We start from the raw sequence: 576716 nt of genomic DNA, 5'->3' as shown, positions 1-576716 counted from the left end.
CACACTTCAACATGTATTTTGTTCAGGATGACCTCCTGAAGCCTATATGAGCATTAATTTGATCTGACAAATCATTCCTTTGAAGATACATTAAAACTCAGAAAACGTGCTCATCTCGGGCTGAAAATGCATTTAAAGCAATAAAAACTCAAACTGAGTGTCACGCCTAAACCAAAAGACTTATGCACACTCTTCAACATGTATTTTGTTCAGGATGACCACCTGAAGCCTAAATGAGCATTAATTTGACCACACAACTCATTCCTATGAAGATACATTCAAACTCACAAAACGTGCTCAGCTCGGGCTGAAAATGCATTTAGAGCAATAAAAACTCAAATTGAGTGTCACGCCTAAACCAAAGGACTTATGCACACACTTCAACATGTATTTTGTTCAGGATGGCCTCCTGAAGCCTAAATGAGCATTAATTTGACTACACAACTCATTCCTATGAAGATACATTCAAAGTCAGAAAGCGTGCTCAGCTCGGGCTGAAAATGCATTTAAAGCAATAAAAACTCAAATTGAGTGTCACACCTAAACCAAAGGACTTATGCACACACTTCAACATGTATTTTGTTCAGGATGACCTCCTGAAGCCTATAGGAGCATTAATTTGACCACACAACTCATTCCTATGAAGATACATTCAAACTCACAAAACGAGCTCAGCTCGGGCTGGAAATGCATTTAAAGCAATAAAAACTCAAATTGAGTGTCACGCCAAAACCAAAGGACATATGCACACACTTGAACATGTATTTAGTTCAGGAGGTCATCCTGAAGCCTAAATGAGCATTAATTTGACCACACAACTCATTCCTATGAAGATACATTCAAACTCACAAAGATTGCTCAGCTCGGGCTGAAAATGCATTTAAAGCAATAAAAACTCAAATTGAGTGTCACGCCTAAACCAAAGGACGTATGCACACACTTCAACATGTATTTTGTTCAGGATGGCCTCCTGAAGCCTAAATGAGCATTAATTTGACTACACAACTCATTCCTATGAAGATACATTCAAAGTCAGACAAGCGCGCTCAAGCTCGGGCTGAAAATGCATTTAAAGCAATAAAAACTCAAATTGAGTGTCACACCTAAACCAAAGGACTTATGCACACACTACAACATGTATTTTGTTCAGGATGACCTCCTGAAGCCTAAATGAGCAACAATTTGACCACACAATTCATTCCTATGAAGATACATTCAAACTCAGAAAACGTGCTCAGCTCGGCCTGAAAATGCATTTAAAGCAATAAAAACTCAAATTAAGTGTCACGCCTAAACCAAAGGACTTATGCACACACTTCAACATGTATTTTGTTCAGGATGACCTCCTGAAGCCTATATGAGCATTAATTTGACCACACAACTCATTCCTATGAAGATACATTCAAAGTCAGAAAGCGCGCTCAAACTCGGGCTGGAAGTGCATTTAAAGCAATAAAAATTAAAATTGAGTGTCACGCCTAAACCAAAGGACTTATGCACACACTTCAACATGTATTTAGTTCAGAATGTCCTCCTGAAGCCTATAGGAGCATTAATTTGACCACACAACTCATTCCTATGAAGATACATTCAAACTCACAAAACGTGCTCAGCTCGGGCTGAAAATGCATTTAAAGCAATAAAAACTCAAATTGAGTGTCACGCCTAAAACCAAAGGACTTATGCACACACTTCAACATGTATTTAGTTCAGGATGTCTTCCTGAAGCCTAAATGAGCAGTAATTTGACTACACAACTCATTCCTATGAAGATACATTCAAAGTCAGAAAGCGCGCTCAGCTCAGGCTGAAAATGCATTTAAAGCAATAAAAACTCAAATTGAGTGTCACACCTAAACCAAAGGACTTATGCACACACTTCAACATGTATTTTATTCAGGATGACCTCCTGAAGCCTATATGAGCATTAATTTGATCACACAACTCATTCCTATGAAGATACATTCAAACTCACAAAACGTGCTCAGCTCGGGCTGAAAATGCATTTAGAGCAATAAAAACTCAAATTGAGTGTCACGCCTAAACCAAAGGACTTATGCACACACTTCAACATGTATTTTGTTCAGGATGGCCTCCTGAAGCCTAAATGAGCATTAATTTGACTACACAACTCATTCCTATGAAGATACATTCAAAGTCAGAAAGCGTGCTCAGCTCGGGCTGAAAATGCATTTAAAGCAATAAAAACTCAAATTGAGTGTCACACCTAAACCAAAGGACTTATGCACACACTTCAACATGTATTTTGTTCAGGATGACCTCCTGAAGCCTATAGGAGCATTAATTTGACCACACAACTCATTCCTATGAAGATACATTCAAACTCACAAAACGAGCTCAGCTCGGGCTGGAAATGCATTTAAAGCAATAAAAACTCAAATTGAGTGTCACGCCAAAACCAAAGGACATATGCACACACTTGAACATGTATTTAGTTCAGGAGGTCATCCTGAAGCCTAAATGAGCATTAATTTGACCACACAACTCATTCCTATGAAGATACATTCAAACTCACAAAGATTGCTCAGCTCGGGCTGAAAATGCATTTAAAGCAATAAAAACTCAAATTGAGTGTCACGCCTAAACCAAAGGACGTATGCACACACTTCAACATGTATTTTGTTCAGGATGGCCTCCTGAAGCCTAAATGAGCATTAATTTGACTACACAACTCATTCCTATGAAGATACATTCAAAGTCAGACAAGCGCGCTCAAGCTCGGGCTGAAAATGCATTTAAAGCAATAAAAACTCAAATTGAGTGTCACACCTAAACCAAAGGACTTATGCACACACTACAACATGTATTTTGTTCAGGATGACCTCCTGAAGCCTAAATGAGCAACAATTTGACCACACAATTCATTCCTATGAAGATACATTCAAACTCAGAAAACGTGCTCAGCTCGGCCTGAAAATGCATTTAAAGCAATAAAAACTCAAATTAAGTGTCACGCCTAAACCAAAGGACTTATGCACACACTTCAACATGTATTTTGTTCAGGATGACCTCCTGAAGCCTATATGAGCATTAATTTGACCACACAACTCATTCCTATGAAGATACATTCAAAGTCAGAAAGCGCGCTCAAACTCGGGCTGGAAGTGCATTTAAAGCAATAAAAATTAAAATTGAGTGTCACGCCTAAACCAAAGGACTTATGCACACACTTCAACATGTATTTAGTTCAGAATGTCCTCCTGAAGCCTATAGGAGCATTAATTTGACCACACAACTCATTCCTATGAAGATACATTCAAACTCACAAAACGTGCTCAGCTCGGGCTGAAAATGCATTTAAAGCAATAAAAACTCAAATTGAGTGTCACGCCTAAAACCAAAGGACTTATGCACACACTTCAACATGTATTTAGTTCAGGATGTCTTCCTGAAGCCTAAATGAGCAGTAATTTGACTACACAACTCATTCCTATGAAGATACATTCAAAGTCAGAAAGCGCGCTCAGCTCAGGCTGAAAATGCATTTAAAGCAATAAAAACTCAAATTGAGTGTCACACCTAAACCAAAGGACTTATGCACACACTTCAACATGTATTTTATTCAGGATGACCTCCTGAAGCCTATATGAGCATTAATTTGATCACACAACTCATTCCTATGAAGATACATTCAAACTCACAAAACGTGCTCAGCTCGGGCTGAAAATGCATTTAGAGCAATAAAAACTCAAATTGAGTGTCACGCCTAAACCAAAGGACTTATGCACACACTTCAACATGTATTTTGTTCAGGATGGCCTCCTGAAGCCTAAATGAGCATTTATTTGACTACACAACTCATTCCTATGAAGATACATTCAAAGTCAGAAAGCGTGCTCAGCTCGGGCTGAAAATGCATTTAAAGCAATAAAAACTCAAATTGAGTGTCACACCTAAACCAAAGGACTTATGCACACACTTCAACATGTATTTTGTTCAGGATGACCTCCTGAAGCCTATAGGAGCATTAATTTGACCACACAACTCATTCCTATGAAGATACATTCAAATTCACAAAACGAGCTTCGCTCGGGCTGAAAATGCATTTAAAGCAATAAAAACTCAAATTGAGTGTCACGCCTAAACCAAAGGCTTTATGCACACACTTCAACATGTATTTTGTTCAGGATGGCCTCCTGAAGCCTAAATGAGCATTAATTTGACTACACAACTCATTCCTATGAAGATACATTCAAAGTCAGAAAGCGCGCTCAGCTCAGGCTGAAAATGCATTTAAAGCAATAAAAACTCAAATTGAGTGTCACACCTAAACCAAAGGACTTATGCACACACTTCAACATGTATTTTATTCAGGATGACCTCCTGAAGCCTATATGAGCATTACTTTGATCACACAACTCATTCCTATGAAGATACAATCAAACTCACAAAACGTGCTCAGCTCGGGCTGAAAATGCATTTAGAGCAATAAAAACTCAAATTGAGTGTCACGCCTAAACCAAAGGACTTATGCACACACTTCAACATGTATTTTGTTCAGGATGGCCTCCTGAAGCCTAAATGAGCATTAATTTGACTACATAACTCATTCCTATGAAGATACATTCAAAGTCAGAAAGCGTGCTCAGCTCGGGCTGAAAATGCATTTAAAGCAATAAAAACTCAAATTGAGTGTCTTACCTAAACCAAAGGACTTATGCACACACTTCAACATGTATTTTGTTCAGGATGACCTCCTGAAGCCTATAGGAGCATTAATTTGACCACACAACTCATTCCTATGAAGATACATTCAAATTCACAAAACGAGCTCAGCTCGGGCTGAAAATGCATTTAAAGCAATAAAAACTCAAATTGAGTGTCACACCTAAACCAAAGGACTTATGCACACACTTCAACATGTATTTTGTTCAGGATGGCCTCCTGAAGCCTAAATGAGCATTAATTTGACTACACAACTCATTCCTATGAAGATACATTCAAAGTCAGAAAGCGCGCTCAAGCTCGGGCTGAAAATGCATTTAAAGCAATAAAAACTCAAATTGAGTGTCCTACCTAAACCAAAGGACTTATGCACACACTTCAACATGTATTTTGTTCAGGATGACCTCCTGAAGCCTATATGAGCATTCATTTGACCACACAACTCATTCCTATGAAGATACATTCAAACTCACAAAACGTGCTCAGCTCGGGCTGAAAATGCATTTAAAGCAATACAAACTCAAATTGAGTGTCACGCCTAAACCAAAGGACTTATGCACACACTTCAACATGTATTTTGTTCAGGATGGCCTCCTGAAGCCTAAATGAGCATTAATTTGACCACACAACTCATTCCTATGAAGATACATTCAAAATCACAAAACAAGCTCAGCTCGGGCTGAAAATGCATTTAAAGCAATAAAAACTCAAATTGAGTGTCACGCCTAAACCAAAGGACTTATGCACACACTTCAACATGTATTTTGTTCAGGATGACCTCCTGAAGCTTAAACGAGCATTAATTTGACCACACAACTCATTCCTATGAAGATACATTCAAACTCACAAAAAGTGCTCAGCTCGGGCTGAAAATGCATTTAAAGCAATAAAAACTCAAACTGACTGTCACGCCTAAACCAAAAGACTTATGCACACTCTTCAACATGTATTTTGTTCAGGATGACCACCTGAAGCCTAAATGAGCATTAATTTGACCACACAACTCATTCCTATGAAGATACATTCACACTCACAAAAGGTGCTCAGCTCGGGCTGAAAAAATGCATTTAGAGCAATAAAAACTCAAATTGAGTGTTACGCCTAAACCAAAGGACTTATGCACACACTTCAACATGTATTTTGTTCAGGATGGCCTCCTGAAGCCTAAATGAGCATTAATTTGACTACACAACTCATTCCTATGAAGATACATTCAAAGTCAGAAAGCGCGCTCAGCTCGGGCTGAAAATGCATTTAAAGCAATAAAAACTCAAATTGAGTGTCACACCTAAACCAAAGGACTTATGCACACACTTCAACATGTATTTTGTTCAGGATGACCTCCTGAAGCCTATATGAGCATTAATTTCACCACACAACTCATTCCTATTAAGATACATTCAAACTCACAAAACGTGCTCAGCTCGGGCTGAAAATGCATTTAAAGCAATAAAAACTCAAATTGAGTGTCACACCTAAACCAAAGGACTTATGCACACACTTCAACATGTATTTTGTTCAGGAGGACCTCCTGAAGCCTAAATGAGCATTAATTTGACCACACAACTCATTCCTATGAAGATACATTCAAAGTCAGAAAGCGCGATCAAACTCGGGCTGGAAGTGCATTTAAAGCAATAAAAATTAAAATTGAGTGTCACGCCTAAACCAAAGGACTTATGCACACACTTCAACATGTATTTAGTTCAGAATGTCCTCCTGAAGCCTAAATGAGCATTAATTTGACTACACAACTCATTCCTATGAAGATACATTCAAAGTCACAAAACGTGCTCAGCTCGGGCTGAAAATGCATTTAAAGCAATAAAAACTCAAATTGAGTGTCACGCCTAAACCAAAGGACTTATGCACACACTTCAACATGTATTTTGTTCAGGATGGCCTCCTGAAGCCTAAATGAGCAGTAATTTGACTACACAACTCATTCCTATGAAGATACATTCATTCATTCATTCATTTTCCGAACCGCTTAATCCTCACTAGGGTCGCGGGGGGTGCTGGAGCCTATCCCAGCCGTCTCCGGGCAGTAGGCGTGGGACACCCTGAATCAGTTGCCAGCCAATTGCAGGGCACACCGAGACGAACAACCATACACGCTCACACTCACAGCTAGGGACAATTTAGAGCGTCCAATCAGCCTGCCATGCATGTTTTTGGAATGTGGGAGGAAACCGGAGCACCCGGAGAAAACCCACGCAGGCCCGGGGAGAACATGCAAACTCCACACAGGGAGGCCGGAGCTGGAATCGAATCCGGTACCTCCGCACTGTGAAGCCGATGTGCTATCCACTGGACTACCGGGCCCCTGAAGATACATTAAAACTCAAAAAACGTGCTCAGCTCGGGCTGAAAATGCATTTAAAGCAAAAAGAAAACTCAAATTGAGTATCACGCCTAAACCAAAGGACTTATGCACACACTTCAACATGTATTTAGTTCAGGATGTCCTCCTGAAGCCTAAATGAGCATTAATTTGATCACACAACTCATTCCTATGAAGATACATTCAAACTCACAAAACGTGCTCAGCTCGGGCTGAAAATGCCATTAAAGCAATAAAAACTCAAATTGAGTGTCATGCCTAAACCAAAGGACTTATGCACACACTTTAACATGTATTTTGTTCAGGATGACCTCCTGAAGCCTAAATGAGCATTCATTTGACCACACAACTCATTCCTATGAAGATACGATCAAACTCAGAAAACGTGCTCAGCTCGGCCTGAAAATGCATTTAAAGCAATAAAAACTCAAATTGAGTGTCACGCCTAAACCATAGGACTTATGCACACACTTCAACATGTATTTAGTTCAGGAGGTCATCCTGAAGCCTAAATGAGAAGTAATTTGACTACACAACTCATTCCTATGAAGATACATTCAAACTCAAAAAACGTGCTCAGCTCGGGAAGAAAATGCATTTAAAGCAAAAAAACCTCAAATTGAGTGTCACGCCTAAACCAAAGGACTTATGCACACACTTGAACATGTATTTAGTTCAGGAGGTCATCCTGAAGCCTAAATGAGCATTAATTTGACCACACAACTCATTCCTATGAAGATACATTCAAACTCACAAAACGTGCTCAGCTTGGCCTGAAAATGCATTTAAAGCAATAAAAACACAAATTAAGTGTCACGCCCAAACCAAAGGACTTATGCACACACTTAAACATGTATTTTGTTCAGGATGACATCCTGAAGCCGAAATGAGCATTAATTTGACCACACAACTCATTCCTATGAAGATACATTCAAACTCACAAAACGTGCTCAGCTCGGCCTGAAAATGCATTTAAAGCAATAAAAACTCAAATTGAGTGTCACGCCCAAACCAAAGGACTTATGCACACACTTCAACATGTACTTAGTTCAGGATGTCCTCCTGAAGCCTAAATGAGCATTAATTTGACCACACAACTTTCCTATGAAGATACATTCAAACTCAGAAAACGTGCTCCACTCGGGCTGAAAATGCATTTAAAGCAATAAAAACTCAAATTGAGTGTCACACCTAAACCAAAGGACTTATGCACACACTTCAACATGTATTTTGTTCAGGATGACCTCCTGAAAGCCTAAATGAGCATTAAGTTGACCACACAACTCATTCCTATGAAGATACATTCAAACTCACAAAACGTGCTCAGCTCGGTGCTGAAAATGCATTTAAAGCAATAAAAACTCAAATTGAGTGTCACGCCTAAAACCAAAGGACTTATGCATACACTTCAACATGTATTTAGTTCAGGATGTCCTCCTGAAGCCTAAATGAGCATTAATTTGACCACACAACTCATTCCTATGAAGATACTTTCAAACTCAGAAAACGTGCTCAGCTCGGCCTAAAATGCATTTAACGCAAAAAAACCTCAAATTGAGTGTCACGCCTAAACCAAAGGACTGATGCACACACTTCAACATGTATTTTGTTCAGGATGACCACCTGAAGCCGAAATGAGCATTAATTTGACCACAAAACTCATTCCTATGAAGATACATTCAAACTCACAAAACGTGCTCAGCTCGGGCTGAAAATGCATTTAAAGCAATAAAAACTCAAATTGAGTGTCACGCCCAAACCAAAGGACTTATGCACACACTTCAACATGTACTTAGTTCAGGATGTCCTCCTGAAGCCTAAATGAGCATTAATTTGATCACACAACTCATGCCTATGAAGATACATTCAAACTCACAAAACGTGCTCAGCTCGGGCTGAAAATGCATTTAAAGCAATAAAAACTCAAATTGAGTGTCTCACCTAAACCAAAGGACTAATGCACATTCAACATGTATTTAGTTCAGGATGTCCCCCTGAAGCCTAAATGAGCATTAATTTGACCACACAACTCATTCCTATGAAGATACATTCAAAGTCAGAAAGCGCGCTCAAACTCGGGCTGGAAGTGCATTTAAAGCAATAAAAACTCAAACGGAGTGTCACGCCTAAACCAAAAGACTTATGCACACACTTCAACATGTATTTTGTTCAGATGACCACCTGAAGCCTAAATGAGCATTAATTTGACCACACAACTCATTCCTATGAAGATACATTCAAACTCACAAAAGGTGCTCAGCTCGGGCTGAAAATGCATTTAGAGCAATAAAAACTCAAATTGAGTGTCACGCCTAAACCAAAGGACTTATGCACACACTTGAACATGTATTTTGTTCAGGATGGCCTCCTGAAGCCTAAATGAGCATTAATTTGACTATACAACTCATTCCTATGAAGATACATTCAAAGTCAGAAAGCGCGCTCAGCTAGGGCTGAAAATGCATTTAAAGCAATAAAAACTCAAATTGAGTGTCACACCTAAACCAAAGGACTTATGCGCACACTTCAACATGTATTTTGTTCAGGATGACCTCCTGAAGCCTATATGAGCATTAATTTGACCACACAACTCATTCCTATGAAAATACATTCAAACTCACAAAACGAGCTCAGCTCGGGCTGAAAATGCATTTAAAGCAATAAAAACTCAAATTGAGTGTCACGCCTAAATCAAAGGACTTATGCACACACTTGAACATGTATTTTGTTCAGGATGACCTCCTGAAGCCTATATGAGCATTAATTTGACCACACAACTCATTCCTATGAAGATACATTCAAACTCACAAAACGTGCTCAGCTCGGGCTGAAAATGCATTTAAAGCAATAAAAACTCAAATTGAGTGTCACGCCTAAATCAAAGGACTTATGCACACACTTCAACATGTATTTAGTTCAGGATGTCCTCCGGAAGCCTAAATGAGCAGTAATTTGACTACACAACTCATTTCTATGAAGATACATTCAAACTCAAAAAAACGTGCTCAGCTCGGCAGAAAATGCATTTAAAGCAATAAAAACTCAAATTGAGTGTCACGCCTAAACCAAAAGACTTATGCACACACTTCAACATGTATTTTGTTCAGGATGACCACCTGAAGCCGAAATTAGCATTAATTTGACCACACAACTCATTCCTATGAAGATACATTCAAACTCACAAAACATGCTCAGCTCGGCCTGAAAATGCATTTAAAGCAATAAAAACACAAATTGAGTGTCACGCCCAAACCAAAGGACTTATGCACACACTTAAACATGTATTTTGTTCAGGATGACATCCTGAAGCCGAAATGAGCATTAATCTGACCACACAACTCATTCCTATGAAGATACATTCAAACTCACAAAACGTGCTCAGCTCAGCCTGAAAATGCATTTAAAGCAATAAAAACTCAAATTGAGTGTCACGCCCAAACCAAAGTACTTATGCACACACTTCAACATGTACTTAGTTCAGGATGTCCTCCTGAAGCCTAAATGAGCATTAATTTGATCACACAACTCATGCCTATGAAGATACATTCAAACTCACAAAACGTGCTCAGCTCGGGCTGAAAATGCATTTAAAGCAATAAAAACTCAAATTGAGTGTCACGCCTAAAACCAAAGGACTTATGCACACACTTCAACATGTATTTAGTTCAGGATATCCTCCTGAAGCCTAAATGAGCAGTAATTTGACTACACAACTCATTCCTGTGAAGATACATTCAAAGTCAGAAAGCGCGCTCAGCTCAGGCTGAAAATGCTTTTAAAGCATTAAAAACTCAAATTGAGTGTCACACCTAAACCAAAGGACTTATGCACACACTTCAACATGTATTTTGTTCAGGATGACCTCCTGAAGCCTATATGAGCATTAATTTGATCACACAACTCATTCCTATGAAGATACATTCAAACTCACAAAACCTGCTCAGCTCGGGCTGAAAATGCATTTAAAGCAATAAACTCAAACTGAGTGTCACGCGTAAACCAAAAGACTTATGCACACTCTTCAACATGTATTTTGTTCAGGATGACCACCTGAAGCCTAAATGAGCATTAATTTGACCACACAACTCATTCCTATGAAGATACATTCAAACTCACAAAAGGTGCTCAGCTCGGGCTGAAAATGCATTTAAAGCAATAAAAACTCAAATTGAGTGTCACACCTAAACCAAAGGACTTATGCACACACTTCAACATGCATTTTGTTCAGGATGACCTCCTGAAGCCTATAGGAGCATTAATTTGACCACACAACTCATTCCTATGAAGATACATTCAAAGTCACAAAAGGTTCTCAGCTCGGGCTGAAAATGCATTTAGAGCAATAAAAACTCAAACTGAGTGTCACGCCTAAACCAAAGGACTTATGCACACACTTCATGTATTTTGTTCAGGATGGCCTCCTGAAGCCTAAATGAGCATTAATTTGACTACACAACTCATTCCTATGAAGATACATTCAAAGTCAGAAAGCGCGCTCAGCTCGGGCTGAAAATGCATTTAAAGCAATAAAAACTCAAATTGAGTGTCACACCTAAACCAAAGGACTTATGCACACACTTCAACATGTATTTTGTTCAGGATGACCTCCTGAAGCCTATATGAGCATTAATTTGACCACACAACTCATTCCTATGAAGGTACATTCAAAGTCAGAAAGGGCGCTCAAACTCGGGCTGGAAGTGCATTTAAAGCAATAAAAATTAAAATTGAGTGTCACGCCTAAACCAAAGGACTTATGCACACACTTCAACATGTATTTAGTTCAGAATGTCCTCCTGAAGCCTAAATGAGCATTAATTTGACCACACAACTCATTCCTATGAAGATACATTCAAACTCACAAAACGTGCTCAGCTCGGGCTGAAAATGCATTTAAAGCAATAAAAACTCAAATTGAGTGTCACGCCTAAAACCAAAGGACTTATGCACACACTTCAACATGTATTTAGTTCAGGATGTCCTCCTGAAGCCTAAATGAGCAGTAATTTGACTACACAACTCATTCCTATGAAGATACATTCAAAGTCACAAAAGGTTCTCAGCTCGGGCTGAAAATGCATTTAGAGCAATAAAAACTCAAACTGAGTGTCACGCCTAAACCAAAGGACTTATGCACACACTTCATGTATTTTGTTCAGGATGGCCTCCTGAAGCCTAAATGAGCATTAATTTGACTACACAACTCATTCCTATGAAGATACATTCAAAGTCAGAAAGCGCGCTCAGCTCGGGCTGAAAATGCATTTAAAGCAATAAAAACTCAAATTGAGTGTCACACCTAAACCAAAGGACTTATGCACACACTTCAACATGTATTTTGTTCAGGATGACCTCCTGAAGCCTATATGAGCATTAATTTGACCACACAACTTATTCCTATGAAGATACATTCAAAGTCAGAAAGGGCGCTCAAACTCGGGCTGGAAGTGCATTTAAAGCAATAAAAATTAAAATTGAGTGTCACGCCTAAACCAAAGGACTTATGCACACACTTCAACATGTATTTAGTTCAGAATGTCCTCCTGAAGCCTAAATGAGCATTAATTTGACCACACAACTCATTCCTATGAAGATACATTCAAAGTCAGAAAGCGCGCTCAGCTCAGGCTGAAAATGCTTTTAAAGCAATAAAAACTCAAATTGAGTGTCACACCTAAACCAAAGGACTTATGCACACACTTCAACATGTATTTTGTTCAGGATGACCTCCTGAAGCCTATATGAGCATTAATTTGATCACACAACTCATTCCTATAGAGATACATTCAAACTCACAAAACGTGCTCAGCTCGGGTTGAAAATGCATTTAAAGCAATAAAAACTCAAACTGAGTGTCACGCCTAAACCAAAAGACGTATGCACACTCTTAGACATGTATTTTGTTCAGGATGACCACCTGAAGCCTAAATGAGAATTAATTTGACCACACAACACATTCCTATGAAGATACATTCAAACTCACAAAAGGTGCTCAGCTCGGGCTGAAAAAGCATTTAGAGCAATAAAAACTCAAATTGAGTGTCACGCCTAAACCAAAGGACTTATGCACACACTTCAACATGTATTTTGTTCAGGATGGCCTCCTGAAGCCTAAATGAGCATTAATTTGACTACACAACTCATTCCTATGAAGATACATTCAAAGTCAGAAAGCGCGCTCAAGCTCGGGCTGGAAATGCATTTAAAGCAATAAAAACTCAAATTGAGTGTCACGCCAAAACCAAAGGACATATGCACACACTTCAACATGTATTTAGTTCAGGAGGTCATCCTGAAGCCTAAATGAGCATTAATTTGACCACACACCTCATTCCTATGAAGATACATTCAAACTCACAAAAAGTGCTCAGCTCGGGCTGAAAATGCATTTAAAGCAATAAAAACTCTAATTGAGTGTCACGCCTAAACCAAAGGACTTATGCACACACTTCAACATGTATTTTGTTCAGGATGGCCTCCTGAAGCCTAAATGAGCATTAATTTGACTACACAACTCATTCCTATGAAGATACATTCAAAGTCAGAAAGCGCGCTCAAGCTCGGGCTGAAAATGCATTTAAAGCAATAAAAACTCAAATTGAGTGTCACACCTCAACCAAAGGACTTATGCACACACTTCAACATGTATTTTGTTCAGGATGACCTCCTGAAGCCTATATGAGCATTAATTTGACCACACAACTCATTCCTATGAAGATACATTCAAAGTCAGAAAGCGCGCTCAAGCTCGGGCTGAAAATGCATTTAAAATAATCAAACCTCAAATTGAGTGTCACACCTAAACCAAAGGACTTATGCACACACTTCAACATGTATTTTGTTCAGGATGACATCCTGAAGCCTAAATGAGCATTAATTTGACCACACAACTCATTCCTATGAAGATACATTCAAAGTCAGAAAGCGCGCTCAGCTCAGGCTGAAAATGCTTTTAAAGCAATAAAAACTCAAATTGAGTGTCACACCTAAACCAAAGGACTTATGCACACACTTCAACATGTATTTTGTTCAGGATGACCTCCTGAAGCCTATATGAGCATTAATTTGATCACACAACTCATTCCTATAGAGATACATTCAAACTCACAAAACGTGCTCAGCTCGGGTTGAAAATGCATTTAAAGCAATAAAAACTCAAACTGAGTGTCACGCCTAAACCAAAAGACGTATGCACACTCTTAGACATGTATTTTGTTCAGGATGACCACCTGAAGCCTAAATGAGCATTAATTTGACCACACAACACATTCCTATGAAGATACATTCAAACTCACAAAAGGTGCTCAGCTCGGGCTGAAAAAGCATTTAGAGCAATAAAAACTCAAATTGAGTGTCACGCCTAAACCAAAGGACTTATGCACACACTTCAACATGTATTTTGTTCAGGATGGCCTCCTGAAGCCTAAATGAGCATTAATTTGACTACACAACTCATTCCTATGAAGATACATTCAAAGTCAGAAAGCGCGCTCAAGCTCGGGCTGGAAATGCATTTAAAGCAATAAAAACTCAAATTGAGTGTCACGCCAAAACCAAAGGACATATGCACACACTTCAACATGTATTTAGTTCAGGAGGTCATCCTGAAGCCTAAATGAGCATTAATTTGACCACACACCTCATTCCTATGAAGATACATTCAAACTCACAAAAAGTGCTCAGCTCGGGCTGAAAATGCATTTAAAGCAATAAAAACTCTAATTGAGTGTCACGCCTAAACCAAAGGACTTATGCACACACTTCAACATGTATTTTGTTCAGGATGGCCTCCTGAAGCCTAAATGAGCATTAATTTGACTACACAACTCATTCCTATGAAGATACATTCAAAGTCAGAAAGCGCGCTCAAGCTCGGGCTGAAAATGCATTTAAAGCAATAAAAACTCAAATTGAGTGTCACACCTAAACCAAAGGACTTATGCACACACTTCAACATGTATTTTGTTCAGGATGACCTCCTGAAGCCTATATGAGCATTAATTTGACCACACAACTCATTCCTATGAAGATACATTCAAAGTCAGAAAGCGCGCTCAAGCTCGGGCTGAAAATGCATTTAAAATAATCAAACCTCAAATTGAGTGTCACACCTAAACCAAAGGACTTATGCACACACTTCAACATGTATTTTGTTCAGGATGACATCCTGAAGCCTAAATGAGCATTAATTTGACCACACAACTCATTCCTATGAAGATACATTCAAAGTCAGAAAGCGCGCTCAAGCTCGGGCTGGAAATGCATTTAAAGGAATAAAAATTAAAATTGAGTGTCACGCCTAAACCAAAGGACCTATGTACACACTTCAACATGTATTTACTTCAGAATGTCCTCCTGAAGCCTAAATGAGCAGTAATTTGACTACACAACTCATTCCTATGAAGATACATTCAAACTCACAAAACGTGCTCAGCTCGGGCTGAAAATGCAGTTAAAGCAATAAAAACTCAAATTGAGTGTCACGCCCAAACCAAAGGACTTATGCACACACTTCAACATGTATTTTGTTCAGGATGGCCTCCTGAAGCCTAAAAGAGCATTAATTTGACTACACAACTCATTCCTATGAAGATACATTCAAAGTCAGAAAGCGCGCTCAGCTCGGGCTGAAAATGCATTTAAAGCAATAAAAACTCAAATTGAGTGTCACACCTAAAGCAAAGGACTTATGCACACACTTCAACATGTAGTTTGTTCAGGATGACCTCCTGAAGCCTATATGAGCATTAATTTGACCACACAACTCATTCCTATTAAGATATATTCAAACTCACAAAACGTGCTCAGCTCGGGCTGAAAATGCATTTAAAGCAATAAAAACTCAAATTGAGTGTCACGCCTAAACCAAAGGACTTATGCACACACTTCAACATGTATTTAGTTCAGGATGTCCTCCTGAAGCCTAAATGAGCAGTAATTTGACTACACAACTCATTCCTATGAAGATACATTCAAACTCAAAAAACGTGCTCAACTCGGGCTGAAAATGCATTTAAAGCAAAAAAAACTCAAATTGAGTGTCACGCCTAAACCAAAGGACTTATGCACACACTTCAACATGTATTTTGTTCAGGATGGGCTCCTGAAGCCTAAATGAGCATTAATTTGACTACACAACTCATTCCTATGAAGATACATTCAAAGTCAGAAAGCGCGCTCAAGCTCGGGCTGAAAATGCATTTAAAGCAATAAAAACTCAAATTGAGTGTCACACCTAAACCAAAGGACTTATGCACACACTTCAACATGTATTTTGTTCAGGATGACCTCCTGAAGCCTATATGAGCATTAATTTGACCACACAACTCATTCCTATGAAGATACATTCAAACTCACAAAACGTGCTCAGCTCGGGCTGAAAATGCATTTAAAGCAATAAAAACTCAAATTGAGTGTCACGCCTAAACCAAAGGACTGATGCACACACTTCAACGTGTATTTAGTTCAGAATGTCCTCCTGAAGCCTAAATGAGCATTAATTTGACCACACAACTCATACCTATGAAGATACCATCAAACTCACAAAACGTGCTCAGCTCGGGCTGAAAATGCATTTAAAGCAATAAAAACTCAAACTGAGTGTCACGCCTAAACCAAAAGACTTATGCATACTCTTCAACATGTATTTTGTTCAGGATGACCACCTGAAGCCTAAATGAGCATTAATTTGACCACACAACTCGATCCTATGAAGATACATTCAAACTCACAAAACGTGCTCAGCTCGGGCTGAAAATGCATTTAAAGCAAAAACAACTCAAATTGAGTGTCACGCCTAAACCAAAGGACTTATGCACACACTTCAACATGTATTTAGTTCAGGATGTCCTCCTGAAGCCTAAATGAGCAGTAATTTGACTACACAACTCATTCCTATGAAGATACATTCAAAGTCAGGAAGCGCGCTCAAGCTCGGGCTGAAAATGCATTTAAAGCAATAAAAACTCAAATTGAGTGTCACACCTAAACCAAAGGACTTATGCACACACTTCAACATGTATTTTGTTCAGGATGACCACCTGAAGCCTATATGAGCATTAATTTGACCACACAACTCATTCCTATGAAGATATATTCAAACTCACAAAATGTGCTCAGCTCGGGCTGAAAATGCATTTAAAGCAATAAAAAATCAAACGGAGTGTCACGCCTAAACCAAAAGACTTATGCACACACTTCAACATGTATTTTGTTCAGATGACCACCTGAAGCCTAAATGAGCATTAATTTTACCACACAACTCATTCCTATGAAGATACATTCAAACTTACAAAACGTGCTCAGCTCGGGCTGAAAATGCATTTAAAGCAATAGAAACTCAAATTGAGTGTCACGCCTAAACCAAAGGACTTATGCACACACTTCAACATGTATTTTGTTCAGGATGACCTCCTGAAGCCTAAATGAGAAATAATTTGACCACACAACGCATTCCTATGAAGATACATTCAAAGTCAGAAAGCGAGCTCAGCTCGGGCTGAAAATGCATGAAAAGGAATAAAAACTCAAATTGAGTGTCACGCCTAAACCAAAGGACTTATGCACACACTTCAATATGTATTTAGTTCAGGATGACCACCTGAAGCCTAAATGAGCATTAATTTGACCACACAACTCATTCCTATAAAGATACATTCAAACTCACAAAACGTGCTCAGCTCGGGCTGAAAATGCATTTAAAGCAATAAAAACTCAAATTGAGTGTCACGCCCAAACCAAAGGACTTATGTACACACTTCAACATGTACTTAGTTCAGGATGTCCTCCTGAAGCCTAAATGAGCATTAATTTGACCACACAACTCATTCCTATGAAGATACATTCAAACTCACAAAACGTGCTCAGCTCGGGCTGAAAATGCATTTAAAGCAATAAAAACTCAAATTGAGTGTCACGCCCAAACCAAAGGACTTATGCACACACTTCAACATGTATTTTGTTCAGGATGACCACCTGAAGCCTAAATGAGCATTAATTTGACCCCACAACTCATTCCTATGAAGATACATTCAAACTCACAAAACGTGCTCAGCTCGGGCTGAAAATGCATTTAAAGCAATAAAAACTCAAATTGAGTGTCACGCCTAAACCAAAGGACTTATGCACACACTTTAACATGTATTTTGTTCAGGATGACCTCCTGAAGCCTAAATGAGCATTAATTTGACTACACAACTCATTCCTATGAAGATACATTCAAAGTCAGAAAGCGCGCTCAGCTCGGGCTGAAAATGCATTTAAAGCAATAAAAACTCAAATTGAGTGTCACGCCTAAACCAAAGGACTTATGCACACACTTCAACATGTATTTTGTTCAAGATGACCTCCTGAAGCCTAAATGAGCATTCATTTGACGACACAACTCATTCCTATGAAGATACATTCTAACTCACAAAACGTGCTCAGCTCGGCCTGAAAATGCATTTAAAGCAATAAAAACTCAAATTGAGTGTCACGCCCAAACCAAAGGACTTATGCACACACTTCAACATGTATTTTGTTCAAGATGTCCTCCTGAAGCCTAAATGAGCATTAATATGATCACACATCTCATTCCTATGAAGATACATTCAAACTCAGAACACGTGCTCAGCTCGGCCCGAAACTGTAAAGCAATGAAAAATGAAATTGAGTATAGTCATGGTACCCGCGTTGAGTTATAATTAGTTCAAGAACAAAGATAAATTGAATAATTGGCTCAAGAGTACAGTTATACAGTCATATAAATGTAAAATGGTTTCAGGCCTCGGAGACAATAACAGACTTTGGTCAGTAGAGGGGAACATAGACCATAACATGATTCAAGACACATTTTGAAAACTTGTTCCACTCGGCCTGAAAATGCATTTAAAGCAAGAATAACTCAAATTGAGTGTCACTCCCAAACCAAAGGACTTTTGCACACACTTCAATGTATTTAGTTCAGGATGTCCTCCTGAAGCCTAAATGAGCAGTAATTTGACTACACAACTCATTCCTATGAAGATACATTCAAACTCAAAAAACGTGCTCAGCTCGGCAAAAAATGCATTTAAAGCAATTAAAACTCAAATTGAGTGTCACGCCTAAACCAAAGGACTTATGCACACACTTCAACATGTATTTTGTTCAGGATGACCTCCTGAAGCCTAAATGAGCAATAATTTGACCACACAACTCATTCCTATGAAGATACATTCAAAGTCAGAAAGCGCGCTCAGCTCGGGCTGAAAAAGCATTTAAAGCAATAAAAACTCAAATTGAGTGTCACGCCTAAACCAAAGGACTTATGCACACACTTCAACATGTATTTAGTTCAGGATGACCACCTGAAGCCTAAATGAGCATTCATTTGACTACACAACTCATTCCTATGAAGATACATTCAAACTCACAAAACGTGCTCAGCTCGGGCTGAAAATGCATTTAAAGCAATAAAAACTCAAATTGAGTGTCACGCCTAAACCAAAGGACTTATGCACACACTTCAACATGTATTTAGTTCAGGATGACCACCTGAAGCCTAAATGAGCATTAATTTGACCACACAACTCATTCCTATGAAGATACATTCAAACTCACAAAACGTGCTCAGCTCGGGCTGAAAATGCATTTAAAGCAATAAAAACTCAAATTGAGTCTCACGCCTAAACCAAAGGACTTATGCACACACTTCAACGTGTATTTTGTTCAGGATGACCACCTGAAGCCTAAATGAGCATTAATTTGACTACACAACTCATTCCTATGAAGATATATTCAAAGTCAGAAAGCGCGCTCAAGCTCGGGCTGGAAATGCATTTAAAGCAATAAAAACTCAAATTGAGTGTCACGCCTAAACCAAAGGACTTATGCACACACTTGAACATGTATTTAGTTCAGGAGGTCATCCTGAAGCCTAAATGAGCATTAATTTGACCACACAACCCATCTCATCCCTATGAAGATACATTCAAACTCACAAAAAGTGCTCAGCTCGGGCTGAAAATGCATTTAAAGCAATAAAAACTCAAATTGAGTGTCACGCCTAAACCAAAGGACTTATGCACACACTTGAACATGTATTTAGTTCAGGAGGTCATCCTGAAGCCTAAATGAGCATTAATTTGACCACACAACTCATCTCATCCCTATGAAGATACATTCAAACTCACAAAAAGTGCTCAGCTCGGGCTGAAAATGCATTTAAAGCAATAAAAACTCAAATTGAGTGTCACGCCTAAACCAAAGGACTTATGCACACACTTCAACATGTATTTTGTTCAGGATGGCCTCCTGAGCCTAAATGAGCATTAATTTGACTACACAACTCATTCCTATGAAGATACATTCAAACTCAAAAAACGTGCTCAGCTCGGGCAGAAAATGCATTTAAAGCAAAACAATATTAAAATTGAGTGTCACGCCTAAACCAAAGGACTTATGCACACACTTGAACATGTATTTAGTTCAGGAGGTCATCCTGAAGCCTAAATGAGCATTAATTTGACCACACAACTCATTCCTATGAAGATACATTCAAACTCAGAAAACGTGCTCAGCTCGGGCTGAAAATGCATTTAAAGCAATAAAAACTCAATTTGAGTGTCACACCTAAACTAAAGGACTTATGCACACACTTCAACATGTATTTCGTTCAGGATGACCTCCTGAAGCCTAAATGAGCATTAATTTGACCACACATCTCATTCCTATGAAGATACATTCAAACTCACAAAACGTGCTCAGCTCGGGCTGAAAATGCATTTAAAGCAATAAAAACTCAAATTGAGTGTCACACCTAAACCAAAAGACTTATGCATACACTTCAACATGTATGTTGTTCAGGATGATATCCTGAAGCCTAAATGAGCATTAATTTGACCACACAACTCATTCCTATGAAGATACATTCAAACTCAGAAAACGTGCTCAGCTCGGCCTGATAATGCATTTAAAGCAATAAAAACTCAAACTGAGAGTCACGCCTAAACCAAAAGACTTATCACACTTCAACATGTATTTTGTTCAGGATGACCTCCTGAAGCCTAAATGAGCAGTAATTTGACCACACAACTCATTCCTATGAAGATACATTCAAACTCACAAAAGGTGCTCAGCTCGGGCTGAAAATGCATTTAAAGCAATAAAAACTCAAATTGAGTGTCACGCCTAAACCAAAGGACTTATGCACACACTTCAACATGTATTTTGTTCAGGATGGACTCCTGAAGCCTAAATGAGCATTAATTTGACCACACAACTCATTCCTATGAAGATACATTCAAAGTCAGAAAGCGCGCTCAAGCTCGGGCTGAAAATGCATTTAAAGCAATAAAAACTCAAATTGAGTGTCACGCCTAAACCAAAGGACTTATGCACACACTTCAACATGTATTTTGTTCAGGATGGCCTCCTGAAGCCTAAATGAGCATTAATTTGACTCCACAACTCATTCCTATGAAGATACATTCAAAGTCAGAAAGCGCCCTCAGCTCGGGCTGAAAATGCATTTATAAAGCAATAAAAACTCAAATTGAGTGTCACGCCTAAACCAAAGGACTTATGCACACACTTCAACATGTATTTTGTTCAGGATGACCTCTGAAGCCTAAATGAGCAATAATTTGACCACACAACTCATTCCTATGAAGATACATTCAAAGTCAGAAAGCGCGCTCAGCTCGGCCTGAAAATGCATTTAAAGCAATAAAAACTCAAATTGAGTGTCACGCCTAAACCAAAGGACTTATGCCCACACTTCAACATGTATTTAGTTCAGGATGTCCTCCTGAAGCCTAAATGAGCAGTAATTTGACCACACAACTCATTACTATGAAGATACATTCAAACTCACAAAACGTGCTCAGCTCGGCCTGAAAATGCATTTAAAGCAATAAAAACTCAAATTGAGTGTCACGCCTAAACCAAAGGACTTATGCACACACGTCAACATGTATTTAGTTGAGGATGTCCTCCTGAAGCCTAAATGGGCATTCATTTGACTACATAACTCATTCCTATGAAGATACATTCAAACTTCCAGGTTCTTGTCTTCCTGTGCGGTGAGCTCTCTCCACCTCAATTTGCCCCTGTATCAGCAGCTTCTCCTTGAGGATTTTTTGAACTTTTTCCTCTGTTTCAGTCCACGTTTCTCCCGGTTTTTCCTCAATTCCTCGTCCGAGGCCAGTTGTGGTGAAATTTCTCAAATACAAGGACAGATCAAGGATCCTACAAAAAGCAAAATACTTAAAAGGCTCCAACATCTACATCAACGAAGACTTTACAGATGCCGTACGACAAAAAAGAAAAGAGCTCCTCCCAAAATTAAAAGCTGCACGTGACAGAGGGGAAACTGCCTACTTAAGACATGACAAACTTATCGTCCACCCCCGCACCAGTACTCCAACACAACAGGCTCGAGTTCAACACCATCAAGCAGCATACTGAGAATTATTCACCACCCGAAGATAAAAACTCTGACCCTACTGAAGCAGGAAATTCACATACCAAAAACATGGACTCCGAACCCTTTGATGACCCTTCCAACCCTTTGATGACTTCCAACCCTACTGACCACAAGACATTTGACCCTGAGAACAACTTGGACCCGGACAATAACTTTTTCAAGACCGACCGACCGCGAGGGAGCCAGCGACGACCGACCGTGAGGGGGCCAGTGATGACCGCGAGGAAGCCAGCGACGACTGCAGGGAAGCCAGCGACCGCGAGGAAGCCGGGAGACAACCAGCCAGCGACCACCGCGAGGGAGCCAGAGACGACCGAGAGGAAACCAGCGACGACAGCAGGGGAGCCAGTGACCGCGAGGGAGCCGGGAGACAGCGAGCCTGAGGGAGCCGGGAGACAACCAGCCAGCGCGCGTGAGAGAGCCAGGAGGCAGCCAGCCAGCGAGCGTGAGGGAGTCGGCGACGACCGCAAGGGAGCCAGCGACCACGAGGGACCCAGGAGACGTCCAGCCAGCAACCGCGAGGGAGCCAGTGATGACGGCGAGAGAGCGAGCGACGACAGCGAGAGAACCAACGACGACCGCGAGGGAGCCAGCGACGACCGCGTGGGAGCGGGAAATTCACATCCCAAAAACATGGACTTCCAACCCTTTGAAGATATTGACTATAAGCCATTCGATCCCGAGAACAATTTGGACCCAGACAACAACTTCTTCCAGAACAAACAAAGGGTAACAAACTCTGACTATTACCTGGATGAACAATTCAACACTAATATAAAATTGGAAAATGCACTTTCAGTAATACACTTAAACAGTAGAAGTCTCTATAAAAACTTCACAAAAATCAAAGAATACCTGACTAAATTCAATAAATTCAAAATAATTGCCATATCAGAAACTTGGCTTGATGAAGATAAAACAACTGAAATGGAAATAGAAGGTTATGAAATGTTTGCAACTAATAGGGAAAACAAAAAAGGAGGGGGGGTTGCAATATATGTAGACAAAGCACTTAAATGCAGTAAAATCGAGAGATTGACAAACACAATAGAAAACCTAATGGAATGTCTAACCATTGAAATACATAATAAAAAGGCATCAAATATCATCATAAGTTGCATCTATAGGACACCAGGATCATGTATTGACACATTCAATAAAAAACTAACAGATATGCTCAGTTACAACAACGATAAGAAAACACGAATAATATGTGGTGACTTTAACATTGACTTATTAAACCCAAATGGACACAAAAAAACAACCGACTTCATAAATACTATGTACAGCAACAGCTTTTTCCCAGTAATCCTGAAACCTAGCAGAATAACAGTTGACACGGCCACATTAATAGATAACATATTTATAAATAAGATTGACCATAAAATGGAAAGTGGACTTCTCATTAATGACATAAGTGACCACCTACCTGTTTTTGCAGTTTTTCATAATTATTTTGATAGAAAAGCTAAGTCAACAACTCGCATAACAGAAATAAGACTAAGAACCCAACGCTCCACCGACGCCTTTAAGCAAGACCTAGAAAAACAAAACTGGACCGAGGTCTATTCAAACGAAGACCCAAATACAGCGTTTGAAGTATTTCAGTCTACCATAATCTCCTTATATGATAAACATTTTCCATTAACTAAAGTCTCCAAAAAGTATAAAGACCCAAGTAAGCCATGGATAACGAAAGGCATAGAAAACGCATGTAAAAAGAAAAACAATTTATATAAATTGTTTTTAAAATTGAGAACTGAAGAAGCAGAAAAAAAATATAAGACCTATAAAAATAAACTAGTAAATATTATAAGAACCAGTAAAAGAGATCATTATCATGCACTATTAGAGCAGAATAAAAGTAACACACAAGAAATATGGAAGATACTTAACCAAGTAATCAGAAATAGTCCTAAAAAAATGGATTATCCAGAGTATTTTATCAAAGGCAAAAATACTATTTTGGAAAAAACTGCAGAAATAGCAACTGAATTTAATGAGTATTTTGTCAACATCGGCAGTAACCTAGCAAAACAAATTCCTGATCCAACAAACTTGTTTGAAATAGATAGATATGTAGAAAAAAACTCCTCCACGATGTTCCTTACTGCTGTAAAACAAGAAGAAGTATCAAATATTATAAAAACTTTTAAAAATAAAAAGTCAACTGATTGCTTTAATATTGACATGACAATAATAAAGCAGATTATAGAATATGTAGTGCGACCTTTCACGCACATATGCAACCTGTCATTCAAAGCTGGTATCTTTCCATCAAAAATGAAAATTGCTAAAGTTATTCCAATCTATAAAAGTGGAGAAAGACATCGGTTTACAAATTATAGACCAATATCACTACTACCACAATTTTCAAAAATATTAGAAAAACTATTTTCTCGCAGACTTGATAGCTTTATACAAAAGCATGCGCTGTTAAGTGAGAATCAATATGGCTTCAGGGAAAAGCGGACCACCTCAATGGCAGTTATGGAGTTTGTGGAAATAATAGCCACTAATATAGACAACAAAGAATTTACTGTTGGGGTTTTCCTAGATCTAAAAAAAGCTTTTGACACAATAGATCACAGTATATTATTGAAAAAACTAGAAAGATATGGCATTAGAGGTGTAGCTTATAAATGGATAAAAAGTTATTTAGAAAACAGATATCAGTACGTGCAACTCAACAATAAAAAAACTAATCAACTAAAAATCACTCACGGAGTTCCTCAGGGGTCAGTGCTTGGTCCAAAACTATTCATCTTATATATAAATGATATCTGCAAGGTCTCAAAACAATTTAAATGTGTCCTATTTGCTGATGATACAACTTTCTACTGTTCTGGAATAAATCTGAAACAGCTCCTGACAACCGTAGAAAACGAATTAAACAAATTAAAAAACTGGTTCGACAGAAATAAATTGTCACTTAACCTGAAAAAATCGAAGTTAATTGTTTTTGGCACAAGACCAATCAAACACCAAGCTAAAATTATGGTAAACTCAATTGAGATAGAAAGAGCGTATGAAACCAAGTTTCTCGGATTAGTAATAGACTCAAAACTATGTTGGAAGCCACATATCGATAACGTAAAAAGAAAAATAGCCAAAACCGTAGGGATCCTCTACAAAACCAAGGAAGTGCTAAATAAGAGATCTTTGTACACATTGTACACTTCATTATTATTACCATATATGACCTACTGTGTGGAAATATGGGGAAATGCCTGCAAAACAAACACACTCCCTATTCTCAACCTACAAAAAAAAGCAATTCGAATTATTAATAGATCAAAATATACGGAACCCACAAATCCACTATTTATCAAATTAAATACGATGAAATTTTATGACCTGGTTGACTTTAAAATCGCCCAATTAATGTACAAAGCACACAATAACCTGCTCTGCCAAAACATTCAGAAGTTTTTCGAAATTCGAGAAAGCAGCTATGATTTAAGAGGTACCAACTTATTCAAAAAACTCAAAACAAGAACAAACATCAAGCAAAGAAGTGTATCTATCAAAGGTGTTAATCTGTGGAATAATCTCGAAACGGACCTGAAAATGAGTAAATCGCTTGCTGAGTTAAAAAACAAATTCAAAAAAATAGTACAAACAACCTACATCAATCAGAGTTAAAATGATAAATTAAAAACATTAAATATAATGATAAATCAGAACTAAGTTGATAAATAGAGAAAGGTATATAAATATCCATTATGAATTTAAGAGAAAATTGACACAAGAGTGTCAGGGTGTGGAAGTATATAATCCCGATACAAACCAAAAGTTGTAAAAATATCACGGTTAAGGGTAAAGTATGAGCCTTAATGGAGACTTCTTTCTTCTTACTTTTCTGATTGATATAAAAATGATTTATTAGATACAATCACATAACGGGGTAGGACTAGATAAGTTTTTTACTTCTTCCTACTCCCTTGAACATAATAACTGTGTTGAATGAAGATTGATTTCTTTCTTTTTACTTTTTTTATCTACCTTATTTTCTGTCAAATTATTACTGTATATATGTTTTATGTTCAATAAACAAACAAACAAACAAACAAACTCAGAAAAAGTGCTCAGCTCGGCCTGAAAATGCATTTAAAGCAATTAAACTCAAATTGAGTGTCACTCCTAAACCAAAGGACTTATGCACACACTTCAACATGTATTTAGTTCAGGATGTCCTCCTGAAGCCTAAATGACAATTAATTTGACTACACAACTCATTCCTATGAAAATATATTCAAACTCAAAAAACGTGCTCGGCTCGGTCTGAAAATGCATTTATAGCAATAAAAACTCAAATTGATTGTAACGCCTAAACCAAAGGACTTATGCACACACTTCAACATGTATTTTGTTCAGGATGACCTCCTGAAGCCTAAATGAGCAGTAATTTGACCACACAACTCATTTCTATGAAGATACATTCAAAGTCAGAAAGCGCGCTCAGCTCGGGCTGAAAATGCATTTAAAGCAATAAAAACTCAAATTGAGTGTCACGCCTAAACCAAAGGACTTATGCACACACGTCAACATGTATTTAGTTCAGGATGACCACCTGAAGCCTAAATGAGCATTAATTTGACCACACAACTCATTCCTATGAAGATACATTCAAACTCACAAAACGTGCTCAGCTCGGGCTGAAAATGCATTTAAAGCAATAAAAACTCAAATTGAGTGTCACACCTAAACCAAAGGACTTATGCACACACTTCAACATGTATTTTGTTCAGGATGACCTCCTGAAGCCTATATGAGCATTAATTTGACCACACAACACATTCCTATGAAGATACATTCAAACTCACAAAACGTGCTCAGCTCGGGCTGAAAATGCATTTAAAGCAATAAAAACTCAAATTGAGTGTCACACCTAAACCAAAGGATTATGCACACACTTCAACATGTATTTTGTTCAGGATGACCTCCTGAAGCCCATATGAGCATTAATTTGACCACACAACTCATTCCTATGAAGATACATTCAAAGTCAGATAGCGCGCTCAGTTCGGGCTGAAAATGCATTTAAAGCAATAAAAACTCAAATTGAGTGTCACGCCTAAACCAAAGGACTTATGCACACACTTCAACATGTATTTAGTTCAGGATGACCACCTGAAGCCTAAATGAGCATTAATTTGACCACACAACTCATTCCTATGAAGATACATTCAAACTCACAAAACGTGCTCAGCTCGGGCTGAAAATGCATTTAAAGCAATAAAAACTCAAATTGAGTGTCACGCCTAAACCAAAGGACTTATGCACAAACTTCAACATGTATTTTGTTCAGGATGACCTCCTGAAGCCTAAATGAGCAATAATTTGACCACACAACTCATTCCTATGAAGATACATTCAAACTCACAAAACGTGCTCAGCTCGGGCTGAAAATGCATTTAAAGCAATAGAAACTCAAATTGAGTGTCAAGCCTAAACCAAAGGACTTATGCACACACTTCAACATGTATTTTGTTCAGGATGACCTCCTGAAGCCTAAATGAGCAATAATTTGACCACACAACGCATTCCTATGAAGATACATTCAAAGTCAGAAAGCGAGCTCAGCTCGGGCTGAAAATGCATTTAAAGCAATAAAAATTCAAATCGAGTGTCACGCCTAAACTAAAGGACTTATGCACACACTTCAACATGTATTTAGTTCAGGATGACCACCTGAAGCCTAAATGAGCATTAATTTGACCACACAACTCATTCCTATGAAGATACATTCAAACTCACAAAACGTGCTCAGCTCGGGCTGAAAATGCATTTAAAGCAATAAAAACTCAAATTGAGTGTCACGCCCAAACCAAAGGACTTATGCACACACTTCAACATGTACTTAGTTCAGGATGTCCTCCTGAAGCCTAAATGAGCATTAATTTGACCACACAACTCATTCCTATGAAGATACATTCAAACTCACAAAACGTGCTCAGCTCGGGCTGAAAATGCATTTAAAGCAATAAAAACTCAAATTGAGTGTCACGCCTAAACCAAAGGACTTATGCACACACTTCAACATGTATTTTGTTCAGGATGACCTCCTGAAGCCTAAAAGAGCATTAATTTGACTCCACAACTCATTCCTATGAAGATACATTCAAAGTCAGAAAGCGCCCTCAGCTCGGGCTGAAAATGCATTTATAAAGCAATAAAAACTCAAATTGAGTGTCACGCCTAAACCAAAGGACTTATGCACACACTTCAACATGTATTTTGTTCAGGATGACCACCTGAAGCCTAAATGAATATTAATTTGACCACACAACTCATTCCTATGAAGATACATTCAAACTCACAAAACGTGCTCAGCTCGGGCTGAAAATGCATTTAAAGCAATAAAAACTCAAATTGAGTGTCACGCCCAAACCAAAGGACTTATGCACACACTTCAACATGTATTTAGTTCAGGATGTCCTCCTGAAGCCTAAATGAGCAATAATTTGACCACACAACGCATTCCTATGAAGATACATTCAAACTCACAAAACGTGCTCAGCTCGGGCTGAAAATGCATTTAAAGCAATAGAAACTCAAATTGAGTGTCACGCCTAAACCAAAGGACTTATGCACACACTTCAACATGTATTTTGTTCAGGATGACCTCCTGAAGCCTAAATGAGAAATAATTTGACCACACAACGCATTCCTATGAAGATACATTCAAAGTCAGAAAGCGAGCTCAGCTCGGGCTGAAAATGCATGAAAAGGAATAAAAACTCAAATTGAGTGTCACGCCTAAACCAAAGGACTTATGCACACACTTCAATATGTATTTAGTTCAGGATGACCACCTGAAGCCTAAATGAGCATTAATTTGACCACACAACTCATTCCTATAAAGATACATTCAAACTCACAAAACGTGCTCAGCTCGGGCTGAAAATGCATTTAAAGCAATAAAAACTCAAATTGAGTGTCACGCCCAAACCAAAGGACTTATGTACACACTTCAACATGTACTTAGTTCAGGATGTCCTCCTGAAGCCTAAATGAGCATTAATTTGACCACACAACTCATTCCTATGAAGATACATTCAAACTCACAAAACGTGCTCAGCTCGGGCTGAAAATGCATTTAAAGCAATAAAAACTCAAATTGAGTGTCACGCCCAAACCAAAGGACTTATGCACACACTTCAACATGTATTTTGTTCAGGATGACCACCTGAAGCCTAAATGAGCATTAATTTGACCACACAACTCATTCCTATGAAGATACATTCAAACTCACAAAACGTGCTCAGCTCGGGCTGAAAATGCATTTAAAGCAATAAAAACTCAAATTGAGTGTCACGCCTAAACCAAAGGATTTATGCACACACTTTAACATGTATTTTGTTCAGGATGACCTCCTGAAGCCTAAATGAGCATTAATTTGACTACACAACTCATTCCTATGAAGATACATTCAAAGTCAGAAAGCGCGCTCAGCTCGGGCTGAAAATGCATTTAAAGCAATAAAAACTCAAATTGAGTGTCACGCCTAAACCAAAGGACTTATGCACACACTTCAACATGTATTTTGTTCAAGATGACCTCCTGAAGCCTAAATGAGCATTCATTTGACGACACAACTCATTCCTATGAAGATACATTCTAACTCACAAAACGTGCTCAGCTCGGCCTGAAAATGCATTTAAAGCAATAAAAACTCAAATTGAGTGTCACGCCCAAACCAAAGGACTTATGCACACACTTCAACATGTATTTTGTTCAAGATGTCCTCCTGAAGCCTAAATGAGCATTAATATGATCACACATCTCATTCCTATGAAGATACATTCAAACTCAGAACACGTGCTCAGCTCGGCCCGAAACTGTAAAGCAATGAAAAATGAAATTGAGTATAGTCATGGTACCCGCGTTGAGTTATAATTAGTTCAAGAACAAAGATAAATTGAATAATTGGCTCAAGAGTACAGTTATACAGTCATATAAATGTAAAATGGTTTCAGGCCTCGGAGACAATAACAGACTTTGGTCAGTAGAGGGGAACATAGACCATAACATGATTCAAGACACATTTTGAAAACTTGTTCCACTCGGCCTGAAAATGCATTTAAAGCAAGAATAACTCAAATTGAGTGTCACTCCCAAACCAAAGGACTTTTGCACACACTTCAATGTATTTAGTTCAGGATGTCCTCCTGAAGCCTAAATGAGCAGTAATTTGACTACACAACTCATTCCTATGAAGATACATTCAAACTCAAAAAACGTGCTCAGCTCGGCAAAAAATGCATTTAAAGCAATTAAAACTCAAATTGAGTGTCACGCCTAAACCAAAGGACTTATGCACACACTTCAACATGTATTTTGTTCAGGATGACCTCCTGAAGCCTAAATGAGCAATAATTTGACCACACAACTCATTCCTATGAAGATACATTCAAAGTCAGAAAGCGCGCTCAGCTCGGGCTGAAAAAGCATTTAAAGCAATAAAAACTCAAATTGAGTGTCACGCCTAAACCAAAGGACTTATGCACACACTTCAACATGTATTTAGTTCAGGATGACCACCTGAAGCCTAAATGAGCATTCATTTGACTACACAACTCATTCCTATGAAGATACATTCAAACTCACAAAACGTGCTCAGCTCGGGCTGAAAATGCATTTAAAGCAATAAAAACTCAAATTGAGTGTCACGCCTAAACCAAAGGACTTATGCACACACTTCAACATGTATTTAGTTCAGGATGACCACCTGAAGCCTAAATGAGCATTAATTTGACCACACAACTCATTCCTATGAAGATACATTCAAACTCACAAAACGTGCTCAGCTCGGGCTGAAAATGCATTTAAAGCAATAAAAACTCAAATTGAGTCTCACGCCTAAACCAAAGGACTTATGCACACACTTCAACGTGTATTTTGTTCAGGATGACCACCTGAAGCCTAAATGAGCATTAATTTGACCACACAACTCATTCCTCCATCCATCCATCCATCCATTTTCCGAACCGCTTGATCCCCACTAGGGTCGCGGGGGGTGCTGGAGCCTATCCCAGCCGTCTTCGGGCAGTAGGCGGGGGACACCCTGAATCAGTTGCCAGCCAATCGCAGGGCAACAACTCATTCCTATGAAGATACATTCAAACTCACAAAACGTGCTCAGCTCGGGCTGAAAATGCATTTAAAGCAATAAAAACTCAAATTGAGTGTCACGCCTAAACCAAAGGACTTATACACACACTTGAACATGTATTTTGTTCAGGATGACCTCCTGAAGCCTAAATGAGCAATAATTTGACCACACAACTCATTCCTATGAAGATACATTCAAAGTCAGAAAGTGCGCTCAGCTCGAGCTGAAAAAGCATTTAAAGCAATAAAAACTCAAATTGAGTGTCACGCCTAAACCAAAGGACTTATGCACACACTTCAACATGTATTTTGTTCAGGATGACCTCCTGAAGCCCATATGAGCATTAATTTGACTACACAACCATTCCTATGAAGATACATTCAAACTCACAAAACGTGCTCAGCTCGGGCTGAAAATGCATTAAAAGCAATAAAAATTCAAATTGAGTGTCACGCCTAAACCAAAGGACTTATGCACACACTTTAACATGTATTTTGTTCAGGATGACCTCCTGAAGCCTAAATGAGCATTAATTTGACTACACAACTCATTCCTATGAAGATACATTCAAAGTCAGAAAGCGCGCTCAGCTCGGGCTGAAAATGCATTTAAAGCAATAAAAACTCAAATTGAGTGTCACGCCTAAACCAAAGGACTTATGCACACACTTCAACATGTATTTTGTTCAAGATGACCTCCTGAAGCCTAAATGAGCATTCATTTGACGACACAACTCATTCCTATGAAGATACATTCTAACTCACAAAACGTGCTCAGCTCGGCCTGAAAATGCATTTAAAGCAATAAAAACTCAAATTGAGTGTCACGCCCAAACCAAAGGACTTATGCACACACTTCAACATGTATTTTGTTCAAGATGTCCTCCTGAAGCCTAAATGAGCATTAATATGATCACACATCTCATTCCTATGAAGATACATTCAAACTCAGAACACGTGCTCAGCTCGGCCCGAAACTGTAAAGCAATGAAAAATGAAATTGATTATAGTCATGGTACCCGCGTTGAGTTATAATTAGTTCAAGAACAAAGATAAATTGAATAATTGGCTCAAGAGTACAGTTATACAGTCATATAAATGTAAAAATGGTTTCAGGCCTCGGAGACAATAACGGACTTTGGTCAGTAGAGGGCAACATAGACCATATGATTCAAGACACATTTTGAAAACTTGTTCCACTCGGCCTGAAAATGCATTTAAAGCAATAATAACTCAAATTGAGTGTCACTCCCAAACCAAAGGACTTTTGCACACACTTCAATGTATTTAGTTCAGGATGTCCTCCTGAAGCCTAAATGAGCAGTTATTTGACTACACAACTCATTCCTATGAAGATACATTCAAACTCAAAAAACGTGCTCAGCTCAGCAAAAAATGCATTTAAAGCAATAAAAACTCAAATTGAGTGTCATGCCTAAACCAAAGGACTTATGCACACACTTCAACATTTACTTAGTTCAGATGTCCTCCTGAAGCCTAAATGAGCATTAATTTGACCACACAACTCATTCCTATGAAGATACATTCAAACTCACAAAACGTGCTCAGCTCGGGCTGAAAATGCATTAAAAGCAATAAAATTTCAAATTGAGTGTCACGCCTAAACCAAAGGACTTATGCACACACTTTAACATGTATTTTGTTCAGGATGACCTCCTGAAGCCTAAATGAGCATTAATTTGACTACACAACTCATTCCTATGAAGATACATTCAAAGTCAGAAAGCGCGCTCAGCTCGGGCTGAAAATGCATTTAAAGCAATAAAAACTCAAATTGAGTGTCACGCCTAAACCAAAGGACTTATGCACACACTTCAACATGTATTTTGTTCAAGATGACCTCCTGAAGCCTAAATGAGCATTCATTTGACGACACAACTCATTCCTATGAAGATACATTCTAACTCACAAAACGTGCTCAGCTCGGCCTGAAAATGCATTTAAAGCAATAAAAACTCAAATTGAGTGTCACGCCCAAACCAAAGGACTTATGCACACACTTCAACATGTATTTTGTTCAAGATGTCCTCCTGAAGCCTAAATGAGCATTAATATGATCACACATCTCATTCCTATGAAGATACATTCAAACTCAGAACACGTGCTCAGCTCGGCCCGAAACTGTAAAGCAATGAAAAATGAAATTGATTATAGTCATGGTACCCGCGTTGAGTTATAATTAGTTCAAGAACAAAGATAAATTGAATAATTGGCTCAAGAGTACAGTTATACAGTCATATAAATGTAAAAATGGTTTCAGGCCTCGGAGACAATAACGGACTTTGGTCAGTAGAGGGCAACATAGACCATATGATTCAAGACACATTTTGAAAACTTGTTCCACTCGGCCTGAAAATGCATTTAAAGCAATAATAACTCAAATTGAGTGTCACTCCCAAACCAAAGGACTTTTGCACACACTTCAATGTATTTAGTTCAGGATGTCCTCCTGAAGCCTAAATGAGCAGTTATTTGACTACACAACTCATTCCTATGAAGATACATTCAAACTCAAAAAACGTGCTCAGCTCAGCAAAAAATGCATTTAAAGCAATAAAAACTCAAATTGAGTGTCATGCCTAAACCAAAGGACTTATGCACACACTTCAACATTTACTTAGTTCAGATGTCCTCCTGAAGCCTAAATGAGCATTAATTTGACCACACAACTCATTCCTATGAAGATACATTCAAACTCACAAAACGTGCTCAGCTCGGGCTGAAAATGCATTTAAAGCAATAAAAACTCAAAATGAGTGTCACGCCTAAACCAAAGGACTTATGCACACACTTCAACATGTATTTTGTTCAGGATGACCTCCTCAAGCCTAAATGAGCAATAATTTGACCACACAACTCATTCCTATGAAGGTACATTCAAACTCAAAAAATGTGCTCAGCTCGGGCTGAAAATGCATTTAAAGCATTAAAAACTCAAATTGAGTGTCACACCTAAACCAAAGGACTTATGCACACACTTCAACATGTATTTTGTTCAGGATGAACCCCTGAAGCCTAAATGAGCAATAATTTGACCACACAACTCATTCCTATGAAGATACATTCAAAGTCAGAAAGTGCGCTCAGCTCGGGCTGAAAACGCATTTAAAGCAATAAAAACTCAAATTGAGTGTCACGCCTAAACCAAAGGACTTATGCACACACTTCAACATGTATTTAGTTCAGGATGACCACCTGAAGCCTAAATGAGCATTAATTTGACCACACAACTCATTCCTATGAAGATACATTCAAACTCACAAAACGTGCTCAGCTCGGGCTGAAAATGCATTTAAAGCAATAAAAACTCAAATTGAGTGTCACACCTAAACCAAAGGACTTATGCACACACTTCAACATGTATTTTGTTCAGGATGACCTCCTGAAGCCCATATAAGCATTAATTTGACCACACAACTCATTCCTATGAAGATACATTCAAACTCACAAAACGTGCTCAGCTCGGGCTGAAAATGCATTTAAAGCAATAAAAACTCAAATTGAGTGTCACGCCTAAACCAAAGGACTTATGCACTTACTTCAACATGTATTTTGTTCAGGATGACCTCCTGAAGCCCATATGAGCATTAATTTGACTACACAACTCATTCCTATGAAGATACATTCAAACTCACAAAACGCGCTCAGCTCGGGCTGAAAATGCATTTAAAGCAATAAAAACGCAAATTGAGTGTCACGCCTAAACCAAAGGACTTATGCACTCACTTCAACATGTATTTTGTTCAAGATGACCTCCTGAAGCCTAAATGAGCAATAATTTGACCACACAACTCATTCCTATGAAGATACATTCAAAGTCAGAAAGCGCGCTCAGCTCGGGCTGAAAATGCATTTAAAGCAATAAAAACTCAAATTGAGTGTCACGCCTAAACCAAAGGACTTATGCACACACTTCAACATGTATTTTTTTCAGGATGACCACCTGAAGCCTAAATGAGCATTAATTTGACCACACAACTCATTCTCTGAAGATACATTCAAACTCACAAAACGTGCTCAGCTCGGGCTGAAAATGCATTTAAAGCAATAAAAACTCAAATTGAGTGTCACCCCAAACCAAAGGACTTATGCACTCACTTCAACGTGTATTTTGTTCAAGATGACCTCCTGAAGCCTAAATGAGCAATAATTTGACCACACAACTCATTCCTATGAAGATACATTCAAAGTCAGAAAGCGCGCTCAGCTCGGGCTGAAAATGCATTTAAAGCAATAAAAACTCAAATTGAGTGTCACGCCTAAACCAAAGGACTTATGCACACACTTCAACATGTATTTAGTTCAGGATGACCACCTGAAGCCTAAATGAGCATTAATTTGACCACACAACTCATTCCTATGAAGATACATTCAAACTCACAAAACGTGCTCAGCTCGGGCTGAAAATGCATTTAAAGCAATAAAAACTCAAATTGAGTGTCACACCTAAACCAAAGGACTTATGCACACACTTCAACATGTATTTTGTTCAGGATGACCTCCTGAAGCCCATATAAGCATTAATTTGACCACACAACTCATTCCTATGAAGATACATTCAAACTCACAAAACGTGCTCAGCTCGGGCTGAAAATGCATTTAAAGCAATAAAAACTCAAATTGAGTGTCACGCCTAAACCAAAGGACTTATGCACTTACTTCAACATGTATTTTGTTCAGGATGACCTCCTGAAGCCCATATGAGCATTAATTTGACTACACAACTCATTCCTATGAAGATACATTCAAACTCACAAAACGCGCTCAGCTCGGGCTGAAAATGCATTTAAAGCAATAAAAACGCAAATTGAGTGTCACGCCTAAACCAAAGGACTTATGCACTCACTTCAACATGTATTTTGTTCAAGATGACCTCCTGAAGCCTAAATGAGCAATAATTTGACCACACAACTCATTCCTATGAAGATACATTCAAAGTCAGAAAGCGCGCTCAGCTCGGGCTGAAAATGCATTTAAAGCAATAAAAACTCAAATTGAGTGTCACTCCTAAACCAAAGGACTTATGCACACACTTCAACATGTATTTTTTTCAGGATGACCACCTGAAGCCTAAATGAGCATTAATTTGACCACACAACTCATTCTCTGAAGATACATTCAAACTCACAAAACGTGCTCAGCTCGGGCTGAAAATGCATTTAAAGCAATAAAAACTCAAATTGAGTGTCACCCCAAACCAAAGGACTTATGCACTCACTTCAACGTGTATTTTGTTCAAGATGACCTCCTGAAGCCTAAATGAGCAATAATTTGACCACACAACTCATTCCTATGAAGATACATTCAAAGTCAGAAAGCGCGCTCAGCTCGGGCTGAAAATGCATTTAAAGCAATAAAAACTCAAATTGAGTGTCACGCCTAAACCAAAGGACTTATGCACACACTTCAACATGTATTTTGTTCAGGATGACCTCCTCAAGCCTAAATGAGCAATAATTTGACCACACAACTCATTCCTATGAAGATACATTCAAACTCAAAAAACGTGCTCAGCTCGGGCTGAAAATGCATTAAAGCAATAAAAACTCAAATTGAGTGTCAGACCTAAACCAAAGGACTTATGCACACACTTCAACATGTATTTTGTTCAGGATGACCTCCTGAAGCCCATATGAGCATTAATTTGACCACACAACTCATTCCTATGAAGATACATTCAAACTCACAAAACGTGCTCAGCTCGGACTGAAAATGCATTTAAAGCAATAAAAACTCAAATTGAGTGTCACCCCTAAACCAAAGGACTTATGCACACACTTCAACATGTATTTTGTTCAGGATGACCTCCTGAACCCATATGAGCATTAATTTGACCACACAACTCATTCCTATGAAGATACATTCAAACACACAAAACGTGCTCAGCTCGGGCTGAAAATGCATTTAAAGCAATAAAAACTCAAATTGAGTGTCACGCCTAAACCAAAGGACTTATGCACACACTTCAACATTTATTTAGTTCAGGATGACCACCTGAAGCCTAAATGAGCATTAATTTGACTACACAACTCATTCCTATGAAGATACATTCAAACTCACAACACGTGCTCAGCTCGGGCTGAAAATGCATTTAAAGCAATAAAAACTCAAATTGAGTGTCACGCCTAAACCAAAGGACTTCTGCACACACTTCAACATGTATTTTGTTCAGGATGACCACCTGACGCCTAAATGAGCATTAATTTGACCACACAACTCATTCCTATGAAGATACATTCAAACTCACAAAACGTGCTCAGCTCGGGCTGAAAATGCATTTAAAGCAATAAAAACTCAAATTGAGTGTCACGCCTAAACCAAAGGACTTATACACACACTTCAACATGTATTTTGTTCAGGATGACCTCCTGAAGCCTAAATGAGCAATAATTTGACCACACAACTCATTCCTATGAAGATACATTCAAAGTCAGAAAGTGCGCTCAGCTCGGGCTGAAAAAGCATTTAAAGCAATAAAAACTCAAATTGAGTGTCACGCCTAAACCAAAGGACTTATGCACACACTTCAACATGTATTTTGTTCAGGATGACCTCCTGAAGCCCATATGAGCATTAATTTGACTACACAACTCATTCCTATGAAGATACATTCAAACTCACAACACGTGCTCAGCTCGGGCTGAAAATGCATTTAAAGCAATAAAAACTCAAATTGAGTGTCACGCCTAAAACAAAGGACTTATACACACACTTCAACATGTATTTTGTTCAGGATGACCTCCTGAAGCCTAAATGAGCAATAATTTGACCACACAACTCATTCCTATGAAGATACATTCAAAGTCAGAAAGCGCGCTCAGCTCGGGCTGAAAAAGCATTTAAAGCAATAAAACCTCAAATTGAGTGTCACGCCTAAACCAAAGGACTTATGCACACACTTCAACATGTATTTTGTTCAGGATGACCTCCTGAAGCCCATATGAGCATTAATTTGACTACACAACTCATGCCTATGAAGATACATTCAAACTCACAAAACATGCTCAGCTCGGGCTGAAAATGCATTTAAAGCAATAAAAACTCAAATTGAGTGTCACGCCTAAACCAAAGGGCTTATGGACACACTTCAACATGTATTTAGTTCAGGATGTCCTCCTGAAGCCTAAATGAGCATTAATTTGACTACACAACTCATTCCTATGAAGATACATTCAAAGTCAGAAAGCGCGCTCAGCTCGGGCTGAAAATGCATTAAAAGCAATAAAAACTCAAATTGAGTGTCACGCCTAAACCAAAGGGCTTATGCACACACTTCAACATGTGTTTAGTTCAGGATGTCCTCCTGAAGCCTAAATGAGCATTAATTTGACTACACAACTCATTCCTATGAAGATACATTCAAACTCACAAAACGTGCTCAGCTCGGGCTGAAAATGCATTTAAAGCAATAAAAACTCAAATTGAGTGTCACGCCCAAACCAAAGGACTTATGCACAAACTTCAACATGTACTTAGTTCAGATGTCCTCCTGAAGCCTAAATGAGCATTAATTTGACCACACAACTCATTCCTATGAAGATAAACTCAAACTCACAAAACGTGCTCAGCTCGGGCTGAAAATGCATTTAAAGCAATAAAAACTCAAATTGAGTGTCACGCTTAAACCAAAGGACTTATGCACACACTTCAACATGTATTTTGTTCAGGATGACCTCCTGAAGCCCATATGAGCATTAATTTGACTACACAACTCATTCCTATGAAGATACATTCAAACTCACAAAACGTGCTCAGCTCGGGCTGAAAATGCATTTAAAGCAATAAAAACTCAAATTGAGTGTCACGCCTAAACCAAAGGACTTATGCACACACTTCAACATGTATTTAGTTCAGGATGACCACCTGAAGCCTAAATGAGCATTAATTTGACCACACAACTCATTCCTATGAAGATACATTCAAACTCACAAAACGTGCTCAGCTCGGGCTGAAAATGCATTTAAAGCAATAAAAACTCAAATTGAGTGTCACACCTAAACCAAAGGACTTATGCACACACTTCAACATGTGTTTTGTTCAGGATGACCTCCTGAAGCCCATATGAGCATTAATTTGACCACACAACTCATTCCTATGAAGATACATTCAAACTCACAAAACGTGCTCAGCTCAGGCTGAAAATGCATTTAAAGCAAAAAAAAACTCAAATTGAGTGTCACGCCTAAACCAAAGGACTTATGCACACACTTCAACATGTATTTTGTTCAGGATGACCACCTGAAGCCTAAATGAGCATTAATTTGACCACACAACTCATTCCTATGAAGATACATTCAAACTCACAAAACGTGCTCAGCTCGGGCTGAAAATGCATTTAAAGGAATAAAAACTCAAATTGAGTGTCACGCCTAAACCTAAGGACTTATGCACACACTTCAACATTTATTTAGTTCAGGATGACCACCTGAAGCCTAAATGAGCATTAATTTGACTACACAACTCATTCCTATGAAGATACATTCAAAGTCAGAAAGCGCGACCAGCTTGGGCTGAAAATGCATTTAAAGCAATAAAAACTCAAATTGAGTGTCACGCCTAAACCAAAGGACTTATGCACACACTTCATGTATTTTGTTCAAGATGACCTCCTGAAGCCTAAATGAGCATTCATTTGACGACACAACTCATTCCTATGAAGATACATTCTAACTCACAAAACGTGCTCAGCTCGGCCTGAAAATGCATTTAAAGCAAAAAAAACTCAAATTGAGTGTCACGCCCAAACCAAAGGACTTATGCACACACTTCAACATGTATTTTGTTCAAGATGTCCTCCTGAAGCCTAATAGAGCATTAATATGATCACACATCTCATTCCTATGAAGATACATTCAAACTCAGAACACGTGCTCAGCTCGGCCCGAAACTGCACTTAAAGCAATAAAAACTGAAATTGAGTATAGTCATGGTACCCGCGTTGAGTTATAATTAGTTCAAGAACAAAGAGAAATTGAATAATTGGCTCAAGAGTACAGTTATACAGACATATAAATGTAAAATGGTTTCAGGCCTCGGAGACAATAACGGACTTTGGTCAGTAGAGGGCAAAATAGACCATAACATGATTCAAGACACATTTGGAAAACTTGTTCCACTCGGCCTGAAAATGCATTTAAAGCAATAATAACTCAAATTGAGTGTCACACCTAAACCAAAGGACTTATGCACACACTTCAACATGTATTTTGTTCAAGATGACCTCCTGAAGCCCATATGAGAATTAATTTGACCAGACAACTCATTCCTATGAAGATACATTCAAAGTCAGAAAGCGCGCTCAGCTCGGGCTGAAAATGCATTTAAAGCAATAAAAACTCAAATTGAGTGTCACGCCCAAACCAAAGGACTTATGCACACACTTCAACATGTACTTAGTTCAGGATGTCCTCCTGAAGCCTAAATGAGCATTAATTTGACCACACAACTCATTCCTATGAAGATACATTCAAACTCACAAAACGTGCTCAGCTCGGGCTGAAAATGCATTTAAAGCAATAAAAACTCAAATTGAGTGTCACGCCTAAACCAAAGGACTTATGCACACACTTCAACATGTATTTAGTTCAGGATGACCACCTGAATCCCATACGAGCATTAATTTGACCACACAACTCATTCCTATGAAGATACATTCAAACTCACAAAACGTGCTCAGCTCATATTGAAAATGCATTTAAAGCAATAAAAACTCAAATTGAGTGTCACGCCTAAACCAAAGGACTTATGCACACACTTCAACATGTATTTTGTTCAGGATGACCTCCTGAAGCCTAAATGAGCAATAATTTGACCACACAACTCATTCCTATGAAGATACATTCAAACTCATAAAACGTGCTCAACTCGGGCTGAAAATGCATTTAAAGCAATAAAAACTCAAATTGAGTGTCACGCCTAAACCAAAGGACTTATGCATACACTTCAACATGTATTTTGTTCAGGATGACCACCTGAAGCCTAAATGAGCATTAATTTGACCACACAACTCATTCCTATGAAGATACATTCAAACTCACAAAACGTGCTCAGCTCGGGCTGAAAATGCATTTAAAGCAATCAAAACTCAAATTGAGTGTAAGGCCTAAACCAAAGGACTTATGCACACACTTCAACATGTATTTTGTTCAGGATGACCTCCTGAATCCCATACGAGAATTAATTTGACCACACAACTCATTCCTATGAAGATACATTCAAACTCACAAAACGTGCTCAGCTCGGGCTGAAAATGCATTTAAAGCAATAAAAACTCAAATTGAGTGTCACGCCTAAACCAAAGGACTTATGCACACACTTCAACATGTATTTTGTTCAGGATGACCTCCTGAAGCCTAAATGAGCAATAGTTTGACCACACAACTAATTCCTATGAAGCTACATTCAAACTCACAAAACGTGCTCAGCTCGGGCTGAAAATGCATTTAAAGCAATAAAAACTCAAATTGAGTGTCACGCCTAAACCAAAGGACTTATGCACACACTTCAACATGTATTTTGTTCAGGATGACCACCTGAAGCCTAAATGAGCAATAATTTGACCACACAACTCATTCCTATGAAGATACATTCAAAGTCAGAAAGCGCGCTCAGCTCGGACTGAAAATGCATTTAAAGCAATAAAAACTCAAATGGAGTGTCACGCCTAAACCAAAGGACTTATGCACACACTTCAACATGTATTTAGTTCAGGATGACCACCTGAAGCCGAAATGAGCATTAATTTGACCACACAACTCATTCTTATGAAGATACATTCAAACTCACAAAACATGCTCAGCTCGGGCTGAAAATGCATTTAAAGCAATAAAAACTCAAATTTTAAAAAACTTTACCAGTGTAGGCAACTTAATAATAATAATAATACTAATAATACATTTTATTGATAAGCGCCTTTCAAGACACCCAAGGACACTTTACAATAACAAAAAACACAAAACAATACGGGTTGAGCAGCTGACATGTCTGTCATTTTCTTGTGAGAATTAATTTTTTTCCAGAACAACCCTCACAAAATTAGATATAGGTCTACATGACTTCCAACATTGTGATGTGCACTCACAGCAGCAATACCAGTCTTCGGCCGCTCAATTCATGCAAATTCTTCTCAAGACACTGCTCATGGTACCACCTTTCGCACTGGGTCTCGTCAAAAGGGGGCCGGGGGGAGAGAACCCTAACATCGCAAGATTATATGTTCGGAAATTTCAATCAGGATAACTCTAAGTTGCTTTTAAAATTCAAATTTTTTCTTTTACTTGAACCAACCCAATTTCAATGATGCATGCAAAGCATCATGAAGACAATGTCGATGCAAGATAAATTGTGCGTTCTTCCATTGTAAAAATCACTCGTTTTGTCAGAGGACCTTTTCCAGGTGGTTTTGCCATTTAGAGCATGCCACAGTGCATGGCGAGAACAAATACGACAACATGACGGAATATCAGTGAACATTAAACTTAAAATTCACAGTGTGTAAATATGGGATTGAAATTTTATCTTGACATTTTATTTTCATCGGAGCAGTGAATAACACGAGATTTTTCGTTGTGGTACAAGTCATAAAAAATGACTTTCTCATAAGCTTTCAGAATTCATCCCTGGTATCAACACTTCCTCTTCATGAAGTAGTTTGAAACAAAATATATCTTTGGCATCATTTCTGGATGCCACAATTAAACATTTTTTGCATGGGTGATCATCATCCAATAAACCTGCTGTGGTCAGTATTTCTGACGATTGTCTTGTTCTCTTATTTTCCATCGCCACATAATGTTCTAAAATTGATGCACGGAATGTCTGGGGAAGGCCTTCATCAGTTCCACTGCCATCTGAAAAAAAATAGCTTGTTTGTCTTGTGGGAGTGACAAAACTGTTTCGGGCGAACAATTTGAAAACACAATTTGTACAAGGCTGCATAAAGCTGGACGATCGCTTGGTTGTGCGTTGAAGTTTTGGACCCTGTGTTGTCAACCCGCGCCACTTTCGGCCTGCCTGGCTTGGAGGAGCTCCGGCGGGGACAAACTGGCGGCATCGCTTCTATACCGGCCCGTCGCGGGCGTATTCGACGAGGTTTATTAGCCCGTTGCTTGACACCCGCGCCCCTCCCGGCTTCCCGCAAGATCCCCCTGATCAGAGCTGCATTGCGATCCGCTAGGAGCAGCCGCGCCCGGGCCGTGTTTTGCAGCGGCATTGTACGATATTTCGCGAGGATGGCCGTGAGCTTTTCACCCACTTCGCTTGCAACCCGGGCCACGTTGGACCGACGGGCGCGGCGAAACTCCGGCGAGGTCAGGCGGGTGGCGTATTTTCCTTCACAGAATGTCGCGCGGGTGTGCGTCGAAGTTTTCTGCCCTTTGTGTTAGGGTCCATTGTTTGTCCACAGTGTCGACCCTCCCTTTTGATTTTGCGCCCGGGACCTAACCGACGCTGTCGCTTGGCCCCGCCAGAGCTGCGCCGTGCCTGGCGGGCCGGCAAAGGCGAGTGTTGCAAGCGAAGAGGTGGAAGACCTCGCGCACACCAACACGACCTGCCGGGAGCAAAGCTGCTGCCCGCTCGGCTCCGCCAGAGATGCACCTCGCTTTGAGGGACAGGGGGCGCGGTGTGCAATCAAAGGGAAGAAAAACTTGGGAATCAAACCGCGCGAAGGTCCGGGACCGAACCGATGCCACCCGCTTGGCCCTGCCGGAGTTGCGCGGGGCAGGTAGGGCCGAGAGTGGTGTGTGTGATAAGCGAAGCGGAGGAACAGCTCACGCCCGCCCGTGAGAAATTTCGGACAGAGCCGTTTTTGCCCACGGCCGAGCCGGAGTTGCTCCGCTGCGGCGCTCAGGCTGTTCCGACGAGGATGTTGGGGCGGAGCGCTGGGAGAACCGCGGGTGTTAAGCAAAGTGTTCGGCTTCGTGAGAGATGAAGAGAGGAACCACGCGCAGACACAAAAAGCACAGAAGGGTTTTATTGCCAGTAAGCGAGACAGGCCGAGGTGGTCACAACTGAAAGGTAGTCAAAATGATCAATTCGAGGAGTGCAGGAATCCTGGAGCGGTACGGCGTCGTCGACACGGCAGGAAGGATCTCTGACGAAGTGACAATGGGTGGCTCTTCAGGCTGGCTTTTATGCTGCAAGTGGCAGATGAGATAATGACTCGCAGGTGTGTCGGGGAGGCAGGTGCACTGATTAGAGAAGCGCCCATCCCACACTGAAAAAGGTAACAATAACTTTTTGGGAGCGGCAAATTCCCCCACAGGAGAACAGAGAAATAGTGGTTTGATTTCGTGGAGTTCGTGGCGCAATGCATGAGGCGTCTGACTACAAATCAGGTCATGCTCGGCCAAAGAGAGGGCGTCCACCAGGTTGAAAAAGAGATGAAGAGCAAACACTGTCAATACATAATAAAGTTTCTCTGTCCCAATATCCAAAAAAAAAAGCCCAGTCCGAAGTAGCAAGATTAAGAAAATCTTTTGAAAAAACGCTCACATGAGGCGGATTTTGAGCCTTGCCTATGCAGTGATATTAATAATAATTGTAATAATAATCATGAAAAAGTGTGATGGTGGCGTGGCATTCATTTATCTTTTGAATTGGTGCGTTTAGATTTTTGTTTTTTGCTTTTCCTTGTATTTGGGTGTAGTTTCAAGCGCAGCTCATGTTCACACAACGCACATTTTATCTCATTATTTTTAGAGGGTCACAGGAAATCATATGGAAGGCTGCAATGGCCAACTCTCACCAGCAGAGGCTATCGTAAAGTGCTGGCCGTGCATGGACAAATAGGGCTCTCGCATTTCAGAAAGCACAAGAGTGACACAACGTGGCATCAGCTCTGAGCAGCAAATATTGTCAATTCATCGTCAATTTATTCCGTCCCAAGAACCCCCCAAAAAAGTCAAAAGAGCCAAGATTTTTTAAAAACGCTCACATCAGAAGGATTTTGAGGCGTGTCGATGCAAAAAAAAAAAGAAAAAAGAAAAAAGACAATTAAAAAGTGTGATGGGGACACGACGTTCTTTGAATTCTAAATTGATATATTTCGATTTTTTTTGCTTTCACATGTATTTGGTTTGAGATTCGATTTCAGCTCATGTTCACAGGGCGGACATTTTATGTTGTTGCTTATTTTTAGAGGGTCATAAAAAAAATCCCAGACTTGACTTCTTCGTTTACAGTTGACTGAATAGGGATGATTGTTTTATTTGGGAGCAGAGAGATGTTGACTTAAATTCGCGGAGTTTATGATGCCACGGATAACGTGTCTCAATACGATTCAGTATTCGTTCGCGGAACGTCGCGCGGCTGGAAGCCGACGTTTTCTGCCCTTTGCGTTCGAAACCATTGTGTGTCCACGGTGCCGCCCCTCCCTTTTTTTGTCTCTTTTTCAGTGTGGGCTGGGCGCCTCTCGAATCAGTGCACCTGCCTCCCCTACACACGTGCGAGTCTTCATCTCATCTGCCACTTGCACCATAAAAGACAGCGTGAACAGCCACCCGTTGCCAGTTCGTCAGCGATCCTTCCTGCCGAGCTAGCTGCTGCCACGCCGTTACGCTCCAGCATTTCTGCACTCCTCAACGTGATCATTTTGACTAGCTTTCAGTTGTTTACACCTCGACCTGACCAACTTTCTGGCAATAAAACCCCTCTTCGTTTTTGGTGTCTGTGTGTGGTTCTTGTATTGATCTCTCACGAAACCTAACACTTTAATTCACATTCGACCCAAACTCCTCGTTTGGAGCGTCCCTCGCGCCGAAACGGTGCAGCATCGGCGGTGCCGTGGGCATAAACAACTCGGTACGACATTTCGCGTGGGTGGGCGTGAGATGTTCCTCCGCTTCACTGGTAACCCTGGATACTCTCCGCCGTACGGGTGCCGTGCGCCCCGAACCCGAAGCAATGAGGGACATTTTAGGGCGGTCGGGTTCGGGTAGGGGTAGGGCTCGGGCTCGGGCTCGGGCCGCCCGATCTTACTTCTGCTCCGGCGGGGCCAAGCGGGTGGCATCCGTTCGGTCCCGGACCTTCGTGCTGTTTGATTACCAAAGGACTTATGCACACACTTCAACTTGTATTTTGTTCAGGATGACCACCTGAAGCCTAAATGAGCATTAATTTGACCACACAACTCATTCCTATGAAGATACATTCAAACTCACAAAACGTGCTCAGCTCGGGCTGAAAATGCATTTAAAGCAATAAAAACTCAAATTGAGTGTCACACCTAAACCAAAGGACTTATGGACACACTTCAACATGTATTTTGTTCAGGATGACCACCTGAAGCCTAAATGAGCATTCATTTGACCACACAACTCATTCCTATGAAGATACATTCAAAGTCAGAAAGCGCGCTCAGCTCAGGCTACAAATGCATTTAAAGCAATAAAAACTCAAATTGAGTGTCACGCCTAAACCAGAGGATTTATGCACACACTTCAACATGTATTTTGTTCAGGATGTCCTCCTGAAGCCTAAATGAGCATTAATTTGACTACACAACTCATTCCTATGAAGATACATTCAAAGTCAGAAAGCGCGCTCAAGCTCGGGCTGAAAATGCATTTAAAGCAATAAAAACTCAAATTGAGTGTCACACCTAAACCAAAGGACTTATGCACACATTCAACATGTATTTTGTTCAGGATGACCTCCTGAAGCCTATATGAGCTTTAATTTGACCACACAACTCATTCCTATGAAGATACATTCAAACTCACAAAACGTGCTCAGCTCGGGCTGAAAATGCATTTAAAGCAATAAAAACTCAAATTGAGTGTCACGCCTAAACCAAAGGATTTATGCACACACTTTAACATGTATTTTGTTCAGAAGGACCACCTGAAGCCTCAATGAGCATTAATTTGATCACACAATTCATGCCTATGAAGATGCATTCAAACTCACAAAACGTGCTCAGCTCGGGCTGAAAATGCATTTAAAGCAATAAAAACTCAAATTGAGTGTCACGCCTAAACCAAAGGATTTATGCACACACTTTAACATGTATTTTGTTCAGAAGGACCACCTGAAGCCTAAATGAGCATTAATTTGATCACACAATTCATGCCTATGAAGATGCATTCAAACTCACAAAACGTGCTCAGCTCGGGCTGAAAATGCATTTAAAGCAATAAAAACTCAAATGGAGTGTCACGCCTAAACCAAAGGACTTATGCACACACTTCAACATGTATTTAGTTCAGGATGACCACCTGAAGCCGAAATGAGCATTAATTTGACCACACAACTCATTCTTATGAAGATACATTCAAACTCACAAAACATGCTCAGCTCGGGCTGAAAATGCATTTAAAGCAATAAAAACTCAAATTTTAAAAAACTTTACCAGTGTAGGCAACTTAATAATAATAATAATACTAATAATACATTTTATTGATAAGCGCCATTCAAGACACCCAAGGACACTTTACAATAACAAAAAACACAAAACAATACGGGTTGAGCAGCTGACATGTCTGTCATTTTCTTGTGAGAATTAATTTTTTTCCAGAACAACACTCACAAAATTAGATATAGGTCTACATGACTTCCAACATTGTGATGTGCACTCACAGCAGCAATACCAGTCTTCGGCCGCTCAATTCATGCAAATTCTTCTCAAGACACTGCTCATGGTACCACCTTTCGCACTGGGTCTCGTCAAAAGGGGGCCGGGGGGAGAGAACCCTAACATCGCAAGATTATATGTTCGGAAATTTCAATCAGGATAACTCTAAGTTGCTTTTAAAATTCAAATTTTTTCTTTTACTTGAACCAACCCAATTTCAATGATGCATGCAAAGCATCATGAAGACAATGTCGATGCAAGATAAATTGTGTGTTCTTCCATTGTAAAAATCACTTGTTTTGTCAGAGGACCTTTTCCAGGTGGTTTTGCCATTTAGAGCATGCCACAGTGCATGGCGAGAACAAATACGACAACATGACGGAATATCAGTGAACATTAAACTTAAAATTCACAGTGTGTAAATATGGGATTGAAATTTTATCTTGACATTTTATTTTCATCGGAGCAGTGAATAACACGAGATTTTTCGTTGTGGTACAAGTCATAAAAAATGACTTTCTCATAAGCTTTCAGAATTCATCCCTGGTATCAACACTTCCTCTTCATGAAGTAGTTTGAAACAAAATATATCTTTGGCATCATTTCTGGATGCCACAATTAAACATTTTTTGCATGGGTGATCATCATCCAATAAACCTGCTGTGGTCAGTATTTCTGACGATTGTCTTGTTCTCTTATTTTCCATCGCCACATAATGTTCTAAAATTGATGCACGGAATGTCTGGGGAAGGCCTTCATCAGTTCCACTGCCATCTGAAAAAAAATAGCTTGTTTGTCTTGTGGGAGTGACAAAACTGTTTCGGGCGAACAATTTGAAAACACAATTTGTACAAGGCTGCATAAAGCTGGACGATCGCTTGGTTGTGCGTTGAAGTTTTGGACCCTGTGTTGTCAACCCGCGCCACTTTCGGCCTGCCTGGCTTGGAGGAGCTCCGGCGGGGACAAACTGGCGGCATCGCTTCTATACCGGCCCGTCGCGGGCGTATTCGACGAGGTTTATTAGCCCGTTGCTTGACACCCGCGCCCCTCCCGGCTTCCCGCAAGATCCCCCTGATCAGAGCTGCATTGCGATCCGCTAGGAGCAGCCGCGCCCGGGCCGTGTTTTGCAGCGGCATTGTACGATATTTCGCGAGGATGGCCGTGAGCTTTTCACCCACTTCGCTTGCAACCCGGGCCACGTTGGACCGACGGGCGCGGCGAAACTCCGGCGAGGTCAGGCGGGTGGCGTATTTTCCTTCACAGAATGTCGCGCGGGTGTGCGTCGAAGTTTTCTGCCCTTTGTGTTAGGGTCCATTGTTTGTCCACAGTGTCGACCCTCCCTTTTGATTTTGCGCCCGGGACCTAACCGACGCTGTCGCTTGGCCCCGCCAGAGCTGCGCCGTGCCTGGCGGGCCGGCAAAGGCGAGTGTTGCAAGCGAAGAGGTGGAAGACCTCGCGCACACCAACACGACCTGCCGGGAGCAAAGCTGCTGCCCGCTCGGCTCCGCCAGAGATGCACCTCGCTTTGAGGGACAGGGGGCGCGGTGTGCAATCAAAGGGAAGAAAAACTTGGGAATCAAACCGCGCGAAGGTCCGGGACCGAACCGATGCCACCCGCTTGGCCCTGCCGGAGTTGCGCGGGGCAGGTAGGGCCGAGAGTGGTGTGTGTGATAAGCGAAGCGGAGGAACAGCTCGCGCCCGCCCGTGAGAAATTTCGGACAGAGCCGTTTTTGCCCACGGCCGAGCCGGAGTTGCTCCGCTGCGGCGCTCAGGCTGTTCCGACGAGGATGTTGGGGCGGAGCGCTGGGAGAACCGCGGGTGTTAAGCAAAGTGTTCGGCTTCGTGAGAGATGAAGAGAGGAACCACGCGCAGACACAAAAAGCACAGAAGGGTTTTATTGCCAGTAAGCGAGACAGGCCGAGGTGGTCACAACTGAAAGGTAGTCAAAATGATCAATTCGAGGAGTGCAGGAATCCTGGAGCGGTACGGCGTCGTCGACACGGCAGGAAGGATCTCTGACGAAGTGACAATGGGTGGCTCTTCAGGCTGGCTTTTATGCTGCAAGTGGCAGATGAGATAATGACTCGCAGGTGTGTCGGGGAGGCAGGTGCACTGATTAGAGAAGCGCCCATCCCACACTGAAAAAGGTAACAATAACTTTTTGGGAGCGGCAAATTCCCCCACAGGAGAACAGAGAAATAGTGGTTTGATTTCGTGGAGTTCGTGGCGCAATGCATGAGGCGTCTGACTACAAATCAGGTCATGCTCGGCCAAAGAGAGGGCGTCCACCAGGTTGAAAAAGAGATGAAGAGCAAACACTGTCAATACATAATAAAGTTTCTCTGTCCCAATATCCAAAAAAAAAAGCCCAGTCCGAAGTAGCAAGATTAAGAAAATCTTTTGAAAAAACGCTCACATGAGGCGGATTTTGAGCCTTGCCTATGCAGTGATATTAATAATAATTGTAATAATAATCATGAAAAAGTGTGATGGTGGCGTGGCATTCATTTATCTTTTGAATTGGTGCGTTTAGATTTTTGTTTTTTGCTTTTCCTTGTATTTGGGTGTAGTTTCAAGCGCAGCTCATGTTCACACAACGCACATTTTATCTCATTATTTTTAGAGGGTCACAGGAAATCATATGGAAGGCTGCAATGGCCAACTCTCACCAGCAGAGGCTATCGTAAAGTGCTGGCCGTGCATGGACAAATAGGGCTCTCGCATTTCAGAAAGCACAAGAGTGACACAACGTGGCATCAGCTCTGAGCAGCAAATATTGTCAATTCATCGTCAATTTTTTCCGTCCCAAGAACCCCCCAAAAAAGTCAAAAGAGCCAAGATTTTTTAAAAACGCTCACATCAGAAGGATTTTGAGGCGTGTCGATGCAAAAAAAAAAGAAAAAAGAAAAAAGACAATTAAAAAGTGTGATGGGGACACGACGTTCTTTGAATTCTAAATTGATATATTTCGATTTTTTTTGCTTTCACATGTATTTGGTTTGAGATTCGATTTCAGCTCATGTTCACAGGGCGGACATTTTATGTTGTTGCTTATTTTTAGAGGGTCATAAAAAAAATCCCAGACTTGACTTCTTCGTTTACAGTTGACTGAATAGGGATGATTGTTTTATTTGGGAGCAGAGAGATGTTGACTTAAATTCGCGGAGTTTATGATGCCACGGATAACGTGTCTCAATACGATTCAGTATTCGTTCGCGGAACGTCGCGCGGCTGGAAGCCGACGTTTTCTGCCCTTTGCGTTCGAAACCATTGTGTGTCCACGGTGCCGCCCCTCCCTTTTTTTGTCTCTTTTTCAGTGTGGGCTGGGCGCCTCTCGAATCAGTGCACCTGCCTCCCCTACACACGTGCGAGTCTTCATCTCATCTGCCACTTGCACCATAAAAGACAGCGTGAACAGCCACCCGTTGCCAGTTCGTCAGCGATCCTTCCTGCCGAGCTAGCTGCTGCCACGCCGTTACGCTCCAGCATTTCTGCACTCCTCAACGTGATCATTTTGACTAGCTTTCAGTTGTTTACACCTCGACCTGACCAACTTTCTGGCAATAAAACCCCTCTTCGTTTTTGGTGTCTGTGTGTGGTTCTTGTATTGATCTCTCACGAAACCTAACACTTTAATTCACATTCGACCCAAACTCCTCGTTTGGAGCGTCCCTCGCGCCGAAACGGTGCAGCATCGGCGGTGCCGTGGGCATAAACAACTCGGTACGACATTTCGCGCGGGTGGGCGTGAGATGTTCCTCCGCTTCACTGGTAACCCTGGATACTCTCCGCCGTACGGGTGCCGTGCGCCCCGAACCCGAAGCAATGAGGGACATTTTAGGGCGGTCGGGTTCGGGTAGGGGTAGGGCTCGGGCTCGGGCTCGGGCCGCCCGATCTTACTTCTGCTCCGGCGGGGCCAAGCGGGTGGCATCCGTTCGGTCCCGGACCTTCGTGCTGTTTGATTACCAAAGGACTTATGCACACACTTCAACTTGTATTTTGTTCAGGATGACCTCCTGAAGCCTAAATGAGCATTAATTTGATCACACAACTCATGCCTATGAAGATACATTCAAACTCACAAAACGTGCTCAGCTCGGGCTGAAAATGCATTTAAAGCAATAAAAACTCAAATTGAGTGTCACACCTAAACCAAAGGACTTATGGACACACTTCAACATGTATTTTGTTCAGGATGACCACCTGAAGCCTAAATGAGCATTCATTTGACCACACAACTCATTCCTATGAAGATACATTCAAAGTCAGAAAGCGCGCTCAGCTCAGGCTACAAAAGCATTTAAAGCAATAAAAACTCAAATTGAGTGTCACACCTAAACCAAAGGACTTATGGACACACTTCAACATGTATTTTGTTCAGGATGTCCTCCTGAAGCCTAAATGAGCATTAATTTGACCACACAACTCATTCCTATGAAGATACATTCAAACTCACAAAACGTGCTCAGCTCGGGCTGAAAATGCATCTAAAGCAATAAAAACTCAAATTGAGTGTCACGCCTAAACCAAAGGATTTATGCACACACTTTAACATGTATTTTGTTCAGAAGGACCACCTGAAGCCTAAATGAGCATTAATTTGATCACACAATTCATGCCTATGAAGATGCATTCAAACTCACAAAACGTGCTCAGCTCGGGCTGAAAATGCATTTAAAGCAATAAAAACTCAAATTGAGTGTCACACCTAAACCAAAGGACTTATGCACACACTTCATCATGTATTTTGTTCAGGATGGCCTCCTGAAGCCTAAAAGAGCATTAATTTGACTAAACAAATCATTCCTATGAAGATACATTCAAAGTCAGAAAGCGCGCTCAGCTCGGAATGAAAATGCATTTAAAGCAATAAAAACTCAAATTGAGTGTCACACCTAAACCAAAGGATTATGCACACACTTCAACATGTATTTTGTTCAGGATGGCCTCCTGAAGCCTATATGAGCATTAATTTGACCACACAACTCATTCCTATGAAGATACATTCAAACTCACAAAACATGCTCAGCTCGGGCTGAAAATGCATTTAAAGCAATAAAAACTCAAATTGAGTGTCACGCCTAAACCAAAGGACTTATGCATACACTTCAACATGTATTTTGTTCAGGATGACCACCTGAAGCCTAAATGAGCATTAATTTGACCACACAACTCATTCCTATGAAGATACATTCAAACTCACAAAACGTGCTCAGCTCGGGCTGAAAATGCATTTAAAGCAATCAAAACTCAAATTGAGTGTAAGGCCTAAACCAAAGGACTTATGCACACACTTCAACATGTATTTTGTTCAGGATGACCTCCTGAAGCCCATATGAGAATTAATTTGACCACACAACTCATTCCTATGAAGATACATTCAAACTCACAAAACGTGCTCAGCTCGGGCTGAAAATGCATTTAAAGCAATAAAAACTCAAATTGAGTGTCACGCCTAAACCAAAGGACTTATGCACACACTTCAACATGTATTTTGTTCAGGATGACCACCTGAAGCCTAAATGAGCATTAATTTGACCACACAACTCATTCCTATGAAGATACATTCAAACTCACAAAACGTGCTCAACTCGGGCTGAAAATGCATTTAAAGCAATAAAAACTCAAATTGAGTGTCACGCCTAAACCAAAGGACTTATGCATACACTTCAACATGTATTTTGTTCAGGATGACCACCTGAAGCCTAAATGAGCATTAATTTGACCACACAACTCATTCCTATGAAGATACATTCAAACTCACAAAACGTGCTCAGCTCGGGCTGAAAATGCATTTAAAGCAATCAAAACTCAAATTGAGTGTAAGGCCTAAACCAAAGGACTTATGCACACACTTCAACATGTATTTTGTTCAGGATGACCTCCTGAAGCCCATATGAGAATTAATTTGACCACACAACTCATTCCTATGAAGATACATTCAAACTCACAAAACGTGCTCAGCTCGGGCTGAAAATGCATTTAAAGCAATAAAAACTCAAATTGAGTGTCACGCCTAAACCAAAGGACTTATGCACACACTTCAACATGTATTTTGTTCAGGATGACCACCTGAAGCCTAAATGAGCATTAATTTGACCACACAACTCATTCCTATGAAGATACATTCAAACTCACAAAACGTGCTCAACTCGGGCTGAAAATGCATTTAAAGCAATAAAAACTCAAATTGAGTGTCACGCCTCAACCAAAGGACTTATGCACACACTTCAACGTGTATTTTGTTCAGGATGACCTCCTGAAGCCTAAATGAGCAATAGTTTGACCACACAACTAATTCCTATGAAGCTACATTCAAACTCACAAAACGTGCTCAGCTCGGGCTGAAAATGCATTTAAAGCAATAAAAACTCAAATTGAGTGTCACGCCTAAACCAAAGGACTTATGCACACACTTCAAGATGTATTTTGTTCAGGATGACCTCCTGAAGCCTAAATGAGCAATAATTTGACCACACAACTCATTCCTATGAAGATACATTCAAAGTCAGAAAGCGCGCTCAGCTCGGACTGAAAATGCATTTAAAGCAATAAAAACTCAAATGGAGTGTCACGCCTAAACCAAAGGACCTATGCACACACTTCAACATGTATTTAGTTCAGGATGACCACCTGAAGCCGAAATGAGCATTAATTTGACCACACAACTCATTCCTATGAAGATACATTCAAACTCACAAAACGTGCTCAACTCGGGCTGAAAATGCATTTAAAGCAATAAAAACTCAAATTTTAAAAAACTTTACCAGTGTAGGCAACTTAATAATAATAATAATACTAATAATACATTTTATTGATAAGCGCCTTTCAAGACACCCAAGGACACTTTACAATAACAAAAAACACAAAACAATACGGGTTGAGCAGCTGACATGTCTGTCATTTTCTTGTGAGAATTAATTTTTTTCCAGAACAACACTCACAAAATTAGATATAGGTCTACATGACTTCCAACATTGTGATGTGCACTCACAGCAGCAATACCAGTCTTCGGCCGCTCAATTCATGCAAATTCTTCTCAAGACACTGCTCATGGTACCACCTTTCGCACTGGGTCTCGTCAAAAGGGGGCCGGGGGGAGAGAACCCTAACATCGCAAGATTATATGTTCGGAAATTTCAATCAGGATAACTCTAAGTTGCTTTTAAAATTCAAATTTTTTCTTTTACTTGAACCAACCCAATTTCAATGATGCATGCAAAGCATCATGAAGACAATGTCGATGCAAGATAAATTGTGTGTTCTTCCATTGTAAAAATCACTCGTTTTGTCAGAGGACCTTTTCCAGGTGGTTTTGCCATTTAGAGCATGCCACAGTGCATGGCGAGAACAAATACGACAACATGACGGAATATCAGTGAACATTAAACTTAAAATTCACAGTGTGTAAATATGGGATTGAAATTTTATCTTGACATTTTATTTTCATCGGAGCAGTGAATAACACGAGATTTTTCGTTGTGGTACAAGTCATAAAAAATGACTTTCTCATAAGCTTTCAGAATTCATCCCTGGTATCAACACTTCCTCTTCATGAAGTAGTTTGAAACAAAATATATCTTTGGCATCATTTCTGGATGCCACAATTAAACATTTTTTGCATGGGTGATCATCATCCAATAAACCTGCTGTGGTCAGTATTTCTGACGATTGTCTTGTTCTCTTATTTTCCATCGCCACATAATGTTCTAAAATTGATGCACGGAATGTCTGGGGAAGGCCTTCATCAGTTCCACTGCCATCTGAAAAAAAATAGCTTGTTTGTCTTGTGGGAGTGACAAAACTGTTTCGGGCGAACAATTTGAAAACACAATTTGTACAAGGCTGCATAAAGCTGGACGATCGCTTGGTTGTGCGTTGAAGTTTTGGACCCTGTGTTGTCAACCCGCGCCACTTTCGGCCTGCCTGGCTTGGAGGAGCTCCGGCGGGGACAAACTGGCGGCATCGCTTCTATACCGGCCCGTCGCGGGCGTATTCGACGAGGTTTATTAGCCCGTTGCTTGACACCCGCGCCCCTCCCGGCTTCCCGCAAGATCCCCCTGATCAGAGCTGCATTGCGATCCGCTAGGAGCAGCCGCGCCCGGGCCGTGTTTTGCAGCGGCATTGTACGATATTTCGCGAGGATGGCCGTGAGCTTTTCACCCACTTCGCTTGCAACCCGGGCCACGTTGGACCGACGGGCGCGGCGAAACTCCGGCGAGGTCAGGCGGGTGGCGTATTTTCCTTCACAGAATGTCGCGCGGGTGTGCGTCGAAGTTTTCTGCCCTTTGTGTTAGGGTCCATTGTTTGTCCACAGTGTAGACCCTCCCTTTTGATTTTGCGCCCGGGACCTAACCGACGCTGTCGCTTGGCCCCGCCAGAGCTGCGCTGTGCCTGGCGGGCCGGCAAAGGCGAGTGTTGCAAGCGAAGAGGTGGAAGACCTCGCGCACACCAACACGACCTGCCGGGAGCAAAGCTGCTGCCCGCTCGGCTCCGCCAGAGATGCACCTCGCTTTGAGGGACAGGGGGCGCGGTGTACAATCAAAGGGAAGAAAAACTTGGGAATCAAACCGCGCGAAGGTCCGGGACCGAACCGATGCCACCCGCTTGGCCCTGCCGGAGTTGCGCGGGGCAGGTAGGGCCGAGAGTGGTGTGTGTGATAAGCGAAGCGGAGGAACAGCTCGCGCCCGCCCGTGAGAAATTTCGGACAGAGCCGTTTTTGCCCACGGCCGAGCCGGAGTTGCTCCGCTGCGGCGCTCAGGCTGTTCCGACGAGGATGTTGGGGCGGAGCGCTGGGAGAACCGCGGGTGTTAAGCAAAGTGTTCGGCTTCGTGAGAGATGAAGAGAGGAACCACGCGCAGACACAAAAAGCACAGAAGGGTTTTATTGCCAGTAAGCGAGACAGGCCGAGGTGGTCACAACTGAAAGGTAGTCAAAATGATCAATTCGAGGAGTGCAGGAATCCTGGAGCGGTACGGCGTTGTCGACACGGCAGGAAGGATCTCTGACGAAGTGACAATGGGTGGCTCTTCAGGCTGGCTTTTATGCTGCAAGTGGCAGATGAGATAATGACTCGCAGGTGTGTCGGGGAGGCAGGTGCACTGATTAGAGAAGCGCCCATCCCACACTGAAAAAGGTAACAATAACTTTTTGGGAGCGGCAAATTCCCCCACAGGAGAACAGAGAAATAGTGGTTTGATTTCGTGGAGTTCGTGGCGCAATGCATGAGGCGTCTGACTACAAATCAGGTCATGCTCGGCCAAAGAGAGGGCGTCCACCAGGTTGAAAAAGAGATGAAGAGCAAACACTGTCAATACATAATAAAGTTTCTCTGTCCCAATATCCAAAAAAAAAAGCCCAGTCCGAAGTAGCAAGATTAAGAAAATCTTTTGAAAAAACGCTCACATGAGGCGGATTTTGAGCCTTGCCTATGCAGTGATATTAATAATAATTGTAATAATAATCATGAAAAAGTGTGATGGTGGCGTGGCATTCATTTATCTTTTGAATTGGTGCGTTTAGATTTTTGTTTTTTGCTTTTCCTTGTATTTGGGTGTAGTTTCAAGCGCAGCTCATGTTCACACAACGCACATTTTATCTCATTATTTTTAGAGGGTCACAGGAAATCATATGGAAGGCTGCAATGGCCAACTCTCACCAGCAGAGGCTATCGTAAAGTGCTGGCCGTGCATGGACAAATAGGGCTCTCGCATTTCAGAAAGCACAAGAGTGACACAACGTGGCATCAGCTCTGAGCAGCAAATATTGTCAATTCATCGTCAATTTTTTCCGTCCCAAGAACCCCCCAAAAAAGTCAAAAGAGCCAAGATTTTTTAAAAACGCTCACATCAGAAGGATTTTGAGGCGTGTCGATGCAAAAAAAAAAGAAAAAAGAAAAAAGACAATTAAAAAGTGTGATGGGGACACGACGTTCTTTGAATTCTAAATTGATATATTTCGATTTTTTTTGCTTTCACATGTATTTGGTTTGAGATTCGATTTCAGCTCATGTTCACAGGGCGGACATTTTATGTTGTTGCTTATTTTTAGAGGGTCATAAAAAAAATCCCAGACTTGACTTCTTCGTTTACAGTTGACTGAATAGGGATGATTGTTTTATTTGGGAGCAGAGAGATGTTGACTTAAATTCGCGGAGTTTATGATGCCACGGATAACGTGTCTCAATACGATTCAGTATTCGTTCGCGGAACGTCGCGCGGCTGGAAGCCGACGTTTTCTGCCCTTTGCGTTCGAAACCATTGTGTGTCCACGGTGCCGCCCCTCCCTTTTTTTGTCTCTTTTTCAGTGTGGGCTGGGCGCCTCTCGAATCAGTGCACCTGCCTCCCCTACACACGTGCGAGTCTTCATCTCATCTGCCACTTGCACCATAAAAGACAGCGTGAACAGCCACCCGTTGCCAGTTCGTCAGCGATCCTTCCTGCCGAGCTAGCTGCTGCCACGCCGTTACGCTCCAGCATTTCTGCACTCCTCAACGTGATCATTTTGACTAGCTTTCAGTTGTTTACACCTCGACCTGACCAACTTTCTGGCAATAAAACCCCTCTTCGTTTTTGGTGTCTGTGTGTGGTTCTTGTATTGATCTCTCACGAAACCTAACACTTTAATTCACATTCGACCCAAACTCCTCGTTTGGAGCGTCCCTCGCGCCGAAACGGTGCAGCATCGGCGGTGCCGTGGGCATAAACAACTCGGTACGACATTTCGCGCGGGTGGGCGTGAGATGTTCCTCCGCTTCACTGGTAACCCTGGATACTCTCCGCCGTACGGGTGCCGTGCGCCCCGAACCCGAAGCAATGAGGGACATTTTAGGGCGGTCGGGTTCGGGTAGGGGTAGGGCTCGGGCTCGGGCTCGGGCCGCCCGATCTTACTTCTGCTCCGGCGGGGCCAAGCGGGTGGCATCCGTTCGGTCCCGGACCTTCGTGCTGTTTGATTACCAAAGGACTTATGCACACACTTCAACTTGTATTTTGTTCAGGATGACCTCCTGAAGCCTAAATGAGCATTAATTTGATCACACAACTCATGCCTATGAAGATACATTCAAACTCACAAAACGTGCTCAGCTCGGGCTGAAAATGCATTTAAAGCAATAAAAACTCAAATTGAGTGTCACACCTAAACCAAAGGACTTATGGACACACTTCAACATGTATTTTGTTCAGGATGACCACCTGAAGCCTAAATGAGCATTCATTTGACCACACAACTCATTCCTATGAAGATACATTCAAAGTCAGAAAGCGCGCTCAGCTCAGGCTACAAAAGCATTTAAAGCAATAAAAACTCAAATTGAGTGTCACACCTAAACCAAAGGACTTATGGACACACTTCAACATGTATTTTGTTCAGGATGTCCTCCTGAAGCCTAAATGAGCATTAATTTGACCACACAACTCATTCCTATGAAGATACATTCAAACTCACAAAACGTGCTCAGCTCGGGCTGAAAATGCATCTAAAGCAATAAAAACTCAAATTGAGTGTCACGCCTAAACCAAAGGATTTATGCACACACTTTAACATGTATTTTGTTCAGAAGGACCACCTGAAGCCTAAATGAGCATTAATTTGATCACACAATTCATGCCTATGAAGATGCATTCAAACTCACAAAACGTGCTCAGCTCGGGCTGAAAATGCATTTAAAGCAATAAAAACTCAAATTGAGTGTCACACCTAAACCAAAGGACTTATGCACACACTTCATCATGTATTTTGTTCAGGATGGCCTCCTGAAGCCTAAAAGAGCATTAATTTGACTAAACAAATCATTCCTATGAAGATACATTCAAAGTCAGAAAGCGCGCTCAGCTCGGAATGAAAATGCATTTAAAGCAATAAAAACTCAAATTGAGTGTCACACCTAAACCAAAGGATTATGCACACACTTCAACATGTATTTTGTTCAGGATGGCCTCCTGAAGCCTATATGAGCATTAATTTGACCACACAACTCATTCCTATGAAGATACATTCAAACTCACAAAACATGCTCAGCTCGGGCTGAAAATGCATTTAAAGCAATAAAAACTCAAATTGAGTGTCACGCCTAAACCAAAGGACTTATGCATACACTTCAACATGTATTTTGTTCAGGATGACCACCTGAAGCCTAAATGAGCATTAATTTGACCACACAACTCATTCCTATGAAGATACATTCAAACTCACAAAACGTGCTCAGCTCGGGCTGAAAATGCATTTAAAGCAATCAAAACTCAAATTGAGTGTAAGGCCTAAACCAAAGGACTTATGCACACACTTCAACATGTATTTTGTTCAGGATGACCTCCTGAAGCCCATATGAGAATTAATTTGACCACACAACTCATTCCTATGAAGATACATTCAAACTCACAAAACGTGCTCAGCTCGGGCTGAAAATGCATTTAAAGCAATAAAAACTCAAATTGAGTGTCACGCCTAAACCAAAGGACTTATGCACACACTTCAACATGTATTTTGTTCAGGATGACCACCTGAAGCCTAAATGAGCATTAATTTGACCACACAACTCATTCCTATGAAGATACATTCAAACTCACAAAACGTGCTCAACTCGGGCTGAAAATGCATTTAAAGCAATAAAAACTCAAATTGAGTGTCACGCCTAAACCAAAGGACTTATGCATACACTTCAACATGTATTTTGTTCAGGATGACCACCTGAAGCCTAAATGAGCATTAATTTGACCACACAACTCATTCCTATGAAGATACATTCAAACTCACAAAACGTGCTCAGCTCGGGCTGAAAATGCATTTAAAGCAATCAAAACTCAAATTGAGTGTAAGGCCTAAACCAAAGGACTTATGCACACACTTCAACATGTATTTTGTTCAGGATGACCTCCTGAAGCCCATATGAGAATTAATTTGACCACACAACTCATTCCTATGAAGATACATTCAAACTCACAAAACGTGCTCAGCTCGGGCTGAAAATGCATTTAAAGCAATAAAAACTCAAATTGAGTGTCACGCCTAAACCAAAGGACTTATGCACACACTTCAACATGTATTTTGTTCAGGATGACCACCTGAAGCCTAAATGAGCATTAATTTGACCACACAACTCATTCCTATGAAGATACATTCAAACTCACAAAACGTGCTCAACTCGGGCTGAAAATGCATTTAAAGCAATAAAAACTCAAATTGAGTGTCACGCCTCAACCAAAGGACTTATGCACACACTTCAACGTGTATTTTGTTCAGGATGACCTCCTGAAGCCTAAATGAGCAATAGTTTGACCACACAACTAATTCCTATGAAGCTACATTCAAACTCACAAAACGTGCTCAGCTCGGGCTGAAAATGCATTTAAAGCAATAAAAACTCAAATTGAGTGTCACGCCTAAACCAAAGGACTTATGCACACACTTCAAGATGTATTTTGTTCAGGATGACCTCCTGAAGCCTAAATGAGCAATAATTTGACCACACAACTCATTCCTATGAAGATACATTCAAAGTCAGAAAGCGCGCTCAGCTCGGACTGAAAATGCATTTAAAGCAATAAAAACTCAAATGGAGTGTCACGCCTAAACCAAAGGACCTATGCACACACTTCAACATGTATTTAGTTCAGGATGACCACCTGAAGCCGAAATGAGCATTAATTTGACCACACAACTCATTCCTATGAAGATACATTCAAACTCACAAAACGTGCTCAACTCGGGCTGAAAATGCATTTAAAGCAATAAAAACTCAAATTTTAAAAAACTTTACCAGTGTAGGCAACTTAATAATAATAATAATACTAATAATACATTTTATTGATAAGCGCCTTTCAAGACACCCAAGGACACTTTACAATAACAAAAAACACAAAACAATACGGGTTGAGCAGCTGACATGTCTGTCATTTTCTTGTGAGAATTAATTTTTTTCCAGAACAACACTCACAAAATTAGATATAGGTCTACATGACTTCCAACATTGTGATGTGCACTCACAGCAGCAATACCAGTCTTCGGCCGCTCAATTCATGCAAATTCTTCTCAAGACACTGCTCATGGTACCACCTTTCGCACTGGGTCTCGTCAAAAGGGGGCCGGGGGGAGAGAACCCTAACATCGCAAGATTATATGTTCGGAAATTTCAATCAGGATAACTCTAAGTTGCTTTTAAAATTCAAATTTTTTCTTTTACTTGAACCAACCCAATTTCAATGATGCATGCAAAGCATCATGAAGACAATGTCGATGCAAGATAAATTGTGTGTTCTTCCATTGTAAAAATCACTCGTTTTGTCAGAGGACCTTTTCCAGGTGGTTTTGCCATTTAGAGCATGCCACAGTGCATGGCGAGAACAAATACGACAACATGACGGAATATCAGTGAACATTAAACTTAAAATTCACAGTGTGTAAATATGGGATTGAAATTTTATCTTGACATTTTATTTTCATCGGAGCAGTGAATAACACGAGATTTTTCGTTGTGGTACAAGTCATAAAAAATGACTTTCTCATAAGCTTTCAGAATTCATCCCTGGTATCAACACTTCCTCTTCATGAAGTAGTTTGAAACAAAATATATCTTTGGCATCATTTCTGGATGCCACAATTAAACATTTTTTGCATGGGTGATCATCATCCAATAAACCTGCTGTGGTCAGTATTTCTGACGATTGTCTTGTTCTCTTATTTTCCATCGCCACATAATGTTCTAAAATTGATGCACGGAATGTCTGGGGAAGGCCTTCATCAGTTCCACTGCCATCTGAAAAAAAATAGCTTGTTTGTCTTGTGGGAGTGACAAAACTGTTTCGGGCGAACAATTTGAAAACACAATTTGTACAAGGCTGCATAAAGCTGGACGATCGCTTGGTTGTGCGTTGAAGTTTTGGACCCTGTGTTGTCAACCCGCGCCACTTTCGGCCTGCCTGGCTTGGAGGAGCTCCGGCGGGGACAAACTGGCGGCATCGCTTCTATACCGGCCCGTCGCGGGCGTATTCGACGAGGTTTATTAGCCCGTTGCTTGACACCCGCGCCCCTCCCGGCTTCCCGCAAGATCCCCCTGATCAGAGCTGCATTGCGATCCGCTAGGAGCAGCCGCGCCCGGGCCGTGTTTTGCAGCGGCATTGTACGATATTTCGCGAGGATGGCCGTGAGCTTTTCACCCACTTCGCTTGCAACCCGGGCCACGTTGGACCGACGGGCGCGGCGAAACTCCGGCGAGGTCAGGCGGGTGGCGTATTTTCCTTCACAGAATGTCGCGCGGGTGTGCGTCGAAGTTTTCTGCCCTTTGTGTTAGGGTCCATTGTTTGTCCACAGTGTAGACCCTCCCTTTTGATTTTGCGCCCGGGACCTAACCGACGCTGTCGCTTGGCCCCGCCAGAGCTGCGCTGTGCCTGGCGGGCCGGCAAAGGCGAGTGTTGCAAGCGAAGAGGTGGAAGACCTCGCGCACACCAACACGACCTGCCGGGAGCAAAGCTGCTGCCCGCTCGGCTCCGCCAGAGATGCACCTCGCTTTGAGGGACAGGGGGCGCGGTGTACAATCAAAGGGAAGAAAAACTTGGGAATCAAACCGCGCGAAGGTCCGGGACCGAACCGATGCCACCCGCTTGGCCCTGCCGGAGTTGCGCGGGGCAGGTAGGGCCGAGAGTGGTGTGTGTGATAAGCGAAGCGGAGGAACAGCTCGCGCCCGCCCGTGAGAAATTTCGGACAGAGCCGTTTTTGCCCACGGCCGAGCCGGAGTTGCTCCGCTGCGGCGCTCAGGCTGTTCCGACGAGGATGTTGGGGCGGAGCGCTGGGAGAACCGCGGGTGTTAAGCAAAGTGTTCGGCTTCGTGAGAGATGAAGAGAGGAACCACGCGCAGACACAAAAAGCACAGAAGGGTTTTATTGCCAGTAAGCGAGACAGGCCGAGGTGGTCACAACTGAAAGGTAGTCAAAATGATCAATTCGAGGAGTGCAGGAATCCTGGAGCGGTACGGCGTTGTCGACACGGCAGGAAGGATCTCTGACGAAGTGACAATGGGTGGCTCTTCAGGCTGGCTTTTATGCTGCAAGTGGCAGATGAGATAATGACTCGCAGGTGTGTCGGGGAGGCAGGTGCACTGATTAGAGAAGCGCCCATCCCACACTGAAAAAGGTAACAATAACTTTTTGGGAGCGGCAAATTCCCCCACAGGAGAACAGAGAAATAGTGGTTTGATTTCGTGGAGTTCGTGGCGCAATGCATGAGGCGTCTGACTACAAATCAGGTCATGCTCGGCCAAAGAGAGGGCGTCCACCAGGTTGAAAAAGAGATGAAGAGCAAACACTGTCAATACATAATAAAGTTTCTCTGTCCCAATATCCAAAAAAAAAAGCCCAGTCCGAAGTAGCAAGATTAAGAAAATCTTTTGAAAAAACGCTCACATGAGGCGGATTTTGAGCCTTGCCTATGCAGTGATATTAATAATAATTGTAATAATAATCATGAAAAAGTGTGATGGTGGCGTGGCATTCATTTATCTTTTGAATTGGTGCGTTTAGATTTTTGTTTTTTGCTTTTCCTTGTATTTGGGTGTAGTTTCAAGCGCAGCTCATGTTCACACAACGCACATTTTATCTCATTATTTTTAGAGGGTCACAGGAAATCATATGGAAGGCTGCAATGGCCAACTCTCACCAGCAGAGGCTATCGTAAAGTGCTGGCCGTGCATGGACAAATAGGGCTCTCGCATTTCAGAAAGCACAAGAGTGACACAACGTGGCGTCAGCTCTGAGCAGCAAATATTGTCAATTCATCGTCAATTTTTTCCGTCCCAAGAACCCCCCAAAAAAGTCAAAAGAGCCAAGATTTTTTAAAAACGCTCACATCAGAAGGATTTTGAGGCGTGTCGATGCAAAAAAAAAAAAAGAAAAAAGAAAAAAGACAATTAAAAAGTGTGATGGGGACACGACGTTCTTTGAATTCTAAATTGATATATTTCGATTTTTTTTGCTTTCACATGTATTTGGTTTGAGATTCGATTTCAGCTCATGTTCACAGGGCGGACATTTTATGTTGTTGCTTATTTTTAGAGGGTCATAAAAAAAATCCCAGACTTGACTTCTTCGTTTACAGTTGACTGAATAGGGATGATTGTTTTATTTGGGAGCAGAGAGATGTTGACTTAAATTCGCGGAGTTTATGATGCCACGGATAACGTGTCTCAATACGATTCAGTATTCGTTCGCGGAACGTCGCGCGGCTGGAAGCCGACGTTTTCTGCCCTTTGCGTTCGAAACCATTGTGTGTCCACGGTGCCGCCCCTCCCTTTTTTTGTCTCTTTTTCAGTGTGGGCTGGGCGCCTCTCAAATCAGTGCACCTGCCTCCCCTACACACGTGCGAGTCTTCATCTCATCTGCCACTTGCACCATAAAAGACAGCGTGAACAGCCACCCGTTGCCAGTTCGTCAGCGATCCTTCCTGCCGAGCTAGCTGCTGCCACGCCGTTACGCTCCAGCATTTCTGCACTCCTCAACGTGATCATTTTGACTAGCTTTCAGTTGTTTACACCTCGACCTGACCAACTTTCTGGCAATAAAACCCCTCTTCGTTTTTGGTGTCTGTGTGTGGTTCTTGTATTGATCTCTCACGAAACCTAACACTTTAATTCACATTCGACCCAAACTCCTCGTTTGGAGCGTCCCTCGCGCCGAAACGGTGCAGCATCGGCGGTGCAGTGGGCATAAACAACTCGGTACGACATTTCGCGCGGGTGGGCGTGAGATGTTCCTCCGCTTCACTGGTAACCCTGGATACTCTCCGCCGTACGGGTGCCGTGCGCCCCGAACCCGAAGCAATGAGGGACATTTTAGGGCGGTCGGGTTAGGTAGGGGTAGGGCTCGGGCTCGGGCTCGGGCCGCCCGATCTTACTTCTGCTCCGGCGGGGCCAAGCGGGTGGCATCCGTTCGGTCCCGGACCTTCGTGCTGTTTGATTACCAAAGGACTTATGCACACACTTCAACTTGTATTTTGTTCAGGATGACCTCCTGAAGCCTAAATGAGCATTAATTTGATCACACAACTCATGCCTATGAAGATACATTCAAACTCACAAAACGTGCTCAGCTCGGGCTGAAAATGCATTTAAAGCAATAAAAACTCAAATTGAGTGTCACACCTAAACCAAAGGACTTATGGACACACTTCAACATGTATTTTGTTCAGGATGACCACCTGAAGCCTAAATGAGCATTCATTTGACCACACAACTCATTCCTATGAAGATACATTCAAAGTCAGAAAGCGCGCTCAGCTCAGGCTACAAAAGCATTTAAAGCAATAAAAACTCAAATTGAGTGTCACGCCTAAACCAGAGGATTTATGCACACACTTCAACATGTATTTTGTTCAGGATGTCCTCCTGAAGCCTAAATGAGCATTAATTTGACTACACAACTCATTCCTATGAAGATACATTCAAAGTCAGAAAGCGCGCTCAAGCTCGGGCTGAAAATGCATTTAAAGCAATAAAAACTCAAATTGAGTGTCACACCTAAACCAAAGGACTTATGCACACATTCAACATGTATTTTGTTCAGGATGACCTCCTGAAGCCTATATGAGCTTTAATTTGACCACACAACTCATTCCTATGAAGATACATTCAAACTCACAAAACGTGCTCAGCTCGGGCTGAAAATGCATTTAAAGCAATAAAAACTCAAATTGAGTGTCACGCCTAAACCAAAGGATTTATGCACACACTTTAACATGTATTTTGTTCAGAAGGACCACCTGAAGCCTAAATGAGCATTAATTTGACTAAACAATTCATGCCTATGAAGATGCATTCAAACTCACAAAACGTGCTCAGCTCGGGCTGAAAATGCATTTAAAGCAATAAAAACTCAAATTGAGTGTCACACCTAAACCAAAGGACTTATGCACACACTTCATCATGTATTTTGTTCAGGATGGCCTCCTGAAGCCTAAAAGAGCATTAATTTGACTAAACAAATCATTCCTATGAAGATACATTCAAAGTCAGAAAGCGCGCTCAGCTCGGGCTGAAAATGCATTTAAAGCAATAAAAACTCAAATTGAGTGTCACACCTAAACCAAAGGATTATGCACACACTTCAACATGTATTTTGTTCAGGATGGCCTCCTGAAGCCTATATGAGCATTAATTTGACCACACAACTCATTCCTATGAAGATACATTCAAACTCACAAAAGGTGCTCAGCTCGGGCTGAAAATGCATTTAAAGCAATAAAAACTCAAATTGAGTGTCACGCCTAAACCGAAGGACTTATGCACACACTTCAAGATGTATTTTGTTCAGGATGACCTCCTGAAGCCTAAATGAGCATTAATTTGACCACACAACTCATTCCTATGAAGATACATTCAAACTCACAAAACGTGCTCAGCTCGGGCTGAAAATGCATTTAAAGCAATAAAAACTCAAATTGAGTGTCACACCTAAACCAAAGGACTTATGAACACACTTCAACATGTATTTTGTTCAGGATGACCACCTGAAGCCTAAATGAGCATTAATTTGACCACACAACTCATTCCTATGAAGATACATTCAAACTCACAAAACGTGCTCAGCTCGGGCTGAAAATGCATTTAAAGCAATCAAAACTCAAATTGAGTGTAAGGCCTAAACCAAAGGACTTATGCACACACTTCAACATGTATTTTGTTCAGGATGACCTCCTGAAGCCCATATGAGAATTAATTTGACCACACAACTCATTCCTATGAAGATACATTCAAACTCACAAAACATGCTCAGCTCGGGCTGAAAATGCATTTAAAGCAATAAAAACTCAAATTGAGTGTCACGCCTAAACCAAAGGACTTATGCACACACTTCAACATGTATTTTGTTCAGGATGACCACCTGAAGCCTAAATGAGCATTAATTTGACCACACAACTCATTCCTATGAAGATACATTCAAACTCACAAAACGTGCTCAACTCGGGCTGAAAATGCATTTAAAGCAATAAAAACTCAAATTGAGTGTCACGCCTCAACCAAAGGACATATGCACACACTTCAACATGTATTTTGTTCAGGATGACCTCCTGAAGCCTAAATGAGCATTAATTTGACCACACAACTCATTCCTATGAAGATACATTCAAACTCACAAAACGTGCTCAGCTCGGGCTGAAAATGCATTTAAAGCAATAAAAACTCAAATTGAGTGTCACGCCTAAACCGAAGGACTTATGCACACACTTCAAGATGTATTTTGTTCAGGATGACCTCCTGAAGCCTAAATGAGCAATAATTTGACCACACAACTCATTCCTATGAAGATACATTCAAAGTCAGAAAGCGCGCTCAGCTCGGACTGAAAATGCATTTAAAGCAATAAAAACTCAAATGGAGTGTCACGCCTAAACCAAAGGACTTATGCACACACTTCAACATGTATTTAGTTCAGGATGACCACCTGAAGCCGAAATGAGCATTAATTTGACCACACAACTCATTCTTATGAAGATACATTCAAACTCACAAAACATGCTCAGCTCGGGCTGAAAATGCATTTAAAGCAATAAAAACTCAAATTGAGTGTCACGCCTAAACCAAAGGACTTATGCACACACTTCAACATGTATTTTGTTCAGGATGACCACCTGAAGCCTAAATGAGCATTAATTTGACCACACAACTCATTCCTATGAAGATACATTCAAACTCACAAAACGTGCTCAACTCGGGCTGAAAATGCATTTAAAGCAATAAAAACTCAAATTGAGTGTCACGCCTAAACCAAAGGACTTATGCACACACTTCAACATGTATTTAGTTCAGGATGTCCTCCTGAAGCCTAAATGAGCATTAATTTGACCACACAACTCATTCCTATGAAGATACATTCAAACTCACAAAAAGTGCTCAGCTCGGGCTGAAAATGCATTTAAAGCAATAAAAACTCAAATTGAGTGTCACGCCCAAACCAAAGAACTTATGCACACACTTCATTATTTATTTAGTTCAGGATGACCACCTGAAGCCTAAATGAGCATTAATTTGACCACACAACTAATCCTATGAAGCTACATTCAAACTCACAAAACGTGCTCAGCTCGGGCTGAAAATGCATTTAAAGCAATAAAAACTCAAATTGAGTGTCACGCCTAAACCAAAGGACTTATGCACACACTTCAACATGTATTTTGTTCAGGATGACCACCTGAAGCCTAAATGAGCATTAATTTGACCACACAACTGATTCCTATGAAGATACATTCAAACTCACAAAACGTGCTCAGCTCGGGCTGAAAATGCATTTAAAGCAATAAAAACTCAAATTGAGTGTCACGCCTAAACCAAAGGACTTATGCACACACTTCAACATGTATTTTGTTCAGGATGACCACCTGAAGCCTAAATGAGCATTAATTTGACCACACAACTCATTCCTATGAAGATACATTCAAACTCACAAAACGTGCTCAACTCGGGCTGAAAATGCATTTAAAGCAATAAAAACTCAAATTGAGTGTCACGCCTCAACCAAAGGACATATGCACACACTTCAACATGTATTTTGTTCAGGATGACCTCCTGAAGCCTAAATGAGCATTAATTTGACCACACAACTCATTCCTATGAAGATACATTCAAACTCACAAAACGTGCTCAGCTCGGGCTGAAAATGCATTTAAAGCAATAAAAACTCAAATTGAGTGTCACGCCTAAACCGAAGGACTTATGCACACACTTCAAGATGTATTTTGTTCAGGATGACCTCCTGAAGCCTAAATGAGCAATAATTTGACCACACAACTCATTCCTATGAAGATACATTCAAAGTCAGAAAGCGCGCTCAGCTCGGACTGAAAATGCATTTAAAGCAATAAAAACTCAAATGGAGTGTCACGCCTAAACCAAAGGACTTATGCACACACTTCAACATGTATTTAGTTCAGGATGACCACCTGAAGCCGAAATGAGCATTAATTTGACCACACAACTCATTCTTATGAAGATACATTCAAACTCACAAAACATGCTCAGCTCGGGCTGAAAATGCATTTAAAGCAATAAAAACTCAAATTGAGTGTCACGCCTAAACCAAAGGACTTATGCACACACTTCAACATGTATTTTGTTCAGGATGACCACCTGAAGCCTAAATGAGCATTAATTTGACCACACAACTCATTCCTATGAAGATACATTCAAACTCACAAAACGTGCTCAACTCGGGCTGAAAATGCATTTAAAGCAATAAAAACTCAAATTGAGTGTCACGCCTAAACCAAAGGACTTATGCACACACTTCAACATGTATTTAGTTCAGGATGTCCTCCTGAAGCCTAAATGAGCATTAATTTGACCACACAACTCATTCCTATGAAGATACATTCAAACTCACAAAAAGTGCTCAGCTCGGGCTGAAAATGCATTTAAAGCAATAAAAACTCAAATTGAGTGTCACGCCCAAACCAAAGAACTTATGCACACACTTCATTATTTATTTAGTTCAGGATGACCACCTGAAGCCTAAATGAGCATTAATTTGACCACACAACTAATCCTATGAAGCTACATTCAAACTCACAAAACGTGCTCAGCTCGGGCTGAAAATGCATTTAAAGCAATAAAAACTCAAATTGAGTGTCACGCCTAAACCAAAGGACTTATGCACACACTTCAACATGTATTTTGTTCAGGATGACCACCTGAAGCCTAAATGAGCATTAATTTGACCACACAACTGATTCCTATGAAGATACATTCAAACTCACAAAACGTGCTCAGCTCGGGCTGAAAATGCATTTAAAGCAATAAAAACTCAAATTGAGTGTCACGCCTAAACCAAAGGACTTATGCACACACTTCAACATGTATTTTGTTCAGGATGACCACCTGAAGCCTAAATGAGCATTAATTTGACCACACAACTCATTCCTATGAAGATACATTCAAACTCACAAAACGTGCTCAACTCGGGCTGAAAATGCATTTAAAGCAATAAAAACTCAAATTTTAAAAAACTTTACCAGTGTAGGCAACTTAATAATACTAATAATACTAATAATACATTTTATTGATAAGCGCCTTTCAAGACACCCAAGGACACTTTACAATAACAAAAAACACAAAACAATACGGGTTGAGCAGCTGACATGTCTGTCATTTTCTTGTGAGAATTAATTTTTTTCCAGAACAACACTCACAAAATTAGATATAGGTCTACATGACTTCCAACATTGTGATGTGCACTCACAGCAGCAATACCAGTCTTCGGCCGCTCAATTCATGCAAATTCTTCTCAAGACACTGCTCATGGTACCACCTTTCGCACTGGGTCTCGTCAAAAGGGGGCCGGGGGGAGAGAACCCTAACATCGCAAGATTATATGTTCGGAAATTTCAATCAGGATAACTCTAAGTTGCTTTTAAAATTCAAATTTTTTCTTTTACTTGAACCAACCCAATTTCAATGATGCATGCAAAGCATCATGAAGACAATGTCGATGCAAGATAAATTGTGTGTTCTTCCTTTGTAAAAATCACTCGTTTTGTCAGAGGACCTTTTCCAGGTGGTTTTGCCATTTAGAGCATGCCACAGTGCATGGCGAGAACAAATACGACAACATGACGGAATATCAGTGAACATTAAACTTAAAATTCACAGTGTGTAAATATGGGATTGAAATTTTATCTTGACATTTTATTTTCATCGGAGCAGTGAATAACACGAGATTTTTCGTTGTGGTACAAGTCATAAAAAATGACTTTCTCATAAGCTTTCAGAATTCATCCCTGGTATCAACACTTCCTCTTCATGAAGTAGTTTGAAACAAAATATATCTTTGGCATCATTTCTGGATGCCAGAATTTAACATTTTTTGCATGGGTGATCATCATCCAATAAACCTGCTGTGGTCAGTATTTCTGACGATTGTCTTGTTCTCTTATTTTCCATCGCCACATAATGTTCTAAAATTGATGCACGGAATGTCTGGGGAAGGCCTTCATCAGTTCCACTGCCATCTGAAAAAAAATAGCTTGTTTGTCTTGTGGGAGTGACAAAACTGTTTCGGGCGAACAATTTGAAAACACAATTTGTACAAGGCTGCATAAAGCTGGACGATCGCTTGGTTGTGCGTTGAAGTTTTGGACCCTGTGTTGTCAACCCGCGCCACTTTCGGCCTGCCTGGCTTGGAGGAGCTCCGGCGGGGACAAACTGGCGGCATCGCTTCTATACCGGCCCGTCGCGGGCGTATTCGACGAGGTTTATTAGCCCGTTGCTTGACACCCGCGCCCCTCCCGGCTTCCCGCAAGATCCCCCTGATCAGAGCTGCATTGCGATCCGCTAGGAGCAGCCGCGCCCGGGCCGTGTTTTGCAGCGGCATTGTACGATATTTCGCGAGGATGGCCGTGAGCTTTTCACCCACTTCGCTTGCAACCCGGGCCACGTTGGACCGACGGGCGCGGCGGAACTCCGGCGAGGTCAGGCGGGTGGCGTATTTTCCTTCACAGAATGTCGCGCGGGTGTGCGTCGAAGTTTTCTGCCCTTTGTGTTAGGGTCCATTGTTTGTCCACAGTGTCGACCCTCCCTTTTGATTTTGCGCCCGGGACCTAACCGACGCTGTCGCTTGGCCCCGCCAGAGCTGCGCCGTGCCTGGCGGGCCGGCAAAGGCGAGTGTTGCAAGCGAAGAGGTGGAAGACCTCGCGCACACCAACACGACCTGCCGGGAGCAAAGCTGCTGCCCGCTCGGCTCCGCCAGAGATGCACCTCGCTTTGAGGGACAGGGGGCGCGGTGTGCAATCAAAGGGAAGAAAAACTTGGGAATCAAACCGCGCGAAGGTCCGGGACCGAACCGATGCCACCCGCTTGGCCCTGCCGGAGTTGCGCGGGGCAGGTAGGGCCGAGAGTGGTGTGTGTGATAAGCGAAGCGGAGGAACAGCTCACGCCCGCCCGTGAGAAATTTCGGACAGAGCCGTTTTTGCCCACGGCCGAGCCGGAGTTGCTCCGCTGCGGCGCTCAGGCTGTTCCGACGAGGATGTTGGGGCGGAGCGCTGGGAGAACCGCGGGTGTTAAGCAAAGTGTTCGGCTTCGTGAGAGATGAAGAGAGGAACCACGCGCAGAAACAAAAAGCACAGAAGGGTTTTATTGCCAGTAAGCGAGACAGGCCGAGGTGGTCACAACTGAAAGGTAGTCAAAATGATCAATTCGAGGAGTGCAGGAATCCTGGAGCGGTACGGCGTCGTCGACACGGCAGGAAGGATCTCTGACGAAGTGACAATGGGTGGCTCTTCAGGCTGGCTTTTATGCTGCAAGTGGCAGATGAGATAATGACTCGCAGGTGTGTCGGGGAGGCAGGTGCACTGATTAGAGAAGCGCCCATCCCACACTGAAAAAGGTAACAATAACTTTTTGGGAGCGGCAAATTCCCCCACAGGAGAACAGAGAAATAGTGGTTTGATTTCGTGGAGTTCGTGGCGCAATGCATGAGGCGTCTGACTACAAATCAGGTCATGCTCGGCCAAAGAGAGGGCGTCCACCAGGTTGAAAAAGAGATGAAGAGCAAACACTGTCAATACATAATAAAGTTTCTCTGTCCCAATATCCAAAAAAAAAAAGCCCAGTCCGAAGTAGCAAGATTAAGAAAATCTTTTGAAAAAACGCTCACATGAGGCGGATTTTGAGCCTTGCCTATGCAGTGATATTAATAATAATTGTAATAATAATCATGAAAAAGTGTGATGGTGGCGTGGCATTCATTTATCTTTTGAATTGGTGCGTTTAGATTTTTGTTTTTTGCTTTTCCTTGTATTTGGGTGTAGTTTCAAGCGCAGCTCATGTTCACACAACGCACATTTTATCTCATTATTTTTAGAGGGTCACAGGAAATCATATGGAAGGCTGCAATGGCCAACTCTCACCAGCAGAGGCTATCGTAAAGTGCTGGCCGTGCATGGACAAATAGGGCTCTCGCATTTCAGAAAGCACAAGAGTGACACAACGTGGCATCAGCTCTGAGCAGCAAATATTGTCAATTCATCGTCAATTTATTCCGTCCCAAGAACCCCCCAAAAAAGTCAAAAGAGCCAAGATTTTTTAAAAACGCTCACATCAGAAGGATTTTGAGGCGTGTCGATGCAAAAAAAAAAAGAAAAAAGAAAAAAGACAATTAAAAAGTGTGATGGGGACACGACGTTCTTTGAATTCTAAATTGATATATTTCGATTTTTTTTGCTTTCACATGTATTTGGTTTGAGATTCGATTTCAGCTCATGTTCACAGGGCGGACATTTTATGTTGTTGCTTATTTTTAGAGGGTCATAAAAAAAATCCCAGACTTGACTTCTTCGTTTACAGTTGACTGAATAGGGATGATTGTTTTATTTGGGAGCAGAGAGATGTTGACTTAAATTCGCGGAGTTTATGATGCCACGGATAACGTGTCTCAATACGATTCAGTATTCGTTCGCGGAACGTCGCGCGGCTGAAGCCGACGTTTTCTGCCCTTTGCGTTCGAAACCATTGTGTGTCCACGGTGCCGCCCCTCCCTTTTTTTGTCTCTTTTTCAGTGTGGGCTGGGCGCCTCTCGAATCAGTGCACCTGCCTCCCCTACACACGTGCGAGTCTTCATCTCATCTGCCACTTGCACCATAAAAGACAGCGTGAACAGCCACCCGTTGCCAGTTCGTCAGCGATCCTTCCTGCCGAGCTAGCTGCTGCCACGCCGTTACGCTCCAGCATTTCTGCACTCCTCAACGTGATCATTTTGACTAGCTTTCAGTTGTTTACACCTCGACCTGACCAACTTTCTGGCAATAAAACCCCTCTTCGTTTTTGGTGTCTGTGTGTGGTTCTTGTATTGATCTCTCACGAAACCTAACACTTTAATTCACATTCGACCCAAACTCCTCGTTTGGAGCGTCCCTCGCGCCGAAACGGTGCAGCATCGGCGGTGCCGTGGGCATAAACAACTCGGTACGACATTTCGCGCGGGTGGGCGTGAGATGTTCCTCCGCTTCACTGGTAACCCTGGATACTCTCCGCCGTACGGGTGCCGTGCGCCCCGAACCCGAAGCAATGAGGGACATTTTAGGGCGGTCGGGTTCGGGTAGGGGTAGGGCTCGGGCTCGGGCCGCCCGATCTTACTTCTGCTCCGGCGGGGCCAAGCGGGTGGCATCCGTTCGGTCCCGGACCTTCGTGCTGTTTGATTACCAAAGGACTTATGCACACACTTCAACTTGTATTTTGTTCAGGATGACCTCCTGAAGCCTAAATGAGCATTAATTTGATCACACAACTCATGCCTATGAAGATACATTCAAACTCACAAAACGTGCTCAGCTCGGGCTGAAAATGCATTTAAAGCAATAAAAACTCAAATTGAGTGTCACACCTAAACCAAAGGACTTATGCACACACTTCAACATGTATTTTGTTCAGGATGACCACCTGAAGCCTAAATGAGCATTCATTTGACCACACAACTCATTCCTATGAAGATACATTCAAAGTCAGAAAGCGCGCTCAGCTCAGGCTACAAATGCATTTAAAGCAATAAAAACTCAAATTGAGTGTCACGCCTAAAGCAGAGGATTTATGCACACACTTCAACATGTATTTTGTTCAGGATGTCCTCCTGAAGCCTAAATGAGCATTAATTTGACTACACAACTCATTCCTATGAAGATACATTCAAAGTCAGAAAGCGCGCTCAAGCTCGGGCTGAAAATGCATTTAAAGCAATAAAAACTCAAATTGAGTGTCACACCTAAACCAAAGGACTTATGCACACATTCAACATGTATTTTGTTCAGGATGACCTCCTGAAGCCTATATGAGCTTTAATTTGACCACACAACTCATTCCTATGAAGATACATTCAAACTCACAAAACGTGCTCAGCTCGGGCTGAAAATGCATTCAAAGCAATAAAAACTCAAATTGAGTGTCACGCCTAAACCAAAGGATTTATGCACACACTTTAACATGTATTTTGTTCAGAAGGACCACCTGAAGCCTAAATGAGCATTAATTTGATCACACAATTCATGCCTATGAAGATGCATTCAAACTCACAAAACGTGCTCAGCTCGGGCTGAAAATGCATTTAAAGCAATAAAAACTCAAATTGAGTGTCACACCTAAACCAAAGGACTTATGCACACACTTCATCATGTATTTTGTTCAGGATGGCCTCCTGAAGCCTAAAAGAGCATTAATTTGACTAAACAAATCATTCCTATGAAGATACATTCAAAGTCAGAAAGCGCGCTCAGCTCGGGCTGAAAATGCATTTAAAGCAATAAAAACTCAAATTGAGTGTCACACCTAAACCAAAGGATTATGCACACACTTCAACATGTATTTTGTTCAGGATGGCCTCCTGAAGCCTATATGAGCATTAATTTGACCACACAACTCATTCCTATGAAGATACATTCAAACTCACAAAAGGTGCTCAGCTCGGGCTGAAAATGCATTTAAAGCAATAAAAACTCAAATTGAGTGTCACGCCTAAACCGAAGGACTTATGCACACACTTCAAGATGTATTTTGTTCAGGATGACCTCCTGAAGCCTAAATGAGCATTAATTTGACCACACAACTCATTCCTATGAAGATACATTCAAACTCACAAAACGTGCTCAGCTCGGGCTGAAAATGCATTTAAAGCAATAAAAACTCAAATTGAGTGTCACACCTAAACCAAAGGACTTATGAACACACTTCAACATGTATTTTGTTCAGGATGACCACCTGAAGCCTAAATGAGCATTAATTTGACCACACAACTCATTCCTATGAAGATACATTCAAACTCACAAAACGTGCTCAGCTCGGGCTGAAAATGCATTTAAAGCAATCAAAACTCAAATTGAGTGTAAGGCCTAAACCAAAGGACTTATGCACACACTTCAACATGTATTTTGTTCAGGATGACCTCCTGAAGCCCATATGAGAATTAATTTGACCACACAACTCATTCCTATGAAGATACATTCAAACTCACAAAACATGCTCAGCTCGGGCTGAAAATGCATTTAAAGCAATAAAAACTCAAATTGAGTGTCACGCCTAAACCAAAGGACTTATGCACACACTTCAACATGTATTTTGTTCAGGATGACCACCTGAAGCCTAAATGAGCATTAATTTGACCACACAACTCATTCCTATGAAGATACATTCAAACTCACAAAACGTGCTCAACTCGGGCTGAAAATGCATTTAAAGCAATAAAAACTCAAATTGAGTGTCACGCCTCAACCAAAGGACTTATGCACACACTTCAACATGTATTTTGTTCAGGATGACCTCCTGAAGCCTAAATGAGCATTAATTTGACCACACAACTCATTCCTATGAAGATACATTCAAACTCACAAAACGTGCTCAGCTCGGGCTGAAAATGCATTTAAAGCAATAAAAACTCAAATTGAGTGTCACGCCTAAACCGAAGGACTTATGCACACACTTCAAGATGTATTTTGTTCAGGATGACCTCCTGAAGCCTAAATGAGCATTAATTTGACCACACAACTCATTCCTATGAAGATACATTCAAAGTCAGAAAGCGCGCTCAGCTCGGACTGAAAATGCATTTAAAGCAATAAAAACTCAAATGGAGTGTCACGCCTAAACCAAAGGACTTATGCACACACTTCAACATGTATTTAGTTCAGGATGACCACCTGAAGCCGAAATGAGCATTAATTTGACCACACAACTCATTCTTATGAAGATACATTCAAACTCACAAAACATGCTCAGCTCGGGCTGAAAATGCATTTAAAGCAATAAAAACTCAAATTGAGTGTCACGCCTAAACCAAAGGACTTATGCACACACTTCAACATGTATTTTGTTCAGGATGACCACCTGAAGCCTAAATGAGCATTAATTTGACCACACAACTCATTCCTATGAAGATACATTCAAACTCACAAAACGTGCTCAACTCGGGCTGAAAATGCATTTAAAGCAATAAAAACTCAAATTGAGTGTCACGCCTAAACCAAAGGACTTATGCACACACTTCAACATGTATTTAGTTCAGGATGTCCTCCTGAAGCCTAAATGAGCATTAATTTGACCACACAACTCATTCCTATGAAGATACATTCAAACTCACAAAAAGTGCTCAGCTCGGGCTGAAAATGCATTTAAAGCAATAAAAACTCAAATTGAGTGTCACGCCCAAACCAAAGAACTTATGCACACACTTCATTATTTATTTAGTTCAGGATGACCACCTGAAGCCTAAATGAGCATTAATTTGACCACACAACTAATCCTATGAAGCTACATTCAAACTCACAAAACGTGCTCAGCTCGGGCTGAAAATGCATTTAAAGCAATAAAAACTCAAATTGAGTGTCACGCCTAAACCAAAGGACTTATGCACACACTTCAACATGTATTTTGTTCAGGATGACCACCTGAAGCCTAAATGAGCATTAATTTGACCACACAACTGATTCCTATGAAGATACATTCAAACTCACAAAACGTGCTCAGCTCGGGCTGAAAATGCATTTAAAGCAATAAAAACTCAAATTGAGTGTCACGCCTAAACCAAAGGACTTATGCACACACTTCAACATGTATTTTGTTCAGGATGACCACCTGAAGCCTAAATGAGCATTAATTTGACCACACAACTCATTCCTATGAAGATACATTCAAACTCACAAAACGTGCTCAACTCGGGCTGAAAATGCATTTAAAGCAATAAAAACTCAAATTTTAAAAAACTTTACCAGTGTAGGCAACTTAATAATACTAATAATACTAATAATACATTTTATTGATAAGCGCCTTTCAAGACACCCAAGGACACTTTACAATAACAAAAAACACAAAACAATACGGGTTGAGCAGCTGACATGTCTGTCATTTTCTTGTGAGAATTAATTTTTTTCCAGAACAACACTCACAAAATTAGATATAGGTCTACATGACTTCCAACATTGTGATGTGCACTCACAGCAGCAATACCAGTCTTCGGCCGCTCAATTCATGCAAATTCTTCTCAAGACACTGCTCATGGTACCACCTTTCGCACTGGGTCTCGTCAAAAGGGGGCCGGGGGGAGAGAACCCTAACATCGCAAGATTATATGTTCGGAAATTTCAATCAGGATAACTCTAAGTTGCTTTTAAAATTCAAATTTTTTCTTTTACTTGAACCAACCCAATTTCAATGATGCATGCAAAGCATCATGAAGACAATGTCGATGCAAGATAAATTGTGTGTTCTTCCATTGTAAAAATCACTCGTTTTGTCAGAGGACCTTTTCCAGGTGGTTTTGCCATTTAGAGCATGCCACAGTGCATGGCGAGAACAAATACGACAACATGACGGAATATCAGTGAACATTAAACTTAAAATTCACAGTGTGTAAATATGGGATTGAAATTTTATCTTGACATTTTATTTTCATCGGAGCAGTGAATAACACGAGATTTTTCGTTGTGGTACAAGTCATAAAAAATGACTTTCTCATAAGCTTTCAGAATTCATCCCTGGTATCAACACTTCCTCTTCATGAAGTAGTTTGAAACAAAATATATCTTTGGCATCATTTCTGGATGCCACAATTAAACATTTTTTGCATGGGTGATCATCATCCAATAAACCTGCTGTGGTCAGTATTTCTGACGATTGTCTTGTTCTCTTATTTTCCATCGCCACATAATGTTCTAAAATTGATGCACGGAATGTCTGGGGAAGGCCTTCATCAGTTCCACTGCCATCTGAAAAAAAAATAGCTTGTTTGTCTTGTGGGAGTGACAAAACTGTTTCGGGCGAACAATTTGAAAACACAATTTGTACAAGGCTGCATAAAGCTGGACGATCGCTTGGTTGTGCGTTGAAGTTTTGGACCCTGTGTTGTCAACCCGCGCCACTTTCGGCCTGCCTGGCTTGGAGGAGCTCCGGCGGGGACAAACTGGCGGCATCGCTTCTATACCGGCCCGTCGCGGGCGTATTCGACGAGGTTTATTAGCCCGTTGCTTGACACCCGCGCCCCTCCCGGCTTCCCGCAAGATCCCCCTGCTCAGAGCTGCATTGCGATCCGCTAGGAGCAGCAGCGCCCGGGCCGTGTTTTGCAGCGGCATTGTACGATATTTCGCGAGGATGGCCGTGAGCTTTTCACCCACTTCGCTTGCAACCCGGGCCACGTTGGACCGACGGGCGCGGCGAAACTCCGGCGAGGTCAGGCGGGTGGCGTATTTTCCTTCACAGAATGTCGCGCGGGTGTGCGTCGAAGTTTTCTGCCCTTTGTGTTAGGGTCCATTGTTTGTCCACAGTGTCGACCCTCCCTTTTGATTTTGCGCCCGGGACCTAACCGACGCTGTCGCTTGGCCCCGCCAGAGCTGCGCCGTGCCCGGCGGGCCGGCAAAGGCGAGTGTTGCAAGCGAAGAGGTGGAAGACCTCGCGCACACCAACACGACCTGCCGGGAGCAAAGCTGCTGCCCGCTCGGCTCCGCCAGAGATGCACCTCGCTTTGAGGGACAGGAAGCGCGGTGTGCAATCAAAGGGAAGAAAAACTTGGGAATCAAACCGCGCGAAGGTCCGGGACCGAACCGATGCCACCCGCTTGGCCCTGCCGGAGTTGCGCGGGGCAGGTAGGGCCGAGAGTGGTGTGTGTGATAAGCGAAGCGGAGGAACAGCTCACGCCCGCCCGTGAGAAATTTCGGACAGAGCCGTTTTTGCCCACGGCCGAGCCGGAGTTGCTCCGCTGCGGCGCTCAGGCTGTTCCGACGAGGATGTTGGGGCGGAGCGCTGGGAGAACCGCGGGTGTTAAGCAAAGTGTTCGGCTTCGTGAGAGATGAAGAGAGGAACCACGCGCAGACACAAAAAGCACAGAAGGGTTTTATTGCCAGTAAGCGAGACAGGCCGAGGTGGTCACAACTGAAAGGTAGTCAAAATGATCAATTCGAGGAGTGCAGGAATCCTGGAGCGGTACGGCGTCGTCGACACGGCAGGAAGGATCTCTGACGAAGTGACAATGGGTGGCTCTTCAGGCTGGCTTTTATGCTGCAAGTGGCAGATGAGATAATGACTCGCAGGTGTGTCGGGGAGGCAGGTGCACTGATTAGAGAAGCGCCCATCCCACACTGAAAAAGGTAACAATAACTTTTTGGGAGCGGCAAATTCCCCCACAGGAGAACAGAGAAATAGTGGTTTGATTTCGTGGAGTTCGTGGCGCAATGCATGAGGCGTCTGACTACAAATCAGGTCATGCTCGGCCAAAGAGAGGGCGTCCACCAGGTTGAAAAAGAGATGAAGAGCAAACACTGTCAATACATAATAAAGTTTCTCTGTCCCAATATCCAAAAAAAAAAGCCCAGTCCGAAGTAGCAAGATTAAGAAAATCTTTTGAAAAAACGCTCACATGAGGCGGATTTTGAGCCTTGCCTATGCAGTGATATTAATAATAATTGTAATAATAATCATGAAAAAGTGTGATGGTGGCGTGGCATTCATTTATCTTTTGAATTGGTGCGTTTAGATTTTTGTTTTTTGCTTTTCCTTGTATTTGGGTGTAGTTTCAAGCGCAGCTCATGTTCACACAACGCACATTTTATCTCATTATTTTTAGAGGGTCACAGGAAATCATATGGAAGGCTGCAATGGCCAACTCTCACCAGCAGAGGCTATCGTAAAGTGCTGGCCGTGCATGGACAAATAGGGCTCTCGCATTTCAGAAAGCACAAGAGTGACACAACGTGGCATCAGCTCTGAGCAGCAAATATTGTCAATTCATCGTCAATTTTTTCAGTCCCAAGAACCCCCCAAAAAAGTCAAAAGAGCCAAGATTTTTTAAAAACGCTCACATCAGAAGGATTTTGAGGTGTGTCGATGCAAAAAAAAAAAGAAAAAAGAAAAAAGACAATTAAAAAGTGTGACGGGGACACGACGTTCTTTGAATTCTAAATTGATATATTTCGATTTTTTTTGCTTTCACATGTATTTGGTTTGAGATTCGATTTCAGCTCATGTTCACAGGGCGGACATTTTATGTTGTTGCTTATTTTTAGAGGGTCATAAAAAAAATCCCAGACTTGACTTCTTCGTTTACAGTTGACTGAATAGGGATGATTGTTTTATTTGGGAGCAGAGAGATGTTGACTTAAATTCGCGGAGTTTATGATGCCACGGATAACGTGTCTCAATACGATTCAGTATTCGTTCGCGGAACGTCGCGCGGCTGGAAGCCGACGTTTTCTGCCCTTTGCGTTCGAAACCATTGTGTGTTCACGGTGCCGCCCCTCCCTTTTTTTGTCTCTTTTTCAGTGTGGGCTGGGCGCCTCTCGAATCAGTGCACCTGCCTCCCCTACACACGTGCGAGTCTTCATCTCATCTGCCACTTGCACCATAAAAGACAGCGTGAACAGCCACCCGTTGCCAGTTCGTCAGCGATCCTTCCTGCCGAGCTAGCTGCTGCCACGCCGTTACGCTCCAGCATTTCTGCACTCCTCAACGTGATCATTTTGACTAGCTTTCAGTTGTTTACACCTCGACCTGACCAACTTTCTGGCAATAAAACCCCTCTTCGTTTTTGGTGTCTGTGTGTGGTTCTTGTATTGATCTCTCACGAAACCTAACACTTTAATTCACATTCGACCCAAACTCCTCGTTACGAGCGTCCCTCGCGCCGAAACGGTGCAGCATCGGCGGTGCCGTGGGCATAAACAACTCGGTACGACATTTCGCGCGGGTGGGCGTGAGATGTTCCTCCGCTTCACTGGTAACCCTGGATACTCTCCGCCGTACGGGTGCCGTGCGCCCCGAACCCGAAGCAATGAGGGACATTTTAGGGCGGTCGGGTTCGGGTAGGGGTAGGGCTCGGGCTCGGGCTCGGGCCGCCCGATCTTACTTCTGCTCCGGCGGGGCCAAGCGGGTGGCATCCGTTCGGTCCCGGACCTTCGTGCTGTTTGATTACCAAAGGACTTATGCACACACTTCAACTTGTATTTTGTTCAGGATGACCACCTGAAGCCTAAATGAGCATTCATTTGACCACACAACTCATTCCTATGAAGATACATTCAAAGTCAGAAAGCGCGCTCAGCTCAGGCTACAAATGCATTTAAAGCAATAAAAACTCAAATTGAGTGTCACGCCTAAACCAGAGGATTTATGCACACACTTCAACATGTATTTTGTTCAGGATGTCCTCCTGAAGCCTAAATGAGCATTAATTTGACTACACAACTCATTCCTATGAAGATACATTCAAAGTCAGAAAGCGCGCTCAAGCTCGGGCTGAAAATGCATTTAAAGCAATAAAAACTCAAATTGAGTGTCACACCTAAACCAAAGGACTTATGCACACATTCAACATGTATTTTGTTCAGGATGACCTCCTGAAGCCTATATGAGCTTTAATTTGACCACACAACTCATTCCTATGAAGATACATTCAAACTCACAAAACGTGCTCAGCTCGGGCTGAAAATGCATTTAAAGCAATAAAAACTCAAATTGAGTGTCACGCCTAAACCAAAGGATTTATGCACACACTTTAACATGTATTTTGTTCAGAAGGACCACCTGAAGCCTAAATGAGCATTAATTTGATCACACAATTCATGCCTATGAAGATGCATTCAAACTCACAAAACGTGCTCAGCTCGGGCTGAAAATGCATTTAAAGCAATAAAAACTCAAATTGAGTGTCACACCTAAACCAAAGGACTTATGCACACACTTCATCATGTATTTTGTTCAGGATGGCCTCCTGAAGCCTAAAAGAGCATTAATTTGACTAAACAAATCATTCCTATGAAGATACATTCAAAGTCAGAAAGCGCGCTCAGCTCGGGCTGAAAATGCATTTAAAGCAATAAAAACTCAAATTGAGTGTCACACCTAAACCAAAGGATTATGCACACACTTCAACATGTATTTTGTTCAGGATGGCCTCCTGAAGCCTATATGAGCATTAATTTGACCACACAACTCATTCCTATGAAGATACATTCAAACTCACAAAAGGTGCTCAGCTCGGGCTGAAAATGCATTTAAAGCAATAAAAACTCAAATTGAGTGTCACGCCTAAACCGAAGGACTTATGCACACACTTCAAGATGTATTTTGTTCAGGATGACCACCTGAAGCCTAAATGAGCATTAATTTGACCACACAACTCATTCCTATGAAGATACATTCAAACTCACAAAACGTGCTCAGCTCGGGCTGAAAATGCATTTAAAGCAATCAAAACTCAAATTGAGTGTAAGGCCTAAACCAAAGGACTTATGCACACACTTCAACATGTATTTTGTTCAGGATGACCTCCTGAAGCCCATATGAGAATTAATTTGACCACACAACTCATTCCTATGAAGATACATTTAAACTCACAAAACGTGCTCAGCTAGGGCTGAAAATGCATTTAAAGCAATAAAAACTCAAATTGAGTGTCACGCCTAAACCAAAGGACTTATGCACACACTTCAACATGTATTTTGTTCAGGATGACCACCTGAAGCCTAAATGAGCATTAATTTGACCACACAACTCATTCCTATGAAGATACATTCAAACTCACAAAACGTGCTCAACTCGGGCTGAAAATGCATTTAAAGCAATAAAAACTCAAATTGAGTGTCACGCCTAAACCAAAGGACTTATGCATACACTTCAACATGTATTTTGTTCAGGATGACCACCTGAAGCCTAAATGAACATTAATTTGACCACACAACTCATTCCTATGAAGATACATTCAAACTCACAAAACGTGCTCAGCTCGGGCTGAAAATGCATTTAAAGCAATCAAAACTCAAATTGAGTGTAAGGCCTAAACCAAAGGACTTATGCACACACTTCATGTATTTTGTTCAGGATGACCTCCTGAAGCCTAAATGAGCATTAATTTGACCACACAACTCATTCCTATTAAGATATATTCAAACTCACAAAACGTGCTCAGCTCGGGCTGAAAATGCATTTAAAGCAATAAAAACTCAAATTGAGTGTCACGCCTAAACCAAAGGACTTATGCACACACTTCAACATGTAGTTTGTTCAGGATGACCTCCTGAAGCCTATATGAGCATTAATTTGACCACACAACTCATTCCTATTAAGATATATTCAAACTCACAAAACGTGCTCAGCTCGGGCTGAAAATGCATTTAAAGCAATAAAAACTCAAATTGAGTGTCACGCCTAAACCAAAGGACTTATGCACACACTTCAACATGTATTTAGTTCAGGATGTCCTCCTGAAGCCTAAATGAGCATTAATTTGACCACACAACTGATTCCTATGAAGATACATTCAAACTCACAAAACGTGCTCAGCTCGGGCTGAAAATGCATTTAAAGCAATAAAAACTCAAATTGAGTGTCACGCCTAAACCAAAGGACTTATGCACACACTTCAACATGTATTTTGTTCAGGATGACCACCTGAAGCCTAAATGAGCATTAATTTGACCACACAACTCATTCCTATGAAGATACATTCAAACTCACAAAACGTGCTCAACTCGGACTGAAAATGCATTTAAAGCAATAAAAACTCAAATTTTAAAAAACTTTACCAGTGTAGGCAACTTAATAATAATAATAATACTAATAATACATTTTATTGATAAGCGCCTTTCAAGACACCCAAGGACACTTTACAATAACAAAAAACACAAAACAATACGGGTTGAGCAGCTGACATGTCTGTCATTTTCTTGTGAGAATTAATTTTTTTCCAGAACAACACTCACAAAATTAGATATAGGTCTACATGACTTCCAACATTGTGATGTGCACTCACAGCAGCAATACCAGTCTTCGGCCGCTCAATTCATGCAAATTCTTCTCAAGACACTGCTCATGGTACCACCTTTCGCACTGGGTCTCGTCAAAAGGGGGCCGGGGGGAGAGAACCCTAACATCGCAAGATTATATGTTCGGAAATTTCAATCAGGATAACTCTAAGTTGCTTTTAAAATTCAAATTTTTTCTTTTACTTGAACCAACCCAATTTCAATGATGCATGCAAAGCATCATGAAGACAATGTCGATGCAAGATAAATTGTGTGTTCTTCCATTGTAAAAATCACTCGTTTTGTCAGAGGACCTTTTCCAGGTGGTTTTGCCATTTAGAGCATGCCACAGTGCATGGCGAGAACAAATACGACAACATGACGGAATATCAGTGAACATTAAACTTAAAATTCACAGTGTGTAAATATGGGATTGAAATTTTATCTTGACATTTTATTTTCATCGGAGCAGTGAATAACACGAGATTTTTCGTTGTGGTACAAGTCATAAAAAATGACTTTCTCAAGCTTTCAGAATTCATCCCTGGTATCAACACTTCCTCTTCATGAAGTAGTTTGAAACAAAATATATCTTTGGCATCATTTCTGGATGCCACAATTAAACATTTTTTGCATGGGTGATCATCATCCAATAAACCTGCTGTGGTCAGTATTTCTGACGATTGTCTTGTTCTCTTATTTTCCATCGCCACATAATGTTCTAAAATTGATGCACGGAATGTCTGGGGAAGGCCTTCATCAGTTCCACTGCCATCTGAAAAAAAATAGCTTGTTTGTCTTGTGGGAGTGACAAAACTGTTTCGGGCGAACAATTTGAAAACACAATTTGTACAAGGCTGCATAAAGCTGGACGATCGCTTGGTTGTGCGTTGAAGTTTTGGACCCTTATTAGCCCGTTGCTTGACACCCGCGCCCCTCCCGGCTTCCCGCAAGATCCCCCTGATCAGAGCTGCATTGCGATCCGCTAGGAGCAGCCGCGCCCGGGCCGTGTTTTGCAGCGGCATTGTACGATATTTCGCGAGGATGGCCGTGAGCTTTTCAACCACTTCGCTTGCAACCCGGGCCACGTTGGACCGACGGGCGCGGCCGAACTCCGGCGAGGTCAGGCGGGTGGCGTATTTTCCTTCACAGAATGTCGCGCGGGTGTGCGTCGAAGTTTTCTGCCCTTTGTGTTAGGGTCCATTGTTTGTCCACAGTGTCGACCCTCCCTTTTGATTTTGCGCCCGGGACCTAACCGACGCTGTCGCTTGGCCCCGCCAGAGCTGCGCCGTGCCTGGCGGGCCGGCAAAGGCGAGTGTTGCAAGCGAAGAGGTGGAAGACCTCGCGCACACCAACACGACCTGCCGGGAGCAAAGCTGCTGCCCGCTCGGCTCCGCCAGAGATGCACCTCGCTTTGAGGGACAGGGGGCGCGGTGTGCAATCAAAGGGAAGAAAAACTTGGGAATCAAACCGCGCGAAGGTCCGGGACCGAACCGATGCCACCCGCTTGGCCCTGCCGGAGTTGCGCGGGGCAGGTAGGGCCGAGAGTGGTGTGTGTGATAAGCGAAGCGGAGGAACAGCTCACGCCCGCCCGTGAGAAATTTCGGACAGAGCCGTTTTTGCCCACGGCCGAGCCGGAGTTGCTCCGCTGCGGCGCTCAGGCTGTTCCGACGAGGATGTTGGGGCGGAGCGCTGGGAGAACCGCGGGTGTTAAGCAAAGTGTTCGGCTTCGTGAGAGATGAAGAGAGGAACCACGCGCAGACACAAAAAGCACAGAAGGGTTTTATTGCCAGTAAGCGAGACAGGCCGAGGTGGTCACAACTGAAAGGTAGTCAAAATGATCAATTCGAGGAGTGCAGGAATCCTGGAGCGGTACGGCGTCGTCGACACGGCAGGAAGGATCTCTGACGAAGTGACAATGGGTGGCTCTTCAGGCTGGCTTTTATGCTGCAAGTGGCAGATGAGATAATGACTCGCAGGTGTGTCGGGGAGGCAGGTGCACTGATTAGAGAAGCGCCCATCCCACACTGAAAAAGGTAACAATAACTTTTTGGGAGCGGCAAATTCCCCCACAGGAGAACAGAGAAATAGTGGTTTGATTTCGTGGAGTTCGTGGCGCAATGCATGAGGCGTCTGACTACAAATCAGGTCATGCTCGGCCAAAGAGAGGGCGTCCACCAGGTTGAAAAAGAGATGAAGAGCAAACACTGTCAATACATAATAAAGTTTCTCTGTCCCAATATCCAAAAAAAAAAGCCCAGTCCGAAGTAGCAAGATTAAGAAAATCTTTTGAAAAAACGCTCACATGAGGCGGATTTTGAGCCTTGCCTATGCAGTGATATTAATAATAATTGTAATAATAATCATGAAAAAGTGTGATGGTGGCGTGGCATTCATTTATCTTTTGAATTGGTGCGTTTAGATTTTTGTTTTTTGCTTTTCCTTGTATTTGGGTGTAGTTTCAAGCGCAGCTCATGTTCACACAACGCACATTTTATCTCATTATTTTTAGAGGGTCACAGGAAATCATATGGAAGGCTGCAATGGCCAACTCTCACCAGCAGAGGCTATCGTAAAGTGCTGGCCGTGCATGGACAAATAGGGCTCTCGCATTTCAGAAAGCACAAGAGTGACACAACGTGGCATCAGCTCTGAGCAGCAAATATTGTCAATTCATCGTCAATTTTTTCCGTCCCAAGAACCCCCCAAAAAAGTCAAAAGAGCCAAGATTTTTTAAAAACGCTCACATCAGAAGGATTTTGAGGCGTGTCGATGCAAAAAAAAAAAGAAAAAAGAAAAAAGACAATTAAAAAGTGTGATGGGGACACGACGTTCTTTGAATTCTAAATTGATATATTTCGATTTTTTTTGCTTTCACATGTATTTGGTTTGAGATTCGATTTCAGCTCATGTTCACAGGGCGGACATTTTATGTTGTTGCTTATTTTTAGAGGGTCATAAAAAAAATCCCAGACTTGACTTCTTCGTTTACAGTTGACTGAATAGGGATGATTGTTTTATTTGGGAGGAGAGAGATGTTGACTTAAATTCGCGGAGTTTATGATGCCACGGATAACGTGTCTCAATACGATTCAGTATTCGTTCGCGGAACGTCGCGCGGCTGGAAGCCGACGTTTTCTGCCCTTTGCGTTCGAAACCATTGTGTGTCCACGGTGCCGCCCCTCCCTTTTTTGTCTCTTTTTCAGTGTGGGCTGGGCGCCTCTCGAATCAGTGCACCTGCCTCCCCTACACACGTGCGAGTCTTCATCTCATCTGCCACTTGCACCATAAAAGACAGCGTGAACAGCCACCCGTTGCCAGTTCGTCAGCGATCCTTCCTGCCGAGCTAGCTGCTGCCACGCCGTTACGCTCCAGCATTTCTGCACTCCTCAACGTGATCATTTTGACTAGCTTTCAGTTGTTTACACCTCGACCTGACCAACTTTCTGGCAATAAAACCCCTCTTCGTTTTTGGTGTCTGTGTGTGGTTCTTGTATTGATCTCTCACGAAACCTAACACTTTAATTCACATTCGACCCAAACTCCTCGTTTGGAGCGTCCCTCGCGCCGAAACGGTGCAGCATCGGCGGTGCCGTGGGCATAAACAACTCGGTACGACATTTCGCGCGGGTGGGCGTGAGATGTTCCTCCGCTTCACTGGTAACCCTGGATACTCTCCGCCGTACGGGTGCCGTGCGCCCCGAACCCGAAGCAATGAGGGACATTTTAGGGCGGTCGGGTTCGGGTAGGGGTAGGGCTCGGGCTCGGGCTCGGGCCGCCCGATCTTACTTCTGCTCCGGCGGGGCCAAGCGGGTGGCATTCGTTCGGTCCCGGACCTTCGTGCTGTTTGATTACCAAAGGACTTATGCACACACTTCAACTTGTATTTTGTTCAGGATGTCCTCCTGAAGCCTAAATGAGCATTAATTTGACTACACAACTCATTCCTATGAAGATACATTCAAAGTCAGAAAGCGCGCTCAAGCTCGGGCTGAAAATGCATTTAAAGCAATAAAAACTCAAATTGAGTGTCACACCTAAACCAAAGGACTTATGCACACATTCAACATGTATTTTGTTCAGGATGACCTCCTGAAGCCTATATGAGCTTTAATTTGACCACACAACTCATTCCTATGAAGATACATTCAAACTCACAAAACGTGCTCAGCTCGGGCTGAAAATGCATTTAAAGCAATAAAAACTCAAATTGAGTGTCACGCCTAAACCAAAGGACTTATGCACACACTTCAACATGTATTTAGTTCAGGATGACCACCTGAAGCCGAAATGAGCATTAATTTGACCACACAACTCATTCTTATGAAGATACATTCAAACTCACGAAACATGCTCAGCTCGGGCTGAAAATGCATTTAAAGCAATAAAAACTCAAATTGAGTGTCACGCCTAAACCAAAGGACTTATTATGCACACACTTCAACATGTATTTTGTTCAGGATGACCACCTGAAGCCTAAATGAGCATTAATTTGACCACACAACTCATTCCTATGAAGATACATTCAAACTCACAAAACGTGCTCAACTCGGGCTGAAAATGCATTTAAAGCAATAAAAACTCAAATTGAGTGTCACGCCCAAACCAAAGAACTTATGCACACACTTCAATATTTATTTAGTTCAGGATGACCACCTGAAGCCTAAATGAGCATTAATTTGACCACACAACTAATTCCTATGAAGCTACATTCAAACTCACAAAACGTGCTCAGCTCGGGCTGAAAATGCATTTAAAGCAATAAAAACTCAAATTGAGTGTCACGCCTAAACCAAAGGACTTATGCACACACTTCAACATGTATTTTGTTCAGGATGACCACCTGAAGCCTAAATGAGCATTAATTTGACCACACAACTCATTCCTATGAAGATACATTCAAACTCACAAAACGTGCTCAACTCGGGCTGAAAATGCATTTAAAGCAATAAAAACTCAAATTTTAAAAAACTTTACCAGTGTAGGCAACTTAATAATAATAATAATACTAATAATACATTTTATTGATAAGCGCCTTTCAAGACACCCAAGGACACTTTACAATAACAAAAAACACAAAACAATACGGGTTGAGCAGCTGACATGTCTGTCATTTTCTTGTGAGAATTAATTTTTTTCCAGAACAACACTCACAAAATTAGATATAGGTCTACATGACTTCCAACATTGTGATGTGCACTCACAGCAGCAATACCAGTCTTCGGCCGCTCAATTCATGCAAATTCTTCTCAAGACACTGCTCATGGTACCACCTTTCGCACTGGGTCTCGTCAAAAGGGGGCCGGGGGGAGAGAACCCTAACATCGCAAGATTATATGTTCGGAAATTTCAATCAGGATAACTCTAAGTTGCTTTTAAAATTCAAATTTTTTCTTTTACTTGAACCAACCCAATTTCAATGATGCATGCAAAGCATCATGAAGACAATGTCGATGCAAGATAAATTGTGTGTTCTTCCATTGTAAAAATCACTCGTTTTGTCAGAGGACCTTTTCCAGGTGGTTTTGCCATTTAGAGCATGCCACAGTGCATGGCGAGAACAAATACGACAACATGACGGAATATCAGTGAACATTAAACTTAAAATTCACAGTGTGTAAATATGGGATTGAAATTTTATCTTGACATTTTATTTTCATCGGAGCAGTGAATAACACGAGATTTTTCGTTGTGGTACAAGTCATAAAAAATGACTTTCTCATAAGCTTTCAGAATTCATCCCTGGTATCAACACTTCCTCTTCATGAAGTAGTTTGAAACAAAATATATCTTTGGCATCATTTCTGGATGCCACAATTAAACATTTTTTGCATGGGTGATCATCATCCAATAAACCTGCTGTGGTCAGTATTTCTGACGATTGTCTTGTTCTCTTATTTTCCATCGCCACATAATGTTCTAAAATTGATGCACGGAATGTCTGGGGAAGGCCTTCATCAGTTCCACTGCCATCTGAAAAAAAATAGCTTGTTTGTCTTGTGGGAGTGACAAAACTGTTTCGGGCGAACAATTTGAAAACACAATTTGTACAAGGCTGCATAAAGCTGGACGATCGCTTGGTTGTGCGTTGAAGTTTTGGACCCTGTGTTGTCAACCCGCGCCACTTTCGGCCTGCCTGGCTTGGAGGAGCTCCGGCGGGGACAAACTGGCGGCATCGCTTCTATACCGGCCCGTCGCGGGCGTATTCGACGAGGTTTATTAGCCCGTTGCTTGACACCCGCGCCCCTCCCGGCTTCCCGCAAGATCCCCCTGATCAGAGCTGCATTGCGATCCGCTAGGAGCAGCCGCGCCCGGGCCGTGTTTTGCAGCGGCATTGTACGATATTTCGCGAGGATGGCCGTGAGCTTTTCACCCACTTCGCTTGCAACCCGGGCCACGTTGGACCGACGGGCGCGGCGAAACTCCGGCGAGGTCAGGCGGGTGGCGTATTTTCCTTCACAGAATGTCGCGCGGGTGTGCGTCGAAGTTTTCTGCCCTTTGTGTTAGGGTCCATTGTTTGTCCACAGTGTCGACCCTCCCTTTTGATTTTGCGCCCGGGACCTAACCGACGCTGTCGCTTGGCCCCGCCAGAGCTGCGCCGTGCCTGGCGGGCCGGCAAAGGCGAGTGTTGCAAGCGAAGAGGTGGAAGACCTCGCGCACACCAACACGACCTGCCGGGAGCAAAGCTGCTGCCCGCTCGGCTCCGCCAGAGATGCACCTCGCTTTGAGGGACAGGGGGCGCGGTGTGCAATCAAAGGGAAGAAAAACTTGGGAATCAAACCGCGCGAAGGTCCGGGACCGAACCGATGCCACCCGCTTGGCCCTGCCGGAGTTGCGCGGGGCAGGTAGGGCCGAGAGTGGTGTGTGTGATAAGCGAAGCGGAGGAACAGCTCGCGCCCGCCCGTGAGAAATTTCAGACAGAGCCGTTTTTGCCCACGGCCGAGCCGGAGTTGCTCCGCTGCGGCGCTCAGGCTGTTCCGACGAGGATGTTGGGGCGGAGCGCTGGGAGAACCGCGGGTGTTAAGCAAAGTGTTCGGCTTCGTGAGAGATGAAGAGAGGAACCACGCGCAGACACAAAAAGCACAGAAGGGTTTTATTGCCAGTAAGCGAGACAGGCCGAGGTGGTCACAACTGAAAGGTAGTCAAAATGATCAATTCGAGGAGTGCAGGAATCCTGGAGCGGTACGGCGTCGTCGACACGGCAGGAAGGATCTCTGACGAAGTGACAATGGGTGGCTCTTCAGGCTGGCTTTTATGCTGCAAGTGGCAGATGAGATAATGACTCGCAGGTGTGTCGGGGAGGCAGGTGCACTGATTAGAGAAGCGCCCATCCCACACTGAAAAAGGTAACAATAACTTTTTGGGAGCGGCAAATTCCCCCACAGGAGAACAGAGAAATAGTGGTTTGATTTCGTGGAGTTCGTGGCGCAATGCATGAGGCGTCTGACTACAAATCAGGTCATGCTCGGCCAAAGAGAGGGCGTCCACCAGGTTGAAAAAGAGATGAAGAGCAAACACTGTCAATACATAATAAAGTTTCTCTGTCCCAATATCCAAAAAAAAAAGCCCAGTCCGAAGTAGCAAGATTAAGAAAATCTTTTGAAAAAACGCTCACATGAGGCGGATTTTGAGCCTTGCCTATGCAGTGATATTAATAATAATTGTAATAATAATCATGAAAAAGTGTGATGGTGGCGTGGCATTCATTTATCTTTTGAATTGGTGCGTTTAGATTTTTGTTTTTTGCTTTTCCTTGTATTTGGGTGTAGTTTCAAGCGCAGCTCATGTTCACACAACGCACATTTTATCTCATTATTTTTAGAGGGTCACAGGAAATCATATGGAAGGCTGCAATGGCCAACTCTCACCAGCAGAGGCTATCGTAAAGTGCTGGCCGTGCATGGACAAATAGGGCTCTCGCATTTCAGAAAGCACAAGAGTGACACAACGTGGCATCAGCTCTGAGCAGCAAATATTGTCAATTCATCGTCAATTTTTTCCGTCCCAAGAACCCCCCAAAAAAGTCAAAAGAGCCAAGATTTTTTAAAAACGCTCACATCAGAAGGATTTTGAGGCGTGTCGATGCAAAAAAAAAAGAAAAAAGAAAAAAGACAATTAAAAAGTGTGATGGGGACACGACGTTCTTTGAATTCTAAATTGATATATTTCGATTTTTTTTTGCTTTCACATGTATTTGGTTTGAGATTCGATTTCAGCTCATGTTCACAGGGCGGACATTTTATGTTGTTGCTTATTTTTAGAGGGTCATAAAAAAAATCCCAGACTTGACTTCTTCGTTTACAGTTGACTGAATAGGGATGATTGTTTTATTTGGGAGCAGAGAGATGTTGACTTAAATTCGCGGAGTTTATGATGCCACGGATAACGTGTCTCAATACGATTCAGTATTCGTTCGCGGAACGTCGCGCGGCTGGAAGCCGACGTTTTCTGCCCTTTGCGTTCGAAACCATTGTGTGTCCACGGTGCCGCCCCTCCCTTTTTTTGTCTCTTTTTCAGTGTGGGCTGGGCGCCTCTCGAATCAGTGCACCTGCCTCCCCTACACACGTGCGAGTCTTCATCTCATCTGCCACTTGCACCATAAAAGACAGCGTGAACAGCCACCCGTTGCCAGTTCGTCAGCGATCCTTCCTGCCGAGCTAGCTGCTGCCACGCCGTTACGCTCCAGCATTTCTGCACTCCTCAACGTGATCATTTTGACTAGCTTTCAGTTGTTTACACCTCGACCTGACCAACTTTCTGGCAATAAAACCCCTCTTCGTTTTTGGTGTCTGTGTGTGGTTCTTGTATTGATCTCTCACGAAACCTAACACTTTAATTCACATTCGACCCAAACTCCTCGTTTGGAGCGTCCCTCGCGCCGAAACGGTGCAGCATCGGCGGTGCCGTGGGCATAAACAACTCGGTACGACATTTCGCGCGGGTGGGCGTGAGATGTTCCTCCGCTTCACTGGTAACCCTGGATACTCTCCGCCGTACGGGTGCCGTGCGCCCCGAACCCGAAGCAATGAGGGACATTTTAGGGCGGTCGGGTTCGGGTAGGGGTAGGGCTCGGGCTCGGGCTCGGGCCGCCCGATCTTACTTCTGCTCCGGCGGGGCCAAGCGGGTGGCATCCGTTCGGTCCCGGACCTTCGTGCTGTTTGATTACCAAAGGACTTATGCACACACTTCAACTTGTATTTTGTTCAGGATGACCTCCTGAAGCCTAAATGAGCATTAATTTGATCACACAACTCATGCCTATGAAGATACATTCAAACTCACAAAACGTGCTCAGCTCGGGCTGAAAATGCATTTAAGGCAAAAAAAACTCAAATTGAGTGTCACACCTAAACCAAAGGACTTATGGACACACTTCAACATGTATTTTGTTCAGGATGACCACCTGAAGCCTAAATGAGCATTCATTTGACCACACAACTCATTCCTATGAAGATACATTCAAAGTCAGAAAGCGCGCTCAGCTCAGGCTACAAATGCATTTAAAGCAATAAAAACTCAAATTGAGTGTCACGCCTAAACCAGAGGATTTATGCACACACTTCAACATGTATTTTGTTCAGGATGTCCTCCTGAAGCCTAAATGAGCATTAATTTGACTACACAACTCATTCCTATGAAGATACATTCAAAGTCAGAAAGCGCGCTCAAGCTCGGGCTGAAAATGCATTTAAAGCAATAAAAACTCAAATTGAGTGTCACACCTAAACCAAAGGACTTATGCACACATTCAACATGTATTTTGTTCAGGATGACCTCCTGAAGCCTATATGAGCTTTCATTTGACCACACAACTCATTCCTATGAAGATACATTCAAACTCACAAAACGTGCTCAGCTCGGGCTGAAAATGCATTTAAAGCAATAAAAACTCAAATTGAGTGTCACGCCTAAACCAAAGGATTTATGCACACACTTTAACATGTATTTTGTTCAGAAGGACCACCTGAAGCCTAAATGAGCATTAATTTGATCACACAATTCATGCCTATGAAGATGCATTCAAACTCACAAAACGTGCTCAGCTCGGGCTGAAAATGCATTTAAAGCAATAAAAACTCAAATGGAGTGTCACGCCTAAACCAAAGGACTTATGCACACACTTCAACATGTATTTAGTTCAGGATGACCACCTGAAGCCGAAATGAGCATTAATTTGACCACACAACTCATTCTTATGAAGATACATTCAAACTCACAAAACATGCTCAGCTCGGGCTGAAAATGCATTTAAAGCAATAAAAACTCAAATTGAGTGGCACGCCTAAACCAAAGGACTTATGCACACACGTCAACATGTATTTTGTTCAGGATGACCACCTGAAGCCTAAATGAGCATTAATTTGACCACACAACTCATTCCTATGAAGATACATTCAAACTCACAAAACGTGCTCAACTCGGGCTGAAAATGCATTTAAAGCAATAAAAACTCAAATTGAGTGTCACGCCTAAACCAAAGGACTTATGCACACACTTCAACATGTATTTAGTTCAGGATGTCCTCCTGAAGCCTAAATGAGCATTAATTTGACCACACAACTGATTCCTATGAAGATACATTCAAACTCACAAAACGTGCTCAGCTCGGGCTGAAAATGCATTTAAAGCAATAAAAACTCAAATTGAGTGTCACGCCTAAACCAAAGGACTTATGCACACACTTCAACATGTATTTTGTTCAGGATGACCACCTGAAGCCTAAATGAGCATTAATTTGACCACACAACTCATTCCTATGAAGATACATTCAAACTCACAAAACGTGCTGAGCTCGGGCTGAAAATGCATTTAAAGCAATAAAAACTCAAATTGAGTGTCACACCTAAACCAAAGGACTTATGAACACACTTCAACATGTATTTTGTTCAGGATGACCACCTGAAGCCTAAATGAGCATTAATTTGACCACACAACTCATTCCTATGAAGATACATTCAAACTCACAAAACGTGCTCAGCTCGGGCTGAAAATGCATTTAAAGCAATCAAAACTCAAATTGAGTGTAAGGCCTAAACCAAAGGACTTATGCACACACTTCAACATGTATTTTGTTCAGGATGACCTCCTGAAGCCCATATGAGAATTAATTTGACCACACAACTCATTCCTATGAAGATACATTCAAACTCACAAAACGTGCTCAGCTCGGGCTGAAAATGCATTTAAAGCAATAAAAACTCAAATTGAGTGTCACGCCTAAACCAAAGGACTTATGCACACACTTCAACATGTATTTTGTTCAGGATGACCACCTGAAGCCTAAATGAGCATTAATTTGACCACACAACTCATTCCTATGAAGATACATTCAAACTCACAAAACGTGCTCAACTCGGGCTGAAAATGCATTTAAAGCAATAAAAACTCAAATTGAGTGTCACGCCTCAACCAAAGGACTTATGCACACACTTCAACATGTATTTTGTTCAGGATGACCTCCTGAAGCCTAAATGAGCATTAATTTGACCACACAACTCATTCCTATGAAGATACATTCAAAGTCAGAAAGCGCGCTCAGCTCGGACTGAAAATGCATTTAAAGCAATAAAAACTCAAATGGAGTGTCACGCCTAAACCAAAGGACTTATGCACACACTTCAACATGTATTTAGTTCAGGATGACCACCTGAAGCCGAAATGAGCATTAATTTGACCACACAACTCATTCCTATGAAGATACATTCAAACTCACAAAACGTGCTCAACTCGGGCTGAAAATGCATTTAAAGCAATAAAAACTCAAATTTTAAAAAACTTTACCAGTGTAGGCAACTTAATAATAATAATAATAATACTAATAATACATTTTATTGATAAGCGCCTTTCAAGACACCCAAGGACACTTTACAATAACAAAAAACACAAAACAATACGGGTTGAGCAGCTGACATGTCTGTCATTTTCTTGTGAGAATTAATTTTTTTCCAGAACAACACTCACAAAATTAGATATAGGTCTACATGACTTCCAACATTGTGATGTGCACTCACAGCAGCAATACCAGTCTTCGGCCGCTCCATCCATCCATCCATCCATTTTCCGAACCGCTTGATCCTCACTAGGGTCGCGGGGGGTGCTGGAGCCTATCCCAGCCGTCTCCGGGCAGTAGGCGGGGGACACCCTGAATCAGTTGCCAGCCAATCGCAGGGCACACAGAGACGAACAACCATCCACGCCCACACTCACACCTAGGGACAATTTAGAGCATCCAATCAGCCTGCCATGCATGTTTTTGGAATGTGGGAGGAAACCGGAGCACCCGGAGAAAACCCACGCAGGCCCGGGGAGAACATGCTCTTCGGCCGCTCAATTCATGCAAATTCTTCTCAAGACACTGCTCATGGTACCACCTTTCGCACTGGGTCTCGTCAAAAGGGGGCCGGGGGGAGAGAACCCTAACATCGCAAGATTATATGTTCGGAAATTTCAATCAGGATAACTCTAAGTTGCTTTTAAAATTCAAATTTTTTCTTTTACTTGAACCAACCCAATTTCAATGATGCATGCAAAGCATCATGAAGACAATGTCGATGCAAGATAAATTGTGTGTTCTTCCATTGTAAAAATCACTCGTTTTGTCAGAGGACCTTTTCCAGGTGGTTTTGCCATTTAGAGCATGCCACAGTGCATGGCGAGAACAAATACGACAACATGACGGAATATCAGTGAACATTAAACTTAAAATTCACAGTGTGTAAATATGGGATTGAAATTTTATCTTGACATTTTATTTTCATCGGAGCAGTGAATAACACGAGATTTTTCGTTGTGGTACAAGTCATAAAAAATGACTTTCTCATAAGCTTTCAGAATTCATCCCTGGTATCAACACTTCCTCTTCATGAAGTAGTTTGAAACAAAATATATCTTTGGCATCATTTCTGGATGCCACAATTAAACATTTTTTGCATGGGTGATCATCATCCAATAAACCTGCTGTGGTCAGTATTTCTGACGATTGTCTTGTTCTCTTATTTTCCATCGCCACATAATGTTCTAAAATTGATGCACGGAATGTCTGGGGAAGGCCTTCATCAGTTCCACTGCCATCTGAAAAAAAATAGCTTGTTTGTCTTGTGGGAGTGACAAAACTGTTTCGGGCGAACAATTTGAAAACACAATTTGTACAAGGCTGCATAAAGCTGGACGATCGCTTGGTTGTGCGTTGAAGTTTTGGACCCTGTGTTGTCAACCCGCGCCACTTTCGGCCTGCCTGGCTTGGAGGAGCTCCGGCGGGGACAAACTGGCGGCATCGCTTCTATACCGGCCCGTCGCGGGCGTATTCGACGAGGTTTATTAGCCCGTTGCTTGACACCCGCGCCCCTCCCGGCTTCCCGCAAGATCCCCCTGATCAGAGCTGCATTGCGATCCGCTAGGAGCAGCCGCGCCCGGGCCGTGTTTTGCAGCGGCATTGTACGATATTTCGCGAGGATGGCCGTGAGCTTTTCACCCACTTCGCTTGCAACCCGGGCCACGTTGGACCGACGGGCGCGGCGAAACTCCGGCGAGGTCAGGCGGGTGGCGTATTTTCCTTCACAGAATGTCGCGCGGGTGTGCGTCGAAGTTTTCTGCCCTTTGTGTTAGGGTCCATTGTTTGTCCACAGTGTCGACCCTCCCTTTTGATTTTGCGCCCGGGACCTAACCGACGCTGTCGCTTGGCCCCGCCAGAGCTGCGCCGTGCCTGGCGGGCCGGCAAAGGCGAGTGTTGCAAGCGAAGAGGTGGAAGACCTCGCGCACACCAACACGACCTGCCGGGAGCAAAGCTGCTGCCCGCTCGGCTCCGCCAGAGATGCACCTCGCTTTGAGGGACAGGGGGCGCGGTGTGCAATCAAAGGGAAGAAAAACTTGGGAATCAAACCGCGCGAAGGTCCGGGACCGAACCGATGCCACCCGCTTGGCCCTGCCGGAGTTGCGCGGGGCAGGTAGGGCCGAGAGTGGTGTGTGTGATAAGCGAAGCGGAGGAACAGCTCGCGCCCGCCCGTGAGAAATTTCGGACAGAGCCGTTTTTGCCCACGGCCGAGCCGGAGTTGCTCCGCTGCGGCGCTCAGGCTGTTCCGACGAGGATGTTGGGGCGGAGCGCTGGGAGAACCGCGGGTGTTAAGCAAAGTGTTCGGCTTCGTGAGAGATGAAGAGAGGAACCACGCGCAGACACAAAAAGCACAGAAGGGTTTTATTGCCAGTAAGCGAGACAGGCCGAGGTGGTCACAACTGAAAGGTAGTCAAAATGATCAATTCGAGGAGTGCAGGAATCCTGGAGCGGTACGGCGTCGTCGACACGGCAGGAAGGATCTCTGACGAAGTGACAATGGGTGGCTCTTCAGGCTGGCTTTTATGCTGCAAGTGGCAGATGAGATAATGACTCGCAGGTGTGTCGGGGAGGCAGGTGCACTGATTAGAGAAGCGCCCATCCCACACTGAAAAAGGTAACAACTTTTTGGGAGCGGCAAATTCCCCCACAGGAGAACAGAGAAATAGTGGTTTGATTTCGTGGAGTTCGTGGCGCAATGCATGAGGCGTCTGACTACAAATCAGGTCATGCTCGGCCAAAGAGAGGGCGTCCACCAGGTTGAAAAAGAGATGAAGAGCAAACACTGTCAATACATAATAAAGTTTCTCTGTCCCAATATCCAAAAAAAAAAGCCCAGTCCGAAGTAGCAAGATTAAGAAAATCTTTTGAAAAAACGCTCACATGAGGCGGATTTTGAGCCTTGCCTATGCAGTGATATTAATAATAATTGTAATAATAATCATGAAAAAGTGTGATGGTGGCGTGGCATTCATTTATCTTTTGAATTGGTGCGTTTAGATTTTTGTTTTTTGCTTTTCCTTGTATTTGGGTGTAGTTTCAAGCGCAGCTCATGTTCACACAACGCACATTTTATCTCATTATTTTTAGAGGGTCACAGGAAATCATATGGAAGGCTGCAATGGCCAACTCTCACCAGCAGAGGCTATCGTAAAGTGCTGGCCGTGCATGGACAAATAGGGCTCTCGCATTTCAGAAAGCACAAGAGTGACACAACGTGGCATCAGCTCTGAGCAGCAAATATTGTCAATTCATCGTCAATTTTTTCCGTCCCAAGAACCCCCCAAAAAAGTCAAAAGAGCCAAGATTTTTTAAAAACGCTCACATCAGAAGGATTTTGAGGCGTGTCGATGCAAAAAAAAAAGAAAAAAGAAAAAAGACAATTAAAAAGTGTGATGGGGACACGACGTTCTTTGAATTCTAAATTGATATATTTCGATTTTTTTTGCTTTCACATGTATTTGGTTTGAGATTCGATTTCAGCTCATGTTCACAGGGCGGACATTTTATGTTGTTGCTTATTTTTAGAGGGTCATAAAAAAAATCCCAGACTTGACTTCTTCGTTTACAGTTGACTGAATAGGGATGATTGTTTTATTTGGGAGCAGAGAGATGTTGACTTAAATTCGCGGAGTTTATGATGCCACGGATAACGTGTCTCAATACGATTCAGTATTCGTTCGCGGAACGTCGCGCGGCTGGAAGCCGACGTTTTCTGCCCTTTGCGTTCGAAACCATTGTGTGTCCACGGTGCCGCCCCTCCCTTTTTTTGTCTCTTTTTCAGTGTGGGCTGGGCGCCTCTCGAATCAGTGCACCTGCCTCCCCTACACACGTGCGAGTCTTCATCTCATCTGCCACTTGCACCATAAAAGACAGCGTGAACAGCCACCCGTTGCCAGTTCGTCAGCGATCCTTCCTGCCGAGCTAGCTGCTGCCACGCCGTTACGCTCCAGCATTTCTGCACTCCTCAACGTGATCATTTTGACTAGCTTTCAGTTGTTTACACCTCGACCTGACCAACTTTCTGGCAATAAAACCCCTCTTCGTTTTTGGTGTCTGTGTGTGGTTCTTGTATTGATCTCTCACGAAACCTAACACTTTAATTCACATTCGACCCAAACTCCTCGTTTGGAGCGTCCCTCGCGCCGAAACGGTGCAGCATCGGCGGTGCCGTGGGCATAAACAACTCGGTACGACATTTCGCGCGGGTGGGCGTGAGATGTTCCTCCGCTTCACTGGTAACCCTGGATACTCTCCGCCGTACGGGTGCCGTGCGCCCCGAACCCGAAGCAATGAGGGACATTTTAGGGCGGTCGGGTTCGGGTAGGGGTAGGGCTCGGGCTCGGGCTCGGGCCGCCCGATCTTACTTCTGCTCCGGCGGGGCCAAGCGGGTGGCATCCGTTCGGTCCCGGACCTTCGTGCTGTTTGATTACCAAAGGACTTATGCACACACTTCAACTTGTATTTTGTTCAGGATGACCTCCTGAAGCCTAAATGAGCATTAATTTGATCACACAACTCATGCCTATGAAGATACATTCAAACTCACAAAACGTGCTCAGCTCGGGCTGAAAATGCATTTAAAGCAATAAAAACTCAAATTGAGTGTCACACCTAAACCAAAGGACTTATGGACACACTTCAACATGTATTTTGTTCAGGATGACCACCTGAAGCCTAAATGAGCATTCATTTGACCACACAACTCATTCCTATGAAGATACATTCAAAGTCAGAAAGCGCGCTCAGCTCAGGCTACAAATGCATTTAAAGCAATAAAAACTCAAATTGAGTGTCACGCCTAAACCAGAGGATTTATGCACACACTTCAACATGTATTTTATTCAGGATGTCCTCCTGAAGCCTAAATGAGCATTAATTTGACTACACAACTCATTCCTATGAAGATACATTCAAAGTCAGAAAGCGCGCTCAAGCTCGGGCTGAAAATGCATTTAAAGCAATAAAAACTCAAATTGAGTGTCACACCTAAACCAAAGGACTTATGCACACATGCAACATGTATTTTGTTCAGGATGACCTCCTGAAGCCTATATGAGCTTCAATTTGACCACACAACTCATTCCTATGAAGATACATTCAAACTCACAAAACGTGCTCAGCTCGGGCTGAAAATGCATTTAAAGCAATAAAAACTCAAATTGAGTGTCACGCCTAAACCAAAGGATTTATGCACACACTTTAACATGTATTTTGTTCAGAAGGACCACCTGAAGCCTAAATGAGCATTAATTTGATCACACAATTCATGCCTATGAAGATGCATTCAAACTCACAAAACGTGCTCAGCTCGGGCTGAAAATGCATTTAAAGCAATAAAAACTCAAATTGAGTGTCACACCTAAACCAAAGGACTTATGCACACACTTCATCATGTATTTTGTTCAGGATGGCCTCCTGAAGCCTAAAAGAGCATTAATTTGACTAAACAAATCATTCCTATGAAGATACATTCAAAGTCAGAAAGCGCGCTCAGCTCGGGCTGAAAATGCATTTAAAGCAATAAAAACTCAAATTGAGTGTCACACCTAAACCAAAGGATTATGCACACACTTCAACATGTATTTTGTTCAGGATGGCCTCCTGAAGCCTATATGAGCATTAATTTGACCACACAACTCATTCCTATGAAGATACATTCAAACTCACAAAAGGTGCTCAGCTCGGGCTGAAAATGCATTTAAAGCAATAAAAACTCAAATTGAGTGTCACGCCTAAACCGAAGGACTTATGCACACACTTCAAGATGTATTTTGTTCAGGATGACCTCCTGAAGCCTAAATGAGCAATAATTTGACCACACAACTCATTCCTATGAAGATACATTCAAAGTCAGAAAGCGCGCTCAGCTCGGACTGAAAATGCATTTAAAGCAATAAAAACTCAAATGGAGTGTCACGCCTAAACCAAAGGACTTATGCACACACTTCAACATGTATTTAGTTCAGGATGACCACCTGAAGCCGAAATGAGCATTAATTTGACCACACAACTCATTCTTATGAAGATACATTCAAACTCACAAAACATGCTCAGCTCGGGCTGAAAATGCATTTAAAGCAATAAAAACTCAAATTGAGTGTCACGCCTAAACCAAAGGACTTATGCATACACTTCAACATGTATTTAGTTCAGGATGTCCTTCTGAAGCCTATATGAGCTTTAATTTGACCACACAACTCATTCCTATGAAGATACATTCAAACTCACAAAACGTGCTCAGCTCGGGCTGAAAATGCATTTAAAGCAATAAAAACTCAAATTGAGTGTCACGCCTAAACCAAAGGACTTATGCACACACTTCAACATGTATTTTGTTCAGGATGACCACCTGAAGCCTAAATGAGCATTAATTTGATCACACAACTCATTCCTATGAAGATACATTCAAACTCACAAAACGTGCTCAACTCGGGCTGAAAATGCATTTAAAGCAATAAAAACTCAAATTGAGTGTCACGCCTAAACCAAAGGACTTATGCACACACTTCAACATGTATTTAGTTCAGGATGTCCTCCTGAAGCCTAAATGAGCATTAATTTGACCACACAACTCATTCCTCTGAAGATACATTCAAACTCACAAAAAGTGCTCAGCTCGGGCTGAAAATGCATTTAAAGCAATAAAAACTCAAATTGAGTGTCACGCCCAAACCAAAGAACTTATGCACAACCTTCAATATTTATTTAGTTCAGGATGACCACCTGAAGCCTAAATGAGCATTAATTTGACCACACAACTAATTCCTATGAAGCTACATTCAAACTCACAAAACGTGCTCAGCTCGGGCTGAAAATGCATTTAAAGCAATAAAAACTCAAATTGAGTGTCACGCCTAAACCAAAGGACTTATGCACACACTTCAACATGTATTTTGTTCAGGATGACCACCTGAAGCCTAAATGAGTATTAATTTGACCACACAACTGATTCCTATGAAGATACATTCAAACTCACAAAACGTGCTCAGCTCGGGCTGAAAATGCATTTAAAGCAATAAAAACTCAAATTGAGTGTCACGCCTAAACCAAAGGACTTATGCACACACTTCAACATGTATTTTGTTCAGGATGACCACCTGAAGCCTAAATGAGCATTAATTTGACCACACAACTCATTCCTATGAAGATACATTCAAACTCACAAAACGTGCTCAACTCGGGCTGAAAATGCATTTAAAGCAATCAAAACTCAAATTGAGTGTAAGGCCTAAACCAAAGGACTTATGCACACACTTCAACATGTATTTTGTTCAGGATGACCACCTGAAGCCTAAATGAGCATTAATTTGACCACACAACTAATTCCTATGAAGCTACATTCAAACTCACAAAACGTGCTCAGCTCGGGCTGAAAATGCATTTAAAGCAATAAAAACTCAAATTGAGTGTCACGCCTAAACCAAAGGACTTATGCACACACTTCAACATGTATTTTGTTCAGGATGACCACCTGAAGCCTAAATGAGCATTAATTTGACCACACAACTGATTCCTATGAAGATACATTCAAACTCACAAAACGTGCTCAGCTCGGGCTGAAAATGCATTTAAAGCAATAAAAACTCAAATTGAGTGTCACGCCTAAACCAAAGGACTTATGCACACACTTCAACATGTATTTTGTTCAGGATGACCACCTGAAGCCTAAATGAGCATTAATTTGACCACACAACTCATTCCTATGAAGATACATTCAAACTCACAAAACGTGCTCAGCTCGGGCTGAAAATGCATTTAAAGCAATAAAAACTCAAATTGAGTGTCACGCCTAAACCAAAGGACTTATGCACACACTTCAACATGTATTTTGTTCAGGATGACCACCTGAAGCCTAAATGAGCATTAATTTGACCACACAACTGATTCCTATGAAGATACATTCAAACTCACAAAACGTGCTCAGCTCGGGCTGAAAATGCATTTAAAGCAATAAAAACTCAAATTGAGTGTCACGCCTAAACCAAAGGACTTATGCACACACTTCAACATGTATTTTGTTCAGGATGACCACCTGAAGCCTAAATGAGCATTAATTTGACCACACAACTCATTCCTATGAAGATACATTCAAACTCACAAAACGTGCTCAGCTCGGGCTGAAAATGCATTTAAAGCAATAAAAACTCAAATTGAGTGTCACACCTAAACCAAAGGACTTATGAACACACTTCAACATGTATTTTGTTCAGGATGACCACCTGAAGCCTAAATGAGCATTAATTTGACCACACAACTCATTCCTATGAAGATACATTCAAACTCACAAAACGTGCTCAGCTCGGGCTGAAAATGCATTTAAAGCAATCAAAACTCAAATTGAGTGTAAGGCCTAAACCAAAGGACTTATGCACACACTTCAACATGTATTTTGTTCAGGATGACCTCCTGAAGCCCATATGAGAATTAATTTGACCACACAACTCATTCCTATGAAGATACATTCAAACTCACAAAACGTGCTCAGCTCGGGCTGAAAATGCATTTAAAGCAATAAAAACTCAAATTGAGTGTCACGCCTAAACCAAAGGACTTATGCACACACTTCAACATGTATTTTGTTCAGGATGACCACCTGAAGCCTAAATGAGCATTAATTTGACCACACAACTCATTCCTATGAAGATACATTCAAACTCACAAAACGTGCTCAACTCGGGCTGAAAATGCATTTAAAGCAATAAAAACTCAAATTGAGTGTCACGCCTCAACCAAAGGACTTATGCACACACTTCAACATGTATTTTGTTCAGGATGACCTCCTGAAGCCTAAATGAGCATTAATTTGACCACACAACTCATTCCTATGAAGATACATTCAAACTCACAAAACGTGCTCAGCTCGGGCTGAAAATGCATTTAAAGCAATAAAAACTCAAATTGAGTGTCACGCCTAAACCGAAGGACTTATGCACACACTTCAAGATGTATTTTGTTCAGGATGACCTCCTGAAGCCTAAATGAGCAATAATTTGACCACACAACTCATTCCTATGAAGATACATTCAAAGTCAGAAAGCGCGCTCAGCTCGGACTGAAAATGCATTTAAAGCAATAAAAACTCAAATGGAGTGTCACGCCTAAACCAAAGGACTTATGCACACACTTCAACATGTATTTAGTTCAGGATGACCACCTGAAGCCGAAATGAGCATTAATTTGACCACACAACTCATTCTTATGAAGATACATTCAAACTCACAAAACATGCTCAGCTCGGGCTGAAAATGCATTTAAAGCAATAAAAACTCAAATTGAGTGTCACGCCTAAACCAAAGGACTTATGCACACACTTCAACATGTATTTTGTTCAGGATGACCACCTGAAGCCTAAATGAGCATTAATTTGACCACACAACTCATTCCTATGAAGATACATTCAAACTCACAAAACGTGCTCAACTCGGGCTGAAAATGCATTTAAAGCAATAAAAACTCAAATTTTAAAAAACTTTACCAGTGTAGGCAACTTAATAATAATAATAATACTAATAATACATTTTATTGATAAGCGCCTTTCAAGACACCCAAGGACACTTTACAATAACAAAAAACACAAAACAATACGGGTTGAGCAGCTGACATGTCTGTCATTTTCTTGTGAGAATTAATTTTTTTCCAGAACAACACTCACAAAATTAGATATAGGTCTACATGACTTCCAACATTGTGATGTGCACTCACAGCAGCAATACCAGTCTTCGGCCGCTCAATTCATGCAAATTCTTCTCAAGACACTGCTCATGGTACCACCTTTCGCACTGGGTCTCGTCAAAAGGGGGCCGGGGGGAGAGAACCCTAACATCGCAAGATTATATGTTCGGAAATTTCAATCAGGATAACTCTAAGTTGCTTTTAAAATTCAAATTTTTTCTTTTACTTGAACCAACCCAATTTCAATGATGCATGCAAAGCATCATGAAGACAATGTCGATGCAAGATAAATTGTGTGTTCTTCCATTGTAAAAATCACTCGTTTTGTCAGAGGACCTTTTCCAGGTGGTTTTGCCATTTAGAGCATGCCACAGTGCATGGCGAGAACAAATACGACAACATGACGGAATATCAGTGAACATTAAACTTAAAATTCACAGTGTGTAAATATGGGATTGAAATTTTATCTTGACATTTTATTTTCATCGGAGCAGTGAATAACACGAGATTTTTCGTTGTGGTACAAGTCATAAAAAATGACTTTCTCATAAGCTTTCAGAATTCATCCCTGGTATCAACACTTCCTCTTCATGAAGTAGTTTGAAACAAAATATATCTTTGGCATCATTTCTGGATGCCACAATTAAACATTTTTTGCATGGGTGATCATCATCCAATAAACCTGCTGTGGTCAGTATTTCTGACGATTGTCTTGTTCTCTTATTTTCCATCGCCACATAATGTTCTAAAATTGATGCACGGAATGTCTGGGGAAGGCCTTCATCAGTTCCACTGCCATCTGAAAAAAAATAGCTTGTTTGTCTTGTGGGAGTGACAAAACTGTTTCGGGCGAACAATTTGAAAACACAATTTGTACAAGGCTGCATAAAGCTGGACGATCGCTTGGTTGTGCGTTGAAGTTTTGGACCCTGTGTTGTCAACCCGCGCCACTTTCGGCCTGCCTGGCTTGGAGGAGCTCCGGCGGGGACAAACTGGCGGCATCGCTTCTATACCGGCCCGTCGCGGGCGTATTCGACGAGGTTTATTAGCCCGTTGCTTGACACCCGCGCCCCTCCCGGCTTCCCGCAAGATCCCCCTGATCAGAGCTGCATTGCGATCCGCTAGGAGCAGCCGCGCCCGGGCCGTGTTTTGCAGCGGCATTGTACGATATTTCGCGAGGATGGCCGTGAGCTTTTCACCCACTTCGCTTGCAACCCGGGCCACGTTGGACCGACGGGCGCGGCGAAACTCCGGCGAGGTCAGGCGGGTGGCGTATTTTCCTTCACAGAATGTCGCGCGGGTGTGCGTCGAAGTTTTCTGCCCTTTGTGTTAGGGTCCATTGTTTGTCCACAGTGTCGACCCTCCCTTTTGATTTTGCGCCCGGGACCTAACCGACGCTGTCGCTTGGCCCCGCCAGAGCTGCGCCGTGCCCGGCGGGCCGGCAAAGGCGAGTGTTGCAAGCGAAGAGGTGGAAGACCTCGCGCACACCAACACGACCTGCCGGGAGCAAAGCTGCTGCCCGCTCGGCTCCGCCAGAGATGCACCTCGCTTTGAGGGACAGGGGGCGCGGTGTGCAATCAAAGGGAAGAAAAACTTGGGAATCAAACCGCGCGAAGGTCCGGGACCGAACCGATGCCACCCGCTTGGCCCTGCCGGAGTTGCGCGGGGCAGGTAGGGCCGAGAGTGGTGTGTGTGATAAGCGAAGCGGAGGAACAGCTCACGCCCGCCCGTGAGAAATTTCGGACAGAGCCGTTTTTGCCCACGGCCGAGCCGGAGTTGCTCCGCTGCGGCGCTCAGGCTGTTCCGACGAGGATGTTGGGGCGGAGCGCTGGGAGAACCGCGGGTGTTAAGCAAAGTGTTCGGCTTCGTGAGAGATGAAGAGAGGAACCACGCGCAGACACAAAAAGCACAGAAGGGTTTTATTGCCAGTAAGCGAGACAGGCCGAGGTGGTCACAACTGAAAGGTAGTCAAAATGATCAATTCGAGGAGTGCAGGAATCCTGGAGCAGTACGGCGTCGTCGACACGGCAGGAAGGATCTCTGACGAAGTGACAATGGGTGGCTCTTCAGGCTGGCTTTTATGCTGCAAGTGGCAGATGAGATAATGACTCGCAGGTGTGTCGGGGAGGCAGGTGCACTGATTAGAGAAGCGCCCATCCCACACTGAAAAAGGTAACAATAACTTTTTGGGAGCGGCAAATTCCCCCACAGGAGAACAGAGAAATAGTGGTTTGATTTCGTGGAGTTCGTGGCGCAATGCATGAGGCGTCTGACTACAAATCAGGTCATGCTCGGCCAAAGAGAGGGCGTCCACCAGGTTGAAAAAGAGATGAAGAGCAAACACTGTCAATACATAATAAAGTTTCTCTGTCCCAAAATCCAAAAAAAAAAGCCCAGTCCGAAGTAGCAAGATTAAGAAAATCTTTTGAAAAAACGCTCACATGAGGCGGATTTTGAGCCTTGCCTATGCAGTGATATTAATAATAATTGTAATAATAATCATGAAAAAGTGTGATGGTGGCGTGGCATTCATTTATCTTTTGAATTGGTGCGTTTAGATTTTTGTTTTTTGCTTTTCCTTGTATTTGGGTGTAGTTTCAAGCGCAGCTCATGTTCACACAACGCACATTTTATCTCATTATTTTTAGAGGGTCACAGGAAATCATATGGAAGGCTGCAATGGCCAACTCTCACCAGCAGAGGCTATCGTAAAGTGCTGGCCGTGCATGGACAAATAGGGCTCTCGCATTTCAGAAAGCACAAGAGTGACACAACGTGGCATCAGCTCTGAGCAGCAAATATCGTCAATTCATCGTCAATTTTTTCCGTCCCAAGAACCCCCCAAAAAAGTCAAAAGAGCCAAGATTTTTTAAAAACGCTCACATCAGAAGGATTTTGAGGCGTGTCGATGCAAAAAAAAAAGAAAAAAGAAAAAAGACAATTAAAAAGTGTGATGGGGACACGACGTTCTTTGAATTCTAAATTGATATATTTCGATTTTTTTTGCTTTCACATGTATTTGGTTTGAGATTCGATTTCAGCTCATGTTCACAGGGCGGACATTTTATGTTGTTGCTTATTTTTAGAGGGTCATAAAAAAAATCCCAGACTTGACTTCTTCGTTTACAGTTGACTGAATAGGGATGATTGTTTTATTTGGGAGCAGAGAGATGTTGACTTAAATTCGCGGAGTTTATGATGCCACGGATAACGTGTCTCAATACGATTCAGTATTCGTTCGCGGAACGTCGCGCGGCTGGAAGCCGACGTTTTCTGCCCTTTGCGTTCGAAACCATTGTGTGTCCACGGTGCCGCCCCTCCCTTTTTTTGTCTCTTTTTCAGTGTGGGCTGGGCGCCTCTCGAATCAGTGCACCTGCCTCCCCTACACACGTGCGAGTCTTCATCTCATCTGCCACTTGCACCATAAAAGACAGCGTGAACAGCCACCCGTTGCCAGTTCGTCAGCGATCCTTCCTGCCGAGCTAGCTGCTGCCACGCCGTTACGCTCCAGCATTTCTGCACTCCTCAACGTGATCATTTTGACTAGCTTTCAGTTGTTTACACCTCGACCTGACCAACTTTCTGGCAATAAAACCCCTCTTCGTTTTTGGTGTCTGTGTGTGGTTCTTGTATTGATCTCTCACGAAACCTAACACTTTAATTCACATTCGACCCAAACTCCTCGTTTGGAGCGTCCCTCGCGCCGAAACGGTGCAGCATCGGCGGTGCCGTGGGCATAAACAACTCGGTACGACATTTCGCGCGGGTGGGCGTGAGATGTTCCTCCGCTTCACTGGTAACCCTGGATACTCTCCGCCGTACGGGTGCCGTGCGCCCCGAACCCGAAGCAATGAGGGACATTTTAGGGCGGTCGGGTTCGGGTAGGGGTAGGGCTCGGGCTCGGGCTCGGGCCGCCCGATCTTACTTCTGCTCCGGCGGGGCCAAGCGGGTGGCATCCGTTCGGTCCCGGACCTTCGTGCTGTTTGATTACCAAAGGACTTATGCACACACTTCAACTTGTATTTTGTTCAGGATGACCTCCTGAAGCCTAAATGAGCATTAATTTGATCACACAACTCATGCCTATGAAGATACATTCAAACTCACAAAACGTGCTCAGCTCGGGCTGAAAATGCATTTAAAGCAATAAAAACTCAAATTGAGTGTCACACCTAAACCAAAGGACTTATGGACACACTTCAACATGTATTTTGTTCAGGATGACCACCTGAAGCCTAAATGAGCATTCATTTGACCACACAACTCATTCCTATGAAGATACATTCAAAGTCAGAAAGCGCGCTCAGCTCAGGCTACAAATGCATTTAAAGCAATAAAAACTCAAATTGAGTGTCACGCCTAAACCAGAGGATTTATGCACACACTTCAACATGTATTTTGTTCAGGATGTCCTCCTGAAGCCTAAATGAGCATTAATTTGACTACACAACTCATTCCTATGAAGATACATTCAAAGTCAGAAAGCGCGCTCAAGCTCGGGCTGAAAATGCATTTAAAGCAATAAAAACTCAAATTGAGTGTCACACCTAAACCAAAGGACTTATGCACACATTCAACATGTATTTTGTTCAGGATGACCTCCTGAAGCCTATATGAGCTTTAATTTGACCACACAACTCATTCCTATGAAGATACATTCAAACTCACAAAACGTGCTCAGCTCGGGCTGAAAATGCATTTAAAGCAATAAAAACTCAAATTGAGTGTCACGCCTAAACCAAAGGATTTATGCACACACTTTAACATGTATTTTGTTCAGAAGGACCACCTGAAGCCTAAATGAGCATTAATTTGATCACACAATTCATGCCTATGAAGATGCATTCAAACTCACAAAACGTGCTCAGCTCGGGCTGAAAATGCATTTAAAGCAATAAAAACTCAAATGGAGTGTCACGCCTAAACCAAAGGACTTATGCACACGCTTCAACATGTATTTAGTTCAGGATGACCACCTGAAGCCGAAATGAGCATTAATTTGACCACACAACTCATTCCTATGAAGATACATTCAAACTCACAAAACGTGCTCAGCTCGGGCTGAAAATGCATTTAAAGCAATCAAAACTCAAATTGAGTGTAAGGCCTAAACCAAAGGACTTATGCACACACTTCAACATGTATTTTGTTCAGGATGACCTCCTGAAGCCCATATGAGAATTAATTTGACCACACAACTCATTCCTATGAAGATACATTCAAACTCACAAAACGTGCTCAGCTCGGGCTGAAAATGCATTTAAAGCAATAAAAACTCAAATTGAGTGTCACGCCTAAACCAAAGGACTTATGCACACACTTCAACATGTATTTAGTTCAGGATGACCACCTGAAGCCTAAATGAGCATTAATTTGACCACACAACTCATTCCTATGAAGATACATTCAAACTCACAAAACGTGCTCAACTCAGGCTGAAAATGCATTTAAAGCAATAAAAACTCAAATTGAGTGTCACGCCTAAACCAAAGGACTTATGCACACACTTCAACATGTATTTTGTTCAGGATGACCACCTGAAGCCTAAATGAGCATTAATTTGACCACACAACTCATTCCTATGAAGATACATTCAAACTCACAAAACGTGCTCAACTCGGGCTGAAAATGCATTTAAAGCAATAAAAACTCAAATTGAGTGTCACGCCTCAACCAAAGGACTTATGCACACACTTCAACATGTATTTTGTTCAGGATGACCTCCTGAAGCCTAAATGAGCAATAGTTTGACCACACAACTAATTCCTATGAAGCTACATTCAAACTCACAAAACGTGCTCAGCTCGGGCTGAAAATGCATTTAAAGCAATAAAAACTCAAATTGAGTGTCACGCCTAAACCAAAGGACTTATGCACACACTTCAACATGTATTTTGTTCAGGATGACCACCTGAAGCCTAAATGAGCATTAATTTGACCACACAACTCATTCCTATGAAGATACATTCAAACTCACAAAACGTGCTCAGCTCGGGCTGAAAATGCATTTAAAGCAATAAAAACTCAAATTGAGTGTCACGCCTAAACCAAAGGATTTATGCACACACTTTAACATGTATTTTGTTCAGAAGGACCACCTGAAGCCTAAATGAGCATTAATTTGATCACACAATTCATGCCCATGAAGATACATTCAAACTCACAAAACGTGCTCAGCTCGGGCTGAAAATGCATTTAAAGCAATAAAAACTCAAATTGAGTGTCACACCTAAACCAAAGGACTTATGCACACACTTCAACGTGTATTTTGTTCAGGATGACCTCCTGAAGCCTAAATGAGCATTAATTTGATCACACAACTCATGCCTATGAAGATACATTCAAACTCACAAAACATGCTCAGCTCGGGCTGAAAATGCATTTAAAGCAATAAAAACTCAAATTGAGTGTCACACCTAAACCAAAGGACTTATGCACACACTTCAACATGTATTTTGTTCAGGATGACCACCTGAAGCCTAAATGAGCATTCATTTGACCACACAACTCATTCCTATGAAGATACATTCAAAGTCAGAAAGCGTGCTCAGCTCAGGCTACAAATGCATTTAAAGCAATAAAAACTCAAATTGAGTGTCACGCCTAAACCAGAGGATTTATGCACACACTTCAACATGTATTTTGTTCAGGATGTCCTCCTGAAGCCTAAATGAGCATTAATTTGACTACACAACTCATTCCTATGAAGATACATTCAAAGTCAGAAAGCGCGCTCAAGCTCCGGCTGAAAATGCATTTAAAGCAATAAAAACTCAAATTGAGTGTCACACCTAAACCAAAGGACTTATGCACACTTTCAACATGTATTTTGTTCAGGATGACCTCCTGAAGCCTATATGAGCTTTAATTTGACCACACAACTCATTCCTATGAAGATACATTCAAACTCACAAAACGTGCTCAGCTCGGGCTGAAAATGCATTTAAAGCAATAAAAACTCAAATTGAGTGTCACGCCTAAACCAAAGGATTTATGCACACACTTTAACATTTATTTTGTTCAGAAGGACCACCTGAAGCCTAAATGAGCATTAATTTGATCACACAATTCATGCCTATGAAGATGCATTCAAACTCACAAAACGTGCTCAGCTCGGGCTGAAAATGCATTTAAAGCAATAAAAACTCAAGTTGAGTGTCACACCTAAACCAAAGGACTTATGCACACACTTCAACATGTATTTTGTTCAGGATGGCCTCCTGAAGCCTAAAAGAGCATTAATTTGACTACACAACTCATTCCTATGAAGATACATTCAAAGTCAGAAAGCGCGCTCAAGCTCGGGCTGAAAATGCATTGAAAGCAATTAAACTCAAATTGAGTGTCACACCTAAACCAAAGGACTTATGCACACACTTCAACATGTATTTTGTTCAGAAGGACCACCTGAAGCCTAAATGAGCATTAATTTGATCACAAAATTCATGCCTATGAAGATGCATTCAAACTCACAAAACGTGCTCAGCTCGGGCTGAAAATGCATTTAAAGCAATAAAAACTCAAATTGAGTGTCACACCTAAACCAAAGGACTTATGCACACACTTCAACATGTATTTTGTTCAGGATGGCCTCCTGAAGCCTAAAAGAGCATTAATTTGACTACACAACTCATTCCTATGAAGATACATTCAAAGTCAGAAAGCACGCTCAGCTCGGGCTGAAAATGCATTTAAAGCAATAAAAACTCAAATTGAGTGTCACGCCTAAACCAGAGGATTTATGCACACACTTCAACATGTATTTTGTTCAGGATGTCCTCCTGAAGCCTAAATGAGCATTAATTTGACTACACAACTCATTCCTATTAAGATACATTCAAAGTCAGAAAGCGCGCTCAAGCTCGGGCTGAAAATGCATTTAAAGCAATAAAAACTCAAATTGAGTGTCACACCTAAACCAAAGGACTTATGCACACATTCAACATGTATTTTGTTCAGGATGACCTCCTGAAGCCTATATGAGCTTTAATTTGACCACACAACTCATTCCTATGAAGATACATTCAAACTCACAAAACGTGCTCAGCTCGGGCTGAAAATGCATTTAAAGCAATAAAAACTCAAATTGAGTGTCACGCCTAAACCAAAGGATTTATGCACACACTTTAACATGTATTTTGTTCAGAAGGACCACCTGAAGCCTAAATGAGCATTAATTTGATCACACAATTCATGCCCATGAAGATACATTCAAACTCACAAAACGTGCTCAGCTCGGGCTGAAAATGCATTTAAAGCAATAAAAACTCAAATTGAGTGTCACACCTAAACCAAAGGACTTATGCACACACTTCAACGTGTATTTTGTTCAGGATGACCTCCTGAAGCCTAAATGAGCATTAATTTGATCACACAACTCATGCCTATGAAGATACATTCAAACTCACAAAACATGCTCAGCTCGGGCTGAAAATGCATTTAAAGCAATAAAAACTCAAATTGAGTGTCACACCTAAACCAAAGGACTTATGCACACACTTCAACATGTATTTTGTTCAGGATGACCACCTGAAGCCTAAATGAGCATTCATTTGACCACACAACTCATTCCTATGAAGATACATTCAAAGTCAGAAAGCGTGCTCAGCTCAGGCTACAAATGCATTTAAAGCAATAAAAACTCAAATTGAGTGTCACGCCTAAACCAGAGGATTTATGCACACACTTCAACATGTATTTTGTTCAGGATGTCCTCCTGAAGCCTAAATGAGCATTAATTTGACTACACAACTCATTCCTATGAAGATACATTCAAAGTCAGAAAGCGCGCTCAAGCTCCGGCTGAAAATGCATTTAAAGCAATAAAAACTCAAATTGAGTGTCACACCTAAACCAAAGGACTTATGCACACTTTCAACATGTATTTTGTTCAGGATGACCTCCTGAAGCCTATATGAGCTTTAATTTGACCACACAACTCATTCCTATGAAGATACATTCAAACTCACAAAACGTGCTCAGCTCGGGCTGAAAATGCATTTAAAGCAATAAAAACTCAAATTGAGTGTCACGCCTAAACCAAAGGATTTATGCACACACTTTAACATTTATTTTGTTCAGAAGGACCACCTGAAGCCTAAATGAGCATTAATTTGATCACACAATTCATGCCTATGAAGATGCATTCAAACTCACAAAACGTGCTCAGCTCGGGCTGAAAATGCATTTAAAGCAATAAAAACTCAAGTTGAGTGTCACACCTAAACCAAAGGACTTATGCACACACTTCAACATGTATTTTGTTCAGGATGGCCTCCTGAAGCCTAAAAGAGCATTAATTTGACTACACAACTCATTCCTATGAAGATACATTCAAAGTCAGAAAGCGCGCTCAAGCTCGGGCTGAAAATGCATTGAAAGCAATTAAACTCAAATTGAGTGTCACACCTAAACCAAAGGACTTATGCACACACTTCAACATGTATTTTGTTCAGAAGGACCACCTGAAGCCTAAATGAGCATTAATTTGATCACAAAATTCATGCCTATGAAGATGCATTCAAACTCACAAAACGTGCTCAGCTCGGGCTGAAAATGCATTTAAAGCAATAAAAACTCAAATTGAGTGTCACACCTAAACCAAAGGACTTATGCACACACTTCAACATGTATTTTGTTCAGGATGGCCTCCTGAAGCCTAAAAGAGCATTAATTTGACTACACAACTCATTCCTATGAAGATACATTCAAAGTCAGAAAGCACGCTCAGCTCGGGCTGAAAATGCATTTAAAGCAATAAAAACTCAAATTGAGTGTCACGCCTAAACCAGAGGATTTATGCACACACTTCAACATGTATTTTGTTCAGGATGTCCTCCTGAAGCCTAAATGAGCATTAATTTGACTACACAACTCATTCCTATTAAGATACATTCAAAGTCAGAAAGCGCGCTCAAGCTCGGGCTGAAAATGCATTTAAAGCAATAAAAACTCAAATTGAGTGTCACACCTAAACCAAAGGACTTATGCACACATTCAACATGTATTTTGTTCAGGATGACCTCCTGAAGCCTATATGAGCTTTAATTTGACCACACAACTCATTCCTATGAAGATACATTCAAACTCACAAAACGTGCTCAGCTCGGGCTGAAAATGCATTTAAAGCAATAAAAACTCAAATTGAGTGTCACGCCTAAACCAAAGGATTTATGCACACACTTTAACATGTATTTTGTTCAGAAGGACCACCTGAAGCCTAAATGAGCATTAATTTGATCACACAATTCATGCCTATGAAGATGCATTCAAACTCACAAAACGTGCTCAGCTCGGGCTGAAAATGCATTTAAAGCAATAAAAACTCAAATTGAGTGTCACACCTAAACCAAAGGACTTATGCACACACTTCAACATGTATTTTGTTCAGGATGGCCTCCTGAAGCCTAAAAGAGCATTAATTTGACTACACAACTCATTCCTATGAAGATGCATTCAAACTCACAAAACGTGCTCAGCTCGGGCTGAAAATGCATTTAAAGCAATAAAAACTCAAATTGAGTGTCACACCTAAACCAAAGGACTTATGCACACACTTCAACATGTATTTTGTTCAGGATGGCCTCCTGAAGCCTAAAAGAGCATTAATTTGACTACACAACTCATTCCAATGAAGATACATTCAAAGTCAGAAAGCACGCTCAGCTCGGGCTGAAAATGCATTTAAAGCAATAAAAACTCAAATTGAGTGTCACACCTAAACCAAAGGACTTATGCACACACTTCAACATGTATTTTGTTCAGGATGGCCTCCTGAAGCCTAAAAGAGCATTAATTTGACTACACAACTCATTCCTATGAAGATACATTCAAAGTCAGAAAGCACGCTCAGCTCGGGCTGAAAATGCATTTAAAGCAATAAAAACTCAAATTGAGTGTCACGCCTAAACCAGAGGATTTATGCACACACTTCAACATGTATTTTGTTCAGAATGTCCTCCTGAAGCCCAAATGAGCATTAATTTGACTACACAACTCATTCCTATGAAGATACATTCAAAGTCAGAAAGCGCGCTCAAGCTCGGGCTGAAAATGCATTTAAAGCAATAAAAACTCAAATTGAGTGTCACACCTAAACCAAAGGACTTATGCACACATTCAACATGTATTTTGTTCAGGATGACCTCCTGAAGCCTATATGAGCTTTAATTTGACCACACAACTCATTCCTATGAAGATACATTCAAACTCACAAAACGTGCTCAGCTCGGGCTGAAAATGCATTTAAAGCAATAAAAACTCAAATTGAGTGTCACGCCTAAACCAAAGGATTTATGCACACACTTTAACATGTATTTTGTTCAGAAGGACCACCTGAAGCCTAAATGAGCATTAATTTGATCACACAATTCATGCCTATGAAGATGCATTCAAACTCACAAAACGTGCTCAGCTCGGGCTGAAAATGCATTTAAAGCAATAAAAGTTCAAATTGAGTGTCACACCTAAACCAAAGGACTTATGCACACACTTCAACATGTATTTTGTTCAGGATGGCCTCCTGAAGCCTAAAAGAGCATTAATTTGACTACACAACTCATTCCTATGAAGATGCATTCAAACTCACAAAACGTGCTCAGCTCGGGCTGAAAATGCATTTAAAGCAATAAAAACTCAAATTGAGTGTCACACCTAAACCAAAGGACTAATGCACACACTTCAACATGTATTTTGTTCAGGATGGCCTCCTGAAGCCTAAAAGAGCATTAATTTGACTACACAACTCATTCCTATGAAGATACATTCAAAGTCAGAAAGCACGCTCAGCTCGGGCTGAAAATCTATTAGAAGCAATAAAAACTCAAATTGAGTGTCACACCTAAACCAAAGGGCTTATGCACACACTTCAACATGTATTTAGTTCAGGATGTCCTCCTGAAGCCTAAATGAGCATTAATTTGACCACACAACTCATTCCTATGAAGAAACATTTAACTCAAAAAACATGCTCAGCTCGGGCGGAAAATGCATTTAAAGCAAAAAAAACTCAAATTGAGTGTCACGCCTAAACCAAAGGACTTATGCACACACTTGAACATGTATTTATTTCAGGATGTCCTCCTGAAGCCTAAATGAGCATTAATTTGACTACACAACTCATTCCTATGAAGAACCATTCAAACTCACAAAAGGTGCTCAGCTCGGGCTGAAAATGCATTTAAAGCAATAAAAACTCAAATTGAGTGTCACGCCTAAACCAAAGGACTTATGCACACACTTCAACATGTATTTTGTTCAGGATGGCCTCCTGAAGCCTAAATGAGCATTAATTTGACTACACAACTCATTCCTATGAAGATACATTCAAAGTCAGAAAGCGCGCTCAAGCTCGGGCTGAAAATGCATTTAAAGCAATAAAAACTCAAATTGAGTATCACACCTAAACCAAAGGACTTATGCACACACTTCAACATGTATTTTGTTCAGGATGGCCTCTGAAGCCTAAATGAGCATTAATTTGACTACACAACTCATTCCTATGAAGATACATTCAAAGTCAGAAAGCGCGCTCAAGCTCGGGCTGAAAATGCATTTAAAGCAATAAAAACTCAAATTGAGTGTCACACCTAAACCAAAGGATTTATGCACACACTTCAACATGTATTTTGTTCAGGATGACCTCCTGAAGCCTATATGAGCATTCATTTGACCACACAACTCATTCCTATGAAGATACATTCAAACTCAGAAAACGTGCTCAGCTCGTGCTGAAAATGCATTTAAAGCAATAAAAACTCAAACTGAGTGTCACGCCTAAACCAAAAGACTTATGCACACACTTCAACATGTATTTTGTTCAGGATGACCACCTGAAGCCTAAATTAGCATTCATTTGACCACACAACTCATTCCTATGAAGATACATTCAAAGTCAGAAAGCGCGCTCAAGCTCGGGCTGAAAATGCATCTAAAGCAATAAAAACTCAAATTGAGTGTCACACCTAAACCAAAGGACTTATGCACACACTTCAACATGTATTTCGTTCAGGATGTCCTCCTGAAGCCTAAATGAGCAGTAATTTGACTACACAACTCATTCCTATGAAGATACATTCAAAGTCGGAAAGCGCGCTCAGCTCAGGCTGAAAATGCATTTAAAGCAATAAAAATTCAAATTGAGTGTCACACCTAAACCAAAGGACTTATGCACACACTTCAACATGTATTTTGTTCAGGATGGCCTCCTGAAGCCTATATGAGCATTAATTTGACCAAACAACTCATTCCTATGAAGATACATTCAAACTCACAAAACGTGCTCAGCTCGTGCTGAAAATGCATTTAAAGCAATAAAAACTCAAACTGAGTGTCACGCCTAAAACCAAAGGACTTATGCACACACTTCAACATGTATTTTGTTCAGGAGGACCACCTGAAGCCTATATGAGCATTAATTTGACCACACAACTCATGCCTACGAAGATACATTCAAACTCACAAAACGTGCTCAGCTCGGGCTGAAAATGCATTTAAAGCAATAAAAACTCAAATTGAGTGTCACGCCTAAAACCAAAGGACTTATGCACACACTTCAACATGTATTTACTTCAGGATGTCCTCCTGAAGCCTAATGAGCATTAATTTGACCACACAACTCATTCCTTTGAAGATACATTCAAACTCACAAAACGTGCTCAGCTCGGCCTGAAAATGCATTTAAAGCAATAAAAACTCAAATTGAGTGTCACGCCTAAACCAAAGGGCTTATGCACACACTTCAACATGTATTTAGTTCAGGATGTCCTCCTGAAGCCTAAATGAGCATTAATTTGACCACACAACTCATTCCTATGAAGAAACATTTAACTCAAAAAACGTGCTCAGCTCGGGCAGAAAATGCATTTAAAGCAATAAAAACTCAAATTGAGTGTCACGCCTAAACCAAAGGACTTATGCACACACTTGAACATGTATTTATTTCAGGATGTCCTCCTGAAGCCTAAATGAGCATTAATTTGACTACACAACTCATTCCTATGAAGATACATTCAAAGTCAGAAAACTTGCTCAGCTCGGGCTGAAAATGCATTTAAAGCAATAAAAACTCAAATTGAGTGTCACACCTAAATCAAAGGACTTATGCACACACTTCAACATGTATTTTGTTCAGGGTGACCTCCTGAAGCCTAAATGAGCAGTAATTTGACTACACAACTCATTCCTATGAAGATACATTCAAAGTCGGAAAGCGCGCTCAGCTCAGGCTGAAAATGCATTTAAAGCAATAAAAACTCAAATTGAGTGTCACACCTAAACCAAAGGACTTATGCACACACTTCAACATGTATTTTGTTCAGGATGGCCTCCTGAAGCCTATATGAGCATTAATTTGACCACACAACTCATTCCTATGAAGATACATTCAAACTCACAAAAGGTGCTCAGCTCGGGCTGAAAATGCATTTAAAGCAATAAAAACTCAAATTGAGTGTCACGCCTAAACCATAGGATTTATGCACACACTTCAACATGTATTTTGTTCAGGATGGCCTCCTGAAGCCTAAATGAGCATTAATTTGTCTACACAACTCATTCCTATGAATATACATTCAAAGTCAGAAAGCGCGCTCAAGCTCGGGCTGAAAATGCATTTAAAGCAATGAAAACTCAAATTGAGTGTCACACCTAAACCAAAGGACTTATGCACACACTTCAACATGTATTTTGTTCAGGATGACCTCCTGAAGCATATATGAGCATTAATTTGACCACACAACTCATTCCTATGAAGATACATTCAAACTCACAAAACGTGCTCAGCTCGGGCTTTGAAAATGCATTTAAAACAATAAAAACTCAAATTGAGTGTCACGCCTAAACCCAAGGACTTATGCACACACTTCAACATGTATTTTGTTCAGGAGGACCTCCTGAAGCCTAAATGAGCATTAATTTGACCACACAACTCATTCCTATGAAGAATCATTTAACACAAAAAACGTGCTCAGCTCGGGAAGAAAATGCATTTAAAGCAAAAAAAACTCAAATTGAGTGTCACACCTAAACCAAAGGGTTTATGCACACACTTGAACATGTATTTAGTTCAGGATGGCCTCCTGAAGCCTAAATGAGCATTAATTTGACCACACAACTCATTCCTATGAAGATACATTCAAACTCACAAAAGGTGCTCAGCTCGGGCTGAAAATGCATTTAAAGCAATAAAAACTCAAATTGAGTGTCACGCCTAAACCAAAGGACTTATGCACACACTTCAACATGTATTTTGTTCAGGATGGCCTCCTGAAGCCTAAATGAGCATTAATTTGACTACACAACTCATTCCTATGAAGATACATTCAAAGTCAGAAAGCGCGCTCAAGCTCGGGCTGAAAATGCATTTAAAGCAATAAAAACTCAAATTGAGTGTCACACCTAAACCAAAGGACTTATGCACACACTTCAACATGTATTTTGTTCAGGATGGCCACTGAAGCCCATATGAGAATTAATTTGACCACACAACTCATTCCTATGAAGATACATTCAAACTCATAAAACGTGTTCAGCTCGTGCTGAAAATGCATTTAAAGCAATAAAAACTCAAACTGAGTGTCACGCCTAAACCAAAAGACTTATGCACACACTTCAACATGTATTTTGTTCAGGATGACCACCTGAAGCCTAAATTAGCATTCATTTGACCACACAACTCATTCCTATGAAGATACATTCAAAGTCAGAAAGTGCGCTCAAGCTCGGGCTGAAAATGCATCTAAAGCAATAAAAACTCGAATTGAGTGTCACACCTAAACCAAAGGACTTATGCACACACTTCAACATGTATTTTGTTCAGGATGACCTCCTGAAGCCTATATGAGCATTAATTTGACCACACAACTCATTCCTATGAAGATACATTCAAACTAACAAAACGTGCTCAGCTCGGGCTGAAAATGCATTTAAAGCAATAAAAACTCAAATTGAGTGTCACGCCTAAACCAAAGGACTTATGCACACACTTCAACATGTATTTAGTTCAGGAGGTCATCCTGAAGCCTAAATGAGCATTAATTTGACCACACAACTCATTCCTATGAAGATACATTCAAACTCAGAAAACGTGCTCAGCTCGGGCTGAAAATGCATTTAAAGCAATAAAAACTCAAATTGAGTGTCACACCTAAACCAAAGGACTTATGCACACACTTCAACATGTATTTCGTTCAGGATGTCCTCCTGAAGCCTAAATGAGCAGTAATTTGACTACACAACTCATTCCTATGAAGATACATTCAAAGTCGGAAAGCGCGCTCAGCTCAGGCTGAAAATGCATTTAAAGCAATAAAAATTCAAATTGAGTGTCACACCTAAACCAAAGGACTTATGCACACACTTCAACATGTATTTTGTTCAGGATGGCCTCCTGAAGCCTATATGAGCATTAATTTGACCAAACAACTCATTCCTATGAAGATACATTCAAACTCACAAAACGTGCTCAGCTCGTGCTGAAAATGCATTTAAAGCAATAAAAACTCAAACTGAGTGTCACGCCTAAAACCAAAGGACTTATGCACACACTTCAACATGTATTTTGTTCAGGATGACCTGAAGCCTATATGAGCATTAATTTGACCACACAACTCATTCCTATGAAGATACATTCAAACTCAAAAAACGTGCTCAGCTCTGGCTGTGAAAATGCATTGAAAGCAATTAAACTCAAATTGAGTGTCACGCCTAAACCAAAGGACTTATGCACACACTTCAACATGTATTTTGTTCAGGAGGACCACCTGAAGCCTATATGAGCATTAATTTGACCACACAACTCATGCCTACGAAGATACATTCAAACTCACAAAACGTGCTCAGCTCGGGCTGAAAATGCATTTAAAGCAATAAAAACTCAAATTGAGTGTCACGCCTAAAACCAAAGGACTTATGCACACACTTCAACATGTATTTAGTTCAGGATGTCCTCCTGAAGCCTAATGAGCATTAATTTGACCACACAACTCATTCCTTTGAAGATACATTCAAACTCACAAAACGTGCTCAGCTCGGCCTGAAAATGCATTTAAAGCAATAAAAACTCAAATTGAGTGTCACGCCTAAACCATAGGATTTATGCACACACTTCAACATGTATTTTGTTCAGGATGGCCTCCTGAAGCCTAAATGAGCATTAATTTGACTACACAACTCATTCCTATGAATATACATTCAAAGTCAGAAAGCGCGCTCAAGCTCGGGCTGAAAATGCATTTAAAGCAATAAAAACTCAAATTGAGTGTCACACCTAAACCAAAGGACTTATGCACACACTTCAACATGTATTTTGTTCAGGATGACCTCCTGAAGCATATATGAGCATTAATTTGACCACACAACTCATTCCTATGAAGATACATTCAAACTCACAAAACGTGCTCAGCTCGGGCTGTGAAAATGCATTTAAAACAATAAAAACTCAAATTGAGTGTCACGCCTAAACCCAAGGACTTATGCACACACTTCAACATGTATTTTGTTCAGGAGGACCTCCTGAAGCCTAAATGAGCATTAATTTGACCACACAACTCATTCCTATGAAGAACCATTTAACACAAAAAACGTGCTCAGCTCGGGAAGAAAATGCATTTAAAGCAAAAAAAAACTCAAATTTAGTGTCACGCCTAAACCAAAGGGTTTATGCACACACTTGAACATGTATTTAGTTCAGGATGGCCTCCTGAAGCCTAAATGAGCATTAATTTGACCACACAACTCATTCCTAAGAAGATACATTCAAACTCACAAAAGGTGCTCAGCTCGGGCTGAAAATGCATTTAGAGCAATAAAAACTCAAATTGAGTGTCACGCCTAAACCAAAGGACTTATGCACACACTTCAACATGCATTTAGTTCAGGATGTCCTCCTGAAGCCTAAATGAGCAGTAATTTGACTACACAACTCATTCCTATGAAGATACATTCAAAGTCAGAAAGCGCGCTCAGCTCAGGCTGAAAATGCATTTAAAGCAATAAAAACTCAAATTGAGTGTCACACCTAAACCAAAGGACTTATGCACACACTTCAACATGTATTTTGTTCAGGATGGCCTCCTGAAGCCTATATGAGCATTATATTGACCACACAACTCATTCCTATGAAGATACATTCAAACTCACAAAAGGTGCTCAGCTCGGGCTGAAAATGCATTTAAAGCAATAAAAACTCAAATTGAGTGTCACGCCTAAACCAAAGGACTTATGCACACACTTCAACATGTATTTTGTTCAGGATGGCCTCCTGAAGCCTAAATGAGCATTAATTTGACTACACAACTCATTCCTATGAAGATACATTCAAAGTCAGAAAGCGCGCTCAAGCTCGGGCTGAAAATGCATTTAAAGCAATAAAAACTCAAATTGAGTGTCACACCTAAAGGACTTATGCACACACTTCAACATGTATTTTGTTCAGGATGGCCTCTGAAGCCTAAATGAGCATTAATTTGACTACACAACTCATTCCTATGAAGATACATTCAAACTAACAAAACGTGCTCAGCTCGGGCTGAAAATGCATTTAAAGCAATAAAAACTCAAATTGAGTGTCACGCCTAAAACCAAAGGACTTATGCACACACTTCAACATGTATTTAGTTCAGGATGTCCTCCTGAAGCCTAATGAGCATTAATTTGACCACACAACTCATTCCTTTGAAGATACATTCAAACTCACAAAACGTGCTCAGCTCGGCCTGAAAATGCATTTAAAGCAATAAAAACTCAAATTGAGTGTCACGCCTAAACCAAAGGGCTTATGCACACACTTCAACATGTATTTTGTTCAGGATGGCCTCCTGAAGCCTATATGAGCATTAATTTGACCACACAACTCATTCCTATGAAGATACATTCAAACTCACAAAACGTGCTCAGCTCGGGCTGTGAAAATGCATTTAAAACAATAAAAACTCAAATTGAGTGTCACGCCTAAACCCAAGGACTTATGCACACACTTCAACATGTATTTTGTTCAGGAGGACCTCCTGAAGCCTAAATGAGCATTAATTTGACCACACAACTCATTCCTATGAAGAACCATTTAACACAAAAAACGTGCTCAGCTCGGGAAGAAAATGCATTTAAAGCAAAAAAAACTCAAATTGAGTGTCACGCCTAAACCAAAGGGTTTATGCACACACTTGAACATGTATTTAGTTCAGGATGGCCTCCTGAAGCCTAAATGAGCATTAATTTGACCACACAACTCATTCCTAAGAAGATACATTCAAACTCACAAAAGGTGCTCAGCTCGGGCTGAAAATGTATTTAGAGCAATAAAAACTCAAATTGAGTGTCACGCCTAAACCAAAGGACTTATGCACACACTTCAACATGTATTTAGTTCAGGATGTCCTCCTGAAGCCTAAATGAGCAGTAATTTGACTACACAAATCATTCCTATGAAGATACATTCAAAGTCAGAAAGCGCGCTCAGCTCAGGCTGAAAATGCATTTAAAGCAATAAAAACTCAAATTGAGTGTCACACCTAAACCAAAGGACTTATGCACACACTTCAACATGTATTTTGTTCAGGATGGCCTCCTGAAGCCTATATGAGCATTATATTGACCACACAACTCATTCCTATGAAGATACATTCAAACTCACAAAAGGTGCTCAGCTCGGGCTGAAAATGCATTTAAAGCAATAAAAACTCAAATTGAGTGTCACGCCTAAACCAAAGGACTTATGCACACACTTCAACATGTATTTTGTTCAGGATGGCCTCCTGAAGCCTAAATGAGCATTAATTTGACTACACAACTCATTCCTATGAAGATACATTCAAAGTCAGAAAGCGCGCTCAAGCTCGGGCTGAAAATGCATTTAAAGCAATAAAAACTCAAATTGAGTGTCACACCTAAAGGACTTATGCACACACTTCAACATGTATTTTGTTCAGGATGGCCTCTGAAGCCTAAATGAGCATTAATTTGACTACACAACTCATTCCTATGAAGATACATTCAAACTAACAAAACGTGCTCAGCTCGGGCTGAAAATGCATTTAAAGCAATAAAAACTCAAATTGAGTGTCACGCCTAAACCAAAGGACTTATGCACACACTTCAACATGTATTTAGTTCAGGAGGTCATCCTGAAGCCTAAATGAGCATTAATTTGACCACACAACTCATTCCTATGAAGATACATTCAAACTCAGAAAACGTGCTCAGCTCGGGCTGAAAATGCATTTAAAGCAATAAAAACTCAAATTGAGTGTCACACCTAAACAAAAGGACTTATGCACACACTTCAACATGTATTTCGTTCAGGATGTCCTCCTGAAGCCTAAATGAGCAGTAATTTGACTACACAACTCATTCCTATGAAGATACATTCAAAGTCGGAAAGCGCGCTCAGCTCAGGCTGAAAATGCATTTAAAGCAATAAAAATTCAAATTGAGTGTCACACCTAAACCAAAGGACTTATGCACACACTTCAACATGTATTTTGTTCAGGATGGCCTCCTGAAGCCTATATGAGCATTAATTTGACCAAACAACTCATTCCTATGAAGATACATTCAAACTCACAAAACGTGCTCAGCTCGTGCTGAAAATGCATTCAAAGCAATAAAAACTCAAACTGAGTGTCACGCCTAAAACCAAAGGACTTATGCACACACTTCAACATGTATTTTGTTCAGGATGACCTGAAGCCTATATGAGCATTAATTTGACCACACAACTCATTCCTATGAAGATACATTCAAACTCACAAAACGTGCTCAGCTCCGGCTGTGAAAATGCATTGAAAGCAATTAAACTCAAATTGAGTGTCACGCCTAAACCAAAGGACTTATGCACACACTTCAACATGTATTTTGTTCAGGAGGACCACCTGAAGCCTATATGAGCATTAATTTGACCACACAACTCATGCCTACGAAGATACATTCAAACTCACAAAACGTGCTCAGCTCGGGCTGAAAATGCATTTAAAGCAATAAAAACTCAAATTGAGTGTCACGCCTAAAACCAAAGGACTTATGCACACACTTCAACATGTATTTACTTCAGGATGTCCTCCTGAAGCCTAATGAGCATTAATTTGACCACACAACTCATTCCTTTGAAGATACATTCAAACTCACAAAACGTGCTCAGCTCGGCCTGAAAATGCATTTAAAGCAATAAAAACTCAAATTGAGTGTCACGCCTAAACCAAAGGGCTTATGCACACACTTCAACATGTATTTAGTTCAGGATGTCCTCCTGAAGCCTAAATGAGCATTAATTTGACCACACAACTCATTCCTATGAAGAAACATTTAACTCAAAAAACGTGCTCAGCTCGGGCAGAAAATGCATTTAAAGCAAAAAAAACTCAAATTGAGTGTCACGCCTAAACCAAAGGACTTATGCACACACTTGAACATGTATTTATTTCAGGATGTCCTCCTGAAGCCTAAATGAGCATTAATTTGACTACACAACTCATTCCTATGAAGATACATTCAAAGTCAGAAAACTTGCTCAGCTCGGGCTGAAAATGCATTTAAAGCAATAAAAACTCAAATTGAGTGTCACACCTAAACCAAAGGACTTATGCACACACTTCAACATGTATTTTGTTCAGGATGACCTCCTGAAGCATATATGAGCATTAATTTGACTACACAACTCATTCCTATGAAGATACATTCAAAGTCGGAAAGCGCGCTCAGCTCAGGCTGAAAATGCATTTAAAGCAATAAAAACTCAAATTGAGTGTCACACCTAAACCAAAGGACTTATGCACACACTTCAACATGTATTTTGTTCAGGATGGCCTCCTGAAGCCTATATGAGCATTAATTTGACCACACAACTCATTCCTATGAAGATACATTCAAACTCACAAAAGGTGCTCAGCTCGGGCTGAAAATGCATTTAAAGCAATAAAAACTCAAATTGAGTGTCACGCCTAAACCATAGGATTTATGCACACACTTCAACATGTATTTTGTTCAGGATGGCCTCCTGAAGCCTAAATGAGCATTAATTTGACTACACAACTCATTCCTATGAATATACATTCAAAGTCAGAAAGCGCGCTCAAGCTCGGGCTGAAAATGCATTTAAAGCAATAAAAACTCAAATTGAGTGTCACACCTAAACCAAAGGACTTATGCACACACTTCAACATGTATTTTGTTCAGGATGACCTCCTGAAGCATATATGAGCATTAATTTGACCACACAACTCATTCCTATGAAGATACATTCAAACTCACAAAACGTGCTCAGCTCGGGCTGTGAAAATGCATTTAAAACAATAAAAACTCAAATTGAGTGTCACGCCTAAACCAAAGGACTTATGCACACACTTCAACATGTATTTTGTTCAGGATGGCCTCCTGAAGCCTAAATGAGCATTAATTTGACTACACAACTCATTCCTATGAAGATACATTCAAAGTCAGAAAGCGCGCTCAAGCTCGGGCTGAATATGCATTTAAAGCAATAAAAACTCAAATTGAGTGTCACACCTAAACCAAAGGACTTATGCACACACTTCAACATGTATTTTGTTCAGGATGGCCTCTGAAGCCTAAATGAGCATTAATTTGACTACACAACTCATTCCTATGAAGATACATTCAAAGTCAGAAAGCGCGCTCAAGCTCGGGCTGAAAATGCATTTAAAGCAATAAAAACTCAAATTGAGTGTCACACCTAAACCAAAGGATTTATGCACACACTTCAACATGTATTTTGTTCAGGATGACCTCCTGAAGCCTATATGAGCATTAATTTGACCACACAACTCATTCCTATGAAGATACATTCAAACTCAGAAAACGTGCTCAGCTCGTGCTGAAAATGTATTTAAAGCAATAAAAACTCAAACTGAGTGTCACGCCTAAACCAAAAGACTTATGCACACACTTCAACATGTATTTTGTTCAGGATGACCACCTGAAGCCTAAATTAGCATTCATTTGACCACACAACTCATTCCTATGAAGATACATTCAAAGTCAGAAAGTGCGCTCAAGCTCGGGCTGAAAATGTATCTAAAGCAATAAAAACTCAAATTGAGTGTCACACCTAAACCAAAGGACTTATGCACACACTTCAACATGTATTTTGTTCAGGATGACCTCCTGAAGCCTATATGAGCATTAATTTGACCACACAACTCATTCCTATGAAGATACATTCAAACTAACAAAACGTGCTCAGCTCGGGCTGAAAATGCATTTAAAGCAATAAAAACTCAAATTGAGTGTCACGCCTAAACCAAAGGACTTATGCACACACTTCAACATGTATTTAGTTCAGGAGGTCATCCTGAAGCCTAAATGAGCATTAATTTGACCACACAACTCATTCCTAAGAAGATACATTCAAACTCACAAAAGGTGCTCAGCTCGGGCTGAAAATGCATTTAGAGCAATAAAAACTCAAATTGAGTGTCACGCCTAAACCAAAGGACTTATGCACACACTTCAACATGTATTTAGTTCAGGATGTCCTCCTGAAGCCTAAATGAGCATTAATTTGACTACACAACTCATTCCTATGAAGATACATTCAAAGTCAGAAAACTTGCTCAGCTCGGGCTGAAAATGCATTTAAAGCAATAAAAACTCAAATTGAGTGTCACACCTAAACCAAAGGACTTATGCACACACTTCAACATGTATTTTGTTCAGGATGACCTCCTGAAGCATATATGAGCATTAATTTGACTACACAACTCATTCCTATGAAGATACATTCAAAGTCGGAAAGCGCGCTCAGCTCAGGCTGAAAATGCATTTAAAGCAATAAAAACTCAAATTGAGTGTCACACCTAAACCAAAGGACTTATGCACACACTTCAACATGTATTTTGTTCAGGATGGCCTCCTGAAGCCTATATGAGCATTAATTTGACCACACAACTCATTCCTATGAAGATACATTCAAACTCACAAAAGGTGCTCAGCTCGGGCTGAAAATGCATTTAAAGCAATAAAAACTCAAATTGAGTGTCACGCCTAAACCATAGGATTTATGCACACACTTCAACATGTATTTTGTTCAGGATGGCCTCCTGAAGCCTAAATGAGCATTAATTTGACTACACAACTCATTCCTATGAATATACATTCAAAGTCAGAAAGCGCGCTCAAGCTCGGGCTGAAAATGCATTTAAAGCAATAAAAACTCAAATTGAGTGTCACACCTAAACCAAAGGACTTATGCACACACTTCAACATGTATTTTGTTCAGGATGACCTCCTGAAGCATATATGAGCATTAATTTGACCACACAACTCATTCCTATGAAGATACATTCAAACTCACAAAACGTGCTCAGCTCGGGCTGTGAAAATGCATTTAAAACAATAAAAACTCAAATTGAGTGTCACGCCTAAACCAAAGGACTTATGCACACACTTCAACATGTATTTTGTTCAGGATGGCCTCCTGAAGCCTAAATGAGCATTAATTTGACTACACAACTCATTCCTATGAAGATACATTCAAAGTCAGAAAGCGCGCTCAAGCTCGGGCTGAATATGCATTTAAAGCAATAAAAACTCAAATTGAGTGTCACACCTAAACCAAAGGACTTATGCACACACTTCAACATGTATTTTGTTCAGGATGGCCTCTGAAGCCTAAATGAGCATTAATTTGACTACACAACTCATTCCTATGAAGATACATTCAAAGTCAGAAAGCGCGCTCAAGCTCGGGCTGAAAATGCATTTAAAGCAATAAAAACTCAAATTGAGTGTCACACCTAAACCAAAGGATTTATGCACACACTTCAACATGTATTTTGTTCAGGATGACCTCCTGAAGCCTATATGAGCATTAATTTGACCACACAACTCATTCCTATGAAGATACATTCAAACTCAGAAAACGTGCTCAGCTCGTGCTGAAAATGTATTTAAAGCAATAAAAACTCAAACTGAGTGTCACGCCTAAACCAAAAGACTTATGCACACACTTCAACATGTATTTTGTTCAGGATGACCACCTGAAGCCTAAATTAGCATTCATTTGACCACACAACTCATTCCTATGAAGATACATTCAAAGTCAGAAAGTGCGCTCAAGCTCGGGCTGAAAATGTATCTAAAGCAATAAAAACTCAAATTGAGTGTCACACCTAAACCAAAGGACTTATGCACACACTTCAACATGTATTTTGTTCAGGATGACCTCCTGAAGCCTATATGAGCATTAATTTGACCACACAACTCATTCCTATGAAGATACATTCAAACTAACAAAACGTGCTCAGCTCGGGCTGAAAATGCATTTAAAGCAATAAAAACTCAAATTGAGTGTCACGCCTAAACCAAAGGACTTATGCACACACTTCAACATGTATTTAGTTCAGGAGGTCATCCTGAAGCCTAAATGAGCATTAATTTGACCACACAACTCATTCCTAAGAAGATACATTCAAACTCACAAAAGGTGCTCAGCTCGGGCTGAAAATGCATTTAGAGCAATAAAAACTCAAATTGAGTGTCACGCCTAAACCAAAGGACTTATGCACACACTTCAACATGTATTTAGTTCAGGATGTCCTCCTGAAGCCTAAATGAGCAGTAATTTGACTACACAGCTCATTCCTATGAAGATACATTCAAAGTCAGAAAGCGCGCTCAGCTCAGGCTGAAAATGCATTTAAAGCAATAAAAACTCAAATTGAGTGTCACACCTAAACCAAAGGACTTATGCACACACTTCAACATGTATTTTGTTCAGGATGGCCTCCTGAAGCCTATATGAGCATTAATTTGACCAAACAACTCATTCCTATGAAGATACATTCAAACTCACAAAACGTGCTCAGCTCGTGCTGAAAATGCATTTAAAGCAATAAAAACTCAAACTGAGTGTCACGCCTAAAACCAAAGGACTTATGCACACACTTCAACATGTATTTTGTTCAGGATGACCTGAAGCCTATATGAGCATTAATTTGACCACACAACTCATTCCTATGAAGATACATTCAAACTCACAAAACGTGCTCAGCTCCGGGTGTGAAAATGCATTGAAAGCAATTAAACTCAAATTGAGTGTCACGCCTAAACCAGAGGACTTATGCACACACTTCAACATGTATTTTGTTCAGGAGGACCACCTGAAGCCTATATGAGCATTAATTTGACCACACAACTCATGCCTACGAAGATACATTCAAACTCACAAAACGTGCTCAGCTCGGGCTGAAAATGCATTTAAAGCAATAAAAACTCAAATTGAGTGTCACGCCTAAAACCAAAGGACTTATGCACACACTTCAACATGTATTTAGTTCAGGATGTCCTCCTGAAGCCTAATGAGCATTAATTTGACCACACAACTCATTCCTTTGAAGATACATTCAAACTCACAAAACGTGCTCAGCTCGGCCTGAAAATGCATTTAAAGCAATAAAAACTCAAATTGAGTGTCACGCCTAAACCAAAGGGCTTATGCACACACTTCAACATGTATTTTGTTCAGGATGGCCTCCTGAAGCCTATATGAGCATTAATTTGACCACACAACTCATTCCTATGAAGATACATTCAAACTCACAAAAGGTGCTCAGCTCGGGCTGAAAATGCATTTAAAGCAATAAAAACTCAAATTGAGTGTCACGCCTAAACCATAGGATTTATGCACACACTTCAACATGTATTTTGTTCAGGATGGCCTCCTGAAGCCTAAATGAGCATTAATTTGACTACACAACTCATTCCTATGAATATACATTCAAAGTCAGAAAGCGCGCTCAAGCTCGGGCTGAAAATGCATTTAAAGCAATAAAAACTCAAATTGAGTGTCACACCTAAACCAAAGGACTTATGCACACACTTCAACATGTATTTTGTTCAGGATGACCTCTTGAAGCATATATGAGCATTAATTTGACCACACAACTCATTCCTATGAAGATACATTCAAACTCACAAAACGTGCTCAGCTCGGGCTGTGAAAATGCATTTAAAACAATAAAAACTCAAATTGAGTGTCACGCCTAAACCCAAGGACTTATGCACACATTTCAACATGTATTTTGTTCAGGAGGACCTCCTGAAGCCTAAATGAGCATTAATTTGACCACACAACTCATTCCTATGAAGAACCATTTAACACAAAAAACGTGCTCAGCTCGGGAAGAAAATGCATTTAAAGCAAAAAAAACTCAAATTGAGTGTCACGCCTAAACCAAAGGGTTTATGCACACACTTGAACATGTATTTAGTTCAGGATGGCCTCCTGAAGCCTAAATGAGCATTAATTTGACCACACAACTCATTCCTAAGAAGATACATTCAAACTCACAAAAGGTGCTCAGCTCGGGCTGAAAATGCATTTAGAGCAATAAAAACTCAAATTGAGTGTCACGCCTAAACCAAAGGACTTATGCACACACTTCAACATGTATTTAGTTCAGGATGTCCTCCTGAAGCCTAAATGAGCAGTAATTTGACTACACAACTCATTCCTATGAAGATACATTCAAAGTCAGAAAGCGCGCTCAGCTCAGGCTGAAAATGCATTTAAAGCAATAAAAACTCAAATTGAGTGTCACACCTAAACCAAAGGACTTATGCACACACTTCAACATGTATTTTGTTCAGGATGGCCTCCTGAAGCCTATATGAGCATTATATTGACCACACAACTCATTCCTATGAAGATACATTCAAACTCACAAAAGGTGCTCAGCTCGGGCTGAAAATGCATTTAAAGCAATAAAAACTCAAATTGAGTGTCACGCCTAAACCAAAGGACTTATGCACACACTTCAACATGTATTTTGTTCAGGATGGCCTCCTGAAGCCTAAATGAGCATTAATTTGACTACACAACTCATTCCTATGAAGATACATTCAAAGTCAGAAAGCGCGCTCAAGCTCGGGCTGAAAATGCATTTAAAGCAATAAAAACTCAAATTGAGTGTCACACCTAAACCAAAGGATTTATACACACACTTCAACATGTATTTTGTTCAGGATGACCTCCTGAAGCCTATATGAGCATTAATTTGACCACACAACTCATTCCTATGAAGATACATTCAAACTCAGAAAACGTGCTCAGCTCGTGCTGAAAATGCATTTAAAGCAATAAAAACTCAAACTGAGTGTCACGCCTAAACCAAAAGACTTATGCACACACTTCAACATGTATTTTGTTCAGGATGACCACCTGAAGCCTAAATTAGCATTCATTTGACCACACAACTCATTCCTATGAAGATACATTCAAAGTCAGAAAGCGCGCTCAAGCTCGGGCTGAAAATGCATTTAAAGCAATAAAAACTCAAATTGAGTGTCACACCTAAACCAAAGGACTTATGCACACACTTCAACATGTATTTTGTTCAGGATGACCTCCTGAAGCCTATATGAGCATTAATTTGACCACACAACTCATTCCTATGAAGATACATTCAAACTAACAAAACGTGCTCAGCTCGGGCTGAAAATGCATTTAAAGCAATAAAAACTCAAATTGAGTGTCACGCCTAAACCAAAGGACTTATGCACACACTTCAACATGTATTTAGTTCAGGAGGTCATCCTGAAGCCTAAATGAGCATTAATTTGACCACACAACTCATTCCTATGAAGATACATTCAAACTCAGAAAACGTGCTCAGCTCGGGCTGAAAATGCATTTAAAGCAATAAAAACTCAAATTGAGTGTCACACCTAAACAAAAGGACTTATGCACACACTTCAACATGTATTTCGTTCAGGATGTCCTCCTGAAGCCTAAATGAGCAGTAATTTGACTACACAACTCATTCCTATGAAGATACATTCAAAGTCGGAAAGCGCGCTCAGCTCAGGCTGAAAATGCATTTAAAGCAATAAAAATTCAAATTGAGTGTCACACCTAAACCAAAGGACTTATGCACACACTTCAACATGTATTTTGTTCAGGATGGCCTCCTGAAGCCTATATGAGCATTAATTTGACCAAACAACTCATTCCTATGAAGATACATTCAAACTCACAAAACGTGCTCAGCTCGTGCTGAAAATGCATTTAAAGCAATAAAAACTCAAACTGAGTGTCACGCCTAAAACCAAAGGACTTATGCACACACTTCAACATGTATTTTGTTCAGGATGACCTGAAGCCTATATGAGCATTAATTTGACCACACAACTCATTCCTATGAAGATACATTCAAACTCACAAAATGTGCTCAGCTCCGGCTGTGAAAATGCATTGAAAGCAATTAAACTCAAATTGAGTGTCACGCCTAAACCAAAGGACTTATGCACACACTTCAACATGTATTTTGTTCAGGAGGACCACCTTAAGCCTATATGAGCATTAATTTGACCACACAACTCATGCCTACAAAGATACATTCAAACTCACAAAACGTGCTCAGCTCGGGCTGAAAATGCATTTAAAGCAATAAAAACTCAAATTGAGTGTCACGCCTAAACCAAAGGGCTTATGCACACACTTCAACATGTATTTAGTTCAGGATGGCCTCCTGAAGCCTAAAAGAGCATTAATTTGACTACACAACTCATTCCTATGAAGATACATTCAAAGTCAGAAAGCACGCTCAGCTCGGGCTGAAAATGCATTTAAAGCAATAAAAACTCAAATTGAGTGTCACGCCTAAACCAAAGGGCTTATGCACACACTTCAACATGTATTTAGTTCAGGATGGCCTCCTGAAGCCTAAAAGAGCATTAATTTGACTACACAACTCATTCCTATGAAGATACATTCAAAGTCAGAAAGCACGCTCAGCTCGGGCTGAAAATGCATTTAAAGCAATAAAAACTCAAATTGAGTGTCACACCTAAACAAAAGGACTTATGCACACACTTCAACATGTATTTCGTTCAGGATGTCCTCCTGAAGCCTAAATGAGCAGTAATTTGACTACACAACTCATTCCTATGAAGATACATTCAAAGTCGGAAAGCGCGCTCAGCTCAGGCTGAAAATGCATTTAAAGCAATAAAAATTCAAATTGAGTGTCACACCTAAACCAAAGGACTTATGCACACACTTCAACATGTATTTTGTTCAGGATGGCCTCCTGAAGCCTATATGAGCATTAATTTGACCAAACAACTCATTCCTATGAAGATACATTCAAACTCACAAAACGTGCTCAGCTCGTGCTGAAAATGCATTTAAAGCAATAAAACCTCAAACTGAGTGTCACGCCTAAAACCAAAGGACTTATGCACACACTTCAACATGTATTTTGTTCAGGATGACCTGAAGCCTATATGAGCATTAATTTGACCACACAACTCATTCCTATGAAGATACATTCAAACTCACAAAATGTGCTCAGCTCCGGCTGTGAAAATGCATTGAAAGCAATTAAACTCAAATTGAGTGTCACGCCTAAACCAAAGGACTTATGCACACACTTCAACATGTATTTTGTTCAGGAGGACCACCTGAAGCCTATATGAGCATTAATTTGACCACACAACTCATGCCTACAAAGATACATTCAAACTCACAAAACGTGCTCAGCTCGGGCTGAAAATGCATTTAAAGCAATAAAAACTCAAATTGAGTGTCACGCCTAAAACCAAAGGACTTATGCACACACTTCAACATGTATTTAGTTCAGGATGTCCTCCTGAAGCCTAATGAGCATTAATTTGACCACACAACTCATTCCTTTGAAGATACATTCAAACTCACAAAACGTGCTCAGCTCGGCCTGAAAATGCATTTAAAGCAATAAAAACTCAAATTGAGTGTCACGCCTAAACCAAAGGGCTTATGCACACACTTCAACATGTATTTAGTTCAGGATGTCCTCCTGAAGCCTAAATGAGCATTAATTTGACCACACAACTCATTCCTATGAAGAAACATTTAACTCAAAAAACGTGCTCAGCTCGGGCAGAAAATGCATTTAAAGCAAAAAAAACTCAAATTGAGTGTCACGCCTAAACCAAAGGACTTATGCACACACTTGAACATGTATTTATTTCAGGATGTCCTCCTGAAGCCTAAATGAGCATTAATTTGACTACACAACTCATTCCTATGAAGATACAATCAAAGTCAGAAAACTTGCTCAGCTCGGGCTGAAAATGCATTTAAAGCAATAAAAACTCAAATTGAGTGTCACACCTAAACATAAGGACTTATGCACACACTTCAACATGTATTTTGTTCAGGATGACCTCCTGAAGCCTAAATGAGCAGTAATTTGACTACACAACTCATTCCTATGAAGATACATTCAAAGTCGGAAAGCGCGCTCAGCTCAGGCTGAAAATGCATTTAAAGCAATAAAAACTCAAATTGAGTGTCACACCTAAACCAAAGGACTTATGCACACACTTCAACATGTATTTTGTTCAGGGTGGCCTCCTGAAGCCTATATGAGCATTAATTTGACCACACAACTCATTCCTATGAAGATACATTCAAACTCACAAAAGGTGCTCAGCTCGGGCTGAAAATGCATTTAAAGCAATAAAAACTCAAATTGAGTGTCACGCCTAAACCAAAGGACTTATGCACACACTTCAACATGTATTTTGTTCAGAAGGACCACCTGAAGCCTAAATGAGCATTAATTTGATCACACAATTCATGCCTATGAAGATGCATTCAAACTCACAAAACGTGCTCAGCTCGGGCTGAAAATGCATTTAAAGCAATAAAAACTCAAGTTGAGTGTCACACCTAAACCAAAGGACTTATGCACACACTTCAACATGTATTTTGTTCAGGATGGCCTCCTGAAGCCTAAAAGAGCATTAATTTGACTACACAACTCATTCCTATGAAGATACATTCAAAGTCAGAAAGCGCGCTCAGCTCGGGCTGAAAATGCATTTAAAGCAATAAAAACTCAAATTGAGTGTCACACCTAAACCAAAGGAATATGCACACACTTCAACATGTATTTTGTTCAGGATGGCCTCCTGAAGCCTATATGAGCATTAATTTGACCACACAACTCATTCCTATGAAGATACATTCAAACTCACAAAAGGTGCTCAGCTCGGGCTGAAAATGCATTTAAAGCAATAAAAACTCAAATTGAGTGTCACGCCTAAACCAAAGGACTTATGCACACACTTCAACATGTATTTTGTTCAGGATGGCCTCCTGAAGCCTAAATGAGCATTAATTTGACTACACAACTCATTCCTATGAAGATACATTCAAAGTCAGAAAGCGCGCTCAAGCTCGGGCTGAAAATGCATTGAAAGCAATTAAACTCAAATTGAGTGTCACACCTAAACCAAAGGACTTATGCACACACTTCAACATGTATTTTGTTCAGAAGGACCACCTGAAGCCTAAATGAGCATTAATTTGATCACACAATTCATGCCTATGAAGATGCATTCAAACTGGCAAAACGTGCTCAGCTCGGGCTGAAAATGCATTTAAAGCAATAAAAACTCAAATTGAGTGTCACACCTAAACCAAAGGACTTATGCACACACTTCAACATGTATTTTGTTCAGGATGGCCTCCTGAAGCCTAAAAGAGCATTAATTTGACTACACAACTCATTCCTATGAAGATACATTCAAAGTCAGAAAGCACGCTCAGCACGGGCTGAAAATGCATTTAAAGCAATAAAAACTCAAATTGAGTGTCACGCCTAAACCAGAGGATTTATGCACACACTTCAACATGTATTTTGTTCAGGATGTCCTCCTGAAGCCTAAATGAGCATTAATTTGACTACACAACTCATTCCTATGAAGATACATTCAAAGTCAGAAAGCGCGCTCAAGCTCGGGCTGAAAATGCATTTAAAGCAATAAAAACTCAAATTGAGTGTCACACCTAAACCAAAGGACTTATGCACACATTCAATATGTATTTTGTTCAGGATGACCTCCTGAAGCCTATATGAGCTTTAATTTGACCACACAACTCATTCCTATGAAGATACATTCAAACTCACAAAACGTGCTCAGCTCGGGCTGAAAATGCATTTAAAGCAATAAAAACTCAAATTGAGTGTCACGCCTAAACCAAAGGATTTATGCACACACTTTAACATGTATTTTGTTCAGAAGGACCACCTGAAGCCTAAATGAGCATTAATTTGATCACACAATTCATGCCTATGAAGATGCATTCAAACTCACAAAACGTGCTCAGCTCGGGCTGAAAATGCATTTAAAGCAATAAAAACTCAAATTGAGTGTCACACCTAAACCAAAGGACTTATGCACACACTTCAACATGTATTTTGTTCAGGATGGCCTCCTGAAGCCTAAAAGAGCATTAATTTGACTACACAACTCATTCCTATGAAGATGCATTCAAACTCACAAAACGTGCTCAGCTCGGGCTGAAAATGCATTTAAAGCAATAAAAACTCAAATTGAGTGTCACACCTAAACCAAAGGACTTATGCACACACTTCAACATGTATTTTGTTCAGGATGGCCTCCTGAAGCCTAAAAGAGCATTAATTTGACTACACAACTCATTCCTATGAAGATACATTCAAAGTCAGAAAGCACGCTCAGCTCGGGCTGAAAATGCATTTAAAGCAATAAAAACTCAAATTGAGTGTCACACCTAAACCAAAGGACTTATGCACACACTTCAACATGTATTTTGTTCAGGATGACCTCCTGAAGCCTATATGAGCATCAATTTGACCACACAACTCATTCCTATGAAGATACATTCAAACTCACAAAACGTGCTCAGCTCGGGCTGAAAATGCATTTAAAGCAATAAAAACTCAAATTGAGTGTCACGCCTAAACCAAAGGACTTATGCACACACTTCAACATGTATTTAGTTTAGGAGGTCATCCCGAAGCCTAAATGAGCATTAATTTGACCACACGACTCATTCCTATGAAGATACATTCAAACTCAGAAAACGTGCTCAGCTCGGGCTGAAAATGCATTTAAAGCAATAAAAACTCAAATTGAGTGTCACACCTAAACCAAAGGACTTATGCACACACTTCAACATGTATTTCGTTCAGGATGTCCTCCTGAAGCCTAAATGAGCAGTAATTTGACTACACAACTCATTCCTATGAAGATACATTCAAAGTCGGAAAGCGCGCTCAGCTCAGGCTGAAAATGCATTTAAAGCAATAAAAATTCAAATTGAGTGTCACACCTAAACCAAAGGACTTATGCACACACTTCAACATGTATTTTGTTCAGGATGGCCTCCTGAAGCCTATATGAGCATTAATTTGACCAAACAACTCATTCCTATGAAGATACATTCAAACTCACAAAACGTGCTCAGCTCGTGCTTAAAATGCATTTAAAGCAATAAAAACTCAAACTGAGTGTCACGCCTAAAACCAAAGGACTTATGCACACACTTCAACATGTATTTTGTTCAGGATGACCTGAAGCCTATATGAGCATTAATTTGACCACACAACTCATTCCTATGAAGATACATTCAAACTCAAAAAACGTGTTCAGCTCCGGCTGTGAAAATGCATTGAAAGCAATTAAACTCAAATTGAGTGTCACGCCTAAACCAAAGGACTTATGCACACACTTCAACATGTATTTTGTTCAGGAGGACCACCTGAAGCCTATATGAGCATTAATTTGACCACACAACTCATGCCTACGAAGATACATTCAAACTCACAAAACGTGCTCAGCTCGGGCTGAAAATGCATTTAAAGCAATAAAAACTCAAATTGAGTGTCACGCCTAAAACCAAAGGACTTATGCACACACTTCCACATGTATTTAGTTCAGGATGTCCTCCTGAAGCCTAATGAGCATTAATTTGACCACACAACTCATTCCTTTGAAGATACATTCAAACTCACAAAACGTGCTCAGCTCGGCCTGAAAATGCATTTAAAGCAATAAAAACTCAAATTGAGTGTCACGCCTAAACCAAAGGGCTTATGCACACACTTCAACATGTATTTAGTTCAGGATGTCCTCCTGAAGCCTAAATGAGCATTAATTTGACCACACAACTCATTCCTATGAAGAAACATTTAACTCAACAAACATGCTCAGCTCGGGCAGAAAATGCATTTAAAGCAAAAAAAACTCAAATTGAGTGTCACGCCTAAACCAAAGGACTTATGCACACACTTGAACATGTATTTATTTCGGGATGTCCTCCTGAAGCCTAAATGAGCATTAATTTGACTACACAACTCATTCCTATGAAGATACATTCAAAGTCAGAAAACTTGCTCAGCTCGGGCTGAAAATGCATTTAAAGCAATAAAAACTCAAATTGAGTGTCACACCTAAACCAAAGGACTTATGCACACACTTCAACATGTATTTAGTTCAGGATGTCCTCCTGAAGCCTAATGAGCATTAATTTGACCACACAACTCATTCCTATGAAGAAACATTTAACTCAAAAAACGTGCTCAGCTCGGGCAGAAAATGCATTTAAAGCAAAAAAAACTCAAATTGAGTGTCACGCCTAAACCAAAGGACTTATGCACACACTTGAACATGTATTTATTTCAGGATGTCCTCCTGAAGCCTAAATGAGCATTAATTTGACTACACAACTCATTCCTATGAAGATACATTCAAAGTCAGAAAACTTGCTCAGCTCGGGCTGAAAATGCATTTAAAGCAATAAAAACTCAAATTGAGTGTCACACCTAAATCAAAGGACTTATGCACACACTTCAACATGTATTTTGTTCAGGGTGACCTCCTGAAGCCTAAATGAGCAGTAATTTGACTACACAACTCATTCCTATGAAGATACATTCAAAGTCGGAAAGCGCGCTCAGCTCAGGCTGAAAATGCATTTAAAGCAATAAAAACTCAAATTGAGTGTCACACCTAAACCAAAGGACTCATGCACACACTTCAACATGTATTTTGTTCAGGATGGCCTCCTGAAGCCTATATGAGCATTAATTTGACCACACAACTCATTCCTATGAAGATACATTCAAACTCACAAAAGGTGCTCAGCTCGGGCTGAAAATGCATTTAAAGCAATAAAAACTCAAATTGAGTGTCACGCCTAAACCATAGGATTTATGCACACACTTCATGTATTTTGTTCAGGATGGCCCCCTGAAGCCTAAATGAGCATTAATTTGACTACACAACTCATTCCTATGAATATACATTCAAAGTCAGAAAGCGCGCTCAAGCTTGGGCTGAAAATGCATTTAAAGCAATAAAAACTCAAATTGAGTGTCACACCTAAACCAAAGGACTTATGCACACACTTCAACATGTATTTTGTTCAGGATGACCTCCTGAAGCATATATGAGCATTAATTTGACCACACAACTCATTCCTATGAAGATACATTCAAACTCACAAAACGTGCTCAGCTCGGGCTGTGAAAATGCATTTAAAACAATAAAAACTCAAATTGAGTGTCACGCCTAAACCCAAGGACTTATGCACACACTTCAACATGTATTTTGTTCAGGAGGACCTCCTGAAGCCTAAATGAGCATTAATTTGACCACACAACTCATTCCTATGAAGAACCATTCAAACTCACAAAAGGTGCTCAGCTCGGGCTGAAAATGCATTTAAAGCAATAAAAACTCAAATTGAGTGTCACGCCTAAACCAAAGGACTTATGCACACACTTCAACATGTATTTTGTTCAGGATTGCCTCCTGAAGCCTAAATGAGCATTAATTTGACTACACAACTCATTCCTATGAAGATACATTCAAAGTCAGAAAGCGCGCTCAAGCTCGAGCTGAAAATGCATTTAAAGCAATAAAAACTCAAATTGAGTGTCACACCTAAACCAAAGGACTTATGCACACACTTCAACATGTATTTTGTTCAGGATGGCCTCTGAAGCCTAAATGAGCATTATTTTGACTACACAACTCATTCCTATGAAGATACATTCAAAGTCAGAAAGCGCGCTCAAGCTCGGGCTGAAAATGCATTTAAAGCAATAAAAACTCAAATTGAGTGTCACACCTAAACCAAAGGATTTATGCACACACTTCAACATGTATTTTGTTCAGGATGACCTCCTGAAGCCTATATGAGCATTAATTTGACCACACAACTCATTCCTATGAAGATACATTCAAACTCAGAAAACGTGCTCACCTCGTGCTGAAAATGCATTTAAAGCAATAAAAACTCAAACTGAGTGTCACGCCTAAACCAAAAGACTTATGCACACACTTCAACATGTATTTTGTTCAGGATGACCACCTGAAGCCTAAATTAGCATTCATTTGACCACACAACTCATTCCTATGAAGATACATTCAAAGTCAGAAAGCGCGCTCAAGCTCGGGCTGAAAATGCATCTAAAGCAATAAAAACTCAAATTGAGTGTCACACCTAAACCAAAGGACTTATGCACACACTTCAACATGTATTTTGTTCAGGATGACCTCCTGAAGCCTATATGAGCATTAATTTGACCACACAACTCATTCCTATGAAGATACATTCAAACTCAGAAAACGTGCTCAGCTCGGGCTGAAAATGCATTTAAAGCAATAAAAACTCAAATTGAGTGTCACACCTAAACAAAAGGACTTATGCACACACTTCAACATGTATTTCGTTCAGGATGTCCTCCTGAAGCCTAAATGAGCAGTAATTTGACTACACAACTCATTCCTATGAAGATACATTCAAAGTCCGAAAGCGCGCTCAGCTCGGGCTGAAAATGCATTTAAAGCAATAAAAACTCAAATTGAGTGTCACACCGAAACCAAAGGACTTATGCACACACTTCAACATGTATTTTGTTCAGGATGGCCTCCTGAAGCCTATATGAGCATCAATTTGACCACACAACTCATTCCTATGAAGATACATTCAAACTCACAAAACGTGCTCAGCTCGGGCTGAAAATGCATTTAAAGCAATAAAAACTCAAATTGAGTGTCACGCCTAAACCAAAGGACTTATGCACACACTTGAACATGTATTTAGTTCAGGATGACCTCCTGAAGCCTAAATGAGCATTAATTTGACCACACAACTCATTCCTATGAAGATACATTCAAAGTCAGAAAGCGCGCTCAGCTCAGGCTACAAATGCATTTAAAGCATTAAAAACTCAAATTGAGTGTCACACCTAAACCATAGGATTTATGCGCACACTTCAACATGTATTTTGTTCAGGATGTCCTCCTGAAGCCTAAATGAGCATTAATTTGACTACACAACTCATTCCTATGAAGATACATTCAAAATCAGAAAGCGCGCTCAAGCTCGGGCTGAAAATGCATTTAAAGCAATAAAAACTCAAATTGAGTGTCACACCTAAACCAAAGGACTTATGCACACATTCAACATGTATTTTGTTCAGGATGACCTCCTGAAGCCTATATGAGCTTTAATTTGACCACACAACTCATTCCTATGAAGATACATTCAAACTCACAAAACGTGCTCAGCTCGGGCTGAAAATGCATTTAAAGCAATAAAAACTCAAATTGAGTGTCACGCCTAAACCAAAGGATTTATGCACACACTTTAACATGTATTTTGTTCAAAAGGACCACCTGAAGCCTAAATGAGCATTAATTTGATCACACAATTCATGCCTATGAAGATGCATTCAAACTCACAAAACGTGCTCAGCTCGGGCTGAAAATGCATTTAAAGCAATAAAAACTCAAATTGAGTGTCACACCTAAACCAAAGGACTTATGCACACACTTCAACATGTATTTTGTTCAGGATGGCCTCCTGAAGCCTAAAAGAGCATTAATTTGACTACACAACTCATTCCTATGAAGATACATTCAAAGTCAGAAAGCACGCTCAGCTCGGGCTGAAAAATGCATTTAAAGCAATAAAAACTCAAATTGAGTGTCACACCTAAACCAAAGGATTATGCACACACTTCAACATGTATTTTGTTCAGGATGGCCTCCTGAAGCCTATATGAGCATTAATTTGACCACACAACTCATTCCTAAGAAGATACATTCAAACTCACAAAAGGTGCTCAGCTCGGGCTGAAAATGCATTTAAAGCAATAAAAACTCAAATTGAGTGTCACGCCTAAACCAAAGGACTTATGCACACACTTCAACATGTATTTTGTTCAGGATGGCCTCCTGAAGCCTAAATGAGCATTAATTTGACTACACAACTCATTCCTATGAAGATACATTCAAAGTCAGAAAGCGCGCTCAAGCTCGGGCTGAAAATGCATTGAAAGCAATTAAACTCAAATTGAGTGTCACACCTAAACCAAAGGACTTATGCACACACTTCAACATGTATTTTGTTCAGAAGGACCACCTGAAGCCTAAATGAGCATTAATTTGATCACACAATTCATGCCTATGAAGATGCATTCAAACTCACAAAACGTGCTCAGCTCGGGCTGAAAATGCATTTAAAGCAATAAAAACTCAAATTGAGTGTCACACCTAAACCAAAGGACTTATGCACACACTTCAACATGTATTTTGTTCAGGATGGCCTCCTGAAGCCTAAAAGAGCATTAATTTGACTACACAACTCATTCCTATGAAGATACATTCAAAGTCAGAAAGCACGCTCAGCTCGGGCTGAAAATGCATTTAAAGCAATAAAAACTCAAATTGAGTGTCACACCGAAACCAAAGGACTTATGCACACACTTCAACATGTATTTTGTTCAGGATGGCCTCCTGAAGCCTATATGAGCATTAATTTGACCAAACAACTCATTCCTATGAAGATACATTCAAACTCACAAAACGTGCTCAGCTCGTGCTGAAAATGCATTTAAAGCAATAAAAACTCAAACTGAGTGTCACGCCTAAAACCAAAGGACTTATGCACACACTTCAACATGTATTTTGTTCAGGATGACCTGAAGCCTATATGAGCATTAATTTGACCACACAACTCATTCCTATGAAGATACATTCAAACTCACAAAATGTGCTCAGCTCCGGCTGTGAAAATGCATTGAAAGCAATTAAACTCAAATTGAGTGTCACGCCTAAACCAAAGGACTTATGCACACACTTCAACATGTATTTTGTTCAGGAGGACCACCTTAAGCCTATATGAGCATTAATTTGACCACACAACTCATGCCTACAAAGATACATTCAAACTCACAAAACGTGCTCAGCTCGGGCTGAAAATGCATTTAAAGCAATAAAAACTCAAATTGAGTGTCACGCCTAAACCAAAGGGCTTATGCACACACTTCAACATGTATTTAGTTCAGGATGGCCTCCTGAAGCCTAAAAGAGCATTAATTTGACTACACAACTCATTCCTATGAAGATACATTCAAAGTCAGAAAGCACGCTCAGCTCGGGCTGAAAATGCATTTAAAGCAATAAAAACTCAAATTGAGTGTCACGCCTAAACCAAAGGGCTTATGCACACACTTCAACATGTATTTAGTTCAGGATGGCCTCCTGAAGCCTAAAAGAGCATTAATTTGACTACACAACTCATTCCTATGAAGATACATTCAAAGTCAGAAAGCACGCTCAGCTCGGGCTGAAAATGCATTTAAAGCAATAAAAACTCAAATTGAGTGTCACACCTAAACAAAAGGACTTATGCACACACTTCAACATGTATTTCGTTCAGGATGTCCTCCTGAAGCCTAAATGAGCAGTAATTTGACTACACAACTCATTCCTATGAAGATACATTCAAAGTCGGAAAGCGCGCTCAGCTCAGGCTGAAAATGCATTTAAAGCAATAAAAATTCAAATTGAGTGTCACACCTAAACCAAAGGACTTATGCACACACTTCAACATGTATTTTGTTCAGGATGGCCTCCTGAAGCCTATATGAGCATTAATTTGACCAAACAACTCATTCCTATGAAGATACATTCAAACTCACAAAACGTGCTCAGCTCGTGCTGAAAATGCATTTAAAGCAATAAAACCTCAAACTGAGTGTCACGCCTAAAACCAAAGGACTTATGCACACACTTCAACATGTATTTTGTTCAGGATGACCTGAAGCCTATATGAGCATTAATTTGACCACACAACTCATTCCTATGAAGATACATTCAAACTCACAAAATGTGCTCAGCTCCGGCTGTGAAAATGCATTGAAAGCAATTAAACTCAAATTGAGTGTCACGCCTAAACCAAAGGACTTATGCACACACTTCAACATGTATTTTGTTCAGGAGGACCACCTGAAGCCTATATGAGCATTAATTTGACCACACAACTCATGCCTACAAAGATACATTCAAACTCACAAAACGTGCTCAGCTCGGGCTGAAAATGCATTTAAAGCAATAAAAACTCAAATTGAGTGTCACGCCTAAAACCAAAGGACTTATGCACACACTTCAACATGTATTTAGTTCAGGATGTCCTCCTGAAGCCTAATGAGCATTAATTTGACCACACAACTCATTCCTTTGAAGATACATTCAAACTCACAAAACGTGCTCAGCTCGGCCTGAAAATGCATTTAAAGCAATAAAAACTCAAATTGAGTGTCACGCCTAAACCAAAGGGCTTATGCACACACTTCAACATGTATTTAGTTCAGGATGTCCTCCTGAAGCCTAAATGAGCATTAATTTGACCACACAACTCATTCCTATGAAGAAACATTTAACTCAAAAAACGTGCTCAGCTCGGGCAGAAAATGCATTTAAAGCAAAAAAAACTCAAATTGAGTGTCACGCCTAAACCAAAGGACTTATGCACACACTTGAACATGTATTTATTTCAGGATGTCCTCCTGAAGCCTAAATGAGCATTAATTTGACTACACAACTCATTCCTATGAAGATACAATCAAAGTCAGAAAACTTGCTCAGCTCGGGCTGAAAATGCATTTAAAGCAATAAAAACTCAAATTGAGTGTCACACCTAAACATAAGGACTTATGCACACACTTCAACATGTATTTTGTTCAGGATGACCTCCTGAAGCCTAAATGAGCAGTAATTTGACTACACAACTCATTCCTATGAAGATACATTCAAAGTCGGAAAGCGCGCTCAGCTCAGGCTGAAAATGCATTTAAAGCAATAAAAACTCAAATTGAGTGTCACACCTAAACCAAAGGACTTATGCACACACTTCAACATGTATTTTGTTCAGGGTGGCCTCCTGAAGCCTATATGAGCATTAATTTGACCACACAACTCATTCCTATGAAGATACATTCAAACTCACAAAAGGTGCTCAGCTCGGGCTGAAAATGCATTTAAAGCAATAAAAACTCAAATTGAGTGTCACGCCTAAACCAAAGGACTTATGCACACACTTCAACATGTATTTTGTTCAGAAGGACCACCTGAAGCCTAAATGAGCATTAATTTGATCACACAATTCATGCCTATGAAGATGCATTCAAACTCACAAAACGTGCTCAGCTCGGGCTGAAAATGCATTTAAAGCAATAAAAACTCAAGTTGAGTGTCACACCTAAACCAAAGGACTTATGCACACACTTCAACATGTATTTTGTTCAGGATGGCCTCCTGAAGCCTAAAAGAGCATTAATTTGACTACACAACTCATTCCTATGAAGATACATTCAAAGTCAGAAAGCGCGCTCAGCTCGGGCTGAAAATGCATTTAAAGCAATAAAAACTCAAATTGAGTGTCACACCTAAACCAAAGGAATATGCACACACTTCAACATGTATTTTGTTCAGGATGGCCTCCTGAAGCCTATATGAGCATTAATTTGACCACACAACTCATTCCTATGAAGATACATTCAAACTCACAAAAGGTGCTCAGCTCGGGCTGAAAATGCATTTAAAGCAATAAAAACTCAAATTGAGTGTCACGCCTAAACCAAAGGACTTATGCACACACTTCAACATGTATTTTGTTCAGGATGGCCTCCTGAAGCCTAAATGAGCATTAATTTGACTACACAACTCATTCCTATGAAGATACATTCAAAGTCAGAAAGCGCGCTCAAGCTCGGGCTGAAAATGCATTGAAAGCAATTAAACTCAAATTGAGTGTCACACCTAAACCAAAGGACTTATGCACACACTTCAACATGTATTTTGTTCAGAAGGACCACCTGAAGCCTAAATGAGCATTAATTTGATCACACAATTCATGCCTATGAAGATGCATTCAAACTGGCAAAACGTGCTCAGCTCGGGCTGAAAATGCATTTAAAGCAATAAAAACTCAAATTGAGTGTCACACCTAAACCAAAGGACTTATGCACACACTTCAACATGTATTTTGTTCAGGATGGCCTCCTGAAGCCTAAAAGAGCATTAATTTGACTACACAACTCATTCCTATGAAGATACATTCAAAGTCAGAAAGCACGCTCAGCACGGGCTGAAAATGCATTTAAAGCAATAAAAACTCAAATTGAGTGTCACGCCTAAACCAGAGGATTTATGCACACACTTCAACATGTATTTTGTTCAGGATGTCCTCCTGAAGCCTAAATGAGCATTAATTTGACTACACAACTCATTCCTATGAAGATACATTCAAAGTCAGAAAGCGCGCTCAAGCTCGGGCTGAAAATGCATTTAAAGCAATAAAAACTCAAATTGAGTGTCACACCTAAACCAAAGGACTTATGCACACATTCAATATGTATTTTGTTCAGGATGACCTCCTGAAGCCTATATGAGCTTTAATTTGACCACACAACTCATTCCTATGAAGATACATTCAAACTCACAAAACGTGCTCAGCTCGGGCTGAAAATGCATTTAAAGCAATAAAAACTCAAATTGAGTGTCACGCCTAAACCAAAGGATTTATGCACACACTTTAACATGTATTTTGTTCAGAAGGACCACCTGAAGCCTAAATGAGCATTAATTTGATCACACAATTCATGCCTATGAAGATGCATTCAAACTCACAAAACGTGCTCAGCTCGGGCTGAAAATGCATTTAAAGCAATAAAAACTCAAATTGAGTGTCACACCTAAACCAAAGGACTTATGCACACACTTCAACATGTATTTTGTTCAGGATGGCCTCCTGAAGCCTAAAAGAGCATTAATTTGACTACACAACTCATTCCTATGAAGATGCATTCAAACTCACAAAACGTGCTCAGCTCGGGCTGAAAATGCATTTAAAGCAATAAAAACTCAAATTGAGTGTCACACCTAAACCAAAGGACTTATGCACACACTTCAACATGTATTTTGTTCAGGATGGCCTCCTGAAGCCTAAAAGAGCATTAATTTGACTACACAACTCATTCCTATGAAGATACATTCAAAGTCAGAAAGCACGCTCAGCTCGGGCTGAAAATGCATTTAAAGCAATAAAAACTCAAATTGAGTGTCACACCTAAACCAAAGGACTTATGCACACACTTCAACATGTATTTTGTTCAGGATGACCTCCTGAAGCCTATATGAGCATCAATTTGACCACACAACTCATTCCTATGAAGATACATTCAAACTCACAAAACGTGCTCAGCTCGGGCTGAAAATGCATTTAAAGCAATAAAAACTCAAATTGAGTGTCACGCCTAAACCAAAGGACTTATGCACACACTTCAACATGTATTTAGTTTAGGAGGTCATCCCGAAGCCTAAATGAGCATTAATTTGACCACACGACTCATTCCTATGAAGATACATTCAAACTCAGAAAACGTGCTCAGCTCGGGCTGAAAATGCATTTAAAGCAATAAAAACTCAAATTGAGTGTCACACCTAAACCAAAGGACTTATGCACACACTTCAACATGTATTTCGTTCAGGATGTCCTCCTGAAGCCTAAATGAGCAGTAATTTGACTACACAACTCATTCCTATGAAGATACATTCAAAGTCGGAAAGCGCGCTCAGCTCAGGCTGAAAATGCATTTAAAGCAATAAAAATTCAAATTGAGTGTCACACCTAAACCAAAGGACTTATGCACACACTTCAACATGTATTTTGTTCAGGATGGCCTCCTGAAGCCTATATGAGCATTAATTTGACCAAACAACTCATTCCTATGAAGATACATTCAAACTCACAAAACGTGCTCAGCTCGTGCTTAAAATGCATTTAAAGCAATAAAAACTCAAACTGAGTGTCACGCCTAAAACCAAAGGACTTATGCACACACTTCAACATGTATTTTGTTCAGGATGACCTGAAGCCTATATGAGCATTAATTTGACCACACAACTCATTCCTATGAAGATACATTCAAACTCAAAAAACGTGTTCAGCTCCGGCTGTGAAAATGCATTGAAAGCAATTAAACTCAAATTGAGTGTCACGCCTAAACCAAAGGACTTATGCACACACTTCAACATGTATTTTGTTCAGGAGGACCACCTGAAGCCTATATGAGCATTAATTTGACCACACAACTCATGCCTACGAAGATACATTCAAACTCACAAAACGTGCTCAGCTCGGGCTGAAAATGCATTTAAAGCAATAAAAACTCAAATTGAGTGTCACGCCTAAAACCAAAGGACTTATGCACACACTTCCACATGTATTTAGTTCAGGATGTCCTCCTGAAGCCTAATGAGCATTAATTTGACCACACAACTCATTCCTTTGAAGATACATTCAAACTCACAAAACGTGCTCAGCTCGGCCTGAAAATGCATTTAAAGCAATAAAAACTCAAATTGAGTGTCACGCCTAAACCAAAGGGCTTATGCACACACTTCAACATGTATTTAGTTCAGGATGTCCTCCTGAAGCCTAAATGAGCATTAATTTGACCACACAACTCATTCCTATGAAGAAACATTTAACTCAACAAACATGCTCAGCTCGGGCAGAAAATGCATTTAAAGCAAAAAAAACTCAAATTGAGTGTCACGCCTAAACCAAAGGACTTATGCACACACTTGAACATGTATTTATTTCGGGATGTCCTCCTGAAGCCTAAATGAGCATTAATTTGACTACACAACTCATTCCTATGAAGATACATTCAAAGTCAGAAAACTTGCTCAGCTCGGGCTGAAAATGCATTTAAAGCAATAAAAACTCAAATTGAGTGTCACACCTAAACCAAAGGACTTATGCACACACTTCAACATGTATTTAGTTCAGGATGTCCTCCTGAAGCCTAATGAGCATTAATTTGACCACACAACTCATTCCTATGAAGAAACATTTAACTCAAAAAACGTGCTCAGCTCGGGCAGAAAATGCATTTAAAGCAAAAAAAACTCAAATTGAGTGTCACGCCTAAACCAAAGGACTTATGCACACACTTGAACATGTATTTATTTCAGGATGTCCTCCTGAAGCCTAAATGAGCATTAATTTGACTACACAACTCATTCCTATGAAGATACATTCAAAGTCAGAAAACTTGCTCAGCTCGGGCTGAAAATGCATTTAAAGCAATAAAAACTCAAATTGAGTGTCACACCTAAATCAAAGGACTTATGCACACACTTCAACATGTATTTTGTTCAGGGTGACCTCCTGAAGCCTAAATGAGCAGTAATTTGACTACACAACTCATTCCTATGAAGATACATTCAAAGTCGGAAAGCGCGCTCAGCTCAGGCTGAAAATGCATTTAAAGCAATAAAAACTCAAATTGAGTGTCACACCTAAACCAAAGGACTCATGCACACACTTCAACATGTATTTTGTTCAGGATGGCCTCCTGAAGCCTATATGAGCATTAATTTGACCACACAACTCATTCCTATGAAGATACATTCAAACTCACAAAAGGTGCTCAGCTCGGGCTGAAAATGCATTTAAAGCAATAAAAACTCAAATTGAGTGTCACGCCTAAACCATAGGATTTATGCACACACTTCATGTATTTTGTTCAGGATGGCCCCCTGAAGCCTAAATGAGCATTAATTTGACTACACAACTCATTCCTATGAATATACATTCAAAGTCAGAAAGCGCGCTCAAGCTTGGGCTGAAAATGCATTTAAAGCAATAAAAACTCAAATTGAGTGTCACACCTAAACCAAAGGACTTATGCACACACTTCAACATGTATTTTGTTCAGGATGACCTCCTGAAGCATATATGAGCATTAATTTGACCACACAACTCATTCCTATGAAGATACATTCAAACTCACAAAACGTGCTCAGCTCGGGCTGTGAAAATGCATTTAAAACAATAAAAACTCAAATTGAGTGTCACGCCTAAACCCAAGGACTTATGCACACACTTCAACATGTATTTTGTTCAGGAGGACCTCCTGAAGCCTAAATGAGCATTAATTTGACCACACAACTCATTCCTATGAAGAACCATTCAAACTCACAAAAGGTGCTCAGCTCGGGCTGAAAATGCATTTAAAGCAATAAAAACTCAAATTGAGTGTCACGCCTAAACCAAAGGACTTATGCACACACTTCAACATGTATTTTGTTCAGGATTGCCTCCTGAAGCCTAAATGAGCATTAATTTGACTACACAACTCATTCCTATGAAGATACATTCAAAGTCAGAAAGCGCGCTCAAGCTCGAGCTGAAAATGCATTTAAAGCAATAAAAACTCAAATTGAGTGTCACACCTAAACCAAAGGACTTATGCACACACTTCAACATGTATTTTGTTCAGGATGGCCTCTGAAGCCTAAATGAGCATTATTTTGACTACACAACTCATTCCTATGAAGATACATTCAAAGTCAGAAAGCGCGCTCAAGCTCGGGCTGAAAATGCATTTAAAGCAATAAAAACTCAAATTGAGTGTCACACCTAAACCAAAGGATTTATGCACACACTTCAACATGTATTTTGTTCAGGATGACCTCCTGAAGCCTATATGAGCATTAATTTGACCACACAACTCATTCCTATGAAGATACATTCAAACTCAGAAAACGTGCTCACCTCGTGCTGAAAATGCATTTAAAGCAATAAAAACTCAAACTGAGTGTCACGCCTAAACCAAAAGACTTATGCACACACTTCAACATGTATTTTGTTCAGGATGACCACCTGAAGCCTAAATTAGCATTCATTTGACCACACAACTCATTCCTATGAAGATACATTCAAAGTCAGAAAGCGCGCTCAAGCTCGGGCTGAAAATGCATCTAAAGCAATAAAAACTCAAATTGAGTGTCACACCTAAACCAAAGGACTTATGCACACACTTCAACATGTATTTTGTTCAGGATGACCTCCTGAAGCCTATATGAGCATTAATTTGACCACACAACTCATTCCTATGAAGATACATTCAAACTCAGAAAACGTGCTCAGCTCGGGCTGAAAATGCATTTAAAGCAATAAAAACTCAAATTGAGTGTCACACCTAAACAAAAGGACTTATGCACACACTTCAACATGTATTTCGTTCAGGATGTCCTCCTGAAGCCTAAATGAGCAGTAATTTGACTACACAACTCATTCCTATGAAGATACATTCAAAGTCCGAAAGCGCGCTCAGCTCGGGCTGAAAATGCATTTAAAGCAATAAAAACTCAAATTGAGTGTCACACCGAAACCAAAGGACTTATGCACACACTTCAACATGTATTTTGTTCAGGATGGCCTCCTGAAGCCTATATGAGCATCAATTTGACCACACAACTCATTCCTATGAAGATACATTCAAACTCACAAAACGTGCTCAGCTCGGGCTGAAAATGCATTTAAAGCAATAAAAACTCAAATTGAGTGTCACGCCTAAACCAAAGGACTTATGCACACACTTGAACATGTATTTAGTTCAGGATGACCTCCTGAAGCCTAAATGAGCATTAATTTGACCACACAACTCATTCCTATGAAGATACATTCAAAGTCAGAAAGCGCGCTCAGCTCAGGCTACAAATGCATTTAAAGCATTAAAAACTCAAATTGAGTGTCACACCTAAACCATAGGATTTATGCGCACACTTCAACATGTATTTTGTTCAGGATGTCCTCCTGAAGCCTAAATGAGCATTAATTTGACTACACAACTCATTCCTATGAAGATACATTCAAAATCAGAAAGCGCGCTCAAGCTCGGGCTGAAAATGCATTTAAAGCAATAAAAACTCAAATTGAGTGTCACACCTAAACCAAAGGACTTATGCACACATTCAACATGTATTTTGTTCAGGATGACCTCCTGAAGCCTATATGAGCTTTAATTTGACCACACAACTCATTCCTATGAAGATACATTCAAACTCACAAAACGTGCTCAGCTCGGGCTGAAAATGCATTTAAAGCAATAAAAACTCAAATTGAGTGTCACGCCTAAACCAAAGGATTTATGCACACACTTTAACATGTATTTTGTTCAAAAGGACCACCTGAAGCCTAAATGAGCATTAATTTGATCACACAATTCATGCCTATGAAGATGCATTCAAACTCACAAAACGTGCTCAGCTCGGGCTGAAAATGCATTTAAAGCAATAAAAACTCAAATTGAGTGTCACACCTAAACCAAAGGACTTATGCACACACTTCAACATGTATTTTGTTCAGGATGGCCTCCTGAAGCCTAAAAGAGCATTAATTTGACTACACAACTCATTCCTATGAAGATACATTCAAAGTCAGAAAGCACGCTCAGCTCGGGCTGAAAAATGCATTTAAAGCAATAAAAACTCAAATTGAGTGTCACACCTAAACCAAAGGATTATGCACACACTTCAACATGTATTTTGTTCAGGATGGCCTCCTGAAGCCTATATGAGCATTAATTTGACCACACAACTCATTCCTAAGAAGATACATTCAAACTCACAAAAGGTGCTCAGCTCGGGCTGAAAATGCATTTAAAGCAATAAAAACTCAAATTGAGTGTCACGCCTAAACCAAAGGACTTATGCACACACTTCAACATGTATTTTGTTCAGGATGGCCTCCTGAAGCCTAAATGAGCATTAATTTGACTACACAACTCATTCCTATGAAGATACATTCAAAGTCAGAAAGCGCGCTCAAGCTCGGGCTGAAAATGCATTGAAAGCAATTAAACTCAAATTGAGTGTCACACCTAAACCAAAGGACTTATGCACACACTTCAACATGTATTTTGTTCAGAAGGACCACCTGAAGCCTAAATGAGCATTAATTTGATCACACAATTCATGCCTATGAAGATGCATTCAAACTCACAAAACGTGCTCAGCTCGGGCTGAAAATGCATTTAAAGCAATAAAAACTCAAATTGAGTGTCACACCTAAACCAAAGGACTTATGCACACACTTCAACATGTATTTTGTTCAGGATGGCCTCCTGAAGCCTAAAAGAGCATTAATTTGACTACACAACTCATTCCTATGAAGATACATTCAAAGTCAGAAAGCACGCTCAGCTCGGGCTGAAAATGCATTTAAAGCAATAAAAACTCAAATTGAGTGTCACACCGAAACCAAAGGACTTATGCACACACTTCAACATGTATTTTGTTCAGGATGACCTCCTGAAGCCTATATGAGCATCAATTTGACCACACAACTCATTCCTATGAAGATACATTCAAACTCACAAAACGTGCTCAGCTCGGGCTGAAAATGCATTTAAAGCAATAAAAACTCAAATTGAGTGTCACGCCTAAACCAAAGGACTTATGCACACACTTGAACATGTATTTAGTTCAGGATGACCTCCTGAAGCCTAAATGAGCATTAATTTGACCACACAACTCATTCCTATGAAGATACATTCAAAGTCAGAAAACGTGCTCAGCTCGTGCTGAAAATGCATTTAAAGCAATAAAAACTCAAACTGAGTGTCACACCTAAACCAAAAGACTTATGCACACACTTCAACATGTATTTAGTTCAGGAGATCATCCTGAAGCCTAAATGAGCATTATTTTGACCACACAACTCATTCCTATGAAGATACATTCAAACTCAGAAAACGTGCTCAGCTCGGGCTGAAAATGCATTTAAAGCAATAAAAACTCAAATTGAGTGTCACACCGAAACCAAAGGACTTATGCACACACTTCAACATGTATTTTGTTCAGGATGACCTCCTGAAGCCTATATGAGCATCAATTTGACCACACAACTCATTCCTATGAAGATACATTCAAACTCACAAAACGTGCTCAGCTCGGGCTGAAAATGCATTTAAAGCAATAAAAACTCAAATTGAGTGTCACGCCTAAACCAAAGGACTTATGCACACACTTCAACATGTATTTAGTTCAGGAGGTCATCCCGAAGCCTAAATGAGCATTAATTTGACCACACAACTCATTCCTATGAAGATACATTCAAACTCAGAAAACGTGCTCAGCTCGTGCTGAAAATGCATTTAAAGCAATAAAAACTCAAACTGAGTGTCACGCCTAAACCAAAAGACTTATGCACACACTTCAACATGTATTTTGTTCAGGATGACCACCTGAAGCCTAAATTAGCATTCATTTGACCACACAACTCAGTCCTATGAAGATACATTCAAAGTCAGAAAGCGCGCTCAAGCTCGGGCTGAAAATGCATTTAAAGCAATAAAAACTCAAATTGAGTGTCACACCTAAACCAAAGGACTTATGCACACACTTCAACATGTATTTTGTTCAGGATGACCTCCTGAAGCCTATATGAGCATTAATTTGACCACACAACTCATTCCTATGAAGATACATTCAAACTAACAAAACGTGCTCAGCTCGGGCTGAAAATGCATTTAAAGCAATAAAAACTCAAATTGAGTGTCACGCCTAAACCAAAGGACTTATGCACACACTTCAACATGTATTTAGTTCAGGAGGTCATCCTGAAGCCTAAATGAGCATTAATTTGACCACACAACTCATTCCTATGAAGATACATTCAAACTCAGAAAACGTGCTCAGCTCGGGCTGAAAATGCATTTAAAGCAATAAAAACTCAAATTGAGTGTCACACCTAAACCAAAGGACTTATGCACACACTTCAACATGTATTTCGTTCAGGATGTCCTCCTGAAGCCTAAATGAGCAGTAATTTGACTACACAACTCATTCCTATGAAGATACATTCAAAGTCGGAAAGCGCGCTCAGCTCAGGCTGAAAATGCATTTAAAGCAATAAAAATTCAAATTGAGTGTCACACCTAAACCAAAAGACTTATGCACACACTTCAACATGTATTTTGTTCAGGATGGCCTCCTGAAGCCTATATGAGCATTAATTTGACCAAACAACTCATTCCTATGAAGATACATTCAAACTCACAAAACGTGCTCAGCTCCGGCTGTGAAAATGCATTGAAAGCAATTAAACTCAAATTGAGTGTCACGCCTAAACCAAAGGACTTATGCACACACTTCAACATGTATTTTGTTCAGGAGGACCACCTGAAGCCTATATGAGCATTAATTTGACCACACAACTCATGCCTACGAAGATACATTCAAACTCACAAAACGTGCTCAGCTCGGGCTGAAAATGCATTTAAAGCAATAAAAACTCAAATTGAGTGTCACGCCTAAAACCAAAGGACTTATGCACACACTTCAACATGTATTTAGTTCAGGATGTCCTCCTGAAGCCTAATGAGCATTAATCCGACCACACAACTCATTCCTTTGAAGATACATTCAAACTCACAAAACGTGCTCAGCTCGGCCTGAAAATGCATTTAAAGCAGTAAAAACTCAAATTGAGTGTCACGCCTAAACCAAAGGGCTTATGCACACACTTCAACATGTATTTAGTTCAGGATGACCTCCTGAAGCATATATGAGCATTGATTTGACCACACAACTCATTCCTATGAAGATACATTCAAACTCACAAAACGTGCTCAGCTCGGGCTGTGAAAATGCATTTAAAGCAATAAAAACTCAAATTGAGTGCCACGCCTAAACCCAAGGACTTATGCACACACTTCAACATGTATTTTGTTCAGGAGGACCTACTGAAGCCTAAATGAGCATTAATTTGACCACACAACTCATTCCTATGAAGAAACATTTAACACAAAAAACGTGCTCAGCTCGGGCAGAAAATGCATTTAAAGCAAAAAAAACTCAAATTGAGTGTCACGCCTAAACCAAAGGGTTTATGCACACACTTGAACATGTATTTAGTTCAGGATGGCCTCCTGAAGCCTAAATGAGCATTAATTTGACCACACAACTCATTCCTAAGAAGATACATTCAAACTCACAAAAGGTGCTCAGCTCGGGCTGAAAATGCATTTAGAGCAATAAAAACTCAAATTGAGTGTCACGCCTAAACCAAAGGACTTATGCACACACTTTAACATGTATTTAGTTCAGGATGTCCTCCTGAAGCCTAAATGAGCAGTAATTTGACTACACAACTCATTCCTATGAAGATACATTCAAAGTCAGAAAGCGCGCTCAGCTCAGGCTGAAAATGCATTTAAAGCAATAAAAACTCAAATTGATGGTCACACCTAAACCAAAGGACTTATGCACACACTTCAACATGTATTTTGTTCAGGATGGCCTCCTGAAGCCTATATGAGCATTAATTTGACCACACAACTCATTCCTATGAAGATACATTCAAACTCACAAAACGTGCTCAGCTCGGGCTGTGAAAATGCATTTAAAGCAATAAAAACTCAAATTGAGTGTCACGCCTAAACCCAAGGACTTATGCACACACTTCAACATGTATTTTGTTCAGGAGGACCTCCTGAAGCCTAAATGAGCATTAATTTGACCACACAACTCATTCCTATGAAGAAACATTTAACACAAAAAACGTGCTCAGCTCGGGCAGAAAATGCATTTAAAGCAAAAAAAACTCAAATTGAGTGTCACGCCTAAACCAAAGGGTTTATGCACACACTTGAACATGTATTTAGTTCAGGATGGCCTCCTGAAGCCTAAATGAGCATTAATTTGACCACACAACTCATTCCTAAGAAGATACATTCAAACTCACAAAAGGTGCTCAGCTCGGGCTGAAAATGCATTTAGAGCAATAAAAACTCAAATTGAGTGTCACGCCTATACCAAAGGACTTATGCACACACTTCAACATGTATTTAGTTCAGGATGTCCTCCTGAAGCCTAAATGAGCAGTAATTTGACTACACAACTCATTCCTATGAAGATACATTCAAAGTCAGAAAGCGCGCTCAGCTCAGGCTGAAAATGCATTTAAAGCAATAAAAACTCAAATTGATGGTCACACCTAAACCAAAGGACTTATGCACACACTTCAACATGTATTTTGTTCAGGATGGCCTCCTGAAGCCTATATGAGCATTATATTGACCACACAACTCATTCCTATGAAGATACATTCAAACTCACAAAAGGTGCTCAGCTCGGGCTGAAAATGCATTTAAAGCAATAAAAACTCAAATTGAGTGTCACGCCTAAACCAAAGGACTTATGCACACACTTCAACATGTATTTTGTTCAGGATGGCCTCCTGAAGCCTAAATGAGCATTAATTTGACTACACAACTCATTCCTATGAAGATACATTCAAAGTCAGAAAGCGCGCTCATGCTCGGGCTGAAAATGCATTTAAAGCAATAAAAACTCAAATTGAGTGTCACACCTAAACCAAAGGACTTATGCACACACTTCAACATGTATTTTGTTCAGGATGGCCTCTGAAGCCTAAATGAGCATTAATTTGACTACACAACTCATTCCTATGAAGATACATTCAAAGTCAGAAAGCGCGCTCAAGCTTGGGCTGAAAATGCATTTAAAGCAATAAAAACTCAAATTGAGTGTCACACCTAAACCAAAGGATTTATGCACACACTTCAACCTGTATTTTGTTCAGGATGACCTCCTGAAGCCTATATGAGCATTAATTTGACCACACAACTCATTCCTATGAAGATACATTCAAACTCAGAAAACGTGCTCAGCTTGTGCTGAAAATGCATTTAAAGCAATAAAAATTCAAACTGAGTGTCACGCCTAAACCAAAAGACTTATGCACACACTTCAACATGTATTTTGTTCAGGATGACCACCTGAAGCCTAAATTAGCATTCATTTGACCACACAACTCATTCCTATGAAGATACATTCAAAGTCAGAAAGCGCGCTCAAGCTCGGGCTGAAAATGCATTTAAAGCAATAAAAACTCAAATTGAGTGACACACCTAAACCAAAGGACTTATGCACACACTTCAACATGTATTTTGTTCAGGATGACCTCCTGAAGCCTATATGAGCATTAATTTGACCACACAACTCATTCCTATGAAGATACATTCAAACTAACAAAACGTGCTCAGCTCGGGCTGAAAATGCATTTAAAGCAATAAAAACTCAAATTGAGTGTCACGCCTAAACCAAAGGACTTATGCACATACTTCAACATGTATTTAGTTCAGGAGGTCATCCTGAAGCCTAAATGAGCATTAATTTGACCACACAACTCATTCCTATGAAGATACATTCAAACTCAGAAAACGTGCTCAGCTCGGGCTGAAAATGCATTTAAAGCAATAAAAACTCAAATTGAGTGTCACACCTAAACCAAAGGACTTATGCACACACTTCAACATGTATTTCGTTCAGGATGTCCTCCTGAAGCCTAAATGAGCAGTAATTTGACTACACAACTCATTCCTATGAAGATACATTCAAAGTCGGAAAGCGCGCTCAGCTCAGGCTGAAAATGCATTTAAAGCAATAAAAATTCAAATTGAGTGTCACACCTAAACCAAAGGACTTATGCACACACTTCAACATGTATTTTGTTCAGGATGACCTGAAGCCTATATGAGCATTAATTTGACCACACAACTCATTCCTATGAAGATACATTCAAACTCACAAAACGTGCTCAGCTCGGCCTGAAAATGCATTTAAAGCAATAAAAACTCAAATTGAGTGTCACGCCTAAACCAAAGGGCTTATGCACACACTTCAACATGTATTTAGTTCAGGATGTCCTCCTGAAGCCTAAATGAGCATTAATTTGACCACACAACTCATTCCTATGAAGAAACATTTAACACAAAAAACGTGCTCAGCTCGGGCAGAAAATGCATTTAAAGCAAAAAAACCTCAAATTGAGTGTCACGCCTAAACCAAAGGGTTTATGCACACACTTGAACATGTATTTAGTTCAGGATGGCCTCCTGAAGCCTAAATGAGCATTAATTTGACCACACAACTCATTCCTAAGAAGATACATTCAAACTCACAAAAGGTGCTCAGCTCGGGCTGAAAATGCATTTAGAGCAATAAAAACTCAAATTGAGTGTCACGCCTAAACCAAAGGACTTATGCACACACTTCAACATGTATTTAGTTCAGGATGTCCTCCTGAAGCCTAAATGAGCAGTAATTTGACTACACAACTCATTCCTATGAAGATACATTCAAAGTCAGAAAGCGCGCTCAGCTCAGGCTGAAAATGCATTTAAAGCAATAAAAACTCAAATTGATGGTCACACCTAAACCAAAGGACTTATGCACACACTTCAACATGTATTTTGTTCAGGATGGCCTCCTGAAGCCTATCTGAGCATTATATTGACCACACAACTCATTCCTATGAAGATACATTCAAACTCACAAAAGGTGCTCATTTCGGGCTGAAAATGCATTTAAAGCAATAAAAACTCAAATTGAGTGTCACGCCTAAACCAAAGGACTTATGCACACACTTCAACATGTATTTTGTTCAGGATGGCCTCCTGAAGCCTAAATGAGCATTAATTTGACTACACAACTCATTCCTATGAAGATACATTCAAAGTCAGAAAGCGCGCTCAAGCTCGGGCTGAAAATGCATTTAAAGCAATAAAAACTCAAATTGAGTGTCACACCTAAACCAAAGGACTTATGCACACACTTCAACATGTATTTTGTTCAGGATGGCCTCTGAAGCCTAAATGAGCATTAATTTGACTACACAACTCATTCCTATGAAGATACATTCAAAGTCAGAAAGCGCGCTCAAGCTCGGGCTGAAAATGCATTTAAAGCAATAAAAACTCAAATTGAGTGTCACACCTAAACCAAAGGATTTATGCACACACTTCAACATGTATTTTGTTCAGGATGACCTCCTGAAGCCTATATGAGCATTAATTTGACCACACAACTCATTCCTATGAAGATACATTCAAACTCAGAAAACGTGCTCAGCTTGTGCTGAAAATGCATTTAAAGCAATAAAAACTCAAACTGAGTGTCACGCCTAAACCAAAAGACTTATGCACACACTTCAACATGTATTTTGTTCAGGATGACCACCTGAAGCCTAAATTAGCATTCATTTGACCACACAACTCATTCCTATGAAGATACATTCAAAGTCAGAAAGCGCGCTCAAGCTCGGGCTGAAAATGCATTTAAAGCAATAAAAACTCAAATTGAGTGACACACCTAAACCAAAGGACTTATGCACACACTTCAACATGTATTTTGTTCAGGATGACCTCCTGAAGCCTATATGAGCATTAATTTGACCACACAACTCATTCCTATGAAGATACATTCAAACTAACAAAACGTGCTCAGCTCGGGCTGAAAATGCATTTAAAGCAATAAAAACTCAAATTGAGTGTCACGCCTAAACCAAAGGACTTATGCACACACTTCAACATGTATTTAGTTCAGGAGGTCATCCTGAAGCCTAAATGAGCATTAATTTGACCACACAACTCATTCCTATGAAGATACATTCAAACTCAGAAAACGTGCTCAGCTCGGGCTGAAAATGCATTCAAAGCAATAAAAACTCAAATTGAGTGTCACACCTAAACCAAAGGACTTATGCACACACTTCAACATGTATTTCGTTCAGGATGTCCTCCTGAAGCCTAAATGAGCAGTAATTTGACTACACAACTCATTCCTATGAAGATACATTCAAAGTCGGAAAGCGCGCTCAGCTCAGGCTGAAAATGCATTTAAAGCAATAAAAATTCAAATTGAGTGTCACACCTAAACCAAAGGACTTATGCACACACTTCAACATGTATTTTGTTCAGGATGGCCTCCTGAAGCCTATATGAGCATTAATTTGACCAAACAACTCATTCCTATGAAGATACATTCAAACTCACAAAACGTGCTCAGCTCGTGCTGAAAATGCATTTAAAGCAATAAAAACTCAAACTGAGTGTCACGCCTAAAACCAAAGGACTTATGCACACACTTCAACATGTATTTTGTTCAGGATGACCTGAAGCCTATATGAGCATTAATTTGACCACACAACTCATGCCTACGAAGATACATTCAAACTCACAAAACGTGCTCAGCTCCGGCTGTGAAAATGCATTGAAAGCAATAAAAACTCAAATTGAGTGTCACGCCTAAACCAAAGGACTTATGCACACACTTCAACATGGATTTAGTTCAGGATGTCCTCCTGAAGCCTAATGAGCATTAATTTGACCACACAACTCGATCCTTTGAAGATACATTCAAACTCACAAAACGTGCTCAGCTCGGCCTGAAAATGCATTTAAAGCAATAAAAACTCAAATTGAGTGTCACGCCTAAACCAAAGGGCTTATGCACACACTTCAACATGTATTTAGTTCAGGATGTCCTCCTGAAGCCTAAATGAGCATTAATTTGACCACACAACTCATTCCTATGAAGAAACATTTAACTCAAAAAACGTGCTCAGCTCGGGCAGAAAATGCATTTAAAGCAAAAAAAAACTCAAATTGAGTGTCACGCCTAAACCAAAGGACTTATGCACACACTTGAACATGTATTTATTTCAGGATGTCCTCCTGAAGCCTAAATGAGCATTAATTTGACTACACAACTCATTCCTATGAAGATACATTCAAAGTCAGAAAACTTGCTCAGCTCGGGCTGAAAATGCATTTAAAGCAATAAAAACTCAAATTGAGTGTCACACCTAAACCAAAGGACTTATGCACACACTTCAACATGTATTTTGTTCAGGATGACCTCCTGAAGCCTAAATGAGCAGTAATTTGACTACACAACTCATTCCTATGAAGATACATTCAAAGTCGGAAAGCGCGCTCAGCTCAGGCTGAAAATGCATTAAAAGCAATAAAAACTCAAATTGAGTGTCACACCTAAACCAAAGGACATATGCACACACTTCAACATGTATTTTGTTCAGGATGGCCTCCTGAAGCCTATATGAGCATTAATTTGACCACACAACTCATTCCTATGAAGATACATTCAAACTCACAAAAGGTGCTCAGCTCGGGCTGAAAAATTGAGGAAGAAACATTTAACACAAAAAACGTGCTCAGCTCGGGCAGAAAATGCATTTAAAGCAAAAAAAACTCAAATTGAGTGTCACGCCTAAACCAAAGGGTTTATGCACACACTTGAACATGTATTTAGTTCAGGATGGCCTCCTGAAGCCTAAATGAGCATTAATTTGACCACACAACTCATTCCTAAGAAGATACATTCAAACTCACAAAAGGTGCTCAGCTCGGGCTGAAAATGCATTTAGAGCAATAAAAACTCAAATTGAGTGTCACGCCTAAACCAAAGGACTTATGCACACACTTCAACATGTATTTAGTTCAGGATGTCCTCCTGAAGCCTAAATGAGCAGTAATTTGACTACACAACTCATTCCTATGAAGATACATTCAAAGTCAGAAAGCGCGCTCAGCTCAGGCTGAAAATGCATTTAAAGCAATAAAAACTCAAATTGAGTGTCACACCTAAACCAAAGGACTTATGCACACACTTCAACATGTATTTTGTTCAGGATGGCCTCCTGAAGCCTATATGAGCATTATATTGACCACACAACTCATTCCTATGAAGATACATTCAAACTCACAAAAGGTGCTCAGCTCGGGCTGAAAATGCATTTAAAGCAATAAAAACTCAAATTGAGTGTCACGCCTAAACCAAAGGACTTATGCACACACTTCAACATGTATTTTGTTCAGGATGGCCTCCTGAAGCCTAAATGAGCATTAATTTGACTACACAACTCATTCCTATGAAGATACATTCAAAGTCAGAAAGCGCGCTCAAGCTCGGGCTGAAAATGCATTTAAAGCAATAAAAACTCAAATTGAGTGTCACACCTAAACCAAAGGACTTATGCACACACTTCAACATGTATTTTGTTCAGGATGGCCTCTGAAGCCTAAATGAGCATTAATTTGACTACACAACTCATTCCTATGAAGATACATTCAAAGTCAGAAAGCGCGCTCAGCTCAGGCTGAAAATGCATTTAAAGCAATAAAAACTCAAATTGAGTGTCACACCTAAACCAAAGGACTTATGCACACACTTCAACATGTATTTTGTTCAGGATGGCCTCCTGAAGCCTATATGAGCATTATATTGACCACACAACTCATTCCTATGAAGATACATTCAAACTCACAAAAGGTGCTCAGCTCGGGCTGAAAATGCATTTAAAGCAATAAAAACTCAAATTGAGTGTCACGCCTAAACCAAAGGACTTATGCACACACTTCAACATGTATTTTGTTCAGGATGGCCTCCTGAAGCCTAAATGAGCATTAATTTGACTACACAACTCATTCCTATGAAGATACATTCAAAGTCAGAAAGCGCGCTCAAGCTCGGGCTGAAAATGCATTTAAAGCAATAAAAACTCAAATTGAGTGTCACACCTAAACCAAAGGACTTATGCACACACTTCAACATGTATTTTGTTCAGGATGGCCTCTGAAGCCTAAATGAGCATTAATTTGACTACACAACTCATTCCTATGAAGATACATTCAAAGTCAGAAAGCGCGCTCAAGCTCGGGCTGAAAATGCATTTAAAGCAATAAAAACTCAAATTGAGTGTCACGCCTAAACCAAAGGACTTATGCACACACTTCAACATGTATTTTGTTCAGGAGGACCACCTGAAGCCTAAATGAGCATTAATTTGATCACACACCTCATGCCTATGAAGATACATTCAAACTCACAAAACGTGCTCAGCGCGGGCTGAAAATGCATTTAAAGCAATAAAAACTCAAATTGAGTGTCACGCCTAAACCAAAGGACTTATGCACACACTTCAACATGTATTTTGTTCAGGAGGACCACCTGAAGCCTAAATGAGCATTCATTTGACCACCAACTCATTCCTTTGAAGATACATTCAAAGTCAGAAAGCGCGCTGAAGCTCGGGCTGAAAATGCATTTAAAGCAATAAAAACTCAAATTGAGTGTCACACCTAAACCAAAGGACTTATGCACACACTTCAACATGTATTTTGTTCAGGATGACCTCCTGAAGCCTATATGAGCATTAATTTGACCACACAACTCATTTCTATGAAGATACATTCAAACTCACAAAACGTGCTCAGCTCGGGCTGAAAATGCATTTAAAGCAATAAAAACTCAAATTGAGTGTCACGCCTAAACCAAAGGACTTATGCACACACTTCAACATGTATTTTGTTCAGGATGACCTCCTGAAGCCTAAAGGAGCAGTAATTTGACTACACAACTCATTCCTTTTAAGATACATTCAAAGTCGGAAAGCGCGCTCAGCTCAGGCTGAAAATGCATTTAAAGCAATAAAAACTCAAATTGAGTGTCACACCTAAACCAAAGGACTTATGCACACACTTCAACATGTATTTTGTTCAGGATGACCACCTGAAGCCTAAATGAGCATTAATTTGACCAAACAACTCATTCCTATGAAGATTTCAAATTCAAAAAACGTGCTCAGCTCGGGCTGAAAATGCATTTAAAGCAATAAAAACTCAAATTGAGTGTCCCACCTAAACCAAAGGATTATGCACACACTTCAACATGTATTTTGTTCAGGATGACCTCCTGAAGCCTATATGAGCATTAATTCTACCACACAACTCATTCCTATGAAGATACATTCAAACTCACAAAACGTGCTCAGCTTGGCCTGAAAATGAATTTTAAAGCAATAAAAACTCAAATTGAGTGTCACGCCTAAACCAAAGAACTTATGCACACACTTCAACATGTATTTTGTTCAGGATGACCACCTGAAGCCTAAATGAGCATTAATTTGACCACACAACTCATTCCTATGAAGATACATTCAAACTCACAAAACGTGCTCAGCTCGGGCTGAAAATGCATTTAAAGCAATAAAAACTCAAATTGAGTGTCACGCCTAAACCAAAGGACTTATGCACACACTTCAACATGTATTTTGTTCAGGATGTCCCCCTGACACCTAAATGGGCAGTAATTTGAATACACAACTCATTCCTAAGAAGATACATCCAAACTCACAAAATGTGCTTACCTCAGGCTGAAAATGCATTTAAAGCAATAAAATTTCAAATTGAGTGTCACGCCTAAACCAAAGGACGTATGCACACACTTGAACATGTATTTAGTTCAGGATGTCCTCCTGAAGCCTTAATGTGCATTAATTTGACTACACAACTCATTCCTATGAAGATACATTCAAAGTCAGAAAACGCGCTCAGCTCGGGTTAAAAATGCATTTAAAGCAATAAAAACTCAAATTGAGTGTCACGCCTAAACCAAAGGACTTCTGCACACACTTCAACATGTATTTTGTTCAGGATGACCTCCTGAAGCCCATATGAGCATTAATTTGACTACACAACTCATTCCTATGAAGATACATTCAAACTCACAAAACGTGCTCAGCTCGGGCTGAAAATGCATTTAAAGCAATAAAAACTCAAATTGAATGTCACGCCTAAACCAAAGGACTTATGCACACACTTCAACATGTATTTTGTTCAGGATGACCTCCGGAAGCCTAAATGAGCATTAATTTGACCACACAACTCATTCCTATGAAGATACATTCAAACTCACAAAACGTGCTCAGCTCGGGCTGAAAATGCATTTAATGCAATAAAAACTCAAATTGAGTGTCACACCTAAACCAAAGGACTTATGCACACACTTCAACATGTATTTTGTTCAGGATGACCTCCTGAAGCCTAAATGAACAATAATTTGACCACACAACTCATTCCTATGAAGATACATTCAAAGTCAGAAAGCGCGCTCAGCTCGGGCTGAAACTGCATTTAAAGCAATAAACACTCTAATTGAGTGTCACACCTAAACAAAAGGACTTATGCACACACTTCAACATGTATTTCGTTCAGGATGTCCTCCTGAAGCCTAAATGAGCAGTAATTTGACTACACAACTCATTCCTATGAAGATACATTCAAAGTCAGAAAGCGCGCTCAGCTCGGGCTGATAATGCATTTAAAGCAATAAAAACTCAAATTGAGTGTCACGCCTAAACCAAAGGACTTATGCACACACTTCAACATGTATTTTGTTCAGGATGACCACCTGAAGCCTAAATGAGCATTAATTTGACTACACAACTCATTCCTATGAAGATACATTCAAAGTCAGAAAGCGCGCTCAGCTCGGGCTGAAAATGCATTTAAAGCAATAAAAACTCAAATTGAGTGTCACGCCTAAACCGAAGGACTTATGCACACACTTCAACATGTATTTTGTTCAGGATGACCTCCTGAAGCCCATATGAGCATTAATTTGACTACACAACTCATTCCTATGAAGATACATTCAAACTCACAAAACGTGCTCAGCTCGGGCTGAAAATGCATTTAAAGCAATAAAAACTCAAATTGAGTGTCACGCCTAAACCAAAGGACCTATGCACACACTTCAACATGTATTTTGTTCAGGATGACCTCCTGAAGCCTAAATGAGCAATAATTTGACCACACAACTCATTCCTATGAAGATACATTCAAAGTCAGAAAGCGCGCTCAGCTCGGGCTGAAAAAGCATTTAAAGCAATAAAAACTCAAATTGAGTGTCACGCCTAAACCAAAGGACTTATGCACACACTTCAACATGTATTTTGTTCAGGATGACCTCCTGAAGCCCATATGAGCATTAATTTGACTACACAACTGATTCCTATGAAGATACATTCAAACTCACAAAACGTGCTCAGCTCGGGCTGAAAATGCATTTAAAGCAATAAAAACTCAAATTGAGTCTCACGCCTAAACCAAAGGACTTATGGACACACTTCAACATGTATTTTGTTCAGGATGGCCACCTGAAGCCTAAATGAGCATTATTTGACCACACAACTCATTCCTATGAAGATACATTCAAACTCACAAAACGTGCTCAGCTCGGGCTGAAAATGCATTTAAAGCAATAAAAACTCAAATTGAGTGTCACGCCTAAACCAAAGGACTTATACACACACTTCAACATGTATTTTGTTCAGGATGACCTCCTGAAGCCTAAATGAGCAATAATTTGACCACACAACTCATTCCTATGAAGATACATTCAAAGTCAGAAAGTGCGCTCAGCTCGGGCTGAAACTGCATTTAAAGCAAAAACTCAAATTGAGTGTCACGCCTAAACCAAAGGACTTATGCACACACTTCAACATGTATTTTGTTCAGGATGACCTCCTGAAGCCCATATGAGCATTAATTTGACTACACAACTCATTCCTATAAAGATACATTCAAACTCACAAAACGTGCTCAGCTCAGGCTGAAAATGCATTTAAAGCAATAAAAACTCAAATTGAGTGTCACGCCCAAACCAAAGGACTTATGCACACACTTCAACATGTATTTTGTTCAAGATGTCCTCCTGAAGCCTAAATGAGCATTAATATGATCACACATCTCATTCCTATGAAGATACATTCAAACTCAGAACACGTGCTCAGCTCGGCCCGAAACTGCACTTAAAGCAATAAAAACTGAAATTGAGTATAGTCATGGTACCTGCGTTGAGTTATAATTAGTTCAAGAACAAAGAGAAATTGAATAATTGGCTCAAGAGTACAGTTATACAGTCATATTAATGTAAAATGGTTTCAGGCCTCGGAGACAATAACGGACTTTGGTCAGTAGAGGGCAACATAGACCATAACATGATTCAAGACACATTTTGAAAACTTGTTCCACTCGGCCTGAAAATGCATTTAAAGCAATAATAACTCAAATTGAGTGTCACTCCCAAACCAAAGGACTTTTGCACACACTTCAATGTATTTAGTTCAGGATGTCCTCCTGAAGCCTAAATGAGCAGTAATTTGACTACACAACTCATTCCTATGAAGATACATTCAAAGTCAGAAAGCGCGCTCAGCTCGGGCTGAAACTGCATTTAAAGCAATAAACACTCTAATTGAGTGTCACGCCTAAACAAAAGGACTTATGCACACACTTCAACATGTATTTTGTTCAGGATGACCTCCTGAAGCCCATATGAGCATTAATTTGACTACACAACTCATTCCTATAAAGATACATTCAAACTCACAAAACGTGCTCAGCTCGGGCTGAAAATGCATTTAAAGCAATAAAAACTCAAATTGAGTGTCACGCCCAAACCAAAGGACTTATGCACACACTTCAACATGTATTTTGTTCAAGATGTCCTCTGAAGCCTAAATGAGCATTAATATGATCACACATCTCATTCCTATGAAGATACATTCAAACTCACAAAACGTGCTCAGCTCGGGCTGAAAATGCATTTAAAGCAATAAAAACTCAAATTGAGTGTCACGCCTAAACCAAAGGACTTATGCACACACTTCAACATGTATTTTGTTCAGGATGACCTCCTGAAGCCTAAATGAGCAATAATTTGACCACACAACTCATTCCTATGAAGATACACTCAAACACACAAAACGTGCTCAGCTCGGGCTGAAACTGCATTTAAAGCAATAAAAACTCAAATTGAGTGTCACGCCTAAACCATAGGATTTATGCACACACTTCAACATGTATTTTGTTCAGGATGACCTCCTGAAGCCCATATGAGCATTAATTTGACTACACAACTCATTCCTATAAAGATACATTCAAACTCACAAAACGTGCTCAGCTCGGGCTGAAAATGCATTTAAAGCAATAAAAACTCAAATTGAGTGTCACGCCCAAACCAAAGGACTTATGCACACACTTCAACATGTATTTTGTTCAAGATGTCCTCCTGAAGCCTAAATGAGCATTAATATGATCACACATCTCATTCCTATGAAGATACATTCAAACTCACAAAGCGCGCTCAGCTCGGGCTGATAATGCATTTAAAGCAATAAAAACTCAAATTGAGTGTCACGCCTAAACCAAAGGACTTATGCACACACTTCAACATGTATTTTGTTCAGGATGACCTCCTGAAGCCCATATGAGCATTAATTTGACTACACAACTCATTTCTATGAAGATACATTCAAACTCACAAAACGTGCTCAGCTCGGGCTGAAAATGCATTTAAAGCAATAAAAACTCAAATTGAGTCTCACGCCTAAACCAAAGGACTTATGCACACACTTCAACATGTATTTAGTTCAGGATGACCACCTGAAGCCTAAATGAGCAATAATTTGACCACACAACTTATTCCTATGAAGATACATTCAAAGTCAGAAAGCGCGCTCAGCTCTGGCTGATAATGCATTTAAAGCAATAAAAACTCAAATTGAGTGTCACGCCTAAACCAAAGGACTTATGCACACACTTCAACATGTATTTAGTTCAGGATGACCACCTGAAGCCTAAATGAGCATTAATTTGACCACACAACTCAGTCCTATGAAGATACATTCAAACTCACAAAACGTGCTCAGCTCGGGCTGAAAATGCATTTAAAGCAATAAAAACTCAAATTGAGTGTCACGCCTAAACCGAAGGACTTATACACACACTTCAACATGTATTTTGTTCAGGATGACCTCCTGAAGCCTAAATGAGCAATAATTTGACCACACAACTCATTCCTATGAAGATACATTCAAAGTCAGAAAGCGCGCTCAGTTCGGGCTGAAAAAGCATTTAAAGCAATAAAAACTCAAATTGAGTGTCACGCCTAAACCAAAGGACTTATGCACACACTTCAACATGTATTTTGTTCAGGATGACCTCCTGAAGCCCATATGAGCATTAATTTGACTACACAACTCATTCCTATGAAGATACATTCAAACTCACAAAACGTGCTCAGCTCGGGCTGAAAATGCATTTAAAGCAATAAAAACTCAAATTGAGTCTCACGCCTAAACCAAAGGACTCATGCACACACTTCAACATGTATTTTGTTCAGGATGGCCACCTGAAGCCTAAATGAGCATTATTTGACCACACAACTCATTCCTATGAAGATACATTCAAACTCACAAAACGTGCTCAGCTCGGGCTGAAAATGCATTTAAAGCAATAAAAACTCAAATTGAGTGTCACGCCTAAACCAAAGGACTTATACACACACTTCAACATGTATTTTGTTCAGGATGACCTCCTGAAGCCTAAATGAGCAATAATTTGACCACACAACTCATTCCTATGAAGATACATTCAAAGTCAGAAAGTGCGCTCAGCTCGGGCTGAAAAAGCATTTAAAGCAATAAAAACTCAAATTGAGTGTCACGCCTAAACCAAAGGACTTATGCACACACTTCAACATGTATTTTGTTCAGGATGACCTCCTGAAGCCTAAATGAGCAATAATTTGACCACACAACTCATTCCTATGAAGATACATTCAAAGTCAGAAAGCGCGCTCAGCTCGGGCTGAAACTGCATTTAAAGCAATAAACACTCAAATTGAGTGTCACGCCTAAACCAAAGGACTTATGCACACACTTCAACATGTATTTTGTTCAAGATGTCCTCCTGAAGCCTAAATGAGCATTAATATGATCACACATCTCATTCCTATGAAGATACATTCAAACTCAGAACACGTGCTCAGCTCGGCCCGAAACTGCACTTAAAGCAATAAAAACTGAAATTGAGTATAGTCATGGTACCTGCGTTGAGTTATAATTAGTTCAAGAACAAAGAGAAATTGAATAATTGGCTCAAGAGTACAGTTATACAGTCATATAAATGTAAAATGGTTTCAGGCCTCGGAGACAATAACGGACTTTGGTCAGTAGAGGGCAACATAGACCATAACATGATTCAAGACACATTTTGAAAACTTGTTCCACTCGGCCTGAAATGCATTTAAAGCAATAATAACTCAAATTGAGTGTCACTCCCAAACCAAAGGACTTTTGCACACACTTCAATGTATTTAGTTCAGGATATCATCCTGAAGCCTAAATGAGCATTAATTTGACCACACAACTCATTCCTATGAAGATACATTCAAACTCAAAAAATGAGTTTAGCTCGGCAAAAAATGCATTTAAAGCAATAAAAACTCAAATTGAGTGTCACGCCTAAACCAAAGGACTGATGCACACCCTTCAACATGTATTTTGTTCAGGATGACCTCCTGAAGCCTAAATGGGCAATAATTTGACCACACAACTCATTCCTATGAAGATACATTCAAAGTCAGAAAGCGCGCTCAGCTCGGGCTGAAACTGCATTTAAAGCAATAAAAACTCAAATTGAGTGTCACGCCTAAACCAAAGGATTTATGCACACACTTCAACATGTATTTTGTTCAGGATGACCTCCTGAAGCCCATATGAGCATTAATTTGACTACACAACTCATTCCTATAAAGATACATTCAAACTCACAAAACGTGCTCAGCTCGGGCTGAAAATGCATTTAAAGCAATAAAAACTCAAATTGAGTGTCACGCCCAAACCAAAGGACTTATGCACACACTTCAACATGTATTTTGTTCAAGATGTCCTCCTGAAGCCTAAATGAGCATTAATATGATCACACATCTCATTCCTATGAAGATACATTCAAACTCAGAACACGTGCTCAGCTCGGCCTGAAACTGCACTTAAAGCAATAAAAACTGAAATTGAGTATAGTCATGGTACCTGCGTTGAGTTATAATTAGTTCAAGAACAAAGAGAAATTGAATAATTGGCTCAAGAGTACAGTTATACAGTCATATAAATGTAAAATGGTTTCAGGCCTCGGAGACAATAACGGACTTTGGTCAGTAGAGGGCAACATAGACCATAACATGATTCAAGACACATTTTGAAAACTTGTTCCACTCGGCCTGAAAATGCATTTAAAGCAATAATAACTCAAATTGAGTGTCACTCCCAAACCAAAGGACTTTTGCACACACTTCAATGTATTTAGTTCAGGATGTCCTCCTGAAGCCTAAATGAGCAGTAATTTGACTACACAACTCATTCCTATGAAGATACATTCAAAGTCAGAAAGCGCGCTCAGCTCGGGCTGAAAATGCATTTAAAGCAATAAAAACTCAAATTGAGTGCCACGCCTAAACCAAAGGACTTATGCACACACTTCAACATGTATTTAGTTCAGGATGACCACCTGAAGCCTAAATGAGCATTAATTTGACCACACAACTCATTCCTATGAAGATACATTCAAAGTCAGAAAGCGCGCTCAGCTCGGGCTGAAAATGCATTAAAAGCAATAAAAACTCAAATTGAGTGTCACGCCTAAACCAAAGGGCTTATGCACACACTTCATCATGTATTTAGTTCAGGATGTCCTCCTGAAGCCTAAATGAGCATTAATTTGACTACACAACTCATTCCTATGAAGATACATTCAAACTCACAAAACGTGCTCAGCTCGGGCTGAAAAAGCATTTAAAGCAATAAAAACTCAAATTGAGTGTCACGCCTAAACCAAAGGACTGATGCACACCCTTCAACATGTATTTTGTTCAGGATGACCTCCTGAAGCCTAAATGGGCAATAATTTGACCACACAACTCATTCCTATGAAGATACATTCAAAGTCAGAAAGCGCGCTCAGCTCGGGCTGAAACTGCATTTAAAGCAATAAAAACTCAAATTGAGTGTCACGCCTAAACCAAAGGACTTATACACACACTTCAACATGTATTTTGTTCAGGATGACCTCCTGAAGCCCATATGAGCATTAATTTGACTACACAAGTCATTCCTATAAAGATACATTCAAACTCACAAAACGTGCTCAGCTCGGGCTGAAAATGCATTTAAAGCAATAAAAACTCAAATTGAGTGTCACGCCCAAACCAAAGGACTTATGCACACACTTCAACATGTATTTTGTTCAAGATGTCCTCTTGAAGCCTAAATGAGCATTAATATGATCACACATCTCATTCCTATGAAGATACATTCAAACTCAGAACACGTGCTCAGCTCGGCCCGAAACTGCACTTAAAGCAATAAAAACTGAAATTGAGTATAGTCATGGTACCTACGTTGAGTTATAATTAGTTCAAGAACAAAGAGAAATTGAATAATTGGCTCAAGAGTACAGTTATACAGTCATATAAATGTAAAATGGTTTCAGGCCTCGGAGACAGTAACGGACTTTGGTCAGTAGAGGGCAACATAGACCATAACATGATTCAAGACACATTTTGAAAACTTGTTCCACTCGGCCTGAAAATGCATTTAAAGGAATAATAACTCAAATTGAGTGTCACTCCCAAACCAAAGGACTTTTGCACACACTTCAATGTATTTAGTTCAGGATGTCCTCCTGAAGCCTAAATGAGCAGTAATTTGACTACACAACTCATTCCTATGAAGATACATTCAAAGTCAGAAAGCGCGCTCAGCTCGGGCTGAAAATGCATTAAAAGCAATAAAAACTCAAATTGAGTGCCACGCCTAAACCAAAGGACTTATGCACACACTTCAACATGTATTTAGTTCAGGATGACCACCTGAAGCCTAAATGAGCATTAATTTGACCACACAACTCATTCCTATGAAGATACATTCAAAGTCAGAAAGCGCGCTGAGCTCGGGCTGAAAATGCATTAAAAGCAATAAAAACTCAAATTGAGTATCACGCCTAAACCAAAGGGCTTATGCACACACTTCATCATGTATTTAGTTCAGGATGTCCTCCTGAAGCCTAAATGAGCATTAATTTGACTACACAACTCATTCCTATGAAGATACATTCAAACTCACAAAACGTGCTCAGCTCGGGCTGAAAATGCATTTAAAGCAATAAAAACTCAAATTGAGTGTCACGCCTAAACCAAAGGACTTATACACACACTTCAACATGTATTTTGTTCAGGATGACCTCCTGAAGCCTAAATGAGCAATAATTTGACCACACAACTCATTCCTATGAAGATACATTCAAAGTCAGAAAGTGTGCTCAGCTCGGGCTGAAAAAGCATTTAAAGCAATAAAAACTCAAATTGAGTGTCACGCCTAAACCAAAGGACTGATGCACACCCTTCAACATGTATTTTGTTCAGGATGACCTCCTGAAGCCTAAATGGGAAATAATTTGACCACACAACTCATTCCTATGAAGATACATTCAAAGTCAGAAAGCGCGCTCAGCTCGGGCTGAAACTGCATTTAAAGCAATAAAAACTCAAATTGAGTGTCACGCCTAAACCAAAGGACTTATGCACACACTTCAACATGTATTTTGTTCAGGATGACCTCCTGAAGCCCATATGAGCATTAATTTGACTACACAACTCATTCCTATAAAGATACATTCAAACTCACAAAACGTGCTCAGCTCGGGCTGAAAATGCATTTAAAGCAATAAAAACTCAAATTGAGTGTCACGCCCAAACCAAAGGACTTATGCACACACTTCAACGTGTATTTTGTTCAAGATGTCCTCCTGAAGCCTAAATGAGCATTAATATGATCACACATCTCATTCCTATGAAGATACATTCAAACTCAGAACACGTGCTCAGCTCGGCCCGAAACTGCACTTAAAGCAATAAAAACTGAAATTGAGTATAGTCATGGTACCTGCGTTGAGTTATAATTAGTTCAAGAACAAAGAGAAATTGAATAATTGGCTCAAGAGTACAGTTATACAGTCATATAAATGTAAAATGGTTTCAGGCCTCGGAGACAATAACGGACTTTGGTCAGTAGAGGGCAACATAGACCATAACATGATTCAAGACACATTTTGAAAACTTGTTCCACTCGGCCTGAAAATGCATTTAAAGGAATAATAACTCAAATTGAGTGTCACTCCCAAACCAAAGGACTTTTGCACACACTTCAATGTATTTAGTTCAGGATGTCCTCCTGAAGCCTAAATGAGCAGTAATTTGACTACACAACTCATTCCTATGAAGATACATTCAAAGTCAGAAAGCGCGCTCAGCTCGGGCTGAAAATGCATTAAAAGCAATAAAAACTCAAATTGAGTGCCACGCCTAAACCAAAGGACTTATGCACACACTTCAACATGTATTTAGTTCAGGATGACCACCTGAAGCCTAAATGAGCATTAATTTGACCACACAACTCATTCCTATAAAGATACATTCAAAGTCAGAAAGCGCGCTCAGCTCGGGCTGAAAATGCATTAAAAGCAATAAAAACTCAAATTGAGTGTCACGCCTAAACCAAAGGGCTTATGCACACACTTCATCATGTATTTAGTTCAGGATGTCCTCCTGAAGCCTAAATGAGCATTAATTTGACTACACAACTCATTCCTATGAAGATACATTCAAACTCACAAAACGTGCTCAGCTCGGGCTGAAAATGCATTTAAAGCAATAAAAACTCAAATTGAGTGTCACGCCTAAACCAAAGTACTTATACACACACTTCAACATGTATTTTGTTCAGGATGACCTCCTGAAGCCTAAATGAGCAATAATTTGACCACACAACTCATTCCTATGAAGATACATTCAAAGTCAGAAAGTGCGCTCAGCTCGGGCTGAAAAAGCATTTAAAGCAATAAAAACTCAAATTGAGTGTCACGCCTAAACCGAAGGACTTATGCACACACTTCAACATGTATTTTGTTAAGGATGACCTCCTGAAGCCTAAATGAGCAATAATTTGACCACACAACTCATTCCTATGAAGATACATTCAAAGTCAGAAAGCGCGCTCAGCTCGGGCTGAAACTGCATTTAAAGCAATAAACACTCAAATTGAGTGTCACGCCTAAACCAAAGGACTTATGCAAACACTTCAACATGTATTTTGTTCAGGATGACCTCCTGAAGCCCATATGAGCATTAATTTGACTACACAACTCATTCCTATAAAGATACATTCAAACTTACAAAACGTGCTCAGCTCGGGCTGAAAATGCATTTAAAGCAATAAAAACTCAAATTGAGTGTCACGCCCAAACCAAAGGACTTATGCACACACTTCAACATGTATTTTGTTCAAGATGTCCTCCTGAAGCCTAAATGAGCATTAATATGATCACACATCTCATTCCTATGAAGATACATTCAAAGTCAGAAAGCGCGCTCAGCTCGGGCTGAAAAAGCATTTAAAGCAATAAAAACTCAAATTGAGTGTCACGCCTAAACCAAAGGACTTATGCACACACTTCAACATGTATTTTGTTCAGGATGACCTCCTGAAGCCCATATGAGCATTAATTTGACTACACAACTCATTCCTATGAAGATACATTCAAACTCACAAAACGTGCTCAGCTCGGGCTGAAAATGCATTTAAAGCAATAAAAACTCAAATTGAGTCTCACGCCTAAACCAAAGGACTTATGCACACACTTCAACATGTATTTTGTTCAGGATGGCCACCTGACGCCTAAATGAGCATTAATTTGACCACACAACTCATTCCTATGAAGATACATTCAAACTCACAAAACGTGCTCAGCTCGGGCTGAAAATGCATTTAAAGCAATAAAAACTCAAATTGAGTGTCACGCCTAAACCGAAGGACTTATACACACACTTCAACATGTATTTTGTTCAGGATGACCTCCTGAAGCCTAAATGAGCAATAATTTGACCACACAACTCATTCCTATGAAGATACATTCAAAGTCAGAAAGCGCGCTCAGTTCGGGCTGAAAAAGCATTTAAAGCAATAAAAACTCAAATTGAGTGTCACGCCTAAACCAAAGGACTTATGCACACACTTCAACATGTATTTTGTTCAGGATGACCTCCTGAAGCCTAAATGAGCAATAATTTGACCACACAACTCATTCCTATGAAGATACATTCAAAGTCAGAAAGCGCGCTCAGCTCGGGCTGAAACTAATTTAAAGCAATAAACACTCAAATTGAGTGTCACGCCTAAACCAAAGGACTTATGCACACACTTCAACATGTATTTTGTTCAAGATGTCCTCCTGAAGCCTAAATGAGCATTAATATGATCACACATCTCATTCCTATGAAGATACATTCAAACTCAGAACACGTGCTCAGCTCGGCCCGAAACTGCACTTAAAGCAATAAAAACTGAAATTGAGTATAGTCATGGTACCTGCGTTGAGTTATAATTAGTTCAAGAACAAAGAGAAATTGAATAATTGGCTCAAGAGTACAGTTATACAGTCATCCATCCATCCATCCATTTTCCGAACCGCTTGATCCTCACTAGGGTCGCGGGGGGTGCTGGAGCCTATCCCAGCCGTCTTCGGGCAGTAGGCGGGGGACACCCTGAATCAGTTGCCAGCCAATCGCAGGGCACACAGACACAAACAACCATCCACGCCCACACTCACACCTAGGGACAATTTAGAGCGTCCAATCAACCTGCCATGCATGTTTTTGGAATGTGGGAGGAAACCGGAGCACCCGGAGAAAACCCACGCAGGCCCGGGGAGAACATGCAAACTCCACACAGGGAGGCCGGAGCTGGAATCGAACCCGGTACCTCTGCACTGTGAAGCCGACGTGCTAACCACTGGACTACCGGGCCGCCCGTTATACAGTCATATAAATGTAAAATGGTTTCAGGCCTCGGAGACAATAACGGACTTTGGTCAGTAGAGGGCAACATAGACCATAACATGATTCAAGACACATTTTGAAAACTTGTTCCACTCGGCCTGAAAATGCATTTAAAGCAATAATAACTCAAATTGAGTGTCACTCCCAAACCAAAGGACTTTTGCACACACTTCAATGTATTTAGTTCAGGATGTCATCCTGAAGCCTAAATGAGCAGTAATTTGACTACACAACTCATTCCTATGAAGATACATTCAAAGTCAGAAAGCGCGCTCAGCTCGGGCTGAAAATGCATTTAAAGCAATAAAAACTCAAATTGAGTGTCACGCCTAAACCAAAGGACTAATGCACACACTTCAACGTGTATTTAGTTCAGGATGACCACCTGAAGCCTAAATGAGCATTAATTTGACCACACAACTCATTCCTATGAAGATACATTCAAAGTCAGAAAGCGCGCTCAGCTCGGGCTGAAAATGCATTAAAAGCAATAAAAACTCAAATTGAGTGTCACGCCTAAACCAAAGGGCTTATGCACACACTTCATCATGTATTTAGTTCAGGATGTCCTCCTGAAGCCTAAATGAGCATTAATTTGACTACACAACTCATTCCTATGAAGATACATTCAAACTCACAAAACGTGCTCATCTCGGGCTGAAATGTATTTAAAGCAATAAAAACTCAAAACGAGTGTCACGCCTAAACCAAAGGACTTATGCACACACTTCAACATGTATTTTGTTCAGGATGACCTCCTCAAGCCTAAATGAGCAATAATTTGACCACACAACTCATTCCTATGAAGATACATTCAAACTCACAAAACGTGCTCAGCTCGGGCTGAAAATGCATTTAAAGCAATAAAAACTCAAATTGAGTGTCACGCCTAAACCAAAGGACTTATACACACACTTCAACATGTATTTTGTTCAGGATGACCTCCTGAAGCCTAAATGAGCAATAATTTGACCACACAACTCATTCCTATGAAGATACATTCAAACTCAAAAAATGAGTTTAGCTCGGCAAAAAATGCATTTAAAGCAATAAAAACTCAAATTGAGTGTCACGCCTAAACCAAAGGACTGATGCACACCCTTCAACATGTATTTTGTTCAGGATGACCTCCTGAAGCCTAAATGGGCAATAATTTGACCACACAACTCATTCCTATGAAGATACATTCAAAGTCAGAAAGCGCGCTCAGCTCGGGCTGAAACTGCATTTAAAGCAATAAAAACTCAAATTGTGTGTCACGCCTAAACCAAAGGATTTATGCACACACTTCAACATGTATTTTGTTCAGGATGACCTCCTGAAGCCCATATGAGCATTAATTAGACTACACAACTCATTCCTATAAAGATACATTCAAACTCACAAAACGTGCTCAGCTCGGGCTGAAAATGCATTTAAAGCAATAAAAACTCAAATTGAGTGTCACGCCCAAACCAAAGGACTTATGCACACACTTCAACATGTATTTTGTTCAAGATGTCCTCCTGAAGCCTAAATGAGCATTAATATGATCACACATCTCATTCCTATGAAGATACATTCAAACTCAGAACACGTGCTCAGCTCGGCCCGAAACTGCACTTAAAGCAATAAAAACTGAAATTGAGTATAGTCATGGTACCTGCGTTGAGTTATAATTAGTTCAAGAACAAAGAGAAATTGAATAATTGGCTCAAGAGTACAGTTATACAGTCATATAAATGTAAAATGGTTTCAGGCCTCGGAGACAATAACGGACTTTGGTCAGTAGAGGGCAACATAGACCATAACATGATTCAAGACACATTTTGAAAACTTGTTCCACTCGGCCTGAAAATGCATTTAAAGCAATAATAACTCAAATTGAGTGTCACTCCCAAACCAAAGGACTTTTGCACACACTTCAATGTATTTAGTTCAGGATGTCCTCCTGAAGCCTAAATGAGCAGTAATTTGACTACACAACTCATTCCTATGAAGATACATTCAAAGTCAGAAAGCGCGCTCAGCTCGGGCTGAAAATGCATTTAAAGCAATAAAAACTCAAATTGAGTGCCACGCCTAAACCAAAGGACTTATGCACACACTTCAACATGTATTTAGTTCAGGATGACCACCTGAAGCCTAAATGAGCATTAATTTGACCACACAACTCATTCCTATGAAGATACATTCAAAGTCAGAAAGCGCGCTCAGCTCGGGCTGAAAATGCATTAAAAGCAATAAAAACTCAAATTGAGTGTCACGCCTAAACCAAAGGGCTTATGCACACACTTCATCATGTATTTAGTTCAGGATGTCCTCCTGAAGCCTAAATGAGCATTAATTTGACTACACAACTCATTCCTATGAAGATACATTCAAACTCACAAAACGTGCTCAGCTCGGGCTGAAAATGCATTTAAAGCAATAAAAACTCAAATTGAGTGTCACGCCTAAACCAAAGGACTTATACACACACTTCAACATGTATTTTGTTCAGGATGACCTCCTGAAGCCTAAATGAGCAATAATTTGACCACACAACTCATTCCTATGAAGATACATTCAAAGTCAGAAAGTGTGCTCAGCTCGGGCTGAAAAAGCATTTAAAGCAATAAAAACTCAAATTGAGTGTCACGCCTAAACCAAAGGACTGATGCACACCCTTCAACATGTATTTTGTTCAGGATGACCTCCTGAAGCCTAAATGGGCAATAATTTGACCACACAACTCATTCCTATGAAGATACATTCAAAGTCAGAAAGCGCGCTCAGCTCGGGCTGAAACTGCATTTAAAGCAATAAAAACTCAAATTGAGTGTCACGCCTAAACCAAAGGACTTATGCACACACTTCAACATGTATTTTGTTCAGGATGACCTCCTGAAGCCCATATGAGCATTAATTTGACTACACAAGTCATTCCTATAAAGATACATTCAAACTCACAAAACGTGCTCAGCTCGGGCTGAAAATGCATTTAAAGCAATAAAAACTCAAATTGAGTGTCACGCCCAAACCAAAGGACTTATGCACACACTTCAACATGTATTTTGTTCAAGATGTCCTCTTGAAGCCTAAATGAGCATTAATATGATCACACATCTCATTCCTATGAAGATACATTCAAACTCAGAACACGTGCTCAGCTCGGCCCGAAACTGCACTTAAAGCAATAAAAACTGAAATTGAGTATAGTCATGGTACCTGCGTTGAGTTATAATTAGTTCAAGAACAAAGAGAAATTGAATAATTGGCTCAAGAGTACAGTTATACAGTCATATAAATGTAAAATGGTTTCAGGCCTCGGAGACAATAACGGACTTTGGTCAGTAGAGGGCAACATAGACCATAACATGATTCAAGACACATTTTGAAAACCTGTTCCACTCGGCCTGAAAATGCATTTAAAGGAATAATAACTCAAATTGAGTGTCACTCCCAAACCAAAGGACTTTTGCACACACTTCAATGTATTTAGTTCAGGATGTCCTCCTGAAGCCTAAATGAGCAGTAATTTGACTACACAACTCATTCCTATGAAGATACATTCAAAGTCAGAAAGCGCGCTCAGCTCGGGCTGAAAATGCATTAAAAGCAATAAAAACTCAAATTGAGTGCCACGCCTAAACCAAAGGACTTATGCACACACTTCGACATGTATTTAGTTCAGGATGACCACCTGAAGCCTAAATGAGCATTAATTTGACCACACAACTCATTCCTATGAAGATACATTCAAAGTCAGAAAGCGCGCTCAGCTCGGGCTGAAAATGCATTAAAAGCAATAAAAACTCAAATTGAGTGTCACGCCTAAACCAAAGGGCTTATGCACACACTTCATCATGTATTTAGTTCAGGATGTCCTCCTGAAGCCTAAATGAGCATTAATTTGACTACACAACTCATTCCTATGAAGATACATTCAAACTCACAAAACGTGCTCAGCTCGGGCTGAAAATGCATTTAAAGCAATAAAAACTCAAATTGAGTGTCACGCCTAAACCAAAGGACTTATACACACACTTCAACATGTATTTTGTTCAGGATGACCTCCTGAAGCCTAAATGAGCAATAATTTGACCACACAACTCATTCCTATGAAGATACATTCAAAGTCAGAAAGTGTGCTCAGCTCGGGCTGAAAAAGCATTTAAAGCAATAAAAACTCAAATTGAGTGTCACGCCTAAACCAAAGGACTGATGCACACCCTTCAACATGTATTTTGTTCAGGATGACCTCCTGAAGCCTAAATGGGCAATAATTTGACCACACAACTCATTCCTATGAAGATACATTCAAAGTCAGAAAGCGCGCTCAGCTCGGGCTGAAACTGCATTTAAAGCAATAAAAACTCAAATTGAGTGTCACGCCTAAACCAAAGGACTTATGCACACACTTCAACATGTATTTTGTTCAGGATGACCTCCTGAAGCCCATATGAGCATTAATTTGACTACACAACTCATTCCTATAAAGATACATTCAAACTCACAAAACGTGCTCAGCTCGGGCTGAAAATGCATTTAAAGCAATAAAAACTCAAATTGAGTGTCACGCCCAAACCAAAGGACTTATGCACACACTTCAACATGTATTTTGTTCAAGATGTCCTCCTGAAGCCTAAATGAGCATTAATATGATCACACATCTCATTCCTATGAAGATACATTCAAACTCAGAACACGTGCTCAGCTCGGCCCGAAACTGCACTTAAAGCAATAAAAACTGAAATTGAGTATAGTCATGGTACCTGCGTTGAGTTATAATTAGTTCAAGAACAAAGAGAAATTGAATAATTGGCTCAAGAGTACAGTTATACAGTCATATAAATGTAAAATGGTTTCAGGCCTCGGAGACAATAACGGACTTTGGTCAGTAGAGGGCAACATAGACCATAACATGATTCAAGACACATTTTGAAAACTTGTTCCACTCGGCCTGAAAATGCATTTAAAGGAATAATAACTCAAATTGAGTGTCACTCCCAAACCAAAGGACTTTTGCACACACTTCAATGTATTTAGTTCAGGATGTCCTCCTGAAGCCTAAATGAGCAGTAATTTGACTACACAACTCATTCCTATGAAGATACATTCAAAGTCAGAAAGCGCGCTCAGCTCGGGCTGAAAATGCATTAAAAGCAATAAAAACTCAAATTGAGTGCCACGCCTAAACCAAAGGACTTATGCACACACTTCAACATGTATTTAGTTCAGGATGACCACCTGAAGCCTAAATGAGCATTAATTTGACCACACAACTCATTCCTATGAAGATACATTCAAAGTCAGAAAGCGCGCTCAGCTCGGGCTGAAAATGCATTAAAAGCAATAAAAACTCAAATTGAGTGTCACGCCTAAACCAAAGGGCTTATGCACACACTTCATCATGTATTTAGTTCAGGATGTCCTCCTGAAGCCTAAATGAGCATTAATTTGACTACACAACTCATTCCTATGAAGATACATTCAAACTCACAAAACGTGCTCAGCTCGGGCTGAAAATGCATTTAAAGCAATAAAAACTCAAATTGAGTGTCACGCCTAAACCAAAGGACTTATACACACACTTCATCATGTATTTTGTTCAGGATGACCTCCTGAAGCCTAAATGAGCAATAATTTGACCACACAACTCATTCCTATGAAGATACATTCAAAGTCAGAAAGTGCGCTCAGCTCGGGCTGAAAAAGCATTTAAAGCAATAAAAACTCAAATTGAGTGTCACGCCTAAACCGAAGGACTTATGCACACACTTCAACATGTATTTTGTTAAGGATGACCTCCTGAAGCCTAAATGAGCAATAATTTGACCACACAACTCATTCCTATGAAGATACATTCAAAGTCAGAAAGCGCGCTCAGCTCGGGCTGAAACTGCATTTAAAGCAATAAACACTCAAATTGAGTGTCACGCCTAAACCAAAGGACTTATGCAAACACTTCAACATGTATTTTGTTCAGGATGACCTCCTGAAGCCCATATGAGCATTAATTTGACTACACAACTCATTCCTATAAAGATACATTCAAACTCACAAAACGTGCTCAGCTCGGGCTGAAAATGCATTTAAAGCAATAAAAACTCAAATTGAGTGTCACGCCCAAACCAAAGGACTTATGCACACACTTCAACATGTATTTTGTTCAAGATGTCCTCCTGAAGCCTAAATGAGCATTAATATGATCACACATCTCATTCCTATGAAGATACATTCAAACTCACAAAACGTGCTCAGCTCGGGCTGAAAATGCATTTAAAGCAATAAAAACTCAAATTGAGTGTCACGCCTAAACCAAAGGACTTATGCACACACTTCAACATGTATTTTGTTCAGGATGACCTCCTGAAGCCTAAATGAGCAATAATTTGACCACACAACTCATTCCTATGAAGATACATTCAAAGTCAGAAAGCGCGCTCAGCTCGGGCTGAAAAAGCATTTAAAGCAATAAAAACTCAAATTGAGTGTCACGCCTAAACCAAAGGACTTATGCACACACTTCAACATGTATTTTGTTCAGGATGACCTCCTGAAGCCCATATGAGCATTAATTTGACTACACAACTCATTCCTATGAAGATACATTCAAACTCACAAAACGTGCTCAGCTCGGGCTGAAAATGCATTTAAAGCAATAAAAACTCAAATTGAGTCTCACGCCTAAACCAAAGGACTTATGCACACACTTCAACATGTATTTTGTTCAGGATGGCCACCTGACGCCTAAATGAGCATTAATTTGACCACACAACTCATTCCTATGAAGATACATTCAAACTCACAAAACGTGCTCAGCTCGGGCTGAAAATGCATTTAAAGCAATAAAAACTCAAATTGAGTGTCATGCCTAAACCAAAGGACTTATACACACAATTCAACATGTATTTTGTTCAGGATGACCTCCTGAAGCCTAAATGAGCAATAATTTGACCACACAACTCATTCCTATGAAGATACATTCAAAGTCAGAAAGTGCGCTCAGCTCGGGCTGAAAAAGCATTTAAAGCAATAAAAACTCAAATTGAGTGTCACGCCTAAACCAAAGGACTTATGCACACACTTAAACATGTATTTTGTTCAGGATGACCTCCTGAAGCCTAAATGAGCAATAATTTGACCACACAACTCATTCCTATGAAGATACATTCAAAGTCAGAAAGCGCGCTCAGCTCGGGCTGAAACTGCATTTAAAGCAATAAACACTCAAATTGAGTGTCACGCCTAAACCAAAGGACTTATGCACACACTTCAACATGTATTTTGTTCAGGATGACCTCCTGAAGCCCATATGAGCATTAATTTGACTACACAACTCATTCCTATAAAGATACATTCAAACTCACAAAACGTGCTCAGCTCGGGCTGAAAATGCATTTAAAGCAATAAAAACTCAAATTGAGTGTCACGCCCAAACCAATGGACTTATGCACACACTTCAACATGTATTTTGTTCAAGATGTCCTCCTGAAGCCTAAATGAGCATTAATATGATCACACATCTCATTCCTATGAAGATACATTCAAACTCAGAACACGTGCTCAGCTCGGCCCGAAACTGCACTTAAAGCAATAAAAACTGAAATTGAGTATAGTCATGGTACCTGCGTTGAGTTATAATTAGTTCAAGAACAAAGAGAAATTGAATAATTGGCTCAAGAGTACAGTTATACAGTCATATAAATGTAAAATGGTTTCAGGCCTCGGAGACAATAACGGCCTTTGGTCAGTAGAGGGCAACATAGACCATAACATGATTCAAGACACATTTTGAAAACTTGTTCCACTCGGCCTGAAAATGCATTTAAAGCAATAATAACTCAAATTGAGTGTCACTCCCAAACCAAAGGACTTTTGCACACACTTCAATGTATTTAGTTCAGGATGTCCTCCTGAAGCCTAAATGAGCAGTAATTTGACTACACAACTCATTCCTATGAAGATACATTCAAAGTCAGAAAGCGCGCTCAGCTCGGGCTGAAAATGCATTTAAAGCAATAAAAACTCAAATTGAGTGCCACGCCTAAACCAAAGGACTTATGCACACACTTCAACATGTATTTAGTTCAGGATGACCACCTGAAGCCTAAATGAGCATTAATTTGACCACACAACTCATTCCTATGAAGATACATTCAAAGTCAGAAAGCGCGCTCAGCTCGGGCTGAAAATGCATTAAAAGCAATAAAAACTCAAATTGAGTGTCACGCCTAAACCAAAGGGCTTATGCACACACTTCATCATGTATTTAGTTCAGGATGTCCTCCTGAAGCCTAAATGAGCATTAATTTGACTACACAACTCATTCCTATGAAGATACATTCAAACTCACAAAACGTGCTCAGCTCGGGCTGAAAAAGCATTTAAAGCAATAAAAACTCAAATTGAGTGTCACGCCCAAACCAAAGGACTTATGCACACACTTCAACATGTATTTTGTTCAAGATGTCCTCTTGAAGCCTAAATGAGCATTAATATGATCACACATCTCATTCCTATGAAGATACATTCAAACTCAGAACACGTGCTCAGCTCGGCCCGAAACTGCACTTAAAGCAATAAAAACTGAAATTGAGTATAGTCATGGTACCTGCGTTGAGTTATAATTAGTTCAAGAACAAAGAGAAATTGAATAATTGGCTCAAGAGTACAGTTATACAGTCATATAAATGTAAAATGGTTTCAGGCCTCGGAGACAGTAACGGACTTTGGTCAGTAGAGGGCAACATAGACCATAACATGATTCAAGACACATTTTGAAAACTTGTTCCACTCGGCCTGAAAATGCATTTAAAGGAATAATAACTCAAATTGAGTGTCACTCCCAAACCAAAGGACTTTTGCACACACTTCAATGTATTTAGTTCAGGATGTCCTCCTGAAGCCTAAATGAGCAGTAATTTGACTACACAACTCATTCCTATGAAGATACATTCAAAGTCAGAAAGCGCGCTCAGCTCGGGCTGAAAATGCATTAAAAGCAATAAAAACTCAAATTGAGTGCCACGCCTAAACCAAAGGACTTATGCACACACTTCAACATGTATTTAGTTCAGGATGACCACCTGAAGCCTAAATGAGCATTAATTTGACCACACAACACATTCCTATGAAGATACATTCAAAGTCAGAAAGCGCGCTGAGCTCGGGCTGAAAATGCATTAAAAGCAATAAAAACTCAAATTGAGTATCACGCCTAAACCAAAGGGCTTATGCACACACTTCATCATGTATTTAGTTCAGGATGTCCTCCTGAAGCCTAAATGAGCATTAAATTGACTACACAACTCATTCCTATGAAGATACATTCAAACTCACAAAACGTGCTCAGCTCGGGCTGAAAATGCATTTAAAGCAATAAAAACTCAAATTGAGTGTCACGCCTAAACCAAAGGACTTATACACACACTTCAACATGTATTTTGTTCAGGATGACCTCCTGAAGCCTAAATGAGCAATAATTTGACCACACAACTCATTCCTATGAAGATACATTCAAAGTCAGAAAGTGTGCTCAGCTCGGGCTGAAAAAGCATTTAAAGCAATAAAAACTCAAATTGAGTGTCACGCCTAAACCAAAGGACTGATGCACACCCTTCAACATGTATTTTGTTCAGGATGACCTCCTGAAGCCTAAATGGGCAATAATTTGACCACACAACTCATTCCTATGAAGATACATTCAAAGTCAGAAAGCGCGCTCAGCTCGGGCTGAAACTGCATTTAAAGCAATAAAAACTCAAATTGAGTGTCACGCCTAAACCAAAGGACTTATGCACACACTTCAACATGTATTTTGTTCAGGATGACCTCCTGAAGCCCATATGAGCATTAATTTGACTACACAACTCATTCCTATAAAGATACATTCAAACTCACAAAACGTGCTCAGCTCGGGCTGAAAATGCATTTAAAGCAATAAAAACTCAAATTGAGTGTCACGCCCAAACCAAAGGACTTATGCACACACTTCAACATGTATTTTGTTCAAGATGTCCTCCTGAAGCCTAAATGAGCATTAATATGATCACACATCTCATTCCTATGAAGATACATTCAAACTCAGAACACGTGCTCAGCTCGGCCCGAAACTGCACTTAAAGCAATAAAAACTGAAATTGAGTATAGTCATGGTACCTGCGTTGAGTTATAATTAGTTCAAGAACAAAGAGAAATTGAATAATTGGCTCAAGAGTACAGTTATACAGTCATATAAATGTAAAATGGTTTCAGGCCTCGGAGACAATAACGGACTTTGGTCAGTAGAGGGCAACATAGACCATAACATGATTCAAGACACATTTTGAAAACTTGTTCCACTCGGCCTGAAAATGCATTTAAAGGAATAATAACTCAAATTGAGTGTCACTCCCAAACCAAAGGACTTTTGCACACACTTCAATGTATTTAGTTCAGGATGTCCTCCTGAAGCCTAAATGAGCAGTAATTTGACTACACAACTCATTCCTATGAAGATACATTCAAAGTCAGAAAGCGCGCTCAGCTCGGGCTGAAAATGCATTAAAAGCAATAAAAACTCAAATTGAGTGCCACGCCTAAACCAAAGGACTTATGCACACACTTCAACATGTATTTAGTTCAGGATGACCACCTGAAGCCTAAATGAGCATTAATTTGACCACACAACTCATTCCTATGAAGATACATTCAAAGTCAGAAAGCGCGCTCAGCTCGGGCTGAAAATGCATTAAAAGCAATAAAAACTCAAATTGAGTGTCACGCCTAAACCAAAGGGCTTATGCACACACTTCATCATGTATTTAGTTCAGGATGTCCTCCTGAAGCCTAAATGAGCATTAATTTGACTACACAACTCATTCCTATGAAGATACATTCAAACTCACAAAACGTGCTCAGCTCGGGCTGAAAATGCATTTAAAGCAATAAAAACTCAAATTGAGTGTCACGCCTAAACCAAAGGACTTATACACACACTTCAACATGTATTTTGTTCAGGATGACCTCCTGAAGCCTAAATGAGCAATAATTTGACCACACAACTCATTCCTATGAAGATACATTCAAAGTCAGAAAGTGCGCTCAGCTCGGGCTGAAAAAGCATTTAAAGCAATAAAAACTCAAATTGAGTGTCACGCCTAAACCGAAGGACTTATGCACACACTTCAACATGTATTTTGTTAAGGATGACCTCCTGAAGCCTAAATGAGCAATAATTTGACCACACAACTCATTCCTATGAAGATACATTCAAAGTCAGAAAGCGCGCTCAGCTCGGGCTGAAACTGCATTTAAAGCAATAAACACTCAAATTGAGTGTCACGCCTAAACCAAAGGACTTATGCAAACACTTCAACATGTATTTTGTTCAGGATGACCTCCTGAAGCCCATATGAGCATTAATTTGACTACACAACTCATTCCTATAAAGATACATTCAAACTCACAAAACGTGCTCAGCTCGGGCTGAAAATGCATTTAAAGCAATAAAAACTCAAATTGAGTGTCACGCCCAAACCAAAGGACTTATGCACACACTTCAACATGTATTTTGTTCAAGATGTCCTCCTGAAGCCTAAATGAGCATTAATATGATCACACATCTCATTCCTATGAAGACACATTCAAACTCACAAAACGTGCTCAGCTCGGGCTGAAAATGCATTTAAAGCAATAAAAACTCAAATTGAGTGTCACGCCTAAACCAAAGGACTTATGCACACACTTCAACATGTATTTTGTTCAGGATGACCTCCTGAAGCCTAAATGAGCAATAATTTGACCACACAACTCATTCCTATGAAGATACATTCAAAGTCAGAAAGCGCGCTCAGCTCGGGCTGAAAAAGCATTTAAAGCAATAAAAACTCAAATTGAGTGTCACGCCTAAACCAAAGGACTTATGCACACACTTCAACATGTATTTTGTTCAGGATGACCTCCTGAAGCCCATATGAGCATTAATTTGACTACACAACTCATTCCTATGAAGATACATTCAAACTCACAAAACGTGCTCAGCTCGGGCTGAAAATGCATTTAAAGCAATAAAAACTCAAATTGAGTCTCACGCCTAAACCAAAGGACTTATGCACACACTTCAACATGTATTTTGTTCAGGATGGCCACCTGACGCCTAAATGAGCATTAATTTGACCACACAACTCATTCCTATGAAGATACATTCAAACTCACAAAACGTGCTCAGCTCGGGCTGAAAATGCATTTAAAGCAATAAAAACTCAAATTGAGTGTCACGCCTAAACCGAAGGACTTATACACACACTTCAACATGTATTTTGTTCAGGATGACCTCCTGAAGCCTAAATGAGCAATAATTTGACCACACAACTCATTCCTATGAAGATACATTCAAAGTCAGAAAGCGCGCTCAGTTCGGGCTGAAAAAGCATTTAAAGCAATAAAAACTCAAATTGAGTGTCACGCCTAAACCAAAGGACTTATGCACACACTTCAACATGTATTTTGTTCAGGATGACCTCCTGAAGCCCATATGAGCATTAATTTGACTACACAACTCATTCCTATGAAGATACATTCAAACTCACAAAACGTGCTCAGCTCGGGCTGAAAATGCATTTAAAGCAATAAAAACTCAAATTGAGTCTCACGCCTAAACCAAAGGACTCATGCACACACTTCAACATGTATTTTGTTCAGGATGGCCACCTGAAGCCTAAATGAGCATTATTTGACCACACAACTCATTCCTATGAAGATACATTCAAACTCACAAAACGTGCTCAGCTCGGGCTGAAAATGCATTTAAAGCAATAAAAACTCAAATTGAGTGTCACGCCTAAACCAAAGGACTTATACACACACTTCAACATGTATTTTGTTCAGGATGACCTCCTGAAGCCTAAATGAGCAATAATTTGACCACACAACTCATTCCTATGAAGATACATTCAAAGTGAGAAAGTGCGCTCAGCTCGGGCTGAAAAAGCATTTAAAGCAATAAAAACTCAAATTGAGTGTCACGCCTAAACCAAAGGACTTATGCACACACTTCAACATGTATTTTGTTCAGGATGACCTCCTGAAGCCTAAATGAGCAATAATTTGACCACACAACTCATTCCTATGAAGATACATTCAAAGTCAGAAAGCGCGCTCAGCTCGGGCTGAAACTAATTTAAAGCAATAAACACTCAAATTGAGTGTCACGCCTAAACCAAAGGACTTATGCACACACTTCAACATGTATTTTGTTCAAGATGTCCTCCTGAAGCCTAAATGAGCATTAATATGATCACACATCTCATTCCTATGAAGATACATTCAAACTCAGAACACGTGCTCAGCTCGGCCCGAAACTGCACTTAAAGCAATAAAAACTGAAATTGAGTATAGTCATGGTACCTGCGTTGAGTTATAATTAGTTCAAGAACAAAGAGAAATTGAATAATTGGCTCAAGAGTACAGTTATACAGTCATATAAATGTAAAATGGTTTCAGGCCTCGGAGACAATAACGGACTTTGGTCAGTAGAGGGCAACATAGACCATAACATGATTCAAGACACATTTTGAAAACTTGTTCCACTCGGCCTGAAAATGCATTTAAAGCAATAATAACTCAAATTGAGTGTCACTCCCAAACCAAAGGACTTTTGCACACACTTCAATGTATTTAGTTCAGGATGTCATCCTGAAGCCTAAATGAGCAGTAATTTGACTACACAACTCATTCCTATGAAGATACATTCAAAGTCAGAAAGCGCGCTCAGCTCGGGCTGAAAATGCATTTAAAGCAATAAAAACTCAAATTGAGTGTCACGCCTAAACCAAAGGACTTATGCACACACTTCAACGTGTATTTAGTTCAGGATGACCACCTGAAGCCTAAATGAGCATTAATTTGACCACACAACTCATTCCTATGAAGATACATTCAAAGTCAGAAAGCGCGCTCAGCTCGGGCTGAAAATGCATTAAAAGCAATAAAAACTCAAATTGAGTGTCACGCCTAAACCAAAGGGCTTATGCACACACTTCATCATGTATTTAGTTCAGGATGTCCTCCTGAAGCCTAAATGAGCATTAATTTGACTACACAACTCATTCCTATGAAGATACATTCAAACTCACAAAACGTGCTCATCTCGGGCTGAAATGTATTTAAAGCAATAAAAACTCAAAACGAGTGTCACGCCTAAACCAAAGGACTTATGCACACACTTCAACATGTATTTTGTTCAGGATGACCTCCTCAAGCCTAAATGAGCAATAATTTGACCACACAACTCATTCCTATGAAGATACATTCAAACTCACAAAACGTGCTCAGCTCGGGCTGAAAATGCATTTAAAGCAATAAAAACTCAAATTGAGTGTCACGCCTAAACCAAAGGACTTATACACACACTTCAACATGTATTTTGTTCAGGATGACCTCCTGAAGCCTAAATGAGCAATAATTTGACCACACAACTCATTCCTATGAAGATACATTCAAACTCAAAAAATGAGTTTAGCTCGGCAAAAAATGCATTTAAAGCAATAAAAACTCAAATTGAGTGTCACGCCTAAACCAAAGGACTGATGCACACCCTTCAACATGTATTTTGTTCAGGATGACCTCCTGAAGCCTAAATGGGCAATAATTTGACCACACAACTCATTCCTATGAAGATACATTCAAAGTCAGAAAGCGCGCTCAGCTCGGGCTGAAATGTATTTAAAGCAATAAAAACTCAAAACGAGTGTCACGCCTAAACCAAAGGACTTATGCACACACTTCAACATGTATTTTGTTCAGGATGACCTCCTCAAGCCTAAATGAGCAATAATTTGACCACACAACTCATTCCTATGAAGATACATTCAAACTCACAAAACGTGCTCAGCTCGGGCTGAAAATGCATTTAAAGCAATAAAAACTCAAATTGAGTGTCACGCCTAAACCAAAGGACTTATACACACACTTCAACATGTATTTTGTTCAGGATGACCTCCTGAAGCCTAAATGAGCAATAATTTGACCACACAACTCATTCCTATGAAGATACATTCAAACTCAAAAAATGAGTTTAGCTCGGCAAAAAATGCATTTAAAGCAATAAAAACTCAAATTGAGTGTCACGCCTAAACCAAAGGACTGATGCACACCCTTCAACATGTATTTTGTTCAGGATGACCTCCTGAAGCCTAAATGGGCAATAATTTGACCACACAACTCATTCCTATGAAGATACATTCAAAGTCAGAAAGCGCGCTCAGCTCGGGCTGAAACTGCATTTAAAGCAATAAAAACTCAAATTGAGTGTCACGCCTAAACCAAAGGATTTATGCACACACTTCAACATGTATTTTGTTCAGGATGACCTCCTGAAGCCCATATGAGCATTAATTAGACTACACAACTCATTCCTATAAAGATACATTCAAACTCACAAAACGTGCTCAGCTCGGGCTGAAAATGCATTTAAAGCAATAAAAACTCAAATTGAGTGTCACGCCCAAACCAAAGGACTTATGCACACACTTCAACATGTATTTTGTTCAAGATGTCCTCCTGAAGCCTAAATGAGCATTAATATGATCACACATCTCATTCCTATGAAGATACATTCAAACTCAGAACACGTGCTCAGCTCGGCCCGAAACTGCACTTAAAGCAATAAAAACTGAAATTGAGTATAGTCATGGTACCTGCGTTGAGTTATAATTAGTTCAAGAACAAAGAGAAATTGAATAATTGGCTCAAGAGTACAGTTATACAGTCATATAAATGTAAAATGGTTTCAGGCCTCGGAGACAATAACGGACTTTGGTCAGTAGAGGGAAACATAGACCATAACATGATTCAAGACACATTTTGAAAACTTGTTCCACTCGGCCTGAAAATGCATTTAAAGCAATAATAACTCAAATTGAGTGTCACTCCCAAACCAAAGGACTTTTGCACACACTTCAATGTATTTAGTTCAGGATGTCCTCCTGAAGCCTAAATGAGCAGTAATTTGACTACACAACTCATTCCTATGAAGATACATTCAAAGTCAGAAAGCGCGCTCAGCTCGGGCTGAAAATGCATTTAAAGCAATAAAAACTCAAATTGAGTGCCACGCCTAAACCAAAGGACTTATGCACACACTTCAACATGTATTTAGTTCAGGATGACCACCTGAAGCCTAAATGAGCATTAATTTGACCACACAACTCATTCCTATGAAGATACATTCAAAGTCAGAAAGCGCGCTCAGCTCGGGCTGAAAATGCATTAAAAGCAATAAAAACTCAAATTGAGTGTCACGCCTAAACCAAAGGGCTTATGCACACACTTCATCATGTATTTAGTTCAGGATGTCCTCCTGAAGCCTAAATGAGCATTAATTTGACTACACAACTCATTCCTATGAAGATACATTCAAACTCACAAAACGTGCTCAGCTCGGGCTGAAAATGCATTTAAAGCAATAAAAACTCAAATTGAGTGTCACGCCTAAACCAAAGGACTTATACACACACTTCAACATGTATTTTGTTCAGGATGACCTCCTGAAGCCTAAATGAGCAATAATTTGACCACACAACTCATTCCTATGAAGATACATTCAAAGTCAGAAAGTGTGCTCAGCTCGGGCTGAAAAAGCATTTAAAGCAATAAAAACTCAAATTGAGTGTCACGCCTAAACCAAAGGACTGATGCACACCCTTCAACATGTATTTTGTTCAGGATGACCTCCTGAAGCCTAAATGGGCAATAATTTGACCACACAACTCATTCCTATGAAGATACATTCAAAGTCAGAAAGCGCGCTCAGCTCGGGCTGAAACTGCATTTAAAGCAATAAAAACTCAAATTGAGTGTCACGCCTAAACCAAAGGACTTATGCACACACTTCAACATGTATTTTGTTCAGGATGACCTCCTGAAGCCCATATGAGCATTAATTTGACTACACAAGTCATTCCTATAAAGATACATTCAAACTCACAAAACGTGCTCAGCTCGGGCTGAAAATGCATTTAAAGCAATAAAAACTCAAATTGAGTCTCACGCCTAAACCAAAGGACTTATGCACACACTTCAACATGTATTTTGTTCAGGATGGCCACCTGACGCCTAAATGAGCATTAATTTGACCACACAACTCATTCCTATGAAGATACATTCAAACTCACAAAACGTGCTCAGCTCGGGCTGAAAATGCATTTAAAGCAATAAAAACTCAAATTGAGTGTCATGCCTAAACCAAAGGACTTATACACACAATTCAACATGTATTTTGTTCAGGATGACCTCCTGAAGCCTAAATGAGCAATAATTTGACCACACAACTCATTCCTATGAAGATACATTCAAAGTCAGAAAGTGCGCTCAGCTCGGGCTGAAAAAGCATTTAAAGCAATAAAAACTCAAATTGAGTGTCACGCCTAAACCAAAGGACTTATGCACACACTTAAACATGTATTTTGTTCAGGATGACCTCCTGAAGCCTAAATGAGCAATAATTTGACCACACAACTCATTCCGATGAAGATACATTCAAAGTCAGAAAGCGCGCTCAGCTCGGGCTGAAACTGCATTTAAAGCAATAAACACTCAAATTGAGTGTCACGCCTAAACCAAAGGACTTATGCACACACTTCAACATGTATTTTGTTCAGGATGACCTCCTGAAGCCCATATGAGCATTAATTTGACTACACAACTCATTCCTATAAAGATACATTCAAACTCACAAAACGTGCTCAGCTCGGGCTGAAAATGCATTTAAAGCAATAAAAACTCAAATTGAGTGTCACGCCCAAACCAATGGACTTATGCACACACTTCAACATGTATTTTGTTCAAGATGTCCTCCTGAAGCCTAAATGAGCATTAATATGATCACACATCTCATTCCTATGAAGATACATTCAAAGTCAGAAAGCGCGCTCAGCTCGGGCTGAAAATGCATTAAAAGCAATAAAAACTCAAATTGAGTGTCACGCCTAAACCAAAGGGCTTATGCACACACTTCATCATGTATTTAGTTCAGGATGTCCTCCTGAAGCCTAAATGAGCATTAATTTGACTACACAACTCATTCCTATGAAGATACATTCAAACTCACAAAACGTGCTCAGCTCGGGCTGAAAATGCATTTAAAGCAATAAAAACTCAAATTGAGTGTCACGCCCAAACCAAAGGACTTATGCACACACTTCAACATGTACTTAGTTCAGATGTCCTCCTGAAGCCTAAATGAGCATTAATTTGACCACACAACTCATTCCTATGAAGATACATTCAAACTCACAAAACGTGCTCAGCTCGGGCTGAAAATGCATTTAAAGCAATAAAAACTCAAATTGAGTGTCACGCCTAAACCAAAGGACTTATGCACACACTTCAACATGTATTTTGTTCAGGATGACCTCCTGAAGCCCATATGAGCATTAATTTGACTACTCAACTCATTCCTATGAAGATACATTCAAACTCACAAAACGTGCTCAGCTCGGGCTGAAAATGCATTTAAAGCAATAAAAACTCAAATTGAGTGTCACGCCTAAACCAAAGGACTTATGCACACACTTCAACATGTATTTAGTTCAGGATGACCACCTGAAGCCTAAATGAGCATTAATTTGACCACACAACTCATTCCTATGAAGATACATTCAACGTCAGAAAGCGCGCTCAGCTCGGGCTGAAAATGCATTAAAAGCAATAAAAACTCAAATTGAGTGTCAACGCCTAAACCAAAGGGCTTATGCACACACTTCATCATGTATTTAGTTCAGGATGTCCTCCTGAAGCCTAAATGAGCATTAATTTGACCACACAACTCATTCCTATGAAGATACATTCAAACTCACAAAACGTGCTCAGCTCGGGCTGAAAATGCATTTAAAGCAATAAAAACTCAAATTGAGTGTCACGCCTAAACCAAAGGACGTATACACACACTTCAACATGTATTTTGTTCAGGATGACCTCCTGAAGCCTAAATGAGCAATAATTTGACCACACAACTCATTCCTATGAAGATACATTCAAAGTCAGAAAGTGCGCTCAGCTCGGGCTGAAAAAGCATTTAAAGCAATAAAAACTCAAATTGAGTGTCACGCCTAAACCAAAGGACTTATGCACACACTTCAACATGTATTTTGTTCAGGATGACCTCCTGAAGCCTAAATGAGCAATAATTTGACCACACAACTCATTCCTATGAAGATACATTCAAAGTCAGAAAGCGCGCTCAGCTCGGGCTGAAACTGCATTTAAAGCAATAAAAACTCAAATTGAGTGTCACGCCTAAACCAAAGGACTTATGCATACACTTCAACATGTATTTTGTTCGGGATGACCTCCTGAAGCCCATATGAGCATTAATTTGACTACACAACTCATTCCTATAAAGATACATTCAAACTCACAAAACGTGCTCAGCTCGGGCTGAAAATGCATTTAAAGCAATAAAAACTCAAATTGAGTGTCACGCCCAAACCAAAGGACTTATGCACACACTTCAACATGTATTTTGTTCAAGATGTCCTCCTGAAGCCTAAATGAGCATTAATATGATCACACATCTCATTCCTATGAAGATACATTCAAACTCAGAACACGTGCTCAACTCGGCCCGAAACTGCACTTAAAGCAATAAAAACTGAAATTGAGTATAGTCATGGTACCTGCGTTGAGTTATAATTAATTCAAGAACAAAGAGAAATTGAATAATTGGCTCAAGAGTACAGTTATACAGTCATATAAATGTAAAATGGTTTCAGGCCTCGGAGACAATAACGGACTTTGGTCAGTAGAGGGCAACATAGACCATAACATGATTCAAGACACATTTTGAAAACTTGTTCCACTCGGCCTGAAAATGCATTTAAAGCAATAATAACTCAAATTGAGTGTCACTCCCAAACCAAAGGACTTTTGCACACACTTCAATGTATTTAGTTCAGGATGTCCTCCTGAAGCCTAAATGAGCAGTAATTTGACTACACAACTCATTCCTATGAAGATACATTCAAAGTCAGAAAGCGCGCTCAGCTCGGGCTGAAAATGCATTTAAAGCAATAAAAACTCAAATTGAGTGTCCAGCCTAAACCAAAGGACTTATGCACACACTTCAACATGTATTTTGTTCGGGATGACCTCCTGAAGCCCATATGAGCATTAATTTGACTACACAACTCATTCCTATGAAGATACATTCAAACTCACAAAACGTGCTCAGCTCGGGCTGAAAATGCATTTAAAGCAATAAAAACTCAAATTGAGTATAGTCATGGTACCCGCGTTGAGTTATAATTAGTTCAAGAACAAAGATAAATTGAATAATTGGCTCAAGAGTACAGTTACACAGTAATATAAATGTAAAATGGTTTCAGGCCTCGGAGACAATAACGGACTTTGGTCAGTAGAGGGCAACATAGACCATAACATGATTCAAGACACATTTTGAAAACTTGTTCCACTCGGCCTGAAAATGCATTTAAAGCAATAATAACTCAAATTGAGTGTCACTCCCAAACCAAAGGACTTTTGCACACACTTCAATGTATTTAGTTCAGGATGTCCTCCTGAAGCCTAAATGAGCAATAATTTGACCACACAACTCATTCCTATGAAGATACATTCAAAGTCAGAAAGCGCGCTCAGCTCGGGCTGAAAATGCATTTAAAGCAATAAAAACTCAAATTGAGTGTCACGCCTAAACCAAAGGACTTATGCACACACTTCAACATGTATTTAGTTCAGGATGACCTCCCGAAGCCTATATGAGCATTAATTTGACCACACAACTCATTCCTATGAAGATACATTCAAAGTCAGAAAGCGCGCTCAGCTCGGGCTGAAAATGCATTAAAGGCAATAAAAACTCAAATTGAGTGTCACGCCTAAACCAAAGGACTTATGCACACACTTCAACATGTATTTTGTTCAGGATGACCTCCTGAAGCCTAAATGAGCAATAATTTGACCACACAACTCATTCCTATGAAGATACATTCAAAGTCAGAAAGCGCGCTCAGCTCGTGCTGAAAATGCATTTAAAGCAATAAAAACTCAAATTGAGTGTCACGCCTAAACCAAAGGACTTATGCACACACTTCAACATGTATTTTGTTCAGGATGTCCTCCTGAAGCCTAAATGAGCAGTAATTTGACTACACAACTCATTCCTATGAAGATACATTCAAAGTCAGAAAGCGCGCTCAGCTCGGGCTGAAAATGCATTTAAAGCAATAAAAACTCAAATTGAGTGTCACGCCTAAACCAAAGGACTTATGCACACACTTCAACATGTATTTTGTTCGGGATGACCTCCTGAAGCCCATATGAGCATTAATTTGACTACACAACTCATTCCTATGAAGATACATTCAAACTCACAAAACGTGCTCAGCTCGGGCTGAAAATGCATTTAAAGCAATAAAAACTCAAATTGAGTATAGTCATGGTACCCGCGTTGAGTTATAATTAGTTCAAGAACAAAGAGAAATTGAATAATTGGCTCAAGAGTACAGTTACACAGTAATATAAATGTAAAATGGTTTCAGGCCTCGGAGACAATAACGGACTTTGGTCAGTAGAGGGCAACATAGACCATAACATGATTCAAGACACATTTTGAAAACTTGTTCCACTCGGCCTGAAAATGCATTTAAAGCAATAATAACTCAAATTGAGTGTCACTCCCAAACCAAAGGACTTTTGCACACACTTCAATGTATTTAGTTCAGGATGTCCTCCTGAAGCCTAAATGAGCAATAATTTGACCACACAACTCATTCCTATGAAGATACATTCAAAGTCAGAAAGCGCGCTCAGCTCGGGCTGAAAATGCATTTAAAGCAATAAAAACTCAAATTGAGTGTCACGCCTAAACCAAAGGACTTATGCACACACTTCAACATGTATTTAGTTCAGGATGACCTCCCGAAGCCTATATGAGCATTAATTTGACCACACAACTCATTCCTATGAAGATACATTCAAAGTCAGAAAGCGCGCTCAGCTCGGGCTGAAAATGCATTAAAGGCAATAAAAACTCAAATTGAGTGTCACGCCTAAACCAAAGGACTTATGCACACACTTCAACATGTATTTTGTTCAGGATGACCTCCTGAAGCCTAAATGAGCAATAATTTGACCACACAACTCATTCCTATGAAGATACATTCAAAGTCAGAAAGCGCGCTCAGCTCGTGCTGAAAATGCATTTAAAGCAATAAAAACTCAAATTGAGTGTCACGCCTAAACCAAAGGACTTATGCACACACTTCAACATGTATTTTGTTCAGGATGACCTCCTGAAGCCTAAATGAGCAATAATTTGACCACACATTTCATTCCTATGAAGATAAGTTCAAAGTCAGAAAGCGCGCTCAGCTCGGGCTGAAAATGCATTTAAAGCAATAAAAACTCAAATTGAGTGTCACGCCTAAACCAAAGGACTTATGCACACACTTCAACATGTATTTAGTTCAGGATGACCACCTGAAGCCTAAATGAGCATTAATTTGACCACACAACTCATTCCTATGAAGATACATTCAAAGTCAGAAAGCACGCTCAGCTCGGGCTGAAAATGCATTTAAAGCAATAAAAACTCAAGTTGAGTGTCACGCCTAAACCAAAGGACTTATGCACACACTTCAACATGTATTTTGTTCAGGATGTCCTCCTGAAGCCTAAATGAGCATTAATTTGACCACACAACTCATTCCTATGAAGATACATTCAAACTCACAAAACGTGCTCAGCTCGGGCTGAAAATGCATTTAAAGCAATAAAAACTCAAATTGAGTGTCACGCCTAAACCAAAGGACTTATGCACACACTTCAACATGTATTTTGTTCAGGATGACCTGAAGAAGCCTAAATGAGCAATAATTTGACCACACAACTCATTCCTATGAAGATACATTCAAACTCACAAAACGTGCTCAGCTCGGGCTGAAAATGCATTTAAAGCAATAAAAACTCAAATTGAGTGTCACGCCTAAACCAAAGGACTTATGCACACACTTCAACATGTATTTTGTTCAAGGTGACCTCCTGAAGCCTAAATGAGCATTCATTTGACGACACAACTCATTCCTATGAAGATACATTTTAACTCACAAAACGTGCTCAGCTCGGCCTGAAAATGCATTTAAAGCAATAAAAACTCAAATTGAGTGTCACGCCCAAACCAAAGGACTTATGCACACACTTCAACATGTATTTTGTTCAAGATGTCCTCCTGAAGCCTAAATGAGCATTAATATGATCACACATCTCATTCCTATGAAGATACATTCAAACTCAGAACAAGTGCTCAGCTCGGCCCGAAACTGCACTTAAAGCAATAAAAACTGAAATTGAGTATAGTCATGGTACCCGCGTTGAGTTATAATTAGTTCAAGAACAAAGAGAAATTGAATAATTGGCTCAAGAGTACAGTTATACAGTCATATAAATGTAAGATGGTTTCAGGCCTCGGAGACAATAACGGACTTTGGTCAGTAGAGAGCAACATAGACCATAACATGATTCAGGACACATTTTGAAAACTTGTTCCACTCGGCCTGAAAATGCATTTAAAGCAATAATATTTACTCAAATTGAGTGTCACGCCTAAACCAAAGGACTTATGCACACACTTCAATATGTATTTTGTTCAGGATGACCTCCTGAAGCCCATATGAGCATTAATTTGACCACACAACTCATTCCTATGAAGATACATTCAAAAACACAAAACGTGCTCAGCTCGGGCTGAAAATGCATTTAAAGCAATAAAAACTCAAATTGAGTGTCACGCCTAAACCAAAGGACTTATGCACACACTTCAACATGTATTTTGTTCAGGATGACCTCCTGAAGCCTAAATGAGCAATAATTTGACCACACAACTCTTTCCTATGAAGATACATTCAAAGTCAGAAAGCGCGCTCAGCTCGGGCTGAAAATGCATTTAAAGCAATAAAAACTCAAATTGAGTGTCACGCCTAAACCAAAGGACTTATGCACACACTTCAACATGTATTTTGTTCAGGATGACCACCTGAAGCCTAAATGAGCATTAATTTGACCACACAACTCATTCTATGAAGATACATTCAAACTCACAAAACGTGCTCAGCTCGGGCTGAAAATGCATTTAAAGCAATAAAAACTCAAAATGAGTGTCACGCCTAAACCAAAGGACTTATGCACACACTTCAACATGTATTTTGTTCAGGATGACCTCCTGAAGCCTAAATGAGCAATAATTTGACCACACAACTCATTCCTATGAAGATACATTCAAAGTCAGAAAGCGCGCTCAGCTCGGGCTGATAATGCATTAAAAGCAATAAAAACTCAAATTGAGTGTCACGCCTAAACCAAAGGACTTATGCACACACTTCAACATGTATTTAGTTCAGGATGACCACCTGAAGCCTAAATGAGCATTAATTTGACTACACAACTCATTCCTATGAAGATACATTCAAACTCACAAAACGTGCTCAGCTCGGGCTGAAAATGCATTAAAAGCAATAAAAACTCAAATTGAGTGTCACGCCTAAACCAAAGGACTTATGCACACACTTCAACATGTATTTTGTTCAGGATGACCACCTGACGCCTAAATGAGCATTAATTTGACCACACAACTCATTCCTATGAAGATACATTCAAACTCACAAAACGTGCTCAGCTCGGGCTGAAAATGCATTTAAAGCAATAAAAACTCAAATTGAGTGTCACGCCTAAACCAAAGGACTTATGCACACACTTCAACATGTATTTTGTTCAGGATGACCTCCTGAAGCCTAAAGGAGCAATAATTTGACCACACAACTCATTCCTATGAAGATAAGTTCAAAGTCAGAAAGCGCGCTCAGCTCGGGCTGAAAATGCATTTAAAGCAATAAAAAATTAATTGAGTGTCACGCCCAAACCAAAGGACTTATGCACACACTTCAACATGTATTTTGTTCAGGATGACCACCTGACGCCTAAATGAGCATTAATTTGACCACAGAACTCATTCCTATGAAGATACATTCAAACTCACAAAATGTGCTCAGCTCGGGCTGAAAATGCATTTAAAGCAGTAAAAACTCAAAACGAGTGTCACGCCTAAACCAAAGGACTTATGCACACACTTCAACATGTATTTTGCTCAGGATGACCTCCTCAAGCCTAAATGAGCAATCATTTGACCACACAACTCATTCCTATGAAGATACATTCTAACTCAAAAAACGTGCTTAGCTCGGGCTGAAAATGCATTTAAAGCAATAAAAACTCAAATTGAGTGTCACACCTAAACCAAAGGACTTATGCACACACTTCAACATGTATTTTGTTCAGGATGACCTCCTGAAGCCCATATGAGCATGAATTTGACCACACAACTCATTCCTATGAAGATACATTCAAACTCACAAAACGTGCTCAGCTCGGGCTGAAAATGCATTTAAAGCAATAAAAACTCAAATTGAGTGTCACGCCTAAACCAAAGGACTTATGCACACACTTCAACATGTATTTTGTTCAGGATGACCACCTGAAGCCTAAATGAGCATTAATTTGACCACACAACTCATTCCTATGAAGATACATTCAAACTCACAAAACGTGCTCAACTCGGGCTGAAAATGCATTTAAAGCAATAGAAACTCAAATTGAGTGTCACGCCTAAACCAAAGGACTTATGCACACACTTCAACATGTATTTTGTTCAGGATGACCTCCTGAAGCCCATATGAGAATTAATTTGACCACACAACTCATTCCTATGAAGATACATTCAAACACACAAAACGTGCTCAGCTCGGGCTGAAAATGCATTTAAAGCAATAAAAACTCAAATTGAGTGTCACGCCCAAACCAAAGGACTTATGCACACACTTCAACATGTATTTTGTTCAGAATGACCACCTGACGCCTAAATGAGCATTAATTTGACCACACAACTCATTCCTATGAAGATACATTCAAACACACAAAACGTGCTCAGCTCGGGCTGAAAATGCATTTAAAGCAATAAAAACTCAAATTGAGTGTCACGCCCAAACCAAAGGACTTATGCACACACTTCAACATGTATTTTGTTCAAGGTGACCTCCTGAAGCCTAAATGAGCATTCATTTGACGACACAACTCATTCCTATGAAGATACATTTTAACTCACAAAACGTGCTCAGCTCGGCCTGAAAATGCATTTAAAGCAATAAAAACTCAAATTGAGTGTCACGCCCAAACCAAAGGACTTATGCACACACTTCAACATGTATTTTGTTCAAGATGTCCTCCTGAAGCCTAAATGAGCATTAATATGATCACACATCTCATTCCTATGAAGATACATTCAAACTCAGAACAAGTGCTCAGCTCGGCCCGAAACTGCACTTAAAGCAATAAAAACTGAAATTGAGTATAGTCATGGTACCCGCGTTGAGTTATAATTAGTTCAAGAACAAAGAGAAATTGAATAATTGGCTCAAGAGTACAGTTATACAGTCATATAAATGTAAGATGGTTTCAGGCCTCGGAGACAATAACGGACTTTGGTCAGTAGAGGGCAACATAGACCATAACATGATTCAAGACACATTTTGAAAACTTGTTCCACTCGGCCTGAAAATGCATTTAAAGCAATAATAACTCAAATTGAGTGTCACGCCTAAACCAAAGGACTTATGCACACACTTCAACATGTATTTTGTTCAGGATGACCTCCTGAAGCCCATATGAGCATTAATTTGACCACACAACTCATTCCTATGAAGATACATTCAAACTCAAAAAACGTCCTCAGCTCGGCCTGAAAATGCATTTAAAGCAATAATAACTCAAATTGAGTGTCACGCCTAAACCAAAGGACTTATGCACACACTTCAACATGTATTTTGTTCAGGATGACCTCCTGAAGCCCATATGAGCATTAATTTGACCACACAACTCATTCCTATGAAGATACATTCAAAAACACAAAACGTGCTCAGCTCGGGCTGAAAATGCATTTAAAGCAATAAAAACTCAAATTGAGTGTCACGCCTAAACCAAAGGACTTATGCACACACTTCAACATGTATTTTGTTCAGGATGACCTCCTGAAGCCTAAATGAGCAATAATTTGACCACACAACTCTTTCCTATGAAGATACATTCAAAGTCAGAAAGCGCGCTCAGCTCAGGGTGAAAATGCATTTAAGCAATAAAAACTCAAATTGAGTGTCACGCCCAAACCAAAGGACTTATGCACACACTTCAACATGTACTTAGTTCAGGATGTCCTCCTGAAGCCTAAATGAGCATTAATTTGACCACACAACTCATTCCTATGAAGATACATTCAAACTCACAAAACGTGCTCAGCTCGGGCTGAAAATGCATTTTAAGCAATAAAAACTCAAATTGAGTCTCCCGTCTAAACCAAAGGACTTATGCACACACTTCAACATGTATTTTGTTCAGGATGACCTCCTGAAGCCCATATGAGCATTAATTTGACTACACAACTCATTCCTATGAAGATAAATTCAAACTCACAAAACGTGCTCAGCTCGGGCTGAAAATGCATTTAAAGCAATAAAAACTCAAATTGAGTGTCACGCCTAAACCAAAGGATTTATGCACACACTTCAACATGTATTTAGTTCAGGATGACCACCTGAAGCCTAAATGAGCATTAATTTGACCACACAACTCATTCCTATGAAGATACATTCAAACTCACAAAACGTGCTCAGCTCGGTCTGAAAATGCATTTAAAGCAATAAAAACTCAAATTGAGTGTCACGCCTAAACCAAAGGACTTATGCACACACTTCAACATGTATTTTGTTCAGGATGACCACCTGAAGCCTAAATGAGCATTAATTTGACCACACAACTCATTCTATGAAGATACATTCAAATTCACAAAACGTGCTCAGCTCGGGCTGAAAATGCTTTTAAGGCAATAAAAACTCAAATTGAGTGTCACGCCTAAACCAAAGGACTTATGCACACACTTTGACATGTATTTTGTTCAGGATGACCTCCTAAAGCCTAAATGAGCAATAATTTGACCACACAACTCATTCCTATGAAGATACATTCAAACTCAAAAAACGTGCTCAGCTCGGGCTGAAAATGCATTTAAAGCAATAAAAACTCAAATTGAGTGTCACGCCTAAACCAAAGGACTTATGCACACACTTCAACATGTACTGTTCAGGATGACCTCCTGAAGCCTAAATGAGCATTAATTTGACTACACAACTCATTCCTATGAAGATACATTCAAACTCACAAAACGTTCTCAGCTCGGGCTGAAAATGCATTTAAAGCAATAAAAACTCAAATTGAGTGTCACGCCTAAACCAAAGGACTTATGCACACACTTCAACATGTATTTAGTTCAGGATGACCTCCTGAAGCCCATATGAGCATTAATTTGACCACACAACTCATTCCTATGAAGATACATTCAAACTCACAAAACGTGCTCAGCTCGGGCTGAAAATGCATTTAAAGCAATAAAAACTCAAATTGAGTGTCACGCCTAAACCAAAGGACTTATGCACACACTTCAACATGTATTTTGTTCAAGGTGACCTCCTGAAGCCTAAATGAGCATTCATTTGACGACACAACTCATTCCTATGAAGATACATTCTAACTCACAAAACGTGCTCAGCTCGGCCTGAAAATGCATTTAAAGCAATAAAAACTCAAATTGAGTATAGTCATGGTACCCGCGTTGAGTTATAATTAGTTCAAGAACAAAGAGAAATTGAATAATTGGCTCAAGAGTACAGTTACACAGTAATATAAAGGACTGCACGACTGTCCGTGTTTTATGTTATGTGTTGTGTTTATTATTTTACTTTATGTTAACTGTTTTGTGAAGCGCTTTGTTACAGCTGTCGCTGTTGTGAAAGCGCTATATAAATCTGCATGTATTGTATTGTATTGTAAAATGGTTTCAGGCCTCGGAGACAATAACGGACTTTGATCAGTAGAGGGCAACATAGACCATAACATGATTCAAGACACATTTTGAAAACTTGTTCCACTCGGCCTGAAAATGCATTTAAAGCAATAATAACTCAAATTGAGTGTCACTCCCAAACCAAAGGACTTTTGCACACACTTCAATGTATTTAGTTCAGGATGTCCTCCTGACGCCTAAATGAGCAATAATTTGACTACACAACTCATTCCTATGAAGATACATTCAAACTCACAAAACGTGCTCAGCTCGGGCTGAAAATGCATTTAAAGCAATAAAAACTCAAATTGAGTGTCACGCCTGAACCAAAGGACTTATGCACACACTTCAACATGTATTTTGTTCAGGATGACCTGAAGAAGCCTAAATGAGCAATAATTTGACCACACAACTCATTCCTATGAAGATACATTCAAACTCACAAAACGTGCTCAGCTCGGGCTGAAAATGCATTTAAAGCAATAAAAACTCAAATTGAGTGTCACGCCTAAACCAAAGGACTTATGCACACACTTCAACATGTATTTTGTTCAAGGTGACCTCCTGAAGCCTAAATGAGCATTCATTTGACGACACAACTCATTCCTATGAAGATACATTTTAACTCACAAAACGTGCTCAGCTCGGCCTGAAAATGCATTTAAAGCAATAAAAACTCAAATTGAGTGTCACGCCCAAACCAAAGGACTTATGCACACACTTCAACATGTATTTTGTTCAAGATGTCCTCCTGAAGCCTAAATGAGCATTAATATGATCACACATCTCATTCCTATGAAGATACATTCAAACTCAGAACAAGTGCTCAGCTCGGCCCGAAACTGCACTTAAAGCAATAAAAACTGAAATTGAGTATAGTCATGGTACCCGCGTTGAGTTATAATTAGTTCAAGAACAAAGAGAAATTGAATAATTGGCTCAAGAGTACAGTTATACAGTCATATAAATGTAAGATGGTTTCAGGCCTCGGAGACAATAACGGACTTTGGTCAGTAGAGAGCAACATAGACCATAACATGATTCAGGACACATTTTGAAAACTTGTTCCACTCGGCCTGAAAATGCATTTAAAGCAATAATATTTACTCAAATTGAGTGTCACGCCTAAACCAAAGGACTTATGCACACACTTCAATATGTATTTTGTTCAGGATGACCTCCTGAAGCCCATATGAGCATTAATTTGACCACACAACTCATTCCTATGAAGATACATTCAAAAACACAAAACGTGCTCAGCTCGGGCTGAAAATGCATTTAAAGCAATAAAAACTCAAATTGAGTGTCACGCCTAAACCAAAGGACTTATGCACACACTTCAACATGTATTTTGTTCAGGATGACCTCCTGAAGCCTAAATGAGCAATAATTTGACCACACAACTCTTTCCTATGAAGATACATTCAAAGTCAGAAAGCGCGCTCAACTCGGGCTGAAAATGCATTTAAAGCAATAAAAACTCAAATTGAGTGTCACGCCTAAACCAAAGGACTTATGCACACACTTCAACATGTATTTTGTTCAGGATGACCACCTGAAGCCTAAATGAGCATTAATTTGACTACACAACTCATTCCTATGAAGATACATTCAAACTCACAAAACGTGCTCAGCTCGGGCTGAAAATGCATTTAAAGCAATAAAAACTCAAATTGAGTGTCACGCCTAAACCAAAGGACTTATGCACACACTTCAACATGTATTTTGTTCAGGATGACCACCTGACGCCTAAATGAGCATTAATTTGACCACACAACTCATTCCTATGAAGATACATTCAAACTCACAAAACGTGCTCAGCTCGGGCTGAAAATGCATTTAAAGCAATAAAAACTCAAATTGAGTGTCACGCCTAAACCAAAGGACTTATAGCCACACTTCAACATGTATTTTGTTCAGGATGACCTCCTGAAGCCTAAATGAGCAATAATTTGACCACACAACTCATTCCTATGAAGATACATTCAAAGTCAGAAAGCGCGCTCAGCTTGGGCTGAAAAAGCATTTAAAGCAATAAAAACTCAAATTGAGTGTCACGCCTAAACCAAAGGACTTATGCACACATTCAACATGTATTTAGTTCAGGATGACCACCTGAAGCCTAAATGAGCATTAATTTGACCACACAACTCATTCCTATGAATATACATTCAAACTCACAAAACGTGCTCAGCTCGGGCTGAAAATGCATTTAAAGCAATAAAAACTCAAATTGAGTGTCACACCTAAACCAAAGGACTTATGCACACACTTCAACATGTATTTTGTTCAGGATGACCTCCTGAAGCCCATATGAGCATTAATTTGACCACACAACTCATTCCTATGAAGATACATTCAAACTCACAAAACGTGCTCAGCTCGGGCTGAAAATGCATTTAAAGCAATAAAAACTCAAATTGAGTGTCACGCCTAAACCAAAGGACTTATGCACACACTTCAACATGTATTTTGTTCAGGATGACCACCTGAAGCCTAAATGAGCATTAATTTGACCACACAACTCATTCCTATGAAGATACATTCAAAGTCAGAAAGCGCGCTCAGCTCGGGCTGAAAATGCATTAAAAGCAATAAAAACTCAAATTGAGTGTCACGCCCAAAACCAAAGGACTTATGCACACACTTCAACATGTATTTTGTTCAGGATGACCTCCTGAAGCCCGTATGAGCATTAATTTGACCACACAACTCATTCCTATGAAGATACATTCAAACACACAAAACGTGCTCAGCTCGGGCTGAAAATGCATTTAAAGCAATAAAAACTCAAATTGAGTGTCACGCCTAAACCAAAGGACTTATGCACACACTTCAACATGTATTTTGTTCAGGATGACCTCCTGAAGCCTAAATGAGCAATAATTTGACCACACAACTCATTCCTATGAAGATAAGTTCAAAGTCAGAAAGCGCGCTCAGCTCGGGCTGAAAATGCATTTAAAGCAATAAAAAATTAATTGAGTGTCACGCCCAAACCAAAGGACTTATGCACACACTTCAACATGTATTTTGTTCAGGATGACCACCTGACGCCTAAATGAGCATTAATTTGACCACAGAACTCATTCCTATGAAGATACATTCAAACTCACAAAATGTGCTCAGCTCGGGCTGAAAATGCATTTAAAGCAGTAAAAACTCAAAACGAGTGTCACGCCTAAACCAAAGGACTTATGCACACACTTCAACATGTATTTTGCTCAGGATGACCTCCTCAAGCCTAAATGAGCAATCATTTGACCACACAACTCATTCCTATGAAGATACATTCAAACTCAAAAAACGTGCTTAGCTCGGGCTGAAAATGCATTTAAAGCAATAAAAACTCAAATTGAGTGTCACACCTAAACCAAAGGACTTATGCACACACTTCAACTTGTATTTTGTTCAGGATGACCTCCTGAAGCCCATATGAGCATGAATTTGACCACACAACTCATTCCTATGAAGATACATTCAAACTCACAAAACGTGCTCAGCTCGGGCTGAAAATGCATTTAAAGCAATAAAAACTCAAATTGAGTGTCACGCCTAAACCAAAGGACTTATGCACACACTTCAACATGTATTTTGTTCAGGATGACCACCTGAAGCCTAAATGAGCATTAATTTGACCACACAACTCATTCCTATGAAGATACATTCAAACTCACAAAACGTGCTCAACTCGGGCTGAAAATGCATTTAAAGCAATAGAAACTCAAATTGAGTGTCACGCCTAAACCAAAGGACTTATGCACACACTTCAACATGTATTTTGTTCAGGATGACCTCCTGAAGCCCATATGAGCATTAATTTGACCACACAACTCATTCCTATGAAGATACATTCAAACACACAAAACGTGCTCAGCTCGGGCTGAAAATGCATTTAAAGCAATAAAAACTCAAATTGAGTGTCACGCCCAAACCAAAGGACTTATGCACACACTTCAACATGTATTTTGTTCAGGATGACCACCTGACGCCTAAATGAGCATTAATTTGACCACACAACTCATTCCTATGAAGATACATTCAAACTCACAAAACGTGCTCAGCTCGGGCTGAAAATGCATTTAAAGCAATAAAAACTCAAATTGAGTGTCACGCCTAAACCAAAGGACTTATGCACACACTTCAACATGTATTTTGTTCAGGATGTCCTCCTGAAGCCTAAATGAGCATTAATTTGACCACACAACTCATTCCTATGAAGATACATTCAAACTCACAAAACGTGCTCAGCTCGGGCTGAAAATGCATTTAAAGCAATAAAAACTCAAATTGAGTGTCACGCCTAAACCAAAGGACTTATGCACACACTTCAACATGTATTTTGTTCAGGATGACCTGAAGAAGCCTAAATGAGCAATAATTTGACCACACAACTCATTCCTATGAAGATACATTCAAACTCACAAAACGTGCTCAGCTCGGGCTGAAAATGGATTTAAAGCAATAAAAACTCAAATTGAGTGTCACGCCTAAACCAAAGGACTTATGCACACACTTCAACATGTATTTTGTTCAAGGTGACCTCCTGAAGCCTAAATGAGCATTCATTTGACGACACAACTCATTCCTATGAAGATACATTTTAACTCACAAAACGTGCTCAGCTCGGCCTGAAAATGCATTTAAAGCAATAAAAACTCAAATTGAGTGTCACGCCCAAACCAAAGGACTTATGCACACACTTGAACATGTATTTTGTTCAAGATGTCCTCCTGAAGCCTAAATGAGCATTAATATGATCACACATCTCATTCCTATGAAGATACATTCAAACTCAGAACAAGTGCTCAGCTCGGCCCGAAACTGCACTTAAAGCAATAAAAACTGAAATTGAGTATAGTCATGGTACCCGCGTTGAGTTATAATTAGTTCAAGAACAAAGAGAAATTGAATAATTGGCTCAAGAGTACAGTTATACAGTCATATAAATGTAAGATGGTTTCAGGCCTCGGAGACAATAACGGACTTTGGTCAGTAGAGGGCAACATAGACCATAACATGATTCAAGACACATTTTGAAAACTTGTTCCACTCGGCCTGAAAATGCATTTAAAGCAATAATAACTCAAATTGAGTGTCACGCCTAAACCAAAGGACTTATGCACACACTTCAACATGTATTTTGTTCAGGATGACCTCCTGAAGCTCATATGAGCATTAATTTGACCACACAACTCATTCCTATGAATATACATTCAAACTCAAAAAACGTCCTCAGCTCGGCCTGAAAATGCATTTAAAGCAATAATAACTCAAATTGAGTGTCACGCCTAAACCAAAGGACTTATGCACACACTTCAACATGTATTTTGTTCAGGATGACCTCCTGAAGCCCATATGAGCATTAATTTGACCACACAACTCATTCCTATGAAGATACATTCAAAAACACAAAACGTGCTCAGCTCGGGCTGAAAATGCATTTAAAGCAATAAAAACTCAAATTGAGTGTCACGCCTAAACCAAAGGATTTATGCACACACTTCAACATGTATTTAGTTCAGGATGACCACCTGAAGCCTAAATGAGCATTAATTTGACCACACAACTCATTCCTATGAAGATACATTCAAACTCACAAAACGTGCTCAGCTCGGGCTGAAAATGCATTTAAAGCAATAAAAACTCAAATTGAGTGTCACGCCTAAACCAAAGGACTTATGCACACACTTCAACATGTATTTTGTTCAGGATGACCTCCTGAAGCCTAAATGAGCAATAATTTGACCACACAACTCTTTCCTATGAAGATACATTCAAAGTCAGAAAGCGCGCTCAGCTCAGGGTGAAAATGCATTTAAGCAATAAAAACTCAAATTGAGTGTCACGCCCAAACCAAAGGACTTATGCACACACTTCAACATGTACTTAGTTCAGGATGTCCTCCTGAAGCCTAAATGAGCATTAATTTGACCACACAACTCATTCCTATGAAGATACATTCAAACTCACAAAACGTGCTCAGCTCGGGCTGAAAATGCATTTTAAGCAATAAAAACTCAAATTGAGTCTCCCGCCTAAACCAAAGGACTTATGCACACACTTCAACATGTATTTTGTTCAGGATGACCTCCTGAAGCCCATATGAGCATTAATTTGACTACACAACTCATTCCTATGAAGATAAATTCAAACTCACAAAACATGCTCAGCTCGGGCTGAAAATGCATTTAAAGCAATAAAAACTCAAATTGAGTGTCACGCCTAAACCAAAGGATTTATGCACACACTTCAACATGTATTTAGTTCAGGATGACCACCTGAAGCCTAAATGAGCATTAATTTGACCACACAACTCATTCCTATGAAGATACATTCAAACTCACAAAACGTGCTCAGCTCGGGCTGAAAATGCATTTAAAGCAATAAAAACTCAAATTGAGTGTCACGCCTAAACCAAAGGACTTATGCACACACTTCAACATGTATTTTGTTCAGGATGACCACCTGACGCCTAAATGAGCATTAATTTGACCACACAACTCATTCCTATGAAGATACATTCAAACTCACAAAACGTGCTCAGCTCGGGCTGAAAATGCATTTAAAGCAATAAAAACTCAAATTGAGTGTCACGCCTAAACCAAAGGACTTATAGCCACACTTCAACATGTATTTTGTTCAGGATGACCTCCTGAAGCCTAAATGAGCAATAATTTGACCACACAACTCATTCCTATGAAGATACATTCAAAGTCAGAAAGCGCGCTCAGCTTGGGCTGAAAAAGCATTTAAAGCAATAAAAACTCAAATTGAGTGTCACGCCTAAACCAAAGGACTTATGCACACATTCAACATGTATTTAGTTCAGGATGACCACCTGAAGCCTAAATGAGCATTAATTTGACCACACAACTCATTCATATGAATATACATTCAAACTCACAAAACGTGCTCAGCTCGGGCTGAAAATGCATTTAAAGCAATAAAAACTCAAATTGAGTGTCACACCTAAACCAAAGGACTTATGCACACACTTCAACATGTATTTTGTTCAGGATGACCTCCTGAAGCCCATATGAGCATTAATTTGACCACACAACTCATTCCTATAAAGATACTTTCAAAGTCAGAAAGCGCGCTCAGCTCGGGCTGAAAATGCATTAAAAGCAATAAAAACTCAAATTGAGTGTCACGCCCAAAACCAAAGGACTTATGCACACACTTCAACATGTATTTTGTTCAGGATGACCTCCTGAAGCCCGTATGAGCATTAATTTGACCACACAACTCATTCCTATGAAGATACATTCAAACACACAAAACGTGCTCAGCTCGGGCTGAAAATGCATTTAAAGCAATAAAAACTCAAATTGAGTGTCACGCCTAAACCAAAGGACTTATGCACACACTTCAACATGTATTTTGTTCAGGATGACCTCCTGAAGCCTAAATGAGCAATAATTTGACCACACAACTCATTCCTATGAAGATAAGTTCAAAGTCAGAAAGCGCGCTCAGCTCGGGCTGAAAATGCATTTAAAGCAATAAAAAATTAATTGAGTGTCACGCCCAAACCAAAGGACTTATGCACACACTTCAACATGTATTTTGTTTAGGATGACCACCTGACGCCTAAATGAGCATTAATTTGACCACAGAACTCATTCCTATGAAGATACATTCAAACTCACAAAATGTGCTCAGCTCGGGCTGAAAATGCATTTAAAGATGTAAAAACTCAAAACGAGTGTCACGCCTAAACCGAAGGACTTATGCACACACTTCAACATGTATTTTGCTCAGGATGACCTCCTCAAGCCTAAATGAGCAATCATTTGACCACACAACTCATTCCTATGAAGATACATTCAAACTCAAAAAACGTGCTCAGCTCGGGCTGAAAATGCATTTAAAGCAATAAAAACTCAAATTGAGTGTCACACCTAAACCAAAGGACTTATGCACACACTTCAACATGTATTTTGTTCAGGATGACCTCCTGAAGCCCATATGAGCATGAATTTGACCACACAACTCATTCCTATGAAGATACATTCAAACTCACAAAACGTGCTCAGCTCGGGCTGAAAATGCATTTAAAGCAATAAAAACTCAAATTGAGTGTCACGCCTAAACCAAAGGACTTATGCACACACTTCAACATGTATTTTGTTCAGGATGACCTCCTGAAGCCCATATGAGCATTAATTTGACCACACAACTCATTCCTATGAAGATACATTCAAACACACAAAACGTGCTCAGCTCGGGCTGAAAATGCATTTAAAGCAATAAAAACTCAAATTGAGTGTCACGCCCAAACCAAAGGACTTATGCACACACTTCAACATGTATTTTGTTCAGGATGACCCCCTGACACCTAAATGAGCATTAATTTGACCACACAACTCATTCCTATGAAGATACATTCAAACTCACAAAACGTGCTCAGCTCGGGCTGAAAATGCATTTAAAGCAATAAAAACTCAAGTTGAGTGTCACGCCTAAACCAAAGGACTTATGCACACACTTCAACATGTATTTTGTTCAGGATGTCCTCCTGAAGCCTAAATGAGCATTAATTTGACCACACAACACATTCCTATGAAGATACATTCAAACTCACAAAACGTGCTCAGCTCGGGCTGAAAATGCATTTAAAGCAATAAAAACTCAAATTGAGTGTCACGCCTAAACCAAAGGACTTATGCACACACTTCAACATGTATTTTGTTCAGGATGACCTGAAGAAGCCTAAATGAGCAATAATTTGACCACACAACTCATTCCTATGAAGATACATTCAAACTCACAAAACGTACTCAGCTCGGGCTGAAAATGCATTTAAAGCAATAAAAACTCAAATTGAGTGTCACGCCTAAACCAAAGGACTTATGCACACACTTCAACATGTATTTTGTTCAAGGTGACCTCCTGAAGCCTAAATGAGCATTCATTTGACGACACAACTCATTCCTATGAAGATACATTTTAACTCACAAAACGTGCTCAGCTCGGCCTGAAAATGCATTTAAAGCAATAAAAACTCAAATTGAGTGTCACGCCTAAACCAAAGGACTTATGCACACACTTCAACATGTATTTTGTTCAAGGTGACCTCCTGAAGCCTAAATGAGCATTCATTTGACGACACAACTCATTCCTATGAAGATACATTTTAACTCACAAAACGTGCTCAGCTCGGCCTGAAAATGCATTTAAAGCAATAAAAACTCAAATTGAGTGTCACGCCCAAACCAAAGGACTTATGCACACACTTCAACATGTATTTTGTTCAAGATGTCCTCCTGAAGCCTAAATGAGCATTAATATGATCACACATCTCATTCCTATGAAGATACATTCAAACTCAGAACAAGTGCTCAGCTCGGCCCGAAACTGCACTTAAAGCAATAAAAACTGAAATTGAGTATAGTCATGGTACCCGCGTTGAGTTATAATTAGTTCAAGAACAAAGAGAAATTGAATAATTGGCTCAAGAGTACAGTTATACAGTCATATAAATGTAAGATGGTTTCAGGCCTCAGAGACAATAACGGACTTTGGTCAGTAGAGGGGAACATAGACCATAACATGATTCAAGACACATTTTGAAAACTTGTTCCACTCGGCCTGAAAATGCATTTAAAGCAATAATAACTCAAATTGAGTGTCACGCCTAAACCAAAGGACTTATGCACACACTTCAACATGTATTTTGTTCAGGATGACCTCCTGAAGCCCATATGAGCATTAATTTGACCACACAACTCATTCCTATGAAGATACATTCAAAAACACAAAACGTGCTCAGCTCGGGCTGAAAATGCATTTCAAGCAATAAAAACTCAAATTGAGTGTCACGCCTAAACCAAAGGACTTATGCACACACTTCAACATGTATTTTGTTCAGGATGACCTCCTGAAGCCTAAATGAGCAATCATTTGACCACACAACTCTTTCCTATGAAGATACACTCAAAGTCAGAAAGCGCGCTCAGCTCGGGCTGAAAATGCATTTAAAGCAATAAAAACTCAAATTGAGTGTCACGCCCAAACCAAAGGACTTATGCACACACTTCAACATGTATTTTGTTCAGGATGACCACCTGAAGCCTAAATGAGCATTAATTTGACCACACAACTCATTCTATGAAGATACATTCAAACTCACAAAACGTGCTCAGCTCGGGCTGAAAATGCATTTAAAGCAATAAAAACTCAAAATGAGTGTCACGCCTAAACCAAAGGACTTATGCACACACTTCAACATGTATTTTGTTCAGGATGACCTCCTGAAGCCTAAATGAGCAATAATTTGACCACACAACTCATTCCTATGAAGATACATTCAAAGTCAGAAAGCGCGCTCAGCTCGGATTGATAATGCATTTAAAGCAATAAAAACTCGAATTGAGTGTCACGCCTAAACCAAAGGACTTATGCACACACTTCAACATGTATTTAGTTCAGGATGACCACCTGAAGCCTAAATGAGCATTAATTTGACTACACAACTCATTCCTATGAAGATACATTCAAACTCACAAAACGTGCTCAGCTCGGGCTGAAAATGCATTTAAAGCAATAAAAACTCAAATTGAGTGTCACGCCTAAACCAAAGGACTTATGCACACACTTCAACATGTATTTTGTTCAGGATGACCACCTGACGCCTAAATGAACATTAATTTGACCACACAACTCATTCCTATGAAGATACATTCAAACTCACAAAACGTGCTCAGCTCGGGCTGAAAATGCATTTAAAGCAATAAAAACTCAAATTGAGTGTCACGCCTAAACCAAAGGACTTATGCACACACTTCAACATGTATTTTGTTCAGGATGACCACCTGAAGCCTAAATGAGCATTAATTTGACCACACAACTCATTCCTATGAAGATACATTCAAACTCACAAAACGTGCTCAGCTCGGGCTGAAAATGCATTTAAAGCAATAAAAACTCAAATTGAGTGTCACACCTAAACCAAAGGACATATGCACACACTTCAACATGTATTTTGTTCAGGATGACCTCCTGAAGCCCATATGAGCATTAGTTTGACTACACAACTCATTCCTATGAAGATACATTCAAAGTCAGAAAGCGCGCTCAGCTCGGGCTGAAAATGCATTTAAAGCAATAAAAACTCAAATTGAGTGTCACGCCTAAACCAAAGGACTTATGCACACACTTCAACGTGTATTTAGTTCAGGATGACCACCTGAAGCCAAAATGAGCATTAATTTGACCACACAACTCATTCCTATGAAGATACATTCAAACTCACAAAACGTGCTCAGCTCGGGCTGAAAATGCATTTAAAGCAATAAAACTCAAATTGAGTGTCACACCTAAACCAAAGGACTTATTCACACACTTCAATATGTATTTTGTTCAGGATGACCTCCTGAAGAGCATATAAGCATTAATTTGACCACACAACTCATTCCTATGAAGATACATTCAAAGTCAGAAAGCGCGCTCAGCTCGGGCTGAAAATGCATTTAAAGCAATAAAAAATTAATTGAGTGTCACGCCCAAACCAAAGGACTTATGCACACACTTCAACATGTATTTTGTTCAGGATGACCACCTGACGCCTAAATGAGCATTAATTTGACCACAGAACTCATTCCTATGAAGATACATTCAAACTCACAAAATGTGCTCAGCTCGGGCTGAAAATGCATTTAAAGCAATAAAAACTCAAATTGAGTGTCACGCCTACACCAAAGGACTTATGCACACACTCCAACATGTATTTAGTTCAGGATGACCTCCTGAAGCCCATATGAGCATTAATTTGACCACACAACTCATTCCTATGAAGATACATTCAAACTCTCAAAACATGCTCAGCTCGGGCTGAAAATGCATTTAAAGCAATAAAAACTCAAATTGAGTGTCACGCCTAAACCAAAGGACTTATGCACACACTTCAACATGTATTTTGTTCAGGATGACCACCTGAAGCCTAAATGAGCATTAATTTGACCACACAACTCATTCCTATGAAGATACATTCAAACTCACAAAACGTGCTCAGCTCGGGCTGAAAATGCATTTAAAGCAATAAAAACTCAAATTGAGTGTCACGCCTAAACCAAAGGACTTATGCACACACTTCAACATGTATTTTGTTCAGGATGACCTCCTGAAGCCCATATGAGCATTAATTTGACTACACAACTCATTCCTATGAAGATACATTCAAACTCACAAAACGTGCTCAGCTCGGGCTGAAAATGCATTTAAAGCAATAAAAACTCAAATTGAGTGTCACGCCTAAACCAAAGGACTTATGCACACACTTCAACATGTATTTTGTTCAGGATGACCACCTGACGCCTAAATGAGCATTAATTTGACCACACAACTCATTCCTATGAAGATACATTCAAACTCACAAAACGTGCTCAGCTTGGGCTGAAAATGTATTTAAAGCAATAAAAACTCAAATTGAGTGTCACGCCTAAACCAAAGGACTTATGCACACACTTCAACATGTATTTTGTTCAGGATGACCACCTGAAGCCTAAATGAGCATTAATTTGACCACACAACTCATTCCTATGAAGATACATTCAAACTCACAAAACGTGCTCAGCTCGGGCTGAAAATGCATTTAAAGCAATAAAAACTCAAGTTGAGTGTCACTCCTAAACCAAAGGACTTATGCACACACTTCAACATGTATTTTGTTCAGGATGTCCTCCTGAAGCCTAAATGAGCATTAATTTGACCACACAACACATTCCTATGAAGATACATTCAAACTCACAAAACGTGCTCAGCTCGGGCTGAAAATGCATTTAAAGCAATAAAAACTCAAATTGAGTGTCACGCCTAAACCAAAGGACTTATGCACACACTTCAACATGTATTTTGTTCAGGATGACCTGAAGAAGCCTAAATGAGCAATAATTTGACCACACAACTCATTCCTATGAAGATACATTCAAACTCACAAAACGTGCTCAGCTCGGGCTGAAAATGCATTTAAAGCAATAAAAACTCAAATTGAGTGTCACGCCTAAACCAAAGGACTTATGCACACACTTCAACATGTATTTTGTTCAAGGTGACCTCCTGAAGCCTAAATGAGCATTCATTTGACGACACAACTCATTCCTATGAAGATACATTTTAACTCACAAAACGTGCTCAGCTCGGCCTGAAAATGCATTTAAAGCAATAAAAACTCAAATTGAGTGTCACGCCTAAACCAAAGGACTTATGCACACACTTCAACATGTATTTTGTTCAAGGTGACCTCCTGAAGCCTAAATGAGCATTCATTTGACGACACAACTCATTCCTATGAAGATACATTTTAACTCACAAAACGTGCTCAGCTCGGCCTGAAAATGCATTTAAAGCAATAAAAACTCAAATTGAGTGTCACGCCCAAACCAAAGGACTTATGCACACACTTCAACATGTATTTTGTTCAAGATGTCCTCCTGAAGCCTAAATGAGCATTAATATGATCACACATCTCATTCCTATGAAGATACATTCAAACTCAGAACAAGTGCTCAGCTCGGCCCGAAACTGCACTTAAAGCAATAAAAACTGAAATTGAGTATAGTCATGGTACCCGCGTTGAGTTATAATTAGTTCAAGAACAAAGAGAAATTGAATAATTGGCTCAAGAGTACAGTTATACAGTCATATAAATGTAAGATGGTTTCAGGCCTCGGAGACAATAACGGACTTTGGTCAGTAGAGGGCAACATAGACCATAACATGATTCAAGACACATTTTGAAAACTTGTTCCACTCGGCCTGAAAATGCATTTAAAGCAATAATAACTCAAATTGAGTGTCACGCCTAAACCAAAGGACTTATGCACACACTTCAACATGTATTTTGTTCAGGATGACCTCCTGAAGCCCATATGAGCATTAATTTGACCACACAACTCATTCCTATGAAGATACATTCAAAAACACAAAACGTGCTCAGCTCGGGCTGAAAATGCATTTCAAGCAATAAAAACTCAAATTGAGTGTCACGCCTAAACCAAAGGACTTATGCACACACTTCAACATGTATTTTGTTCAGGATGACCTCCTGAAGCCTAAATGAGCAATCATTTGACCACACAACTCTTTCCTATGAAGATACACTCAAAGTCAGAAAGCGCGCTCAGCTCGGGCTGAAAATGCATTTAAAGCAATAAAAACTCAAATTGAGTGTCACGCCCAAACCAAAGGACTTATGCACACACTTCAACATGTATTTTGTTCAGGATGACCACCTGAAGCCTAAATGAGCATTAATTTGACCACACAACTCATTCTATGAAGATACATTCAAACTCACAAAACGTGCTCAGCTCGGGCTGAAAATGCATTTAAAGCAATAAAAACTCAAAATGAGTGTCACGCCTAAACCAAAGGACTTATGCACACACTTCAACATGTATTTTGTTCAGGATGACCTCCTGAAGCCTAAATGAGCAATAATTTGACCACACAACTCATTCCTATGAAGATACATTCAAAGTCAGAAAGCGCGCTCAGCTCGGATTGATAATGCATTTAAAGCAATAAAAACTCGAATTGAGTGTCACGCCTAAACCAAAGGACTTATGCACACACTTCAACATGTATTTAGTTCAGGATGACCACCTGAAGCCTAAATGAGCATTAATTTGACTACACAACTCATTCCTATGAAGATACATTCAAACTCACAAAACGTGCTCAGCTCGGGCTGAAAATGCATTTAAAGCAATAAAAACTCAAATTGAGTGTCACGCCTAAACCAAAGGACTTATGCACACACTTCAACATGTATTTTGTTCAGGATGACCACCTGACGCCTAAATGAACATTAATTTGACCACACAACTCATTCCTATGAAGATACATTCAAACTCACAAAACGTGCTCAGCTCGGGCTGAAAATGCATTTAAAGCAATAAAAACTCAAATTGAGTGTCACGCCTAAACCAAAGGACTTATGCACACACTTCAACATGTATTTTGTTCAGGATGACCACCTGAAGCCTAAATGAGCATTAATTTGACCACACAACTCATTCCTATGAAGATACATTCAAACTCACAAAACGTGCTCAGCTCGGGCTGAAAATGCATTTAAAGCAATAAAAACTCAAATTGAGTGTCACACCTAAACCAAAGGACATATGCACACACTTCAACATGTATTTTGTTCAGGATGACCTCCTGAAGCCCATATGAGCATTAGTTTGACTACACAACTCATTCCTATGAAGATACATTCAAAGTCAGAAAGCGCGCTCAGCTCGGGCTGAAAATGCATTTAAAGCAATAAAAACTCAAATTGAGTGTCACGCCTAAACCAAAGGACTTATGCACACACTTCAACATGTATTTTGTTCAGGATGACCACCTGACGCCTAAATGAACATTAATTTGACCACACAACTCATTCCTATGAAGATACATTCAAACTCACAAAACGTGCTCAGCTCGGGCTGAAAATGCATTTAAAGCAATAAAAACTCAAATTGAGTGTCACGCCTAAACCAAAGGACTTATGCACACACTTCAACATGTATTTTGTTCAGGATGACCTCCTGAAGCCCATATGAGCATTAATTTGACTACACAACTCATTCCTATGAAGATACATTCAAACTCACAAAACGTGCTCAGCTCGGGCTGAAAATGCATTTAAAGCAATAAAAACTCAAATTGAGTGTCACGCCTAAACCAAAGGACTTATGCACACACTTCAACATGTATTTTGTTCAGGATGACCACCTGACGCCTAAATGAGCATTAATTTGACCACACAACTCATTCCTATGAAGATACATTCAAACTCACAAAACGTGCTCAGCTTGGGCTGAAAATGCATTTAAAGCAATAAAAACTCAAATTGAGTGTCACGCCTAAACCAAAGGACTTATGCACACACTTCAACATGTATTTTGTTCAGGATGACCACCTGAAGCCTAAATGAGCATTAATTTGACCACACAACTCATTCCTATGAAGATACATTCAAACTCACAAAACGTGCTCAGCTCGGGCTGAAAATGCATTTAAAGCAATAAAAACTCAAATTGAGTGTCACGCCTAAACCAAAGGACTTATGCACACACTTCAACATGTATTTTGTTCAGGATGACCTCCTGAAGCCCATATGAGCATTAATTTGACTACACAACTCATTCCTATGAAGATACATTCAAACTCACAAAACGTGCTCAGCTCGGGCTGAAAATGCATTTAAAGCAATAAAAACTCAAATTGAGTGTCACGCCTAAACCAAAGGACTTATGCACACACTTCAACATGTATTTTGTTCAGGATGACCACCTGACGCCTAAATGAGCATTAATTTGACCACACAACTCATTCCTATGAAGATACATTCAAACTCACAAAACGTGCTCAGCTCGGGCTGAAAATGCATTTAAAGCAATAAAAACTCAAATTGAGTGTCACACCTAAACCAAAGGACATATGCACACACTTCAACATGTATTTTGTTCAGGATGACCTCCTGAAGCCCATATGAGCATTAGTTTGACTACACAACTCATTCCTATGAAGATACATTCAAAGTCAGAAAGCGCGCTCAGCTCGGGCTGAAAATGCATTTAAAGCAATAAAAACTCAAATTGAGTGTCACACCTAAACCAAAGGACATATGCACACACTTCAACATGTATTTTGTTCAGGATGACCTCCTGAAGCCCATATGAGCATTAGTTTGACTACACAACTCATTCCTATGAAGATACATTCAAAGTCAGAAAGCGCGCTCAGCTCGGGCTGAAAATGCATTTAAAGCAATAAAAACTCAAATTGAGTGTCACGCCTAAACCAAAGGACTTATGCACACACTTCAACGTGTATTTAGTTCAGGATGACCACCTGAAGCCAAAATGAGCATTAATTTGACCACACAACTCATTCCTATGAAGATACATTCAAACTCACAAAACGTGCTCAGCTCGGGCTGAAAATGCATTTAAAGCAATAAAACTCAAATTGAGTGTCACACCTAAACCAAAGGACTTATTCACACACTTCAACATGTATTTTGTTCAGGATGACCTCCTGAAGAGCATATAAGCATTAATTTGACCACACAACTCATTCCTATGAAGATACATTCAAAGTCAGAAAGCGCGCTCAGCTCGGGCTGAAAATGCATTTAAAGCAATAAAAAATTAATTGAGTGTCACGCCCAAACCAAAGGACTTATGCACACACTTCAACATGTATTTTGTTCAGGATGACCACCTGACGCCTAAATGAGCATTAATTTGACCACAGAACTTATTCCTATGAAGATACATTCAAACTCACAAAATGTGCTCAGCTCGGGCTGAAAATGCATTTAAAGCAATAAAAACTCAAATTGAGTGTCACGCCTAAACCAAAGGACTTATGCACACACTTCAACATGTATTTTGTTCAGGATGACCACCTGAAGCCTAAATGAGCATTAATTTGACCACACAACTCATTCCTATGAAGATACATTCAAACTCACAAAACGTGCTCAGCTCGGGCTGAAAATGCATTTAAAGCAATAAAAACTCAAATTGAGTGTCACGCCTAAACCAAAGGACTTATGCACACACTTCAACATGTATTTTGTTCAGGATGACCTCCTGAAGCCCATATGAGCATTAATTTGACTACACAACTCATTCCTATGAAGATACATTCAAACTCACAAAACGTGCTCAGCTCGGGCTGAAAATGCATTTAAAGCAATAAAAACTCAAATTGAGTGTCACGCCTAAACCAAAGGACTTATGCACACACTTCAACATGTATTTTGTTCAGGATGACCACCTGACGCCTAAATGAGCATTCATTTGACCACACAACTCATTCCTATGAAGATACATTCAAACTCACAAAACGTGCTCAGCTTGGGCTGAAAATGCATTTAAAGCAATAAAAACTCAAATTGAGTGTCACGCCTAAACCAAAGGACTTATGCACACACTTCAACATGTATTTTGTTCAGGATGACCACCTGAAGCCTAAATGAGCATTAATTTGACCACACAACTCATTCCTATGAAGATACATTCAAACTCACAAAACGTGCTCAGCTCGGGCTGAAAATGCATTTAAAGCAATAAAAACTCAAATTGAGTGTCACGCCTAAACCAAAGGACTTATGCACACACTTCAACATGTATTTTGTTCAGGATGACCTCCTGAAGCCCATATGAGCATTAATTTGACTACACAACTCATTCCTATGAAGATACATTAAAACTCACAAAACGTGCTCAGCTCGGGCTGAAAATGCATTTAAAGCAATAAAAACTCAAATTGAGTGTCACGCCTAAACCAAAGGACTTATGCACACACTTCAACATGTATTTTGTTCAGGATGACCACCTGACGCCTAAATGAGCATTAATTTGACCACACAACTCATTCCTATGAAGATACATTCAAACTCACAAAACGTGCTCAGCTCGGGCTGAAAATGCATTTAAAGCAATAAAAACTCAAATTGAGTGTCACACCTAAACCAAAGGACATATGCACACACTTCAAAATGTATTTTGTTCAGGATGACCTCCTGAAGCCCATATGAGCATTAGTTTGACTACACAACTCATTCCTATGAAGATACATTCAAAGTCAGAAAGCGCGCTCAGCTCGGGCTGAAAATGCATTTAAAGCAATAAAAACTCAAATTGAGTGTCACGCCTAAACCAAAGGACTTATGCACACACTTCAACGTGTATTTAGTTCAGGATGACCACCTGAAGCCAAAATGAGCATTAATTTGACCACACAACTCATTCCTATGAAGATACATTCAAACTCACAAAACGTGCTCAGCTCGGGCTGAAAATGCATTTAAAGCAATAAAACTCAAATTGAGTGTCACACCTAAACCAAAGGACTTATTCACACACTTCAACATGTATTTTGTTCAGGATGACCTCCTGAAGAGCATATAAGCATTAATTTGACCACACAACTCATTCCTATGAAGATACATTCAAAGTCAGAAAGCGCGCTCAACTCGGGCTGAAAATGCATTTAAAGCAATAAAAAATTAATTGAGTGTCACGCCCAAACCAAAGGACTTATGCACACACTTCAACATGTATTTTGTTCAGGATGACCACCTGACGCCTAAATGAGCATTAATTTGACCACAGAACTCATTCCTATGAAGATACATTCAAACTCACAAAATGTGCTCAGCTCGGGCTGAAAATGCATTTAAAGCAATAAAAACTCAAATTGAGTGTCACGCCTAAACCAAAGGACTTATGCACACACTTCAACATGTATTTTGTTCAGGATGACCACCTGAAGCCTAAATGAGCATTAATTTGACCACACAACTCATTCCTATGAAGATACATTCAAACTCACAAAACGTGCTCAGCTCGGGCTGAAAATGCATTTAAAGCAATAAAAACTCAAATTGAGTGTCACGCCTAAACCAAAGGACTTATGCACACACTTCAACATGTATTTTGTTCAGGATGACCTCCTGAAGCCCATATGAGCATTAATTTGACTACACAACTCATTCCTATGAAGATACATTCAAACTCACAAAACGTGCTCAGCTCGGGCTGAAAATGCATTTAAAGCAATAAAAACTCAAATTGAGTGTCACGCCTAAACCACAGGACTTATGCACACACTTCAACATGTATTTTGTTCAGGATGACCACCTGACGCCTAAATGAGCATTAATTTGACCACACAACTCATTCCTATGAAGATACATTCAAACTCACAAAACGTGCTCAGCTTGGGCTGAAAATGCATTTAAAGCAATAAAAACTCAAATTGAGTGTCACGCCTAAACCAAAGGACTTATGCACACACTTCAACATGTATTTTGTTCAGGATGACCACCTGAAGCCTAAATGAGCATTAATTTGACCACACAACTCATTCCTATGAAGATACATTCAAACTCACAAAACGTGCTCAGCTCGGGCTGAAAATGCATTTAAAGCAATAAAAACTCAAATTGAGTGTCACGCCTAAACCAAAGGACTTATGCACACACTTCAACATGTATTTTGTTCAGGATGACCTCCTGAAGCCCATATGAGCATTAATTTGACTACACAACTCATTCCTATGAAGATACATTCAAACTCACAAAACGTGCTCAGCTCGGGCTGAAAATGCATTTAAAGCAATAAAAACTCAAATTGAGTGTCACGCCTAAACCAAAGGACTTATGCACACACTTCAACATGTATTTTGTTCAGGATGACCACCTGACGCCTAAATGAGCATTAATTTGACCACACAACTCATTCCTATGAAGATACATTCAAACTCACAAAACGTGCTCAGCTCGGGCTGAAAATGCATTTAAAGCAATAAAAACTCAAATTGAGTGTCATGCCTAAACCAAAGGACTTATGCACCCACTTCAACATGTATTTTGTTCAGGATGACCTGAAGAAGCCTAAATGAGCAATAATTTGACCACACAACTCATTCCTATGAAGATACATTCAAACTCACAAAACGTCCTCAGCTCGGGCTGAAAATGCATTTAAAGCAATAAAAACTCAAATTGAGTGTCACGCCTAAACCAAAGGACTTATGCACACACTTCAACATGTATTTTGTTCAAGGTGACCTCCTGAAGCCTAAATGAGCATTCATTTGACGACACAACTCATTCCTATGAAGATACATTTTAACTCACAAAACGTGCTCAGCTCGGCCTGAAAATACATTTAAAGCAATAAAAACTCAAATTGAGTGTCACGCCCAAACCAAAGGACTTATGCACACACTTCAACATGTATTTTGTTCAAGATGTCCTCCTGAAGCCTAAATGAGCATTAATATGATCACACATCTCATTCCTATGAAGATACATTCAAACTCAGAACAAGTGCTCAGCTCGGCCCGAAACTGCACTTAAAGCAATAAAAACTGAAATTGAGTATAGTCATGGTACCCGCGTTGAGTTATAATTAGTTCAAGAACAAAGAGAAATTGAATAATTGGCTCAAGAGTACAGTTATACAGTCATATAAATGTAAGATGGTTTCAGGCCTCGGAGACAATAACGGACTTTGGTCAGTAGAGGGCAACATAGACCATAACATGATTCAAGACACATTTTGAAAACTTGTTCCACTCGGCCTGAAAATGCATTTAAAGCAATAATAACCCAAATAGAGTGTCACTCCCAAACCAAAGGACTTATGCACACACTTCAACATGTATTTTGTTCAGGATGACCTCCTGAAGCCCATATGAGCATTAATTTGACCACACAACTCATTCCTATGAAGATACATTCAAAAACACAAAACGTGCTCAGCTCGGGCTGAAAATGCATTTAAAGCAATAAAAACTCAAATTGAGTGTCACGCCTAAACCAAAGGACTTATGCACACACTTCAACATGTATTTTGTTCAGGATGACCTCCTGAAGCCTAAATGAGCAATAATTTGACCACACAACTCTTTCCTATGAAGATACATTCAAAGTCAGAAAGCGTGCTCAGCTCGGGTTGAAAATGCATTTAAAGCAATAAAAACTCAAATTGAGTGTCACACCTAAACCAAAGGACTTATGCACACACTTCAACATGTATTTTGTTCAGGATGACCTCCTGAAGCCCATATGAGCATTAATTTGACCACACAACTCCTTCCTATGAAGATAAGTTCAAAGTCAGAAAGCGCGCTCAGCTCGGGCTGAAAATGCATTTAAAGCAATAAAAACTCAAATTGAGTGTCACGCCTAAACCAAAGGACTTATGCACACACTTCAACATGTATTTTGTTCAGGATGACCACCTGAAGCCTAAATGAGCATTAATTTGACCACACAACTCATTCCTATGAAGATACATTCAAAGTCAGAAAGCGCGCTCAGCTCGGGCTGAAAATGCATTAAAAGCAATAAAAAACTCAAATTGAGTGTCACGCCTAAACCAAAGGACTTATGCACACACTTCAACATGTATTTTGTTCAGGATGACCTCCTGAAGCCCATTTGAGCATTAATTTGACCACACAACTCCTTCCTATGAAGATACATTCAAACACACAAAACGTGCTCAGCTCGGGCTGAAAATGCATTTAAAGCAATAAAAACTCAAATTGAGTGTCACGCCTAAACCAAAGGACTTATGCACACACTTAAACATGTATTTTGTTCAGGATGACCTCCTGAAGCCTAAATGAGCAATAATTTGACCACACAACTCATTCCTATGAAGATAAGTTCAAAGTCAGAAAGCGCGCTCAGCACGGGCTGAAAATGCATTTAAAGCAATAAAAACTCAAATTGAGTGTCACGCCTAAACCAAAGGACTTATGCACACACTTCAACATGTATTTTGTTCAGGATGACCACCTGAAGCCTAAATGAGCATTAATTTGACCACACAACTCATTCTATGAAGATACATTCAAACTCACAAAACGTGCTCATTTCGGGCTGAAAATGCATTTAAAGCAATAAAAACTCAAAACGAGTGTCACGCCTAAACCAAAGGACTTATGCACACACTTCAACATGTATTTTGTTCAGGATGACCTCCTCAAGCCTAAATGAGCAATAATTTGACCACACAACTCATTCCTATGAAGATACATTCAAACTCAAAAAACGTGCTCAGCTCGGGCTAAAAATGCATTTAAAGCAATAAAAACTCAAATTGAGTGTCACACCTAAACCAAAGGACTTATGCACACACTTCAACATGTATTTTGTTCAGGATGACCTCCTGAAGCCCATATGAGCATTAATTTGACCACACAACTCATTCCTATGAACATACATTCAAACTCACAAAACGTGCTCAGCTCGGGCTGAAAATGCATTTAAAGCAATAAAAACTCAAATTGAGTGTCACGCCTAAACCAAAGGACTTATGCACACACTTCAACATGTATTTTGTTCAGGATGACCACCTGAAGCCTAAATGAGCAATAATTTGACCACACAACTCATTCCTATGAAGATACATTCAAACACACAACGTGCTCAGCTCGGGCTGAAAATGCATTTAAAGCAATAAAAACTCAAATTGAGTGTCACGCCCAAACCAAAGGACTTATGCACACATTTCAACATGTATTTTGTTCAGGATGACCACCTGACGCCTAAATGAGCATTAATTTGACCACACAACTCATTCCTATGAAGATACATTCAAACTCACAAAACGTGCTCAGCTCGGGCTGAAAATGCATTTAAAGCAATAAAAACTCAAGTTGAGTGTCACGCCTAAACCAAAGGACTTATGCACACACTTCAACATGTATTTTGTTCAGGATGTCCTCCTGAAGCCTAAATGAGCATTAATTTGACCACACAACTCATTCCTATGAAGATACATTCAAACTCACAAAACGTGCTCAGCTCGGGCTGAAAATGCATTTAAAGCAATAAAAACTCAAATTGAGTGTCACACCTAAACCAAAGGACTTATGCACACACTTCAACAGGTATTTTGTTCAGGACGACCACCTGAAGCCTAAATGAGCATTAATTTGACCACACAACTCATTCCTATGAAGATACATTCAAAGTCAGAAAGCGCGCTCAGCTCGGGCTGAAAATGCATTAAAAGCAATAAAAACTCAAATTGAGTGTCACGCCTAAACCAAAGGACTTATGCACACACTTCAACATGTATTTTGTTCAGGATGACCTCCTGAAGCCCATATGAGCATTAATTTGACCACACAACTCATTCCTATGAAGATACATTCAAACACACAAAACGTGCTCAGCTCGGGCTGAAAATGCATTTAAAGCAATAAAAACTCAAATTGAGTGTCACACCTAAACCAAAGGACTTATGCACACACTTCAACATGCATTTTGTTCAGGATGACCACCTGAAGCCTAAATGAGCATTAATTTGACCACACAACTCATTCCTATGAAGATACATTCAAACTCACAAAACATGCTCAGCTCGGGCTGAAAATGCATTTAAAGCAATAAAAACTCAAACTGAGTGTCACGCCTAAACCAAAGGACTTATGCACACACTTCAACATGTATTTTGTTCAGGATCACCTCCTGAAGCCTAAATGAGCAATAATTTGACTACACAACTCATTCCTATGAAGATACATTCAAAGTCAGAAAGCGCGCTCAGCTCGGGCTGAAAATGCATTTAAAGCAATAAAAACTCAAATTGAGAGTCACGCCTAAACCAAAGGACTTAGGCACACACTTCAACATGTATTTTGTTCAGTATGACCTCCTGAAGCCTAAATGAGCAATAATTTGACCACACAACTCATTCCTATGAAGATAAGTTCAAAGTCAGAAAGCGCGCTCAGCTCGGGCTGAAAATGCATTTAAAGCAATAAAAACTCAAATTGAGAGTCACGCCTAAACCAAAGGACTTAGGCACACACTTCAACATGTATTTTGTTCAGGATGACCTCCTGAAGCCTAAATGAGCAATAATTTGACCACACAACTCATTCCTATGAAGATAAGTTCAAAGTCAGAAAGCGCGCTCAGCTCGGGCTGAAAATGCATTTAAAGCAATAAAAACTCAAATTGAGTGTCACGCCTAAACCAAAGGACTTGTGCACAAACTTCAACATGTATTTTTTTCAGGATGACCTCCTGAAGCCTAAATGAGCAATAATTTGACCACACAGCTCATTCCTATGAAGATAAGTTCAAAGTCAGAAAGCGCGCTCAGCTCGGGCTGAAAATGCATTTAAAGCAATAAAAACTCAAATTGAGTGTCACGCCTAAACCAAAGGACTTATGCACACACTTCAACATGTATTTTGTTCAGGATGACCACCTGAAGCCTAAATGAGCATTAATTTGACCACACAACTCATTCTATGAAGATACATTCAAACTCACAAAACGTGCTCAGCTCGGGCTGAAAATGCATTTAAAGCAATAAAAACTCAAATTGAGTGTTACTCCCAAACCAAAGGGCTTATGCACACACTTCATGTATTTTGTTCAGGATGGCCACCTGAAGCCTAAATGAGCATTAATTTGACCACACAACTCATTCCTATGAAGATACATTCAAAGTCAGAAAGCGCGCTCAGCTCGGGCTGAAAATGCATTTAAAGCAATAAAAACTCAAATTGAGTGTCACGCCTAAACCAAAGGACTTATGCACACACTTCAACATGTATTTTGTTCAGGATGACCTCCTGAAGCCCATATGAGCATTAATTTGACCACACAACTCATTCCTATGAAGATACATTCAAACACACAAAACGTGCTCAGCTCGGGCTGAAAATGCATTTAAAACAATAAAAACTCAAATTGAGTGTCACGCCTAAACCATAGGACTTATGCACACACTTCAACATGTATTTTGTTCAGGATGACCTCCTGAAGCCTAAATGAGCAATAATTTGACCACACAACTTATTCCTATGAAGATACATTCAAACTCAGAACACGTGCTCAGCTCGGCCCGAAACTGCACTTAAAGCAATAAAAACTGAAATTGAGTATAGTCATGGTACCCGCGTTGAGTTATAATTAGTTCAAGAACAAAGAGAAATTGAATAATTGGCTCAAGAGTACAGTTACACAGTAATATAAATGTACAATGGTTTCAGGCCTCGGAGACAATAACGGACTTTGGTCAGTAGAGGGCAACATAGACCATAACATGATTCAAGACACATTTTGAAAACGTGTTCCACTCGGCCTGAAAATGCATTTAAAGCAATAATAACTCAATTGAGTGTCACTCCCAAACCAAAGGACTTTTGCACACACTTCAATGTATTTAGTTCAGGATGTCCTCCTGAAGCCTAAATGAGCATTAATTTGACCACACAACTCATTCCTATGAAGATACATTCAAACACACAAAACGTGCTCAGCTCGGGCTGAAAATGCATTTAAAACAATAAAAACTCAAATTGAGTGTCACGCCTAAACCATAGGACTTATGCACACACTTCAACATGTATTTTGTTCAGGATGACCTCCTGAAGCCTAAATGAGCAATAATTTGACCACACAACTTATTCCTATGAAGATACATTCAAACTCAGAACACGTGCTCAGCTCGGCCCGAAACTGCACTTAAAGCAATAAAAACTGAAATTGAGTATAGTCATGGTACCCGCGTTGAGTTATAATTAGTTCAAGAACAAAGAGAAATTGAATAATTGGCTCAAGAGTACAGTTACACAGTAATATAAATGTACAATGGTTTCAGGCCTCGGAGACAATAACGGACTTTGGTCAGTAGAGGGCAACATAGACCATAACATGATTCAAGACACATTTTGAAAACGTGTTCCACTCGGCCTGAAAATGCATTTAAAGCAATAATAACTCAATTGAGTGTCACTCCCAAACCAAAGGACTTTTGCACACACTTCAATGTATTTAGTTCAGGATGTCCTCCTGAAGCCTAAATGAGCAATAATTTGACCACACAACTCATTCCTATGAAGATACATTCAAAGTCAGAAAGCGCGCTCAGCTCGGGCTGAAAATGCATTTAAAGCAATAAAAACTCAAATTGAGTGTCACGCCTAAACCAAAGGACTTATGCACACACTTCAACAGGTATTTAGTTCAGGATGACCACCTGAAGCCTAAATGAGCATTAATTTGACCACACAACTCATTCCTATGAAGATACATTCAAAGACAGAAAGCGCGCTCAGCTCGGGCTGAAAATGCATTAAAGGCAATAAAAACTCAAATTGAGTGTCACGCCTAAACCAAAGGACTTATGCACACACTTCAACATGTATTTTGTTCAGGATGTCCTCCTGAAGCCTAAATGAGCATTAATTTGACCACACAACTCATTCCTATGAAGATACATTCAAACTCACAAAGCGTGCTCAGCTCTGGCTGAAAATGCATTTAAAGCAATAAAAACTCAAATTGAGTGTCATGCCTAAACCAAAGGACTTATGCACCCACTTCAACATGTATTTTGTTCAGCATGACCTGAAGAAGCCTAAATGAGCAATAATTTGACCACACAACTCATTCCTATGAAGATACATTCAAACTCACAAAACGTGCTCAGCTCGGGCTGAAAATGCATTTAAAGCAATAAAAACTCAAATTGAGTGTCACGCCTAAACCAAAGGACTTATGCACACACTTCAACATGTATTTTGTTCAAGGTGACCTCCTGAAGCCTAAATGAGCATTCATTTGACGACACAACTCATTCCTATGAAGATACATTTTAACTCACAAAACGTGCTCAGCTCGGCCTGAAAATACATTTAAAGCAATAAAAACTCAAATTGAGTGTCACGCCCAAACCAAAGGACTTATGCACACACTTCAACATGTATTTTGTTCAAGATGTCCCCCTGAAGCCTAAATGAGCATTAATATGATCACACATCTCATTCCTATGAAGATACATTCAAACTCAGAACAAGTGCTCAGCTCGGCCCGAAACTGCACTTAAAGCAATAAAAACTGAAATTGAGTATAGTCATGGTACCCGCGTTGAGTTATAATTAGTTCAAGAACAAAGAGAAATTGAATAATTGGCTCAAGAGTACAGTTATACAGTCATATAAATGTAAGATGGTTTCAGGCCTCGGAGACAATAACGGACTTTGGTCAGTAGAGGGCAACATAGACCATAACATGATTCAAGACACATTTTGAAAACTTGTTCCACTCGGCCTGAAAATGCATTTAAAGCAATAATAACTCAAATTGAGTGTCACTCCCAAACCAAAGGACTTATGCACACACTTCAACATGTATTTTGTTCAGGATGACCTCCTGAAGCCCATATGAGCATTAATTTGACCACACAACTCATTTCTATGAAGATACATTCAAAAACACAAAACGTGCTCAGCTCGGGCTGAAAATGCATTTAAAGCAATAAAAACTCAAATTGAGTGTCACGCCTAAACCAAAGGACTTATGCACACACTTCAACATGTATTTTGTTCAGGATGACCTCCTGAAGCCTAAATGAGCAATAATTTGACCACACAACTCTTTCCTATGAAGATACATTCAAAGTCAGAAAGCGTGCTCAGCTCGGGTTGAAAATGCATTTAAAGCAATAAAAACTCAAATTGAGTGTCACACCTAAACCAAAGGACTTATGCACACACTTCAACATGTATTTTGTTCAGGATGACCTCCTGAAGCCCATATGAGCATTAATTTGACCACACAACTCCTTCCTATGAAGATAAGTTCAAAGTCAGAAAGCGCGCTCAGCTCGGGCTGAAAATGCATTTAAAGCAATAAAAACTCAAATTGAGTGTCACGCCTAAACCAAAGGACTTATGCACACACTTCAACATGTATTTTGTTCAGGATGACCACCTGAAGCCTAAATGAGCATTAATTTGACCACACAACTCATTCCTATGAAGATACATTCAAAGTCAGAAAGCGCGCTCAGCTCGGGCTGAAAATGCATTAAAAGCAATAAAACCTCAAATTGAGTGTCACGCCTAAACCAAAGGACTTATGCACACACTTAAACATGAATTTTGTTCAGGATTACCTCCTGAAGCCCATATGAGCATTAATTTGACTGAACAACTCATTCCTATGAAGATACATTCAAACTCACAAAACGTGCTCAGCTCGGGCTGAAAATGCATTTAAAGCAATAAAAACTCAAATTGAGTCTCACGCCTAAACCAAAGGACTTATGCACACACTTCAACATGTATTTTGTTCAGGATGACCACCTGAAGCCTAAATTAGCATTAATTTGACCACACAACTCATTCCTATGAAGATACATTCAAACTCACAAAACGTGCTCAGCTCGGGCTGAAAATGCATTTAAAGCAATAAAAACTCAAATTGAGTGTCACGCCTAAACCAAAGGACTTATGCACACACTTCAACATGTATTTTGTTTAGGATGACCACCTGACGCCTAAATGAGCAATAATTTGACCACACAACTCATTCCTATGAAGATACATTCAAAGTCAGAAAGCGCGCTCAGCTCGGGCTGAAAAAGCATTTAAAAGCAATAAAAACTCAAATTGAGTGTCACGCCTAAACCAAAGGATTTATGCACACACTTCAACATGTATTTAGTTCAGGATGACCACCTGAAGCCTAAATGAGCATTAATTTGACTGAACAACTCATTCCTATGAAGATACATTCAAACTCACAAAACGTGCTCAGCTCGGGCTGAAAATGCATTTAAAGCAATAAAAACTCAAATTGAGTGTCACACCTAAACCAAAGGACATATGCACACACTTCAACATGTATTTTGTTCAGGATGACCTCCTGAAGCCCATATGAGCATTAGTTTGACTACACAACTCATTCCTATGAAGATACATTCAAAGTCAGAAAGCGCGCTCAGCTCGGGCTGAAAATGCATTTAAAGCAATAAAAACTCAAATTGAGTGTCACGCCTAAACCAAAGGACTTATGCACACACTTCAACGTGTATTTAGTTCAGGATGACCACCTGAAGCCAAAATGAGCATTAATTTGACCACACAACTCATTCCTATGAAGATACATTCAAACTCACAAAACGTGCTCAGCTCGGGCTGAAAATGCATTTAAAGCAATAAAACTCAAATTGAGTGTCACACCTAAACCAAAGGACTTATTCACACACTTCAACATGTATTTTGTTCAGGATGACCTCCTGAAGAGCATATAAGCATTAATTTGACCACACAACTCATTCCTATGAAGATACATTCAAAGTCAGAAAGCGCGCTCAACTCGGGCTGAAAATGCATTTAAAGCAATAAAAAATTAATTGAGTGTCACGCCCAAACCAAAGGACTTATGCACACACTTCAACATGTATTTTGTTCAGGATGACCACCTGACGCCTAAATGAGCATTAATTTGACCACAGAACTCATTCCTATGAAGATACATTCAAACTCACAAAATGTGCTCAGCTCGGGCTGAAAATGCATTTAAAGCAATAAAAACTCAAATTGAGTGTCACGCCTAAACCAAAGGACTTATGCACACACTTCAACATGTATTTTGTTCAGGATGACCACCTGAAGCCTAAATGAGCATTAATTTGACCACACAACTCATTCCTATGAAGATACATTCAAACTCACAAAACGTGCTCAGCTCGGGCTGAAAATGCATTTAAAGCAATAAAAACTCAAATTGAGTGTCACGCCTAAACCAAAGGACTTATGCACACACTTCAACATGTATTTTGTTCAGGATGACCTCCTGAAGCCCATATGAGCATTAATTTGACTACACAACTCATTCCTATGAAGATACATTCAAACTCACAAAACGTGCTCAGCTCGGGCTGAAAATGCATTTAAAGCAATAAAAACTCAAATTGAGTGTCACGCCTAAACCACAGGACTTATGCACACACTTCAACATGTATTTTGTTCAGGATGACCACCTGACGCCTAAATGAGCATTAATTTGACCACACAACTCATTCCTATGAAGATACATTCAAACTCACAAAACGTGCTCAGCTTGGGCTGAAAATGCATTTAAAGCAATAAAAACTCAAATTGAGTGTCACGCCTAAACCAAAGGACTTATGCACACACTTCAACATGTATTTTGTTCAGGATGACCACCTGAAGCCTAAATGAGCATTAATTTGACCACACAACTCATTCCTATGAAGATACATTCAAACTCACAAAACGTGCTCAGCTCGGGCTGAAAATGCATTTAAAGCAATAAAAACTCAAATTGAGTGTCACGCCTAAACCAAAGGACTTATGCACACACTTCAACATGTATTTTGTTCAGGATGACCTCCTGAAGCCCATATGAGCATTAATTTGACTACACAACTCATTCCTATGAAGATACATTCAAACTCACAAAACGTGCTCAGCTCGGGCTGAAAATGCATTTAAAGCAATAAAAACTCAAATTGAGTGTCACGCCTAAACCAAAGGACTTATGCACACACTTCAACATGTATTTTGTTCAGGATGACCACCTGACGCCTAAATGAGCATTAATTTGACCACACAACTCATTCCTATGAAGATACATTCAAACTCACAAAACGTGCTCAGCTCGGGCTGAAAATGCATTTAAAGCAATAAAAACTCAAATTGAGTGTCATGCCTAAACCAAAGGACTTATGCACCCACTTCAACATGTATTTTGTTCAGGATGACCTGAAGAAGCCTAAATGAGCAATAATTTGACCACACAACTCATTCCTATGAAGATACATTCAAACTCACAAAACGTCCTCAGCTCGGGCTGAAAATGCATTTAAAGCAATAAAAACTCAAATTGAGTGTCACGCCTAAACCAAAGGACTTATGCACACACTTCAACATGTATTTTGTTCAAGGTGACCTCCTGAAGCCTAAATGAGCATTCATTTGACGACACAACTCATTCCTATGAAGATACATTTTAACTCACAAAACGTGCTCAGCTCGGCCTGAAAATACATTTAAAGCAATAAAAACTCAAATTGAGTGTCACGCCCAAACCAAAGGACTTATGCACACACTTCAACATGTATTTTGTTCAAGATGTCCTCCTGAAGCCTAAATGAGCATTAATATGATCACACATCTCATTCCTATGAAGATACATTCAAACTCAGAACAAGTGCTCAGCTCGGCCCGAAACTGCACTTAAAGCAATAAAAACTGAAATTGAGTATAGTCATGGTACCCGCGTTGAGTTATAATTAGTTCAAGAACAAAGAGAAATTGAATAATTGGCTCAAGAGTACAGTTATACAGTCATATAAATGTAAGATGGTTTCAGGCCTCGGAGACAATAACGGACTTTGGTCAGTAGAGGGCAACATAGACCATAACATGATTCAAGACACATTTTGAAAACTTGTTCCACTCGGCCTGAAAATGCATTTAAAGCAATAATAACCCAAATAGAGTGTCACTCCCAAACCAAAGGACTTATGCACACACTTCAACATGTATTTTGTTCAGGATGACCTCCTGAAGCCCATATGAGCATTAATTTGACCACACAACTCATTCCTATGAAGATACATTCAAAAACACAAAACGTGCTCAGCTCGGGCTGAAAATGCATTTAAAGCAATAAAAACTCAAATTGAGTGTCACGCCTAAACCAAAGGACTTATGCACACACTTCAACATGTATTTTGTTCAGGATGACCTCCTGAAGCCTAAATGAGCAATAATTTGACCACACAACTCTTTCCTATGAAGATACATTCAAAGTCAGAAAGCGTGCTCAGCTCGGGTTGAAAATGCATTTAAAGCAATAAAAACTCAAATTGAGTGTCACACCTAAACCAAAGGACTTATGCACACACTTCAACATGTATTTTGTTCAGGATGACCTCCTGAAGCCCATATGAGCATTAATTTGACCACACAACTCCTTCCTATGAAGATAAGTTCAAAGTCAGAAAGCGCGCTCAGCTCGGGCTGAAAATGCATTTAAAGCAATAAAAACTCAAATTGAGTGTCACGCCTAAACCAAAGGACTTATGCACACACTTCAACATGTATTTTGTTCAGGATGACCACCTGAAGCCTAAATGAGCATTAATTTGACCACACAACTCATTCCTATGAAGATACATTCAAAGTCAGAAAGCGCGCTCAGCTCGGGCTGAAAATGCATTAAAAGCAATAAAAAACTCAAATTGAGTGTCACGCCTAAACCAAAGGACTTATGCACACACTTCAACATGTATTTTGTTCAGGATGACCTCCTGAAGCCCATTTGAGCATTAATTTGACCACACAACTCCTTCCTATGAAGATACATTCAAACACACAAAACGTGCTCAGCTCGGGCTGAAAATGCATTTAAAGCAATAAAAACTCAAATTGAGTGTCACGCCTAAACCAAAGGACTTATGCACACACTTAAACATGTATTTTGTTCAGGATGACCTCCTGAAGCCTAAATGAGCAATAATTTGACCACACAACTCATTCCTATGAAGATAAGTTCAAAGTCAGAAAGCGCGCTCAGCTCGGGCTGAAAATGCATTTAAAGCAATAAAAACTCAAATTGAGTGTCACGCCTAAACCAAAGGACTTATGCACACACTTCAACATGTATTTTGTTCAGGATGACCACCTGAAGCCTAAATGAGCATTAATTTGACCACACAACTCATTCTATGAAGATACATTCAAACTCACAAAACGTGCTCATTTCGGGCTGAAAATGCATTTAAAGCAATAAAAACTCAAAACGAGTGTCACGCCTAAACCAAAGGACTTATGCACACACTTCAACATGTATTTTGTTCAGGATGACCTCCTCAAGCCTAAATGAGCAATAATTTGACCACACAACTCATTCCTATGAAGATACATTCAAACTCAAAAAACGTGCTCAGCTCGGGCTAAAAATGCATTTAAAGCAATAAAAACTCAAATTGAGTGTCACACCTAAACCAAAGGACTTATGCACACACTTCAACATGTATTTTGTTCAGGATGACCTCCTGAAGCCCATATGAGCATTAATTTGACCACACAACTCATTCCTATGAACATACATTCAAACTCACAAAACGTGCTCAGCTCGGGCTGAAAATGCATTTAAAGCAATAAAAACTCAAATTGAGTGTCACGCCTAAACCAAAGGACTTATGCACACACTTCAACATGTATTTTGTTCAGGATGACCACCTGAAGCCTAAATGAGCATTAATTTGACCACACAACTCATTCCTATGAAGATACATTCAAACTCACAAAACGTGCTCAACTCGGGCTGAAAATGCATTTAAAGCAATAGAAACTCAAATTGAGTTTCACGCCTAAACCAAAGGACTTATGCACACACTTCAACATGTATTTTGTTCAGGATGACCTCCTGAAGCCCATATGAGCATTAATTTGACCACACAACTCATTCCTATGAAGATACATTCAAACACACAACGTGCTCAGCTCGGGCTGAAAATGCATTTAAAGCAATAAAAACTCAAATTGAGTGTCACGCCCAAACCAAAGGACTTATGCACACATTTCAACATGTATTTTGTTCAGGATGACCACCTGACGCCTAAATGAGCATTAATTTGACCACACAACTCATTCCTATGAAGATACATTCAAACTCACAAAACGTGCTCAGCTCGGGCTGAAAATGCATTTAAAGCAATAAAAATTCAAGTTGAGTGTCACGCCTAAACCAAAGGACTTATGCACACACTTCAACATGTATTTTGTTCAGGATGTCCTCCTGAAGCCTAAATGAGCATTAATTTGACCACACAACTCATTCCTATGAAGATACATTCAAACTCACAAAACGTGCTCAGCTCGGGCTGAAAATGCATTTAAAGCAATAAAAACTCAAATTGAGTGTCACACCTAAACCAAAGGACTTATGCACACACTTCAACAGGTATTTTGTTCAGGACGACCACCTGAAGCCTAAATGAGCATTAATTTGACCACACAACTCATTCCTATGAAGATACATTCAAAGTCAGAAAGCGCGCTCAGCTCGGGCTGAAAATGCATTAAAAGCAATAAAAACTCAAATTGAGTGTCACGCCTAAACCAAAGGACTTATGCACACACTTCAACATGTATTTTGTTCAGGATGACCTCCTGAAGCCCATATGAGCATTAATTTGACCACACAACTCATTCCTATGAAGATACATTCAAACACACAAAACGTGCTCAGCTCGGGCTGAAAATGCATTTAAAGCAATAAAAACTCAAATTGAGTGTCACACCTAAACCAAAGGACTTATGCACACACTTCAACATGCATTTTGTTCAGGATGACCACCTGAAGCCTAAATGAGCATTAATTTGACCACACAACTCATTCCTATGAAGATACATTCAAACTCACAAAACATGCTCAGCTCGGGCTGAAAATGCATTTAAAGCAATAAAAACTCAAACTGAGTGTCACGCCTAAACCAAAGGACTTATGCACACACTTCAACATGTATTTTGTTCAGGATCACCTCCTGAAGCCTAAATGAGCAATAATTTGACTACACAACTCATTCCTATGAAGATACATTCAAAGTCAGAAAGCGCGCTCAGCTCGGGCTGAAAATGCATTTAAAGCAATAAAAACTCAAATTGAGAGTCACGCCTAAACCAAAGGACTTAGGCACACACTTCAACATGTATTTTGTTCAGTATGACCTCCTGAAGCCTAAATGAGCAATAATTTGACCACACAACTCATTCCTATGAAGATAAGTTCAAAGTCAGAAAGCGCGCTCAGCTCGGGCTGAAAATGCATTTAAAGCAATAAAAACTCAAATTGAGAGTCACGCCTAAACCAAAGGACTTAGGCACACACTTCAACATGTATTTTGTTCAGGATGACCTCCTGAAGCCTAAATGAGCAATAATTTGACCACACAACTCATTCCTATGAAGATAAGTTCAAAGTCAGAAAGCGCGCTCAGCTCGGGCTGAAAATGCATTTAAAGCAATAAAAACTCAAATTGAGTGTCACGCCTAAACCAAAGGACTTGTGCACAAACTTCAACATGTATTTTTTTCAGGATGACCTCCTGAAGCCTAAATGAGCAATAATTTGACCACACAGCTCATTCCTATGAAGATAAGTTCAAAGTCAGAAAGCGCGCTCAGCTCGGGCTGAAAATGCATTTAAAGCAATAAAAACTCAAATTGAGTGTCACGCCTAAACCAAAGGACTTATGCACACACTTCAACATGTATTTTGTTCAGGATGACCACCTGAAGCCTAAATGAGCATTAATTTGACCACACAACTCATTCTATGAAGATACATTCAAACTCACAAAACGTGCTCAGCTCGGGCTGAAAATGCATTTAAAGCAATAAAAACTCAAATTGAGTGTTACTCCCAAACCAAAGGGCTTATGCACACACTTCATGTATTTTGTTCAGGATGGCCACCTGAAGCCTAAATGAGCATTAATTTGACCACACAACTCATTCCTATGAAGATACATTCAAAGTCAGAAAGCGCGCTCAGCTCGGGCTGAAAATGCATTTAAAGCAATAAAAACTCAAATTGAGTGTCACGCCTAAACCAAAGGACTTATGCACACACTTCAACATGTATTTTGTTCAGGATGACCTCCTGAAGCCCATATGAGCATTAATTTGACCACACAACTCATTCCTATGAAGATACATTCAAACACACAAAACGTGCTCAGCTCGGGCTGAAAATGCATTTAAAACAATAAAAACTCAAATTGAGTGTCACGCCTAAACCATAGGACTTATGCACACACTTCAACATGTATTTTGTTCAGGATGACCTCCTGAAGCCTAAATGAGCAATAATTTGACCACACAACTTATTCCTATGAAGATACATTCAAACTCAGAACACGTGCTCAGCTCGGCCCGAAACTGCACTTAAAGCAATAAAAACTGAAATTGAGTATAGTCATGGTACCCGCGTTGAGTTATAATTAGTTCAAGAACAAAGAGAAATTGAATAATTGGCTCAAGAGTACAGTTACACAGTAATATAAATGTACAATGGTTTCAGGCCTCGGAGACAATAACGGACTTTGGTCAGTAGAGGGCAACATAGACCATAACATGATTCAAGACACATTTTGAAAACGTGTTCCACTCGGCCTGAAAATGCATTTAAAGCAATAATAACTCAATTGAGTGTCACTCCCAAACCAAAGGACTTTTGCACACACTTCAATGTATTTAGTTCAGGATGTCCTCCTGAAGCCTAAATGAGCATTAATTTGACCACACAACTCATTCCTATGAAGATACATTCAAACACACAAAACGTGCTCAGCTCGGGCTGAAAATGCATTTAAAACAATAAAAACTCAAATTGAGTGTCACGCCTAAACCATAGGACTTATGCACACACTTCAACATGTATTTTGTTCAGGATGACCTCCTGAAGCCTAAATGAGCAATAATTTGACCACACAACTTATTCCTATGAAGATACATTCAAACTCAGAACACGTGCTCAGCTCGGCCCGAAACTGCACTTAAAGCAATAAAAACTGAAATTGAGTATAGTCATGGTACCCGCGTTGAGTTATAATTAGTTCAAGAACAAAGAGAAATTGAATAATTGGCTCAAGAGTACAGTTACACAGTAATATAAATGTACAATGGTTTCAGGCCTCGGAGACAATAACGGACTTTGGTCAGTAGAGGGCAACATAGACCATAACATGATTCAAGACACATTTTGAAAACGTGTTCCACTCGGCCTGAAAATGCATTTAAAGCAATAATAACTCAATTGAGTGTCACTCCCAAACCAAAGGACTTTTGCACACACTTCAATGTATTTAGTTCAGGATGTCCTCCTGAAGCCTAAATGAGCAATAATTTGACCACACAACTCATTCCTATGAAGATACATTCAAAGTCAGAAAGCGCGCTCAGCTCGGGCTGAAAATGCATTTAAAGCAATAAAAACTCAAATTGAGTGTCACGCGTAAAACAAAGGACTTATGCACACACTTCAACATGTATTTAGTTCAGGATGACCACCTGAAGCCTAAATGAGCATTAATTTGACCACACAACTCATTCCTATGAAGATACATTCAAAGACAGAAAGCGCGCTCAGCTCGGGCTGAAAATGCATTAAAGGCAATAAAAACTCAAATTGAGTGTCACGCCTAAACCAAAGGACTTATGCACACACTTCAACATGTATTTTGTTCAGGATGTCCTCCTGAAGCCTAAATGAGCATTAATTTGACCACACAACTCATTCCTATGAAGATACATTCAAACTCACAAAGCGTGCTCAGCTCTGGCTGAAAATGCATTTAAAGCAATAAAAACTCAAATTGAGTGTCATGCCTAAACCAAAGGACTTATGCACCCACTTCAACATGTATTTTGTTCAGGATGACCTGAAGAAGCCTAAATGAGCAATAATTTGACCACACAACTCATTCCTATGAAGATACATTCAAACTCACAAAACGTGCTCAGCTCGGGCTGAAAATGCATTTAAAGCAATAAAAACTCAAATTGAGTGTCACGCCTAAACCAAAGGACTTATGCACACACTTCAACATGTATTTTGTTCAAGGTGACCTCCTGAAGCCTAAATGAGCATTCATTTGACGACACAACTCATTCCTATGAAGATACATTTTAACTCACAAAACGTGCTCAGCTCGGCCTGAAAATACATTTAAAGCAATAAAAACTCAAATTGAGTGTCACGCCCAAACCAAAGGACTTATGCACACACTTCAACATGTATTTTGTTCAAGATGTCCCCCTGAAGCCTAAATGAGCATTAATATGATCACACATCTCATTCCTATGAAGATACATTCAAACTCAGAACAAGTGCTCAGCTCGGCCCGAAACTGCACTTAAAGCAATAAAAACTGAAATTGAGTATAGTCATGGTACCCGCGTTGAGTTATAATTAGTTCAAGAACAAAGAGAAATTGAATAATTGGCTCAAGAGTACAGTTATACAGTCATATAAATGTAAGATGGTTTCAGGCCTCGGAGACAATAACGGACTTTGGTCAGTAGAGGGCAACATAGACCATAACATGATTCAAGACACATTTTGAAAACTTGTTCCACTCGGCCTGAAAATGCATTTAAAGCAATAATAACTCAAATTGAGTGTCACTCCCAAACCAAAGGACTTATGCACACACTTCAACATGTATTTTGTTCAGGATGACCTCCTGAAGCCCATATGAGCATTAATTTGACCACACAACTCATTTCTATGAAGATACATTCAAAAACACAAAACGTGCTCAGCTCGGGCTGAAAATGCATTTAAAGCAATAAAAACTCAAATTGAGTGTCACGCCTAAACCAAAGGACTTATGCACACACTTCAACATGTATTTTGTTCAGGATGACCTCCTGAAGCCTAAATGAGCAATAATTTGACCACACAACTCTTTCCTATGAAGATACATTCAAAGTCAGAAAGCGTGCTCAGCTCGGGTTGAAAATGCATTTAAAGCAATAAAAACTCAAATTGAGTGTCACACCTAAACCAAAGGACTTATGCACACACTTCAACATGTATTTTGTTCAGGATGACCTCCTGAAGCCCATATGAGCATTAATTTGACCACACAACTCCTTCCTATGAAGATAAGTTCAAAGTCAGAAAGCGCGCTCAGCTCGGGCTGAAAATGCATTTAAAGCAATAAAAACTCAAATTGAGTGTCACGCCTAAACCAAAGGACTTATGCACACACTTCAACATGTATTTTGTTCAGGATGACCACCTGAAGCCTAAATGAGCATTAATTTGACCACACAACTCATTCCTATGAAGATACATTCAAAGTCAGAAAGCGCGCTCAGCTCGGGCTGAAAATGCATTAAAAGCAATAAAACCTCAAATTGAGTGTCACGCCTAAACCAAAGGACTTATGCACACACTTAAACATGAATTTTGTTCAGGATTACCTCCTGAAGCCCATATGAGCATTAATTTGACTGAACAACTCATTCCTATGAAGATACATTCAAACTCACAAAACGTGCTCAGCTCGGGCTGAAAATGCATTTAAAGCAATAAAAACTCAAATTGAGTCTCACGCCTAAACCAAAGGACTTATGCACACACTTCAACATGTATTTTGTTCAGGATGACCACCTGAAGCCTAAATTAGCATTAATTTGACCACACAACTCATTCCTATGAAGATACATTCAAACTCACAAAACGTGCTCAGCTCGGGCTGAAAATGCATTTAAAGCAATAAAAACTCAAATTGAGTGTCACGCCTAAACCAAAGGACTTATGCACACACTTCAACATGTATTTTGTTTAGGATGACCACCTGACGCCTAAATGAGCAATAATTTGACCACACAACTCATTCCTATGAAGATACATTCAAAGTCAGAAAGCGCGCTCAGCTCGGGCTGAAAAAGCATTTAAAAGCAATAAAAACTCAAATTGAGTGTCACGCCTAAACCAAAGGATTTATGCACACACTTCAACATGTATTTAGTTCAGGATGACCACCTGAAGCCTAAATGAGCATTAATTTGACTGAACAACTCATTCCTATGAAGATACATTCAAACTCACAAAACGTGCTCAGCTCGGGCTGAAAATGCATTTAAAGCAATAAAAACTCAAATTGAGTCTCACGCCTAAACCAAAGGACTTATGCACACACTTCAACATGTATTTTGTTCAGGATGACCACCTGAAGCCCATATGAGCATTAATTTGACCACACAACTCATTCCTATGAAGATACATTAACTCACAAAACGTGCTCAGCTCGGGCTGAAAATGCATTTAAAGCAATAAAAACTCAAATTGAGTGTCACGCCTAAACCAAAGAACTTATGCACACACTTCAACATGTATTTTGTTCAGGATGACCACCTGAAGCCTAAATGAGCATTAATTTGACCACACAACTCATTCCTATGAAGATACATTCAAAGTCAGAAAGCGCGCTCAGCTCGGGCTGAAAATGCATTTAAAGCAATAAAAACTCAAATTGAGTGTCACGCCTAAACCAAAGGACTTATGCACACACTTCAACATGTATTTTGTTCAGGATGACCACCTGAAGCCTAAATGAGCATTAATTTGACCACACAACTCATTCCTATGAAGATACATTCAAAGTCAGAAAGCGCGCTCAGCTCGGGCTGAAAATGCATTTAAAGCAATAAAAACTCAAATTGAGTGTCACGCCTAAACCAAAGGACTTATGCACACACTTCAACATGTATTTTGTTCAGGATGACCTCCTGAAGCCCATATGAGCATTAATTTGACTACACAACTCATTCCTATGAAGATACATTCAAACTCACGAAACGTGATCAGCTCGGCCTGAAAATGCATTTAAAGCAATAAAAACTCAAATTGAGTGTCACGCCTAAACCAAAGGACTTATGCACACACTTCAACATGTATTTAGTTCAGGATGGCCACCTGAAGCCTAAATGAGCATTAATTTGACCACACAACTCATTCCTATGAAGATACATTCAAACTCACAAAACGTGCTCAACTCGGGCTGAAAATGCATTTAAAGCAATAAAAACTCAAATTGAGTGTCACGCCTAAACCAAAGGACTTATGCACACACTTCAACATGTATTTTGTTCAGGATGACCACCTGAAAGCCCATATGAGCAATAATTTGACCACACAACTCATTCCTATGAAGATACATTCAAACTCACAAAACGTGCTCAGCTCGGGCTGAAAATGCATTTAAAGCAATAAAAACTCAAATTTAGTGTCACGCCTAAACCAAAGAACTTATGCACACACTTCAACATGTATTTTGTTCAGGATGACCACCTGAAGCCTAAATGAGCATTAATTTGACCACACAACTCATTCCTATGAAGATACATTCAAAGTCAGAAAGCGCGCTCAGCTCGGGCTGAAAATGCATTTAAAGCAATAAAAACTCAAATTGAGTGTCACGCCTAAACCAAAGGACTTATGCACACACTTCAACATGTATTTTGTTCAGGATGACCTCCTGAAGCCCATATGAGCATTAATTTGACTACACAACTCATTCCTATGAAGATACATTCAAACTCACGAAACGTGATCAGCTCGGCCTGAAAATGCATTTAAAGCAATAAAAACTCAAATTGAGTGTCACGCCTAAACCAAAGGACTTATGCACACACTTCAACATGTATTTAGTTCAGGATGACCACCTGAAGCCTAAATGAGCATTAATTTGACCACACAACTCATTCCTATGAAGATACATTCAAACTCACAAAACGTGCTCAACTCGGGCTGAAAATGCATTTAAAGCAATAAAAACTCAAATTGAGTGTCACGCCTAAACCAAAGGACTTATGCACACACTTCAACATGTATTTTGTTCAGGATGACCACCTGAAGCCTAAATGAGCATTAATTTGACCACACAACTCATTCCTATGAAGATACATTCAAACTCACAAAACGTGCTCAACTCGTGCTGAAAATGCATTTAAAGCAATAAAAACTCAAATTGAGTGTCACGCCTAAACCAAAGGACTTATGCACACACTTCAACATGTATTTTGTTCAGGATGACCTCCGGAAGCACATATGAGCATTAATTTGACCACACAACTCATTCCTATGAAGATACATTCAAACACACAAAACGTGCTCAGCTCGGGCTGAAAATGCATTTAAAGCAATAAAAACTCAAATTGAGTGTCACGCCTAAACCAAAGGACTTATGCACACACTTCAACATGTATTTTGTTCAGGATGACCTCCTGAAGCCTAAATGAGCAATAATTTGACCACACAACTCATTCCTATGAAGATACATTCAAAGTCAGAAAGCGCGCTCAGCTCGGGCTGAAAATGCATTTAAAGCAATAAAAACTCAAATTGAGTGTCACGCCTAAACCAAAGGACTTATGCACACACTTCAACATGTGTTTTGTTCAGGATGACCTCCTGAAGCCCATATGAGCATTAATTTGACTACACAACTCATTCCTATGAAGATACATTCAAACTCACAAAACGTGCTCAGCTCGGGCTGAAAATGCATTTAAAGCAATAAAAACTCAAATTGAGTCTCACGCCTAAACCAAAGGACTTATGCACACACTTCAACATGTATTTTGTTCAGGATGACCTCCTGAAGCCCATATGAGCATTAATTTGACTACACAACTCATTCCTATGAAGATACATTCAAACTCACAAAACGTGCTAAGCTCGGGCTGAAAATGCATTTAAAGCAATAAAAACTCAAATTGAGTCTAAACCAAAGGACTTATACACACACTTCAACATGTATTTAGTTCAGGAGGTCATCCTGAAGCCTATATGAGCATTAATTTGACCACACAACTCATTCCTATCAAGATACATTCAAACTCACAAAACGTGCTCAGCTCGGGCTGAAAATGCATTTAAAGCAATAAAAACTCAAATTGAGTGTCACGCCTAAACCAAAGGACTTATGCACACACTTCAACATGTATTTAGTTCAGGAGGACATCCTGAAGCCTGTATGAGGATTATTTTGACCACACAACTCATTCCTAAGAAGATACAATCAAACTCACAAAACGTGCTCAGCTCGGGCTGAAAATGCATTCAAAGCAATAAAACCTCAAATTGAGTGGCACGCCTAAACCAAAGGACTTATGCACTCACTTCAACATGTATTTTGTTCAGGATGACCTCCCGAAGCCTAAATTAGCATTGCTTTGACCACACAACTGAATTCCTATGAAGATACTTCAAACTCAGAAAACTTGCTCAGCTCTGCCTGAAAATGCGATTCGGAATAAAAACTCAAATTGAGTGTCACACCTAAACCAAAGGACTTATGCACACAGTTCAACGTGCATTTTGTTCAGGATGACCATCTGAAGCCTAAATGAGCATTAATTTGACCACACAACTCATTCCTATGAAGATACATTCAAACTCACAAAACATGCTCAGCTCGGGCTGAAAATGCATTTAAAGCAATAAAAACTCAAACTGAGTGTCACGCCTAAAGCAAAGGACTTATGCACACACTTCAACATGTATTTTGTTCAGGATGACCTCCTGAAGCCTAAATGAGCAATAATTTGACCACACAACTCATTCCTATGAAGATACATTCAAAGTCAGAAAGCGCGCTCAGCTCGGGCTGAAAAAGCATTTAAAGCAATAAAAACTCAAATTGAGTGTCACGCCTAAACCAAAGGACTTATGCACACATTCAACATGTATTTAGTTCAGGATGACCACCTGAAGCCTAAATGAGCATTCATTTGACGACACAACTCATTCCTATGAAGATACATTCAAACTCACAAAACGTGCTCAGCTCGGGCTGAAAATGCATTTAAAGCAATAAAAACTCAAATTGAGTGTCACACCTAAACCAAAGGACTTTTGCACACACTTCAACATGTATTTTGTTCAAGATGACCTCCTGAAGCCCATATGAGCATTAATTTGACCAAACAACTCATTCCTATGAAGATACATTCAAACTCACAAAACGTGCTCAGCTCGGGCTGAAAATGCATTTAAAGCAATAAAAACTCAAATTGAGTGTCACGCCTAAACCAAAGGACTTATGCACACACTTCAACATGTATTTAGTTTAGGATGACCACCTGAAGCCTAAATGAGCATTAATTTGACCACACAACTCATTTCTATGAAGATACATTCAAACTCACAAAACGTGCTCAGCTCGGGCTGAAAATGCATTTAAAGCAATAAAAACTCAAATTGAGTGTCACGCCTAAACCAAAGGACTTATGCACACACTTCAACATGTATTTTGTTCAGGATGACCACCTGACGCCTAAATGAGCATTAATTTGACCACACAACTCATTCCTATGAAGATACATTCAAAGTCAGAAAGCGCGCTCAGCTCGGGCTGAAAATGCATTTAAAGCAATAAAAACTCAAATTGAGTGTCACGCCTAAACCAAAGGACTTATGCACACACTTCAACATGTGTTTTGTTCAGGATGACCTCCTGAAGCCCATATGAGCATTAATTTGACTACACAACTCATTCCTATGAAGATACATTCAAACTCACAAAACGTGCTCAGCTCGGGCTGAAAATGCATTTAAAGCAATAAAAACTCAAATTGAGTCTCACGCCTAAACCAAAGGACTTATGCACACACTTCAACATGTATTTTGTTCAGGATGACCACCTGAAGCCTAAATGAGCATTAATTTGACCACACAACTCATTCCTATGAAGATACATTCAAACTCACAAAACGTGCTAAGCTCGGGCTGAAAATGCATTTAAAGCAATAAAAACTCAAATTGAGTCTAAACCAAAGGACTTATGCACACACTTCAACATGTATTTAGTTCAGGAGGTCATCCTGAAGCCTATATGAGCATTAATTTGACCACACAACTCATTCCTATCAAGATACATTCAAACTCACAAAACGTGCTCAGCTCGGGCTGAAAATGCATTTAAAGCAATAAAAACTCAAATTGAGTGTCACGCCTAAACCAAAGGACTTATGCACACACTTCAACATGTATTTAGTTCAGGAGGACATCCTGAAGCCTGTATGAGGATTATTTTGACCACACAACTCATTCCTAAGAAGATACAATCAAACTCACAAAACGTGCTCAGCTCGGGCTGAAAATGCATTCAAAGCAATAAAACCTCAAATTGAGTGGCACGCCTAAACCAAAGGACTTATGCACTCACTTCAACATGTATTTTGTTCAGGATGACCTCCCGAAGCCTAAATTAGCATTGCTTTGACCACACAACTGAATTCCTATGAAGATACTTCAAACTCAGAAAACTTGCTCAGCTCTGCCTGAAAATGCGATTCGGAATAAAAACTCAAATTGAGTGTCACACCTAAACCAAAGGACTTATGCACACAGTTCAACGTGCATTTTGTTCAGGATGACCATCTGAAGCCTAAATGAGCATTAATTTGACCACACAACTCATTCCTATGAAGATACATTCAAACTCACAAAACATGCTCAGCTCGGGCTGAAAATGCATTTAAAGCAATAAAAACTCAAACTGAGTGTCACGCCTAAAGCAAAGGACTTATGCACACACTTCAACATGTATTTTGTTCAGGATGACCTCCTGAAGCCTAAATGAGCAATAATTTGACCACACAACTCATTCCTATGAAGATACATTCAAAGTCAGAAAGCGCGCTCAGCTCGGGCTGAAAAAGCATTTAAAGCAATAAAAACTCAAATTGAGTGTCACGCCTAAACCAAAGGACTTATGCACACATTCAACATGTATTTAGTTCAGGATGACCACCTGAAGCCTAAATGAGCATTCATTTGACGACACAACTCATTCCTATGAAGATACATTCAAACTCACAAAACGTGCTCAGCTCGGGCTGAAAATGCATTTAAAGCAATAAAAACTCAAATTGAGTGTCACACCTAAACCAAAGGACTTTTGCACACACTTCAACATGTATTTTGTTCAAGATGACCTCCTGAAGCCCATATGAGCATTAATTTGACCAAACAACTCATTCCTATGAAGATACATTCAAACTCACAAAACGTGCTCAGCTCGGGCTGAAAATGCATTTAAAGCAATAAAAACTCAAATTGAGTGTCACGCCTAAACCAAAGGACTTATGCACACACTTCAACATGTATTTAGTTTAGGATGACCACCTGAAGCCTAAATGAGCATTAATTTGACCACACAACTCATTTCTATGAAGATACATTCAAACTCACAAAACGTGCTCAGCTCGGGCTGAAAATGCATTTAAAGCAATAAAAACTCAAATTGAGTGTCACGCCTAAACCAAAGGACTTATGCACACACTTCAACATGTATTTTGTTCAGGATGACCACCTGACGCCTAAATGAGCAATAATTTGACCACACAACTCATTCCTATGAAGATACATTCAAAGTCAGAAAGCGCGCTCAGCTCGGGCTGAAAAAGCATTTAAAGCAATAAAAACTCAAATTGATTGTCACGCCTAAACCAAAGGACTTATGCACACACTTCAACAGGTATTTAGTTCAGGATGACCACCTGAAGCCTAAATGAGCATTAATTTGACCACACAACTCATTCCTATGAAGATACATTCAAACTCACAAAACGTGCTCAGCTCGGGCTGAAAATGCATTTAAAGCAATAAAAACTCAAATTGAGTGTCACGCCTAAACCAAAGGACTTATGCACACACTTCAACATGTATTTTGTTCAGGATGACCTCCTGAAGCCCATATGAGCATTAATTTGACCACACAACTCATTCCTATGAAGATACATTCAAACTCACAAAACGTGCTCAGCTCGGGCTGAAAATGCATTTAAAGCAATAAAAACTCAAATTGAGTGTCACGCCTAAACCAAAGGACTTATGCACACATTTCAACATGTATTTTGTTCAGGATGACCTCCTGAAGCACATATGAGCATTAATTTGACCACACAACTCATTCCTATGAAGATACATTCAAACTCACAAAACGTGCTCAGCTCGGGCTGAAAATGCATTTAAAGCAATAAAAACTCAAATTGAGTGTCACGCCTAAACCAAAGGACTTATGCACACACTTCAACATGTATTTTGTTCAGGATGACCTCCTGAAGCCCATATGAGCATTAATTTGACTGAACAACTCATTCCTATGAAGATACATTCAAACTCACAAAACGTGCTCAGCTCGGGCTGAAAATGCATTTAAAGCAATAAAAACTCAAATTGAGTGTCACGCCTAAACCAAAGGACTTATGCACACACTTCAACATGTATTTTGTTCAGGATGACCTCCTGAAGCCCATATGACCATTAATTTGACCACACAACTCATTCCTATGAAGATACATTCAAACTCACAAAACGTGCTCAGCTCGGGCTGAAAATGCATTTAAAGCAATAAAAACTCAAATTGAGTGTCACGCCTAAACCAAAGGACTTATGCACACACTTCAACATGTATTTTGTTCAGGATGACCACCTGACGCCTAAATGAGCAATAATTTGACCACACAACTCATTCCTATGAAGATACATTCAAAGTCAGAAAGCGCGCTCAGCTCGGGCTGAAAAAGCATTTAAAGCAATAAAAACTCAAATTGAGTGTCACGCCTAAACCAAAGGACTTATGCACACACTTCAACAGGTATTTAGTTCAGGATGACCACCTGAAGCCTAAATGAGCATTAATTTGACCACACAACTCATTCCTATGAAGATACATTCAAACTCACAAAACGTGCTCAGCTCGGGCTGAAAATGCATTTAAAGCAATAAGAACTCAAATTGAGTGTCACGCCTAAACCAAAGGACTTATGCACACACTTCAACATGTATTTTGTTCAGGATGACCTCCTGAAGCCCATATGAGCATTAATTTGACCACACAACTCATTCCTATGAAGATACATTCAAACTCACAAAACGTGCTCAGCTCGGGCTGAAAATGCATTTAAAGCAATAAAAACTCAAATTGAGTGTCACGCCTAAACCAAAGGACTTATGCACACACTTCAACATGTATTTTGTTCAGGATGACCACCTGAAGCCTAAATGAGCATTAATTTGACCAAACAACTCATTCCTATGAAGATACATTCAAACTCACAAAACGTGCTCAACTCGGGCTGAAAATGCATTTAAAGCAATAAAAACTCAAATTGAGTGTCACGCCTAAACCAAAGGACTTATGCACACACTTCAACATGTATTTTGTTCAGGATGACCACCTGAAGCCTAAATGAGCATTAATTTGACCACACAACTCATTCCTATGAAGATACATTCAAAGTCAGAAAGCGCGCTCAGCTCGGGCTGAAAAAGCATTTAAAGCAATAAAAACTCAAATTGAGTGTCACGCCTAAACCAAAGGACTTATGCACACATTCAACATGTATTTAGTTCAGGATGACCACCTGAAGCCTAAATGAGCATTAATTTGACCACACAACTCATTCCTATGAAGATACATTCAAACTCACAAAACGTGCTCAGCTCGGGCTGAAAATGCATTTAAAGCAATAACAACTCAAATTGAGTGTCACACCTAAACCAAAGGACTTTTGCACACACTTCAACATGTATTTTGTTCAAGATGACCTCCTGAAGCCCATATGAGCATTAATTTGACCAAACAACTCATTCCTATGAAGATACATTCAAACTCACAAAACGTGCTCAGCTCGGGCTGAAAATGCATTTAAAGCAATAAAAACTCAAATTGAGTGTCACGCCTAAACCAAAGGACTTATGCACACACTTCAACATGTATTTAGTTTAGGATGACCACCTGAAGCCTAAATGAGCATTAATTTGACCACACAACTCATTTCTATGAAGATACATTCAAACTCACAAAACGTGCTCAGCTCGGGCTGAAAATGCATTTAAAGCAATAAAAACTCAAATTGAGTGTCACGCCTAAACCAAAGGACTTATGCACACACTTCAACATGTATTTTGTTCAGGATGACCACCTGACGCCTAAATGAGCAATAATTTGACCACACAACTCATTCCTATGAAGATACATTCAAAGTCAGAAAGCGCGCTCAGCTCGGGCTGAAAAAGCATTTAAAGCAATAAAAACTCAAATTGATTGTCACGCCTAAACCAAAGGACTTATGCACACACTTCAACAGGTATTTAGTTCAGGATGACCACCTGAAGCCTAAATGAGCATTAATTTGACCACACAACTCATTCCTATGAAGATACATTCAAACTCACAAAACGTGCTCAGCTCGGGCTGAAAATGCATTTAAAGCAATAAAAACTCAAATTGAGTGTCACGCCTAAACCAAAGGACTTATGCACACACTTCAACATGTATTTTGTTCAGGATGACCTCCTGAAGCCCATATGAGCATTAATTTGACCACACAACTCATTCCTATGAAGATACATTCAAACTCACAAAACGTGCTCAGCTCGGGCTGAAAATGCATTTAAAGCAATAAAAACTCAAATTGAGTGTCACGCCTAAACCAAAGGACTTATGCACACACTTCAACATGTATTTTGTTCAGGATGACCTCCTGAAGCACATATGAGCATTAATTTGACCACACAACTCATTCCTATGAAGATACATTCAAACTCACAAAACGTGCTCAGCTCGGGCTGAAAATGCATTTAAAGCAATAGAAACTCAAATTGAGTGTCACGCCTAAACCAAAGGACTTATGCACACACTTCAACATGTATTTTGTTCAGGATGACCTCCTGAAGCCCATATGAGCATTAATTTGACTGAACAACTCATTCCTATGAAGATACATTCAAACTCACAAAACGTGCTCAGCTCGGGCTGAAAATGCATTTAAAGCAATAAAAACTCAAATTGAGTGTCACGCCTAAACCAAAGGACTTATGCACACACTTCAACATGTATTTTGTTCAGGATGACCTCCTGAAGCCCATATGACCATTAATTTGACCACACAACTCATTCCTATGAAGATACATTCAAACTCACAAAACGTGCTCAGCTCGGGCTGAAAATGCATTTAAAGCAATAAAAACTCAAATTGAGTGTCACGCCTAAACCAAAGGACTTATGCACACACTTCAACATGTATTTTGTTCAGGATGACCACCTGACGCCTAAATGAGCAATAATTTGACCACACAACTCATTCCTATGAAGATACATTCAAAGTCAGAAAGCGCGCTCAGCTCGGGCTGAAAAAGCATTTAAAGCAATAAAAACTCAAATTGAGTGTCACGCCTAAACCAAAGGACTTATGCACACACTTCAACAGGTATTTAGTTCAGGATGACCACCTGAAGCCTAAATGAGCATTAATTTGACCACACAACTCATTCCTATGAAGATACATTCAAACTCACAAAACGTGCTTAGCTCGGGCTGAAAATGCATTTAAAGCAATAAGAACTCAAATTGAGTGTCACGCCTAAACCAAAGGACTTATGCACACACTTCAACATGTATTTTGTTCAGGATGACCTCCTGAAGCCCATATGAGCATTAATTTGACCACACAACTCATTCCTATGAAGATACATTCAAACTCACAAAACGTGCTCAGCTCGGGCTGAAAATGCATTTAAAGCAATAAAAACTCAAATTGAGTGTCACGCCTAAACCAAAGGACTTATGCACACACTTCAACATGTATTTTGTTTAGGATGACCACCTGAAGCCTAAATGAGCATTAATTTGACCAAACAACTCATTCCTATGAAGATACATTCAAACTCACAAAACGTGCTCAACTCGGGCTGAAAATGCATTTAAAGCAATAAAAACTCAAATTGAGTGTCACGCCTAAACCAAAGGACTTATGCACACACTTCAACATGTATTTTGTTCAGGATGACCACCTGAAGCCTAAATGAGCATTAATTTGACCACACAACTCATTCCTATGAAGATACATTCAAAGTCAGAAAGCGCGCTCAGCTCGGGCTGAAAAAGCATTTAAAGCAATAAAAACTCAAATTGAGTGTCACGCCTAAACCAAAGGACTTATGCACACATTCAACATGTATTTAGTTCAGGATGACCACCTGAAGCCTAAATGAGCATTAATTTGACCACACAACTCATTCCTATGAAGATACATTCAAACTCACAAAACGTGCTCAGCTCGGGCTGAAAATGCATTTAAAGCAATAACAACTCAAATTGAGTGTCACACCTAAACCAAAGGACTTATGCACACACTTCAACATGTATTTTGTTCAGGATGACCTCCTGAAGCCCACATGAGCATTAATTTGACCACACAACTCATTCCTATGAAGATACATTCAAACTCACAAAACGTGCTCAGCTCGGGCTGAAAATGCATTTAAAGCAATAAAAACTCAAATTGAGTGTCACACCTAAACCAAAGGACTTATGCACACACTTCAACATGTATTTTGTTCAGGATGACCTCCTGAAGCCTAAATGAGCAATAATTTGACCACACAACTCATTCCTATGAAGATACATTCAAAGTATGAAAGCGCGCTCAGCTCGGGCTGAAAATGCATTTAAAGCAATAAAAACTCAAATTGAGTGTCACGCCTAAACCAAAGGACTTATGCACACACTTCAACATGTATTTTGTTCAGGATGACCACCTGAAGCCTAAATGAGCATTAATTTGACCACACAACTCATTCCTATGAAGATACATTCAAACTCACAAAACGTGCTCAGCTCGTGCTGAAAATGCATTTAAAGCAATAAAAACTCAAATTGAGTGTCACGCCTAAACCAAAGGACTTATGCACACACTTCAACATGTATTTTGTTCAGGATGACCACCTGACGCCTAAATGAGCATTAATTTGACCACACAACTCATTCCTATGAAGATACATTCAAACTCACAAAACGTGCTCAGCTCGGGCTGAAAATGCATTTAAAGTAAAAAAAACTCAAATTGAGTGTCACGCCTAAACCAAAGGACTTATGCACACACTTTAACATGTATTTAGTTCAGGAGGTCATCCTGAAGCCAAATTAGCATTAATTTGACCACACAACTGATTCCTATGAAGATACATTCAAACTCACAAAACATGCTCAGCTCGGGCTGAAAATGCAATTAAAGCAATAAAAACTCAAACTGAGTGTCACGCCTAAACCAAAAGACTTATGCACACACTTCAACATGTATTTTGTTCAGGATGACCTCCTGAAGCCTAAATGAGCAATAATTTGACTACACAACTCATTCCTATGAAGATATACATTCAAAGTCAGAAAGCGTGCTCAGCTCGGGCTGAAATGCATTTAAAGCAATAAAAACTCAAATTGAGTGTCACGCCTAAACCAAAAGACTTATGCACACACTTCAACATGTATTTTGTTCAGGATGACCTCCTGAAGCCTAAATGAGCAATAATTTGACTACACAACTCATTCCTATGAAGATATACATTCAAAGTCAGAAAGCGCGCTCAGCTCGGGCTGAAATGCATTTAAAGCAATAAAAACTCAAATTGAGTGTCACGCCTAAACCAAAGGACTTATGCACACACTTCAACATGTATTTTGTTCAGGATGACCACCTGAAGCCTAAAGGAGCATTAATTTGACCACACAACTCATTCCTATGAAGATACATTCAAACTCACAAAACGTGCTCAGTTCGGGCTGAAAATGCATTTAAAGCAATAAAAACTCAAATTGAGTGTCACGCCTAAACCAAAGGACTTATGCACACACTTCAACATGTATTTTGTTCAGGATGACCACCTGAAGCCTAAATGAGCATTAATTTGACCACACAACTCATTCCTATGAAGATACATTCAAAGTCAGAAAGCGCGCTCAGCTCGGGCTGAAAAAGCATTTAAAGCAATAAAAACTCAAATTGAGTGTCACGCCTAAACCAAAGGACTTATGCACACATTCAACATGTATTTAGTTCAGGATGACCACCTGAAGCCTAAATGAGCATTAATTTGACCACACAACTCATTCCTATGAAGATACATTCAAACTCACAAAACGTGCTCAGCTCGGGCTGAAAATGCATTTAAAGCAATAACAACTCAAATTGAGTGTCACACCTAAACCAAAGGACTTATGCACACACTTCAACATGTATTTTGTTCAGGATGACCTCCTGAAGCCCACATGAGCATTAATTTGACCACACAACTCATTCCTATGAAGATACATTCAAACTCACAAAACGTGCTCAGCTCGGGCTGAAAATGCATTTAAAGCAATAAAAACTCAAATTGAGTGTCACACCTAAACCAAAGGACTTATGCACACACTTCAACATGTATTTTGTTCAGGATGACCTCCTGAAGCCTAAATGAGCAATAATTTGACCACACAACTCATTCCTATGAAGATACATTCAAAGTATGAAAGCGCGCTCAGCTCGGGCTGAAAATGCATTTAAAGCAATAAAAACTCAAATTGAGTGTCACGCCTAAACCAAAGGACTTATGCACACACTTCAACATGTATTTTGTTCAGGATGACCACCTGAAGCCTAAATGAGCATTAATTTGACCACACAACTCATTCCTATGAAGATACATTCAAACTCACAAAACGTGCTCAGCTCGTGCTGAAAATGCATTTAAAGCAATAAAAACTCAAATTGAGTGTCACGCCTAAACCAAAGGACTTATGCACACACTTCAACATGTATTTTGTTCAGGATGACCACCTGACGCCTAAATGAGCATTAATTTGACCACACAACTCATTCCTATGAAGATACATTCAAACTCACAAAACGTGCTCAGCTCGGGCTGAAAATGCATTTAAAGTAAAAAAAACTCAAATTGAGTGTCACGCCTAAACCAAAGGACTTATGCACACACTTCAACATGTATTTAGTTCAGGAGGTCATCCTGAAGCCAAATTAGCATTAATTTGACCACACAACTGATTCCTATGAAGATACATTCAAACTCACAAAACATGCTCAGCTCGGGCTGAAAATGCAATTAAAGCAATAAAAACTCAAACTGAGTGTCACGCCTAAACCAAAAGACTTATGCACACACTTCAACATGTATTTTGTTCAGGATGACCTCCTGAAGCCTAAATGAGCAATAATTTGACTACACAACTCATTCCTATGAAGATATACATTCAAAGTCAGAAAGCGTGCTCAGCTCGGGCTGAAATGCATTTAAAGCAATAAAAACTCAAATTGAGTGTCACGCCTAAACCAAAAGACTTATGCACACACTTCAACATGTATTTTGTTCAGGATGACCTCCTGAAGCCTAAATGAGCAATAATTTGACTACACAACTCATTCCTATGAAGATATACATTCAAAGTCAGAAAGCGCGCTCAGCTCGGGCTGAAATGCATTTAAAGCAATAAAAACTCAAATTGAGTGTCACGCCTAAACCAAAGGACTTATGCACACACTTCAACATGTATTTTGTTCAGGATGACCACCTGAAGCCTAAAGGAGCATTAATTTGACCACACAACTCATTCCTATGAAGATACATTCAAACTCACAAAACGTGCTCAGTTCGGGCTGAAAATGCATTTAAAGCAATAAAAACTCAAATTGAGTGTCACGCCTAAACCAAAGGACTTATGCACACACTTCAACATGTATTTTGTTCAGGATGACCACCTGAAGCCTAAATGAGCATTAATTTGACCACACAACTCATTCCTATGAAGATACATTCAAAGTCAGAAAGCGCGCTCAGCTCGGGCTGAAAAAGCATTTAAAGCAATAAAAACTCAAATTGAGTGTCACGCCTAAACCAAAGGACTTATGCACACATTCAACATGTATTTAGTTCAGGATGACCACCTGAAGCCTAAATGAGCATTAATTTGACCACACAACTCATTCCTATGAAGATACATTCAAACTCACAAAACGTGCTCAGCTCGGGCTGAAAATGCATTTAAAGCAATAACAACTCAAATTGAGTGTCACACCTAAACCAAAGGACTTATGCACACACTTCAACATGTATTTTGTTCAGGATGACCTCCTGAAGCCCACATGAGCATTAATTTGACCACACAACTCATTCCTATGAAGATACATTCAAACTCACAAAACGTGCTCAGCTCGGGCTGAAAATGCATTTAAAGCAATAAAAACTCAAATTGAGTGTCACACCTAAACCAAAGGACTTATGCACACACTTCAACATGTATTTTGTTCAGGATGACCTCCTGAAGCCTAAATGAGCAATAATTTGACCACACAACTCATTCCTATGAAGATACATTCAAAGTATGAAAGCGCGCTCAGCTCGGGCTGAAAATGCATTTAAAGCAATAAAAACTCAAATTGAGTGTCACGCCTAAACCAAAGGACTTATGCACACACTTCAACATGTATTTTGTTCAGGATGACCACCTGAAGCCTAAATGAGCATTAATTTGACCACACAACTCATTCCTATGAAGATACATTCAAACTCACAAAACGTGCTCAGCTCGTGCTGAAAATGCATTTAAAGCAATAAAAACTCAAATTGAGTGTCACGCCTAAACCAAAGGACTTATGCACACACTTCAACATGTATTTTGTTCAGGATGACCACCTGACGCCTAAATGAGCATTAATTTGACCACACAACTCATTCCTATGAAGATACATTCAAACTCACAAAACGTGCTCAGCTCAGGCTGAAAATGCATTTAAAGTAAAAAAAACTCAAATTGAGTGTCACGCCTAAACCAAAGGACTTATGCACACACTTCAACATGTATTTAGTTCAGGAGGTCATCCTGAAGCCAAATTAGCATTAATTTGACCACACAACTGATTCCTATGAAGATACATTCAAACTCACAAAACATGCTCAGCTCGGGCTGAAAATGCAATTAAAGCAATAAAAACTCAAACTGAGTGTCACGCCTAAACCAAAAGACTTATGCACACACTTCAACATGTATTTTGTTCAGGATGACCTCCTGAAGCCTAAATGAGCAATAATTTGACTACACAACTCATTCCTATGAAGATATACATTCAAAGTCAGAAAGCGTGCTCAGCTCGGGCTGAAATGCATTTAAAGCAATAAAAACTCAAATTGAGTGTCACGCCTAAACCAAAAGACTTATGCACACACTTCAACATGTATTTTGTTCAGGATGACCTCCTGAAGCCTAAATGAGCAATAATTTGACTACACAACTCATTCCTATGAAGATATACATTCAAAGTCAGAAAGCGCGCTCAGCTCGGGCTGAAATGCATTTAAAGCAATAAAAACTCAAATTGAGTGTCACGCCTACACCAAAGGACTTATGCACACACTTCAACATGTATTTTGTTCAGGATGACCACCTGAAGCCTAAAGGAGCATTAATTTGACCACACAACTCATTCCTATGAAGATACATTCAAACTCACAAAACGTGCTCAGTTCGGGCTGAAAATTCATTTAAAGCAATAAAAACTCAAATTGAGTGTCACACCTAAACCAAAGGACTTATGCACACATTCCAACGTGTATTTTGTTCAGGATGACCTCCTGAAGCCCAAATAAGCATTAATTTGACCACACAACTCATTCTATGAAGATACATTCAAACTCACAAAACGTGCTCAGCTCGGGCTGAAAATGCATTTAAAGCAATAAAAACTCAAATTGAGTGTCACGCCTAAACAAAAGGACTTATGAACACACTTCAACATGTATTTTGTTCAGGATGACCTCCTGAAGCCTAAATAAGCATTAATTTGACCACACAACTCATTCCTATGAAGATACATTCAAACTCACAAAACGTGCTCAGCTCGGGCTGAAAATGCATTTAAAGCAATAAAAACTCAAATTGAGTGTCACGCCTAAAAAAGGACTTATGCACACACTTCATCATGTATTTAGTTCAGGATTACCTCCTGAAGCCCATATGAGCATTAATTTGACCACACAACTCATTCCTATGAAGATACATTCAAAGTCAGAAAGCGCGCTCAGCTCGGGCGGAAAATGCATTTAAAGCAATAAAAACTCAAATTGAGTGTCACGCCTAAACCAAAGGACTTATGCACACACTTCAACATGTATTTAGTTCAGGATAACCACCTGAAGCCTAAATGAGCATTAATTTGACCACACAACTCATTCCTATAAAGATACATTCAAACTCACAAAACGTGCTCAGCTCGGGCTGAAAATGCATTTAAAGCAATAAAACTCAAATTGAGTGTCACACCTAAACCAAAGGACTTATGCACACACTTCAACATGTATTTTGTTCAGGATGACCTCCTGAAGCCTAAATAAGCATTAATTTGACCACACAACTCATTCCTATCAAGATACATTCAAACTCACAAAACGTGCTCAGCTCGGGCTGAAAATGCATTTAAAGAAATAAAAACTTAAATTGAGTGTCACACCTAAACCAAAGGACTTATGCACACACTTCAACATGTATTTTGTTCAGGATGACTTCCTGAAGCCCATATGAGCATTAATTTGACTACACAACTCATTCCTATGAAGATACATTCAAACTCACAAAACGTGCTCAGCTCGGGCTGAAAATGCATTTAAAGCAATAAAAACTCAAATTGAGTGTCACGCCTAAAAAAGGACTTATCACACACTTGCACATGTATTTAGTTCAGGATTACCTCCTGAAGCCCATATGAGCATTAATTTGACCACACAACTCATTCCTATGAAGATACATTCAAACTCACAAAACGTGCTCAGCTCGGGCTGAAAATGCATTTAAAGCAATAAAACTCAAATTGAGTGTCACACCTAAACCAAAGGACTTATTCACACACTCCAACGTGTATTTTGTTCAGGATGACCTCCTGAAGCCCAAATAAGCATTAATTTGACCACACAACTCATTCCTATGAAGATACATTCAAACTCACAAAACGTGCTCAGCTCGGGCTGAAAATGCATTTAAAGAAATAAAAACTCAAATTGAGTGTCACACCTAAACCAAAGGACTTATGCACACACTTCAACATGTATTTTGTTCAGGATGACCACCTGAAGCCTAAATGAGCATTAATTTGACCACACAACTCATTCCTATGAAGATACATTCAAACTCTCAAAACGTGCTCAGCTCGGGCTGAAAATGCATTTAAAGCAATAAAAACTCAAATTGAGTGTCACGCCTAAACCAAAGGACTTATGCACACACTTCAACAGGTATTTAGTTCAGGATGACCACCTGAAGCCTAAATGAGCATTAATTTGACCACACAACTCATTCCTATGAAGATACATTCAAACTCACAAAACGTGCTCAGCTTGGGCTGAAAATGCATTTAAAGCAATAAAAACTCAAATTGAGTGTCACACCTAAACCAAAGGACTTATGCACACACTTCAACATGTATTTTGTTCAGGATGACCTCCTGAAGGCCATATGAGCATTAATTTGACTACACAACTCATTCCTATGAAGATACATTCAAACTCACAAAACGTGCTCAGCTCGGGCTGAAAATGCATTTAAAGCAATAAAAACTCAAATTGAGTGTCACGCCTGAACCAAAGGACTTATGCACACACTTCAACATGTATTTTGTTCAGGATGACCTCCTGAAGCCTATTTGAGCAATAATTTGACCACACAACTCATTCCTATGAAGATACATTCAAAGTCAGAAAGCGTGCTCAGCTCGGGCTGAAAATGCATTTAAAGCAATAAAAACTCAAATTGAGTGTCACGCCTAAACCAAAGGACTTATGCACACACTTCAACATGTATTTAGTTCAGGATGACCACCTGAAGCCTAAATGAGCATTAATTTGACCACACAACTCATTCCTATGAAGATACATTCAAACTCACAAAACGTGCTCAGCTCGGGCTGAAAATGCATTTAAAGCAATTAAACTCAAATTGAGTGTCACACCTAAACCAAAGGACTTATTCACACACTTCAACATGTATTTTGTTCAGGATGACCTCCTGAAGCCCATATGAGCATTAATTTGACCACACAACTCATTCCTAAGAAGATACATTCAAAGTCAGAAAGCGCGCTCAGCCCGGGCTGAAAATGCATTTAAAACAATAAAAACTCAAATTGAGTGTCACGCCTAAACCAAAGGACTTATGCACACACTTCAACGTGTATTTTGTTCAGGATGACCTCCTGAAGCCAAAATAAGCATTAATTTGACCACACAACTCATTCCTATGAAGATACATTCAAACTCACAAAACGTGCTCAGCTCGGGCTGAAAATGCATTTAAAGAAATAAAAACTCAAATTGAGTGTCACGCCTAAACCAAAGGACTTATGCACACACTTCAACATGTATTTAGTTCAGGAGGTCATCCTGAAGCCTATATGAGCATTAATTTGACCACACAACTGATTCCTATCAAGATACATTCAAACTCACAAAACGTGCTCAGCTCGGGCTGAAAATGCATATAAGCAATAAAACCTCAAATTGAGTGTCACGCCAAAACCAAAGAACTTATGCACACACTTCAACATGTATTTTGTTCAGGATGACCTCCTGAAGCCTAAATTAGCATTAATTTGACCACACAACTCATTCCTATGAAGATACATTCAAAGTCAGAAAGCGCGCTCAGCTCGGGCTGAAAATGCATTTAAAGCAATAAAAACTCAAATTGAGTGTCACGCCTAAACCAAAGGACTTATGCACACACTTCAACATGTATTTTGTTCAGGATGACTTCCTGAACCCCATATGAGCATTAATTTGACTACACAACTCATTCCTATGAAGATACATTCAAACTCTCAAAACGTGCTCAGCTCGGGCTGAAAATGCATTTAAAGCAATAAAAACTCAAATTGAGTGTCACGCCTAAACCAAAGGACTTATGCACACACTTCAACATGTATTTTGTTCAGGATGACCACCTGAATGAGGATTATTTTGACCACACAACTCATTCCTATTAAGATACTTCAAACTCAGAAAACTTGCTCATCTCTGCCTGAAAATGCATTTCGCAATAAAAACTCAAATTGAGTGTCACGCCTAAACCAAAGGACTTATGCACACACTTCAACATGTATTTAGTTCAGGATGACCACCTGAAGCCTAAATGAGCATTAATTTGACCACACAACTCATTCCTATGAAGATACATTCAAACTCACAAAACGTGCTCAGCTCGGGCTGAAAATGCATTTAAAGAAATAAAAACTCAAATTGAGTGTCACACCTAAACCAAAGGACTTATGCACACACTTCAACATGTATTTTGTTCAGGATGACCACCTGAAGCCTAAATGAGCATTAATTTGACCACACAACTCATTCCTATGAAGATACATTCAAACTCTCAAAACGTGCTCAGCTCGGGCTGAAAATGCATTTAAAGCAATAAAATCTCAAATTGAGTGTCACGCCTAAACCAAAGGACTTATGCACACACTTCAACAGGTATTTAGTTCAGGATGACCACCTGAAGCCTAAATGAGCATTAATTTGACCACACAACTCATTCCTATGAAGATACATTCAAACTCACAAAACGTGCTCAGCTTGGGCTGAAAATGCATTTAAAGCAATAAAAACTCAAATTGAGTGTCACACCTAAACCAAAGGACTTATGCACACACTTCAACATGTATTTTGTTCAGGATGACCTCCTGAAGCCCATATGAGCATTAATTTGACTACACAACTCATTCCTATGAAGATACATTCAAACTCACAAAACGTGCTCAGCTCGGGCTGAAAATGCATTTAAAGCAATAAAAACTCAAATTGAGTGTCACGCCTGAACCAAAGGACTTATGCACACACTTCAACATGTATTTTGTTCAGGATGACCTCCTGAAGCCTATTTGAGCAATAATTTGACCACACAACTCATTCCTATGAAGATACATTCAAAGTCAGAAAGCGCGCTCAGATCGGGCTGAAAATGCATTTAAAGCAATAAAAACTCAAATTGAGTGTCACGCCTAAACCAAAGGACTTATGCACACACTTCAACATGTATTTAGTTCAGGATGACCACCTGAAGCCTAAATGAGCATTAATTTGACCACACAACTCATTCCTATGAAGATACATTCAAACTCACAAAACGTGCTCAGCTCGGGCTGAAAATGCATTTAAAGCAATAAAACTCAAATTGAGTGTCACACCTAAACCAAAGGACTTATTCACACACTTCAACATGTATTTTGTTCAGGATGACCTCCTGAAGCCCATATGAGCATTAATTTGACCACACAACTCATTCCTAAGAAGATACATTCAAAGTCAGAAAGCGCGCTCAGCCCGGGCTGAAAATGCATTTAAAACAATAAAAACTCAAATTGAGTGTCACGCCTAAACCAAAGGACTTATGCACACACTTCAACATGTATTTTGTTCAGGATGACCTCCTGAAGCCTAAATAAGCATTAATTTGACCACACAACTCATTCCTATCAAGATACATTCAAACTCACAAAACGTGCTCAGCTCGGGCTGAAAATGCATTTAAAGCAATAAAAACTCAAATTGAGTGTCACGCCTAAAAAAGGACTTATCACACACTTGCACATGTATTTAGTTCAGGATTACCTCCTGAAGCCCATATGAGCATTAATTTGACCACACAACTCATTCCTATGAAGATACATTCAAACTCTCAAAATGTGCTCAGCTCGGGCTGAAAATGCATTTAAAGCAATAAAAACTCAAATTGAGTGTCACACCTAAACCAAAGGACTTATGCACACACTTCAACATGTATTTTGTTCAGGATAACTTCCTGAAGCCCATATGAGCATTAATTTGACCACACAACTCATTCCTATGAAGATACATTCAAACTCTCAAAATGTGCTCAGCTCGGGCTGAAAATGCATTTAAAGCAATAAAAACTCAAATTGAGTGTCACGCCTAAACCAAAGGACTTATGCACACCTTTCAACATGTATTTTGTTCAGGATGACCACCTGAAGCCTAAATGAGCATTAATTTGACCACACAACTAATTCCTATGAAGATACATTCAAACTCACAAAACGTGCTCAGCTCGGGCTGAAAATGCATTTAAAGCAATAAAACTCAAATTGAGTGTCACACCTAAACCAAATGACTTATTCACACACTCCAACGTGTATTTTGTTCAGGATGACCTCCTGAAGCCCAAATAAGCATTAATTTGACCACACAACTCATTCTATGAAGATACATTCAAACTCACAAAACGTGCTCAGCTCGGGCTGAAAATGCATTTAAAGCAATAAAAACTCAAATTGAGTGTCACGCCTAAACAAAAGGACTTATGCACACACTTTAACATGTATTTTGTTCAGGATGACCTCCTGAGGCCTAAATAAGCATTAATTTGACCACACAACTCATTCCTATGAAGATACATTCAAAGTCACAAAACGTGCTCAGCTCGGGCTGAAAATGCATTTAAAGCAATAAAAACTCAAATTGAGTGTCACGCCTAAACCAAAGGACTTATGCACACACTTCAACATGTATTTAGTTCAGGATGACCACCTGAAGCCTAAATGAGCATTAATTTGACCACACAACTCATTCCTATGAAGATACATTCAAACTCACAAAACGTGCTCAGCTTGGGCTGAAAATGCATTTAAAGCGATAAAAACTCAAATTGAGTGTCACACCTAAACCAAAGGACTTATGCACACACTTCAACATGTATTTTGTTCAGGATGACCTCCTGAAGCCCATATGAGCATTAATTTGACTACACAACTCATTCCTATGAAGATACATTCAAACTCACAAAACGTGCTCAGCTAGGGCTGAAAATGCATTTAAAGCAATAAAAACTCAAATTGAGTGTCACGCCTGAACCAAAGGACTTATGCACACACTTCAACATGTATTTTGTTCAGGATGACCTCCTGAAGCCTATTTGAGCAATAATTTGACCACACAACTCATTCCTATGAAGATACATTCAAAGTCAGAAAGCGCGCTCAGCTCGGGCTGAAAATGCATTTAAAGCAATAAAAACTAAAATTGAGTGTCACGCCTAAACCAAAGGACTTATGCACACACTTCAACATGTATTTAGTTCAGGATGACCACCTGAAGCCTAAATGAGCATTAATTTGACCACACAACTCATTCCTATGAAGATACATTCAAACTCACAAAACGTGCTCAGCTCGGGCTGAAAATGCATTTAAAGCAATAAAACTCAAATTGAGTGTCACACCTAAACCAAAGGACTTATTCACACACTTCAACATGTATTTTGTTCAGGATGACCTCCTGAAGCCCATATGAGCATTAATTTGACCACACAACTCATTCCTAAGAAGATACATTCAAAGTCAGAAAGCGCGCTCAGCCCGGGCTGAAAATGCATTTAAAACAATAAAAACTCAAATTGAGTGTCACGCCTAAACCAAAGGACTTATGCACACACTTCAACATGTATTTTGTTCAGGATGACCTCCTGAAGCCAAAATAAGCATTAATTTGACCACACAACTCATTCCTATGAAGATACATTCAAACTCACAAAACGTGCTCAGCTCGGGCTGAAAATGCATTTAAAGAAATAAAAACTCAAATTGAGTGTCACGCCTAAACCAAAGGACTTATGCACACACTTCAACATGTATTTAGTTCAGGAGGTCATCCTGAAGCCTATATGAGCATTAATTTGACCACACAACTCATTCCTATGAAGATACATTCAAACTCACAAAACGTCCTCAGCTCGGGCTGAAAATGCATTTAAAGCAATAAAAACTCAAATTGAGTGTCACGCCTAAACCAAAGGACTTATGCGCACACTTTAACATGTATTTTGTTCAGGGGGTCATCCTGAAGCCTATATGAGCATTAATTTGACCACACAACTGATTCCTATCAAGATACATTCAAACTCACAAAACGTGCTCAGCTCGGGCTGAAAATGCATATAAGCAATAAAACCTCAAATTGAGTGTCACGCCAAAACCAAAGAACTTATGCACACACTTCAACATGTATTTTGTTCAGGATGACCTCCTGAAGCCTAAATTAGCATTAATTTGACCACACAACTCATTCCTATGAAGATACATTCAAACTCACAAAACGTGCTCAGCTCGGGCTGAAAATGCATTTAAAGCAATAAAAACTCAAATTGAGTGTCACGCCTAAACAAAAGGACTTATGAACACACTTCAACATGTATTTTGTTCAGGATGACCTCCTGAAGCCTAAATAAGCATTAATTTGACCACACAACTCATTCCTATGAAGATACATTCAAACTCACAAAACGTGCTCAGCTCGGGCTGAAAATGCATTTAAAGCAATAAAAACTCAAATTGAGTGTCACGCCTAAAAAAGGACTTATGCACACACTTCATCATGTATTTAGTTCAGGATTACCTCCTGAAGCCCATATGAGCATTAATTTGACCACACAACTCATTCCTATGAAGATACATTCAAAGTCAGAAAGCGCGCTCAGCTCGGGCGGAAAATGCATTTAAAGCAATAAAAACTCAAATTGAGTGTCACGCCTAAACCAAAGGATTTATGGACACACTTCAACATGTATTTAGTTCAGGATAACCACCTGAAGCCTAAATGAGCATTAATTTGACCACACAACTCATTCCTATGAAGATACATTCAAACTCACAAAACGTGCTCAGCTCGGGCTGAAAATGCATTTAAAGCAATAAAACTCAAATTGAGTGTCACACCTAAACCAAAGGACTTATGCACACACTTCAACATGTATTTTGTTCAGGATGACCTCCTGAAGCCTAAATAAGCATTAATTTGACCACACAACTCATTCCTATCAAGATACATTCAAACTCACAAAACGTGCTCAGCTCGGGCTGAAAATGCATTTAAAGAAATAAAAACTTAAATTGAGTGTCACACCTAAACCAAAGGACTTATGCACACACTTCAACATGTATTTTGTTCAGGATGACTTCCTGAAGCCCATATGAGCATTAATTTGACTACACAACTCATTCCTATGAAGATACATTCAAACTCACAAAACGTGCTCAGCTCGGGCTGAAAATGCATTTAAAGCAATAAAAACTCAAATTGAGTGTCACGCCTAAAAAAGGACTTATCACACACTTGCACATGTATTTAGTTCAGGATTACCTCCTGAAGCCCATATGAGCATTAATTTGACCACACAACTCATTCCTATGAAGATACATTCAAACTCTCAAAATGTGCTCAGCTCGGGCTGAAAATGCATTTAAAGCAATAAAAACTCAAATTGAGTGTCACACCTAAACCAAAGGACTTATGCACACACCTCAACATGTATTTTGTTCAGGATAACTTCCTGAAGCCCATATGAGCATTAATTAGACCACACAACTAATTCCTATGAAGATACATTCAAACTCACAAAACGTGCTCAGCTCGGGCTGAAAATGCATTTAAAGCAATAAAACTCAAATTGAGTGTCACACCTAAACCAAAGGACTTATTCACACACTCCAACGTGTATTTTGTTCAGGATGACCTCCTGAAGCCCAAATAAGCATTAATTTGACCACACAACTCATTCTATGAAGATACATTCAAACTCACAAAACGTGCTCAGCTCGGGCTGAAAATGCATTTAAAGCAATAAAAACTCAAATTGAGTGTCACGCCTAAACCAAAGGACTTATGCACACACTTCAACATGTATTTTGTTCAGGATAACTTCCTGAAGCCCATATGAGCATTAATTTGACCACACAACTCATTCCTATGAAGATACATTCAAACTCTCAAAATGTGCTCAGCTCGGGCTGAAAATGCACTTAAAGCAATAAAAACTCAAATTGAGTGTCACGCCTAAACCAAAGGACTTATGCACACACTTCAACATGTATTTTGTTCAGGATGACCACCTGAAGCCTAAATGAGCATTAATTTGACCACACAACTAATTCCTATGAAGATACATTCAAACTCACAAAACGTGCTCAGCTCGGGCTGAAAATGCATTTAAAGCAATAAAACTCAAATTGAGTGTCACACCTAAACCAAATGACTTATTCACACACTCCAACGTGTATTTTGTTCAGGATGACCTCCTGAAGCCCAAATAAGCATTAATTTGACCACACAACTCATTCTATGAAGATACATTCAAACTCACAAAACGTGCTCAGCTCGGGCTGAAAATGCATTTAAAGCAATAAAAACTCAAATTGAGTGTCACGCCTAAACAAAAGGACTTATGCACACACTTTAACATGTATTTTGTTCAGGATGACCTCCTGAGGCCTAAATAAGCATTAATTTGACCACACAACTCATTCCTATGAAGATACATTCAAAGTCACAAAACGTGCTCAGCTCGGGCTGAAAATGCATTTAAAGCAATAAAAACTCAAATTGAGTGTCACGCCTAAACCAAAGGACTTATGCACACACTTCAACATGTATTTAGTTCAGGATGACCACCTGAAGCCTAAATGAGCATTAATTTGACCACACAACTCATTCCTATGAAGATACATTCAAACTCTCAAAACGTGCTCAGCTCGGGCTGAAAATGCATTTAAAGCAATAAAAACTCAAATTGAGTGTCACGCCTAAACCAAAGGACTTATGCACACACTTCAACAGGTATTTAGTTCAGGATGACCACCTGAAGCCTAAATGAGCATTAATTTGACCACACAACTCATTCCTATGAAGATACATTCAAACTCACAAAACGTGCTCAGCTTGGGCTGAAAATGCATTTAAAGCGATAAAAACTCAAATTGAGTGTCACACCTAAACCAAAGGACTTATGCACACACTTCAACATGTATTTTGTTCAGGATGACCTCCTGAAGCCCATATGAGCATTAATTTGACTACACAACTCATTCCTATGAAGATACATTCAAACTCACAAAACGTGCTCAGCTAGGGCTGAAAATGCATTTAAAGCAATAAAAACTCAAATTGAGTGTCACGCCTGAACCAAAGGACTTATGCACACACTTCAACATGTATTTTGTTCAGGATGACCTCCTGAAGCCTATTTGAGCAATAATTTGACCACACAACTCATTCCTATGAAGATACATTCAAAGTCAGAAAGCGCGCTCAGCTCGGGCTGAAAATGCATTTAAAGCAATAAAAACTAAAATTGAGTGTCACGCCTAAACCAAAGGACTTATGCACACACTTCAACATGTATTTAGTTCAGGATGACCACCTGAAGCCTAAATGAGCATTAATTTGACCACACAACTCATTCCTATGAAGATACATTCAAACTCACAAAACGTGCTCAGCTCGGGCTGAAAATGCATTTAAAGCAATAAAACTCAAATTGAGTGTCACACCTAAACCAAAGGACTTATTCACACACTTCAACATGTATTTTGTTCAGGATGACCTCCTGAAGCCCATATGAGCATTAATTTGACCACACAACTCATTCCTAAGAAGATACATTCAAAGTCAGAAAGCGCGCTCAGCCCGGGCTGAAAATGCATTTAAAACAATAAAAACTCAAATTGAGTGTCACGCCTAAACCAAAGGACTTATGCACACACTTCAACATGTATTTTGTTCAGGATGACCTCCTGAAGCCAAAATAAGCATTAATTTGACCACACAACTCATTCCTATGAAGATACATTCAAACTCACAAAACGTGCTCAGCTCGGGCTGAAAATGCATTTAAAGAAATAAAAACTCAAATTGAGTGTCACGCCTAAACCAAAGGACTTATGCACACACTTCAACATGTATTTTGTTCAGGATGACCTCCTGAAGCCAAAATAAGCATTAATTTGACCACACAACTCATTCCTATGAAGATACATTCAAACTCACAAAACGTGCTCAGCTCGGGCTGAAAATGCATTTAAAGCAATAAAACTCAAATTGAGTGTCACACCTAAACCAAAGGACTTATTCACACACTTCAACATGTATTTTGTTCAGGATGACCTCCTGAAGCCCATATGAGCATTAATTTGACCACACAACTCATTCCTAAGAAGATACATTCAAAGTCAGAAAGCGCGCTCAGCCCGGGCTGAAAATGCATTTAAAACAATAAAAACTCAAATTGAGTGTCACGCCTAAACCAAAGGACTTATGCACACACTTCAACATGTATTTTGTTCAGGATGACCTCCTGAAGCCTAAATAAGCATTAATTTGACCACACAACTCATTCCTATCAAGATACATTCAAACTCACAAAACGTGCTCAGCTCGGGCTGAAAATGCATTTAAAGCAATAAAAACTCAAATTGAGTGTCACGCCTAAAAAAGGACTTATCACACACTTGCACATGTATTTAGTTCAGGATTACCTCCTGAAGCCCATATGAGCATTAATTTGACCACACAACTCATTCCTATGAAGATACATTCAAACTCTCAAAATGTGCTCAGCTCGGGCTGAAAATGCATTTAAAGCAATAAAAACTCAAATTGAGTGTCACACCTAAACCAAAGGACTTATGCACACACTTCAACATGTATTTTGTTCAGGATAACTTCCTGAAGCCCATATGAGCATTAATTTGACCACACAACTCATTCCTATGAAGATACATTCAAACTCTCAAAATGTGCTCAGCTCGGGCTGAAAATGCATTTAAAGCAATAAAAACTCAAATTGAGTGTCACGCCTAAACCAAAGGACTTATGCACACACTTCAACATGTATTTTGTTCAGGATGACCACCTGAAGCCTAAATGAGCATTAATTTGACCACACAACTAATTCCTATGAAGATACATTCAAACTCACAAAACGTGCTCAGCTCGGGCTGAAAATGCATTTAAAGCAATAAAACTCAAATTGAGTGTCACACCTAAACCAAATGACTTATTCACACACTCCAACGTGTATTTTGTTCAGGATGACCTCCTGAAGCCCAAATAAGCATTAATTTGACCACACAACTCATTCTATGAAGATACATTCAAACTCACAAAACGTGCTCAGCTCGGGCTGAAAATGCATTTAAAGCAATAAAAACTCAAATTGAGTGTCACGCCTAAACAAAAGGACTTATGCACACACTTTAACATGTATTTTGTTCAGGATGACCTCCTGAGGCCTAAATAAGCATTAATTTGACCACACAACTCATTCCTATGAAGATACATTCAAAGTCACAAAACGTGCTCAGCTCGGGCTGAAAATGCATTTAAAGCAATAAAAACTCAAATTGAGTGTCACGCCTAAACCAAAGGACTTATGCACACACTTCAACATGTATTTAGTTCAGGATGACCACCTGAAGCCTAAATGAGCATTAATTTGACCACACAACTCATTCCTATGAAGATACATTCAAACTCTCAAAACGTGCTCAGCTCGGGCTGAAAATGCATTTAAAGCAATAAAAACTCAAATTGAGTGTCACGCCTAAACCAAAGGACTTATGCACACACTTCAACAGGTATTTAGTTCAGGATGACCACCTGAAGCCTAAATGAGCATTAATTTGACCACACAACTCATTCCTATGAAGATACATTCAAACTCACAAAACGTGCTCAGCTTGGGCTGAAAATGCATTTAAAGCGATAAAAACTCAAATTGAGTGTCACACCTAAACCAAAGGACTTATGCACACACTTCAACATGTATTTTGTTCAGGATGACCTCCTGAAGCCCATATGAGCATTAATTTGACTACACAACTCATTCCTATGAAGATACATTCAAACTCACAAAACGTGCTCAGCTAGGGCTGAAAATGCATTTAAAGCAATAAAAACTCAAATTGAGTGTCACGCCTGAACCAAAGGACTTATGCACACACTTCAACATGTATTTTGTTCAGGATGACCTCCTGAAGCCTATTTGAGCAATAATTTGACCACACAACTCATTCCTATGAAGATACATTCAAAGTCAGAAAGCGCGCTCAGCTCGGGCTGAAAATGCATTTAAAGCAATAAAAACTAAAATTGAGTGTCACGCCTAAACCAAAGGACTTATGCACACACTTCAACATGTATTTAGTTCAGGATGACCACCTGAAGCCTAAATGAGCATTAATTTGACCACACAACTCATTCCTATGAAGATACATTCAAACTCACAAAACGTGCTCAGCTCGGGCTGAAAATGCATTTAAAGCAATAAAACTCAAATTGAGTGTCACACCTAAACCAAAGGACTTATTCACACACTTCAACATGTATTTTGTTCAGGATGACCTCCTGAAGCCCATATGAGCATTAATTTGACCACACAACTCATTCCTAAGAAGATACATTCAAAGTCAGAAAGCGCGCTCAGCCCGGGCTGAAAATGCATTTAAAACAATAAAAACTCAAATTGAGTGTCACGCCTAAACCAAAGGACTTATGCACACACTTCAACATGTATTTTGTTCAGGATGACCTCCTGAAGCCAAAATAAGCATTAATTTGACCACACAACTCATTCCTATGAAGATACATTCAAACTCACAAAACGTGCTCAGCTCGGGCTGAAAATGCATTTAAAGAAATAAAAACTCAAATTGAGTGTCACGCCTAAACCAAAGGACTTATGCACACACTTCAACATGTATTTAGTTCAGGAGGTCATCCTGAAGCCTATATGAGCATTAATTTGACCACACAACTCATTCCTATGAAGATACATTCAAACTCACAAAACGTCCTCAGCTCGGGCTGAAAATGCATTTAAAGCAATAAAAACTCAAATTGAGTGTCACGCCTAAACCAAAGGACTTATGCGCACACTTTAACATGTATTTTGTTCAGGGGGTCATCCTGAAGCCTATATGAGCATTAATTTGACCACACAACTGATTCCTATCAAGATACATTCAAACTCACAAAACGTGCTCAGCTCGGGCTGAAAATGCATATAAGCAATAAAACCTCAAATTGAGTGTCACGCCAAAACCAAAGAACTTATGCACACACTTCAACATGTATTTTGTTCAGGATGACCTCCTGAAGCCTAAATTAGCATTAATTTGACCACACAACTCATTCCTATGAAGATACATTCAAACTCACAAAACGTGCTCAGCTCGGGCTGAAAATGCATTTAAAGCAATAAAAACTCAAATTGAGTGTCACGCCTAAACAAAAGGACTTATGAACACACTTCAACATGTATTTTGTTCAGGATGACCTCCTGAAGCCTAAATAAGCATTAATTTGACCACACAACTCATTCCTATGAAGATACATTCAAACTCACAAAACGTGCTCAGCTCGGGCTGAAAATGCATTTAAAGCAATAAAAACTCAAATTGAGTGTCACGCCTAAAAAAGGACTTATGCACACACTTCATCATGTATTTAGTTCAGGATTACCTCCTGAAGCCCATATGAGCATTAATTTGACCACACAACTCATTCCTATGAAGATACATTCAAAGTCAGAAAGCGCGCTCAGCTCGGGCGGAAAATGCATTTAAAGCAATAAAAACTCAAATTGAGTGTCACGCCTAAACCAAAGGATTTATGGACACACTTCAACATGTATTTAGTTCAGGATAACCACCTGAAGCCTAAATGAGCATTAATTTGACCACACAACTCATTCCTATGAAGATACATTCAAACTCACAAAACGTGCTCAGCTCGGGCTGAAAATGCATTTAAAGCAATAAAACTCAAATTGAGTGTCACACCTAAACCAAAGGACTTATGCACACACTTCAACATGTATTTTGTTCAGGATGACCTCCTGAAGCCTAAATAAGCATTAATTTGACCACACAACTCATTCCTATCAAGATACATTCAAACTCACAAAACGTGCTCAGCTCGGGCTGAAAATGCATTTAAAGAAATAAAAACTTAAATTGAGTGTCACACCTAAACCAAAGGACTTATGCACACACTTCAACATGTATTTTGTTCAGGATGACTTCCTGAAGCCCATATGAGCATTAATTTGACTACACAACTCATTCCTATGAAGATACATTCAAACTCACAAAACGTGCTCAGCTCGGGCTGAAAATGCATTTAAAGCAATAAAAACTCAAATTGAGTGTCACGCCTAAAAAAGGACTTATCACACACTTGCACATGTATTTAGTTCAGGATTACCTCCTGAAGCCCATATGAGCATTAATTTGACCACACAACTCATTCCTATGAAGATACATTCAAACTCTCAAAATGTGCTCAGCTCGGGCTGAAAATGCATTTAAAGCAATAAAAACTCAAATTGAGTGTCACACCTAAACCAAAGGACTTATGCACACACCTCAACATGTATTTTGTTCAGGATAACTTCCTGAAGCCCATATGAGCATTAATTTGACCACACAACTAATTCCTATGAAGATACATTCAAACTCACAAAACGTGCTCAGCTCGGGCTGAAAATGCATTTAAAGCAATAAAACTCAAATTGAGTGTCACACCTAAACCAAAGGACTTATTCACACACTCCAACGTGTATTTTGTTCAGGATGACCTCCTGAAGCCCAAATAAGCATTAATTTGACCACACAACTCATTCTATGAACATACATTCAAACTCACAAAACGTGCTCAGCTCGGGCTGAAAATGCATTTAAAGCAATAAAAACTCAAATTGAGTGTCACGCCTAAACCAAAGGACTTATGCACACACTTCAACATGTATTTTGTTCAGGATAACTTCCTGAAGCCCATATGAGCATTAATTTGACCACACAACTCATTCCTATGAAGATACATTCAAACTCTCAAAATGTGCTCAGCTCGGGCTGAAAATGCATTTAAAGCAATAAAAACTCAAATTGAGTGTCACGCCTAAACCAAAGGACTTATGCACACACTTCAACATGTATTTTGTTCAGGATGACCACCTGAAGCCTAAATGAGCATTAATTTGACCACACAACTAATTCCTATGAAGATACATTCAAACTCACAAAACGTGCTCAGCTCGGGCTGAAAATGCATTTAAAGCAATAAAACTCAAATTGAGTGTCACACCTAAACCAAATGACTTATTCACACACTCCAACGTGTATTTTGTTCAGGATGACCTCCTGAAGCCCAAATAAGCATTAATTTGACCACACAACTCATTCTATGAAGATACATTCAAACTCACAAAACGTGCTCAGCTCGGGCTGAAAATGCATTTAAAGCAATAAAAACTCAAATTGAGTGTCACGCCTAAACAAAAGGACTTATGCACACACTTTAACATGTATTTTGTTCAGGATGACCTCCTGAGGCCTAAATAAGCATTAATTTGACCACACAACTCATTCCTATGAAGATACATTCAAAGTCACAAAACGTGCTCAGCTCGGGCTGAAAATGCATTTAAAGCAATAAAAACTCAAATTGAGTGTCACGCCTAAACCAAAGGACTTATGCACACACTTCAACATGTATTTAGTTCAGGATGACCACCTGAAGCCTAAATGAGCATTAATTTGACCACACAACTCATTCCTATGAAGATACATTCAAACTCTCAAAACGTGCTCAGCTCGGGCTGAAAATGCATTTAAAGCAATAAAAACTCAAATTGAGTGTCACGCCTAAACCAAAGGACTTATGCACACACTTCAACAGGTATTTAGTTCAGGATGACCACCTGAAGCCTAAATGAGCATTAATTTGACCACACAACTCATTCCTATGAAGATACATTCAAACTCACAAAACGTGCTCAGCTTGGGCTGAAAATGCATTTAAAGCGATAAAAACTCAAATTGAGTGTCACACCTAAACCAAAGGACTTATGCACACACTTCAACATGTATTTTGTTCAGGATGACCTCCTGAAGCCCATATGAGCATTAATTTGACTACACAACTCATTCCTATGAAGATACATTCAAACTCACAAAACGTGCTCAGCTAGGGCTGAAAATGCATTTAAAGCAATAAAAACTCAAATTGAGTGTCACGCCTGAACCAAAGGACTTATGCACACACTTCAACATGTATTTTGTTCAGGATGACCTCCTGAAGCCTATTTGAGCAATAATTTGACCACACAACTCATTCCTATGAAGATACATTCAAAGTCAGAAAGCGCGCTCAGCTCGGGCTGAAAATGCATTTAAAGCAATAAAAACTAAAATTGAGTGTCACGCCTAAACCAAAGGACTTATTCACACACTTCAACATGTATTTTGTTCAGGATGACCTCCTGAAGCCCATATGAGCATTAATTTGACCACACAACTCATTCCTAAGAAGATACATTCAAAGTCAGAAAGCGCGCTCAGCCCGGGCTGAAAATGCATTTAAAACAATAAAAACTCAAATTGAGTGTCACGCCTAAACCAAAGGACTTATGCACACACTTCAACATGTATTTTGTTCAGGATGACCTCCTGAAGCCAAAATAAGCATTAATTTGACCACACAACTCATTCCTATGAAGATACATTCAAACTCACAAAACGTGCTCAGCTCGGGCTGAAAATGCATTTAAAGAAATAAAAACTCAAATTGAGTGTCACGCCTAAACCAAAGGACTTATGCACACACTTCAACATGTATTTAGTTCAGGAGGTCATCCTGAAGCCTATATGAGCATTAATTTGACCACACAACTCATTCCTATGAAGATACATTCAAACTCACAAAACGTCCTCAGCTCGGGCTGAAAATGCATTTAAAGCAATAAAAACTCAAATTGAGTGTCACGCCTAAACCAAAGGACTTATGCGCACACTTTAACATGTATTTTGTTCAGGGGGTCATCCTGAAGCCTATATGAGCATTAATTTGACCACACAACTGATTCCTATCAAGATACATTCAAACTCACAAAACGTGCTCAGCTCGGGCTGAAAATGCATATAAGCAATAAAACCTCAAATTGAGTGTCACGCCAAAACCAAAGAACTTATGCACACACTTCAACATGTATTTTGTTCAGGATGACCTCCTGAAGCCTAAATTAGCATTAATTTGACCACACAACTCATTCCTATGAAGATACATTCAAACTCACAAAACGTGCTCAGCTCGGGCTGAAAATGCATTTAAAGCAATAAAAACTCAAATTGAGTGTCACGCCTAAACAAAAGGACTTATGAACACACTTCATGTATTTTGTTCAGGATGACCTCCTGAAGCCTAAATAAGCATTAATTTGACCACACAACTCATTCCTATGAAGATACATTCAAACTCACAAAACGTGCTCAGCTCGGGCTGAAAATGCATTTAAAGCAATAAAAACTCAAATTGAGTGTCACGCCTAAAAAAGGACTTATGCACACACTTCATCATGTATTTAGTTCAGGATTACCTCCTGAAGCCCATATGAGCATTAATTTGACCACACAACTCATTCCTATGAAGATACATTCAAAGTCAGAAAGCGCGCTCAGCTCGGGCGGAAATGCATTTAAAGCAATAAAAACTCAAATTGAGTGTCACGCCTAAACCAAAGGATTTATGGACACACTTCAACATGTATTTAGTTCAGGATAACCACCTGAAGCCTAAATGAGCATTAATTTGACCACACAACTCATTCCTATGAAGATACATTCAAACTCACAAAACGTGCTCAGCTCGGGCTGAAAATGCATTTAAAGCAATAAAACTCAAATTGAGTGTCACACCTAAACCAAAGGACTTATGCACACACTTCAGCATGTATTTTGTTCAGGATGACCTCCTGAAGCCTAAATAAGCATTAATTTGACCACACAACTCATTCCTATCAAGATACATTCAAACTCACAAAACGTGCTCAGCTCGGGCTGAAAATGCATTTAAAGAAATAAAAACTTAAATTGAGTGTCACACCTAAACCAAAGGACTTATGCACACACTTCAACATGTATTTTGTTCAGGATGACTTCCTGAAGCCCATATGAGCATTAATTTGACTACACAACTCATTCCTATGAAGATACATTCAAACTCACAAAACGTGCTCAGCTCGGGCTGAAAATGCATTTAAAGCAATAAAAACTCAAATTGAGTGTCACGCCTAAAAAAGGACTTATCACACACTTGCACATGTATTTAGTTCAGGATTACCTCCTGAAGCCCATATGAGCATTAATTTGACCACACAACTCATTCCTATGAAGATACATTCAAACTCTCAAAATGTGCTCAGCTCGGGCTGAAAATGCATTTAAAGCAATAAAAACTCAAATTGAGTGTCACACCTAAACCAAAGGACTTATGCACACACCTCAACATGTATTTTGTTCAGGATAACTTCCTGAAGCCCATATGAGCATTAATTTGACCACACAACTAATTCCTATGAAGATACATTCAAACTCACAAAACGTGCTCAGCTCGGGCTTAAAATGCATTTAAAGCAATAAAACTCAAATTGAGTGTCACACCTAAACCAAAGGACTTATTCACACACTCCAACGTGTATTTTGTTCAGGATGACCTCCTGAAGCCCAAATAAGCATTAATTTGACCACACAACTCATTCTATGAAGATACATTCAAACTCACAAAACGTGCTCAGCTCGGGCTGAAAATGCATTTAAAGCAATAAAAACTCAAATTGAGTGTCACGCCTAAACAAAAGGACTTATGCACACACTTTAACATGTATTTTGTTCAGGATGACCTCCTGAGGCCTAAATAAGCATTAATTTGACCACACAACTCATTCCTATGAAGATACATTCAAACTCACAAAACGTGCTCAGCTCGGGCTGAAAATGCATTTAAAGCAATAAAAACTCAAATTGAGTGTCACGCCTAAACCAAAGGACTTATGCACACACTTCAACATGTATTTAGTTCAGGATGACCACCTGAAGCCTAAATGAGCATTAATTTGACCACACAACTCATTCCTATGAAGATACATTCAAACTCACAAAACGTGCTCAGCTCGGGCTGAAAATGCATTTAAAGAAATAAAAACTCAAATTGAGTGTCACACCTAAACCAAAGGACTTATGCACACACTTCAACATGTATTTTGTTCAGGATGACCACCTGAAGCCTAAATGAGCATTAATTTGACCACACAACTCATTCCTATGAAGATACATTCAAACTCTCAAAACGTGCTCAGCTCGGGCTGAAAATGCATTTAAAGCAATAAAAACTCAAATTGAGTGTCACGCCTAAACCAAAGGACTTATGCACACACTTCAACAGGTATTTAGTTCAGGATGACCACCTGAAGCCTAAATGAGCATTAATTTGACCACACAACTCATTCCTATGAAGATACATTCAAACTCACAAAACGTGCTCAGCTTGGGCTGAAAATGCATTTAAAGCAATAAAAACTCAAATTGAGTGTCACACCTAAACCAAAGGACTTATGCACACACTTCAACATGTATTTTGTTCAGGATGACCTCCTGAAGCCCATATGAGCATTAATTTGACTACACAACTCATTCCTATGAAGATACATTCAAACTCACAAAACGTGCTCAGCTCGGGCTGAAAATGCATTTAAAGCAATAAAAACTCAAATTGAGTGTCACGCCTGAACCAAAGGACTTATGCACACACTTCAACATGTATTTTGTTCAGGATGACCTCCTGAAGCCTATTTGAGCAATAATTTGACCACACAACTCATTCCTATGAAGATACATTCAAAGTCAGAAAGCGCGCTCAGATCGGGCTGAAAATGCATTTAAAGCAATAAAAACTCAAATTGAGTGTCACGCCTAAACCAAAGGACTTATGCACACACTTCAACATGTATTTAGTTCAGGATGACCACCTGAAGCCTAAATGAGCATTAATTTGACCACACAACTCATTCCTATGAAGATACATTCAAACTCACAAAACGTGCTCAGCTCGGGCTGAAAATGCATTTAAAGCAATAAAACTCAAATTGAGTGTCACACCTAAACCAAAGGACTTATTCACACACTTCAACATGTATTTTGTTCAGGATGACCTCCTGAAGCCCATATGAGCATTAATTTGACCACACAACTCATTCCTAAGAAGATACATTCAAAGTCAGAAAGCGCGCTCAGCCCGGGCTGAAAATGCATTTAAAACAATAAAAACTCAAATTGAGTGTCACGCCTAAACCAAAGGACTTATGCACACACTTCAACATGTATTTTGTTCAGGATGACCTCCTGAAGCCAAAATAAGAATTAATTTGACCACACAACTCATTCCTATGAAGATACATTCAAACTCACAAAACGTGCTCAGCTCGGGCTGAAAATGCATTTAAAGAAATAAAAACTCAAATTGAGTGTCACGCCTAAACCAAAGGACTTATGCACACACTTCAACATGTATTTAGTTCAGGAGGTCATCCTGAAGCCTATATGAGCATTAATTTGACCACACAACTCATTCCTATGAAGATACATTCAAACTCACAAAACGTCCTCAGCTCGGGCTGAAAATGCATTTAAAGCAATAAAAACTCAAATTGAGTGTCACGCCTAAACCAAAGGACTTATGCGCACACTTTAACATGTATTTTGTTCAGGAGGTCATCCTGAAGCCTATATGAGCATTAATTTGACCACACAACTGATTCCTATCAAGATACATTCAAACTCACAAAACGTGCTCAGCTCGGGCTGAAAATGCATATAAGCAATAAAACCTCAAATTGAGTGTCACGCCAAAACCAAAGAACTTATGCACACACTTCAACATGTATTTTGTTCAGGATGACCTCCTGAAGCCTAAATTAGCATTAATTTGACCACACAACTCATTCCTATGAAGATACATTCAAAGTCAGAAAGCGCGCTCAGCTCGGGCTGAAAATGCATTTAAAGCAATAAAAACTCAAATTGAGTGTCACGCCTAAACCAAAGGACTTATGCACACACTTCAACATGTATTTTGTTCAGGATGACTTCCTGAAGCCCATATGAGCATTAATTTGACTACACAACTCATTCCTATGAAGATACATTCAAACTCTCAAAACGTGCTCAGCTCGGGCTGAAAATGCATTTAAAGCAATAAAAACTCAAATTGAGTGTCACGCCTAAACCAAAGGACTTATGCACACACTTCAACATGTATTTAGTTCAGGAGGTCATCCTGAAGCCTATATGAGCATTAATTTGACCACACAACTCATTCCTATGAAGATACATTCAAACTCACAAAACGTGCTCAGCTCGGGCTGAAAATCTATTTAAAGCAATAAAAACTCAAATTGAGTGTCACGCCTAAACCAAAGGACTTATGCACACACTTCAACATGTATTTAGTTCAGGAGGTCATCCTGAAGCCTATATGAGCATTAATTTGACCACACAACTCATTCGTATGAAGATACATTCAAACTCATAAAACGTGCTCAGCTCGGGCTGAAAATGCATTTAAAGCAATAAAACCTCAAATTGAGTGTGACGCCTAAACCAAAGGACTTATGCACACACTTCAACATGTATTTAGTTCAGGATTACCTCCTGAAGCCCATATGAGCATTAATTTGACCACACAACTCATTCCTATGAAGATACATTCAAAGTCAGAAAGCGCGCTCAGCTCGGGCGGAAAATGCATTTAAAGCAATAAAAACTCAAATTGAGTGTCACGCCTAAACCAAAGGACTTATGCACACACTTCAACATGTATTTTGTTCAGGATGACTTCCTGAAGCCCATATGAGCATTAATTTGACTACACAACTCATTCCTATGAAGATACATTCAAACTCACAAAACGTGCTCAGCTCGGGCTGAAAATGCATTTAAAGCAATAAAACTCAAATTGAGTGTCACACCTAAACCAAAGGACTTATGCACACACTTCAACATGTATTTTGTTCAGGATGACCTCCTGAAGCCTAAATAAGCATTAATTTGACCACACAACTCATTCCTATCAAGATACATTCAAACTCACAAAACGTGCTCAGCTCGGGCTGAAAATGCATTTAAAGAAATAAAAACTTAAATTGAGTGTCACACCTAAACCAAAGGACTTATGCACACACTTCAACATGTATTTTGTTCAGGATGACTTCCTGAAGCCCATATGAGCATTAATTTGACTACACAACTCATTCCTATGAAGATACATTCAAACTCACAAAACGTGCTCAGCTCGGGCTGAAAATGCATTTAAAGCAATAAAAACTCAAATTGAGTGTCACGCCTAAAAAAGGACTTATCACACACTTGCACATGTATTTAGTTCAGGATTACCTCCTGAAGCCCATATGAGCATTAATTTGACCACACAACTCATTCCTATGAAGATACATTCAAACTCTCAAAACGTGCTCAGCTCGGGCTGAAAATGCATTTAAAGCAATAAAAACTCAAATTGAGTGTCACGCCTAAACCAAAGGACTTATGCACACACTTCAACAGGTATTTAGTTCAGGATGACCACCTGAAGCCTAAATGAGCATTAATTTGACCACACAACTCATTCCTATGAAGATACATTCAAACTCACAAAACGTGCTCAGCTTGGGCTGAAAATGCATTTAAAGCAATAAAAACTCAAATTGAGTGTCACACCTAAACCAAAGGACTTATGCACACACTTCAACATGTATTTTGTTCAGGATGACCTCCTGAAGCCCATATGAGCATTAATTTGACTACACAACTCATTCCTATGAAGATACATTCAAACTCACAAAACGTGCTCAGCTCGGGCTGAAAATGCATTTAAAGCAATAAAAACTCAAATTGAGTGTCACGCCTGAACCAAAGGACTTATGCACACACTTCAACATGTATTTTGTTCAGGATGACCTCCTGAAGCCTATTTGAGCAATAATTTGACCACACAACTCATTCCTATGAAGATACATTCAAAGTCAGAAAGCGCGCTCAGATCGGGCTGAAAATGCATTTAAAGCAATAAAAACTCAAATTGAGTGTCACGCCTAAACCAAAGGACTTATGCACACACTTCAACATGTATTTAGTTCAGGATGACCACCTGAAGCCTAAATGAGCATTAATTTGACCACACAACTCATTCCTATGAAGATACATTCAAACTCACAAAACGTGCTCAGCTCGGGCTGAAAATGCATTTAAAGCAATAAAACTCAAATTGAGTGTCACACCTAAACCAAAGGACTTATTCACACACTTCAACATGTATTTTGTTCAGGATGACCTCCTGAAGCCCATATGAGCATTAATTTGACCACACAACTCATTCCTAAGAAGATACATTCAAAGTCAGAAAGCGCGCTCAGCCCGGGCTGAAAATGCATTTAAAACAATAAAAACTCAAATTGAGTGTCACGCCTAAACCAAAGGACTTATGCACACACTTCAACATGTATTTTGTTCAGGATGACCTCCTGAAGCCAAAATAAGCATTAATTTGACCACACAACTCATTCCTATGAAGATACATTCAAACTCACAAAACGTGCTCAGCTCGGGCTGAAAATGCATTTAAAGAAATAAAAACTCAAATTGAGTGTCACGCCTAAACCAAAGGACTTATGCACACACTTCAACATGTATTTAGTTCAGGAGGTCATCCTGAAGCCTATATGAGCATTAATTTGACCACACAACTCATTCCTATGAAGATACATTCAAACTCACAAAACGTCCTCAGCTCGGGCTGAAAATGCATTTAAAGCAATAAAAACTCAAATTGAGTGTCACGCCTAAACCAAAGGACTTATGCGCACACTTTAACATGTATTTTGTTCAGGAGGTCATCCTGAAGCCTATATGAGCATTAATTTGACCACACAACTGATTCCTATCAAGATACATTCAAACTCACAAAACGTGCTCAGCTCGGGCTGAAAATGCATATAAGCAATAAAACCTCAAATTGAGTGTCACGCCAAAACCAAAGAACTTATGCACACACTTCAACATGTATTTTGTTCAGGATGACCTCCTGAAGCCTAAATTAGCATTAATTTGACCACACAACTCATTCCTATGAAGATACATTCAAAGTCAGAAAGCGCGCTCAGCTCGGGCTGAAAATGCATTTAAAGCAATAAAAACTCAAATTGAGTGTCACGCCTAAACCAAAGGACTTATGCACACACTTCAACATGTATTTTGTTCAGGATGACTTCCTGAAGCCCATATGAGCATTAATTTGACTACACAACTCATTCCTATGAAGATACATTCAAACTCTCAAAACGTGCTCAGCTCGGGCTGAAAATGCATTTAAAGCAATAAAAACTCAAATTGAGTGTCACGCCTAAACCAAAGGACTTATGCACACACTTCAACATGTATTTAGTTCAGGAGGTCATCCTGAAGCCTATATGAGCATTAATTTGACCACACAACTCATTCCTATGAAGATACATTCAAACTCACAAAACGTGCTCAGCTCGGGCTGAAAATCTATTTAAAGCAATAAAAACTCAAATTGAGTGTCACGCCTAAACCAAAGGACTTATGCACACACTTCAACATGTATTTAGTTCAGGAGGTCATCCTGAAGCCTATATGAGCATTAATTTGACCACACAACTCATTCGTATGAAGATACATTCAAACTCATAAAACGTGCTCAGCTCGGGCTGAAAATGCATTTAAAGCAATAAAACCTCAAATTGAGTGTGACGCCTAAACCAAAGGACTTATGCACACACTTCAACATGTATTTAGTTCAGGATTACCTCCTGAAGCCCATATGAGCATTAATTTGACCACACAACTCATTCCTATGAAGATACATTCAAAGTCAGAAAGCGCGCTCAGCTCGGGCGGAAAATGCATTTAAAGCAATAAAAACTCAAATTGAGTGTCACGCCTAAACCAAAGGACTTATGCACACACTTCAACATGTATTTTGTTCAGGATGACTTCCTGAAGCCCATATGAGCATTAATTTGACTACACAACTCATTCCTATGAAGATACATTCAAACTCACAAAACGTGCTCAGCTCGGGCTGAAAATGCATTTAAAGCAATAAAACTCAAATTGAGTGTCACACCTAAACCAAAGGACTTATGCACACACTTCAACATGTATTTTGTTCAGGATGACCTCCTGAAGCCTAAATAAGCATTAATTTGACCACACAACTCATTCCTATCAAGATACATTCAAACTCACAAAACGTGCTCAGCTCGGGCTGAAAATGCATTTAAAGAAATAAAAACTTAAATTGAGTGTCACACCTAAACCAAAGGACTTATGCACACACTTCAACATGTATTTTGTTCAGGATGACTTCCTGAAGCCCATATGAGCATTAATTTGACTACACAACTCATTCCTATGAAGATACATTCAAACTCACAAAACGTGCTCAGCTCGGGCTGAAAATGCATTTAAAGCAATAAAAACTCAAATTGAGTGTCACGCCTAAAAAAGGACTTATCACACACTTGCACATGTATTTAGTTCAGGATTACCTCCTGAAGCCCATATGAGCATTAATTTGACCACACAACTCATTCCTATGAAGATACATTCAAACTCTCAAAATGTGCTCAGCTCGGGCTGAAAATGCATTTAAAGCAATAAAAACTCAAATTGAGTGTCACACCTAAACCAAAGGACTTATGCACACACTTCAACATGTATTTTGTTCAGGATAACTTCCTGAAGCCCATATGAGCATTAATTTGACCACACAACTCATTCCTATGAAGATACATTCAAACTCTCAAAATGTGCTCAGCTCGGGCTGAAAATGCATTTAAAGCAATAAAAACTCAAATTGAGTGTCACGCCTAAACCAAAGGACTTATGCACACACTTCAACATGTATTTTGTTCAGGATGACCACCTGAAGCCTAAATGAGCATTAATTTGACCACACAACTAATTCCTATGAAGATACATTCAAACTCACAAAACGTGCTCAGCTCGGGCTGAAAATGCATTTAAAGCAATAAAACTCAAATTGAGTGTCACACCTAAACCAAATGACTTATTCACACACTCCAACGTGTATTTTGTTCAGGATGACCTCCTGAAGCCCAAATAAGCATTAATTTGACCACACAACTCATTCTATGAAGATACATTCAAACTCACAAAACGTGCTCAGCTCGGGCTGAAAATGCATTTAAAGCAATAAAAACTCAAATTGAGTGTCACGCCTAAACAAAAGGACTTATGCACACACTTTAACATGTATTTTGTTCAGGATGACCTCCTGAGGCCTAAATAAGCATTAATTTGACCACACAACTCATTCCTATGAAGATACATTCAAACTCACAAAACGTGCTCAGCTCGGGCTGAAAATGCATTTCAAGCAATAAAAACTCAAATTGAGTGTCACGCCTAAACCAAAGGACTTATGCACACACTTCAACATGTATTTAGTTCAGGATGACCACCTGAAGCCTAAATGAGCATTAATTTGACCACACAACTCATTCCTATGAAGATACATTCAAACTCACAAAACGTGCTCAGCTCGGGCTGAAAATGCATTTAAAGAAATAAAAACTCAAATTGAGTGTCACACCTAAACCAAAGGACTTATGCACACACTTCAACAGGTATTTAGTTCAGGATGACCACCTGAAGCCTAAATGAGCATTAATTTGACCACACAACTCATTCCTATGAAGATACATTCAAACTCACAAAACGTGCTCAGCTCGGGCTGAAAATGCATTTAAAGCAATAAAAACTCAAATTGAGTGTCACGCCTAAACCAAAGGACTTATGCACACACTTCAACAGGTATTTAGTTCAGGATGACCACCTGAAGCCTAAATGAGCATTAATTTGACCACACAACTCATTCCTATGAAGATACATTCAAACTCACAAAACGTGCTCAGCTTGGGCTGAAAATGCATTTAAAGCAATAAAAACTCAAATTGAGTGTCACACCTAAACCAAAGGACTTATGCACACACTTCAACATGTATTTTGTTCAGGATGACCTCCTGAAGCCCATATGAGCATTAATTTGACTACACAACTCATTCCTATGAAGATACATTCAAACTCACAAAACGTGCTCAGCTCGGGCTGAAAATGCATTTAAAGCAATAAAAACTCAAATTGAGTGTCACGCCTGAACCAAAGGACTTATGCACACACTTCAACATGTATTTTGTTCAGGATGACCTCCTGAAGCCTATTTGAGCAATAATTTGACCACACAACTCATTCCTATGAAGATACATTCAAAGTCAGAAAGCGCGCTCAGCTCGGGCTGAAAATGCATTTAAAGCAATAAAAACTCAAATTGAGTGTCACGCCTAAACCAAAGGACTTATGCACACACTTCAACATGTATTTAGTTCAGGATGACCACCTGAAGCCTAAATGAGCATTAATTTGACCACACAACTCATTCCTATGAAGATACATTCAAACTCACAAAACGTGCTCAGCTCGGGCTGAAAATGCATTTAAAGCAATAAAACTCAAATTGAGTGTCACACCTAAACCAAAGGACTTATTCACACACTTCAACATGTATTTTGTTCAGGAGACCTCCTGAAGCCCATATGAGCATTAATTTGACCACACAACTCATTCCTAAGAAGATACATTCAAAGTCAGAAAGCGCGCTCAGCCCGGGCTGAAAATGCATTTAAAACAATAAAAACTCAAATTGAGTGTCACGCCTAAACCAAAGGACTTATGCACACACTTCAACATGTATTTTGTTCAGGATGACCTCCTGAAGCCAAAATAAGCATTAATTTGACCACACAACTCATTCCTATGAAGATACATTCAAACTCACAAAACGTGCTCAGCTCGGGCTGAAAATGCATTTAAAGAAATAAAAACTCAAATTGAGTGTCACGCCTAAACCAAAGGACTTATGCACACACTTCAACATGTATTTAGTTCAGGAGGTCATCCTGAAGCCTATATGAGCATTAATTTGACCACACAACTCATTCCTATGAAGATACATTCAAACTCACAAAACGTCCTCAGCTCGGGCTGAAAATGCATTTAAAGCAATAAAAACTCAAATTGAGTGTCACGCCTAAACCAAAGGACTTATGCGCACACTTTAACATGTATTTTGTTCAGGAGGTCATCCTGAAGCCTATATGAGCATTAATTTGACCACACAACTGATTCCTATCAAGATACATTCAAACTCACAAAACGTGCTCAGCTCGGGCTGAAAATGCATATAAGCAATAAAACCTCAAATTGAGTGTCACGCCAAAACCAAAGAACTTATGCACACACTTCAACATGTATTTTGTTCAGGATGACCTCCTGAAGCCTAAATTAGCATTAATTTGACCACACAACTCATTCCTATGAAGATACATTCAAAGTCAGAAAGCGCGCTCAGCTCGGGCTGAAAATGCATTTAAAGCAATAAAAACTCAAATTGAGTGTCACGCCTAAACCAAAGGACTTATGCACACACTTCAACATGTATTTTGTTCAGGATGACCACCTGAATGAGGATTATTTTGACCACACAACTCATTCCTATTAAGATACTTCAAACTCAGAAAACTTGCTCATCTCTGCCTGAAAATGCATTTCGCAATAAAAACTCAAATTGAGTGTCACGCCTAAACCAAAGGACTTATGCGCACACTTTAACATGTATTTTGTTCAGGAGGTCATCCTGAAGCCTATATGAGCATTAATTTGACCACACAACTGATTCCTATCAAGATACATTCAAACTCACAAAACGTGCTCAGCTCGGGCTGAAAATGCATTTAAAGCAATAAAAACTCAAATTGAGTGTCACGCCTAAACCAAAGGACTTATGCACACACTTCAACATGTATTTAGTTCAGGAGGTCATCCTGAAGCCTATATGAGCATTAATTTGACCACACAACTCATTCCTATGAAGATACATTCAAACTCACAAAACGTGCTCAGCTCGGGCTGAAAATGCATTTAAAGCAATAAAAACTCAAATTGAGTGTCACGCCTAAACCAAAGGACTTATGCACACACTTCAACATGTATTTAGTTCAGGAGGTCATCCTGAAGCCTATATGAGCATTAATTTGACCACACAACTCATTCGTATGAAGATACATTCAAACTCACAAAACGTGCTCAGCTCGGGCTGAAAATGCATTTAAAGCAATAAAACCTCAAATTGAGTGTGACGCCTAAACCAAAGGACTTATGCACACACTTCAACATGTATTTAGTTCAGGATTACCTCCTGAAGCCCATATGAGCATTAATTTGACCACACAACTCATTCCTATGAAGATACATTCAAAGTCAGAAAGCGCGCTCAGCTCGGGCGGAAAATGCATTTAAAGCAATAAAAACTCAAATTGAGTGTCACGCCTAAACCAAAGGACTTATGCACACACTTCAACATGTATTTTGTTCAGGATGACTTCCTGAAGCCCATATGAGCATTAATTTGACTACACAACTCATTCCTATGAAGATACATTCAAACTCACAAAACGTGCTCAGCTCGGGCTGAAAATGCATTTAAAGCAATAAAACTCAAATTGAGTGTCACACCTAAACCAAAGGACTTATGCACACACTTCAACATGTATTTTGTTCAGGATGACCTCCTGAAGCCTAAATAAGCATTAATTTGACCACCCAACTCATTCCTATCAAGATACATTCAAACTCACAAAACGTGCTCAGCTCGGGCTGAAAATGCATTTAAAGAAATAAAAACTTAAATTGAGTGTCACACCTAAACCAAAGGACTTATGCACACACTTCAACATGTATTTTGTTCAGGATGACTTCCTGAAGCCCATATGAGCATTAATTTGACTACACAACTCATTCCTATGAAGATACATTCAAACTCACAAAACGTGCTCAGCTCGGGCTGAAAATGCATTTAAAGCAATAAAAACTCAAATTGAGTGTCACGCCTAAAAAAGGACTTATCACACACTTGCACATGTATTTAGTTCAGGATTACCTCCTGAAGCCCATATGAGCATTAATTTGACCACACAACTCATTCCTATGAAGATACATTCAAACTCTCAAAATGTGCTCAGCTCGGGCTGAAAATGCATTTAAAGCAATAAAAACTCAAATTGAGTGTCACACCTAAACCAAAGGACTTATGCACACACTTCAACATGTATTTTGTTCAGGATAACTTCCTGAAGCCCATATGAGCATTAATTTGACCACACAACTCATTCCTATGAAGATACATTCAAACTCTCAAAATGTGCTCAGCTCGGGCTGAAAATGCATTTAAAGCAATAAAAACTCAAATTGAGTGTCACGCCTAAACCAAAGGACTTATGCACACACTTCAACATGTATTTTGTTCAGGATGACCACCTGAAGCCTAAATGAGCATTAATTTGACCACACAACTAATTCCTATGAAGATACATTCAAACTCACAAAACGTGCTCAGCTCGGGCTGAAAATGCATTTAAAGCAATAAAACTCAAATTGAGTGTCACACCTAAACCAAAGGACTTATTCACACACTCCAACGTGTATTTTGTTCAGGATGACCTCCTGAAGCCCAAATAAGCATTAATTTGACCACACAACTCATTCTATGAAGATACATTCAAACTCACAAAACGTGCTCAGCTCGGGCTGAAAATGCATTTAAAGCAATAAAAACTCAAATTGAGTGTCACGCCTAAACAAAAGGACTTATGCACACACTTTAACATGTATTTTGTTCAGGATGACCTCCTGAGGCCTAAATAAGCATTAATTTGACCACACAACTCATTCCTATGAAGATACATTCAAACTCACAAAACGTGCTCAGCTCGGGCTGAAAATGCATTTCAAGCAATAAAAACTCAAATTGAGTGTCACGCCTAAACCAAAGGACTTATGCACACACTTCAACATGTATTTAGTTCAGGATGACCACCTGAAGCCTAAATGAGCATTAATTTGACCACACAACTCATTCCTATGAAGATACATTCAAACTCACAAAACGTGCTCAGCTCGGGCTGAAAATGCATTTAAAGAAATAAAAACTCAAATTGAGTGTCACACCTAAACCAAAGGACTTATGCACACACTTCAACAGGTATTTAGTTCAGGATGACCACCTGAAGCCTAAATGAGCATTAATTTGACCACACAACTCATTCCTATGAAGATACATTCAAACTCACAAAACGTGCTCAGCTCGGGCTGAAAATGCATTTAAAGCAATAAAAACTCAAATTGAGTGTCACGCCTAAACCAAAGGACTTATGCACACACTTCAACAGGTATTTAGTTCAGGATGACCACCTGAAGCCTAAATGAGCATTAATTTGACCACACAACTCATTCCTATGAAGATACATTCAAACTCACAAAACGTGCTCAGCTTGGGCTGAAAATGCATTTAAAGCAATAAAAACTCAAATTGAGTGTCACACCTAAACCAAAGGACTTATGCACACACTTCAACATGTATTTTGTTCAGGATGACCTCCTGAAGCCCATATGAGCATTAATTTGACTACACAACTCATTCCTATGAAGATACATTCAAACTCACAAAACGTGCTCAGCTCGGGCTGAAAATGCATTTAAAGCAATAAAAACTCAAATTGAGTGTCACGCCTGAACCAAAGGACTTATGCACACACTTCAACATGTATTTTGTTCAGGATGACCTCCTGAAGCCTATTTGAGCAATAATTTGACCACACAACTCATTCCTATGAAGATACATTCAAAGTCAGAAAGCGCGCTCAGCTCGGGCTGAAAATGCATTTAAAGCAATAAAAACTCAAATTGAGTGTCACGCCTAAACCAAAGGACTTATGCACACACTTCAACATGTATTTAGTTCAGGATGACCACCTGAAGCCTAAATGAGCATTAATTTGACCACACAACTCATTCCTATGAAGATACATTCAAACTCACAAAACGTGCTCAGCTCGGGCTGAAAATGCATTTAAAGCAATAAAACTCAAATTGAGTGTCACACCTAAACCAAAGGACTTATTCACACACTTCAACATGTATTTTGTTCAGGAGACCTCCTGAAGCCCATATGAGCATTAATTTGACCACACAACTCATTCCTAAGAAGATACATTCAAAGTCAGAAAGCGCGCTCAGCCCGGGCTGAAAATGCATTTAAAACAATAAAAACTCAAATTGAGTGTCACGCCTAAACCAAAGGACTTATGCACACACTTCAACATGTATTTTGTTCAGGATGACCTCCTGAAGCCAAAATAAGCATTAATTTGACCACACAACTCATTCCTATGAAGATACATTCAAACTCACAAAACGTGCTCAGCTCGGGCTGAAAATGCATTTAAAGAAATAAAAACTCAAATTGAGTGTCACGCCTAAACCAAAGGACTTATGCACACACTTCAACATGTATTTAGTTCAGGAGGTCATCCTGAAGCCTATATGAGCATTAATTTGACCACACAACTCATTCCTATGAAGATACATTCAAACTCACAAAACGTCCTCAGCTCGGGCTGAAAATGCATTTAAAGCAATAAAAACTCAAATTGAGTGTCACGCCTAAACCAAAGGACTTATGCGCACACTTTAACATGTATTTTGTTCAGGAGGTCATCCTGAAGCCTATATGAGCATTAATTTGACCACACAACTGATTCCTATCAAGATACATTCAAACTCACAAAACGTGCTCAGCTCGGGCTGAAAATGCATATAAGCAATAAAACCTCAAATTGAGTGTCACGCCAAAACCAAAGAACTTATGCACACACTTCAACATGTATTTTGTTCAGGATGACCTCCTGAAGCCTAAATTAGCATTAATTTGACCACACAACTCATTCCTATGAAGATACATTCAAAGTCAGAAAGCGCGCTCAGCTCGGGCTGAAAATGCATTTAAAGCAATAAAAACTCAAATTGAGTGTCACGCCTAAACCAAAGGACTTATGCACACACTTCAACATGTATTTTGTTCAGGATGACTTCCTGAAGCCCATATGAGCATTAATTTGACTACACAACTCATTCCTATGAAGATACATTCAAACTCTCAAAACGTGCTCAGCTCGGGCTGAAAATGCATTTAAAGCAATAAAAACTCAAATTGAGTGTCACGCCTAAACCAAAGGACTTATGCACACACTTCAACATGTATTTTGTTCAGGATGACCACCTGAATGAGGATTATTTTGACCACACAACTCATTCCTATTAAGATACTTCAAACTCAGAAAACTTGCTCATCTCTGCCTGAAAATGCATTTCGCAATAAAAACTCAAATTGAGTGTCACGCCTAAACCAAAGGACTTATGCGCACACTTTAACATGTATTTTGTTCAGGAGGTCATCCTGAAGCCTATATGAGCATTAATTTGACCACACAACTGATTCCTATCAAGATACATTCAAACTCACAAAACGTGCTCAGCTCGGGCTGAAAATGCATTTAAAGCAATAAAAACTCAAATTGAGTGTCACACCTAAACCAAAGGACTTATGCACACACTTCAACATGTATTTTGTTCAGGATGACCACCTGAAGCCTAAATGAGCATTAATTTGACCACACAACTCATTCCTATGAAGATACATTCAAACTCTCAAAACGTGCTCAGCTCGGGCTGAAAATGCATTTAAAGCAATAAAAACTCAAATTGAGTGTCACGCCTAAACCAAAGGACTTATGCACACACTTCAACATGTATTTAGTTCAGGATGACCACCTGAAGCCTAAATGAGCATTAATTTGACCACACAACTCATTCCTATGAAGATACATTCAAACTCACAAAACGTGCTCAGCTCGGGCTGAAAATGCATTTAAAGAAATAAAAACTCAAATTGAGTGTCACACCTAAACCAAAGGACTTATGCACACACTTCAACATGTATTTTGTTCAGGATGACCACCTGAAGCCTAAATGAGCATTAATTTGACCACACAACTCATTCCTATGAAGATACATTCAAACTCTCAAAACGTGCTCAGCTCGGGCTGAAAATGCATTTAAAGCAATAAAAACTCAAATTGAGTGTCACGCCTAAACCAAAGGACTTATGCACACACTTCAACAGGTATTTAGTTCAGGATGACCACCTGAAGCCTAAATGAGCATTAATTTGACCACACAACTCATTCCTATGAAGATACATTCAAACTCACAAAACGTGCTCAGCTTGGGCTGAAAATGCATTTAAAGCAATAAAAACTCAAATTGAGTGTCACACCTAAACCAAAGGACTTATGCACACACTTCAACATGTATTTTGTTCAGGATGACCTCCTGAAGCCCATATGAGCATTAATTTGACTACACAACTCATTCCTATGAAGATACATTCAAACTCACAAAACGTGCTCAGCTCGGGCTGAAAATGCATTTAAAGCAATAAAAACTCAAATTGAGTGTCACGCCTGAACCAAAGGACTTATGCACACACTTCAACATGTATTTTGTTCAGGATGACCTCCTGAAGCCTATTTGAGCAATAATTTGACCACACAACTCATTCCTATGAAGATACATTCAAAGTCAGAAAGCGCGCTCAGCTCGGGCTGAAAATGCATTTAAAGCAATAAAACTCAAATTGAGTGTCACACCTAAACCAAAGGACTTATTCACACACTTCAACATGTATTTTGTTCAGGAGACCTCCTGAAGCCCATATGAGCATTAATTTGACCACACAACTCATTCCTAAGAAGATACATTCAAAGTCAGAAAGCGCGCTCAGCCCGGGCTGAAAATGCATTTAAAACAATAAAAACTCAAATTGAGTGTCACGCCTAAACCAAAGGACTTATGCACACACTTCAACATGTATTTTGTTCAGGATGACCTCCTGAAGCCAAAATAAGCATTAATTTGACCACACAACTCATTCCTATGAAGATACATTCAAACTCACAAAACGTGCTCAGCTCGGGCTGAAAATGCATTTAAAGAAATAAAAACTCAAATTGAGTGTCACGCCTAAACCAAAGGACTTATGCACACACTTCAACATGTATTTAGTTCAGGAGGTCATCCTGAAGCCTATATGAGCATTAATTTGACCACACAACTCATTCCTATGAAGATACATTCAAACTCACAAAACGTCCTCAGCTCGGGCTGAAAATGCATTTAAAGCAATAAAAACTCAAATTGAGTGTCACGCCTAAACCAAAGGACTTATGCGCACACTTTAACATGTATTTTGTTCAGGAGGTCATCCTGAAGCCTATATGAGCATTAATTTGACCACACAACTGATTCCTATCAAGATACATTCAAACTCACAAAACGTGCTCAGCTCGGGCTGAAAATGCATATAAGCAATAAAACCTCAAATTGAGTGTCACGCCAAAACCAAAGAACTTATGCACACACTTCAACATGTATTTTGTTCAGGATGACCTCCTGAAGCCTAAATTAGCATTAATTTGACCACACAACTCATTCCTATGAAGATACATTCAAAGTCAGAAAGCGCGCTCAGCTCGGGCTGAAAATGCATTTAAAGCAATAAAAACTCAAATTGAGTGTCACGCCTAAACCAAAGGACTTATGCACACACTTCAACATGTATTTTGTTCAGGATGACCACCTGAATGAGGATTATTTTGACCACACAACTCATTCCTATTAAGATACTTCAAACTCAGAAAACTTGCTCATCTCTGCCTGAAAATGCATTTCGCAATAAAAACTCAAATTGAGTGTCACGCCTAAACCAAAGGACTTATGCGCACACTTTAACATGTATTTTGTTCAGGAGGTCATCCTGAAGCCTATATGAGCATTAATTTGACCACACAACTGATTCCTATCAAGATACATTCAAACTCACAAAACGTGCTCAGCTCGGGCTGAAAATGCATTTAAAGCAATAAAAACTCAAATTGAGTGTCACGCCTAAACCAAAGGACTTATGCACACACTTCAACATGTATTTAGTTCAGGAGGTCATCCTGAAGCCTATATGAGCATTAATTTGACCACACAACTCATTCCTATGAAGATACATTCAAACTCACAAAACGTGCTCAGCTCGGGCTGAAAATGCATTTAAAGCAATAAAAACTCAAATTGAGTGTCACGCCTAAACCAAAGGACTTATGCACACACTTCAACATGTATTTAGTTCAGGAGGTCATCCTGAAGCCTATATGAGCATTAATTTGACCACACAACTCATTCGTATGAAGATACATTCAAACTCACAAAACGTGCTCAGCTCGGGCTGAAAATGCATTTAAAGCAATAAAACCTCAAATTGAGTGTGACGCCTAAACCAAAGGACTTATGCACACACTTCAACATGTATTTAGTTCAGGATTACCTCCTGAAGCCCATATGAGCATTAATTTGACCACACAACTCATTCCTATGAAGATACATTCAAAGTCAGAAAGCGCGCTCAGCTCGGGCGGAAAATGCATTTAAAGCAATAAAAACTCAAATTGAGTGTCACGCCTAAACCAAAGGACTTATGCACACACTTCAACATGTATTTTGTTCAGGATGACTTCCTGAAGCCCATATGAGCATTAATTTGACTACACAACTCATTCCTATGAAGATACATTCAAACTCACAAAACGTGCTCAGCTCGGGCTGAAAATGCATTTAAAGCAATAAAACTCAAATTGAGTGTCACACCTAAACCAAAGGACTTATGCACACACTTCAACATGTATTTTGTTCAGGATGACCTCCTGAAGCCTAAATAAGCATTAATTTGACCACCCAACTCATTCCTATCAAGATACATTCAAACTCACAAAACGTGCTCAGCTCGGGCTGAAAATGCATTTAAAGAAATAAAAACTTAAATTGAGTGTCACACCTAAACCAAAGGACTTATGCACACACTTCAACATGTATTTTGTTCAGGATGACTTCCTGAAGCCCATATGAGCATTAATTTGACTACACAACTCATTCCTATGAAGATACATTCAAACTCACAAAACGTGCTCAGCTCGGGCTGAAAATGCATTTAAAGCAATAAAAACTCAAATTGAGTGTCACGCCTAAAAAAGGACTTATCACACACTTGCACATGTATTTAGTTCAGGATTACCTCCTGAAGCCCATATGCGCATTAATTTGACCACACAACTCATTCCTATGAAGATACATTCAAACTCTCAAAATGTGCTCAGCTCGGGCTGAAAATGCATTTAAAGCAATAAAAACTCAAATTGAGTGTCACACCTAAACCAAAGGACTTATGCACACACTTCAACATGTATTTTGTTCAGGATAACTTCCTGAAGCCCATATGAGCATTAATTTGACCACACAACTCATTCCTATGAAGATACATTCAAACTCTCAAAATGTGCTCAGCTCGGGCTGAAAATGCATTTAAAGCAATAAAAACTCAAATTGAGTGTCACGCCTAAACCAAAGGACTTATGCACACACTTCAACATGTATTTTGTTCAGGATGACCACCTGAAGCCTAAATGAGCATTAATTTGACCACACAACTAATTCCTATGAAGATACATTCAAACTCACAAAACGTGCTCAGCTCGGGCTGAAAATGCATTTAAAGCAATAAAACTCAAATTGAGTGTCACACCTAAACCAAAGGACTTATTCACACACTCCAACGTGTATTTTGTTCAGGATGACCTCCTGAAGCCCAAATAAGCATTAATTTGACCACACAACTCATTCTATGAAGATACATTCAAACTCACAAAACGTGCTCAGCTCGGGCTGAAAATGCATTTAAAGCAATAAAAACTCAAATTGAGTGTCACGCCTAAACCAAAGGACTTATGCACACACTTCAACATGTATTTAGTTCAGGATGACCACCTGAAGCCTAAATGAGTATTAATTTGACCACACAACTCATTCCTATGAAGATACATTCAAACTCACAAAACGTGCTCAGCTCGGGCTGAAAATGCATTTAAAGAAATAAAAACTCAAATTGAGTGTCACACCTAAACCAAAGGACTTATGCACACACTTCAACATGTATTTTGTTCAGGATAACTTCCTGAAGCCCATATGAGCATTAATTTGACCACACAACTCATTCCTATGAAGATACATTCAAACTCTCAAAATGTGCTCAGCTCGGGCTGAAAATGCATTTAAAGCAATAAAAACTCAAATTGAGTGTCACGCCTAAACCAAAGGACTTATGCACACACTTCAACATGTATTTTGTTCAGGATGACCACCTGAAGCCTAAATGAGCATTAATTTGACCACACAACTAATTCCTATGAAGATACATTCAAACTCACAAAACGTGCTCAGCTCGGGCTGAAAATGCATTTAAAGCAATAAAACTCAAATTGAGTGTCACACCTAAACCAAAGGACTTATTCACACACTCCAACGTGTATTTTGTTCAGGATGACCTCCTGAAGCCCAAATAAGCATTAATTTGACCACACAACTCATTCTATGAAGATACATTCAAACTCACAAAACGTGCTCAGCTCGGGCTGAAAATGCATTTAAAGCAATAAAAACTCAAATTGAGTGTCACGCCTAAACCAAAGGACTTATGCACACACTTCAACATGTATTTAGTTCAGGATGACCACCTGAAGCCTAAATGAGTATTAATTTGACCACACAACTCATTCCTATGAAGATACATTCAAACTCACAAAACGTGCTCAGCTCGGGCTGAAAATGCATTTAAAGAAATAAAAACTCAAATTGAGTGTCACACCTAAACCAAAGGACTTATGCACACACTTCAACATGTATTTTGTTCAGGATGACCACCTGAAGCCTAAATGAGCATTAATTTGACCACACAACTCATTCCTATGAAGATACATTCAAACTCTCAAAACGTGCTCAGCTCGGGCTGAAAATGCATTTAAAGCAATAAAAACTCAAATTGAGTGTCACGCCTGAACCAAAGGACTTATGCACACACTTCAACATGTATTTTGTTCAGGATGACCTCCTGAAGCCTATTTGAGCAATAATTTGACCACACAACTCATTCCTATGAAGATACATTCAAAGTCAGAAAGCGCGCTCAGATCGGGCTGAAAATGCATTTAAAGCAATAAAAACTCAAATTGAGTGTCACGCCTAAACCAAAGGACTTATGCACACACTTCAACATGTATTTAGTTCAGGATGACCACCTGAAGCCTAAATGAGCATTAATTTGACCACACAACTAATTCCTATGAAGATACATTCAAACTCACAAAACGTGCTCAGCTCGGGCTGAAAATGCATTTAAAGCAATAAAACTCAAATTGAGTGTCACACCTAAACCAAAGGACTTATTCACACACTCCAACGTGTATTTTGTTCAGGATGACCTCCTGAAGCCCAAATAAGCATTAATTTGACCACACAACTCATTCTATGAAGATACATTCAAACTCACAAAACGTGCTCAGCTCGGGCTGAAAATGCATTTAAAGCAATAAAAACTCAAATTGAGTGTCACGCCTAAACCAAAGGACTTATGCACACACTTCAACATGTATTTAGTTCAGGATGACCACCTGAAGCCTAAATGAGTATTAATTTGACCACACAACTCATTCCTATGAAGATACATTCAAACTCACAAAACGTGCTCAGCTCGGGCTGAAAATGCATTTAAAGAAATAAAAACTCAAATTGAGTGTCACACCTAAACCAAAGGACTTATGCACACACTTCAACATGTATTTTGTTCAGGATGACCACCTGAAGCCTAAATGAGCATTAATTTGACCACACAACTCATTCCTATGAAGATACATTCAAACTCTCAAAACGTGCTCAGCTCGGGCTGAAAATGCATTTAAAGCAATAAAAACTCAAATTGAGTGTCACGCCTGAACCAAAGGACTTATGCACACACTTCAACATGTATTTTGTTCAGGATGACCTCCTGAAGCCTATTTGAGCAATAATTTGACCACACAACTCATTCCTATGAAGATACATTCAAAGTCAGAAAGCGCGCTCAGATCGGGCTGAAAATGCATTTAAAGCAATAAAAACTCAAATTGAGTGTCACGCCTAAACCAAAGGACTTATGCACACACTTCAACATGTATTTAGTTCAGGATGACCACCTGAAGCCTAAATGAGCATTAATTTGACCACACAACTCATTCCTATGAAGATACATTCAAACTCACAAAACGTGCTCAGCTCGGGCTGAAAATGCATTTAAAGCAATAAAACTCAAATTGAGTGTCACACCTAAACCAAAGGACTTATTCACACACTTCAACATGTATTTTGTTCAGGATGACCTCCTGAAGCCCATATGAGCATTAATTTGACCACACAACTCATTCCTAAGAAGATACATTCAAAGTCAGAAAGCGCGCTCAGCCCGGGCTGAAAATGCATTTAAAACAATAAAAACTCAAATTGAGTGTCACGCCTAAACCAAAGGACTTATGCACACACTTCAACATCTATTTTGTTCAGGATGACCTCCTGAAGCCAAAATAAGCATTAATTTGACCACACAACTCATTCCTATGAAGATACATTCAAACTCACAAAACGTGCTCAGCTCGGGCTGAAAATGCATTTAAAGAAATAAAAACTCAAATTGAGTGTCACGCCTAAACCAAAGGACTTATGCACACACTTCAACATGTATTTAGTTCAGGAGGTCATCCTGAAGCCTATATGAGCATTAATTTGACCACACAACTCATTCCTATGAAGATACATTCAAACTCACAAAACGTCCTCAGCTCGGGCTGAAAATGCATTTAAAGCAATAAAAACTCAAATTGAGTGTCACGCCTAAACCAAAGGACTTATGCGCACACTTTAACATGTATTTTGTTCAGGAGGTCATCCTGAAGCCTATATGAGCATTAATTTGACCACACAACTGATTCCTATCAAGATACATTCAAACTCACAAAACGTGCTCAGCTCGGGCTGAAAATGCATATAGGCAATAAAACCTCAAATTGAGTGTCACGCCAAAACCAAAGAACTTATGCACACACTTCAACATGTATTTTGTTCAGGATGACCTCCTGAAGCCTAAATTAGCATTAATTTGACCACACAACTCATTCCTATGAAGATACATTCAAAGTCAGAAAGCGCGCTCAGCTCGGGCTGAAAATGCATTTAAAGCAATAAAAACTCAAATTGAGTGTCACGCCTAAACCAAAGGACTTATGCACACACTTCATGTATTTTGTTCAGGATGACTTCCTGAAGCCCATATGAGCATTAATTTGACTACACAACTCATTCCTATGAAGATACATTCAAACTCTCAAAACGTGCTCAGCTCGGGCTGAAAATGCATTTAAAGCAATAAAAACTCAAATTGAGTGTCACGCCTAAACCAAAGGACTTATGCACACACTTCAACATGTATTTAGTTCAGGAGGTCATCCTGAAGCCTATATGAGCATTAATTTGACCACACAACTCATTCCTATGAAGATACATTCAAACTCACAAAACGTGCTCAGCTCGGGCTGAAAATCTATTTAAAGCAATAAAAACTCAAATTGAGTGTCACGCCTAAACCAAAGGACTTATGCACACACTTCAACATGTATTTAGTTCAGGAGGTCATCCTGAAGCCTATATGAGCATTAATTTGACCACACAACTCATTCGTATGAAGATACATTCAAACTCACAAAACGTGCTCAGCTCGGGCTGAAAATGCATTTAAAGCAATAAAACCTCAAATTGAGTGTGACGCCTAAACCAAAGGACTTATGCACACACTTCAACATGTATTTAGTTCAGGATTACCTCCTGAAGCCCATATGAGCATTAATTTGACCACACAACTCATTCCTATGAAGATACATTCAAAGTCAGAAAGCGCGCTCAGCTCGGGCGGAAAATGCATTTAAAGCAATAAAAACTCAAATTGAGTGTCACGCCTAAACCAAAGGACTTATGCACACACTTCAACATGTATTTTGTTCAGGATGACTTCCTGAAGCCCATATGAGCATTAATTTGACTACACAACTCATTCCTATGAAGATACATTCAAACTCACAAAACGTGCTCAGCTCGGGCTGAAAATGCATTTAAAGCAATAAAACTCAAATTGAGTGTCACACCTAAACCAAAGGACTTATGCACACACTTCAACATGTATTTTGTTCAGGATGACCTCCTGAAGCCTAAATAAGCATTAATTTGACCACACAACTCATTCCTATCAAGATACATTCAAACTCACAAAACGTGCTCAGCTCGGGCTGAAAATGCATTTAAAGAAATAAAAACTTAAATTGAGTGTCACACCTAAACCAAAGGACTTATGCACACACTTCAACATGTATTTTGTTCAGGATGACTTCCTGAAGCCCATATGAGCATTAATTTGACTACACAACTCATTCCTATGAAGATACATTCAAACTCACAAAACGTGCTCAGCTCGGGCTGAAAATGCATTTAAAGCAATAAAAACTCAAATTGAGTGTCACGCCTAAAAAAGGACTTATCACACACTTGCACATGTATTTAGTTCAGGATTACCTCCTGAAGCCCATATGAGCATTAATTTGACCACACAACTCATTCCTATGAAGATACATTCAAACTCTCAAAATGTGCTCAGCTCGGGCTGAAAATGCATTTAAAGCAATAAAAACTCAAATTGAGTGTCACACCTAAACCAAAGGACTTATGCACACACTTCAACATGTATTTTGTTCAGGATAACTTCCTGAAGCCCATATGAGCATTAATTTGACCACACAACTCATTCCTATGAAGATACATTCAAACTCTCAAAATGTGCTCAGCTCGGGCTGAAAATGCATTTAAAGCAATAAAAACTCAAATTGAGTGTCACGCCTAAACCAAAGGACTTATGCACACACTTCAACATGTATTTTGTTCAGGATGACCACCTGAAGCCTAAATGAGCATTAATTTGACCACACAACTAATTCCTATGAAGATACATTCAAACTCACAAAACGTGCTCAGCTCGGGCTGAAAATGCATTTAAAGCAATAAAACTCAAATTGAGTGTCACACCTAAACCAAATGACTTATTCACACACTCCAACGTGTATTTTGTTCAGGATGACCTCCTGAAGCCCAAATAAGCATTAATTTGACCACACAACTCATTCTATGAAGATACATTCAAACTCACAAAACGTGCTCAGCTCGGGCTGAAAATGCATTTAAAGCAATAAAAACTCAAATTGAGTGTCACGCCTAAACAAAAGGACTTATGCACACACTTTAACATGTATTTTGTTCAGGATGACCTCCTGAGGCCTAAATAAGCATTAATTTGACCACACAACTCATTCCTATGAAGATACATTCAAACTCACAAAACGTGCTCAGCTCGGGCTGAAAATGCATTTAAAGCAATAAAAACTCAAATTCAGTGTCACGCCTAAACCAAAGGACTTATGCACACACTTCAACATGTATTTAGTTCAGGATGACCACCTGAAGCCTAAATGAGCATTAATTTGACCACACAACTCATTCCTATGAAGATACATTCAAACTCACAAAACGTGCTCAGCTCGGGCTGAAAATGCATTTAAAGAAATAAAAACTCAAATTGAGTGTCACACCTAAACCAAAGGACTTATGCACACACTTCAACATGTATTTTGTTCAGGATGACCACCTGAAGCCTAAATGAGCATTAATTTGACCACACAACTCATTCCTATGAAGATACATTCAAACTCTCAAAACGTGCTCAGCTCGGGCTGAAAATGCATTTAAAGCAATAAAAACTCAAATTGAGTGTCACGCCTAAACCAAAGGACTTATGCACACACTTCAACAGGTATTTAGTTCAGGATGACCACCTGAAGCCTAAATGAGCATTAATTTGACCACACAACTCATTCCTATGAAGATACATTCAAACTCACAAAACGTGCTCAGCTTGGGCTGAAAATGCATTTAAAGCAATAAAAACTCAAATTGAGTGTCACACCTAAACCAAAGGACTTATGCACACACTTCAACATGTATTTTGTTCAGGATGACCCCCTGAAGCCCATATGAGCATTAATTTGACTACACAACTCATTCCTATGAAGATACATTCAAACTCACAAAACGTGCTCAGCTCGGGCTGAAAATGCATTTAAAGCAATAAAAACTCAAATTGAGTGTCACGCCTGAACCAAAGGACTTATGCACACACTTCAACATGTATTTTGTTCAGGATGACCTCCTGAAGCCTATTTGAGCAATAATTTGACCACACAACTCATTCCTATGAAGATACATTCAAAGTCAGAAAGCGCGCTCAGCTCGGGCTGAAAATGCATTTAAAGCAATAAAACCTCAAATTGAGTGTGACGCCTAAACCAAAGGACTTATGCACACACTTCAACATGTATTTAGTTCAGGATTACCTCCTGAAGCCCATATGAGCATTAATTTGACCACACAACTCATTCCTATGAAGATACATTCAAAGTCAGAAAGCGCGCTCAGCTCGGGCGGAAAATGCATTTAAAGCAATAAAAACTCAAATTGAGTGTCACGCCTAAACCAAAGGACTTATGCACACACTTCAACATGTATTTTGTTCAGGATGACTTCCTGAAGCCCATATGAGCATTAATTTGACTACACAACTCATTCCTATGAAGATACATTCAAACTCACAAAACGTGCTCAGCTCGGGCTGAAAATGCATTTAAAGCAATAAAACTCAAATTGAGTGTCACACCTAAACCAAAGGACTTATGCACACACTTCAACATGTATTTTGTTCAGGATGACCTCCTGAAGCCTAAATAAGCATTAATTTGACCACACAACTCATTCCTATCAAGATACATTCAAACTCACAAAACGTGCTCAGCTCGGGCTGAAAATGCATTTAAAGAAATAAAAACTTAAATTGAGTGTCACACCTAAACCAAAGGACTTATGCACACACTTGCACATGTATTTAGTTCAGGATTACCTCCTGAAGCCCATATGAGCATTAATTTGACCACACAACTCATTCCTATGAAGATACATTCAAACTCTCAAAATGTGCTCAGCTCGGGCTGAAAATGCATTTAAAGCAATAAAAACTCAAATTGAGTGTCACACCTAAACCAAAGGACTTATGCACACACTTCAACATGTATTTTGTTCAGGATAACTTCCTGAAGCCCATATGAGCATTAATTTGACCACACAACTCATTCCTATGAAGATACATTCAAACTCTCAAAATGTGCTCAGCTCGGGCTGAAAATGCATTTAAAGCAATAAAAACTCAAATTGAGTGTCACGCCTAAACCAAAGGACTTATGCACACACTTCAACATGTATTTTGTTCAGGATGACCACCTGAAGCCTAAATGAGCATTAATTTGACCACACAACTAATTCCTATGAAGATACATTCAAACTCACAAAACGTGCTCAGCTCGGGCTGAAAATGCATTTAAAGCAATAAAACTCAAATTGAGTGTCACACCTAAACCAAATGACTTATTCACACACTCCAACGTGTATTTTGTTCAGGATGACCTCCTGAAGCCCAAATAAGCATTAATTTGACCACACAACTCATTCTATGAAGATACATTCAAACTCACAAAACGTGCTCAGCTCGGGCTGAAAATGCATTTAAAGCAATAAAAACTCAAATTGAGTGTCACGCCTAAACAAAAGGACTTATGCACACACTTTAACATGTATTTTGTTCAGGATGACCTCCTGAGGCCTAAATAAGCATTAATTTGACCACACAACTCATTCCTATGAAGATACATTCAAACTCACAAAACGTGCTCAGCTCGGGCTGAAAATGCATTTAAAGCAATAAAAACTCAAATTGAGTGTCACGCCTAAACCAAAGGACTTATGCACACACTTCAACATGTATTTAGTTCAGGATGACCACCTGAAGCCTAAATGAGCATTAATTTGACCACACAACTCATTCCTATGAAGATACATTCAAACTCACAAAACGTGCTCAGCTCGGGCTGAAAATGCATTTAAAGAAATAAAAACTCAAATTGAGTGTCACACCTAAACCAAAGGACTTATGCACACACTTCAACATGTATTTTGTTCAGGATGACCACCTGAAGCCTAAATGAGCATTAATTTGACCACACAACTCATTCCTATGAAGATACATTCAAACTCTCAAAACGTGCTCAGCTCGGGCTGAAAATGCATTTAAAGCAATAAAAACTCAAATTGAGTGTCACGCCTAAACCAAAGGACTTATGCACACACTTCAACAGGTATTTAGTTCAGGATGACCACCTGAAGCCTAAATGAGCATTAATTTGACCACACAACTCATTCCTATGAAGATACATTCAAACTCACAAAACGTGCTCAGCTTGGGCTGAAAATGCATTTAAAGCAATAAAAACTCAAATTGAGTGTCACACCTAAACCAAAGGACTTATGCACACACTTCAACATGTATTTTGTTCAGGATGACCTCCTGAAGCCCATATGAGCATTAATTTGACTACACAACTCATTCCTATGAAGATACATTCAAACTCACAAAACGTGCTCAGCTCGGGCTGAAAATGCATTTAAAGCAATAAAAACTCAAATTGAGTGTCACGCCTGAACCAAAGGACTTATGCACACACTTCAACATGTATTTTGTTCAGGATGACCTCCTGAAGCCTATTTGAGCAATAATTTGACCACACAACTCATTCCTATGAAGATACATTCAAAGTCAGAAAGCGCGCTCAGCTCGGGCTGAAAATGCATTTAAAGCAATAAAACCTCAAATTGAGTGTGACGCCTAAACCAAAGGACTTATGCACACACTTCAACATGTATTTAGTTCAGGATTACCTCCTGAAGCCCATATGAGCATTAATTTGACCACACAACTCATTCCTATGAAGATACATTCAAAGTCAGAAAGCGCGCTCAGCTCGGGCGGAAAATGCATTTAAAGCAATAAAAACTCAAATTGAGTGTCACGCCTAAACCAAAGGACTTATGCACACACTTCAACATGTATTTTGTTCAGGATGACTTCCTGAAGCCCATATGAGCATTAATTTGACTACACAACTCATTCCTATGAAGATACATTCAAACTCACAAAACGTGCTCAGCTCGGGCTGAAAATGCATTTAAAGCAATAAAACTCAAATTGAGTGTCACACCTAAACCAAAGGACTTATGCACACACTTCAACATGTATTTTGTTCAGGATGACCTCCTGAAGCCTAAATAAGCATTAATTTGACCACACAACTCATTCCTATCAAGATACATTCAAACTCACAAAACGTGCTCAGCTCGGGCTGAAAATGCATTTAAAGAAATAAAAACTTAAATTGAGTGTCACACCTAAACCAAAGGACTTATGCACACACTTGCACGTGTATTTAGTTCAGGATTACCTCCTGAAGCCCATATGAGCATTAATTTGACCACACAACTCATTCCTATGAAGATACATTCAAACTCTCAAAATGTGCTCAGCTCGGGCTGAAAATGCATTTAAAGCAATAAAAACTCAAATTGAGTGTCACACCTAAACCAAAGGACTTATGCACACACTTCAACATGTATTTTGTTCAGGATAACTTCCTGAAGCCCATATGAGCATTAATTTGACCACACAACTCATTCCTATGAAGATACATTCAAACTCTCAAAATGTGCTCAGCTCGGGCTGAAAATGCATTTAAAGCAATAAAAACTCAAATTGAGTGTCACGCCTAAACCAAAGGACTTATGCACACACTTCAACATGTATTTTGTTCAGGATGACCACCTGAAGCCTAAATGAGCATTAATTTGACCACACAACTAATTCCTATGAAGATACATTCAAACTCACAAAACGTGCTCAGCTCGGGCTGAAAATGCATTTAAAGCAATAAAACTCAAATTGAGTGTCACACCTAAACCAAATGACTTATTCACACACTCCAACGTGTATTTTGTTCAGGATGACCTCCTGAAGCCCAAATAAGCATTAATTTGACCACACAACTCATTCTATGAAGATACATTCAAACTCACAAAACGTGCTCAGCTCGGGCTGAAAATGCATTTAAAGCAATAAAAACTCAAATTGAGTGTCACGCCTAAACAAAAGGACTTATGCACACACTTTAACATGTATTTTGTTCAGGATGACCTCCTGAGGCCTAAATAAGCATTAATTTGACCACACAACTCATTCCTATGAAGATACATTCAAACTCACAAAACGTGCTCAGCTCGGGCTGAAAATGCATTTAAAGCAATAAAAACTCAAATTGAGTGTCACGCCTAAACCAAAGGACTTATGCACACACTTCAACATGTATTTAGTTCAGGATGACCACCTGAAGCCTAAATGAGCATTAATTTGACCACACAACTCATTCCTATGAAGATACATTCAAACTCACAAAACGTGCTCAGCTCGGGCTGAAAATGCATTTAAAGAAATAAAAACTCAAATTGAGTGTCACACCTAAACCAAAGGACTTATGCACACACTTCAACATGTATTTTGTTCAGGATGACCACCTGAAGCCTAAATGAGCATTAATTTGACCACACAACTCATTCCTATGAAGATACATTCAAACTCTCAAAACGTGCTCAGCTCGGGCTGAAAATGCATTTAAAGCAATAAAAACTCAAATTGAGTGTCACGCCTAAACCAAAGGACTTATGCACACACTTCAACAGGTATTTAGTTCAGGATGACCACCTGAAGCCTAAATGAGCATTAATTTGACCACACAACTCATTCCTATGAAGATACATTCAAACTCACAAAACGTGCTCAGCTTGGGCTGAAAATGCATTTAAAGCAATAAAAACTCAAATTGAGTGTCACACCTAAACCAAAGGACTTATGCAAACACTTCAACATGTATTTTGTTCAGGATGACCTCCTGAAGCCCATATGAGCATTAATTTGACTACACAACTCATTCCTATGAAGATACATTCAAACTCACAAAACGTGCTCAGCTCGGGCTGAAAATGCATTTAAAGCAATAAAAACTCAAATTGAGTGTCACGCCTGAACCAAAGGACTTATGCACACACTTCAACATGTATTTTGTTCAGGATGACCTCCTGAAGCCTATTTGAGCAATAATTTGACCACACAACTCATTCCTATGAAGATACATTCAAAGTCAGAAAGCGCGCTCAGCTCGGGCTGAAAATGCATTTAAAGCAATAAAAACTCAAATTGAGTGTCACGCCTAAACCAAAGGACTTATGCACACACTTCAACATGTATTTTGTTCAGGAGACCTCCTGAAGCCCATATGAGCATTAATTTGACCACACAACTCATTCCTAAGAAGATACATTCAAAGTCAGAAAGCGCGCTCAGCCCGGGCTGAAAATGCATTTAAAACAATAAAAACTCAAATTGAGTGTCACGCCTAAACCAAAGGACTTATGCACACACTTCAACATGTATTTTGTTCAGGATGAACTCCTGAAGCCAAAATAAGCATTAATTTGACCACACAACTCATTCCTATGAAGATACATTCAAATTCACAAAACGTGCTCAGCTCGGGCTGAAAATGCATTTAAAGCAATAAAAACTCAAATTGAGTGTCACGCCTGAACCAAAGGACTTATGCACACACTTCAACATGTATTTTGTTCAGGATGACCTCCTGAAGCCTATTTGAGCAATAATTTGACCACACAACTCATTCCTATGAAGATACATTCAAAGTCAGAAAGCGCGCTCAGCTCGGGCTGAAAATGCATTTAAAGCAATAAAACCTCAAATTGAGTGTGACGCCTAAACCAAAGGACTTATGCACACACTTCAACATGTATTTAGTTCAGGATTACCTCCTGAAGCCCATATGAGCATTAATTTGACCACACAACTCATTCCTATGAAGATACATTCAAAGTCAGAAAGCGCGCTCAGCTCGGGCGGAAAATGCATTTAAAGCAATAAAAACTCAAATTGAGTGTCACGCCTGAACCAAAGGACTTATGCACACACTTCAACATGTATTTTGTTCAGGATGACCTCCTGAAGCCTAAATAAGCATTAATTTGACCACACAACTCATTCCTATCAAGATACATTCAAACTCACAAAACGTGCTCAGCTCGGGCTGAAAATGCATTTAAAGAAATAAAAACTTAAATTGAGTGTCACACCTAAACCAAAGGACTTATGCACACACTTGCACGTGTATTTAGTTCAGGATTACCTCCTGAAGCCCATATGAGCATTAATTTGACCACACAACTCATTCCTATGAAGATACATTCAAACTCTCAAAATGTGCTCAGCTCGGGCTGAAAATGCATTTAAAGCAATAAAAACTCAAATTGAGTGTCACACCTAAACCAAAGGACTTATGCACACACTTCAACATGTATTTTGTTCAGGATAACTTCCTGAAGCCCATATGAGCATTAATTTGACCACACAACTCATTCCTATGAAGATACATTCAAACTCTCAAAATGTGCTCAGCTCGGGCTGAAAATGCATTTAAAGCAATAAAAACTCAAATTGAGTGTCACGCCTAAACCAAAGGACTTATGCACACACTTCAACATGTATTTTGTTCAGGATGACCACCTGAAGCCTAAATGAGCATTAATTTGACCACACAACTAATTCCTATGAAGATACATTCAAACTCACAAAACGTGCTCAGCTCGGGCTGAAAATGCATTTAAAGCAATAAAACTCAAATTGAGTGTCACACCTAAACCAAATGACTTATTCACACACTCCAACGTGTATTTTGTTCAGGATGACCTCCTGAAGCCCAAATAAGCATTAATTTGACCACACAACTCATTCTATGAAGATACATTCAAACTCACAAAACGTGCTCAGCTCGGGCTGAAAATGCATTTAAAGCAATAAAAACTCAAATTGAGTGTCACGCCTAAACAAAAGGACTTATGCACACACTTTAACATGTATTTTGTTCAGGATGACCTCCTGAGGCCTAAATAAGCATTAATTTGACCACACAACTCATTCCTATGAAGATACATTCAAACTCACAAAACGTGCTCAGCTCGGGCTGAAAATGCATTTAAAGCAATAAAAACTCAAATTGAGTGTCACGCCTAAACCAAAGGACTTATGCACACACTTCAACATGTATTTAGTTCAGGATGACCACCTGAAGCCTAAATGAGCATTAATTTGACCACACAACTCATTCCTATGAAGATACATTCAAACTCACAAAACGTGCTCAGCTCGGGCTGAAAATGCATTTAAAGAAATAAAAACTCAAATTGAGTGTCACACCTAAACCAAAGGACTTATGCACACACTTCAACATGTATTTTGTTCAGGATGACCACCTGAAGCCTAAATGAGCATTAATTTGACCACACAACTCATTCCTATGAAGATACATTCAAACTCTCAAAACGTGCTCAGCTCGGGCTGAAAATGCATTTAAAGCAATAAAAACTCAAATTGAGTGTCACGCCTAAACCAAAGGACTTATGCACACACTTCAACAGGTATTTAGTTCAGGATGACCACCTGAAGCCTAAATGAGCATTAATTTGACCACACAACTCATTCCTATGAAGATACATTCAAACTCACAAAACGTGCTCAGCTTGGGCTGAAAATGCATTTAAAGCAATAAAAACTCAAATTGAGTGTCACACCTAAACCAAAGGACTTATGCAAACACTTCAACATGTATTTTGTTCAGGATGACCTCCTGAAGCCCATATGAGCATTAATTTGACTACACAACTCATTCCTATGAAGATACATTCAAACTCACAAAACGTGCTCAGCTCGGGCTGAAAATGCATTTAAAGCAATAAAAACTCAAATTGAGTGTCACGCCTGAACCAAAGGACTTATGCACACACTTCAACATGTATTTTGTTCAGGATGACCTCCTGAAGCCTATTTGAGCAATAATTTGACCACACAACTCATTCCTATGAAGATACATTCAAAGTCAGAAAGCGCGCTCAGCTCGGGCTGAAAATGCATTTAAAGCAATAAAAACTCAAATTGAGTGTCACGCCTAAACCAAAGGACTTATGCACACACTTCAACATGTATTTAGTTCAGGATGACCACCTGAAGCCTAAATGAGCATTAATTTGACCACACAACTCATTCCTATGAAGATACATTCAAACTCACAAAACGTGCTCAGCCCGGGCTGAAAATGCATTTAAAGCAATAAAACTCAAATTGAGTGTCACACCTAAACCAAAGGACTTATTCACACACTTCAACATGTATTTTGTTCAGGAGACCTCCTGAAGCCCATATGAGCATTAATTTGACCACACAACTCATTCCTAAGAAGATACATTCAAAGTCAGAAAGCGCGCTCAGCCCGGGCTGAAAATGCATTTAAAACAATAAAAACTCAAATTGAGTGTCACGCCTAAACCAAAGGACTTATGCACACACTTCAACATGTATTTTGTTCAGGATGACCTCCTGAAGCCAAAATAAGCATTAATTTGACCACACAACTCATTCCTATGAAGATACATTCAAACTCACAAAACGTGCTCAGCTCGGGCTGAAAATGCATTTAAAGAAATAAAAACTCAAATTGAGTGTCACGCCTAAACCAAAGGACTTATGCACACACTTCAACATGTATTTAGTTCAGGAGGTCATCCTGAAGCCTATATGAGCATTAATTTGACCACACAACTCATTCCTATGAAGATACATTCAAACTCACAAAACGTCCTCAGCTCGGGCTGAAAATGCATTTAAAGCAATAAAAACTCAAATTGAAAGTCACGCCTAAACCAAAGGACTTATGCGCACACTTTAACATGTATTTTGTTCAGGAGGTCATCCTGAAGCCTATATGAGCATTAATTTGACCACACAACTGATTCCTATCAAGATACATTCAAACTCACAAAACGTGCTCAGCTCGGGCTGAAAATGCATATAAGCAATAAAACCTCAAATTGAGTGTCACGCCAAAACCAAAGAACTTATGCACACACTTCAACATGTATTTTGTTCAGGATGACCTCCTGAAGCCTAAATTAGCATTAATTTGACCACACAACTCATTCCTATGAAGATACATTCAAAGTCAGAAAGCGCGCTCAGCTCGGGCTGAAAATGCATTTAAAGCAATAAAAACTCAAATTGAGTGTCACGCCTAAACCAAAGGACTTATGCACACACTTCAACATGTATTTTGTTCAGGATGACTTCCTGAAGCCCATATGAGCATTAATTTGACTACACAACTCATTCCTATGAAGATACATTCAAACTCTCAAAACGTGCTCAGCTCGGGCTGAAAATGCATTTAAAGCAATAAAAACTCAAATTGAGTGTCACGCCTAAACCAAAGGACTTATGCACACACTTCAACATGTATTTTGTTCAGGATGACCACCTGAATGAGGATTATTTTGACCACACAACTCATTCCTATTAAGATACTTCAAACTCAGAAAACTTGCTCATCTCTGCCTGAAAATGCATTTCGCAATAAAAACTCAAATTGAGTGTCACGCCTAAACCAAAGGACTTATGCGCACACTTTAACATGTATTTTGTTCAGGAGGTCATCCTGAAGCCTATATGAGCATTAATTTGACCACACAACTGATTCCTATCAAGATACATTCAAACTCACAAAACGTGCTCAGCTCGGGCTGAAAATGCATTTAAAGCAATAAAAACTCAAATTGAGTGTCACACCTAAACCAAAGGACTTATGCACACACTTCAACATGTATTTTGTTCAGGATGACCACCTGAAGCCTAAATGAGCATTAATTTGACCACACAACTCATTCCTATGAAGATACATTCAAACTCTCAAAACGTGCTCAGCTCGGGCTGAAAATGCATTTAAAGCAATAAAAACTCAAATTGAGTGTCACGCCTAAACCAAAGGACTTATGCACACACTTCAACATGTATTTAGTTCAGGATGACCACCTGAAGCCTAAATGAGCATTAATTTGACCACACAACTCATTCCTATGAAGATACATTCAAACTCACAAAACGTGCTCAGCTCGGGCTGAAAATGCATTTAAAGAAATAAAAACTCAAATTGAGTGTCACACCTAAACCAAAGGACTTATGCACACACTTCAACATGTATTTTGTTCAGGATGACCACCTGAAGCCTAAATGAGCATTAATTTGACCACACAACTCATTCCTATGAAGATACATTCAAACTCTCAAAACGTGCTCAGCTCGGGCTGAAAATGCATTTAAAGCAATAAAAACTCAAATTGAGTGTCACGCCTAAACCAAAGGACTTATGCACACACTTCAACAGGTATTTAGTTCAGGATGACCACCTGAAGCCTAAATGAGCATTAATTTGACCACACAACTCATTCCTATGAAGATACATTCAAACTCACAAAACGTGCTCAGCTTGGGCTGAAAATGCATTTAAAGCAATAAAAACTCAAATTGAGTGTCACACCTAAACCAAAGGACTTATGCACACACTTCAACATGTATTTTGTTCAGGATGACCTCCTGAAGCCCATATGAGCATTAATTTGACTACACAACTCATTCCTATGAAGATACATTCAAACTCACAAAACGTGCTCAGCTCGGGCTGAAAATGCATTTAAAGCAATAAAAACTCAAATTGAGTGTCACGCCTGAACCAAAGGACTTATGCACACACTTCAACATGTATTTTGTTCAGGATGACCTCCTGAAGCCTATTTGAGCAATAATTTGACCACACAACTCATTCCTATGAAGATACATTCAAAGTCAGAAAGCGCGCTCAGCTCGGGCTGAAAATGCATTTAAAGCAATAAAAACTCAAATTGAGTGTCACGCCTAAACCAAAGGACTTATGCACACACTTCAACATGTATTTAGTTCAGGATGACCACCTGAAGCCTAAATGAGCATTAATTTGACCACACAACTCATTCCTATGAAGATACATTCAAACTCACAAAACGTGCTCAGCTCGGGCTGAAAATGCATTTAAAGCAATAAAACTCAAATTGAGTGTCACACCTAAACCAAAGGACTTATTCACACACTTCAACATGTATTTTGTTCAGGAGACCTCCTGAAGCCCATATGAGCATTAATTTGACCACACAACTCATTCCTAAGAAGATACATTCAAAGTCAGAAAGCGCGCTCAGCCCGGGCTGAAAATGCATTTAAAACAATAAAAACTCAAATTGAGTGTCACGCCTAAACCAAAGGACTTATGCACACACTTCAACATGTATTTTGTTCAGGATGACCTCCTGAAGCCAAAATAAGCATTAATTTGACCACACAACTCATTCCTATGAAGATACATTCAAATTCACAAAACGTGCTCAGCTCGGGCTGAAAATGCATTTAAAGAAATAAAAACTCAAATTGAGTGTCACGCCTAAACCAAAGGACTTATGCACACACTTCAACATGTATTTAGTTCAGGAGGTCATCCTGAAGCCTATATGAGCATTAATTTGACCACACAACTCATTCCTATGAAGATACATTCAAACTCACAAAACGTCCTCAGCTCGGGCTGAAAATGCATTTAAAGCAATAAAAACTCAAATTGAGTGTCACGCCTAAACCAAAGGACTTATGCGCACACTTTAACATGTATTTTGTTCAGGAGGTCATCCTGAAGCCTATATGAGCATTAATTTGACCACACAACTGATTCCTATCAAGATACATTCAAACTCACAAAACGTGCTCAGCTCGGGCTGAAAATGCATATAAGCAATAAAACCTCAAATTGAGTGTCACGCCTAAACCAAAGGACTTATGCACACACTTCAACATGTATTTTGTTCAGGATGACTTCCTGAAGCCCATATGAGCATTAATTTGACTACACAACTCATTCCTATGAAGATACATTCAAACTCTCAAAACGTGCTCAGCTCGGGCTGAAAATGCATTTAAAGCAATAAAAACTCAAATTGAGTGTCACGCCTAAACCAAAGGACTTATGCACACACTTCAACATGTATTTTGTTCAGGATGACCACCTGAATGAGGATTATTTTGACCACACAACTCATTCCTATTAAGATACTTCAAACTCAGAAAACTTGCTCATCTCTGCCTGAAAATGCATTTCGCAATAAAAACTCAAATTGAGTGTCACGCCTAAACCAAAGGACTTATGCGCACACTTTAACATGTATTTTGTTCAGGAGGTCATCCTGAAGCCTATATGAGCATTAATTTGACCACACAACTGATTCCTATCAAGATACATTCAAACTCACAAAACGTGCTCAGCTCGGGCTGAAAATGCATTTAAAGCAATAAAAACTCAAATTGAGTGTCACGCCTAAACCAAAGGACTTATGCACACACTTCAACATGTATTTAGTTCAGGAGGTCATCCTGAAGCCTATATGAGCATTAATTTGACCACACAACTCATTCCTAAGAAGATACATTCAAACTCACAAAACGTGCTCAGCTCGGGCTGAAAATGCATTTAAAGCAATAAAAACTCAAATTGAGTGTCACGCCTAAACCAAAGGACTTATGCACACACTTCAACATGTATTTAGTTCAGGAGGTCATCCTGAAGCCTATATGAGCATTAATTTGACCACACAACTCATTCGTATGAAGATACATTCAAACTCACAAAACGTGCTCAGCTCGGGCTGAAAATGCATTTAAAGCAATAAAACCTCAAATTGAGTGTGACGCCTAAACCAAAGGACTTATGCACACACTTCAACATGTATTTAGTTCAGGATTACCTCCTGAAGCCCATATGAGCATTAATTTGACCACACAACTCATTCCTATGAAGATACATTCAAAGTCAGAAAGCGCGCTCAGCTCGGGCGGAAAATGCATTTAAAGCAATAAAAACTCAAATTGAGTGTCACGCCTAAACCAAAGGACTTATGCACACACTTCAACATGTATTTTGTTCAGGATGACTTCCTGAAGCCCATATGAGCATTAATTTGACTACACAACTCATTCCTATGAAGATACATTCAAACTCACAAAACGTGCTCAGCTCGGGCTGAAAATGCATTTAAAGCAATAAAACTCAAATTGAGTGTCACACCTAAACCAAAGGACTTATGCACACACTTCAACATGTATTTTGTTCAGGATGACCTCCTGAAGCCTAAATAAGCATTAATTTGACCACCCAACTCATTCCTATCAAGATACATTCAAACTCACAAAACGTGCTCAGCTCGGGCTGAAAATGCATTTAAAGAAATAAAAACTCAAATTGAGTGTCACGCCTAAACCAAAGGACTTATGCACACACTTCAACATGTATTTAGTTCAGGAGGTCATCCTGAAGCCTATATGAGCATTAATTTGACCACACAACTCATTCCTATGAAGATACATTCAAACTCACAAAACGTCCTCAGCTCGGGCTGAAAATGCATTTAAAGCAATAAAAACTCAAATTGAGTGTCACGCCTAAACCAAAGGACTTATGCGCACACTTTAACATGTATTTTGTTCAGGAGGTCATCCTGAAGCCTATATGAGCATTAATTTGACCACACAACTGATTCCTATCAAGATACATTCAAACTCACAAAACGTGCTCAGCTCGGGCTGAAAATGCATATAAGCAATAAAACCTCAAATTGAGTGTCACGCCAAAACCAAAGAACTTATGCACACACTTCAACATGTATTTTGTTCAGGATGACCTCCTGAAGCCTAAATTAGCATTAATTTGACCACACAACTCATTCCTATGAAGATACATTCAAAGTCAGAAAGCGCGCTCAGCTCGGGCTGAAAATGCATTTAAAGCAATAAAAACTCAAATTGAGTGTCACGCCTAAACCAAAGGACTTATGCACACACTTCAACATGTATTTTGTTCAGGATGACTTCCTGAAGCCCATATGAGCATTAATTTGACTACACAACTCATTCCTATGAAGATACATTCAAACTCTCAAAACGTGCTCAGCTCGGGCTGAAAATGCATTTAAAGCAATAAAAACTCAAATTGAGTGTCACGCCTAAACCAAAGGACTTATGCACACACTTCAACATGTATTTTGTTCAGGATGACCACCTGAATGAGGATTATTTTGACCACACAACTCATTCCTATTAAGATACTTCAAACTCAGAAAACTTGCTCATCTCTGCCTGAAAATGCATTTCGCAAAAAAAAACTCAAATTGAGTGTCACGCCTAAACCAAAGGACTTATGCGCACACTTTAACATGTATTTTGTTCAGGAGGTCATCCTGAAGCCTATATGAGCATTAATTTGACCACACAACTGATTCCTATCAAGATACATTCAAACTCACAAAACGTGCTCAGCTCGGGCTGAAAATGCATTTAAAGCAATAAAAACTCAAATTGAGTGTCACACCTAAACCAAAGGACTTATGCACACATTCCAACATGTATTTTGTTCAGGATGACCACCTGAAGCCTAAATGAGCATTAATTTGACCACACAACTCATTCCTATGAAGATACATTCAAACTCTCAAAACGTGCTCAGCTCGGGCTGAAAATGCATTTAAAGCAATAAAAACTCAAATTGAGTGTCACGCCTAAACCAAAGGACTTATGCACACACTTCAACATGTATTTAGTTCAGGATGACCACCTGAAGCCTAAATGAGCATTAATTTGACCACACAACTCATTCCTATGAAGATACATTCAAACTCACAAAACGTGCTCAGCTCGGGCTGAAAATGCATTTAAAGAAATAAAAACTCAAATTGAGTGTCACACCTAAACCAAAGGACTTATGCACACACTTCAACATGTATTTTGTTCAGGATGACCACCTGAAGCCTAAATGAGCATTAATTTGACCACACAACTCATTCCTATGAAGATACATTCAAACTCTCAAAACGTGCTCAGCTCGGGCTGAAAATGCATTTAAAGCAATAAAAACTCAAATTGAGTGTCACGCCTAAACCAAAGGACTTATGCACACACTTCAACAGGTATTTAGTTCAGGATGACCACCTGAAGCCTAAATGAGCATTAATTTGACCACACAACTCATTCCTATGAAGATACATTCAAACTCACAAAACGTGCTCAGCTTGGGCTGAAAATGCATTTAAAGCAATAAAAACTCAAATTGAGTGTCACACCTAAACCAAAGGACTTATGCACACACTTCAACATGTATTTTGTTCAGGATGACCTCCTGAAGCCCATATGAGCATTAATTTGACTACACAACTCATTCCTATGAAGATACATTCAAACTCACAAAACGTGCTCAGCTCGGGCTGAAAATGCATTTAAAGCAATAAAAACTCAAATTGAGTGTCACGCCTGAACCAAAGGACTTATGCACACACTTCAACATGTATTTTGTTCAGGATGACCTCCTGAAGCCTATTTGAGCAATAATTTGACCACACAACTCATTCCTATGAAGATACATTCAAAGTCAGAAAGCGCGCTCAGCTCGGGCTGAAAATGCATTTAAAGCAATAAAACTCAAATTGAGTGTCACACCTAAACCAAAGGACTTATTCACACACTTCAACATGTATTTTGTTCAGGAGACCTCCTGAAGCCCATATGAGCATTAATTTGACCACACAACTCATTCCTAAGAAGATACATTCAAAGTCAGAAAGCGCGCTCAGCCCGGGCTGAAAATGCATTTAAAACAATAAAAACTCAAATTGAGTGTCACGCCTAAACCAAAGGACTTATGCACACACTTCAACATGTATTTTGTTCAGGATGACCTCCTGAAGCCAAAATAAGCATTAATTTGACCACACAACTCATTCCTATGAAGATACATTCAAACTCACAAAACGTGCTCAGCTCGGGCTGAAAATGCATTTAAAGAAATAAAAACTCAAATTGAGTGTCACGCCTAAACCAAAGGACTTATGCACACACTTCAACATGTATTTAGTTCAGGAGGTCATCCTGAAGCCTATATGAGCATTAATTTGACCACACAACTCATTCCTATGAAGATACATTCAAACTCACAAAACGTCCTCAGCTCGGGCTGAAAATGCATTTAAAGCAATAAAAACTCAAATTGAGTGTCACGCCTAAACCAAAGGACTTATGCGCACACTTTAACATGTATTTTGTTCAGGAGGTCATCCTGAAGCCTATATGAGCATTAATTTGACCACACAACTGATTCCTATCAAGATACATTCAAACTCACAAAACGTGCTCAGCTCGGGCTGAAAATGCATATAAGCAATAAAACCTCAAATTGAGTGTCACGCCAAAACCAAAGAACTTATGCACACACTTCAACATGTATTTTGTTCAGGATGACCTCCTGAAGCCTAAATTAGCATTAATTTGACCACACAACTCATTCCTATGAAGATACATTCAAAGTCAGAAAGCGCGCTCAGCTCGGGCTGAAAATGCATTTAAAGCAATAAAAACTCAAATTGAGTGTCACGCCTAAACCAAAGGACTTATGCACACACTTCAACATGTATTTTGTTCAGGATGACCACCTGAATGAGGATTATTTTGACCACACAACTCATTCCTATTAAGATACTTCAAACTCAGAAAACTTGCTCATCTCTGCCTGAAAATGCATTTCGCAATAAAAACTCAAATTGAGTGTCACGCCTAAACCAAAGGACTTATGCGCACACTTTAACATGTATTTTGTTCAGGAGGTCATCCTGAAGCCTATATGAGCATTAATTTGACCACACAACTGATTCCTATCAAGATACATTCAAACTCACAAAACGTGCTCAGCTCGGGCTGAAAATGCATTTAAAGCAATAAAAACTCAAATTGAGTGTCACGCCTAAACCAAAGGACTTATGCACACACTTCAACATGTATTTAGTTCAGGAGGTCATCCTGAAGCCTATATGAGCATTAATTTGACCACACAACTCATTCCGATGAAGATACATTCAAACTCACAAAACGTGCTCAGCTCGGGCTGAAAATGCATTTAAAGCAATAAAAACTCAAATTGAGTGTCACGCCTAAACCAAAGGACTTATGCACACACTTCAACATGTATTTAGTTCAGGAGGTCATCCTGAAGCCTATATGAGCATTAATTTGACCACACAACTCATTCGTATGAAGATACATTCAAACTCACAAAACGTGCTCAGCTCGGGCTGAAAATGCATTTAAAGCAATAAAACCTCAAATTGAGTGTGACGCCTAAACCAAAGGACTTATGCACACACTTCAACATGTATTTAGTTCAGGATTACCTCCTGAAGCCCATATGAGCATTAATTTGACCACACAACTCATTCCTATGAAGATACATTCAAAGTCAGAAAGCGCGCTCAGCTCGGGCGGAAAATGCATTTAAAGCAATAAAAACTCAAATTGAGTGTCACGCCTAAACCAAAGGACTTATGCACACACTTCAACATGTATTTTGTTCAGGATGACTTCCTGAAGCCCATATGAGCATTAATTTGACTACACAACTCATTCCTATGAAGATACATTCAAACTCACAAAACGTGCTCAGCTCGGGCTGAAAATGCATTTAAAGCAATAAAACTCAAATTGAGTGTCACACCTAAACCAAAGGACTTATGCACACACTTCAACATATATTTTGTTCAGGATGACCTCCTGAAGCCTAAATAAGCATTAATTTGACCACCCAACTCATTCCTATCAAGATACATTCAAACTCACAAAACGTGCTCAGCTCGGGCTGAAAATGCATTTAAAGAAATAAAAACTTAAATTGAGTGTCACACCTAAACCAAAGGACTTATGCACACACTTCAACATGTATTTTGTTCAGGATGACTTCCTGAAGCCCATATGAGCATTAATTTGACTACACAACTCATTCCTATGAAGATACATTCAAACTCACAAAACGTGCTCAGCTCGGGCTGAAAATGCATTTAAAGCAATAAAAACTCAAATTGAGTGTCACGCCTAAAAAAGGACTTATCACACACTTGCACATGTATTTAGTTCAGGATTACCTCCTGAAGCCCATATGAGCATTAATTTGACCACACAACTCATTCCTATGAAGATACATTCAAACTCTCAAAATGTGCTCAGCTCGGGCTGAAAATGCATTTAAAGCAATAAAAACTCAAATTGAGTGTCACACCTAAACCAAAGGACTTATGCACACACTTCAACATGTATTTTGTTCAGGATAACTTCCTGAAGCCCATATGAGCATTAATTTGACCACACAACTCATTCCTATGAAGATACATTCAAACTCTCAAAATGTGCTCAGCTCGGGCTGAAAATGCATTTAAAGCAATAAAAACTCAAATTGAGTGTCACGCCTAAACCAAAGGACTTATGCACACACTTCAACATGTATTTTGTTCAGGATGACCACCTGAAGCCTAAATGAGCATTAATTTGACCACACAACTAATTCCTATGAAGATACATTCAAACTCACAAAACGTGCTCAGCTCGGGCTGAAAATGCATTTAAAGCAATAAAACTCAAATTGAGTGTCACACCTAAACCAAAGGACTTATTCACACACTCCAACGTGTATTTTGTTCAGGATGACCTCCTGAAGCCCAAATAAGCATTAATTTGACCACACAACTCATTCTATGAAGATACATTCAAACTCACAAAACGTGCTCAGCTCGGGCTGAAAATGCATTTAAAGCAATAAAAACTCAAATTGAGTGTCACGCCTAAACCAAAGGACTTATGCACACACTTCAACATGTATTTAGTTCAGGATGACCACCTGAAGCCTAAATGAGTATTAATTTGACCACACAACTCATTCCTATGAAGATACATTCAAACTCACAAAACGTGCTCAGCTCGGGCTGAAAATGCATTTAAAGAAATAAAAACTCAAATTGAGTGTCACACCTAAACCAAAGGACTTATGCACACACTTCAACATGTATTTTGTTCAGGATAACTTCCTGAAGCCCATATGAGCATTAATTTGACCACACAACTCATTCCTATGAAGATACATTCAAACTCTCAAAATGTGCTCAGCTCGGGCTGAAAATGCATTTAAAGCAATAAAAACTCAAATTGAGTGTCACGCCTAAACCAAAGGACTTATGCACACACTTCAACATGTATTTTGTTCAGGATGACCACCTGAAGCCTAAATGAGCATTAATTTGACCACACAACTAATTCCTATGAAGATACATTCAAACTCACAAAACGTGCTCAGCTCGGGCTGAAAATGCATTTAAAGCAATAAAACTCAAATTGAGTGTCACACCTAAACCAAAGGACTTATTCACACACTCCAACGTGTATTTTGTTCAGGATGACCTCCTGAAGCCCAAATAAGCATTAATTTGACCACACAACTCATTCTATGAAGATACATTCAAACTCACAAAACGTGCTCAGCTCGGGCTGAAAATGCATTTAAAGCAATAAAAACTCAAATTGAGTGTCACGCCTAAACCAAAGGACTTATGCACACACTTCAACATGTATTTAGTTCAGGATGACCACCTGAAGCCTAAATGAGTATTAATTTGACCACACAACTCATTCCTATGAAGATACATTCAAACTCACAAAACGTGCTCAGCTCGGGCTGAAAATGCATTTAAAGAAATAAAAACTCAAATTGAGTGTCACACCTAAACCAAAGGACTTATGCACACACTTCAACATGTATTTTGTTCAGGATGACCACCTGAAGCCTAAATGAGCATTAATTTGACCACACAACTCATTCCTATGAAGATACATTCAAACTCTCAAAACGTGCTCAGCTCGGGCTGAAAATGCATTTAAAGCAATAAAAACTCAAATTGAGTGTCACGCCTGAACCAAAGGACTTATGCACACACTTCAACATGTATTTTGTTCAGGATGACCTCCTGAAGCCTATTTGAGCAATAATTTGACCACACAACTCATTCCTATGAAGATACATTCAAAGTCAGAAAGCGCGCTCAGATCGGGCTGAAAATGCATTTAAAGCAATAAAAACTCAAATTGAGTGTCACGCCTAAACCAAAGGACTTATGCACACACTTCAACATGTATTTAGTTCAGGATGACCACCTGAAGCCTAAATGAGCATTAATTTGACCACACAACTCATTCCTATGAAGATACATTCAAACTCACAAAACGTGCTCAGCTCGGGCTGAAAATGCATTTAAAGCAATAAAACTCAAATTGAGTGTCACACCTAAACCAAAGGACTTATTCACACACTTCAACATGTATTTTGTTCAGGATGACCTCCTGAAGCCCATATGAGCATTAATTTGACCACACAACTCATTCCTAAGAAGATACATTCAAAGTCAGAAAGCGCGCTCAGCCCGGGCTGAAAATGCATTTAAAACAATAAAAACTCAAATTGAGTGTCACGCCTAAACCAAAGGACTTATGCACACACTTCAACATCTATTTTGTTCAGGATGACCTCCTGAAGCCAAAATAAGCATTAATTTGACCACACAACTCATTCCTATGAAGATACATTCAAACTCACAAAACGTGCTCAGCTCGGGCTGAAAATGCATTTAAAGAAATAAAAACTCAAATTGAGTGTCACGCCTAAACCAAAGGACTTATGCACACACTTCAACATGTATTTAGTTCAGGAGGTCATCCTGAAGCCTATATGAGCATTAATTTGACCACACAACTCATTCCTATGAAGATACATTCAAACTCACAAAACGTCCTCAGCTCGGGCTGAAAATGCATTTAAAGCAATAAAAACTCAAATTGAGTGTCACGCCTAAACCAAAGGACTTATGCGCACACTTTAACATGTATTTTGTTCAGGAGGTCATCCTGAAGCCTATATGAGCATTAATTTGACCACACAACTGATTCCTATCAAGATACATTCAAACTCACAAAACGTGCTCAGCTCGGGCTGAAAATGCATATAGGCAATAAAACCTCAAATTGAGTGTCACGCCAAAACCAAAGAACTTATGCACACACTTCAACATGTATTTTGTTCAGGATGACCTCCTGAAGCCTAAATTAGCATTAATTTGACCACACAACTCATTCCTATGAAGATACATTCAAAGTCAGAAAGCGCGCTCAGCTCGGGCTGAAAATGCATTTAAAGCAATAAAAACTCAAATTGAGTGTCACGCCTAAACCAAAGGACTTATGCACACACTTCATGTATTTTGTTCAGGATGACTTCCTGAAGCCCATATGAGCATTAATTTGACTACACAACTCATTCCTATGAAGATACATTCAAACTCTCAAAACGTGCTCAGCTCGGGCTGAAAATGCATTTAAAGCAATAAAAACTCAAATTGAGTGTCACGCCTAAACCAAAGGACTTATGCACACACTTCAACATGTATTTAGTTCAGGAGGTCATCCTGAAGCCTATATGAGCATTAATTTGACCACACAACTCATTCCTATGAAGATACATTCAAACTCACAAAACGTGCTCAGCTCGGGCTGAAAATCTATTTAAAGCAATAAAAACTCAAATTGAGTGTCACGCCTAAACCAAAGGACTTATGCACACACTTCAACATGTATTTAGTTCAGGAGGTCATCCTGAAGCCTATATGAGCATTAATTTGACCACACAACTCATTCGTATGAAGATACATTCAAACTCACAAAACGTGCTCAGCTCGGGCTGAAAATGCATTTAAAGCAATAAAACCTCAAATTGAGTGTGACGCCTAAACCAAAGGACTTATGCACACACTTCAACATGTATTTAGTTCAGGATTACCTCCTGAAGCCCATATGAGCATTAATTTGACCACACAACTCATTCCTATGAAGATACATTCAAAGTCAGAAAGCGCGCTCAGCTCGGGCGGAAAATGCATTTAAAGCAATAAAAACTCAAATTGAGTGTCACGCCTAAACCAAAGGACTTATGCACACACTTCAACATGTATTTTGTTCAGGATGACTTCCTGAAGCCCATATGAGCATTAATTTGACTACACAACTCATTCCTATGAAGATACATTCAAACTCACAAAACGTGCTCAGCTCGGGCTGAAAATGCATTTAAAGCAATAAAACTCAAATTGAGTGTCACACCTAAACCAAAGGACTTATGCACACACTTCAACATGTATTTTGTTCAGGATGACCTCCTGAAGCCTAAATAAGCATTAATTTGACCACACAACTCATTCCTATCAAGATACATTCAAACTCACAAAACGTGCTCAGCTCGGGCTGAAAATGCATTTAAAGAAATAAAAACTTAAATTGAGTGTCACACCTAAACCAAAGGACTTATGCACACACTTCAACATGTATTTTGTTCAGGATGACTTCCTGAAGCCCATATGAGCATTAATTTGACTACACAACTCATTCCTATGAAGATACATTCAAACTCACAAAACGTGCTCAGCTCGGGCTGAAAATGCATTTAAAGCAATAAAAACTCAAATTGAGTGTCACGCCTAAAAAAGGACTTATCACACACTTGCACATGTATTTAGTTCAGGATTACCTCCTGAAGCCCATATGAGCATTAATTTGACCACACAACTCATTCCTATGAAGATACATTCAAACTCTCAAAATGTGCTCAGCTCGGGCTGAAAATGCATTTAAAGCAATAAAAACTCAAATTGAGTGTCACACCTAAACCAAAGGACTTATGCACACACTTCAACATGTATTTTGTTCAGGATAACTTCCTGAAGCCCATATGAGCATTAATTTGACCACACAACTCATTCCTATGAAGATACATTCAAACTCTCAAAATGTGCTCAGCTCGGGCTGAAAATGCATTTAAAGCAATAAAAACTCAAATTGAGTGTCACGCCTAAACCAAAGGACTTATGCACACACTTCAACATGTATTTTGTTCAGGATGACCACCTGAAGCCTAAATGAGCATTAATTTGACCACACAACTAATTCCTATGAAGATACATTCAAACTCACAAAACGTGCTCAGCTCGGGCTGAAAATGCATTTAAAGCAATAAAACTCAAATTGAGTGTCACACCTAAACCAAATGACTTATTCACACACTCCAACGTGTATTTTGTTCAGGATGACCTCCTGAAGCCCAAATAAGCATTAATTTGACCACACAACTCATTCTATGAAGATACATTCAAACTCACAAAACGTGCTCAGCTCGGGCTGAAAATGCATTTAAAGCAATAAAAACTCAAATTGAGTGTCACGCCTAAACAAAAGGACTTATGCACACACTTTAACATGTATTTTGTTCAGGATGACCTCCTGAGGCCTAAATAAGCATTAATTTGACCACACAACTCATTCCTATGAAGATACATTCAAACTCACAAAACGTGCTCAGCTCGGGCTGAAAATGCATTTAAAGCAATAAAAACTCAAATTCAGTGTCACGCCTAAACCAAAGGACTTATGCACACACTTCAACATGTATTTAGTTCAGGATGACCACCTGAAGCCTAAATGAGCATTAATTTGACCACACAACTCATTCCTATGAAGATACATTCAAACTCACAAAACGTGCTCAGCTCGGGCTGAAAATGCATTTAAAGAAATAAAAACTCAAATTGAGTGTCACACCTAAACCAAAGGACTTATGCACACACTTCAACATGTATTTTGTTCAGGATGACCACCTGAAGCCTAAATGAGCATTAATTTGACCACACAACTCATTCCTATGAAGATACATTCAAACTCTCAAAACGTGCTCAGCTCGGGCTGAAAATGCATTTAAAGCAATAAAAACTCAAATTGAGTGTCACGCCTAAACCAAAGGACTTATGCACACACTTCAACAGGTATTTAGTTCAGGATGACCACCTGAAGCCTAAATGAGCATTAATTTGACCACACAACTCATTCCTATGAAGATACATTCAAACTCACAAAACGTGCTCAGCTTGGGCTGAAAATGCATTTAAAGCAATAAAAACTCAAATTGAGTGTCACACCTAAACCAAAGGACTTATGCACACACTTCAACATGTATTTTGTTCAGGATGACCCCCTGAAGCCCATATGAGCATTAATTTGACTACACAACTCATTCCTATGAAGATACATTCAAACTCACAAAACGTGCTCAGCTCGGGCTGAAAATGCATTTAAAGCAATAAAAACTCAAATTGAGTGTCACGCCTGAACCAAAGGACTTATGCACACACTTCAACATGTATTTTGTTCAGGATGACCTCCTGAAGCCTATTTGAGCAATAATTTGACCACACAACTCATTCCTATGAAGATACATTCAAAGTCAGAAAGCGCGCTCAGCTCGGGCTGAAAATGCATTTAAAGCAATAAAACCTCAAATTGAGTGTGACGCCTAAACCAAAGGACTTATGCACACACTTCAACATGTATTTAGTTCAGGATTACCTCCTGAAGCCCATATGAGCATTAATTTGACCACACAACTCATTCCTATGAAGATACATTCAAAGTCAGAAAGCGCGCTCAGCTCGGGCGGAAAATGCATTTAAAGCAATAAAAACTCAAATTGAGTGTCACGCCTAAACCAAAGGACTTATGCACACACTTCAACATGTATTTTGTTCAGGATGACTTCCTGAAGCCCATATGAGCATTAATTTGACTACACAACTCATTCCTATGAAGATACATTCAAACTCACAAAACGTGCTCAGCTCGGGCTGAAAATGCATTTAAAGCAATAAAACTCAAATTGAGTGTCACACCTAAACCAAAGGACTTATGCACACACTTCAACATGTATTTTGTTCAGGATGACCTCCTGAAGCCTAAATAAGCATTAATTTGACCACACAACTCATTCCTATCAAGATACATTCAAACTCACAAAACGTGCTCAGCTCGGGCTGAAAATGCATTTAAAGAAATAAAAACTTAAATTGAGTGTCACACCTAAACCAAAGGACTTATGCACACACTTGCACATGTATTTAGTTCAGGATTACCTCCTGAAGCCCATATGAGCATTAATTTGACCACACAACTCATTCCTATGAAGATACATTCAAACTCTCAAAATGTGCTCAGCTCGGGCTGAAAATGCATTTAAAGCAATAAAAACTCAAATTGAGTGTCACACCTAAACCAAAGGACTTATGCACACACTTCAACATGTATTTTGTTCAGGATAACTTCCTGAAGCCCATATGAGCATTAATTTGACCACACAACTCATTCCTATGAAGATACATTCAAACTCTCAAAATGTGCTCAGCTCGGGCTGAAAATGCATTTAAAGCAATAAAAACTCAAATTGAGTGTCACGCCTAAACCAAAGGACTTATGCACACACTTCAACATGTATTTTGTTCAGGATGACCACCTGAAGCCTAAATGAGCATTAATTTGACCACACAACTAATTCCTATGAAGATACATTCAAACTCACAAAACGTGCTCAGCTCGGGCTGAAAATGCATTTAAAGCAATAAAACTCAAATTGAGTGTCACACCTAAACCAAATGACTTATTCACACACTCCAACGTGTATTTTGTTCAGGATGACCTCCTGAAGCCCAAATAAGCATTAATTTGACCACACAACTCATTCTATGAAGATACATTCAAACTCACAAAACGTGCTCAGCTCGGGCTGAAAATGCATTTAAAGCAATAAAAACTCAAATTGAGTGTCACGCCTAAACAAAAGGACTTATGCACACACTTTAACATGTATTTTGTTCAGGATGACCTCCTGAGGCCTAAATAAGCATTAATTTGACCACACAACTCATTCCTATGAAGATACATTCAAACTCACAAAACGTGCTCAGCTCGGGCTGAAAATGCATTTAAAGCAATAAAAACTCAAATTGAGTGTCACGCCTAAACCAAAGGACTTATGCACACACTTCAACATGTATTTAGTTCAGGATGACCACCTGAAGCCTAAATGAGCATTAATTTGACCACACAACTCATTCCTATGAAGATACATTCAAACTCACAAAACGTGCTCAGCTCGGGCTGAAAATGCATTTAAAGAAATAAAAACTCAAATTGAGTGTCACACCTAAACCAAAGGACTTATGCACACACTTCAACATGTATTTTGTTCAGGATGACCACCTGAAGCCTAAATGAGCATTAATTTGACCACACAACTCATTCCTATGAAGATACATTCAAACTCTCAAAACGTGCTCAGCTCGGGCTGAAAATGCATTTAAAGCAATAAAAACTCAAATTGAGTGTCACGCCTAAACCAAAGGACTTATGCACACACTTCAACAGGTATTTAGTTCAGGATGACCACCTGAAGCCTAAATGAGCATTAATTTGACCACACAACTCATTCCTATGAAGATACATTCAAACTCACAAAACGTGCTCAGCTTGGGCTGAAAATGCATTTAAAGCAATAAAAACTCAAATTGAGTGTCACACCTAAACCAAAGGACTTATGCACACACTTCAACATGTATTTTGTTCAGGATGACCTCCTGAAGCCCATATGAGCATTAATTTGACTACACAACTCATTCCTATGAAGATACATTCAAACTCACAAAACGTGCTCAGCTCGGGCTGAAAATGCATTTAAAGCAATAAAAACTCAAATTGAGTGTCACGCCTGAACCAAAGGACTTATGCACACACTTCAACATGTATTTTGTTCAGGATGACCTCCTGAAGCCTATTTGAGCAATAATTTGACCACACAACTCATTCCTATGAAGATACATTCAAAGTCAGAAAGCGCGCTCAGCTCGGGCTGAAAATGCATTTAAAGCAATAAAACCTCAAATTGAGTGTGACGCCTAAACCAAAGGACTTATGCACACACTTCAACATGTATTTAGTTCAGGATTACCTCCTGAAGCCCATATGAGCATTAATTTGACCACACAACTCATTCCTATGAAGATACATTCAAAGTCAGAAAGCGCGCTCAGCTCGGGCGGAAAATGCATTTAAAGCAATAAAAACTCAAATTGAGTGTCACGCCTAAACCAAAGGACTTATGCACACACTTCAACATGTATTTTGTTCAGGATGACTTCCTGAAGCCCATATGAGCATTAATTTGACTACACAACTCATTCCTATGAAGATACATTCAAACTCACAAAACGTGCTCAGCTCGGGCTGAAAATGCATTTAAAGCAATAAAACTCAAATTGAGTGTCACACCTAAACCAAAGGACTTATGCACACACTTCAACATGTATTTTGTTCAGGATGACCTCCTGAAGCCTAAATAAGCATTAATTTGACCACACAACTCATTCCTATCAAGATACATTCAAACTCACAAAACGTGCTCAGCTCGGGCTGAAAATGCATTTAAAGAAATAAAAACTTAAATTGAGTGTCACACCTAAACCAAAGGACTTATGCACACACTTGCACGTGTATTTAGTTCAGGATTACCTCCTGAAGCCCATATGAGCATTAATTTGACCACACAACTCATTCCTATGAAGATACATTCAAACTCTCAAAATGTGCTCAGCTCGGGCTGAAAATGCATTTAAAGCAATAAAAACTCAAATTGAGTGTCACACCTAAACCAAAGGACTTATGCACACACTTCAACATGTATTTTGTTCAGGATAACTTCCTGAAGCCCATATGAGCATTAATTTGACCACACAACTCATTCCTATGAAGATACATTCAAACTCTCAAAATGTGCTCAGCTCGGGCTGAAAATGCATTTAAAGCAATAAAAACTCAAATTGAGTGTCACGCCTAAACCAAAGGACTTATGCACACACTTCAACATGTATTTTGTTCAGGATGACCACCTGAAGCCTAAATGAGCATTAATTTGACCACACAACTAATTCCTATGAAGATACATTCAAACTCACAAAACGTGCTCAGCTCGGGCTAAAAATGCATTTAAAGCAATAAAACTCAAATTGAGTGTCACACCTAAACCAAATGACTTATGCACACACTTCAACATGTATTTAGTTCAGGATGACCACCTGAAGCCTAAATGAGCATTAATTTGACCACACAACTCATTCCTATGAAGATACATTCAAACTCACAAAACGTGCTCAGCTCGGGCTGAAAATGCATTTAAAGAAATAAAAACTCAAATTGAGTGTCACACCTAAACCAAAGGACTTATGCACACACTTCAACATGTATTTTGTTCAGGATGACCACCTGAAGCCTAAATGAGCATTAATTTGACCACACAACTCATTCCTATGAAGATACATTCAAACTCTCAAAACGTGCTCAGCTCGGGCTGAAAATGCATTTAAAGCAATAAAAACTCAAATTGAGTGTCACGCCTAAACCAAAGGACTTATGCACACACTTCAACAGGTATTTAGTTCAGGATGACCACCTGAAGCCTAAATGAGCATTAATTTGACCACACAACTCATTCCTATGAAGATACATTCAAACTCACAAAACGTGCTCAGCTTGGGCTGAAAATGCATTTAAAGCAATAAAAACTCAAATTGAGTGTCACACCTAAACCAAAGGACTTATGCAAACACTTCAACATGTATTTTGTTCAGGATGACCTCCTGAAGCCCATATGAGCATTAATTTGACTACACAACTCATTCCTATGAAGATACATTCAAACTCACAAAACGTGCTCAGCTCGGGCTGAAAATGCATTTAAAGCAATAAAAACTCAAATTGAGTGTCACGCCTGAACCAAAGGACTTATGCACACACTTCAACATGTATTTTGTTCAGGATGACCTCCTGAAGCCTATTTGAGCAATAATTTGACCACACAACTCATTCCTATGAAGATACATTCAAAGTCAGAAAGCGCGCTCAGCTCGGGCTGAAAATGCATTTAAAGCAATAAAAACTCAAATTGAGTGTCACGCCTAAACCAAAGGACTTATGCACACACTTCAACATGTATTTTGTTCAGGAGACCTCCTGAAGCCCATATGAGCATTAATTTGACCACACAACTCATTCCTAAGAAGATACATTCAAAGTCAGAAAGCGCGCTCAGCCCGGGCTGAAAATGCATTTAAAACAATAAAAACTCAAATTGAGTGTCACGCCTAAACCAAAGGACTTATGCACACACTTCAACATGTATTTTGTTCAGGATGAACTCCTGAAGCCAAAATAAGCATTAATTTGACCACACAACTCATTCCTATGAAGATACATTCAAATTCACAAAACGTGCTCAGCTCGGGCTGAAAATGCATTTAAAGCAATAAAAACTCAAATTGAGTGTCACGCCTGAACCAAAGGACTTATGCACACACTTCAACATGTATTTTGTTCAGGATGACCTCCTGAAGCCTATTTGAGCAATAATTTGACCACACAACTCATTCCTATGAAGATACATTCAAAGTCAGAAAGCGCGCTCAGCTCGGGCTGAAAATGCATTTAAAGCAATAAAACCTCAAATTGAGTGTGACGCCTAAACCAAAGGACTTATGCACACACTTCAACATGTATTTAGTTCAGGATTACCTCCTGAAGCCCATATGAGCATTAATTTGACCACACAACTCATTCCTATGAAGATACATTCAAAGTCAGAAAGCGCGCTCAGCTCGGGCGGAAAATGCATTTAAAGCAATAAAAACTCAAATTGAGTGTCACGCCTAAACCAAAGGACTTATGCACACACTTCAACATGTATTTTGTTCAGGATGACTTCCTGAAGCCCATATGAGCATTAATTTGACTACACAACTCATTCCTATGAAGATACATTCAAACTCACAAAACGTGCTCAGCTCGGGCTGAAAATGCATTTAAAGCAATAAAACTCAAATTGAGTGTCACACCTAAACCAAAGGACTTATGCACACACTTCAACATGTATTTTGTTCAGGATGACCTCCTGAAGCCTAAATAAGCATTAATTTGACCACACAACTCATTCCTATCAAGATACATTCAAACTCACAAAACGTGCTCAGCTCGGGCTGAAAATGCATTTAAAGAAATAAAAACTTAAATTGAGTGTCACACCTAAACCAAAGGACTTATGCACACACTTGCACGTGTATTTAGTTCAGGATTACCTCCTGAAGCCCATATGAGCATTAATTTGACCACACAACTCATTCCTATGAAGATACATTCAAACTCTCAAAATGTGCTCAGCTCGGGCTGAAAATGCATTTAAAGCAATAAAAACTCAAATTGAGTGTCACACCTAAACCAAAGGACTTATGCACACACTTCAACATGTATTTTGTTCAGGATAACTTCCTGAAGCCCATATGAGCATTAATTTGACCACACAACTCATTCCTATGAAGATACATTCAAACTCTCAAAATGTGCTCAGCTCGGGCTGAAAATGCATTTAAAGCAATAAAAACTCAAATTGAGTGTCACGCCTAAACCAAAGGACTTATGCACACACTTCAACATGTATTTTGTTCAGGATGACCACCTGAAGCCTAAATGAGCATTAATTTGACCACACAACTAATTCCTATGAAGATACATTCAAACTCACAAAACGTGCTCAGCTCGGGCTGAAAATGCATTTAAAGCAATAAAACTCAAATTGAGTGTCACACCTAAACCAAATGACTTATTCACACACTCCAACGTGTATTTTGTTCAGGATGACCTCCTGAAGCCCAAATAAGCATTAATTTGACCACACAACTCATTCTATGAAGATACATTCAAACTCACAAAACGTGCTCAGCTCGGGCTGAAAATGCATTTAAAGCAATAAAAACTCAAATTGAGTGTCACGCCTAAACAAAAGGACTTATGCACACACTTTAACATGTATTTTGTTCAGGATGACCTCCTGAGGCCTAAATAAGCATTAATTTGACCACACAACTCATTCCTATGAAGATACATTCAAACTCACAAAACGTGCTCAGCTCGGGCTGAAAATGCATTTAAAGCAATAAAAACTCAAATTGAGTGTCACGCCTAAACCAAAGGACTTATGCACACACTTCAACATGTATTTAGTTCAGGATGACCACCTGAAGCCTAAATGAGCATTAATTTGACCACACAACTCATTCCTATGAAGATACATTCAAACTCACAAAACGTGCTCAGCTCGGGCTGAAAATGCATTTAAAGAAATAAAAACTCAAATTGAGTGTCACACCTAAACCAAAGGACTTATGCACACACTTCAACATGTATTTTGTTCAGGATGACCACCTGAAGCCTAAATGAGCATTAATTTGACCACACAACTCATTCCTATGAAGATACATTCAAACTCTCAAAACGTGCTCAGCTCGGGCTGAAAATGCATTTAAAGCAATAAAAACTCAAATTGAGTGTCACGCCTAAACCAAAGGACTTATGCACACACTTCAACAGGTATTTAGTTCAGGATGACCACCTGAAGCCTAAATGAGCATTAATTTGACCACACAACTCATTCCTATGAAGATACATTCAAACTCACAAAACGTGCTCAGCTTGGGCTGAAAATGCATTTAAAGCAATAAAAACTCAAATTGAGTGTCACACCTAAACCAAAGGACTTATGCAAACACTTCAACATGTATTTTGTTCAGGATGACCTCCTGAAGCCCATATGAGCATTAATTTGACTACACAACTCATTCCTATGAAGATACATTCAAACTCACAAAACGTGCTCAGCTCGGGCTGAAAATGCATTTAAAGCAATAAAAACTCAAATTGAGTGTCACGCCTGAACCAAAGGACTTATGCACACACTTCAACATGTATTTTGTTCAGGATGACCTCCTGAAGCCTATTTGAGCAATAATTTGACCACACAACTCATTCCTATGAAGATACATTCAAAGTCAGAAAGCGCGCTCAGCTCGGGCTGAAAATGCATTTAAAGCAATAAAAACTCAAATTGAGTGTCACGCCTAAACCAAAGGACTTATGCACACACTTCAACATGTATTTAGTTCAGGATGACCACCTGAAGCCTAAATGAGCATTAATTTGACCACACAACTCATTCCTATGAAGATACATTCAAACTCACAAAACGTGCTCAGCTCGGGCTGAAAATGCATTTAAAGCAATAAAACTCAAATTGAGTGTCACACCTAAACCAAAGGACTTATTCACACACTTCAACATGTATTTTGTTCAGGAGACCTCCTGAAGCCCATATGAGCATTAATTTGACCACACAACTCATTCCTAAGAAGATACATTCAAAGTCAGAAAGCGCGCTCAGCCCGGGCTGAAAATGCATTTAAAACAATAAAAACTCAAATTGAGTGTCACGCCTAAACCAAAGGACTTATGCACACACTTCAACATGTATTTTGTTCAGGATGACCTCCTGAAGCCAAAATAAGCATTAATTTGACCACACAACTCATTCCTATGAAGATACATTCAAACTCACAAAACGTGCTCAGCTCGGGCTGAAAATGCATTTAAAGAAATAAAAACTCAAATTGAGTGTCACGCCTAAACCAAAGGACTTATGCACACACTTCAACATGTATTTAGTTCAGGAGGTCATCCTGAAGCCTATATGAGCATTAATTTGACCACACAACTCATTCCTATGAAGATACATTCAAACTCACAAAACGTCCTCAGCTCGGGCTGAAAATGCATTTAAAGCAATAAAAACTCAAATTGAGTGTCACGCCTAAACCAAAGGACTTATGCGCACACTTTAACATGTATTTTGTTCAGGAGGTCATCCTGAAGCCTATATGAGCATTAATTTGACCACACAACTGATTCCTATCAAGATACATTCAAACTCACAAAACGTGCTCAGCTCGGGCTGAAAATGCATATAAGCAATAAAACCTCAAATTGAGTGTCACGCCAAAACCAAAGAACTTATGCACACACTTCAACATGTATTTTGTTCAGGATGACCTCCTGAAGCCTAAATTAGCATTAATTTGACCACACAACTCATTCCTATGAAGATACATTCAAAGTCAGAAAGCGCGCTCAGCTCGGGCTGAAAATGCATTTAAAGCAATAAAAACTCAAATTGAGTGTCACGCCTAAACCAAAGGACTTATGCACACACTTCAACATGTATTTTGTTCAGGATGACTTCCTGAAGCCCATATGAGCATTAATTTGACTACACAACTCATTCCTATGAAGATACATTCAAACTCTCAAAACGTGCTCAGCTCGGGCTGAAAATGCATTTAAAGCAATAAAAACTCAAATTGAGTGTCACGCCTAAACCAAAGGACTTATGCACACACTTCAACATGTATTTTGTTCAGGATGACCACCTGAATGAGGATTATTTTGACCACACAACTCATTCCTATTAAGATACTTCAAACTCAGAAAACTTGCTCATCTCTGCCTGAAAATGCATTTCGCAATAAAAACTCAAATTGAGTGTCACGCCTAAACCAAAGGACTTATGCGCACACTTTAACATGTATTTTGTTCAGGAGGTCATCCTGAAGCCTATATGAGCATTAATTTGACCACACAACTGATTCCTATCAAGATACATTCAAACTCACAAAACGTGCTCAGCTCGGGCTGAAAATGCATTTAAAGCAATAAAAACTCAAATTGAGTGTCACACCTAAACCAAAGGACTTATGCACACACTTCAACATGTATTTTGTTCAGGATGACCACCTGAAGCCTAAATGAGCATTAATTTGACCACACAACTCATTCCTATGAAGATACATTCAAACTCTCAAAACGTGCTCAGCTCGGGCTGAAAATGCATTTAAAGCAATAAAAACTCAAATTGAGTGTCACGCCTAAACCAAAGGACTTATGCACACACTTCAACATGTATTTAGTTCAGGATGACCACCTGAAGCCTAAATGAGCATTAATTTGACCACACAACTCATTCCTATGAAGATACATTCAAACTCACAAAACGTGCTCAGCTCGGGCTGAAAATGCATTTAAAGAAATAAAAACTCAAATTGAGTGTCACACCTAAACCAAAGGACTTATGCACACACTTCAACATGTATTTTGTTCAGGATGACCACCTGAAGCCTAAATGAGCATTAATTTGACCACACAACTCATTCCTATGAAGATACATTCAAACTCTCAAAACGTGCTCAGCTCGGGCTGAAAATGCATTTAAAGCAATAAAAACTCAAATTGAGTGTCACGCCTAAACCAAAGGACTTATGCACACACTTCAACAGGTATTTAGTTCAGGATGACCACCTGAAGCCTAAATGAGCATTAATTTGACCACACAACTCATTCCTATGAAGATACATTCAAACTCACAAAACGTGCTCAGCTTGGGCTGAAAATGCATTTAAAGCAATAAAAACTCAAATTGAGTGTCACACCTAAACCAAAGGACTTATGCACACACTTCAACATGTATTTTGTTCAGGATGACCTCCTGAAGCCCATATGAGCATTAATTTGACTACACAACTCATTCCTATGAAGATACATTCAAACTCACAAAACGTGCTCAGCTCGGGCTGAAAATGCATTTAAAGCAATAAAAACTCAAATTGAGTGTCACGCCTGAACCAAAGGACTTATGCACACACTTCAACATGTATTTTGTTCAGGATGACCTCCTGAAGCCTATTTGAGCAATAATTTGACCACACAACTCATTCCTATGAAGATACATTCAAAGTCAGAAAGCGCGCTCAGCTCGGGCTGAAAATGCATTTAAAGCAATAAAAACTCAAATTGAGTGTCACGCCTAAACCAAAGGACTTATGCACACACTTCAACATGTATTTAGTTCAGGATGACCACCTGAAGCCTAAATGAGCATTAATTTGACCACACAACTCATTCCTATGAAGATACATTCAAACTCACAAAACGTGCTCAGCTCGGGCTGAAAATGCATTTAAAGCAATAAAACTCAAATTGAGTGTCACACCTAAACCAAAGGACTTATTCACACACTTCAACATGTATTTTGTTCAGGAGACCTCCTGAAGCCCATATGAGCATTAATTTGACCACACAACTCATTCCTAAGAAGATACATTCAAAGTCAGAAAGCGCGCTCAGCCCGGGCTGAAAATGCATTTAAAACAATAAAAACTCAAATTGAGTGTCACGCCTAAACCAAAGGACTTATGCACACACTTCAACATGTATTTTGTTCAGGATGACCTCCTGAAGCCAAAATAAGCATTAATTTGACCACACAACTCATTCCTATGAAGATACATTCAAATTCACAAAACGTGCTCAGCTCGGGCTGAAAATGCATTTAAAGAAATAAAAACTCAAATTGAGTGTCACGCCTAAACCAAAGGACTTATGCACACACTTCAACATGTATTTAGTTCAGGAGGTCATCCTGAAGCCTATATGAGCATTAATTTGACCACACAACTCATTCCTATGAAGATACATTCAAACTCACAAAACGTCCTCAGCTCGGGCTGAAAATGCATTTAAAGCAATAAAAACTCAAATTGAGTGTCACGCCTAAACCAAAGGACTTATGCGCACACTTTAACATGTATTTTGTTCAGGAGGTCATCCTGAAGCCTATATGAGCATTAATTTGACCACACAACTGATTCCTATCAAGATACATTCAAACTCACAAAACGTGCTCAGCTCGGGCTGAAAATGCATATAAGCAATAAAACCTCAAATTGAGTGTCACGCCTAAACCAAAGGACTTATGCACACACTTCAACATGTATTTTGTTCAGGATGACTTCCTGAAGCCCATATGAGCATTAATTTGACTACACAACTCATTCCTATGAAGATACATTCAAACTCTCAAAACGTGCTCAGCTCGGGCTGAAAATGCATTTAAAGCAATAAAAACTCAAATTGAGTGTCACGCCTAAACCAAAGGACTTATGCACACACTTCAACATGTATTTTGTTCAGGATGACCACCTGAATGAGGATTATTTTGACCACACAACTCATTCCTATTAAGATACTTCAAACTCAGAAAACTTGCTCATCTCTGCCTGAAAATGCATTTCGCAATAAAAACTCAAATTGAGTGTCACGCCTAAACCAAAGGACTTATGCGCACACTTTAACATGTATTTTGTTCAGGAGGTCATCCTGAAGCCTATATGAGCATTAATTTGACCACACAACTGATTCCTATCAAGATACATTCAAACTCACAAAACGTGCTCAGCTCGGGCTGAAAATGCATTTAAAGCAATAAAAACTCAAATTGAGTGTCACGCCTAAACCAAAGGACTTATGCACACACTTCAACATGTATTTAGTTCAGGAGGTCATCCTGAAGCCTATATGAGCATTAATTTGACCACACAACTCATTCCTATGAAGATACATTCAAACTCACAAAACGTGCTCAGCTCGGGCTGAAAATGCATTTAAAGCAATAAAAACTCAAATTGAGTGTCACGCCTAAACCAAAGGACTTATGCACACACTTCAACATGTATTTAGTTCAGGAGGTCATCCTGAAGCCTATATGAGCATTAATTTGACCACACAACTCATTCGTATGAAGATACATTCAAACTCACAAAACGTGCTCAGCTCGGGCTGAAAATGCATTTAAAGCAATAAAACCTCAAATTGAGTGTGACGCCTAAACCAAAGGACTTATGCACACACTTCAACATGTATTTAGTTCAGGATTACCTCCTGAAGCCCATATGAGCATTAATTTGACCACACAACTCATTCCTATGAAGATACATTCAAAGTCAGAAAGCGCGCTCAGCTCGGGCGGAAAATGCATTTAAAGCAATAAAAACTCAAATTGAGTGTCACGCCTAAACCAAAGGACTTATGCAGACACTTCAACATGTATTTTGTTCAGGATGACTTCCTGAAGCCCATATGAGCATTAATTTGACTACACAACTCATTCCTATGAAGATACATTCAAACTCACAAAACGTGCTCAGCTCGGGCTGAAAATGCATTTAAAGCAATAAAACTCAAATTGAGTGTCACACCTAAACCAAAGGACTTATGCACACACTTCAACATGTATTTTGTTCAGGATGACCTCCTGAAGCCTAAATAAGCATTAATTTGACCACCCAACTCATTCCTATCAAGATACATTCAAACTCACAAAACGTGCTCAGCTCGGGCTGAAAATGCATTTAAAGAAATAAAAACTTAAATTGAGTGTCACACCTAAACCAAAGGACTTATGCACACACTTCAACATGTATTTAGTTCAGGATTACCTCCTGAAGCCCATATGAGCATTAATTTGACCACACAACTCATTCCTATGAAGATACATTCAAAGTCAGAAAGCGCGCTCAGCTCGGGCTGAAAATGCATTTAAAGCAATAAAAACTCAAATTGAGTGTCACGCCTAAACCAAAGGACTTATGCACACACTTCAACATGTATTTAGTTCAGGATGACCACCTGAAGCCTAAATGAGCATTAATTTGACCACACAACTCATTCCTATGAAGATACATTCAAACTCACAAAACGTGCTCAGCTCGGGCTGAAAATGCATTTAAAGCAATAAAACTCAAATTGAGTGTCACACCTAAACCAAAGGACTTATTCACACACTTCAACATGTATTTTGTTCAGGAGACCTCCTGAAGCCCATATGAGCATTAATTTGACCACACAACTCATTCCTAAGAAGATACATTCAAAGTCAGAAAGCGCGCTCAGCCCGGGCTGAAAATGCATTTAAAACAATAAAAACTCAAATTGAGTGTCACGCCTAAACCAAAGGACTTATGCACACACTTCAACATGTATTTTGTTCAGGATGACCTCCTGAAGCCAAAATAAGCATTAATTTGACCACACAACTCATTCCTATGAAGATACATTCAAACTCACAAAACGTGCTCAGCTCGGGCTGAAAATGCATTTAAAGAAATAAAAACTCAAATTGAGTGTCACGCCTAAACCAAAGGACTTATGCACACACTTCAACATGTATTTAGTTCAGGAGGTCATCCTGAAGCCTAAATGAGCATTAATTTGACCACACAACTCATTCCTATGAAGATACATTCAAACTCACAAAACGTCCTCAGCTCGGGCTGAAAATGCATTTAAAGCAATAAAAACTCAAATTGAGTGTCACGCCTAAACCAAAGGACTTATGCGCACACTTTAACATGTATTTTGTTCAGGAGGTCATCCTGAAGCCTATATGAGCATTAATTTGACCACACAACTGATTCCTATCAAGATACATTCAAACTCACAAAACGTGCTCAGCTCGGGCTGAAAATGCATATAAGCAATAAAACCTCAAATTGAGTGTCACGCCAAAACCAAAGAACTTATGCACACACTTCAACATGTATTTTGTTCAGGATGACCTCCTGAAGCCTAAATTAGCATTAATTTGACCACACAACTCATTCCTATGAAGATACATTCAAAGTCAGAAAGCGCGCTCAGCTCGGGCTGAAAATGCATTTAAAGCAATAAAAACTCAAATTGAGTGTCACGCCTAAACCAAAGGACTTATGCACACACTTCAACATGTATTTTGTTCAGGATGACTTCCTGAAGCCCATATGAGCATTAATTTGACTACACAACTCATTCCTATGAAGATACATTCAAACTCTCAAAACGTGCTCAGCTCGGGCTGAAAATGCATTTAAAGCAATAAAAACTCAAATTGAGTGTCACGCCTAAACCAAAGGACTTATGCACACACTTCAACATGTATTTTGTTCAGGATGACCACCTGAATGAGGATTATTTTGACCACACAACTCATTCCTATTAAGATACTTCAAACTCAGAAAACTTGCTCATCTCTGCCTGAAAATGCATTTCGCAATAAAAACTCAAATTGAGTGTCACGCCTAAACCAAAGGACTTATGCGCACACTTTAACATGTATTTTGTTCAGGAGGTCATCCTGAAGCCTATATGAGCATTAATTTGACCACACAACTGATTCCTATCAAGATACATTCAAACTCACAAAACGTGCTCAGCTCGGGCTGAAAATGCATTTAAAGCAATAAAAACTCAAATTGAGTGTCACGCCTAAACCAAAGGACTTATGCACACACTTCAACATGTATTTAGTTCAGGAGGTCATCCTGAAGCCTATATGAGCATTAATTTGACCACACAACTCATTCCTATGAAGATACATTCAAACTCACAAAACGTGCTCAGCTCGGGCTGAAAATGCATTTAAAGCAATAAAAACTCAAATTGAGTGTCACGCCTAAACCAAAGGACTTATGCACACACTTCAACATGTATTTAGTTCAGGAGGTCATCCTGAAGCCTATATGAGCATTAATTTGACCACACAACTCATTCGTATGAAGATACATTCAAACTCACAAAACGTGCTCAGCTCGGGCTGAAAATGCATTTAAAGCAATAAAACCTCAAATTGAGTGTGACGCCTAAACCAAAGGACTTATGCACACACTTCAACATGTATTTAGTTCAGGATTACCTCCTGAAGCCCATATGAGCATTAATTTGACCACACAACTCATTCCTATGAAGATACATTCAAAGTCAGAAAGCGCGCTCAGCTCGGGCGGAAAATGCATTTAAAGCAATAAAAACTCAAATTGAGTGTCACGCCTAAACCAAAGGACTTATGCACACACTTCAACATGTATTTTGTTCAGGATGACTTCCTGAAGCCCATATGAGCATTAATTTGACTACACAACTCATTCCTATGAAGATACATTCAAACTCACAAAACGTGCTCAGCTCGGGCTGAAAATGCATTTAAAGCAATAAAACTCAAATTGAGTGTCACACCTAAACCAAAGGACTTATGCACACACTTCAACATGTATTTTGTTCAGGATGACCTCCTGAAGCCTAAATAAGCATTAATTTGACCACCCAACTCATTCCTATCAAGATACATTCAAACTCACAAAACGTGCTCAGCTCGGGCTGAAAATGCATTTAAAGAAATAAAAACTTAAATTGAGTGTCACACCTAAACCAAAGGACTTATGCACACACTTCAACATGTATTTTGTTCAGGATGACTTCCTGAAGCCCATATGAGCATTAATTTGACTACACAACTCATTCCTATGAAGATACATTCAAACTCACAAAACGTGCTCAGCTCGGGCTGAAAATGCATTTAAAGCAATAAAAACTCAAATTGAGTGTCACGCCTAAAAAAGGACTTATCACACACTTGCACATGTATTTAGTTCAGGATTACCTCCTGAAGCCCATATGAGCATTAATTTGACCACACAACTCATTCCTATGAAGATACATTCAAACTCTCAAAATGTGCTCAGCTCGGGCTGAAAATGCATTTAAAGCAATAAAAACTCAAATTGAGTGTCACACCTAAACCAAAGGACTTATGCACACACTTCAACATGTATTTTGTTCAGGATAACTTCCTGAAGCCCATATGAGCATTAATTTGACCACACAACTCATTCCTATGAAGATACATTCAAACTCTCAAAATGTGCTCAGCTCGGGCTGAAAATGCATTTAAAGCAATAAAAACTCAAATTGAGTGTCACGCCTAAACCAAAGGACTTATGCACACACTTCAACATGTATTTTGTTCAGGATGACCACCTGAAGCCTAAATGAGCATTAATTTGACCACACAACTAATTCCTATGAAGATACATTCAAACTCACAAAACGTGCTCAGCTCGGGCTGAAAATGCATTTAAAGCAATAAAACTCAAATTGAGTGTCACACCTAAACCAAATGACTTATTCACACACTCCAACGTGTATTTTGTTCAGGATGACCTCCTGAAGCCTAAATGAGCATTAATTTGACCACACAACTCATTCCTATGAAGATACATTCAAACTCTCAAAACGTGCTCAGCTCGGGCTGAAAATGCATTTAAAGCAATAAAAACTCAAATTGAGTGTCATGCCTAAACCAAAGGACTTATGCACACACTTCAACATGTATTTAGTTCAGGATGACCACCTGAAGCCTAAATGAGCATAATTTGACCACACAACTCATTCCTATGAAGATACATTCAAACTCACAAAACGTGCTCAGCTTGGGCTGAAAATGCATTTAAAGCAATAAAAACTCAAATTGAGTGTCACACCTAAACCAAAGGACTTATGCACACACTTCAACATGTATTTTGTTCAGGATGACCACCTGAATGAGGATTATTTTGACCACACAACTCATTCCTATTAAGATACTTCAAACTCAGAAAACTTGCTCATCTCTGCCTGAAAATGCATTTCGCAATAAAAACTCAAATTGAGTGTCACGCCTAAACCAAAGGACTTATGCGCACACTTTAACATGTATTTTGTTCAGGAGGTCATCCTGAAGCCTATATGAGCATTAATTTGACCACACAACTGATTCCTATCAAGATACATTCAAACTCACAAAACGTGCTCAGCTCGGGCTGAAAATGCATTTAAAGCAATAAAAACTCAAATTGAGTGTCACGCCTGAACCAAAGGACTTATGCACACACTTCAACATGTATTTTGTTCAGGATGACCTCCTGAAGCCTATTTGAGCAATAATTTGACCACACAACTCATTCCTATGAAGATACATTCAAAGTCAGAAAGCGCGCTCAGCTCGGGCTGAAAATGCATTTAAAGCAATAAAAACTCAAATTGAGTGTCACGCCTAAACCAAAGGACTTATGCACACACTTCAACATGTATTTAGTTCAGGATGACCACCTGAAGCCTAAATGAGCATTAATTTGACCACACAACTCATTCCTATGAAGATACATTCAAACTCACAAAACGTGCTCAGCTCGTGCTGAAAATGCATTTAAAGCAATAAAAACTCAAATTGAGTGTCACGCCTAAACCAAAGGACTTATGCACACACTTCAACATGTATTTAGTTCAGGATGACCACCTGAAGCCTAAATGAGCATTAATTTGACCACACAACTCATTCCTATGAAGATACATTCAAACTCACAAAACGTGCTCAGCTCGGGCTGAAAATGCATTTAAAGCAATAAAACTCAAATTGAGTGTCACACCTAAACCAAAGGACTTATTCACACACTCCAACGTGTATTTTGTTCAGGATGACCTCCTGAAGCCCAAATAAGCATTAATTTGACCACACAACTCATTCTATGAAGATACATTCAAACTCACAAAACGTGCTCAGCTCGGGCTGAAAATGCATTTAAAGCAATAAAAACTCAAATTGAGTGTCACGCCTAAACAAAAGGACTTATGCACACACTTTAACATGTATTTTGTTCAGGATGACCTCCTGAGGCCTAAATAAGCATTAATTTGACCACACAACTCATTCCTATGAAGATACATTCAAACTCACAAAACGTGCTCAGCTCGGGCTGAAAATGCATTTAAAGTTATAAAAACTCAAATTGAGTGTCACGCCTAAACCAAAGTACTTATGCACACACTTCAACATGTATTTAGTTCAAGAGGTCATCCTGAAGCCTATATGAGCATTAATTTGACCACACAACTCATTCCTATCAAGATACATTCAAACTCACAAAACGTGCTCAGCTCGGGCTGAAAATGCATTCAAAGCAATAAAACCTCAAATTGAGTGTCACGCCAAAACCAAAGGACTTATGCACACACTTCAACATGTATTTTGTTCAGGATGACCTCCTGAAGCCTAAATTAGCATTAATTTGACCACACAACTCATTCCTATGAAGATACTTCAAACTCAGAAAACGTGCTCATCTCTGCCTGAAAATGCATTTCGCAATAAAAACTCAAATTGAGTGTCACACCTAAACCAAAGGACTTATGCACACACTTCAACATGTATTTTGTTCAGGATGACCACCTGAAACCTAAATGAGCTATAATTTGACCACACAACTCATTCCTATGAAGATACAGTCAAACTCACAAAACATGCTCAGCTCGGGCTGAAAATGCTAAAGCAATAAATACTCAAATTGAGTGTCACGCCTGAACCAAAGGACTTATACACACACTTCAACATGTATTTTGTTCAGGATGACCTCCTGAAGCCTATTTGAGCAATAATTTGACCACACAACTCATTCCTATGAAGATACATTCAAAGTCAGAAAGCGCGCTCAGCTCGGGCTGAAAATGCATTTAAAGCAATAAAAACTCAAATTGAGTGTCACGCCTAAACCAAAGGACTTATGCACACACTTCAACATGTATTTAGTTCAGGATGACCACCTGAAGCCTAAATGAGCATAATTTGACCACACAACTCATTCCTATGAAGATACATTCAAACTCACAAAACGTGCTCAGCTTGGGCTGAAAATGCATTTAAAGCAATAAAAACTCAAATTGAGTGTCACACCTAAACCAAAGGACTTATGCACACACTTCAACATGTATTTTGTTCAGGATGACCTCCTGAAGCCCATATGAGCATTAATTTGACTACACAACTCATTCCTATGAAGATACATTCAAACTCACAAAACGTGCTCAGCTCGGGCTGAAAATGCATTTAAAGCAATAAAAACTCAAATTGAGTGTCACGCCTGAACCAAAGGACTTATGCACACACTTCAACATGTATTTTGTTCAGGATGACCTCCTGAAGCCTATTTGAGCAATAATTTGACCACACAACTCATTCCTATGAAGATACATTCAAAGTCAGAAAGCGCGCTCAGCTCGGGCTGAAAATGCATTTAAAGCAATAAAAACTCAAATTGAGTGTCACGCCTAAACCAAAGGACTTATGCACACACTTCAACATGTATTTAGTTCAGGATGACCACCTGAAGCCTAAATGAGCATTAATTTGACCACACAACTCATTCGTATGAAGATACATTCAAACTCACAAAACGTGCTCAGCTCGGGCTGAAAATGCATTTAAAGCAATAAAACCTCAAATTGAGTGTGACGCCTAAACCAAAGGACTTATGCACACACTTCAACATGTATTTAGTTCAGGATTACCTCCTGAAGCCCATATGAGCATTAATTTGACCACACAACTCATTCCTATGAAGATACATTCAAAGTCAGAAAGCGCGCTCAGCTCGGGCGGAAAATGCATTTAAAGCAATAAAAACTCAAATTGAGTGTCACGCCTAAACCAAAGGACTTATGCACACACTTCAACATGTATTTTGTTCAGGATGACTTCCTGAAGCCCATATGAGCATTAATTTGACTACACAACTCATTCCTATGAAGATACATTCAAACTCACAAAACGTGCTCAGCTCGGGCTGAAAATGCATTTAAAGCAATAAAACTCAAATTGAGTGTCACACCTAAACCAAAGGACTTATGCACACACTTCAACATGTATTTTGTTCAGGATGACCTCCTGAAGCCTAAATAAGCATTAATTTGACCACCCAACTCATTCCTATCAAGATACATTCAAACTCACAAAACGTGCTCAGCTCGGGCTGAAAATGCATTTAAAGAAATAAAAACTTAAATTGAGTGTCACACCTAAACCAAAGGACTTATGCACACACTTCAACATGTATTTTGTTCAGGATGACTTCCTGAAGCCCATATGAGCATTAATTTGACTACACAACTCATTCCTATGAAGATACATTCAAACTCACAAAACGTGCTCAGCTCGGGCTGAAAATGCATTTAAAGCAATAAAAACTCAAATTGAGTGTCACGCCTAAAAAAGGACTTATCACACACTTGCACATGTATTTAGTTCAGGATTACCTCCTGAAGCCCATATGAGCATTAATTTGACCACACAACTCATTCCTATGAAGATACATTCAAACTCTCAAAATGTGCTCAGCTCGGGCTGAAAATGCATTTAAAGCAATAAAAACTCAAATTGAGTGTCACACCTAAACCAAAGGACTTATGCACACACTTCAACATGTATTTTGTTCAGGATAACTTCCTGAAGCCCATATGAGCATTAATTTGACCACACAACTCATTCCTATGAAGATACATTCAAACTCTCAAAATGTGCTCAGCTCGGGCTGAAAATGCATTTAAAGCAATAAAAACTCAAATTGAGTGTCACGCCTAAACCAAAGGACTTATGCACACACTTCAACATGTATTTTGTTCAGGATGACCACCTGAAGCCTAAATGAGCATTAATTTGACCACACAACTAATTCCTATGAAGATACATTCAAACTCACAAAACGTGCTCAGCTCGGGCTGAAAATGCATTTAAAGCAATAAAACTCAAATTGAGTGTCACACCTAAACCAAATGACTTATTCACACACTCCAACGTGTATTTTGTTCAGGATGACCTCCTGAAGCCTAAATGAGCATTAATTTGACCACACAACTCATTCCTATGAAGATACATTCAAACTCTCAAAACGTGCTCAGCTCGGGCTGAAAATGCATTTAAAGCAATAAAAACTCAAATTGAGTGTCATGCCTAAACCAAAGGACTTATGCACACACTTCAACATGTATTTAGTTCAGGATGACCACCTGAAGCCTAAATGAGCATAATTTGACCACACAACTCATTCCTATGAAGATACATTCAAACTCACAAAACGTGCTCAGCTTGGGCTGAAAATGCATTTAAAGCAATAAAAACTCAAATTGAGTGTCACACCTAAACCAAAGGACTTATGCACACACTTCAACATGTATTTTGTTCAGGATGACCTCCTGAAGCCCATATGAGCATTAATTTGACTACACAACTCATTCCTATGAAGATACATTCAAACTCACAAAACGTGCTCAGCTCGGGCTGAAAATGCATTTAAAGCAATAAAAACTCAAATTGAGTGTCACGCCTGAACCAAAGGACTTATGCACACACTTCAACATGTATTTTGTTCAGGATGACCTCCTGAAGCCTATTTGAGCAATAATTTGACCACACAACTCATTCCTATGAAGATACATTCAAAGTCAGAAAGCGCGCTCAGCTCGGGCTGAAAATGCATTTAAAGCAATAAAAACTCAAATTGAGTGTCACGCCTAAACCAAAGGACTTATGCACACACTTCAACATGTATTTAGTTCAGGATGACCACCTGAAGCCTAAATGAGCATTAATTTGACCACACAACTCATTCCTATGAAGATACATTCAAACTCACAAAACGTGCTCAGCTCGGGCTGAAAATGCATTTAAAGCAATAAAAACTCAAATTGAGTGTCACGCCTAAACCAAAGGACTTATGCACACACTTCAACATGTATTTAGTTCAGGATGACCACCTGAAGCCTAAATGAGCATTAATTTGACCACACAACTCATTCCTATGAAGATACATTCAAACTCACAAAACGTGCTCAGCTCGGGCTGAAAATGCATTTAAAGCAATAAAACTCAAATTGAGTGTCACACCTAAACCAAAGGACTTATTCACACACTCCAACGTGTATTTTGTTCAGGATGACCTCCTGAAGCCCAAATAAGCATTAATTTGACCACACAACTCATTCTATGAAGATACATTCAAACTCACAAAACGTGCTCAGCTCGGGCTGAAAATGCATTTAAAGCAATAAAAACTCAAATTGAGTGTCACGCCTAAACAAAAGGACTTATGCACACACTTTAACATGTATTTTGTTCAGGATGACCTCCTGAGGCCTAAATAAGCATTAATTTGACCACACAACTCATTCCTATGAAGATACATTCAAACTCACAAAACGTGCTCAGCTCGGGCTGAAAATGCATTTAAAGTTATAAAAACTCAAATTGAGTGTCACGCCTAAACCAAAGTACTTATGCACACACTTCAACATGTATTTAGTTCAAGAGGTCATCCTGAAGCCTATATGAGCATTAATTTGACCACACAACTCATTCCTATCAAGATACATTCAAACTCACAAAACGTGCTCAGCTTGGGCTGAAAATGCATTTAAAGCAATAAAAACTCAAATTGAGTGTCACACCTAAACCAAAGGACTTATGCACACACTTCAACATGTATTTTGTTCAGGATGACCTCCTGAAGCCCATATGAGCATTAATTTGACTACACAACTCATTCCTATGAAGATACATTCAAACTCACAAAACGTGCTCAGCTCGGGCTGAAAATGCATTTAAAGCAATAAAAACTCAAATTGAGTGTCACGCCTGAACCAAAGGACTTATGCACACACTTCAACATGTATTTTGTTCAGGATGACCTCCTGAAGCCTATTTGAGCAATAATTTGACCACACAACTCATTCCTATGAAGATACATTCAAAGTCAGAAAGCGCGCTCAGCTCGGGCTGAAAATGCATTTAAAGCAATAAAAACTCAAATTGAGTGTCACGCCTAAACCAAAGGACTTATGCACACACTTCAACATGTATTTAGTTCAGGATGACCACCTGAAGCCTAAATGAGCATTAATTTGACCACACAACTCATTCCTATGAAGATACATTCAAACTCACAAAACGTGCTCAGCTCGGGCTGAAAATGCATTTAAAGCAATAAAAACTCAAATTGAGTGTCACGCCTAAACCAAAGGACTTATGCACACACTTCAACATGTATTTAGTTCAGGATGACCACCTGAAGCCTAAATGAGCATTAATTTGACCACACAACTCATTCCTATGAAGATACATTCAAACTCACAAAACGTGCTCAGCTCGGGCTGAAAATGCATTTAAAGCAATAAAACTCAAATTGAGTGTCACACCTAAACCAAAGGACTTATTCACACACTCCAACGTGTATTTTGTTCAGGATGACCTCCTGAAGCCCAAATAAGCATTAATTTGACCACACAACTCATTCTATGAAGATACATTCAAACTCACAAAACGTGCTCAGCTCGGGCTGAAAATGCATTTAAAGCAATAAAAACTCAAATTGAGTGTCACGCCTAAACAAAAGGACTTATGCACACACTTTAACATGTATTTTGTTCAGGATGACCTCCTGAGGCCTAAATAAGCATTAATTTGACCACACAACTCATTCCTATGAAGATACATTCAAACTCACAAAACGTGCTCAGCTCGGGCTGAAAATGCATTTAAAGTTATAAAAACTCAAATTGAGTGTCACGCCTAAACCAAAGTACTTATGCACACACTTCAACATGTATTTAGTTCAGGATGACCACCTGAAGCCTAAATGAGCATTAATTTGACCACACAACTCATTCCTATGAAGATACATTCAAACTCACAAAACGTGCTCAGCTCGGGCTGAAAATGCATTTAAAGCAATAAAAACTCAAATTGAGTGTCACGCCTAAACAAAAGGACTTATGCACACACTTTAACATGTATTTTGTTCAGGATGACCTCCTGAGGCCTAAATAAGCATTAATTTGACCACACAACTCATTCCTATGAAGATACATTCAAACTCACAAAACGTGCTCAGCTCGGGCTGAAAATGCATTTAAAGTTATAAAAACTCAAATTGAGTGTCACGCCTAAACCAAAGTACTTATGCACACACTTCAACATGTATTTAGTTCAAGAGGTCATCCTGAAGCCTATATGAGCATTAATTTGACCACACAACTCATTCCTATCAAGATACATTCAAACTCACAAAACGTGCTCAGCTTGGGCTGAAAATGCATTTAAAGCAATAAAAACTCAAATTGAGTGTCACACCTAAACCAAAGGACTTATGCACACACTTCAACATGTATTTTGTTCAGGATGACCTCCTGAAGCCCATATGAGCATTAATTTGACTACACAACTCATTCCTATGAAGATACATTCAAACTCACAAAACGTGCTCAGCTCGGGCTGAAAATGCATTTAAAGCAATAAAAACTCAAATTGAGTGTCACGCCTGAACCAAAGGACTTATGCACACACTTCAACATGTATTTTGTTCAGGATGACCTCCTGAAGCCTATTTGAGCAATAATTTGACCACACAACTCATTCCTATGAAGATACATTCAAAGTCAGAAAGCGCGCTCAGCTCGGGCTGAAAATGCATTTAAAGCAATAAAAACTCAAATTGAGTGTCACGCCTAAACCAAAGGACTTATGCACACACTTCAACATGTATTTAGTTCAGGATGACCACCTGAAGCCTAAATGAGCATTAATTTGACCACACAACTCATTCCTATGAAGATACATTCAAACTCACAAAACGTGCTCAGCTCGGGCTGAAAATGCATTTAAAGCAATAAAAACTCAAATTGAGTGTCACGCCTAAACCAAAGGACTTATGCACACACTTCAACATGTATTTAGTTCAGGATGACCACCTGAAGCCTAAATGAGCATTAATTTGACCACACAACTCATTCCTATGAAGATACATTCAAACTCACAAAACGTGCTCAGCTCGGGCTGAAAATGCATTTAAAGCAATAAAACTCAAATTGAGTGTCACACCTAAACCAAAGGACTTATTCACACACTCCAACGTGTATTTTGTTCAGGATGACCTCCTGAAGCCCAAATAAGCATTAATTTGACCACACAACTCATTCTATGAAGATACATTCAAACTCACAAAACGTGCTCAGCTCGGGCTGAAAATGCATTTAAAGCAATAAAAACTCAAATTGAGTGTCACGCCTAAACAAAAGGACTTATGCACACACTTTAACATGTATTTTGTTCAGGATGACCTCCTGAGGCCTAAATAAGCATTAATTTGACCACACAACTCATTCCTATGAAGATACATTCAAACTCACAAAACGTGCTCAGCTCGGGCTGAAAATGCATTTAAAGTTATAAAAACTCAAATTGAGTGTCACGCCTAAACCAAAGTACTTATGCACACACTTCAACATGTATTTAGTTCAAGAGGTCATCCTGAAGCCTATATGAGCATTAATTTGACCACACAACTCATTCCTATCAAGATACATTCAAACTCACAAAACGTGCTCAGCTCGGGCTGAAAATGCATTCAAAGCAATAAAACCTCAAATTGAGTGTCACGCCAAAACCAAAGGACTTATGCACACACTTCAACATGTATTTTGTTCAGGATGACCTCCTGAAGCCTAAATTAGCATTAATTTGACCACACAACTCATTCCTATGAAGATACTTCAAACTCAGAAAACGTGCTCATCTCTGCCTGAAAATGCATTTCGCAATAAAAACTCAAATTGAGTGTCACACCTAAACCAAAGGACTTATGCACACACTTCAACATGTATTTTGTTCAGGATGACCACCTGAAACCTAAATGAGCTATAATTTGACCACACAACTCATTCCTATGAAGATACAGTCAAACTCACAAAACATGCTCAGCTCGGGCTGAAAATGCTAAAGCAATAAATACTCAAATTGAGTGTCACGCCTGAACCAAAGGACTTATACACACACTTCAACATGTATTTTGTTCAGGATGACCTCCTGAAGCCTATTTGAGCAATAATTTGACCACACAACTCATTCCTATGAAGATACATTCAAAGTCAGAAAGCGCGCTCAGCTCGGGCTGAAAATGCATTTAAAGCAATAAAAACTCAAATTGAGTGTCACGCCTAAACCAAAGGACTTATGCACACACTTCAACATGTATTTAGTTCAGGATGACCACCTGAAGCCTAAATGAGCATTAATTTGACCACACAACTCATTCCTATGAAGATACATTCAAACTCACAAAACGTGCTCAGCTCGGGCTGAAAATGCATTTAAAGCAATACAACTCAAATTGAATGTCACACCTAAACCAAAGGACTTATGCACACACTTCAACATGTATTTTGTTCAGGATGACCTCCTGAAGCCTAAATAAGCATTAATTTGACCACACAACTCATTCCTATGAAGATACATTCAAACTCACAAAACGTGCTCAGCTCGGGCTGAAAATGCATTTAAAGAAATAAAAACTCAAATTGAGTGTCACACCTAAACCAAAGGACTTATGCACACACTTCAACATGTATTTTGTTCAGGATGACCACCTGAAGCCTAAATGAGCATTAATTTAACCACACAACTCATTCCTATGAAGATACATTCAAACTCACAAAACGTGCTCAACTCGGGCTGAAAATGCATTTAAAGCAATAAAAACTCAAATTGAGTGTCACGCCTAAACCAAAGGATTTATGCACACACTTCAACATGTATTTAGTTCAGGATGACCACCTGAAGCCTAAATGAGCATTAATTTGACCACACAACTCATTCCTATGAAGATACATTCAAACTCACAAAACGTACTCAGCTCGGGCTGAAAATGCATTTAAAGCAATAAAAACTCAAATTGAGTGTCACGCCTAAACCAAAGGACTTATGCACACACTTCGACATGTATTTTGTTCAGGATGACCTCCTCAAGCCTAAATGAGCAATAATTTGACCACACAACTCATTCCTATGAAAATACATTCAAAGTCAGAAAGCGCGCTCAGCTCGTGCTGAAAATGCATTTAAAGCAATAAAAACTCAAATTGAGTGTCACGCCTAAACCAAAGGACTTATGCACACACTTCAACATGTATTTAGTTCAGGATGACCACCTGAAGCCTAAATGAGCATTAATTTGACCACACAACTCATTCCTATGAAGATACATTCAAACTCACAAAACGTGCTCAGTTCGGGCTGAAAATTCATTTAAAGCAATAAAAACTCAAATTGAGTGTCACACCTAAACCAAAGGACTTATGCACACACTTCAACATGTATTTTGTTCAGGATGACCTCCTGAAGCCCATATGAGCATTAATTTGACTACACAACTCATTCCTATGAAGATACATTCAAACTCTCAAAACGTGCTCAGCTCGGGCTGAAAATGCATTTAAAGCAATAAAAACTCAAATTGAGTGTCACGCCTAAACCAAAGGACTTATGCACACACTTCAACATGTATTTTGTTCAGGATGACCACCTGAATGAGGATTATTTTGACCACACAACTCATTCCTATGAAGATACTTCAAACTCAGAAAACTTGCTCATCTCTGCCTGAAAATGCATTTCGCAATAAAAACTCAAATTGAGTGTCACGCCTAAACCAAAGGACTTATGCGCACACTTTAACATGTATTTTGTTCAGGAGGTCATCCTGAAGCCTTATGAGCATTAATTTGACCACACAACTGATTCCTATCAAGATACATTCAAACTCACAAAACGTGCTCAGCTCGGGCTGAAAATGCATTTAAAGCAATAAAAACTCAAATTGAGTGTCACGCCTAAACCAAAGGACTTATGCACACACTTCAACATGTATTTAGTTCAGGAGGTCATCCTGAAGCCTATATGAGCATTAATTTGACCACACAACTCATTCCTATGAAGATACATTCAAACTCACAAAACGTGCTCAGCTCGGGCTGAAAATGCATTTAAAGCAATAAAAACTCAAATTGAGTGTCACGCCTAAACCAAAGGACTTATGCACACACTTCAACATGTATTTAGTTCAGGAGGTCATCCTGAAGCCTATATGAGCATTAATTTGACCACACAACTCATTCGTATGAAGATACATTCAAACTCACAAAACGTGCTCAGCTCGGGCTGAAAATGCATTTAAAGCAATAAAACCTCAAATTGAGTGTGACGCCTAAACCAAAGGACTTATGCACACACTTCATGTATTTTGTTCAGGATGACCTCCCGAAGCCTATATGAGCATTAATTTGACCACACAACTCATTCGTATCAAGATACATTCAAACTCACAAAACGTGGTCAGCTCGGGCTGAAAATGCATTCAAAGCAATAAAACCTCAAATTGAGTGTGACGCCTAAACCAAAGGACTTATGCACACACTTCATGTATTTTGTTCAGGATGACCTCCCGAAGCCTATATGAGCATTGATTTGACCATACAACTCATTCCTATGAAGATACATTCAAACTCACAAAACGTGCTCAGCTCGGGCTGAAAATGCATTTAAAGCAATAAAAACTCAAATTGAGTGTCACGCCTAAACCAAAGGACTTATGCACACACTTCAAGATGTATTTAGTTCAAGAGGTCATCCTGAAGCCTATATGAGCATTAATTTGACCACATAACTCATTCTTATGAAGATACATTCAAACTGACAAAACGTGCTCAGCTCGGGCTGAAAATGCATTTAAAGTTATAAAAACTCAAATTGAGTGTCACGCCTAAACCAAAGTACTTATGCACACACTTCAACATGTATTTAGTTCAAGAGGTCATCCTGAAGCCTATATGAGCATTAATTTGACCACACAATTCATTCCTATCAAGATACATTCAAACTCACAAAACGTGCTCAGCTCGGGCTGAAAATATATTCAAAGCAATAAAACCTCAAATTGAGTGTCACGCCAAAACCAAAGGACTTATGCACACACTTCAACATGTATTTTGTTCAGGATGACCTCCTGAAGCCTAAATTAGCATTAATTTGACCACACAACTCATTCCTATGAAGATACTTCAAACTCAGAAAACGTGCTCATCTCTGCCTGAAAATGCATTTCGCAATAAAAACTCAAATTGAGTGTCACACCTAAACCAAAGGACTTATGCACACACTTCAACATGTATTTTGTTCAGGATGACCACCTGAAACCTAAATGAGCTATAATTTGACCACACAACTCATTCCTATGAAGATACAGTCAAACTCACAAAACATGCTCAGCTCGGGCTGAAAATGCTAAAGCAATAAATACTCAAATTGAGTGTCACGCCTGAACCAAAGGACTTATACACACACTTCAACATGTATTTTGTTCAGGATGACCTCCTGAAGCCTATTTGAGCAATAATTTGACCACACAACTCATTCCTATGAAGATCCATTCAAAGTCAGAAAGCGCGCTCAGCTCGGGCTGAAAATGCATTTAAAGCAATAAAAACTCAAATTGAGTGTCACGCCTAAACCAAAGGACTTATGCACACACTTCAACATGTATTTAGTTCAGGATGACCACCTGAAGCCTAAATGAGCATTAATTTGACCACACAACTCATTCCTATGAAGATACATTCAAACTCACAAAACGTGCTCAGCTCGGGCTGAAAATGCATTTAAAGCAATAAAACTCAAATTGAATGTCACACCTAAACCAAAGGACTTATGCACACACTCCAACATGTATTTTGTTCAGGATGACCTCCTGAAGCCCAAATAAGCATTAATTTGACCACACAACTCATTCTATGAAGATATATTCAAACTCACAAAACGTGCTCAGCTCGGGCTGAAAATGCATTTAAAGCAATAAAAACTCAAATTGAGTGTCACGCCTAAACAAAAGGACTTATGCACACACTTCAACATGTATTTTGTTCAGGATGACCTCCTGAAGCCTAAATAAGCATTAATTTGACCACACAACTCATTCCTATGAAGATACATTCAAACTCACAAAACGTGCTCAGCTCGGGCTGAAAATGCATTTAAAGAAATAAAAACTCAAATTGAGTGTCACACCTAAACCAAAGGACTTATGCACACACTTCAACATGTATTTTGTTCAGGATGACTTCCTGAAGCCCATATGAGCATTAATTTGACTACACAACTCATTCCTATGAAGATACATTCAAACTCACAAAACGTGCTCAGCTCGGGCTGAAAATGCATTTAAAGCAATAAAAACTCAAATTGAGTGTCACGCCTAAACCAAAGGACTTATGCACACACTTCAACATGTATTTTGTTCAGGATGACCACCTGAAGCCTAAATGAGCATTAATTTGACCACACAACTCATTCCTATGAAGATACATTCAAACTCACAAAACGTGCTCAACTCGGGCTGAAAATGCATTTAAAGCAATAAAAACTCAAATTGAGTGTCACGCCTAAACCAAAGGATTTATGCACACACTTCAACATGTATTTAGTTCAGGATGACCACCTGAAGCCTAAATGAGCATTAATTTGACCACACAACTCATTCCTATGAAGATACATTCAAACTCACAAAACGTACTCAGCTCGGGCTGAAAATGCATTTAAAGCAATAAAAACTCAAATTGAGTGTCACGCCTAAACCAAAGGATTTATGCACACACTTCGACATGTATTTTGTTCAGGATGACCTCCTCAAGCCTAAATGAGCAATAATTTGACCACACAACTCATTCCTATGAAAATACATTCAAAGTCAGAAAGCGCGCTCAGCTCGTGCTGAAAATGCATTTAAAGCAATAAAAACTCAAATTGAGTGTCACGCCTAAACCAAAGGACTTATGCACACACTTCAACATGTATTTAGTTCAGGATGACCACCTGAAGCCTAAATGAGCATTAATTTGACCACACAACTCATTCCTATGAAGATACATTCAAACTCACAAAACGTGCTCAGTTCGGGCTGAAAATTCATTTAAAGCAATAAAAACTCAAATTGAGTGTCACACCTAAACCAAAGGACTTATGCACACACTTCAACATGTATTTTGTTCAGGATGACCTCCTGAAGTCCATATGAGAATTAATTTGACCAGACAACTCATTCCTATGAAGATACATTCAAACTCACAAAACGTCCTCAGCTCGGGCTGAAAATGCATTTAAAGCAATAAAAACTCAAATTGAGTGTGACGCCTAAACCAAAGGACTTATGCACACACTTCAACATGTATTTTGTTCAGGATGACCTCCCGAAGCCTATATGAGCATTGATTTGACCACACAACTCATTCCTATGAAGATACATTCAAACTCACAAAACGTGCTCAGCTCGGGCTGAAAATGCATTTAAAGCAATAAAAACTCAAATTGAGTGTCACGCCTAAACCAAAGGACTTATGCACACACTTCATCTATTTTGTTCAAGAGGTCATCCTGAAGCCTATATGAGCATTAATTTGACCATACAAATCATTCGTATCAAGATACATTCAAACTCACAAAACGTGCTCAGCTCGGGCTGAAAATGCATTTAAAGCAATAAAACCTCAAATTGAGTGTGACGCCTAAACCAAAGGACTTATGCACACACTTCATGTATTTTGTTCAGGATGACCTCCCGAAGCCTATATGAGCATTAATTTGACCACACAACTCATTCGTATCAAGATACATTCAAACTCACAAAACGTGCTCAGCTCGGGCTGAAAATGCATTCAAAGCAATAAAACCTCAAATTGAGTGTGACGCCTAAACCAAAGGACCTATGCACACACTTCAACATGTATTTTGTTCAGGATGACCTCCTGAAGTCCATATGAGAATTAATTTGACCAGACAACTCATTCCTATGAAGATACATTCAAACTCACAAAACGTCCTCAGCTCGGGCTGAAAATGCATTTAAAGCAATAAAAACTCAAATTGAGTGTCACGCCTAAACCAAAGGACTTATGCACACACTTCAACATGTATTTAGTTCAGGATGACCACCTGAAGCCTAAATGAGCATTAATTTGACCACACAACTCATTCCTATGAAGATACATTCAAACTCACAAAACGTGCTCAGTTCGGGCTGAAAATTCATTTAAAGCAATAAAAACTCAAATTGAGTGTCACACCTAAACCAAAGGACTTATGCACACACTTCAACATGTATTTTGTTCAGGATGACCTCCTGAAGCCCATATGAGCATTAATTTGACTACACAACTCATTCCTATGAAGATACATTCAAACTCTCAAAACGTGCTCAGCTCGGGCTGAAAATGCATTTAAAGCAATAAAAACTCAAATTGAGTGTCACGCCTAAACCAAAGGACTTATGCACACACTTCAACATGTATTTTGTTCAGGATGACCACCTGAATGAGGATTATTTTGACCACACAACTCATTCCTATGAAGATACTTCAAACTCAGAAAACTTGCTCATCTCTGCCTGAAAATGCATTTCGCAATAAAAACTCAAATTGAGTGTCACGCCTAAACCAAAGGACTTATGCGCACACTTTAACATGTATTTTGTTCAGGAGGTCATCCTGAAGCCTATATGAGCATTAATTTGACCACACAACTGATTCCTATCAAGATACATTCAAACTCACAAAACGTGCTCAGCTCGGGCTGAAAATGCATTTAAAGCAATAAAAACTCAAATTGAGTGTCACGCCTAAACCAAAGGACTTATGCACACACTTCAACATGTATTTAGTTCAGGAGGTCATCCTGAAGCCTATATGAGCATTAATTTGACCACACAACTCATTCCTATGAAGATACATTCAAACTCACAAAACGTGCTCAGCTCGGGCTGAAAATGCATTTAAAGCAATAAAAACTCAAATTGAGTGTCACGCCTAAACCAAAGGACTTATGCACACACTTCAACATGTATTTAGTTCAGGAGGTCATCCTGAAGCCTATATGAGCATTAATTTGACCACACAACTCATTCGTATGAAGATACATTCAAACTCACAAAACGTGCTCAGCTCGGGCTGAAAATGCATTTAAAGCAATAAAACCTCAAATTGAGTGTGACGCCTAAACCAAAGGACTTATGCACACACTTCATGTATTTTGTTCAGGATGACCTCCCGAAGCCTATATGAGCATTAATTTGACCACACAACTCATTCGTATCAAGATACATTCAAACTCACAAAACGTGGTCAGCTCGGGCTGAAAATGCATTCAAAGCAATAAAACCTCAAATTGAGTGTGACGCCTAAACCAAAGGACTTATGCACACACTTCATGTATTTTGTTCAGGATGACCTCCCGAAGCCTATATGAGCATTGATTTGACCATACAACTCATTCCTATGAAGATACATTCAAACTCACAAAACGTGCTCAGCTCGGGCTGAAAATGCATTTAAAGCAATAAAAACTCAAATTGAGTGTCACGCCTAAACCAAAGGACTTATGCACACACTTCAAGATGTATTTAGTTCAAGAGGTCATCCTGAAGCCTATATGAGCATTAATTTGACCACATAACTCATTCTTATGAAGATACATTCAAACTGACAAAACGTGCTCAGCTCGGGCTGAAAATGCATTTAAAGTTATAAAAACTCAAATTGAGTGTCACGCCTAAACCAAAGTACTTATGCACACACTTCAACATGTATTTAGTTCAAGAGGTCATCCTGAAGCCTATATGAGCATTAATTTGACCACACAATTCATTCCTATCAAGATACATTCAAACTCACAAAACGTGCTCAGCTCGGGCTGAAAATATATTCAAAGCAATAAAACCTCAAATTGAGTGTCACGCCAAAACCAAAGGACTTATGCACACACTTCAACATGTATTTTGTTCAGGATGACCTCCTGAAGCCTAAATTAGCATTAATTTGACCACACAACTCATTCCTATGAAGATACTTCAAACTCAGAAAACGTGCTCATCTCTGCCTGAAAATGCATTTCGCAATAAAAACTCAAATTGAGTGTCACACCTAAACCAAAGGACTTATGCACACACTTCAACATGTATTTTGTTCAGGATGACCACCTGAAACCTAAATGAGCTATAATTTGACCACACAACTCATTCCTATGAAGATACAGTCAAACTCACAAAACATGCTCAGCTCGGGCTGAAAATGCTAAAGCAATAAATACTCAAATTGAGTGTCACGCCTGAACCAAAGGACTTATACACACACTTCAACATGTATTTTGTTCAGGATGACCTCCTGAAGCCTATTTGAGCAATAATTTGACCACACAACTCATTCCTATGAAGATCCATTCAAAGTCAGAAAGCGCGCTCAGCTCGGGCTGAAAATGCATTTAAAGCAATAAAAACTCAAATTGAGTGTCACGCCTAAACCAAAGGACTTATGCACACACTTCAACATGTATTTAGTTCAGGATGACCACCTGAAGCCTAAATGAGCATTAATTTGACCACACAACTCATTCCTATGAAGATACATTCAAACTCACAAAACGTGCTCAGCTCGGGCTGAAAATGCATTTAAAGCAATAAAACTCAAATTGAATGTCACACCTAAACCAAAGGACTTATGCACACACTCCAACATGTATTTTGTTCAGGATGACCTCCTGAAGCCCAAATAAGCATTAATTTGACCACACAACTCATTCTATGAAGATATAATCAAACTCACAAAACGTGCTCAGCTCGGGCTGAAAATGCATTTAAAGCAATAAAAACTCAAATTGAGTGTCACGCCTAAACAAAAGGACTTATGCACACACTTCAACATGTATTTTGTTCAGGATGACCTCCTGAAGCCTAAATAAGCATTAATTTGACCACACAACTCATTCCTATGAAGATACATTCAAACTCACAAAACGTGCTCAGCTCGGGCTGAAAATGCATTTAAAGCAATAAAACTCAAATTGAATGTCACACCTAAACCAAAGGACTTATGCACACACTCCAACATGTATTTTGTTCAGGATGACCTCCTGAAGCCCAAATAAGCATTAATTTGACCACACAACTCATTCTATGAAGATATATTCAAACTCACAAAACGTGCTCAGCTCGGGCTGAAAATGCATTTAAAGCAATAAAAACTCAAATTGAGTGTCACGCCTAAACAAAAGGACTTATGCACACACTTCAACATGTATTTTGTTCAGGATGACCTCCTGAAGCCTAAATAAGCATTAATTTGACCACACAACTCATTCCTATGAAGATACATTCAAACTCACAAAACGTGCTCAGCTCGGGCTGAAAATGCATTTAAAGAAATAAAAACTCAAATTGAGTGTCACACCTAAACCAAAGGACTTATGCACACACTTCAACATGTATTTTGTTCAGGATGACTTCCTGAAGCCCATATGAGCATTAATTTGACTACACAACTCATTCCTATGAAGATACATTCAAACTCACAAAACGTGCTCAGCTCGGGCTGAAAATGCATTTAAAGCAATAAAAACTCAAATTGAGTGTCACGCCTAAACCAAAGGACTTATGCACACACTTCAACATGTATTTAGTTCAGGAGGTCATCCTGAAGCCTATATGAGCATTAATTTGACCACACAACTCATTCCTATGAAGATACATTCAAACTCACAAAACGTGCTCAGCTCGGGCTGAAAATGCATTTAAAGCAATAAAAACTCAAATTGAGTGTCACGCCTAAACCAAAGGACTTATGCACACACTTCAACATGTATTTAGTTCAGGAGGTCATCCTGAAGCCTATATGAGCATTAATTTGACCACACAACTCATTCGTATGAAGATACATTCAAACTCACAAAACGTGCTCAGCTCGGGCTGAAAATGCATTTAAAGCAATAAAACCTCAAATTGAGTGTGACGCCTAAACCAAAGGACTTATGCACACACTTCATGTATTTTGTTCAGGATGACCTCCCGAAGCCTATATGAGCATTAATTTGACCACACAACTCATTCGTATCAAGATACATTCAAACTCACAAAACGTGGTCAGCTCGGGCTGAAAATGCATTCAAAGCAATAAAACCTCAAATTGAGTGTGACGCCTAAACCAAAGGACTTATGCACACACTTCATGTATTTTGTTCAGGATGACCTCCCGAAGCCTATATGAGCATTGATTTGACCATACAACTCATTCCTATGAAGATACATTCAAACTCACAAAACGTGCTCAGCTCGGGCTGAAAATGCATTTAAAGCAATAAAAACTCAAATTGAGTGTCACGCCTAAACCAAAGGACTTATGCACACACTTCAAGATGTATTTAGTTCAAGAGGTCATCCTGAAGCCTATATGAGCATTAATTTGACCACATAACTCATTCTTATGAAGATACATTCAAACTGACAAAACGTGCTCAGCTCGGGCTGAAAATGCATTTAAAGTTATAAAAACTCAAATTGAGTGTCACGCCTAAACCAAAGTACTTATGCACACACTTCAACATGTATTTAGTTCAAGAGGTCATCCTGAAGCCTATATGAGCATTAATTTGACCACACAATTCATTCCTATCAAGATACATTCAAACTCACAAAACGTGCTCAGCTCGGGCTGAAAATATATTCAAAGCAATAAAACCTCAAATTGAGTGTCACGCCAAAACCAAAGGACTTATGCACACACTTCAACATGTATTTTGTTCAGGATGACCTCCTGAAGCCTAAATTAGCATTAATTTGACCACACAACTCATTCCTATGAAGATACTTCAAACTCAGAAAACGTGCTCATCTCTGCCTGAAAATGCATTTCGCAATAAAAACTCAAATTGAGTGTCACACCTAAACCAAAGGACTTATGCACACACTTCAACATGTATTTTGTTCAGGATGACCACCTGAAACCTAAATGAGCTATAATTTGACCACACAACTCATTCCTATGAAGATACAGTCAAACTCACAAAACATGCTCAGCTCGGGCTGAAAATGCTAAAGCAATAAATACTCAAATTGAGTGTCACGCCTGAACCAAAGGACTTATACACACACTTCAACATGTATTTTGTTCAGGATGACCTCCTGAAGCCTATTTGAGCAATAATTTGACCACACAACTCATTCCTATGAAGATCCATTCAAAGTCAGAAAGCGCGCTCAGCTCGGGCTGAAAATGCATTTAAAGCAATAAAAACTCAAATTGAGTGTCACGCCTAAACCAAAGGACTTATGCACACACTTCAACATGTATTTAGTTCAGGATGACCACCTGAAGCCTAAATGAGCATTAATTTGACCACACAACTCATTCCTATGAAGATACATTCAAACTCACAAAACGTGCTCAGCTCGGGCTGAAAATGCATTTAAAGCAATAAAACTCAAATTGAATGTCACACCTAAACCAAAGGACTTATGCACACACTCCAACATGTATTTTGTTCAGGATGACCTCCTGAAGCCCAAATAAGCATTAATTTGACCACACAACTCATTCTATGAAGATATATTCAAACTCACAAAACGTGCTCAGCTCGGGCTGAAAATGCATTTAAAGCAATAAAAACTCAAATTGAGTGTCACGCCTAAACAAAAGGACTTATGCACACACTTCAACATGTATTTTGTTCAGGATGACCTCCTGAAGCCTAAATAAGCATTAATTTGACCACACAACTCATTCCTATGAAGATACATTCAAACTCACAAAACGTGCTCAGCTCGGGCTGAAAATGCATTTAAAGAAATAAAAACTCAAATTGAGTGTCACACCTAAACCAAAGGACTTATGCACACACTTCAACATGTATTTTGTTCAGGATGACTTCCTGAAGCCCATATGAGCATTAATTTGACTACACAACTCATTCCTATGAAGATACATTCAAACTCACAAAACGTGCTCAGCTCGGGCTGAAAATGCATTTAAAGCAATAAAAACTCAAATTGAGTGTCACGCCTAAACCAAAGGACTTATGCACACACTTCAACATGTATTTTGTTCAGGATGACCACCTGAAGCCTAAATGAGCATTAATTTGACCACACAACTCATTCCTATGAAGATACATTCAAACTCACAAAACGTGCTCAACTCGGGCTGAAAATGCATTTAAAGCAATAAAAACTCAAATTGAGTGTCACGCCTAAACCAAAGGATTTATGCACACACTTCAACATGTATTTAGTTCAGGATGACCACCTGAAGCCTAAATGAGCATTAATTTGACCACACAACTCATTCCTATGAAGATACATTCAAACTCACAAAACGTACTCAGCTCGGGCTGAAAATGCATTTAAAGCAATAAAAACTCAAATTGAGTGTCACGCCTAAACCAAAGGACTTATGCACACACTTCGACATGTATTTTGTTCAGGATGACCTCCTCAAGCCTAAATGAGCAATAATTTGACCACACAACTCATTCCTATGAAAATACATTCAAAGTCAGAAAGCGCGCTCAGCTCGTGCTGAAAATGCATTTAAAGCAATAAAAACTCAAATTGAGTGTCACGCCTAAACCAAAGGACTTATGCACACACTTCAACATGTATTTAGTTCAGGATGACCACCTGAAGCCTAAATGAGCATTAATTTGACCACACAACTCATTCCTATGAAGATACATTCAAACTCACAAAACGTGCTCAGTTCGGGCTGAAAATTCATTTAAAGCAATAAAAACTCAAATTGAGTGTCACACCTAAACCAAAGGACTTATGCACACACTTCAACATGTATTTTGTTCAGGATGACCTCCTGAAGTCCATATGAGAATTAATTTGACCAGACAACTCATTCCTATGAAGATACATTCAAACTCACAAAACGTCCTCAGCTCGGGCTGAAAATGCATTTAAAGCAATAAAAACTCAAATTGAGTGTGACGCCTAAACCAAAGGACTTATGCACACACTTCAACATGTATTTTGTTCAGGATGACCTCCCGAAGCCTATATGAGCATTGATTTGACCACACAACTCATTCCTATGAAGATACATTCAAACTCACAAAACGTGCTCAGCTCGGGCTGAAAATGCATTTAAAGCAATAAAAACTCAAATTGAGTGTCACGCCTAAACCAAAGGACTTATGCACACACTTCAACATGTATTTAGTTCAAGAGGTCATCCTGAAGCCTATATGAGCATTAATTTGACCACATAACTCATTCTTATGAAGATACATTCAAACTCACAAAACGTGCTCAGCTCGGGCTGAAAATGCATTTAAAGTTATAAAAACTCAAATTGAGTGTCACGCCTAAACCAAAGTACTTATGCACACACTTCAACATGTATTTAGTTCAAGAGGTCATCCTGAAGCCTATATGAGCATTCATTTGACCATACAAATCATTCGTATCAAGATACATTCAAACTCACAAAACGTGCTCAGCTCGGGCTGAAAATGCATTCAAAGCAATAAAACCTCAAATTGAGTGTGACGCCTAAACCAAAGGACTTATGCACACACTTCAACATGTATTTTGTTCAGGATGACCTCCCGAAGCCTATATGAGCATTGATTTGACCACACAACTCATTCCTATGAAGATACATTCAAACTCACAAAACGTGCTCAGCTCGGGCTGAAAATGCATTCAAAGCAATAAAACCTCAAATTGAGTGTGACGCCTAAACCAAAGGACTTATGCACACACTTCAACATGTATTTTGTTCAGGATGACCTCCTGAAGTCCATATGAGAATTAATTTGACCAGACAACTCATTCCTATGAAGATACATTCAAACTCACAAAACGTCCTCAGCTCGGGCTGAAAATGCATTTAAAGCAATAAAAACTCAAATTGAGTGTCACGCCTAAACCAAAGGACTTATGCACACACTTCAACATGTATTTAGTTCAGGATGACCACCTGAAGCCTAAATGAGCATTAATTTGACCACACAACTCATTCCTATGAAGATACATTCAAACTCACAAAACGTGCTCAGTTCGGGCTGAAAATTCATTTAAAGCAATAAAAACTCAAATTGAGTGTCACACCTAAACCAAAGGACTTATGCACACACTTCAACATGTATTTTGTTCAGGATGACCTCCTGAAGTCCATATGAGAATTAATTTGACCAGACAACTCATTCCTATGAAGATACATTCAAACTCACAAAACGTCCTCAGCTCGGGCTGAAAATGCATTTAAAGCAATAAAAACTCAAATTGAGTGTCACGCCTAAACCAAAGGACTTATGCACACACTTCAACATGTATTTAGTTCAGGATGACCACCTGAAGCCTAAATGAGCATTAATTTGACCAGACAACTCATTCCTATGAAGATACATTCAAACTCACAAAACGTCCTCAGCTCGGGCTGAAAATGCATTTAAAGCAATAAAAATTCAAATTGAGTGTCACGCCTAAACCAAAGGACTTATGCACACACTTCAACATGTATTTAGTTCAGGAGGTCATCCTGAAGCCTATATGAGCATTAATTTGACCACACAACTCATTCCTATCAAGATACATTCAAACTCACAAAACGTGCTCAGCTCGGGCTGAAAATGCATTTAAAGCAATAAAAACTCAAATTGAGTGTCGCGCCTAAACCAAAGGACTTATGCACAGACTTCAACATGTATTTAGTTCAGGAGGTCATCCTGAAGCCTATATGAGCATTAATTTGACCACACAACTCATTCGTATCAAGATACATTCAAACTCACAAAACGTGCTCAGCTCGGGCTGAAAATGCATTCAAAGCAATAAAACCTCAAATTGAGTGTGACGCCTAAACCAAAGGACTTATGCACACACTTCAACATGTATTTTGTTCAGGATGACCTCCCGAAGCCTATATGAGCATTGATTTGACCAAACAACTCATTCCTATGAAGATACATTCAAACTCACAAAACGTGCTCAGCTCGGGCTGAAAATGCATTTAAAGCAATAAAAACTCAAATTGAGTGTCACGCCTAAACCAAAGGACTTATGCACACACTTCAACATGTATTTAGTTCAAGAGGTCATCCTGAAGCCTATATGAGCATTAATTTGACCACATAACTCATTCTTATGAAGATACATTCAAACTCACAAAACGTGCTCAGCTCGGGCTGAAAATGCATTTAAAGTTATAAAAACTCAAATTGAGTGTCACGCCTAAACCAAAGTACTTATGCACACACTTCAACGTGTATTTAGTTCAAGAGGTCATCCTGAAGCCTATATGAGCATTAATTTGACCACACAACTCATTCGTATCAAGATACATTCAAACTCACAAAACGTGCTCAGCTCGGGCTGAAAATGCATTCAAAGCAATAAAACCTCAAATTGAGTGTGACGCCTAAACCAAAGGACTTATGCACACACTTCAACATGTATTTTGTTCAGGATGACCTCCCGAAGCCTATATGAGCATTGATTTGACCACACAACTCATTCCTATGAAGATACATTCAAACTCACAAAACGTGCTCAGCTCGGGCTGAAAATGCATTCAAAGCAATAAAACCTCAAATTGAGTGTGACGCCTAAACCAAAGGACTTATGCACACACTTCAACATGTATTTTGTTCAGGATGACCTCCTGAAGCCTAAATTAGCATTAATTTGACCACACAACTCATTCCTATGAAGATACTTCAAACTCAGAAAACTTGCTCATCTCTGCCTGAAAATACATTTCGCAATAAAAACTCAAATTGAGTGTCACACCTAAACCAAAGGACTTATGCACACACTTCAACATGTATTTTGTTCAGGATGACTTCCTGAAGCCCATATGAGCATTAATTTGACTACACAACTCATTCCTATGAAGATACATTCAAACTCAGAAAACGTGCTCATCTCTGCCTGAAAATGCATTTCGCAATAAAAACTCAAATTGAGTGTCACACCTAAACCAAAGGACTTATGCACACACTTCAACATGTATTTTGTTCAGGATGACCACCTGAAACCTAAATGAGCTATAATTTGACCACACAACTCATTCCTATGAAGATACAGTCAAACTCACAAAACATGCTCAGCTCGGGCTGAAAATGCTAAAGCAATAAATACTCAAATTGAGTGTCACGCCTGAACCAAAGGACTTATACACACACTTCAACATGTATTTTGTTCAGGATGACCTCCTGAAGCCTATTTGAGCAATAATTTGACCACACAACTCATTCCTATGAAGATCCATTCAAAGTCAGAAAGCGCGCTCAGCTCGGGCTGAAAATGCATTTAAAGCAATAAAAACTCAAATTGAGTGTCACGCCTAAACCAAAGGACTTATGCACACACTTCAACATGTATTTAGTTCAGGATGACCACCTGAAGCCTAAATGAGCATTAATTTGACCACACAACTCATTCCTATGAAGATACATTCAAACTCACAAAACGTGCTCAGCTCGGGCTGAAAATGCATTTAAAGCAATAAAACTCAAATTGAATGTCACACCTAAACCAAAGGACTTATGCACACACTCCAACATGTATTTTGTTCAGGATGACCTCCTGAAGCCCAAATAAGCATTAATTTGACCACACAACTCATTCTATGAAGATATATTCAAACTCACAAAACGTGCTCAGCTCGGGCTGAAAATGCATTTAAAGCAATAAAAACTCAAATTGAGTGTCACGCCTAAACAAAAGGACTTATGCACACACTTCAACATGTATTTTGTTCAGGATGACCTCCTGAAGCCTAAATAAGCATTAATTTGACCACACAACTCATTCCTATGAAGATACATTCAAACTCACAAAACGTGCTCAGCTCGGGCTGAAAATGCATTTAAAGAAATAAAAACTCAAATTGAGTGTCACACCTAAACCAAAGGACTTATGCACACACTTCAACATGTATTTTGTTCAGGATGACTTCCTGAAGCCCATATGAGCATTAATTTGACTACACAACTCATTCCTATGAAGATACATTCAAACTCACAAAACGTGCTCAGCTCGGGCTGAAAATGCATTTAAAGCAATAAAAACTCAAATTGAGTGTCACGCCTAAACCAAAGGACTTATGCACACACTTCAACATGTATTTTGTTCAGGATGACCACCTGAAGCCTAAATGAGCATTAATTTGACCACACAACTCATTCCTATGAAGATACATTCAAACTCACAAAACGTGCTCAACTCGGGCTGAAAATGCATTTAAAGCAATAAAAACTCAAATTGAGTGTCACGCCTAAACCAAAGGATTTATGCACACACTTCAACATGTATTTAGTTCAGGATGACCACCTGAAGCCTAAATGAGCATTAATTTGACCACACAACTCATTCCTATGAAGATACATTCAAACTCACAAAACGTACTCAGCTCGGGCTGAAAATGCATTTAAAGCAATAAAAACTCAAATTGAGTGTCACGCCTAAACCAAAGGACTTATGCACACACTTCGACATGTATTTTGTTCAGGATGACCTCCTCAAGCCTAAATGAGCAATAATTTGACCACACAACTCATTCCTATGAAAATACATTCAAAGTCAGAAAGCGCGCTCAGCTCGTGCTGAAAATGCATTTAAAGCAATAAAAACTCAAATTGAATGTCACGCCTAAACCAAAGGACTTATGCACACACTTCAACATGTATTTAGTTCAGGATGACCACCTGAAGCCTAAATGAGCATTAATTTGACCACACAACTCATTCCTATGAAGATACATTCAAACTCACAAAACGTGCTCAGTTCGGGCTGAAAATTCATTTAAAGCAATAAAAACTCAAATTGAGTGTCACACCTAAACCAAAGGACTTATGCACACACTTCAACATGTATTTTGTTCAGGATGACCTCCTGAAGTCCATATGAGAATTAATTTGACCAGACAACTCATTCCTATGAAGATACATTCAAACTCACAAAACGTCCTCAGCTCGGGCTGAAAATGCATTTAAAGCAATAAAAACTCAAATTGAGTGTGACGCCTAAACCAAAGGACTTATGCACACACTTCAACATGTATTTTGTTCAGGATGACCTCCCGAAGCCTATATGAGCATTGATTTGACCACACAACTCATTCCTATGAAGATACATTCAAACTCACAAAACGTGCTCAGCTCGGGCTGAAAATGCATTTAAAGCAATAAAAACTCAAATTGAGTGTCACGCCTAAACCAAAGGACTTATGCACACACTTCAACATGTATTTAGTTCAAGAGGTCATCCTGAAGCCTATATGAGCATTAATTTGACCACATAACTCATTCTTATGAAGATACATTCAAACTCACAAAACGTGCTCAGCTCGGGCTGAAAATGCATTTAAAGTTATAAAAACTCAAATTGAGTGTCACGCCTAAACCAAAGTACTTATGCACACACTTCAACATGTATTTAGTTCAAGAGGTCATCCTGAAGCCTATATGAGCATTCATTTGACCATACAAATCATTCGTATCAAGATACATTCAAACTCACAAAACGTGCTCAGCTCGGGCTGAAAATGCATTCAAAGCAATAAAACCTCAAATTGAGTGTGACGCCTAAACCAAAGGACTTATGCACACACTTCAACATGTATTTTGTTCAGGATGACTTCCTGAAGCCCATATGAGCATTAATTTGACTACACAACTCATTCCTATGAAGATACATTCAAACTCACAAAACGTGCTCAGCTCGGGCTGAAAATGCATTTAAAGCAATAAAAACTCAAATTGAGTGTCACGCCTAAAAAAGGACTTATCACACACTTGCACATGTATTTAGTTCAGGATTACCTCCTGAAGCCCATATGAGCATTAATTTGACCACACAACTAATTCCTATGAAGATACATTCAAACTCACAAAACGTGCTCAGCTCGGGCTGAAAATACATTTAAAGCAATAAAAACTCAAATTGAGTGTCACACCTAAACCAAAGGACTTATGCACACACTTCAACATGTATTTTGTTCAGGATGACCTCCTGAAGTCCATATGAGAATTAATTTGACCAGACAACTCATTCCTATGAAGATACATTCAAACTCACAAAACGTGCTCAGCTCGGGCTGAAAATACATTTAAAGCAATAAAAACTCAAATTGAGTGTCACACCTAAACCAAAGGACTTATGCACACACTTCAACATGTATTTTGTTCAGGATGACCTCCTGAAGTCCATATGAGAATTAATTTGACCAGACAACTCATTCCTATGAAGATACATTCAAACTCACAAAACGTCCTCAGCTCGGGCTGAAAATGCATTTAAAGCAATAAAAACTCAAATTGAGTGTCACGCCTAAACCAAAGGACTTATGCACACACTTCAACATGTATTTAGTTCAGGAGGTCATCCTGAAGCCTATATGAGCATTAATTTGACCACACAACTCATTCCTATCAAGATACATTCAAACTCACAAAACGTGCTCAGCTCGGGCTGAAAATGCATTTAAAGCAATAAAAACTCAAATTGAGTGTCACGCCTAAACCAAAGGACTTATGCACACACTTCAACATGTATTTAGTTCAGGAGGTCATCCTGAAGCCTATATGAGCATTAATTTGACCACAGAACTCATTCGTATCAAGATACATTCAAACTCACAAAACGTGCTCAGCTCGGGCTGAAAATGCATTCAAAGCAATAAAACCTCAAATTGAGTGTGACGCCTAAACCAAAGGACTTATGCACACACTTCAACATGTATTTTGTTCAGGATGACCTCCCGAAGCCTATATGAGCATTGATTTGACCACACAACTCATTCCTATGAAGATACATTCAAACTCACAAAACGTGCTCAGCTCGGGCTGAAAATGCATTTAAAGCAATAAAACCTCAAATTGAGTTTTACGCCTAAACCAAAGGACTTATGCACACACTTCAACATGTATTTAGTTCAGGATGACCACCTGAAGCCTAAATGAGCATTAATTTGACCACACAACTCATTCCTATGAAGATACATTCAAACTCACAAAACGTGCTCAGTTCGGGCTGAAAATTCATTTAAAGCAATAAAAACTCAAATTGAGTGTCACACCTAAACCAAAGGACTTATGCACACACTTCAACATGTATTTTGTTCAGGATGACCTCCTGAAGTCCATATGAGAATTAATTTGACCAGACAACTCATTCCTATGAAGATACATTCAAACTCACAAAACGTCCTCAGCTCGGGCTGAAAATGCATTTAAAGCAATAAAAACTCAAATTGAGTGTCACGCCTAAACCAAAGGACTTATGCACACACTTCAACATGTATTTTGTTCAGGATGACCTCCTGAAGCCTAAATAAGCATTAATTTGACCACACAACTCATTCCTATGAAGATACATTCAAACTCACAAAACGTGCTCAGCTCGGGCTGAAAATGCATTTAAAGAAATAAAAACTCAAATTGAGTGTCACACCTAAACCAAAGGACTTATGCACACACTTCAACATGTATTTTGTTCAGGATGACTTCCTGAAGCCCATATGAGCATTAATTTGACTACACAACTCATTCCTATGAAGATACATTCAAACTCACAAAACGTGCTCAGCTCGGGCTGAAAATGCATTTAAAGCAATAAAAACTCAAATTGAGTGTCACGCCTAAACAAAAGGACTTATGCACACACTTCAACATGTATTTTGTTCAGGATGACCTCCTGAAGCCTAAATAAGCATTAATTTGACCACACAACTCATTCCTATGAAGATACATTCAAACTCACAAAACGTGCTCAGCTCGGGCTGAAAATGCATTTAAAGAAATAAAAACTCAAATTGAGTGTCACACCTAAACCAAAGGACTTATGCACACACTTCAACATGTATTTTGTTCAGGATGACTTCCTGAAGCCCATATGAGCATTAATTTGACTACACAACTCATTCCTATGAAGATACATTCAAACTCACAAAACGTGCTCAGCTCGGGCTGAAAATGCATTTAAAGCAATAAAAACTCAAATTGAGTGTCACGCCTAAACCAAAGGACTTATGCACACACTTCAACATGTATTTTGTTCAGGATGACCACCTGAAGCCTAAATGAGCATTAATTTGACCACACAACTCATTCCTATGAAGATACATTCAAACTCACAAAACGTGCTCAACTCGGGCTGAAAATGCATTTAAAGCAATAAAAACTCAAATTGAGTGTCACGCCTAAACCAAAGGATTTATGCACACACTTCAACATGTATTTAGTTCAGGATGACCACCTGAAGCCTAAATGAGCATTAATTTGACCACACAACTCATTCCTATGAAGATACATTCAAACTCACAAAACGTACTCAGCTCGGGCTGAAAATGCATTTAAAGCAATAAAAACTCAAATTGAGTGTCACGCCTAAACCAAAGGACTTATGCACACACTTCGACATGTATTTTGTTCAGGATGACCTCCTCAAGCCTAAATGAGCAATAATTTGACCACACAACTCATTCCTATGAAAATACATTCAAAGTCAGAAAGCGCGCTCAGCTCGTGCTGAAAATGCATTTAAAGCAATAAAAACTCAAATTGAATGTCACGCCTAAACCAAAGGACTTATGCACACACTTCAACATGTATTTAGTTCAGGATGACCACCTGAAGCCTAAATGAGCATTAATTTGACCACACAACTCATTCCTATGAAGATACATTCAAACTCACAAAACGTGCTCAGTTCGGGCTGAAAATTCATTTAAAGCAATAAAAACTCAAATTGAGTGTCACACCTAAACCAAAGGACTTATGCACACACTTCAACATGTATTTTGTTCAGGATGACCTCCTGAAGTCCATATGAGAATTAATTTGACCAGACAACTCATTCCTATGAAGATACATTCAAACTCACAAAACGTCCTCAGCTCGGGCTGAAAATGCATTTAAAGCAATAAAAACTCAAATTGAGTGTGACGCCTAAACCAAAGGACTTATGCACACACTTCAACATGTATTTTGTTCAGGATGACCTCCCGAAGCCTATATGAGCATTGATTTGACCACACAACTCATTCCTATGAAGATACATTCAAACTCACAAAACGTGCTCAGCTCGGGCTGAAAATGCATTTAAAGCAATAAAAACTCAAATTGAGTGTCACGCCTAAACCAAAGGACTTATGCACACACTTCAACATGTATTTAGTTCAAGAGGTCATCCTGAAGCCTATATGAGCATTAATTTGACCACATAACTCATTCTTATGAAGATACATTCAAACTCACAAAACGTGCTCAGCTCGGGCTGAAAATGCATTTAAAGTTATAAAAACTCAAATTGAGTGTCACGCCTAAACCAAAGTACTTATGCACACACTTCAACATGTATTTAGTTCAAGAGGTCATCCTGAAGCCTATATGAGCATTCATTTGACCATACAAATCATTCGTATCAAGATACATTCAAACTCACAAAACGTGCTCAGCTCGGGCTGAAAATGCATTCAAAGCAATAAAACCTCAAATTGAGTGTGACGCCTAAACCAAAGGACTTATGCACACACTTCAACATGTATTTTGTTCAGGATGACTTCCTGAAGCCCATATGAGCATTAATTTGACTACACAACTCATTCCTATGAAGATACATTCAAACTCACAAAACGTGCTCAGCTCGGGCTGAAAATGCATTTAAAGCAATAAAAACTCAAATTGAGTGTCACGCCTAAAAAAGGACTTATCACACACTTGCACATGTATTTAGTTCAGGATTACCTCCTGAAGCCCATATGAGCATTAATTTGACCACACAACTCATTCCTATGAAGATACATTCAAACTCTCAAAATGTGCTCAGCTCGGGCTGAAAATGCATTTAAAGCAATAAAAACTCAAATTGAGTGTCACGCCTAAACCAAAGGACTTATGCACACACTTCAACATGTATTTTGTTCAGGATGACCACCTGAAGCCTAAATGAGCATTAATTTGACCACACAACTAATTCCTATGAAGATACATTCAAACTCACAAAACGTGCTCAGCTCGGGCTGAAAATACATTTAAAGCAATAAAAACTCAAATTGAGTGTCACACCTAAACCAAAGGACTTATGCACACACTTCAACATGTATTTTGTTCAGGATGACCTCCTGAAGTCCATATGAGAATTAATTTGACCAGACAACTCATTCCTATGAAGATACATTCAAACTCACAAAACGTCCTCAGCTCGGGCTGAAAATGCATTTAAAGCAATAAAAACTCAAATTGAGTGTCACGCCTAAACCAAAGGACTTATGCACACACTTCAACATGTATTTAGTTCAGGAGGTCATCCTGAAGCCTATATGAGCATTAATTTGACCACACAACTCATTCCTATCAAGATACATTCAAACTCACAAAACGTGCTCAGCTCGGGCTGAAAATGCATTTAAAGCAATAAAAACTCAAATTGAGTGTCACGCCTAAACCAAAGGACTTATGCACACACTTCAACATGTATTTAGTTCAGGAGGTCATCCTGAAGCCTATATGAGCATTAATTTGACCACAGAACTCATTCGTATCAAGATACATTCAAACTCACAAAACGTGCTCAGCTCGGGCTGAAAATGCATTCAAAGCAATAAAACCTCAAATTGAGTGTGACGCCTAAACCAAAGGACTTATGCACACACTTCAACATGTATTTTGTTCAGGATGACCTCCCGAAGCCTATATGAGCATTGATTTGACCACACAACTCATTCCTATGAAGATACATTCAAACTCACAAAACGTGCTCAGCTCGGGCTGAAAATGCATTTAAAGCAATAAAACCTCAAATTGAGTTTTACGCCTAAACCAAAGGACTTATGCACACACTTCAACATGTATTTAGTTCAGGATGACCACCTGAAGCCTAAATGAGCATTAATTTGACCACACAACTCATTCCTATGAAGATACATTCAAACTCACAAAACGTGCTCAGTTCGGGCTGAAAATTCATTTAAAGCAATAAAAACTCAAATTGAGTGTCACACCTAAACCAAAGGACTTATGCACACACTTCAACATGTATTTTGTTCAGGATGACCTCCTGAAGTCCATATGAGAATTAATTTGACCAGACAACTCATTCCTATGAAGATACATTCAAACTCACAAAACGTCCTCAGCTCGGGCTGAAAATGCATTTAAAGCAATAAAAACTCAAATTGAGTGTCACGCCTAAACCAAAGGACTTATGCACACACTTCAACATGTATTTAGTTCAGGAGGTCATCCTGAAGCCTATATGAGCATTAATTTGACCACACAACTCATTCCTATCAAGATACATTCAAACTCACAAAACGTGCTCAGCTCGGGCTGAAAATGCATTTAAAGCAATAAAAACTCAAATTGAGTGTGACGCCTAAACCAAAGGACTTATGCACACACTTCAACATGTATTTTGTTCAGGATGACCTCCCGAAGCCTATATGAGCATTGATTTGACCACACAACTCATTCCTATGAAGATACATTCAAACTCACAAAACGTGCTCAGCTCGGGCTGAAAATGCATTTAAAGCAATAAAAACTCAAATTGAGTGTCACGCCTAAACCAAAGGACTTATGCACACACTTCAACATGTATTTAGTTCAAGAGGTCATCCTGAAGCCTATATGAGCATTAATTTGACCACATAACTCATTCTTATGAAGATACATTCAAACTCACAAAACGTGCTCAGCTCGGGCTGAAAATGCATTTAAAGTTATAAAAACTCAAATTGAGTGTCACGCCTAAACCAAAGTACTTATGCACACACTTCAACATGTATTTAGTTCAAGAGGTCATCCTGAAGCCTATATGAGCATCAATTTGACCACACTACTCATTCGTATCAAGATACATTCAAACTCACAAAACGTATTCAGCTCGGGCTGAAAATGCATTCAAAGCAATAAAACCTCAAATTGAGTGTGACGCCTAAACCAAAGGACTTATGCACACACGTCAACATGTATTTTGTTCAGGATGACCTCCCGAAGCCTATATGAGCATTGATTTGACCACACAACTCATTCCTATGAAGATACATTCAAACTCACAAAACGTGCTCAGCTCGGGCTGAAAATGCATTCAAAGCAATAAAACCTCAAATTGAGTGTGACGCCTAAACCAAAGGACTTATGCACACACTTCAACATGTATTTTGTTCAGGATGACCACCTGAAGCCTAAATGAGCATTAATTTGACCACACAACTCATTCCTATGAAGATACATTCAAACTCACAAAACGTGCTCAGCTCGGGCTGAAAATGCATTTAAAGAAATAAAAACTTAAATTGAGTGTCACACCTAAACCAAAGGACTTATGCACACACTTCAACATGTATTTTGTTCAGGATGACTTCCTGAAGCCCATATGAGAATTAATTTGACTACACAACTCATTCCTATGAAGATACATTCAAACTCACAAAACGTGCTCAGCTCGGGCTGAAAATGCATTTAAAGCAATAAAAACTCAAATTGAGTGTCACGCCTAAAAAAGGACTTATCACACACTTGCACATGTATTTAGTTCATGATTACCTCCTGAAGCCCATATGAGCATTAATTTGACCACACAACTCATTCCTATGAAGATACATTCAAACTCTCAAAATGTGCTCAGCTCGGGCTGAAAATGCATTTAAAGCAATAAAAACTCAAATTGAGTGTCACGCCTAAACCAAAGGACTTATGCACACACTTCAACATGTATTTTGTTCAGGATGACCACCTGAAGCCTAAATGAGCATTAATTTGACCACACAACTAATTCCTATGAAGATACATTCAAACTCACAAAACGTGCTCAGCTCGGGCTGAAAATGCATTTAAAGCAATAAAAACTCAAATTGAGTGTCACACCTAAACCAAAGGACTTATGCACACACTTCAACATGTATTTTGTTCAGGATGACCTCCTGAAGTCCATATGAGAATTAATTTGACCAGACAACTCATTCCTATGAAGATACATTCAAACTCACAAAACGTCCTCAGCTCGGGCTGAAAATGCATTTAAAGCAATAAAAACTCAAATTGAGTGTCACGCCTAAACCAAAGGACTTATGCACACACTTCAACATGTATTTAGTTCAGGAGGTCATCCTGAAGCCTATATGAGCATTAATTTGACCACACAACTCATTCCTATCAAGATACATTCAAACTCACAAAACGTGCTCAGCTCGGGCTGAAAATGCATTTAAAGCAATAAAAACTCAAATTGAGTGTCACGCCTAAACCAAAGGACTTATGCACACACTTCAACATGTATTTAGTTCAGGAGGTCATCCTGAAGCCTATATGAGCATTAATTTGACCACACAACTCATTCGTATCAAGATACATTCAAACTCACAAAACGTGCTCAGCTCGGGCTGAAAATGCATTCAAAGCAATAAAACCTCAAATTGAGTGTGACGCCTAAACCAAAGGACTTATGCACACACTTCAACATGTATTTTGTTCAGGATGACCTCCCGAAGCCTATATGAGCATTGATTTGACCACACAACTCATTCCTATGAAGATACATTCAAACTCACAAAACGTGCTCAGCTCGGGCTGAAAATGCATTTAAAGCAATAAAAACTCAAATTGAGTGTCACGCCTAAACCAAAGGACTTATGCACACACTTCAACATGTATTTAGTTCAAGAGGTCATCCTGAAGCCTATATGAGCATTAATTTGACCACGTAACTCATTCTTATGAAGATACATTCAAACTCACAAAACGTGCTCAGCTCGGGCTGAAAATGCATTTAAAGTTATAAAAACTCAAATTGAGTGTCACGCCTAAACCAAAGTACTTATGCACACACTTCAACATGTATTTAGTTCAAGAGGTCATCCTGAAGCCTATATGAGCATCAATTTGACCACACAACTCATTCGTATCAAGATACATTCAAACTCACAAAACGTATTCAGCTCGGGCTGAAAATGCATTCAAAGCAATAAAACCTCAAATTGAGTGTGACGCCTAAACCAAAGGACTTATGCACACACGTCAACATGTATTTTGTTCAGGATGACCTCCCGAAGCCTATATGAGCATTGATTTGACCACACAACTCATTCCTATGAAGATACATTCAAACTCACAAAACGTGCTCAGCTCGGGCTGAAAATGCATTCAAAGCAATAAAACCTCAAATTGAGTGTGACGCCTAAACCAAAGGACTTATGCGCACACTTCAACATGTATTTTGTTCAGGATGACCACCTGAAGCCTAAATGAGCATTAATTTGACCACACAACTCATTCCTATGAAGATACATTCAAACTCACAAAACGTGCTCAGCTCGGGCTGAAAATGCATTTAAAGAAATAAAAACTTAAATTGAGTGTCACACCTAAACCAAAGGACTTATGCACACACTTCAACATGTATTTTGTTCAGGATGACTTCCTGAAGCCCATATGAGCATTAATTTGACTACACAACTCATTCCTATGAAGATACATTAAAACTCACAAAACGTGCTCAGCTCGGGCTGAAAATGCATTTAAAGCAATAAAAACTCAAATTGAGTGTCACGCCTAAAAAAGGACTTATCACACACTTGCACATGTATTTAGTTCATGATTACCTCCTGAAGCCCATATGAGCATTAATTTGACCACACAACTCATTCCTATGAAGATACATTCAAACTCTCAAAATGTGCTCAGCTCGGGCTGAAAATGCATTTAAAGCAATAAAAACTCAAATTGAGTGTCACGCCTAAACCAAAGGACTTATGCACACACTTCAACATGTATTTTGTTCAGGATGACCACCTGAAGCCTAAATGAGCATTAATTTGACCACACAACTAATTCCTATGAAGATACATTCAAACTCACAAAACGTGCTCAGCTCGGGCTGAAAATGCATTTAAAGCAATAAAAACTCAAATTGAGTGTCACACCTAAACCAAAGGACTTATGCACACACTTCAACATGTATTTTGTTCAGGATGACCTCCTGAAGTCCATATGAGAATTAATTTGACCAGACAACTCATTCCTATGAAGATACATTCAAACTCACAAAACGTCCTCAGCTCGGGCTGAAAATGCATTTAAAGCAATAAAAACTCAAATTGAGTGTCACGCCTAAACCAAAGGACTTATGCACACACTTCAACATGTATTTAGTTCAAGAGGTCATCCTGAAGCCTATATGAGCATTAATTTGACCACATAACTCATTCTTATGAAGATACATTCAAACTCACAAAACGTGCTCAGCTCGGGCTGAAAATGCATTCAAAGCAATAAAACCTCAAATTGAGTGTCACGCCAAAACCAAAGGACTTATGCACACACTTTAACATGTATTTTGTTCAGGATGACCTCCTGAAGCCTAAAATAGCATTAATTTGACCACACAACTCATTCCTATGAAGATACTTCAAACTCACAAAACTTGCTCATCTCTGCCTGAAAATGCATTTCGCAATAAAAACTCAAATTGAGTGTCACACCTAAACCAAAGGACTTATGCACACACTTCAACATGTATTTTGTTCAGGATGACCACCTGAAGCCTAAATGAGCATTAACCACACAACTCATTCCTATGAAGATACATTCAAAGTCAGAAAGCACGCTCAGCTCGGGCTGAAAATGCATTTAAAGCAATACAACCTCAAAATGAGTGTCACGCCTGAACCAAAGGACTTATGCACACACTTCAACATGTATTTTGTTCAGGATAACCTCCTGAAGCCTAAATTAGCATTAATTTGACCACACAACTCATTCCTTTGAAGATACTTCAAACTCAGAAATCTTGCTCATCTCTGCCTGAAAATGCATTTCGCAATAAAAACTCAAATTGAGTGTCACGCCTAAACCAAAGGACTTATGCACACACTTCAACATGTATTTTGTACAGGATGACCTCCCGAAGCCTAAGTTAGCATTAATTTGACCACACAACTCATTCCTATGAAGATACTTCAAACTCAGAAAACTTGCTCAGCTCTGCCTGAAAATGCATTTCGCAATAAAAACTCAAATTGAGTGTCACACCTAAACCAAAGGACTTATGCACACACTTCAACATGCATTTTGTTCAGGATGACCACCTGAAGCCTAAATGAGCATTTTTGACCACACAACTCATTCCTATGATGATACATCCAAACTCACAAAACATGCTCAGCTCGGGCTGAAAATGCATTTAAAGCAATAAAAACTCAAATTGAGTGTCACGCCTAAACCAAAGGACTTATGCACACACTTCAACGTGTATTTTGTTCAGGATGACCTCCTGAAGCCTAAATGAGCAATAATTTGACTACACAACTCATTTCTATGAAGATACATTCAAAGTCAGAAAGCGCGCTCAGCTCGGGCTGAAAATGCATTTAAAGCAATAAAATTTCAAATTGAGTGTCACGCCTAAACCAAAGGACTTATGCACACACTTTAACATGTATTTTGTTCAGGATGACCACCTGAAGCCTAAATGAGCATTAATTTGACCACACAACTCATTCCTATGAAGATACATTCAAAGTCAGAAAGCGCGCTCAGCTCGGGCTGAAAATGCATTTAAAGCAATAAAACTCAAATTGAGTGTCACGCCTAAAAAAGGACTTATCACACACTTCAACATGTATTTAGTTCAGGATTACCTCCTGAAGCCTATATGAGCATTAATTTGACCACATAACTCATTCCTATGAAGATACATTCAAACTTACAAAACGTGCTCAGCTCGGGCTGAAAATGCATTTAAAGCAATAAAAACTCAAATTGAGTGTCACGCCTAAACCAAAGGACTTATGCACACACTTCAACATGTATTTTGTTCAGGATGACCACCTGAAGCCTAAATGAGCATTAATTTGAACACACAACTCATTCCTATGAAGATACATTCAAACTCACAAAACGTGCTCAGCTCGGGCTGAAAATGCATTCAAAGCAATAAAAACTCAAATTGAGTGTCACACCTAAACCAAAGGACTTATGCACACACTTCAACATGTATTTTGTTCAGGATGACCTCCTGAAGCCCATATGAGCATTAATTTGACTACACAACTCATTCCTATGAAGATACATTCAAACTCACAAAACGTGCTCAGCTCGGGCTGAAAATGCATTTAAAGCAATAAAAACTCAAATTGAGTGTCTCGCCTGAACCAAAGGACTTATGCACACACTTCAACATGTATTTTTTTCAGGATGACCACCTGAAGCCTAAATGAGCATTAATTTGACCACATAACTCATTCTTATGAAGATACATTCAAACTCACAAAACGTGCTCAGCTCGGGCTGAAAATGCATTCAAAGCAATAAAACCTCAAATTGAGTGTGACGCCTAAACCAAAGGACTTATGCACACACTTCAACATGTATTTTGTTCAGGATGACCTCCCGAAGCCTATATGAGCATTGATTTGACCACACAACTCATTCCTATGAAGATACATTCAAACTCACAAAACGTGCTCAGCTCGGGCTGAAAATGCATTTAAAGCAATAAAAACTCAAATTGAGTGTCACGCCTAAACCAAAGGACTTATGCACACACTTCAACGTGTATTTTGTTCAGGATGACCTCCGGAAGCCTAAATGAGCAATAATTTGACTACACAATCCATTCCTATTAAGATACATTCAAAGTCAGAAAACGTGTTCAGCTGGGGCTGAAAATGCATTTAAAGCAATAAAAACTCAAATTGAGTGTCACACCTAAACCAAAGGACTTATGCACACACTTCAACATGTATTTTGTTCAGGATGACCTCCCGAAGCCTATATGAGCATTGATTTGACCACACAACTCATTCCTATGAAGATACATTCAAACTCACAAAACGTGCTCAGCTCGGGCTGAAAATGCATTTAAAGCAATAAAAACTCAAATTGAGTGTCACGCCTAAACCAAAGGACTTATGCACACACTTCAACATGTATTTAGTTCAAGAGGTCATCCTGAAGCCTATATGAGCATTAATTTGACCACATAACTCATTCTTATGAAGATACATTCAAACTCACAAAACGTGCTCAGCTCGGGCTGAAAATGCATTTAAAGTTATAAAAACTCAAATTGAGTGTCACGCCTAAACCAAAGTACTTATGCACACACTTCAACATGTATTTAGTTCAAGAGGTCATCCTGAAGCCTATATGAGCATCAATTTGACCACACAACTCATTCGTATCAAGATACATTCAAACTCACAAAACGTATTCAGCTCGGGCTGAAAATGCATTCAAAGCAATAAAACCTCAAATTGAGTGTGACGCCTAAACCAAAGGACTTATGCACACACGTCAACATGTATTTTGTTCAGGATGACCTCCCGAAGCCTATATGAGCATTGATTTGACCACACAACTCATTCCTATGAAGATACATTCAAACTCACAAAACGTGCTCAGCTCGGGCTGAAAATGCATTCAAAGCAATAAAACCTCAAATTGAGTGTGACGCCTAAACCAAAGGACTTATGCACACACTTCAACATGTATTTTGTTCAGGATGACCACCTGAAGCCTAAATGAGCATTAATTTGACCACACAACTCATTCCTATGAAGATACATTCAAACTCACAAAACGTGCTCAGCTCGGGCTGAAAATGCATTTAAAGAAATAAAAACTTAAATTGAGTGTCACACATAAACCAAAGGACTTATGCACACACTTCAACATGTATTTTGTTCAGGATGACTTCCTGAAGCCCATATGAGCATTAATTTGACTACACAACTCATTCCTATGAAGATACATTCAAACTCACAAAACGTGCTCAGCTCGGGCTGAAAATGCATTTAAAGCAATAAAAACTCAAATTGAGTGTCACGCCTAAACCAAAGGACTTATGCACACACTTCAACATGTATTTAGTTCAGGAGGTCATCCTGAAGCCTATATGAGCATTAATTTAACCACACAACTCATTCCTATCAAGATACATTCAAACTCACAAAACGTGCTCAGCTCGGGCTGAAAATGCATTTAAAGCAATAAAAACTCAAATTGAGTGTCACGCCTAAACCAAAGGACTTATGCACACACTTCAACATGTATTTAGTTCAGGAGGTCATCCTGAAGCCTATATGAGCATTAATTTGACCACATAACTCATTCTTATGAAGATACATTCAAACTCACAAAACGTGCTCAGCTCGGGCTGAAAATGCATTCAAAGCAATAAAACCTCAAATTGAGTGTCACGCCAAAACCAAAGGACTTATGCACACACTTTAACATGTATTTTGTTCAGGATGACCTCCTGAAGCCTAAATTAGCATTAATTTGACCACACAACTCATTCCTATGAAGATACTTCAAACTCACAAAACTTGCTCATCTCTGCCTGAAAATGCATTTCGCAATAAAAACTCAAATTGAGTGTCACACCTAAACCAAAGGACTTATGCACACACTTCAACATGTATTTTGTTCAGGATGACCACCTGAAGCCTAAATGAGCATTAACCACACAACTCATTCCTATGAAGATACATTCAAAGTCAGAAAGCACGCTCAGCTCGGGCTGAAAATGCATTTAAAGCAATAAAACCTCAAAATGAGTGTCACGCCTGAACCAAAGGACTTATGCACACACTTCAACATGTATTTTGTTCAGGATAACCTCCTGAAGCCTAAATTAGCATTAATTTGACCACACAACTCATTCCTTTGAAGATACTTCAAACTCAGAAATCTTGCTCATCTCTGCCTGAAAATGCATTTCGCAATAAAAACTCAAATTGAGTGTCACGCCTAAACCAAAGGACTTATGCACACACTTCAACATGTATTTTGTACAGGATGACCTCCCGAAGCCTAAGTTAGCATTAATTTGACCACACAACTCATTCCTATGAAGATACTTCAAACTCAGAAAACTTGCTCAGCTCTGCCTGAAAATGCATTTCGCAATAAAAACTCAAATTGAGTGTCACACCTAAACCAAAGGACTTATGCACACACTTCAACATGCATTTTGTTCAGGATGACCACCTGAAGCCTAAATGAGCATTTTTGACCACACAACTCATTCCTATGAAGATACATCCAAACTCACAAAACATGCTCAGCTCGGGCTGAAAATGCATTTAAAGCAATAAAAACTCAAATTGAGTGTCACGCCTAAACCAAAGGACTTATGCACACACTTCAACGTGTATTTTGTTCAGGATGACCTCCTGAAGCCTAAATGAGCATTAATTTGACCACACAACTCATTCCTATGAAGATACATTCAAAGTCAGAAAGCGCGCTCAGCTCGGGCTGAAAATGCATTTAAAGCAATAAAACTCAAATTGAGTGTCACGCCTAAAAAAGGACTTATCACACACTTCAACATGTATTTAGTTCAGGATTACCTCCTGAAGCCTATATGAGCATTAATTTGACCACATAACTCATTCCTATGAAGATACATTCAAACTTACAAAACGTGCTCAGCTCGGGCTGAAAATGCATTTAAAGCAATAAAAACTCAAATTGAGTGTCACGCCTAAACCAAAGGACTTATGCACACACTTCAACATGTATTTTGTTCAGGATGACCACCTGAAGCCTAAATGAGCATTAATTTGAACACACAACTCATTCCTATGAAGATACATTCAAACTCACAAAACGTGCTCAGCTCGGGCTGAAAATGCATTTAAAGCAATAAAAACTCAAATTGAGTGTCACACCTAAACCAAAGGACTTATGCACACACTTCAACATGTATTTTTTTCAGGATGACCACCTGAAGCCTAAATGAGCATTAATTTGACCACATAACTCATTCTTATGAAGATACATTCAAACTCACAAAACGTGCTCAGCTCGGGCTGAAAATGCATTCAAAGCAATAAAACCTCAAATTGAGTGTGACGCCTAAACCAAAGGACTTATGCACACACTTCAACATGTATTTTGTTCAGGATGACCTCCCGAAGCCTATATGAGCATTGATTTGACCACACAACTCATTCCTATGAAGATACATTCAAACTCACAAAACGTGCTCAGCTCGGGCTGAAAATGCATTTAAAGCAATAAAAACTCAAATTGAGTGTCACGCCTAAACCAAAGGACTTATGCACACACTTCAACGTGTATTTTGTTCAGGATGACCTCCGGAAGCCTAAATGAGCAATAATTTGACTACACAATCCATTCCTATGAAGATACATTCAAAGTCAGAAAGCGCGCTCAGCTCGGGCTGAAAATGCATTTAAAGCAATAAAAATTCAAATTGAGTGTCACGCCTAAACCAAAGGACTTATGCACACACTTCAACATGTATTTAGTTCAGGAGGTCATTCTGAAGCCTATATGAGCATTAATTTGACCACATAACTCATTCCTATGAAGATACATTCAAACTTACAAAACGTGCTCAGCTCGGGCTGAAAATGCATTTAAAGCAATAAAAACTCAAATTGAGTGTCACGCCTAAACCAAAGGACTTATGCACACACTTTAACATGTATTTTGTTCAGGATGACCACCTGAAGCCTAAATGAGCATTAATTTGACCACACAACTCATTCCTATGAAGATACATTCAAAGTCAGAAAACGTGCTCAGCTGGGGCTGAAAATGCATTTAAAGCAATAAAAACTCAAATTGAGTGTCACACCTAAACCAAAGGACTTATGCACACACTTCAACATGTATTTTGTTCAGGATGACCTCCCGAAGCCTATATGAGCATTGATTTGACCACACAACTCATTCCTATGAAGATACATTCAAACTCACAAAACGTGCTCAGCTCGGGCTGAAAATGCATTTAAAGCAATAAAAACTCAAATTGAGTGTCACGCCTAAACCAAAGGACTTATGCACACACTTCGTGTATTTTGTTCAGGATGACCTCCTGAAGCCTAAATGAGCAATAATTTGACTACACAATTAATTCCTATGAAGATACATTCAAAGTCAGAAAAGCGCGCTCAGCTCGGGCTGAAAATGCATTTAAAGCAATAAAAACTCAAATTGAGTGTCACGCCTAAACCAAAGGACTTATGCACACACTTCAACATGTATTTAGTTCAGGAGGTCATTCTGAAGCCTATATGAGCATTAATTTGACCACATAACTCATTCCTATGAAGATACATTCAAACTTACAAAACGTGCTCAGCTCGGGCTGAAAATGCATTTAAAGCAATAAAAATTCAAATTGAGTGTCACGCCTAAACCAAAGGACTTATGCACACACTTTAACATGTATTTTGTTCAGGATGACCACCTGAAGCCTAAATGAGCATTAATTTGACCACACAACTCATTCCTATGAAGATACATTCAAAGTCAGAAAGCGCGCTCAGCTCGGGCTGAAAATGATTTAAAGCAATAAAACCTTAAATTGAGTGTCACGCCAAAACCAAAGGACTTATGCACACACTTCAACATGTATTTTGTTCAGGATGACCTCCCGAAGCCTAAATTAGCATTAATTTGACCACACAACTCATTCCTATGAAGATACTTCAAACTCAGAAAACTTGCTCAGCTCTGCCTGAAAATGCATTTCGCAATAAAAACTCAAATTGAGTGTCACACCTAAACCAAAGGACTTATGCACACACTTCAACCTGCATTTTGTTCAGGATGACCACCTGAATCCTAAATGAGCATTAATTTGACCACACAACTCATTCCTATGAAGATACATTCAAACTCACAAAACGTGCTCAGCTGGGGCTGAAAATGCATTTAAAGCAATAAACACTCAATTTGAGTGTCACGCCTAAACCAAAGGACTTATGCACATACTTCAACATGTATTTTGTTCAGGAGGTCATCCTGAAGCCTATATGAGCATTAATTTGACCACACAACTCATTCCTATCAAGATACATTCAAACTCACAAAACGTGCTCAGCTCGGGCTGAAAATGCATTTAAAGCAATAAAAACTCAATTTGAGTGTCACGCCTAAACCAAAGGACTTATGCACACACTTCAACATGTATTTAGTTCAGGGGGTCATCCTGAAGCCTATATGAGCATTAATTTGACCACACAACTCATTCCTATGAAGATACATTCAAACTCACAAAACGTGCTCAGCTCGGGCTGAAAATGCATTTAAAGCAATAAAAACTCAAATTGAGTGTCACGCCTAAACCAAAGGACTTATGCACAAACATGTATTTTGTTCAGGAGGTCATCCTGAAGCCTATATGAGCATTAATTTGACCACACAACTCATTCCTATCAAGATACATTCAAAGTCAGAAAGCGCGCTCAGCTCGGGCTGAAAATGCATTTAAAGCAATAAAACTCAAATTGAGTGTCACGCCTAAAAAAGGACTTATCACACACTTCAACATGTATTTAGTTCAGGATTACCTCCTGAAGCCTATATGAGCATTAATTTGACCACATAACTCATTCCTATGAAGATACATTCAAACTTACAAAACGTGCTCAGCTCGGGCTGAAAATGCATTTAAAGCAATAAAAACTCAAATTGAGTGTCACGCCTAAACCAAAGGACTTATGCACACACTTCAACATGTATTTTGTTCAGGATGACCACCTGAAGCCTAAATGAGCATTAATTTGAACACACAACTCATTCCTATGAAGATACATTCAAACTCACAAAACGTGCTCAGCTCGGGCTGAAAATGCATTTAAAGCAATAAAAACTCAAATTGAGTGTCACACCTAAACCAAAGGACTTATGCACACACTTCAACATGTATTTTGTTCAGGATGACCTCCTGAAGCCCATATGAGCATTAATTTGACTACACAACTCATTCCTATGAAGATACATTCAAACTCACAAAACGTGCTCAGCTCGGGCTGAAAATGCATTTAAAGCAATAAAAACTCAAATTGAGTGTCTCGCCTGAACCAAAGGACTTATGCACACACTTCAACATGTATTTTTTTCAGGATGACCACCTGAAGCCTAAATGAGCATTAATTTGACCACATAACTCATTCTTATGAAGATACATTCAAACTCACAAAACGTGCTCAGCTCGGGCTGAAAATGCATTCAAAGCAATAAAACCTCAAATTGAGTGTGACGCCTAAACCAAAGGACTTATGCACACACTTCAACATGTATTTTGTTCAGGATGACCTCCCGAAGCCTATATGAGCATTGATTTGACCACACAACTCATTCCTATGAAGATACATTCAAACTCACAAAACGTGCTCAGCTCGGGCTGAAAATGCATTTAAAGCAATAAAAACTCAAATTGAGTGTCACGCCTAAACCAAAGGACTTATGCACACACTTCAACGTGTATTTTGTTCAGGATGACCTCCGGAAGCCTAAATGAGCAATAATTTGACTACACAATCCATTCCTATGAAGATGCATTCAAAGTCAGAAAGCGCGCTCAGCTCGGGCTGAAAATGCATTTAAAGCAATAAAAATTCAAATTGAGTGTCACGCCTAAACCAAAGGACTTATGCACACACTTCAACATGTATTTAGTTCAGGAGGTCATTCTGAAGCCTATATGAGCATTAATTTGACCACATAACTCATTCCTATGAAGATACATTCAAACTTACAAAACGTGCTCAGCTCGGGCTGAAAATGCATTTAAAGCAATAAAAACTCAAATTGAGTGTCACGCCTAAACCAAAGGACGTATGCACACACTTTAACATGTATTTTGTTCAGGATGACCACCTGAAGCCTAAATGAGCATTAATTTGACCACACAACTCATTCCTATGAAGATACATTCAAAGTCAGAAAACGTGCTCAGCTGGGGCTGAAAATGCATTTAAAGCAATAAAAACTCAAATTGAGTGTCACACCTAAACCAAAGGACTTATGCACACACTTCAACATGTATTTTGTTCAGGATGACCTCCCGAAGCCTATATGAGCATTGATTTGACCACACAACTCATTCCTATGAAGATACATTCAAACTCACAAAACGTGCTCAGCTCGGGCTGAAAATGCATTTAAAGCAATAAAAACTCAAATTGAGTGTCACGCCTAAACCAAAGGACTTATGCACACACTTCGTGTATTTTGTTCAGGATGACCTCCGGAACCCTAAATGAGCAATAATTTGACTACACAATTAATTCCTATGAAGATACATTCAAAGTCAGAAAAGCGCGCTCAGCTCGGGCTGAAAATGCATTTAAAGCAATAAAAACTCAAATTGAGTGTCACGCCTAAACCAAAGGACTTATGCACACACTTTAACATGTATTTTGTTCAGGATGACCACCTGAAGCCTAAATGAGCATTAATTTGACCACACAACTCATTCCTATGAAGATACATTCAAAGTCAGAAAGCGCGCTCAGCTCGGGCTGAAAATGATTTAAAGCAATAAAACCTTAAATTGAGTGTCACGCCAAAACCAAAGGACTTATGCACACACTTCAACATGTATTTTGTTCAGGATGACCTCCCGAAGCCTAAATTAGCATTAATTTGACCACACAACTCATTCCTATGAAGATACTTCAAACTCAGAAAACTTGCTCAGCTCTGCCTGAAAATGCATTTCGCAATAAAAACTCAAATTGAGTGTCACACCTAAACCAAAGGACTTATGCACACACTTCAACCTGCATTTTGTTCAGGATGACCACCTGAATCCTAAATGAGCATTAATTTGACCACACAACTCATTCCTATGAAGATACATTCAAACTCACAAAACGTGCTCAGCTGGGGCTGAAAATGCATTTAAAGCAATAAACACTCAATTTGAGTGTCACGCCTAAACCAAAGGACTTATGCACATACTTCAACATGTATTTTGTTCAGGAGGTCATCCTGAAGCCTATATGAGCATTAATTTGACCACACAACTCATTCCTATCAAGATACATTCAAACTCACAAAACGTGCTCAGCTCGGGCTGAAAATGCATTTAAAGCAATAAAAACTCAATTTGAGTGTCACGCCTAAACCAAAGGACTTATGCACACACTTCAACATGTATTTAGTTCAGGGGGTCATCCTGAAGCCTATATGAGCATTAATTTGACCACACAACTCATTCCTATGAAGATACATTCAAACTCACAAAACGTGCTCAGCTCGGGCTGAAAATGCATTTAAAGCAATAAAAACTCAAATTGAGTGTCACGCCTAAACCAAAGGACTTATGCACAAACATGTATTTTGTTCAGGAGGTCATCCTGAAGCCTATATGAGCATTAATTTGACCACACAACTCATTCCTATCAAGATACATTCAAACTCACAAAACGTGCTCAGCTCGGGCTGAAAATGCATTTAAAGCAATAAAAACTCAAATTGAGTATCACGCCTAAACCAAAGGACTTATGCACACACTTCAACATGTATTTAGTTCAGGGGGTCATCCTGAAGCCTATATGAGCATTAATTTGACCACACAACTCATTCCTATGAAGATACATTCAAACTCACAAAACGTGCTCAGCTCGGGCTGAAAATGCATTTAAAGCAATAAAAACTCAAATTGAGTGTCACGCCTAAACCAAAGGACTTATGCACACACTTCAACATGTATTTTGTTCAGGACGTCATCCTGAAGCCTATATGAGCATTAATTTGACCACACAACTCATTCCTATGAAGATACATTCAAACTCACAAAACGCGCTCATCTCGGGCTGAAAATGCATTTAAAGTAATAAAAACTCAAATTGAGTGTCACGCCTAAACCAAAGGACTTATGCACACACTTCAACATGTATTTAGTTCAGGAGGTCATCCTGAAGCCTATATGAGCAATAATTTGACCACACAACTCATTCGTATCAAGATACATTCAAACTCACAAAACGTGCTCAGCTCGGGCTGAAAATGCATTCAAAGCAATAAAACCTCAAATTGAGTGTGACGCCTAAACCAAAGGACTTATGCACACACTTCAACATGTATTTTGTTCAGGATGACCTCCCGAAGCCTATATGAGCATTGATTTGACCACACAACTCATTCCTATGAAGATACATTCAAACTCACAAAACGTGCTCAGCTCGGGCTGAAAATGCATTTAAAGCAATAAAGACTCAAATTGAGTGTCACGCCTAAACCAAAGGGCTTATGCACACACTTCAACATGTATTTAGTTCAAGAGGTCATCCTGAAGCCTATATGAGCATTAATTTGACCACATAACTCATTCTTATGAAGATACATTCAAAGTCACAAAACGTGCTCAGCTCGGGCTGAAAATGCATTTAAAGTTATAAAAACTCAAATTGAGTGTCACGCCTAAACCAAAGTACTTATGCACACACTTCAACATGTATTTAGTTCAAGAGGTCATCCTGAAGCCTATATGAGCATTAATTTGACCACACAACTCATTTGTATCAAGATACATTCAAACTGTGCTCAGCTCGGGCTGAAAATGCATTCAAAGCAATAAAAACTCAAATTGAGTGTCACGCCTAAACCAAAGGACTTATGCACACACTTCAACATGTATTTAGTTCAAGAGGTCATCCTGAAGCCTATATGAGCATTAATTTGACCACACAACTCATTCGTATCAAGATACATTCAAACTGTGCTCAGCTCGGGCTGAAAATGCATTCAAAGCAATAAAACCTCAAATTGAGTGTGACGCCTAAACCAAAGGACTTATGCACACACTTCAACATGTATTTTGTTCAGGATGACCTCCCGAAGTCTATATGAGCATTAATTTGACCACACAACTCATTCTATGAAGATACATTCAAACTCACAAAACGTGCTCAGCTCGGGCTGAAAATGCATTTAAAGCAATAAAAACTCAAATTGAGTGTCACGCCTAAACAAAAGGACTCATGCACACACTTCAACATGTATTTTGTTCAGGATGACCTCCTGAAGCCTAAATAAGCATTAATTTGACCACACAACTCATTCCTATGAAGATACATTCAAACTCACAAAACGTGCTCAGCTCGGGCTGAAAATGCATTTAAAGAAATAAAAACTCAAATTGAGTGTCACACCTAAACCAAAGGACTTATGCACACACTTCAACATGTATTTTGTTCAGGATGACTTCCTGAAGCCCATATGAGCATTAATTTGACTACACAACTCATTCCTATGAAGATACATTCAAACTCACAAAACGTGCTCGGGCTGAAAATGCATTTAAAGCAATAAAAACTCAAATTGAGTGTCACGCCTAAAAAAGGACTTATCACACACTTCAACATGTATTTAGTTCAGGATTACCTCCTGAAGCCTATATGAGCATTAATTTGACCACATAACTCATTCCTATGAAGATACATTCAAACTTACAAAACGTGCTCAGCTCGGGCTGAAAATGCATTTAAAGCAATAAAAACTCAAATTGAGTGTCACGCCTAAACCAAAGGACTTATGCACACACTTCAACATGTATTTCGTTCAGGATGACCACCTGAAGCCTAAATGAGCATTAATTTGAACACACAACTCATTCCTATGAAGATACATTCAAACTCACAAAACGTGCTCAGCTCGGGCTGAAAATGCATTTAAAGCAATAAAAACTCAAATTGAGTGTCACACCTAAACCAAAGGACTTATGCACACACTTCAACATGTATTTTGTTCAGGATGACCTCCTGAAGCCCATATGAGCATTAATTTGACTACACAACTCATTCCTATGAAGATACATTCAAACTCACAAAACGTGCTCAGCTCGGGCTGAAAATGCATTTAAAGCAATAAAAACTCAAATTGAGTGTCACACCTAAACCAAAGGACTTATGCACACACTTCAACATGTATTTTGTTCAGGATGACCTCCCGAAGCCTATATGAGCATTGATTTGACCACACAACTCATTCCTATGAAGATACATTCAAACTCACAAAACGTGCTCAGCTCGGGCTGAAAATGCATTTAAAGCAATAAAAACTCAAATTGAGTGTCACACCTAAACCAAAGGACTTATGCACACACTTCAACCTGCATTTTGTTCAGGATGACCACCTGAATCCTAAATGAGCATTAATTTGACCACACAACTCATTCCTATGAAGATACATTCAAACTCACAAAACGTGCTCAGCTGGGGCTGAAAATGCATTTAAAGCAATAAAAACTCAATTTGAGTGTCACGCCTAAACCAAAGGACTCATGCACATACTTCAACATGTATTTTGTTCAGGAGGTCATCCTGAAGCCTATATGAGCATTAATTTGACCACACAACTCATTCCTATCAAGATACATTCAAACTCACAAAACGTGCTCAGCTCGGGCTGAAAATGCATTTAAAGCAATAAAAACTCAAATTGAGTGTCACGCCTAAACCAAAGGACTTATGCACAAACATGTATTTTGTTCAGGAGGTCATCCTGAAGCCTATATGAGCATTAATTTGACCACACAACTCATTCCTATCAAGATACATTCAAACTCACAAAACGTGCTCAGCTCGGGCTGAAAATGCATTTAAAGCAATAAAAACTCAAATTGAGTATCACGCCTAAACCAAAGGACTTATGCACACGCTTCAACATGTATTTAGTTCAGGGGGTCATCCTGAAGCCTATATGAGCATTAATTTGACCACACAACTCATTCCTATGAAGATACATTCAAACTCACAAAACGTGCTCAGCTCGGGCTGAAAATGCATTTAAAGCAATAAAAACTCAAATTGAGTGTCACGCCTAAACCAAAGGACTTATGCACACACTTCAACATGTATTTTGTTCAGGACGTCATCCTGAAGCCTATATGAGCATTAATTTGACCACACAACTCATTCCTATGAAGATACATTCAAACTCACAAAACGTGCTCAGCTCGGGCTGAAAATGCATTTAAAGCAATAAAAACTCAAATTGAGTGTCACGCCTAAACCAAAGGACTTATGCACAAACATGTATTTTGTTCAGGAGGTCATCCTGAAGCCTATATGAGCATTAATTTGACCACACAACTCATTCCTATCAAGATACATTCAAACTCACAAAACGTGCTCAGCTCGGGCTGAAAATGCATTTAAAGCAATAAAAACTCAATTTGAGTGTCAAGCCTAAACCAAAGGACTTATGCACACACTTCAACATGTATTTAGTTCAGGGGGTCATCCTGAAGCCTATATGAGCATTAATTTGACCACACAACTCATTCCTATGAAGATACATTCAAACTCACAAAACGTGCTCAGCTCGGGCTGAAAATGCATTTAAAGCAATAAAAACTCAAATTGAGTGTCACGCCTAAACCAAAGGACTTATGCACAAACATGTATTTTGTTCAGGAGGTCATCCTGAAGCCTATATGAGCATTAATTTGACCACACAACTCATTCCTATCAAGATACATTCAAACTCACAAAACGTGCTCAGCTCGGGCTGAAAATGCATTTAAAGCAATAAAAACTCAAATTGAGTATCACGCCTAAACCAAAGGACTTATGCACACGCTTCAACATGTATTTAGTTCAGGGGGTCATCCTGAAGCCTATATGAGCATTAATTTGACCACACAACTCATTCCTATGAAGATACATTCAAACTCACAAAACGTGCTCAGCTCGGGCTGAAAATGCATTTAAAGCAATAAAAACTCAAATTGAGTGTCACGCCTAAACCAAAGGACTTATGCACACACTTCAACATGTATTTTGTTCAGGACGTCATCCTGAAGCCTATATGAGCATTAATTTGACCACACAACTCATTCCTATGAAGATACATTCAAACTCACAAAACGCGCTCATCTCGGGCTGAAAATGCATTTAAAGTAATAAAAACTCAAATTGAGTGTCACGCCTAAACCAAAGGACTTATGCACACACTTCAACATGTATTTAGTTCAGGAGGTCATCCTGAAGCCTATATGAGCAATAATTTGACCACGCAACTCATTCGTATCAAGATACATTCAAACTCACAAAACGTGCTCAGCTCGGGCTGAAAATGCATTCAAAGCAATAAAACCTCAAATTGAGTGTGACGCCTAAACCAAAGGACTTATGCACACACTTCAACATGTATTTTGTTCAGGATGACCTCCCGAAGCCTATATGAGCATTGATTTGACCACACAACTCATTCCTATGAAGATACATTCAAACTCACAAAACGTGCTCAGCTCGGGCTGAAAATGCATTTAAAGCAATAAAAACTCAAATTGAGTGTCACGCCTAAACCAAAGGGCTTATGCACACACTTCAACATGTATTTAGTTCAAGAGGTCATCCTGAAGCCTATATGAGCATTAATTTGACCACATAACTCATTCTTATGAAGATACATTCAAAGTCACAAAACGTGCTCAGCTCGGGCTGAAAATGCATTTAAAGTTATAAAAACTCAAATTGAGTGTCACGCCTAAACCAAAGTACTTATGCACACACTTCAACATGTATTTAGTTCAAGAGGTCATCCTGAAGCCTATATGAGCATTAATTTGACCACACAACTCATTTGTATCAAGATACATTCAAACTGTGCTCAGCTCGGGCTGAAAATGCATTCAAAGCAATAAAACCTCAAATTGAGTGTGACGCCTAAACCAAAGTACTTATGCACACACTTCAACATGTATTTAGTTCAAGAGGTCATCCTGAAGCCTATATGAGCATTAATTTGACCACATAACTCATTCCTATGAAGATACATTCAAACTTACAAAACGTGCTCAGCTCGGGCTGAAAATGCATTTAAAGCGATAAAAACTCAAATTGAGTGTCACGCCTAAACCAAAGGACTTATGCACACACTTCAACGTGTATTTTGTTCAGGATGACCTCCGGAAGCCTAAATGAGCAATAATTTGACTACACAATCCATTCCTATGAAGATACATTCAAAGTCAGAAAGCGCGCTCAGCTCGGGCTGAAAATGCATTTAAAGCAATAAAAATTCAAATTGAGTGTCACGCCTAAACCAAAGGACTTATGCACACACTTCAACATGTATTTAGTTCAGGAGGTCATTCTGAAGCCTATATGAGCATTAATTTGACCACATAACTCATTCCTATGAAGATACATTCAAACTTACAAAACGTGCTCAGCTCGGGCTGAAAATGCATTTAAAGCAATAAAAACTCAAATTGAGTGTCACGCCTAAACCAAAGGACTTATGCACACACTTTAACATGTATTTTGTTCAGGATGACCACCTGAAGCCTAAATGAGCATTAATTTGACCACACAACTCATTCCTATGAAGATACATTCAAAGTCAGAAAACGTGCTCAGCTGGGGCTGAAAATGCATTTAAAGCAATAAAAACTCAAATTGAGTGTCACACCTAAACCAAAGGACTTATGCACACACTTCAACATGTATTTTGTTCAGGATGACCTCCCGAAGCCTATATGAGCATTGATTTGACCACACAACTCATTCCTATGAAGATACATTCAAACTCACAAAACGTGCTCAGCTCGGGCTGAAAATGCATTTAAAGCAATAAAAACTCAAATTGAGTGTCACGCCTAAACCAAAGGACTTATGCACACACTTCGTGTATTTTGTTCAGGATGACCTCCGGAAGCCTAAATGAGCAATAATTTGACTACACAATTCATTCCTATGAAGATACATTCAAAGTCAGAAAAGCGCGCTCAGCTCGGGCTGAAAATGCATTTAAAGCAATAAAAACTCAAATTGAGTGTCACGCCTAAACCAAAGGACTTATGCACACACTTCAACATGTATTTAGTTCAGGAGGTCATTCTGAAGCCTATATGAGCATTAATTTGACCACATAACTCATTCCTATGAAGATACATTCAAACTTACAAAACGTGCTCAGCTCGGGCTGAAAATGCATTTAAAGCAATAAAAACTCAAATTGAGTGTCACGCCTAAACCAAAGGACTTATGCACACACTTTAACATGTATTTTGTTCAGGATGACCACCTGAAGCCTAAATGAGCATTAATTTGACCACACAACTCATTCCTATGAAGATACATTCAAAGTCAGAAAGCGCGCTCAGCTCGGGCTGAAAATGATTTAAAGCAATAAAACCTTAAATTGAGTGTCACGCCAAAACCAAAGGACTTATGCACACACTTCAACATGTATTTTGTTCAGGATGACCTCCCGAAGCCTAAATTAGCATTAATTTGACCACACAACTCATTCCTATGAAGATACTTCAAACTCAGAAAACTTGCTCAGCTCTGCCTGAAAATGCATTTCGCAATAAAAACTCAAATTGAGTGTCACACCTAAACCAAAGGACTTATGCACACACTTCAACCTGCATTTTGTTCAGGATGACCACCTGAATCCTAAATGAGCATTAATTTGACCACACAACTCATTCCTATGAAGATACATTCAAACTTACAAAACGTGCTCAGCTCGGGCTGAAAATGCATTTAAAGCAATAAAAACTCAAATTGAGTGTCACACCTAAACCAAAGGACTTATGCACATACTTCAACATGTATTTTGTTCAGGAGGTCATCCTGAAGCCTATATGAGCATTAATTTGACCACACAACTCATTCCTATCAAGATACATTCAAACTCACAAAACGTGCTCAGCTCGGGCTGAAAATGCATTTAAAGCAATAAAAACTCAAATTGAGTGTCACGCCTAAACCAAAGGACTTATGCACACACTTCAACATGTATTTAGTTCAGGAGGTCATCCTGAAGCCTATATGAGCATTAATTTGACCACACAACTCATTCCTATCAAGATACATTCAAACTCACAAAACGTGCTCAGCTCGGGCTGAAAATGCATTTAAAGCAATAAAAACTCAAATTGAGTGTCACGCCTAAACCAAAGGACTTATGCACACACTTCAACATGTATTTAGTTCAGGAGGTCATCCTGAAGCCTATATGAGCATTAATTTGACCACACAACTCATTCGTATCAAGATACATTCAAACTCACAAAACGTGCTCAGCTCGGGCTGAAAATGCATTCAAAGCAATAAAACCTCAAATTGAGTGTGACGCCTAAACCAAAGGACTTATGCACACACTTCAACATGTATTTTGTTCAGGATGACCTCCCGAAGCCTATATGAGCATTGATTTGACCACACAACTCATTCCTATGAAGATACATTCAAACTCACAAAACGTGCTCAGCTCGGGCTGAAAATGCATTTAAAGCAATAAAAACTCAAATTGAGTTTTACGCCTAAACCAAAGGACTTATGCACACACTTCAACATGTATTTAGTTCAAGAGGTCATCCTGAAGCCTATATGAGCATTAATTTGACCACATAACTCATTCTTATGAAGATACATTCAAACTCACAAAACGTGCTCAGCTCGGGCTGAAAATGCATTTAAAGTTATAAAACCTCAAATTGAGTGTCACGCCTAAACCAAAGTACTTAGCACACACTTCAACATGTATTTAGTTCAAGAGGTCATCCTGAAGCCTATATGAGCATTAATTTGACCACACAACTCATTCGTATCAAGATACATTCAAACTCACAAAACGTGCTCAGCTCGGGCTGAAAATGCATTTAAAGCAATAATAACTCAAATTGAGTGTCACGCCTAAACCAAAGGACTTATGCACACACTTCAACATGTATTTAGTTCAAGAGGTCATCCTGAAGCCTATATGAGCATTAATTTGACCACATAACTCATTCTTATGAAGATACATTCAAAGTCACAAAACGTGCTCAGCTCGGGCTGAAAATGCATTTAAAGTTATAAAAACTCAAATTGAGTGTCACGCCAAAACCAAAGGACTTATGCACACACTTTAACATGTATTTTGTTCAAGAGGTCATCCTGAAGCCTATATGAGCATTGATTTGACCACACAACTCATTCGTATCAAGATACATTCAAACTGTGCTCAGCTCGGGCTGAAAATGCATTCAAAGCAATAAAACCTCAAATTGAGTGTGACGCCTAAACCAAAGGACTTATGCACACACTTCAACATGTATTTTGTTCAGGATGACCTCCCGAAGCCTATATGAGCATTGATTTGACCACACAACTCATTCCTATGAAGATACATTCAAACTCACAAAACGTGCTCAGCTCGGGCTGAAAATGCATTTAAAGCAATAAAAACTCAAATTGAGTGTCACGCATAAACCAAAGGACTTATGCACACACTTCAACATGTATTTAGTTCAAGAGGTCATCCTGAAGCCTATATGAGCATTAATTTGACCACATAACTCATTCTTATGAAGATACATTCAAACTCACAAAACGTGCTCAGCTCGGGCTGAAAATGCATTCAAAGCAATAAAACCTCAAATTGAGTGTCACGCCAAAACCAAAGGACTTATGCACACACTTTAACATGTATTTTGTTCAGGATGACCTCCTGAAGCCTAAATTAGCATTAATTTGACCACACAACTCATTCCTATGAAGATACTTCAAACTCACAAAACTTGCTCATCTCTGCCTGAAAATGCATTTCGCAATAAAAACTCAAATTGAGTGTCACACCTAAACCAAAGGACTTATGCACACACTTCAACATGTATTTTGTTCAGAAAGACCACCTGAAACCTAAATCAGCATTAATTTGACCACACAACTCATTCCTATGAAGATACATTCAAAGTCAGAAAGCACGCTCAGCTCGGGCTGAAAATGCATTTAAAGCAATAAAACCTCAAAATGAGTGTCACGCCTGAACCAAAGGACTTATGCACACACTTCAACATGTATTTTGTTCAGGATAACCTCCTGAAGCCTAAATTAGCATTAATTTGACCACACAACTCATTCCTTTGAAGATACTTCAAACTCAGAAAACTTGCTCAGCTCTGCCTGAAAATGCATTTCGCAATAAAAACTCAAATTGAGTGTCACACCTAAACCAAAGGACTTATGCACACACTTCAACATGCATTTTGTTCAGGATGACCACCTGAAGCCTAAATGAGCATTTTTGACCACACAACTCATTCCTATGAAGATACATCCAAACTCACAAAACATGCTCAGCTCGGGCTGAAAATGCATTTAAAGCAATAAAAACTCAAATTGAGTGTCACGCCTAAACCAAAGGACTTATGCACACACTTCAACGTGTATTTTGTTCAGGATGACCTCCTGAAGCCTAAATGAGCAATAATTTGACTACACAACTCATTTCTATGAAGATACATTCAAAGTCAGAAAGCGCGCTCAGCTCGGGCTGAAAATGCATTTAAAGCAATAAAATTTCAAATTGAGTGTCACGCCTAAACCAAAGGACTTATGCACACACTTTAACATGTATTTTGTTCAGGATGACCACCTGAAGCCTAAATGAGCATTAATTTGACCACACAACTCATTCCTATGAAGATACATTCAAAGTCAGAAAGCGCGCTCAGCTCGGGCTGAAAATGCATTTAAAGCAATAAAACTCAAATTGAGTGTCACACCTAAACCAAAGGACTTATGCACACACTCCAACATGTATTTTGTTCAGGATGACCTCCTGAAGCCCAAATAAGCATTAATTTGACCACACAACTCATTCTATGAAGATACATTCAAACTCACAAAACGTGCTCAGCTCGGGCTGAAAATGCATTTAAAGCAATAAAAACTCAAATTGAGTGTCACGCCTAAACAAAAGGACTCATGCACACACTTCAACATGTATTTTGTTCAGGATGACCTCCTGAAGCCTAAATAAGCATTAATTTGACCACACAACTCATTCCTATGAAGATACATTCAAACTCACAAAACGTGCTCAGCTCGGGCTGAAAATGCATTTAAAGAAATAAAAACTCAAATTGAGTGTCACACCTAAACCAAAGGACTTATGCACACACTTCAACATGTATTTTGTTCAGGATGACTTCCTGAAGCCCATATGAGCATTAATTTGACTACACAACTCATTCCTATGAAGATACATTCAAACTCACAAAACGTGCTCGGGCTGAAAATGCATTTAAAGCAATAAAAACTCAAATTGAGTGTCACGCCTAAAAAAGGACTTATCACACACTTCAACATGTATTTAGTTCAGGATTACCTCCTGAAGCCTATATGAGCATTAATTTGACCACATAACTCATTCCTATGAAGATACATTCAAACTTACAAAACGTGCTCAGCTCGGGCTGAAAATGCATTTAAAGCAATAAAAACTCAAATTGAGTGTCACGCCTAAACCAAAGGACTTATGCACACACTTCAACATGTATTTTGTTCAGGATGACCACCTGAAGCCTAAATGAGCATTAATTTGAACACACAACTCATTCCTATGAAGATACATTCAAACTCACAAAACGTGCTCAGCTCGGGCTGAAAATGCATTTAAAGCAATAAAAACTCAAATTGAGTGTCTCGCCTGAACCAAAGGACTTATGCACACACTTCAACATGTATTTTTTTCAGGATGACCACCTGAAGCCTAAATGAGCATTAATTTGACCACATAACTCATTCTTATGAAGATACATTCAAACTCACAAAACGTGCTCAGCTCGGGCTGAAAATGCATTCAAAGCAATAAAACCTCAAATTGAGTGTGACGCCTAAACCAAAGGACTTATGCACACACTTCAACATGTATTTTGTTCAGGATGACCTCCCGAAGCCTATATGAGCATTGATTTGACCACACAACTCATTCCTATGAAGATACATTCAAACTCACAAAACGTGCTCAGCTCGGGCTGAAAATGCATTTAAAGCAATAAAAACTCAAATTGAGTGTCACGCGTAAACCAAAGGACTTATGCACACACTTCAACGTGTATTTTGTTCAGGATGACCTCCGGAAGCCTAAATGAGCAATAATTTGACTACACAATCCATTCCTATGAAGATACATTCAAAGTCAGAAAGCGCGCTCAGCTCGGGCTGAAAATGCATTTAAAGCAATAAAAATTCAAATTGAGTGTCACGCCTAAACCAAAGGACTTATGCACACACTTCAACATGTATTTAGTTCAGGAGGTCATTCTGAAGCCTATATGAGCATTAATTTGACCACATAACTCATTCCTATGAAGATACATTCAAACTTACAAAACGTGCTCAGCTCGGGCTGAAAATGCATTTAAAGCAATAAAAACTCAAATTGAGTGTCACGCCTAAACCAAAGGACTTATGCACACACTTTAACATGTATTTTGTTCAGGATGACCACCTGAAGCCTAAATGAGCATTAATTTGACCACACAACTCATTCCTATGAAGATACATTCAAAGTCAGAAAACGTGCTCAGCTGGGGCTGAAAATGCATTTAAAGCAATAAAAACTCAAATTGAGTGTCACACCTAAACCAAAGGACTTATGCACACACTTCAACATGTATTTTGTTCAGGATGACCTCCCGAAGCCTATATGAGCATTGATTTGACCACACAACTCATTCCTATGAAGATACATTCAAACTCACAAAACGTGCTCAGCTCGGGCTGAAAATGCATTTAAAGCAATAAAAACTCAAATTGAGTGTCACGCCTAAACCAAAGGACTTATGCACACACTTCGTGTATTTTGTTCAGGATGACCTCCGGAAGCCTAAATGAGCAATAATTTGACTACACAATTCATTCCTATGAAGATACATTCAAAGTCAGAAAAGCGCGCTCAGCTCGGGCTGAAAATGCATTTAAAGCAATAAAAACTCAAATTGAGTGTCACGCCTAAACCAAAGGACTTATGCACACACTTCAACATGTATTTAGTTCAGGAGGTCATTCTGAAGCCTATATGAGCATTAATTTGACCACATAACTCATTCCTATGAAGATACATTCAAACTTACAAAACGTGCTCAGCTCGGGCTGAAAATGCATTTAAAGCAATAAAAACTCAAATTGAGTGTCACGCCTAAACCAAAGGACTTATGCACACACTTTAACATGTATTTTGTTCAGGATGACCACCTGAAGCCTAAATGAGCATTAATTTGACCACACAACTCATTCCTATGAAGATACATTCAAAGTCAGAAAGCGCGCTCAGCTCGGGCTGAAAACGATTTAAAGCAATAAAACCTTAAATTGAGTGTCACGCCAAAACCAAAGGACTTATGCACACACTTCAACATGTATTTTGTTCAGGATGACGTCCCGAAGCCTAAATTAGCATTAATTTGACCACACAACTCATTCCTATGAAGATACTTCAAACTCAGAAAACTTGCTCAGCTCTAACTGAAAATGCATTTAAAGCAATAAAAACTCAAATTGAGTGTCACACCTAAACCAAAGGACTTATGCACACACTTCAACATGTATTTTGTTCAGGATGACCTCCCGAAGCCTATATGAGCATTGATTTGACCACACAACTCATTCCTATGAAGATACATTCAAACTCACAAAACGTGCTCAGCTGGGGCTGAAAATGCATTTAAAGCAATAAAAACTCAATTTGAGTGTCACGCCTAAACCAAAGGACTTATGCACATACTTCAACATGTATTTTGTTCAGGAGGTCATCCTGAAGCCTATATGAGCATTAATTTGACCACACAACTCATTCCTATCAAGATACATTCAAACTCACAAAACGTGCTCAGCTCGGGCTGAAAATGCATTTAAAGCAATAAAAACTCAATTTGAGTGTCACGCCTAAACCAAAGGACTTATGCACACACTTCAACATGTATTTAGTTCAGGGGGTCATCCTGAAGCCTATATGAGCATTAATTTGACCACACAACTCATTCCTATGAAGATACATTCAAACTCACAAAACGTGCTCAGCTCGGGCTGAAAATGCATTTAAAGCAATAAAAACTCAAATTGAGTGTCACGCCTAAACCAAAGGACTTATGCACAAACATGTATTTTGTTCAGGAGGTCATCCTGAAGCCTATATGAGCATTAATTTGACCACACAACTCATTCCTATCAAGATACATTCAAACTCACAAAACGTGCTCAGCTCGGGCTGAAAATGCATTTAAAGCAATAAAAACTCAAATTGAGTATCACGCCTAAACCAAAGGACTTATGCACACACTTCAACATGTATTTAGTTCAGGGGGTCATCCTGAAGCCTATATGAGCATTAATTTGACCACACAACTCATTCCTATGAAGATACATTCAAACTCACAAAACGTGCTCAGCTAGGGCTGAAAATGCATTTAAAGCAATAAAAACTCAAATTGAGTGTCACGCCTAAACCAAAGGACTTATGCACACACTTCAACATGTATTTTGTTCAGGACGTCATCCTGAAGCCTATATGAGCATTAATTTGACCACACAACTCATTCCTATGAAGATACATTCAAACTCACAAAACGCGCTCATCTCGGGCTGAAAATGCATTTAAAGTAATAAAAACTCAAATTGAGTGTCACGCCTAAACCAAAGGACTTATGCACACACTTCAACATGTATTTAGTTCAGGAGGTCATCCTGAAGCCTATATGAGCAATAATTTGACCACACAACTGATTCGTATCAAGATACATTCAAACTCACAAAACGTGCTCAGCTCGGGCTGAAAATGCATTCAAAGCAATAAAACCTCAAATTGAGTGTGACGCCTAAACCAAAGGACTTATGCACACACTTCAACATGTATTTTGTTCAGGATGACCTCCTGAAGCCCATATGAGCATTGATTTGACCACACAACTCATTCCTATGAAGATACATTCAAACTCACAAAACGTGCTCAGCTCGGGCTGAAAATGCATTTAAAGCAATAAAAACTCAAATTGAGTGTCACGCCTAAACCAAAGGACTTATGCACACACTTCAACATGTATTTTGTTCAGGACGTCATCCTGAAGCCTATATGAGCATTAATTTGACCACACAACTCATTCCTATGAAGATACATTCAAACTCACAAAACGCGCTCATCTCGGGCTGAAAATGCATTTAAAGTAATAAAAACTCAAATTGAGTGTCACGCCTAAACCAAAGGACTTATGCACACACTTCAACATGTATTTAGTTCAAGAGGTCATCCTGAAGCCTATATGAGCATTAATTTGACCACACAACTCATTTGTATCAAGATACATTCAAACTGTGCTCAGCTCGGGCTGAAAATGCATTCAAAGCAATAAAACCTCAAATTGAGTGTGACGCCTAAACCAAAGTACTTATGCACACACTTCAACATGTATTTAGTTCAAGAGGTCATCCTGAAGCCTATATGAGCATTAATTTGACCACACAACTCATTCGTATCAAGATACATTCAAACTGTGCTCAGCTCGGGCTGAAAATGCATTCAAAGCAATAAAACCTCAAATTGAGTGTGACGCCTAAACCAAAGGACTTATGCACACACTTCAACATGTATTTTGTTCAGGATGACCTCCCGAAGCCTATATGAGCATTGATTTGACCACACAACTCATTCCTATGAAGATACATTCAAACTCACAAAACGTGCTCAGCTCGGGCTGAAAATGCATTTAAAGCAATAAAAACTCAAATTGAGTGTCACGCCTAAACCAAAGGATTTATGCACACACTTCAACATGTATTTAGTTCAGGAGGTCATCCTGAAGCCTATATGAGCATTAATTTGACCACACAACTCATTCCTATCAAGATACATTCAAACTCACAAAACGTGCTCAGCTCAGGCTAAAAATGCATTCAAAGCAATAAAACCTCAAATTGAGTGTCACGCTAAAACCAAAGGACTTATGCACACACTTCAACATGTATTTTGTTCAGGATGACCTCCTGAAGCCTAAATTAGCATTAATTTGACCACACAACTCATTCCTATGAAGATACATTCAAAGTCAGAAAGTGCGCTCATGCTCGGGCTGAAAATGTATTTAAAGCAATAAAAACTCAAATTGAGTGTCACACCTAAACCAAAGGACTTATGCACACACTTCAACACGTATTTTGTTCAGGATGACCTCCTGAAGCCTATATGAGCATTAATTTGACCACACAACTCATTCCTATGAAGATACATTCAAACTCACAAAACGTGCTCAGCTCGGGCTGAAAATGCATTTAAAGCAATAAAAACTCAAATTGAGTGTCACGCCTAAACCAAAGGGCTTATGCACACACTTCAACATGTATTTAGTTCAGGAGGTCATCCTGAAGCCTAAATGAGCGGTAATTTGACCACACAACTCATTCCAATGAAGATACATTCAAACTCACAAAACGTGCTCAGCTCGGGCTGAAAATGCATTTAAAGCAATAAAAACTCAAATTGAGTGTCACGCCTAAACCAAAAGACTTATGCACACACTTCAACATGTATTTTGTTCAGGATGACCACCTGAAGCCTAAATGAGCATTAATTTGACCACACAACTCATTCCTATGAAGATACATTCAAACTCACAAAAGGTGCTCAGCTCGGGCTGAAAATCTATTTATAGCAATAAAAACTCAAATTGAGTTTCACGCCTAAACCAAAGGACTTATGCACACACTTCAACATGTATTTTGTTCAGGATGGCCTCCTGAAGCCTAAATGAACATTAATTTGACTACACAACTCATTCCTATGAAGATACATTCAAAGTCAGAAAAGGAGCTCAGCTCGAGATGAAAATGCATTTAAAGCAATAAAAGCTCAAATTGAGAGTCACACCTAAACCAAAGGACTTATGCACACACTTCATGTATTTAGTTCAGGATGTCCTCCTGAAGCCTAAGTGAGCATCAATTTGACCACACAACTCATTCCTATGAAGATCAAACTCACAAAACGTGCTCAGCTCGGGCTTAAAATGCATTTAAAGCAATAAAAACTCAAATTGAGTGTCACGCCTAAACCAAAGGACTTATGCACACACTTCAACATGTATTTAGTTCAGGTTGACCTCCTGAAGCCTAAATGGCCATTAATTTGATCACACAACTCATACCTATGAAGATACATTCAAACTCAGAAAGCAAAAGCGTCCGCCTTTGTCGAGAGCCAAGCAAAAAAAAATATATATATATATAGTGTATATATAGTGTTATATTGCCTGTCAATGTTCTGGTCAAAGAATGCCTTCAAACTAAAGTAAAACAGGATTCTTAACCATCCATCCATGAATTTTCCAAACCGGCTTATCTTCACTAGGGTAGCGGGGGGTGCTGGAGCCAATCCCAGCTGTTTTTGGGCAGTAGACAGGGGACACTCTGAACCAGTTGCCAGCCAATTGCAAGGCGCACAGAGACAAATAACCATCCGCGCTCACACTCACACCTAGAAACAATTTAGAGTGTTCAATCAGCCTGCCATGCATGTTTTTGGAATGTGGGAGGAACCCGGACTACCCGGAGAAAGCCCACTCAGGCACAGGGAGAACGTGCAAACTCCACACAGGAAGGCCGGAGCCGGGATTGAGCACACGACCTCGAATCACTCGACCACCGGGCCAACCCTACTGTGAAATTAATCCAATTTTGATTTCGGAATCCTTACAGTTTTATCTTAAAAGGTAAACATATAATGCTTACAATGTTTGCAGTCTTGATCTGCTTCATCATATTTTTTCTGTTGGAAAAGAAAGAAGAAATTTGAACAACAGCATCAATAAAGAAGAAATTGAAAAACAGTGATAACAAATATACTTTCGACATCCCGGGGTCAAACCTTCACAGAGGTTCAGGGAATCACTATCGAGACGTCACAATGGAGTAGCTACCACTATCATAATAAATCTTAAGTCATTTCCATAATTGTATAGCATATAATTTTACTGCTCTGAGAAGAGAACATTGAGGGACAAATGTTTATTACTCTCATTTAACCTTTTCTTGTTGCTTAAGATCTTAACAGTGATCTAAATATATTATCTTCATTTGTCTTTTTGAATCAGATCCATCCATTTTCAACAGCGCTTGTCCACAGGTTTAGGGTAGAGATGAGGTCAATCCCAGCTGAATTTGGAGGAGTCATACACCAAGGACATAAACAAATCACACTGGTCGGTGACGGACTTGTAGTGTGATGTCTTGCCCAGTCCAAGACAAAATTATTTTTATCTGGTCGTCTGACAGTGCAACAAAAAATGTATGCAGTTTGACCTTAGCAGACCAGTGATCTTAAATTCCGAGCCGCTGCCTCAGCCCAGCAATGTATTAGCAATTTTGGCCACACTAGAATAACCTGTAATAGCATAACACAAAATAACTGCAAAGCACTGGTTTGGAGAAGACAGTGTCATGTTGGACCCATGAAAGCTGGTTTTGTGGGTCCCACAGCACAAGAATACAGCGGCTGACTGACCAAATAACCGTGCGGCACAGCGGGCGACTGATGTAATTATTAAACGACAAAACAAATTGATAATGAAATTAGTTGTCAACACTTAATTATAAATGTTTATCGATTTGTTGTTGCAACGCTAATAAACGTGTTGGTTTTGACATAACTCCACCAAAGTATATTCCATAAGTGCGTGTTTGGCGTGCTGGACGTCGTTTCGAGAAGCGTTTTCTGTGAAGTGTTCTGCAATATATCTCCTACCCTACAATTCCCTTTCTTCAGCTCCACAATTTGAACATGTTTGTTGTTCATCAAGTATCATGAGGCCGTCGTGAGTGGATTTGTCCCGAACAGTTCAGGGAGAGAAACTAGTAAACAATCGTAAATAGAAACAAAAAGATGGTACAAGTTGGTTTCCCTGCCAGTTAGAAGTATGGGTATTTTCCAAGGCAAGTCTTTTTCCCCACACAGCTATCTTTACAACTCTCACGAATCTTCAGAGACAGTCAGTCAGCACATATATTACAGTAATGTGCATGTTTGTTTTCTTTTGTTTGTTTGTTTTGGGAGGAAGCTGGAGTATCCAGAGAAAACGAACAAGAGAACATTCAAACACTACACACCTGGCCCTGAGCAGATTCAAAGCCAGTTTCAAATGTGTGGCAAATAGTATTCCACTGTGCTGTCCAAGGATTAATGATAAATGAAAATATATTTTTCTTAATAAAAAAGCGACAAAGTGTTCATCCAGGGACACAATTTCTACAGTGTATGACAAAGCATTGGACCGGTACTATACTCACCAACTGAAGAAACGCAGCGATGCGTAGGCTTCCGGAAGGCGGGTTTGCTGAGAGCTGGATGCCTGTGGATTGGACTTGGGGAGCAAGGACCGCCAAGGTGTCTGTGCTGTGACTGACTCCCGCCTTACGAACCATCTGCTGGCTTCTTCACCTGATTTCTCCGCTTTCCTGTCTGCCATGACTCAGGGACAAAACTTCTGAGAGGGGGGAAAAAAATACAAATTAAAATCACATCGACAACAGCAAACGTGTGCGGATCTATAGAGGCATGTAATGATGAGTACCATTCACATTTAAACCGGTCAGTTGCGATTCCCGGTTCCTGAGATTCAAATCCAGTACAACGTACTGAAAATTGGTATCTTTTGTGGTATTCATGGTAATAAATGTGAATGTATTTAACAATAAAATGTCACGTGAACATTGGCAAAAAAAACATGATGCATTTAAAACAAATGAGCCAAAGAGGACGGAGCAAAAATAAAGATAACATTTTTAAATGAATAATGTACAAATAATATGAAAAAACTTCACATGACAAAATAGTAAATTCTTTGCAATGAACACAAGAATCACAAAGAACACACATCACCGGCCTCTGGAAAGTATACTTTTAAAATGACAAGTCAGGAGGCTGTGACCTTCTTATTCTCCACTGTTAACATCCATTCTTCCATTTTCTGATCCACTTATCCTCACAAGGGTCACGGGGCATGCTGGAGCCTATCCCAGCTGTCTTCAGGCAGGAGGCAGAGGACACCCTGAATCTGTTGCCAGCCAATCGCAGGGCACACAGAGACGAACAACCATCCGCGCTCACACTCACACCGAGGGACTATTTAGAGCGTTCCATTAATCTACCACGCATGTTTTTGGAATGTGGGAGGAAACGGGAGTACCCAGAGAAAACCCACGCAAGCACGGGGAGAACATGCACACAGTAAGGCAGGAGCTGGAATCGAACCCTGCACCTCTGCACTGTGAGGCCAACATGCTAACCACTTGGTCACCGGGCTGCGACACGAATAGCATTCAGGAGAATTATGGACACAAGTCAGGACACTTTGCATGATGGAAGGGGAACTAAGTAGACCAGAGTGCATGAAACATTGAATATTTTCATGAATGTGGGATCATTTGAGATTGCTGGTAAAGAAATCTTAAAATTTGCTTTATGAATCAGTTGTATTGTGGCAGTAAAAAGGAGCACACACACGATTGACTGTAAACACGTCGTTATTCCACTACTGCCAACAAGTGGATCTAAACAATTCCAAATCTGCGCCAAAGACATTCACATAAACACGCCCCCTACTATATGCCTGCTGGGTGAGAAGCATGGTTCTAGTATCCGCCACACAGCCCCCCCCCCCCCAAACACCCAGAAGACAATCAAAATGACAACTTCACAGGGGGTTTATTAGCCTGCCACAACGACTACGCATCCGTCTCTTGGTGGCGCAGGCGAAACTAGTCGGGCAGGGGGCATAGGTGAGACACGAGTGGGAGAACGACACTCAACACCGACACGCTGAAGTGAGGCTGGGGGCGACGGAGGACGACCACGGCGAGGGACCTGGGCCGGCAACAGCACATCGCCCGCAACCAAATGAGCTGGTTTGAGCCGATCTAACGACACACATTCCCTTCGCCCACCCATATCAATCACAAAACTCTTATCACCGTGCTCGAGCACCCTAAATGGCCACGGTGACCACGGTGGCTGGAGGGGCGAGCGGTGGGCATCAGTGCGCACAAAGACAAAACGGGCCGACAGAAGCGCAGACGGTACGAACACTTTGGGAACAAAATGGTGAACCGTGTCGGATTAGGGGTCCCTCCGACAAAAAGGGTTAAGGAAGGCGCGCCGGAACCTTCTGGCAGAAATTCACCGGGAACACGAAGTGGCTAACCGAGCACCAACTCAGCAGGGGCGGCATTAAGATCTTTCGGAGCCGAACGTAACCCGAGCAAAACCCACGCACGGTGGTCGACCCAGTTACCGTCCGAAAGCGCAGCCCGCAGCGCAGCTTCTAGCGACCGGTGAAAACTTTTCGCGCCGCTTCCACTGTCGGGTCAACGCCTGGTGTCGCCTCGAGGAGGGGATCGGCCGTCGCACTTTGCACGGCGAACTGTCGTGTAGCTAGCAGAACTCGATCCGCTTCTTCAGCCAAACACCGATAATTGCCGGTCGTCAGACATACCGTGTTAGCCAACACCGCGCGCACCGGGGCCTGGTCGCTGGCGTAGGAAAACGCGCGGGAAAAGAAATCCGCCTTCACCCGAGCCAAACAGCGACAGCATCTTGTCCATCAGATCCACTGCCGTGCTCATCGCCCAGGCCGGAAGGGAAAGGAGTCTGTCTGCTCTCTCCGAGTCCGACAAACGGAACCTCTTGAGCAGTAGCTGTTTGAGCGCGTCGTATTTCCCGCCTTGTGGAGGCCCCAGCAAGAGCTGCATCGCACGACGCGTAGTCTGCTGGTAGAGGGACGCCACGACCATGTAATGTTTCGGCTTATCGGGAGGATTCCCCGTCGGTGGAAACGCGCTTCCACATGCTGAAACCACGAAGCCGCGTCGCACTGCCAGAACTCCGGTTGCCTCGCGGCAGAGGCGGCGGCTGCAAGTTGCGGGAGTCGGCGCGACGTGGCCGAGAAGACACCTCTTCATCCGTCATCCGAAACATCTTAACGTCAGGGTCACCAAAATGGCAGTCAAAAGGAGCAATGACAAATTTGCGCCAAAGACGTTCACATAAACACGCCCCCACTGTATGCCTGCTTAGTCAGCATGGTCCTAGTGTCCGATTTTTATTACTACTGTATTATAGCCTCCTGACGACCAGTAGTTTTATGGGAAGAGGAAAAGTAATACTTTTTATCAAACACATTTTGTCTTGAAATGCTGTTGGCATTTTATTTATACGGCTCTTATGAACACGTTAATGTGTTGTTTGAGTTGTTTTAAGTGTATTTGAGCCTAGAATTCAAGGAGGCTATAATACAGTAGTAATAAAAATCGGACACTAGGACCATGCTGACTAAGCAGGCATACAGTGGGGGCGTGTTTATGTGAACGTCTTTGGCGCAAATTTGTCATTGCTCCTTTTGACTGCCATTTTGGTGACCCTGACGTTAAGATGTTTCGGATGACGGATGAAGAGGTGTCTTCTCGGCCACGTCGCGCCGACTCCCGCAACTTGCAGCCGCCGCCTCTGCCGCGAGGCAACCGGAGTTCTGGCAGTGCGACGCGGCTTCGTGGTTTCAGCATGTGGAAGCGCGTTTCCACCGACGGGGAATCCTCCCGATGAGCCGAAACATTACATGGTCGTGGCGTCCCTCTACTAGCAGACTACGCGTCGTGCGATGCAGCTCTTGCTGGGGCCTCCACAAGGCGGGAAATACGACGCGCTCAAACAGCTACTGCTCAAGAGGTTCAGTTTGTCGGACTCGGAGAGAGCAGACAGACTCCTTTCCCTTCCGGCCTGGGCGATGAGCACGGCAGTGGATCTGATGGACAAGATGCTGTCGCTGTTTGGCTCGGATGAAGGCGGATTTCTTTTCCCGCGCGTTTTCCTACGCCAGCGACCAGGCCCCGGTGCGCGCGGTGTTGGCTAACACGGTATGTCTGACGACCGGCAATTATCGGTGTTTGGCTGAAGAAGCGGATCGAGTTCTGCTAGCTACACGACAGTTCGCCGTGCAAAGTGCGACGGCCGATCCCCTCCTCGAGGCGACACCAGGCGTTGACCCGACAGTGGTGGCCGAGTGGAAGCGGCGCGAAAAGTTTTCACCGGTCGCTAGAAGCTGCGCTGCGGGCTGCGCTTTCGGACGGTAACTAGGTCGACCACCGTGCGTGGGTTTTTGCTCGGGTTACGTTCGGCTCCGAAAGATCTTAATGCCGCCCCTGCTGAGTTGGTGCTCGGTTAGCCACTTCGTGTTCCCGGTGAATTTCTGCCAGAAGGTTCCGGCGCGCCTTCCTTAACCCTTTTTGTCGGAGGGACCCCTAATCCGACACGGTTCACCATTTTGTTCCCAAAGTGTTCGTACCGTCTGCGCTTCTGTCGGCCCGTTTTGTCTTTGTGCGCACTGATGCCCACCGCTCGCCCCTCCAGCCACCGTGGTCACCGTGGCCATTTAGGGTGCTCGAGCACGGTGATAAGAGTTTTGTGATTGATATGGGTGGGCGAAGGGAATGTGTGTCGTTAGATCGGCTCAAACCAGCTCATTTGGTTGCGGGCGATGTGCTGTTGCCAGCCCAGGTCCCTCGCCGTGGTCGTCCTCCGTCGCCCCCAGCCTCACTTCAGCGTGTCGGTGTTGAGTGTCGTTCTCCCCTTCCATCATGCAAAGTGTCCTGACTTGTGTCCATAATTCTCCTGAATGCTATTCGTGTCGCAGCCCGGTGACCAAGTGGTTAGCATGTTGGCCTCACAGTGCAGAGGTGCAGGGTTCGATTCCAGCTCCTGCCTTACTGTGTGCATGTTCTCCCCGTGCTTGCGTGGGTTTTCTCTGGGTACTCCCGTTTCCTCCCACATTCCAAAAACATGCGTGGTAGATTAATGGAACGCTCTAAATAGTCCCTCGGTGTGAGTGTGAGCGCGGATGGTTGTTCGTCTCTGTGTGCCCTGCGATTGGCTGGCAACAGATTCAGGGTGTCCTCTGCCTCCTGCCTGAAGACAGCTGGGATAGGCTCCAGCATGCCCCGTGACCCTTGTGAGGGTAAGTGGATCAGAAAATGGAAGAATGGATGTTAACAGTGGAGAATAAGAAGGTCACAGCCTCCTGACTTGTCATTTTAAAAGTATACTTTCCAGAGGCCGGTGATGTGTGTTCTTTGTGATTCTTGTGTTCATTGCAAAGAATTTACTATTTTGTAATGTGAAGTTTTTTCATATTATTTGTACATTATTCATTTAAAAATGTTATCTTTATTTTTGCTCCGTCCTCTTTGGCTCATTTGTTTTAAATGCATCATGTTTTTTTTGCCAATGTTCACGTGACATTTTATTGTTAAATACATTCACATTTATTACCATGAATACCACAAAAGATACCAATTTTCAGTACGTTGTACTGGATTTGAATCTCAGGAACCGGGAATCGGAACTGACCGGTTTAAATGTGAATGGTACTCATCATTACATGCCTCTATAGATCCGCACACGTTTGCTGTTGTCGATGTGATTTTAATTTGTATTTTTTTCCCCCCTCTCAGAAGTTTTGTCCCTGAGTCATGGCAGACAGGAAAGCGGAGAAATCAGGTGAAGAAGCCAGCAGATGGTTCGTAAGGCGGGAGTATGAGGCGGTAGTCAGTCACAGCACAGACACCTTGGCGGTCCTTGCTCCCCAAGTCCAATCCACAGGCATCCAGCTCTCAGTGAACCCGCCTTCCGGAAGCCTACGCATCGCTGCGTTTCTTCAGTTGGTGAGTATAGTACCGGTCCAATGCTTTGTCATACACTGTAGAAATTGTGTCCCATGATGAACACTTTGTCGCTTTTTTATTAAGAAAAATATATTTTCATTTATCATTAATCCTTGGACAGCACAGTGGAATACTATTTGCCACGCATTTGAAGCTGGCTTTGAATCTGCTCAGGGCCAGTTGTGTGGAGTTTGAATGTTCTCCTTGTTCGTTTTCTCTGGATACTCTAGCTTCCTCCCAAAACAAACAAACAAAAGAAAACAAACATTGCACATTACTGTAATATATGTATATTACAGTAATGTGCATGTTTGAGAATAAGAAGGTCACAGCCTCCTGAATTGTCATTTTAAAAGTATACTTTCCAGAGATAGTTGGGTGCGGAAAGCCGGACAGTAGCCGGTGATGTGCACCGGTTCTTGTGTTCATTGCAAAGAATTTACTATTTGTAATATGAAGTTTTTTCATATTATTTGTACATTATTCATTTAAAAATGTTATTTTTATTTTTGCTCTGTCCTCTTTGGCTCATTTGTTTTAAATGCATCATGTTTTTTTTGCCAATGTTCACGTGAGATTTTATTGTTAAATACATTCACATTTATTACCATGAATACCACAAAAGATACCAATTTTCAGTACGTTGTACTGGATTTGAATCTCAGGAACCGGGAATTGGAACTGACCGGTTTAAATGTGAATGGTACTCATCATTACATGCCTCTATAGATCCGCACACGTTTGCTGTTGTCGATGTGATTTTAATTTGTATTTTTTTCCCCCCTCTCAGAAGTTTTGTCCCTGAGTCATGGCAGACAGGAAAGCGGAGAAATCAGGTGAAGAAGCCAGCAGATGGTTCGTAAGGCGGGAGTCAGTCACAGCACAGACACCTTGGCGGTCCTTGCTCCCCAAGTCCAATCCACAGGCATCCAGCTCTCAGCAAACCCGCCTTCCGGAAGCCTACGCATCGCTGCGTTTCTTCAGTTGGTGAGTATAGTACCGGTCCAATGCTTTGTCATACACTGTAGAAATTGTGTCCCTGGATGAACACTTTGTCGCTTTTTTATTAAGAAAAATATATTTTCATTTATCATTAATCCTTGGACAGCACAGTGGAATACTATTTGCCACACATTTGAAACTGGCTTTGAATCTGCTCAGGGCCAGGTGTGTGGTGTTTGAATGTTCTCTTGTTCGTTTTCTCTGGATACTCCAGCTTCCTCCCAAAACAAACAAACAAAAGAAAACAAACATGCACATTACTGTAATATATGTGCTGACTGACTGTCTCTGAAGATTCGTGAGAGTTGTAAAGATAGCTGTGTGGGGAAAAAGACTTGCCTTGGAAAATACCCATACTTCTAACTGGCAGGGAAACCAACTTGTACCATCTTTTTGTTTCTATTTACGATTGTTTACTAGTTTCTCTCCCTGAACTGTTCGGGACAAATCCACTCACGACGGCCTCATGATACTTGATGAACAACAAACATGTTCAAATTGTGGAGCTGAAGAAAGGGAATTGTAGGGTAGGAGATATATTGCAGAACACTTCACAGAAAACGCTTCTCGAAACGACGTCCAGCACGCCAAACACGCACTTATGGAATATACTTTGGTGGAGTTATGTCAAAACCAACACGTTTATTAGCGTTGCAACAACAAATGGATAAACATTTATAATTAAGTGTTGACAACTAATTTCATTATCAATTTGTTTTGTCGTTTAATAATTACATCAGTCGCCCGCTGTGCCGCACGGTTATTTGGTCAGTCAGCCGCTGTATTCTTGTGCTGTGGGACCCACAAAACCAGCTTTCATGGGTCTAACATGACACTGTCTTCTCCAAACCAGTGCTTTGCAGTTATTTTGTGTTATGCTATTACAAGTTATTCTAGTGTGGCCAAAATTGCTAATACATTGCTGGGCTGAGGCAGCGGCTCGGAATTTAAGATCACTGGTCTGCTAAGGTCAAACTGCATGCCTTTTTTGTTGCACTGTCAGACGACCAGATAAAAATAATTTTGTCTTGGACTGGGCAAGACATCACACTACAAGTCCGTCACCGACCGGTGTGATTTGTTTATGTCCTTGGTGTATGACGCCTCCAAATTCAGCTGGGATTGACCTCATCTCTACCCTAAACCTGTGGACAAGCGCTGTTGAAAATGGATGGATCTGATTCAAAAAGACAAATGAAGATAATATATTTAGATCACTGTTAAGATCTTAAGCAACAAGAAAAGGTTAAATGAGAGTAATAAACATTTGTCCCTCAATGTTCTCTTCTCAGAGCAGTAAAATTATATGCTATACAATTATGGAAATGACTTAAGATTTATTATGATAGTGGTAGCTACTCCATTGTGACGTCTCGATAGTGATTCCCTGAACCTCTGTGAAGGTTTGACCCCGGGATGTCGAAAGTATATTTGTTATCACTGTTTTTCAATTTCTTCTTTATTGATGCTGTTGTTCAAATTTCTTCTTTCTTTTCCAACAGAAAAAATATGATGAAGCAGATCAAGACTGCAAACATTGTAAGCATTATATGTTTACCTTTTAAGATAAAACTGTAAGGATTCCGAGATCAAAATTGGATTAATTTCACAGTAGGGTTGGCCCGGTGGTCGAGTGATTCGAGGTCGTGTGCTCAATCCCGGCTCCGGCCTTCCTGTGTGGAGTTTGCACGTTCTCCCTGTGCCTGAGTGGGCTTTCTCCGGGTAGTCCGGGTTCCTCCCACATTCCAAAAACATGCATGGCAGGCTGATTGAACACTCTAAATTGTTTCTAGGTGTGAGTGTGAGCGCGGATGGTTATTTGTCTCTGTGCGCCTTGCAATTGGCTGGCAACTGGTTCAGAGTGTCCCCTGTCTACTGCCCAAAAACAGCTGGGATTGGCTCCAGCACCCCCCGCTACCCTAGTGAAGATAAGCCGGTTTGGAAAATTCATGGATGGATGGTTAAGAATCCTGTTTTACTTTAGTTTGAAGGCATTCTTTGACCAGAACATTGACAGGCAATATAACACTATATATACACTATATATATATATATTTTTTTTGCTTGGCTCTCGACAAAGGCGGACGCTTTTGCTTTCTGAGTTTGAATGTATCTTCATAGGTATGAGTTGTGTGATCAAATTAATGGCCATTTAGGCTTCAGGAGGTCAACCTGAACTAAATACATGTTGAAGTGTGTGCATAAGTCCTTTGGTTTAGGCGTGACACTCAATTTGAGTTTTTATTGCTTTAAATGCATTTTAAGCCCGAGCTGAGCACGTTTTGTGAGTTTGATCTTCATAGGAATGAGTTGTGTGGTCAAATTGATGCTCACTTAGGCTTCAGGAGGACATCCTGAACTAAATACATGAAGTGTGTGCATAAGTCCTTTGGTTTAGGTGTGACTCTCAATTTGAGCTTTTATTGCTTTAAATGCATTTTCATCTCGAGCTGAGCTCCTTTTCTGACTTTGAATGTATCTTCATAGGAATGAGTTGTGTAGTCAAATTAATGTTCATTTAGGCTTCAGGAGGCCATCCTGAACAAAATACATGTTGAAGTGTGTGCATAAGTCCTTTGGTTTAGGCGTGAAACTCAATTTGAGTTTTTATTGCTATAAATAGATTTTCAGCCCGAGCTGAGCACCTTTTGTGAGTTTGAATGTATCTTCATAGGAATGAGTTGTGTGGTCAAATTAATGCTCATTTAGGCTTCAGGTGGTCATCCTGAACAAAATACATGTTGAAGTGTGTGCATAAGTCTTTTGGTTTAGGCGTGACACTCAATTTGAGTTTTTATTGCTTTAAATGCATTTTCAGCCCGAGCTGAGCACGTTTTGTGAGTTTGAATGTATCTTCATTGGAATGAGTTGTGTGGTCAAATTACCGCTCATTTAGGCTTCAGGATGACCTCCTGAACTAAATACATGTTGAAGTGTGTGCATAAGCCCTTTGGTTTAGGCGTGACACTCAATTTGAGTTTTTATTGCTTTAAATGCATTTTCAGCCCGAGCTGAGCACGTTTTGTGAGTTTGAATGTATCTTCATAGGAATGAGTTGTGTGGTCAAATTAATGCTCATATAGGCTTCAGGAGGTCATCCTGAACAAAATACGTGTTGAAGTGTGTGCATAAGTCCTTTGGTTTAGGTGTGACACTCAATTTGAGTTTTTATTGCTTTAAATACATTTTCAGCCCGAGCATGAGCGCACTTTCTGACTTTGAATGTATCTTCATAGGAATGAGTTGTGTAGTCAAATTAATGTTCATTTAGGCTTCAGGAGGCCATCCTGAACAAAATACATGTTGAAGTGTGTGCATAAGTCCTTTGGTTTAGGCGTGAAACTCAATTTGAGTTTTTATTGCTATAAATAGATTTTCAGCCCGAGCTGAGCACCTTTTGTGAGTTTGAATGTATCTTCATAGGAATGAGTTGTGTGGTCAAATTAATGCTCATTTAGGCTTCAGGTGGTCATCCTGAACAAAATACATGTTGAAGTGTGTGCATAAGTCTTTTGGTTTAGGCGTGACACTCAATTTGAGTTTTTATTGCTTTAAATGCATTTTCAGCCCGAGCTGAGCACGTTTTGTGAGTTTGAATGTATCTTCATTGGAATGAGTTGTGTGGTCAAATTAATGCTCATTTAGGCTTCAGGATGACCTCCTGAACTAAATACATGTTGAAGTGTGTGCATAAGCCCTTTGGTTTAGGCGTGACACTCAATTTGCGTTTTTATTGCTTCAAATGCATTTTCAGCCCGAGCTGAGCACGTTTTGTGAGTTTGAATGTATCTTCATAGGAATGAGTTGTGTGGTCAAATTAATGCTCATATAGGCTTCAGGAGGTCATCCTGAACAAAATACATGTTGAAGTGTGTGCATAAGTCCTTTGGTTTAGGTGTGACACTCAATTTGAGTTTTTATTGCTTTAAATACATTTTCAGCCCGAGCATGAGCGCGCTTTCTGACTTTGAATGTATCTTCATAGGAATGAGTTGTGTAGTAAAATTAATGCTCATTTAGGCTTCAGGAGGCCATCCTGAACAAAATACATGTTGAAGTGTGTGCATAAGTCCTTTGGTTTAGGCGTGACACTCAATTTGAGTTTTTGTTGAAGTGTGTGCATAAGTCCTTTGATTTAGGCGTGACACTCAATTTGAGTTTTTATTGCTTTAAATGCATTTTCAGCCCGAGCTGAGCACGTTTTGTGAGTTTGAATGTATCTTCATAGGAATGAGTTGTGTGGTCAAATTAATTCTCATATAGGCTTCAGGATGACCTCCTGAACTAAATACATGTTGAAGTGTGTGCATAAGTCCTTTGGTTTAGGTGTGACACTCAATTTGAGTTTTTATTAGGAAATGCATTTTCAGGCAGAGATGAGCAAGTTTTCTGAGTTTCAAGTATCTTCATAGGAATGAGTTGTGTGGTCAAATTAATGCTAATGTAGGCTTCAGGAGGACATCCTGAACAAAATACATGTTGAATGTGTGCATAAGCCCTTTGGTTTAGGCGTGACACTCAATTTGAGTTTTTATTGCTTTAAATGCATTTTCAGCCCGAGCTGAGCGCGCTTTCTGACTTTGAATGTATCTTCATAGGAATGAGTTGTGTAGTCAAATTCTTGCTCATTTAGGCTTCAGGAGGTCATCCTGAACAAAATACATGTTGAAGTGTGTGCATAAGTCCTTTGGTTTAGGCGTGACACTCAATTTGAGTTTTTATTGCTTTAAATGCATTTTCAGCCCGAGCTGAGCGCGCTTTCTGACTTTGAATGTATCTTCATAGGAATGAGTTGTGTGGTCAAAAATGCTCATTTAGGCTTCAGGTGGTCATCCTGAACAAAATGCATGTTGAAGTGTGTGCATAAGTCCTTTGGTTTAGGTGTGACACTCAATTTGAGTTTTTATTGCGAAATGCATTTTCAGGCAGAGATGAGCAAGTTTTCTGAGTTTGAAGTATCTTCATAGGAATGAGTTGTGTGGTCAAATTAATGCTAATTTAGGCTTCAGGGGGTCATCCTGAACAAAATACATGTTGAAGTGTGTGCATTAGTCCTTTGGTTTTGGCGTGACACTCAATTTGAGGTTTTATTGCTTTAAATGCATTTTCAGCCCGAGCTGAGCGCGCTTTCTGACTTTGAATGTATCTTCATAGGAATGAGTTGTGTGGTCAAATTAATGCTCATTTTGGTTTCAGGTGGTCACCCTGAACAAAATACATGTTGAAGTGTGTGCATAAGTCCTTTGGTTTAGGTGTGACACTCAATTTGAGTTTTTATTGCGAAATGCATTTTCAGGCAGAGATGAGCAAGTTTTCTGAGTTTGAAGTATCTTCATAGGAATTAGTTGTGTGGTCAAATTAATGCTAATTTAGGCTTCAGGAGGTCATCCCGAACAAAATACATGTTGAAGTGTGTGCATAAGTCCTTTGGTTTTGGCGTGACACTCAATTTGAGGTTTTATTGCTTTGAATGCATTTTCAGGCCGAGCTGAGCACGTTTTGTGAGTTTGAATGTATCTTGATAGGAATGAGTTGTGTGGTCAAATTAATGCTCATATAGGCTTCAGGATGACCTCCTGAACTAAATTGAAGTGTGTGCATAAGTCCTTTGGTTTAGGCGTGACACTCAATTTGAGTTTTTATTGCTTTAAATGCATTTTCAGCCCGAGCTGAGCGCGCTTTCTGACTTTGAATGTATCTTCATAGGAATGAGTTGTGTGGTCAAATTAATGCTCATATAGGCTTCAGGATGACCTCCTGAACTAAATACATGTTGAAGTGTGTGCATAAGTCCTTTGGTTTAGGCGTGACACTCAATTTGAGTTTTTATTGCTTTAAATGCATTTTCAGCCCGAGCTGAGCACGTTTTGTGAGTTTGAATGTATCTCCATAGGAATGAGTTGTATGGTCAAATCAATGCTCATATAGGCTTCGGGAGGTCATCCTGAACAAAATACATGTTGAAGTGTGTGCATAAGTCCTTTGGTTTAGGTGTGACACTCAATTTGAGTTTTTATTGCTTTAAATGCATTTTCAGCCCGAGCTGAGCACGTTTTGTGAGTGTGAATGTATCTTCATAGGAATGAATTGTGTAGTCAAATTAATGCTCATATGGGCTTCAGGAGGTCATCCTGAACAAAATACATGTTGAGGTGTGTGCATAAGTCCTTTGGTTTAGGTGTGACACTCAATTTGAGTTTTTATTGCATTAAATGCATTTTCAGCCCGAGCTGAGCACGCTTTTTGAGTTTGAATGTATCTTCATAGGAATGAGTTGTGTGGTCAAATTAATGCTCATTTAGGCTTCAGGTGGTCATCCTGAACAAAATACATGTTGAAGTGTGTGCATAAATCCTTTGGCTTAGGCGTGACACTCAATTTGAGTTTTTATTGCTTTAAATGCATTTTCAGCCCGAGCTGAGCACGTTTTTTGAGTTTGAATGTATCTTCATAGGAATGAGTTGTGTGGTCAAATCAATGCTCATATAGGCTTCGGGAGGTCATCCTGAACAAAATACATGTCGAAGTGTGTGCATAAGTCCTTTGGTTTAGGCGTGACACTCAATTTGAGTTTTTATTCCTTTAAATGCATTTTCAGCCCGAGCTGAGGACGTTTTGTGAATTTGAATGTATCTTCATAGGAATGAGTTGTGTGGTCAAATTAATGCTCATATAGGCTTCAGGATGACCTCCTGAACTAAATACATGTTGAAGTGTGTGCATAAGTTCTTTGGTTTAGGCGTGACACTCACTTTGAGTTTTTATTGCTTTAAAATTATTTCAGCCCCAGCTGAGCACGTTTTGTGAGTTTGAATGTATCTTCATAGGAATGAGTTGTGTGGTCAAATGAATGCTCATTTAGGCTTCAGGAGGTCATTTTGAACAAAATATATGTTGAAGTGTGTGCATAAGTCCTTTGGTTTAGGCGTGACACTCAATTTGAGTTTTTATTGCTTTAAATGCATTTTCAGCCCGAGCTGAGCATGTTTTGTGAGTTTGAATGTATCTTCATAGGAATGAGTTGTGTGGTCAACTTAATGTTCATTTAGGCTTCAGGAGGTCATCTTGAACAAAATACATGTTGAAGTGTGTGCATAAATCCTTTGGTTTAGGTGTGACACTCAATTTGAGTTTTTCTTGCTTTAAATGCATTTTCAGCCCGAGCTGAGCACGTTTTGTGAGTGTGAATGTATCTTCATAGGAATGAATTGTGTAGTCAAATTAATGCTCATATGGGCTTCAGGAGGTCATCCTGAACAAAATACATGTTGAAGTGTGTGCATAAGTCCTTTGGTTTAGGTGTGACACTCAATTTGAGTTTTTATTGCATTAAATGCATTTTCAGCCCGAGCTGAGCACGTTTTGTGAGTTTTAATGTATCTTCATAGGAATGAGTTGTGTGGTCAAATTAATGCTCATTTAGGCTTCAGGATGAACTCTTGAACTAAATACATGTTGAAGTGTGTGCATAAGTACTTTGGTTTAGGCGTGACACTCAATTTGAGTTTTTATAACTTTAAATGCATTTTCAGCCCGAGCTGAGCACGTTTTGTGAGTTTGAATGTATCTTCATAAGAATGAGTTATGTGGTCAAATTAATGCTCATATAGGCTTCAGGATGAACTCTTGAACTAAATACATGTTGAAGTGTGTGCATAAGTCCTTTGGTTTAGGCGTGACACTCAATTTGAGTTTTTATTGCTTTAAATGCATTTTCAGCCCGAGGTGAGCACGTTTTTTGAGTTTGAATGTATCTTCATAGGAATGAGTTGTGTGGTCAAATCAATGCTCATATAGGCTTCGGGAGGTCATCCTGAACAAAATACATGTTGAAGTGTGTGCATAAGTCCTTTGGTTTAGGCGTGACACTCAATTTGAGTTTTTATAACTTTAAATGCATTTTCAGCCCGAGCTGAGCACGTTTTGTGAGTTTGAATGTATCTTCATAAGAATGAGTTATGTGGTCAAATTAATGCTCATATAGGCTTCAGGATGACCTCTTGAACTAAATACATGTTGAAGTGTGTGCATAAGTCTTTTGGTTTAGGCGTGACACTCAATTTGAGTTTTTATTGCTTTAAATGCATTTTCAGCCCGAGCTGAGCACGTTTTGTGAGTTTGAATGTATCTTCATAGGAATGAGTTGTATGGTCAAATCAATGCTCATATAGGCTTCGGGAGGTCATCCTGAACAAAATACATGTTGAAGTGTGTGCATAAGTCCTTTGGTTTAGGTGTGACACTCAATTTGAGTTTTTATTGCTTTAAATGCATTTTCAGCCCGAGCTGAGCACGTTTTGTGAGTGTGAATGTATCTTCATAGGAATGAATTGTGTAGTCAAATTAATGCTCATATGGGCTTCAGGAGGTCATCCTGAACAAAATACATGTTGAGGTGTGTGCATAAGTCCTTTGGTTTAGGCGTGACACTCAATTTGAGTTTTTATTGCTTTAAATGCATTTTCAGCCCGAGGTGAGCACGTTTTTTGAGTTTGAATGTATCTTCATAAGAATGAGTTATGTGGTCAAATTAATGCTCATATAGGCTTCAGGATGACCTCTTGAACTAAATACATGTTGAAGTGTGTGCATAAGTCCTTTGGTTTAGGCGTGACACTCAATTTGAGTTTTTATTGCTTTAAATGCATTTTCAGCCCGAGCTGAGCACGTTTTGTGAGTTTGAATGTATCTTCATAGGAATGAGTTGTGTGGTCAAATCAATGCTCATATAGGCTTCGGGAGGTCATCCTGAACAAAATACATGTTGAAGTGTGTGCATAAGTCCTTTGGTTTAGGCGTGACACTCAATTTGAGTTTTTATAACTTTAAATGCATTTTCAGCCCGAGCTGAGCACGTTTTGTGAGTTTGAATGTATCTTCATAAGAATGAGTTATGTGGTCAAATTAATGCTCATATAGGCTTCAGGATGACCTCTTGAACTAAATACATGAAGTGTGTGCATAAGTCCTTTGGTTTAGGCGTGACACTCAATTTGAGTTTTTATTGCTTTAAATGCATTTTCAGCCCGAGCTGAGCACGTTTTGTGAGTTTGAATGTATCTTCATAGGAATGAGTTGTATGGTCAAATCAATGCTCATATAGGCTTCGGGAGGTCATCCTGAACAAAATACATGTTGAAGTGTGTGCATAAGTCCTTTGGTTTAGGTGTGACACTCAATTTGAGTTTTTATTGCTTTAAATGCATTTTCAGCCCGAGCTGAGCACGTTTTGTGAGTGTGAATGTATCTTCATAGGAATGAATTGTGTAGTCAAATTAATGCTCATATGGGCTTCAGGAGGTCATCCTGAACAAAATACATGTTGAGGTGTGTGCATAAGTCCTTTGGTTTAGGCGTGACACTCAATTTGAGTTTTTATTGCTTTAAATGCATTTTCAGCCCGAGGTGAGCACGTTTTTTGAGTTTGAATGTATCTTCATAGGAATGAGTTGTGTGGTCAAATCAATGCTCATATAGGCTTCGGGAGGTCATCCTGAACAAAATACATGTTGAAGTGTGTGCATAAGTCCTTTGGTTTAGGCGTGACACTCAATTTGAGTTTTTATAACTTTAAATGCATTTTCAGCCCGAGCTGAGCACGTTTTGTGAGTTTGAATGTATCTTCATAAGAATGAGTTATGTGGTCAAATTAATGCTCATATAGGCTTCAGGATGACCTCTTGAACTAAATACATGTTGAAGTGTGTGCATAAGTCCTTTGGTTTAGGCGTGACACTCAATTTGAGTTTTTATTGCTTTAAATGCATTTTCAGCCCGAGCTGAGCACGTTTTGTGAGTTTGAATGTATCTCCATAGGAATGAGTTGTATGGTCAAATCAATGCTCATATAGGCTTCGGGAGGTCATCCTGAACAAAATACATGTTGAAGTGTGTGCATAAGTCCTTTGGTTTAGGTGTGACACTCAATTTGAGTTTTTATTGCTTTAAATGCATTTTCAGCCCGAGCTGAGCACGTTTTGTGAGTGTGAATGTATCTTCATAGGAATGAATTGTGTAGTCAAATTAATGCTCATATGGGCTTCAGGAGGTCATCCTGAACAAAATACATGTTGAGGTGTGTGCATAAGTCCTTTGGTTTAGGTGTGACACTCAATTTGAGTTTTTATTGCATTAAATGCATTTTCAGCCCGAGCTGAGCACGCTTTTTGAGTTTGAATGTATCTTCATAGGAATGAGTTGTGTGGTCAAATTAATGCTCATTTAGGCTTCAGGTGGTCATCCTGAACAAAATACATGTTGAAGTGTGTGCATAAATCCTTTGGCTTAGGCGTGACACTCAATTTGAGTTTTTATTGCTTTAAATGCATTTTCAGCCCGAGCTGAGCACGTTTTTTGAGTTTGAATGTATCTTCATAGGAATGAGTTGTGTGGTCAAATCAATGCTCATATAGGCTTCGGGAGGTCATCCTGAACAAAATACATGTCGAAGTGTGTGCATAAGTCCTTTGGTTTAGGCGTGACACTCAATTTGAGTTTTTATTCCTTTAAATGCATTTTCAGCCCGAGCTGAGGACGTTTTGTGAATTTGAATGTATCTTCATAGGAATGAGTTGTGTGGTCAAATTAATGCTCATATAGGCTTCAGGATGACCTCCTGAACTAAATACATGTTGAAGTGTGTGCATAAGTTCTTTGGTTTAGGCGTGACACTCACTTTGAGTTTTTATTGCTTTAAAATTATTTCAGCCCCAGCTGAGCACGTTTTGTGAGTTTGAATGTATCTTCATAGGAATGAGTTGTGTGGTCAAATGAATGCTCATTTAGGCTTCAGGAGGTCATTTTGAACAAAATATATGTTGAAGTGTGTGCATAAGTCCTTTGGTTTAGGCGTGACACTCAATTTGAGTTTTTATTGCTTTAAATGCATTTTCAGCCCGAGCTGAGCATGTTTTGTGAGTTTGAATGTATCTTCATAGGAATGAGTTGTGTGGTCAACTTAATGTTCATTTAGGCTTCAGGAGGTCATCTTGAACAAAATACATGTTGAAGTGTGTGCATAAATCCTTTGGTTTAGGTGTGACACTCAATTTGAGTTTTTATTGCTTTAAATGCATTTTCAGCCCGAGCTGAGCACGTTTTGTGAGTGTGAATGTATCTTCATAGGAATGAATTGTGTAGTCAAATTAATGCTCATATGGGCTTCAGGAGGTCATCCTGAACAAAATACATGTTGAAGTGTGTGCATAAGTCCTTTGGTTTAGGTGTGACACTCAATTTGAGTTTTTATTGCATTAAATGCATTTTCAGCCCGAGCTGAGCACGTTTTGTGAGTTTGAATGTATCTTCATAGGAATGAGTTGTGTGGTCAAATTAATGCTCATTTAGGCTTCAGGATGAACTCTTGAACTAAATACATGTTGAAGTGTGTGCATAAGTACTTTGGTTTAGGCGTGACACTCAATTTGAGTTTTTATAACTTTAAATGCATTTTCAGCCCGAGCTGAGCACGTTTTGTGAGTTTGAATGTATCTTCATAAGAATGAGTTATGTGGTCAAATTAATGCTCATATAGGCTTCAGGATGAACTCTTGAACTAAATACATGTTGAAGTGTGTGCATAAGTCCTTTGGTTTAGGCGTGACACTCAATTTGAGTTTGTATTGCTTTAAATGCATTTTCAGCCCGAGGTGAGCACGTTTTTTGAGTTTGAATGTATCTTCATAGGAATGAGTTGTGTGGTCAAATCAATGCTCATATAGGCTTCGGGAGGTCATCCTGAACAAAATACATGTTGAAGTGTGTGCATAAGTCCTTTGGTTTAGGCGTGACACTCAATTTGAGTTTTTATAACTTTAAATGCATTTTCAGCCCGAGCTGAGCACGTTTTGTGAGTTTGAATGTATCTTCATAAGAATGAGTTATGTGGTCAAATTAATGCTCATATAGGCTTCAGGATGACCTCTTGAACTAAATACATGTTGAAGTGTGTGCATAAGTCTTTTGGTTTAGGCGTGACACTCAATTTGAGTTTTTATTGCTTTAAATGCATTTTCAGCCCGAGCTGAGCACGTTTTGTGAGTTTGAATGTATCTTCATAGGAATGAGTTGTATGGTCAAATCAATGCTCATATAGGCTTCGGGAGGTCATCCTGAACAAAATACATGTTGAAGTGTGTGCATAAGTCCTTTGGTTTAGGTGTGACACTCAATTTGAGTTTTTATTGCTTTAAATGCATTTTCAGCCCGAGCTGAGCACGTTTTGTGAGTGTGAATGTATCTTCATAGGAATGAATTGTGTAGTCAAATTAATGCTCATATGGGCTTCAGGAGGTCATCCTGAACAAAATACATGTTGAGGTGTGTGCATAAGTCCTTTGGTTTAGGCGTGACACTCAATTTGAGTTTTTATTGCTTTAAATGCATTTTCAGCCCGAGGTGAGCACGTTTTTTGAGTTTGAATGTATCTTCATAGGAATGAGTTGTGTGGTCAAATCAATGCTCATATAGGCTTCGGGAGGTCATCCTGAACAAAATACATGTTGAAGTGTGTGCATAAGTCCTTTGGTTTAGGTGTGACACTCAATTTGAGTTTTTATAACTTTAAATGCATTTTCAGCCCGAGCTGAGCACGTTTTGTGAGTTTGAATGTATCTTCATAAGAATGAGTTATGTGGTCAAATTAATGCTCATATAGGCTTCAGGATGACCTCTTGAACTAAATACATGTTGAAGTGTGTGCATAAGTCCTTTGGTTTAGGCGTGACACTCAATTTGAGTTTTTATTGCTTTAAATGCATTTTCAGCCCGAGCTGAGCACGTTTTGTGAGTTTGAATGTATCTTCATAGGAATGAGTTGTATGGTCAAATCAATGCTCATATAGGCTTCGGGAGGTCATCCTGAACAAAATACATGTTGAAGTGTGTGCATAAGTCCTTTGGTTTAGGTGTGACACTCAATTTGAGTTTTTATTGCTTTAAATGCATTTTCAGCCCGAGCTGAGCACGTTTTGTGAGTGTGAATGTATCTTCATAGGAATGAATTGTGTAGTCAAATTAATGCTCATATGGGCTTCAGGAGGTCATCCTGAACAAAATACATGTTGAGGTGTGTGCATAAGTCCTTTGGTTTAGGTGTGACACTCATTTTGAGTTTTTATTGCATTAAATGCATTTTCAGCCCGAGCTGAGCACGCTTTTTGAGTTTGAATGTATCTTCATAGGAATGAGTTGTGTGGTCAAATTAATGCTCATTTAGGCTTCAGGTGGTCATCCTGAACAAAATACATGTTGAGGTGTGTGCATAAATCCTTTGGTTTAGGCGTGACACTCAATTTGAGTTTTTATTGCTTTAAATGCATTTTCAGCCCGAGCTGAGCACGTTTTTTGAGTTTGAATGTATCTTCATAGGAATGAGTTGTGTGGTCAAATCAATGCTCATATAGGCTTCGGGAGGTCATCCTGAACAAAATACATGTCGAAGTGTGTGCATAAGTCCTTTGGTTTAGGCGTGACACTCAATTTGAGTTTTTATTCCTTTAAATGCATTTTCAGCCCGAGCTGAGGACGTTTTGTGAATTTGAATGTATCTTCATAGGAATGAGTTGTGTGGTCAAATTAATGCTCATATAGGCTTCAGGATGACCTCCTGAACTAAATACATGTTGAAGTGTGTGCATAAGTTCTTTGGTTTAGGCGTGACACTCACTTTGAGTTTTTATTGCTTTAAAATTATTTCAGCCCGAGCTGAGCACGTTTTGTGAGTTTGAATGTATCTTCATAGGAATGAGTTGTGTGGTCAAATGAATGCTCATTTAGGCTTCAGGAGGTCATTTTGAACAAAATATATGTTGAAGTGTGTGCATAAGTCCTTTGGTTTAGGCGTGACACTCAATTTGAGTTTTTATTGCTTTAAATGCATTTTCAGCCCGAGCTGAGCATGTTTTGTGAGTTTGAATGTATCTTCATAGGAATGAGTTGTGTGGTCAACTTAATGTTCATTTAGAATTCAGGAGGTCATCTTGAACAAAATACATGTTGAAGTGTGTGCATAAATCCTTTGGTTTAGGTGTGACACTCAATTTGAGTTTTTCTTGCTTTAAATGCATTTTCAGCCCGAGCTGAGCACGTTTTGTGAGTGTGAATGTATCTTCATAGGAATGAATTGTGTAGTCAAATTAATGCTCATATGGGCTTCAGGAGGTCATCCTGAACAAAATACATGTTGAAGTGTGTGCATAAGTCCTTTGGTTTAGGTGTGACACTCAATTTGAGTTTTTATTGCATTAAATGCATTTTCAGCCCGAGCTGAGCACGTTTTGTGAGTTTGAATGTATCTTCATAGGAATGAGTTGTGTGGTCAAATTAATGCTCATTTAGGCTTCAGGAGGACATCCTGAACTAAGTACATGTTGAAGTGTGTGCATAAGTCCTTTGGTTTGGGCGTGACACTCAATTTGAGTTTTTATTGCTTTAAATGCATTTTCAGCCTGAGCTGAGCGCGCTTTCTGACTTTGAATGTATCTTCATAGGAATGAGTTGTCTGGTCAAATTAATGCTCATTTAGGCTTCAGGTGGTCATCCTGAACTAAATACATGTTGAAGTGTGTGCATAATCCTTTGGTTTAGGCGTGATACTCAATTTGAGTTTTTATTGCTTTAAATGCATTTTCAGCCCGAGCTGAGCGCGCTTTCTGACTTTGAATGTATCTTCATAGGAATGAGTTGTGTGGTCAAATTAATGCTCATATGGGCTTCAGGAGGTCATCCTGAACAAAATACATGTTAAGTGTGTGAATAAGTCCTTTGGTTTAGGTGTGACACTCAATTTGAGTTTTATTGCTTTAAATGCATTTTCAGCCCGAGCTGAGCACGTTTTGTGAGTTTGAATGTATCTTCATAGGAATGAGTTGTGTGGTCAAATTAATGCTCATTTAGGCTTCAGGTGGTCATCCTGAACTAAATACATGTTGAAGTGTGTGCATAAGTCCTTTGGTTTAGGCGTGACACTCAATTTGAGTTTTTATTGCTTTAAATGCATTTTCAGCCCGAGCTGAGCACGTTTTGTGAGTTTGAATGTATCTTCATAGGAATGAGTTGTGTAGTCAAATTAATGCTCATATGGGCTTCAGGAGGTCATCCTGAACAAAATACATGTTGAAGTGTGTGCATAAGTCCTTTGGTTTAGGCGTGACACTCAATTTGAGTTTTTATAACTTTAAATGCATTTTCAGCCCGAGCTGAGCACGTTTTGTGAGTTTGAATGTATCTTCATAAGAATGAGTTATGTGGTCAAATTAATGCTCATATAGGCTTCAGGATGACCTCTTGAACTAAATACATGTTGAAGTGTGTGCATAAGTCCTTTGGTTTAGGCGTGACACTCAATTTGAGTTTTTATTGCTTTAAATGCATTTTCAGCCCGAGCTGAGCACGTTTTGTGAGTTTGAATGTATCTTCATAGGAATGAGTTGTATGGTCAAATCAATGCTCATATAGGCTTCGGGAGGTCATCCTGAACAAAATACATGTTGAAGTGTGTGCATAAGTCCTTTGGTTTAGGTGTGACACTCAATTTGAGTTTTTATTGCTTTAAATGCATTTTCAGCCCGAGCTGAGCACGTTTTGTGAGTGTGAATGTATCTTCATAGGAATGAATTGTGTAGTCAAATTAATGCTCATATGGGCTTCAGGAGGTCATCCTGAACAAAATACATGTTGAGGTGTGTGCATAAGTCCTTTGGTTTAGGTGTGACACTCATTTTGAGTTTTTATTGCTTTAAATGCATTTTCAGCCCGAGCTGAGCACGTTTTTTGAGTTTGAATGTATCTTCATAGGAATGAGTTGTGTGGTCAAATCAATGCTCATATAGGCTTCGGGAGGTCATCCTGAACAAAATACATGTCGAAGTGTGTGCATAAGTCCTTTGGTTTAGGCGTGACACTCAATTTGAGTTTTTATTCCTTTAAATGCATTTTCAGCCCGAGCTGAGGACGTTTTGTGAATTTGAATGTATCTTCATAGGAATGAGTTGTGTGGTCAAATTAATGCTCATATAGGCTTCAGGATGACCTCCTGAACTAAATACATGTTGAAGTGTGTGCATAAGTTCTTTGGTTTAGGCGTGACACTCACTTTGAGTTTTTATTGCTTTAAAATTATTTCAGCCCGAGCTGAGCACGTTTTCTGAGTTTGAAGTATCTTCATAGGAATGAGTTGTGTGGTCAAATTAATGCTAATTTAGGCTTCAGGAGGTCATCCTGAACAAAATACATGTTGAAGTGTGTGCATAAGTCCTTTGGTTTTGGCGAGACACTCAATTTGAGGTTTTATTGCTTTGAATGCATTTTCAGCCCGAGCTGAGCACGTTTTGTGAGTTTGAATGTATCTTGATAGGAATGAGTTGTGTGGTCAAATTAATGCTGATATAGGCTTCAGGATGACCTCTTGAACTAAATACATGTTGAAGTGTGTGCATAAGTACTTTGGTTTAGGCGTGACACTCAATTTGAGTTTTTATAACTTTAAATGCATTTTCAGCCCGAGCTGAGCACGTTTTGTGAGTTTGAATGTATCTTCATAAGAATGAGTTATGTGGTCAAATTAATGCTCATATAGGCTTCAGGATGACCTCTTGAACTAAATACATGTTTGAAGTGTGTGCATAAGTCCTTTGGTTTAGGCCTAACACTCAATTTGAGTTTTTATTGCTTTAAATGCATTTTCAGCCCGAGCTGAGCACGTTTTTTGAGTTTGAATGTTTCTTCATAGGAATGAGTTGTGTAGTCAAATTAATGCTCATATGGGCTTCAGGAGGTCATCCTGAACAAAATACATGTTGAGGTGTGTGCATAAATCCTTTGGTTTAGGCGTGACACTCAATTTGAGTTTTTATTGCTTTAAATGCATTTTCAGCCCGAGCTGAGCACGTTTTGTGAGTTTGAATGTATCTTCATAAGAATGAGTTATGTGGTCAAATTAATGCTCATATAGGCTTCAGGATGACCTCTTGAACTAAATACATGTTTGAAGTGTGTGCATAAGTCCTTTGGTTTAGGCCTAACACTCAATTTGAGTTTTTATTGCTTTAAATGCATTTTCAGCCCGAGCTGAGCACGCTTTTTGAGTTTGAATGTATCTTCATAGGAATGAGTTGTGTGGTCAAATTAATGCTCATTTAGGCTTCAGGTGGTCATCCTGAACAAAATACATGTTGAGGTGTGTGCATAAATCCTTTGGTTTAGGCGTGACACTCAATTTGAGTTTTTATTGCTTTAAATGCATTTTCAGCCCGAGCTGAGCACGTTTTTTGAGTTTGAATGTATCTTCATAGGAATGAGTTGTGTGGTCAAATCAATGCTCATATAGGCTTCGGGAGGTCATCCTGAACAAAATACATGTCGAAGTGTGTGCATAAGTCCTTTGGTTTAGGCGTGACACTCAATTTGAGTTTTTATTCCTTTAAATGCATTTTCAGCCCGAGCTGAGGACGTTTTGTGAATTTGAATGTATCTTCATAGGAATGAGTTGTGTGGTCAAATTAATGCTCATATAGGCTTCAGGATGACCTCCTGAACTAAATACATGTTGAAGTGTGTGCATAAGTTCTTTGGTTTAGGCGTGACACTCACTTTGAGTTTTTATTGCTTTAAAATTATTTCAGCCCGAGCTGAGCACGTTTTGTGAGTTTGAATGTATCTTCATAGGAATGAGTTGTGTGGTCAAATGAATGCTCATTTAGGCTTCAGGAGGTCATTTTGAACAAAATATATGTTGAAGTGTGTGCATAAGTCCTTTGGTTTAGGCGTGACACTCAATTTGAGTTTTTATTGCTTTAAATGCATTTTCAGCCCGAGCTGAGCATGTTTTGTGAGTTTGAATGTATCTTCATAGGAATGAGTTGTGTGGTCAACTTAATGTTCATTTAGAATTCAGGAGGTCATCTTGAACAAAATACATGTTGAAGTGTGTGCATAAATCCTTTGGTTTAGGTGTGACACTCAATTTGAGTTTTTCTTGCTTTAAATGCATTTTCAGCCCGAGCTGAGCACGTTTTGTGAGTGTGAATGTATCTTCATAGGAATGAATTGTGTAGTCAAATTAATGCTCATATGGGCTTCAGGAGGTCATCCTGAACAAAATACATGTTGAAGTGTGTGCATAAGTCCTTTGGTTTAGGTGTGACACTCAATTTGAGTTTTTATTGCATTAAATGCATTTTCAGCCCGAGCTGAGCACGTTTTGTGAGTTTGAATGTATCTTCATAGGAATGAGTTGTGTGGTCAAATTAATGCTCATTTAGGCTTCAGGAGGACATCCTGAACTAAGTACATGTTGAAGTGTGTGCATAAGTCCTTTGGTTTGGGCGTGACACTCAATTTGAGTTTTTATTGCTTTAAATGCATTTTCAGCCTGAGCTGAGCGCGCTTTCTGACTTTGAATGTATCTTCATAGGAATGAGTTGTCTGGTCAAATTAATGCTCATTTAGGCTTCAGGTGGTCATCCTGAACTAAATACATGTTGAAGTGTGTGCATAATCCTTTGGTTTAGGCGTGATACTCAATTTGAGTTTTTATTGCTTTAAATGCATTTTCAGCCCGAGCTGAGCGCGCTTTCTGACTTTGAATGTATCTTCATAGGAATGAGTTGTGTGGTCAAATTAATGCTCATATGGGCTTCAGGAGGTCATCCTGAACAAAATACATGTTAAGTGTGTGAATAAGTCCTTTGGTTTAGGTGTGACACTCAATTTGAGTTTTATTGCTTTAAATGCATTTTCAGCCCGAGCTGAGCACGTTTTGTGAGTTTGAATGTATCTTCATAGGAATGAGTTGTGTGGTCAAATTAATGCTCATTTAGGCTTCAGGTGGTCATCCTGAACTAAATACATGTTGAAGTGTGTGCATAAGTCCTTTGGTTTAGGCGTGACACTCAATTTGAGTTTTTATTGCTTTAAATGCATTTTCAGCCCGAGCTGAGCACGTTTTGTGAGTTTGAATGTATCTTCATAGGAATGAGTTGTGTAGTCAAATTAATGCTCATATGGGCTTCAGGAGGTCATCCTGAACAAAATACATGTTGAAGTGTGTGCATAAGTCCTTTGGTTTAGGTGTGACACTCAATTTGAGTTTTTATTGCGAAATGCATTTTCAGGCAGAGATGAGCAAGTTTTCTGAGTTTGAAGTATCTTCATAGGAATGAGTTGTGTGGTCAAATTAATGCTAATTTAGGCTTCAGGAGGTCATCCTGAACAAAATACATGTTGAAGTGTGTGCATAAGTCCTTTGGTTTTGGCGAGACACTCAATTTGAGGTTTTATTGCTTTGAATGCATTTTCAGCCCGAGCTGAGCACGTTTTGTGAGTTTGAATGTATCTTGATAGGAATGAGTTGTGTGGTCAAATTAATGCTGATATAGGCTTCAGGATGACCTCTTGAACTAAATACATGTTGAAGTGTGTGCATAAGTACTTTGGTTTAGGCGTGACACTCAATTTGAGTTTTTATAACTTTAAATGCATTTTCAGCCCGAGCTGAGCACGTTTTGTGAGTTTGAATGTATCTTCATAAGAATGAGTTATGTGGTCAAATTAATGCTCATATAGGCTTCAGGATGACCTCTTGAACTAAATACATGTTTGAAGTGTGTGCATAAGTCCTTTGGTTTAGGCCTAACACTCAATTTGAGTTTTTATTGCTTTAAATGCATTTTCAGCCCGAGCTGAGCACGTTTTGTGAGTTTGAATGTTTCTTCATAGGAATGAGTTGTGTGGTCAAATTAATGCTCATATAGGCTTCAGGATGACCTCCTGAACTAAATACATGTTGAAGTGTGTGCATAAGTCCTTTGGTTTAGGCGTGACACTCAATTTGAGTTTTTACTGCTTTAAATGCATTTTCAGCCCGAGCTGAGCACGTTTTGTGAGTTTGAATGTATCTTCATAGGAATGAGTTGTATGGTCAAATTAATGCTCATATAGGCTTCGGGATGACCTCTTGAACTAAATACATGTTTGAAGTGTGTGCATAAGTCCTTTGGTTTAGGCGTAACACTCAATTTGAGTTTCTATTGCTTTAAATGCATTTTCAGCCCGAACTGAGCGCGCTATCTGACTTTGAATGTATCTTCATAGGAATGAGTTGTGTGGTCAAATTAATGCTCATATGGGCTTCAGGAGGTCATCCTGAACAAAATACATGTTGAAGTGTGTGCATAAGTCCTTTGGTTTAGGTGTGACACTCAATTTGAGTTTTTATTGCGAAATGCATTTTCAGGCAGAGATGAGCAAGTTTTCTGAGTTTGAAGTATCTTCATAGGAATGAGTTGTGTGGTCAAATTAATGCTAATTTAGGCTTCAGGAGGTCATCCTGAACAAAATACATGTTGAAGTGTGTGCATAAGTCCTTTGGTTTTGGCGTGACACTCAATTTGAGGTTTTATTGCTTTGAATGCATTTTCAGCCCGAGCTGAGCACGTTTTGTGAGTTTGAATGTATCTTCATAAGAATGAGTTATGTGGTCAAATTAATGCTCATATAGGCTTCAGGATGACCTCTTGAACTAAATACATGTTTGAAGTGTGTGCATAAGTCCTTTGGTTTAGGCGTAACACTCAGTTTGAGTTTCTATTGCTTTAAATGCATTTTCAGCCCGAGCTGAGCACGTTTTGTGAGTTTGAATGTTTCTTCATAGGAATGAGTTGTGTGGTCAAATTAATGCTCATATAGGCTTCAGGATGACCTCCTGAACTAAATACATGTTGAAGTGTGTGCATAAGTCCTTTGGTTTAGGCGTGACACTCAATTTGAGTTTTTACTGCTTTAAATGCATTTTCAGCCCGAGCTGACCACGTTTTGTGAGTTTGAATGTATCTTGATACGAATGAGTTGTGTGGTCAAATTAATGCTCATATAGGCTTCAGGATGACCTCCTGAACTAAATACATGTTGAAGTGTGTGCATAAGTCCTTTGGTTTAAGCGTGACACTCAATTTGAGTTTTTATTGCTTTAAATGCATTTTCAGCCCGAGCTGAGCACGTTTTGTGAGTTTGAATGTATCTTGATAGGAATGAGTTGTGTGGTCAAATTAATGCTCATATAGGCTTCAGGATGACCTCCTGAACTAAATACATGTTGAAGTGTGTGCATAAGTCCTTTGGTTTAGGCGTGACACTCAATTTGAGTTTTTATTGCGAAATGCATTTTCAGGCAGAGATGAGCAAGTTTTCTGAGTTTGAAGTATCTTCATAGGAATGAGTTGTGTGGTCAAATTAATGCTCATATAGGCTTCAGGATGACCTCCTGAACTAAATACATGTTGAAGTGTGTGCATAAGTCCTTTGGTTTAGGCGTGACACTCAATTTGAGTTTTTATTGCTTTAAATGCATTTTCAGCCAGAGCTGAGCACGCTTTCTGACTTTGAATGTATCTTCATAGGAATAAGTTGTCTGGTCAAATTAATGCTCATTTAGGCTTCAGGTGGTCATCCTGAACAAAATACATGTTAAAGTGTGTGCATAAGTCCTTTGGTTTAGGTGTGACACTCAATTTGAGTTTTTATTGCGAAATGCATTTTCAGGCAGAGATGAGCAAGTTTTCTGAGTTTGAAGTATCTTCATAGGAATGAGTTGTGTGGTCAAATGAATGCTAATTTAGGCTTCAGGAGGTCATCCTGAACAAAATACATGTTGAAGTGTGTGCATAAGTCCTTTGGTTTAGGCGTGACACTCAATTTGAGTTTTTATTGCTTTAAATGCATTTTCAGCCCGAGCTGAGCATGTTTTGTGAGTTTGAATGTATCTTCATAGGATTGAGTTGTGTGGTCAACTTAATGTTCATTTAGGCTTCAGGAGGTCATCTTGAACAAAATACATGTTGAAGTGTGTGCATAAGTCCTTTGGTTTAGGTGTGACACTCAATTTGAGTTTTATTGCTTTAAATGCATTTTCAGCCCGAGCTGAGCACGTTTTGTGAGTGTGAATGTATCTTCATAGGAATGAATTGTGTAGTCAAATTAATGCTCATATGGGCTTCAGGAGGTCATCCTGAACAAAATACATGTTGAAGTGTGTGCATAAGTCCTTTGGTTTAGGCGTGACACTCAATTTGAGTTTTTATTGCTTTAAATGCATTTTCAGCCCGAGCTGAGCACGTTTTGTGAGTTTGAATGTATCTTGATAGGAATGAGTTGTGTGGTCAAATTAATGCTCATATAGGCTTCAGGATGACCTCCTGAACTAAATACATGTTGAAGTGTGTGCATAAGTCCTTTGGTTTAGGCGTGACACTCAATTTGAGTTTTTATTGCGAAATGCATTTTCAGGCAGAGATGAGCAAGTTTTCTGAGTTTGAAGTATCTTCATAGGAATGAGTTGTGTGGTCAAATTAATGCTCATATAGGCTTCAGGATGACCTCCCGAACTAAATACATGTTGAAGTGTGTGCATAAGTCCTTTGGTTTAGGCGTGACACTCAATTTGAGTTTTTATTGCTTTAAATGCATTTTCAGCCCGAGCTGAGCGCGCTTTCTGACTTTGAATGTATCTTCATAGGATTGAGTTGTGTGGTCAACTTAATGTTCATTTAGGCTTCAGGAGGTCATCTTGAACAAAATACATGTTGAAGTGTGTGCATAAGTCCTTTGGTTTAGGTGTGACACTCAATTTGAGTTTTATTGCTTTAAATGCATTTTCAGCCCGAGCTGAGCACGTTTTGTGAGTGTGAATGTATCTTCATAGGAATAAGTTGTGTGGTCAAATTAATGCTCATTTAGGCTTCAGGTGGTCATCCTGAACAAAATACATGTTAAAGTGTGTGCATAAGTCCTTTGGTTTAGGTGTGACACTCAATTTGAGTTTTTATTGCGAAATGCATTTTCAGGCAGAGATGAGCAAGTTTTCTGAGTTTGAAGTATCTTCATAGGAATGAGTTGTGTGGTCAAATGAATGCTAATTTAGGCTTCAGGAGGTCATCCTGAACAAAATACATGTTGAAGTGTGTGCATAAGTCCTTTGGTTTAGGCGTGACACTCAATTTGAGTTTTTATTGCTTTAAATGCATTTTCAGCCCGAGCTGAGCATGTTTTGTGAGTTTGAATGTATCTTCATAGGATTGAGTTGTGTGGTCAACTTAATGTTCATTTAGGCTTCAGGAGGTCATCTTGAACAAAATACATGTTGAAGTGTGTGCATAAGTCCTTTGGTTTAGGTGTGACACTCAATTTGAGTTTTTATTGCTTTAAATGCATTTTCAGCCCGAGCTGAGCACGTTTTGTGAGTGTGAATGTATCTTCATAGGAATGAATTGTGTAGTCAAATTAATGCTCATATGGGCTTCATGAGGTCATCCTGAACAAAATACATGTTGAAGTGTGTGCATAAGTCCTTTGGTTTAGGTGTGACACTCAATTTGAGTTTTTATTGCATTAAATGCATTTTCAGCCCGAGCTGAGCATGTTTTGTGAGTTTGAATGTATCTTCATAGGAATGAGTTGTGTGGTCAAATTAATGCTCATTTAGGCTTCAGGAGGACATCCTGAACTAAGTACATGTTGAAGTGTGTGCATAAGTCCTTTGGTTTGGGCGTGACACTCAATTTGAGTTTTTATTGCTTTAAATGCATTTTCAGCCCGAGCTGAGCGCGCTTTCTGACTTTGAATGTATCTTCATAGGAATGAGTTGTCTGGTCAAATTAATTCTCATATGGACTTCAGGAGGTCATCCTGAACAAAATACATGTTGAAGTGTGTGCATAAGTCCTTTGGTTTAGGTGTGACACTCAATTTGAGTTTTTATTGCTTTAAATGCATTTTTAGCCCGAACTGAGCACGTTTTGTGAGTTTGAATGTGTCTTCATAGGAATGAGTTGTGTGGTCAAATTAATGCTCATTTAGGCTTCAGGTGGTCATCCTGAACTAAATACATGTTGAAGTGTGTGCATAATCCTTTGGTTTAGGCGTGACACTCAATTTGAGTTTTTATTCCTTTAAATGCATTTTCAGCCCGAGCTGAGCACGTTTTGTGAGTTTGAATGTATCTTCATAGAATGAGTTGTGTGGTCAAATTAATGCTCATTTAGGCTTCAGGTGGTCATCCTGAACAAAATGCATGTTGAAGAGTGTGTATAAGTCCTTTGGTTTAGGCGTGACACCTAATTTGAGTTTTTATTGCTTTAAATGCATTTTCAGCCCGAGCTGAGCACGTTTTGTGAGTTTGAATGTATCTTCATAGGAATGAGTTTTGTGGTCAAATTAATGCTCATTTAGGCTTCAGGTGGTCATCCTGAACAAAATACATGTTGAAGTGTGTGCATAAGTTCTTTGGTTTAGGCGTGACACTCACTTTGAGTTTTTATTGCTTTAAAATTATTTCAGCCCGAGCTGAGCACGTTTTGTGAGTTTGAATGTATCTTCATAGGAATGAGTTGTGTGGTCAAATGAATGCTCATTTAGGCTTCAGGAGGTCATCTTGAACAAAATATATGTTGAAGTGTGTGCATAAGTCCTTTGGTTTAGGCGTGACACTCAATTTGAGTTTTTATTGCTTTAAATGCATTTTCAGCCCGAGCTGAGCATGTTTTGTGAGTTTGAATGTATCTTCATAGGAATGAGTTGTGTGGTCAACTTAATGTTCATTTAGGCTTCAGGAGGTCATCCTGAACAAAATACATGTTAAGTGTGTGAATAAGTCCTTTGGTTTAGGTGTGACACTCAATTTGAGTTTTATTGCTTTAAATGCATTTTCAGCCCGAGCTGAGCACGTTTTGTGAGTTTGAATGTATCTTCATAGGAATGAGTTGTGTGGTCAAATTAATGCTCATTTAGGCTTCAGGTGGTCATCCTGAACTAAATACATGTTGAAGTGTGTGCATAAGTCCTTTGGTTTAGGCGTGACACTCAATTTGTTTTTATTGCTTTAAATGCATTTTCAGCCCGAGCTGAGCGCGCTTTCTGACTTTGAATGTATCTTCATAGGAATGAGTTGTGTGGTCAAATTTTTGCTCAAATAGGTTTCAGGAGGTCATCCTGAACAAAATACATGTTGAAGTGTGTGCATAAGTCCTTCGGTTCAGGCGTGACACTCAATTTGAGTTTTTATTGCGAAATGCATTTTCAGGCAGAGATGAGCAAGTTTTCTGAGTTTGAAGTATCTTCATAGGAATGAGTTGTGTGGTCAAATTAATGCTAATTTAGGCTTCAGGAGGTCATCCTGAACAAAATACATGTTGAAGTGTGTGCATAAGTCCTTTGGTTTTGGCGTGACACTCAATTTGAGGTTTTATTGCTTTGAATGCATTTTCAGCCCGAGCTGAGCACGTTTTGTGAGTTTGAATGTATCTTGATAGGAATGAGTTGTGTGGTCAAATTAATGCTGATATAGGCTTCAGGATGACCTCTTGAACTAAATACATGTTGAAGTGTGTGCATAAGTACTTTGGTTTAGGTGTGACACTCAATTTGAGTTTTTATTGCTTTAAATGCATTTTCAGCCCGAGCTGAGCACGTTTTGTGAGTTTGAATGTATCTTCATAGGAATGAGTTGTATGGTCAAATCAATGCTCATATAGGCTTCGGGAGGTCATCCTGAACAAAATACATGTTGAAGTGTGTGCATAAGTCCTTTGGTTTAGGCGTCACACTCAATTTGAGGTTTTATTGCTTTGAATGCATTTTCTGCCCGAGCTGACCACGTTTTGTGAGTTTGAATGTATCTTCATAGGAATGAGTTTTGTGGTCAAATTAATGCTCATTTAGGCTTCAGGTGGTCATCCTGAACAAAATACATGTTGATGTGTGTGCATAAGTTCTTTGGTTTAGGCGTGACACTCACTTTGAGTTTTTATTGCTTTAAAATTATTTCAGCCCGAGCTGAGCACGTTTTGTGAGTTTGAATGTATCTTCATAGGAATGAGTTGTGTGGTCAAATGAATGCTCATTTAGGCTTCAGGAGGTCATCTTGAACAAAATACATGTTGAAGTGTGTGCGTAAGTCCTTTGGTTTAGGTGTGACACTCAATTTGAGTTTTTATTGCTTTAAATGCATTTTCAGCCCGAGCTGAGCACGTTTTGTGAGTGTGAATGTATCTTCATAGGAATGAATTGTGTAGTCAAATTAATGCTCATATGGGCTTCAGGAGGTCATCCTGAACAAAATACATGTTGAAGTGTGTGCATAAGTCCTTTGGTTTAGGTGTGACACTCAATTTGAGTTTTTATTGCATTAAATGCATTTTCAGCCCGAGCTGAGCACGTTTTGTGAGTTTGAATGTATCTTCATAGGAATGAGTTGTGTGGTCAAATTAATGCTCATTTAGGCTTCAGGAGGACATCCTGAACTAAGTACATGTTGAAGTGTGTGCATAAGTCCTCTGGTTTGGGCGTGACACTCAATTTGAGTTTTTATTGCTTTAAATGCATTTTCAGCCCGAGCTGAGCGCGCTTTCTGACTTTGAATGTATCTTCATAGGAATGAGTTGTCTGGTCAAATTAATTCTCATATGGACTTCAGGAGGTCATCCTGAACTAAATACATGTTGAAGTGTGTGCATAAGTCCTCTGGTTTGGGCGTGACACTCAATTTGAGTTTTTATTGCTTTAAATGCATTTTCAGCCCGAGCTGAGCGCGCTTTCTGACTTTGAATGTATCTTCATAGGAATGAGTTGTCTGGTCAAATTAATTCTCATATGGACTTCAGGAGGTCATCCTGAACTAAATACATGTTGAAGTGTGTGATAAGTCCTTTTTTAGGCGTGACACTCAATTTGAGTTTTTATTGCTTTAAATGCATTTTCAGCCCGAGCTGAGCACGTTTTGTGAGTTTGAATGTATCTTCATAGGAATGAGTTGTGTGGTCAAATTAATGCTCATATGGGCTTCAGGAGGTCATCCTGAACAAAATACATGTTAAGTGTGTGAATAAGTCCTTTGGTTTAGGTGTGACACTCAATTTGAGTTTTATTGCTTTAAATGCATTTTCAGCCCGAGCTGAGCACGTTTTGTGAGTTTGAATGTATCTTCATAGGAATGAGTTGTGTGGTCAAATTAATGCTCATTTAGGCTTCAGGTGGTCATCCTGAACTAAATACATGTTGAAGTGTGTGCATAAGTCCTTTGGTTTAGGCGTGACACTCAATTTGTTTTTATTGCTTTAAATGCATTTTCAGCCCGAGCTGAGCGCGCTTTCTGACTTTGAATGTATCTTCATAGGAATGAGTTGTGTGGTCAATTTTTTGCTCAAATAGGTTTCAGGAGGTCATCCTGAACAAAATACATGTTGAAGTGTGTGCATACGTCCTTTGGTTTAGGTGTGACACTCAATTTGAGTTTTATTGCTTTAAATGCATTTTCAGGCAGAGATGAGCACGTTTTGTGAGTGTGAATGTATCTTCATAGGAATAAGTTGTGTGGTCAAATTAATGCTCATTTAGGCTTCAGGTGGTCATCCTGAACAAAATACATGTTAAAGTGTGTGCATAAGTCCTTTGGTTTAGGTGTGACACTCAATTTGAGTTTTTATTGCTTTAAATGCATTTTCAGCCCGAGCTGAGCGCGCTTTCTGACTTTGAATGTATCTTCATAGGAATGAGTTGTGTGGTCAAATTAATGCTCATATGGGCTTCAGGAGGTCATCCTGAACAAAATACATGTTAAGTGTGTGAATAAGTCCTTTGGTTTAGGTGTGACACTCAATTTGAGTTTTATTGCTTTAAATGCATTTTCAGCCCGAGCTGAGCACGTTTTGTGAGTTTGAATGTATCTTCATAGGAATGAGTTGTGTGGTCAAATTAATGCTCATTTAGGCTTCAGGTGGTCATCCTGAACTAAATACATGTTGAAGTGTGTGCATAAGTCCTTTGGTTTAGGCGTGACACTCAATTTGAGTTTTTATTGCTTTAAATGCATTTTCAGCCCGAGCTGAGCACGTTTTGTGAGTTTGAATGTATCTTCATAGGAATGAGTTGTGTAGTCAAATTAATGCTCATATGGGCTTCAGGAGGTCATCCTGAACAAAATACATGTTGAAGTGTGTGCATAAGTCCTTTGGTTTAGGCGTGACACTCAATTTGAGTTTTTATAACTTTAAATGCATTTTCAGCCCGAGCTGAGCACGTTTTGTGAGTTTGAATGTATCTTCATAAGAATGAGTTATGTGGTCAAATTAATGCTCATATAGGCTTCAGGATGACCTCTTGAACTAAATACATGTTGAAGTGTGTGCATAAGTCCTTTGGTTTAGGCGTGACACTCAATTTGAGTTTTTATTGCTTTAAATGCATTTTCAGCCCGAGCTGAGCACGTTTTGTGAGTTTGAATGTATCTTCATAGGAATGAGTTGTATGGTCAAATCAATGCTCATATAGGCTTCGGGAGGTCATCCTGAACAAAATACATGTTGAAGTGTGTGCATAAGTCCTTTGGTTTAGGTGTGACACTCAATTTGAGTTTTTATTGCTTTAAATGCATTTTCAGCCCGAGCTGAGCACGTTTTGTGAGTGTGAATGTATCTTCATAGGAATGAATTGTGTAGTCAAATTAATGCTCATATGGGCTTCAGGAGGTCATCCTGAACAAAATACATGTTGAGGTGTGTGCATAAGTCCTTTGGTTTAGGTGTGACACTCATTTTGAGTTTTTATTGCTTTAAATGCATTTTCAGCCCGAGCTGAGCACGTTTTTTGAGTTTGAATGTATCTTCATAGGAATGAGTTGTGTGGTCAAATCAATGCTCATATAGGCTTCGGGAGGTCATCCTGAACAAAATACATGTCGAAGTGTGTGCATAAGTCCTTTGGTTTAGGCGTGACACTCAATTTGAGTTTTTATTCCTTTAAATGCATTTTCAGCCCGAGCTGAGGACGTTTTGTGAATTTGAATGTATCTTCATAGGAATGAGTTGTGTGGTCAAATTAATGCTCATATAGGCTTCAGGATGACCTCCTGAACTAAATACATGTTGAAGTGTGTGCATAAGTTCTTTGGTTTAGGCGTGACACTCACTTTGAGTTTTTATTGCTTTAAAATTATTTCAGCCCGAGCTGAGCACGTTTTCTGAGTTTGAAGTATCTTCATAGGAATGAGTTGTGTGGTCAAATTAATGCTAATTTAGGCTTCAGGAGGTCATCCTGAACAAAATACATGTTGAAGTGTGTGCATAAGTCCTTTGGTTTTGGCGAGACACTCAATTTGAGGTTTTATTGCTTTGAATGCATTTTCAGCCCGAGCTGAGCACGTTTTGTGAGTTTGAATGTATCTTGATAGGAATGAGTTGTGTGGTCAAATTAATGCTGATATAGGCTTCAGGATGACCTCTTGAACTAAATACATGTTGAAGTGTGTGCATAAGTACTTTGGTTTAGGCGTGACACTCAATTTGAGTTTTTATAACTTTAAATGCATTTTCAGCCCGAGCTGAGCACGTTTTGTGAGTTTGAATGTATCTTCATAAGAATGAGTTATGTGGTCAAATTAATGCTCATATAGGCTTCAGGATGACCTCTTGAACTAAATACATGTTTGAAGTGTGTGCATAAGTCCTTTGGTTTAGGCCTAACACTCAATTTGAGTTTTTATTGCTTTAAATGCATTTTCAGCCCGAGCTGAGCACGTTTTTTGAGTTTGAATGTTTCTTCATAGGAATGAGTTGTGTAGTCAAATTAATGCTCATATGGGCTTCAGGAGGTCATCCTGAACAAAATACATGTTGAGGTGTGTGCATAAATCCTTTGGTTTAGGCGTGACACTCAATTTGAGTTTTTATTGCTTTAAATGCATTTTCAGCCCGAGCTGAGCACGTTTTGTGAGTTTGAATGTATCTTCATAAGAATGAGTTATGTGGTCAAATTAATGCTCATATAGGCTTCAGGATGACCTCTTGAACTAAATACATGTTTGAAGTGTGTGCATAAGTCCTTTGGTTTAGGCCTAACACTCAATTTGAGTTTTTATTGCTTTAAATGCATTTTCAGCCCGAGCTGAGCACGCTTTTTGAGTTTGAATGTATCTTCATAGGAATGAGTTGTGTGGTCAAATTAATGCTCATTTAGGCTTCAGGTGGTCATCCTGAACAAAATACATGTTGAGGTGTGTGCATAAATCCTTTGGTTTAGGCGTGACACTCAATTTGAGTTTTTATTGCTTTAAATGCATTTTCAGCCCGAGCTGAGCACGTTTTTTGAGTTTGAATGTATCTTCATAGGAATGAGTTGTGTGGTCAAATCAATGCTCATATAGGCTTCGGGAGGTCATCCTGAACAAAATACATGTCGAAGTGTGTGCATAAGTCCTTTGGTTTAGGCGTGACACTCAATTTGAGTTTTTATTCCTTTAAATGCATTTTCAGCCCGAGCTGAGGACGTTTTGTGAATTTGAATGTATCTTCATAGGAATGAGTTGTGTGGTCAAATTAATGCTCATATAGGCTTCAGGATGACCTCCTGAACTAAATACATGTTGAAGTGTGTGCATAAGTTCTTTGGTTTAGGCGTGACACTCACTTTGAGTTTTTATTGCTTTAAAATTATTTCAGCCCGAGCTGAGCACGTTTTGTGAGTTTGAATGTATCTTCATAGGAATGAGTTGTGTGGTCAAATGAATGCTCATTTAGGCTTCAGGAGGTCATTTTGAACAAAATATATGTTGAAGTGTGTGCATAAGTCCTTTGGTTTAGGCGTGACACTCAATTTGAGTTTTTATTGCTTTAAATGCATTTTCAGCCCGAGCTGAGCATGTTTTGTGAGTTTGAATGTATCTTCATAGGAATGAGTTGTGTGGTCAACTTAATGTTCATTTAGAATTCAGGAGGTCATCTTGAACAAAATACATGTTGAAGTGTGTGCATAAATCCTTTGGTTTAGGTGTGACACTCAATTTGAGTTTTTCTTGCTTTAAATGCATTTTCAGCCCGAGCTGAGCACGTTTTGTGAGTGTGAATGTATCTTCATAGGAATGAATTGTGTAGTCAAATTAATGCTCATATGGGCTTCAGGAGGTCATCCTGAACAAAATACATGTTGAAGTGTGTGCATAAGTCCTTTGGTTTAGGTGTGACACTCAATTTGAGTTTTTATTGCATTAAATGCATTTTCAGCCCGAGCTGAGCACGTTTTGTGAGTTTGAATGTATCTTCATAGGAATGAGTTGTGTGGTCAAATTAATGCTCATTTAGGCTTCAGGAGGACATCCTGAACTAAGTACATGTTGAAGTGTGTGCATAAGTCCTTTGGTTTGGGCGTGACACTCAATTTGAGTTTTTATTGCTTTAAATGCATTTTCAGCCTGAGCTGAGCGCGCTTTCTGACTTTGAATGTATCTTCATAGGAATGAGTTGTCTGGTCAAATTAATGCTCATTTAGGCTTCAGGTGGTCATCCTGAACTAAATACATGTTGAAGTGTGTGCATAATCCTTTGGTTTAGGCGTGATACTCAATTTGAGTTTTTATTGCTTTAAATGCATTTTCAGCCCGAGCTGAGCGCGCTTTCTGACTTTGAATGTATCTTCATAGGAATGAGTTGTGTGGTCAAATTAATGCTCATATGGGCTTCAGGAGGTCATCCTGAACAAAATACATGTTAAGTGTGTGAATAAGTCCTTTGGTTTAGGTGTGACACTCAATTTGAGTTTTATTGCTTTAAATGCATTTTCAGCCCGAGCTGAGCACGTTTTGTGAGTTTGAATGTATCTTCATAGGAATGAGTTGTGTGGTCAAATTAATGCTCATTTAGGCTTCAGGTGGTCATCCTGAACTAAATACATGTTGAAGTGTGTGCATAAGTCCTTTGGTTTAGGCGTGACACTCAATTTGAGTTTTTATTGCTTTAAATGCATTTTCAGCCCGAGCTGAGCACGTTTTGTGAGTTTGAATGTATCTTCATAGGAATGAGTTGTGTAGTCAAATTAATGCTCATATGGGCTTCAGGAGGTCATCCTGAACAAAATACATGTTGAAGTGTGTGCATAAGTCCTTTGGTTTAGGTGTGACACTCAATTTGAGTTTTTATTGCGAAATGCATTTTCAGGCAGAGATGAGCAAGTTTTCTGAGTTTGAAGTATCTTCATAGGAATGAGTTGTGTGGTCAAATTAATGCTAATTTAGGCTTCAGGAGGTCATCCTGAACAAAATACATGTTGAAGTGTGTGCATAAGTCCTTTGGTTTTGGCGAGACACTCAATTTGAGGTTTTATTGCTTTGAATGCATTTTCAGCCCGAGCTGAGCACGTTTTGTGAGTTTGAATGTATCTTGATAGGAATGAGTTGTGTGGTCAAATTAATGCTGATATAGGCTTCAGGATGACCTCTTGAACTAAATACATGTTGAAGTGTGTGCATAAGTACTTTGGTTTAGGCGTGACACTCAATTTGAGTTTTTATAACTTTAAATGCATTTTCAGCCCGAGCTGAGCACGTTTTGTGAGTTTGAATGTATCTTCATAAGAATGAGTTATGTGGTCAAATTAATGCTCATATAGGCTTCAGGATGACCTCTTGAACTAAATACATGTTTGAAGTGTGTGCATAAGTCCTTTGGTTTAGGCCTAACACTCAATTTGAGTTTTTATTGCTTTAAATGCATTTTCAGCCCGAGCTGAGCACGTTTTGTGAGTTTGAATGTTTCTTCATAGGAATGAGTTGTGTGGTCAAATTAATGCTCATATAGGCTTCAGGATGACCTCCTGAACTAAATACATGTTGAAGTGTGTGCATAAGTCCTTTGGTTTAGGCGTGACACTCAATTTGAGTTTTTACTGCTTTAAATGCATTTTCAGCCCGAGCTGAGCACGTTTTGTGAGTTTGAATGTATCTTCATAGGAATGAGTTGTATGGTCAAATTAATGCTCATATAGGCTTCGGGATGACCTCTTGAACTAAATACATGTTTGAAGTGTGTGCATAAGTCCTTTGGTTTAGGCGTAACACTCAATTTGAGTTTCTATTGCTTTAAATGCATTTTCAGCCCGAACTGAGCGCGCTATCTGACTTTGAATGTATCTTCATAGGAATGAGTTGTGTGGTCAAATTAATGCTCATATGGGCTTCAGGAGGTCATCCTGAACAAAATACATGTTGAAGTGTGTGCATAAGTCCTTTGGTTTAGGTGTGACACTCAATTTGAGTTTTTATTGCGAAATGCATTTTCAGGCAGAGATGAGCAAGTTTTCTGAGTTTGAAGTATCTTCATAGGAATGAGTTGTGTGGTCAAATTAATGCTAATTTAGGCTTCAGGAGGTCATCCTGAACAAAATACATGTTGAAGTGTGTGCATAAGTCCTTTGGTTTTGGCGTGACACTCAATTTGAGGTTTTATTGCTTTGAATGCATTTTCAGCCCGAGCTGAGCACGTTTTGTGAGTTTGAATGTATCTTCATAAGAATGAGTTATGTGGTCAAATTAATGCTCATATAGGCTTCAGGATGACCTCTTGAACTAAATACATGTTTGAAGTGTGTGCATAAGTCCTTTGGTTTAGGCGTAACACTCAGTTTGAGTTTCTATTGCTTTAAATGCATTTTCAGCCCGAGCTGAGCACGTTTTGTGAGTTTGAATGTTTCTTCATAGGAATGAGTTGTGTGGTCAAATTAATGCTCATATAGGCTTCAGGATGACCTCCTGAACTAAATACATGTTGAAGTGTGTGCATAAGTCCTTTGGTTTAGGCGTGACACTCAATTTGAGTTTTTACTGCTTTAAATGCATTTTCAGCCCGAGCTGACCACGTTTTGTGAGTTTGAATGTATCTTGATACGAATGAGTTGTGTGGTCAAATTAATGCTCATATAGGCTTCAGGATGACCTCCTGAACTAAATACATGTTGAAGTGTGTGCATAAGTCCTTTGGTTTAAGCGTGACACTCAATTTGAGTTTTTATTGCTTTAAATGCATTTTCAGCCCGAGCTGAGCACGTTTTGTGAGTTTGAATGTATCTTGATAGGAATGAGTTGTGTGGTCAAATTAATGCTCATATAGGCTTCAGGATGACCTCCTGAACTAAATACATGTTGAAGTGTGTGCATAAGTCCTTTGGTTTAGGCGTGACACTCAATTTGAGTTTTTATTGCGAAATGCATTTTCAGGCAGAGATGAGCAAGTTTTCTGAGTTTGAAGTATCTTCATAGGAATGAGTTGTGTGGTCAAATTAATGCTCATATAGGCTTCAGGATGACCTCCTGAACTAAATACATGTTGAAGTGTGTGCATAAGTCCTTTGGTTTAGGCGTGACACTCAATTTGAGTTTTTATTGCTTTAAATGCATTTTCAGCCAGAGCTGAGCACGCTTTCTGACTTTGAATGTATCTTCATAGGAATAAGTTGTCTGGTCAAATTAATGCTCATTTAGGCTTCAGGTGGTCATCCTGAACAAAATACATGTTAAAGTGTGTGCATAAGTCCTTTGGTTTAGGTGTGACACTCAATTTGAGTTTTTATTGCGAAATGCATTTTCAGGCAGAGATGAGCAAGTTTTCTGAGTTTGAAGTATCTTCATAGGAATGAGTTGTGTGGTCAAATGAATGCTAATTTAGGCTTCAGGAGGTCATCCTGAACAAAATACATGTTGAAGTGTGTGCATAAGTCCTTTGGTTTAGGCGTGACACTCAATTTGAGTTTTTATTGCTTTAAATGCATTTTCAGCCCGAGCTGAGCATGTTTTGTGAGTTTGAATGTATCTTCATAGGATTGAGTTGTGTGGTCAACTTAATGTTCATTTAGGCTTCAGGAGGTCATCTTGAACAAAATACATGTTGAAGTGTGTGCATAAGTCCTTTGGTTTAGGTGTGACACTCAATTTGAGTTTTATTGCTTTAAATGCATTTTCAGCCCGAGCTGAGCACGTTTTGTGAGTGTGAATGTATCTTCATAGGAATGAATTGTGTAGTCAAATTAATGCTCATATGGGCTTCAGGAGGTCATCCTGAACAAAATACATGTTGAAGTGTGTGCATAAGTCCTTTGGTTTAGGCGTGACACTCAATTTGAGTTTTTATTGCTTTAAATGCATTTTCAGCCCGAGCTGAGCACGTTTTGTGAGTTTGAATGTATCTTGATAGGAATGAGTTGTGTGGTCAAATTAATGCTCATATAGGCTTCAGGATGATCTCCTGAACTAAATACATGTTGAAGTGTGTGCATAAGTCCTTTGGTTTAGGCGTGACACTCAATTTGAGTTTTTATTGCGAAATGCATTTTCAGGCAGAGATGAGCAAGTTTTCTGAGTTTGAAGTATCTTCATAGGAATGAGTTGTGTGGTCAAATTAATGCTCATATAGGCTTCAGGATGACCTCCCGAACTAAATACATGTTGAAGTGTGTGCATAAGTCCTTTGGTTTAGGCGTGACACTCAATTTGAGTTTTTATTGCTTTAAATGCATTTTCAGCCCGAGCTGAGCGCGCTTTCTGACTTTGAATGTATCTTCATAGGATTGAGTTGTGTGGTCAACTTAATGTTCATTTAGGCTTCAGGAGGTCATCTTGAACAAAATACATGTTGAAGTGTGTGCATAAGTCCTTTGGTTTAGGTGTGACACTCAATTTGAGTTTTATTGCTTTAAATGCATTTTCAGCCCGAGCTGAGCACGTTTTGTGAGTGTGAATGTATCTTCATAGGAATAAGTTGTGTGGTCAAATTAATGCTCATTTAGGCTTCAGGTGGTCATCCTGAACAAAATACATGTTAAAGTGTGTGCATAAGTCCTTTGGTTTAGGTGTGACACTCAATTTGAGTTTTTATTGCGAAATGCATTTTCAGGCAGAGATGAGCAAGTTTTCTGAGTTTGAAGTATCTTCATAGGAATGAGTTGTGTGGTCAAATGAATGCTAATTTAGGCTTCAGGAGGTCATCCTGAACAAAATACATGTTGAAGTGTGTGCATAAGTCCTTTGGTTTAGGCGTGACACTCAATTTGAGTTTTTATTGCTTTAAATGCATTTTCAGCCCGAGCTGAGCATGTTTTGTGAGTTTGAATGTATCTTCATAGGATTGAGTTGTGTGGTCAACTTAATGTTCATTTAGGCTTCAGGAGGTCATCTTGAACAAAATACATGTTGAAGTGTGTGCATAAGTCCTTTGGTTTAGGTGTGACACTCAATTTGAGTTTTTATTGCTTTAAATGCATTTTCAGCCCGAGCTGAGCACGTTTTGTGAGTGTGAATGTATCTTCATAGGAATGAATTGTGTAGTCAAATTAATGCTCATATGGGCTTCATGAGGTCATCCTGAACAAAATACATGTTGAAGTGTGTGCATAAGTCCTTTGGTTTAGGTGTGACACTCAATTTGAGTTTTTATTGCATTAAATGCATTTTCAGCCCGAGCTGAGCATGTTTTGTGAGTTTGAATGTATCTTCATAGGAATGAGTTGTGTGGTCAAATTAATGCTCATTTAGGCTTCAGGAGGACATCCTGAACTAAGTACATGTTGAAGTGTGTGCATAAGTCCTTTGGTTTGGGCGTGACACTCAATTTGAGTTTTTATTGCTTTAAATGCATTTTCAGCCCGAGCTGAGCGCGCTTTCTGACTTTGAATGTATCTTCATAGGAATGAGTTGTCTGGTCAAATTAATTCTCATATGGACTTCAGGAGGTCATCCTGAACAAAATACATGTTGAAGTGTGTGCATAAGTCCTTTGGTTTAGGTGTGACACTCAATTTGAGTTTTTATTGCTTTAAATGCATTTTTAGCCCGAACTGAGCACGTTTTGTGAGTTTGAATGTGTCTTCATAGGAATGAGTTGTGTGGTCAAATTAATGCTCATTTAGGCTTCAGGTGGTCATCCTGAACTAAATACATGTTGAAGTGTGTGCATAATCCTTTGGTTTAGGCGTGACACTCAATTTGAGTTTTTATTCCTTTAAATGCATTTTCAGCCCGAGCTGAGCACGTTTTGTGAGTTTGAATGTATCTTCATAGAATGAGTTGTGTGGTCAAATTAATGCTCATTTAGGCTTCAGGTGGTCATCCTGAACAAAATGCATGTTGAAGAGTGTGTATAAGTCCTTTGGTTTAGGCGTGACACCTAATTTGAGTTTTTATTGCTTTAAATGCATTTTCAGCCCGAGCTGAGCACGTTTTGTGAGTTTGAATGTATCTTCATAGGAATGAGTTTTGTGGTCAAATTAATGCTCATTTAGGCTTCAGGTGGTCATCCTGAACAAAATACATGTTGAAGTGTGTGCATAAGTTCTTTGGTTTAGGCGTGACACTCACTTTGAGTTTTTATTGCTTTAAAATTATTTCAGCCCGAGCTGAGCACGTTTTGTGAGTTTGAATGTATCTTCATAGGAATGAGTTGTGTGGTCAAATGAATGCTCATTTAGGCTTCAGGAGGTCATCTTGAACAAAATATATGTTGAAGTGTGTGCATAAGTCCTTTGGTTTAGGCGTGACACTCAATTTGAGTTTTTATTGCTTTAAATGCATTTTCAGCCCGAGCTGAGCATGTTTTGTGAGTTTGAATGTATCTTCATAGGAATGAGTTGTGTGGTCAACTTAATGTTCATTTAGGCTTCAGGAGGTCATCCTGAACAAAATACATGTTAAGTGTGTGAATAAGTCCTTTGGTTTAGGTGTGACACTCAATTTGAGTTTTATTGCTTTAAATGCATTTTCAGCCCGAGCTGAGCACGTTTTGTGAGTTTGAATGTATCTTCATAGGAATGAGTTGTGTGGTCAAATTAATGCTCATTTAGGCTTCAGGTGGTCATCCTGAACTAAATACATGTTGAAGTGTGTGCATAAGTCCTTTGGTTTAGGCGTGACACTCAATTTGTTTTTATTGCTTTAAATGCATTTTCAGCCCGAGCTGAGCGCGCTTTCTGACTTTGAATGTATCTTCATAGGAATGAGTTGTGTGGTCAAATTTTTGCTCAAATAGGTTTCAGGAGGTCATCCTGAACAAAATACATGTTGAAGTGTGTGCATAAGTCCTTCGGTTCAGGCGTGACACTCAATTTGAGTTTTTATTGCGAAATGCATTTTCAGGCAGAGATGAGCAAGTTTTCTGAGTTTGAAGTATCTTCATAGGAATGAGTTGTGTGGTCAAATTAATGCTAATTTAGGCTTCAGGAGGTCATCCTGAACAAAATACATGTTGAAGTGTGTGCATAAGTCCTTTGGTTTTGGCGTGACACTCAATTTGAGGTTTTATTGCTTTGAATGCATTTTCAGCCCGAGCTGAGCACGTTTTGTGAGTTTGAATGTATCTTGATAGGAATGAGTTGTGTGGTCAAATTAATGCTGATATAGGCTTCAGGATGACCTCTTGAACTAAATACATGTTGAAGTGTGTGCATAAGTACTTTGGTTTAGGTGTGACACTCAATTTGAGTTTTTATTGCTTTAAATGCATTTTCAGCCCGAGCTGAGCACGTTTTGTGAGTTTGAATGTATCTTCATAGGAATGAGTTGTATGGTCAAATCAATGCTCATATAGGCTTCGGGAGGTCATCCTGAACAAAATACATGTTGAAGTGTGTGCATAAGTCCTTTGGTTTAGGCGTCACACTCAATTTGAGGTTTTATTGCTTTGAATGCATTTTCTGCCCGAGCTGACCACGTTTTGTGAGTTTGAATGTATCTTCATAGGAATGAGTTTTGTGGTCAAATTAATGCTCATTTAGGCTTCAGGTGGTCATCCTGAACAAAATACATGTTGATGTGTGTGCATAAGTTCTTTGGTTTAGGCGTGACACTCACTTTGAGTTTTTATTGCTTTAAAATTATTTCAGCCCGAGCTGAGCACGTTTTGTGAGTTTGAATGTATCTTCATAGGAATGAGTTGTGTGGTCAAATGAATGCTCATTTAGGCTTCAGGAGGTCATCTTGAACAAAATACATGTTGAAGTGTGTGCGTAAGTCCTTTGGTTTAGGTGTGACACTCAATTTGAGTTTTTATTGCTTTAAATGCATTTTCAGCCCGAGCTGAGCACGTTTTGTGAGTGTGAATGTATCTTCATAGGAATGAATTGTGTAGTCAAATTAATGCTCATATGGGCTTCAGGAGGTCATCCTGAACAAAATACATGTTGAAGTGTGTGCATAAGTCCTTTGGTTTAGGTGTGACACTCAATTTGAGTTTTTATTGCATTAAATGCATTTTCAGCCCGAGCTGAGCACGTTTTGTGAGTTTGAATGTATCTTCATAGGAATGAGTTGTGTGGTCAAATTAATGCTCATTTAGGCTTCAGGAGGACATCCTGAACTAAGTACATGTTGAAGTGTGTGCATAAGTCCTCTGGTTTGGGCGTGACACTCAATTTGAGTTTTTATTGCTTTAAATGCATTTTCAGCCCGAGCTGAGCGCGCTTTCTGACTTTGAATGTATCTTCATAGGAATGAGTTGTCTGGTCAAATTAATTCTCATATGGACTTCAGGAGGTCATCCTGAACTAAATACATGTTGAAGTGTGTGCATAAGTCCTCTGGTTTGGGCGTGACACTCAATTTGAGTTTTTATTGCTTTAAATGCATTTTCAGCCCGAGCTGAGCGCGCTTTCTGACTTTGAATGTATCTTCATAGGAATGAGTTGTCTGGTCAAATTAATTCTCATATGGACTTCAGGAGGTCATCCTGAACTAAATACATGTTGAAGTGTGTGATAAGTCCTTTTTTAGGCGTGACACTCAATTTGAGTTTTTATTGCTTTAAATGCATTTTCAGCCCGAGCTGAGCACGTTTTGTGAGTTTGAATGTATCTTCATAGGAATGAGTTGTGTGGTCAAATTAATGCTCATATGGGCTTCAGGAGGTCATCCTGAACAAAATACATGTTAAGTGTGTGAATAAGTCCTTTGGTTTAGGTGTGACACTCAATTTGAGTTTTATTGCTTTAAATGCATTTTCAGCCCGAGCTGAGCACGTTTTGTGAGTTTGAATGTATCTTCATAGGAATGAGTTGTGTGGTCAAATTAATGCTCATTTAGGCTTCAGGTGGTCATCCTGAACTAAATACATGTTGAAGTGTGTGCATAAGTCCTTTGGTTTAGGCGTGACACTCAATTTGTTTTTATTGCTTTAAATGCATTTTCAGCCCGAGCTGAGCGCGCTTTCTGACTTTGAATGTATCTTCATAGGAATGAGTTGTGTGGTCAATTTTTTGCTCAAATAGGTTTCAGGAGGTCATCCTGAACAAAATACATGTTGAAGTGTGTGCATACGTCCTTTGGTTTAGGTGTGACACTCAATTTGAGTTTTATTGCTTTAAATGCATTTTCAGGCAGAGATGAGCACGTTTTGTGAGTGTGAATGTATCTTCATAGGAATAAGTTGTGTGGTCAAATTAATGCTCATTTAGGCTTCAGGTGGTCATCCTGAACAAAATACATGTTAAAGTGTGTGCATAAGTCCTTTGGTTTAGGTGTGACACTCAATTTGAGTTTTTATTGCGAAATGCATTTTCAGGCAGAGATGAGCAAGTTTTCTGAGTTTGAAGTATCTTCATAGGAATGAGTTGTGTGGTCAAATGAATGCTAATTTAGGCTTCAGGAGGTCATCCTGAACAAAATACATGTTGAAGTGTGTGCATAAGTCCTTTGGTTTAGGCGTGACACTCAATTTGAGTTTTTATTGCTTTAAATGCATTTTCAGCCCGAGCTGAGCATGTTTTGTGAGTTTGAATGTATCTTCATAGGATTGAGTTGTGTGGTCAACTTAATGTTCATTTAGGCTTCAGGAGGTCATCTTGAACAAAATACATGTTGAAGTGTGTGCATAAGTCCTTTGGTTTAGGTGTGACACTCAATTTGAGTTTTTATTGCTTTAAATGCATTTTCAGCCCGAGCTGAGCACGTTTTGTGAGTGTGAATGTATCTTCATAGGAATGAATTGTGTAGTCAAATTAATGCTCATATGGGCTTCATGAGGTCATCCTGAACAAAATACATGTTGAAGTGTGTGCATAAGTCCTTTGGTTTAGGTGTGACACTCAATTTGAGTTTTTATTGCATTAAATGCATTTTCAGCCCGAGCTGAGCATGTTTTGTGAGTTTGAATGTATCTTCATAGGAATGAGTTGTGTGGTCAAATTAATGCTCATTTAGGCTTCAGGAGGACATCCTGAACTAAGTACATGTTGAAGTGTGTGCATAAGTCCTTTGGTTTGGGCGTGACACTCAATTTGAGTTTTTATTGCTTTAAATGCATTTTCAGCCCGAGCTGAGCGCGCTTTCTGACTTTGAATGTATCTTCATAGGAATGAGTTGTCTGGTCAAATTAATTCTCATATGGACTTCAGGAGGTCATCCTGAACAAAATACATGTTGAAGTGTGTGCATAAGTCCTTTGGTTTAGGTGTGACACTCAATTTGAGTTTTTATTGCTTTAAATGCATTTTTAGCCCGAACTGAGCACGTTTTGTGAGTTTGAATGTATCTTCATAGGAATGAGTTGTGTGGTCAAATTAATGCTCATTTAGGCTTCAGGTGGTCATCCTGAACTAAATACATGTTGAAGTGTGTGCATAATCCTTTGGTTTAGGCGTGACACTCAATTTGAGTTTTTATTGCTTTAAATGCATTTTCAGCCCGACCTGAGCACGTTTTGTGAGTTTGAATGTATCTTCATAGAATGAGTTGTGTGGTCAAATTAATGCTCATTTAGGCTTCAGGTGGTCATCCTGAACAAAATACATGTTGAAGTGTGTGCATAAGTCCTTTGGTTTAGGCGTGACACTCAATTTGAGTTTTTATTGCTTTAAATGCATTTTCAGCCCGAGCTGAGCGCGCTTTCTGACTTTGAATGTATCTTCATAGGAATGAGTTGTGTGGTCAAATTAATGCTCATATGGGCTTCAGGAGGTCATCCTGAACAAAATACATGTTAAGTGTGTGAATAAGTCCTTTGGTTTAGGTGTGACACTCAATTTGAGTTTTATTGCTTTAAATGCATTTTCAGCCCGAGCTGAGCACGTTTTGTGAGTTTGAATGTATCTTCATAGGAATGAGTTGTGTGGTCAAATTAATGCTCATTTAGGCTTCAGGTGGTCATCCTGAACTAAATACATGTTGAAGTGTGTGCATAAGTCCTTTGGTTTAGGCGTGACACTCAATTTGAGTTTTTATTGCGTTAAATGCATTTTCAGGCAGAGATGAGCAAGTTTTCTGAGTTTGAAGTATCTTCATAGGAATGAGTTGTGTGGTCAAATTAATGCTAATTTAGGCTTCAGGAGGTCATCCTGAACAAAATACATGTTGAAGTGTGTGCATAAGTCCTTTGGTTTTGGCGTGACACTCAATTTGAGGTTTTATTGCTTTGAATGCATTTTCAGCCCGAGCTGAGCACGTTTTGTGAGTTTGAATGTATCTTGATAGGAATGAGTTGTGTGGTCAAATTAATGCTGATATAGGCTTCAGGATGACCTCTTGAACTAAATACATGTTGAAGTGTGTGCATAAGTACTTTGGTTTAGGCGTGACACTCAATTTGAGTTTTTATTGCTTTAAATGCATTTTCAGCCCGAGCTGAGCACGTTTTGTGAGTTTGAATGTATCTTCATAGGAATGAGTTGTATGGTCAAATCAATGCTCATATAGGCTTCGGGAGGTCATCCTGAACAAAATACATGTTGAAGTGTGTGCATAAGTCCTTTGGTTTAGGCGTCACACTCAATTTGAGGTTTTATTGCTTTGAATGCATTTTCTGCCCGAGCTGACCACGTTTTGTGAGTTTGAATGTATCTTCATAGGAATGAGTTGTGTGGTCAAATTAATGCTCATATAGGCTTCAGGATGACCTCCTGAACTAAATACATGTTGAAGTGTGTGCATAAGTCCTTTGGTTTAGGCGTGACACTCAATTTGAGTTTTTATTGCTTTAAATGCATTTTCAGCCCGAGCTGAGCACGTTTTGTGAGTTTGAATGTATCTTCATAGGAATGAGTTGTGTGGTCAAATCAATGCTCATATAGGCTTCGGGAGGTCATCCTGAACAAAATACATGTTGAAGTGTGTGCATAAGTCCTTTGGTTTAGGCGTCACACTCAATTTGGGGTTTTATTGCTTTAAATGCATTTTCAGCCCGAGCTGAGGACGTTTTGTGAGTTTGAATGTATCTTCATAGGAATGAGTTGTGTGGTCAAATTAATGCTCATATAGGCTTCAGGATGACCTCCTGAACTAAATACATGTTGAAGTGTGTGCATAAATAAGTCCTTTGGTTTAGGCGTTACACTCAATTTGAGTTTTTATTGCTTTAAATGCATTTTCAGCCCGAGCTGAGCACGTTTTGTGAGTTTGAATGTATCTTGATAGGAATGAGTTGTGTATTCAAATTAGTGCCCATTTAGGTGTCAGGGGGACATCCTGAACAAAATACATGTTGAAGTGTGTGTATAAGTCCTTTGGTTTAGGCGTGACACTCAATTTGAGTTTTTATTCCTTTAAATGCATTTTCAGCCCGAGCTGAGCACGTTTTGTGAGTTTGAATGTATCTTGATAGGAATGAGTTGTGTATTCAAATTAGTGCCCATTTAGGTGTCAGGGGGACATCCTGAACAAAATGCATGTTGAAGAGTGTGTATAAGTCCTTTGGTTTAGGCGTGACACCTAATTTGAGTTTTTATTCCTTTAAATGCATTTTCAGCCCGAGCTGAGCACGTTTTGTGAGTTTGAATGTATCTTCATAGGAATGAGTTTTGTGGTCAAATTAATGCTCATTTAGGCTTCAGGTGGTCATCCTGAACAAAATACATGTTGAAGTGTGTGCATAAGTTCTTTGGTTTAGGCGTGACACTCACTTTGAGTTTTTATTGCTTTAAAATTATTTCAGCCCGAGCTGAGCACGTTTTGTGAGTTTGAATGTATCTTCATAGGAATGAGTTGTGTGGTCAAATGAATGCTCATTTAGGCTTCAGGAGGTCATCTTGAACAAAATATATGTTGAAGTGTGTGCATAAGTCCTTTGGTTTAGGCGTGACACTCAATTTGAGTTTTTATTGCTTTAAATGCATTTTCAGCCCGAGCTGAGCATGTTTTGTGAGTTTGAATGTATCTTCATAGGAATGAGTTGTGTGGTCAACTTAATGTTCATTTAGGCTTCAGGAGGTCATCCTGAACAAAATACATGTTAAGTGTGTGAATAAGTCCTTTGGTTTAGGTGTGACACTCAATTTGAGTTTTATTGCTTTAAATGCATTTTCAGCCCGAGCTGAGCACGTTTTGTGAGTTTGAATGTATCTTCATAGGAATGAGTTGTGTGGTCAAATTAATGCTCATTTAGGCTTCAGGTGGTCATCCTGAACTAAATACATGTTGAAGTGTGTGCATAAGTCCTTTGGTTTAGGCGTGACACTCAATTTGTTTTTATTGCTTTAAATGCATTTTCAGCCCGAGCTGAGCGCGCTTTCTGACTTTGAATGTATCTTCATAGGAATGAGTTGTGTGGTCAAATTTTTGCTCAAATAGGTTTCAGGAGGTCATCCTGAACAAAATACATGTTGAAGTGTGTGCATAAGTCCTTCGGTTCAGGCGTGACACTCAATTTGAGTTTTTATTGCGAAATGCATTTTCAGGCAGAGATGAGCAAGTTTTCTGAGTTTGAAGTATCTTCATAGGAATGAGTTGTGTGGTCAAATTAATGCTAATTTAGGCTTCAGGAGGTCATCCTGAACAAAATACATGTTGAAGTGTGTGCATAAGTCCTTTGGTTTTGGCGTGACACTCAATTTGAGGTTTTATTGCTTTGAATGCATTTTCAGCCCGAGCTGAGCACGTTTTGTGAGTTTGAATGTATCTTGATAGGAATGAGTTGTGTGGTCAAATTAATGCTGATATAGGCTTCAGGATGACCTCTTGAACTAAATACATGTTGAAGTGTGTGCATAAGTACTTTGGTTTAGGTGTGACACTCAATTTGAGTTTTTATTGCTTTAAATGCATTTTCAGCCCGAGCTGAGCACGTTTTGTGAGTTTGAATGTATCTTCATAGGAATGAGTTGTATGGTCAAATCAATGCTCATATAGGCTTCGGGAGGTCATCCTGAACAAAATACATGTTGAAGTGTGTGCATAAGTCCTTTGGTTTAGGCGTCACACTCAATTTGAGGTTTTATTGCTTTGAATGCATTTTCTGCCCGAGCTGACCACGTTTTGTGAGTTTGAATGTATCTTCATAGGAATGAGTTGTGTGGTCAAATTAATGCTCATATAGGCTTCAGGATGACCTCCTGAACTAAATACATGTTGAAGTGTGTGCATAAGTCCTTTGGTTTAGGCGTGACACTCAATTTGAGTTTTTATTGCTTTAAATGCATTTTCAGCCCGAGCTGAGCACGTTTTGTGAGTTTGAATGTATCTTCATAGGAATGAGTTGTGTGGTCAAATCAATGCTCATATAGGCTTCGGGAGGTCATCCTGAACAAAATACATGTTGAAGTGTGTGCATAAGTCCTTTGGTTTAGGCGTCACACTCAATTTGAGGTTTTATTGCTTTAAATGCATTTTCAGCCCGAGCTGAGGACGTTTTGTGAGTTTGAATGTATCTTCATAGGAATGAGTTGTGTGGTCAAATTAATGCTCATATAGGCTTCAGGATGACCTCCTGAACTAAATACATGTTGAAGTGTGTGCATAAATAAGTCCTTTGGTTTAGGCGTGACACTCAATTTGAGTTTTTATTGCTTTAAATGCATTTTCAGCCCGAGCTGAGCACGTTTTGTGAGTTTGAATGTATCTTGATAGGAATGAGTTGTGTATTCAAATTAGTGCCCATTTAGGTGTCAGGGGGACATCCTGAACAAAATGCATGTTGAAGTGTGTGTATAAGTCCTTTGGTTTAGGCGTGACACTCAATTTGAGTTTTTATTCCTTTAAATGCATTTTCAGCCCGAGCTGAGCACGTTTTGTGAGTTTGAATGTATCTTCATAGGAATGAGTTTTGTGGTCAAATTAATGCTCATTTAGGCTTCAGGTGGTCATCCTGAACAAAATACATGTTGAAGTGTGTGCATAAGTTCTTTGGTTTAGGCGTGACACTCACTTTGAGTTTTTATTGCTTTAAAATTATTTCAGCCCGAGCTGAGCACGTTTTGTGAGTTTGAATGTATCTTCATAGGAATGAGTTGTGTGGTCAAATGAATGCTCATTTAGGCTTCAGGAGGTCATCTTGAACAAAATATATGTTGAAGTGTGTGCATAAGTCCTTTGGTTTAGGCGTGACACTCAATTTGAGTTTTTATTGCTTTAAATGCATTTTCAGCCCGAGCTGAGCATGTTTTGTGAGTTTGAATGTATCTTCATAGGAATGAGTTGTGTGGTCAACTTAATGTTCATTTAGGCTTCAGGAGGTCATCCTGAACAAAATACATGTTAAGTGTGTGAATAAGTCCTTTGGTTTAGGTGTGACACTCAATTTGAGTTTTATTGCTTTAAATGCATTTTCAGCCCGAGCTGAGCACGTTTTGTGAGTTTGAATGTATCTTCATAGGAATGAGTTGTGTGGTCAAATTAATGCTCATTTAGGCTTCAGGTGGTCATCCTGAACTAAATACATGTTGAAGTGTGTGCATAAGTCCTTTGGTTTAGGCGTGACACTCAATTTGTTTTTATTGCTTTAAATGCATTTTCAGCCCGAGCTGAGCGCGCTTTCTGACTTTGAATGTATCTTCATAGGAATGAGTTGTGTGGTCAGATTTTTGCTCAAATAGGTTTCAGGAGGTCATCCTGAACAAAATACATGTTGAAGTGTGTGCATAAGTCCTTCGGTTCAGGCGTGACACTCAATTTGAGTTTTTATTGCGAAATGCATTTTCAGGCAGACATGAGCAAGTTTTCTGAGTTTGAAGTATCTTCATAGGAATGAGTTGTGTGGTCAAATTAATGCTAATTTAGGCTTCAGGAGGTCATCCTGAACAAAATACATGTTGAAGTGTGTGCATAAGTCCTTTGGTTTTGGCGTGACACTCAATTTGAGGTTTTATTGCTTTGAATGCATTTTCAGCCCGAGCTGAGCACGTTTTGTGAGTTTGAATGTATCTTGATAGGAATGAGTTGTGTGGTCAAATTAATGCTGATATAGGCTTCAGGATGACCTCTTGAACTAAATACATGTTGAAGTGTGTGCATAAGTACTTTGGTTTAGGTGTGACACTCAATTTGAGTTTTTATTGCTTTAAATGCATTTTCAGCCCGAGCTGAGCACGTTTTGTGAGTTTGAATGTATCTTCATAGGAATGAGTTGTATGGTCAAATCAATGCTCATATAGGCTTCGGGAGGTCATCCTGAACAAAATACATGTTGAAGTGTGTGCATAAGTCCTTTGGTTTAGGCGTCACACTCAATTTGAGGTTTTATTGCTTTGAATGCATTTTCTGCCCGAGCTGACCACGTTTTGTGAGTTTGAATGTATCTTCATAGGAATGAGTTGTCTGGTCAAATTAATTCTCATATGGACTTCAGGAGGTCATCCTGAACTAAATACATGTTGAAGTGTGTGATAAGTCCTTTTTTAGGCGTGACACTCAATTTGAGTTTTTATTGCTTTAAATGCATTTTCAGCCCGAGCTGAGCACGTTTTGTGAGTTTGAATGTATCTTCATAGGAATGAGTTGTGTAGTCAAATTAATGCTCATATGGGCTTCAGGAAGTCATCCTGAACAAAATACATGTTGAAGTGTGTGCATAAGTCCTTTGGTTTAGGCGTGACACTCAATTTGAGTTTTTATTGCTTTAAATGCATTTTCAGCCCGAGCTGAGCACGTTTTGAGAGTTTGAATGTATCTTCATAGGAATGAGTTGTGTGGTCAAATTAATGCTCATTTAGGCTTCAGGTGGTCATCCTGAACAAAATACATCTTGAAGTGTGTGCATAAGTTCTTTGGTTTAGGCGTGACACTCACTTTGAGTTTTTATTGCTTTAAATGCATTTTCAGCCCGAGCTGAGCACGTTTTGTGAGTTTGAATGTATCTTGATAGGAATGAGTTGTGTGGTCAAATTAATGCTCATTTAGGCTTCAGGTGGTCATCCTGAACAAAATACATGTTGAAGTGTGTGCATAAGTTCTTTGGTTTAGGCGTGACACTCACTTTGAGTTTTTATTGCTTTAAAATTATTTCAGCCCGAGCTGAGCACGTTTTGTGAGTTTGAATGTATCTTCATAGGAATGAGTTGTGTGGTCAAATGAATGCTCATTTAGGCTTCAGGAGGTCATCTTGAACAAAATACATGTTGAAGTGTGTGCATAAGTCCTTTGGTTTAGGTGTGACACTCAATTTGAGTTTTTATTGCTTTAAATGCATTTTCAGCCCGAGCTGAGCACGTTTTGTGAGTGTGAATGTATCTTCATAGGAATGAATTGTGTAGTCAAATTAATGCTCATATGGGCTTCAGGAGGTCATCCTGAACAAAATACATGTTGAAGTGTGTGCATAAGTCCTTTGGTTTGGGCGTGACACTCAATTCGAGTTAGCACGTTTTGTGAGTTTGAATGTATCTTCATAGGAATGAGTTGTGTAGTCAAATTAATGCTCATTTAGGCTTCAGGAGGACATCCTGAACTAAATACATGTTGAAGTGTGTGCATAAGTCCTTTGGTTTAGGCGTGACACTCAATTTGAGTTTTTATTGCTTAAATGCATTTTCAGCCCGAGCTTGAGCACGTTTTGTGAGTTTGAATGTATTTTCATAGGAATGAGTTGTGTAGTCAAATTAATGCTCATATGGGCTTCAGGAGGTCATCCTGAACAAAATACATGTTGAAGTGTGTGCATAAGTCCTTTGGTTTGGGCGTGACACTCAATTCGAGTTAGCACGTTTTGTGAGTTTGAATGTATCTTCATAGGAATGAGTTGTGTAGTCAAATTAATGCTCATTTAGGCTTCAGGAGGACATCCTGAACTAAATACATGTTGAAGTGTGTGCATAAGCCCTTTGGTTTAGGCGTGACACTCAATTTGAGTTCTTATTGCTTTTAATGCATTTTCAGCCCGAGCTGAGCGCGCTTTCTGACTTTGAATGTATCTTCATAGGAATGAGTTGTGTAGTCAAATTAATGCTCATTTTTGCTTCAGGAGGACATCCTGAACTAAATACATGTTGAAGTGTGTCCATAAATCCTTTGGTTTAGGCGTGACACTCAATTTGAGTTTTTATTGCTTAAATGCATTTTCAGCCCGAGCTGAGCACGTTTTGTGAGTTTGAATGTATCTTCATAGGAATGAGTTGTGTAGTCAAATTAATGCTCATATGGGCTTCAGGAGGTCATCCTGAACAAAATACATGTTGAAGTGTGTGCATAAGTCCTTTGGTTTAGGCGTGACACTCAATTTGAGTTTTTATTGCTTTAAATGCATTTTCAGCCCGAGCTGAGCACGTTTTGTGTGTTTGAATGTATCTTCATAGGAATGAGTTGTGTGGTCAAATTAATGCTCATATGGGCTTCAGGAGGTCATCCTGAACAAAATACATGTTGAAGTGTGTGCATAAGTCCTTTGGTTTAGGCGTGACACTCAATTTGAATTTTTATTGCTTTAAATGCATTTTCAGCCCGAGTTGAGCACGTTTTGTGAGTTTGAATGTATCTTCATAGGAATGAGTTGTGTGGTCAAATTAATGCTCATTTAGGCTTCAGGTGGTCATCCTGAACAAAATACATGAAGTGTGTGCATAAGTCCTTTGGTTTAGGCGTGACACTCAATTTGAGTTTTTATTGCTTTAAATGCATTTTCAGCCCGAGTTGAGCGCGCTTTCTGACTTTGAATGTATCTTCATAGGAATGAGTTGTGTGGTCAAATTATTGCTCATTTAGGCTTCAGGAGGTCATCCTGAACAAAATACATGTTGAAGTGTGTGCATAAGTCCTTTGGTTTAGGCGTGACACTCAATTTGAGTTTTTATTGCTTTAAATGCATTTTCAGCCCGAGCTGAGCATGTTTTGTGATTTTGAATGTATCTTCATAGGAATGAGTTGTGTGGTCAAATTAATGCTCATTTAGGCGTCAGGTGGTCATCCTGAACAAAATACATGTTGAAGTGTGTGCATAAGTCCTTTGGTTTAGGCGTGACACTCAATTTGAGTTTTTATTGCTTTAAATGCATTTTCAGCCCGAGCTGAGCGCGCTTTCTGACTTTGAATGTATCTTCATAGGAATGAGTTGTGTGGTCAAATTAATGCTCATTTAGGCTTCAGGTGGTCATCCATAACAAAATACATGTTGAAGTGTGTGCATAAGTCCTTTGGTTTAGGCGTGACACTCAATTTGAGTTTTTATTGATTTAAATGCATTTTCAGCCCGAGCTGAGCACGTTTTGTGAGTTTGAATGTATCTTCATAGGAATGAGTTTTGTGGTCAAATTAATGCTCATATGGGCTTCAGGAGGTCATCCTGAACAAAATACATGTTGAAGTGTGGGCATAAGTCCTTTGGTTTAGGCGTGACACTCATTTTGAGTTTTTATTGCTTTAAATGCATTTTCAGCCCGAGCTGAGCAGGTTTTTTCAGTTTGAATGTATCTTCATAGAATGAGTTGTGTGGTCAAATTAATGCTCATTTAGGCTTCAGGTGGTCATCCTGAACAAAATACATGTTGAAGTGTGTGCATGAGTCCTTTGGTTTAGGCGTGACACTCAATTTGAGTTTTTATTGCTTTAAATGCATTTTCAGCCCGAGCTGAGCACGTTTTGTGAGTTTGAATGTATCTTCATAGGAAAGAGTCTTGTGGTCAAATTAATGCTCATTTAGGCGTCAGGTGGTCATCCTGAACAAAATACATGTTGAAGTGTGTGCATAAGTCATTTGGTTTAGGCGTGACACTCAATTTGAGTTTTTATTGCTTTAAATGCATTTTCAGCCCGAGCTGAGCACGTTTTGTGAGTTTGAATGTATCTTCATAGGAATGAGTTGTGTAGTCAAATTAATGCTCATATGGGCTTCAGGAGGTCATCCTGAACAAAATACATGTTGAAGTGTGTGCATAAGTCCTTTGGTTTAGGCGTGACACTCAATTTGAGTTTTTATTGCTTTAAATGCATTTTCAGCCCGAGCTGAGCACGTTTTGTGTGTTTGAATGTATCTTCATAGGAATGAGTTGTGTGGTCAAGTTAATGCTCATATGGGCTCAGGAGGTCATCCTGAACAAAATACATGTTGAAGTGTGTGCATAAGTCCTTTGGTTTAGGTGTGACACTCAATTTGAGTTTTTATTGCTTTAAATGCATTTTTAGCCCGAACTGAGCACGTTTTGTGAGTTTGAATGTATCTTCATAGGAATGAGTTGTGTGGTCAAATTATTGCTCATTTAGGCTTCAGGAGGTCATCCTGAACAAAATACATGTTGAAGTGTGTGCATAAGTCATTTGGTTTAGGCGTGACACTCAATTTGAGTTTTTATTGCTTTAAATGCATTTTCAGCCCGAGCTGAGCGCGCTTTCTGACTTTGAATGTATCTTCATAGGAATGAGTTGTGTGGTCAAATTAATGCTCATATGGGCTTCAGGAGGTCATCCTGAACAAAATACATGTTAAGTGTGTGAATAAGTCCTTTGGTTTAGGTGTGACACTCAATTTGAGTTTTATTGCTTTCAATGCATTTTCAGCCCGAGCTGAGCACGTTTTGTGAGTTTGAATGTATCTTCATAGGAATGAGTTGTGTGGTCAAATTAATGCTCATTTAGGCTTCAGGTGGTCATCCTGAACTAAATACATGTTGAAGTGTGTGCATAAGTCCTTTGGTTTAGGCGTGACACTCAATTTGAGTTTTTATTGCGTTAAATGCATTTTCAGCCCGAGCTGAGCGCGCTTTCTGACTTTGAATGTATCTTCAAAGGAATGAGTTGTGTGGTCAAATTATTGCTCAAATAGGTTTCAGGAGGTCATCCTGAACAAAATACATGTTGAAGTGTGTGCATAAGTCCTTTGGTTCAGGCGTGACACTCAATTTGAGTTTTTATTGCTTTAAATGCATTTTCAGCCCGAGCTGAGCACGTTTTGTGAGTTTGAATGTATCTTCATAGGAATGAGTTGTGTAGTCAAATTAATGCTCATATGGGCTTCAGGAGGTCATCCTGAACAAAATACATGAAGTGTGTGCATAAGTCCTTTGTTTTAGGTGTGACACTCAATTTGAGTTTTTATTGCGAAATGCATTTTCAGGCAGAGATGAGCAAGTTTTCTGAGTTTGAAGTATCTTCATAGGAATGAGTTGTGTGGTCAAATTAATGCTAATTTAGGCTTCAGGAGGTCATCCTGAACAAAATACATGTTGAAGTGTGTGCATAAGTCCTTTGGTTTTGGCGTGACACTCAATTTGAGGTTTTATTGCTTTGAATGCATTTTCAGCCCGAGCTGAGCACGTTTTGTGAGTTTGAATGTATCTTGATAGGAATGAGTTGTGTGGTCAAATTAATGCTGATATAGGCTTCAGGATGACCTCTTGAACTAAATACATGTTGAAGTGTGTGCATAAGTACTTTGGTTTAGGCGTGACACTCAATTTGAGTTTTTATTGCTTTAAATGCATTTTCAGCCCGAGCTGAGCACGTTTTGTGAGTTTGAATGTATCTTCATAGGAATGAGTTGTATGGTCAAATCAATGCTCATATAGGCTTCGGGAGGTCATCCTGAACAAAATACATGTTGAAGTGTGTGCATAAGTCCTTTGGTTTAGGCGTCACACTCAATTTGAGGTTTTATTGCTTTGAATGCATTTTCTGCCCGAGCTGACCACGTTTTGTGAGTTTGAATGTATCTTCATAGGAATGAGTTGTGTGGTCAAATTAATGCTCATATAGGCTTCAGGATGACCTCCTGAACTAAATACATGTTGAAGTGTGTGCATAAGTCCTTTGGTTTAGGCGTGACACTCAATTTGAGTTTTTATTGCTTTAAATGCATTTTCAGCCCGAGCTGAGCACGTTTTGTGAGTTTGAATGTATCTTCATAGGAATGAGTTGTGTGGTCAAATTAATGCTCATTTAGGCTTCAGGTGGTCATCCTGAACTAAATACATGTTGAAGTGTGTGCATAAGTTCTTTGGTTTAGGCGTGACACTCACTTTGAGTTTTTATTGCTTTAAAATTATTTCAGCCCGAGCTGAGCACGTTTTGTGAGTTTGAATGTATCTTCATAGGAATGAGTTGTGTGGTCAAATGAATGCTCATTTAGGCTTCAGGAGGTCATCTTGAACAAAATATATGTTGAAGTGTGTGCATAAGTCCTTTGGTTTAGGCGTGACACTCAATTTGAGTTTTTATTGCTTTAAATGCATTTTCAGCCCGAGCTGAGCATGTTTTGTGAGTTTGAATGTATCTTCATAGGAATGAGTTGTGTGGTCAACTTAATGTTCATTTAGGCTTCAGGAGGTCATCCTGAACAAAATACATGTTAAGTGTGTGAATAAGTCCTTTGGTTTAGGTGTGACACTCAATTTGAGTTTTATTGCTTTAAATGCATTTTCAGCCCGAGCTGAGCACGTTTTGTGAGTTTGAATGTATCTTCATAGGAATGAGTTGTGTGGTCAAATTAATGCTCATTTAGGCTTCAGGTGGTCATCCTGAACTAAATACATGTTGAAGTGTGTGCATAAGTCCTTTGGTTTAGGCGTGACACTCAATTTGTTTTTATTGCTTTAAATGCATTTTCAGCCCGAGCTGAGCGCGCTTTCTGACTTTGAATGTATCTTCATAGGAATGAGTTGTGTGGTCAAATTTTTGCTCAAATAGGTTTCAGGAGGTCATCCTGAACAAAATACATGTTGAAGTGTGTGCATAAGTCCTTCGGTTCAGGCGTGACACTCAATTTGAGTTTTTATTGCGAAATGCATTTTCAGGCAGAGATGAGCAAGTTTTCTGAGTTTGAAGTATCTTCATAGGAATGAGTTGTGTGGTCAAATTAATGCTAATTTAGGCTTCAGGAGGTCATCCTGAACAAAATACATGTTGAAGTGTGTGCATAAGTCCTTTGGTTTTGGCGTGACACTCAATTTGAGGTTTTATTGCTTTGAATGCATTTTCAGCCCGAGCTGAGCACGTTTTGTGAGTTTGAATGTATCTTGATAGGAATGAGTTGTGTGGTCAAATTAATGCTGATATAGGCTTCAGGATGACCTCTTGAACTAAATACATGTTGAAGTGTGTGCATAAGTACTTTGGTTTAGGTGTGACACTCAATTTGAGTTTTTATTGCTTTAAATGCATTTTCAGCCCGAGCTGAGCACGTTTTGTGAGTTTGAATGTATCTTCATAGGAATGAGTTGTATGGTCAAATCAATGCTCATATAGGCTTCGGGAGGTCATCCTGAACAAAATACATGTTGAAGTGTGTGCATAAGTCCTTTGGTTTAGGCGTCACACTCAATTTGAGGTTTTATTGCTTTGAATGCATTTTCTGCCCGAGCTGACCACGTTTTGTGAGTTTGAATGTATCTTCATAGGAATGAGTTGTGTGGTCAAATTAATGCTCATATAGGCTTCAGGATGACCTCCTGAACTAAATACATGTTGAAGTGTGTGCATAAGTCCTTTGGTTTAGGCGTGACACTCAATTTGAGTTTTTATTGCTTTAAATGCATTTTCAGCCCGAGCTGAGCACGTTTTGTGAGTTTGAATGTATCTTCATAGGAATGAGTTGTGTGGTCAAATCAATGCTCATATAGGCTTCGGGAGGTCATCCTGAACAAAATACATGTTGAAGTGTGTGCATAAGTCCTTTGGTTTAGGCGTCACACTCAATTTGAGGTTTTATTGCTTTAAATGCATTTTCAGCCCGAGCTGAGGACGTTTTGTGAGTTTGAATGTATCTTCATAGGAATGAGTTGTGTGGTCAAATTAATGCTCATATAGGCTTCAGGATGACCTCCTGAACTAAATACATGTTGAAGTGTGTGCATAAATAAGTCCTTTGGTTTAGGCGTGACACTCAATTTGAGTTTTTATTGCTTTAAATGCATTTTCAGCCCGAGCTGAGCACGTTTTGTGAGTTTGAATGTATCTTGATAGGAATGAGTTGTGTATTCAAATTAGTGCCCATTTAGGTGTCAGGGGGACATCCTGAACAAAATGCATGTTGAAGTGTGTGTATAAGTCCTTTGGTTTAGGCGTGACACTCAATTTGAGTTTTTATTCCTTTAAATGCATTTTCAGCCCGAGCTGAGCACGTTTTGTGAGTTTGAATGTATCTTCATAGGAATGAGTTTTGTGGTCAAATTAATGCTCATTTAGGCTTCAGGTGGTCATCCTGAACAAAATACATGTTGAAGTGTGTGCATAAGTTCTTTGGTTTAGGCGTGACACTCACTTTGAGTTTTTATTGCTTTAAAATTATTTCAGCCCGAGCTGAGCACGTTTTGTGAGTTTGAATGTATCTTCATAGGAATGAGTTGTGTGGTCAAATGAATGCTCATTTAGGCTTCAGGAGGTCATCTTGAACAAAATATATGTTGAAGTGTGTGCATAAGTCCTTTGGTTTAGGCGTGACACTCAATTTGAGTTTTTATTGCTTTAAATGCATTTTCAGCCCGAGCTGAGCATGTTTTGTGAGTTTGAATGTATCTTCATAGGAATGAGTTGTGTGGTCAACTTAATGTTCATTTAGGCTTCAGGAGGTCATCCTGAACAAAATACATGTTAAGTGTGTGAATAAGTCCTTTGGTTTAGGTGTGACACTCAATTTGAGTTTTATTGCTTTAAATGCATTTTCAGCCCGAGCTGAGCACGTTTTGTGAGTTTGAATGTATCTTCATAGGAATGAGTTGTGTGGTCAAATTAATGCTCATTTAGGCTTCAGGTGGTCATCCTGAACTAAATACATGTTGAAGTGTGTGCATAAGTCCTTTGGTTTAGGCGTGACACTCAATTTGTTTTTATTGCTTTAAATGCATTTTCAGCCCGAGCTGAGCGCGCTTTCTGACTTTGAATGTATCTTCATAGGAATGAGTTGTGTGGTCAGATTTTTGCTCAAATAGGTTTCAGGAGGTCATCCTGAACAAAATACATGTTGAAGTGTGTGCATAAGTCCTTCGGTTCAGGCGTGACACTCAATTTGAGTTTTTATTGCGAAATGCATTTTCAGGCAGACATGAGCAAGTTTTCTGAGTTTGAAGTATCTTCATAGGAATGAGTTGTGTGGTCAAATTAATGCCAATTTAGGCTTCAGGAGGTCATCCTGAACAAAATACATGTTGAAGTGTGTGCATAAGTCCTTTGGTTTTGGCGTGACACTCAATTTGAGGTTTTATTGCTTTGAATGCATTTTCAGCCCGAGCTGAGCACGTTTTGTGAGTTTGAATGTATCTTGATAGGAATGAGTTGTGTGGTCAAATTAATGCTGATATAGGCTTCAGGATGACCTCTTGAACTAAATACATGTTGAAGTGTGTGCATAAGTACTTTGGTTTAGGTGTGACACTCAATTTGAGTTTTTATTGCTTTAAATGCATTTTCAGCCCGAGCTGAGCACGTTTTGTGAGTTTGAATGTATCTTCATAGGAATGAGTTGTATGGTCAAATCAATGCTCATATAGGCTTCGGGAGGTCATCCTGAACAAAATACATGTTGAAGTGTGTGCATAAGTCCTTTGGTTTAGGCGTCACACTCAATTTGAGGTTTTATTGCTTTGAATGCATTTTCTGCCCGAGCTGACCACGTTTTGTGAGTTTGAATGTATCTTCATAGGAATGAGTTGTCTGGTCAAATTAATTCTCAAATGGACTTCAGGAGGTCATCCTGAACTAAATACATGTTGAAGTGTGTGATAAGTCCTTTTTTAGGCGTGACACTCAATTTGAGTTTTTATTGCTTTAAATGCATTTTCAGCCCGAGCTGAGCACGTTTTGTGAGTTTGAATGTATCTTCATAGGAATGAGTTGTGTAGTCAAATTAATGCTCATATGGGCTTCAGGAAGTCATCCTGAACAAAATACATGTTGAAGTGTGTGCATAAGTCCTTTGGTTTAGGCGTGACACTCAATTTGAGTTTTTATTGCTTTAAATGCATTTTCAGCCCGAGCTGAGCACGTTTTGAGAGTTTGAATGTATCTTCATAGGAATGAGTTGTGTGGTCAAATTAATGCTCATTTAGGCTTCAGGTGGTCATCCTGAACAAAATACATCTTGAAGTGTGTGCATAAGTTCTTTGGTTTAGGCGTGACACTCACTTTGAGTTTTTATTGCTTTAAATGCATTTTCAGCCCGAGCTGAGCACGTTTTGTGAGTTTGAATGTATCTTGATAGGAATGAGTTGTGTGGTCAAATTAATGCTCATTTAGGCTTCAGGTGGTCATCCTGAACAAAATACATGTTGAAGTGTGTGCATAAGTTCTTTGGTTTAGGCGTGACACTCACTTTGAGTTTTTATTGCTTTAAAATTATTTCAGCCCGAGCTGAGCACGTTTTGTGAGTTTGAATGTATCTTCATAGGAATGAGTTGTGTGGTCAAATGAATGCTCATTTAGGCTTCAGGAGGTCATCTTGAACAAAATACATGTTGAAGTGTGTGCATAAGTCCTTTGGTTTAGGTGTGACACTCAATTTGAGTTTTTATTGCTTTAAATGCATTTTCAGCCCGAGCTGAGCACGTTTTGTGAGTGTGAATGTATCTTCATAGGAATGAATTGTGTAGTCAAATTAATGCTCATATGGGCTTCAGGAGGTCATCCTGAACAAAATACATGTTGAAGTGTGTGCATAAGTCCTTTGGTTTGGGCGTGACACTCAATTCGAGTTAGCACGTTTTGTGAGTTTGAATGTATCTTCATAGGAATGAGTTGTGTAGTCAAATTAATGCTCATTTAGGCTTCAGGAGGACATCCTGAACTAAATACATGTTGAAGTGTGTGCATAAGTCCTTTGGTTTAGGCGTGACACTCAATTTGAGTTTTTATTGCTTAAATGCATTTTCAGCCCGAGCTTGAGCACGTTTTGTGAGTTTGAATGTATTTTCATAGGAATGAGTTGTGTAGTCAAATTAATGCTCATATGGGCTTCAGGAGGTCATCCTGAACAAAATACATGTTGAAGTGTGTGCATAAGTCCTTTGGTTTGGGCGTGACACTCAATTCGAGTTAGCACGTTTTGTGAGTTTGAATGTATCTTCATAGGAATGAGTTGTGTAGTCAAATTAATGCTCATTTAGGCTTCAGGAGGACATCCTGAACTAAATACATGTTGAAGTGTGTGCATAAGCCCTTTGGTTTAGGCGTGACACTCAATTTGAGTTCTTATTGCTTTTAATGCATTTTCAGCCCGAGCTGAGCGCGCTTTCTGACTTTGAATGTATCTTCATAGGAATGAGTTGTGTAGTCAAATTAATGCTCATTTTTGCTTCAGGAGGACATCCTGAACTAAATACATGTTGAAGTGTGTCCATAAATCCTTTGGTTTAGGCGTGACACTCAATTTGAGTTTTTATTGCTTAAATGCATTTTCAGCCCGAGCTGAGCACGTTTTGTGAGTTTGAATGTATCTTCATAGGAATGAGTTGTGTAGTCAAATTAATGCTCATATGGGCTTCAGTAGGTCATCCTGAACAAAATACATGTTGAAGTGTGTGCATAAGTCCTTTGGTTTAGGCGTGACACTCAATTTGAGTTTTTATTGCTTTAAATGCATTTTCAGCCCGAGCTGAGCACGTTTTGTGTGTTTGAATGTATCTTCATAGGAATGAGTTGTGTGGTCAAATTAATGCTCATATGGGCTTCAGGAGGTCATCCTGAACAAAATACATGTTGAAGTGTGTGCATAAGTCCTTTGGTTTAGGCGTGACACTCAATTTGAATTTTTATTGCTTTAAATGCATTTTCAGCCCGAGTTGAGCACGTTTTGTGAGTTTGAATGTATCTTCATAGGAATGAGTTGTGTGGTCAAATTAATGCTCATTTAGGCTTCAGGTGGTCATCCTGAACAAAATACATGAAGTGTGTGCATAAGTCCTTTGGTTTAGGCGTGACACTCAATTTGAGTTTTTATTGCTTTAAATGCATTTTCAGCCCGAGTTGAGCGCGCTTTCTGACTTTGAATGTATCTTCATAGGAATGAGTTGTGTGGTCAAATTATTGCTCATTTAGGCTTCAGGAGGTCATCCTGAACAAAATACATGTTGAAGTGTGTGCATAAGTCCTTTGGTTTAGGCGTGACACTCAATTTGAGTTTTTATTGCTTTAAATGCATTTTCAGCCCGAGCTGAGCATGTTTTGTGATTTTGAATGTATCTTCATAGGAATGAGTTGTGTGGTCAAATTAATGCTCATTTAGGCGTCAGGTGGTCATCCTGAACAAAATACATGTTGAGGTGTGTGCATAAGTCCTTTGGTTTAGGCGTGACACTCAATTTGAGTTTTTATTGCTTTAAATGCATTTTCAGCCCGAGCTGAGCGCGCTTTCTGACTTTGAATGTATCTTCATAGGAATGAGTTGTGTGGTCAAATTAATGCTCATTTAGGCTTCAGGTGGTCATCCATAACAAAATACATGTTGAAGTGTGTGCATAAGTCCTTTGGTTTAGGCGTGACACTCAATTTGAGTTTTTATTGATTTAAATGCATTTTCAGCCCGAGCTGAGCACGTTTTGTGAGTTTGAATGTATCTTCATAGGAATGAGTTTTGTGGTCAAATTAATGCTCATATGGGCTTCAGGAGGTCATCCTGAACAAAATACATGTTGAAGTGTGGGCATAAGTCCTTTGGTTTAGGCGTGACACTCATTTTGAGTTTTTATTGCTTTAAATGCATTTTCAGCCCGAGCTGAGCAGGTTTTTTCAGTTTGAATGTATCTTCATAGAATGAGTTGTGTGGTCAAATTAATGCTCATTTAGGCTTCAGGTGGTCATCCTGAACAAAATACATGTTGAAGTGTGTGCATGAGTCCTTTGGTTTAGGCGTGACACTCAATTTGAGTTTTTATTGCTTTAAATGCATTTTCAGCCCGAGCTGAGCACGTTTTGTGAGTTTGAATGTATCTTCATAGGAAAGAGTCTTGTGGTCAAATTAATGCTCATTTAGGCGTCAGGTGGTCATCCTGAACAAAATACATGTTGAAGTGTGTGCATAAGTCCTTTGGTTTAGGCGTGACACTCAATTTGAGTTTTTATTGCTTTAAATGCATTTTCAGCCCGAGCTGAGCACGTTTTGTGAGTTTGAATGTATCTTCATAGGAATGAGTTGTGTAGTCAAATTAATGCTCATATGGGCTTCAGGAGGTCATCCTGAACAAAATACATGTTGAAGTGTGTGCATAAGTCCTTTGGTTTAGGCGTGACACTCAATTTGAGTTTTTATTGCTTTAAATGCATTTTCAGCCCGAGCTGAGCACGTTTTGTGTGTTTGAATGTATCTTCATAGGAATGAGTTGTGTGGTCAAGTTAATGCTCATATGGGCTCAGGAGGTCATCCTGAACAAAATACATGTTGAAGTGTGTGCATAAGTCCTTTGGTTTAGGTGTGACACTCAATTTGAGTTTTTATTGCTTTAAATGCATTTCCAGCCCGAGCTGAGCACGTTTTTTGAGTTTGAATGTATCTTCATAGGAATGAGTTGTGTGGTCAAACTATTGCTCATTTAGGCTTGAGGAGGTCATCCTGAACAAAATACATGTCGAAGTGTGTGCATAAGTCCTTTGGTTTAGGCGTGACACTCATTTTGAGTTTTTATTGCTTTAAATGCATTTTCAGCCCGAGCTGAGCACGTTTTGTGAGTTTGAATGTATCTTCATAGAATGAGTTGTGTGGTCAAATTAATGCTCATTTAGGCTTCAGGTGGTCATCCTGAACAAAATACATGTTGAAGTGTGTGCATAAGTCCTTTGGTTTAGGCATGACACTCAATTTGAGTTTTTATTGCTTTAAATGCATTTTCAGCCCGAGCTGAGCGCGCTTTCTGACTTTGAATGTATCTTCATAGGAATGAGTTGTGTGGTCAAATTATTGCTCATTTAGGCTTCAGGAGGTCATCCTGAACAAAATACATGTTGAAGTGTGTGCATAAGTCCTTTGGTTTAGGCGTGACACTCAATTTGAGTTTTTATTGCTTTAAATGCATTTTCAGCCCGAGCTGAGCACGTTTTGTGAGTATGAATGTATCTTCATAGGAATGAGTTGTGTGGTCAAATTAATGCTCATTTAGGCTTCAGGTGGTCATCCATAACAAAATACATGAAGTGTGTGCATAAGTCCTTTGGTTTAGGCGTGACACTCAATTAGAGTTTTTATTGCTTTAAATGCATTTTCAGCCCGAGCTGAGCACGTTTTGTGAGTTTGAATGTATCTTCATAGGAATGAGTTGTGTGGTCAAATTAATGCTCATATGGGCTTCAGGAGGTCATCCTGAACAAAATACATGTTGAAGTGTGTGCATAAGTCCTTTGGTTTAGGCGTGACACTCATTTTGAGTTTTTATTGCTTTAAATGCATTTTCAGCCCGAGCTGAGCACGTTTTGTGAGTTTGAATGTATCTTCATAGAATGAGTTGTGTGGTCAAATTAATGCTCATTTAGGCTTCAGGTGGTCATCCTGTACAAAATACATGTTGAAGTGTGTGCATGAGTCCTTTGGTTTAGGCGTGACACTCAATTTGAGTTTTTATTGCTTTAAATGCATTTTCAGCCCGAGCTGAGCACGTTTTGTGAGTTTGAATGTATCTTCATAGAAATGAGTTGTGTGGTCAAATTAATGCTCATTTAGGCGTCAGGTGGTCATCCTGAACAAAATACATGTTGAAGTGTGTGCATAAGTCCTTTGGTTTAGGCGTGACACTCAATTTGAGTTTTTATTGCTTTAAATGCATTTTCAGCCCGAGCTGAGCACGTTTTGTGAGTTTGAATGTATCTTCATAGGAATGAGTTGTGTGGTCAAATTAATGCTCATATGGGCTTCAGGAGGTCATCCTGAACAAAATACACGTTGAAGTGTGTGCATAAGTCCTTTGGTTTAGGCGTGACACTCAATTTGAGTTTTTATTGCTTTAAATGCATTTTCAGCCCGAGCTGAGCACGTTTTGTGAGTTTGAATGTATCTTCATAGGAATGAGTTGTGTAGTCAAATTAATGCTCATATGGGCTTCAGGAGGTCATCCTGAACAAAATACATGTTGAAGTGTGTGCATAAGTCCTTTGGTTTAGGCGTGACACTCAATTTGAGTTTTTATTGCTTTAAATGCATTTTCAGCCCGAGCTGAGCACGTTTTGTGTGTTTGAATGTATCTTCATAGGAATGAGTTGTGTGGTCAAATTAATGCTCATATGGGCTCAGGAGGTCATCCTGAACAAAATACATTTTGAAGTGTGTGCATAAGTCCTTTGGTTTAGGCGTGACACTCAATTTGAGTTTTTATTGCTTTAAATGCATTTCCAGCCCGAGCTGAGCACGTTTTTTGAGTTTGAATGTATCTTCATAGGAATGAGTTGTGTGGTCAAACTATTGCTCATTTAGGCTTGAGGAGGTCATCCTGAACAAAATACATGTCGAAGTGTGTGCATAAGTCCTTTGGTTTAGGCGTGACACTCATTTTGAGTTTTTATTGCTTTAAATGCATTTTCAGCCCGAGCTGAGCACGTTTTGTGAGTTTGAATGTATCTTCATAGAATGAGTTGTGTGGTCAAATTAATGCTCATTTAGGCTTCAGGTGGTCATCCTGAACAAAATACATGTTGAAGTGTGTGCATAAGTCCTTTGGTTTAGGCGTGACACTCAATTTGAGTTTTTATTGCTTTAAATGCATTTTCAGCCCGAGCTGAGCGCGCTTTCCGACTTTGAATGTATCTTCATAGGAATGAGTTGTGTGGTCAAATTATTGCTCATTTAGGCTTCAGGAGGTCATCCTGAACAAAATACATGTTGAAGTGTGGGCATAAGTCCTTTGGTTTAGGCGTGACACTCATTTTGAGTTTTTATTGCTTTAAATGCATTTTCAGCCCGAGCTGAGCAGGTTTTTTGAGTTTGAATGTATCTTCATAGAATGAGTTGTGTGGTCAAATTAATGCTCATTTAGGCTTCAGGTGGTCATCCTGAACAAAATACATGTTGAAGTGTGTGCATGAGTCCTTTGGTTTAGGCGTGACACTCAATTTGAGTTTTTATTGCTTTAAATGCATTTTCAGCCCGAGCTGAGCACGTTTTGTGAGTTTGAATGTATCTTCATAGGAAAGAGTCTTGTGGTCAAATTAATGCTCATTTAGGCGTCAGGTGGTCATCCTGAACAAAATACATGTTGAAGTGTGTGCATAAGTCCTTTGGTTTAGGCGTGACACTCAATTTGAGTTTTTATTGCTTTAAATGCATTTTCAGCCCGAGCTGAGCACGTTTTGTGAGTTTGAATGTATCTTCATAGGAATGAGTTGTGTGGTCAAGTTAATGCTCATATGGGCTCAGGAGGTCATCCTGAACAAAATACATGTTGAAGTGTGTGCATAAGTCCTTTGGTTTAGGTGTGACACTCAATTTGAGTTTTTATTGCTTTAAATGCATTTCCAGCCCGAGCTGAGCACGTTTTTTGAGTTTGAATGTATCTTCATAGGAATGAGTTGTGTGGTCAAACTATTGCTCATTTAGGCTTGAGGAGGTCATCCTGAACAAAATACATGTTGAAGTGTGTGCATAAGTCCTTTGGTTTAGGCGTGACACTCATTTTGAGTTTTTATTGCTTTAAATGCATTTTCAGCCCGAGCTGAGCACGTTTTGTGAGTTTGAATGTATCTTCATAGAATGAGTTGTGTGGTCAAATTAATGCTCATTTAGGCTTCAGGTGGTCATCCTGAACAAAATACATGTTGAAGTGTGTGCATAAGTCCTTTGGTTTAGGCGTGACACTCAATTTGAGTTTTTATTGCTTTAAATGCATTTTCAGCCCGAGCTGAGCGCGCTTTCTGACTTTGAATGTATCTTCATAGGAATGAGTTGTGTGGTCAAATTATTGCTCATTTAGGCTTCAGGAGGTCATCCTGAACAAAATACATGTTGAAGTGTGGGCATAAGTCCTTTGGTTTAGGCGTGACACTCATTTTGAGTTTTTATTGCTTTAAATGCATTTTCAGCCCGAGCTGAGCAGGTTTTTTGAGTTTGAATGTATCTTCATAGAATGAGTTGTGTGGTCAAATTAATGCTCATTTAGGCTTCAGGTGGTCATCCTGAACAAAATACATGTTGAAGTGTGTGCATGAGTCCTTTGGTTTAGGCGTGACACTCAATTTGAGTTTTTATTGCTTTAAATGCATTTTCAGCCCGAGCTGAGCACGTTTTGTGAGTTTGAATGTATCTTCATAGGAAAGAGTCTTGTGGTCAAATTAATGCTCATTTAGGCGTCAGGTGGTCATCCTGAACAAAATACATGTTGAAGTGTGTGCATAAGTCCTTTGGTTTAGGCGTGACACTCAATTTGAGTTTTTATTGCTTTAAATGCATTTTCAGCCCGAGCTGAGCACGTTTTGTGAGTTTGAATGTATCTTCATAGGAATGAGTTGTGTGGTCAAGTTAATGCTCATATGGGCTCAGGAGGTCATCCTGAACAAAATACATGTTGAAGTGTGTGCATAAGTCCTTTGGTTTAGGTGTGACACTCAGTTTGAGTTTTTATTGCTTTAAATGCATTTCCAGCCCGAGCTGAGCACGTTTTTTGAGTTTGAATGTATCTTCATAGGAATGAGTTGTGTGGTCAAACTATTGCTCATTTAGGCTTGAGGAGGTCATCCTGAACAAAATACATGTCGAAGTGTGTGCATAAGTCCTTTGGTTTAGGCGTGACACTCATTTTGAGTTTTTATTGCTTTAAATGCATTTTCAGCCCGAGCTGAGCACGTTTTGTGAGTTTGAATGTATCTTCATAGAATGAGTTGTGTGGTCAAATTAATGCTCATTTAGGCTTCAGGTGGTCATCCTGAACAAAATACATGTTGAAGTGTGTGCATAAGTCCTTTGGTTTAGGCGTGACACTCAATTTGAGTTTTTATTGCTTTAAATGCATTTTCAGCCCGAGCTGAGCGCGCTTTCTGACTTTGAATGTATCTTCATAGGAATGAGTTGTGTGGTCAAATTATTGCTCATTTAGGCTTCAGGAGGTCATCCTGAACAAAATACATGTTGAAGTGTGTGCATAAGTCCTTTGGTTTAGGCGTGACACTCAATTTGAGTTTTTATTGCTTTAAATGCATTTTCAGCCCGAGCTGAGCACGTTTTGTGAGTATGAATGTATCTTCATAGGAATGAGTTGTGTGGTCAAATTAATGCTCATTTAGGCTTCAGGTGGTCATCCATAACAAAATACATGAAGTGTGTGCATAAGTCCTTTGGTTTAGGCGTGACACTCAATTAGAGTTTTTATTGCTTTAAATGCATTTTCAGCCCGAGCTGAGCACGTTTTGTGAGTTTGAATGTATCTTCATAGGAATGAGTTGTGTGGTCAAATTAATGCTCATATGGGCTTCAGGAGGTCATCCTGAACAAAATACATGTTGAAGTGTGTGCATAAGTCCTTTGGTTTAGGCGTGACACTCATTTTGAGTTTTTATTGCTTTAAATGCATTTTCAGCCCGAGCTGAGCACGTTTTGTGAGTTTGAATGTATCTTCATAGAATGAGTTGTGTGGTCAAATTAATGCTCATTTAGGCTTCAGGTGGTCATCCTGAACAAAATACATGTTGAAGTGTGTGCATGAGTCCTTTGGTTTAGGCGTGACACTCAATTTGAGTTTTTATTGCTTTAAATGCATTTTCAGCCCGAGCTGAGCACGTTTTGTGAGTTTGAATGTATCTTCATAGGAATGAGTTGTGTGGTCAAATTAATGCTCATTTAGGCGTCAGGTGGTCATCCTGAACAAAATACATGTTGAAGTGTGTGCATAAGTCCTTTGGTTTAGGCGTGACACTCAATTTGAGTTTTTATTGCTTTAAATGCATTTTCAGCCCGAGCTGAGCACGTTTTGTGAGTTTGAATGTATCTTCATAGGAATGAGTTGTGTGGTCAAATTAATGCTCATATGGGCTTCAGGAGGTCATCCTGAACAAAATACACGTTGAAGTGTGTGCATAAGTCCTTTGGTTTAGGCGTGACACTCAATTTGAGTTTTTATTGCTTTAAATGCATTTTCAGCCCGAGCTGAGCACGTTTTGTGAGTTTGAATGTATCTTCATAGGAATGAGTTGTGTAGTCAAATTAATGCTCATATGGGCTTCAGGAGGTCATCCTGAACAAAATACATGTTGAAGTGTGTGCATAAGTCCTTTGGTTTAGGCGTGACACTCAATTTGAGTTTTTATTGCTTTAAATGCATTTTCAGCCCGAGCTGAGCACGTTTTGTGAGTTTGAATGTATCTTCATAGGAATGAGTTGTGTGGTCAAATTAATGCTCATTTAGGCTTCAGGAGGACATCTGAACTAAGTACATGTTGAAGTGTGTGCATAAGTCCTTTGGTTTGGGCGTGACACTCCATTTGAGTTTTTATTGCTTTAAATGCATTTTTTACTGAGCTGAGCACGTTTTTTGAGTTTGAATGTATCTTCATAGGAATGAGTTGTGTAGTCAAATTACTGCTCATTTATGCTTCAGGAGGACATCCTGAACTAAATACATTGAAGTGTGTGCAAAAGTCCTTTGGTTTGGGAGTGACACTCAATTTGAGTTTTTATTGCTTTAAATGCATTTTCAGCCCGAGCTGAGCACGTTTTGTGAGTTTGAATGTATCTTCATAGGAATGAGTTGTGTAGTCAAATTAATGCTCATATGGGCTTCAGGAGGTCATCCTGAACAAAATACATGTTGAAGTGTGTGCATAAGTCCTTTGGTTTAGGTGTGACACTCAATTTGAGTTTTTATTGCTTTAAATGCATTTCCAGCCCGAGCTGAGCACGTTTTTTGAGTTTGAATGTATCTTCATAGGAATGAGTTGTGTGGTCAAACTATTGCTCATTTAGGCTTGAGGACGTCATCCTGAACAAAATACATGTCGAAGTGTGTGCATAAGTCCTTTGGTTTAGGCGTGACACTCATTTTGAGTTTTTATTGCTTTAAATGCATTTTCAGCCCGAGCTGAGCACGTTTTGTGAGTTTGAATGTATCTTCATAGAATGAGTTGTGTGGTCAAATTAATGCTCATTTAGGCTTCAGGTGGTCATCCTGAACAAAATACATGTTGAAGTGTGTGCATAAGTCCTTTGGTTTAGGCGTGACACTCAATTTGAGTTTTTATTGCTTTAAATGCATTTTCAGCCCGAGCTGAGCGCGCTTTCTGACTTTGAATGTATCTTCATAGGAATGAGTTGTGTGGTCAAATTATTGCTCATTTAGGCTTCAGGAGGTCATCCTGAACAAAATACATGTTGAAGTGTGTGCATAAGTCCTTTGGTTTAGGCGTGACACTCAATTTGAGTTTTTATTGCTTTAAATGCATTTTCAGCCCGAGCTGAGCACGTTTTGTGAGTATGAATGTATCTTCATAGGAATGAGTTGTGTGGTCAAATTAATGCTCATATGGGCTTCAGGAGGTCATCCTGAACAAAATACACGTTGAAGTGTGTGCATAAGTCCTTTGGTTTAGGCGTGACACTCAATTTGAGTTTTTATTGCTTTAAATGCATTTTCAGCCCGAGCTGAGCACGTTTTGTGAGTTTGAATGTATCTTCATAGGAATGAGGTGTGTAGTCAAATTAATGCTCATATGGGCTTCAGGAGGTCATCCTGAACAAAATACATGTTGAAGTGTGTGCATAAGTCCTTTGGTTTAGGCGTGACACTCAATTTGAGTTTTTATTGCTTTAAATGCATTTTCAGCCCGAGCTGAGCACGTTTTGTGTGTTTGAATGTATCTTCATAGGAATGAGTTGTGTGGTCAAATTAATGCTCATATGGGCTCAGGAGGTCATCCTGAACAAAATACATGTTGAAGTGTGTGCATAAGTCCTTTGGTTTAGGCGTGACACTCAATTTGAGTTTTTATTGCTTTAAATGCATTTCCAGCCCGAGCTGAGCACGTTTTTTGAGTTTGAATGTATCTTCATAGGAATGAGTTGTGTGGTCAAACTATTGCTCATTTAGGCTTGAGGAGGTCATCCTGAACAAAATACATGTCGAAGTGTGTGCATAAGTCCTTTGGTTTAGGCGTGACACTCATTTTGAGTTTTTATTGCTTTAAATGCATTTTCAGCCCGAGCTGAGCACGTTTTGTGAGTTTGAATGTATCTTCATAGAATGAGTTGTGTGGTCAAATTAATGCTCATTTAGGCTTCAGGTGGTCATCCTGAACAAAATACATGTTGAAGTGTGTGCATAAGTCCTTTGGTTTAGGCGTGACACTCAATTTGAGTTTTTATTGCTTTAAATGCATTTTCAGCCCGAGCTGAGCGCGCTTTCTGACTTTGAATGTATCTTCATAGGAATGAGTTGTGTGGTCAAATTATTGCTCATTTAGGCTTCAGGAGGTCATCCTGAACAAAATACATGTTGAAGTGTGGGCATAAGTCCTTTGGTTTAGGCGTGACACTCAATTTGAGTTTTTATTGCTTTAAATGCATTTTCAGCCCGAGCTGAGCACGTTTTGTGAGTTTGAATGTATCTTCATAGGAAAGAGTCTTGTGGTCAAATTAATGCTCATTTAGGCGTCAGGTGGTCATCCTGAACAAAATACATGTTGAAGTGTGTGCATGAGTCCTTTGGTTTAGGCGTGACACTCAATTTGAGTTTTTATTGCTTTAAATGCATTTTCAGCCCGAGCTGAGCACGTTTTGTGAGTTTGAATGTATCTTCATAGGAAAGAGTCTTGTGGTCAAATTAATGCTCATTTAGGCGTCAGGTGGTCATCCTGAACAAAATACATGTTGAAGTGTGTGCATAAGTCCTTTGGTTTAGGCGTGACACTCAATTTGAGTTTTTATTGCTTTAAATGCATTTTCAGCCCGAGCTGAGCACGTTTTGTGAGTTTGAATGTATCTTCATAGGAATGAGTTGTGTGGTCAAGTTAATGCTCATATGGGCTCAGGAGGTCATCCTGAACAAAATACATGTTGAAGTGTGTGCATAAGTCCTTTGGTTTAGGTGTGACACTCAATTTGAGTTTTTATTGCTTTAAATGCATTTCCAGCCCGAGCTGAGCACGTTTTTTGAGTTTGAATGTATCTTCATAGGAATGAGTTGTGTGGTCAAACTATTGCTCATTTAGGCTTGAGGAGGTCATCCTGAACAAAATACATGTCGAAGTGTGTGCATAAGTCCTTTGGTTTAGGCGTGACACTCATTTTGAGTTTTTATTGCTTTAAATGCATTTTCAGCCCGAGCTGAGCACGTTTTGTGAGTTTGAATGTATCTTCATAGAATGAGTTGTGTGGTCAAATTAATGCTCATTTAGGCTTCAGGTGGTCATCCTGAACAAAATACATGTTGAAGTGTGTGCATAAGTCCTTTGGTTTAGGCGTGACACTCAATTTGAGTTTTTATTGCTTTAAATGCATTTTCAGCCCGAGCTGAGCGCGCTTTCTGACTTTGAATGTATCTTCATAGGAATGAGTTGTGTGGTCAAATTATTGCTCATTTAGGCTTCAGGAGGTCATCCTGAACAAAATACATGTTGAAGTGTGTGCATAAGTCCTTTGGTTTAGGCGTGACACTCAATTTGAGTTTTTATTGCTTTAAATGCATTTTCAGCCCGAGCTGAGCACGTTTTGTGAGTATGAATGTATCTTCATAGGAATGAGTTGTGTGGTCAAATTAATGCTCATTTAGGCTTCAGGTGGTCATCCATAACAAAATACATGAAGTGTGTGCATAAGTCCTTTGGTTTAGGCGTGACACTCAATTAGAGTTTTTATTGCTTTAAATGCATTTTCAGCCCGAGCTGAGCACGTTTTGTGAGTTTGAATGTATCTTCATAGGAATGAGTTGTGTGGTCAAATTAATGCTCATATGGGCTTCAGGAGGTCATCCTGAACAAAATACATGTTGAAGTGTGTGCATAAGTCCTTTGGTTTAGGCGTGACACTCATTTTGAGTTTTTATTGCTTTAAATGCATTTTCAGCCCGAGCTGAGCACGTTTTGTGAGTTTGAATGTATCTTCATAGAATGAGTTGTGTGGTCAAATTAATGCTCATTTAGGCTTCAGGTGGTCATCCTGAACAAAATACATGTTGAAGTGTGTGCATGAGTCCTTTGGTTTAGGCGTGACACTCAATTTGAGTTTTTATTGCTTTAAATGCATTTTCAGCCCGAGCTGAGCACGTTTTGTGAGTTTGAATGTATCTTCATAGGAATGAGTTGTGTGGTCAAATTAATGCTCATTTAGGCGTCAGGTGGTCATCCTGAACAAAATACATGTTGAAGTGTGTGCATAAGTCCTTTGGTTTAGGCGTGACACTCAATTTGAGTTTTTATTGCTTTAAATGCATTTTCAGCCCGAGCTGAGCACGTTTTGTGAGTTTGAATGTATCTTCATAGGAATGAGTTGTGTGGTCAAATTAATGCTCATATGGGCTTCAGGAGGTCATCCTGAACAAAATACACGTTGAAGTGTGTGCATAAGTCCTTTGGTTTAGGCGTGACACTCAATTTGAGTTTTTATTGCTTTAAATGCATTTTCAGCCCGAGCTGAGCACGTTTTGTGAGTTTGAATGTATCTTCATAGGAATGAGTTGTGTAGTCAAATTAATGCTCATATGGGCTTCAGGAGGTCATCCTGAACAAAATACATGTTGAAGTGTGTGCATAAGTCCTTTGGTTTAGGCGTGACACTCAATTTGAGTTTTTATTGCTTTAAATGCATTTTCAGCCCGAGCTGAGCACGTTTTGTGAGTTTGAATGTATCTTCATAGGAATGAGTTGTGTGGTCAAATTAATGCTCATTTAGGCTTCAGGAGGACATCTGAACTAAGTACATGTTGAAGTGTGTGCATAAGTCCTTTGGTTTGGGCGTGACACTCCATTTGAGTTTTTATTGCTTTAAATGCATTTTTTACTGAGCTGAGCACGTTTTTTGAGTTTGAATGTATCTTCATAGGAATGAGTTGTGTAGTCAAATTACTGCTCATTTATGCTTCAGGAGGACATCCTGAACTAAATACATTGAAGTGTGTGCAAAAGTCCTTTGGTTTGGGAGTGACACTCAATTTGAGTTTTTATTGCTTTAAATGCATTTTCAGCCCGAGCTGAGCACGTTTTGTGAGTTTGAATGTATCTTCATAGGAATGAGTTGTGTAGTCAAATTAATGCTCATATGGGCTTCAGGAGGTCATCCTGAACAAAATACATGTTGAAGTGTGTGCATAAGTCCTTTGGTTTAGGTGTGACACTCAATTTGAGTTTTTATTGCTTTAAATGCATTTCCAGCCCGAGCTGAGCACGTTTTTTGAGTTTGAATGTATCTTCATAGGAATGAGTTGTGTGGTCAAACTATTGCTCATTTAGGCTTGAGGACGTCATCCTGAACAAAATACATGTCGAAGTGTGTGCATAAGTCCTTTGGTTTAGGCGTGACACTCATTTTGAGTTTTTATTGCTTTAAATGCATTTTCAGCCCGAGCTGAGCACGTTTTGTGAGTTTGAATGTATCTTCATAGAATGAGTTGTGTGGTCAAATTAATGCTCATTTAGGCTTCAGGTGGTCATCCTGAACAAAATACATGTTGAAGTGTGTGCATAAGTCCTTTGGTTTAGGCGTGACACTCAATTTGAGTTTTTATTGCTTTAAATGCATTTTCAGCCCGAGCTGAGCGCGCTTTCTGACTTTGAATGTATCTTCATAGGAATGAGTTGTGTGGTCAAATTATTGCTCATTTAGGCTTCAGGAGGTCATCCTGAACAAAATACATGTTGAAGTGTGTGCATAAGTCCTTTGGTTTAGGCGTGACACTCAATTTGAGTTTTTATTGCTTTAAATGCATTTTCAGCCCGAGCTGAGCACGTTTTGTGAGTATGAATGTATCTTCATAGGAATGAGTTGTGTGGTCAAATTAATGCTCATTTAGGCTTCAGGTGGTCATCCATAACAAAATACATGTTGAAGTGTGTGCATAAGTCCTTTGGTTTAGGCATGACACTCAATTAGAGTTTTTATTGCTTTAAATGCATTTTCAGCCCGAGCTGAGCACGTTTTGTGAGTTTGAATGTGTCTTCATAGGAATGAGTTGTGTGGTCAAATTAATGCTCATATGGGCTTCAGGAGGTCATCCTGAACAAAATACATGTTGAAGTGTGTGCATAAGTCCTTTGGTTTAGGCGTGACACTCATTTTGAGTTTTTATTGCTTTAAATGCATTTTCAGCCCGAGCTGAGCACGTTCTGTGGGTTTGAATGTATCTTCATAGAATGAGTTGTGTGGTCAAATTAATGCTCATTTAGGCTTCAGGTGGTCATCCTGAACAAAATACATGTTGAAGTGTGTGCATGAGTCCTTTGGTTTAGGCGTGACACTCAATTTGAGTTTTTATTGCTTTAAATGCATTTTCAGCCCGAGCTGAGCACGTTTTGTGAGTTTGAATGTATCTTCATAGGAATGAGTTGTGTGGTCAAATTAATGCTCATTTAGGCGTCAGGTGGTCATCCTGAACAAAATACATGTTGAAGTGTGTGCATAAGTCCTTTGGTTTAGGCGTGACACTCAATTTGAGTTTTTATTGCTTTAAATGCATTTTCAGCCCGAGCTGAGCACGTTTTGTGAGTTTGAATGTATCTTCATAGGAATGAGTTGTGTGGTCAAATTAATGCTCATATGGGCTTCAGGAGGTCATCCTGAACAAAATACACGTTGAAGTGTGTGCATAAGTCCTTTGGTTTAGGCGTGACACTCAATTTGAGTTTTTATTGCTTTAAATGCATTTTCAGCCCGAGCTGAGCACGTTTTGTGTGTTTGAATGTATCTTCATAGGAATGAGTTGTGTGGTCAAATTAATGCTCATATGGGCTCAGGAGGTCATCCTGAACAAAATACATGTTGAAGTGTGTGCATACGTCCTTTGGTTTAGGTGTGACACTCAATTTGAGTTTTTATTGCTTTAAATGCATTTCCAGCCCGAGCTGAGCACGTTTTTTGAGTTTGAATGTATCTTCATAGGAATGAGTTGTGTGGTCAAACTATTGCTCATTTAGGCTTGAGGAGGTCATCCTGAACAAAATACATGTCGAAGTGTGTGCATAAGTCCTTTGGTTTAGGCGTGACACTCATTTTGAGTTTTTATTGCTTTAAATGCATTTTCAGCCCGAGCTGAGCACGTTTTGTGAGTTTGAATGTATCTTCATAGGAATGAGTTGTGTGGTCAAATTAATGCTCATTTAGGCTTCAGGAGGACATCTGAACTAAGTACATGTTGAAGTGTGTGCATAAGTCCTTTGGTTTGGGCGTGACACTCAATTTGAGTTTTTATTGCTTTAAATGCATTTTCAGCCCGAGCTGAGCACGTTTTGTGAGTTTGAATGTATCTTCATAGGAATGAGTTGTGTAGTCAAATTAATGCTCATTTAGGCTTCAGGAGGACATCCTGAACTAAATACATGTTGAAGTGTGTCCATAAGCCCTTTGGTTTAGGCGTGACATTCAATTTGAATCTTTATTGCTTTAAATTCATTTTCAGCCCGAGCTGAGCACGTTTTGTGAGTTTGAATGTATCTTCATAGGAATGAGTTGTGTGGTCAAATTAATGCTCATTTAGGCTTCAGGTGGTCATCCATAACAAAATACATGTTGAAGTGTGTGCATAAGTCCTTTTGTTTAGGCGTGACACTCAATTTGAGTTTTTATTGCTTTAAATGCATTTTCAGCCCGAGCTGAGCACGTTTTGTGAGTTTGAATGTTTCTTCATAGAATGAGTTGTGTGGTCAAATTAATGCTCATTTAGGCTTCAGGTGGTCATCCTGAACAAAATACATGTTGAAGTGTGTGCATGAGTCCTTTGGTTTAGGCGTGACACTCAATTTGAGTTTTTATTGCTTTAAATGCATTTTCAGCCCGAGCTGAGCACGTTTTGTGAGTTTGAATGTATCTTCATAGGAATGAGTTGTGTGGTCAAATTAATGCTCATTTAGGCGTCAGGTGGTCATCCTGAACAAAATACATGCTGAAGTGTGTGCATAAGTCCTTTGGTTTAGGCGTGACACTAATTTTGAGTTTTTATTGCTTTAAATGCATTTTCAGCCCGAGCTGAGCACGTTTTGTGAGTTTGAATGTATCTTCATAGGAATGAGTTGTGTGGTCAAATTAATGCTCATTTAGGCTTCAGGAGGACATCTGAACTAAGTACATGTTCAAGTGTGTGCATAAGTCCTTTGGTTTGGGCGTGACACTCAATTTGAGTTTTTATTGCTTTAAATGCATTTTCAGCCCGAGCTGAGCACGTTTTGTGAGTTTGAATGTATCTTCATAGGAATGAGTTGTGTGGTCAAATTAATGCTCATTTAGGCGTCAGGTGGTCATCCTGAACAAAATACATGCTGAAGTGTGTGCATAAGTCCTTTGGTTTAGGCGTGACACTCAATTTGAGTTTTTTTGCTTTAAATGCATTTTCAGCCCGAGCTGAGCACGTTTTGTGAGTTTGAATGTATCTTCATAGGAATGAGTTGTGTGGTCAAATTAATGCTCATTTAGGCGTCAGGTGGTCATCCTGAACAAAATACATGCTGAAGTGTGTGCATAAGTCCTTTGGTTTAGGCGTGACACTAATTTTGAGTTTTTATTGCTTTAAATGCATTTTCAGCCCGAGCTGAGCACGTTTTGTGAGTTTGAATGTATCTTCATAGGAATGAGTTGTGTGGTCAAATTAATGCTCATATGGGCTTCAGGAGGTCATCCTGAACAAAATACATGTTGAATTGTGTGCATAAGTCCTTTGGTTTAGGCGTGACACTCATTTTGAGTTTTTATTGCTTTAAATGCATTTTCAGCCCGAGCTGAGCACGTTTTGTGAGTTTGAATGTATCTTCATAGGAATGAGTTGTGTAGTCAAATTAATGCTCATTTAGGCTTCAGGAGGACATCCTGAACTAAATACATGTTGAAGTGTGTCCATAAGCCCTTTGGTTTAGGCGTGACATTCAATTTGAGTTTTTATTGCTTTAAATGCATTTTCAGCCCGAGTTGAGCACGTTTTGTGACTTTGAATGTATCTTCATAGGAATGAGTTGTGTGGTCAAATTAATGCTCATATGGGCTTCAGGAGGTCATCCTGAACAAAATACATGTTGAAGTGTGTGCATAAGTCCTTTGGTTTAGGCGTGACACTCAATTTGAGTTTTTATTGCTTTAAATGCATTTTCAGCCCGAGTTGAGCACGTTTTGTGACTTTGAATGTATCTTCATAGGAATGAGTTGTGTGGTCAAATTAATGCTCATTTAGGCTTCAGGTGGTCATCCTGAACAAAATACATGTTGAAGTGTGTGCATAAGTCCTTTGGTTTAGGCGTGACACTCATTTTGAGTTTTTATTGCTTTAAATGCATTTTCAGCCCGAGCTGAGCACGTTTTGTGAGTTTGAATGTATCTTCATAGAATGAGTTGTGTGGTCAAATTAATGCTCATTTAGGCTTCAGGTGGTCATCCTGAACAAAATACATGTTGAAGTGTGTGCATAAGTCCTTTGGTTTAGGCGTGACACTCAATTTGAGTTTTTATTGCTTTAAATGCATTTTCAGCCCGAGCTGAGCGCGCTTTCTGACTTTGAATGTATCTTCATAGGAATGAGTTGTGTGGTCAAATTATTGCTCATTTAGGCTTCAGGAGGTCATCCTGAACAAAATACATGTTGAAGTGTGTGCATAAGTCCTTTGGTTTAGGCGTGACACTCAATTTGAGTTTTTATTGCTTTAAATGCATTTTCAGCCCGAGCTGAGCACGTTTTGTGAGTTTGAATGTATCTTCATAGAATGAGTTGTGTGGTCAAATTAATGCTCATTTAGGCTTCAGGTGGTCATCCTGAACAAAATACATGAAGTGTGTGCATAAGTCCTTTGGTTTAGGCGTGACACTCAATTTGAGTTTTTATTGCTTTAAATGCATTTTCAGCCCGAGCTGAGCACGTTTTGTGTGTTTGAATGTATCTTCATAGGAATGAGTTGTGTGGTCAAATTAATGCTCATATGGGCTCAGGAGGTCATCCTGAACAAAATACATGTTGAAGTGTGTGCATAAGTCCTTTGGTTTAGGTGTGACACTCAATTTGAGTTTTTATTGCTTTAAATGCATTTCCAGCCCGAGCTGAGCACGTTTTTTGAGTTTGAATGTATCTTCATAGGAATGAGTTGTGTGGTCAAACTATTGCTCATTTAGGCTTGAGGAGGTCATCCTGAACAAAATACATGTCGAAGTGTGTGCATAAGTCCTTTGGTTTAGGCGTGACACTCATTTTGAGTTTTTATTGCTTTAATTGCATTTTTTAGCCCGAGCTGAGCACGTTTTGTGAGTTTGAATGTATCTTCATAGAATGAGTTGTGTGGTCAAATTAATGCTCATTTAGGCTTCAGGTGGTCATCCTGAACAAAATACATGTTGAAGTGTGTGCATAAGTCCTTTGGTTTAGGCGTGACACTCAATTTGAGTTTTTATTGCTTTAAATGCATTTTCAGCCCGAGCTGAGCGCGCTTTCTGACTTTGAATGTATCTTCATAGGAATGAGTTGTGTGGTCAAATTATTGCTCATTTAGGCTTCAGGAGGTCATCCTGAACAAAATACATGTTGAAGTGTGGGCATAAGTCCTTTGGTTTAGGCGTGACACTCATTTTGAGTTTTTATTGCTTTAAATGCATTTTCAGCCCGAGCTGAGCAGGTTTTTTGAGTTTGAATGTATCTTCATAGAATGAGTTGTGTGGTCAAATTAATGCTCATTTAGGCTTCAGGTGGTCATCCTGAACAAAATACATGTTGAAGTGTGTGCATAAGTCCTTTGGTTTAGGCGTGACACTCAATTTGAGTTTTTATTGCTTTAAATGCATTTTCAGCCCGAGCTGAGCACGTTTTGTGAGTTTGAATGTATCTTCATAGGAATGAGTTGTGTGGTCAAGTTAATGCTCATATGGGCTCAGGAGGTCATCCTGAACAAAATACATGTTGAAGTGTGTGCATAAGTCCTTTGGTTTAGGTGTGACACTCAATTTGAGTTTTTATTGCTTTAAATGCATTTCCAGCCCGAGCTGAGCACGTTTTTTGAGTTTGAATGTATCTTCATAGGAATGAGTTGTGTGGTCAAACTATTGCTCATTTAGGCTTGAGGAGGTCATCCTGAACAAAATACATGTCGAAGTGTGTGCATAAGTCCTTTGGTTTAGGCGTGACACTCATTTTGAGTTTTTATTGCTTTAAATGCATTTTCAGCCCGAGCTGAGCACGTTTTGTGAGTTTGAATGTATCTTCATAGAATGAGTTGTGTGGTCAAATTAATGCTCATTTAGGCTTCAGGTGGTCATCCTGAACAAAATACATGTTGAAGTGTGTGCATAAGTCCTTTGGTTTAGGCGTGACACTCAATTTGAGTTTTTATTGCTTTAAATGCATTTTCAGCCCGAGCTGAGCGCGCTTTCTGACTTTGAATGTATCTTCATAGGAATGAGTTGTGTGGTCAAATTATTGCTCATTTAGGCTTCAGGAGGTCATCCTGAACAAAATACATGTTGAAGTGTGGGCATAAGTCCTTTGGTTTAGGCGTGACACTCATTTTGAGTTTTTATTGCTTTAAATGCATTTTCAGCCCGAGCTGAGCAGGTTTTTTGAGTTTGAATGTATCTTCATAGAATGAGTTGTGTGGTCAAATTAATGCTCATTTAGGCTTCAGGTGGTCATCCTGAACAAAATACATGTTGAAGTGTGTGCATGAGTCCTTTGGTTTAGGCGTGACACTCAATTTGAGTTTTTATTGCTTTAAATGCATTTTCAGCCCGAGCTGAGCACGTTTTGTGAGTTTGAATGTATCTTCATAGGAAAGAGTCTTGTGGTCAAATTAATGCTCATTTAGGCGTCAGGTGGTCATCCTGAACAAAATACATGTTGAAGTGTGTGCATAAGTCCTTTGGTTTAGGCGTGACACTCAATTTGAGTTTTTATTGCTTTAAATGCATTTTCAGCCCGAGCTGAGCACGTTTTGTGAGTTTGAATGTATCTTCATAGGAATGAGTTGTGTGGTCAAGTTAATGCTCATATGGGCTCAGGAGGTCATCCTGAACAAAATACATGTTGAAGTGTGTGCATAAGTCCTTTGGTTTAGGTGTGACACTCAATTTGAGTTTTTATTGCTTTAAATGCATTTCCAGCCCGAGCTGAGCACGTTTTTTGAGTTTGAATGTATCTTCATAGGAATGAGTTGTGTGGTCAAACTATTGCTCATTTAGGCTTGAGGAGGTCATCCTGAACAAAATACATGTCGAAGTGTGTGCATAAGTCCTTTGGTTTAGGCGTGACACTCATTTTGAGTTTTTATTGCTTTAAATGCATTTTCAGCCCGAGCTGAGCACGTTTTGTGAGTTTGAATGTATCTTCATAGAATGAGTTGTGTGGTCAAATTAATGCTCATTTAGGCTTCAGGTGGTCATCCTGAACAAAATACATGTTGAAGTGTGTGCATAAGTCCTTTGGTTTAGGCGTGACACTCAATTTGAGTTTTTATTGCTTTAAATGCATTTTCAGCCCGAGCTGAGCGCGCTTTCTGACTTTGAATGTATCTTCATAGGAATGAGTTGTGTGGTCAAATTATTGCTCATTTAGGCTTCAGGAGGTCATCCTGAACAAAATACATGTTGAAGTGTGTGCATAAGTCCTTTGGTTTAGGCGTGACACTCAATTTGAGTTTTTATTGCTTTAAATGCATTTTCAGCCCGAGCTGAGCACGTTTTGTGAGTATGAATGTATCTTCATAGGAATGAGTTGTGTGGTCAAATTAATGCTCATTTAGGCTTCAGGTGGTCATCCATAACAAAATACATGAAGTGTGTGCATAAGTCCTTTGGTTTAGGCGTGACACTCAATTAGAGTTTTTATTGCTTTAAATGCATTTTCAGCCCGAGCTGAGCACGTTTTGTGAGTTTGAATGTATCTTCATAGGAATGAGTTGTGTGGTCAAATTAATGCTCATATGGGCTTCAGGAGGTCATCCTGAACAAAATACATGTTGAAGTGTGTGCATAAGTCCTTTGGTTTAGGCGTGACACTCATTTTGAGTTTTTATTGCTTTAAATGCATTTTCAGCCCGAGCTGAGCACGTTTTGTGAGTTTGAATGTATCTTCATAGAATGAGTTGTGTGGTCAAATTAATGCTCATTTAGGCTTCAGGTGGTCATCCTGAACAAAATACATGTTGAAGTGTGTGCATGAGTCCTTTGGTTTAGGCGTGACACTCAATTTGAGTTTTTATTGCTTTAAATGCATTTTCAGCCCGAGCTGAGCACGTTTTGTGAGTTTGAATGTATCTTCATAGGAATGAGTTGTGTGGTCAAATTAATGCTCATTTAGGCGTCAGGTGGTCATCCTGAACAAAATACATGTTGAAGTGTGTGCATAAGTCCTTTGGTTTAGGCGTGACACTCAATTTGAGTTTTTATTGCTTTAAATGCATTTTCAGCCCGAGCTGAGCACGTTTTGTGAGTTTGAATGTATCTTCATAGGAATGAGTTGTGTGGTCAAATTAATGCTCATATGGGCTTCAGGAGGTCATCCTGAACAAAATACACGTTGAAGTGTGTGCATAAGTCCTTTGGTTTAGGCGTGACACTCAATTTGAGTTTTTATTGCTTTAAATGCATTTTCAGCCCGAGCTGAGCACGTTTTGTGAGTTTGAATGTATCTTCATAGGAATGAGTTGTGTAGTCAAATTAATGCTCATATGGGCTTCAGGAGGTCATCCTGAACAAAATACATGTTGAAGTGTGTGCATAAGTCCTTTGGTTTAGGCGTGACACTCAATTTGAGTTTTTATTGCTTTAAATGCATTTTCAGCCCGAGCTGAGCACGTTTTGTGAGTTTGAATGTATCTTCATAGGAATGAGTTGTGTGGTCAAATTAATGCTCATTTAGGCTTCAGGAGGACATCTGAACTAAGTACATGTTGAAGTGTGTGCATAAGTCCTTTGGTTTGGGCGTGACACTCCATTTGAGTTTTTATTGCTTTAAATGCATTTTTTACTGAGCTGAGCACGTTTTTTGAGTTTGAATGTATCTTCATAGGAATGAGTTGTGTAGTCAAATTACTGCTCATTTATGCTTCAGGAGGACATCCTGAACTAAATACATTGAAGTGTGTGCAAAAGTCCTTTGGTTTGGGAGTGACACTCAATTTGAGTTTTTATTGCTTTAAATGCATTTTCAGCCCGAGCTGAGCACGTTTTGTGAGTTTGAATGTATCTTCATAGGAATGAGTTGTGTAGTCAAATTAATGCTCATATGGGCTTCAGGAGGTCATCCTGAACAAAATACATGTTGAAGTGTGTGCATAAGTCCTTTGGTTTAGGTGTGACACTCAATTTGAGTTTTTATTGCTTTAAATGCATTTCCAGCCCGAGCTGAGCACGTTTTTTGAGTTTGAATGTATCTTCATAGGAATGAGTTGTGTGGTCAAACTATTGCTCATTTAGGCTTGAGGACGTCATCCTGAACAAAATACATGTCGAAGTGTGTGCATAAGTCCTTTGGTTTAGGCGTGACACTCAATTAGAGTTTTTATTGCTTTAAATGCATTTTCAGCCCGAGCTGAGCACGTTTTGTGAGTTTGAATGTGTCTTCATAGGAATGAGTTGTGTGGTCAAATTAATGCTCATATGGGCTTCAGGAGGTCATCCTGAACAAAATACATGTTGAAGTGTGTGCATAAGTCCTTTGGTTTAGGCGTGACACTCATTTTGAGTTTTTATTGCTTTAAATGCATTTTCAGCCCGAGCTGAGCACGTTCTGTGGGTTTGAATGTATCTTCATAGAATGAGTTGTGTGGTCAAATTAATGCTCATTTAGGCTTCAGGTGGTCATCCTGAACAAAATACATGTTGAAGTGTGTGCATGAGTCCTTTGGTTTAGGCGTGACACTCAATTTGAGTTTTTATTGCTTTAAATGCATTTTCAGCCCGAGCTGAGCACGTTTTGTGAGTTTGAATGTATCTTCATAGGAATGAGTTGTGTGGTCAAATTAATGCTCATTTAGGCGTCAGGTGGTCATCCTGAACAAAATACATGTTGAAGTGTGTGCATAAGTCCTTTGGTTTAGGCGTGACACTCAATTTGAGTTTTTATTGCTTTAAATGCATTTTCAGCCCGAGCTGAGCACGTTTTGTGAGTTTGAATGTATCTTCATAGGAATGAGTTGTGTGGTCAAATTAATGCTCATATGGGCTTCAGGAGGTCATCCTGAACAAAATACACGTTGAAGTGTGTGCATAAGTCCTTTGGTTTAGGCGTGACACTCATTTTGAGTTTTTATTGCTTTAAATGCATTTTCAGCCCGAGCTGAGCACGTTTTGTGAGTTTGAATGTATCTTCATAGGAATGAGTTGTGTAGTCAAATTAATGCTCATATGGGCTTCAGGAGGTCATCCTGAACAAAATACATGTTGAAGTGTGTGCATAAGTCCTTTGGTTTAGGCGTGACACTCAATTTGAGTTTTTATTGCTTTAAATGCATTTTCAGCCCGAGCTGAGCACGTTTTGTGTGTTTGAATGTATCTTCATAGGAATGAGTTGTGTGGTCAAATTAATGCTCATATGGGCTCAGGAGGTCATCCTGAACAAAATACATGTTGAAGTGTGTGCATACGTCCTTTGGTTTAGGTGTGACACTCAATTTGAGTTTTTATTGCTTTAAATGCATTTCCAGCCCGAGCTGAGCACGTTTTTTGAGTTTGAATGTATCTTCATAGGAATGAGTTGTGTGGTCAAACTATTGCTCATTTAGGCTTGAGGAGGTCATCCTGAACAAAATACATGTCGAAGTGTGTGCATAAGTCCTTTGGTTTAGGCGTGACACTCATTTTGAGTTTTTATTGCTTTAAATGCATTTTCAGCCCGAGCTGAGCACGTTTTGTGAGTTTGAATGTATCTTCATAGGAATGAGTTGTGTGGTCAAATTAATGCTCATTTAGGCTTCAGGAGGACATCTGAACTAAGTACATGTTGAAGTGTGTGCATAAGTCCTTTGGTTTGGGCGTGACACTCAATTTGAGTTTTTATTGCTTTAAATGCATTTTCAGCCCGAGCTGAGCACGTTTTGTGAGTTTGAATGTATCTTCATAGGAATGAGTTGTGTAGTCAAATTAATGCTCATTTAGGCTTCAGGAGGACATCCTGAACTAAATACATGTTGAAGTGTGTCCATAAGCCCTTTGGTTTAGGCGTGACATTCAATTTGAATCTTTATTGCTTTAAATTCATTTTCAGCCCGAGCTGAGCACGTTTTGTGAGTTTGAATGTATCTTCATAGGAATGAGTTGTGTGGTCAAATTAATGCTCATTTAGGCTTCAGGTGGTCATCCATAACAAAATACATGTTGAAGTGTGTGCATAAGTCCTTTTGTTTAGGCGTGACACTCAATTTGAGTTTTTATTGCTTTAAATGCATTTTCAGCCCGAGCTGAGCACGTTTTGTGAGTTTGAATGTTTCTTCATAGAATGAGTTGTGTGGTCAAATTAATGCTCATTTAGGCTTCAGGTGGTCATCCTGAACAAAATACATGTTGAAGTGTGTGCATGAGTCCTTTGGTTTAGGCGTGACACTCAATTTGAGTTTTTATTGCTTTAAATGCATTTTCAGCCCGAGCTGAGCACGTTTTGTGAGTTTGAATGTATCTTCATAGGAATGAGTTGTGTGGTCAAATTAATGCTCATTTAGGCGTCAGGTGGTCATCCTGAACAAAATACATGCTGAAGTGTGTGCATAAGTCCTTTGGTTTAGGCGTGACACTAATTTTGAGTTTTTATTGCTTTAAATGCATTTTCAGCCCGAGCTGAGCACGTTTTGTGAGTTTGAATGTATCTTCATAGGAATGAGTTGTGTGGTCAAATTAATGCTCATTTAGGCTTCAGGAGGACATCTGAACTAAGTACATGTTCAAGTGTGTGCATAAGTCCTTTGGTTTGGGCGTGACACTCAATTTGAGTTTTTATTGCTTTAAATGCATTTTCAGCCCGAGCTGAGCACGTTTTGTGAGTTTGAATGTATCTTCATAGGAATGAGTTGTGTGGTCAAATTAATGCTCATTTAGGCGTCAGGTGGTCATCCTGAACAAAATACATGCTGAAGTGTGTGCATAAGTCCTTTGGTTTAGGCGTGACACTCAATTTGAGTTTTTATTGCTTTAAATGCATTTTCAGCCCGAGCTGAGCACGTTTTGTGAGTTTGAATGTATCTTCATAGGAATGAGTTGTGTGGTCAAATTAATGCTCATTTAGGCGTCAGGTGGTCATCCTGAACAAAATACATGCTGAAGTGTGTGCATAAGTCCTTTGGTTTAGGCGTGACACTAATTTTGAGTTTTTATTGCTTTAAATGCATTTTCAGCCCGAGCTGAGCACGTTTTGTGAGTTTGAATGTATCTTCATAGGAATGAGTTGTGTGGTCAAATTAATGCTCATATGGGCTTCAGGAGGTCATCCTGAACAAAATACATGTTGAATTGTGTGCATAAGTCCTTTGGTTTAGGCGTGACACTCATTTTGAGTTTTTATTGCTTTAAATGCATTTTCAGCCCGAGCTGAGCACGTTTTGTGAGTTTGAATGTATCTTCATAGGAATGAGTTGTGTAGTCAAATTAATGCTCATTTAGGCTTCAGGAGGACATCCTGAACTAAATACATGTTGAAGTGTGTCCATAAGCCCTTTGGTTTAGGCGTGACATTCAATTTGAGTTTTTATTGCTTTAAATGCATTTTCAGCCCGAGTTGAGCACGTTTTGTGACTTTGAATGTATCTTCATAGGAATGAGTTGTGTGGTCAAATTAATGCTCATATGGGCTTCAGGAGGTCATCCTGAACAAAATACATGTTGAAGTGTGTGCATAAGTCCTTTGGTTTAGGCGTGACACTCAATTTGAGTTTTTATTGCTTTAAATGCATTTTCAGCCCGAGTTGAGCACGTTTTGTGACTTTGAATGTATCTTCATAGGAATGAGTTGTGTGGTCAAATTAATGCTCATTTAGGCTTCAGGTGGTCATCCTGAACAAAATACATGTTGAAGTGTGTGCATAAGTCCTTTGGTTTAGGCGTGACACTCATTTTGAGTTTTTATTGCTTTAAATGCATTTTCAGCCCGAGCTGAGCACGTTTTGTGAGTTTGAATGTATCTTCATAGAATGAGTTGTGTGGTCAAATTAATGCTCATTTAGGCTTCAGGTGGTCATCCTGAACAAAATACATGTTGAAGTGTGTGCATAAGTCCTTTGGTTTAGGCGTGACACTCAATTTGAGTTTTTATTGCTTTAAATGCATTTTCAGCCCGAGCTGAGCGCGCTTTCTGACTTTGAATGTATCTTCATAGGAATGAGTTGTGTGGTCAAATTATTGCTCATTTAGGCTTCAGGAGGTCATCCTGAACAAAATACATGTTGAAGTGTGTGCATAAGTCCTTTGGTTTAGGCGTGACACTCAATTTGAGTTTTTATTGCTTTAAATGCATTTTCAGCCCGAGCTGAGCACGTTTTGTGAGTTTGAATGTATCTTCATAGGAATGAGTTGTGTGGTCAAATTAATGCTCATTTAGGCTTCAGGTGGTCATCCTGAACAAAATACATGCTGAAGTGTGTGCATAAGTCCTTTGGTTTAGGCGTGACACTCAATTTGAGTTTTTATTGCTTTAAATGCATTTTCAGCCCGAGCTGAGCACGTTTTGTGAGTTTGAATGTATCTTCATAGGAATGAGTTGTGTGGTCAAATTAATGCTCATTTAGGCGTCAGGTGGTCATCCTGAACAAAATACATGCTGAAGTGTGTGCATAAGTCCTTTGGTTTAGGCGTGACACTAATTTTGAGTTTTTATTGCTTTAAATGCATTTTCAGCCCGAGCTGAGCACGTTTTGTGAGTTTGAATGTATCTTCATAGGAATGAGTTGTGTGGTCAAATTAATGCTCATATGGGCTTCAGGAGGTCATCCTGAACAAAATACATGTTGAATTGTGTGCATAAGTCCTTTGGTTTAGGCGTGACACTCATTTTGAGTTTTTATTGCTTTAAATGCATTTTCAGCCCGAGCTGAGCACGTTTTGTGAGTTTGAATGTATCTTCATAGGAATGAGTTGTGTAGTCAAATTAATGCTCATTTAGGCTTCAGGAGGACATCCTGAACTAAATACATGTTGAAGTGTGTCCATAAGCCCTTTGGTTTAGGCGTGACATTCAATTTGAGTTTTTATTGCTTTAAATGCATTTTCAGCCCGAGTTGAGCACGTTTTGTGACTTTGAATGTATCTTCATAGGAATGAGTTGTGTGGTCAAATTAATGCTCATATGGGCTTCAGGAGGTCATCCTGAACAAAATACATGTTGAAGTGTGTGCATAAGTCCTTTGGTTTAGGCGTGACACTCAATTTGAGTTTTTATTGCTTTAAATGCATTTTCAGCCCGAGTTGAGCACGTTTTGTGACTTTGAATGTATCTTCATAGGAATGAGTTGTGTGGTCAAATTAATGCTCATTTAGGCTTCAGGTGGTCATCCTGAACAAAATACATGTTGAAGTGTGTGCATAAGTCCTTTGGTTTAGGCGTGACACTCATTTTGAGTTTTTATTGCTTTAAATGCATTTTCAGCCCGAGCTGAGCACGTTTTGTGAGTTTGAATGTATCTTCATAGGAATGAGATGTGTGATCATATTAATGCATATTTAGGCTTCAGGTGGTCATCCTGAACAAAATACATGTTGAAGTGTGTGCATAAGTCCTTTGGTTTAGGCGTGACACTCAATTTGAGTTTTTATTGCTTTAAATGCATTTTCAGCCCGAGCTGAGCGCGCTTTCTGACTTTGAATGTATCTTCATAGGAATGAGTTGTGTGGTCAAATTAATGCTCATTTAGGCTTCAGGTGGTCATCCATAACAAAATACATGTTGAAGTGTGTGCATAAGTCCTTTTGTTTAGGCGTGACACTCAATTTGAGTTTTTATTGCTTTAAATGCATTTTCAGCCCGAGCTGAGCACGTTTTGTGAGTTTGAATGTTTCTTCATAGAATGAGTTGTGTGGTCAAATTAATGCTCATTTAGGCTTCAGGTGGTCATCCTGAACAAAATACATGTTGAAGTGTGTGCATGAGTCCTTTGGTTTAGGCGTGACACTCAATTTGAGTTTTTATTGCTTTAAATGCATTTTCAGCCCGAGCTGAGCACGTTTTGTGAGTTTGAATGTATCTTCATAGGAATGAGTTGTGTGGTCAAATTAATGCTCATTTAGGCGTCAGGTGGTCATCCTGAACAAAATACATGCTGAAGTGTGTGCATAAGTCCTTTGGTTTAGGCGTGACACTAATTTTGAGTTTTTATTGCTTTAAATGCATTTTCAGCCCGAGCTGAGCACGTTTTGTGAGTTTGAATGTATCTTCATAGGAATGAGTTGTGTGGTCAAATTAATGCTCATTTAGGCTTCAGGAGGACATCTGAACTAAGTACATGTTCAAGTGTGTGCATAAGTCCTTTGGTTTGGGCGTGACACTCAATTTGAGTTTTTATTGCTTTAAATGCATTTTCAGCCCGAGCTGAGCACGTTTTGTGAGTTTGAATGTATCTTCATAGGAATGAGTTGTGTGGTCAAATTAATGCTCATTTAGGCGTCAGGTGGTCATCCTGAACAAAATACATGCTGAAGTGTGTGCATAAGTCCTTTGGTTTAGGCGTGACACTCAATTTGAGTTTTTATTGCTTTAAATGCATTTTCAGCCCGAGCTGAGCACGTTTTGTGAGTTTGAATGTATCTTCATAGGAATGAGTTGTGTGGTCAAATTAATGCTCATTTAGGCGTCAGGTGGTCATCCTGAACAAAATACATGCTGAAGTGTGTGCATAAGTCCTTTGGTTTAGGCGTGACACTAATTTTGAGTTTTTATTGCTTTAAATGCATTTTCAGCCCGAGCTGAGCACGTTTTGTGAGTTTGAATGTATCTTCATAGGAATGAGTTGTGTGGTCAAATTAATGCTCATATGGGCTTCAGGAGGTCATCCTGAACAAAATACATGTTGAATTGTGTGCATAAGTCCTTTGGTTTAGGCGTGACACTCATTTTGAGTTTTTATTGCTTTAAATGCATTTTCAGCCCGAGCTGAGCACGTTTTGTGAGTTTGAATGTATCTTCATAGGAATGAGTTGTGTAGTCAAATTAATGCTCATTTAGGCTTCAGGAGGACATCCTGAACTAAATACATGTTGAAGTGTGTCCATAAGCCCTTTGGTTTAGGCGTGACATTCAATTTGAGTTTTTATTGCTTTAAATGCATTTTCAGCCCGAGTTGAGCACGTTTTGTGACTTTGAATGTATCTTCATAGGAATGAGTTGTGTGGTCAAATTAATGCTCATATGGGCTTCAGGAGGTCATCCTGAACAAAATACATGTTGAAGTGTGTGCATAAGTCCTTTGGTTTAGGCGTGACACTCAATTTGAGTTTTTATTGCTTTAAATGCATTTTCAGCCCGAGTTGAGCACGTTTTGTGACTTTGAATGTATCTTCATAGGAATGAGTTGTGTGGTCAAATTAATGCTCATTTAGGCTTCAGGTGGTCATCCTGAACAAAATACATGTTGAAGTGTGTGCATAAGTCCTTTGGTTTAGGCGTGACACTCATTTTGAGTTTTTATTGCTTTAAATGCATTTTCAGCCCGAGCTGAGCACGTTTTGTGAGTTTGAATGTATCTTCATAGAATGAGTTGTGTGGTCAAATTAATGCTCATTTAGGCTTCAGGTGGTCATCCTGAACAAAATACATGTTGAAGTGTGTGCATAAGTCCTTTGGTTTAGGCGTGACACTCAATTTGAGTTTTTATTGCTTTAAATGCATTTTCAGCCCGAGCTGAGCGCGCTTTCTGACTTTGAATGTATCTTCATAGGAATGAGTTGTGTGGTCAAATTATTGCTCATTTAGGCTTCAGGAGGTCATCCTGAACAAAATACATGTTGAAGTGTGTGCATAAGTCCTTTGGTTTAGGCGTGACACTCAATTTGAGTTTTTATTGCTTTAAATGCATTTTCAGCCCGAGCTGAGCACGTTTTGTGAGTTTGAATGTATCTTCATAGGAATGAGTTGTGTGGTCAAATTAATGCTCATATGGGCTTCAGGAGGTCATCCTGAACAAAATACACGTTGAAGTGTGTGCATAAGTCCTTTGGTTTAGGCGTGACACTCATTTTGAGTTTTTATTGCTTTAAATGCATTTTCAGCCCGAGCTGAGCACGTTTTGTGAGTTTGAATGTATCTTCATAGGAATGAGTTGTGTAGTCAAATTAATGCTCATATGGGCTTCAGGAGGTCATCCTGAACAAAATACATGTTGAAGTGTGTGCATAAGTCCTTTGGTTTAGGCGTGACACTCAATTTGAGTTTTTATTGCTTTAAATGCATTTTCAGCCCGAGCTGAGCACGTTTTGTGTGTTTGAATGTATCTTCATAGGAATGAGTTGTGTGGTCAAATTAATGCTCATATGGGCTCAGGAGGTCATCCTGAACAAAATACATGTTGAAGTGTGTGCATACGTCCTTTGGTTTAGGTGTGACACTCAATTTGAGTTTTTATTGCTTTAAATGCATTTCCAGCCCGAGCTGAGCACGTTTTTTGAGTTTGAATGTATCTTCATAGGAATGAGTTGTGTGGTCAAACTATTGCTCATTTAGGCTTGAGGAGGTCATCCTGAACAAAATACATGTCGAAGTGTGTGCATAAGTCCTTTGGTTTAGGCGTGACACTCATTTTGAGTTTTTATTGCTTTAAATGCATTTTCAGCCCGAGCTGAGCACGTTTTGTGAGTTTGAATGTATCTTCATAGGAATGAGTTGTGTGGTCAAATTAATGCTCATTTAGGCTTCAGGAGGACATCTGAACTAAGTACATGTTGAAGTGTGTGCATAAGTCCTTTGGTTTGGGCGTGACACTCAATTTGAGTTTTTATTGCTTTAAATGCATTTTCAGCCCGAGCTGAGCACGTTTTGTGAGTTTGAATGTATCTTCATAGGAATGAGTTGTGTAGTCAAATTAATGCTCATTTAGGCTTCAGGAGGACATCCTGAACTAAATACATGTTGAAGTGTGTCCATAAGCCCTTTGGTTTAGGCGTGACATTCAATTTGAATCTTTATTGCTTTAAATTCATTTTCAGCCCGAGCTGAGCACGTTTTGTGAGTTTGAATGTATCTTCATAGGAATGAGTTGTGTGGTCAAATTAATGCTCATTTAGGCTTCAGGTGGTCATCCATAACAAAATACATGTTGAAGTGTGTGCATAAGTCCTTTTGTTTAGGCGTGACACTCAATTTGAGTTTTTATTGCTTTAAATGCATTTTCAGCCCGAGCTGAGCACGTTTTGTGAGTTTGAATGTTTCTTCATAGAATGAGTTGTGTGGTCAAATTAATGCTCATTTAGGCTTCAGGTGGTCATCCTGAACAAAATACATGTTGAAGTGTGTGCATGAGTCCTTTGGTTTAGGCGTGACACTCAATTTGAGTTTTTATTGCTTTAAATGCATTTTCAGCCCGAGCTGAGCACGTTTTGTGAGTTTGAATGTATCTTCATAGGAATGAGTTGTGTGGTCAAATTAATGCTCATTTAGGCGTCAGGTGGTCATCCTGAACAAAATACATGCTGAAGTGTGTGCATAAGTCCTTTGGTTTAGGCGTGACACTAATTTTGAGTTTTTATTGCTTTAAATGCATTTTCAGCCCGAGCTGAGCACGTTTTGTGAGTTTGAATGTATCTTCATAGGAATGAGTTGTGTGGTCAAATTAATGCTCATTTAGGCTTCAGGAGGACATCTGAACTAAGTACATGTTCAAGTGTGTGCATAAGTCCTTTGGTTTGGGCGTGACACTCAATTTGAGTTTTTATTGCTTTAAATGCATTTTCAGCCCGAGCTGAGCACGTTTTGTGAGTTTGAATGTATCTTCATAGGAATGAGTTGTGTGGTCAAATTAATGCTCATTTAGGCGTCAGGTGGTCATCCTGAACAAAATACATGCTGAAGTGTGTGCATAAGTCCTTTGGTTTAGGCGTGACACTCAATTTGAGTTTTTATTGCTTTAAATGCATTTTCAGCCCGAGCTGAGCACGTTTTGTGAGTTTGAATGTATCTTCATAGGAATGAGTTGTGTGGTCAAATTAATGCTCATTTAGGCGTCAGGTGGTCATCCTGAACAAAATACATGCTGAAGTGTGTGCATAAGTCCTTTGGTTTAGGCGTGACACTAATTTTGAGTTTTTATTGCTTTAAATGCATTTTCAGCCCGAGCTGAGCACGTTTTGTGAGTTTGAATGTATCTTCATAGGAATGAGTTGTGTGGTCAAATTAATGCTCATATGGGCTTCAGGAGGTCATCCTGAACAAAATACATGTTGAATTGTGTGCATAAGTCCTTTGGTTTAGGCGTGACACTCATTTTGAGTTTTTATTGCTTTAAATGCATTTTCAGCCCGAGCTGAGCACGTTTTGTGAGTTTGAATGTATCTTCATAGGAATGAGTTGTGTAGTCAAATTAATGCTCATTTAGGCTTCAGGAGGACATCCTGAACTAAATACATGTTGAAGTGTGTCCATAAGCCCTTTGGTTTAGGCGTGACATTCAATTTGAGTTTTTATTGCTTTAAATGCATTTTCAGCCCGAGTTGAGCACGTTTTGTGACTTTGAATGTATCTTCATAGGAATGAGTTGTGTGGTCAAATTAATGCTCATATGGGCTTCAGGAGGTCATCCTGAACAAAATACATGTTGAAGTGTGTGCATAAGTCCTTTGGTTTAGGCGTGACACTCAATTTGAGTTTTTATTGCTTTAAATGCATTTTCAGCCCGAGTTGAGCACGTTTTGTGACTTTGAATGTATCTTCATAGGAATGAGTTGTGTGGTCAAATTAATGCTCATTTAGGCTTCAGGTGGTCATCCTGAACAAAATACATGTTGAAGTGTGTGCATAAGTCCTTTGGTTTAGGCGTGACACTCATTTTGAGTTTTTATTGCTTTAAATGCATTTTCAGCCCGAGCTGAGCACGTTTTGTGAGTTTGAATGTATCTTCATAGAATGAGTTGTGTGGTCAAATTAATGCTCATTTAGGCTTCAGGTGGTCATCCTGAACAAAATACATGTTGAAGTGTGTGCATAAGTCCTTTGGTTTAGGCGTGACACTCAATTTGAGTTTTTATTGCTTTAAATGCATTTTCAGCCCGAGCTGAGCGCGCTTTCTGACTTTGAATGTATCTTCATAGGAATGAGTTGTGTGGTCAAATTATTGCTCATTTAGGCTTCAGGAGGTCATCCTGAACAAAATACATGTTGAAGTGTGTGCATAAGTCCTTTGGTTTAGGCGTGACACTCAATTTGAGTTTTTATTGCTTTAAATGCATTTTCAGCCCGAGCTGAGCACGTTTTGTGAGTTTGAATGTATCTTCATAGGAATGAGTTGTGTGGTCAAATTAATGCTCATTTAGGCTTCAGGTGGTCATCCTGAACAAAATACATGCTGAAGTGTGTGCATAAGTCCTTTGGTTTAGGCGTGACACTCAATTTGAGTTTTTATTGCTTTAAATGCATTTTCAGCCCGAGCTGAGCACGTTTTGTGAGTTTGAATGTATCTTCATAGGAATGAGTTGTGTGGTCAAATTAATGCTCATTTAGGCGTCAGGTGGTCATCCTGAACAAAATACATGCTGAAGTGTGTGCATAAGTCCTTTGGTTTAGGCGTGACACTAATTTTGAGTTTTTATTGCTTTAAATGCATTTTCAGCCCGAGCTGAGCACGTTTTGTGAGTTTGAATGTATCTTCATAGGAATGAGTTGTGTGGTCAAATTAATGCTCATATGGGCTTCAGGAGGTCATCCTGAACAAAATACATGTTGAATTGTGTGCATAAGTCCTTTGGTTTAGGCGTGACACTCATTTTGAGTTTTTATTGCTTTAAATGCATTTTCAGCCCGAGCTGAGCACGTTTTGTGAGTTTGAATGTATCTTCATAGGAATGAGTTGTGTAGTCAAATTAATGCTCATTTAGGCTTCAGGAGGACATCCTGAACTAAATACATGTTGAAGTGTGTCCATAAGCCCTTTGGTTTAGGCGTGACATTCAATTTGAGTTTTTATTGCTTTAAATGCATTTTCAGCCCGAGTTGAGCACGTTTTGTGACTTTGAATGTATCTTCATAGGAATGAGTTGTGTGGTCAAATTAATGCTCATATGGGCTTCAGGAGGTCATCCTGAACAAAATACATGTTGAAGTGTGTGCATAAGTCCTTTGGTTTAGGCGTGACACTCAATTTGAGTTTTTATTGCTTTAAATGCATTTTCAGCCCGAGTTGAGCACGTTTTGTGACTTTGAATGTATCTTCATAGGAATGAGTTGTGTGGTCAAATTAATGCTCATTTAGGCTTCAGGTGGTCATCCTGAACAAAATACATGTTGAAGTGTGTGCATAAGTCCTTTGGTTTAGGCGTGACACTCATTTTGAGTTTTTATTGCTTTAAATGCATTTTCAGCCCGAGCTGAGCACGTTTTGTGAGTTTGAATGTATCTTCATAGGAATGAGATGTGTGATCATATTAATGCATATTTAGGCTTCAGGTGGTCATCCTGAACAAAATACATGTTGAAGTGTGTGCATAAGTCCTTTGGTTTAGGCGTGACACTCAATTTGAGTTTTTATTGCTTTAAATGCATTTTCAGCCCGAGCTGAGCGCGCTTTCTGACTTTGAATGTATCTTCATAGGAATGAGTTGTGTGGTCAAATTAATGCTCATTTAGGCTTCAGGTGGTCATCCATAACAAAATACATGTTGAAGTGTGTGCATAAGTCCTTTTGTTTAGGCGTGACACTCAATTTGAGTTTTTATTGCTTTAAATGCATTTTCAGCCCGAGCTGAGCACGTTTTGTGAGTTTGAATGTTTCTTCATAGAATGAGTTGTGTGGTCAAATTAATGCTCATTTAGGCTTCAGGTGGTCATCCTGAACAAAATACATGTTGAAGTGTGTGCATGAGTCCTTTGGTTTAGGCGTGACACTCAATTTGAGTTTTTATTGCTTTAAATGCATTTTCAGCCCGAGCTGAGCACGTTTTGTGAGTTTGAATGTATCTTCATAGGAATGAGTTGTGTGGTCAAATTAATGCTCATTTAGGCGTCAGGTGGTCATCCTGAACAAAATACATGCTGAAGTGTGTGCATAAGTCCTTTGGTTTAGGCGTGACACTAATTTTGAGTTTTTATTGCTTTAAATGCATTTTCAGCCCGAGCTGAGCACGTTTTGTGAGTTTGAATGTATCTTCATAGGAATGAGTTGTGTGGTCAAATTAATGCTCATTTAGGCTTCAGGAGGACATCTGAACTAAGTACATGTTCAAGTGTGTGCATAAGTCCTTTGGTTTGGGCGTGACACTCAATTTGAGTTTTTATTGCTTTAAATGCATTTTCAGCCCGAGCTGAGCACGTTTTGTGAGTTTGAATGTATCTTCATAGGAATGAGTTGTGTGGTCAAATTAATGCTCATTTAGGCGTCAGGTGGTCATCCTGAACAAAATACATGCTGAAGTGTGTGCATAAGTCCTTTGGTTTAGGCGTGACACTCAATTTGAGTTTTTATTGCTTTAAATGCATTTTCAGCCCGAGCTGAGCACGTTTTGTGAGTTTGAATGTATCTTCATAGGAATGAGTTGTGTGGTCAAATTAATGCTCATTTAGGCGTCAGGTGGTCATCCTGAACAAAATACATGCTGAAGTGTGTGCATAAGTCCTTTGGTTTAGGCGTGACACTAATTTTGAGTTTTTATTGCTTTAAATGCATTTTCAGCCCGAGCTGAGCACGTTTTGTGAGTTTGAATGTATCTTCATAGGAATGAGTTGTGTGGTCAAATTAATGCTCATATGGGCTTCAGGAGGTCATCCTGAACAAAATACATGTTGAATTGTGTGCATAAGTCCTTTGGTTTAGGCGTGACACTCATTTTGAGTTTTTATTGCTTTAAATGCATTTTCAGCCCGAGCTGAGCACGTTTTGTGAGTTTGAATGTATCTTCATAGGAATGAGTTGTGTAGTCAAATTAATGCTCATTTAGGCTTCAGGAGGACATCCTGAACTAAATACATGTTGAAGTGTGTCCATAAGCCCTTTGGTTTAGGCGTGACATTCAATTTGAGTTTTTATTGCTTTAAATGCATTTTCAGCCCGAGTTGAGCACGTTTTGTGACTTTGAATGTATCTTCATAGGAATGAGTTGTGTGGTCAAATTAATGCTCATATGGGCTTCAGGAGGTCATCCTGAACAAAATACATGTTGAAGTGTGTGCATAAGTCCTTTGGTTTAGGCGTGACACTCAATTTGAGTTTTTATTGCTTTAAATGCATTTTCAGCCCGAGTTGAGCACGTTTTGTGACTTTGAATGTATCTTCATAGGAATGAGTTGTGTGGTCAAATTAATGCTCATTTAGGCTTCAGGTGGTCATCCTGAACAAAATACATGTTGAAGTGTGTGCATAAGTCCTTTGGTTTAGGCGTGACACTCATTTTGAGTTTTTATTGCTTTAAATGCATTTTCAGCCCGAGCTGAGCACGTTTTGTGAGTTTGAATGTATCTTCATAGAATGAGTTGTGTGGTCAAATTAATGCTCATTTAGGCTTCAGGTGGTCATCCTGAACAAAATACATGTTGAAGTGTGTGCATAAGTCCTTTGGTTTAGGCGTGACACTCAATTTGAGTTTTTATTGCTTTAAATGCATTTTCAGCCCGAGCTGAGCGCGCTTTCTGACTTTGAATGTATCTTCATAGGAATGAGTTGTGTGGTCAAATTATTGCTCATTTAGGCTTCAGGAGGTCATCCTGAACAAAATACATGTTGAAGTGTGTGCATAAGTCCTTTGGTTTAGGCGTGACACTCAATTTGAGTTTTTATTGCTTTAAATGCATTTTCAGCCCGAGCTGAGCACGTTTTGTGAGTTTGAATGTATCTTCATAGGAATGAGTTGTGTGGTCAAATTAATGCTCATTTAGGCTTCAGGTGGTCATCCTGAACAAAATACATGCTGAAGTGTGTGCATAAGTCCTTTGGTTTAGGCGTGACACTCAATTTGAGTTTTTATTGCTTTAAATGCATTTTCAGCCCGAGCTGAGCACGTTTTGTGAGTTTGAATGTATCTTCATAGGAATGAGTTGTGTGGTCAAATTAATGCTCATTTAGGCGTCAGGTGGTCATCCTGAACAAAATACATGCTGAAGTGTGTGCATAAGTCCTTTGGTTTAGGCGTGACACTAATTTTGAGTTTTTATTGCTTTAAATGCATTTTCAGCCCGAGCTGAGCACGTTTTGTGAGTTTGAATGTATCTTCATAGGAATGAGTTGTGTAGTCAAATTAATGCTCATTTAGGCTTCAGGAGGACATCCTGAACTAAATACATGTTGAAGTGTGTCCATAAGCCCTTTGGTTTAGGCGTGACATTCAATTTGAGTTTTTATTGCTTTAAATGCATTTTCAGCCCGAGTTGAGCACGTTTTGTGACTTTGAATGTATCTTCATAGGAATGAGTTGTGTGGTCAAATTAATGCTCATATGGGCTTCAGGAGGTCATCCTGAACAAAATACATGTTGAAGTGTGTGCATAAGTCCTTTGGTTTAGGCGTGACACTCAATTTGAGTTTTTATTGCTTTAAATGCATTTTCAGCCCGAGTTGAGCACGTTTTGTGACTTTGAATGTATCTTCATAGGAATGAGTTGTGTGGTCAAATTAATGCTCATTTAGGCTTCAGGTGGTCATCCTGAACAAAATACATGTTGAAGTGTGTGCATAAGTCCTTTGGTTTAGGCGTGACACTCATTTTGAGTTTTTATTGCTTTAAATGCATTTTCAGCCCGAGCTGAGCACGTTTTGTGAGTTTGAATGTATCTTCATAGGAATGAGATGTGTGATCATATTAATGCATATTTAGGCTTCAGGTGGTCATCCTGAACAAAATACATGTTGAAGTGTGTGCATAAGTCCTTTGGTTTAGGCGTGACACTCAATTTGAGTTTTTATTGCTTTAAATGCATTTTCAGCCCGAGCTGAGCGCGCTTTCTGACTTTGAATGTATCTTCATAGGAATGAGTTGTGTGGTCAAATTATTGCTCATTTAGGCTTCAGGAGGTCATCCTGAACAAAATACATGTTGAAGTGTGTGCATAAGTCCTTTGGTTTAGGCGTGACACTCAATTTGAGTTTTTATTGCTTTAAATGCATTTTCAGCCCGAGCTGAGCACGTTTTGTGAGTTTGAATGTATCTTCATAGGAATGAGTTGTGTGGTCAAATTAATGCTCATTTAGGCTTCAGGTGGTCATCCATAACAAAATACATGTTGAAGTGTGTGCATAAGTCCTTTGGTTTAGGTGTGACACTCAATTTGAGTTTTTATTGCTTTAAATGCATTTTCAGCCCGAGCTGAGCACGTTTTTTGAGTTTGAATGTATCTTCATAGGAATGAGTTGTGTGGTCAAATTATTGCTCATTTAGGCTTGAGGAGGTCATCCTGAACAAAATACATGTTGAAGTGTGTGCATAAGTCCTTTGGTTTAGGCGTGACACTCATTTTGAGTTTTTATTGCTTTAAATGCATTTTCAGCCCGAGCTGAGCACGTTTTGTGAGTTTGAATGTATCTTCATAGAATGAGTTGTGTGGTCAAATTAATGCTCATTTAGGCTTCAGGTGGTCATCCTGAAAAAAATACATGTTGAAGTGTGTGCATAAGTCCTTTGGTTTAGGCGTGACACTCAATTTGAGTTTTTATTGCTTTAAATGCATTTTCAGCCCGAGCTGAACAAAATACATGTTGAATTGTGTGCATAAGTCCTTTGGTTTAGGCGTGACACTCATTTTGAGTTTTTATTGCTTTAAATGCATTTTCAGCCCGAGCTGAGCACGTTTTGTGAGTTTGAATGTATCTTCATAGGAATGAGTTGTGTAGTCAAATTAATGCTCATTTAGGCTTCAGGAGGACATCCTGAACTAAATACATGTTGAAGTGTGTCCATAAGCCCTTTGGTTTAGGCGTGACATTCAATTTGAGTTTTTATTGCTTTAAATGCATTTTCAGCCCGAGTTGAGCACGTTTTGTGACTTTGAATGTATCTTCATAGGAATGAGTTGTGTGGTCAAATTAATGCTCATATGGGCTTCAGGAGGTCATCCTGAACAAAATACATGTTGAAGTGTGTGCATAAGTCCTTTGGTTTAGGCGTGACACTCAATTTGAGTTTTTATTGCTTTAAATGCATTTTCAGCCCGAGTTGAGCACGTTTTGTGACTTTGAATGTATCTTCATAGGAATGAGTTGTGTGGTCAAATTAATGCTCATTTAGGCTTCAGGTGGTCATCCTGAACAAAATACATGTTGAAGTGTGTGCATAAGTCCTTTGGTTTAGGCGTGACACTCATTTTGAGTTTTTATTGCTTTAAATGCATTTTCAGCCCGAGCTGAGCACGTTTTGTGAGTTTGAATGTATCTTCATAGAATGAGTTGTGTGGTCAAATTAATGCTCATTTAGGCTTCAGGTGGTCATCCTGAACAAAATACATGTTGAAGTGTGTGCATAAGTCCTTAGGTTTAGGCGTGACACTCAATTTGAGTTTTTATTGCTTTAAATGCATTTTCAGCCCGAGCTGAGCGCGCTTTCTGACTTTGAATGTATCTTCATAGGAATGAGTTGTGTGGTCAAATTAATGCTCATTTAGGCTTCAGGTGGTCATCCTGAACAAAATACATGCTGAAGTGTGTGCATAAGTCCTTTGGTTTAGGCGTGACACTCAATTTGAGTTTTTATTGCTTTAAATGCATTTTCAGCCCGAGCTGAGCACGTTTTGTGAGTTTGAATGTATCTTCATAGGAATGAGTTGTGTGGTCAAATTAATGCTCATTTAGGCGTCAGGTGGTCATCCTGAACAAAATACATGCTGAAGTGTGTGCATAAGTCCTTTGGTTTAGGCGTGACACTAATTTTGAGTTTTTATTGCTTTAAATGCATTTTCAGCCCGAGCTGAGCACGTTTTGTGAGTTTGAATGTATCTTCATAGGAATGAGTTGTGTAGTCAAATTAATGCTCATTTAGGCTTCAGGAGGACATCCTGAACTAAATACATGTTGAAGTGTGTCCATAAGCCCTTTGGTTTAGGCGTGACATTCAATTTGAGTTTTTATTGCTTTAAATGCATTTTCAGCCCGAGTTGAGCACGTTTTGTGACTTTGAATGTATCTTCATAGGAATGAGTTGTGTGGTCAAATTAATGCTCATATGGGCTTCAGGAGGTCATCCTGAACAAAATACATGTTGAAGTGTGTGCATAAGTCCTTTGGTTTAGGCGTGACACTCAATTTGAGTTTTTATTGCTTTAAATGCATTTTCAGCCCGAGTTGAGCACGTTTTGTGACTTTGAATGTATCTTCATAGGAATGAGTTGTGTGGTCAAATTAATGCTCATTTAGGCTTCAGGTGGTCATCCTGAACAAAATACATGTTGAAGTGTGTGCATAAGTCCTTTGGTTTAGGCGTGACACTCATTTTGAGTTTTTATTGCTTTAAATGCATTTTCAGCCCGAGCTGAGCACGTTTTGTGAGTTTGAATGTATCTTCATAGGAATGAGATGTGTGATCATATTAATGCATATTTAGGCTTCAGGTGGTCATCCTGAACAAAATACATGTTGAAGTGTGTGCATAAGTCCTTTGGTTTAGGCGTGACACTCAATTTGAGTTTTTATTGCTTTAAATGCATTTTCAGCCCGAGCTGAGCGCGCTTTCTGACTTTGAATGTATCTTCATAGGAATGAGTTGTGTGGTCAAATTATTGCTCATTTAGGCTTCAGGAGGTCATCCTGAACAAAATACATGTTGAAGTGTGTGCATAAGTCCTTTGGTTTAGGCGTGACACTCAATTTGAGTTTTTATTGCTTTAAATGCATTTTCAGCCCGAGCTGAGCACGTTTTGTGAGTTTGAATGTATCTTCATAGGAATGAGTTGTGTGGTCAAATTAATGCTCATTTAGGCTTCAGGTGGTCATCCATAACAAAATACATGTTGAAGTGTGTGCATAAGTCCTTTGGTTTAGGTGTGACACTCAATTTGAGTTTTTATTGCTTTAAATGCATTTTCAGCCCGAGCTGAGCACGTTTTTTGAGTTTGAATGTATCTTCATAGGAATGAGTTGTGTGGTCAAATTATTGCTCATTTAGGCTTGAGGAGGTCATCCTGAACAAAATACATGTTGAAGTGTGTGCATAAGTCCTTTGGTTTAGGCGTGACACTCATTTTGAGTTTTTATTGCTTTAAATGCATTTTCAGCCCGAGCTGAGCACGTTTTGTGAGTTTGAATGTATCTTCATAGAATGAGTTGTGTGGTCAAATTAATGCTCATTTAGGCTTCAGGTGGTCATCCTGAAAAAAATACATGTTGAAGTGTGTGCATAAGTCCTTTGGTTTAGGCGTGACACTCAATTTGAGTTTTTATTGCTTTAAATGCATTTTCAGCCCGAGCTGAGCGCGCTTTCTGACTTTGAATGTATCTTCATAGGAATGAGTTGTGTGGTCAAATTATTGCTCATTTAGGCTTCAGGAGGTCATCCTGAACAAAATACATGTTGAAGTGTGTGCATAAGTCCTTTGGTTTAGGCGTGACACTCAATTTGAGTTTTTATTGCTTTAAATGCATTTTCAGCCCGAGCTGAGCACGTTTTGTGAGTTTGAATGTATCTTCATAGGAATGAGTTGTGTGGTCAAATTAATGCTCAAATGGGCTTCAGGAGGTCATCCTGAACAAAATACATGTTGAATTGTGTGCATAAGTCCTTTGGTTTAGGCGTGACACTCATTTTGAGTTTTTATTGCTTTAAATGCATTTTCAGCCCGAGCTGAGCACGTTTTGTGAGTTTGAATGTATCTTCATAGGAATGAGTTGTGTAGTCAAATTAATGCTCATTTAGGCTTCAGGAGGACATCCTGAACTAAATACATGTTGAAGTGTGTCCATAAGCCCTTTGGTTTAGGCGTGACATTCAATTTGAGTTTTTATTGCTTTAAATGCATTTTCAGCCCGAGTTGAGCACGTTTTGTGACTTTGAATGTATCTTCATAGGAATGAGTTGTGTGGTCAAATTAATGCTCATTTAGGCTTCAGGTGGTCATCCTGAACAAAATACATGTTGAAGTGTGTGCATAAGTCCTTTGGTTTAGGCGTGACACTCATTTTGAGTTTTTATTGCTTTAAATGCATTTTCAGCCCGAGCTGAGCACGTTTTGTGAGTTTGAATGTATCTTCATAGAATGAGTTGTGTGGTCAAATTAATGCTCATTTAGGCTTCAGGTGGTCATCCTGAACAAAATACATGTTGAAGTGTGTGCATAAGTCCTTTGGTTTAGGCGTGACACTCAATTTGAGTTTTTATTGCTTTAAATGCATTTTCAGCCCGAGCTGAGCGCGCTTTCTGACTTTGAATGTATCTTCATAGGAATGAGTTGTGTGGTCAAATTATTGCTCATTTAGGCTTCAGGAGGTCATCCTGAACAAAATACATGTTGAAGTGTGTGCATAAGTCCTTTGGTTTAGGCGTGACACTCAATTTGAGTTTTTATTGCTTTAAATGCATTTTCAGCCCGAGCTGAGCACGTTTTGTGAGTTTGAATGTATCTTCATAGGAATGAGTTGTGTGGTCAAATTAATGCTCATTTAGGCTTCAGGTGGTCATCCTGAACAAAATACATGCTGAAGTGTGTGCATAAGTCCTTTGGTTTAGGCGTGACACTCAATTTGAGTTTTTATTGCTTTAAATGCATTTTCAGCCCGAGCTGAGCACGTTTTGTGAGTTTGAATGTATCTTCATAGGAATGAGTTGTGTGGTCAAATTAATGCTCATTTAGGCGTCAGGTGGTCATCCTGAACAAAATACATGCTGAAGTGTGTGCATAAGTCCTTTGGTTTAGGCGTGACACTAATTTTGAGTTTTTATTGCTTTAAATGCATTTTCAGCCCGAGCTGAGCACGTTTTGTGAGTTTGAATGTATCTTCATAGGAATGAGTTGTGTAGTCAAATTAATGCTCATTTAGGCTTCAGGAGGACATCCTGAACTAAATACATGTTGAAGTGTGTCCATAAGCCCTTTGGTTTAGGCGTGACATTCAATTTGAGTTTTTATTGCTTTAAATGCATTTTCAGCCCGAGTTGAGCACGTTTTGTGACTTTGAATGTATCTTCATAGGAATGAGTTGTGTGGTCAAATTAATGCTCATATGGGCTTCAGGAGGTCATCCTGAACAAAATACATGTTGAAGTGTGTGCATAAGTCCTTTGGTTTAGGCGTGACACTCAATTTGAGTTTTTATTGCTTTAAATGCATTTTCAGCCCGAGTTGAGCACGTTTTGTGACTTTGAATGTATCTTCATAGGAATGAGTTGTGTGGTCAAATTAATGCTCATTTAGGCTTCAGGTGGTCATCCTGAACAAAATACATGTTGAAGTGTGTGCATAAGTCCTTTGGTTTAGGCGTGACACTCATTTTGAGTTTTTATTGCTTTAAATGCATTTTCAGCCCGAGCTGAGCACGTTTTGTGAGTTTGAATGTATCTTCATAGGAATGAGTTGTGTGGTCAAATTAATGCTCATATGGGCTTCAGGAGGTCATCCTGAACAAAATACATGTTGAAGTGTGTGCATAAGTCCTTTGGTTTAGGTGTGACACTCAATTTGAGTTTTTATTGCTTTAAATGCATTTTCAGCCCGAGCTGAGCACGTTTTTTGAGTTTGAATGTATCTTCATAGGAATGAGTTGTGTGGTCAAATTATTGCTCATTTAGGCTTGAGGAGGTCATCCTGAACAAAATACATGTTGAAGTGTGTGCATAAGTCCTTTGGTTTAGGCGTGACACTCATTTTGAGTTTTTATTGCTTTAAATGCATTTTCAGCCCGAGCTGAGCACGTTTTGTGAGTTTGAATGTATCTTCATAGAATGAGTTGTGTGGTCAAATTAATGCTCATTTAGGCTTCAGGTGGTCATCCTGAACTAAATACATGTTGAAGTGTGTGCATAAGTCCTTTGGTTTAGGCGTGACACTCAATTTGAGTTTTTATTGCTTTAAATGCATTTTCAGCCCGAGCTGAGCGCGCTTTCTGACTTTGAATGTATCTTCATAGGAATGAGTTGTGTGGTCAAATTATTGCTCATTTAGGCTTCAGGAGGTCATCCTGAACAAAATACATGTTGAAGTGTGTGCATAAGTCCTTTGGTTTAGGCGTGACACTCAATTTGAGTTTTTATTGCTTTAAATGCATTTTCAGCCCGAGCTGAGCACGTTTTGTGAGTTTGAATGTATCTTCATAGGAATGAGTTGTGTGGTCAAATTAATGCTCATATGGGCTTCAGGAGGTCATCCTGAACAAAATACACGTTGAAGTGTGTGCATAAGTCCTTTGGTTTAGGCGTGACACTCATTTTGAGTTTTTATTGCTTTAAATGCATTTTCAGCCCGAGCTGAGCACGTTTTGTGAGTTTGAATGTATCTTCATAGAATGAGTTGTGTGGTCAAATTAATGCTCATTTAGGCTTCAGGTGGTCATCCTGAACAAAATACATGTTGAAGTGTGTGCATGAGTCCTTTGGTTTAGGCGTGACACTCAATTTGAGTTTTTATTGCTTTAAATGCATTTTCAGCCCGAGCTGAGCACGTTTTGTGAGTTTGAATGTATCTTCATAGGAATGAGTTGTGTGGTCAAATTAATGCTCATTTAGGCGTCAGGTGGTCATCCTGAACAAAATACATGTTGAAGTGTGTGCATAAGTCCTTTGGTTTAGGCGTGACACTCAATTTGAGTTTTTATTGCTTTAAATGCATTTTCAGGCCGAACTGAGCGCGTTTTCTGAGTTTGAATGTATCTTCATAGGAATGAGTTGTGTGGTCAAATTAATGCTCATTTAGGCTTCAGGAGGTCATCCTGAACAAAATACATGTTGAAGTGTGTGCATAAGTCCTTTGGTTTAGGCGTGACACTCAATTTGAGTTTTTATTGCTTTAAATGCATTTTTTGCTGACCTGAGCACGTTTTTTGAGTTTGAATGTATCTTCATAGGAATGAGTTGTGTAGTCAAATTACTGCTCATTTAGGCTTCAGGAGGACATCCTGAACTAAATACATTGAAGTGTGTGCAAAAGTCCTTTGGTTAAGGAGTGACACTCAATTTGAGTTATTATTGCTTTAAATGCATTTTCAGGCCGAGTGGAACAAGTTTTCAAAATGTGTCTTGATTCATGTTATGGTCTATGTTGCCCTCTACTGACCAAAGTCCGTTATTGTCTCTGAGGCCTGAAACCATTTTACATTTATATGACAGTATAACTGTACTCTTGAACCAATTATTCAATTTCTCTTTGTTCTTGAATTAATTATAACTCAACGCGGGTACCATGACTATACTCAATTTCAGTTTTTATTGCTTTAAGTGCAGTTTCGGGCGGAGCTGAGCACGTGTTCTGAGTTTGAATGTATCTTCATAGGAATGAGATGTGTGATCATATTAATGCATATTTAGGCTTCAAGAGGACATCTTGAACAAAATATATGTTGAAGTGTGTGCATAAGTCCTTTGGTTTAGGCGTGACACTCAATTTGATTTTTTATTGCTTTAAATGCAGTTTCAGCCTGAGCTGAGCACGTTTTGTGAGTTTGAATGTATCTTCATAGGAATGAGTTGTGTGGTCAAATTAATGCTCATTTAGGCTTCAGGTGGTCATCCTGAACTAAATACATGTTGAAGTGTGTGCATAAGTCCTTTGGTTTAGGCGTGACACTCAATTTGAGTTTTTATTGCTTTAAATGCATTTTCAGCCCGAGCTGAGCACGTTTTGTGAGTTTGAATGTATCTTCATAGGAATGAGTTGTGTGGTCAAATTAATGCTCATATGGGCTTCAGGAGGTCATCCTGAACAAAATACATGTTGAAGTGTGTGCATAAGTCCTTTGGTTTAGGTGTGACACTCAATTTGAGTTTTTATTGCTTTAAATGCATTTTCAGCCCGAGCTGAGCACGTTTTTTGAGTTTGAATGTATCTTCATAGGAATGAGTTGTGTGGTCAAATTATTGCTCATTTAGGCTTGAGGAGGTCATCCTGAACAAAATACATGTTGAAGTGTGTGCATAAGTCCTTTGGTTTAGGCGTGACACTCATTTTGAGTTTTTATTGCTTTAAATGCATTTTCAGCCCGAGCTGAGCACGTTTTGTGAGTTTGAATGTATCTTCATAGAATGAGTTGTGTGGTCAAATTAATGCTCATTTAGGCTTCAGGTGGTCATCCTGAAAAAAATACATGTTGAAGTGTGTGCATAAGTCCTTTGGTTTAGGCGTGACACTCAATTTGAGTTTTTATTGCTTTAAATGCATTTTCAGCCCGAGCTGAGCGCGCTTTCTGACTTTGAATGTATCTTCATAGGAATGAGTTGTGTGGTCAAATTATTGCTCATTTAGGCTTCAGGAGGTCATCCTGAACAAAATACATGTTGAAGTGTGTGCATGAGTCCTTTGGTTTAGGCGTGACATTCAATTTGAGTTTTTATTGCTTTAAATGCATTTTCAGCCCGAGTTGAGCACGTTTTGTGACTTTGAATGTATCTTCATAGGAATGAGTTGTGTGGTCAAATTAATGCTCATATGGGCTTCAGGAGGTCATCCTGAACAAAATACATGTTGAAGTGTGTGCATAAGTCCTTTGGTTTAGGCGTGACACTCATTTTGAGTTTTTATTGCTTTAAATGCATTTTCAGCCCGAGCTGAGCACGTTTTGTGACTTTGAATGTATCTTCATAGGAATGAGTTGTGTGGTCAAATTAATGCTCATTTAGGCTTCAGGTGGTCATCCTGAACAAAATACATGTTGAAGTGTGTGCATAAGTCCTTTGGTTTAGGCGTGACACTCATTTTGAGTTTTTATTGCTTTAAATGCATTTTCAGCCCGAGCTGAGCGCGCTTTCTGACTTTGAATGTATCTTCATAGGAATGAGTTGTGTGGTCAAATTAATGCTCATTTAGGCTTCAGGAGGTCATCCTGAACAAAATACATGTTGAAGTGTGTGCATAAGTCCTTTGGTTTAGGCGTGACACTCAATTTGAGTTTTTATTGCTTTAAATGCATTTTCAGCCCGAGCTGAGCACGTTTTGTGAGTTTGAATGTATCTTCATAGGAATGAGTTGTGTGGTCAAATTAATGCTCATTTAGGCTTCAGGTGGTCATCCATAACAAAATACATGTTGAAGTGTGTGCATAAGTCCTTTGGTTTAGGCGTGACACTCAATTTGAGTTTTTATTGCTTTAAATGCATTTTCAGCCCGAGCTGAGCACGTTTTGTGAGTTTGAATGTATCTTCATAGGAATGAGTTGTGTGGTCAAATTAATGCTCATATGGGCTTCAGGAGGTCATCCTGAACAAAATACACGTTGAAGTGTGTGCATAAGTCCTTTGGTTTAGGCGTGACACTCATTTTGAGTTTTTATTGCTTTAAATGCATTTTCAGCCCGAGCTGAGCACGTTTTGTGAGTTTGAATGTATCTTCATAGAATGAGTTGTGTGGTCAAATTAATGCTCATTTAGGCTTCAGGTGGTCATCCTGAACAAAATACATGTTGAAGTGTGTGCATGAGTCCTTTGGTTTAGGCGTGACACTCAATTTGAGTTTTTATTGCTTTAAATGCATTTTCAGCCCGAGCTGAGCATGTTTTGTGAGTTTGAATGTATCTTCATAGGAATGAGTTGTGTGGTCAAATTAATGCTCATTTAGGCGTCAGGTGGTCATCCTGAACAAAATACATGTTGAAGTGTGTGCATAAGTCCTTTGGTTTAGGCGTGACACTCAATTTGAGTTTTTATTGCTTTAAATGCATTTTCAGGCCGAACTGAGCGCGTTTTCTGAGTTTGAATGTATCTTCATAGGAATGAGTTGTGTGGTCAAATTAATGCTCATTTAGGCTTCAGGAGGTCATCCTGAACAAAATACATGTTGAAGTGTGTGCATAAGTCCTTTGGTTTAGGCGTGACACTCAATTTGAGTTTTTATTGCTTTAAATGCATTTTTTGCTGACCTGAGCACGTTTTTTGAGTTTGAATGTATCTTCATAGGAATGAGTTGTGTAGTCAAATTACTGCTCATTTAGGCTTCAGGAGGACATCCTGAACTAAATACATTGAAGTGTGTGCAAAAGTCCTTTGGTTAAGGAGTGACACTCAATTTGAGTTATTATTGCTTTAAATGCATTTTCAGGCCGAGTGGAACAAGTTTTCAAAATGTGTCTTGATTCATGTTATGGTCTATGTTGCCCTCTACTGACCAAAGTCCGTTATTGTCTCCGAGGCCTGAAACCATTTTACATTTATATGACTGTATAACTGTACTCTTGAGCCAATTATTCAATTTCTCTTTGTTCTTGAACTAATTATAACTCAACGCGGGTACCATGACTATACTCAATTTCAGTTTTTATTGGTTTAAGTGCAGTTTCGGGCCGAGCTGAGCACGTGTTCTGAGTTTGAATGTATCTTCATAGGAATGAGATGTGTGATCATATTAATGTTCATTTAGGCTTCAGGAGGACATCTTGAACAAAATACATGTTGAAGTGTGTGCATTAGTCCTTTGGTTTAGGCGTGACACTCAATTTGAGTTTTTATTGCTTTAAATGCAGTTTCAGCCCGAGCTGAGCACGTTTTGTGACTTTGAATGTATCTTCATAGGAATGAGTTGTGTGGTCAAATTAATGCTCATATAGGCTTCAGGAGGTCATCCTGAACTAAATACATGTTGAAGTGTGTGCATAAGTCCTTTGGTTTAGGCGTGACACTCAATTTGAGTTTTTATTGCTTTAAATGCATTTTCAGCCCGAGTTGAGCACGTTTTGTGACTTTGAATGTATCTTCATAGGAATGAGTTGTGTGGTCAAATTAATGCTCATATGGGCTTCAGGAGGTCATCCTGAACAAAATACATGTTGAAGTGTGTGCATAAGTCCTTTGGTTTAGGCGTGACACTCAATTTGAGTTTTTATTGCTTTAAATGCATTTTCAGCCCGAGTTGAGCACGTTTTGTGAGTTTGAATGTATCTTCATAGGAATGAGTTGTGTGGTCAAATCAATGCTCATTTAGGCTTCAGGTGGTCATCCTGAACAAAATACATGTTGAAGTGTGTGCATAAGTCCTTTGGTTTAGGCGTGACACTCAATTTGAGTTTTTATTGCTTTAAATGCATTTTCAGCCCGAGCTGAGCACGTTTTGTGAGTTTGAATGTATCTTCATAGGAATGAGTTGTGTGGTCAAATTAATGCTCATATGGGCTTCAGGAGGTCATCCTGAACAAAATACATGAAGTGTGTGCATAAGTCCTTTGGTTTAGGTGTGACACTCAATTTGAGTTTTTATTGCTTTAAATGCAATTTCAGCCCGAGCTGAGCACGTTTTTTGAGTTTGAATGTATCTTCATAGGAATGAGTTGTGTGGTCAAATTATTGCTCATTTAGGCTTCAGGTGGTCATCCTGAACAAAATACATGTTGAAGTGTGTGCATAAGTCCTTTGGTTTAGGTGTGACACTCAATTTGAGTTTTTATTGCTTTAAATGCATTTCCAGCCCGAACTGAGCACGTTTTTTGAGTTTGAATGTATCTTCATAGGAATGAGTTGTGTGGTCAAACTATTGCTCATTTAGGCTTGAGGAGGTCATCCTGAACAAAATACATGTCGAAGTGTGTGCATAAGTCCTTTGGTTTAGGCGTGACACTCATTTTGAGTTTTTATTGCTTTAAATGCATTTTCAGCCCGAGCTGAGCACGTTTTGTGAGTTTGAATGTATCTTCATAGGAATGAGTTGTGTGGTCAAATTAATGCTCATTTAGGCTTCAGGAGGACATCTGAACTAAGTACATGTTGAAGTGTGTGCATAAGTCCTTTGGTTTGGGCGTGACACTCAATTTGAGTTTTTATTGCTTTAAATGCATTTTCAGCCCGAGCTGAGCACGTTTTGTGAGTTTGAATGTATCTTCATAGGAATGAGTTGTGTAGTCAAATTATTGCTCATTTAGGCTTCAGGAGGACATCCTGAACTAAATACATGTTGAAGTGTGTCCATAAGCCCTTTGGTTTAGGCGTGACATTCAATTTGAATCTTTATTGCTTTAAATGCATTTTCAGCCCGAGCTGAGCACGTTTTGTGAGTTTGAATATATCTTCATAGGAATGAGTTGTGTGGTCAAATTAATGCTCATTTAGGCTTCAGGTGGTCATCCTTAACAAAATACATGTTGAAGTGTGTGCATAAGTCCTTTTGTTTAGGCGTGACACTCAATTTGAGTTTTTATTGCTTTAAATGCATTTTCAGCCCGAGCTGAGCACGTTTTGTGAGTTTGAATGTTTCTTCATAGAATGAGTTGTGTGGTCAAATTAATGCTCATTTAGGCTTCAGGTGGTCATCCTGAACAAAATACATGTTGAAGTGTGTGCATGAGTCCTTTGGTTTAGGCGTGACACTCAATTTGAGTTTTTATTGCTTTAAATGCATTTTCAGCCCGAGCTGAGCACATTTTGTGAGTTTGAATGTATCTTCATAGGAATGAGTTGTGTGGTCAAATTAATGCTCATTTAGGCGTCAGGTGGTCATCCTGAACAAAATACATGCTGAAGTGTGTGCATAAGTCCTTTGGTTTAGGCGTGACACTCAATTTGAGTTTTTATTGCTTTAAATGCATTTTCAGCCCGAGCTGAGCACGTTTTGTGAGTTTGAATGTATCTTCATAGGAATGAGTTGTGTGGTCAAATTAATGCTCATATAGGCTTCAGGAGGTCATCCTGAACTAAATACATGTTGAAGTGTGTGCATAAGTCCTTTGGTTTAGGCGTGACACTCAATTTGAGTTTTTATTGCTTTAAATGCATTTTCAGCCCGAGTTGAGCACGTTTTGTGACTTTGAATGTATCTTCATAGGAATGAGTTGTGTGGTCAAATTAATGCTCATATGGGCTTCAGGAGGTCATCCTGAACAAAATACATGAAGTGTGTGCATAAGTCCTTTGGTTTAGGCGTGACACTCAATTTGAGTTTTTATTGCTTTAAATGCATTTTCAGCCCGAGTTGAGCACGTTTTGTGAGTTTGAATGTATCTTCATAGGAATGAGTTGTGTGGTCAAATCAATGCTCATTTAGGCTTCAGGTGGTCATCCTGAACAAAATACATGTTGAAGTGTGTGCATAAGTCCTTTGGTTTAGGCGTGACACTCAATTTGAGTTTTTATTGCTTTAAATGCATTTTCAGCCCGAGCTGAGCACGTTTTGTGAGTTTGAATGTATCTTCATAGGAATGAGTTGTGTGGTCAAATTAATGCTCATATGGGCTTCAGGAGGTCATCCTGAACAAAATACATGAAGTGTGTGCATAAGTCCTTTGGTTTAGGTGTGACACTCAATTTGAGTTTTTATTGCTTTAAATGCAATTTCAGCCCGAGCTGAGCACGTTTTTTGAGTTTGAATGTATCTTCATAGGAATGAGTTGTGTGGTCAAATTATTGCTCATTTAGGCTTCAGGTGGTCATCCTGAACAAAATACATGTTGAAGTGTGTGCATGAGTCCTTTGGTTTAGGCGTGACACTCAATTTGAGTTTTTATTGCTTTATATGGGGCGGCCCGGTAGACCAGTGGTTCGCACGTCGGCTTCACAGTGCAGAGGTACCGGGTTCGATTCCAGCTCCGGCCTCCCTGTGTGGAGTTTGCATGTTCTCCCCGGGCCTGCGTGGGTTTTCTCCGGGTGCTCCGGTTTCCTCCCACATTCCAAAAACATGCGTGGCAGGCTGATTGGATGCTCTAAATTGTCCCTAGGTGTGAGTGTGGGCGTGGATGGTTGTTCGTCTCTGTGTGCCCTGCGATTGGCTGGCAACTGATTCAGGGTGTCCCCCGCCTACTGCCCGGAGACGGCTGGGATAGGCTCCAGCACCCCCCGCGACCCTAGTGAGGATCAAGCGGTTCGGAGAATGGATGGATGGATGGATTGCTTTAAATGCATTTTCAGCCCGAGCTGAGCACGTTTTGTGAGTTTGAATGTATCTTCATAGGAATGAGTTGTGTGGTCAAATTAATGCTCATTTAGGCGTCAGGTGGTCATCCTGAACAAAATACATGTTGAAGTGTGTGCATAAGTCCTTTGGTTTAGGCGTGACACTCAATTTGAGTTTTTATTGCTTTAAATGCATTTTCAGGCCGAACTGAGCGCGTTTTCTGAGTTTGAATGTATCTTCATAGGAATGAGTTGTGTGGTCAAATTAATGCTCATTTAGGCTTCAGGAGGTCATCCTGAACAAAATACATGTTGAAGTGTGTGCATAAGTCCTTTGGTTTAGGCGTGACACTCAATTTGAGTTTTTATTGCTTTAAATGCATTTTTTGCTGACCTGAGCACGTTTTTTGAGTTTGAATGTATCTTCATAGGAATGAGTTGTGTAGTCAAATTACTGCTCATTTAGGCTTCAGGAGGACATCCTGAACTAAATACATTGAAGTGTGTGCAAAAGTCCTTTGGTTAAGGAGTGACACTCAATTTGAGTTATTATTGCTTTAAATGCATTTTCAGGCCGAGTGGAACAAGTTTTCAAAATGTGTCTTGATTCATGTTATGGTCTATGTTGCCCTCTACTGACCAAAGTCCGTTATTGTCTCTGAGGCCTGAAACCATTTTACATTTATATGACTGTATAACTGTACTCTTGAGCCAATTATTCAATTTCTCTTTGTTCTTGAACTAATTATAACTCAACGCGGGTACCATGACTATACTCAATTTCAGTTTTTATTGGTTTAAGTGCAGTTTCGGGCCGAGCTGAGCACGTGTTCTGAGTTTGAATGTATCTTCATAGGAATGAGATGTGTGATCATATTAATGTTCATTTAGGCTTCAGGAGGACATCTTGAACAAAATACATGTTGAAGTGTGTGCATTAGTCCTTTGGTTTAGGCGTGACACTCAATTTGAGTTTTTATTGCTTTAAATGCAGTTTCAGCCCGAGCTGAGCACGTTTTGTGACTTTGAATGTATCTTCATAGGAATGAGTTGTGTGGTCAAATTAATGCTCATATAGGCTTCAGGAGGTCATCCTGAACTAAATACATGTTGAAGTGTGTGCATAAGTCCTTTGGTTTAGGCGTGACACTCAATTTGAGTTTTTATTGCTTTAAATGCATTTTCAGCCCGAGTTGAGCACGTTTTGTGACTTTGAATGTATCTTCATAGGAATGAGTTGTGTGGTCAAATTAATGCTCATATGGGCTTCAGGAGGTCATCCTGAACAAAATACATGTTGAAGTGTGTGCATAAGTCCTTTGGTTTAGGCGTGACACTCAATTTGAGTTTTTATTGCTTTAAATGCATTTTCAGCCCGAGTTGAGCACGTTTTGTGAGTTTGAATGTATCTTCATAGGAATGAGTTGTGTGGTCAAATCAATGCTCATTTAGGCTTCAGGTGGTCATCCTGAACAAAATACATGTTGAAGTGTGTGCATAAGTCCTTTGGTTTAGGCGTGACACTCAATTTGAGTTTTTATTGCTTTAAATGCATTTTCAGCCCGAGCTGAGCACGTTTTGTGAGTTTGAATGTATCTTCATAGGAATGAGTTGTGTGGTCAAATTAATGCTCATATGGGCTTCAGGAGGTCATCCTGAACAAAATACATGAAGTGTGTGCATAAGTCCTTTGGTTTAGGTGTGACACTCAATTTGAGTTTTTATTGCTTTAAATGCAATTTCAGCCCGAGCTGAGCACGTTTTTTGAGTTTGAATGTATCTTCATAGGAATGAGTTGTGTGGTCAAATTATTGCTCATTTAGGCTTCAGGTGGTCATCCTGAACAAAATACATGTTGAAGTGTGTGCATAAGTCCTTTGGTTTAGGTGTGACACTCAATTTGAGTTTTTATTGCTTTAAATGCATTTCCAGCCCGAACTGAGCACGTTTTTTGAGTTTGAATGTATCTTCATAGGAATGAGTTGTGTGGTCAAACTATTGCTCATTTAGGCTTGAGGAGGTCATCCTGAACAAAATACATGTCGAAGTGTGTGCATAAGTCCTTTGGTTTAGGCGTGACACTCATTTTGAGTTTTTATTGCTTTAAATGCATTTTCAGCCCGAGCTGAGCACGTTTTGTGAGTTTGAATGTATCTTCATAGGAATGAGTTGTGTGGTCAAATTAATGCTCATTTAGGCTTCAGGAGGACATCTGAACTAAGTACATGTTGAAGTGTGTGCATAAGTCCTTTGGTTTGGGCGTGACACTCAATTTGAGTTTTTATTGCTTTAAATGCATTTTCAGCCCGAGCTGAGCACGTTTTGTGAGTTTGAATGTATCTTCATAGGAATGAGTTGTGTAGTCAAATTATTGCTCATTTAGGCTTCAGGAGGACATCCTGAACTAAATACATGTTGAAGTGTGTCCATAAGCCCTTTGGTTTAGGCGTGACATTCAATTTGAATCTTTATTGCTTTAAATGCATTTTCAGCCCGAGCTGAGCACGTTTTGTGAGTTTGAATATATCTTCATAGGAATGAGTTGTGTGGTCAAATTAATGCTCATTTAGGCTTCAGGTGGTCATCCTTAACAAAATACATGTTGAAGTGTGTGCATAAGTCCTTTTGTTTAGGCGTGACACTCAATTTGAGTTTTTATTGCTTTAAATGCATTTTCAGCCCGAGCTGAGCACGTTTTGTGAGTTTGAATGTTTCTTCATAGAATGAGTTGTGTGGTCAAATTAATGCTCATTTAGGCTTCAGGTGGTCATCCTGAACAAAATACATGTTGAAGTGTGTGCATGAGTCCTTTGGTTTAGGCGTGACACTCAATTTGAGTTTTTATTGCTTTAAATGCATTTTCAGCCCGAGCTGAGCACATTTTGTGAGTTTGAATGTATCTTCATAGGAATGAGTTGTGTGGTCAAATTAATGCTCATTTAGGCGTCAGGTGGTCATCCTGAACAAAATACATGCTGAAGTGTGTGCATAAGTCCTTTGGTTTAGGCGTGACACTCAATTTGAGTTTTTATTGCTTTAAATGCATTTTCAGCCCGAGCTGAGCACGTTTTGTGAGTTTGAATGTATCTTCATAGGAATGAGTTGTGTGGTCAAATTAATGCTCATATAGGCTTCAGGAGGTCATCCTGAACTAAATACATGTTGAAGTGTGTGCATAAGTCCTTTGGTTTAGGCGTGACACTCAATTTGAGTTTTTATTGCTTTAAATGCATTTTCAGCCCGAGTTGAGCACGTTTTGTGACTTTGAATGTATCTTCATAGGAATGAGTTGTGTGGTCAAATTAATGCTCATATGGGCTTCAGGAGGTCATCCTGAACAAAATACATGAAGTGTGTGCATAAGTCCTTTGGTTTAGGCGTGACACTCAATTTGAGTTTTTATTGCTTTAAATGCATTTTCAGCCCGAGTTGAGCACGTTTTGTGAGTTTGAATGTATCTTCATAGGAATGAGTTGTGTGGTCAAATCAATGCTCATTTAGGCTTCAGGTGGTCATCCTGAACAAAATACATGTTGAAGTGTGTGCATAAGTCCTTTGGTTTAGGCGTGACACTCAATTTGAGTTTTTATTGCTTTAAATGCATTTTCAGCCCGAGCTGAGCACGTTTTGTGAGTTTGAATGTATCTTCATAGGAATGAGTTGTGTGGTCAAATTAATGCTCATATGGGCTTCAGGAGGTCATCCTGAACAAAATACATGAAGTGTGTGCATAAGTCCTTTGGTTTAGGTGTGACACTCAATTTGAGTTTTTATTGCTTTAAATGCAATTTCAGCCCGAGCTGAGCACGTTTTTTGAGTTTGAATGTATCTTCATAGGAATGAGTTGTGTGGTCAAATTATTGCTCATTTAGGCTTCAGGTGGTCATCCTGAACAAAATACATGTTGAAGTGTGTGCATGAGTCCTTTGGTTTAGGCGTGACACTCAATTTGAGTTTTTATTGCTTTATATGGGGCGGCCCGGTAGACCAGTGGTTCGCACGTCGGCTTCACAGTGCAGAGGTACCGGGTTCGATTCCAGCTCCGGCCTCCCTGTGTGGAGTTTGCATGTTCTCCCCGGGCCTGCGTGGGTTTTCTCCGGGTGCTCCGGTTTCCTCCCACATTCCAAAAACATGCGTGGCAGGCTGATTGGATGCTCTAAATTGTCCCTAGGTGTGAGTGTGGGCGTGGATGGTTGTTCGTCTCTGTGTGCCCTGCGATTGGCTGGCAACTGATTCAGGGTGTCCCCCGCCTACTGCCCGGAGACGGCTGGGATAGGCTCCAGCACCCCCCGCGACCCTAGTGAGGATCAAGCGGTTCGGAGAATGGATGGATGGATGGATTGCTTTAAATGCATTTTCAGCCCGAGCTGAGCACGTTTTGTGAGTTTGAATGTATCTTCATAGGAATGAGTTGTGTGGTCAAATTAATGCTCATTTAGGCGTCAGGTGGTCATCCTGAACAAAATACATGTTGAAGTGTGTGCATAAGTCCTTTGGTTTAGGCGTGACACTCAATTTGAGTTTTTATTGCTTTAAATGCATTTTCAGGCCGAACTGAGCGCGTTTTCTGAGTTTGAATGTATCTTCATAGGAATGAGTTGTGTGGTCAAATTAATGCTCATTTAGGCTTCAGGAGGTCATCCTGAACAAAATACATGTTGAAGTGTGTGCATAAGTCCTTTGGTTTAGGCGTGACACTCAATTTGAGTTTTTATTGCTTTAAATGCATTTTCAGCCCGAGCTGAGCACGTTTTGTGAGTTTGAATGTATCTTCATAGGAATGAGTTGTGTGGTCAAATTAATGCTCATATGGGCTTCAGGAGGTCATCCTGAACAAAATACACGTTGAAGTGTGTGCATAAGTCCTTTGGTTTAGGCGTGACACTCAATTTGAGTTTTTATTGCTTTAAATGCATTTTCAGCCCGAGCTGAGCACGTTTTGTGAGTTTGAATGTATCTTCATAGGAATGAGTTGTGTAGTCAAATTAATGCTCATATGGGCTTCAGGAGGTCATCCTGAACAAAATACATGTTGAAGTGTGTGCATAAGTCCTTTGGTTTAGGCGTGACACTCAATTTGAGTTTTTATTGCTTTAAATGCATTTTCAGCCCGAGCTGAGCACGTTTTGTGTGTTTGAATGTATCTTCATAGGAATGAGTTGTGTGGTCAAATTAATGCTCATATGGGCTCAGGAGGTCATCCTGAACAAAATACATGTTGAAGTGTGTGCATAAGTCCTTTGGTTTAGGTGTGACACTCAATTTGAGTTTTTATTGCTTTAAATGCATTTCCAGCCCGAGCTGAGCACGTTTTTTGAGTTTGAATGTATCTTCATAGGAATGAGTTGTGTGGTCAAACTATTGCTCATTTAGGCTTGAGGAGGTCATCCTGAACAAAATACATGTCGAAGTGTGTGCATAAGTCCTTTGGTTTAGGCGTGACACTCATTTTGAGTTTTTATTGCTTTAAATGCATTTTCAGCCCGAGCTGAGCACGTTTTGTGAGTTTGAATGTATCTTCATAGGAATGAGTTGTGTGGTCAAATTAATGCTCATTTAGGCTTCAGGAGGACATCTGAACTAAGTACATGTTGAAGTGTGTGCATAAGTCCTTTGGTTTGGGCGTGACACTCAATTTGAGTTTTTATTGCTTTAAATGCATTTTCAGCCCGAGCTGAGCACGTTTTGTGAGTTTGAATGTATCTTCATAGGAATGAGTTGTGTAGTCAAATTATTGCTCATTTAGGCTTCAGGAGGACATCCTGAACTAAATACATGTTGAAGTGTGTCCATAAGCCCTTTGGTTTAGGCGTGACATTCAATTTGAATCTTTATTGCTTTAAATGCATTTTCAGCCCGAGCTGAGCACGTTTTGTGAGTTTGAATGTATCTTCATAGGAATGAGTTGTGTGGTCAAATTAATGCTCATTTAGGCTTCAGGTGGTCATCCATAACAAAATACATGTTGAAGTGTGTGCATAAGTCCTTTTGTTTAGGCGTGACACTCAATTTGAGTTTTTATTGCTTTAAATGCATTTTCAGCCCGAGCTGAGCACGTTTTGTGAGTTTGAATGTATCTTCATAGAATGAGTTGTGTGGTCAAATTAATGCTCATTTAGGCTTCAGGTGGTCATCCTGAACAAAATACATGTTGAAGTGTGTGCATGAGTCCTTTGGTTTAGGCGTGACACTCAATTTGAGTTTTTATTGCTTTAAATGCATTTTCAGCCCGAGCTGAGCACGTTTTGTGAGTTTGAATGTATCTTCATAGGAATGAGTTGTGTGGTCAAATTAATGCTCATTTAGGCGTCAGGTGGTCATCCTGAACAAAATACATGTTGAAGTGTGTGCATAAGTCCTTTGGTTTAGGCGTGACACTCAATTTGAGTTTTTATTGCTTTAAATGCATTTTCAGCCCGAGCTGAGCACGTTTTGTGAGTTTGAATGTATCTTCATAGGAATGAGTTGTGTGGTCAAATTAATGCTCATTTAGGCTTCAGGAGGACATCTGAACTAAGTACATGTTCAAGTGTGTGCATAAGTCCTTTGGTTTGGGCGTGACACTCAATTTGAGTTTTTATTGCTTTAAATGCATTTTCAGCCCGAGCTGAGCACGTTTTGTGAGTTTGAATGTATCTTCATAGGAATGAGTTGTGTAGTCAAATTAATGCTCATATGGGCTTCAGGAGGTCATCCTGAACAAAATACATGTTGAAGTGTGTGCATAAGTCCTTTGGTTTAGGCGTGACACTGAATTTGAGTTTTTATTGCTTTAAATGCATTTTCAGCCCGAGCTGAGCACGTTTTGTGAGTTTGAATGTATCTTCATAGGAATGAGTTGTGTGGTCAAATTAATGCTCATTTAGGCTTCAGGAGGACATCTGAACTAAGTACATGTTGAAGTGTGTGCATAAGTCCTTTGGTTTGGGCGTGACACTCAATTTGAGTTTTTATTGCTTTAAATGCATTTTTTACTGAGCTGAGCACGTTTTTTGAGTTTGAATGTATCTTCATAGGAATGAGTTGTGTAGTCAAATTACTGCTCATTTATGCTTCAGGAGGACATCCTGAACTAAATACATTGAAGTGTGTGCAAAAGTCCTTTGGTTTGGGAGTGACACTCAATTTGAGTTATTATTGCTTTAAATGCATTTTCAGGCCGAGTGGAACAAGTTTTCAAAATGTGTCTTGATTCATGTTATGGTCTATGTTGCCCTCTACTGACCAAAGTCCGTTATTGTCTCTGAGGCCTGAAACCATTTTACATTTATATGACAGTATAACTGTACTCTTGAACCAATTATTCAATTTCTCTTTGTTCTTGAATTAATTATAACTCAACGCGGGTACCATGACTATACTCAATTTCAGTTTTTATTGCTTTAAGTGCAGTTTCGGGCGGAGCTGAGCACGTGTTCTGAGTTTGAATGTATCTTCATAGGAATGAGATGTGTGATCATATTAATGCATATTTAGGCTTCAAGAGGACATCTTGAACAAAATATATGTTGAAGTGTGTGCATAAGTCCTTTGGTTTAGGCGTGACACTCAATTTGATTTTTTATTGCTTTAAATGCAGTTTCAGCCTGAGCTGAGCACGTTTTGTGAGTTTGAATGTATCTTCATAGGAATGAGTTGTGTGGTCAAATTAATGCTCATTTAGGCTTCAGGTGGTCATCCTGAACTAAATACATGTTGAAGTGTGTGCATAAGTCCTTTGGTTTAGGCGTGACACTCAATTTGAGTTTTTATTGCTTTAAATGCATTTTCAGCCCGAGCTGAGCACGTTTTGTGAGTTTGAATGTATCTTCATAGGAATGAGTTGTGTGGTCAAATTAATGCTCATATGGGCTTCAGGAGGTCATCCTGAACAAAATACATGTTGAAGTGTGTGCATAAGTCCTTTGGTTTAGGTGTGACACTCAATTTGAGTTTTTATTGCTTTAAATGCATTTTCAGCCCGAGCTGAGCACGTTTTTTGAGTTTGAATGTATCTTCATAGGAATGAGTTGTGTGGTCAAATTATTGCTCATTTAGGCTTGAGGAGGTCATCCTGAACAAAATACATGTTGAAGTGTGTGCATAAGTCCTTTGGTTTAGGCGTGACACTCATTTTGAGTTTTTATTGCTTTAAATGCATTTTCAGCCCGAGCTGAGCACGTTTTGTGAGTTTGAATGTATCTTCATAGAATGAGTTGTGTGGTCAAATTAATGCTCATTTAGGCTTCAGGTGGTCATCCTGAAAAAAATACATGTTGAAGTGTGTGCATAAGTCCTTTGGTTTAGGCGTGACACTCAATTTGAGTTTTTATTGCTTTAAATGCATTTTCAGCCCGAGCTGAGCGCGCTTTCTGACTTTGAATGTATCTTCATAGGAATGAGTTGTGTGGTCAAATTATTGCTCATTTAGGCTTCAGGAGGTCATCCTGAACAAAATACATGTTGAAGTGTGTGCATAAGTCCTTTGGTTTAGGCGTGACACTCAATTTGAGTTTTTATTGCTTTAAATGCATTTTCAGCCCGAGCTGAGCACGTTTTGTGAGTTTGAATGTATCTTCATAGGAATGAGTTGTGTGGTCAAATTAATGCTCATTTAGGCTTCAGGTGGTCATCCATAACAAAATACATGTTGAAGTGTGTGCATAAGTCCTTTGGTTTAGGCGTGACACTCAATTTGAGTTTTTATTGCTTTAAATGCATTTTCAGCCCGAGCTGAGCACGTTTTGTGAGTTTGAATGTATCTTCATAGGAATGAGTTGTGTGGTCAAATTAATGCTCATATGGGCTTCAGGAGGTCATCCTGAACAAAATACACGTTGAAGTGTGTGCATAAGTCCTTTGGTTTAGGCGTGACACTCATTTTGAGTTTTTATTGCTTTAAATGCATTTTCAGCCCGAGCTGAGCACGTTTTGTGAGTTTGAATGTATCTTCATAGAATGAGTTGTGTGGTCAAATTAATGCTCATTTAGGCTTCAGGTGGTCATCCTGAACAAAATACATGTTGAAGTGTGTGCATGAGTCCTTTGGTTTAGGCGTGACACTCAATTTGAGTTTTTATTGCTTTAAATGCATTTTCAGCCCGAGCTGAGCACGTTTTGTGAGTTTGAATGTATCTTCATAGGAATGAGTTGTGTGGTCAAATTAATGCTCATTTAGGCGTCAGGTGGTCATCCTGAACAAAATACATGTTGAAGTGTGTGCATAAGTCCTTTGGTTTAGGCGTGACACTCAATTTGAGTTTTTATTGCTTTAAATGCATTTTCAGGCCGAACTGAGCGCGTTTTCTGAGTTTGAATGTATCTTCATAGGAATGAGTTGTGTGGTCAAATTAATGCTCATTTAGGCTTCAGGAGGTCATCCTGAACAAAATACATGTTGAAGTGTGTGCATAAGTCCTTTGGTTTAGGCGTGACACTCAATTTGAGTTTTTATTGCTTTAAATGCATTTTTTGCTGACCTGAGCACGTTTTTTGAGTTTGAATGTATCTTCATAGGAATGAGTTGTGTAGTCAAATTACTGCTCATTTAGGCTTCAGGAGGACATCCTGAACTAAATACATTGAAGTGTGTGCAAAAGTCCTTTGGTTAAGGAGTGACACTCAATTTGAGTTATTATTGCTTTAAATGCATTTTCAGGCCGAGTGGAACAAGTTTTCAAAATGTGTCTTGATTCATGTTATGGTCTATGTTGCCCTCTACTGACCAAAGTCCGTTATTGTCTCTGAGGCCTGAAACCATTTTACATTTATATGACTGTATAACTGTACTCTTGAGCCAATTATTCAATTTCTCTTTGTTCTTGAACTAATTATAACTCAACGCGGGTACCATGACTATACTCAATTTCAGTTTTTATTGGTTTAAGTGCAGTTTCGGGCCGAGCTGAGCACGTGTTCTGAGTTTGAATGTATCTTCATAGGAATGAGATGTGTGATCATATTAATGCATATTTAGGCTTCAAGAGGACATCTTGAACAAAATATATGTTGAAGTGTGTGCATAAGTCCTTTGGTTTAGGCGTGACACTCAATTTGAGTTTTTATTGCTTTAAATGCATTTTCAGCCCGAGCTGAGCACGTTTTGTGAGTTTGAATGTATCTTCATAGGAATGAGTTGTGTGGTCAAATTAATGCTCATATGGGCTTCAGGAGGTCATCCTGAACAAAATACACGTTGAAGTGTGTGCATAAGTCCTTTGGTTTAGGCGTGACACTCATTTTGAGTTTTTATTGCTTTAAATGCATTTTCAGCCCGAGCTGAGCACGTTTTGTGAGTTTGAATGTATCTTCATAGAATGAGTTGTGTGGTCAAATTAATGCTCATTTAGGCTTCAGGTGGTCATCCTGAACAAAATACATGTTGAAGTGTGTGCATGAGTCCTTTGGTTTAGGCGTGACACTCAATTTGAGTTTTTATTGCTTTAAATGCATTTTCAGCCCGAGCTGAGCACGTTTTGTGAGTTTGAATGTATCTTCATAGGAATGAGTTGTGTGGTCAAATTAATGCTCATTTAGGCGTCAGGTGGTCATCCTGAACAAAATACATGTTGAAGTGTGTGCATAAGTCCTTTGGTTTAGGCGTGACACTCAATTTGAGTTTTTATTGCTTTAAATGCATTTTCAGGCCGAACTGAGCGCGTTTTCTGAGTTTGAATGTATCTTCATAGGAATGAGTTGTGTGGTCAAATTAATGCTCATTTAGGCTTCAGGAGGTCATCCTGAACAAAATACATGTTGAAGTGTGTGCATAAGTCCTTTGGTTTAGGCGTGACACTCAATTTGAGTTTTTATTGCTTTAAATGCATTTTTTGCTGACCTGAGCACGTTTTTTGAGTTTGAATGTATCTTCATAGGAATGAGTTGTGTAGTCAAATTACTGCTCATTTAGGCTTCAGGAGGACATCCTGAACTAAATACATTGAAGTGTGTGCAAAAGTCCTTTGGTTAAGGAGTGACACTCAATTTGAGTTATTATTGCTTTAAATGCATTTTCAGGCCGAGTGGAACAAGTTTTCAAAATGTGTCTTGATTCATGTTATGGTCTATGTTGCCCTCTACTGACCAAAGTCCGTTATTGTCTCCGAGGCCTGAAACCATTTTACATTTATATGACTGTATAACTGTACTCTTGAGCCAATTATTCAATTTCTCTTTGTTCTTGAACTAATTATAACTCAACGCGGGTACCATGACTATACTCAATTTCAGTTTTTATTGGTTTAAGTGCAGTTTCGGGCCGAGCTGAGCACGTGTTCTGAGTTTGAATGTATCTTCATAGGAATGAGATGTGTGATCATATTAATGTTCATTTAGGCTTCAGGAGGACATCTTGAACAAAATACATGTTGAAGTGTGTGCATTAGTCCTTTGGTTTAGGCGTGACACTCAATTTGAGTTTTTATTGCTTTAAATGCAGTTTCAGCCCGAGCTGAGCACGTTTTGTGACTTTGAATGTATCTTCATAGGAATGAGTTGTGTGGTCAAATTAATGCTCATATAGGCTTCAGGAGGTCATCCTGAACTAAATACATGTTGAAGTGTGTGCATAAGTCCTTTGGTTTAGGCGTGACACTCAATTTGAGTTTTTATTGCTTTAAATGCATTTTCAGCCCGAGTTGAGCACGTTTTGTGACTTTGAATGTATCTTCATAGGAATGAGTTGTGTGGTCAAATTAATGCTCATATGGGCTTCAGGAGGTCATCCTGAACAAAGTACATGTTGAAGTGTGTGCATAAGTCCTTTGGTTTAGGCGTGACACTCAATTTGAGTTTTTATTGCTTTAAATGCATTTTCAGCCCGAGTTGAGCACGTTTTGTGAGTTTGAATGTATCTTCATAGGAATGAGTTGTGTGGTCAAATCAATGCTCATTTAGGCTTCAGGTGGTCATCCTGAACAAAATACATGTTGAAGTGTGTGCATAAGTCCTTTGGTTTAGGCGTGACACTCAATTTGAGTTTTTATTGCTTTAAATGCATTTTCAGCCCGAGCTGAGCACGTTTTGTGAGTTTGAATGTATCTTCATAGGAATGAGTTGTGTGGTCAAATTAATGCTCATATGGGCTTCAGGAGGTCATCCTGAACAAAATACATGAAGTGTGTGCATAAGTCCTTTGGTTTAGGTGTGACACTCAATTTGAGTTTTTATTGCTTTAAATGCAATTTCAGCCCGAGCTGAGCACGTTTTTTGAGTTTGAATGTATCTTCATAGGAATGAGTTGTGTGGTCAAATTATTGCTCATTTAGGCTTCAGGTGGTCATCCTGAACAAAATACATGTTGAAGTGTGTGCATAAGTCCTTTGGTTTAGGTGTGACACTCAATTTGAGTTTTTATTGCTTTAAATGCATTTCCAGCCCGAGCTGAGCACGTTTTTTGAGTTTGAATGTATCTTCATAGGATTGAGTTGTGTGGTCAAACTATTGCTCATTTAGGCTTGAGGAGGTCATCCTGAACAAAATACATGTCGAAGTGTGTGCATAAGTCCTTTGGTTTAGGCGTGACACTCATTTTGAGTTTTTATTGCTTTAAATGCATTTTCAGCCCGAGCTGAGCACGTTTTGTGAGTTTGAATGTATCTTCATAGGAATGAGTTGTGTGGTCAAATTAATGCTCATTTAGGCTTCAGGAGGACATCTGAACTAAGTACATGTTGAAGTGTGTGCATAAGTCCTTTGGTTTGGGCGTGACACTCAATTTGAGTTTTTATTGCTTTAAATGCATTTTCAGCCCGAGCTGAGCACGTTTTGTGAGTTTGAATGTATCTTCATAGGAATGAGTTGTGTAGTCAAATTATTGCTCATTTAGGCTTCAGGAGGACATCCTGAACTAAATACATGTTGAAGTGTGTCCATAAGCCCTTTGGTTTAGGCGTGACATTCAATTTGAATCTTTATTGCTTTAAATGCATTTTCAGCCCGAGCTGAGCACGTTTTGTGAGTTTGAATATATCTTCATAGGAATGAGTTGTGTGGTCAAATTAATGCTCATTTAGGCTTCAGGTGGTCATCCTTAACAAAATACATGTTGAAGTGTGTGCATAAGTCCTTTTGTTTAGGCGTGACACTCAATTTGAGTTTTTATTGCTTTAAATGCATTTTCAGCCCGAGCTGAGCACGTTTTGTGAGTTTGAATGTTTCTTCATAGAATGAGTTGTGTGGTCAAATTAATGCTCATTTAGGCTTCAGGTGGTCATCCTGAACAAAATACATGTTGAAGTGTGTGCATGAGTCCTTTGGTTTAGGCGTGACACTCAATTTGAGTTTTTATTGCTTTAAATGCATTTTCAGCCCGAGCTGAGCACATTTTGTGAGTTTGAATGTATCTTCATAGGAATGAGTTGTGTGGTCAAATTAATGCTCATTTAGGCGTCAGGTGGTCATCCTGAACAAAATACATGCTGAAGTGTGTGCATAAGTCCTTTGGTTTAGGCGTGACACTCAATTTGAGTTTTTATTGCTTTAAATGCATTTTCAGCCCGAGCTGAGCACGTTTTGTGAGTTTGAATGTATCTTCATAGGAATGAGTTGTGTGGTCAAATTAATGCTCATATAGGCTTCAGGAGGTCATCCTGAACTAAATACATGTTGAAGTGTGTGCATAAGTCCTTTGGTTTAGGCGTGACACTCAATTTGAGTTTTTATTGCTTTAAATGCATTTTCAGCCCGAGTTGAGCACGTTTTGTGACTTTGAATGTATCTTCATAGGAATGAGTTGTGTGGTCAAATTAATGCTCATATGGGCTTCAGGAGGTCATCCTGAACAAAATACATGAAGTGTGTGCATAAGTCCTTTGGTTTAGGCGTGACACTCAATTTGAGTTTTTATTGCTTTAAATGCATTTTCAGCCCGAGTTGAGCACGTTTTGTGAGTTTGAATGTATCTTCATAGGAATGAGTTGTGTGGTCAAATCAATGCTCATTTAGGCTTCAGGTGGTCATCCTGAACAAAATACATGTTGAAGTGTGTGCATAAGTCCTTTGGTTTAGGCGTGACACTCAATTTGAGTTTTTATTGCTTTAAATGCATTTTCAGCCCGAGCTGAGCACGTTTTGTGAGTTTGAATGTATCTTCATAGGAATGAGTTGTGTGGTCAAATTAATGCTCATATGGGCTTCAGGAGGTCATCCTGAACAAAATACATGAAGTGTGTGCATAAGTCCTTTGGTTTAGGTGTGACACTCAATTTGAGTTTTTATTGCTTTAAATGCAATTTCAGCCCGAGCTGAGCACGTTTTTTGAGTTTGAATGTATCTTCATAGGAATGAGTTGTGTGGTCAAATTATTGCTCATTTAGGCTTCAGGTGGTCATCCTGAACAAAATACATGTTGAAGTGTGTGCATGAGTCCTTTGGTTTAGGCGTGACACTCAATTTGAGTTTTTATTGCTTTATATGGGGCGGCCCGGTAGACCAGTGGTTCGCACGTCGGCTTCACAGTGCAGAGGTACCGGGTTCGATTCCAGCTCCGGCCTCCCTGTGTGGAGTTTGCATGTTCTCCCCGGGCCTGCGTGGGTTTTCTCCGGGTGCTCCGGTTTCCTCCCACATTCCAAAAACATGCGTGGCAGGCTGATTGGATGCTCTAAATTGTCCCTAGGTGTGAGTGTGGGCGTGGATGGTTGTTCGTCTCTGTGTGCCCTGCGATTGGCTGGCAACTGATTCAGGGTGTCCCCCGCCTACTGCCCGGAGACGGCTGGGATAGGCTCCAGCACCCCCCGCGACCCTAGTGAGGATCAAGCGGTTCGGAGAATGGATGGATGGATGGATTGCTTTAAATGCATTTTCAGCCCGAGCTGAGCACGTTTTGTGAGTTTGAATGTATCTTCATAGGAATGAGTTGTGTGGTCAAATTAATGCTCATTTAGGCGTCAGGTGGTCATCCTGAACAAAATACATGTTGAAGTGTGTGCATAAGTCCTTTGGTTTAGGCGTGACACTCAATTTGAGTTTTTATTGCTTTAAATGCATTTTCAGGCCGAACTGAGCGCGTTTTCTGAGTTTGAATGTATCTTCATAGGAATGAGTTGTGTGGTCAAATTAATGCTCATTTAGGCTTCAGGAGGTCATCCTGAACAAAATACATGTTGAAGTGTGTGCATAAGTCCTTTGGTTTAGGCGTGACACTCAATTTGAGTTTTTATTGCTTTAAATGCATTTTCAGCCCGAGCTGAGCACGTTTTGTGAGTTTGAATGTATCTTCATAGGAATGAGTTGTGTGGTCAAATTAATGCTCATATGGGCTTCAGGAGGTCATCCTGAACAAAATACACGTTGAAGTGTGTGCATAAGTCCTTTGGTTTAGGCGTGACACTCAATTTGAGTTTTTATTGCTTTAAATGCATTTTCAGCCCGAGCTGAGCACGTTTTGTGAGTTTGAATGTATCTTCATAGGAATGAGTTGTGTAGTCAAATTAATGCTCATATGGGCTTCAGGAGGTCATCCTGAACAAAATACATGTTGAAGTGTGTGCATAAGTCCTTTGGTTTAGGCGTGACACTCAATTTGAGTTTTTATTGCTTTAAATGCATTTTCAGCCCGAGCTGAGCACGTTTTGTGTGTTTGAATGTATCTTCATAGGAATGAGTTGTGTGGTCAAATTAATGCTCATATGGGCTCAGGAGGTCATCCTGAACAAAATACATGTTGAAGTGTGTGCATAAGTCCTTTGGTTTAGGTGTGACACTCAATTTGAGTTTTTATTGCTTTAAATGCATTTCCAGCCCGAGCTGAGCACGTTTTTTGAGTTTGAATGTATCTTCATAGGAATGAGTTGTGTGGTCAAACTATTGCTCATTTAGGCTTGAGGAGGTCATCCTGAACAAAATACATGTCGAAGTGTGTGCATAAGTCCTTTGGTTTAGGCGTGACACTCATTTTGAGTTTTTATTGCTTTAAATGCATTTTCAGCCCGAGCTGAGCACGTTTTGTGAGTTTGAATGTATCTTCATAGGAATGAGTTGTGTGGTCAAATTAATGCTCATTTAGGCTTCAGGAGGACATCTGAACTAAGTACATGTTGAAGTGTGTGCATAAGTCCTTTGGTTTGGGCGTGACACTCAATTTGAGTTTTTATTGCTTTAAATGCATTTTCAGCCCGAGCTGAGCACGTTTTGTGAGTTTGAATGTATCTTCATAGGAATGAGTTGTGTAGTCAAATTATTGCTCATTTAGGCTTCAGGAGGACATCCTGAACTAAATACATGTTGAAGTGTGTCCATAAGCCCTTTGGTTTAGGCGTGACATTCAATTTGAATCTTTATTGCTTTAAATGCATTTTCAGCCCGAGCTGAGCACGTTTTGTGAGTTTGAATGTATCTTCATAGGAATGAGTTGTGTGGTCAAATTAATGCTCATTTAGGCTTCAGGTGGTCATCCATAACAAAATACATGTTGAAGTGTGTGCATAAGTCCTTTTGTTTAGGCGTGACACTCAATTTGAGTTTTTATTGCTTTAAATGCATTTTCAGCCCGAGCTGAGCACGTTTTGTGAGTTTGAATGTATCTTCATAGAATGAGTTGTGTGGTCAAATTAATGCTCATTTAGGCTTCAGGTGGTCATCCTGAACAAAATACATGTTGAAGTGTGTGCATGAGTCCTTTGGTTTAGGCGTGACACTCAATTTGAGTTTTTATTGCTTTAAATGCATTTTCAGCCCGAGCTGAGCACGTTTTGTGAGTTTGAATGTATCTTCATAGGAATGAGTTGTGTGGTCAAATTAATGCTCATTTAGGCGTCAGGTGGTCATCCTGAACAAAATACATGTTGAAGTGTGTGCATAAGTCCTTTGGTTTAGGCGTGACACTCAATTTGAGTTTTTATTGCTTTAAATGCATTTTCAGCCCGAGCTGAGCACGTTTTGTGAGTTTGAATGTATCTTCATAGGAATGAGTTGTGTGGTCAAATTATTGCTCATTTAGGCTTGAGGAGGTCATCCTGAACAAAATACATGTTGAAGTGTGTGCATAAGTCCTTTGGTTTAGGCGTGACACTCATTTTGAGTTTTTATTGCTTTAAATGCATTTTCAGCCCGAGCTGAGCACGTTTTGTGAGTTTGAATGTATCTTCATAGAATGAGTTGTGTGGTCAAATTAATGCTCATTTAGGCTTCAGGTGGTCATCCTGAACAAAATACATGTTGAAGTGTGTGCATAAGTCCTTTGGTTTAGGCGTGACACTCAATTTGAGTTTTTATTGCTTTAAATGCATTTTCAGCCCGAGCTGAGCGCGCTTTCTGACTTTGAATGTATCTTCATAGGAATGAGTTGTGTGGTCAAATTATTGCTCATTTAGGCTTCAGGAGGTCATCCTGAACAAAATACATGTTGAAGTGTGTGCATAAGTCCTTTGGTTTAGGCGTGACACTCAATTTGAGTTTTTATTGCTTTAAATGCATTTTCAGCCCGAGCTGAGCACGTTTTGTGAGTTTGAATGTATCTTCATAGGAATGAGTTGTGTGGTCAAATTAATGCTCATTTAGGCTTCAGGTGGTCATCCATAACAAAATACATGTTGAAGTGTGTGCATAAGTCCTTTGGTTTAGGCGTGACACTCAATTAGAGTTTTTATTGCTTTAAATGCATTTTCAGCCCGAGCTGAGCACGTTTTGTGAGTTTGAATGTATCTTCATAGGAATGAGTTGTGTGGTCAAATTAATGCTCATATGGGCTTCAGGAGGTCATCCTGAACAAAATACATGTTGAATTGTGTGCATAAGTCCTTTGGTTTAGGCGTGACACTCATTTTGAGTTTTTATTGCTTTAAATGCATTTTCAGCCCGAGCTGAGCACGTTTTGTGAGTTTGAATGTATCTTCATAGGAATGAGTTGTGTAGTCAAATTAATGCTCATTTAGGCTTCAGGAGGACATCCTGAACTAAATACATGTTGAAGTGTGTCCATAAGCCCTTTGGTTTAGGCGTGACATTCAATTTGAGTTTTTATTGCTTTAAATGCATTTTCAGCCCGAGTTGAGCACGTTTTGTGACTTTGAATGTATCTTCATAGGAATGAGTTGTGTGGTCAAATTAATGCTCATATGGGCTTCAGGAGGTCATCCTGAACAAAATACATGTTGAAGTGTGTGCATAAGTCCTTTGGTTTAGGCGTGACACTCAATTTGAGTTTTTATTGCTTTAAATGCATTTTCAGCCCGAGTTGAGCACGTTTTGTGACTTTGAATGTATCTTCATAGGAATGAGTTGTGTGGTCAAATTAATGCTCATTTAGGCTTCAGGTGGTCATCCTGAACAAAATACATGTTGAAGTGTGTGCATAAGTCCTTTGGTTTAGGCGTGACACTCATTTTGAGTTTTTATTGCTTTAAATGCATTTTCAGCCCGAGCTGAGCACGTTTTGTGAGTTTGAATGTATCTTCATAAAATGAGTTGTGTGGTCAAATTAATGCTCATTTAGGCTTCAGGTGGTCATCCATAACAAAATACATGTTGAAGTGTGTGCATAAGTCCTTTGGTTTAGGCGTGACACTCAATTAGAGTTTTTATTGCTTTAAATGCATTTTCAGCCCGAGCTGAGCACGTTTTGTGAGTTTGAATGTATCTTCATAGGAATGAGTTGTGTGGTCAAATTAATGCTCATATGGGCTTCAGGAGGTCATCCTGAACAAAATACATGTTGAATTGTGTGCATAAGTCCTTTGGTTTAGGCGTGACACTCATTTTGAGTTTTTATTGCTTTAAATGCATTTTCAGCCCGAGCTGAGCACGTTTTGTGAGTTTGAATGTATCTTCATAGGAATGAGTTGTGTAGTCAAATTAATGCTCATTTAGGCTTCAGGAGGACATCCTGAACTAAATACATGTTGAAGTGTGTCCATAAGCCCTTTGGTTTAGGCGTGACATTCAATTTGAGTTTTTATTGCTTTAAATGCATTTTCAGCCCGAGTTGAGCACGTTTTGTGACTTTGAATGTATCTTCATAGGAATGAGTTGTGTGGTCAAATGAATGCTCATATGGGCTTCAGGAGGTCATCCTGAACAAAATACATGTTGAAGTGTGTGCATAAGTCCTTTGGTTTAGGCGTGACACTCAATTTGAGTTTTTATTGCTTTAAATGCATTTTCAGCCCGAGCTGAGCACGTTTTGTGAGTTTGAATGTATCTTCATAGGAATGAGTTGTGTGGTCAAATTAATGCTCATTTAGGCTTCAGGAGGACATCTGAACTAAGTACATGTTCAAGTGTGTGCATAAGTCCTTTGGTTTGGGCGTGACACTTAATTTGAGTTTTTATTGCTTTAAATGCATTTTCAGCCCGAGCTGAGCACGTTTTGTGAGTTTGAATGTATCTTCATAGGAATGAGTTGTGTAGTCAAATTATTGCTCATTTAGGCTTCAGGTGGTCATCCATAACAAAATACATGTTGAAGTGTGTGCATAAGTCCTTTTGTTTAGGCGTGACACTCAATTTGAGTTTTTATTGCTTTAAATGCATTTTCAGCCCGAGCTGAGCACGTTTTGTGAGTTTGAATGTATCTTCATAGAATGAGTTGTGTGGTCAAATTAATGCTCATTTAGGCGTCAGGTGGTCATCCTGAACAAAATACATGTTGAAGTGTGTGCATAAGTCCTTTGGTTTAGGCGTGACACTCAATTTGAGTTTTTATTGCTTTAAATGCATTTTCAGCCCGAGCTGAGCACGTTTTGTGAGTTTGAATGTATCTTCATAGGAATGAGTTGTGTGGTCAAATTAATGCTCATTTAGGCTTCAGGAGGACATCTGAACTAAGTACATGTTCAAGTGTGTGCATAAGTCCTTTGGTTTGGGCGTGACACTCAATTTGAGTTTTTATTGCTTTAAATGCATTTTCAGCCCGAGCTGAGCACGTTTTGTGAGTTTGAATGTATCTTCATAGGAATGAGTTGTGTAGTCAAATTAATGCTCATATGGGCTTCAGGAGGTCATCCTGAACAAAATACATGTTGAAGTGTGTGCATAAGTCCTTTGGTTTAGGCGTGACACTGAATTTGAGTTTTTATTGCTTTAAATGCATTTTCAGCCCGAGCTGAGCACGTTTTGTGAGTTTGAATGTATCTTCATAGGAATGAGTTGTGTGGTCAAATTAATGCTCATTTAGGCTTCAGGAGGACATCTGAACTAAGTACATGTTGAAGTGTGTGCATAAGTCCTTTGGTTTGGGCGTGACACTCAATTTGAGTTTTTATTGCTTTAAATGCATTTTTTACTGAGCTGAGCACGTTTTTTGAGTTTGAATGTATCTTCATAGGAATGAGTTGTGTAGTCAAATTACTGCTCATTTAGGCTTCAGGAGGACATCCTGAACTAAATACATTGAAGTGTGTGCAAAAGTCCTTTGGTTTGGGAGTGACACTCAATTTGAGTTATTATTGCTTTAAATGCATTTTCAGGCCGAGTGGAACAAGTTTTCAAAATGTGTCTTGATTCATGTTATGGTCTATGTTGCCCTCAACTGACCAAAGTCCGTTATTGTCTCTGAGGCCTGAAACCATTTTACATTTATATGACAGTATAACTGTACTCTTGAACCAATTATTCAATTTCTCTTTGTTCTTGAATTAATTATAACTCAACGCGGGTACCATGACTATACTCAATTTCAGTTTTTATTGCTTTAAGTGCAGTTTCGGGCGGAGCTGAGCACGTGTTCTGAGTTTGAATGTATCTTCATAGGAATGAGATGTGTGATCATATTAATGCATATTTAGGCTTCAAGAGGACATCTTGAACAAAATATATGTTGAAGTGTGTGCATAAGTCCTTTGGTTTAGGCGTGACACTCAATTTGATTTTTTATTGCTTTAAATGCAGTTTCAGCCTGAGCTGAGCACGTTTTGTGAGTTTGAATGTATCTTCATAGGAATGAGTTGTGTGGTCAAATTAATGCTCATTTAGGCTTCAGGTGGTCATCCTGAACTAAATACATGTTGAAGTGTGTGCATAAGTCCTTTGGTTTAGGCGTGACACTCAATTTGAGTTTTTATTGCTTTAAATGCATTTTCAGCCCGAGCTGAGCACGTTTTGTGAGTTTGAATGTATCTTCATAGGAATGAGTTGTGTGGTCAAATTAATGCTCATATGGGCTTCAGGAGGTCATCCTGAACAAAATACATGTTGAAGTGTGTGCATAAGTCCTTTGGTTTAGGTGTGACACTCAATTTGAGTTTTTATTGCTTTAAATGCATTTTCAGCCCGAGCTGAGCACGTTTTTTGAGTTTGAATGTATCTTCATAGGAATGAGTTGTGTGGTCAAATTATTGCTCATTTAGGCTTGAGGAGGTCATCCTGAACAAAATACATGTTGAAGTGTGTGCATAAGTCCTTTGGTTTAGGCGTGACACTCATTTTGAGTTTTTATTGCTTTAAATGCATTTTCAGCCCGAGCTGAGCACGTTTTGTGAGTTTGAATGTATCTTCATAGAATGAGTTGTGTGGTCAAATTAATGCTCATTTAGGCTTCAGGTGGTCATCCTGAAAAAAATACATGTTGAAGTGTGTGCATAAGTCCTTTGGTTTAGGCGTGACACTCAATTTGAGTTTTTATTGCTTTAAATGCATTTTCAGCCCGAGCTGAGCGCGCTTTCTGACTTTGAATGTATCTTCATAGGAATGAGTTGTGTGGTCAAATTATTGCTCATTTAGGCTTCAGGAGGTCATCCTGAACAAAATACATGTTGAAGTGTGTGCATAAGTCCTTTGGTTTAGGCGTGACACTCAATTTGAGTTTTTATTGCTTTAAATGCATTTTCAGCCCGAGCTGAGCACGTTTTGTGAGTTTGAATGTATCTTCATAGGAATGAGTTGTGTGGTCAAATTAATGCTCATTTAGGCTTCAGGTGGTCATCCATAACAAAATACATGTTGAAGTGTGTGCATAAGTCCTTTGGTTTAGGCGTGACACTCAATTAGAGTTTTTATTGCTTTAAATGCATTTTCAGCCCGAGCTGAGCACGTTTTGTGAGTTTGAATGTATCTTCATAGGAATGAGTTGTGTGGTCAAATTAATGCTCATATGGGCTTCAGGAGGTCATCCTGAACAAAATACATGTTGAATTGTGTGCATAAGTCCTTTGGTTTAGGCGTGACACTCATTTTGAGTTTTTATTGCTTTAAATGCATTTTCAGCCCGAGCTGAGCACGTTTTGTGAGTTTGAATGTATCTTCATAGGAATGAGTTGTGTAGTCAAATTAATGCTCATTTAGGCTTCAGGAGGACATCCTGAACTAAATACATGTTGAAGTGTGTCCATAAGCCCTTTGGTTTAGGCGTGACATTCAATTTGAGTTTTTATTGCTTTAAATGCATTTTCAGCCCGAGTTGAGCACGTTTTGTGACTTTGAATGTATCTTCATAGGAATGAGTTGTGTGGTCAAATTAATGCTCATATGGGCTTCAGGAGGTCATCCTGAACAAAATACATGTTGAAGTGTGTGCATAAGTCCTTTGGTTTAGGCGTGACACTCAATTTGAGTTTTTATTGCTTTAAATGCATTTTCAGCCCGAGTTGAGCACGTTTTGTGACTTTGAATGTATCTTCATAGGAATGAGTTGTGTGGTCAAATTAATGCTCATTTAGGCTTCAGGTGGTCATCCTGAACAAAATACATGTTGAAGTGTGTGCATAAGTCCTTTGGTTTAGGCGTGACACTCATTTTGAGTTTTTATTGCTTTAAATGCATTTTCAGCCCGAGTTGAGCACGTTTTGTGACTTTGAATGTATCTTCATAGGAATGAGTTGTGTGGTCAAATTAATGCTCATATGGGCTTCAGGAGGTCATCCTGAACAAAATACATGTTGAAGTGTGTGCATAAGTCCTTTGGTTTAGGCGTGACACTCAATTAGAGTTTTTATTGCTTTAAATGCATTTTCAGCCCGAGCTGAGCACGTTTTGTGAGTTTGAATGTATCTTCATAGGAATGAGTTGTGTGGTCAAATTAATGCTCATATGGGCTTCAGGAGGTCATCCTGAACAAAATACATGTTGAATTGTGTGCATAAGTCCTTTGGTTTAGGCGTGACACTCATTTTGAGTTTTTATTGCTTTAAATGCATTTTCAGCCCGAGCTGAGCACGTTTTGTGAGTTTGAATGTATCTTCATAGGAATGAGTTGTGTAGTCAAATTAATGCTCATTTAGGCTTCAGGAGGACATCCTGAACTAAATACATGTTGAAGTGTGTCCATAAGCCCTTTGGTTTAGGCGTGACATTCAATTTGAGTTTTTATTGCTTTAAATGCATTTTCAGCCCGAGTTGAGCACGTTTTGTGACTTTGAATGTATCTTCATAGGAATGAGTTGTGTGGTCAAATTAATGCTCATATGGGCTTCAGGAGGTCATCCTGAACAAAATACATGTTGAAGTGTGTGCATAAGTCCTTTGGTTTAGGCGTGACACTCAATTTGAGTTTTTATTGCTTTAAATGCATTTTCAGCCCGAGCTGAGCACGTTTTGTGAGTTTGAATGTATCTTCATAGGAATGAGTTGTGTGGTCAAATTAATGCTCATTTAGGCTTCAGGTGGTCATCCATAACAAAATACATGTTGAAGTGTGTGCATAAGTCCTTTGGTTTAGGCGTGACACTCAATTTGAGTTTTTATTGCTTTAAATGCATTTTCAGCCCGAGCTGAGCACGTTTTGTGAGTTTGAATGTATCTTCATAGGAATGAGTTGTGTGGTCAAATTAATGCTCATATGGGCTTCAGGAGGTCATCCTGAACAAAATACACGTTGAAGTGTGTGCATAAGTCCTTTGGTTTAGGCGTGACACTCATTTTGAGTTTTTATTGCTTTAAATGCATTTTCAGCCCGAGCTGAGCACGTTTTGTGAGTTTGAATGTATCTTCATAGAATGAGTTGTGTGGTCAAATTAATGCTCATTTAGGCTTCAGGTGGTCATCCTGAACAAAATACATGTTGAAGTGTGTGCATGAGTCCTTTGGTTTAGGCGTGACACTCAATTTGAGTTTTTATTGCTTTAAATGCATTTTCAGCCCGAGCTGAGCACGTTTTGTGAGTTTGAATGTATCTTCATAGGAATGAGTTGTGTGGTCAAATTAATGCTCATTTAGGCGTCAGGTGGTCATCCTGAACAAAATACATGTTGAAGTGTGTGCATAAGTCCTTTGGTTTAGGCGTGACACTCAATTTGAGTTTTTATTGCTTTAAATGCATTTTCAGCCCGAGCTGAGCGCGCTTTCTGACTTTGAATGTATCTTCATAGGAATGAGTTGTGTGGTCAAATTATTGCTCATTTAGGCTTCAGGAGGTCATCCTGAACAAAATACATGTTGAAGTGTGTGCATAAGTCCTTTGGTTTAGGCGTGACACTCAATTTGAGTTTTTATTGCTTTAAATGCATTTTCAGCCCGAGCTGAGCACGTTTTGTGAGTTTGAATGTATCTTCATAGGAATGAGTTGTGTGGTCAAATTAATGCTCATTTAGGCTTCAGGTGGTCATCCATAACAAAATACATGTTGAAGTGTGTGCATAAGTCCTTTGGTTTAGGCGTGACACTCAATTTGAGTTTTTATTGCTTTAAATGCATTTTCAGCCCGAGCTGAGCATGTTTTGTGAGTTTGAATGTATCTTCATAGGAATGAGTTGTGTGGTCAAATTAATGCTCATATGGGCTTCAGGAGGTCATCCTGAACAAAATACATGTTGAAGTGTGTGCATAAGTCCTTTGGTTTAGGCGTGACACTCAATTTGAGTTTTTATTGCTTTAAATGCATTTTCAGCCCGAGCTGAGCACGTTTTGTGAGTTTGAATGTATCTTCATAGGAATGAGTTGTGTGGTCAAATTAATGCTCATTTAGGCTTCAGGTGGTCATCCATAACAAAATACATGTTGAAGTGTGTGCATAAGTCCTTTGGTTTAGGCGTGACACTCAATTTGAGTTTTTATTGCTTTAAATGCATTTTCAGCCCGAGCTGAGCACGTTTTGTGAGTTTGAATGTATCTTCATAGGAATGAGTTGTGTGGTCAAATTAATGCTCATATGGGCTTCAGGAGGTCATCCTGAACAAAATACACGTTGAAGTGTGTGCATAAGTCCTTTGGTTTAGGCGTGACACTCATTTTGAGTTTTTATTGCTTTAAATGCATTTTCAGCCCGAGCTGAGCACGTTTTGTGAGTTTGAATGTATCTTCATAGAATGAGTTGTGTGGTCAAATTAATGCTCATTTAGGCTTCAGGTGGTCATCCTGAACAAAATACATGTTGAAGTGTGTGCATGAGTCCTTTGGTTTAGGCGTGACACTCAATTTGAGTTTTTATTGCTTTAAATGCATTTTCAGCCCGAGCTGAGCACGTTTTGTGAGTTTGAATGTATCTTCATAGGAATGAGTTGTGTGGTCAAATTAATGCTCATTTAGGCGTCAGGTGGTCATCCTGAACAAAATACATGTTGAAGTGTGTGCATAAGTCCTTTGGTTTAGGCGTGACACTCAATTTGAGTTTTTATTGCTTTAAATGCATTTTCAGGCCGAACTGAGCGCGTTTTCTGAGTTTGAATGTATCTTCATAGGAATGAGTTGTGTGGTCAAATTAATGCTCATTTAGGCTTCAGGAGGTCATCCTGAACAAAATACATGTTGAAGTGTGTGCATAAGTCCTTTGGTTTAGGCGTGACACTCAATTTGAGTTTTTATTGCTTTAAATGCATTTTTTGCTGACCTGAGCACGTTTTTTGAGTTTGAATGTATCTTCATAGGAATGAGTTGTGTAGTCAAATTACTGCTCATTTAGGCTTCAGGAGGACATCCTGAACTAAATACATTGAAGTGTGTGCAAAAGTCCTTTGGTTAAGGAGTGACACTCAATTTGAGTTATTATTGCTTTAAATGCATTTTCAGGCCGAGTGGAACAAGTTTTCAAAATGTGTCTTGATTCATGTTATGGTCTATGTTGCCCTCTACTGACCAAAGTCCGTTATTGTCTCCGAGGCCTGAAACCATTTTACATTTATATGACTGTATAACTGTACTCTTGAGCCAATTATTCAATTTCTCTTTGTTCTTGAACTAATTATAACTCAACGCGGGTACCATGACTATACTCAATTTCAGTTTTTATTGGTTTAAGTGCAGTTTCGGGCCGAGCTGAGCACGTGTTCTGAGTTTGAATGTATCTTCATAGGAATGAGATGTGTGTTCATATTAATGTTCATTTAGGCTTCAGGAGGACATCTTGAACAAAATACATGTTGAAGTGTGTGCATTAGTCCTTTGGTTTAGGCGTGACACTCAATTTGAGTTTTTATTGCTTTAAATGCAGTTTCAGCCCGAGCTGAGCACGTTTTGTGACTTTGAATGTATCTTCATAGGAATGAGTTGTGTGGTCAAATTAATGCTCATATAGGCTTCAGGAGGTCATCCTGAACTAAATACATGTTGAAGTGTGTGCATAAGTCCTTTGGTTTAGGCGTGACACTCAATTTGAGTTTTTATTGCTTTAAATGCATTTTCAGCCCGAGTTGAGCACGTTTTGCGACTTTGAATGTATCTTCATAGGAATGAGTTGTGTGGTCAAATTAATGCTCATATGGGCTTCAGGAGGTCATCCTGAACAAAATACATGTTGAAGTGTGTGCATAAGTCCTTTGGTTTAGGCGTGACACTCAATTTGAGTTTTTATTGCTTTAAATGCATTTTCAGCCCGAGTTGAGCACGTTTTGTGAGTTTGAATGTATCTTCATAGGAATGAGTTGTGTGGTCAAATCAATGCTCATTTAGGCTTCAGGTGGTCATCCTGAACAAAATACATGTTGAAGTGTGTGCATAAGTCCTTTGGTTTAGGCGTGACACTCAATTTGAGTTTTATTGCTTTAAATGCATTTTCAGCCCGAGCTGAGCACGTTTTGTGAGTTTGAATGTATCTTCATAGAAATGAGTTGTGTGGTCAAATTAATGCTCATATGGGCTTCAGGAGGTCATCCTGAACAAAATACATGAAGTGTGTGCATAAGTCCTTTGGTTTAGGTGTGACACTCAATTTGAGTTTTTATTGCTTTAAATGCAATTTCAGCCCGAGCTGAGCACGTTTTTTGAGTTTGAATGTATCTTCATAGAAATGAGTTGTGTGGTCAAATTAATGCTCATATGGGCTTCAGGTGGTCATCCTGAACAAAATACATGTTGAAGTGTGTGCATGAGTCCTTTGGTTTAGGCGTGACACTCAATTTGAGTTTTTATTGCTTTAAATGCATTTTCAGCCCGAGCTGAGCACGTTTTGTGAGTTTGAATGTATCTTCATAGGAATGAGTTGTGTGGTCAAATTAATGCTCATTTAGGCGTCAGGTGGTCATCCTGAACAAAATACATGTTGAAGTGTGTGCATAAGTCCTTTGGTTTAGGTGTGACACTCAATTTGAGTTTTTATTGCTTTAAATGCATTTTCAGCCCGAACTGAGCAAGTTTTGTGAGTTTGAATGTATCTTCATAGGAATGAGTTGTGTGGTCAAATTAATGCTCATTTAGGCTTCAGGAGGTCATCCTGAACAAAATACATGTTGAAGTGTGTGCATAAGTCCTTTGGTTTAGGCGTGACACTCAATTTGAGTTTTTATTGCTTTAAATGCATTTTTTGCTGACCTGAGCACGTTTTTTGAGTTTGAATGTATCTTCATAGGAATGAGTTGTGTAGTCAAATTACTGCTCATTTAGGCTTCAGGAGGACATCCTGAACTAAATACATTGAAGTGTGTGCAAAAGTCCTTTGGTTTGGGAGTGACACTCAATTTGAGTTATTATTGCTTTAAATGCATTTTCAGGCCGAGTGGAACAAGTTTTCAAAATGTGTCTTGATTCATGTTATGGTCTATGTTGCCCTCTACTGACCAAAGTCCGTTATTGTCTCCGAGGCCTGAAACCATTTTACATTTATATGACTGTATAACTGTACTCTTGAGCCAATTATTCAATTTCTCTTTGTTCTTGAACTAATTATAACTCAACACGGGTACCATGACTATACTCAATTTCAGTTTTTATTGCTTTAAGTGCAGTTTCGGGCCGAGCTGAGCACGTGTTCTGAGTTTGAATGTATCTTCATAGGAATGAGATGTGTGATCATATTAATGTTCATTTAGGCTTCAGGAGGACATCTTGAACAAAATACATGTTGAAGTGTGTGCATAAGTCCTTTGGTTTAGGCGTGACACTCAATTTGAGTTTTTATTGCTTTAAATGCATTTTCAGCCCGAGTTGAGCACGTTTTGTGACTTTGAATGTATCTTCATAGGAATGAGTTGTGTGGTCAAATTAATGCTCATATGGGCTTCAGGAGGTCATCCTGAACAAAATACATGTTGAAGTGTGTGCATAAGTCCTTTGGTTTAGGCGTGACACTCAATTTGAGTTTTTATTGCTTTAAATGCATTTTCAGCCCGAGTTGAGCACGTTTTGTGAGTTTGAATGTATCTTCATAGGAATGTGTTGTGTGGTCAAATTAATGCTCATTTAGGCTTCAGGTGTCATCCTGAACAAAATACATGTTGAAGTGTGTGCATAAGTCCTTTGGTTTAGGCGTGACACTCAATTTGAGTTTTTATTGCTTTAAATGCATTTTCAGCCCGAGCTGAGCACGTTTTGTGAGTTTGAATGTATCTTCATAGGAATGAGTTGTGTGGTCAAATTAATGCTCGTATGGGCTTCAGGAGGTCATCCTGAACAAAATACATGAAGTGTGTGCATAAGTCCTTTGGTTTAGGTGTGACTTTCAATTTGAGTTTTTATTGCTTTAAATGCAATTTCAGCCCGAGCTGAGCGCGTTTTTTGAGTTTGAATGTATCTTCATAGGAATGAGTTGTGTGGTCAAATTATTGCTCATTTAGGCTTCAGGTGGTCATCCTGAACAAAATACATGTTGAAGTGTGTGCATAAGTCCTTTGGTTTAGGCGTGACACTCAATTTGAGTTTTTATTGCTTTAAATGCATTTTTCAGCCCGAGCTGAGCACGTTTTGTGAGTTTGAATGTATCTTCATAGGAATGAGTTGTGTAGTCAAATTAATGCTCATTTAGGCTTCAGGTGGTCATCCTGAACTAAATACATGTTGAAGTGTGTGCATAAGTCCTTTGGTTTAGGCGTGACACTCAATTTGAGATTTTATTGCTTTAAATGCATTTTCAGCCCGAGCTGAGCACGTTTTGTGAGTTTGAATGTATCTTGATAGGAATGAGTTGTGTGGTCAAATTAATGCTCATATAGGCTTCAGGATGACCTCCCGAACTAAATACATGTTGAAGTGTGTGCATAAGTCCTTTGGTTTAGGCGTGACACTCAATTTGAGTTTTTATTGCTTTAAATGCATTTTCAGCCCGAGCTGAGTACGTTTTGTGAGTTTGAATGTATCTTGATAGGAATGAGTTGTGTGGTTAAATTAATGCTCATATAGGCTTCAGGATGACCTCCTGAACTAAATACATGTTGAAGTGTGTGCATAAGTCCTTTGGTTTAGGCGTGACACTCAATTTGAGTTTTTATTGCTTTAAATGCATTTTCAGCCCGAGCTGAGCACGTTTTGTGAGTTTGAATGTATCTTCATAGGAATGAGTTGTGTGGTCAAATTAATGCTCATATAGGCTTCAGGATGACCTCCTGAACTAAATACATGTTGAAGTGTGTGCATAAGTCCTTTGGTTTAGGCGTGACACTCAATTTGAGTTTTTATTGCTTTAAATGCATTTTCAGCCCGAGCTGAGCACGTTTTGTGAGTTTGAATGTATCTTCATAGGAATGAGTTGTGTAGTCAAATTACTGCTCATTTAGGCTTCAGGAGGACATCCTGAACTAAATACATTGAAGTGTGTGCAAAAGTCCTTTGGTTTGGGAGTGACACTCAATTTGAGTTATTATTGCTTTAAATGCATTTTCAGGCCGAGTGGAAGAAGTTTTCAAAATGTGTCTTGAATCATGTTATGGTCTATGTTTCCCTCTACTGACCAAAGTCCGTTATTGTCTCCGAGGCCTGAAACCATTTTACATTTATATGACTGTATAACTGTACTCTTGAGCCAATTATTCAATTTCTCTTTGTTCTTGAACTAATTATAACTCAACGCGGGTACCATGACTATACTCAATTTCAGTTTTTATTGCTTTAAGTGCAGTTTCGGGCCGAGCTGAGCACGTGTTCTGAGTTTGAATGTATCTTCATAGGAATGAGATGTGTGATCATATTAATGTTCATTTAGGCTTCAGGAGGACATCTTGAACAAAATACATGTTGAAGTGTGTGCATAAGTCCTTTGGTTTAGGCGTGACACTCAATTTGAGTTTTTATTGCTTTAAATGCAGTTTCAGCCCGAGCTGAGCATGTTTTGTGAGTTTGAATGTATCTTCATAGGAATGAGTTGTGTGGTCAAATTAATGCTCATTTAGGCTTCAGGTGGTCATCCTGAACTAAATACATGTTGAAGTGTGTGCATAAGTCCTTTGGTTTAGGCGTGACACTCCATTTGAGTTTTTATTGCTTTAAATGATTTTTCAGCCCGAGTTGAGCACGTTTTGTGACTTTGAATGTATCTTCCTAGGAATGAGTTGTGTGGTCAAATTAATGCTCATATGGGCTTCAGGAGGTCATCCTGAACAAAATACATGTTGAAGTGTGTGCATAAGTCCTTTGGTTTAGGCGTGACACTCAATATGAGTTTTTATTGCGAAATGCATTTTCAGGCCGAACTGAGCGCGTTTTCTGAGTTTGAATGTATCTTCATAGGAATGAGTTGTGTGGTCAAATTAATGCTCATATGGGCTTCAGGAGGTCATCCTGAACAAAATACATGAAGTGTGTGCATAAGTCCTTTGGTTTAGGTGTGACACTCAATTTGAGTTTTTATTGCTTTAAATGCAATTTCAGCCCGAGCTGAGCACGTTTTTTGAGTTTGAATGTATCTTCATAGGAATGAGTTGTGTGGTCAAATTATTGCTCATTTAGGCTTCAGGTGGTCATCCTGAACAAAATACATGTTGAAGTGTGTGCATAAGTCCTTTGGTTTAGGCGTGACACTCAATTTGAGTTTTTATTGCTTTAAATGCATTTTTCAGCCCGAGCTGAGCACATTTTGTGAGTTTGAATGTATCTTCATAGGAATGAGTTGTGTAGTCAAATTAATGCTCATTTAGGCTTCAGGTGGTCATCCTGAACTAAATACATGTTGAAGTGTGTGCATAAGTCCTTTGGTTTAGGCGTGACACTCAATTTGAGTTTTTATTGCTTTAAATGCATTTTCAGCCCGAGTTGAGCACGTTTTGTGACTTTGAATGTATCTTCATAGGAATGAGTTGTGTAGTCAAATTAATGCTCATTTAGGCTTCAGGAGGTCATCCTGAACTAAATACATGTTGAAGTGTGTCCATAAGTCCTTTGGTTTAGGCGTGACACTCAATTTGAGTTTTTATTGCTTTAAATGCATTTTCAGCCCGAGCTGAGCACGTTTTGTGAGTTTGAATGTATCTTCATAGGAATGAGTTGTGTGGTCAAATTAATGCTCATATGGGCTTCAGGAGGTCATCCTGAACAAAATACATGTTGAAGTGTGTGCATAAGTCCTTTGGTTTAGGCGTGACACTCAATTTGAGTTTTTATTGCTTTAAATGCATTTTCAGCCCGAGTTGAGCACGTTTTGTGAGTTTGAATGTATCTTCATAGGAATGAGTTGTGTGGTCAAATTAATGCTCATTTAGGCTTCAGGTGGTCATCCTGAACAAAATACATGTTGAAGTGTTTGCGTAAGTCCTTTGGTTTAGGCGTGACACTCAATTTGAGTTTTTATTGCTTTAAATGCATTTTCAGCCCGAGCTGAGCACGTTTTTTGAGTTTGAATGTATCTTCATAGGAATGAGTTGTGTGGTCAAATTATTGCTAATTTAGGCTTGAGGAGGTCATCCTGAACAAAATACATGTTGAAGTGTGTGCATAAGTCCTTTGGTTTAGGCGTGACACTCGATTTGATTTTTTATTTCTTTAAATGCATTTTCAGCCCGACCTGAGCACGTTTTGTGAGTTTGAATGTATCTTCATAGAATGAGTTGTGTGGTCAAATTAATGCTCATTTAGGCTTCAGGTGGTCATCCTGAACAAAATACATGTTGAAGTGTGTGCATAAGTCCTTTGGTTTAGGCGTGACACTCAATTTGAGTTTTTATTGCTTTAAATGCATTTTTAGCCCGAGCTGAGCGCGCTTTCTGACTTTGAATGTATCTTCATAGGAATGAGTTGTGTGGTCAAATTAATGCTCATTTAGGCGTCAGGTGGTCATCCTGAACAAAATACATGTTGAAGTGTGTGCATAAGTCCTTTGGTTTAGGCGTGACACTCATTTTGAGTTTTTATTGCTTTAAATGCATTTTCAGCCCGACCTGAGCACGTTTTGTGAGTTTGAATGTATCTTCATAGAATGAGTTGTGTGGTCAAATTAATGCTCATTTAGGCTTCAGGTGGTCATCCTGAACAAAATACATGTTGAAGTGTGTGCATAAGTCCTTTGGTTTAGGCGTGACACTCAATTTGAGTTTCTATTGCTTTAAATGCATTTTTAGCCCGAGCTGAGCGCGCTTTCTGACTTTGAATGTATCTTCATATGAATGAGTTGTGTAGTCAAATTAATGCTCATATGGGCTTCAGGAGGTCATCCTGAACAAAATACATGTTGAAGTGTGTGCATTAGTCCTTTGGTTTAGGTGTGACACTCAATTTGAGTTTTTATTGCTTTAAATGCATTTTCAGCCCGAGCTGAGCACGTTTTTTGAGTTTGAATGTATCTTCATAGGAATGAGTTGTGTGGTCAAATTATTGCTCATTTAGGCTTGAGGAGGTCATCCTGAACAAAATACATGTTGAAGTGTGTGCAACTCATTTTGAGTTTTTATTGCTTTAAATGCATTTTCAGCCCGACCTGAGCACGTTTTGTGAGTTTGAATGTATCTTCATAGAATGAGTTGTGTGGTCAAATTAATGCTCATTTAGGCTTCAGGTGGTCATCCTGAACAAAATACATGTTGAAGTGTGTGCATAAGTCCTTTGGTTTAGGCGTGACACTCAATTTGAGTTTCTATTGCTTTAAATGCATTTTTAGCCCGAGCTGAGCGCGCTTTCTGACTTTGAATGTATCTTCATAGGAATGAGTTGTGTGGTCAAATTATTGCTCATTTAGGCTTCAGGTGGTCATCCTGAACAAAATACATGTTGAAGTGTGTGCATAAGTCCTTTGGTTTAGGCGTGACACTCAATTTGAGTTTTTATTGCTTTAAATGCATTTTTCAGCCCGAGCTGAGCACATTTTGTGAGTTTGAATGTATCTTCATAGGAATGAGTTGTGTAGTCAAATTAATGCTCATTTAGGCTTCAGGTGGTCATCCTGAACTAAATACATGTTGAAGTGTGTGCATAAGTCCTTTGGTTTAGGCGTGACACTCAATTTGAGTTTTTATTGCTTTAAATGCATTTTCAGCCCGAGTTGAGCACGTTTTGTGACTTTGAATGTATCTTCATAGGAATGAGTTGTGTAGTCAAATTAATGCTCATTTAGGCTTCAGGAGGTCGTCCTGAACTAAATACATGTTGAAGTGTGTCCATAAGTCCTTTGGTTTAGGCGTGACACTCAATTTGAGTTTTTATTGCTTTAAATGCATTTTCAGCCCGAGCTGAGCACGTTTTGTGAGTTTGAATGTATCTTCATAGGAATGAGTTGTGTGGTCAAATTAATGCTCATATGGGCTTCAGGAGGTCATCCTGAACAAAATACATGTTGAAGTGTGTGCATAAGTCCTTTGGTTTAGGCGTGACACTCAATTTGAGTTTTTATTGCTTTAAATGCATTTTCAGCCCGAGTTGAGCACGTTTTGTGAGTTTGAATGTATCTTCATAGGAATGAGTTGTGTGGTCAAATTAATGCTCATTTAGGCTTCAGGTGGTCATCCTGAACAAAATACATGTTGAAGTGTGTGCGTAAGTCCTTTGGTTTAGGCGTGACACTCAAATTGAGTTTTTATTGCTTTAAATGCATTTTCAGCCCGAGCTGAGCACGTTTTTTGAGTTTGAATGTATCTTCATAGGAATGAGTTGTGTGGTCAAATTATTGCTAATTTAGGCTTGAGGAGGTCATCCTGAACAAAATACATGTTGAAGTGTGTGCATAAGTCCTTTGGTTTAGGCGTGACACTCGATTTGATTTTTTATTTCTTTAAATGCATTTTCAGCCCGACCTGAGCACGTTTTGTGAGTTTGAATGTATCTTCATAGAATGAGTTGTGTGGTCAAATTAATGCTCATTTAGGCTTCAGGTGGTCATCCTGAACAAAATACATGTTGAAGTGTGTGCATAAGTCCTTTGGTTTAGGCGTGACACTCAATTTGAGTTTTTATTGCTTTAAATGCATTTTTAGCCCGAGCTGAGCGCGCTTTCTGACTTTGAATGTATCTTCATAGGAATGAGTTGTGTGGTCAAATTAATGCTCATTTAGGCGTCAGGTGGTCATCCTGAACAAAATACATGTTGAAGTGTGTGCATAAGTCCTTTGGTTTAGGCGTGACACTCATTTTGAGTTTTTATTGCTTTAAATGCATTTTCAGCCCGACCTGAGCACGTTTTGTGAGTTTGAATGTATCTTCATAGAATGAGTTGTGTGGTCAAATTAATGCTCATTTAGGCTTCAGGTGGTCATCCTGAACAAAATACATGTTGAAGTGTGTGCATAAGTCCTTTGGTTTAGGCGTGACACTCAATTTGAGTTTCTATTGCTTTAAATGCATTTTTAGCCCGAGCTGAGCGCGCTTTCTGACTTTGAATGTATCTTCATAGGAATGAGTTGTGTAGTCAAATTAATGCTCATATGGGCTTCAGGAGGTCATCCTGAACAAAATACATGTTGAAGTGTGTGCATTAGTCCTTTGGTTTAGGTGTGACACTCAATTTGAGTTTTTATTGCTTTAAATGCATTTTCAGCCCGAGCTGAGCACGTTTTTTGAGTTTGAATGTATCTTCATAGGAATGAGTTGTGTGGTCAAATTATTGCTCATTTAGGCTTGAGGAGGTCATCCTGAACAAAATACATGTTGAAGTGTGTGCAACTCATTTTGAGTTTTTATTGCTTTAAATGCATTTTCAGCCCGACCTGAGCACGTTTTGTGAGTTTGAATGTATCTTCATAGAATGAGTTGTGTGGTCAAATTAATGCTCATTTAGGCTTCAGGTGGTCATCCTGAACAAAATACATGTTGAAGTGTGTGCATAAGTCCTTTGGTTTAGGCGTGACACTCAATTTGAGTTTCTATTGCTTTAAATGCATTTTTAGCCCGAGCTGAGCGCGCTTTCTGACTTTGAATGTATCTTCATAGGAATGAGTTGTGTGGTCAAATTATTGCTCATTTAGGCTTCAGGAGGTCATCCTGAACAAAATACATGTTGAAGTGTGTGCATAAGTCCTTTGGTTTAGGCGTGACACTCAATTTGAGTTTTTATTGCTTTAAATGCATTTTTCAGCCCGAGCTGAGCACGTTTTGTGAGTTTGAATGTATCTTCATAGGAATGAGTTGTGTAGTCAAATTAATGCTCATTTAGGCTTCAGGTGGTCATCCTGAACTAAATACATGTTGAAGTGTGTGCATAAGTCCTTTGGTTTAGGCGTGACACTCAATTTGAGTTTTTATTGCTTTAAATGCATTTTCAGCCCGAGTTGAGCACGTTTTGTGACTTTGAATGTATCTTCATAGGAATGAGTTGTGTAGTCAAATTAATGCTCATTTAGGCTTCAGGAGGTCATCCTGAACTAAATACATGTTGAAGTGTGTCCATAAGTCCTTTGGTTTAGGCGTGACACTCAATTTGAGTTTTTATTGCTTTAAATGCATTTTCAGCCCGAGCTGAGCACGTTTTGTGAGTTTGAATGTATCTTCATAGGAATGAGTTGTGTGGTCAAATTAATGCTCATATGGGCTTCAGGAGGTCATCCTGAACAAAATACATGTTGAAGTGTGTGCATAAGTCCTTTGGTTTAGGCGTGACACTCAATTTGAGTTTTTATTGCTTTAAATGCATTTTCAGCCCGAGTTGAGCACGTTTTGTGAGTTTGAATGTATCTTCATAGGAATGAGTTGTGTGGTCAAATTAATGCTCATTTAGGCTTCAGGTGGTCATCCTGAACAAAATACATGTTGAAGTGTGTGCGTAAGTCCTTTGGTTTAGGCGTGACACTCAATTTGAGTTTTTATTGCTTTAAATGCATTTTCAGCCCGAGCTGAGCACGCTTTTTTGAGTTTGAATGTATCTTCATAGGAATGAGTTGTGTGGTCAAATTATTGCTAATTTAGGCTTGAGGAGGTCATCCTGAACAAAATACATGTTGAAGTGTGTGCATAAGTCCTTTGGTTTAGGCGTGACACTCGATTTGATTTTTTATTTCTTTAAATGCATTTTCAGCCCGACCTGAGCACGTTTTGTGAGTTTGAATGTATCTTCATAGAATGAGTTGTGTGGTCAAATTAATGCTCATTTAGGCTTCAGGTGGTCATCCTGAACAAAATACATGTTGAAGTGTGTGCATAAATTCTTTGGTTTAGGTGTGACACTCAATTTGAGTTTTTATTGCTTTAAATGCATTTTCAGCCCGAGCTGAGCGCGCTTTCTGACTTTGAATGTATCTTCATAGGAATGAGTTGTGTGGTCAAATTAATGCTCATTTAGGCTTCAGGAGGTCATCCTGAACAAAATACATGTTGAAGTGTGTGCATAAGTCCTTTGGTTTAGGCGTGACACTCAATTTGAGTTTTTATTGCTTTAAATGCATTTTCAGCCCGAGCTGAGCGCGCTTTCTGACTTTGAATGTATCTTCATAGGAATGAGTTGCGTGGTCAAATTAATGCTCATTTAGGCTTCAGGTGGTCATCCTGAACTAAATACATGTTGAAGTGTGTGCATAAGTCCTTTGGTTTAGGCGTGACACTCGATTAGATTTTTTATTTCTTTAAATGCATTTTCAGCCCGAGCTGAGCGCGCTTTCTGACTTTGAATGTATCTTCGTAGGAATGAGTTGTGTAGTCAAATTAATGCTCATTTAGGCTTCAGGAGACCTGAACTAAATACATGTTGAAGTGTGTCCATAAGTCCTTTGGTTTAGGCGTGACACTCAATTTGAGTTTTTATTGCTTTTAATGCATTTTCAGCCCGAGCTGAACACGTTTTATGAGTTTGAATGTATCTTCATAGGAATGAGTTGTGTGGTCAAATTAATGCTCATATGGGCTTCAGGAGGTCATCCTGAACAAAATACATGTTGAAGTGTGTGCATAAGTTCTTTGGTTTAGGTGTGACACTCAATTTGAGTTTTTATTGCTTTAAATGCATTTTCAGCCCGAGCTGAGCGCGCTTTCTGACTTTGAATGTATCTTCATAGGAATGAGTTGTGTGGTCAAATTATTGCTCATTTAGGCTTCAGGAGGTCATCCTGAACAAAATACATGTTGAAGTGTGTGCATAAGTCCTTTGGTTTAGGCGTGACACTCAATTTGAGTTTTTATTGCTTTAAATGCATTTTCAGCCCGAGCTGAGCACGTTTTGTGTGTTTGAATGTATCTTCATAGGAATGAGTTGTGTGGTCAAATTAATGCTCATATGGGCTTCAGGAGGTCATCCTGAACAAAATACATGTTGAAGTGTGTGCATAAGTCCTTTGGTTTAGGCGTGACACTCATTTTGAGTTTTTATTGCTTTAAATGCATTTTCAGCCCGACCTGAGCACGTTTTGTGAGTTTGAATGTATCTTCATAGAATGAGTTGTGTGGTCAAATTAATGCTCATTTAGGCTTCAGGTGGTCATCCTGAACAAAATACATGTTGAAGTGTGTGCATAAGTCCTTTGGTTTAGGCGTGACACTCAATTTGAGTTTCTATTGCTTTAAATGCATTTTTAGCCCGAGCTGAGCGCGCTTTCTGACTTTGAATGTATCTTCATAGGAATGAGTTGTGTGGTCAAATTATTGCTCATTTAGGCTTCAGGAGGTCATCCTGAACAAAATACATGTTGAAGTGTGTGCATAAGTCCTTTGGTTTAGGCGTGACACTCAATTTGAGTTTTTATTGCTTTAAATGCATTTTCAGCTCGAGCTGAGCACGTTTTGTGAGTTTGAATGTATCTTCATAGGAATGAGTTGTGTAGTCAAATTAATGCTCATATGGGCTTCAGGAGGTCATCCTGAACAAAATACATGTTGAAGTGTGTGCATAAATTCTTTGGTTTAGGTGTGACACTCAATTTGAGTTTTTATTGCTTTAAATGCATTTTCAGCCCGAGCTGAGCGCGCTTTCTGACTTTGAATGTATCTTCATAGGAATGAGTTGTGTGGTCAAATTAATGCTCATTTAGGCTTCAGGAGGTCATCCTGAACAAAATACATGTTGAAGTGTGTGCATAAGTCCTTTGGTTTAGGCGTGACACTCAATTTGAGTTTTTATTGCTTTAAATGCATTTTCAGCCCGAGCTGAGCGCGCTTTCTGACTTTGAATGTATCTTCATAGGAATGAGTTGCGTGGTCAAATTAATGCTCATTTAGGCTTCAGGTGGTCATCCTGAACTAAATACATGTTGAAGTGTGTGCATAAGTCCTTTGGTTTAGGCGTGACACTCGATTTGATTTTTTATTTCTTTAAATGCATTTTCAGCCCGAGCTGAGCGCGCTTTCTGACTTTGAATGTATCTTCGTAGGAATGAGTTGTGTAGTCAAATTAATGCTCATTTAGGCTTCAGGAGGTCATCCTGAACTAAATACATGTTGAAGTGTGTCCATAAGTCCTTTGGTTTAGGCGTGACACTCAATTTGAGTTTTTATTGCTTTTAATGCATTTTCAGCCCGAGCTGAACACGTTTTATGAGTTTGAATGTATCTTCATAGGAATGAGTTGTGTGGTCAAATTAATGCTCATATGGGCTTCAGGAGGTCATCCTGAACAAAATACATGTTGAAGTGTGTGCATAAGTTCTTTGGTTTAGGTGTGACACTCAATTTGAGTTTTTATTGCTTTAAATGCATTTTCAGCCCGAGCTGAGCGCGCTTTCTGACTTTGAATGTATCTTCATAGGAATGAGTTGTGTGGTCAAATTATTGCTCATTTAGGCTTCAGGAGGTCATCCTGAACAAAATACATGTTGAAGTGTGTGCATAAGTCCTTTGGTTTAGGCGTGACACTCAATTTGAGTTTTTATTGCTTTAAATGCATTTTCAGCCCGAGCTGAGCACGTTTTGTGAGTTTGAATGTATCTTCATAGGAATGAGTTGTGTGGTCAAATTAATGCTCATTTAGGCTTCAGGTGGTCATCCTGAACAAAATACATGTTGAAGTGTGTGCATAAGTCCTTTGGTTTAGGCGTGACACTCAATTTGAGTTTTTATTGCTTTAAATGCATTTTCAGCCCGAGCTGAGCACGTTTTGTGAGTTTGAATGTATCTTCATTGGAATGAGTTGTGTGGTCAAATTAATGCTCATATGGGCTTCAGGAGGTCATCCTGAACAAAATACATGTTGAAGTGTGTGCATTAGTCCTTTGGTTTAGGTGTGACACTCAATTTGAGTTTTTATTGCTTTAAATGCATTTTCAGCCCGAGCTGAGCACGTTTTTTGAGTTTGAATGTATCTTCATAGGAATGAGTTGTGTGGTCAAATTATTGCTCATTTAGGCTTGAGGAGGTCATCCTGAACAAAATACATGTTGAAGTGTGTGCATAAGTCCTTTGGTTTAGGCGTGACACTCATTTTGAGTTTTTATTGCTTTAAATGCATTTTCAGCCCGACCTGAGCACGTTTTGTGAGTTTGAATGTATCTTCATAGAATGAGTTGTGTGGTCAAATTAATGCTCATTTAGGCTTCAGGTGGTCATCCTGAACAAAATACATGTTGAAGTGTGTGCATAAGTCCTTTGGTTTAGGCGTGACACTCAATTTGAGTTTTTATTGCTTTAAATGCATTTTCAGCCCGAGCTGAGCGCGCTTTCTGACTTTGAATGTATCTTCATAGGAATGAGTTGTGTAGTCAAATTATTGCTCATTTAGGCTTCAGGAGGTCATCCTGAACTAAATACATGTTGAAGTGTGTCCATAAGTCCTTTGGTTTAGGCGTGACACTCAATTTGAGTTTTTATTGCTTTTAATGCATTTTCAGCCCGAGCTGAACACGTTTTATGAGTTTGAATGTATCTTCATAGGAATGAGTTGTGTGGTCAAATTAATGCTCATTTAGGCGTCAGGTGGTCATCCTGAACTAAATACATGTTGAAGTGTGTGCATAAGTCCTTTGGTTTAGGCGTGACACTCAATTTGAGTTTTTATTGCTTTAAATGCATTTTCAGCCCGAGTTGAGCACGTTTTGTGACTTTGAATGTATCTTCATAGGAATGAGTTGTGTAGTCAAATTAATGCTCATTTAGGCTTCAGGAGGTCATCCTGAACTAAATACATGTTGAAGTGTGTCCATAAGTCCTTTGGTTTAGGCGTGACACTCAATTTGAGTTTTTATTGCTTTAAATGCATTTTCAGCCCGAGCTGAGCACGTTTTGTGAGTTTGAATGTATCTTCATAGGAATGAGTTGTGTGGTCAAATTAATGCTCATATGGGCTTCAGGAGGTCATCCTGAACAAAATACATGTTGAAGTGTGTGCAT

The sequence above is a fragment of the Hippocampus guttulatus genome, chromosome 15, assembly GCF_054856545.1.
Source record: "Hippocampus guttulatus isolate MCC_2025c chromosome 15, RoL_Hgut_1.0, whole genome shotgun sequence".
Lineage (NCBI taxonomy): Eukaryota > Metazoa > Chordata > Actinopteri > Syngnathiformes > Syngnathidae > Hippocampus > Hippocampus guttulatus.
This window is presented reverse-complemented; position numbering follows the sequence as displayed.